Source organism: Vulpes lagopus, chromosome 2, assembly GCF_018345385.1.
Source record: "Vulpes lagopus strain Blue_001 chromosome 2, ASM1834538v1, whole genome shotgun sequence".
Classification (NCBI taxonomy): Eukaryota; Metazoa; Chordata; class Mammalia; order Carnivora; family Canidae; genus Vulpes; species Vulpes lagopus.
This window is the reverse complement of record NC_054825.1, coordinates 98162271-98738986: the sequence shown is the minus strand read 5'-3', so window position 1 is coordinate 98738986 and position 576716 is coordinate 98162271. Positions and strand designations below refer to the sequence as shown.

Sequence of the window (576716 nt, the reverse complement as noted above, 5' to 3'; positions counted from 1 at the left end):
ACAGAAACAATAGATTTCCTGACTCGCCCCGCTGTATAAATACACCCTTTTAACTCCTTGGTTTCATCTTGCCAATAAAAAAGGAGTGGATCCACCTGTAATCACCTTGTCTGATATCATGTCCAAGTTCGGCTTTTGAAAGACCTTAAAGGAACCAAACCAAACAAGAAATGAAGCAAGAGGAGCAGTGAGATCAGCTACGAGGAACGTCTTACCCTTAAGAACAGGTTCTGCAAAGCCCCTTGTCTTTTGTGCTTCCCTCATCACTAATGTTTAGCAAAATACAAATTGGTAAATCTAGCAATATCATATCAGATGTCAGATAAAGAAAGATAAAAGAAAGCAGATAAAGAATGGGAGGGGGTGCTTCCCTGTTTTAAAATGTCAATTTACCAGAGGCACCTGGGTGGCTATCAGTTGAGTGTCCAACTCTTGGTTTTGGCTCAGGTCATGATCTCAGGGTGGAGAGGTCACATGGAGGCTGCTTAAGATTCTCTCTCTCACTCCCTCTGCATCTCCCTCCCTCCCCACCCAGCACACATGCACTCTTTCTCTAAATAAAATTTTATTTATTTATTTATTTTTAAAAAGATTTTATTTATTCATTCATGAGAGACACAAAGAGAGAGAGAGAGAGAGGCAAAGACACAGGCAGGGGGAGAAGCAGGCTCCATGCAGAGTCCAATGCAGGACTTGATCCAGGGCCTCCAGGATCCATACCCTAGGCCAAAGGTGGCGCTAAACCGCTGAGCCACCTGAGCTGCCTGAAATAAAATTTTATTTTTTATTTTTATTTTAAAAATTTTTTTTAAATTTTATTTATTTATTTATTATAGTCACAGAGAGAGAGAGAGAGAGAGAGGCAGAGACATAGGCAGAGGGAGAAGCAGGCTCCATGCACCGGGAGCCTGACGTGGGATTCGATCCCAGGTCTCCAGGATCGCGCCCTGGGCCAAAGGCAGGCGCCAAACCGCTGCGCCACCCAGGGATTCCTGAAATAAAATTTTAAAATGTTAATTTCCCAGGGTAAATTTAAACTTTAACAAAAATTGACTGTTGTTTATATTTTCTGGCTTAAAAAAATCCATATCCTTCTTTGGCCTATATTTAATAACTGTTATATATTTGCTTGTCTATCAATATTTGTGACATTAAAGTCAATGCAGCAATGTAATCCCCAAGATTAACAAATTGATAATGCCTTATAATCATATTTTTTAAAAAGCTTCAATAATGATAGCTAGCACCTAGTGACCACCAACATTGGAAGCTGATTTTTTAGGGGGTGCCTGGTTGGCTTGTTCAGAAGAACATGTAACTCTTGATCTCAGTGTCCTGAGTTCAAGCCCCATGTTGGGTGTAGAGATTACTTAAATAAATACTTTTTTAAAAAAGATTAAGAAGCAAAAAAAAAAGATTAAGAAGCTAATTTTTAAGCAGAGTAAGACATAGACATTGGTAGAGGAGCTAGACTTAACCTTATAATATCCATATGAGATGAGTTTTTATTTCCCACATTTCATTGGATTCAGATAAAATGGTTTCTAGACACTTTGGAGATGCAGAGAAAAAAAAAATCCATCTTAGCCTTTCTTCAAAAATAATAGTAAGCCTAATTTTTGGTGGCAGAGAAAAGGGATAAGAAGATTTTTAGAGAATTGAATGGTTTAAAATAGCTTTTTTTACCAGTCTAGGAAGGAAAACACTCAGTTGTCTCCATTCCTGAAAAGAAAGGGCTGACAGCACTAAATCACTGTCTCTGGCTACAGTGTTTCTTGGATGCCCATGAGATAGCTTGGTGTGAAGAAACTAGCAATTAAGTTAAAGAATGATTGCCTTTATCATTGAATAATTTCCCCTTTTAAAGACATAATTTTTCTCAGCAGAAGTTGCAAAAGCAACTCCTTTAAGTTATCATTCCCAAACTCAAAACCATGTAGATAATTAAATGGGAGTCCCCTCTCTCCCACCGGAGCCATAGTTGGGATTCAGGAAAGTGTTTGGAACCGGTAAAAAAAAAAAAAAAAAAAGAAATTGGTCTTGGCTTTCGTTTGACTTCTTTCCTAAAGCTGCAAAACCTCCAGTTTGTCTCCTGTCACTACCTCTTTATTTCTTTGTTTTGGTCTGGTTCATACATTCACTGTGGAAATTGCTGTTCCGATTTGAAGGCCCCTATCCCTACTCATCCAACCCCAGCCACCCACTTCTTGCTCCCCCTGTCCTGCCTTCCACATCCTGGGGATGCAGTATGGGGGCGCGTTCTGTAGCAGGAACTCCTCAAGAGCTGCCTTGCTCTTCATGGCACCTCTGCAGGCTGAGTCAAATGGCCTGGAACCTCTAGACTCTTGGAGAAGTGAGCCCAGTTTTGGGTCTCCGGTAAGGTGTTAGCAAGGAGGAGGGGCCGGCCTGGGGAGGCCCACAGACAAAGATATTTCTCTCTTGATAACTTGAAACATTTTCAACTGGCACATTTTTCTTTTTTTTTTTTTCTTTTTTCTTTTCAGCCATGAAATAGGAAATTGTATTTTATTTTATTATTATTTTTTAAGATTTTATTTATTTATTCATGAGAGACACAGAGAGGCAGAGACATAGGCAGAGGGAGAAGCAGTTTCTTTGTGGGGAGCTCATTGCAGGATTTGATCCCAGGACCCTGGGATCATGCCCTGAGCCAAAGGCAAATGCTCAACCACTGAGCCACCCAGGTGGCCCAAAATGGGAAATTTTAAAACATAATTTACTTCAACTATGGTGGGGTCATTTGAGAATTCTATTGAGCAACAGCTAATGTACAAGACTGGGTTGGATTATTACTGGCTTAGCCCCTCGAGGAATGTTCTAGAGGAAGCATTGGTGGAAACAAAAGGAATTACAGCCTGTTTAATCTGCTCTGAAGACCAAGAAAATGAGGAAGAATTACTTATTTTGAAAATAGTCATCCGGATTTCATCATTGAAGCAGCTTTATTTCAGGTGATCTCTTCCAGTGGTATTCTGGGCTTATCATAAATTTCCACTAATACAAGATTCTGAGATTCTCTAGGAATTTTTCATGAGCAACCTTTCTGAGTGGGCATAAAGGTGCATCTCAGAGGGCTGTCCCTAACCAGCAGGTTCTCAGAGGACTCATGAGAGGCAGGAAGAACACAGGAAAACTTACATTTTTAATCTCATACTATCTAAATTACTAATTTGAATATATTATGTGATATACATAATATATTAGTGCTATAGCATTATAAATATACATAAGTAGAAGTATGTATATAGGATCTGAATGCTCAGTTTTTAAAAAATTGATGGTGTATACAATCAATAAGGCTAGAGACCATGTTGCTAAAGGCAGAGAAAATCAGTCTTCGTCACTCAAATCCATGGAAATGAGATGGTTTATAACGAGAAATTCAGAACTATCATTAGTGGTTCCCTGTTAATTCATTTACACATCGCATGTCTCTTTTTTTTTAAAGATTTTATTTATTTATTCATGAAAGACAGAGAGATTTTATTTATTTATTCATGAAAGACAGAGAGAGAGAAACAGAGACATAGGTAGGGGGAGAAGTAGGTCCCTGTGGGGAGCCTGATGTGGGACTTGATCCCAGAACCCTGGGATCACGACCTGAGCCAAAGGTAGACACTCAACCAATGAGCCACCTAGGCATCCCCATTACATGTATCCTCAAGGGTGGGCCACATTTACACATTTTTGTTTCTCCGTGACCTAGCACAGTCCTTGAAAATGTCAGAGAATTGGGGATGCTTGGGTGGCTCAGTCAGGAGAGCATGTGAATCTTGATACTGGGGTTGTGAGTTTGAGCTCCACGTGGGGTGTAGTGATTATGTAAATAAATATAACTTTTTTTTTTTAATATCAGAGAATTGTAAATGGAGAGTAAACTGGATTGTGAAACTGGGGGTTGAAAGGATGGAGAGAAGCTGTTTCTGTTAGTTTACCTGGAATTGAGTTTTGGTCGGCCACTTAGCAGCTGTGTGACTTCCAGCAATGTATTTAATCTCTCTGTACTTGGTTTGCTCAGCCATACAGTAAGAATAAAACTAGAAGGACGTAAAGAGTAATTGTGAGGAAACCTATAAAAGGCTGAGAACAGTGCCTGGCACCTAGGAAGTATTTCCAAAGCAGGATTTCTTTCTCTCCAGAGCAGTAGTCTCCAGCCTTTTTGACTATATACTCTTATCAATTAAAAAAAAAAAAAACATTTAGGGGTGCCTGGGTGGCTCAGTTGTTGAACATCTGCCTTTGGCTCCTGTTGTGATCCCAGGTTTGGAGATTGAGTCCTGAATCAGACTCCCAGAGGGGAGCCTGCTTCTCCCCCATCTATGTCTCCGCCTCTCTCTGTGTGTCTCTCATGAATAAATAAATAAAATCTTTGAAAACAATCATTCAGTTTCAACATATGTAAATGCTATTTATTTAAATATTCTTATTTATAATTTTTTTCTATTAAGATATTTTTCCAAGATTTTATTTATTTATTTGAGAGAGAGAGAGTGAGCATGAGTGGTGGGAGGGGCAGAGGGAGAAGCTCTCTGCTGAGCAGAGAGCCCAACACACAGCTGGATCCCCAGACCCTGGCATCATGAGCTGAACTGAAGGCAAATGCTCAACTGCCTGAGCCACCCTGGCACCCCAATATGTTCTTTCTATTAATCCACACCCTTAAGCATTGATACTGCAAAGCATAATGCTACATGTTATTTTACCAGGATTGGACTGCATGCCTGATTAATCACGGAGATTAGGTTATAGAAAGACCTCAGCTCCATCTTGGATGTATATTGTCTCTCTCTCCTTCTTTCTCTTCTCATCTCATCCTCTGAGAAAAGCAGGTTGCCATCTTGTGAGCAGCCCAGTGGAGAGGCCTGTATATAGTGGAACTGAAGCCTTCTGCCAAGGGCCAGCTAGGAACTGGTGCCTACCAGCCACCACGAGAGTGCACTGAGAAGTGGTTCTTTTTTTTTTTTTTTTTAAGATTTTATTTATTTATTCATGAAACACAGAGAGGCAGAGACACAGGCAGAGGGAGAAGCAGGCTCCATGGAGGGTGCCTGATGTGGGACTCGAACCTGGAGTCCCAGGATCATGTCCTGGGTGGAAGGCAGGCGCTCAACCGCTGAGCCACCTAGGCGTCCCTGAGAAGTGGATTCTTGAGCTCCAAATGAGCCTAGAGATGATGCCAACCCTGACTGACAGTTTGAAGGCAACCTCTCCAGAGATCCTCAGCAAGAACCGCTTAGCTGAGCCATTTCCGGGTTCCTGACCTTTAGAAACTGTGAAATAATAAGTGTTTGTTGTTTCAAGGTGTTTAAAAATGCTCTGTGTTTGTGTTTCAAGGATGAAGAAACCACACTGGAATTTGCAAGCCCAAGAATTTTCAGAGGTTTATAAAAGAAGGTGGTAGATTCTAATGACTTTTAGCAAATGCATATTCAGGTCATTAGACCTGAGCTGAGACCTTGGCGTTTGTCATGTCATTTTGGCGACAGCTGTGCTCTGCGAGGTTTTGTTTCCAACATGATCTGGATGGAGCTCTCAGAGGCAGATGTATGACGAGGAAATGAGCTCATTGAATGGCAGGCAGAGCCGCAAAACACTTTCACAACAAAAACGTTGCTGCAAAGAGGACCTGACCGCAGAGCCAGGATCCGCTGTGATAATTCCATGTGCAAATAAAAACTCAGGAAGCGCTCAGTGCGAACCAATTTAAATAGGACTGGAGATGCAATGGCCTTTTTCTTATAGTCCAGGGTTGTTGAAAGGGTCCAGAAATTTATAAGATGACACTAAAACAATACCTATTTTCAGATCTAATAGTAGCATTGCAAATATATGTAAATTTAAATACAGCATTTTATTTTTATTTGTTTTAAAAGATTTTTACTTATGTGACAGAGAGAAAATGAGAGAGAGCACAAGCAGGGGAAGTGGCAGGGAGAAGGAGAAGCAGGCACTATGTTCTTTGATAAATGTGCCTCCATATGTAGTATATACATATGTATTTTTAAGTAGGATCCATCCCCAAGGTGGAGCCCAATGCGGGGCTTGAACTTATGACCCTGAGATCAAGACCAGAGGTGAGGTCGAGAGTCAGATGGTTAACCCACCACGCCACCCAGGTGCCCCTCTCCCCCTATTTATTATCAGGGCAAAATGCAGTAGGAAATCTCTTATGTTAAACTGTTATTTTGGGGGATCCCTGGGTGGCTCAGCGGTTTAGCACCTGCCTTCGGCCCAGGGCGTGCTCCTGGAGTCCTGGGATTCAGTCCCGTGTTAGGCTCCCTGCATGGAGCCTGCTTCTCCCTCTGCCTGTGTCTTTGCCCCCCACCCCCCCATAGGTCTTTCATGAATAAATAAATAAAATCTTTTAAAAAAAAAACCTTTTATTTTGAAATTGTAAACGACGGGCCTTGTGTTTTTGTCTCATGTTTCATAATTATGTCCTCTACAGGAGATGGCTGTGAAGAGGCTGTTGTCCTTGTTGCCCTCGGTGCATGGCAAGCAGACAGCCCTGGTCGCCATTCACTATAGGAGGCCTGTGGCTCTGGGTGTGTGTCCAGGTAGCATATCCCCACGTGAGGCCTACTAATATACTCCAAAAGCATCAGCAATGCCTTTGTCCTTATTCTGGTATCCTAGCATGAGAGGACAGAGGCCTCTATCTGAATGTTGGCCTGGTGTTCCTCCATGGGCCCCACAGAAAAGGACCTCATCCCTTCCCTCCATAATTCTCTTCCTCTGTTGACTTTTTTCTTTCTTTTTTTTTTTTTTAATTATTTATTTTTGATAGTCATACAGAGAGAGAGAGAGAGGCAGAGACACAGGCAGAGGGAGAAGCAGGCTCCATGCACCGGGAGCCCGACGTGGGATTCGATCCCGGGTCTCCAGGATCGCGCCCTGGGCCAAAGGCAGGCGCCAAACCGCTGCGCCACCCAGGGATCCCAGACTTTTTTCTTTCATATAAATGTTTAAATCTATTTTTTAAAGATTTTATTTATTTATTTATCTGCGAGTACACTGTAGGGAGGCAGGGGACAAGCAGACTCCACGCTGAGCACAGACCCTGGTGCAGTGCTCAATCTCACCACCCTGAGATCATGACCTGAGCTGAAATCAAGAGTCAGATGCTTAATCAACTGAGTCCCCCAGGCTCCCCTAAATCTTATTTTTTATAAGCAAGCTTTTTAAACAATTTGAGGCTTGAACTCAAAGTGCTGAACTCAAGAGTCAAATGCTCTACCAACAGAGGCAGCTGGGCTCCCCAAAATCTATTTTAGGTTTAAAAACAAGCAACAAGTAAATGCCCTTAGAGATTGCCTTTGTTTCACAATCAAGTTTCTTGGGAGAAGTCTCTACAGTTCATTGGTCTTCACCTTGCCCTCCATCACTGCTCAACACACTGCCATCTGGCATCTGTCACCACCCCCTCGGCAAGCTGCCCTCTGCTCGTCTAGCCACCACCAGCAGAGAACATGCCTCAGCCTCCGTCTTTGGAACCATTCTGCAATTTGATGCTGGGGACCTGTCCTTGGAAACTCTCTTCTTCTTCTTCTTCTTCTTTTTTTTTTTTTTTTTAAGATTTTATTTATTTATTCACGAGAGACACACACAGAGAGAGAGAGAGAGAGAGAGGCAGAGACACAGGCAGAGGGAGAAGCAGGCTCCATGCAGGGAGCCTGATGCGGGACTTGATCCCCGGACTCCAGGATCACGCCCTGGGCTGGAGGAGTCCCACATAACTAAACTGCTTATGGAGTTATGGAGTCCTACATAACTAAACTGCTGAGCCACCCAGGGGTCCCCTGGAAACTCTCTTCTTCTGAGGCACCCCAGTTTTAACTTTTTCTCGGGCTACTACCCACTGGTGTCTTGCAGCTGTGCTTTCGACCTTATGTCAAGGCGATGTCTCATCAAGGCCCTGCCCCAGCAGCTCTCCTGTTCTTCTCTTGCCCCGTCTCACATTCTGTCTCCTTCCTGAGTGAGCTCAGCCCCGCCACAGCCGCAGCGGCCACTCACTTGCCGAGGATGTCCCACGCATCTCTCAGCCCGGGTCTCTTTCTGGGATCCGGGACAGACTTTCTGCTGCCCTCTTTGTACATCGGAGAGCACTCCAAAATGAGCTCACCTCTCTTCCCTAAATACTTACTTCCCTTCTATTTCATGTCTTGCTAGTTTATCAAACCATCAAAAGCTGTGGGTCAAGCAAAATTCCACCATCACCCTCATTTCCTCATCCAGTAGCCAAACTCGATTAATTCTGTCCCCTGGAAGTTTTTGGCACCTGTTCCCCTCCATCTATTTTTCACTGCTATTGACTCTTCTTATTTAGACTCTTCTTATTCTTCCTTGTTAAATTGTCCTAATCGATAGCTTCCACACAGACACGCCCAGTGTGACATGCATATGCTTGTGCAAGTTAACTTTAATCTACTTTCTAAGAGTGTGTTTTTTTAATTGTATTTATTTATTTGAGAGAGAGAGTATGAGCAGGGGGAGAAGGAAAAGCGGACTCTCCACTAAGCAGAAAGCCCAATGAGGGGCTCTATCCCAGACCCCTGGGATCACAGCCCAAGCTAAAGGCAGCTACTTAACCAACTGAGTCATCCGGTCACCCGATCTAGGAGTGCTTTGTTGACAGTTAAAAGACCCTGATCATAATATGATTCAACCTTAAAAAAGGAATGAAATTCACATATATGCTGCAACATGAATGCAACTTGAAGACATTAGGCTGGGTGAAATCAGCCAGACACAAAAGGACAGACTTACATGAGGTGCCTCAAATAGTCAAATTCCTAGAGTGGGAAGTAGACTGGTGGTTGCCACAGGCTAGGGGAAGGAGTAATAGAGAATTAGTGTGTAATGGGGACAGTGTTTCAGTTTGGGAAGGTGAAAAATTCTGAAAATGCACAACACTATGAAGTATTTAATGGTTTGGAGAAAAAAAATTTTTTTTGAGAGAGCAAGGGGGTGGCGCAGAAGGAGAAGGAGAAAAGCTTAAACAGACTCCATGCCCAGCATGCCCTAGATCGCATAAACCCTGAGATCATGACCTAATCCAAAATCAAGAGATGGATGTTTCACTGACTGAGCCATGCAGGCGCCCCTGGTTTGAAATGATTTTAAAATGGTTAAAATGATCAACTGGGTTTGTATATTTTACCATAATTTTTTAAGGTGAAAAAAAAAAAATACCCTAATCAGAAGCTCATTCCCAGAAAGCCCTTCAAATATCTCACTTAATCTGACTAGAGGATTTATTGATTAGAATAAGAGATGTTAAAGGTCATTTTTAATTGGTGAACAAGGTGATTGAGACATGTTAGTATTATTATTATTTTTTAAATATTTTATTTGTTTATTTGACAGAGAGAAAGAGAATACAAGCAGGGGAAGTAGGAAGCAGAGGGAGAGGGAGAAGCAAGCTGCCCACTGAGCAGGGAGCTCAATGTGGGGCTTGAATTCAGGACCCCAGGATCATGACCTGAGCTTAAGGCGGACACTTAACTGACTGAGCCACCCAGGAGCCCCAAGATGGCCCCAATAGCAAGTGGCTATTAAAAAGAGCTGTTCAGGTACTTCCCCTTCTGGATGAGTGGGTGTAAGAACAGGGTGACTAGTGTAACACCATCAAAGTGGCTCCTTAGATCAGAAATTCTAGAAATCTGTTGGTGTACCTCCTTCCCTCCCCGCACTCCCCCATTAACTGCTGCCATCCTGCTGTCCCTCAGAGCATGGTCACGTTTGCCATGGATTGGCTCCTTCCTGAGAGGTGTCTGGGTCCCCAGTGAGCAATTCACAGGATTGCTTCCTTGTTTGCTTGCTCCTGAATGTTAGTGCCTCTTCTAACTCTGGGGAGGCTGCTTTCATTCAGCATACAGCCTCAAGTGAGCTTGTAGGGGAGAAGACAGACAGCTCTTGGCTGCCTCCAATCCTTGTTAGCACTGAATTTCTCCAGTAATCTTCCTAAGATGCAAATCAGGTCATGTCAATTTCTCACTCCAGATTCTTCGGTGGACCCCCTCCCTTACCCCCACCTTCCACTCAAAGAGTGAACTCCCAGTGCCTAATGTGGTACAAGGGCTTTTCCAGATCTGACCCTGCTTTCTTTCTCCTTCTTGCTCTCCACTCTATCTTGTTATTTTTTTTTTTTTTTAAGATTTTACCTATTTATTCTTGAGAGACACCTACACAGAGAGAGGCAGAGACACAGGCAGAGGGAGAAGCAGTCTCCCCACAAGGAACCCGATGTGGGACTCAATCCCGGATGCCGGGATCATGCCCTGAGCCGAAGACAGACGCTCAACTGCTGAGCCACCCAGGCGTCCCCAACTCCATCTTGTTCTGACCCCAGCACACCAACCCTTGAACCTGCCCTCATCTTTCCTATCTTCATACCTCTGCACATAGCCTTTTATTCTTTCCCCAGAGCTCTTCCCTATACATGATGGCTTTTGCTTCAGGGAACACAGCCGGATCAGGAGCACCAAGTCCTGGCCTAAAATGACAGCATCTGTGCCTGGAATTTTACCTTTTTTACACGATATTTTCAGCAGCTATGAAATCATCCCATTTGCATAGAGAGAAGGACGAAGTAGACACAGCAAGGAGAACCAGAAACTGCTCTGCCTTGGAGAGAGACCGAGAGACCTCAGGGGGCAGTCATCCTTCTTTTTTATCTGGTCGGGTTCCTGGCTCCCTCTCCTGAGAAGCAATGTAGAGACCTGTCCTTGGCATCTGGGAGTGAGTTTGCAAGCTCCTTTGTAGCTGGTTGAGTGTTGACCAGGCTGCCAGGTCTGCAGAACAAATTCCTGGGGGTTCATTCTGATGGCAAGTGCTCTGGGTCCTCCCAGGCTTGGCTGCCCGGGGCGGCCTGATCTCTCTGCTTTGGGAAGAGCGGGTTTAGCAGTCTGACATTGTAAAGTCTAATTAGGTAATTTGACTTTCAATTTTGTTCAATTGGTCATGAAGAAAGGATTTTAAAAGCTGAAATAGATTGTTAATCATTTCTTTAGGAGAAGCACATGTAACCTCCAGAGGAAAGAAAAAGAAGGAAAGGCACCTACAATAAGAGTTAAAACCGTCGGGATTTTTTGCCAGGGACATGTTAACCTGGAACAGCCACAAAAGATAATGTTCGTTCGTATGGCATCTTCTTGGGCAAGTTCTGGAAAAGCATTTTCTTCTAGATTCTTCATTTGCTTGTGTTCTAGCCTGAGGCTCTTCTTAGGACTTTGGCTAAAACTGGAAATGTGAGTAAGTGACACTCTGGGTTTCTTTCTTTCTTTCTTTCCTTCTTTCTTTCTTTCTTTCTTTCCTTTCTTTCTTTTTCTTTTTCTTTCTTTTCTTTCTTTCTTTCTTTCTTTCTTTCTTTCTTTCTTTCTTTCTTTCTTTCTTTCATTTTAGGGGATCCCTGGGTGGCTCAGCGGTTTGGCGCTTGCCTTTGGTCCAGGGCGCAATCCTGGAGTCCTGGGATCAAGTTCCGCGATGGGCTCCCTGCATGGAACCTGCTTCTCCCTCTGCCTGTGTCTCTGCCTCTCTCTCTCTTTCTATGAATAAATAAATAAAATCTTAAATAAATAAAGATTTTATTTTATTTATTTGACAGAGAGAGAGAGAGAGAGAATGCACACACAAGCAGGTGGAGTGGTACAGAAGGAGAGGGAAAAGTAGGTTCCCAGCCGAGCAGGGAGCCCGATGTGGGGCTCGATCCCAAAACTCTGGGACCTGAGCCGAAGGCCAACCCTCAAGTCACTCAAGGGAACCAACACTTTGGGTTTTTCACTTAATGACAACAGAAAGATCCAGAATAGCACCCTGAAGAAGTCAATGACAGTGTTCTTCTAGGGCTTGTGTTTGTAGCTGATTTCCAATGAGAAACCAAGAAACCTGTGCTGTAAAGCCGCACCTGAGAATAAGAGGTGTCCCCTGCGGGGAGCACCTCCCAGCTGTGCTGAGTGGGCGCATCCTCACCTGCACCACGACCTGTGTGGCCTGCAAGCTGACTTGCCGACGAGACAGGCGCAGAGCAGAAGCGCCGGCTCGGGCCTCCGGAGAGCTGGTGATCTGATTGCAGGGCTAGCAGGGCTCCTTGGGAGACGAGGGCGGGGTGGGGACCAGGCTGAGGGGAAAGCTCTTTGGGAAGAAGGGCAGGAGGCAGGGGAATGAGCAAAAAATAAACCTGAACTCAGTCTCAATTACAGTTAAGTGTCAGCCACCGGGAAGCAACTTAAAACAGAAGGCAACCACCTCATCTGCCAACGCCTGCAGGCTCTCAGGCCCAAGCCCTGCTGGGGGTGTAGCTATTCTGAGTCACAGTTTTTTCCCAGCGCAATCTGCAGTAGAAGCTCAAAGATTCATCCACCTGTAATTAAGGGCCGTCCCTTCCCCCTGTTTCTCAGATTTTTTTAACCCATTGTGCTGCAGGCTCCATTAGTATATGTCCGGACACAATAAAATCTGGCTAATTCATGCAAGCAAATGCTTGTGGTGAGTTGGCAAGCATTGCAATTAATACGAAGACTAGCAGAGGTTAAATAGAGGTCAAACGGGCTTTTTTGTTTTAGAAAGTCCTAATTCCTTTTTTTTTTTTTTTAAACTGATTCTTCCAGTTAGCTGTAGGGCTTTTTGTTTTGTTTTTGTGTTTAGGCCTCTCAAATTGAAACTGGATAAAGCTTTATTTCTTTCAAATGTATACAATAACTGGAACTCACACCTGCCGCCATGGACGAGGCCTCACCGTGTGGTTGCAGTGACTATAAATACTTCCTTTAAATTGGTGTAATTTATAAATCAAAATGTTCTGAAACCGACAGGAATGGTTATCCTTAGGTAAATTAGCTATGATTCCAACAGCCTTGTTTGTGCTTTGATTTGTGAAAGGAACTCTTTCTTGGTTAGTGACACTGGCTGGGTTTCTTTATCGTTAAACTGGTGATGGGAATTTGTGAGATTCCCCGGGGATCCTCCTTGTCAGATTTGGGCAAGTCTCTCTAAGACTGGTTGGGGGACAAAGAGAGGAGCTGCAAGTGTGAGGGCAGGGCAGTGGGGGGGGGGGGCAGGATCTGAGTCCTGGGGGTCATCGAGGGCCTGCAACAGTGTAGACTTTGTGGGCGGAGTGATGAGGAGGGTCATGTGGCCGAGCTTGAACTTTGCTGTGGGACAGACTCAGCTCTCCCCATGTGTGACCTTGGAGGGATTGCTTAATGTTTCTTTGTTAGAAGTGAGTTGGACAGGTGTAGTCAGGGCCCGGGTCCCCAATAAGAAAATATGGAGTCAGGACAGCTAAGATAAAACAGCACTGACATCCTGTTTGCAGCTTAGACAGGAGTGCACTAGCATTCCGCTTTGCAGCCTTTGCAGAAGTGACTTCTGTGAAAGGTCCTAAAATAAGACAATTAACCACAAGGCACTTGTCCCTATCACAGGGAGGGGGCAGGAAGACAAAAGCTCCCAGATGTCAGCCAAATAGACCATCAGCATGGGGACATGAACTTAATAGGCAGGCAGATACGTGACCAAAGCCCGGATTGGCACAACTCAACACATCCTGATTGCTGACGATAGTTCCACAAAAGAGCTCATAAAACCCACCACACTTAGAAACTCCGGGGCAACCCTCTCGGGGCCCCCCCTCCTTCCCCAGGGGCTTTATATTCTTGCTCAACAAACCGTGCTTTGCTGCCCTTCACTCTCATCCAGTCCACCTCTTCATTCTTTGAAGTGGTGTGACCCAGAACCATGGGCAGTAAAGGCAGAGAAATCCTGCAACACCTTCACCTTTGTTTTCTGTTTTCTCATGTGGGATATAAAATCCGACATACACAATATTATTAACAGGATTTCATGAGCTAAAAGATGCAGGGGGATGCCCAATAGATAAACATTAGCTGTTGTTATTGGGGCAACAGTGGTTGTGCTTACAGACCCTGGAATGGTGGGTACAGCTGCCGAAGCCTGGCTCCCCATCTGGAAAATGGGGCTGTTAATATTTACCTGTTTATTTTGTTTTTTTAAGAGATATTATTTATTTATTTATTTGAGAGAGAGAGAACAAGCAGGGGGAGGAGCAGAGGGAGAGGGAGGACCCTGGGATCATGACCTGAGCCCAAGGCAGATAGATGTTTAACCGGCTGAGCCACCCAGGCCCCCTGCCTATTAATTGTTTAGATTGATCTTACACATTAAGCCGTTGTATTTGGAACCCCCTAGAAAGACTGGCCAAGGGATCATTTAAAACACCATTTCCATTCCTTTATAATGTGTTTTGGTCCTGCTTATGAGGTAGGAACATCATTTATTCATTTGCTCCTCAAACTGCAAGTCTACCCCCAGACCCTGTGTTACATACTGAACGTATAGAGAGAAGCCACAGCTTCTGAGCATGGGATCTGTGGACAGACACCACATGAGTGCAGGATTACAATCAGGGAAATGGAGATAGGGCTGGGATCCAATGGGTTTTCTGAGCAAAGGTCTTACAGAGAGACCAGGGCAGGGTGGCTCAGGGAAGGTGGTCCTGAGCATGCACCAAATCCAGAATGGTGACATGGTGAAGGCTGAGGCACCCACTGGTCACAGAGACATCAGGAAGCAGAAGACTGGGAGAGCCATCTGCAGAGAGAGCATGTACAAAGGCAGCAGGGAATAAGAGAGAGCTTGGTGCATCTGGGGAGCTTTGTCCAACTCAGCAGGACTGGAGCAGTGTGTGTTCTGGGGTGTTTGGGGTGAAGGCTAAATATGATATTACAGGGATAGCCCCATAGGCAAATTAGGGTCAGATTGTAACAGATCTTTGGAGGCACTAGGACATTTCGGGATGGCCTCTAGGAGTTATGAAGGGTTTTTCTTTGGTTTGGGTTTGGATTTTAAAGATTTTTAACTTCTTTATGTAATCTCTACACCCAACGTGGGGCTCAGTCTCACAACCCTAAGATCAAGAATTGCATGCTCTACCCACTGAGCCACCCAGGTACCCCTGGTTTGGCTTCTCGTTTGTTTTCATCAGTAAGACTACTAAATAGAGGAAATTCTATTAATTAAACTTAGAAACACAGGATTTTCACTGTATTTGTTTAATTTTAATTTTTAACTTATCTCAAATTGACCTTCCTGGGGACAAATAGTGCTATGAATTTCAACACTTGTACAGTTTTGTGTGGCTATCAGGATATAGAACAGTTCTGTTCCATTCTGCTGTCCCTTTGTGGTCACGCTTTTCCCCCACCCAAGCCAGGGGCAACTACTAATCTGTTTGCCATCACTGTAGTGTTTTACTCTTTCTTTCTTTCTTTCTTTCTTTCTTTCTTTCTTTCTTTCTTTCTTTCTTTCTTTCTTTCTTTCTTCCTTTCTTTCTTGAGAATGTCATATAAATGGAATAATATATATATATTTAAGATTTTATTTATTTATTTGAGAGAGTGGGGGAAGGGCAGAGGGAGAGGGAGAGAGAGAATCTCAAGCAGACTCCACACCGTGTGCAGAGCCAGATCTCACCACTCAGAGATTATGGCCTGATCTGAAATCAAAGGGTCGGATGCTTAACTGACTGAGCCTCCCAGGTGCCCCTAAATGGAATCATATATTATGTCAGCTTTTGAGATTGGCTTCTTTTAGTGATACCAATGCCTTTGAGGTTTCTCCAAGTTGTTTGTATCAGTATTTTTCCTGTTTGTGACTGGGTAGTGTTCCATTGTATGGACATACCACAGTTTCTCTACTTACCCCATTGAAGGATATTTTACTGAAGCATTTTTTTAGATGTCAGAAGAAGAGATGGGAAGAGAGCTGACAGAGGAGGAGACCAGACAGACATCTATTTCAGGAAACTAAGACAGTGGTCATGAGGCCAGAATAAAAAGGGACAGGGAATTTTTAAAAAGCTGCCAGATGATTCTAGCCAGCTTTCCCATGTTAGATAACCCTACTCCCATGTGGTGGATTTTCATGCCATCCATCCTCCACTCAAACTTTTCCAGCCCCAATCTTAACTTCAGATGAACTGGTTACCTAAGGCAGAGTAGTATCTACCAATGTCAACAATGTGAATTTTTTTAAAAAAAGATTTTTATATATTTCAGACAAAGAGAGAGGGAAGAACAGAGGGAAAGGGAGAACCAGACCCCACTGAGCAGGGAGCCTGATGCAGGGTTTGATCCCAGGACCCCGGTGTCATGACCTGAGCTGAAGGCAGGTGCTCAACCAAGTGAGCCACTGAGGTACCCCCAATAATGTGAATATTAACCAGGTTTATCCTCTGGGTTAATATTCACATTATAAATGGTTCCATTTGGAGGACTGCATTTGCCTCAAAGGAAAGATTTTACATCAAAGTTCCTCTTCCTCAAGGAAGCCATCTCTGATAGGCAGGCTGAGCTAAGGGTACTTCCCACATACTTTGGAAATGCCACTCCTGCACCTCTAATTTAGCACTTCCTGTAGTTACGTTAAAATAACTGCTTACAGGTGATCCCTGGGTGGCTCAGTGGTTTAGCGCCGCCTTCAGCCCAGGGTATGATCCTGGAGTCCTGGGATCAAGTCCCACATCAGGTTCCCTGCATGGAGCCTGCTTCTCCCTCTGCCTGTGTGTGTGTGTGTGTGCCTCTGTCTCTCATGAATAAATAAATAAAGTCTTTTTTAAAAAAAATAACTGCTTACAAGTCTGACGTGTCAGGGCCAGTGACAGTGCCTTGTACTTGTGCCTGTGGCATCAGCCCTGTGCTTGGGATGCCTGGGTTCCCAAGCAGCTGTCTTTCATTGAGCCTCTGCTATGCACCAGCACTTCACAGATTTGCATCCTTCCATGAAGACCTTACACAGTGAGGTCAGATCTGGGTCTCTGACATGACTGGCATCACATTCCTCTTCCCAAATTCTCTATTTTGTACTTCCTCTTTTCTTCCAGACCAGAAACCAGGGCTTTATCCTAAACTTTTGTTTCTCCCTCCAGTTCATATCTTTTTTTTTTTTTTTTTTTTTTTTTATTTACGATAGTCACAGAGAGGGAGAGAGAGAGAGAGAGAGGCAGAGACACAGGCAGAGGGAGAAGCAGGCTCCATGCACCGGGAACCCGACGTGGGATTTGATCCCGGGTCTCCAGGATCGCGCCCTGAGCCAAAGGCAGGCGCCAAACCGCTGCGCCACCCAGGGATCCCCCTCCAGTTCATATCTAATTAGGCATTCATATCTTGCCCATTCCCCTCCCTGGAAATTTCCCCACAGACAAATGTAAATCCTCATCCTCAGAAATGCCAGCCATTGGTTGAAGGGAAATCAAACATGTGAAAGAATGACTCAGTCTCCCTTATCCTTATTCTTGAAAAAACAACTCTAAACACAGGCCCCACTCACTAGATGTTAGTTGTCCTTGTAGCCAAATAACCCTGTCTCGCCCAATACAAAACATAAATGCATGAGTTATATAAAACAGCAATAATAGCTATACTTTTTAGAGCTCTAGGTCCCAATTTTGTGTATACATAAAAACGTTTCATCTTCTAACAACCGAGGGAGGTAATTATGAAATATGCCATTGTTCTTTTCAAGTTGTACATCTCCCAGTGGCTGAGCCGTCAGATTCCAAATTTCATTCTTTCCATTATATCAAATAAACAACCTTGAAAGATTTGTAATGAGGACAAGGGTGACCATTCCGTAAAAGGCCAAGGGAACTCGCAAGAAAAGGGAATATGGCAATTAAGTGTTGTAATAAATCGGGTGGGGGAGGTAATGAAAAATAAACAAAAGAAGGAAGAGCAAATGAATAGGATTTAGGGCAAGCATCTATTAGCAAAAGGAGACTGAGGGAATCTTTTGTGAAAAATAATGAAATAGGACCAGCATTTCCTGACCCGTGTTTTATGTGTGTTCAAGGCTGGTGTTTATAGTTATTCCTGAACACTCTTTACCCTACCCTACTTTCCGAGTTTTTTTTTTACCCCAGGAAAACAGGTCTAAAGGGACTGCTTCGGCTGCCTCTACTGGTCCATCAAATCCAGCCTTTGTTTCTTCTGCAGCCTCTGACTGCGAGAGCAGCTTTGACTCTGTCTTGAATTGTTTTAGAGGCTGAGGGCTGACAGCTGAATCCAAGTCCCAGAGACACAGACCTTAACCTTAATAGCACACTGACCTACAGAGTACATCACATAGGATGAGACAGAAGAAAGTGAAACACAACAGAAGCCAAAGGATTACCAAAGGAAGACCAGAGGGGTCGAGCTGAGTGGGCTGACCAGAGAAATCCGGATTAACGGTAATTTTACAACAGGCTGGCGAGCATCGTGGTAACAAAGTTCATGGCCACTTCTTCTGCCTGCTGCCCCCACCCCTCCCCCCGAACTAGGGCCAAAGCAAAAGAGTTGAATATAATCTGGAATTTAGTTTAGATGTAAAAACTTTCAGGGAGTAAGGTGTGTTTAATAAAGGAAACGATTATAAACATGGCTGTATTAGTCCCCTTTCCTGGATAATGTGGAGGCATGATTATTATTCTCAAGCACCCACTGTATGCATGGCCTATAGTTGTAATTGCCTTAATTATTGTCGAGTGTCAACTATATGCACGGCAGTATACTGGCACATCAAATACATTCATTGCTTTGTTCCACCTTTTTAGGAACTTTCAAGGTGAATATTATTACTCATATTCTACAGAAAAGTAAACAGAGGCTCGGTGATGTTTAGGGACTTTCCAGGGACACATGTAGTGAATGGCATGGCTGGGTTTAGATCAAGTTATCTTTGACCCTTTGACCCTAAAATACTTCTGCTTCCATATCAGCAGGACCCATGGTCTTGAGTTAGTTCAGACTAGGAGATGACCAAATCACCTCATGAGGACCCCAACCCTGCCTTATCTTAGGGACAAGGGGGAGGAAGAGAGAAAGGAGAAACGTAGGACAAAGGATGACCTCATAGGGAGGAAGTCTCCAGGTAATGAGCCCAGCACAAAGCTAAGGGAAACCTCACATTTTTCCTTCAGGATAAAATCCTTTTAAAGTTTATTTATTTATTTATATATTTATTCATTCATTCATTCATTTATTTGAGAGAGAGCACATGCATGTGAGCAGGAGGGAAGGGGCAGAGGGAGAGGGAGAGCAAGAATCTTAAGCAGGCTCCAGGCCCAGTGCTGAACCCAACGTGGAGCTCTATCTCAAAACCCTGAGGTGAAAGCAAGAGTCACATGCATAATGACTGAGTCACGCAGGTGCCCCAGGATAAATTCTTTTAGATTTGAATAAATGTCATTAGCATTGTACTTATGCTTTACAAGCCCTGTCTGGAGCAGAGTTTTCTGCATTTGCATCCTTAACTCAGAGAGAAAAGGGTGAGGATCAGAGAAAGAGGCCTGGGGCAGGGTGTGTGTGTGTGTGTGTGTGTGTGTGTATGTCTTGTTCTAGGCCACAGGATATCACTGAGCAGAGAAAACAAAGCTCTCACCCAGGTTCCAAATGCAAGAAAAAACGGTAACAGCCAAAATGGCAAATGGAAATTCTTTCTTCCATAAAAATAGTGAGAAAACTGGCTTGTGTTCTAGTGTACCATTTCAATTCCCTAGAAGAATTCTAAAGGGAGTCCTTTAAGAAATTCTTGAATCCACATGGGAAAATAAAGGACACTGGTAGGTATAAAATGCAGTATAATTTTATTTTTTTCTTTGTAACACTTTCCCCCCCCTCCTATCTGATTTTAAAAGAGAACTATAAACCGCAATCATAAACCTGTGTTAGGGCACACAACATAAAAATGTAACATGTTTTGCACATGCACAGGTTGTATTTCCCTTAATATGGAAACAAAATACAACAAAATGACAATAAAAATAATGTACTTATCACTCTTTAATGCCTACTCTATGCCATTATGTTATATGCATTAATTTAACTGCTTTTGTTATTATTCCCAATTTATGAATAAGAAAATGAGACTCAGATATGTGAATTAAAATTCATCAAGGTAACACAGCCTTATTTTTGATTCATTTAGGATTCAAAGATCAATTTGGCTTCCAAGAATGTTCATTTATTAAATAACACTACATGATGTAGTAGGAAATTATTTCCAACAAAGAATGTGAAAGAGTGAAATATACCGAGAATAAAATACCAAAGTATCTCTATTAACCTAACAAAACAAAAAATATATATTGGAGATAGCATAATTTGCAGTCTAATTTGATCATGCAGTATAATCTGGGACTGAGAGAAACCTCAACTAAGGACATGCCTGTGCACAAATGGTAGAAAAGAAGTAAGGGTCAACCATTGAGCTGTCTCTACCTTGGGCTATAGCCTCATTCAAAAGGGTATACCATTCATTCACCTTATTGTCACCACTTGTATAGTCTTTTTTTTTTTTAAGTTTTAATTTAAATTCCATTTAGTTGACACACGGTATAATATTAATTTTAGGTGTACAATATGGTGACTCAACGGTTCCATACAACACTGGTGCTCATCACAACAAGTGCACTCCTTAATCCCCATCACCTATTTTACCCATCTCACCCACCTCCCCTCTGGTAATCATCAGTTTATTCTCTGTAGTTAAGAGTCTGTTTCTTGGTTTGCCCCACCCCCTGTCTTTTTTTCCCTTTGCTCATTTGTTTTGTTTCTTAAATCCCACATATGTGTAAAATCATATGGTATTTGTCTTTCTCTGTCTTATTTTGCTTAGCATAATAATCTCTAGCTCCATCCATGTGGTTGCAGATGGCAAGATTTCATTATTTTTTATGGCTGAGTATATATATATATATATATATATATATATATATACACACACACACACACTCTGTATATATATAATATATAATATATATATATATATCATATCTTCTTTAGCCATTTATCAGTTGATGGACACGGGCTGTTTCCATAATTTGGCTATTGTAGATAATGCTGCTGTAAACATTGGGGAGCATGCATCCTTTTGAATTAGTATTTTTGTATTCTTTAGCTAAATACTTAGTAGTCCAATTATTGGATCATAGAGTAGTTCTATTTTTAACTTTTTAAGGAATCTCCATACTGTTTTCCAGAGTGAGGAATGTAACTTGTATGAAATAACAGCACAAAGAAGGGAGAGGGAATGATCAATACAGGGGCAGTGTTTTTATATAGGATTGAAATTAAATTTGTGTTAATCTAAATTAAGTTGTTATAGGATGCCTGGGTGGCTCAGTGGTTGAGCATCTGCCTTCAGCTCAGGGTGTGATCCCCAGACTCTGGGGATTGAGTCCTGCATTGGGTTCCGCTCAGGGAGCCACCTTCTCTCTCTGCCTCTCTGTGTCTTTCATGAATAAATAAATAAAATATTGAAAAAAATAAATTAGGTTATTATAATTTGGATGGTAATTTTATTTTATTTTATTTTTGAGATTTTATTTATTTATTCATGAGAGACACAGAGAGAGAGGCAGAGACCAGGTAGGCTCCCCATAGGGAGCCCGATGTGGGACTCAATTCCAGGATCCTGGGATCACATCCTGAGCCAAAGGCAGATGCTCAACCACTGATCCACCCAGGCATCCCTGGAAGGTAATTTTAATCCTTGAGGCAACTACTGAGAGATAGCTAAAAAACATCAGTGAAAGAAATAGCTAAGGAATTGAAATGATATACTACAAAATAATACATAAGAAGATAGTAGTGGAGGGATAGAGGAACAAAAAGACCTAAGACAGAAAACAACAAAATTTCAGCCATAAATCCTACTTTATCAGTAGTACATTAAATACAAATGGACTAAACCCTCAAAATCAAAAAGTAAATATTGACAGAATGGATAAAAACAAACCCTTGATCCAACTATTTGCTATCTACTGATGACACAGTTCAGATTCAAAGACAAATAGGTTGAAAGTAGAAGCAAACAGTAACCAAAAAGGAACTGGAGTAACTATACTAATATCAGACAAAAATAGACTTTAAGAAAAAAAATCTTAATAGAGACAAAGATATCCATCAAGAAGATACAGCAATTATAAATTGTTATGGGCTAAATTGTGCCCTGCCTCCAAATTTACATATTGAAATTCTAACTCTTGGTGTTGCAGAATTTCCTTCTTCTTCAAAGAATAAAGAGGTAGACCAGACAGAGTGTTGGGCAGCAAAGCAAAGTTTATTGAGTGATGTACAAAGCTCCAGAAGAGGGAGGGGACCTGATAGGATTGCCGTTGGAGTTTCTAAGTCTAGGGGTTTTTATGGGCTTGTTCGAGGTCTGTTTTAATCTGATTATAGCCCTCCAAGTGTTTGTCACTCAAACAGGTTTTTGTCATCTATCTTTTATGTGGGAAAGGGTGGAGGGCTTCTTCCAGAGTGAAGTGAAATACTTAAGATTTCCTCTTGGGCAGGGGAGGAACCTTGTCCCTATCTGCCTTTCTTCCAACTATCCTTCATCACCACTATATCTCAGAATGTGACTGTATTTGGAGATAGAGCCTTCTAAAAAGTGATTAAGTTAACGTAAGGCCTGAAAGTTATCTCCTGACCCTATCTGACTGCTATCCTTATAAAAAAAGAAAGTTAGGACACTTGGAGAGACACCAGGGGCACAGAGAGACAGCCACATAAAGAAGCAGCAAGAAAGAGGCCATCTGCAAGTCAAAGACAAAAGTTTCAATAGAAACCCAGGCCTGCTGGTCCCCTACTCTCAGACATGCAACCCCCAGAACTGTGAGAAAACAGATTCCTATTGCTTAAGCCACCCGGTCTGTGGTATCTGTTGTGGCAACCCTAGCAAACTAACACATAAACATATATGCACTTAACAGAGTTCTAAAATACATGGAACAAAAACGAACAGAAATGAGGGAATAGACAATAGTAGTTGGAGACTTCCATACCCTACTTTCAATACTAGATAGGGTACATAGACAAAAGATCAACAAGGAAATAAAATAAACAACACTAAACCATTTAGAGCTAACATATAATTGTTAGAACCCTCCACCCAACAGCAGCAGAATATACCTTCTCAGGTATACATGGATGCTCTCTGGGATAGGCCATAATGTCAGGCAATAAAATGAGCCTTAAAACATTTTAAAGGACTGAAAATCTTATAAACTATATATTCCCTGGGGCACCTGGATGGCTGTGGTTGAGCATCTGCCTTTGGCTCAGGTCGTGATCCCAGGGTCCTGGGATTGAGTCCCACATTGGGCTCCCCACAGGGAGTCTGCTTCTCTCTGCCTATAATGAATATATATATATATATTCGCTGACTACAGTGGAATGGAATTGGAAGTCAGTAACAGAAAGAAATTTGGGACATCCACAAATCTGTGGAAATTAAATAACACACTCCTAAAAAACCAATGAATAAAAAAAATAGCAGTGGAAGTTAGAAAATACTTTTAGATAAACGAAAACAAAAACACAACATACCAAAACTTGTGGGATGTAGCTAAATCACTGACCGGAGGGAAATTCATAGCTTAAATGGCTAGAATAACAAAGAAAAAATATCTCAAATAAAAAATCTAAACTTCTGGGACGCCTGGGTGGTTCAGCGGTTGAGCGCCTGCCCCTGGCTCAGGGCGTGATCCACCGTGTGAGGATCGAGTCCCACATCGGGCTCTCTGGCCTGGAGCCTGCTTCTCCCTCTGCCTACGTCTCTGCCTTTCTCTCTCTGTGTCTTTCATGAATAAATAAATTTTTTTTGAAAATCTAAACTTCTACCTTAAGACACCAGATAAACAAAAGCAAATTAAATTCAAAGCAAATAGAAGGAAGGATATAATAAAGATTATAATGGAAATAAGTGAAATACAAAATCAACAAAACCAAAGTTTATCTTCAAAAAGATCAACAAAATTGACAATATTTTAGCTAGACTGACCAAGAAAAAAAGAGGGAAATTTTAAATTACTAAAACCAGGAATGAAAGAAGAAACATAACGCTAGAACTTAAAGAAATAAACAAGATTATAAGGGACTATTTTGAACAATTGTATACCAGTAAATCAGATAATCTATATGAAATGTAAAAATTTTTAGAAAGACACAAACTACCTAAACTGATTCAAGAAGAAATAGAAAATTGTAATTTTCTATAACAGAGGAGGAACACCTGGATGGCTCAGTGTTTCAGCATCTGCCTTTGGCTCAGGGCGTGGTCCCAGGGTCCAGGGATGGAGTACCTCATGGGGCTCCCTGCAGGGCGCTGGCTTCTCCCCTTGCTTATGGCTCTGCCTCTCTCTCTCTCTCTCTCTCTCTCTCTCTGCCCCTCATGAATAAATAAATAAAATCTTAAAAAAAAAAAAGAAATATAACAAAGGAAAAAACCAAGAAATGTAACAAAGAGACTGAGTTAGTAGTAACCCCCCCCCCAAAAAAAAAAAAAAACAATAAAGCCCCTAAACAAAACAAAGCTAACTTCCCACAAAGAAAACCCCAGGACCAAATTCAAGAAAAGAAAAGAGTGATAGTCTCATAATAGACTGAAGGAAGGAAAAGCACATAGAATTCCAAGCCCTCACTTATCCCAACCCTCCTTTTCTTTATAAATTGTGATTAACAACAACAACAAAAAACCCCACTTAAGATTAAATTTAGCATCTTAATCATTTTTAAGCAATTCAGTAGTGTTAAGTATATTCACATTGTTGTAAAACAGATCTCCACACATTTTTTTTATCTTGCAAATCTGGAACTCCATATGCATCAAATAACAACCCTCTTTTCCCCCTCCCCCTAGATTTTGGCAACCACTATTCTACTTTGTTTCTATGAATTTGACTACTTTACATACCAAATAAGTGGAATTATATAATACTTGTGTTTTTTGTGACTGGTTTATTTCATTTAACGTCATATCCTCCACATTCGTCCAAGTCATAGCATGTGATAGGATTTCTTACGTTTTTTAAGGCTGAATGATATTTCATTGTATTTAGCACATTTTGCTTATCCATTTATCTATCAATATATACTTGGTTTCTTCCAGTTTGGTTATTGTACACAGTACTTCTATGAACATGAGTGTGAAAATATCTCTTTGAGATTCTGTTTTTAATTCTCTTGAATAAATACCCTGAAGTGGGATTGCTGGATCCTATGGTGCTTCTATTTTTAATTTTTTTGAGAAACTTCATACTTCATACTGTTTTGCCATACTCCATGCTGGGAGTCCCACGGGGGACTTGACTCGGGATCTCCAGGATCACGCCTGGGCTGAAGGCGGCGCTAAACCGCTGAGCCACCCGGGCTGCTCTTTTTTCTTGATAGTGTCCATTCTAATGAGTGTGAGATGGCAATCTACTATGATTTTGATTTGCATTTCTCTGATAATTACCAATGTAGAACATCTTTTCATATTCTTGTTGGTTATTTATATATCATCTTTGAAGAGGTGTCTATTCAAGTCCTTTACCCATTTTCTAGTTTTATTTAATTGTATTAGTTTTTAAATTTTAATTTATTTTTAAGTAATCTCTACCCCCCAATGTGGCGCTCAAATTCACAACCGCGAGATTAAGATCTCACACTCCTCCCACGAAGCCAGTCAGTCAGGCACCCCTGACCATCTTTTAATTAGGTTAGTTGATTTTTTGTTGTTGCATGATAGGAATCCCTTTTTCCCCCTTTTTCAAGAGTGGGAGATGGGGGAGGGGCAGAGGGAGAAGGGGAGAGAGAGCATCCCAAGGAGACTCCACATGGGCCTTGATCTCACCATCCTGAGACCATGACCTGAGCCAAAATCAAGAGTTGGGCGTTTAACCAAATGAGCCACCCACGTGCCCTAATAATAATAATAATAATAAAATAATAATAATAATAACTATTATTATTGTTATCATTTATAGTAAGCTCTATGTCCAATGTGGGGCTGAATTTACCATCCTGAAATTAAGAGTTGCATGCACTACCCACTGAATGAGCCAGATCCCCCATAGGAATCCTTTATACATTCTGGATATTAACCCTTTATCATATATATGATTTGCAAGTACAGTTGACCCTTGAAAAACACTTGGGGTTAGGAGCACCACCCTCCCTCTGCAATTCAAAACCGTGTATAACTTTTGACTCCCCTAAAACTTAACTACTAATAGGGAGAGCCAGAGTAATTTTCGGAGAGACAAAGTGCTCAGGGGGAGATGATTAGCATCACACTGCATTTTAAGTAGATACTTGCCATTGATGCTTCCAGTGCTTGAGCTCACCACAATAGCAACAGGAAATCACTACAAAATAACACAATAGTACAGCATATACTACAGTTAAATTTATGCAATTTTGGGAACACCTGGGTGGCTCTATGGTTGAGTGTTTGCCTTCGGCTCAGGGCATGATCCTGGGTCCAGGGATCGAGCTCCCTGTGAGGAGCCTGCTTCTCCCTTTGCCTATGTCTCTGCTTCTCTCTGTGTGTCTCTCATGAATAAATAAATAAAATCTAAAAAAAATTGTACGCAATTTTGATTTAATACTGCATCTTTGGGGCAGCCTGGGTGGCTCAGGGGTTTAGTGCCGCCTTCAGCCCAGGGTGTGATTCTGGAAACCCGGAATCGAGTCCCATGTCAGGCTCCCTGCATGGAGCCTGCTTCTCCCTCTGCCTGTGTCTCTGCCTCTTTCTCTGTGTGTCTCTCATGAATAAATAAATAAAATCTAACCCCCCCCCCCAAAAAAACCCCTGCATCTTTATGTTTGTTTACATTTTTCTTGACTGCAAATGTAGTCTATAAATGCTTGTGTGCACAAGCCTTAATACATTTTAACTTTTTATAAAAGATTTGTGTATCTTTTATAATAAATGATAAAAATCTACATATATTTTATGCATTTATGACATACCTAACTTCTAATTTTTTGTGTTTTTTTTTTTAATATTTCTAGGCTACCTGGTTTGTCTTTGAGTTTTTTCAAAATGTCACCAATCTTCAAAGATTTTCCAATATATGTATTGAAAAAACATTCATATACAAGTGGACCTGTGTAGTATTCACATACAAGTGGACTTGAGTAGTTCCTACTCATTTAAGGGTCAACTGTGTCTTCTCCCATTCTGGAAGCTGCCTTTTCTGTTGAATGTGTCCTTGGATGCACAAGTTTCTCACTTTGATGTAGCCCCATTTTTCCAATCTTATCTTTTTTTTTTCCCCCAATCTTATCTTTAAAGCTGATGTCCCACCCCCCATAGACCTCCTGTGCCCTATGCCTTCATTCAGTGACTCTCAAATGTGAATATGCATTAAGATTTCCTGGAGACCTTGTGACACCATAGTCTGCTGAGTCCCACCACAGAGTTTTGGGTTTGGTAGATCTGGGGTGGGGCTCAACCTGACCATATCTCAGGTCAAGTTCCCTGAGAACTTGAGCAAGTTCTCAAGGAACATAGATGCTGCTGGTCTGGAAACCACATCTTGAGAACTGCTACTCTAGCCACTAAATCTCTCTCTGTTTTTAAAAATTATTAAAATGCCTCCATGCTTTGCTCTTGCTGTTTTTTGCTTTGCCTGGAATGCCCTTTATCTACACACCTCCTCTGTGAACTTTCACTGAACCCTCAAGCTGGAGTGAATCTTTCACCTTCTGAGCTTCTGTGTCACTTTCTATTTATTTTGTCCCTGCCCACCTGTACTTTTGGTTATACTTATTTTTTTTAAGATTTTATTTATCCATTAGAGACACACAGAGAGAGGCAGAGACATAGACAGGGGAGAAGCAGGCTCCCCATGGGGAGCCTGATGTGGAATTCGATCCCAGGACCCTGTGATCACAATGTGAGCCAAAGGCAGATGTTCAACCACTGAGACACCCTGGTGTCCCTGATTATACTTATTTATGTACCAGACATATCCTCTACCAGGATGGTAAACCTTTGATATCAGTATTCAGGTTGATTTCTTTTTATGTGGCCCTACAGTACGTAGCAGAGTACTTCATCTGTACGAGGGATAAAATAGATATTTGTTAAATGAATGAAAAAGTAAGGAAATGTCCACTGAATGAAAAGATAGCAGCATTAAGGAAAGAAAAGCCAAATGAAAGCTATAGAAAAGAGAGGATAAATGGAGTGGAGTGGGTGGGGGGAAATTCTTTCCGAAAGGGAATTTTGTTTTCCAACAAAATGGAAAGCAAAAATAGATCAGGTTTTCCCAGCTGTTCTGTTTGTCTGTTTTTTTGCAGCTGTGCTAGAATTTTTTCTTTTTTTTTTTTCTGTGCTAAAATTGCTAATCACCATGCCAGTAGGGACCTTATGATTAAAAGAAAGAAAAAGATTAATGACTTTAATTCCCAAACATTTAGGGAATGAAAGTGTGGAGGGGGGTGGGGGCAATGTTCTGGCATACGGACTGGAAACCTGTGCTGCTGTGATTTTCATCTCATGATAGATCAAGACACCTTACCCCAGGGAGAATTAGACAGGTGCCAGATAGTGTAAAACACAGGTATTAAAGAAACTGTAATAAACCCTAGAATTAGCTCTCTATGAACAAAATTTTAAACCAATGTTTATAAAATGACCCTGACATATCATTCTTTTTTTTTTTTTAAGATTTTATTTTTAGGGATAACTGGGTGGCTCAGTGGTTGAGCATCTGCCTTCAGTCAAGTCGTGATCCTGGGATCAAGTCCCACATTGGGCTCCCCGACAGGGAGCCTGCTTCTGCCTCTGCTTCTCCCTCTGTGTCTTCTCTCTCTCTGTGTCTTCTCCCTCTGCTTCTTTCTCTGTGTCTCTCATGAATAAATGAATCTTTTTTTCATGAATCTTTTTTTTAAAGATGTTATTTCTAAGTAATTTCTGCACTCCATGTGGAGCCTGAACTTACAACCCTGAGATCAAGAGTCGTATGCTGTACCTACTAAGTCAGCCAGCTTCCCCATGACAAATCATTCTTTATTACATTTATGGGTCCACCTCTCTGGCAGGTTGGACTAGGCATGATTTCTAACATTTGCTTCTTTGTTTATTAGGATAGTCTTCATTTAAAACCAACAATACATAATAAGGTATTTTCTCTGCCATACCTTGCCCTATGGAGTGATGCAGAGCTTTGCCCATGCATTTCTGGAAAAGCTCTTGAGTTTGGGAATGCAGTCCCACTGCAAGCATCACAAGCCAAGGAAAGAAACAAACCACAAGAGCCCTGGGGTTTCTTTTGGAACACACATCCTGAGCACCCATTGGAAGTTTTTTTGACTTTAATCCCAAAGGCAGTGTTTTACTTTGGGTCCGGGCTGCCACCCCGGGATCATTCTACACATCTGTTAGCCATTTTCAGTTATGTTTGCTTGTTGTTTGGACACTTAGGCAGATCCTATTGGTTATCCAGTCATTTCTGTCCACAGGTGCACTACCAGAGCATTTTAACCACAGGACATGTGTCACTCTTTAATAGTACATAGGAAATTAAGAGAACCTTGAGCGCTGGCCTGAAAAACTTATTAAGCCCTCACTAAATCTTCATCTTTTAAAATCCTTTCTCCATGGGGTGGTTGTGCCTGGAAGAACTGGAAATCAACCACTCATTTATGAGCCTAAGAGTCTATGAAATTAAACATGCCCAGAAATAAATCATTCTTTCTCGCCTCTTCTGTGAATGAGATCTCAGCAGTCAAATTATCTCCTGCTACTAGGGGATATGCAAGAGTAAGAATTTGGAAGCTCTTTCTAAAGAACTTAAAACAGGTTCATTACATTTGTATGCAAATTAGTCTTTAAAATTTTATTTACATATGCTGAGGGAAAGGGAAATGTCTGGGTAGGTCTGTGGGGGGTACCGGGGACCTGTTTTCATGTGGTTAGAGCCTTGGGGAGGTTAAAGCGTAGGAATGAATGAATGAATTCAATTTAACTTAAATGTGGAAAATTTTGGAGGAAATTGGATATATCAAATACGAAGCTGTTCCACCACCAAATGAATGAGCTATGTTGATGTTCAATGAGGGGAGATATAAAGATGACACTAAGTCAGATGCTAGTAACCTCCTGTTTCTTTTTTTTTTTTTTAATTTTTTTTTATTTATTTATGATAGGAACACAGTGAGAGAGAGAGGCAGAGACACAGGCAGAGGGAGAAGCAGGCTCCATACACCGGGAGCCTGACGTGGGATTCAATCCCGGATCTCCAGGATCGCGCCCTGGGCCAAAGGCAGGCGCCAAACCGCTGCGCCACCCAGGGATCCCTAACCTCCTGTTTCTTCAAGGACTTCCAGTATAGTGTGACCACATTTAACCATAAATTGGACAAAGATGCTGAAAACACGTTGTAATTGTGATAGAGTAGAAATAAAACTGAGAAAGATGGCTTTTAGTACCAACATTTTTTTCTTTTCCTTTTGTAGGTTATTTTATCTTAGCATTTTGGAAAAGAAAAGTCAGAACTGCACAATTGGTAGACCTGTATTTCTTGATCTGCACAGCACCAGCTCTCCTTCTGAGGACTACTCTTTCATCATTTCCAACCAACAGTTCTCTTGGGGGCAGCCATTCTCTTCTGTGACCTGGCCCCCTGCCCAGGTTCCATTAAACAGTAGGTAATTCCAATGACCCACTTCTCTGGGATATTTGAACCAGATTCCAGGGATGATGGTCAGTATCCATGATCAGTGCATACTGGCTAAACAGCAGCCTTGATTGAGAATAGAAAAAAATAGGGGGATCCCTGGGTGGCGCATCGGTTTAGCGCCTGCCTTTGGCCCAGGGCGCGATCCTGGAGACCCGGGATCGAATCCCACGTCGGGCTCCCGGTGCATGGGGCCTGCTTCTCCCTCTGCCTGTGTCTCTGCCTCTCTCTCTCTCTCTGTGACTATCATACATAAATACATTTAAAAAAAAATAAAAAAAAAAGAAAAAAATAGGTATGTGTGGCTTATTTATTTGGGGTATTTTGTTATGACAGCCAGAGTAGACTAATGTACCATGGTAGTAAAGAGCCACGTTGTGTGGTAAAGGAGGGTGGCTTTGCACTGAGACAGATCAAAACTTGGTTTATTACTTTCTATGTGATTTTGAGCAAGTCACATTGCCCCTTTAAGCCAGTTTTTATACCACTACACTGGAAACAATTATTCCTCACTGGTTGTTTTGATGAATACACACACACACACACACACACACACTATAATATATATAGTGTCTGAAACATAAGGAACATTCAATAAAGGGTCACTGTTAACTATCACAACAATGAGAGAATGTTATACCCTGGGAACTATGTCTTGCTATATATTATATTTATTATGAAACTTTTACTGATTATTATTAATATGCATTTAAGATATTAATGTATTAAAATATATTAAAATCTAAATATTAACATTAATAATATACTATTTCATTTTTTATTTTAATTTTTAAAAGATTTTATTTATTTATTCATGAGAGACACAGAGAGAGAGAGACACACAGAGGCAGAGACACAGGCAGAGGGAGAAGCAGGCCCCATGCAGGGAGCCCAATGTGGGACTCCATCCTGGGTCTCCAGGATCATGCCCTGGGCTGAAGGCAGCGCTAAACCACTGAGCTACCCAGGCTGCCCAATAATATACTATTTTAAAAGAAAGCAAAATAAAAATTATATAAAAGGCTGCTAGTTATAATTCTGTAAGAAATGATGCATACTTATTAACACAATTGAAAGGGGATATGTAAATACGACTATAGTTGTTTGATACTGAATGAGTTAGGACTCCATGTTACAGGGGGGGTAAAACCTGATTATTAATTAACTTAGGCAAGGGGCACCTGGATGGCTCAGTCAGTTGAGCATCTGACTCTTGATCTCAACTCAGGTCTTGATCTCAAGGGTGTGGGTTCAAGCCCTGCATTAGGCTCTATGCTGGGAGTGCAGCCTACTTAAAAAAGAAAAAAAAAAGTAATCTAGGCCAAAACTGGGATTTATTTGCTCCAGATCCTAAGGAACGGTTGAGCAATGGAACTATAGCAGAGTAAGAATCCAGCTGGTCCACTGGAACCACTGCGACCAGGAGATTTAACATCTTCAGTGGGCTTTCCATCTCTAGACCCCACCCTATGCCTCATTCCTCTTCACTACAATTGTCTTTGTCTATATGCAGAAAACATGACCTCCCCAAATCACACTTTCCAACTTCTGACTACAAAGAGGGCCTCCCTATATTGCCTTTGTGTGTCTCATTTCCTTTTCTCAGGATATAGTCAGGTTGGATTACAGCCCACCACAGTGGGCTCATTTTAACTTAATTACCCCTTTAAAGGCCTCATTTCCAATACAGCCACATTCTGAGGTGCGAGTGTTAGGGCTTCAACATATGAATTTTGTGGGGACACAATTTAGCCCATGTCACATGATTTACTATGGTGTTTCCACCCTTGCCTGACATTTACGTTACTTTCTGGATTTTGAATTGGCTTAGATATTTGGCATTTAACTCTCTGTTGACTTTGAAATTCCTGTTTTCATCCACAAAGAGCATTTAATCTACAGATATGCACATTGTGCCAGATTGTTAGACCCTTTTGTATGGGATACTGTTGGGTCCAGTTAGTCTCCCTTTATTAATTTACTACACAAATATTTATTGAGCAGCCATCATGTATTAAATATTAATATCTAGTGTAAATGTAAAGAAATATGATATCCTTGGGAATGGCAAGGTGAATCAGCTATGGATCTCGTCTGAAGCATTTAGTCTAGTCAAGAAGAATAGCCGAAAAACATCAATAAATATATGAGAGGAAATAAAGGTTTAAAGCAAAGTATACTTTAAAAGATGTATGGATAAACATTATAGAAATTCAGCATTGATGCTGCACTTGTCAGACAGATCTGGAAGGATGGGATCCTCCAAAAGGAAGCACTAAATGAGGGCTTAGACATCTTCACACAGGTGGAGGGGAAGAAAGGTCAGCACTGTCATATATCAGCCTGAGGTGTATTGTTAGGCTAGAAGATGGAATTTATTTTCCTTTCAGATAATATTACCCTACTTCCTCACTTCACATTTATTCCTCCATCTACTGCAATATGAATTTTTTCTTTTAAAGATTTTATTTATTTATTCATGAGAGAGAGATGCAGAGACACAAGCAGAGGGAGAAGCAGGCTCCATGCAGGGAGCCCGACAGGGGACTGGATCCCAGGTCTCCAGGATCAGGCCCTGGGCTGAAGGCGGCGCTAAACCGCTGAGCCACCTGGATCGCCCTGCAATCTGACTTTTAAAGTCAACAAAAACCTTCTAATTACCCAATCCAGTGGTCCCTGTTAGGTTTGCAGCCCTCTTACCTTTCTGCAGTGTTCTACTTTTCTCCTCTTTGAAACTTTTTCCTCGCCTGGCTCTGTGACATGCCTTCCTCCTGGCCCTCCTCTCCCCTCCTCCCTGATCCACTCCCAAATTTGTATTTACTAACTTTTTGACCACCATGTAAACATTGGCATGTCTAACTGTTCACTTTCATTTTTCAGCTATTTCTTATTGGCCAATGTCTATTTTTTCAGTCAAATTCTTCTGCTAGTATTTTTAGTTTCCACCTGGATGTTCCATGGACTTCTTAAACTCCAGAACCAGATTTATTTTCCTTTTTCTTCAGATTTGTATTCAACTCCTACATAATTTCAACAGTCTTGTGGCTTCCTTTTTTAAAGGTTTTATTTATTTATTCATGAGAGACACAGAGAGAGAGACACAGAGAGAGAGAGAGAGGCAGAGACACAGGCAGAGGGAGAAACAGGCTCCATGCAGGGAGCCCGAGGTGGGACTTGATCCCGGGGCTCCAGGATCATGCCTTGAGCTGGAAGCAGATGCTCAACCACTGAGCCACCCAGGCGTCCCATCTTGTGGCTTTCAATGCAACTTCAGGTACTAGACTCCAGGCTGTGTCTCTTGAGTTTGGACTGCTCCCCTGAACTTCCAGACTCATGCTTGTCTTCTCAGACTTAGCATATCCCAAACTGTATTTCGTATTCTCCCTTGAGCCTGCTCCTCCTGCAGAGTCGTCTCAGTTAATGAGCATGCTGTCTTTTCAACTGCTCAGATCAACTGCCTTTGGACTATCTTTGCATTTTCCCCTCTTGCATCTTGAATCTGACCACAAATACTGTCAGTTCTACTTTCTGCATAGGATCAGAATAGAGCTACACCTCCCTTATCCCATTGCCAGAAACCCAGTCCAAACCCCACATCATCTTTTGCTTGGATGATTGCAGTAAACTTCAAACTGGTGTCCCTGGTTCTACCCTTGGCCCCCACTCAGCCTGTTTCCAACAAAGCAGCCATGTTGAAACCTATGTCAGATGGTGTGATTCCTCTGCTTAAACACGCCTAAGGCTCTCACACCACTCAGAGTACAACCAAGTCCTTCCTATGGCCTCAGTGTGGCAGGCTTCCATTATCCCCTGGGACCTCGGTGTTGCCTCTGGCCCCCTCTGCCCATTCTGCAGCTTCTTTGATGCCATGCTCTTCCTCGAACAGATTGGATATGCTCCTTCTGACTCAGGCCTTTGTACTTCCTCTTCAGGCAGCCAACCCAAGGCTCATTTCCTTCAGATTTTTATGCAAGAGGCTCTTCAGTGGGACCTCCCAGGACCACACTGTCTCACATTCTAACTCAGCTCCCTACACTTTACATTTGTCTTCCATGCTCTATTTTTTTCTTCAAGCTTATTAATGTCTAAACATAAGATACATTTTGTTTATTTGTTTATTGTCTGTCTCCTCACTGAGCCCCAGAAGAGCAGAGAAATTGCCTCCTTTTTTAGAGTTCTATCTTAATGCCTACAACAAGGCCTGGCACTTCACAGGCACTTTTTAAATATTTGCTGAATGCTGACAACACTTGTATATATATATTTATTTGTTCCCTCAGTGAAGTAGGAAGTAATGTACTATTCTTATATTATCATGTTGGGGGTTATTTCAACATATGAATTTTGGAGGAAGACAAACATTCAGTCCATAACATGGGTTAAATTGTGTCTTACTCCCCCACTCCCAAAAGGTATATTGAAGTTTTAACCCCCAGTACTTTAGAATGTGACCTTATTTGGAAAAAGTGTCATTGCAAACATAATTAAGAAGAGATTATGCTAGAATGGACCTCTAATCTGATATGACTGGTTTCCTTATAAGCAAACAGCCAAGTGAAGCTGGAGGTAGAGGTTGTAGTGATGTATCTACAAGCCAAAGAATTGCAGGAAGCGATTAGAAGAGGCAAGGAAGGATTTCTCTTTAAAGACCCTTGGGGGGAAAAAATAAAGACCCTTGGAAAGGGCATAGTTTTGACAATACTCTTGTCTGGGTTTCTAGCTTCTAGAACTTTCTGATGATAAATTTTTGTTGTTTGAAGCCACCTACCCAGTCTTGGTACTTTGTTACAGTAGCCTTACAAAACTAATACATCACTTAAAAAATATATCCTTTGTAGATATATGATTAACTTTTGTTTGTTTGTTTGCTTAGGCTTTGTCTAACCTGAAGTTAGGTACTGACGTATCTTTAGATGAATGGATTCACCAATAAGACTATTCTTCTCAGTAGGTAGTCCATTTTTATTTATTTAAAAGTTTTTTTAATTTTTAAAAATTTTAGTTTTTTATTCATGAGAGACAGAGAGAGAGAGAGAGAGAGAGAGAGACAGGCAGAGGAAGAAGCAGGCTCCATGCAGGGGGCCCGATGCAGGACTCAATCCTGGGACTCCAGGATCACACCCTGGGTGGAAGGCGGGTGCCAAACTACTGAGCCACCCAGGGATCCCCTGTAGTCCATTTTTATTTATTTATTTATTTATTTATTTATTTATTTATTATTTTATTTATTTATTCATGACAGACAGAGACACACAGAGAGAAGCAGAGACACAGGCAGAGGGAGAAGCAGGCTCCATGCAGGGAGCCCAACATGGGGCTCGGTCCCGGGACTCCAGGATCATGCCCTGGGCCGAAGGAAGGTGCTAAACCACTGAGCCACCCAGGGATCCCCCCTGTAGTCCATTTTTAAAATGAAAAATAAACCCACAAAACTTAGCATCCACCATTGGTTATTGATTAGAAAAAAGTTACTGAAAAATAACTTGCAATTATGCAAAATGATGCACATTTAGAGATATTTATTGCATGGTTGTTTATAATAGCAAAAGACTGGCAACAACCTAAAATGTTCATCAGTAGGGGAATTAGTCAAATGATTGGTGGTTCAACATCTACTCAGCTATTAAATATTATAACTCTGCTCACATGCTATAACATGTGAGAAAAGCAAGTACAAGTTTGCTATCAATCATGTAAAAAAATCACACACACACACATACAATGTGATTGAAAAATCTTTGGAAGGAAGTAGAAAAGAATGGTAACAATGTAATACTTGCTTCTGGGAGAAAAAATTGATTATCTTTAAAGAAAGAAATAAACAAACAAACAAAAAAAGAAATAAACAAATAAATGCAATTTAAAAGCAAAGTGTGTGACAGTGCATGCATTTAAATTCATTCATAAGTGCTATGATACCTGGTGGCATTTGACTGCATTTTTCTATTCCTCTGGCGTAAGAGGAATATTCCATGATGAAAAAACCAGGGAAGGCAGGGTGCCTGAATTGCTCGTTTGGTTTAGCATCTACCTTCAACTCAGGTCATGGTCCCAGGGTCCTGGGACAGAGTCCCGCATCGGGCTCCCTGTTCAGTGGGAAGTCTGCTCTTCCCTCTCCCTCTGCCTCTCCCCTGGCTTGTATTATCTCTTCTGCTTTCACTTTCAAATAAACAAATAAAATCTTAAAAAAAAAGATCAGGAAAGCCAAAAATTAAATGAGAGAGAAAAGATAACTATTGCAAAGTGGTGTATAAGGTATATTTTTTAAACGTTTCATAATTTAGACAGATTACTATTTTTTTTAGATTACTTTTTATATGAACTTTTCAACTGAAGTATAATGTATATGCAGGGAAGCCCACCCCGGATCAAAACATAGGACATTTCTAGCACCTCCAAAAGCCCCCTTGTGCCTTTTCTTTGTTCTTTCCCCCCAATAAAGACAAACACTGTTCTGACCTCCAGTGGAACAGAGTTCTCTCTGGTTTTGAGCTTTATATACATACATGAAACCACATAGCGTGTCCCCCACTGTCCTCCGTACTCCACTCATGCTGTGAGAAATGACACCAAACATCATCTGGAGGCTGTCACCACCCTCTATTCTCACCTCCCTACATCCCCACCGTGTGCCCAGGCCACTTTATTTACCTATTCTGTGAGTGGTCACATGGGATATTTCACTGTGAGTGGTCACATGGGATATTAGGGGCTCTTAACAAATAATACTGCTGTGAAAATCGTTGTACACATTTCTGGTGCACAGACACATTTCTGTTGGGTACTGTATTTGCTTTTTATGACTGCAGCAACAACTTACCCCAAAGTTCTCACTTAAAATAATACACATATGTTATTCTTGGGTCTGTGGGTCAGAAGTCTGCCACGGTCTCACTGGGCATTATCTCACACACTCGGGTTGTTAGCATAGTTCAGTTTCTTGCTGCTGTAGGACTGAGATCCCATTTTCTTGCTGATTCAACTGAGCGTCATTCCAGCTGCTAGTGGCCTCTGCATTCCTTGGTTTATGACCTTGTCTCTATCTTTAAAGCTGGCAAAGATAGCTTTGATTCCTTCTCTGGCCACATGTCTCTGGCTGTTCCTTCATTGAGTTTTTCTCTCTGACCACAGTGGGAAAGGTTCTGGGCTTTTAAGGATTGATGTGGTATTAGATTGGGCCCACTGATAGCTCAGGATAATTCTATCTCAAGGTCTGTAACACTAATCACACCTGCAATTTACCTTTCACCATGTATGATGATAAAGTCACAGGTTCCCAGGATTCGGAGGTGGACAGCTTGGGGAAGGGGGGTGGTCTTTTTTCTGCCCACCAATGGTATGTGCCTGGGAATGTTTGGTAATAAGAGGTGCATAAATTCAAACAGCAGACACTGTCAATAGTTTTTCAAAAGGTATCGGTTTACATCCCCATTGGCAGTCTATGAGAATCCAGTTGGTCTACAAACTTGCTAATTCTCAGTATTGGTAGCTCTCATTAATGTTAGCCAATCTGTTGAGCATGTAATGGTAAATAGATGTGGGTTTAATTTGCATTTGTCTCGCTGATTAATCATGAATATTTTTTCATATATCTATTGGTCATTTGTATGACCTCTTTTTGTAAAATGCCTGTTCCAGTCTTTTGCCCATTTCAAAAATTACATTAAAAGCAAACCACTTTTTGAACTGTGAAAACATTCATCAGGGTAGGATTTGCCATCTGAACATGTTAAAATACCTAGAAAATAAGTAGATAACACTAATGCATCTAGAATGCCAGTAAAGGAAGGAAATGAGCTAACCTATGCACTTCTTTGCTTATCTTTCTTCCCTCCAATAAAACTTACCAACTAATGAAATCAATAACAATAACTCACATTTGTATAGTACTTTAGAATTTACAAAGTGCTTTCACATCCATTTTCTCATTCTGCATTTGTTGGAAGGAACAAATAATATGTTGCTTGTTAGTCCTGTTTTCATACCATATATTACTTTCACCAAATGCAAAAATCAAGGCAAGATCCATATATTAAAATCATTACAGTTGGGCTAATCAGTAGCATAATATATGAATTTTATAATTATTCTTCTTTGCTCACAATTATCTCGAATTTGGTGATAAATGTGATAGATGCTTGCAGAATGTCTAACATACCCTCCATTTCACGATGCTTGAAAGGCACTTCTGGGAGTTGCTGTTAAATCAGGAAGAGAGCATAAATCCACACAAGCCTGGTGACTGGAAATGGGTCTGTGGCAGAGGGGAGCAAACCTCTATTGTAGACAGACACAGAAAGAAACAAATCAAGCAGACATTTTTTTCAAGAAGCAGATCACAAATAACCTGTCTACATTACATGCTTTTTTCATTCCTTGCACGCTAGACACTGATTACATTAGCCTTCTTTGATACTTTCATAAAGAATTGTGTTTGTTCGATAGCACATCTTTCCTTGGACTAAGTATGTGTGTCTGGGGGTGGGAGTCACGGAGGACTAATGTCTATGGGTATGCATGAAATGAGAGAAACTGTTGAGGAAAAGCAATAAACATGCATTAAAATTCTGAGGCTGAAAGGTATTCTGATTTTTTTGCTTCTTGACATTTTAAATACCGCTACGCTGTAAAAGTGTTATGACCTCTTTTCCCATCAAGTTTACAACCTGAAAAGATGAGACAGGCAAATGTAAGATAGAAATGAAAAATATAAATGTAATGACCTCCTTTTTAATACGGCCATCTCAAAATCAGGATCATGTCTCATGGTAAGTGAATTGTCCCCCTCTAATTTAGTAAAAGCCACCAAAGGTAGAAGGCTTTGTTTGCCAACGTGATACTGATAGTGTAGCTGCTTTGTGAGTTTTATCCTCTTTTCTTTTTTTTGTTTTAAAGATTTTATTTATTTATTTGAGAGAGAGAGAGACTGTGAGAGAGAGTATGAGTGGGGTGGGGAGGAGAGGCAGAGGGAGAAGGAGAGGGAGAAGCAGACTCCCCGATGAGCAGGGAGCCTGACACAGGGCTCTCTCCCAGGACACCAGGATCATGACTCTAGCCAAAGGAAGATACTTAACTGACTGAGCCACTCAGGCACCTCATCCCCTCTTCTTAAATCACCACCTACTCCAATACAAATTTTTGCCTTGTGATACTTCTTCATTTTTCATATTTAAATCCTGTCACGTTACAGCATGGACATCATGGTACCATTCAATGTGCACTTCCCCCTTTCCACTTAGCTCACTGCTCAGCATCCATTTGGGTGTCCACACCTCCCCCATGCACTCCGCTATTCCGCATACATTTTTCCTGCAAGCTGCCTGACTCCCTGGTTCAGGAAGGACATGTGGCTCTTTCCCTCAGTGAATAAGGAAGCCTGTGGGTTAGGGAATGGAGGCATGAGCTGACATTGCCAAGGGCAGATGAGAGACTGGAAGACACTGGATCTTTGACAAGATCAGTGGAGACTGAAGTGAACCAATGGTCCTGATGCTCAACCCACAACACATCTCCTTCATGGAAAAAAAGGCAATTTGAATTGGATTCTCTATTACTTACAACTGAGTGTATGACTTGTATATTTTTTTTAAGATTTTATTTATGTATTCATGAGAGACACAGAGAAAGAGACAGAGACATAGGCAGAAGGAGAAGCAGGCTCCCTGAGGAGAGCCTGATGCAGGACTCCATCCCAGGACCCCAGGATTACTATTGGAGCTAAAGGCAGACACTCAATCACTGAGCCACCCAGGTGGCCCTGGTATGTTACTTTTAAAACACTGTATATTCATAGAAATTTTGAGGTGCAGTAAGATCAACAGATCAGGAGACAATTACTATCAAAAATACTGTTTGTTGCTCACAACTCCCAAGGAGTCTGGGGCATGCCATGCAAGGGGCCCACCAAGCACCTGGCATGGTTAGGAGCAGAGGAAGGAGAACAGTTGGGTAGGAGCCTTTCTTGTGGTTTCTGTGGGAAGGAATGTGGAGCCATGGTAAAAAGGTTTAGGACTGACTAGTTCGAATAATTTCAGTGGGCTCCTGGGCATAGGGTCTGTCCCTAGTTGTCTAGTACCTGGCTCTGGGGTGATTAGGGCAGTGGATAGTGACCCAGAGTTCAAGAACCCTAGCAAGGAGTGTTGGGGGTATGGGCTCTGGATTAGTTGATTTGTGTTTAAAAAGCATGCTCATGGTGAGTTATTTACTATCTCTTGGAACTGGCTCATCACCCTGGGAAAGAAGTCCCTCCAGGGTCACAAGGCCCCAGATGTCAAAGCATATAAAAGACATGGTTAATACACACGTTCACAAAAAGCCTAATAAAAGCAACTAAAAAATTGTATTTCTGCTTTTTTTTTATTATAGAGAGCATGAATGTGAGGGGGTGAAGGGGTGAGGGGCAGAGGTAGAGGGAAAAAGAGACTGGAAGCCCAAGCAGGCTTCATACTCAGTACAGAGCCCAACATGGGGCTTGATCTCAAGACCCTGAGATCATGACCTGAGGTGAAATCAAGAGTCAGACACTCAACCGACTGAGCCACCTGGGCACCCCTGTTTTTCCTATTAATATTGCAAAAGAAGTAAGGAAACAACTAAGCTGATTTTTCATGATACTGCCACAAATTTTCCAACCAAACTGTGTATGTTAATTATGTAATATCTTTATAGTATGAAGCATTCTGAATTGCCAAGTACTCTGTAGAATTATTGATTATTTGGGCATGGTTACCTTTATTTTATTAAAGAAGCCTTTGATATCCTTTGCTTTCTCCTTTATTCATTCAACACTGTTTTCTGAGCACTTACTATATCCTGGGTACTGTAGACATAGCAAGAACCATGAAAAAATCCTTCTGTCTTAGAGCTTATATTCTAGAGGTGGTGGGGGTAGACTAGAAAAAAGGAATTGAACAATTATATAAGACAACTCCAAACAGTGATAAGTGCTATGAAAAAAATACATAGGACGGGGAACTAATAGGCACCATAGGAAGAGCCTGGGGAAGAGTCAATTTTTTATTGGTGACTAAGAAGCATAATCAATCCATTGGCCTCTCCTCCTCCCATTTCCCTTCCTCTTTGGATTCGTTCTGAAGGTATCTTATATCATGCGTAGGGTTCTAAGGGCTTCTGAATCAAAGTGCAGGTGGATTTTACCCCTTCACTTCCATCCCACTGCCCCAGATGTTGAGGGTTTTTCCACCTTATGTCTGTTGTCAGAACAAAGGCAACTCAACACTCAAGGGGCTCTCTCTCCCTCTTTCTGCTTTCATTTTAGAGAAATTCAACCTAGCTATTGCTTCCTGTGTGTCTGCTCTAGAGAGAACACTGTATTAGGTGCCAGGTCTTTATTCCACCCTAGCTCTATATGTCTTGGTCATGCCCAGGAAGGCCTGGAGTGTCACTGCCCTTCCCACAGGTAGCCAGCTGGTTGCAGAGCATTTGTGGAAGTGCACTTTTGGTTTGCTAGGCTCTTAGTTAGTTTCTTTGGTTGGTTTGTTTGTTTGCTTGGTTTTAGCTATGCCCTGATTTAGAACTTTAGTCCATTCAGGCTGTTATAATAAAATCCCATAGACTGGGTGGGTGGCTTACAAACAGCAGCAATATATTTCTCACACTTCTGGAGGCTGGGAAGTCCGAGATCAAGGTGCCAGCAGATTTGGTGCCTGGTGAGATCCCACTTTCTGATTTCTAGATGGCTCTCCTCTCACTACAACCCCATGTGGCGGAAGGGGCAAGGAAACTCTCTGGGGTCTCTTTTATGACACAGATCCCATGGATGAGCGTTCTGCTTTCATATCTTAATCACTTCCCAAAGTCCCCACCTCCAAATACCATCACATTGGGGGTTGGGTTGTGAGGAGGCAGAGCCATTCCAGAAGGCTAAGGGTTCTGGAAGACTAGCTGCTGTACAGGACAGATTTACCATTCAAGACAGCCCCTTTTATTGATATAGGATAATACAGAAGATTTGCTGAGAACTGTGTGCCCACACCCTTCAGTTGCAATCGTTCCATATTCTATAATTATATGAGAAATCCACGATCTATGTGTTTCCCTTGTACCTTTGTTGACAATTCTGAATGTTACGAATTGGATTATGTTCCCCCATCCCCAGTTCATTGTGGAAATCCTAACCCTCAATGCCTCAGAAGGTGACTGTATTTGTAGATAAGGCCTTGAAAGAGGTGATTAAATTAAAATGAGGTCATGGGGCACCTGGCTGGCTCAGTCAAAAGAGCATACGACTGTTGATCTTGGGATCCTGAGTTCAAGCCCCAGGTTGGGAGTAGAGATTACTTAATAAAATAAAATAAAATAAAATAAAATAAAATAAAATAAAATAAAATAAAATAAAATAAATAATAAAGTCATATGGGTGGGCCTACTCCAATATAACTAGTGTCCTTGTAAGAAGTAGAAGAGACAGGAGGGGTGCATGTGAACAGAGGGACAGCCTGTGAAGAGGCAACAGGAGCACGGCCACCTGCAGGCCAAGGAGAGTGTCCTTAGGGGAAGCGAACCCTGCCAGCACCTTGTTCTTAGATTTGTAGCCTCCAGAACTGGAAGAAACTAAATTTCAGTTTTTCAAGCCATCTGTTTTGTTATGGTAGCCCTAGCAAACTGATATAGTGAGGAAGAAGGGGTCCCCTGCCAGCATATTTCTTGTTGACATGAATTTTCAATTCCATTCCACTAATTCCAGTCCACAGACTCTGCATCTCTGGCTTTTCCTCTCCTATGCCCTGAAATCTATGCAACATTCTTCCCAGCATCCATTTCCCTTCTACTGCCAAGAGCGTCTTGCTTTTCCTTCAAACAGCAACATTTTAAATAATTTTTAGAATTTAAATTCAATTTGCCAACATATAGTATAGCACCCAGTGTTCATCTCATCATGTGCCTTCCTTAATACCCATCACCCAGTCACCCCATTCCCCTACCCAGCTCTCCTTCTGCAACCCTATTTGTTTCCCAGAGTTAGGAGTCTCTCATGGTTTGTCTTCCTCTCTAATTTTTCATCACCCTTTTAAAAAGCTCAATCCAAGTAGTTTGGGAGGGACTAGTGCCACATGAGCTCTCTGCCCCCCATGCCCACTACTGGTGGGAACATGATGAGATCTGTAGGAGCAGAGTCACGGGGAGTCAGGTAAGTTGAGGACTTCTGTGCAGTGCTAAGGAAGGAGATCATCTCCACGTGAGACCCCTGGCTGATGGGCTGTCAATCCACAGCTGCCAGATGGGCCACTTGCCTTCTGACAATGCAGTGATCTCAGGAAAGCAGGGCTGAGACCACATCTTAATGATGTCATTTGGTCTCAATCCAGCCTTTCCTGAGCTTAATTCTTGCCTTCTTAATTACATGATCCAACCACCAACGCCCTCCCTGCCTACTTTTTTTTTCTTCTTAAAAGCAAGGTTAGATTGCGTTTCTGTAACTTGTAGCTGAAAGAGTCATGACTGTAAGTATTGCTACTTCGGCTTTCTATTGACAATAATTTGCATGATAGATGTTTCTCCATCCTCTCACTCTCTCTCTCTGTTTTTAAAAATATTTCATCTATTTATTTGAGAGAGGAAGGAGAGAAAAAGAGAACGAGAGAAAACACGAGCAGAGTAAAGGGCAGAGGGAGAAGCGGTCGCCCCGCTGAACAGGGAGCCTGACGTGGGGCTCAATCCCAGGACCCTGGGATCGTGACCTGAGCCGAAGGCAGACGCTCAACTGACCCTGACTGAGCCACCCAGGCACCTTATCCTCTCGCTTTCAATCTACAGGTGTTTTTAGGTCTAAAATGGGTCTCTTGGGGGTGCCCCGGTGGTGCAGTTGGTTAAGTGAAGCGGCACATGCTGTGATCTCAGGGGCAGGAGATTGAGCTTCTCATTAGTCTTTGTGCTCAGCAGAGTCTGCTTGTGTTTCTCTCTCCCTCCTCTTTCCCCTCCCAGCTCTCTCTCTCAAATAAATAAATAAATCTTTTAAAAAAATCAAAAGAGTCTCTTTTAGGCTGCACATAGATAGGTCTTGGTTTTTTATTTTTTTTATTTTTTTAATTTATTTTTATTTATTTATTTATTTATTTATTTTGGTCTTGGTTTTTTAAAACCATTTTGTTACCCTATGTCTTTTGATTAGAGCATTTAGTCATTTACATTCAAAGTAACTATTGATAGATATGTATTTATTGCCATGTTATTGTTTTCTGGTTGTTTCTGAAGATTTTTTTCTGATCCTTTCTGGTCTTTCTTTCATGTGTTGCTGATTTTCTTCAGTGTTATATTTGGATTCCTTTCTCTTTATTCTTTGCATATTTATTAGTGATTTTTGATATATGGTTACCATTAGTTTTGTATATAACCTATTCTGCATATAGCAGTCTGTATTAAGTCGATGGTCATTTGAGTTTGAACCCATTCTTTTCTCCTCTTCTCCCCACCTTTTAGTCATATGTTATTATATTTCATACTCTTTTTTGATGAGTTCCCTGTGAGTTTTTACAGAAATAGAACTACTTTATGATCTAGCAATCTTACTACTAGATATTTACCCAAAGAATACAAGAACACTAATTCAAGAGGATCCACGCACCCCTATGTTTATAGCAGCATTATTTACAACAGTCAAAATATGGAAGCAGCCCAAGTGTCACTGATTAATGAACAGATAAAAATATGGTGTGTATATATATATATAAAACAATGGAATATTACTAAGCCATAAAAAGAATGAAATCTTGCCATTTGCAAAGACATGGATGGAGCTAGAGGGTAAAATACTAAGTGAAATTAGAGAAATACGAATACTATATGATTTCACTCACATGTGGAATTTAAAGAGCAAAGCAAATAAACAAAGGAAAAAAATTAATATATATATATATAGAGAAATCAAGAAACAGACTCTTAATTTTAGAGAACAAACTAATGGTTACTAGAGGGGAGGGGGTGGAGGGATGGGTTAGGTGGGTGATGGGGATTAAGGAGAGCACTTGTGATGAGCACCGGGTGATGTATGGAAGGGTTGAATCACTATAATATACACTTGAAATTAATATAACACTGTATGTTAACTAACTGGAATTAAAATTAAGCCTTAAAAAAGTGTAAGAGTCACACTTACAAACTAAATTGAATTCATTCCTTAAGGCCCATCTCATTCTTCATTTCCTAAGTCAAATCTTTCACCATTTCCTCCAGCACATAGATTTTCTTTTCTCTGATTTCTTAAAGCATTTTAAGTTTGTGAGTTGAATAGTCTGGTTAATATAGCTCTTTTCTTTTCTTCACCCCCAGACTCCCTGAGACCCTGGCCTCCATCCTCCCCCCTGCCCGCCCCCTGCAGCCCACCTGCCATACTGTATCACAACAGGCCAACTAAAATCTCCAAGTGCTTTTTCTGCTCTCTCTCTGGTTTGTCTTGTTGGGTTCTTCCAGCCATCCTGGGAAAGGTTAAGTGACTCACTAAAAGACATACAGTAGGATCTAGAGGGAAAGAGGGGCTATAAAACTGTGCCCTTTTAGTAGTTAAGATTAAATTTGCCTGTAATGACAAAACCCCAAAATAACAATGGCTTAAATTAAATAGACATTTATTTCTCTTTCACATAGAAGAATGGAGGTTGGCAGTCCAGAGCAGAGGCTGTGCCACACAGTGTCACATCTCTGGGCTTCCTCAATCTTGTAGCTCTGGCCTGAGTGACTTCCACTCTCAGTCCTTCCTCATGATTCCAGATGGCTGCAGAAGCGCCAACAGGGAGGAAGGTGGAAGGGATGAAGTATGGTATGAATTCTGTATTGTGTTTGTTTTTTCTTTTCCATTGTGAATCCTCCCCAGAAGCTGCACTTGTCATTTCTACTTTCATCCCATTGGACAGAGTTTAGTCACACTGAGCTGCAAGAGATTCTGGGAAATGTAGTCTAGAGTCCAGGTGGCTGTAGTCCCAGCTAGGAGGGGCAGGGGGAGTTGTCTTACTAAGGATGGGGAAATGGACAAGGGGGTTGCCGAGAGTCTGTGTCCTCTGAGTCTTTTCTGCTCTCTGGTTGCTCAGCCCAACACCATTCTTAGGTTGTTGTTTATTGTTTCACATTTGGGTTCTCTTTCCTCAGGTAGTCTGTGAAGTGCTGATGGGCAAAAGTTGTACTCACGTCTGCTTTCTCAGCTCCTTGGATTGTGCTTTTTACATTCTATCTTCATGATCATAAGTCTATATTTGGTTAGGAGAGGTGGATTTGTAACAGGAACCCAAAAACTAGGTGTTATACCCTTAATTAGTCCCCCAAAGACACCACCCAGCATGAAGCCAGGCCCAGAGTCTTGCTCAGGCTTTGAATTTTCGATAGTTCAGTTCTAGAATCCTGGCTTTTCTTCCTTTGAACTGATGGTTATGAGAAAGCTAGTAAAACTCTTTGTGTCTTATTTTGCTTATTTATTAAAATAGGGAAAATACCTTCCTTTCAGTGTTGTAAGAATTCCAAAGACAATTTGTGTAAATGCCCAGCACATTATGGGACTCACTTATTCTCTTCTTTAATCTACAGTAAATGCTAATGGATTGGGGGTTGGTCTGTAGCTGGAGGCCATCCAGCTTTGCATGCGTCTAACTCAGCAGATCTGGATTATTCTAGGCCAGGAGAAATGATTATTCTAGGCCAGGCGAAATGTATCATCTCTTTCTCTGACTTCTGCATTTAAGACTTAATCTTTCTCCTTCAAGGGCAAAACAAAAGATGATCCAAAACATAACCACAATGTTAACGTAAGAAGTATCTAGGTGTGTACACGTGACTGAATAAGTAGCGTCTATTGGAAGATTTCTTCTGTCATGACTTGCAAACAGCATCTGTAACTTAATTTTGCAGAAAAGTTGCAGACACAGTCCTTCGCCTTTGCATCCTCCTCTACTGGATCATCAACACACCATGTCCCTGGCAAACTTCAGCAAATTATTTAGAAGTCTATTGAAGCTTGAATACAGGATGCTCTTGGTCCTCAAATGTCAGAATTAAAATGGGATTAACCCTTGGTCAGAAAATTTTCTCCTTCTTCTAAACATTTCTCTGAATGAGCCAACAGATTAATCTTTCACTGAATGCATATGAAGGTTTCTGATGTTTGCCCCTGCAAGAGTCTAACACACAGAGATTATAAATGATCCCCCCCTGCCCCCTAGTCAAGCATCTCTTTTCTGTATTTTGGAGCAGGGCTATATCCATCAAACACGAGCCTGTCCTCACCAGCTTGTCTCATTTCAAAAGAGATCCAAAAATCTCTCATGTTTAGAAGAAAAAGGGAACTACTCACAAGGAGGATATTCCAACTTAGACTCAGCCAGGGGCAAGATCACTTATACAGATAAATGCTGCACCTTTGCCTGTAATACTTCGTCATTCCTTCCAGCAATGCATTTCTCTTCTTTCCTTTAAACATCTTAAGACTCGCCTAATTTAGCATGAGGCACTTTGAAAGCTCTTCCCTATATCATCCCTCTTAATTCCCCCCATGAACTCTTTCATATGCAGAACCATCAACATTTGTGACCCAAGAGGGCTGGGCACCTGTAGGCTGCTCTCATCCTCTGTTCTCTGTGACTACAGGCACAATGTAGCTCCCCTTCCTGCCTGCATATCCTCCTAAGCAAAGCGAAAAGTCTTTCTTAGGAGGAGAGTCTAGTGTTGGAGGAGACACATCTAATCCTTTATTTATTTATTTTTTAAATTAATCTGCTGTGGCACCTTTGACTTTTGTGATTACACTTCTCCCATCCCACGTGACTCAAGTGTGATTGCCAGTTACAAAGCGCAAGATGTGATTTGCGCTGGCCAACGTTCCCTGTTCCTTAAAACAGATTCAAGTTGAAATGCTAGCATGGCCAGGCTAAATCATTTTAAAGGACTAAGATAGATGCAGGAGGAGGGACAATCTTTCTCTTCCTTTCTGGGACTGCAGCCTGGAGGGACCATGCCAGTGGCCATCTCTCCCACTGTGCAGAAAGAGCCTGCCTGAGAATGGAACAGTAGAGAAGAAAATAGACTGACAGAGAGCCCAGTGACCAACAGGTGGCTCATTCAAGCCTGGACTTTTCATAAATGGGAAATGATAGACTTCTTTCATGCTTAATTCATATGAAGTTGCTGATACTTACAACAGGAGGAGTCTATTATATAGGACCTATAAATAATCTTTATTTTTCCTTCTCCCTATGTTAAGCATATCTCTTCTATATTTTAAGCTAAGTCTCTATCCATCAAATATGAACTTGTACTATTTGAGGCATACACATATTAAATATTCATAGGCAGTAGGATATATCTCCCTTCACTTCAATGCAGACCAGGACTGCCTATTTGTTTAAAGGCTTATTTGAAAGGTTTAAAGTTTTTCTAATGCATGTGTATTACCATTTCAATTTTGTGAAGTCATGGATGGTAACATGCATATTTTTACGTTTTTTGGCAAGCCTGAAACTGCCAAAGCATATGGCAGGAACAAAATCCCTTAGCCAAAGCCCTGGGGGCCATTTGTGTTTCAGAATTCATAATATTTAGAAAGGTGACACAGAGTATAAAAATCTCCATTGAAGCCTCAAGGAATTTCCCATTGCACAGTACTGATCTCTTTGAATATCATATAAATATTAACACTAATTAAGACTGTAGGTCTTGTAGGTAACAAAGTTTGTTACCAGATGAGCTTTATATATTCTTGTGTTTGGGGCTTTCTGGTTTTAAAATTGTGGGTCAGTGTTGTGATTCTGTGCTCTGCCTTCATCATCCTTCTCAGAGCAGAGACTAAATTCTGGCCAGGGTGATACCAAGAAACCTCTCCTGAGGATCATTTTATATTTTACCTAAAATTCAATGGCAGTATAAATAGATAGTAGATGTTTGAAATAAAGATATTATGCACACAGACACACACACGAACATACATATGTGCAAAAACATAATGGAAGATATAAACCACATTGTTAGTTTTAACAATATTTTCTGCAGCTAGAGGGGTTATGGATGGGTTTTGTTGTTATTTTCTCTGTTTTTGAAGTTTCTGCTTCAAACATTTCATTTTCTTGGGGTCCCAAGCTGGCTCAGTCTGTGGGACATGGGACTCTTCATCTCAGGGTTGTGAGTTTGAGCCCCACATTGGGTGTAGAGATTACTTAAAAAATAAAATCTTTTAAAAAAAGAAAAGAAAAGAAAAGGCTTCTCTTGGATTTTTCTGGGTAATTCAAGATACCATCTTTAACTCACCATCTTCTTTGTCCTTTCCTTTCTAATATTTATGCATCTTTGTTTCCCTGGTCTGATTTCATTTGCTGGGCTTACAAAAGAGTATTGAGTAGTAATATGATAGGAATCATTCTTGTCTTATTCCTGACTTCAAGAGGAAAGAACACATTTATAGAATTAAAAATTATGTGTCTATTAGTTTTTAAGCTTTCACAATTTTTTATTTATACCATAGAGGAATTTAAATGGGATAGATAAAGGATCTCTCCAAGTAAAAAGAATTCAAACAAGGATATAATACAAACTACTTTATCATTTTAATCTTCCCCACTGATTTTCCAGAGGACAGGCAACTGAAACTGAGCATAGGAAGTCAATAATCATCCAAAGACTGATTTTAGTTTTATTTAATTATACTTGGAAGAATTAGTTTAACAAAATAAGTTCAAGAAAATATAATCTGAAAGCTAAAATGAAAATATTTATTGAAGTGGAATGGGGGGGAAAAAGGTAAGTTGACAAACATAACTGCAATAAAGTACTCCAGAAGGATATTGGGACACTAAAAAATGAAACAAACAAAAACCCCATTTTCAAAAAAGTTCTAGATCGGGTCAAGCAAGAGTAAACAAATGAAACAACAATAAAAAAAACCTAAAACCTCACAGAATTCCAGGAAAAATATGTCCTGTGTTAATGATTAAGGAACAGGATATATCAACACTGTGTTAGGAAAGTAAGATAAATTTAGGGACTCCTGGGTGGCTCAGTGATTGAGCGTCTGCCTTTGGGTCAGGGCGTGACCCTGGGGTCCTGGGATTGAGTCCTGCATCAGGCTCCCTGCAGGGATCCTGCTTCTCCCTCTGCCTATGTCTCTGCCTCTCTGTGTCTCTCATGAATAAATACAATCTTTTAAAAAAAAAAGAGGAAAGTACGATAAATTTAAATCAGTTCAAAGTTTATAAGAACAGAGCGAAAAGAAAGAACAAGAGAAAGAAAAATGCACTTCACTGCCCCTCAAAAAATGAACTGTGCCACATGCACCACACTTGCCCTTGCATGGTGGGGAAAAAGCTCTGGTACAGTGATGTCTTGTGTCTCTGATACAAGTCCCAAGTCCTGTGCTTCCCTCACCCCCTCTCCTGCCCCTGGGATTTATCCTGGGGTCCTCATAGCCTCTTGCAATCCAGAAGGGAGTCAGAATTATTATTATTATTAAAAAGATTTTATTTATTTATTCATGAAACACACAGAGGAGAGAGAGGCAGAGGAAGAAGCAGGCTCCATGCAGGGAGCCCAACGTGGGATTTGATCCCAGGGCTCCAGGATCATGCCTTGGGCCAAAGGCAGGCACTAAACCACTGAGCCACTCAGGGATACTCAAGGGAGTCAGAATTATTAACAAAGAACTTACTCTGCCTGACCTCCTTCCTTGGGCCACTAAATTGTCATTTATTCCAAGATGAACTAAGAGCTAAGAACTAAGTTCTGTAGAATCATGCAGATCATAACATTTTAAAAAGAAGGCAAAACTCTATTTTGAGGGAAATTTTGCTGAAATAATGCTGAGACCAGCTATTTTTGGATCACAAGATACTTCTATATCTTAAAGGAGAAAGTAGAGCAATTTACAGAAAATTTTTGCTGTTAAAAAGTTGTTGCGGGGATGCCTGGGTGGCTCAGTAGTTTAGCACCTGCCTTCGGCCCAGGACATGGTTCTGGAGTCCCGGGATCAAGTCCCACATCAGGCTCCCTGCATGGAGCCTGCTTCTCCCTCTGCCTGTGTCTCTGCCTCTCTCTCTCTCTGTGTCTCTCATGAATAAATAAATAAAATCTTTAAAAAAAATTGTTCCAATCCTATTGTCTTAGTTGCTTTCTGCAAATGATTTTCCTAGCTCCACCTATTATCATGCTATCATGATAACTTCTAGTGGTTAAAGTGTTGAATTTTAGCACATCTGAAATATCCAAATGGCCATGGTATTGTCCTTCCTATCAGAGGACTTATTTTGCCTGGAAATTTCAGGTTTTAGGTCTTTCCAGAAGCAGCACAATTTAGGAGAGAAAGCTCTATTCCAAGTCCAAGAGATCCGAAGAATGAGCTGGAATTCCCCTACAAGCAAATGAGTTAAGCATTTACACCCACTCCTAGGCAGTATATCAGTGTCTCACTGTCACTGTGGTCACGGGGAGAGGAAGAGATATGGTCAACCTCCCCATCTTCTCCCCTGTCCACTAGACCCTGTGAATGGATTCCCTTCTGCAGGAGCAGGAGCTAGAGGCTGGAGACTGAGGGCTAGAGGCTCATCTAGGTGCTGAGCCTGGCTGAGAGCAAAAGCAATGGACAATTCCAGTTTGGGGATTGCCTTGGAAGCCGGAGCATACAAATCTCCATGGAGGGAAGAAGGAAGGAAGGCAGCCCCCTTCTGAAGAAAATCTGTCTATGGATGGCTATGAGTAGTAAGCAAACATAATAAGTGAAAGCACTTCCAGATATGTGCCTAAAAAGAATAGAAAGCAGGGACTTGGATATTTGTACACCGATGTCATAGCGGCACTCTTCATGGGAGCCCAAAGGTGGAAACAACCCAAATGTCCATCAGCAGATGAATGGATAAACAAATGATAGTAGATATATGCGACCGAATGTTACCCAGCCATGAAAAAGAAGGAAATTTGGATCCAGGCTATTTTGTGGATGAACCTTGAAAATGCGTTATGTAAAATAAGCCAAACGTAAAAGAACAAAGCAAGATTGCACTTACTCTGAAGTACCTAGAAGAGGCATGTTCACAGTAGAGATTACTAGGGACTGGAAAGAGGAGGAAATGGGAGTTACTGTTTATGGGGCCAGAGCTTCTGTTTGGGATGATGACAAAGTTCTGGAGATGAATAGAGGTGACAGTTGCACAACAATGTACTAAAAAGTACTAAAAGCCACTGCATTGTGTACCTAAGAGTAGTTAAAATGGTAAATTCTATGCTATGTGTGTTTTATCATAATCAAAGTGAAAACAAAATAAAGGTATAAATACTCAAAACCTAAAAAAACACCGAAAAGCCCCCCAAAACACCAAAGAAGGAGAATAGTACCACATAGTTCCTATGTCTGCCCTTCACAGGGTACTGCCCATTGAAGGCTAGTGTCTCCCTCTTCTCTCTTGCTTCTTCTCCGTCCATCTTCCCAACGCCCTACATCCACCATACGGAGCTCTCAGTGTAGTGTTTCATACTCTGGGGCACTCTGTATATTCAATTTAACCTTATCTCAGAGGAGGCTGTTCTTAAACATCCTCAAAAAGGGTTGCAAAGTAGTGGCAGGACTTCATTCTAGTAGCTTCCTTTCTGTCTCTGGCATCATCAATGGCTCCATCTCTACTAGGTCATTCCCATAAATAGACCCATGAGTAGCCCATCATCAACAACAAAGGGCCAACCAAACAAAAACCCCTGAGCCTGTATTCCTCTCTGGCAACTGCCCCTATCTTTGTTCTCACCCACAGCAAAAGTTCTTCAAAATTGCCTGTCCTGTTTAACCTCAGCCCTGTCCTCAACTGCTACCACCTGGCCTCCTCCTCTACCACTCAACCAAAATGACTAGTGTCAAGATTACCAGTGATCTCCATTTGCCCAGACCAGGGGAAGATCCTCACCTTCCTGGCCTCACTGTAGGATTTAGTGGTAGATCACTTCTTCTTGAAATACTATCTTTTCTTTCTTTCTTTCTTTCTTTCTTTCTTTCTTTCTTTCTTTCTTTCTTTCTTTCTTTCTTTCTTTCTTTCTTTCTTCTTTTTTCTTTCTTTTCGTTGTTTTGTTTTTTGTTTTTGTTTTTGGCAACACTGCCTCCTGGTTGTACTCCTATTACATGGACTATTCCACTTTGCTTTCTTTTGCCGGCTCTCTGTCCTGTACTCTACTTTTCTCTCTCTGTTTTTGTCCTTGTGATCTCACCGTATGTCATGGATATAAATGCCATTTGTATGCTGATAACTTCCAAATTTATATCTCTAGTTCTGACCTATTTTCTGAACACCAGACTCATCAATTCAATAGCCTTCTGGACTTCTCCAAGACTGTTTGGCAGGCACCTCAAATTTAAGAGTTCTAAAATGGAATTTTTAAAAAAGATATTATTTATTTATTCACGAGAGACAGAGAGAGAGTGAGAAAGAGAGAGAGAGAGAGAGAGGCAGAGACACAGGCAGAGGGAGAAGCAGGCTCCATGCAGGGAACCCGACATGGGATTTGATCCCGGGACTCCAGGATCACGCCCTCGGCCAAAGGCAGGTGCCAAACCGCTGAGCCACCCAGGGATCCCCTCTAAGATGGGATTCAAAAAAAGATTTATTTATTTATTTGAGAAAGAGGGAGAGCACACGAGCAAGGGGAGGGGCAGAGGGAGAGAGAATATCAAGCAGACTCCCTGCTTAGTGAGGAGTCTGACACCAGGCTTGATCCCATGACCCAAGATCATGACCTGAGCTGAAACCAACGGTCAGATGCTCAAACAGCTGAGCCACACAGGCGCCCTTCAAATGCATTTTTTTCTTAAAGTTTTAAATTTTTTTTCATGAGAGATACAGAGAGGCATAGACATAGGAAGAGGGAGAAGCAGGCTCCCTGAGGTGAGCTTGATACGGGACTTGTTCCCAGGACTCCAGGATCACGCCCTGAGCCAAAGGCAGATACTCATCCACTGAGCCACCCAGGCATCCCCCAAATGGATTTTCTTTATCCATCCTAACTTTCCTGCTCACAAACACACTCTTCCTTTATCTTCCCCATCTTAGTTAAGGTAGCCACCACCCACTCAGGTGCCCAAACCCAAATCCTGCAGATCTGAAATCTGCTTAAAACCCTCGGTGGCTTCTTATTGCCATCAGAATAAACAACTCACCCTAGACAGAGTCCATCAGGTAGGTGTGAAGTGGCCCCCGCCCACCTGTGATGTTGTTCAGTACACTTTCACTTTCTCTCAGTGCACTACCTGCTGGGTCTCTCTGTTCCTAGGCCACATGGAGCTCTCTCCTGCATTCCTACCAGCTGTTTCCACCACCCAGAAATCCCCTTCCCCAGATATCTGCAGTGGATTCTTTCTTGTCATTTAAGTCACTGCTCAAATGATGTCTCTTTAGAGAAGACTTGTATTACCTTCCAGCCTAACCTCCTCCTACTTTCCCCATATATCACCTTTTTCATTTCCTTAGAATTCATCATGATCTGCAACAATTTTGTGTATTATCTGTACTGGTTTTCAAATTTTATTTTCTCCAATCGGAATAAAAGTTTCATGTGACCAAGGATGTTATCTGTCTTGTTTACTGCTATAGCCCTGGCAACTAAAACATGCCTGGAGATTGGTGGGTGCTTAGGAAAAATCTGTAAACGAATGAATGAATGAGGGGTACCTGGGTGGCTCAGTGGTTGAGTGTCTCCCTTTGGCTCAGGGCGTGGAGTCCTGGGACTAAGTCCCACATCGGGCTCCCCACAGGGAGCCTGCTTCTCCCTCTGCCTGTGTCTCTACCTCTTTCTCTGTGTCTCTCATGAACAAATAAATAAAATGTTAAAAAAAAAAAAAAAATCCAAACAAATGAATGAGTAATTCTCCACTTTAAGAGATGCATGGCTCATTGTCCTAGGCTTTCTGCAACCTGGCACCGTGCTGCCCCTCAGGTCGGTGCTAGAGTCTGCAGCCTAGGTAAGCAGAGTGGTTCAGGATCCCAGAGGGGGCACAATAGATTGAATGTACATGAATATTCATGCAACAGTTTTGAAGCTGATGTGTGTTTTTCCTTGGTGAGGTAGAGTAGGAGGGCTGGGGGCCTGCCGAGCCTCTGTGTCTAGAATACTCCCTGTGATGAAACTCACAAAGAAGGTTTTCCTATAGAATTATGGCTCAAAATCCCCATCTTTAGATACTCTTCCTGCTGGCTGGCATCTCAGAACTTGAAATCATTTTGTCTGGGTGCAGTTCATCAACCTGTTTAGGAAGCTGGTGAGATTAACCACTACAGGACTGGTTTGGAGATGTTTCTTTTTCAAGGGAACTTTAAAACACTAATATTTGTTTGGTAAAATCGGGAGGGAGTGATAGAGAGAATGAGCAATAAATACCAGAATCCAAAATACCAGGGCCTGGAAAAGACTGATGATGTCTGCCCGAGTCCTGCCAAACAGTAAAGAGGAAATAAATCCCCATTAGGTTAAATAGGGTAATTTGCGGTAGTTGGTGAGTTGGCAGCGTCATGAAGCTCCTGCTTGGACAATGATGAGTTTCCTAGATTGGGATTCTCTGAGGACATGCTAGTGAACTCTAGTCTCTGGTCTCGTGGACCTAGACATTCACAACAGATGGTTCTGGAGTTATTGAACACTGACGAGGTGCAGGCACTGGGGTAAACACCTGTGCATCTCATCTCATCTGATCCTCACCAAGATCACCAGTCCTATGAGACAATGATATTTTTCAACTTTCATTTCCCAACCCTAGAATCAAGAACTGGATATGTGAAAACTTCTTGGTAGAAAAATATTTCTTTCTTTCTTTCTTTCTTTCTTTCTTTCTTTCTTTCTTTCTTTCTTTCTTTTAAGATTTATTTATTCGGGGGAGAGAGGAGCAGAGGGAGAGAGAGAGAGAAAACCTCAAGCAGACTCTGCACTGAGTGTGGAGCCTGATGTGGGGCTCAATCTCATGATCTTGAGATCATGACCTGAGCTGAAACCAAGAGTCAGATGCCAACTGACTGAGCCGCCCAGGCACCCTGGGAGGGGAAAATTTTTTTAAGACTTTATTTATTTATTCATGAGAGACACAGAAAGAGAGATAGAGTCATAGGCAGAGGTAGAAGCAGGTTCCTTGCAGGGAGCCTAATGCGGAACTCGATCCCAGGACCCTGGGATCATGACTTGAGCCAAAGGCAAATGCTCAACCACTGAGCCATCCAGGCGTCCCTAGAGGAATATTTCTTGAATATATGCCACCTATCAGCCTCTTTGTTTTGACTGAGGCTGTAAACATGAATGGAATACAGTTCTTGATTCCAGGGTTTAATACTTGAGAAGGGGAAACAGATGTGTAAGTGCATGATTTTCTTACTTAGAGTTTCTTTTCTTTTCTTTTCTTTTTTTTTTAAAGATTTTATTTATTTATTCATGAGAGACACACACACACACAGAGGAAGAGACATAGGCAGAGGGCGAAGCAGGCTTCATGCAGGAAACCTGATGCGGGACTTGATCCAAACACTCCAGGATCATGTCCTAAGCTGAAGGTAGACTCTCAACCACTGAGCCACCCAGGTGCCCCTTACATTGAGTTCCTAAAAAAATCAATAGAAAAGACTGACTTCTCAGTGAAAAGGTGGCAAAGGATATTAAGAGACAAGCCACACACACACACACACACACACACACACACACACAGAGTGCAGGTAATCCTTAACCATGAAACTTTGTTTTACCTAATTCATAATACAAGATATACAAAGTATAATTTTATTTTAAAAATTGCATTGCTTACTCATTTGACTAGCAAAGGTAAAAAATCTGGTAACTATTGTGTTGGTAAGGGATTGGGAAAAAGACACTATCACATGTATTACTGGTGAGAATATGCATGAGTACAACATTTCTGGAAAGCCATTTGATGGTATTCATCAAAATTTAGAATCAAAGGGACAAAAAAGAGCCAATGGAAAGCGCTCTCAAAGCTTGAACAATCTGAGCCACAAAGTAAATAAAATAGTGTTGATTCTACCCTAAAGTATAAAATAACTATCAATGAATCTATACTGATGTAGCATAATGCCTGACATCTTAAGTGTGGGCTGCATATAATGCCTTCCTTCCAGAGAGTACTGTATGGAAAGGGGATGAGGAGTAACTCAGAGTGGAGAAACCTGATACATGGCATCACAGCTAGGTGACCATGGTCAACATCAACAGTGCTGAGTTAGGTTGACAGTATATCCATTTGGCATGATGTGATAAAATGACACTTTACTTCTTCCTCCCCACAAAACCCATAAGCCTGGTATAACCATGAGAAAAACATACATATCTCAATAAAGGGGCTTTCTATAAAAGACCTGAGTAATACTCCTCCGAAAATTTCTAACAAGCAAAGAATGGAAATTGCTGACTAGCGACTAGTAGCAGGATCCGTGGGTAATGATGCCCGGCTGAGGTGGGCAACTCTACATTTCCAGTGACAACGATCTGTGTGCTTCTCTTTTTCCTCGAAGCAGCCTATAGTAGGAGTAGGGGTGACAGGGTGAATCGATCCTGGATTTGGACAGTGAGTAGGATAGGTGGACAAAGGGGTCTGGGAGTTGAGGGCAGAGAGCAATCAAGGGAAGTGGTAGCGGGGAGGGGAAGGCAAGAAACCCAGGGGGAGCTCGGTGCTGTGAGCAAGGGAGGGGCCAAAATGTTGGCTCTGGATCTGGTGGAAGGTGGTTGGTATGAAATTCCAGTTCTGGTCAAAGTGTGGGCTTTCCAAGGCTGAGATTTGAGGGCCACACCTTAATAAATTTGGTACATCAAGTAGCTCTTACCATTAAGGTAAATGCAAAAGCAGAAGTAAAGAGATGGGAAATAAGGGTAATTGAGAAATGTTTGATAATCCTGTTTGGTTACATTGGAGAACCTATGGATAGATTTTTGTGCATATATTGGAAAAGATAAATTGGGGCCAGACTGTGCCAAGTTTCTGGATTGGAGTAGAAGTGTCTGCACACAGTGCAAATGATGTCCTCTTGTTCAACCCCAACTTCTGTTGATGGAGGATAGTCAGAAGAAAGGCAGACAGGGACAAGGGGTCCTCCATCCTAAGAGGAAACTATGCTTAAAAAGAGATAGACCCTGTTCTAGACTTTACTCAGTACCTCAGCTTTGAGTCCCATTGAGAGGACTTAAAACCTTGTAAATGATGGAAGGGAATGGCCTTGCAGCCCTAACCCAGGCCCCAGGGGCCAGCTCAACCACCAGTGGGATATTTAAACAAAGAGCTAGATCTGGTGGCCTTCCTTAGAACAGTGGTGACCAGCCTCTCTCTGGGTCCCCAAGGCTATGAAACTCCACCCAGGAAGGAGCCCTCCACCTTTTCCCATGTGAACACCTACATGATCAATAGGTGAGCTCATGGAGAAAAACCTGATTGGGTGACAGGCACAGGGAGGGTTAATCAGATTAAAACAGCCCACACCAAAAAGCCCATAAAAATCCCTAGATTTAACTGCCAGATGGGCAAGCCTCTTGGGTCCTCTCCCTCTTGTACTGTTGCTCAATACAGTTGGCTCTGCTGCCTGCTGCTCTTCACCTGGTCCACCTCTTTGTCCTTCCAAGTGGTGTGACCAAGAACCTTGGGCAGCAAAGGAAAAGAAATCCTGCAGCAGTATCAGAGGGTGGAGGTTCGGATGGAGGACACTGGGGGTCGACTGGAAGATAAAGCTGGATGGACAACTGGCCTGATTTCTGCAGCAGGTCAGTGGCATTAAGAAGAAAGCAGGAGGTGTGAGACCATTAACAACCAAATGAAATACGTGGCTCCTTTTTACCTATTGACTCCAACCAACCAACCAACAAACCAACCAACCAAAAAATGACAGTTTTGGGAGATACGGGAAATCTGAAATGGACTATGATTTAGATAATTTTAAGGAAAAACTTAATCTTTTTAAAGGAGTGGCAGTGAAACTCCAGTTATGTAGAAAATGCCTGTGTCTTTAGAGATGCTTCCTGAAGTATATAAGGGACTGGAATGACATGATGTCTGAGATTTGCCGTGAGAAAGAGCAGAATACAGGATATAGATGAAGAAATGTGGCAAATCTTGGTAATTGCTGCATCTGGGGTTTGTTGTAACACGCTCTCTCTTTCTGAGTGTGTTTGAAAATTTCCATACTAAAATTTTAAAAGCAGCTGGACAAAGATTCGGGGCAGGAGTATAGAGTCCTCCCACCTGTAATCCCAGGTGGGCAGGAGCCCAGACAGCACTGCCGTGGGCAGGTAGGCCGGGTGGCAGGGTAGGTGGCAGAGGTGGGTGGGCTGCCCTTCATTCCAAGGCAGAGCCAGGGTGGTCTGTGGTCACGACCTGGAGCTGAGAAGGGGAGCTGACCCCTGCAGGATCCATTTTCTCCTCTTTACTCAATGGCTGGGAAACCCCGAGGCTCTTTCTTTTGGCATCACACCCAGCTCCCCAGCCCACGGAGGATTCCAGCCCACAGAGGGGGGAGCTGAGCGGCAGGAAACAGAAGCCCCCCTTCTGCACTGCGTATTTGTGGCTATTTTAGCAGTCCTTGCTACTCCAGAATAGGAGTGTGATAAACAGTGATTATGGGTAAAGTTTGTGGTGTTTGCTTTTCCCAAGATCAAAACTCTATCTCCCCTCTGTGAACATAAGCCATCAAAAGTTGATCTGTATTTAATTTTCTCTGGGTGGTCCTGGGCTGACATCTTGCCCTTTTGTTTCACCCTAGGAACTAGGGACCCAATCTTCTGTTCTATCTGCTTCTGAGATAGCGCGCCTCCCCGCTGCTGGCTCGGCCTGGGATTCTGTGTTCTGAGACTTCGTCTAATGTTACAAGGAACAAGAGATCCTTACATTTCACGGTGAGCATTCCGGGCGAAAGCATGTGTCCCGGCGACATTCGTGTCCAACTGGTCTGCATTCATGAGAGCGCTGCAGAGCACAAGCCAGGCTAAAGCGGGACCCTTCGCTGCCCCCACTTCTAAAGACTCCCCTGGATTGGAGACACTGTCCTGCTGTTTGAAATGCAGCAAACCCCTCTTGGGAATGAGAGCAGAGATTTTGATGGCTGGCGAGCTGCCTGCTGTTCCCAGTGAACAGACTGTGCCTGCCCTGTAGAGGCTTCTTCCAGAGGTGGAATTGGGGGACAGGGGGCAGGGGGCAACACAAGAAGTTGGGATAACAGTTCTGGGGAACCAAGGCTCACTGAGTTCTGAAAGCACCTTCATATGTTTGAATTCTTCTGGAAGGCTACTCCTCTTTCTCCAATAAGGAGCACAGATGACTGACTATTCCAACCCCTCTGGTGGAATGTGTCTCTCTTGGCATCTGCAGGGTGGGGCTACCCCAGAAATGCAGAAATTGCACAGGGCCATGGGCTCAGTGACCCGTCACAAGTCACAGAGCATCAGGGGGTCAACGGGAGGAGGGCAGGAAGTTCAAGTATCCCTCCTCCTTGTGCATCTCACCCTGGAGCCATCTCCCTACATCCCAAGGAATGTACTTCTGCTTTTTACTTACCTTCTAGCACTTTCAGGCTCCAGGACAATAATGTTTGAAACTGAGCAGTCATTTGAAACCTCATATCATTATTCTTTTCCATGCTTTGGAAGTCTAAAGTCTGAAGTCTGTTCCTATCAAAAACCCTAAGAAGGCCGGGGGACTTGGCTGGCTCAGTTGGTAGAGAGCATGTGACTCTTGATCTCAGGGTTGCAAGTTTGAGCCCCATGTTAGGTATAGAGATTACTTAAAAACAAACAAACAAAAAATCTTAAAAGAAAAATCCTAAGAAAGCTGGATGGATCTAAATTATAAAACACAGCTAGTATGCAGAATTACTATGATGTGGGCATCTTGAATTCATTAAACCTATGGCTTTATAGGGTATATTTAAAATGTACATACTAAAGTGAATATAAACTTTATAATTTATTTTGCCCAAGAGGAAGAATAGGATAAGAGGAAATTAAAGCTGTGCCCTGGCACATTGGCTGTGGTGGAGCCTCATGAGACACCCCTGATTGATTGGGATCCCAGCAGTCTTGGACAGTGCCCCACCTAGGGACAGCCTTTCTTCGAGGGTGTGCTCATTTCTCCCCAGGCTGACAATTGCATTTTAAAAGGTTCCCACTCCTTGTCAGTTGAGAATCTGTTAACATGAAACCACCTGATGGCTTAGAGCAAAATTGTTTACATTTTTTAGGTCTAGGGATGAAATTATACATCAAAAGGTCTGGGACTGCTGCTCACCTGTGGGTGGGCATTTATCACTCTTGCCTGAGCCCTCCTGCAGATGGGTTCAGAGATAAGCTCATTCAGACATGACCATGAAATTCAAGGCTGAGAAAGTGGGCTTGAAAAGCTTCTCTTAAGCTACCTTGCATTTCAGGTGAGCCAGGATTCTGTGAACTTACTGCAGAAGCTCTGCTGACAGGCAGGGTGACCCCAGGTCTCCCTGGCATACTGCCACCCTTTTAGGTCCTCAAAGTCACTTGTGGTCCCTAAAAAAGTCTGGATAAAAATAACTTGTACATGCTGGCTTTACGGATAAAATAAATCAACACATGTACGACACTTAGAATGGCGACTGGCATATAATAAATGCTATATCCTATGTTTCAAAATCTGGTTTCCAAAACAATGGGATCTGATCTGTCAATCCCTCTATCAGTCATCATCTACTGAGAGACTTTAGGTCTGAATCCTGGCCTTGCCACTTTGTAGCTGTGTAATTTTAAAAGAAAGTTGAAATCTTTCTTCGTCTCCGTTTCTTCATCTGTACAGGATAAATAGGAATAGCACCTTAAGGATCTTCTGGGTGGCTCAGTCGGTTAGGCATCTGCCTTCAGCTCAGGACATGATCCCAGATGCCTGGGATCCAGCCCCGCATCGGGCTCTCTGCTCAGTGGGGAATCAGCTTCTCCCTCTGCCCCTCACCCTGCTCATGCTCTCTCTCACTCTCTCTTTTAAATAAATGGATGAAATCTTAAAAAAAAAAAAAAAAGAAGAAGAAGAAGAAGAAGAGCACCTTGTAACACGATTCTGAGGATTACATGAGCGAAGAGCAAATCATTGAGAACAAAGTCGGCACATAGTACGTGCTCCATAAGCATTAGCTATGATAATCATTAAATCTGAAGAGACATATGCTAAAATATTAATAGTAGTATTTCTGGGTGGTAGCATCATGGATGTGTCTATTTAGTTTTATGTTATGTAAATTTAAGCCTCCTTGAGGGCAGGGGCACATTTTCATATAATCTTTGTGTGCTTAATCCTGTGCCTGGCTCAGTAGTTTTTAAACTCAGTAAATTTTACACTCAGCTCTTAGGATTGCTCTGGCTGAGCATCCCTCCCAAATATCCATTTTTATCATGTCATGTTTTCACAGCTATTAAGGAAGTTTTTGGGACAAAATAGGTAAAGTGAGATGAAATAAACAAAGTTTAGTAAATACCAATCAGCACAAATGTATTTCTTACAAAATTGTGTGCCTTTCTCAAGACTCCTAGAGGCTTCAATAATAGGTTCTGGACCTGCCCTCTCCAGTGAGGCCCTGTTGTAAGCCGGCACTATGTGGTTTGCCATAAAAATAACAAACTACTAGTTAATCATCTGCATATGTAGCTCACGTACTGGCGGCCCCCTGGGAATGGAAATAAATGAGATTTTATGGAAGTCAGACCTCTAGATAGGCAGCGAAATTGGCAGTCAAAAAAACACAAACCACAAAAAGCAGGATTACAGGAAGGCATATATACTATGATTCTATGTGCATGTAACATTACATATATAAATTTGTATGTACATGTATGTCTGGAATGTCTTAAATAAAATGTAAGTGGTGGTTATTGTTGGGTGGTGGAATTTGGGGTGATTTTCCCCCTCCCTTTATACTTTTCATACACAGAAAAATATGCACATACACATGTATTATATGTGAGAAAAAGAAAAAATAACCACATACTTCCAATTAAGTGCTCATCAAAGGGAACTTCTCTGGTCCACAGACTTCAAACTTTAACTATAAAGATAACAACTCTGATGTCTAGTAGGGTTGCCAGATTTAGTAAATAACAATCAGGATACCCAGTTAAACCTGAAGTTTGATAGACAATGCTAAGTATCATGCAGCATTTGGGATACTGCCTCTTATCTTCTACGGAAAGGTAGAAAAGAGTGGCAATTGTCCTACCCTAATTTATATTTCTTTTTGTTCTTTTTTCTATAAGTAGGTTTTGTTTCACACGGTCAAAAATCATACTGTGCGTATGATTTTCATTCATTTACCAAGTTTGCACTGTGTCCCTGTTATGTATGAATCAAGCACTGGGCTAAGAATTGAAAATATTCCAGAGATAACAAACCATCGACTTACCTCCACTAACAAAAAATCACTTCTTTATTACATATTTTATATATAAAACAACTTAAATGAATGTGAGATCTGCCATCGAGTTGGCATATTCCATTTTATTTAGCTAATCTTCTGTTGTGAGTTAACTCATTCATTCATTTACATACTGGCTCTTTGCCCTGAATGTCTTTGTGTATCAAGCTTTTCTCAAGTTTCAGCATTATTTTAGTATTAAGATAGATATCTAAAAATATCATTTTGAATTTAGGAATCTCATCTTATCTGTCTAAATAGGTTAATTGGCTACAGCAACAAAAAAAGTTTGTAGGTCTTGACTACTAGTATATTTGATCATTTTCCCATACACACACACACACACACACACACACACACACACACTTACTAATTTTATTTGCTGGATTATCTATTTTTAGGGGTGAGGGCTTAGTAATTTTTCTTATATACTTTATGATCTTTTTACAAAAAGCCTGTTAACTTTGTGTCATATTTGTCATTTGCATTTTTCAGTCTGTTGATATTTTACTTTTGGTTATTGTTTTTTTTTTTTTTTTTTATTCTTGACGGAGAGCAATTTAACATATTTAGGAAAATCTGTTCATCTTTTGATTTTTTCAACTGCTTCTCAGTATAGAATGTCATTTTTCTATCCAGATGTTTACTATCTATCTAATTCTATTTTATTTATTTTTTGCATTTAAAAATATATTAAAATCATTTGGAATTTATTTTGGTGTAAACTCGTTGTAAATGGCTAGTAGGATTTCTTTCCTAGATGACTTACCAATTATTTTCAAAGAAAATCCAACTTTTCTTTATCTTTCCTATTTATTTTTGTGATGGATTTTTATCATATATTTCTTTTCCTTATGCAAGTGAGGTTTATCTCTGGATTTTATATAATATTCCTTTGATTTGTTTAGTTGAATATCATTATTGTACTGTTCTATGGGATAAAATCTAGTAGCAGTGTATTACAAGGTATTATAGTATGTTATGAAGTATATAGATTGGAAGTTGTTCAGCTTTAGAATATATATATACATATATATATTTTAAGATTTTATTTATTCATTTGTGATAGAAAGCATGAGTACGGGGAGGGGCAAAGGGAGAGGGAGAGGTAGACTCCATGCTGAGCTTGGCTGGATCCCAGGATCCTGATATCATGACCTGAGCCCAAGGCAGATGCTTAACCAACTGAGCCACTCAGGGACCCCAAGATTTTATTTTTTTAAATAACCTCTACACTCAATGTGGGGCTCAAACTCATGACCCTGAGATGAAGAGTTGTATGCTCTTCCAACTGAGCCAGCCAGGCACCCCAACAACACAGTATTTTATACATTGTACACTCTCTTTAAATACTTATTAAATGAATAAATAGCAAGCACAGAATTAGAAATGTATTTGTTTCCTTGTTTGTTTTGATCCTATGAAAAGTATTTGTTAGTTTTCTAGTGTAAGTAAACTTTACATCTGAATACAAATGAAATGCCCACTGAAAATGTAACATAATTTATTTCCTCATTTGTTAGCACCCACTAGCCTAACAGATACAATGGGTGCCTATGCCTAATGAGCTCCCCATCATTGTTGGCATTCAAGTAGCACTGGGTGACTGCTTGTGATCAGAGGTGGTAGAGTAGATTCACGTCCACATCCTTTCCATTTCTGAGATTTACCCATTCATCAGATATTCCATGGATGAAGATATAAAGATGAATAAGTTGTGGTCCCTGATCTCAAGATGTTCGTAGCTTAGATGGGAAACAGCCACATAGGGAAGAACCAAACATATTCGGTGAAGTGTGGAAGGTGTGTGAGAGGTACAGAGGGAACAAGCAGTGTTTCAGAGGAGCTTGAAATGTAGGCAGAAGTCGGAAAAGGAGGAAGTGGCGGAGTCTTAGAGCTCAAACAAGTGTTTCCCAGGCAAAAGTAGGTAGAGGGCATAGTGAACTGGCGGAGTAAGTAAATTGAGCCAAGGCATGAAGGCATGCGACCCATGACTGCTGAAAGGTTCACCACGGCCGGGTGAGAGCCAGGTCTTGCAGGTTCTAGATTTCTGGAGTGTGGCTGTTTCAGAGCACAGGCCATTGGAGCTGGAGTCCAACTCCATGGTTCTGCTCCAAAGTCAGCTCTGATCTTGGCCAATTCACCAAATGGAGATCACAGGTCCCTGAGGCTTTACTGACCAAAGTGGTTGGATCTGCCCCAAACAGTTCCTACTAATATAAAAACATAGAATATTTGTTTCTTTGTTTTCTGTTGTGGCATTATATATCTAAAATTACATATGCACATACATATGTCATATATATAAATTATATGTATAACAAATTGTATAAAAGCAGAGTATGATGTAGTATTTCTAGGGAGTCCCCTCAAAAGGAAGGGACAGTCTCCTTTTGTTCTTCCTCCTTTCTGCTGGCTGGAATGCAAACAAAACACATGAGCTGATGCTTGAAAATCCTGGATCATAAAGTGGCACTCAAGGTGGCTCAGCTACAGTAGAACAGTAGGATCTGGGACCTCTGATGATCATGGAGGTGTCATATTGGTTCTCCAATGCCTGACCCCAGTCTTTCATGAAAGAGAAAAAGAATTCCACTCTTTTAAACTACCATTATTTAATTTTAATGTTGTTGTTGTGCAGTGTGGTTGGACCTAATTCTAACTGATGCAAGATCTTTGTTATGGGCTGAATTCAGTGCTGCCCAAATTCATAAGCTGAAGCGCTAACCCTTAGTACCTGGGAATGTGATTGCATTTGGAGACAGGGTCTTAGAAGAGGTGAGTTAAAAATGAGGTCTTAAAGGTGAAGCTTGGTCCAATATGACTTGTGTTCTTTTAACAAGGAGAAATTAGGGTATAGACAGACACAGAGGGGACATCAGGAAGACACAGGGAGAAGACAGCCATCTATAAGCTGAGGAGAGAAGCCTCAGCAGAAACCAATCCTGCTGACGCCTTGATCATGAACTTGTAGCCTCCAGAGCTGTGAGGAAATAGATTTCTCTTGTTTAAGTCACCCACTCTGGGGACACCTGGGTGGCTCAGTGGTTAAGAATCTGCCTTTGGCTCAGGTCATGATCCTGGGGTCCTGGGATCGAGTCCCGCATCAGGCTCCACACAGGGAGCCTCCTTCTCCCTCTGTCTATGTCTCTGCCTCTCTCTGTCTCTCATATAAATAAAAATAAAATCTTAAAAAAAAAAAAGTCACCCACTCTGTGGTTGTTTGCTATGCAGCCCTAGAAAATGAATACAATCTCTAAAGGAAGTGCAAGTCAATTAATGGACATCTTAGTTTCCTAGTTAATCTGGAAACAGGTAAATAGAATTTTAAAAATAAAGGTTTAAACACTTTTGCTAATTTGTTCCCCAGTTGTTTTTTTTTTTTTTTTCTGGAGATCTGTATTCCTGACACACCCACTGCTGTTTAGTGTGAATAATTTAAAGTTTACAGAAACATCCAGATTTATCTTGTGTAAATACAGTTAACTTCTTATATAAGAATGAATTAAAAAGCAAGTGCTTGAAGATTCGTTCACAGGACATAAAGCAGTGTTCTCACCTTAGATTTGTGTGAAAATCTATTTGTGATCACACTCACACAGCCTCCAAACAATGGAAAATGTGTGAGAAATTCCCCCCTTGGTTTGAGGGGGGCAGCAAAGGAGGCCAAAGTTGATCCCTCCCACCCCCGCCAACTAGGTATTTCTCTGATTAAGACAACAACAGCACAAACCAAGAAGGATTTGTGTTTTGGGGTAGAGCAGAACATTCTGAATAAATAGTTCTTAAAGAAGAGACTTTCATATTCTGGTGCTTTGGCAAAAATCTGAAAAAGGAGCTGGGGTGTGGTGTTGGCAGTAAAACTCATGGCAGTAAAGTTTCCTGCAAACCTCTTGCATGTATTTTTTCTGTTCCTTGTATGGCATATCTAGGAGAATTGCCTTCTCTGGGGGTCTGTTCCATGTCAGGCACTGTCTGAAGTGCTCCCCTAGCCAAGTGTCAGTCTACAACCTCCATCAACACCTACAGGGTATGAGGCATTGTGGGAAAAGTCTGTCCCCACAGTCTTGCTTCTTTTTGCGGATCTCTCCAGCTCCCATGATTTAGGTGTTCATTTCCTGAACGCAGAAAGAAAAAGAGTTTGGCATTTTTTTGCCCTTTCTCAACCCCTGCAGAGTACCAAAGCCCTACAATTTCTAGGTAGAAAATGTCTTAGAGGCTATTAGTTTCCTAGGGCTGCCAAACAGAGTCCCACAAACTGGGGGGCTTAAAATAACAGACATTTATTTTGTCATAGTTCTGGAAGCTAGAATTTGGAAATTAAAGTTTTGGGTTGGCTCCCTGGGGAACCTGGTGGGGAGAATCAATTCTTCCTTGAGTCTCCTTTACCTCCTGGGCACAACCAGCAATCCTTGGCATTCCTTGGTGTTCTAGATGCCTGGCTCCACTGGCTGCCCCGTTGTCACACAGCATCTCCTCCTGTATCTCTGTCTCTGTGTGTCCTCTACATTAATGGAAACACTAGCTACATCTGATTAAGGGCTCTTTTATTTACTTCAATATGATCTCATCTTAACTAGTTACACCTACAATGATCCTGCTTCCAAAGAATGTCAAATGCTGATATAGTGGGAGTTAGAACTTCACCATATCTTTTGTAGAGACCCAGTGCAACCCGAGACCACCTCGTCCAACCAACTCCTGTTCCAACTGTTTGTCTCTAAGGAAAGTTAGGATCTCAGAGGGTGAGCTGGACAGTACATTTGTATGCAATTGTGCATTATTACTCTTGGTTTCAAGAGACTAGAAATTCATCTTCCTCTAGATTAGGCTGAAAGGAATTCTTGGATGATAGAGTCAAAAGAAGAATGAACCAATTGGACAGTGAGAGGACATTTCAGCCCCGCAGTAGAAGCTACTGGAACAAGAGCTGGAAGAGAGTAAGGATTTCTCCCATTCTCTTCTTTGGGCTTCTTTCTCTGTTCAAAGGAATTCTCCTAATGGCAGGTAACGTGCTATTCTCAGTTCCCATTTTATGCTTATGCTTTCTAGCACTAGGGGCAGACATCCTGGAGGAGAGAGCTAGCAGCCCATGGGGTTCGGGGTGCCAGGCCATGGACAATAAATTTTGGCCTGTGGGATGGACTCCCGGAAAAACAAGGCAGTTACTGTGGTAGCCACATAGATGAGGACAGTGGAGCAGGGAACTGAACAGACCATATCGCAGATGTCCACTATAAAAAGATAATTCAAGAGGGGGGAAATCCAATTTTTATGTAAATTACCCAGATGGATTCCAGAGCTTGTTCATCTTCACCAGAGAAATTACTCTGTTCTCTATTTTATGTCATTTAGTAGATCAGGTTTATATCTGTGCCCTAGCGCAGTGATCCATGACATTTGCTAAATCCGAATTCAAATAGTAATTTCAGATTAATTTGAAAATTGATTAGGTCAGATGGTTTGCATACATGGTTTTTGTCCTTTTGGGATGTGTGTGGGATGTCCAGGATCCATTTATGAATCCAGAATTTATTTGTACAGACTTTCAAGTCAATTAGTAACATTTGCTAGGGTTGAAAAGTGGTCATTTGTAAAGTTCATATTTTAGTAAAGGTATCTTTCCTTTAATTTCTTTTAAGGTATTTGTGTAACCGTGATAAACAAGCAACTGTGCAAATGCTGGTTCGTTCCAGGACTATAGGGAGCACATTAAATGTAGTTAGCTATTTCTACATTATCACTACTAATTACTTGCCTAAATCAATTATAGGAAGTAAATGCAATTTTTGCCTCTCTCTCTGCTAAACTACAGAGGACAGAGTGATTATGGAAGCTTGATTTTTTTTTGTACCCAAATGTTAAATTTTCAAGGTCATGAGGACCAGACTGCTGAGCATCAAGTCCAATCTCCAGCTGCCAAAGCGACATCTTCACCTGCATTCAGGTAGGCACCTCACATCCCAAATTGCGTGAAGGCAATGGAACCCCCGCCTTTTCCAGGACTCCCTCTCTGGATGGCATTTCCATCTTCCTTGATGATCAGTTCTCGGGCCTCAATAACTCCTTCTCCCTTTATACCTGCCATCAGTGAATTATCCAAATATTATCCATGGTGCTACCTCTGTCAGTGGTTCCCAAACTTGGCTGAGTGTCAGAATCACCTGAGGAAAGTGTAAGCGGATTCAGATTTGAGTTGGTAGTCTGAGAGTCTGATTCCTGGAGAGTCTGAGTTGGTAGCTCTAGAAGTGGCCCAGGGATCTGCATATAAAGCATCCTCCTCTCACCCCAGTTCCTTCGCCATGCAGTTCAATGATGACTAGGATTTAGGAGCCACTGCCCTGAGTGTCTCCATTCCCACGGCTCCCAGCACTTCCAGTCCCTTCCAGGTCCTCAAGGAGGGCATGATTAACTCAACCTTAGAAGGTTTCAGAGAGCTTCCCAGAAGAAGTGAGGCTGAATTTAAGATGAAGAGGAGTTTATCAGGCAGAGAAGGGCTGGAGGGAGAAAGCATTCCAAACAGTTTTAAGCAGAGGAATAATATGACTAGATTGGGGCTTGTAGATTTATCTCCAGACTCATCTTTTAGCATCGCACATTGGACCCTCTGTTAGACTGTTTGCAAGTTCTTGGGGGTTCCCACTGTCTTTAGCATCAACGATTAACTCTTCTGTCTTATATTCAAGGTTCTTCATGACCCAGACTATCTCTTCTGTTATACTCACCAATCACCTCCCTTCTTGTCCTCTGGTCACATGGATTATTGACTCTTCTTTGAAAAAGCTGTATTCCCATTTCTCTAAGACAGTTCCCATCCATCATGCCGCAGTTCTCTCCCTGCCCCACGCCTCTGCTTTTATTGCCTTGCTCACTCCCATTTTTCAAAGTTTATTTCTTCACCTGGTTCATTTCGAGAGACTGGATATACAAATGGATGATGGCCAGACTATCTCTAAAACTGGGACTCTGGGCCAAAACTTGTAGTAACCTGCCAAGGAAACCAGTACTGGATCTACAATAAACAGCCCAGGAAACTGGCTGGCTGTAAGTCAGACTTGTAGGAAATTAAGCTGCTATCTCTAGTAACAACTCAGGAAGCTAAATAATAACTTCTCTAACAGTAAGCCCCAAATGGCCAGGACATGATTAATAAATGACAGCTTTCGTAATTTTCATTTGGTTTCCAACTTAGGACCAGCCAGGGAAAGCCAAATATGAACCCTTCAGCAATCACAGAGAACGCCTCACTTCTAGTTAGCTGCCCACAACTTCCCCATGCCAGAAGCATTTGTCGGGGCACCCCTGGAGCTCCCCCACCTTTCTGTCTGCCTTTGAGTCTCTGTCACACCCAAGTGACAGTGGCTGACACCCTTGCTGTATCCACCTCTGAATAAATAGCCTTTGCCTATTCTCATTTGGTTGGTCTTTACTTATTCCCATAGTTTGTAACACTGTTAAAACAATTGTATCACTGGTCTCTATTTTTTGGAAAGTCAAAGAAATGTTCATTTACTTCTCACCTTTGTTAAAACAGTTCCCTACTCTGTAGAGGAAATGACTCATCTCCCCACTAGCCTGAGGAGAAATGGTCAGATGCCCCATGTCACTGTGGGAATCTTCTAGCCCATTTTGCTTGGTTTTACCCCACCAGAATAGATCTTGGTCGTTTAGCGAGTCAGTCTATTGATAATACTTTAAAGTTACTAGGCTCAAGGTTAACATTTTACTTTACTAGAACCACTTTAGTCATTTACCTGAAAGGCTTGGACAACACATGGTATTTTTCAGCTATAACAGTGATGTTCCTCCTGGCAGGAGGCTGGGACCCTGCAGCCAGCCTCTCTAGGTGCTTAGGCAGTTTCTTGGGCCAGCCTCCTAAGGGCTTAGCCTGTCATTTCCTTCTGCCCCCTTTAACCCATAAATATTTGATCCCCTGAAGTCCTGAATCTCAATTTTCTAAGACTTCCAGAAACCCTGATTATGCAGTAAGAATCTGAAAAACCTGCTAACCTGGTGGCACAGTGCTTTTTACAATGAATTATTTTACTGTAAAGCAGTGTTCTCAAAAGCTTCAGTGGCTTTTCTAGTGATACCGAATAATGTACAGATCTGTGACCCTATCAGCCAAATCTGGCCTAGTTTCCCAAATCTGGTTTCCCGCTACTCTTCCTCTGCCAGGATCCTGAGCTTAGGAATCCTGAACCACCTGACCCCCATTCATGCCTTCTGCCTGTTTGCTTTCATTCTCCTGGTTTGTCCTGTTCGGGACACCCTTTCACCTGATCTGGGTACTGGCCACATCTCTCATTCTTCAAGTCCAGTGTCAGCAGGTGGGAAGAGCACTTTGTGGGGGGTCATTCGGTGCTTTCTTAGTTACTTGTTGGCTACAGGATGCTGGGCATATCACCTCACTTCTGAGTCTGTTTTATCATCTGTGAGTCAGCTTTAAAAATAATTACCAGATAGGTTTGAGGATTTAAAGAAAAAAATGCTTATTAAAACATTCTCAGCTTAATGTTCTCTTTCTTGACATGGGTGGTTACACAGGCATTTGCTAGTGATAATTCATTGACCTGTATATTTATGTTTGTGCACTTCTCTGTGTGTTGACGTCAATGAAAAACACTAGAAACAACTATCTAGTCCAGCTTTGTAGGAGCTTATAAATATTACGAATGTTCGTTGTCTTTACCCCTTTTCTTTTCCTGTTGGAAGGCAAGTGACCAGAGTTGGATTGGACGACCAATGCAGGAATGATGGACCGAGATACACAAGAGCCTAGATGTGTTACATGAAAGGACTGAATGGCAAGAGATAAAATGTAATAGGAATCAGTATACAGAAGGTCCAAAAGGAAACAGTGCAGTAATGAGTGGGAGATGTATTTTAAGAGGATCATTATGAAAAAGCCAAGATTTCAGCTGACCGCAAACTTGATTTTCCTCAACAGTCTAGCATGGCCACTAAGCTCTACGGCCACGGCAAAACGAATAAGCAAACATAAACCAAACCCAACCAGAACGAAACAGAAACCTCAACACAATTTTAGGTTTCAATAGATGTGTAATACTCAGATCCCAGAAGGTAAATGAACATACTGATTGCTGAATCTGTCACACCACACCCGTTTATATGCATTCGGTTATGGAAGCCTCTTAGGATGGGTCTAGATCAGTGGCCGGGTACATACAGAGGTCAGTGGCTAGGATCCTAAGAAGGGCCTAAAACCACGTTATAGGAAGAGCTGGAGAATTTAGCTTTAGAAAATACTTGGAGGGTGACTGAAAGACCTTAATATATAGGAAAGGAATTTGTCAAAAGTTAAAATTATTCTATGTAGCTTCATAAGGGAAAACTGGACTCAATAGATGAAAGTCTCAATTTTGGATCATATTAAGGAAGGAAGTAGCTCATGACTGCAGTGTCTTGAAAATAGAATGGATTTCCTGCCCGCCACTGGCAGTATTTAAACAGAAACTCTATGGTTGTGCATTATAGCCACTGTAAATTCTATTTCTATGATAAGTTCTCTGCCTTCTGTCATGGGTTGAATTGTGTTCCCCCAAAAGTTTTGTTGAAGTCCTAACTCCTGGTCCTATGAACGTGATTTAAGATGTAATCAGATTAGGATGAGGTCTTAGGGTGAAACATCATCCAACGGTTTCAGTCTCTGCTGTCCTTGTAAGAAGGGACCAGGGACAAACAGGGAGGACATCACGTGGAGACACAGACGCGTGGAGGGAAGATGGCCATGTGACGACACAAGCAGATTGGAGTGCTGCCGCCGAGAGCCAAGCAATGCCAAGCATGCAGGCCACATCCAGAAGCTGGGAGAGAGAGTGTGGCTCTGCTGACACCCCTTGCTCTCAATCTTCCAGCCTTCAGAAGTAGAAGAGACTAAAATCCTGTGGTTTTAAGCCAGCAACCTGGTTTGTGGTCCTTCTGACAGCAGTCTTAGGTAGTTGAATACACCTTGAAAATCCATTCGAAGCCTCTGAACTCTTACTAATGAGATAGCAACACAGGTCTGGCCTTGCAGGCCTTACATCTACACACTCAGATATACCTGTGACTCCTGGGGGTGACAGCCCTACCCCTGATCCTCTCCTCCTTGGTGCCTCCCCCAACAATGCCCATGGCTGCCGAGGCCCTGGGAGATCCTATGCCACATTTCTCCTTTCCCTTTCTGCACTGCTTTCAGGCCTGGAAGAGCTCAGGGCTCAGAGTTTGGAAGCTCTGGGAGGCCAGGGTCAAGGTCAGGGCTCTTTCTTGCTTGCAGTAGGAATCAATAGGCTTTGGAAGCTCTAGCCCAGAATATATAGAAAAAGGCACTCAGAGTTGCAAATAACTCACCTACAAATGAACTTTTGGAACACGGTCATTTGTGAGTTCAGGGATGGCCTATGTTTGACACTCAGGCCCAGTTTATAGATAAGGTTGTAACATCGCAGCAGATTGAAACATTCAACAGTCCAGAAACATGCTGAAAGAGCTCATAAAGCAACTCATTTTTCCTCCCACTGAAACTCAGGAATGTCCTTTGAGGACTTTTGCTGAGACATGTGAATGATTTGCTTTTTAAAAAACTGTAAATCAGGACCTCCATGTGATTCTCGCACAAGTCCAGCTGATCATGTGCAGAGCTTGTCTGGATGCCTGATTCTCCTCGTGGTGAAGCAAATAGGGCCTGTGTAGGCCGAGACCCTGATCCAGAAAGGGAGGCTATGGAGAAGTCCTCCCCCAGGACAGCAAGTACAACTTGGGCCTCCGTCTGACCTCCTTAAAGAGACAGCAGGGGCTTGAGTCCTGGATTCCCTACAACCCATTGTGTCCTTGATCTACTGTGTGGTTCTGCATGCTGGTCTCCTTGCGCCCAGCCACACAGCTCAACTTGATCACTTCGTATACTGGGCTTCCACATAAGATCGCATTTTAATTAATTAATTAATTAATTAACTTATCAATTTAAGTTTATTTAATTTTTTAAAAAGATTTTATTTATTTATTCATGAGAGACACACAGAGTCAGAGACACAGGCAGACGGAGAAGCAGTCTCCATGCGGGGAGCTTGACGTGCCCACAAGATTTCATTTTTTTTTTTTTTTTAAGATTGCGTTTTAAGGGATCCCTGGGTGGCGCAGCGGTTTGGCGCCTGCCTTTGGCCCAGGGTGCGATCCTGGAGACCCGGGATCGAATCCCACGTCGGGCTTCCTGCATGGAGCCTACTTTTCCTTCTGCCTATGTCTCTGCCTCTCTCTCTATGTCTCTCATGAATAAATAAGTAAAATCTTAAAAAAAAAAAAAAAAAGAATCTCGAGCTGAAATCATCCTAGATTATCCGGGTGGGTCCTAAATCCAATAACAAGCATCCTTATAAAAGAAGACGCAGACACAGAGAGAAGGGAAGAGAGCCATGTGAGGACAGAAGCAGAGATGGGGTCATGCAGCTAGCAGCCAAGGAATTCCTGATCCGCAGAAGCTGGAAAAGACAAGGAGTGGATTCTGTTCTGGAGCCTTCAGAGGGAGTATGGTCCTGCCGAGCCTGTGATTTCAGACGTCTGGCCTCCAAAACTGAGGTAAAAAAAAAAAAAAAAAAAAAAAAAAAAAAACTCTTGCTGCTGTAAGCCACCAAGTCTGTGGTGATTTGTTACAGCAGCCACTGGAAGCTAGTAGAACCATCACGAGGACCAGGACACTGTCTGCGTACACCAATCTCTGTCTGCACTGTGTTAAATATTATAATTCAACTTTTGGGAGTCAATCCTGAAATAAATAAGAAAACATGGAAAAATTTGACTCTAAATATGTTCATCACAGTGTTGTTTGGGAAAAGTTGGAAACAATCTGAATGTCTCACCATAGGGGATCAATTGAATAAATTATGTGGCAGCCATTTAGAGAATCCCATGTAGCCACTAAAATAACATTACAGAAATGTAGCTACCGATGCGGAAAGATGTTGCCAATTGTATAAAAATACATTATGATATGATCTCATTTAAAAAATACGTAAGTGTATATATTAGGTATGAATACGTAGAAAGATCTAGAATGGAATGTCAATAGTGGTTTTTCTTGAGAGAGTGGATATTTTAGGTTCTTTTGCTTCTCTGGGTTGGCAAGAATTAATATGTAATTTATAATAATAGTGCAAGGTATTTGTAACAACAACAACAACAACAACAATGATAATAAAAGCAATGACAGGCATTTATTTCATTTGGAGGAAGAAAAAACCCTGAAACTTGTCATCAGCCACACAATGGGAAATGTTATTTTCCTGTGTGGAGGATTTAGGAAAATGGGCCTGGGAAAGGGTCAATCCAGCACCAGAGGAGCCCTCATTCCTGGGAGGTCAGAATGATGCTGGTTTAGGAGCAAGCTAGTGAGCAGGGGAATGTCAACTAGACAACTGCAGGACTTGTCAGAACCTTCTACATGCTAACGCCACGGCAAGTCTCCAAGAGACACGTGGGATTACATTTCCCCTCCCACATTATTTGATCACTGAGGCAGGAACATCTGATACTAGTCCTGCTCTGAGAAACACAGTTGGGGAAAGTCTGGAATACTGTTTGACAAAAAACAGTCCAATTAAGTGAAGAGCAAAACTACCCAGATATGGAATAGAGAAGAATGTTTCCAGTTTATATATTGCTCAGGAAGGCTGGCTGCTCCCCATGAGCCATAAATTGAACACAAGCAACAGTGTCCTAAAACCATACTAAAAGTCTGAAAAATAAGAACAAGGCACATGGAGCAGACTGGATCCTCCGGGCTGTTTGGGCTCTGCGTTTTATTTTATTTTTATTTTTTAAAATATTTTATTTATTTATTCACGAGGGGGAGAGAGAGAGAGAGAGAGAGAGAGAGAGAGAGAGGCAGAGACACAGGCAGAGGCAGAAGCAGGTTCCATGCAGGGAGCCCGACGTGGACTCTATCCCAGGTCTCTAGGATCAGGCCCTGGGCTGCAGGCGGCGCTAAACCCCTGGGCCACCCGGGCTGCCCTGGGCTCTGCATTCTAGAAGGAGTATAGAAATGTTAGAGAGGGGCCTGAGAATGCCAGCTAGCAACAATTATGTAAGAGACAGTTATAGGACGCCTGAGGGGAGCCGAGATGAACGACTGTTGTGTGCGTCCAGGAGTCCGTGTACCTAAGAGAAAGCTGCCAGCAAACGTCTTCCTGGGCTGGCCGGTGGGGACAAGGGCAGCTCCTGCCAGGACAGGGCGGCAGGCACTCAGGTCTGCGGGAGGAGGGCTGTTCCCCGAGGGTCCTTTACAGACCGTGGTCTTGGGTCAGGGTGGCTTACCTGCCCCAATGGGCTCACAGTTCTATTTTTATTTATTTTTTTAAGATTTTATTTATTTGTGAGAGACACACAGAGAGAGGCAGAGACATGGGCAGAGGGAGAAGCAGGCTCCCTGGGGGGAGCCTGATGCAGGACTCGATCCCAGGACCCCGGGATCATGACCTGAGCCAAAGGCAGACGCTCAACCGCTGAGCCACCCAGGGGTCCCATGGACTAACAGTTCTAAATTGGATTACTCCTTTTCCTTTCTTTCTTTCTTTCTTTCTTTCTTTCTTTCTTTCTTTCTTTCTTTCTTTCTTTCTTTCTTTCTTTCTCCCCCCCCTTCATTCTATTCTTCTCCCCCCCAGAATGTGCCCTTAGGGACCCAGAGGCAAGAACTCTATCTGCAGCCCGCCCCAGGCTGACGGGGGTTGGGGATGGCTCCCCAGCATGCACAGGATGCAGGAGGCTCTGGACAGAAAGGAATGTGAGGGGACATCCTGCGTTGGGGACATCACTCCTGGATTTTCACTTCCTGCCCCTCTGACCAAACACCCCGGGTTCCCCGCGGAGTCCTGGCTGCGGTTGCCTTTCTCCTTCCTGTTGTTCTTTCCTCTGCTAGATTTTTTTTTTTTCTTTCTCTTGATACAAGACATGTGGTACAAGGGGCAGCCCCACGTGCCTTGAGGAAGTTGGTGTTTAGTTTTTTTCTGGCTTTTACCTTCCGTTTTCTCCCACCCACCCCAGGAGCTGATGGCCTTCTGCCCCCCAGCCCTAGAGGAAAGCTGCTCCCCCCTCCCCTTGCTCCTGCTTGCTCAGCATGCTTCCCTGTGCAGGAAAATCACCTGGACAGCCTGCTACCCTGCAGCTTTCTGCTCCTCACCTAGACACTGATGGAGAGAGGCTACATTCTGGTGAATCTGCTTTGCAAAAAAAACCCCCAAAACACAAAAACCCAAACAAACCCAAGTGATCTGTGCTGTAGGACCACTCACAGCAGGCTGGCAGGCACTTGCTGGCACAGCTGGACCCCTAGTGCTCCCCTCACACCTGCTCACATGGAAATCTGTTTCTTTGATCATCTCAGTATTTCTCAGCTGAGTCCTCTTCATTCTGATGCAACTGGTGGATAAAGTCCCCATCCTTAGTCTACAGCATATAACTAGGATGTCCCTCTAACTGATTACCCAAGTTGGGATACTTCAGCAAGTGAAGGGGGCATCATTAATAATTATGTGGAGAAACAGGTGTGACCCCACCACCTGGGTGTACACCCTCTCTGTGTGAGCTGTCTATGTGCTGGCCGCTCCTCACCTCTGCCCTCCTCCAAACACTTTCCTCCTGGGACCACGGTACACAGCCTACCAGAGATCCCAGGTTCCCTGGACTACTTGAAATTCCATAATGTGTCTTGTTGTTTTCTTTCTCATAACTCCGGGTCACGCTGTTCTCTCTGCCATCTTCACACACAGCTCACCCTCTTTCTTCTGGCCTCAACTTAGATATTACTTTCTTGTGAAGCCTCCCCTGACCACTTCCATCCCAACAGGGTTAGGTCATCTCACCAGGGCTCCACATACCCCACTGTGGCAGTATTTTTTTGGTAATCATCAGTTTACTGGTGGATCTCTTCTCCCAGGAGTCTGGAAGGTCCTTTGGGGCAAGGGCTGGATTTTGTTTTTGACTACAATTGGGGCTTAACTTGTCTAGTAGCAGGCCAAGACAGTCATTCCAAAAAAATTTGTCTTCTAAACCATGTACGCAATGCTGTTAGTTACTCCCCAAAGTTCACTCAGCAAATACTGACTGAGCATGCTCTAGCCCGGTGAGTGTTGGGCAGAGAGATAGAGGAGCCTGTCCTCACCCAGCTCCCTTTCCACTGGGGACCATTCCTCTCCAAGAATCTGAGCTTTAAGGAGAATGTTCCTGCGGCATCTGAGTCACCTTAGACACCTTTCAAGTGTTCAGTACTTTTTCAAAAGGGCCACAACAACAATAAAGACAAGACTGGGGCAAGGGCTATGTGACACAGCAGCTAATCACAGTCTAGTCTCTGCTGCCTGCCTATTAGGTCTCCAGCCTGGTACGTTCTGGACAAGTAACTTAAACTCTCTGTGCTTTTGTTACTGTCTTGGTGGTATGGGGATGAATAACTATGCCTGGTACGTAGTAAGTGCTCAATAAATATTACTACCAATAGACAATTTGGTCCAAAGGCTGCAGCTCTAACTGGGGACCCTCGTGGCAAGGTCACAAGCATAGGAAGGAGATAGGCAAGCTCATTGGGAGCCGCTGCTGCCCAGCATGTAGGCCAATCTCCTATCTCTGTTCAGCTGTTGTGGAGAAACATCTGGAGGGTTAGCACCAGCTGGAAACAGCTTTAGGTTTGGACAACGGCCACTCTCAAGTTCTGTTCCAAGCAGAGCAATCTTGGCCATCAACGTGGGACAAAATAAATAGAAATACAGCAGGAGAGACTGGGCATCATGGGGAGACCAACAGAGAGGACACAAGAGGATCCTCCTCATTTGAGGTTTTCCAAAGATTAAAAGAAGCTGGGTTTTAAAATTTCTTCTAGGGGCCTGATGTTCCCCGCCAATCACTGTCAATCAGCAGCGACTGATTAGCAGTGTTTTGTGCATTTTTATGACAGGAGAGCAAAAGTAATTTCGATTTGAGAAGCTCCATTTAGTGGATGAGCAGAGAATACTCTGAGTTGAATTTGCCCAAATGCCTCCCATCTACTGTTGACTGAAGTTCATTTAAATGGACTCTCCTCCTTTTGGGGAGGCACCTTCCAGCTGGCAAGGTCCATCCTCCAAGTGCCAAGTGCCAAGTGCCAGCTGGTGATTGAAGCAGGTGAGAGATGCTGAGCATCTGCAGAGGGCACTTCCCTCTCTCCAAAGCCCCTCGGTCAGGGAGCTCTGCTTGCCCTAGGGTGCTCCCCGCCCCTCCTCCCCAGGGGTGGGCCAGGCAGTCTGCAAGTCTGAAGGTGTGTCAGGCCAGTTCATCTCCTCTTTGGGGAAACTGAGCGCCGCCTCTGGCAGGCCCTTTCCTAGGCTCTCAGCCCTCTTGTTGCTCCTCGATGGCCCGGGGCCGGGAGACTGTACCACAGCCGCACAGGCATCCTCCTGGAGCGTCTTGCTCTGGGGGGGGGGGGGGGACGGGGGGCCTCGGGGAGAGGGTCTCCCCAGGAAGAGGCTGGAGAGAAGACTGTGGAGAGCCTGCCCCGACGGGTGGGGGCCTGGGCCTGTGTGCGTGCGCCTCTGCGGCTGCACAGACATCCCCCTGCCCCTGCCTGGCACTGTTCACCAGCTGTCCATACTTGCCTTCTGTGGGAGACCCTCCTGCCCATCCTGGTTGGGGGGGTGCCCTCTGGGCCACCTTGCTCAGCAGCTTCCTGCCCCCCTGCTGAATATCCGGGGGGGCCTGATAGGAGAGCCTTCTATGTTTACCACTATTCCTAGCTTAGCGCAGGCCCAGCAGATGACAGGCATTCATTAATATCAGTGCCAAGAAACTAAGAAGGAAAAGAAGAGAGGTGGGAGAAGGGAAGGGGGAGGGGGGAGGGGCAGGGGGAGAAGGAGAGAAGGGGGAAGAAAGGAGGGAAGGGCGAGATGGGGACTGGAAGGGGGACAGATGGGGGAGGGGAAGAAGGAGAGGAGGGATGTGGGAGAAAGGGAGGAAGAGGAGGAGGAAGGGAAGTGGTAGGGTAGGAGGAGGGCAGGAAAGGAGCAGAGGGGGAGAAAGGGAGGAGGATGGGGAGGGGGGAGGGAGAAGGGGGAGGAGGCTGCCACAGGGACTAAAGATAAAGAATGAAACTTGAAACTACATTTTCTTTTGCCCACAGGCCCTGAGCTGGCCTTGAGCGACCCTGGCTATCTGAAGAAAGCATGTCAGAGTTGGAAGAGCTAGGCCCCTATCCCCGGTTCCCCATCAATCCTCATTTGACTACAGGCAATTTAATATAATTCCTGAAGCTTCATTTTTTTTCAGCTTTCAAATGAAGACACTACCAGGAATTAACAGATGTGTGTTGGAGTTCCAATAAATGTGGGTAATGTAGCTGTAAGAAGTCAGCGTTTTACAAACTGAAAAAAAATTTTTTTTCTTTTGCATATAAGTTTAGAATAAGGTGAATTTTGTAAAAAGAACTTCACAAGTCAACCTGGTTGTTCAGGGGAAGCAGTTCCATCTGCCCCACAAAAGGCCTGGCCAAGTGCACTTTTTCTTGCCTTGAGCATTTTCTACGTGGATCGCAGACAGGCCTGGTGTCTGAGATGCCCAAGGCATGGAGTCCTGGTGGCTCTATGGGAAGGGGGTGCTGCAGGAGGAGATGCCATGCTTCCTTTGACTTGACCTCTCGGCCAGAAACATGAGAAAACACACTCTACTGGACTCCCTGAAATCCTCACTTTTAGCATCATGGTAAAGGAATAATTTCACAAGAAAAATATCAACACAGGGGGATCTCTGGGTGGCTCAGCGGTTTAGCGCCTGCCTTTGGCCCAGGTTGTGATCCTGGAGCCTGAGGATGGAGTCCTGCATCGGGCTCCCTGCAGGGAGCCTGCTTCTCCCTCTGCCTGTGTCTCTGCCTCTCTCTCTGTCTCTCATGAATAAATAAGTACACCTTAAAAAAAAAAAAAAGAAAAGAAAAATATCAACATAGATCATAGGCCGTCAACAACACACACAACATAGGAACCAGAAGACCCTGATATCAAGGGTGAAATGATGTTCCTGCCCCCACCCTCCAGTCTTTTCTTTCTAATCTTTCCCTCTCGGACAAATCTCATTCCCATTTCAACCCTCTCCCTGTAGATGACTGACCTTGCCTCCCACGTCACAGAGGAAACAGAGGCCAGAGCTGGAGCTTCACAGTGCCCCATCTCCCACCATCCATCCCACCCACCATGCCGTGACTTGTCTCCACATTCACCCTTCCCACACTCCCCACTTCGAGAGAGGAGGTGTGGTCTTCTCTGTATGATCCTCATTCTTCCACCTGTGTTTGGAATCTTAGCCTGTTTCCTGCAGAATTCCATTCTATGAAAGAAACATTTTCCTCTGTCACCTCTCCTTCTCCACTTGGCAAGGCACTCTTGAGTATTGCTCTGTCTCTCTCTTTCCCTGAGCCATGCTTTTGTTCTTTGCTCCTTGGTTCTCCATGTCTTCTGTTTGCTCCTCAACCCACTAAAGTCTGTTTTCTGCCCCCATCACTCCACAGAAATTGCTCTAAGGTCAGCTCTTTCACGTTCCTTGATATCTCTGGTTTCCTGAACACCACTATCTCTTGCTCTCCTCCCACCCTTCCTCAGGTCTCTGTGTGGACACCATTATCTTTCACCCTCCTCTTACCTGAAGGAGTTTCCCAGGGCTCTGTGTTCAGACTTGTTCTTGTTCTACACACCCTGCTTTGGAGATCTCTCCTTCCAAGTGACAGTTGTCATTTCTACTGGGTTGAGTAGTTTTACCACCAAACTGATCCCTTTCTGGTACCTCTGAGTGTGACCTTATTTGGAAATAGGATTTTTGTTGCTATAATTAGTTAAGGTGAGAATATACTGGAGTAGGGTGGTGTTCTTATAAAAAGAGGAAAAAAGATGCAGAGACAGACACAGGAGAACACCGTGTGACAGTGGAGACAGAGATTGGAGCTGTATGGCTTCAAGCCAAGGACCACCAAGGATTGCTGATACCATCAGAGGCTAGAGGAGGCAACAAGGCATCCTTCCCTAGAGCGTTCTGAGAGACCATGGACTGCCACACCTTGATTTCAGAACTTTGGCCTCCAGAAATCAATGTATGAATGGTGCTGGGGTCTCTCTGAAGGTTCTAGGGGAGGATCTTTCTTTGCCTCTTCCCAGCTCTGGTGAGTTGCTGGCAATCCTCAGCATTCCTTGGCTTGCAGGTGCATTACTCTGATCTGATCTTTGCCTTCATCATCACGTGATATTCTTCCTTGGTATCTATGTCCAAATTTTCTTTTCCTTTCTTTTCTTTTTTCTTTTTTAAAGATCTATTTGGCAGAGAGAGAGAGAGCACAAGTAAGGGGAGTGGCAGGGAGAGGGAGAAGGAGAAGCGGGCTCGCTGCTGAGCAAGGAGACTGATGTGGAGCTTGATCCCAGGACCCTGGGATCATGCTTGAGCCAAAGGCAGACGCTTAACTGACTGAGACACCCAGGCGCCCCCAAAATTTTCCTTTTCTTATAAGAACACCAGTCATATTGGATTAGAGACCACCTTAATCCAGCATGACCTCATCTTAACTTGTTTACATTTGCAAAGACCCTATTTCCAAATAAGGTCACAGACATAGGTTCTGGGTAGACATAAATTTTTTGGAGGAAACTATTTAACTTAGTGCAGTGATTTTTGGCTACAAATTTTCCTGTATCTTTTGAATTTTTCATATTAAATGTATTACTAGCCACACACAGGCACCTCATGCCTATTTGTTGAGTGTATTTTGACTTATTTAATTGCAGAACAATCAAAATCCCTAAAGCAAAGCATCGCATCAAGAACCACATGCACAGAGGCGCTTGGGTGGCTCAGTGGTTGAGCGTCTGCCTTTGGCTCAGGGCATGATGCCAGGGTCCTAGGATCGAGTCCCGCATCAGGCTCCCTGCAGGGAATCTGTTTGTTCCTCTATGTCTCTGCCTCTCTCTCTCTCTCTGTGTCTCTCATGAATAAATAAAAAAAACTTAAAAAACTAAAAAAAAAAAAAAAAAAAAAAGAACCACATGCTCAGGCCTAATATCACCTCTCTTTCTCCTCCGGCCATAATTGCAATAATTTCTAAGGCCCTAAATTCCTTGGGGCAGGGCCAACTCTGTTTCCTTACTGGTGCAACTGTAGCATCTGGCTCTCAGTGTTTGTTAAAGAATGAATACATGGATAGAAAGAGATGATTTTTTTTAAAGATTTTAATACCTTTTGAAAATAATTTTGAGTGGTGGTACATTTAGGCATAAAGAATGGTAAATGAGGGACGCCTGGGTGGCTCAGTCCATTAAGCGTCTGAGTCTTGGGAATCCCTGGGTGGCTCAGCGGTTTAGTGCCTGCCTTTGGCCCAGGGTGTGGTCCTAGAGTCCTGGGATCAAGTTCCGCGTAGGGCTCCTGGCATGGAGCCTGCTTCTCCCTCCTCCTGTGTCTCTGCCTCTCTCTATGTCTATCATAAATAAATGAATACATAGTTTATAAAAAAAAAAAAGCATCTGAGTCTTGATCTCAGCTCAGGTCCTGACCTCAGGGTTGTGAGTTCAAGCCCTGTGTTGGGCTCCATGCTGGGTGTGGAGCCTACTTAAAAAAGAAAATAAAAAACAGAATGGTAAATGAGAAAGATAATAAATTACATGTATAAATGCTTTTAACATTCAGAAAGCCCTTTAGTACATGATTAATCTGATCTTCATTCATCCTTGAGAGAGAAGCTCAGACCGAATTTCTTGCTCAAGTTCATGGAGCTAGTGCTCGGCCAGTTAGAACTCAGATGTCCTTGCTCCTGTTGGGCTTTGAGCCCCCTGTGCTTTCAAAAAGCAGGTTTTGATGAAACCCAGGCCTTTTTCATATACTTGACCCAGTCTATTATGAAAGAAATTTCAATGAGGAAGAAAAGGCTGTATTTCTCTTTGAAAATGACAAAAAGATACGCCAGAAAATAAGAAAGTAAAATTCTGGTTTGACACAGGAAAGCCAAATGAAGGTTTTTTTCCCCCTCTCTAACTTAAAAGCTGACATTGGAGGGGCGCCTGGATGGCTCATTTGTTTAAGCATCTGACTTTTGCTCAGGTCATGATCTCAGGGTCCTGGGATGGAGCCTCACGTTGGGCTCCGTGCTGAGAGGGGAGTCTGCTTCTCCCTCTTCCTCTGCCTCTCCCACTGCTCGTGCTCTTGCTCTCAAATAAATAAATAAATAAATAAATCCTTTTTTTTTTTTTAAAGGCTAAGTAAAATCATCTTTTAAAAAGATTTTATTTATTTATTCATGAGACACACACACACACAGAGAGGCAAAGACATAGGCAGAGAGAAAAGCAGGCTCCATGCAGGGAGCCCAATGTGGGACTCTATCCTGTACCCTGGGATCTCACCCTGAGCGAAAGGCAGACGCTCAACCATTGAGCCACCCAGGTGTCCCTAAATAAAATCTTTAAAAAAAAAAAAAAAAAAAAAGGAAGTGCCTGAGTGACTCAGTCAGTTAAGGTCTGCCTTTGGCTCAAGTCATGATCTCAGGGTCTTGGGATCGAGCTCCTTGTTGGGCTCCCCGAACAGCAGGGAGTCTGCTTCTCCCTATTCTTCTGCTCCTCCCCTGCTCATGCTCTCTCTCTAAAATAATAAATAAATAAAAATTTTTAAAAAAGGCTAACATTGGAATATGTAAATATTAAACATTTAATAGTGAAAACATTTTCTTTTTTTTTAAAGATTTATTTATTTATTCATCAGAGACACAAAGAGAGGCAGAGACATAGGCAGAGGGAGAAGCAGGCTCCATGCAGGGAGCCTGATGTGGGATTCGATCCTGGAACCCGGGATCACGCCCTGAGCCAAAGGCAGACGCCCAACCACTGAGTCACCAAGGTGTCCCTTGAAAGCATTTTCTTAAAAAAAAAAAAAAAAATTGGCCTTACGTTGCTCAGATTAGATTATTCCTAATTATTATTCTTCATCAGATTTTAAACATTTCTATTTTCTTACTTGTGAAGCATTATCATCTTGGTACATTTTCTGTGAAACTCTAAATACTAATAAACTTTTTAACCTAAATCGTCCATATCAAGGGTTGGCAAACCATGGCCTGTAGCCTGTTTTTGTACAGCTTGAGAGATAGGAATGGTCATTGCATTTATAAGGGTTGTTTTGGGATGGATTTATTTATTTATTTATTTATTTATTTATTTATTTATTTATTACAGAGACAGAGAGAGAGAGAGAGAGGCAGAGACACAGGCAGAGGGAGTAGGAGGCTCCATGCTGGGAACCCAACGTGGGATTTGATCCGGGGTCTCCAGGATCACTCCCTGGGCTGAAGGTGGCGCTAAGCCACTGAGGCACCCAGGCTGCCGGCATTTATAAGGGTTGTAATAAAAACAAAGAATATGGGGGATCCCTGGGTGGCTCAGCGGTTTAGCACCTGCCTTCAGCCCAGGGCATGATCCTGGAGACCCGGGATCGAGTCCCACATAGGGCTCCCTGCATGGAGCCTGCTTCTCCCTCTGCCTGTCTCTCTCTCTCTCTCTCTGTCTCTCATGAATAAATGAATAAAATCTTTAAAAAAAACAAACAAAGAATATGTGACAGAGACAAGTAGGTGGCTTGTTGTTACACATGCACTTTCAGAAAAAGTTTGCTGAGCCCTGGTCAATATTTGCATAGGTATTGGTATATACACATAAAATCCTTGGGCGAGACATTATAGCACTTATATCTAGCTAGCTATCCCCTCCTTCATCCCACGAAGGATTTTGTCTAAGCAGAAAGCCTCTCTGACTCTTCTACAAAATAGGCTCCTTCGGCCTTGCAGTCATGGCAGCCTTAGCTTAAAGGTTGATAGAGAGCACAGCATTGAACATTCTTTTGTGTTTGATGACAGTTGAGAAATGAGACGGATAGAGGATGAAGAGCAACCTTAGCCAAGAAAGGTGATTTATAATTTATAGGGAGCTTCACATTTTCCAAGCATATTTTCATTCCCTTTATATCAATTTTCCAGTAACTCCTTGGTGGTCTGTGTTAACTGTAGAAAAGTCAATGCAATTAAAAAAAAAAAAAAAAAAGCCTAAGCTGTGATGTCTGGCTGAAGTTTGTTTTCTGGTGCTTTGTTGATTCACCAGATTTTCAATGTCCCAGGTCTCAATTGGAGGCGATCGCATTGTGCTCTAACAGCCGGCACTGTCAGGATGTCTTCCTCTGACCTCTGAAAGTGGTCTTCGGGCTCTCAGGGTCCCTCCGAGAACTCGGAGATGCAAGCCTGGAAGAGAGGTCGGGACTGGGGAGAGGGCAGACCTTTGCCAGGGGTCTGGGCCGGCTGCATTCCCTTTTGCCCAAAGACTCACACAAAGTACGGTGCATTCCAAGGAGGTGTGAGGGTGGTGACCGTGGGGGGTGGAAGGGGAGGGGAAGGCGGGTGGCAGCCGGGGTTATGGGAATAAAAACACAGGAGGCGTTTCCTGGGTGTCGGTAGTCACGAGGCTCAGGAGCCAGTGGACAGCTCCTCCCCTGCTTCCACAGTCAACCTGCCCCAGAGACACCTGCAGGCCTTCAGCCTCTTAGGGCAGAGTGGACCCTGTGGGGTTTGCCGCTTTGATGTGTCTCCTCCCCACCCCCTGAATTATTAGACTCCTTGCTGGCTGCACACAAGCCTTTATTTGCCAGGAGGGAAAAAAGAGAAAAAGGTCGAAGTGTGAGAAGCACATCAATTACTCGCCTCAAGCTAATTCTTTTAACCAGGCGAGTAGCCCCCCCCACGGTTTCTGAAGGAATTCCTGGGATGGATAGAAGGAAGCTGGCTCTGCGGGTCCTCTGCATTAGTTTGCTGGGGCTACTTTAATAAATTATCACAGACCAGGCAGCTTAGAGAACAGAACTTTATGGTCTCACAGCTGTGGCGGCTAGAAGCTCGAGATCAAGATGTGGGTGGTATTGGTTCCTTGGAGGGCTGTGAGGGAGAATCTGTTCCAGGCCTCTCTCCTGGGCTGGGACAGGCTGTCTCCCCCCTGTACCTCTTCACATTGTCTTCCCTCCATGCATGTCTGTCTCCAGACTTCCCCTCCTATGAGGACACCAGTCCTATCGGATTGGAGTCCACTCCCGTGACCTCATTTTAACTTGATTACCTACCTCTGTGAAGGCCTTGTCTCCGAAAAAGTTGCATTCTGAGGTATGTGGGATTAGGGCTTCAATATAGGAATGTGGGGGGACATGGATCTCCCCATAATATCCTCCCACACCCCACTATTCATTCACTCCAGGTGTTTGCTCTTCCCAACTTCTTCCAATGTCCCCTTTCCCCACTGCTGAGCCCTCGGCTCTGCCTCTCTCCTTCTGCCCACAGAGGTCATCATGCCATATGCAGTTTGACAGTCGTTCTCAGATTTCCTGTCCATGTTCATTTCCACCACCATTCTGGATAACTTCCGTGCATGGACAGCCCAGTCCGCATCTGCGCCTATTGCTTCTTTGACATCCTCCACACCCAAGTGATCTTCACCTTTGTTTCTCTTCAATTCTGGAATCTGCTCCCTGGATATGGTGTAGACCTTGACAATCACATGAAGCTACTACCCACCTCTGAAATCTTGAAGCCCAATATTGAATTCCAACACCATTCTCAGTTCTCTCTCTCACACACCCATCAAACCTGCTCTTGAAGCTGATGAGTCCCTCCCTCCTCCCATTTCTCATTTCTCAGCTCCCTTCTAGCTCCTTCTCCAGCATTCCATACAAATATGCTATTCAGTACAGTCACCACTAACCATAGGTGGTTATTTAAATTTAAATAAAGTTTAAAAATTCAGTTCTGTGGTCACACTAAGCATATTTCAAGTGCACAATAAGCTCATGTGGCTAATGGCTCCTGTATTGAATGGCATACATTATAGAACATTCCTGTTACAGCAGAAAGGTCTATGGACAGTACCACTCTAGATCTTTCGGTCATCCCTTGAACTAATTTTTCATTCACTGGTATCCTGTTGGGTAAACGAATAAACCCTTAGGACTTTTATACACTTGTCTTTCCCCCACGTCTTGACCAACAGAGGCACAGCTGTGAAGCACTCCTACTATCTTACCTGTTTTTGCTTCTACACCTGACTGTAGTACACAGCTGGAGAACTTATTCAGCAGGGTATACTGGTATCACTTTATGTTCCTCATCTATAAAATGGGGATAATAATAATACTCATAGGATTAGCAGAAGGACTGAAAGAGATAATGCCGAAAGGTGATTAACATATTGGCCAATAGTAGCAGCTCAATACATTTTAGCATTATTACTATGTTTTGATTCCACACCTTACCGGGACTCTCACGTTGTCAGCCGTCCATCTTTCTCAGTAAGTGCATTCCCACACCTTCCTACCTTTTTTTTTTTTTAAAGATTTTATTTTATTTATTCATGAGAGACACATGGAAAGGGGCAGGGACATAGGCAGAGGGAGAAGCAGGCTCCTTGCGGGGAGCAAATGCAGGACTCGATCCCAGGATCCCGGGATCACGGCCTGTACCAAAGGCAGACTCTCAACCACTGAGCCACCCAGGTCCCCCCCCCCCCATTCTTTCTCCTAAAGAGACATTTTAGAAGCTCCTCCCCTTCACTGATGAAAGTGGTTTATTACATTCTTCTATGTCAGTGGGGGAGAGTTTTCTTTGCAGTTAGTAATTCCCTATAGAATAAGGCAGATCTGCTTCAAGATGGTCATTTTTTTCCCCACATTCACCACAAGTTTGGTGGCTTAAAACAACAGAAATTCATTCTCTCTTGGTTCTGGAGTTGGGTAGGTAGGTCCATGCTGCCTCCAAGGGTCCTGCTTGGGTGACTCCAGGTCCTCTTTGGCTGTGGCAGCATCACTCTGGTCTCTGCCTCCATGTTCATGTGGCTTCTTCTTGTGTGTGTCTCTGTGTTTTCTCCCCTTCTGTCTCTTATAAGGACACCCAGCACTGGATTTGAGACCCATTGTCTTATTTGTACTGGGATTTTTTACTTATGGAGGCTGAGTGATCACATAGTTTGGTCAATGCCATTGAAAGAAGAATTTATTGCTCACATTCCCCAAGAGAAGGGGTACAGTGTGGCACTCAGGGCCCCCTGGGGAGTGCCAGGTTTGATTAGGAGGCAGCAGCAGGAGAGGAAATACTAGACCCAGTCTTTATTGGAGTTTTTGTGGGAAAGCCAGGGCAGGCAGAGTCAATGTTTTAGGATTGGCTAATTTGAATGTTTCTGGCAGGCTGTGGGATATAGGATAGTCTCTAGATGCCTGGCACCTGGCCCAGGATGATTTAGGGCAGGGGAAATATTGACTGGGTGTGTGAGTTGGATAAAGAGGTAATTGGGGCTGGAGACTAAGGATTTGGTTTACATGTAAATGGTATGGGCAAGCTGTTACTGTCTTTAGGAATTCGCTTGTCCTGGGGGTTGGGGGTCTCTCCCCTTCTCTGTGAGGCCCCCAGGTGCCACGGCTTCAAGAACAGAGCAAATAAGAAAATGCACTGAAGGTAACTGGCCCTATGATGTAATGGATATCAAATAGATATACCTGGTTAATCCAAGATGATCTCATGTCAAGATTTTTAATTTAATTACATTGCAAAGACCCCTTTTTCCAAATAAGGTCATGTTCACAAGTTCTGGATGGACATACCTTTGCATGTTTGCATGTGTGTGTGTGTGTTGGGGGGCACTCTTCTACCCCTGACCAGTGCCCTACTAAACACATGCCTGTCAGATACACTCTCCCGTTATTCTGGATCACCTCCTTGTCATTTCTTGACTATCATAAAACTTGCCTTCTTGCCCCATCTGCTCTCCTCTATTCTGACCTGTGTGCAGCATCAACATGATCTTTCTAAGATATAAATCTGATCCCATCGTTCCCCTGCTTAAAAAGCCTGCTTCTAAAAAGTGGGACTGCACCAGCACTAGCATTCTGAGTATTGCACAAGATATATTGTAAAGGGAAACATTTAAAGCTTGGAAAAGCATTCAAACTACAGAGAATCTGCTCCAGTTTGTGGATTAGAGCAATTTAAATGCATTCATCTGCGTGATGGCTGTGTATAAACTGCCGCTCTGACTCCTGAATTAATGAATTAATATCACGCGCTCTGTGTTCTATCCAGCTGCTTTATCTAATTGGATGCAAATTAAAGATGTATACTTAGTAAAGTGGATTTGGAAACTCCATAACCCTCAGAGGAAACACATTTCCAAACATTCTGTATGGCCAACCAGTTTCCTTTAGAACCTAGCTTGAGATAATTTTCTTAAGTTTTCCACACTTCATCGAAAATTGAGAACACAGAACTCCCTTATACATGAGCTAGCACAGGATAAAGAAATGGATAGCCCAGGCCCAAATCTAACTCACTTGAGACCATGCAAACCTACCCTACTTCAGCAAATGCAAAAAATCAAGTTAAAACGAGCAATATTTTTTTTAAGATAACTGTATCTCAGCGTTCCTTATAAAATGTTAATCCTCAAGGATGCACTGGGAGTTACCTGCTGGACCACTTATACTCCACAGACCTAACTCCAAATGATTCATGAGCACTCCCTATTGGAGAGCAAATCATATTTTAAAAAATATAACAGTATCTCCAAAGCCCAGACAATAAAGATCTCAGACATGAATCAGAAAGTCTCACTGGGCCTGTTGAAAGCAGCCCAACCAGACACCCTGGCATGTGCCACCGTGGGGGACAGGATTGGGCTCTTCATAGTGTGTCATTATAGCTCAATTTTGTTCTGATTTATGAAGTCTCTTGAGCTAGCAAGTGATAGAAGTTTGACTCAAATAGGTGTCATGTGAAAGAGTGTTTCTATTGGCTCAGTAACTAAATATTTTAAGGAATGGTTTTGTCAGTTGAATCCAATGGCTTAAACAAATGTCACCGGGATGCACCCCTTTCTCCTTCTTTCACTCTCTTTTCTGTTGGCTTTATTCTCCAGATGCCAATCTCTAGGTGGTACCTGCCGTCTCCAGGCTTACTTCCTACCAACTCAGCAATGTCAGTGGAAAAACTTACACTTTGTTCCATTACTACCTGCCTCCCTGAAAGTCCTAGGAGGCTAATTTAAGTCACATTTCCAATTGTAGTACGACTGGCACACTCGGGTCACTAGCTTACATGTGGAGCTGGTGATGAGGTCTTCTTCACCAGAATCACCCAAGATTGTTCCAAAGGAAAAGAAGGTGTTTTTTCTAGAAATAGGAGATTGGATGCTGGGCAGGCAAATGCAAAATCTGTCCACTACATATTAGGAAGTGAGTTGACAGTCTGTAGAAGAAAGTAATGGGAGCCCAACCTCCATGTTGGTATCCTTACTCCCTGGAGAAAGAACTTGTTCGTGTATTCCATGATATGTGTATGTTGCCCTTTTTATTAAAAGACACAACTCCTGAACTTTATCACTCTTCATACGCTGATCCATAGGATGTCCTGGAGAGACCAGGTGATGATATCCGGGCTATTTGTGATGAGCATGTACCGTCAAGCTACAGGGACTGATTTGCTTCTCATGCACATTAGCTTGAATCTGATTGTCAGTTGCTTCTGAAGGCCAATGAACTCCTCTTCCTGCCTCACTACTGTAGACTTGGCCTTGATTGGAATCCCCTTCTCATAGTCCAGTCCATGGCAGGTAGGCAAGGTTAACTGCCACTTCTAGATCTGTTCTTTCAGTCCTAGAAAAGAGAAGTCACTGAACACTAACTTATTGAGTACAATTTGCCTGTGTTTTGAAGGCTTAGAAATGTGTTCTTTGTACTACCCCATGTACTACCACCTCGCATGTACTACCACCACACAAACACCACTCCCCTCACTCCACACATCACCCACAGTTAGGATCACACATTTACTCTTTACAAAGATCTGTTATTTAGGGTTGAATCATTAGCATGATCCTGTCTTCATCTTCATAGTTTCCTTAGAGAAATCTAAGATAGGATATTTGAATCAAAAGTTACCTCCAGGAGATCCATCTGCTTTCCTACAATTTCTTGAAGATGGTCAATCAGTTCTGTTTCAGTACTTCTCCAGAGAAAAGTCACTATTTAGAGATTTCCCAGCCCTCTTCATTGTGAACACGTTTTATCACGAGAATGTTCTCTTCCATATTGATCTAAAGTTGCCCTCTCCTTAACGCTAGGCTCTTCTTAAAACAACAAAGCCAGTTGTGAGGAACTCTTTGTTTTTTTTCTTAGTAATAGATCAGAGTTTGTACTTCAAACGATTTCTTAGGTGTCTCTTTATGACTTTAAGTTTCATCATCTTTATTTCATATGGGTAACAAGGCACATTTCTGGTATGTGTATATGGTTTCCATATAAACAGTCCCCAAACTCATGCATCAACCTGACAAAGTCTAGACTCAAGAGTTTGTTTCAAAAAGAAAAACAAACCAGCTATGATAGCAAGAATCACAAACCTATAAATTGTTCTGAGGTGTGTTTATATAACTACATAAGAGTTTAAATAAAGCAACCTCAGAGTAAACTAAACTACAAGTCCTAGCTGTAAAAGCAACCTTGGCAGGGCCAGTTGAAAGGACAGGTTACACTTGCCTTGATCGTGCACACCAGTGAATACAGATTTGCGAGCAGATGGCCCGCACGTCAGGACGCTGCTTCCAGGGGATGAGTTTCATCATTACCATGCTCATCTTGAGAAACTGAAGTTCAAAGAGATGAGCCACTGCCTCAAGTCAGACAGAGCCCTCATTTCAGGGGCCAGGAATACCCGTGACCACTGTGACCTAGTCCAGGTGACAATTTACAGCTGATTCATATGACCCTATTGACTCAGGCTCGTACCCTAAAGCTATTTCCCTACTCATGAGATAGCATGCTTGAGCAGGAGTGTCTATACTGGCTGTGAATTTTCATCATATTTCTAGGAGATGTCTACGACATGTCCCCCTCCCTTTTCCTACCCCAAGAATACCTAGAACTCCTGAATCACAGTTCAACTGCCACTCCAGTCTTCTAGAGAACCAGGGTTGTAATTTGTTCAATGACTTTGGCTCATCATAAAGGTTAATTAAGCAAAGTCAGAAAAGGACAGATCGACCAAAGTAATACATTCAAGAAATATAGTAAAAACAAGTCAAAGAAGCTGTAGGAGGAAATTTGTGGGGTTTATAAGCAAACAGCAGAGCTTTGTAAGATTTCATAGTCATATGTTAAGTGAATGTAATTTTAAGGCAAATTGCTCTATGTTGTATGTGTATAATTACCAATACATATATGTATTTTAAGACCTGTACCCTATTAGTATTAAGTGCTGGAATTATAATTATTTAGGGTCCTCACTAAATTTATAATTAGACAGGAGCACAAATGGACAGATGGTATACGCTGGTGGCTCAGAGATGGAGATAAATATCATTGTCCAGACTCTTGACATATTTCACCTGGAACACCTTAATTAGCTCCCAATTGGCCCCCCCTGCTTGTTGCCTCTCCTTTCTGCAACCCATCCTCTCCATGGCCACGAGGGCGATCCTGTTTAAAATATGTTTATGTCAAAAAAAATAAATAAATAAAATAAAATAAAATAAAATATGTTTATGTCTCCTTAGCATCCTTCAAATAAAGACCACACTTTTAATATGTTATTTAACACTCCAAAATCTGGCCCAAACATGCCTTTCTAATCCTGTATCCCACCATGTCATCAGACACCAAACTGCTTTGTTTGTTAGGACCTAAGACTCTCTCTTTCATGAAGTCTTTATTCCATGGAGCACATACCTACAGAAATCAGCTTTAAAGCAGAATTCTATAGGGGCAGGGAAGTGGATGTATGGTGGAAATAAAGCCATTTGACTTCCAGGATAGGTTATAATAAGGACACAGCATCTGTCTGGCTCTCTCTCTCTTGGGATGCTTGCCCTTGGATCCCAGCTAGCATACTGTGAGGAAGCCCAGGCCACATGGAGAGGCCGTGTGTGGGAGTTCAACCAAAAGTCCCAGTCAGGCCCTCAGCTGACAGCCAGCATCAGTTGTTGCAATGTAAGTGAGTAAGCCTTCAGATGATTCCGACTCCCACCCTGCAAGCTTTCCAGCTGAGGCCTAGTCCTTATGGAGCAGAGATAAAACCGTGCACCCTCTGTGACCTGTATTTCTGACCCACAGGAACCAAGAGAGGTAATAAATGATGATGGCTGCTTTAAGTCATGAAGGTTTGGGGTAATTTGTTATGCGGCCATAGCTAACTAATACAGTGCTGCTTACCTAGGTTATACCCATGCCAGGTAACAGATTTTGGTACAGAAGTCTGTATACAAAGGTATCACCAGAGGCCTTTTAAATAGTAAACTTTGTAGGAACAACAAAGAAAATATTTGAATACTAAAAATGAGGGATGTATGTGTCCATGTGTATGTATGCATGTATCTAGTACCATAAGTGTGAATAAATCTAATGGGATAGAAACATTAGTCGCCGGAGTCCTGGAGCAGCCATCCTCAGTTCCTCTTCACTGAGCCCTGGTGAGCAGAGCCACTGTGGTATTGAGGAGAAAGGCCATGCTGGGTTATGATTTCTGTTATGTGCCCCTGAGCTAGTCTTCCGTTGTGTCCTTTGGGATTCTTTTTCCAGGCTATTTGTTGTAGCATTGATTGCTTCTTGTTTAAGGATCTTCATACTGTTTTTAGATCTATCTCCATGTCGCAAGGGTGATTGCTCAACTTGGCTTCAAGTTCCAAATCTTCATCTGTGAATTTGAATGACGATTTGCTCCATTGGAGACCCGACTTCTCATTGTTCATAGTGTCATTGCGTGGATGGCCCAATGTTTTTATTTTTAATTTTGCCATCATCTCATTCCTGGGTTGATTTTCCACGATTTTAGTCAACAAATTAAATGTTGCCTGGGTTTCTATATCCCATGGCAGCCAATGCTCTGTGTATTTCTGTTGCCTTTTCCTGCTTTTTTCCCTGCTTCTCCGGCTGAGGGTTATGAGGCAATGCATGGACATGCCCACTGTGCTTTTTCCTAAGAACTCTAGTTATTGCTGTGGATAAGGTGACAGAAAAGATCATGGTTAAAAAAGAGAAGATGGGAAGGACAGTGGGTCTTCACTGTATAGCTGAGAGCTCGAGAATGTCTGCTTCAGAGCCGGGATGCTCAGACCACCTCTTGAATATATTAGTGGTGGGACTCAGAGCAAATATAATCTAAAAATAATGCCTGTTTTCCATACATATTTTAATCACACTGAAATAGGAATGTATCTAATTTGGAGGGGATTTCACTAGCTTAGGACGAAATAATGAGATGTACTGTAAAGACCAGACTTTGCAAGAGCCAGTATACTGACCAGCTGGTCTGTCCAGCCTCCTGCCCGTGCCCTGCAGCCTGCCATCCCTGATGCATCATCACCGAGCAGGGGAAAAAAGCACCGAAGAAACGGCTCCTGGCTGGATGCAGGTCTTATTTTCCAGGCTAATAGTTTTTCCAGGGAGAAAGCTCCTTGGGGGTTTGGCTCTGACGTGCATCCTGCTGCCGGGTCCCGCAGAACTGTGATCAAATCCTGCTCCTCCCGCTCCCTCACTTGTTGGTGGACAAGGCTCCAAACCTTCTAAACGTCAGTTTGCTGAGGATAATCAGAGCAGCCTCAGGGGACCCAGTGCAGAGTGAATGAGGTCATGCTGGTAAAACGTGTAGCAGGCGGCCTGGTTCATGGCATGCTCTCAGTAAATGGTAGTTGTTATTGATTCTCAACTGTTGGGGCACCTGGGTGGCTCAGCCGGTTAAGTGTCTGCCTTCAGCACGGCTCATGATCCTGGGGTCCTGGGGTCGAGCCCTGCGTGGGGCTCTGTGCTCAGCAGGAAGCCTGCTTCTCCCTCTCCCTCTGTCACCTGCTTGTGCTCTCTCTTACTCTCTCTCAAATAAATAAATAAAAATTAAAAAAAAAAATCTCTGCTACCAGAGCTGTAAGAGACCATAACAGACAATTCTTTTCCAACTTCTTATTTTATAACTGAGGTCACAAAAGACCAAACAGGTGAGATGACTTGTTCGAGGTCACATAATTAGAGTAGAATTTGGTAATCTGAGCTGGAGCTTACCCAAGGCCCAGAGGTAGAATGGGTAAGAAGCTTGTATCGAACGGGTGAAAAGTTTTGTAGGTGTCTGATAATGACCATACTTGAAGAAACTGGCAAAATATATGCAACATAAAATTTGCCGTCTTGGCCATTTTTAAGTACGTGGCTCAGAGTACATTCCCACTGCTGTGCAGCCATCACCACCACCCACCTCCAGAACATCTTCCATTTCACGTACTGAAATTCATCCCCGTTAACCAATGATTAGTGTAGTTTTGGATTTTGGTTTCTTGTTTTTTTAAGTTGGCTCCATGCCCAGCCTGGAGCCCAATGTGGGGCTTGAGCTCACGACCCTGAGATCAAGACCTGAGCTGAAATCAAGAGTTGGATGCTTAACCGACTGAACCACCCAGGCGCCCCAATTAGTGTAGTTTTGAGTCAGAAAAAAAAAAGGAGAGATTATGAATTGGGAAAAGAAATGTCCAGGATAGTCTCACTGATAGTTACGACGTGAAACCTCAAACTTTCCTCCTTATCTTCACCTATGGGTGGAGCATCGCATTATTTTCCACAGCTTTTCCTTAGGAACACTGTTCATTTTGGGTCTGCGGGTGCTGTTTTCCGCTCTCCATCCCTAGGGTGCGCTTACGCTGCCCTGGGCCAGCTGGAGAGGAGCCCCCCTAATCTCTAGGACTCGTTTTTACAGTGTGGACTTGGGCTTCCAGCCACTGGCCTCCCAGCTTCCAGGATCCTGTGGTCGGTCTCGCATTGAGTTTTGGCGCTGCTGCCACAGTAGTAACACGGGAAGCAAGAAACATGCTCTTTTTTTACCGGAGATGGCTGATCCTGTATCATCTGCACAAAGAACAGCCTGGAACCCCATCTGTTGATGAGAGAGCTACTCGTTACCCTGTCTGAGCATGCTCTTTTCTCCCTGCGGTGCTTTTGCATCAGGCCAGGCACCTGCTGTCAAGCCCAGTATTAAGCCAGACCGACCCAGGAGCCACATCAAACACCTCTCTGGGTGTCTGGGGCCTGGGGTGGCATGGTTGTTGAGAGCCTGGGGAGTTAAGGGAATATCAGGGAGTTAAGGGGTCCAAACTAGTGATGCACCCCAGGAGCAGGACCGACCAGGTGCCCGTGAGAAGAGCCACCAGGACTACAACGACAGGACACACTAGGTCCACTGCCCACAGCTGTGACTCACGGCTCCCGGGAACCAGGGGCTCCCTCCGGGTCAGGCTGAGGGACCCCAAGAAAGTGCCAGTGGGCTCGTCCTGCTTCCCCAGTGAGCCACCAGCAGGCTCAGAACTGCCGGCAGGGAGTGATCAGGAGGGCTTTGTGCCCTCCCGTCTCCCAGGACTGAGTTCAGTCCTTGGCAGTTTCTGTCTCTGGAGTTGTCAGTGCTTTTTCATTGTTTTCCCCTTACATTTCAATTACTCATTAAAAACGACTGAATTCTGTCCTGATAATATGAATAAGAAAAATAGCTTAATTGTGAGCGCTCCTGTGTGCCAGCACTGTATAAGCACATTACACTTACAACACACTTTATCTTCGCCACAACTCTGCAAAATAATTGCTGTTGTTATCGTGCGATGGGGAAACTGAGGATTTCTGGGGGTGAGCAGTGTGGCTAGTTGCTCTGGCAGGAAGCCCAGGGCTGGGTACGATGAGGCCAGGGGTTGTGCTCTGCCGCCGGCTCTGGCCCCATCCACCAGCGAAGGGCATCCCCAGGCCGTCTGCGGGGAGGTGCTGCTCACGTCGGCTGAGTTCTGAAGACATTAAGAACTGGAGTTGTGTGTTGGAAATAATGTCATTTTGATGGCTTTATTTATTTTTTAAAAGTATTTTTTTAAAAGATTTTATTTATTTATTCATGAGAGAGAGAGAGAGAGAGAGGCAGAGACACAGGCAGAGGGAGAAGCAGGCTCCATACAGGGAGCCCAACGTGGGACTTGATCCTGGGACTCCTGGATCATGCCCCGGCTGAAGGCGGCGCTAAACTGCTGAGCCATCGGGCTGCCCAATGATGGCTTTACATATAGGCCAGCAAAAATGATAATTACTCTGTAGCCAAAAATTGTCATACTCATAAAAAGCCTGATTTTTTTTCAATTTTTTTTGGTGCTAAAATACACAAAACACAAAATTTGCTATTTTAACCATTTAAAAAAGTACAATTCAAATAAATAGTGAAAGGTATTATAAGGGAAAGGAGGGAAACTGAGTGGGTAAAAATTAGAGAGAGAAACAAACCTTGAGAGACTCCTAACTCTGGGAAACAAAGGGTTGCAGACGAGGAGGAGAGTGGGGGGATGGGGTGACTGGGGTGACAGGCACTGAGGAGGACACTTGATGGGATGAGGACTGGGTGTTATTCAATGTGCTGGCAAGTTAAATTAAAAAAAGAAAAGTGTGCGATTCAATGGTATTAATGACCTTCACAACATCGTGTAAGCATCACCACTCCCTAATTCCCAGATTTTTTATCACCCAAGTAGAAGTTCTGTATCCCGGACTGTTAACCTCGAGTTCACTTTTTGTTTCTATGGATTTGCCCACTCTAGATATTTTCATAAAAGTAGGATCATACAATATTTGTGCTATTATATCTGGCTTACTTCTCTCAGTATGATGTTTGCACGGTCCACTCATGTCATGGCACACGTACCAGCCACATCCATTGTGTGGATAGACCACATTTTGTTTATCTAGTCATCTGCTGATGGACGCTTGGGTTGTTTCCGCCTTTTGGCTGTTGTGAATGATGCTGCTGTGAACATGGATGAACGAGTTTCTGTTTGTGTCCCTGTTTTCGATTCTTTGGGCGTACACCTAGGAGTGGAATCACTGGGTCGTAGGGTAATGCTATATTTGAATTTTGAGGAATTTTTTTTTGTTATGGTAGAAATAACCAGGTTTTAGGCAGCCTGGGTGGCTCAGCGGTTTAGCGCCGCCTTCAGCCCAGGGTGTGATCCTGGAGACCCGGGATCGAGTCCCACGTTGGGCTCCCAGCATGGAGACTGCTTCTCCCTCTGCCTCTCTCTCTCTCTCTGTGTCTCTCATGAATAAATAAATAAAATCTTAAAAAAAAAAAAAAAAAGAAACAGGTTTTAAAAATGGGATAAACTGCAATTGCACAGAGTCAATTTCATTGCTACGATTAACAACCAAACCAAACAATCCCATCTGTGGTTTAGAATGACAGTGATATCCTTGATGATGTATTTTTTGATTTTTTTAAAAAATATTTTATTATTTTATAATAAATTATTATTATTATTTTTAAGTAGGATTGAACTTATGACCCTGAGTTCAAGAATCACGTGCTCTACCAACTGAGCCAGCCAGGTGCCCTTTGACAATATATTTTTAATTTGATAATGCAAAGATAAGAAATAGTTGGGTTGTGGTGAAAACTGCATTAAAAGTTCAGCCTTATTGGAGTGAATCTGTGGTTGCATTCTAAGAATCAGAATCTCTCCTTGAGATGATATTTGAAATGGTGAGAACTGGCCCTGTCTGTCCTCAGCAGTTCTGTACAAAGACCCGGGGCCCAGGCAAGGGGGCTTTATGCTTGGGAGCCCAGACCCAGGGCCTGGGAGGGTGGAGCAGGAAGGAAAGGGCATCCCTGAGGCATGGAGGGGTGGTCAAGGGCACCAGGAAGGAGATGGGGGAAGGGGCCCCGGGACGGAGGGTGGGGGAGATGGGGTTGTACAAACAATGACTCATTGCACTTCCATCCTCTGGGTTGGGGGCCTGGTTCACAGGTCTGCCTTCTAGGACGTTCACCCATGTTGGTCACACTGATCTTACAGTCCTGGTCTGGAGAGGTTGCTTATTTTTTTTTCCTTTTTAAAAGATTTTATTTATTTATTCATGAGAGACACAGAGGTAGAGACACAGGCAGAGGGAGAAGCAGGCTCCCTGCAGGGACCCCGATGTGGGACTCGATCCTGGGACCCTGGGATCAAGCCCTGGGCCAAAGGCAAATGCTCAACCACTGAGCCACCCGGGTGGCTGGGAGCCTTCTTATAGACAGTTGTTATCCTGTGTGGCAGGGGTGGGGACTGGGGACTGTCCCCCCCACCCCCTTCCCCAGCAGCCGACTGGCTCAGTCTGGGAGCTGCCAGCCGCTGCCAGGTGTCTGCATGGATGAGGGGCAGCTGCTCAAATTGCTGCTCCCACTTCAAACTCGGCCACGAACTGAACTTTTTCATGGCTTGATCTGTCCTTAGAAACCATCAATAGCGCCAGCTGGATGGGCTTCTGTCCTCAGGTTGGCCTGAGGACGTCGTCGGGTTGGGATGGAGCTCCGCATTGTTGGGTACCTTCGAGTATTTCAGCTGGAACACGGGGGTGAAAGGGGGTGAAGGGGGCTGTTCTTGGGGGACGGCATCACATTCCTTTCCTCTTAAAACCTATGTGTTCTGGGGATCCCTGGGTGGCTCAGCGGTTTGGCGCCTGCCTTCAGCCCAGGCGTGATCCTGGAGACCCGGGATCGAGTCCGACGTCGGGCTCCCTGCATGGAGCCTGCTTCTCCCTCTGCCTGTGTCTCTGCCTCTCTCTGTGTCTCTCATGAATGAATAAATAAAATTAAAAAAAAAAAAACAAAACCCTGTGTGTTCTAACCAGCTGCTTTGACCCCTCTAATGTTAAAACCGGGGAGTCCCAAACCACTTCCCAAAGGGCATGATCTTGCTCCCAGGTGGCTGCTGGCGGCGGGGATGTTGCCCCTAGGGACCCTCGCACCCCTGGCGCCCGGCACAGGGCGGCCGTCCTGGGGTGCGGTGCTGTCCATGGAATGGGTTTCCATGCGGCTCCAGGAGGACCTCAAACGTCCATACGTTGCGTACTTTTTTTCGGCGTTGGCCACGGCTCCACCTGTCACTGTGGCCTCGGATCTGTCAGAAGCCAGAAGCCACCGCGGATCCGCCTTCCCCTGCCAGGGTGGCCCCTGCTCACCCCCCTCCCCCCGGGCTGTTCCCAGTTCAGCCCCAGCTTGCTCACCACTTCAGAGCTAGGGCCCCCCACCTCCCTTGGCTCCCCTCCACTCTGATTATTCGGCACCTCGGTGGATTTTTTTTTTTTCTGTTCGTCTGTGGTTTGTCGTAGGTGTTTCTGTCTCTGTCACTTCTGTTTATACATATTGACAGTTGGCCAATTATCCATTCTAACGGGGAGCTAGGTGGCACGAATAATTTCCAAATAATTTACGTTTGCCTCTGGAAGGCATTTCTGGACTCAACATTTGAGCTCGAGGGTGTCTGATACTCTGGGAATTCACATGTCAAACTTGGTAATGAAGCCAAAGTATAAAAAGCCTTGGGAGGAGTCGGGGAGTTATTCAGCATTTTTTCATCTGGCCCCTGCAATATTCTTTGGCTCTCAAGTCCGTGATGAAGTTGGAAAGCATCACGTCTCATACAGTTGGCTTGTTCTTGACCCAGGAGAATCCGTTCAGTCCCTTCAGGGTGTCTGTTTGGCTGTTGGTCTGGGACACACTGTCTCTGTCAAGGGGGGTTGGTAATCAAGAGGCTGACTTGGAGGAAAATTATCAGGGCTCGTGTAATTCTCTGGGGAAGACAAATTCCTTAATTGTAAGACTTTGCCAAATGAACACTCATTAAAAGTATCAGCTCATCAGTGCACACACAAATTTAAGTGGTCTGATTGTTTTGAAAAATTGTCCTTGCCATCCTTATCGTAAAATACGTAAGCAACATGAGGTGTGATTGAAAATATTAACAGGCTTTAAACTAGCAGGGTCCTTTCACATAAATAGAGGTGCCCACACAGGGCTGAGTAAACATTTGACATTCAGGGTGGTGGGCCGGGCAAAGGTTTGAGGCCCTAACACACCACGAGAAATATTTAAAGTTAGCGGATTTGTTACATAAACACTCTAACCTCAAACTCAGTCTGGGCAATGACATCCCTCTTCTCCGGGCTGTGCCCTGCCAAAACGGAGGGGGCATGGGCTGTTTTCAGAACCTGTCCGTAGTCTCCTCCTAATCCTGCTATGAAATACTGTTTGACAAGGTTTTTGCAAGTTTTTATTTGCAAAGCATCTCAGGAGACTAAAATACAAATCTGGGTGCTAAAGAGAAGGGAAGCCCACCACTAAGTGTGATTTTATGAAAATAAACTCAACGCATGCATATATACCCACGCCTGGCACATGGGTGAAAAGCCATCACCCCAGGGCCAGCTCAAGCCATTTGCAGGTGCTCCTGCTTCCCCCCCAACCCCCCACGCCGTCCCTCCAAGTACTTCTAGTGGCTTCTGGGATCTTTTCACTGCCTCCTCTCCCTCAGCCCAACTGTCCTCCCCAACCCCCTGAGCACGGTGTGAGCCTTGCTCAACATATCTGGACTGTTAGACAAGATTTGGATGGGAGATCTGAATTTGACCCACCCCATACACTTATTCATTGTCCACTGAGCCTTCCTAAGGGTCTATGGTTGCCAAGATGGTGTCAGGATTACACTTGAGATGCTTGGGGAGCTTGAGAGGCCAAAGCTGAGTAAGGCAGGGAAGAAATTCGAGAAAAAACATTGAATTCCTTGGCCCCGAAGGGGTATCAGGAATCGAGAGGATGTAATGGTGATGCCTAACGCCCAGGTGGGGCCACAGAGGGCCAGGAGCTTGCTGGCTATAAATATTTACTCATTCATTCATTCTTTTTTTTTTTTTAAGATTTATTTATTCATAAGAGACACACAGAGAGAGGCAGAGACACAGGCAGAGGGAGAAGCAGGCTCCCTGTGGGGAGCCTGATGTGGGACTCAATCCCAGGACCCCGGGATCCGGACCTGAGCTGAAGGCAGATGCTCAACCACTGAGCCACCCAGGAGCCCCTACTCATTCTTTCAAGTATTTGTTTAGTTTTGTCTACCTGTTAAACATTGTGCTAGGTACAATGGTGATGCAAATGTGGATTTGCGGTTTATTTTTAAACTTTAGTATGCAGGAGAAAAATTTAGTGAACTTGTCAAAATATGGATTCTCAGGACTCAAGAGAGTCCAATTTATTAGATCTAAATGGAGACAGGGATCTGCATTTTTAATCTCAGGTAGTTTTAATGCAGATAGTCCTGGGATCAGTTAGAAAACAAAACAAAATAGAACCAAACACCTATAAAAGTAGCCTAAATGCTTTGGAGTCTGTTAATTGTCCAGAGAGGATTTCTGCATTCAACTAGTTCCTATGCACTTAGCTTACCTTGATTACACCGGATGTAGCCAGTCACAGTGCTGCTCCATGAAAAATTATAGCTGAAAGGGCACACCCATGGCCTGGGACTCTGGGAAGCAATGCTAGGTCAGGAGACCATACTTCGGACCTGGAGAGGTCCTGCATAAGGGCCTTTGGGCCCTTATGGGCCTACCCCAGAGCTTATGCAGCAGAGAGGAGTGAGCATTAGATGACCTGGGATGACTTTCCACAATGGTAAGACTGAGATCACGGGAAGAATTTCATTCTTTTTTTGGTCTCCTGCTGAAGGCTCAATGACATGGTCTCACTTTATCAAGTGTTTTCCCCATTCTTTTGGTTCATGACATCCACCTTTTGTCTTAGAAACAACCATTTGACTGAGGTCTGTATGCCCAGCAGTAATCATTAAGACTATCCAAAGAATAGTCTCTTGAATCTATGGTTATTTTAGTGCACGTTCAAAACATAATGCATCCGTAGGTCACATTGCATGAATAGCTGTCCAGTAGGGGGACACTGGCTATTTAGCTGTATCCCAGCTCCAATCACCGATGGTTATCTGCCCAGGGTTGTGGACACAGGCTTGCTCTCAGGAAGTTTATGGGCTTTAGCAGAAATGTTGCAGATCTCTTGATGGATAATGGCTTGACGTCAAACCAAATCTAATTGACCAATAGCTAAATCTGAACATGAAGGCTTCCTTTTAAGAGTGGTCCTAATTATGATCTGGGGTCTCAGGGCAATCCATCTAGGCCATGAAATCCACCCCACAATTTCTGTGGATTAGGGATATGGTGGGGAATGCCCTAATATGAGCCCTTCAGTTGTGGAATTTGTATGTTCATTTCCTTTTCTTTTTTTTTCTTTTTAAACATTTTATTATTTATTTATTCATTCATTCACGAGAGACACACACACACACACAGAGAGAGAGAGGCAGAGACACAGGCAGAAGCAGAAGCAGGCTCCATGCAGGAAGCCCAATGTGGGACTTGATTCCAGGACTCCAGGATCATGCCTGGGCCGAAGGCAGGTGCTCAACCACTGAGCCACCCAGGCATCCCTGTGTTCATTTCCTTTTCTTACACTGACATGACACTGCAGTTTCCAGAGCTTCATTTATATCATCTGTATTAGGCTTCTTTTATATTGCCTGTACCACTCCCAGAACAAGAATCTTCAGATTCAGACCAGGAGCCCTGGATGGAGGAGAGACTCTCAGGAATGACCTGGGACACAAATGTAGACGTATCTACGTCCCAGAGCAGTGCAATGCTGCCATAGAACCAGGATTTAGGCTGTTAGAATTACATCATAACCTTTATTGTGGCACGGATCCTGTCAACAGTGCAGTGAAATCTGTACACCACTCCTCGGAATAATGTTTTAAATGCCACGTATGAGTTTAAAGCAAGCTGATGAGAGTGAAATGTGATTATTAAAATATTGGAAAGGTAATCAAATTTGCTGATAGCAATGTATGTGGCTCTTTTTCTTACACGTGATGTAACAAGGTGGTGGCTGGTCTAGTAGCCATCATTTTGAGCTCATGAGGAGCATCAATGCTACTCTGAATATCTGCAGTAAGTGGAATGTAACATTAAAATATCAGTGATTTCTCTTGGTGGCAGACAGAGGTACTGTTTTACTGCTGTGGTTTGTTGTCAACATTCATAATTGAAGGAATTGCTATATCAGTTAGAGGATAGTAAAAACAAAGATGGAAATTCTTTTCCTCCATTCAAGTTTGTGGAATCCTGAATTCTAGTCTGTTCTCCCCTGTTTAAAGTGTAGCTATAGAAGAGCTTCTTTGCGGGGGTGTGTGTATGTGTTTGCCTTTTAGAGTTTAAGGAACCACATGAAGGTCTGTTTACTAACCAACTGGTCTGCCACAGTAGTCAACTTCAATAGATATGTATTCTAGGTTCGTAACAAATGCTAGAAAGTGCACGTATTATTAGTTAACTTGTACCCCCATGTACATGTATATTTATGTAAAAGCAATGGACAAGAATGTGTATGCAGATTTTTCTGGAATAAATAAGGTAAATGTCATATACCCTCTTATTTATGGGACTGTGTAAATTATATATTAAAAAAAATTAAAAAATCTGGCTAAAAAAAAAATCTGGCTAATGTCAGATGTGAGGATATCTGTTGTGAGGAATACTCATATATTGTTTTAATGGGGTCAGCACATTCTAGGTAAAACAAACAAAATAACCCCAGAAATAGAAGAATAAAAAGAATACTAATGAATGGATTGGCTAATTGCCTTGCTGCTTTTTCCGGAGTCCGAATTTCTCTCTCCCTCATTAGAAGTTAATCCCGCCCACCCCCCACCCCCCCACCGCGGTGTGTTCCCCTGGTTGCTTTCAGAGGCTTCTTCTGGTCTGGGTCTTAACCTTTGCAAAAGTTGCTGCTACAGGCCTGCAAGCAGAGGGAGCAAGCCCGCTTGTCTGTGCCAGTGTGTCACCAGGGTCCCCTGCCATTTCTGGTAAGTGGTTTCTCACATTACAATTAGAGGCAGAGAGAAATCAGGATCTGTACTCCTGGGAAAGTCTTCTCACTTAAATCCACCATGTCAAAGGTGGTATGATTGCTTTTCCTTATGCCTTGGCCTCAGAACAAATGGGAGATAACGAGCTCTTCCCTAAAATAATACCTCCAGTCCATGAATGCCTCAAGTCATTGAGTTGGTAAGCCCACTGATGAACCTGCTGCAGCCCTTTCTTGTCAGTGGAGGCTGCTTATCACTCGGCATGAGGGCACTGTAGCAGGTGAGCGAATGGGAGAAGACAAATCCATCAGAGCGCACAGGTAGGACATCTAGGGGAGGTAAATGAGGCCACACAATGGGGAAAAGAGTTTGGGGTGCAGCAATACTTGGGTTACAGGTCCTTCACTGTGAGTGTTTGAAAAGCTCTTCCACATCTGTGTGCGGGACGCTTCTATTTTTTTCTTTTCGATGAGCTGGCGAACTGTCTGGTGGAAGGAGGTAAGGAAAGAAGTCTCTGGTCTAAAGCCCTTGGAATATAAGTTTCTAAAAATATATTTTCTAAGACACTTACAAAAATGGAAAATGAAACTGAATAGCAGAGGGAAATTATAAGAAGTCAAATAACAGAAGGCAACTGCTCAAAAACGAACTCATGAGCAAGACTGCTTACTGAGGGCCTCGCACGGAGAACAAGTTTACTGTTCAGATCTCAGAAGAGTTAGATACGGAGGCCACTAGCTGACTGTGTGTTTGGAGAGGTGTACTCCCAGGTAAAGGGCGGGGAGGGGGTGTGTGCCACACACTCTTCAGAAACACCAAGCAAGATCATTCTCGAGACCCAGTCTTTGTGTGGGGAGGCTCTCTAGTTAGTAAGCTATGTTTCGGAACAAATGAAATGTGCATAAGGACACATTCTGGGCAGAGCAACTAATGAGCAGGGTCACTGAAGGGTGTTGTGCAAGGACCACAGGAAAGATCCGGTGGTGAGGTCTCCTGCAGGATGTGCCTGCGGGACATTTAGGATATTTATGGTGACTATTTTATTTACACAGCTTAGAGGACAATCACTTCTTGTTTTTTCCTGAATCCTAGGTTTTGTCTTAACTTTTATATAATTTTATGTTACTGTAGGAAAAAATGTTAACAAAAAAGAGTCAGCAACTCCCGGGAAGTGGGTACAGGCCATAGAACATTCTCCCCTATGGATGAAGGGTTGGACAAATGGAAAAACATTTGCCAAACACCTGACCTTTCAGTCTCCTTTGCCCTACAGGCCTTTGAAAGCTTAATGGCCACTGAGATTCGTTCATTGGGGGAAGAAATGAGCATCAACCCATTAGTTTCTATGTTAAGTGATGTAAACTTCACTGGCACTGAAAAACAGTTCTGGATATAAAATGCATTTTGTTCTACAGTATATTACGACTGTCTGGCAGTCAGACGATGTCACAATGAACCATGTATTTGTGTGTGTGAGTGAGAATTCTTTCTTGTTGGGTTTACAAAGCCCTGGTTGCATTCATAATTTTCTAGAAAATCAGTGTTGGATCACAACCCCAGTGTGAACAGTTATCTCTAGAGAGCAGAGAGTTTTATCTGGCATGGACAAACTTACTGGTTGGTTTTCTAGATACATGTTTATTTGCAGTTCAAAGACAACATAGAAAACTCCAGAGTAGAAGATGCTACCTTTTCGTTTGCGCTCTCTTAATCCCTTAGCCCTCGTAAAATAAACATTCTCAAGTGTAAGCAGTGGGAAATAATGTAAACTCTGCTGAAATGGAAAATAAATTAGTTGCTTTCAAACCCGGTGGAGGTCCTTTCACCGGACACCGTACTCGGTTGCACACAGAATTCGGTCTTGAACGAAGAATAAATCTTTGGCCTGTTTCCCCATTTCTCCCGCGTTGCGCAAGAAGCATATTTCAGATTCACTTTCTTCTCCAACAGCAGCAAAAGGCGAGGAGTTGTCTGCATTTTGGGAGCCTGGGACACAAAACATGTTTCAGGGGTTTAAGAGCAGCGTTTTACTCTATGGTGTTAAACTGTTAATAGAGTTCTAAAAAAGCCGGAGACCATAAGAAAATTCAACAGCAGATAAGCAATTCTATTCCCAAGACGAGGCTGGGATCCCTATCTGGAATCTTTTAAAAGCAGTGGAGAATTCGATTCCGCATCACTCTGGGACCGAGTCAGCATGACCCTGCAGGCAGCGCTCTGAACCTCTGAAAACATCAAGCAGAAATTCCAAGATTCTAAATTTGGGCTCCACAGTCTCTAGGATCCTGCTGAGTGAGAACACTCAGGATTTTAGATTAGGAATCCTGTCGTCTTTGATTTTGGTTTCTCTTTTATAGTAGGCACAGAAAGCAGGTCTGAAAAATGCATTTAGGGCACGAATAGAAGGGAGGAGATCTGGGCCTTCTTACTGATGTTAAAGCTTTGCTGTTTTCTCTCAAGGAATATTAAGACTCTCGGACACTGCTGGACCTGCAATCTCTTAGAGAAGTGAACGAACAACATTTTAGAAAGAACAAACACCTCATTTCCAGAATATATGTGTTCACCACTGCAGAAGAAATATAAAGGCAAGGATTTGGACTTTAACCTGAATTTGTGCATGGAAGAATTTATCTGCTGGGCAAGGAGTTCACACTTGGCTGGAATACAGTGAGTCAGCCTCCCACAGATGAGCGAGGGGTCTGGAGCCAGAAAGGATGCTTGCTTAGCTTCAGAACAGAAGACAGTGATGAAGACAAGGGACTCAGAACACTGCCCTGGCACCTGATTCACGTCAGGGAAGTAAACAGAAGACAGAAGCACTGCAAGCATAACCATTAACAACAAAAAAATATTTTTGAGATTACGAAAGGAGATTGCCTGGTGCAGACCTCACCCCTTCAGAGAGGTGGCCAGCGTCACTTGGTGGCTCTGATGATCCTAGACCTGAGGCTCAGTGACTTGTGAGGAGGGAAGGAGGGTAAGGGGGATGAGGGTGGGCTTAGTGGCCTGGAAATAATCCCAGGAGGGCAAGTCTGGAAAGACCTTCCAAACGTGAGATGCGTGGAAGACCAGCTGGTTAGCCACGTGACCTTAGTATCCAGTGGTTTTGTGTTTAAAGGGGCTTAGAGTATGTGGTTCCACATTTTAAGAAGAGTCAGAGTGTTGGTAGAAGTACAGAAAGTCTGAATATAGATTTTACGAATTGGAAATGCAATAGCTATGGTGAGAATTTAAAAAGGAATCAGCTGTGTATTGTTATCTAATTATTCATAAAAAAAAACAAACCCAATATCAGAATTTTATGAAGACAGAATATATGAAACATTCTATCTTGGTATGGGACTGGTAAGAAACCAGAGTGCCCAAACAAGTTTTTTTTCTTCTTTTTTTTTGAGGGGAAGGGGTGAGAGAGAGAGAATGTGCACACACACATACACACACACGTGTGGGCAGTGGGGGAGACAGAGGGAGAGAGAATCTTAAGCAGGCTTCATGCCCACGGTGGAACCCAATGCAGACTAGATCTCAGGACTTTGAGATCATTACCTGAGCTGAAATCAAGAATCGGATGCTTAACCGTCTGAGCCACCCAGACATCCCCAAAAAAGTTTCTTTGAAAGGGAGTTAAGAATTTCCCAATTGTTAAACTTCAAAATATTCCATTTTAGTTAGATAGGAGAGATTTGATTATTACCACCTTTCAGATGTCAATGAGATGTTAAAGAGGGCATCTTAGATTTAGTCACCAGCATCTTTTATTTAAGTGGTTTGGGCTTCTAATTGTGTACTCTGAGGATGGCTTGAGGTGATGTACTCACTGACCTTTTTCTTGGAGTTTAATGACAATCAACAGTTTTTGAGCTGTTCCTTGAAGATTTTTTTTTTTGTTCCCTGAAGATTTTATTTATTTATTCACGAGACACACACACACACACACACACACACACACACACACACACACACAGGTAGAGATAGAAGCAGAGGCAGAAGCAGGCTCCGTGCAGGGAGCCTGACGTGGGACTCGATCCCGGGACTCCAGGATCATACCCTAGGCTGAAGGCAGGCACTAAACCGCTGAGCCACCCAGGGATCCCTGAGCTGTTCCTTGAAAAGACAGTTTTAATGATCACTGGGTGTTTTATGTAAGTGATGAATCACTGAATTCTACTCGAGAAACCAAGATCACACTATGTTTACTAACTCAAATTTAAATTAAAAAGAAAAGAAAAGAAAAAGACTCAAGTCACAGAGCCCAGGTGCTACCATGGGAACCCTGAAACCTGTGGTTTGCCAACTGGGAATGACAAACCCTGACCGCAGAAGGGCTGCAGGCAGCAACCACACTCTCAAGATTAAGATTAATCCATTTATGATTATTAAATATCACTGAAAATTTCTGCTCACAGGCAGCTTAGGGAAGAAGTGAGCTGGTATTATATTCTTTTTTTTTTTTGCATGTGCAGTTCAAGAAAAACTTCTTTTGGTAATAACATTAAAGCAGGACTCGAGTCAATCTGATGTACTCAACATAACTGCACATCAAGACGAAGTAAGGGAGTCTTTGCATTCTTCAGGAAATCTGCCAGACTTTATTGTCCATCTGAAGCCTGCTGAGGCTCAGAAATATGAGAAAGGTTCAGAATGAGAAACCAAAAGGGTGGTGGTGGTGGTGGGAAATCAAAGCCCCAACTCCAACCATCTGCAAATAAAAGACTGAAGAGTAATGTGGCAGGATCAGTTTCATTGGGACAAACAACTTATTTTAATTAGTTCTGTTTGGTGCCATCCAGAAGAATGAATCATGCTCTTCTTCGAACAATAGTGAAAGCACCACAGGGAAGCCCTGGCAAGGAGCAAGAGCTCACATTCTGGTGATTTCCTGGCATCTCCTGTTCATATGAAGTCTCACACTATTCCCTAGAGGGTGAAGTAAGCAGGAAGAGGGAGGAAGTGGAAAGAAAGAAAGAGTCGTCAATGGAGTGCAGTCTTCCATGTGGCTCACGTCTGCAACACGTGCCACAAAGTATAACGAGTGTGCTGCTCTGCGGCTGAGTGCATGGAACTATCTGGAATCTGACTGCTGTGGGAGCAGAGCAACCAGCCAGACATTTCCTTTTCTGTTGCCCAAATGTCTAAGTGGACTATCACCCAAGTGTTAACATTTTAATTTTTTGTACGTTTACTAGCCACAGACCTCTCTGACTGTTAGTGGAGGTGCTCTTGGACTGCCCTACGCGTGAGGGCACAGAACAGAGAGACTGTTTGTGGGGTCATGATCCTGGGGAGCCCTTGAGAAGGAATATCTGCCTTGTACCGTGGTTTGCTCCTGTGACACTGGATCCATTTTCAGTTGTGTAAGCAGGGTCAAGTGATGGGGTTTTGAACCACTGCCCAACCAGCTTAGAAACGGGATTGGGCAGTTCACAGAGCAGGGAGGAGCCCTGGATGAGGGAGTAGGAAGGGAAAGTGACATTCAGTGAGAGAGTTCAACGAGAGACAGCCCTACTATACTTGAATTGAAGAGAACTTGGACAAAGTCATAGCTTTTAATGCCAAATAATTATCTTTGGTTATATATATATATATATATATATATATATATATATATATATATATATAAAATCACCCAGTGATCCCAAAATTATAGGTCTGTGCAAATAACTGGTTACCATCTTCTAGAATGGCTCAAAGTTCACTTACTCTGTGACTGAGATGCAGAGGGCATCCTTTGGTTTGGGCATAAAGTGTGGGGTGAGGTAGAGAAAGGAGATCCTGAGCAAGTATCGGCATTTGTGTTTATTAGCTGTGCAAGTTGAGCATGCTGCTGACCTTCTTGGGTCAGAGTTTACGTGGCGCTGAAATAAAACCACTCATCTTGCTGGGTTGATGCCAGCATGATGTGTGATGGGGATGGCAAAGTGACTTGTGCCAGCTACAGAAGGAGAGGCAGGGCTGAGCAGGAGAAAGACAGGCTTGCAGGCCTGTGAGTCAGGGCCACTCTGCAGCTACCTCTGCTCCACAACCACAGGGGAAGGACCTAACTTCTTGGGACAGCACCTGCCTCCAAGAGATGCTGACCTCAACATCAGCTTTTTGATAAGAAAGCTAAGGATGTAGCCCTCGACATTACCCGAGTCTTAGTTGTGATAACTGAGGTATAACTGGGTTTTAATCACCCACTTGGAGAACAAATGAAAATGGATCACAAGGCAGGAAAAGTTCGATCTACGTGAGGCGAAGGATGATGATACACACTTGTACTAGGTACTGGGAAAAAGTGACAAATGGCAGAAATATGGCACAATGGGTTCTTGACATGAAATGCACAATTATCCCCAAAGACCAAAACAACATCATTATCAAGGCTTCTGTGTGCAAGCTTTTTTGTTAAATTAGTCTTTTTGTGGAATTCTCTTTGCCAGTACTGACGCAGATATGAAATGCGGTTATGGTTAAAGCTAGATATCGCCCCCACTCCTCAGTGATGGGCACATTATAAATAGCACCAAACACCACATACGACCCAACCCAAACAATTCCACACCTGTGTTAATGTAATTTCACAGAGGTATGGTCCCTTACTTTTTTCATTGTTGCCTAGGTCTTCAGCGTTTTAGCAACAAAGACTTACGAAAAGAGGAAACGGTCTCCCCATGTTGACTACTGGTAGTGAAACCAACAAAAGTGAGAATCCTGGAGGCCTGGCTCAGGGCCATAACTCAGGGAACTGGAGGTAAGTGTCTTTAGGTCAAGGAAGCTCGTCTGGCAGGCCCATGGTATGCTGGCAGAAGGCGGGGTGGGGTGCTGGGCTAAGGAACAGGAAAGGAGCGAGTGGGGAGACTGCACAGGGTCTGTTTTGGAAAAGGAATGTGTTTTGCAAATATGGTGAGGACATGTTTGATATATGGGATGGAGAAACACTGCTTTAAGCCTTTACAACTGCTGATGGGGTTTACAGAGAGCATGATTAGGAGTGTGGTCATTTCTCTTCATGAAGGGAGGTGAGGACAGTAGCCAGGAGGTTGTGGCTGGAGTACTGAGGGGCAGACATGAGTAAGACCCAGGGACCCCCACTGTGGGCTGCCTAAGGGAGCTCCAAGTTGAACCCTGACCTCTTAAACTGTGAGGGCCATGAGCCATCCAGGGGTCTCATTTCTGCTGCTCTGTCCTTCCTATGACTCACTGGGCCCTCTGCCTTAGACAACCAGGTGCGTCTTCACGTGTCTTTCCAGTGGTATAAGAGCCTAATCCATCTGCTGTGCCACAGTTGTGAGTGTTATGGGTTAAATTGTCCCCAAACAGATATGTGGATGTCCTGATCCCCAGATAAAGTCAGTAAGGTGGGCCCTAATTCAATGTGACCAGTGTCCTTACAAGAAGAGAATGCCACGGGAAGACAGGCACACAGGGAGAATGCTTTGGTCACGGAGGTGGAGGTGGAAGTGACGTGGCTGTAGCTGAGGAACACCAAGGACTACTGGCAGCTACTAGAGGTTGGGAAGAGTCTACCAGTCTCAGAGCGGGCATGACTTGGCTGACACCCTGACTTTAGGTTTCTATCCTCTAAAACTTCAGGAGAATAAGTGTTGTGGTTTTTTTTTTTTTTTTTTTTTTTTTTGTAAAAATTTTTTTTTTAAATTTTATTTATTTATGATAGTCATACAGAGAGAAAGAGAGAGGCAGAGACACAGGCAGAGGGAGAAGCAGGCTCCATGCGCCGGGAGCCTGATGTGGGATTCGATCCCCGGTCTCCAGGATCGCGCCCTGGGCCAAAGGCAGGCGCCAAACCGCTGCGCCACCCAGGGATCCCAAGTGTTGTGGTTTTGAGCTGTCTACTCTGTTATGGCAGCCCTATGGAGTGAACAAATCCAGATTCTTCCGTCACAGGATTCTAACTGTATACCAAGAGGTAGGTGGTAGGAAGGTAGCGTTATACTTTTAAAATGACTGCAGACACTGGGGTCCCCCCTCATCTGTGGATTCTCTTTCCATGGTTTTAGTTATCCAACAATCAGTGTGGTTTGGAAGATGATGATCCTCCTGACTTAGTGTCAAAAGGTCAATAGCAGCCTAGAGCTATGTCACGACACCTACGTCATTCCCCTCACATCACCTCATCATGTAGCCATAGTCATTTTATCATCTCACATCATCACATGAAGAAGGGCAAGTGCAGTACAATAAAATATTTTGAGAGAGGGAGAGAGAAAGACCACATTCATATAACTTTGATTACAGCATTTTGCTATGACCCACTCTCTTTTATTAGCAGTTATTGTTGTTAATCTCTTGCTGTGCCTAATTTGAAAACTAACCTTTATCACATGCATGTAACGTATAGGCAAAAGGATGGTATACACGGTGTTCAGTACAATCTGTGGTTCCGGGCATCCACTGGGGGGTGGGGCAGGGGTTGTGTTCTTAGACTGTATCCACATGAATGAGGAGGGACACGGTATGACTTTAATTCTGGAAATATTCTTTTTATGAGTTTACAGGGTTCCTTTTTTGTGTGGCAAGAGATGCCTTAAATAAATCTGTATTCGAAGGGGAAATGATTTGACTTTCACTGGACTGGAGCCCATCTAACTGCATATCCACATCTAGGAGTGACCGGAGTCACGCTCTTATTAGGTAGGAATTCACAGTAACCAAGTCAGGAAATGACTTATCAGACTGTGTTTTGTGACCGGTGATATATTAGAAAACCCAAATAAAGGAAAACTAAAAGAAAGGAAGGAAAAAAGAAAAAAAAAAAAAAGCCAGTAGAAAGCATAGCATCGTACCTGAACTGGGTTCTGTGGAAGTCAGGTTCATTCAGAACAAGCCTTTAACTTGCTCCGTTTCCGTATCAAGATCTATATCATAGAAGCAGGGCCGGGTTGGCAGCCCCGGCATGGTACTCATCTGGAGGAGAAAACAGAATATGATATATCAGCAGATGCTGCAAAGTGAGAACTCCGAACACGGTACATCTAATGACCAACGTCACCTACATAATTCAATTCAGCTTCCCATCACTTCAGGTCAGACATACCTGTAGCTCTTTAAATTTGCCATCTGCTATTTCAATCTTTGTTTAGGAAATGAAATAGAAATGGCAGATGTCAACTTCCTGGAAATGGAGATCATTTACCTCCCCCCATGGCCCCATAGCACATCGTAGCTCTGAGACTGATTTTCAAACCGTTTCTTTCTAAATCACACCTTTAAAAAAGTGGAGACCCTTTGGTTGAAGGGGCCAGGGAGTGTGGGTGAAGTGAACAGCAGCCTCCTCCTCACCTGCAAGACACATTTTTGTAAAATCGACAATTCTCCAAGGCCAGTTTGGAAACTGTTGTCCTGATGGCATCTGCTCTGCTCACTGTAAGAACAGTAACCGATGTTTACTGACCCCTAATTCTGCACTAGACGCTATGCCAAGTTTCCCTTTGTTTTTTACCATCCCAACAACCTACAAGGTAGGTAATTTGATTATTATTTCCACGCTACAAGGAAGGATGCTGAGGTCTACAGAGGTTAAACCACTTGCCCAAGATCACACAGGTTGTGAGTGGCAAAATGGGAAATTGGACTGCATGCCTATCACCTCAAATGACTCGTTGAACAACTACCACGACTGCTGGGCACTCTATGAGTCTATGGCTTTTACATGGATAACTTAATTAAGTCCCCTACTACCCTTGAAGGTGGGTACTAATTTTAGTCTCAACTTTCCATAGGACAGAGGGCATTCAGGCACAAAGGCATGTGCTCAAGGACATCCAGCAAGTCAGTGGTGGAGACAGTATTAAAACCAGGCCTTCCCTCCTTGCTGCTCTGGGGCAGTGTGTCCAGATCAGAGTTTATCAAAGCACATCTCTGCCCACTTGAACCAGAAACCCTTGGTATCCTGGGGAAAACTGCTGATTCCTCTGGTGACTCACACACTAAAACACGGTCTAGGGTCTAGATTGTGAGGCTCCTGGATGATCTAGTCTTCATTGATTATTTTAGTATTTCCTACTATCCTTTAATATTGCACTTTTCACAAAAAGGATGCTCGTTAAGCAGTGCTGCATGCAATCATTTGGAGAAAAGACACCTGGGACTGTGCTTAGCTTAGCTCTTCAAGGATTAAGTGCTGTGTCTTGCAAAACTGCCTGCCCTGGCTGGAGAACATTCTAGTGAGATGAGGCTGTGAAATAGCTAGCCCTTACAGCTCCAGGGTCCACGCACTGCTTCCCCCCAGCAGCAGAGCTCAGCTCTCTTACCTGCTGCATCCTTTCTGCAATGACTCGGGACATCCCTCTCTGCCATGCGCCACCCACCCCGACCCCAGTCCACGATGTGACACCCTCTTGCTGCCTGTACTAGGTACGGTCTGTGGACCAGTAGCATTGACATCACTGTGGGCCTGTTTGAAATTTCAAATCTCAGAACCCACCTCAGGCCTGCTGAGCCAGAATCTGCAACTTTAGCAACTCCCACGTGAATCATGTGCACGTTCCCGTTTGAGAAGCACCGACTTGGACAGTGTGGCCGAGGAGGCCTCCTTTAGCACAGGGAAGGGGGCTCCCCCTGCTAGACGTGGTGAGGAGGAAGGGGACAGGAAAGCCTGATTCACCCCTGGCAGGGCTGCTTCTCCCTCCCTCCAGGGCAGCAGGCGGGGAGGACATCCGTGCACCTGCTGGCCTCACTAACCATCTGCTCCTCGAGAGTGTGGCGAAGGGGGCTGTGAGTGTGATCTCCGTGTGGCTGAATGCATCAACACTGAGATGTACAGTGGCTAGCTCCTGTCTGGCTAATTGCATAAGACTGCATGTTAGGGACATCACGGGTTAAAAAGGCTTCAGAGCCCTGCCTGGAATATAGCTACCATTTATAACATGTCTTTGGGAAAATGTGCTCTGGGTTTCAAACAACTAACTGCAAATAAAGTTTCGGCACAGAGCCTGCTTGAGGGTGGGGAGTCCCCCCCCACCCCAACGACTTGCTGTATTTTAAAACTTTACTGATACGGATGGCTACTTATCCTTGTTACATTTCTGTTCCTAGCAGAGCATTTTTCTCTGGTTACTTCAGTGGCTGCACACATCTGAGGAACCCCAGAAGGAAACCCATGTTTGCTCTTCTAGCACTGGGACACCAAGCACCAAGGTCACTGGTGGCAACTGTTCTGATTTTTTTTTTTTTTGACAGTTGCCTGTGTACAATTCACAATGGATACTCTATAGCAGTCTTCCTGCCTCACTACATTCTGACGTGGGCATTCGCAGATGCCTTTATAATGTGTGTGGGGGTGTGCATTTGGAGAAAGGAACCAGCATTTTATAGTTTCAGAAATGAATGACCAAGGGACGCCTGGGTGGCTCGGTCAGTTAGGTGTCTGCTTTCAGCTCAGGTTATGATCCCGGGGTCCTGAGATCAAGCCCCGCATTGGGCTCCCTGCTCCACGAGGAGCCTGCTTCTCCCTCTCCTTCTGCTGCTCCCCCTGCTTGTGCTCTCTCTCTTTCTGTCAAATAAATAAATAAAATCTTAAGAAAAGAGAAAGAAAGAAATAAATAATCATATTTAGCCACAGCAATGCAGCCCCATCTCTTAAATCAACTCTGGAGGTCGAAGGCACATTTAGTAGTTAGAATGTTGCCCAGACTTTGAAGCTTTGGAGGCTGCAACAGTCCTGTCCCCTGGGGCAGATGGCATTCGGAGACAGGCCTAAATCCATACACGGTGAGAAAGTTCAGGAAGAATGCTGTGCACCTTGGCCCATCCGACCAAAGCCACAGTGGCAGCTTGTACTGTAGAGAACACAACTCCACTGCCTGCTTGTTGATGCAATTTTTATTGACGTGAAAATTCAGCGCTTCATCATTAACTTCTTTGGCTGATGTTAAGACAGAGTGTGATTCATGTTATTCCTAGAGCTCCTCTACTGGCTGCAGTGAAGCAGAGCTTGCATTTTTTTTTTTTTGTCATTCCGATTCTTTCAGAGCAAAACTGGGAACTAAGAGAAGCCAAAATATCAAATGATGGGAGGTGTGAAATATGTTTCCTCTATTTTCAACCCATTTCTCTCAGTGGGAGAAAATAAGTTATATCAGAAGAGTTCCATGTTCCTTTCCGGTTATGCAATCATCGCTTCCAAGAATTAGGGCTACTTATTGGGGCCTGGCAACAGCAAACAAAAAAGCAGAGTCTGAAAAGTCTGAAGAGTGAAGGGACCCCCGCCCTGCGGACAGTGATCCCCAATAAATCTACTTTTATTGATTTATTTATTATCTATCTATCTATCTATCTATCTATCTATCTATCTATCTATCTATCTATCTAGAGACAGAGACATAGGCAGAGGGAGAAGCAGGCTCTATGCAGGGAGCTCAACACGGGACTCGACCCTGGGACTCCAGGATTATGATCTGAACCAAAGGCAGGCACTCAACCACTGAGTCACTTAAGCGTCCCTAAATCTCCGTTTAAAATAAAAGTTCGGGGATCCCTGGGTGGCGCAGCGGTTTGGCGCCTGCCTTTGGCCCAGGGCGCGATCCTGGAGACCCGGGATCGAATCCCACGTCGGGCTCCCGGTGCATGGAGCCTGCTTCTCCTCCCTCTGCCTGTGTCTCTGCCTCTCTCTCTCTCTCTCTGTGACTATCATAAATAAAATAAAAAATTCTTAAAAAAAAAAAAAAAAAGTTCTCCTGCCTAGCCAACACAATATGGAATTATGTTAACAAGGCTTATGACACTCACATCAAATTCTCTCCCAATGAAAAACTCTGTTATCCAAGGGCTGTGCCTCTAGACAAGAGCCAGAACTGTACTATGTTAAAGAAGGAATTTGGACAGCCCTGGGAGCTGACCTCTGGCCCCACGCCTGGGGTCAGAGGTGATCTGTGTTGACTTTATTTGTGTGTCCTCCAAGAAGGCCCCCTGCTTAAAAAAACCGGGAGGCCACTAAATTGTACTTACTTGTCATGCTACATCAATGGATTCTTTTACAAAGGCTGAAAAACAAGGGCTTTTGCCCTTCATGACTGCAGTTTTAACTACAACAAATCTTCCAAATCATTAGTGATTTGGGGCTAAACTTTGGAGAAATGATGAATTCTATGGTATCAACATACATTAAGCCTACTTAAAGAGAAAATATTCATATACTTAAAAGTAGTCATTGTAAGTAAAAGAGTATTTTGCATGTGAGTATGGAGATTATTAAAAATTCTGTTTCATGATAGGATCGTAAGTTCTACTTAACCACAAGATTGTTGTTTTGTTGTGTTTGAAATTTTTTGACTTCTCCTTAAATCTACTACTTTTCATACTGCATAAACCATCCAGTTTCATTTTGGTTCAGAAATAAGCATTTTTTCTCACATCAGTTTTGTTCTAGCAGTTCACGATCTGAGGTGAAATCCCGTTCTATACACGTCTTCCCTCCCTCCAAAAGATGATAGAGCACAGTTGATATATATCACCTTGGTTTTAAGAATTGAATGTCGGTTGTAAGAAAATGTAAGAATTGAAAAAGACTGTAATAGTTAACTACATTATGCTATAACTTAAAGAGATTTTTCCTGCTTATGAAATAATAACTCCAAAATGTGAATCCCTTATTAAGCCAAAGTATTTTCTGAGTTGTAACTACAGTGTCCATTGCTTCTCAGCCTTTTGGCTAAGATCAAGCATAAATACAGAGCATGGCAATATTAGCCCTCAGTAGATATGATCTCTGTTTAGTAGCTAGCGATACTCTGAGAGCATGGGGATGTGTCCTGTTGGAGTACACATCTTTCCTGGTGGCCTATGAGGTCCTGTTCCCGTGTGAAGGGATGCGGTAATGTTTCATTCAACTCAGCAGCCTTTGATGAGGGCTCACTATGGGGACACCAAGGTGCCCAGGACCTAGTCCCCCACTTCCAGACGGAAAGACCAATAAAACAGACCATTGGGATATTTGGACCAAGTCACTTTACATTTCAGTTAAAAAAAATATTTTTCATTCTATGATTTTTATATAAAAGGAATTTATATAATAAATTTTTCACTCGTGACTTTCTAAGATGTAAGTCATGTTTGATTACTATAAACATTACCATATTGTGCTTACATATCGTGCCAGTATCACATAGCTGAGATTATTTGGATTTATGTCAATGGCCTTGAATGAAAGAATTAGCAAACACAGTTATTTTTCTCATCTTTTGTAAGGGACGATTATAATTTTCTTTTAGTGGTGGGGAGCTAGTCCCTAACTAACTTTTCTTTCCATTAAAAAAAAAAAAAAGTTTTAAATAAAAAAGTAAAAAACAGTAGAAGTAAAAGGCAAAGTTCTGCTCTTATGCTTCCCAGAGGGAAGCCCTGCAAACAATTTCTTTTGTCAACTCCTGGGTTTCTCTTCCTCTTTAAGCATCTCTCTATAATGTATTCTTATATCATTTTGTACAGAAATTGGATAGTTCCACAAGTACAATTCTGAAATTTGATTTTCAGGGAGATTAATACTGAAAATAGGTAACTGGGGTAGTTTCTAAACCATGCAATGCTCGCTGGAGTGCGTGAGGCTAGAGTTGTCACTAACACATTCTATGTGCAAAGTCCATGGGCCTGCCTTTTGGAAAAGGAGAGACTGTAGGAGTCCTTTAAGACAGAAACAAAGATAAATGTGAATCAGGGTCTGACTGACCAAATACACAAAGGAAATGGAGAAATCCTACAACTTTTTTGCAATGCCTCAAGCATAATAAGCTAAAAAATTCATGTTACAAAGGACTAGCAGTTTTGAGTTGAAAGACTTTGAGATGCCTCCCCCTACTCCATAATTTTTTCCTTTATTTGTTCTGATTGTAAGGATGGTACCTCTTAGTCTACTTTCGTTTATGGTTATCAGGAATGCCCTCATGCTGGCTTGCTCAGGAGGACAATGTCCTGCTGGTCACCGTGGCTGGAAGCTCAGAGGTGGCACATGCAAGGTGTGGCTGGGTCCTCTGGTTTCTGTATGCTCTCTGGGTGTTGGCTTCCTGCCTGGTGTGGGCAGCTCCGGGCCAAAGACACCCAGTGTAAGAGAGGATGTCCTCTATTTTTTCTTGATTCCTTTTTTCTATTTATCAATTTTCAAACTCATAATGTGGTGCCCTGACAAGTCCAGTGGTCACTGGTGCTATGCTAAGCACTTAACATGTGCTATATCCCATTTACTTCCTACAACCCTACAAGGCTGGTGTTATCCCACTGCCATTATCTCCATTTTGCACAGTAGGAAAACAAGACATCATAATGTGCCTCAGATCACACAGCTCTGACCTGGTGGACTGGACTTCAAAGGCAGCGTGACTCCCAAGTCCCAGTGCCAACTGTGGAGCCCTACACCTCCCTAAAATCATGGCATTTAGTTCACTGCCCCTTGCTGGCAGCATGTGCTCTTGGGTCCCAAAGGGGCAGGAGGATCATCCCAGATCTGAAATTGCACAGAGATGTGAGCCACTGTCGTGATGGAAATCGACACGTTCTATCAAGCTGATTTTTCAGCTACAGCATTCAGGTAAATAGATTTCTGTGAATTTGTAAAGTAAACTCAGTTACTTGACAACTTTAGCCTGTATTTCTTTTAAATTATAATATTTTATTTAGGGATATGTTACACAGCCTACGCTTGGGGTAGTATCTTTCTAAATTACATCTTAAAAATCTCGTCATAGCAGTTAGCAGTGAGTAAATCCTACCTTTATGACTGTTAAAAAACAATCCCTAACATGGTACACATAGACTAACATCAAGAGTTTTTTCTTAAAAATATCAGGCTTGCTACTCTTTAAAGATCATCCATGAGACATGGATTATTTACTCCTATCTGAGAAGTGTAAATGTCATTATCCACTGAAATAACTGAAGCGCCACATCAATTCTTACTTAACGATTTCAGGGAAACTGTTGCATAACTAAGTTTGGAATTTGCTCTGGTAACTAATTTTAGCAGGATGGCAAAATCTAAGACAAATCTAAAGCAATGCTACTGTGGATTAACCAGTTGGCTTCTCTGTCACTTACAGGTTTTGTTTTTATTCATTACCAAAAAGATCCATGAAAGCCACGCTCAAACAGGTGCACCCATGGGCTCCCAGCAGTTGTGCGGCCTTCCCTGGGGCCCATGAGGAAGGGGAATCACCAGGGCAAAGGCTCTCAGTCAAAGTCTGGTGAATAGCAGTAATTCAGTCTAGAATGAGGTATGGTGGGAAGGGCTCATGCCTGTACGACTTGTGTGTTCTTGGGTAAGTTACTTCACTGAGCCTTGTTTCTTTATCTGGAAATACAGTCGGAGCATCAAAATATCTGCATTATAGGTTCTATTTCAAAACTCAAATGAGATAAAGGAAGGACTGCAGTTTAGTGCTTACTACACAATAGATGCTGTCATCTTTTTTTTTTTTTTTTAAGATTTTATTTATTTATTCATGAGAGACACAGAGAGAGAGAGGCAGAGATACAGACAGAGGGCCAAAGGCAGGCACTAAACTGTTAAGCCACCCAGGGATCCCCGCTACTGTCATCTTATTACAGAATGTACAATTGTAATTGTCTAGTGGAGTGCGTTGTAAGTTATCTATGGTAGAAAGGGAAATTTGAAAATAGTTCTGATCTATGATGAATTATAGATTTTTTTAATAACATTTTATTTTTTTTTGAGAGAGAGCGAGCACAAATGAGGAGAGGGGCAGAAGGTGAGGGAGGAGCAGGCTCCCCGATGAGCATGGAGCCCAACACAGGGCTCGATCCCAGGACCCCGAGATCATGACCTGAGCCGAAGGCAGACGCTTAGCCAACTGAGCCACCTAGGCACTCTCAGATTTCTTTTATAAGAAAAAAATGTTCAGCGGTTTTATGAGATTTTCCCTTAAACTTTTCTGGCTCTACAAACAATTTTAAAAGCCACGCTTTCTGGCCTTCCTACTTATGGTAATCAAATCTGAAGCTAGCTCCATAATAGTCAAGACCTAAAGTACTCAAGCAAACAGGGACTGTTCTGATTGAGGACAGATCTTATTTTAAAGGAGAAGCTTCTAGAAGTATGAATGATGACCTGAAAGCTGGTGTGACTCTAACCTGAGGTGAGTGGGGAGGAAATGCAGGCTCCGGCCTCTGTGCAGGGCAAAGAAGAGGGGAGCTGTGGGGGCAGAGGCACTATCTGCAGTTGACGGCCAAGTGCCTTGCCAGGAGAACCTCCATCAGCTCTGGCAAAACAAACCAATTGAACAGTGCTTCGCCGTTTGGAAACTCGATATTAAGTAATCAAATTCTGGTTTCTGAGAAGCTCATCATCTGAAAATTAACCATGATGCTCTGGGCATGGTTTTATCCTAAGGTCCTAATGGCAATTAAATAATTATTCTGTAACCCATTTAAAGGGGAGAGAAGATGCAGGGGAAGGGGAGAATAAAAAGGAGGAAGGCAGGCGTGGGGGATGAAAACTGCTTTTACTTAGCTGCTCTGGTCTTTCTCCCCAAGGAGCTTGTTACAGAGATGGGGCTGCCCCGTCATTTAGTATTTCCCTTCTGTCTTCACCCCGCCCGGCCCTCCCAACCCCGGCGAAGCTCCTCTGCAGGAATAATAAGCTCCTGCAGGAGGAAAATACAACAAGACGGAGGGAAATAATATCTATTTCTTGAACGTCCCCTCTGTGCTGCTCTTGGGATGGAAGTGGAGTGGTGGTCTGGGGAGGCTGCCTGGAGGAGGGGAGGGGTAGGAGCTGCCTCCTCCAGGGCTCCCTGACCCACCCGTGGCTGCCCAAGTCTCGAGAAGGAAATTGAATTAGGGCAGGATTTAGGACTACTATGCCAACTAATTTAACTAAAAACTAGAATTTTATTTTGTTCTGCACTTTTTTTTTAAGTGGTTCAGATCAGATGCTGGCTGAGGGAAGGCATGAGGCATGTAATGAATGGACCAAATGGGGCCCCTCCCTCAGCCATGGGGTGAGGCCCTTGGCTCCAATGGGACTAGCTGGAGCCAGGGCTTTTTTTTTTTTTTTTTTAAGATTTTATTTATTTATTCATGAGACAGGGAGAGAGAGAGAGAGAGACAGAGACATAGGGAGGGAGAAGAAGGCTCCCTATGGGGAGCCCAATGCAGGACTGGATCCCAGGACCCTGGGATCATGACCTGGGCCAAAGGCAGAAACTCAACCACTGAGCCACGCAGGCTCCCCTGGAACCGGGGCTTTGAGTGAGGTTCTAGGAGCGGGGCCCTGATCCCATAGGACTGGTGGCCCTGTAGGAGGAAGAGTCACCAGAGATGCACGCACACAGAGGAAAGGCTGTGTGAGGGTCAGGCTACCCGAAAGCCAAGGAGGGACCTGGGGACAAATCCTCTCTTCTGACACCCTGCTCTTGGACTTGGGGCCTCCAGAGCCGCGAGGAAATACCTCCTGCTGTTCCAACCCCCAGTCAGTGGTACTCTGTGACAGGGGCCCAAGCCAGTGGACACGTGGTCCTTATGTGGGTAGTTCCTTCCCTGGACACATTTTCCTGACGATCAACAGAACATGTTTTTCTTCTGTCACTTTCCCCGGTTCCCGGACCGAAACAGTCCTAACTCCGCTACTCACAGAGGCTTCTCTAAACAGAACATTTTTTGCTCATGGAAAGGCAGACAGTAATTACAGGCCCGGTGTGTGGGTGTGGCCACGGCCGGCGAGGCACTCCGAGCCATCCCTCCTGGATTCCTCGCCTGCTTCACCCGCGTCATCCCCCTTCCTCCCTGCCCGTGCCTCCAGCACTCCGGGGGCCCCGCAGCTGCCTAGACCTGCTTCCTCTGGGTTAAGGTCGTAGAAGAAATAGAAAACGGGGGACCCCTTGTCTGCATCATTCACAATTCATGCCCCCACTTCTGTTTCTCACAAACACATAGACTACATTAAGAATAAGGCAAGATGCTACGAGAGCAAGATGACAGATTCTCTTCATTTACATTTATTTTTTTTCAAAGTAAGTCATGTACACTGCCTAAAAGGTCACATGGTTCGTTGTGGTAGGAAAGGACAGTTCCCGTCTGCCCCTGCTCGCTGGCCCCCGACCACACTCCTACTCCCCAGAGGAAGCCCCAACCAACTCCTAGTTTTGCTTTTTACTGTTCGCTGCTCTGGATTTTGCAGCATCAGTTATTGTCTGTTGGCTTTCTCATACGGATGATGAGGATTTAGTTCTTTTACATCCTACCACTCCCGTCCCCCTCCTCTCCTCTTTCCATCTCTCAAATGTACAACTATCATTGCCTTTGGTTGGGTCAGGATTTACAGGACTATAAATATGACTCAGAGTGAGGCCATCATACATATGCTGAGCACATTCCCATTCTGGTGCCGTTTTCACTTCTTCTAGAGTTAGAAACTGTCCTGCACGGTCATTAGCTCAGCTTGCTATGTGCCTATCATCCATGCACCAACACCCTGGGACAGAACTCCAGGCCAGCCTTCCTGTGGCCAAGCATGACACGAGCCTCCCTTGTAGCCTGCCAGTGCCCTTCTTTTTGCAGGCCAACAAAACAACCGTCTGGTGGGATCACTCTTTGCCATGCTCCTGGGGATTCCCTTCTAGTCCTTTCTATTGTCTGTTTCCACGTGCTGTACCCACATCATGGTAGATAAACCGTGTGGTGACTTTCAGTAACTGCGCCTTCATGGTGAGACCTGTTGCTTGCCCTAAACCAAGAGAATATAGCAGAGGTGATGGGATGGTGCTTGGTCTTTTGCTCCTGCTGGCTTTCAGTGAGTACCATGTTAGAAAGGAGCTAAGGCAGCCACAAAATCCACATGTAGTCCCCCAAAAGCTGATGGCCAACAAAAAGCTGGGCCCTCAGTCTTACAAGGGCTGGGCCCTTGAGTTCTTACAGAACTCAAATCTGCCAACAACGCTGTGAGTGTGAAGATGAGACCACAGTACCAGCTGAAGCCATGACTGTGGCACAAAGGACACAACTTAGCTAATCTGTGCCTGGACTCCTGATCCATGACAACTGTGAAATAATAAATGTGTATTACATTGTATTAAGTTGCTACATTTGTGGGAATTTGTTATACAACATAGAAAATAGAAAATGAATACCCGTATCTTCCTCTTTTAAACACTTTTCCTAGTGTTTTTCTATTTGCAACTTCATTTTATTATTATTATTTTTAGAGAGAGCGTGCACACGCAGGTGTGCTGGAGCAGGGGAGCAGAGGGAGAGGCAGAGAGAGAATCTCAAGCAGGCTCCATGGTGAGGATGGAGCCCAATGAGGGGCTCAATCTCATGACCTTGAGATCATGACCTGAACCAAAATCATGAGTTGGGCACTCAACTGACTGAGCCACCCAGAAACTCCACTGCAACTTTATCTTAAAAACTGGTCTTTTATTTTACGATAGTCACACACACACACACACAGAGAGAGGCAGAGACACAGGCAGAAGGAGAAGCAGGCTCCATGCACCGGGAGCCTGACGTGGGATTCGATCCCGGGTCTCCAGGCAGGCACTAAAGGCACTAAACCGCTGCGCCACCCAGGGATCCCTAAAAACTGGTCTTTATTTAGTAACTTGGCATACAATAAGCTGCCCAAGTTCAAGGATTAAGTTTACTAAATGTTATTACAAAACAAGTTGCTATAAACACTTATATACAGATCTTTATAGGGGTCTTTGTATGTTTCGTTTCTCTTGAGTAAATAATTAGGATTTTTTTTGGGGGGGGCATATGGTAGGTATGTTTAATAAATAAAGACTTACCAACTTACTTTCTAAAGGGGTTGTGCTGTCATGCATTCCTCCCAACAGCTTAGGAGAATTCCAGTTATTCCACAGCCTCACCAACATTTGGTATGGTCAGTCTTTTTAATTCTAGATATTCTAATAGCCATGTAGTGGGATCTCCCTGTGGCTTTAGTATGCATTTCCCTAATTTTCATGTGCTTATAATCCATATATTTTCTGGGATGAAGTATCCACTCAAGCCTTTTATTAATTTTTTAAAGGAGTTGTTTGATTTCTCATTATAGGGTTCTGAGAGTTCCTTCTACATTCTGGATACAAGTCCTTATTAGATAGATGACTTGCAAATGTTCTTTCTGCTCTGTGGCTTATTTAGTTTCCAAATATTTGGGGTTTTTCCAGATGTCTTTCATTGTTCATTTCTAATTTAATTCCATTGTAGTTAGAGAACCTACTTAATGTTGTTTGCTCTAGTTCTGTTTTGATACCACTCTAGTTTTCTTTTGATTGCTCCAAGTATTTTTCCAGTCCTTTTCTTCATAAACTACTTATGTCTTTACATTTAACATTACATTTAACATTAATATGTTTCCTATGTTTGAGACTTGCATTTCTGGTCAATCTGACAACTCTGTCATTTAGACCATTTATATTTAATGTGATTACTGACATAGCTGGGTTTAAATCTACCACCTTGCTATTCTTTTTCTCTTTGTTCCTTGTCTCCTCTTTTTTTTCCTTCTTTGGATTGAGTATTTTTATTGATTTCATTTTCTTTCGTGGTCGGTTTATTTATTACAACTCTTTGCTGTATTATTTTAGTGGTTTCCTTGGTGTTTATGCTACACACACTTAATTTTTCACAATGTACCATCGAGTGATATTATTCTACTTCATATATAGGTCTTATGCTATCGTGGCCATATATTTTGCTTCTATATATTTTATATACCCCACATTTTTATTATTTTTGTCTTATACAGTCATTTATCTTTCAAAGGGACTTAAATACTAAGAACAGAAGTCTTTATGTTTACCCATGTGGTTACTATTTCTGGTGCTCTTCAGCCCTTTGAGTAAATCCAGGTTTCTGTCTGGTCTAATTTTCATTCTGCCTGAAGGATGTCTTTTAATATCTCTTATACTTCAGGTTGGCTCATGATCAATTCTTTCAGCCTTTGCTTCTCTAATAAAGGTCCTTATTTCACCATAGCATTTGAAAGACATTTTAACTGGGTAAAGAAACCTAGGTTGAGAATTTTCTTTCAGTACTTTAAAAGATGTCACTCCACTGTCTTCCGGTCTGCATTTTTTTGGATGAGAAACCAGCTGCCAATTTATCTTTTTTCCCTCTGTACATAATGTGTCTTTTATCCTTTGCTTATTTTTATGATTTTCTCTTTATCATTGGCCCCAAGCAATTTTGTATATTAAAAAATATTTTTTATTGAGGTATAATCGACCTATAACTTTATATTAGTTTCAGGTGTACAACATACTGGTTTGATATTTGTATATATTGAGAAATGGTCACCACACTGAGTCTAGTTAACATCTGTCACTATGCATAGTCAAAAAATACTTTTTCTTGCGATGAGAACTTTTAAGATGTATTCTCTTATCAATGTTCAAATTGATTATAGTCATCCTGCTGTACATTACATCCTGTGACACTGCCTCTTTATAACTGGAAATTTGAACTTCTGACCCCCTTCACCCATTTAAGGAATTTGATTAAGATGTGCCTTGATGTAATTTTCTTCATGTTTCTTGTATTTGGAATTTGCTCAATATCTCAGTTCTGTGGGTTTATAGTTTCTGTCAAATTAGGAAAATTTTGGCCATTATTTCTAAAATATCTCCACTCTTTTTTTTCTCTCCTGTGGGACTCTAATTATATGTAACTTTCATCACCTGAAATTGTCCCAAAGTTCAGATACTCTTTTTTTTTTTTTAGCCTTTGTGGTTTCATTTTAGATAGTTTCTACTGTTATGTCTTCAAGTTAACTAATCTTTTCTTCTGTATTATCTAATCTGTTATTAATTAGAATACTTGTTCATCTTAAATACTATAGTTTTTATCTCTAGAAATCTGGCTTGTCATTTTTATGTCTTCTAGCTCCATTTAACATGTTAAATCTTTCCTCTGGTTTCTTGAACATATAGACTACCATTATAGTAACTGTTCTAATGTCCCTGCCTATTAATTCTATCATCTGTCACTTAAAGGTTAATTTTGTTTTGTTTTGTTTTGTTTTGTTTTTTTAAAGGTTAATTTTGATTGACTTTTCTCATCATAGGTTGTATTTTCCTACTTGTTTGCATGCCTGGTAATTTTCGACTGATTGTCAGATATTTGATCTTGTTGGATCCTGGATATTTTTGTATTTTTATACTTAGTTCTGAGACACATTTAGTTACTTAGAAACAATTTGATCTTTTGGGATTTTGTTTTACAGTGTTGTTGGGTGGGACTGGAACTGTATCTAGTTAGGGTTCATCTTTCTTCTACTGAGAGGCAAGATCTTTCTTAGTATTCTAACCAGTGTCTCTTGATAATGAGGTTAAAGCACAGGAAGCAGGTGCCTCCTTCCTGGCCATCTGTGGAAGCCATGCACTAGTCCCTTTAATTCTTTTAGGTGATCCTTTCTCTGTCTTCCAGTAGTTTCTCTACAGACAGGCACTGATCCCTTGAAAACTCAAGAATGACCCTCTGTGGGCCTTCAGAGCTCTCTCTTGCTCTCTCTCTGCACAGCCCTTTCATCTCTGGTATCTGCCCTGCAAACTCTAGATGCTTTAGTTTCCCTGGAACCCCACCCACATGTCTTCAACTTAGTGAGATAGCTGAAATCTTCTAGGTTTCCTTTCACTATGTAGCAGCATGAAACCTTTCCTCCAGGCAGTAGTGGAGGCCACTTGTAGGGCTCAACTTGTTTCTCATTTCTCAGGGATCAGTATCTTTTGTTGCCTGATGTCCAGTCTTGTGCAGTATTTTCTCAAATACTTTGTCTAGTTTTTTAGTTATTTCAAATGGAAGGGTAAATCTTGTCCCTCTTATTCTGTCTTTACTAGAATGCAATTTACTTTTTTTTTTTTTTTTTTAAGATTTTTATCTATTTATGAGAGAGAGAGAGAGAGAGAGGCAAAGACACAGGCAGAGGGAGAAGCAGGCTCCATGCAGGGAGCCCAATGCCAGACTCAATCCCAGGACTCCAGGACCACACCCTGGGTTGAAGGCAGGTGTCAAACCGCTAAGCCACTCAGGGATCCTGAATGCAATTTACTTTTAAGACAATTATACGCCATCGGGTGAAATATTATTATGTTATAAATGTGAGTATGAATTTTATAGGTGATGGCGGTTTTAGAGGTTACTATTATGCTACTTACTCTATCTACAAGGTAAGCTTATTGGAAACATGGTATTTTTACATACAATAACAGACCTAGACTTTAAGATATATAGTCCAAGAATGAAATTACATTAATAATTAAGGACCAATGGCACAATACACAGGGCTAAAAATCATTTTCTTAAACCCGGAGCCAAAATTCCATTCATTTATTAACATGTAAAATAAATACAAGAATTTTCTGCATGTGTGTGTGTAAAAAGTTCATAATCTTTAAAAAGAAGCATGAGAAATTCTATACTTGTAATGTAGATTAACGTGTGTGCTTTTTAAAAAGCAAATTGTAAAAATGATGAGGAATAAAAGAACATACATTTATGTTTATTTTATTTTTTTAAAATAGATTGTTTTTTTTCTTATTTTTTAGTTATTTATGATAGTCACGCAGAGAGAGAGAGAGAGAGGCAGAGACATAGGCAGAGGGAGAAGCAGGCTCCATGCACCAGGAGCCCGATGTGGGATTCGATCCAGGGTCTCCAGGATCGCGCCCTGGGCCAAAGGCAGGCGCTAAACTGCTGCGCCACCCAGGGATCCCTACATTTATGTTTAATTTGGAAACCAATATTAAAAATAAGAGGCTTCTTTAGTTACTGCTTAGTTATCTGCTTTTCTCAGAACAAGCCGGTTTTCTCTAACTTTTCCTTTTTGGCAAGTCAGCTCCTTACTTCATTGCTTTGCTACTGACACAAGCAGGGAGAACCATTTGAAGTTCAGTGGGCCTCCTTCAGCTGCCCTCTCGGTGACCTTGGTGAATGAAAGCTTCTCATGATGGCACATTCTCAAATAAATCTGTGGCTCAGGCATCTGACAAGTGTCTGAGTAATTCACTAACATGTTGAAGTACAGTGATACCATCAGCCTACTAGCTATTTTCCCACAGAAACCAAGCCAATAAAGCCTGAATTTTTCATATACTTATATATAGAGAGAACACAAATTATCAATGCAGATGCACTTTCCGTCAGCAAGCAGTTGTATCAGCACCACCTATCTCCCAGCTTAGTTTCATTTTCACCATAATCTCACTCTTCCTTCCTTCTCATCTACTTCCCCAACCATTACACCTATTGTAATGTCATTTTCTGGAAGCCAAGTCAACCTGGTGCTTACGTAAAAATTTAATTTCAAGCACGTACATCTAGATGAAGCAGGATGGCAAACATTTGTTTCATACACTGTTATGTTTCAGAGGTGACTGGAGCAGGATTCCAATTTCTCTAAATGAACTGGGACCGGTAGGGGGCTTTCAGACCAGCTGTTTCCCCTCTGTGTAGTCAGTGGGGATTTCCATGGGGAAAGGCCTAGGACTGGCTCTCTGCCTCAGGCCCTGAAGGCCTTGATTGGCTTTGGGATGAGAGGGTCACCAGAAGGACCTTAGGAGGGAAGTGATCCCTGGCTAGGCAGTTACAAAGAACCAAGGACACATGATGCTTACTCTAGAGACACTGAGGCCCCTTGCAGAAGAGAAGTTGTTATGGCAAAGTGGTTTGGCTAATAGTGGAAAGGGGCACTTTCTTAGATGAGAAACAAAAGTTATAAATCCAGGGTTAAGGGACTGCAATAGGAAAACAATAGAGTGGTGACTTTGATTGAGGGGGAGGAATAGTAAAGGGAAAAAAGCACAGAGTGAGCTAGAATCTACTGTATGGATTTTGTATTTAGCTTTTGTCATGAATGGCCAATATCCAAAAGTCTTGTGGCCTGTCAAGCAAGCAAGAGAGCAACTGGTTCATTTTTGACACTTGGCTGTATCACTGGGAGGGCTAGGGAGATCCCATTTAAAAAAAAAACAACCAAAAAAGTACCTAATTTTTAAAAACAATGTGATCTCCATGTACCTGGGTATGGGCTTTACGACTGCCATCATTTTGGAATGAAGTCACAGCTAAAATACCATACGGTAGAGGTGGATGAACTTAAAATATGAAGTCAATACTCAATGTACCCCAGCCCCCCGGCCCCTTGCCACTGGACCTGCCTTTCCCAGCATCCCAGTCTGAATTCCTCATCTTTCACCAAGACCATCCCAAATTATGATGGATGTACGGACTGCAATAAAACGATACCATAGTTTTAGTCCTTTCCAAAAATTTAATGAAATCAGACATACTGGCACAAGTCCACAGGAAAGGAATCAAAGCTGGATACCATGATCACTGCTTCAAAGAAACTGAGCTGAGTTCAAAAGAAGTAAGGCTGTGGACAAGTATTGATGCCATTCTTAAGGCTACTGATGGTCCATCCCGTGAATGGACCACTGCTGACAATGCTAAATGTGGGCAAAATGGTTACTTTCTGGCCTACGTAAGAAAGTTCTGAAATTTTTAGCTTTTATTTCCTGCCAAGTTTAATTGTCCTGCATTGTAAGTAAAGGATTTTTAAGTTGAAAGTTTATGCAATTCTTAAGAAGCTTCAGAAATTTCTACTCAACTTTTGAAAAAAAAAAATAATTTGGGCTGTATACTCAGAGTCTCGAGAGAGTCTCCTGGGATTCGTGAATGGAAACATTAAAAGCCCGAAAAAGAAGAAAGGTCAGAGAGTGGGCTGGGAAGCATATGGATGTTGTAACTGAATCCTCAGTTCAAGAAGAAGCTGACCTGTGGCAGCTAGTTGGAGCCATGGGGAAATGCCTCAGGATTTGAAAGCCCTGGTAGCATTATTAACCGCTTCCAAGAATAAAAAGTGAAAAATGATACTGGAAAATCCTGAGGTGTCTCCATCTTCATCACTGATAAGATCTTGGCTCAAGTTCCACTCAATGGGTCAGTAGGCAAAAGGCATCGGTGCCCCGTGAAATCACAATGTGGCTTTTTACTTCGGTGTGGTCGGGCACGCATGCCTCTGTTGCTACAGACAAGAGGACAGCATAAACTCCCCTTTGTCATCTTCTGATTTAATCAAAACAGTGCTGCTATCAGATCTGTATTCTAGCTGTTATTTCAGTTTGTTTACCCAGAAGCCTCCTCTACTGCCAATGGAGTGAATCAGAATTGTGTTATCTGTTTAGCATTAATCATCTCTTTCATGTAGCTATGCCTGGGAGTAAACTTATTATTCAAATGCTACTTTCAAGTCCTCTTGGATGTCCCTTCATGCCTCACAAAAAATTACAAACGTGCAATAAAAAATAACCATCTGTGGTTTGCAGGCACTGAGGCCCCCACACGATACATGGGATGCTGTGTCCACGCGTCATCAGCAGAAAGGAAGAATGAATGGTGATGGTAAGTTGCCACTTATGTTCCAGCTCCTGGAGAAGTGACCTTGTGGTAGGCCTGGGTCACTGGGTTCGAGAGATTTCACTCTCCGAGTACGTGGAGATACGTGCTTACGTATGGAGTCATCTACCTTACTTATGTGTAACAGGCAATTTTATTTCCAGTGTTAGTAGGCAAGAAGCTGTTATTTATTCCTTGTGAATCTAACAAAAATTGTGATTTAAAAGAGGGATGAAACAATTTTGATATATATATATTAATTTGTGATATTTTTAAGTGGTCAAACCAATAGGAGTTGATTTTATGATAATGAAAGGGATATGGTTTTAACACTTACTCAAATGTATTACAAAGACCTACATACACTGGTTTAATGCTGAGCATGAAAGCAATGACATGAACAATGGTAAGAATTTTGTGGGAGTAAGATGAGAAAACTTAAGTTTGAGAGGATCCTTCTTAGGGAGCTGGGGGGCCTCAATCATCCCAAAAAGGATGCATGGGATGCATGCACTCTGGTTGCTTTTTGGAAGGGCTAGTCACAGATGAAGGATCAACCCACTTTTCCTGTTGTTCTTTTTAAGCCAAATCATTATTTTTAAGAAATCAAGTGCTATCCAACCTCTATGAGTATGAGGACTTCTTTTTAAAGTAGAAAATGAGTTCCTATGTGTAGAATCCGTTAAGCATGAAAACATGTCAGAAGAAGGACCACTGTAAATGGAGTGCTAATGACCTTAAAGGACTTTATAAAGATAGAGGAGGTTCCTCTTCCTCTGAGACAGTGAGTTTTAAGTGTAAAGTAGGTCATTTGGTGACAGGAAGGGCATCACTCCAAGGGAGGCTAGACTGAGGACTGGAGAACAAAAGCCAGAATCCTGACCTCAGCTGAGGCTAAAGCCACACAACCCTAGAATTTTTGTTTTCTGGGTCAATTCCTTGCCTCTTTTTGTATAAGTTTTGAGTTGAGTTTCTTTTTTTTGCACCCAAAACAGCCTGACAGTGAGCATCAGACCACACTGGCAAGGAATGGTTCTGCCATCAGCCCCTGCTTAGGGCCCTAGGTCTCCAGACAAGCGAGGTGCTGGAAAGAGGCAGGAGAGGGGTCAGAAGCCACCAGGGGAGCTGCGGCTGTGGTGCCTGAGTCCCCTGCAGGCCTTCCTTCCCTTATCTATGGGCCTTCCCTTATCTATGGGAAGGAAGGCCTGCATGCTCATTCACTTGACTGAGAAGCTCTTCCTTTTGTTAACCTTTCTGTTCGTCTGGAGTGGTCTTTCAGATACTCCTAAATCAAATCACACCAAAGGTTTAAAACTGTACATAAATGTGTAGGAGGTCATTTAAGAATATTAACACATTTTGCAAGATTAGCAAACAGTTGCTATCTTGAAAAGTTGTAGGTTATGATTTGGTTCAATTTTATGTATATATATATATATATATATATACACACATATATATATGTATGTATATATATATTTGAAGAATGTATAAATGTATATTTGAAGAATGGTGAGTATAAAACTAATCTTTGTTAAATTGTAAAAAAAAAAAAATCAAACCCCTATTTCCAATAAGTTAAAAACAATTTAACACTTCAAGGGAATGTTTCAGGAATTTAAGAATGGCACAAAGAGACAAATTTTAGATTTACAAAAATGAAGTTAATTTCTTTGGAAGTGAACTCTGCAAATGAAATCAGTGGTTTTTAAGAGACAACTCCTCAAATTGACTATTTTTGCCAAATATTGACCTTATTTTCATTCTTTGATTTTCCAAGTCTTTAAAATAGTATATTTTTAAAGACAAACAATTTGATTATGTATTTTGAGAAACTCTCAATCTGTGAGTTCATCCAGGAGTGGCCGGGTCCCAGTGGAAAGATTCATGACAAAGATACACTGATTATCTTTTAAACTTCCCCAAATGCTCACAACTCCTTACAACAACTATAATATTATACTGTACTCAATTCAAATTATTGTCCACTTGGAAAAAAAAAAACAAAACAAAACACCAAAAACTGGAACACAGTTCAGATCTTTGGTTTTAAAGGTATGTTTTCAAACCCTTCATTAATTTCCAACTTGAGGCAAGATAATGTAATATGACAGCTGCCATTACTTCCCCCTTCCCACTTTTGACTTTGGGTGTTTAATTATTCTGTTTTCTTAAATGTCTAAATACATTTGCATAAGTTCGCAACAGTATCAAATGGAAGGATTCATGAATTTGTCAATATTATTTTTGGCTTGCTTCATGGAACGGAAACGTGCTATGTTAAAAGCACAAAATTCTGAACAGGGAAATAAGCAAATTGCTCTTACATCTGTATAAAACATATTTGTTGGTAACATAGAAAAGAAAAGAAAGATGGGCGTTTAACTGGATTACTCATCTTGCAAAATATTCAGTTTTCCTATGCTATGCTGCACAACGTCAATTAATCATGTTGGAAAGCTGAAAGAACAAAGACTGTTTTGATGACACATGAGACAGTAAATGAAGCTGAGATAGGAATAAAGACTGGAGGGATAAAGACTGGTATTTTGATTCTTTTTCAGTATATATGATCGGATGATACAAATGATTCCAACTTGGTTTATAATCTAAGTTCTACCATTGAGTTTGACTTTGTCCATGTTTTCTCACATTCCGAGACAAATGAAAATAATGCAATACTGTCTGTTAATAACCACACAAAAAGTAGCAAACACATGTAAATGTAACCAATCTAGCCATAAATAGGCCAGAATGAACATTAGAGAAGGTTAAGTGGTTAGGCACCAAGGTTACCTCCTAGAACCAAAGCCAAATTACATGTGTTGAGCTGAACGGATATCTCATAGGACTGCAGTCTCTCTGCCTTCTCGTCTGCTCTATGCAAGTGTATGGCCACCCAAGAATGAAATCCAAAACTGAATAAATATGCAGCAACCTCATTTTACAGTCTTCAAGTTACACCTTATCCTTTATCAGAGCTTCAAGCAAATAATTAACTTGTTTTGAGTTTGACTTATTTTCATTTCCCATATCCAAGGGGTCAACCCTGTTCACCTTTGCCTCCAACATACACGTAATACACAAAATGTGCTTACTTATCTCGCTCCTGGTCCTAGGGTATGAGTAATGTCACAGCAAAGGCTTTGTCACATTTATTTTTTTTTTATTTGCAGTGGCTTAGAGTGCCTGGAAACATAAATACATGAATAGACATGAGAGTAAAGAGGAGAAAGAGGTCTTAGTAATCTATTGCCTTTTGATACCCAAGGTGGATTGAACATCACTGACTGGCTTAGAAATTCCATTCAGGTGAAGGACTTGATGTGATCAACTTGACTTTTCAGGTTCTAAGGATCAGGCTTTTGGTGAATGAGTTGCATTAAGCAACTTACAAAGGGCCTGTTTTATAATCTAAATGCCATTTTATTAATTTACAAACAATGTATGACTGCCATTTTGAGAGACGGTGTGGAATGATGGGAAAAGCAACAGACGTGAGACAGAAGAATGTGTAGCCAGGGCACATTGAGGAGCCTGTTTTCTTGATTATGTAATGGGACAGGTAGACCAGATGACCTTTAGCATGATGATCTGGAGAAACACAATGTTGGGCTTTCTCACCGCCTGACTTTGGTTATAATAACTACTTTCGAGGTGCTAATGACTCCAGAATTTATAGCACAGATCTCTTTTATCAACCCTAGATCCAATACCCCATTGTCCAGTCAATGTCTTCACTTGAATGAATAACAGATGCGTCACTCAACCTGTTCAAAGTGGAATTCATCATCGTGCAGCCAAGAGTTAACATAGCAGGCCGAAGAATGCTATCCTTACACCTGCTTGCAAGGCTGGTATCTGGAACTTGGACTCTGGGAGGGGTTCCTTCCATCCTCTAACTCCCAACGGTGGCTAGCCACATGGTTTACACCAAGCATGCTTTGTTTTTTGGAGTCTGGAATTTGGTATGCGCCAGGCAGAGGGGTGATCAGCCCCTGGAAAAAGTTCTAGGTGCCGAGTCTCTAATGAGCTTGCCTGGCAGACCACAGTTCCTATGTGTTGTTACAATTCAATGTCAGAGGGATTAAACAGGTTCAGTGTGACTCCACTAGAAGAGGGCTCTAGGAAGCGTGAGCTTGGCCTGCTCCGGTCTTTACCACACATGCCTTTTCCCTTTGCGGATTTTGTTGTAATAAGTCATAGCCTCAAGTATGAATATATGCACGACCTATGACTTGGTCTGGTGACTCACTGAACCTGGGGGTCGTCTTGGGTTCTGTTATCTTCTGCCTAAAGCTGTTTGTTCTTCTTATTGTTTATCTAAATCAAGGACAAATAGACTGCCTGGAGGAGCAAGTCAGAAATATGAGCCCGTCTTGAATTCTCTCCTCCTCTCTGCATTCATTCAGTCCAGTTTATTTGACCCCCTCCTTGTATCTCTCACACCTGCCTCCTTCTCTCATCTCCCTAGACCTTAGTCTAGACCCATGTATTTGCCTTCTACTACTACCACCTCTTAACAAGGCTTTCACCCTTCTAATCTCTCTTCTTTCCACTCCCCCCTCCAGACTGCTGTCTGCGGGATCTTTTTGAAATGTAAACACAATGATCATGCTCCTCTATTTAAAATCTCCAGGCCCTGGGGGTTGTATTCTTGCTCACTGTCATTGCTCACACTCACTCAGAATCTTGTTGCTTGCACAAACGATCCCTGTGACACAGAATTTTAGCAGTGCTTTCTAATGCCTTGATGCTTTCTGTTTACTGCTTTCCTGTCATACAGCATCTGGCTAACCTGTTCTCATCTTTCACAATCAGGCCGCCGCATGCCCAGCCTGCCAGCCCTGAGTGCTACCTGCTCCATGGGCTTTGGAGCACATTCATGTGCTCAGTCTCTCAAAAGAAAAGAGCTCTCCACTTTTCAAGCATCTCTATATTTAAATGCTGTCCCTCACCAGCCTTTGAACTCCCCAAGGGCAAGGTCCAGGCCTTTGTTGATTTGTTGTTCTTTCTCATGGCCTAGTGCACAGCACTCCTCAATAAATATCGAATGAGTGAATCAGAAATAAGGAATTTGTGTGGTTGCACAGTGATGCATTTAATTAGCTAGAATGGCTCCATGAATCATCACTGTTTGCCTGAGTATCTCAAGTGTATCTAAAGGAAGAGGATTAGTCAATGAGAAGATCAGTTTCAATGAGAGAACTCTGCCACCTGATTGTCTTGGTGATAACAATAAAAAAAATCTCATTCCTCAGTGCCCTCCTTTTCTAAATTCCAGGTAGTCCTATACCTTCTGCTGCCCGTATTCCACCCCGGGGCAATGAATTTAATTATTTGCTATGTAAATATTACTGGAGTTGTTTTGATCAGATTTTCTGAATTACTTCCCACAAATTCAGTGCTGTTTATCTTAGAGATGTCCGCTTACTGACCTTGGCCGGCTTTGCCCTTCACTTAAATCCTAATATCTTCCTCCAAGTTTCTACTGTTTCCTCCCTACATTACATGAAGGATTTGAGTCTGGAACCAAGCAAAGCCAAAATCTACTGGAAGCATTGACTTCCTCATAAATAAAACGGATGATTCCCTGGTACATTATGTAATACACTGAGGAGGAGCCTCTCCTTACCACGTCCTGGCTGATCTATATGTGCCCACAGGACAGACAGCATAGCCAGTCTCCAGCATGAGGATCTAAATGCCATGTCAAGGACACTGGAGGAACGGGCACATGACTATCTTCATGCAGTTTGGTTAGCAGTAAATACTCAATATCTCTAATAGTTTCCAGGAATGAAAACTACTCAACAAAATGGTAAGAGAAAAGCCTCAATACTTAGGGAAGTACGCAACAGGTTTTATAACATCTGCATCATTTCGTAGTTGTCATTTCATAAGAAAGAAGAACAATCTTAAATTTTATATTCTGATTTTATAAAACAGTCAAGATCCAGTTTATAACTACAGAGGCTTAAAATTAACAGGTACCTGGGGAAAGGATCCGTCCTATGAGGTATAGGAACTTGGCTCTGTGGCAGAGGCAAGACCATGGGTGCAGATGTCCCAATTCAGTCTACTCACCACTGCACCATCCTGGCCTTCACCGATTAGCTGTCTTTTGGTTTAAAAAAGAAGTTCCTTTAGAAATATTGTGAAATGTATAATGTTGGTGAATTGCTATCTAATGAGTTAAAATGGCAAAATAACAACCATTGGCACACATGTGAGATGTCCTCTCCCCCCCACTGCTTGGCCAGGCCACACCCACCCAGCCCTGCAGGCGGGGTCCTCGGAAAGGAGGGGACCAGGGCTTTCTAAAGCAGGGGTCAGGGGGCCACATGAGCCACGGCCTTTCCTTCTTGCAGGACAAACCATACCTTTCCTCCTAAACCATAACTTTTATGATAAAGCTCTATCTTCAGGGTTAAATGGGCTCCTGTAGGCTAATTACCATCTACACATTGAAAAATTTGCAAAGGTGTAACGGACTGAATGACTTGAGGGCTGTCGGCCTGTAGGTCACCCTTAAAAGCCAACAAGCAAAACACGATTCTGCAAAGCATGCTGAAGGAGCTTTCTGAAAGATCAGAAATGCAGCCTCCACCACCAGTACAAAGGCCAAAAACAGATGTGACAGACCGCAACACTCAATGCTCCCTACGTCCTGCTCCTCCACGAACCCCAACATGGCCCTGACCCTCCCAGAGGCTCACGCTGCACCAAATGCGTATCTTGCTCAACTCTCTTTGTGAAGTTGTTTATATTTCATCAAAATGTCAACGTGGGAAGTCAGTGTAAGGTCTTGCTAGGTGCCAAATGAAACAAGAAGAGAAACCAAAACGCTCGGTACCTAAGCTATGCGTTGTCGCTGAAAGGCAACGAGAGTGAGGATTTTTTTTTTTTTTTCTGGAGAGTGAGGATTTTGTGTACTGCTTTCCTCAAAGAGAAGACTATTTCCTGGCATGTTTTAATTGAGAAGATAAGGTGGGAATATATCTTAATGTGTATGGATGTGTCTATTCTAAGTCTAGGTCTCTTTGGTCTCAGAACATGCTGACATGGAATTACTACTTATGTTTTGCTCCCTAATCTTCTGTAGGCCTGTTCCAGGAGATGGAGGTTTTCAGTAAAGAACTTGAGGGAGATTCCCTTTCAATAAAATTTAAAAATCAGATTGATAGAAATCCGGATCATGGAAGATACAAACTGAATAGAAGTCAAGATCCAATCAGACAGTAGGTGTGTGGTCCAGGCATCCTACAGTTATGAGGGCTCAGCTGTCTAATAGTTTTAGAACTTCTTGACAACCAAAGCAAAAAGGGGAAACCCTCAGGCCTAGGATGTGCCTTGAAAATGTATTTCCATTCTCTGGGGAAAGCAGCGCAGAAAACAAAGTAAAAAATACAAACAAAACCCAAACTGACACTTAGGATGGAAAGAATTCATTCAGTGCCTGGAACCTACTGTGTGTTAAGTGTGAGGCCTGGCAGTTAGAACTCAGGGACCAATAGGATGACCCCACCCTCCCAGGACTCCTCGAAGAACCACAATCCATTACTTTCTAGGGAAAGACAAGCACGCATGTCTCATAACTTGGAGCCATGACGCTACAACAGAAGTCACGGTATAAAAGGAGTACACAGAAGTTACGGAACCCAGAAGACCCTCTCCTGTGAGTTGTCTGGAAGGGGTCCCAGGTCAGAGGAGTGTCCTGCATTAGCATGTTGGTAAAACAGCTCCTGACAGCACCGGTGTTCCTCAAAAGGACACTGTTCAAGAGAAACGGACTACACAGTCTGCCAGAAATACCATTTCCCAAGCAGGCCTGATAAAAAAAAAATCAGGCAGCTGATAGTTCAAGGTTATAATCCCTGGCAATGGCATGGAGTGAATCTCTTCTACCGCATTGTGCTCCTATGCCTGGCAGATCAACCATATGGCTGGTTGATAATATATTTGTGAAATCAAGGAACCAAACCAAATCTCTCACCTAAAAAGATAACCAAGCCATCCTAAAGAGACAGGGGCCAGGACTCAACTTTGAAAACAGTTCTAAACCTGATACAAGCACATTAACTAATGGGTGACAGAAATGCTGAGATCCACGCCATAAAAAAGTGGCTGACATCACTCTGGCTGATATTCAAAGATACTCAAAACAAAGGTTTCTATGAGAAAAGTCACAGGAAAATCTCAATATGTCATAATGAAATTTGCCTTTTGAGTAACACAGCCTTCTGCTAACCAACTAGAAAAATGAGTCAGAAAGTTTATCCTGATTTACTACAGTTTTAAAGACTATATGGAAATTAATGAATATCAAGCAATATGGTTTTGGATACCATCTGCTCCCATAATGGGATTGGTTCTGGAGTAGATTATTTAAAGCCACTCTTTCTAATTAGATGGTTACCAGAACCAAGGGCCACTTTAAGTAATTCCTAGGATGTGAAAATAAGACCATATAATCAGTACAAAGATGGTATATTATTTCTTACAGGGCAATGCCAAGGTTGAATGTGGTTCTGCTACTTACTAGCTTTTTGATCAGGGCAAGTTACTTAACCTCTCTGTGCCTTGGTTTCCCTGTGTGTAAAACAAGGATAGTGATATTATCTACCTGGAAAGGGCACTGTGAGGATTAAATCAATCAATACATACAAATTGCTTAGAAATACTACCTGGCATCCAGCAAGTGCTCAGTAAATGTTTGCTCTGAATACAGTTTTAATTTTTATTATTTTTATAATTTATGTAAGCCTCCCTTTCTTTCTAGCTGCTTTTCTATGCATTTTTACATCGCTGAATTATGTGCTAGGAATCTCACTTATTTTCCCACTAAGCAAATCAATTATTTCTCCAAGTCATTAAACATCATAAACACGGAATATATTTAGAGACCGTCATTATGGTCTTGAAACTATCCGGACATTAGTATCTTTAACCCTCTCCCTAATGAATCTTTTTAAAATTACACATTCCACTTAGGAGAAAAGAATGTATTATTTTGGGGCTGTCTGTGCATGTGCTCATAGAGGAGATATGGAAAAAAATAGAATCACAATTGAAGACCTATGAAAATTTACTGAACGGGTATAGGCATAGTTTTTGTTTTTTGAGTTATAATACACGGAGAGCAGTGTGTGCATGTTGACAACCCAAGAGGGAGGATGGGGTGTCAGGGAGAAATGCAGAGTAGGCTGGTGCACTTGAGATGAACTGGACACTCCATCACTGTCCCCAGCTTGAATCTGTGATCACAAAGAAGTGCTAGAGCAGGATTTATGGGCATAAGTTCTTTCAGCACTACAGATATTCCCCATCATGGCTTCCACGTATTATTAACTATATACTGTCCAAATAAAAGAATCTGTCTGACGCTGTAATCTGTAAAACTGAATATAATCTTCCTAAACCTTCTGTTCTTCCAGTGATGTGGTGGCGGCCATCATTTTTTTTTTTTTTTTCTGTCTGAACTACTTCCTACTCGACAGAAAGATATAAGGTTCCAATTTATGCCCTGAATGCAAACTAAAGAGGCTTCAAAGAAGCCGAATAGATGTCCTATTGGAATCCCATTGTTAGGTGGTTTGGTGTCTCTTCTGTGTCTTCCTGCCAAGACTATTCCATTTCCAAAATGGAGCACATTCCATTCTTTATGACAAACTTATCAAAATTAAAATGACCTCCAGCTGTCAAAACAGCTTGAAGAAAAAAGTCAGTTATGGTTATTATAAAGAAGAGAGAACTTACAGCCATCTACGCGATGATTTTTACCCACGTGAGAAGTGTAAGTAAATAGTTTTAATTGGCATGAAGGACTGTGAAGGAGTAATCTGCTAAATTCATTAGGGATGGAAGGCCAACACCATGGTGGATCTAAGAGCTGGACTGACCATCCTCAACTTGACCTTTAGCAGACCAGTTCTTGTAACAAGGATTTGTGGGCCCAGACTAAAAACTGTCTCTTAACATGAGTGGTAGTCAGGATTTTTCACTGCTTAGAGGGAACCTTTCACATATCATTGTGATTTTATAGGTCTGATGACAAGTTAACTCTTTGCCATTTGGAATTAGCTTCCACTATGCCATAAAAAAGAGCAAAGCTAACAGAAACTCAGGTTATTGGTCCCAGCAGACTTACAATAACTGTGATAGAGCAGCAAATAAGATGAAAGTGGAGGATTCTAATGGATCGGAAATATCTGTGCAAGTCAGAAAATAATGCATGGCGTCTCAGAGAAGAGATTATTTCCTTTCTTTGTAGGCCAATTCTCTTTATTTGTGTAATGTAGTTTGAAGCAACTTTAAAAGCTTTTGATTCATAGCAAATAACAGCTCACTCAGAAACCAACTTATTGAGGCATAATGACTAAATGGATATAGAAATAGTGTTTCTTTCTCCATTCTCCCCACTGGCGATTCTGTAGTGCAAAAGCATTGTCCCGACTTGCCCATTTTGACACCTCTAGCCTCCTTGGTTACCTAGCACAAGATCTACCTGTAGAAGGGCTCACACAGCCTGGCTGATGGAAACTGCTAGAGGTTCTGTTTATTCATTTTATTTTATTTTATTTTTTTAAAGATTTATTCATTTATTTATTAGAGAGAGAGAAGCAGGCTCCATGCAGGGAGCCTGACATGGGACATAGTGGGGGCCTCCCAGGCTCCAGCAGCCCCATCCTGGGTTTCCAGGATCACACCCTGGGCTGAAGGCGGCGCTAAACCGCTAAGCCACCGGGGCTGCCCTGTTTATTCATTTTAAAGACGATAAGGAATGAGTTGGAGATCTTGCATCATGGGCCTGCGGGAGGTGGTCCTGCACACCCTCAGGGACCACCATTCAGACTGCTAGGTTTGGGAATGGTCTGCTCACATTAGTGAGCTGCCTAAAGACTTCTGATGGCTTACTCCTACTGCATCTCTCTCCAGCTCTGGCCACTAATGCCCTCTGTGGTGGGGCTCCTGCCCACTGCTGTGTCTGGAATGCTTCACCTGAGCCGCCCACCCCCATCAGCATTGTTTTTTCTCAGGACATCTCACAGGCACTGCTGGGAGGTTCTCTGCATTGCTGCCTCTTCTCACAGGACATGTGAGTCTTCAGTATCCCTTTGCACCCTGGTACTAGCAGCACTTTGCTGGTGTACAGGAGTGTGTCTGCGTTCCTTGAGCATGAAGCATCTGGGGCAGGGGTTGGGTGTTTTCGGTCTTGGTAACCTCAGTGCATAGTGTAAATTAAACACACAACCATGTTTTAAATTAGAATGAAATTGAGAAATTGTACATCACTCCAATGTAAAAAACGCTCCAAGTATCAGCTCTGGCTTCTTTCCTGAACTCTGGGAACTAATTTCTAACTGTCTCACAGACTACTTGACAGGAAATTCGGTGGGCCCGAATTTGCATGCTCATGATGCAAGATCTCCAACTCATTCTTTATCTTTAAAACATGCAACTCTCCATGTTTGCTGTGACAGCAGCTTGCTGTCTTTGTGCTTTCCAGGTATATCCTTCTAGGTCCCAGGAGGCACCTGCCACTTCTTCCTCACATTTCATTCCTGTGACCTCTATCAGCCTCCCAGCATACTTTCCTCTCCACTTCTACTGTCATTCCTCCGGCATGGGCCCCTCAAAGTCAGCCTGGCCTCAGCCTCTTTGTCCTTCAGATCACTGCCAGGGTGGCTCCCTGCCCACAAAATCTCAAACACCCCAGTGCACCCAGTATGTCATCTAAAGCCATAATCTCTTTAACCAATCCTCTCAAGTGGCCTTTGCTTTCTTTGAAGTTCTACTGCATTTATCATTCACACTTTTCCTTTGGTAAGCCAATGCACAAACTATTTACTGTAATTTTAAAAATGTTGATGCTTTATTTATCCAAATATTCTCTACCCCCTTAGGGTGGCTCACATTTTATGCTTTGTTATATGTATCAGTGCTCAACACACCTGGTGTTATGAATACACACTGACTGATCTATGAAAAGAAAAAAAATCAAGATGTTGAAAAGCTAAGCTATGTTATTCTTGGGTAAAGATCTCAGAAGCTTTAATATTCAGAACACTAGCACTCTCCCATTTATCATCAACCATGCTCAGAGGGCTGGTACGGAGAGTAATGAGCTCATCTATATGAAGCACAGGGAAGAGTGTCTGACTTGTGGTTAAAACAGCCCTTATGTCAAGGAGAAGGGGGGCAAGGACATAGGATGCAGCACATGGGAGAAAGACTGGATACATCTATGCAAAATGTGGATAAGCAGTTTCTACACAAATCCCATACTGCCAAGCAATACTGTTTGGTGGGATACTTGATCTGTAAGTAAGTCCCTATGTAAGCACGTTAATAAAAATACATTTGGACCTCTAGTTTATAGTATTGCTGGTCAGTAACTGGTTCAAGAACAAAGGCTAGAGCACTAATTGGGAAAGGCTGGAGTTATCAATAGATACAGCTGGTAGGCACTAGAGCCTCTGCTACTAGCTCCTTAAAAGACCACTTTTCCCATCTGGAATTTAAGTTTGGGATCATATTAATGGTGAGTTCACACTGGTAGAGCTTTCTTTTAAAATTCCCTTGCTCTCTGTGGAATTGGCAGGCTACCAACACACATGGACGGCTCTAAATGAATGTTTTTTTTTTATTTTTTTATTTTAAAGATTTTATTTACTTATTCATGAGAGACACAGAGAGAGGCAGAGACAGGAGAAGCAGGCTCCATGCAAGGAGCCCAATGTGGGACTCCATCTCAGGGCTGTGGGATCACGCCCTGAGCCGAAGGCAGATGCTCAACTGCTGAGCGGGCATCCCTCCAAATGTATGTTCTGCAGTGGGCTTCCAATTGTGGAAAGGTCAAGAAAACTGAAGACGTGTTCCTTAACCAGAGGGGTCTGGATGAAAGGAGATACTTGGGCAAGGTGACATGGGAAAGGCACAGACTTCCAAAGGAAATAACTGTAATACATTTTAGCTGGGTGGAATGGGCAGCACAAACGCAGTGTCCTTGAGTGAGAGATTGAGTAATTGGAAGTGAGCAGGTGTCACAGGGGCACCATCTCCCCAGCGCCAGTGCGGGGGACAGGGGAGATTGAGAGTTTGAGAAAGTTTGTATTCAGAGGAGAAGCACTAAATTTGGGAATGAGATGATAGATTTTGGAATGTGTAAAGAGGCATGGTAGGTAGTTTTCATGGGTCCTACAGTCTCTAGAGCTGATTCTAAAAACAGCAGAATGACTCTAAAAACAGAAGAATGATGTACATGACCTAGGCAGAAACTCATGTTGCCAGCCCTAGGTCTCATCTTTAGCAGAATGTAGTACCTTTATCACAAATACTTAATGCAGACACCCCAGCAAATTCTTGTCGGGTTTGGCAAATGTCTATGAATTTTCTTAATGGGTCTTCCAGGGACTTTATAAGTAAAGTCCATTTGATCATTTAATCTAACTTAAGTTATATCCCCAAAACCTAACAGCTTTACTTACATTTGGTCTGTGATTAAATTAGATCTGTGATACTTACTGGTGTAAATGTTTTGAATTCTCAGTGATACCTAGTAAAGACTAAAGGGAAACTGATTCTTTCAAAAGTGATATACAGCAAATGTTTTATGGAGACCATAATACGTCAATTATGTATTTTAAAATTTAATCTAGTATCCATGGGTGGATAAATTAATGAACACATATATTTAGGCCTGTAAACTGGCATGAGTTTAGATATTATCAATTATATTTTCCTCAAAAACTATAATTGTAGGTTTAAAATATGAATTTTCCAACAAATCTAGCTTCTCTTTTTATTAATCCATTCCCACCACACCCTCAAACTGACTCTGAGGACTAGTGGGCCCTTTAGTTGGAAAACTGGTATTAATTCTATTTCCCTTATATAAATTACTTAACTGCTTCTGATTACATGCCTCTCACTAATAAGGGGATAAAGTATAATGAATGCAACAAAGAAGCATTAAAGAGAAGAAGCTCCAGGAGAACCAGATAATTCTATGGGAGTCTTTCAGAAATTCTGGACTGGGGTATGCCTTGATCATCAATTTTATGCTCTGAATCCAAACTAAAACCAGGGAGAAAACAATAGATGGAAGTGGAGGAAGAATGGGCTAGTACTTCACCAATCCCTAGAGAGAACAAAAGATCACTATACTGACTGTAGGGCTGGATGTGTAACCACTACAAGCACCCTCTTCTTGGTTTGTAGGAAGTAAAAAAGAATCGACACGAGGGGAATGATAACAGTAGGTTAAAATTTTAATTCAATGACAGAGATATCTGAAAATGTTATTACTCAGCCTATTAGCCTGGCTGAAGCAGATTTCATTTAAAATAATTTTATACTTATGCTAAAAATAAATTAGTACCAAAGCAGGGGAGAAAAAAAAAAGTCCAGTCCATAGACTGGGTTTCGACAACTCCAGGCAAGAGAGAAGAAATGTCATTTTCATGAGTCACGCTTCCCTTGTCTCATCAATCTGATAACAGTTTCTGGAAATCAAGAGTGTTGTGGTCATCTTCCTTTCCCCTAAAAGACGTCACACAGGAAGACAGGGATGACTTCTCTCCTACTGGACAGACACACATGTGTAGCTGGCCTCTGGACACTGTGGAGGAACATGTGGTCACAAAGCAACCAGGCGGCTTGCTGCAGGGATGTCAGGGGAAGAGGAGCCAAGTGGATGCCTGAGTCAGAGGAAGGCATGTTTGGGAGAAAGCAGGAAATTCTGATGTAGAGATGAGGAAGAGCAGTGGGCAGGGAACCCCGGCTGGGTGGGGAGAGGAAACAAAGCAGATCCCCAGGAACAGAGTGAAAGGACGTGGTACAAAGAAATGGAGGCCCGCTGGGGAGGGAGAGCCTTGGGCAGGGTAGGAGCCTGGTTCATTTCAGGTGTTGGGGAACCAGGGCCAAGCAGCAGGGGAGACAGATAGGCTATTGGCAAGACTTAAAAGAAATCAGCTTAGAATTTCTTTATTTGTGGGGGTAGGGGTTGGGAGGCAGGGAAAGCAGAGGGAAGGTAAGGAGTAAAAAGGGGATTCTGTAGCTTCTGAGGGTCTAAGGGATACTCTGGGGCTAAGGGAGTTCCGTGTGATCTCATGTGACAATGAGCCCTTTTGCTACGTGACTGCTTGCTTATCCATTGCATTTCAAGTGCAGCCTGGGGAGTGAATGTTTAATTTTTTCACTATGTAACTGGCCATAAATCTCTGGAAAATGTGAGGAGCAATGCATTTGATTTGAACCTACAAGGTCTGAATTAATTCACCTTCATGCTTAACCGAGTGAAGCAAGTTTATAACCGTGTGTCCCTAAGTGGGGCCGGCACACAGAGGAGATAACATATCCCCACTGTGCTTGAGAATAACTTCATCGCTGACCTGAATCGGATCCAGTGGAAACTAAACATTCAGTACATACTTTTACAGTAGAGGGAGTAGAACGGAAAACAAGGTAAGCGTAACTGAAACATGAGAAAGAACAAAACGGCCATGACTTAGCTGGGTGGGGCCACAATCTACTTTTTAACCCTCCTGCCCCCCAATCCCAGTCCAATAAGTCTCCACCCAGCATGAGCTGTAGATGACATCACTCACTTCCCAAACACTCCAGCAGTTTCCTGCTTTCCAGGACCCGGCCAAGCAAGGCAGTCAGTGGTGCACCTGGGCAGAGATGTGGCTGGATCAGGTCAGAGTGGAAATGAAGGCCACACCAGTGCTCGTCCATCTGTTCATTCAATAAACTGCATGCTTTACCACTGATCTCTTGGCCCCTCTTCCTTGGATAGACTTGCACACTGTCATGGGTCCAGGCCAGGTCAATCACAGCAGGAGCAAAATACACATGGACACACAGGCAGTGCCCATGATCACCATTCTGCTCCAGAAAGAGCACGGGGACCAAAGTGAAGGGTGTGGGAAGGAGAAGGAAGCTTTGATCTGCTGCATCTGCTAGTCCTCCCAGCTAAGACGTCTTTCTCTGCTCATCAGTCTGCGAGGCGAAAGCACTCAGTCTATTTCTGTACAGTGGTTCAAGTGGCCACTCTGCCTCCCCAAAATGCTCTACCTGGCAGTGATCACCAGAGCAACACCCTAGGACATTTTAATCCCTTCTGCATGAACTGTGAGGCTGCTGACTCTCAAGATTCTAGCCCACATTCATGTCCTTGGAGTTCTTATGTCCTCATTTGATGTCCCATGTTTGTCAATAAAGATCTCATATTCAAGAGAACCTCACTCCAGGAGGATTCCTAGGTTCTTCAGGAGTCTCAGTGTGATATCAAAGGAGAGTAGTCAGACACACTGAACACTAACATCAAATGGACTTCTGGTGGAATTCAGTTAGTTGGACATTTCTCCATGCCACTGTTTTGACAGCGCATAGCTGTATGAGAACGCCTGAGAAGGAGAGGGTACTCATCCTCTTTCTACCCCAATGGTAGTCAAGAAGAGCCCTGGACAAATTAGCATAGAAAACACAATCTTGTGTTTCCGAAGACCAATCTGGGGTCAGCAGACATTGGAACCTGACAAACCACACCCAGGAGTGCATTTCTTATGGGAACATCCTAGATCTTCTGTCCTTCCTTCAGTGTCTCAACGTTACAGGTGTTAAAACACTGCAGGACAGCTGGGATGGGCAAGGTGGTGTGACCTGCCGGACTCCACCTGCTGCTGACTCTCTGGCAACTGACGGGCCCTATATAAATATTGTTTCCAAGTACTTTTAGTTTACCACCTGTCTATTTATTTTCAGATTATAAAAAAGGGACACATGCTCAATGCAGATGTTGAAATAAGTAGAAAAGTAGAGAAAGAAAAGCTATCTATAATATTGCAGCCCAATGTTAACATTTTGGGGTCTTTCTAGTCTTTTTCTATGTGTAGTGTAATTTACTTCTCAGTAATATACGCTTTGCTTACAGGCTAATATTTTTATGTCATGAAATTTACACCAAATGATTAAAGAGCCCTTGTAAATTATAGAAACTTAGAGACAATATCAAAACAATGTGATCAGAAGACAAAGACCACCTACTAGATTTCTTTTGGCCCAAGACTGTTTTGGAGAAATTTAATAAGCTATTAGGTTTATTGAACCCCATAAACCATAAGCTTTGAAAGAATTTTGGAAACATAACGTAACAGGGTAATCTGTAGAATACAGGGTAGGAAAATCTTGAAAACAATTTGTTCTTTTCTTCCCACATCAAAGATCTGTATTTGCTAAACTATTTCTTACAAGGTGACGTACTAAGTAGTGATGAGGTGGTCACGAATCTTCTGAGAATTTGGAGCTTTCAATAATATGCTGGAAATAATGCCACTAAAATGAAGCAAGAATACATATGGCGCTTAGTAGGAATGAAGACTGTTACTCCGTGAAGGAAAAATTAGCTATAGCCAGATGGGAAACACTGTGAATGTGTGTTAGAACGGTAGCAAAGTCCACAGATGTCCATAAGCTGAGTAATTCTTGTACTGGGTGCTTATATAGAAACAGTTCGGGGTAGTGAAAGGTACTGGTGAAGTGTCTATGGTAGTCAATGGTATTCATTATCATTATTATTGTATTACATAAGTAAATAGAACATGATGGAATAATTAAATGGCAAAAAAACCCCACTAGTGTATAAGATAGGGGGTTAAAGAGTAAATATTTACAAAGCTAAATCTGGAGAGGGAAAACTGAACTCCCCAGCATCTCACCACATGATTGCTCGAAGTCAGCAGGGCTGGAGATGTTTATTGCTTGAGGATGCGCTTGCTTTATTAACACTCTCCCCTTTTAGACCTACTACGTAGCCAGAGGGTGTTTCTCTTTCATTCTCAAGTTCACAGCTTTCTGTACTACACATATATTCTAAGACCCATCAGGGAAGGACTTGGTCTTGTTCACCTTTACAGGGCTGTATGGACGACTGAATGAATGAATGAACACTGCAGAAAAAGTGAGAAGCTTTCTGAGTTTGGGCTTCTTTCTGGAGTGGATAGATGGATGTGTATTTCAAAAGTACTCACATAAGCACATGTTTTGTGATTAAGAGTAAGAGTGATTCACGATGCTAGAATTTTCCCACCTGTAGGAACCAGCCCCCCTCTGGTGTCACCCTTCCCCTCTCCCTCGGTCATTTCATCGGGAAATTACTACACTGCGTCTCCCACATGGGTGATGAATGCTAGAAGCATTTCAGCAGACTGTGGCAGGGTGCAGAATGGGGTCAAGTAAAAGTAAATACCAGCCCTTATTAGGCGATCCTGGCTTCCCAGTGGTGTGTTTGCCCTGATACATGCGCAACTTCCCGCCGGCTTAGAAAGCAGACCTCTAAGGCCACTGGCTCCACATGACCGTGACCGTTTCCTGACCTCCAGGAACTCCTTTAGCTGGACACTTCCTGCCTGGCTCCTCACCCTGGATTGTGGTGGGGGCGCCACACAGCGGCAGGGGCTCTCTTCAGGACACCTGGAAAGCCAGCAGCCGTCCCTTAGGGACTGGACTGTTCCCCACCATCGTTCCCTCCAAGTCAAACCTCAGACTGGTTCCCACACCAGCAGTGGCAGCTTGAGAATTCTGATTTCCCAGAACTGGTCTCACGTGAGGCTGTGGTGGTACTGGGATGGGAGAAGATCCACAGGATCTGTTTGTTTAGTGACTACAGGATTTTAAATTATGTTATGATTTTTATTTAATGACTATTAATTAAATGCTCAGAACTATTAAGGTTATCAATTATTGGTTCCAAATTTTTTTTTTAAAGATTTGAGAAGCAGACTCACTCCCTGTGGGGAGTCTGATGCGAGACTTAATTCCAGTATCTCGGGATCACGACCTGATCCAAAGGCAGATGCTCACCCACTGAGCCACTCAGTGGTTCCTAATTTTTATACCAAATCATTTTTTTAAAAACTCATTTCTATCCACCTCTAAAAGCTGTAAGTTGCCTGGAGTGGAAAGTGTCTTTATTTGGGGGTTCCCCAGAGCACTGAGCACAGTGCCTTATGTACACTGAACAAATAAATGAATGACTGCTGGATGAGCTCCTGTGGGGTTTTCAATCTGTATAGGGCAAGACAGGATGGATTTTTGAACGTAGCTGACTTTCTCCTTGGTTATGTCCCCCGGGACAATTCTGCATCTCTGGGCCTTCCAGTTTCCCTGGGTGGCTTTCCTGGCTGCACTCTTATTCCCATGCAAAGGTCTTCACTGACCAAAGTTCAGGAGGCTTTTAGCACTGAGGAGCTGCCATCAGTGAGGCCATTCTAATGGACATAAAAGCAAGCTCTTCTCACTAACCATTTTTGTTAATCGAGATACAATTAAGTTATACTCAATAAAATTCATCCTTTTTAGTTGTGTAGGTCTATGAGTTTTGACAAAGGTCTATAATCATGGATCTGTCTCTCAATTGAAATAATCAATATAGTATTTTCATCACTCCAGAACATTCCCTTGTGCCCTTTTGCAGTCACTTTCCTCCTCTGCCTCCCCTCCCCTATGGAAATGTCATCCAGCACTCATAATATCTGAACCCTTCTCCCTATATCAACACTGTTTCTATGCCTCCCTTGGGCTCCCATGGGATTCCTTGGTCTCTCCTGAGACCTTCGATGGTTCCTCCCAGATGCCTTGGGGGGCTCTGTAAATGTAGACATTTTTAGAAGATCATCCTTCACCCTCTTCTCATTTCTTCTTCTTTTTTTTCCTCTTCTCATTTCTGTTGTGCTTATCTTCACTTCCCTTATTCCACATCTGCCTTCATCTATATTCTAAAACTCTCAAGGCCTTCCTTCCTATTCCTTTCCTCTGAGTATTGAATCTGTATTTCTAATAGATTCTAAGACCATTTTATATATGCAAGTTAACCCTTGCAGTTCTCCACATCATAGCCAGTCTCATTTCTGGCTCTGCCAACCTGCCTCCCACCATGTTCCTTCAGGACCGACGGCACTGCCATCACAGTCAAGCTACAAATGTCCTACCTCACAACTCCACATGTAGGTGGCTACTTTAAAATATGTCTCAAAGTCGCCTTTCTCTCCATTTTAGCTTCAGTGTGATTGCAGTCTTGACCTTGATGAACTCTGGCCTTGACAGACATTCCCGTCTGTGGCTTTTGGCCCTCTGACCATTGTCCATCTGCTGCCAGAACTCTTTTTCCTTATTTTATAAAAATTAAAAAAAAAAAAAAAAAACCCAAACAAATACAGAAACTACCCTAGAGTAACTCTGTAGTGCACACAGGAGAAAAACCCCAGTTCTCATCAATGGTAATCAAGCTCTGTAGCAGCTTAGCCCATCCTATCCAATCTCAGCCACACTAGACTTCTCTGGGTCTGTCATGTACTTTTGTGTCCTTGAGTTTTGTTTGCCCAGTTCAGAGGCTGAGGTCTTTATGAAGTATTCTCAACTCTCTTCTTTCACATACTTTCCTCTCTCACCCACCTCAGGTGGAAGCTGCTCTTGGTACTCCTGTGCTGAAGGCATTCAGAATGCCAACACCTCACTTTCTAGATGCCCCTGTACTGTGCAAACCTGTGCTCCTCACACCTTTCTTGGTATCTCCATGCCTCACATGCAAAAAGAATTCAAGAAATGCTTATTGAAAACATTTTGTCCAATATTAGGTGAAATGTGTAAATATCAAGGCAAAGATTCTGCACTTTTTATGTACTTTTGCCTATCCATTGCTTATTTACATAACAACAGTCACATGGTTTATTTAAAAAATTGTTATAATGTTTCCTGTGTGGACTTGGATCATAACAACAACAGTAAGGATAATTATGACTTAGAATTTTTTGTTCTAAATCTAATCCAGGAGCACTCCGAAGATGAGAAGTTGGATTTTGGCCATCAATGATTACCAATGTAATGTATATCATTATGTAGCTATAATGAAGCATTTTATGTAGGAAGCCTAATTTCATGGATTTTAAGTGCTTTGATAAATTTTCATGTATTTGGTATCTCCCTTCCATCCATAAAAAATCTGAAATAACATAGTTATCAACTTATAGAAATGTCATCCCACATTGCTAAAAATGAAAACTCATTTAATTTGCTCATTTTCTAAGGTGGAGCCTCCTGCTTGATGTGCTGAGGAGCAAGGCAGAGGGTGAAACGCTGATTTTCCCAGCCTTTGGAGGTGCTAGGCTGGGCCTGTCTGGCATGAGTAGTCACCTTCATTTATCTGACTAGAGAAAAGTCTTATCATTTTGAGTACAGTAATGTGAAAAAGTCCAGAGGCACTACACTAAGCCATTCCACCATTTAAATATCAGACAGAACTGTACCAAGTCATTCTCTAAATGAGTTTTATGAAGGGAATCAGTTTTACGACTCAAGAGATCCTGAATACCAGATCTTTAAAAAAAAAAAAGAAAAATCCATACCATGACAGCAGAGGAGTATTATATGGTGGAAGAGAATGTTTCAGAAAAATAGCAAATATTATTACTTCCCAAAACCTGATTTGGTGGAACATAAGAATTTAAGGCATCATGACAACACAGCCTGGGGAAGGTGTTTGGAGAATGTTACTCACTCACCGTTCCAACCAAAGGGTAGATGAACCCAGCGCCTATGCTCGCCCGGACATCACTAATAGGCAAAATGAAATCTCTGGGAACACCTTTCTTGTCAGGTTGGTGAGACAGAGAAAGGTGGGTCTTTGCCATGCAGATGGGCAAATTTCCAAATCCCTGTAAGAAAGGAAAGGAAATGTGTTCATTGAGCACAGATTAGTCTCCTGTATATGTTCAGTATTACACTCCATATGATCCCTGAGGCTCAGATCCAGGCACACGGCAGGTGCTGGTTACTACTTATTCACTGAGTAAGGAGATGGGGCGAACCCTTATCTCCATGTGATCGCCACTTGGTTGAGGGTGTCTGTTATTTATTTCAGAGAATTCTCCTTAAGGAAGGCAGTGTGATGTGTGTGTTTGGGAGAAAGTGTGGCTATTTTCAGGCAAAGTAGAAGCAATGGCAGCTGCCGAAACTATTTCCAAGGATATTAATACCCGGGGCTCAGAAAGGTAATCTGGAGAAAGGCTCTGTAATGAGGCTCTCAGTCATGTTGTTCACTCATTCTTGGAGGCTGTCAGGAAGCAAAGAGTCCCTTTGTGTTGGTTTATGAATCATGGCTATTTGATCTGCGATTACATTATATGAACTAAGATGAGGTCACTTTTTAAGCCTCTTATTTTTAAGGACCAAAGGCAACGCCTGACCCGGAGTTCCAAAGGTGAAAGGGCAGGAAGTCACATGTGGGGGTCTCACAAAAAGGACAGTGTCCCTGTAGCCTGGTTTCGATTAAAGGGTACATAGTGTCCCTTTAGTGACTTTGCTAATTAATGGCAACCACATACTGGACACATAACTTTTAAGGAACATTCCCTCACTAGACAGAGCTAAAGGAATGCAATCTTCAGAGGTAACACATGCAGACATTCTTATGATTCAATTTAAAAGTATGTGGAAGATTTTAGAATATTTTCATTTGGAGGGTGGTGCTATTCCTTTTTGAAAGGCTGGAATATTCTTAAATACTGATCAGAATTTTGCTGGTGGATAATCACAATTACTCTATAGATGTGGGGGCGGGAATTTTGAGTTTCAGAGATCATTCAACTAATGAAATACTTTGAACTGACTTAATTTCCAATTTAATATTTTGCTAGAACAGATATTTTTTAAAAAAGAATCAAGATGGTATATACTAGCACCATATTAGTTCATATAAAAAATAAGTTTTTCAGACTGAGAAAAAGGGAAGGAACTAACGTTAGAATAAATAATAGTCCTTAAATATCATTAAAAATTCATGAAAGAAAAAGACTCCTGACAATGACCTTACGTTACTCATTTCAATACACATGAGTGAAATTTCACTGCAGATCCATTCTGGTATACAGAACAATTCTGGGGAATTATTTATTTTTTAAAGGTTTATTTATTTATTTATTTGAGAGAGAGAGAGAGAGAGAGAGAGAGAGAGAGAGAGAACAAGAGAGCAGGGGGGAGTGGCAGTGGGAGAAGGAGAGAATTTCAAGCCAACTCTCCACTGAACGTGGAGCCTGACAGGGTTCGACTCCAGGACCCTGAGATTATGACCTGAGGTGAAATCAAGAGTTGGATGCTTAAAAAAAAAAAAAAAAAAAAGAGTTGGATGCTTACCCAACTGGTCTATGCAAGTGCTCCAAGGGAATTATTTATTTCTTAAAAGTACAAGCTAGGGCATACATGGGAAATTCTAAGAAAAAAAGAGTTGCTATCTTACCAAACCAGGGAGACTACTCTGGTCAGCACTGGTAGTATTTAACACAATGTCAAATATGATTTACAAATAGGATTTAGGAGTTGGGAAGTTAACAAAATAGATCAATAATATGCCTAATGGAGCTCCTCTGCTGACCAGCTCTTGAAATGCTTTGACTTCTATTGTATCATAGCAAAGTGGAAGGGGCACTTGAGGCTAATGGTCATTTTAATTGGGATGGCTGAACGAGCTGCAGTGGATGAAGTCCATGAAGTATGGCTATTTTGGGACTAGACTCAGGCTGCTGACTCCCATCACCTTCAAAGGTGCTTGCCGACTTGCCTTTGTCACTCTCTAGAGTTAGAAGATGAGACAGAACCTTCATCTTGGGTGGACAATCTCAGCACCAAGTCAGTGAACCACTTGCATAAAAAAGGAACACCAAACACCCCCATCTTTAAAAGCTGCATCATGACTTGCCTTACCTGGCACTGTGCTAATATTTTTAAGGTAGTAAGAGCCCTGCAATGAAGCAGCAGCATTATGGATCATCTAACTCTGATTCCACAGCGACACATCCAGAAAATTTCCGTGTTTGTGGCTGAGTAGGAGGGACTAACCATAACATGTCATAGATACAGCATCACCCATATCAGACGACTTGTAACTACAAGGATATTTAAGGACTATTATTTATTCTAAGTCAATGATGTACAGGGTATACACCCACGCCATAATGTTCTATTTAGAGTTAATAAACTACCCAAGGATATTTATTCAATTTTTGTAGACTAAGTAGATTAAGCCACATTCAGCTTGTGAGATTTATAACTGTTTTAAAGTCTCAACTCAACTGTTTAAAAGGTGAGTATTTTAAGAGCTCAACGTGGATTTTTCCCATAAAAGTGTAACTTTTACCTGTTGCGTGTAACGATCTATCTTGGATTGTGCTTCAGGAGACAGTTCGATATCTTTGGCTCCATACACAGCCTGGGCAATGGTTCTTATCTTTTCTACAATTGGAAGCTAGAGAAACACAAATGACAACAAAATTGTTAATGTTAATCCCATTAAAGAATTGAAGGAAAGCTCAATGAGCTTTTTTGTAGTTGCTTAAAATTTTCTACCAGATTTCCTCTTCAACATCCATGGCACTTGAAACAAATATTCTTTCCTCTATCACCCTTAAGGTATGAAGAAGCATCAAGAAGCTATAGATGTTCAGCCAACTCAAAGGCTGCTTATTTAGTCAATAATTTTTATCCATTGCATTGTTTTTAAAAATGTACTTAATACTATGGTTTTAATGGTCTCAGAAGTCAGAATAAGAGTATCCTAACTAAATACTTAATGCTGGTGTTTAAGTGCCTCTGAACTCAGGTTATATGACAGAACATAGTAGGCTAAAAAACAAGTATATTTTCTTATGAGTAAAAATGGGCTGATTTTTTAAAAAAGATTTTATTTATTTATTATTTATTATTTATTATTTATTATTTATTTATTAGAGAGTGAGAGCATGAGTGAAGGGGAGAGGCAGCAGGAGAGAGAGAGAGAGAGAGAGAGAGAGAGAGAGAATCTCAAGCAGACTCCACTGTGAGTGTGGAGCCTGATGTGGGACTCAACTTATGACCCTGAGATCATGACCTGAGCTGAAATCAAGAGTTGGATGCTTAAATGACTGAGCCAGTAGGCACCCTGGAATGGGCTGATATTTTAAATGTTGATGTGATCACTTTATTGGGAAGTCAGAGGTTGAATCTAGTGTCACTTTAGCAAATTATGAGAAATCATGAAGACTGGGAAAAAAGACAAGAAGTTTAGATATGGGCAAATTCGTGTGTGAGGTGGAGAGAAATAACCTTCCATAATGCTGGAGTGGAAACCTGGATGAGGATTGTGGTAAAATTCTGAAATGAAAGTGATCTTGAGAAACAACAATGGTTCGTTAGGAATGGAACATGCCATAGATAAAGTGATTCTTATTTAAGTAAATCATTTGACAAAGTCATTCATAATTTTACTGTGCAGAGAACATACATAAGCATAATGCAGTTAATTGATTTATTGTTTGGTGAACAGCTATTGGACCAAGTGCCCACTGTTAGAATGAATGTCAAGCAAGGGGCAGAAGTCTTTCATGGCCTACTCAAAAGCTTTGCTTGGCAATGGCAAACGGTACATCTGTAGGACTTAGAAGTGATGTACATAGGAAAGGAGAGTTATCTGACAGGAGAAAATAAAAGCTAGCTCTACCCTCTCAATCTGATGGAACCCCTAACTGCTTTAAAATGTGATTTCTTTCCTACAGATTTTATAACTATAGAGTTGTTCTGTAGTCTGGAACTTAAATGTTGGGCATTTCAACAACTAATAAGTGAAGGTGCAAGTCATTGTAACCTTTCACTGAAGAACATAAAAGATGGTCTGAATCAATGGAGAGATATACTTTGTTCACTGATGAGAAGACTTGATACTATAAAGATGTCAGTTCTCTTAAACCTAACTTATTAGTTCAATGCAATTCCAATAAAATTCCCAACAGCACTTTGGGATGCTTGGCCAACCAATTCTTAAATTCACAATGAAGAGTAATAGCATAGATAGGTGAGATAACTTCAAAGATAAATAAAACCAAAAGAACAAAGATAGGAGACTTGCTTTCCAGGTACGAATCACACCATAAAACTATGGTAATTAATTCCATATGGTATTGGCACACAACTGGATGAATCAATCAGTGGAAGATAAGAAAGAACCCAGAAGGATATCACAGCAGGTGTGGATAGTATACAGTAGAAATGACACAAAACTGGGAAAGAGCTGACTATTCAAGTGACTTTAGCTGGACAGAAATAAAATTAAGATTCCTACCTCACAACTGGTACCCAAATAAATCTAATATAGAACAAAGACATAACTTTTGAAATTAAAACTTTGAATACTGGAAAAAAAGAACATTGGGAGCTCTCTTTATGGTTATGAGGTAGGGAAGGATTTCTTTTTTTTTTTTTTTTTAATTTTTATTTATTTATGATAGTCACAGAGAGAGAGAGAGAGAGAGAGAGAGAGAGAGAGAGGCAGAGACACAGGCAGAGGGAGAAGCAGGCTCCATGCACCGGGAGCCCGATGTGGGACTCGATCCCGGGTCTCCAGGATCGCGCCCCGGGCCAAAGGCAGGCGCCAAACCGCTGCGCCACCCAGGGATCCCGGTAGGGAAGGATTTCTTAAACAAGGCAACAGGATACACCCTAAAAGAAATGTTTTACAGATCTGACAACAATATTTATAATTTCTTGTATTAAAAAAGACATTATAAATAGGGGATAGGATAAGGAAGTCTGGGAGAAGATAGGTTACATGCAAATATTTAAAAGTCAAAAGATTAGTTACTGGAATGAATTTAAAAAACTTCCTACAAATTAAGAAAAAGACAAATATTTAATACCGGGCAGAAAGAGTAACTAATAATCGTATGAAAAAATGCCCAATCTCATTAATAATCAAGAAAAGGCAAACTAAAATGATGAAAATTCAACTTACACTCATTAGATTAGCAGGAATGAAAAGCATGAGAGTATCAGGCATAGGCTAGAATGTGGGGAAAATGATTCTTCTGAGTACTCTTGCCTTGGTTGAGATGCTCATGGTCTACCCCATCATGAAGCTTCCTATCTGGTTTCTTTCCTCTCAATACACCCTACTCTACCAGTCTAACCTCCCTAGAAGGCGCCTAAGAAAAACTCAAAAATCTCAGGCTTGCCATGACCTACTGAAGGACACAATCTGGTTGTGACATTTAAGTATCTGCACAGTATGTGCTCTGAAGCATAACTAGGATAAGCTCGCATATCTTAAATTTTCCCCATGTTTTCTTGCTTCTGGGCCCTTACACATAAAGCCTCTTTGTAGTACTGCAAGATCAATCTCTGCTAAAGCTCCTTGAGGTCTATCTCATGGGCCAGCATCTCCAGAAAGTCTTTACTGATCTTCCCGAAGGAGATGTAGGCAAGTCTCTTCTGTGGGTGCTTCGCAGGACCAGGGGTTAGACAAGGCCTGGCAGTGAGGAGTTGAGTGAGTTAAGGCCTGGCAGTGAGGCGTGGCAAAGCTCACACTATTTTAAGGTGCATTGATGGATATGATAATGGTCCCAGGATCAAACTATGATACTGAAGTCTACCAGATGGCAAGGGGCCTTTTGTAAACCACATTATAGGAGACATCAGCAAATAATCTGTACTTCCAGAAGGAACCATTTAAAAAAGAAATGATCACTATTTTCCAGGAAGACTGTGTGGAGAATGGACAGAAATGAGGATGAAGTAATTCTTAGCCCAATGTTTAAGGAAAAGCTGTAATAACTAGAGCTGCCTAACTACACAGTGGCCTGTCCACCCCAGGAGAGATCAGTACAAGCCAGGGACAGTGCCAGGAATATTGTAGAAAGAATTACTGTGCAGATGCAAAGTTGAGGCTGGACTACAGAGATAGCTTTCAGGGTGACTTCTACTGTGAAAGATGCCACATTCACATTAGGTGAAAAGAAGGAACGGCCTATAAATTCTTCAAGGTCAAGGCCCACTTAGAGGTAGGATGAAATACGGCCTTTGGAATCTGAATATCACCTGTAGACCAAGCAAGGATTCCGTGTAGTATGATGTTCACAATAATTATAAGAAAGTTCAGGTGCTGATGAGCTGAAGAAAACAATCAGAAGGGACTTTTTACTGAACCTCAGATCTTGCTCATCAGCATTATATGTTGATGGGCACCAAAGTGCTTGCTTTCAACACTGCACTTAAGTTAATATGATCTCTTCTGCTGGTCAATAAATGCTTTGCAAGTAACAAACCTCTTATGAAATAGAAGTTAATAGGATGTTGGAAAATACTTGTAGAATCTACACAGAGCAAGCACAATGACCATGCTTTGTCAGGGGAAGTCAGATCTCAGGATATTGTGTTCCCCAAGTAGTATAGCATAAAAGTGGGTCCTGGGTGACAGGCAGTGTCCCCATGGGCACTACAGCACAGCTAGGTGGCAGCTCTGGGGCGAGAGGCCTAAGAAAGAACATGGCCCCTTTTCATACCTGCTTAAATCGTGTAAATTCTAAGAATTCATTTGCTCATCTGTACAATGGGCAGGTATGAACTGTACGCTATTCTACTGCAAGCACTGAAGTGACATAGAGAAGATGAGTTTGCATGTCACTCCACACAAACCATAAGTAACATTATTATGGAGTAAGGCTAACAGGATTGGCAGAAAGATTTACATTTGCTCTGAAAGTAAAACAAAACAACAATACATATATTACAATTTATAACGTGTTTAATGAATACAGTACACTATTTACTGAACTCTAGGTTATGATTGGAAATTAAAAGGTCAGCAATTTCTATTAAGATGATAATTAAAGAGCTCACAAGTGAACAAGGTAAAAGGATGAATAGTGAAGGAATTAGTGTGAGTGGGTATTTAGCTGATGTACCACAGGTTTTTAAACATGGAAATATTTCAGGAAATACATGTATTTCATTTTTAATTGTAGTGAAATATAAATAGTGGAAAGTTAACCATCTTAACCATTTTGAAGTCTTTGGTTCCATATTAAGTAAGTTCATGTTGTAAAACCAATCTCTAGAACTATTTTCACGTTGCAAAGCTAAAACTGTGCCCATTAAACTCTAACTCCCTTCCCTTGGCTTCTGGCAACCACTCTTCCACTTCCTGTCTCTATGAATTTGGCTAGTCCATTCAGCTACCTCATACAAGTGGAAGCAGACAATATTTGTCCTTTTGTATCAGGGTTATTTCAATTAGCATGAACCTCAAGGTTCATCCATGTTGTAGCCTTGGTCTGAATTTCCTTCCTATTCCATTGTATGTGTACACTACTTTTTAAAAAATCCATTCATCCACCACCAGGCGTTGTGTTGTTTCTAAGTTTTCACTGTTGTGACTGATGCTGTTATGAGCATGGGTTGACAAGGACCTCTGACACCCAGTTTTCAATTCTCTTGGGCATTCAGAGATACATACTTTTGGTCTCGGACTATATTGCCTTCCTTTTTAATGCTTATTTGAAAGTATTTTGGGAATTTCAAGCAGGTGCCAGACTGACTTTGTGAGCTGTGTAATTATGGTTTTTTAAATTCCTATAGGGAAATTGCAACCACCCAAACATAACAGATGACCCAACCACAAAGTGCAGAAAAGCAGGACAGGGCCAGCTGCCTGAGTCCTAGCTGGGTGTTGTTTCTCCTCCTTAGCCTCAGATGCCAGACCTCCATGCTTCCCAAAAAGCACTGAAATCTGCCCCCTGCCATTCCAAATTTTTGATGCCCTGGCCCCAGTCTTATGCTTAGAGAAGGTGAGAGTACTCCCCTGACAGCTTTGACATGTGCAATGCTGTCCAATGGAAGCCTAAAAGAAGGAACCACCCAAACCCTCGTGTGTCCCGCAGCCTCATGCTGAATAAATCGAGTGCTTCAGCTGATGTAGCTAAACATCTCAAGACCAAAATCCATCTAGGACTGCTACTACAATTTTTCCTTTTCACTCCTGTGTACAAGTGAACAAATAAAAACATTATCTCAGTTAATATATCTTCTGGGTTTAATAGAAAAACTAAAAACTGCCCTGATAAGATAGTTTTCATTGCGTACAACCTATTTATATTACATCAATAGGCAAGGGACTTTTAGCTGTGCCTCTGCTCAATTTGGGGGAGAAGTACAATCTTTAAAGAAAAAACAGAGCCAAGTTCATTCCCATGATCTGGATCTGAACTTAATATTCACTTACACTATTTTGTTTTAAATGATAGGTTTTATAAAACAAATAATATGGTAAAAATAAATTAGGAATGTTCATGTATTAATCGCTCCTGGCTTTCCCTGACACTGTAAAGATTTACTAATTTATTTGTTCACCACATTGTTCACCCTCCTATCCCTAAAGTCTAGAGTGGCTTGCAATTAGTAGGCATTCCAGAAACATCTGCTGAATGAATAAGTTACTGCTGAGGGTGGATACTTTCAAGATGTCATGACATGAAAAGAACTTTGGGCACTACTTGAACAAAGCATACCTAATGGGATGGGGAAGTGACCCAACACACAAATGTGACAGAAGAGTGTAATAAAGGCTCTACATAAATGTCATGACTAAAGATGGAAGATCCCAGAGCACAGGGCAAGGCATGGAGATCATCAAAAGCTGGTGAGATGTAGAAAGGAACTTGAGTCATGCTTGAAGGACATGTAAGATTTTAATAAGCAATGGAAGGAAAGGTTATCCTATACAAAGGGGAAGACACATGTCAAGGTGTGAATGGCAGCAAACACAATGAATCTTCTGGAAACAGGACTATTCTATTTGTGTACTATGCACAATTGCTGAACACGTTAATAAGCTCCTACACAAAGCCTGGCATCTATGCCAGTATCTTGGATCATTTTTGAACTAACATTATGTTAAATCTTCATCTTCACCAAGATCAGAACTCTGACTATATTCTACATTTATTCCCTTCTAGACCTCTTAAACGTATATTCAAAAAATGGAAATACTCTAGAACAGAGGTGTCCAATGGCAACTTTCTGAGAAGGTGGGAATGTTCTATATACATGCTTCCCAGTCTAGTAGCTGGTGGTTACTAAGCAGTTGAAATGTTACTAGTGCCACTAAATTAATCTTAGTTAATTTAAATTTTAGTAGCTACCTATAACCAGTTGCTATGGTACTGGGCAGGACAGATCCGGAAAACAACTCTGACCTATTGTTATACTGTTGTACAACCTCTTGCACAGAGTTGACACCACACAGGTACACTGGAGGATGTAGGGACCTCATGTTTCATTATATTCATTTTGTATTTATGGTAATCCAGGCTCATAGAAGCTGAGTTAGTCCAAGTTAGATAGCATATCTTTCTTGATAAAGTCTAGGAGACCTGCTAGAATTATTAAATTATTATTATTTTTAAATATTTATTTATTTGAGAGAGAGAGAGAGCATGCGTGCAAAAGCACAAGTAGGGGAGGGGGCAGAGGGCAAGGTAAAAGCAGATTCCCTGCAGAGCAGGGACCCCCGATGTGGGGCTTGATCCCAGGACCCTGAGATATGACTTGAGCTGATGGCAGATGTTTACCTGATGGAGCCACTAGGCATCCCTATTAAATTATTTAAGAACTGTTTTTCAGTGAAATAAAATTAATCTAAAAATTCTAGAAAAGCAATTACTTAAAATTTTAAAATATTTTTTTTGTGAGAGGAAAATGGACAAAAAGAAAGTGAACCAGGACACAGGTAAAATAGAATAAAATTTAAAACCAGGGTTAAAAATGAAGCTTCTAAATTCAAAGAAAATGAAGTGTGAAGGTATTACAATATTGTGGCATCTCCTTTTACTTGGAGGTCAAGTTCTAAAGTCAGCAGCCCTGGCTGTTTCTTAGAAGACCCATGAAGACACTAAGCCATACTCTACCATCAATGCTCTAGAAATTCTTAAGCCCACAATTGTTGAAGTGTTGGAACACATCCATGTTTCTTCTGCAGCTATACTGAATGTTCTATTGTTTTAACAAGGCCATAGGCTGAAATTCATAGAAGTTAAGTGATCTTGGGGCTTAAGGAGTGCATTTGTTTCAATGAGCATGGAGTGTTGTATGGAAATGTTGAATCACTGAATTGTACATCTGAAACTAATATGACACTGCATGTAAACTAATTGGAATTTAAATAAAAACTTAAAAATTAAGCTAAGTGATCCTATGCTGTGATACCAGCAAAATGTATTCCAATGCCCATGAAATGTTTAAAGAGAAGGATCAATTAAGAAACTTGTTAGTTGAACAGAAATCTCTGGATACATAGTAATTATGTCAATTTGTATTTTGTATTTTAAATGAGGCATGAATTTTAAATGATCTACAAGTGCAGTTTAGTATAAATGGCCTCTCTGGTACTTAAAGATATAATGTGAAACCATCGATGTTAATTTATCCTGAGTACACACAAGGTATAAGGGGTTCATGAGGTTTAACATACCTCAGTGTCATGGGAGCATGCTCTTACTGAGAACAACAGACTCTTGTATCTTTGACACAAAGCTTGTCCCTGGCTGGAAACCAGCACATCTGAGCTCCTAAAGGTGTACGTGCTGACTTCCATGAGCCAGCTCACTGAGGAGCCATCCTGCTGGCTCGTTGGCCCTGAACAACAGTTTAACCCAGAAGACTTCCAGAGGAATCTCGTTCTCTTTAGGCAACCGGGATGTGTGGTGGATATAGCTGGGGTCTGGGAACGGAAAAAATGTTCATTGCCAAAGAATCTCTATTTGTCTACATCAAAGGATGGCAAGAAGGAATTCACATGGGTGATCTTTTATACTCTCAGATAGAATGTCACAGCCATGTCAAGGAAGGAACATATAAGAATAGATTATTTTAATGATCTATTCCTACCCAAAATGGGGAAGGGATGATTGTGGGCTGAGCATGTGGCTTTGCCAACTAACACATAACATATTTTTTATGGCAGATGTGTTAATTCTCTCTCAGCAAACCTTGCTGATAAACCTCATGTGTTTGTTTGCATGTACACAAATGCATGCAAGGTGTGGTTTGGGCTCTATTTTCACGTGCAAAGAGCCCCCATCTCTCTTTCTTGGCTCCTCAGCACAGACTCATAATTTCCCTTATTGATCTACTGGAGGTGTGCTCCCAAAGAAAACACTCTGGGTGTCAAAAAGTCTCACTGAAAAGCACAGTAAACTACAGTTGACCTTTGAACAATGTGAGATTTGGGGCACTAACCCCCTCCCACATAGGCAAAAATCCATGATTAAGTTTTGACTCCCTACCTTGCCCCAAACTTAACTACTAATCACATACTGCTGACCAAAAGCCTTGCCCATAATATAAATAGTTGATTAATACATATTTTGTATGTCACATGTGTTAGAGACTGTATTCTTACAATAAAGTAAGCTAGAGAAAAGAAAATGTTATGAAGAGGATCGTAAGAATGAGAAAATACAGTTATAGGACTGTACCGTATTTACTGAGAAAGATCTGCTTGACTGGACCCACACAGTTCAAACCTGTGTTGTTCAAGGGTCAACTGTACTTTCATGAAAGGAAACAGAAATCATATTTTGATAAAAAATTATTACTAAAACAAGTCCCCAGACTCTCTGATACTGGAGTGACTGAAAGTATGCTGTTTTGAGTGTTTTTCTGATGAAACTCTTAAGTTTGTAGGTTTCTTTTTTGAAGAGGTATGCTGTAAGTGGTACAGCATTTATCAGCTTTAATGATAGTATCTACGATAATATTCCTTAAAGGATTGCTTTTTAGGTTGAGAAATAGATACTATCCCTCTCCAGTGGTCTCCTGTCACCTAAATTTAAGTCAGAAGGTCCGGGTAATGAATGGTGTGGTGGTAGAAGGTGGCTGGCTAACATGTGGTGGCACACTGATAGTTCACTGCACATCCCTCAGCCTTTCTTGATTGGCCCATGATTTTATTTTATTTTTTAAAAAGATTTTATTTATTTATTCATAAGAGACACAGAGACAGAAGCAGAGACATAGGCAGAGGGAGAAGTGGGCTCCTCGCAGGGAGCCCAATGCAGGACTCGATCTCCAGACCTGGGATCAGGACCTGAGCCAAAGGCAGACACTCAACCGCTGAGCCACCCAGGCATCCCTGGCCCATGATTTTAGATCCAATAATGCATTTCTGGAAACTTCTATCTTAGCGACATTCCATTTTTCATGTTACAAGAGAGCATTTAAAAGAAATTACAGGAATCCTTGTGGAACACATAAGTGAAACAGTTCTAGACCACTCTTTCTTTCCTGTCAGGTGCTATTTCTGGCACCAAGTAAACAAAGCTCTGACAAGTTCTGCCACAATCACAGGGGGCGGAGTAGAATGTGTTGAAGAGGCGGGCTGGTTCTAACAAAAGACTCTGATCTGATAAGTCCTACCAAAGACAGATGAGTGAGGCAGCCAGCGGGCTGAGGAAGTAATATTCTGAGGCCAAATGAGACTTGACAGAGAACACACTGGTCAGGGCTGAAAGAGAATCTTAGTTAGATGGAGGTGTGAGATGTGTCTGCAGAAGGGTGTGGTTGGGTTAAGGGGAGGCAATGTGGGAATTTGCAGCTGAATCGTGGAAAGGAGGCCAGGGACAAGAGGCTGATGATGGGCTTGAAAGACAAGAGCTGGATCATAATAGAAAGCAGAACATGAGAAAGTGTAGGATTTCTGAATGAGATACCCAACTGTCTGGAAAATATAAGGGGCCGCTTTCTATAGAATACTTCAAACATTCTGTTGCACAGCAAGGGCGGAGAGCTAAAAGGGTCAGTGGGAGCAGGCAGGCCAGGAGTGAGTCTGAGAGAGAGAGGAGAGTCAGGGGAGGTTAACGGGCCCAAGAGGGAGATAATGGTAAGGACGGGGCAACACAAATAGAGCACATCCCTTCTCCTTACAGGTTTTCTTTCTTTCTTTTTCTTTCTTTCTTTCTTTCTTTCTTTCTTTCTTTCTTTCTTTCTTTCTTTCACTGTGAAATATAAAACACATACAGAGATGTTCATAAATATTTTAAGCTTTAAAATTCTATTAATTATCACCATATATACAATAGGAATGCACTTAATGCCCCAGACTATATGTTTAAAAATGGTTAAAATGGGAAATGTTATATTATGCATATTTTTACCAGTTTTATTTATTTATTTATTTATTTAAATATCATTTTTTTTTAAATTTTTATTTATTTATGAGAGAGAGAGAGAGAGAGAGAGAGAGAGAGGCAGAGACACAGGCAGAGGGAGAAGCAGGCTCCATGCACCGGGAGCCCGACGTGGGATTCGATCCCGGGTCTCCAGGATCGCGCCCTGGGCCAAAGGCAGGCGCCAAACCGCTGCGCCACCCAGGGATCCCTATTTTTACCAGTTTTAAAAACTATATATACATATATAAGCATTTATACTTTATTTATTTCAAATTTGAGGCTCTAGTTGCAAATGCCTGGAGGCCAATGAAAAGAGAGCTCACGAAACCACTCTAACAGCCAACATGTGTTTAAGCTTGAATTGTTAAGAAACAGAAAACAATTCCTCAGTCACCAACCCAAATACCTCCCCTCAAGCTCTCTGCCTTAAACAGACCAGCAGGAGAGAAAACTCTCCTACATATACAGGCAGTGAAAGTGCAGTAGTTCAGAAATCAGGGATGCTGGCTGCCCTGGGCCGAGTCCTCCCTCCTGGCCAGTCCATAGGTCCGTTTTGATCTCCTTCCATCTAGCCCCCGCTGCGATCAAGAGAGTGGCTTCACACAAAGCACAGGAAAGACCTTTTAATAAAAACAAACACTATCCTCTCTCACTGTCAAGGTTACACCTCGAAATGTTTGCAAGGTTAGAGGAAGGATATGAAGATGATTTTCAACCTTAACTCCTGATTTAACAAACAAGATTCAGAGTCGGATTCGCAAGCTGACTTTCAGTGGCCCAGGGCCTTTGCAAAAGTGACTGACTTTTTATTCTATCACTAAGAGCTCCCAGTTCTAATGCAGAAAGAATGCTAAACATCTTCCTTTAATTTGGTGGTGCCTTTCATTCTTGGTGCAATAGGAAACTTGGCTTCTAATTCCTGGTTTCAATCCACTTGAACAGGAAACCAATCCTAGAGCCCAAGACAGTCACCTGAGTTACAATTCTTGAAGGTCAATTCAGGAAAGCCCTCTCTCCTCCTAAAAGTGAATGTGAAGGCCAGCTAACATTGATTGCCAACTTCCTACATTCCTGCATTTTACTCTGAGACTTTTCATTTGGTCCTCACAGCAGCTCCAGGTGTCAGTATCAGACACTATTTAATAGATAAAAAAAGCTGAGGCTCAGAGAGATGAGTTAACTTGACCAAATTCATATCCATTGTAGGAGGTCCAGTCAAGATTTAAACTTAATTCTGCAGGACCTCAAGGCTTTCCCCTTTTAACTCTATGTTTCTCCTTCCATCAAGTGCCCATTTGTTATGGGGCAAGTCTCTCATCTTCTCCAAGCTTCTGCTTCTGCAATTGAAACTCAGAGTTGAGCCCACACACCCCATGGCATTGGGTGAGATGTCCTTGAAGTAACAAATGGAAAGGGATTTGAAAGCTAATAAACCGTAAGTACAGATTAGCTTTTCTTTCTGCTATACCATTTTCCTATGTGCTTGTGGGGTTGGAGATATTATATTGGTTAATTGTAAAGATCTATCAAAAGTCATGCTACAAAATGGAAAGTTACAGAGAAGATGACTTCTGGGGACTGTGATCTTCCTAAAGGGTTGTGAGGAAACCATGAATTTAAGTTTAAACATACTCATTCTCACAGGATAAACTTCCTTTGAGCAATTAGGCCACTGTATTTTATTCCCTGCTTTATTCTTATTTTTTTTAATTTAAAAAATGTTTTAAAGATTTTATTTTTAAGTAATCTCTATACTCAATGTGGAGCTCAAAGCCACAACTCTGAGATCAAGAGCTACACCGAGTGGGCCGGCCAGATGACCCTTTTTGTCCCTGTTTTAAAAATTTATTATTTGGAATTACTCACCAGCTGCCCCCAGTACCATAATCAGAAGTTGCCTACTTAAAAACAAAAAAGTTGTCTACTCTTGAATTAGAGGCTACTCTGGGGATGCCTGGCTGGCTCAGTCTGTGGAACGTGCGACTCTTGATCTCAGGGTTGTGAGTCAGAGCCCCATGCTGGGTGTGGAGATTATCTAAAAATAAAATCTTTTATGATGAGATGAGCACTGGGTGTTACACTATATATTGGCAAATTGAATTTAAATAAAAAAATAAATTAAATTAAATCTTTTAAAAAAAGAAGCTACTCTGATAAAAGAGGCACAGAATTGTTCTCTGAAGGACAGTGGCTGCTTAACTCAATTTTCTATGAAGTTCAGCATAGACCTCCCCCTCAAGCCAGAAGTGCAGCTTGTTTCCAACTACCAGCTAATCATCAGAAAAACTTTAACCCTGTGAGTTGTCCAGCCACACAGAATTTCTGAGGTCAAGTGTTTCTACTGCTCTCTAGCTGTTCCTCCTTTGGCAGGGGTTTTGAGATGATTCCACTCCCCATCAAAAGCAATCATGTCCTATACTCCTATACTATGTCAAAGGCCTCCAAATGATCTTAGGAGACTTCCTTCTGTAATGCAAGACGGGGGCAGAAATAGGATACCATCAATCCTGCACGGAAAGAATTCTTGGTGGAATATAGTCTGGGGAGATAGCAGAAGGCACACAGGAGCCCAGTTTGAGCTTTGAAGTAAAGGCAGCAAGGTGACTTATCCCAAGTACTTTATTATTTCTTTTTTCCTTAGGGCAATCCCACACATATCAACCTGCCAAGCACTAAAGGGTTAGTTGTGGGGGAATGAAGAGTTTCAAGAAAACCATGAATTAGTCTGTAAAAGTTCACCAGCACGATACACAAGAAATGAGGAGGTAAGAAACGTTTGAGCCGTGTTACAGACTGCACAAAGGAATAGATTTCTAGACAGGATTATAAATGGTCTTCTATTATCTAAAATCATCTTGCCAATGTGAAGAACACAGCTATTAGGGAGGCAGTACATAGTGAGCCAGAAGTAGCTATCACTCTTTTCATTGTGCAGCAATATGCTGAGATGCTGGTTCTTTAATAATTATGCAATCCAAATCTAATTTCTTGTTATAAGAAAAAGGAGAAGAGAATGTTAACAAGTGAGGCAAGACTCCTATCAGACACAGGACTTTGGTCCACATTGTTTTTTTTTTCTTTCCATGTTGTTATAACCCCCCCCCCCCCCCCCGCCCATTTATAGGGAAGCAGACATTAACAGCATTATCTCCATGAAGAATGGGAATTCAGAAAAAAAAATTAAAATATCGGGAAGGAAAGGGGTTCATCTTTCGGTTAGTGGGTGTATGAGACAGCATTAACTCAGAAACATTTCTTCTCTTTACCCATTTTCTTTTCACTTGGGACGATTTCCTTGAAAACAGTCCTACTTTGTGAAATCCTTCACTCAAAAACTGCCTTTGCCACTCAGAGTAGGGTGGATCCAGATCAGATAGCAATAGTCTGAGGCTCCTGGAGCAGGCCACGGAGAGTGAGGTCCCTGAGAGTGGTTTGTGAGAGGGCCCGGGTGGGCAGGGAAAGGAAGGAACACAGAACAGCTTGGCTGGCCCCCACTGAGATGCCTTCAACCCTCTCAGCACGCCCACTGCTGGGCTGCAACAAGCTTCTGCTTCAGATCCCAGGGCCAGAGAACTCACTTCTTCTAATTAGACCATTTTTCTTTATGTAGAACCTGGGTCTCCTCCCTCTACTGATCTCCATCTCTGTAACCCAGAACATCCTCGGCTTGTATTCATGACACGGCCTCTCAGCATGACAAAATTTTGTGGGTTAACCATCCTAACTTGGTCCTGAAATTCTTCCGTTCACATACATTTACAGAGTGCCCATGTCCAGCATTTGGCATGGATCCTGTGCTTGTCACTGCCGTTCTTCCTCTACAGATGGGTCCCTTCTTAAAGGAGTAGTTTCCCCACCCTCACCCCCACTTTTGGACACGGTATTGAATTTCAAAGAACAGAGCCACATGATTACCTCCAACCTTTTATTTATTTTTATTTTTTATTTTTTTAAAGATTTTATTTATTTATTCATGAGAGAGAGAGACAGAGAGAGAGAGACAGAGACACAGGCAGAGGAAGAAGCAGGCTCCATGCCGGGAGCCTGACGTGGGACTCTATCCCGGGTCTCCAGGATCTCTATCCTGGCTCTCCAGGATCATGCCCCAGGCTGAAGGCGGTGCTAAACCGCTAAGCCACCGGGGCTCCCCTCCTCCATCCTTTTAGATACCATCTCAGCTCTGCCTCTTTCAGGATATGGGACATTGGGCAGTTATGTAATATCCTTGAACCTTAGTTTCTGTATGCATAAAATGGGGTGAATACCATCAGTTCCTACAAATGGGAATGCTGGGACTAAAGCAGTTAACATGCACAAGGTGCTCACATGCCTGGCACACAACAAGCCCTCGGTAAGCATGAGGTTTGGCAATATGATTAACATCATGCTCTTGGATGATGTGACTCTGGACTTAGACAATGGTGCTATGTCCTGTCTTTACTTATGCTGTTGGTTTATGCATCTGAACTGCAAAGAGGTATGATGTTAATGTCTGTAACATCTGAGGGAGCAACAGAATGTGCGAGGGATGAAGGAACGGGAGAAGAAGCAACCAGCTTCAAGGCTGAGAGCTCTGGAAATCATGGGCTATTGATGGGGACAAGTCCAGTAGCCCGAGCTAAAGCCATAAAATTCAAAATAGAGATATGCAGGTGGATGCCAAGATGAACTGTGTCAGGTCCTGGGAAGTTCAGATTTTCTGACCAAAAGCTCATTATACAGCTATGTAAAAATGTCTTGGACAATCCAAGAGCTCTATTTCTGGGTGTATACCCCCAAATAATTGAAAGCAGAGTCTTAAAGAGATATTTTTATACACATATTCATAGCAGCATTGTTTCTAAGAGCCAAGAAGTATAATTAGCCAAAATGGCCACTGACAGATGAATGAACTGACAAAACATGACATATACACACGACAGAAGGAAGGAAATTCTGACATATGCAATAACATGGATGAATACTGACAATACTCTAAGTAAATGATAGAGACCGAATATTTGGTCCCTACCCCTGCCACCATTTATATGATGAAGCCTAACTGCCAATGTGATCAGTGTTAGGGGACATGGGAACTTTGGGGGCGACTAGGGTGAGGGAATTAGGAGTCTGTGAGTGTGGGTCTTTTGGTGTGATTAGGTCATAAGACCGGAGCCCCCATGAATGAGATTAATGCCCGCATAAAAAATAGACCCTGGAGAGATCATACTTTTCTTCCACTATATGAGGATATAATGAGAAGACAGTCGTACATGACACAGAAAGACATCCCCACTAGACACCTGCTTGAGCCTTGATCTTGGACATTCCAGCCTCCCAAACTGCTAGCAATAAACTTCTCTTGTTCATTAGCGACCCCGTTTCTGCTATTCCTCCCAGGGACTGAGATAGTGAATAAACCCGTCATGAAAAAGACAATAACTGGATGATTTCACTTACATGGGATACACAGACCAGTCAGATTCATAGACAAAGAGAGCAGAAGGGTGGCTACCAGGAGCAGGAGAGGTGGGAGGGGGCAGGAATGGGGAGCTGGGGTTTAATGGGTGTAGAGTCTAGGTTTTGCAAGATGAAAAGAGCTCTGGAGATGGGTGGTGGTTGCACAACAATGTGAATGTACTTAACACTTTTGAACTCTACACCCCATCATGGAAAAGATGTTAAGTGTTAAGTTATGTGTATTAATACAATTAAAATATCATACATATAGCTCCAGAAAACCACAACAAAGGATGAGAACCATGGCAGAAATGGACGAAGAAAAGTTGTGCTCATGAATTCACAAGCCTTAAGTTGCTCAAAAGAGCAAGCCCTGAAATGTGTTAGCTAGCTGTCGAACCCTGGCCCCCAAAGCCCCTCTTCGCTGATGCCTGCTCCTGGGAAGGAGAGCACGGCTTTGAGGTCACAGGCTCTGGGGCAAGGAGAGCTTCTGCCCATGGCCTCGGGCCTTGGTCAGGTGGCTCAACCTCTTTCCCCTGCAGTTTCCATATCTGGAGGGTTGTCATGGCCAACAAATGGGACAAGTTGGGCAAAACTCTCAGCACTTGGCCTGGTGCAGTGGAAGGGCAGGAAACGCCACTCTCAACTGCTGTTGGAGCTTACCTGAACATCATACAGGAATCGGAAACGGCTTCCCTTACTGGCAGCTTCTCTCACAGCCCGAGCCAGCTCCACCGTCCCTTTCCCACCGATGGACCAGTGATAGCAGGGGACCGCATCAAAGGCACCAGCCCGCTTCGCGAGTTCACAAACTAAGTCAATTTCAGCGCGGGTGTCGGTCCTAGTGATGAAAACGTTTGTGGTTTTGCATCTGTATTCATTTAGTGATGTTTTTAAAGAAAGACTAACCGTTTATACAGAACTTTGCTCCCTAACACTGAATATATTTTAAACATCAAAAGTGGTTACATTGTGTTTAATAAATCAGACTTAAAGAAGGGGGGGGGGGGACGGGGACGGGAAAAAAAAGCCTCTCTAACAGGACTCAAATATTTCAAGTTGTTAAGGGTTTTATCGAGAAAAATTCCATAACATAACCCTTTGATCATCCACAGTATTTCAGACAGAAATGCTGGACGGAATTGGAAAAAATAAAAGCCAAGGATATGTTAACTCACTATATAGATTTCATTTCCCATAAACATCTGAGAAACTTCTGTTAAAATGAAACCAACCCAACCCAACCCAAACAAACAAACAGAAGGAGCAGACTTTTCTCTATAGTTTTAGATGAAGCAGAGAAAGACCAAACACCCTCAAGACACAAATCTAGTTCACAGGGTGGCCCAGTAAGAGGAGTACACTTAAAGGAGGGGGCTTCACTTACTTGAAGACATTCAGAGCCACAATAACAGGAACCCCAAAGAGCTGAGCAATCTGAATCTGCTTCTGAAGGTTACAGCAGCCGTCTGCCACCAGCTGGATGTTCTGGAAGAAAACCAGACCCCCATTTATGCCTCCCACCAAAGCTGCCAAACTCAACTGGCAAGTCCACTCTGGCAGGTTTTGCTTCCATTTTGCTCACTTTACTGTCATAAAAGCTATTAAATAAGACCATAAAATACTTTCTCCTCCAAGAAAGTGGTTACAGAAGGAGGAGGCTCATTTTCAAGATAATTTCTGAAATCATTCCGGGTCCAATAGTGTATCGGGGTCTTGAGCCAGGGGGCAGTTTCTGCTGCTGTCCGGTGGCCAGGGCATAAGCAATGTGCTCACACTCTGTAGGCTGGTATACAAGGGGGCACAAGGCCCTGGGGAGGGTGAGGAGCGCCGTCCGGCCATTCCTGGCTCAAAGCCCTGGTGCCACCTGTAGGAGCTAAGAGGTACTGTTGCCAGTAAATCAAAGTTTATTTACCCAAGAGTCCAGTAACTCAAGCAAGTGATAAAGCCAATTAGATACACTACCAGAGGCAGATTTTTTGCACACCAGAAGAATATACAGGTATAAGCTTCATATTTGTTTCTGGGCTGGAGACTGAGCTCCTGCTCTGATGGCTGCCAAGAGGACAAGGAATAGTGCATACGTTGCATCATTTCTTAAGAATGAAAAGTTAACTGAATGGATTTTATCCTTCGCTCCCACCCACTTCCTTTTGAATTGCTAGAAAAGCAGTTTTCTAAGAGGCCATAGGTGGAGACTCATTTACTGACTGAAATTCAGCTGCTAGCTAATGGTTAACTGCATTTCAATGGTTCTTCACACAAGCCTTCAAGATACCCGCTCTTACCTCCTCTGTATATTCTCTCTTAAGTGGGACACCAGCAGTTACCTGAGATAAGGAAAGGTAAAAAGGAAGAAAAAAAATCCATTAAATTGCTTATTCTGATACTTATTGCTTAAGGGTAAGTAGCTTCATTGGTTAAGCTTCTAGCAGCTTCATAAAATGCATCTGAAGAAGCCCTACTAGATTGCAGTGTTTGTTTCTTGCAGGGGCTAAGGGACTTGTTCTCCTACCCTACCTCTTGCCACATACTGCACCCACCTCCACTCCTGTGCATGGTGCTGACACCCAGCAGATGCAGAACCCCCAGTTCTATTACTTGTCTCCTGTACCCACCTTCACTGAATCCAAATATATCCACAAGGGGAAGATAAACATAGCAGGGAACTCTTTGAGCATATGCCTTTTACTTAATTGTGTCCAGCAGGCTGGGTGTGTTGAAAAGCCCAGATATACTGAACAAACTAGAGCAGATTCAACAAGGGTAATAGGCTCGGAAACTGGCAACCCCCACTCTGGGGGCTTGTTTTTCTTATCTTTTTTAAAAAAATAAATGGCAGTAAATTGGCATCACACTAAACACTGAAGTGAGGAAGGCTTATTTATTGTCACTGGGACTTCGGACCACTTTATACTGTTCCTTCTTTTGTTTTTTAAAAAATGCTTACTCTGATAAAGATCTGAAGGAAAACCAAATTGTGGTCACTTTTTGGGAAGGTGCATTTAAAAGGAGAAAATGTGCTTTTAAACCAATAACTGGCAGCCCTAGCTGAACATAACAGTGTTATTGGGAGCTTTTAAAAAACACTGATGTCTGAGTCTCCACCCAGACCAATTCAACCAGGATTTCTGGGAATGAGATCCAGGATCAGTAATACTGAAAAGCTCCTCAGGTGATTCTAATTTGAGCCAATATTGAGAAGTTTCTTACTGGTGCCCATTATCCTAGCATAAACAGAACTTCTAATTTGAGTAAAACCCAACTTACACCAGGTGTACCATCACTCTCAATACATTTTAAATAATGTTAAAGTCATTGCCATTACTTTTCCCCTTTTCGGCCCTATTTCTCACAACAATGTACAGAGTGGCCAGGGCAGTTTAAAGATGAAGAAACTAAAGTTGAGAAAGACAGGTGTTTTGCCCAAGATTACACAGCAAACAAGATGTAGAATGGGGACTTGACTATGACATGGTTCTGAAACCCCAATGTAGCACCTTTCCACATTGTTTTTGCCTATGGCTTGCTACTTGACACATTTTGATCCACTGAGGATGGATAACTTCCTCCCCTCTTATAGAAAGGGCCTTGAGAATACTGGAAATCCTCTGAAAACAAGGTACCTCTGAGGTAGATTATTTTTTTGTTAGTGTGTGGGAACATAATAATGGATTGTGAGATGGGGTTTTCCAGCATTAGCATGGAATAAAACACGGAGTGAACCTTTCAATGAGGACAACTAAATGCTAGATTAAATAAAGAACGTAAGGTATTGCTGAGCTTGAACACATGCAAAGTTCTGTGGAATCAAAAATTAAGCACAGGAAGAATGGATTGTACGTAAATGCCAGAAAGTAGAGAGGATTAACAAACCCAAAAGTTGGTTCTTAGAAAGACTAATAAAATTGATAACACTCTCGTAAGACTTTTTTTTTTTTTTTTAAAAGGAATGAAAACATAACCACACATGCTGGAGATAGAAGAGTATACTATGATCAACTTTATACCAACACATTTAAAAACAGAGAGAAATTCATACAGGTATAATTTTTATTAGAATTCTTTTAAGAAGAAAGAGGAAACAGTTTAGATTTACGGTTTTAGGTTTACCTAAACTGTTCTAGTCATTAAAAAATTAAATTTGGAGTTAAAAATCTACCCTGCACCAGCAAGCCACCAGCCTACCTATTATTATAGGTGAATACTTCCTGTCTTTAAATAAACAGATTATCCTAATGTTACAAGATCCCTTATATAGAGTGTATCAAACAGAGGGAATCCTACCAGTTTATTTTAGGCTCACATCCCACTCATAAATATAGATGCAAAGATGCTACTTAAAATATTAGGAAACTGATAAGCAAATTTTAGTTGTTCATAAAAAATATATCCCCAAGTTAGATTTAGTCTAAGAATGCAGGTTCATTTCATATTGGAAAGTTTAGTATAATGTGTAAATATTAATAGATTAAAGAGATAAAAACATATCTCAATAGATGAAGAGCATTATTCAACATTTATTTAGAAAATAAGACAAAATAAGAATAGAAGCCAATTTCTTTAATTTGATAAAAAAATACTACAAATCTATAGAAAAATCATATGTAGTGAAGTATTAAATGTATCCTCGTTCAGAACAGGATAACAAAAGGAGGCCCATTGTTATCACCCCTATCTAATACTGCATTGCCAACCAGAAAGAACTGGTCAGTGACAAGAAAATAAAGTATAAAGATTAGAAAGGAACAAACAGAGCAGTCCGGTGGCCTAGTGGTTTAGCGCCGCCTTCAGCCCGGGGTGTGATCCTGGAGACCCGGGATCGAGTCCCACGTCGGGCTCCCTGCATGAAGCATGCTTCTCCCTCTGCCTGTGTCTCTGCCTCTCTCTCCCCCTCTGGCTGTGTCTCTGCCTCTCTCTCTCTGTGTCTGTCATAAATAATAATAAATAAATAAATAAATAAATAAATAAATAAATAAATAAAAGGGAACAAACAGAACTGTCATTTTTTCTGACATGATTGCCCAATGGAACTCTAAAGTATTTACAAAGTAAATTAGTACAATTAATAAGATGATTTTAAGGTCACAGGGATGTAGTGTACAGCCTAGTGACTATTGTATTGCATACTGAAATTCACTGAGAGTAGATCTTTTTTTTTTAAAAGATTTTATTTATTTATTTGAGATAGAGTGAGAGAGAGAGAGAGAGAGAGAGAAGCAGGCTCCCCACTGATGTGGGGCTCAATCATGGGATCATGACCTGAGCTGAAGGTAGATGCTTAACCGACAAGCCACCCAGATGCCCCGAGAGTAGATCTTAAAAGCCCTTGTTGCAAGAAAATTTTTGTAACTATGTATGGAGACAGATGTTGACTAGATTTGTGATTCTCCTGTAGCATACAAATGTCCAATCATTGTTTTACACCTGAAACGAATATAAGATTTTGAGTCAATTACACTTTAACTTAAAAAAGTCAGTGGATACAAAAATATATAAGAATTCAGAAGTAACCTGTTAAACTACAAAAATATAAAGTATATAGTAACAAATCCATAAAAAGATGGAGAAGCCCTTTGTGAAATGAACTATAAATCATTATTAAAATACACTTAAGAAAACCCAAAATCAGTGAAGAGGTGTCCCATCAGCTTAGAGGGCAACCGGTCAAATATCCCTAAATTGACTATTGATATAATGCTATTCCAATACAAATCCTGAAAATATTCTTTATAGAACTTTATGATCGAATTCTAAAATAAATATGGAAATGAAAAGGACCAATAACAGGCCAGGAATGCATGAATAAATAGAACAACCTGGTGGAGTTCACCATAAAAGCTATCAGTGTAGCACAGACACAATTATATGTAAATAGATCAGCAGAACTGAAAAGAGATCCCAGAAAAAGACCTACACATATATGGAGAACCAATTTATTATAAAGTAGGCTTAAAGATCAGATGGAGGGAGGGACTATTTAAATAAATGGTACTATGCCAATTCATTATTAATATATAAAAAAAGAAAATTAGACCTGGTGATTGCACCATACATGATAATCAGTAGCAATGGGTGTGATGGTTAATTTTAAGTGTCAGCTTTTACCACAGGGTGCCAGAGAGTTGGTTGAACATTATTCTGAGTGTTTCTGTAGGGTGTTTATGGATGAGAATAACATTTAAATTGGTGGATTCTGAGTTAAAACAGACCCATGCCCTACCCTCCCACGCCCCCTCGCCCCCTATTGTGTGGGTGGGCTATATCCAATCAGTTGAAGGCCCTAATACAACAAAAAGATTCTGTGCAAGAAAAATCCTCCAGCAACTGCCTTCTGAGTGGGGATGGAACTGGATCATCAGCCCTCCTAAATCTCCAGCCTGCTGACCCACTCGGTAGATTTTGTCAGCCTCCATAGATGTGTGAGCCAATTCCTTAAGATAAATCTCTTTTTACAGAAATACACATTGTATCGGTTCTTTACACAATGTATTTAAAGAATTAATTATAAAGGGATATCGAGATCCATAAGAGTAACAATATTAGTTCCTGCACTACAGCATGAATGGTCAGTACTTTGAAAGACAGGATATGAATTTAAAATTATTGGGGCTAAAATGGGCAAGTTCAAGAGTGACAGGATTTTCCACTGCACATATTATGGAAAAAAAACAAGCTGAATAAACATAAGAGGCCACCATGGTTATTTGTGTAATGATATCCAAAGGAAGTAGAAATTAAAATGGATCAAAAACATTATCATAGAGTTGTTTCAAATAAGAAGGAAAGACACGGAGATGGATAATTCAGAGTATAGGATTAAGAAGACGAGAGTTAATTTATTATTTTATTTTGTTGAAAACATTTCCTGGATACAGACTCTACATTAGGCAGAGGGAAATCCTAATTAGGCATTAGGGATACTCATATTAATAAGACATAGTCCCCGATCTCAAGGAATTCAGAGTAGAGAGACACACATATAGACATTGATAAAGCAATGTGATACAGAAGGCTCTTTTGGAGCTCAGGAGAAGATTACTAAGCTTTTCCAGGCTTCCCAATCCTTTCCTTCTATCATCCTCCACCCAGATGTGCGCCTACCACACATGAGCCCTGTTACAATCACTGGGCTGGAACCATGATGTGAAGTGGAAGACATGCAAAAGAGTAAAGTCAGAGGGAAAAGCAACCACTGTAAAACAAGTGCATTCATTAATATAAACTAAAATAAGATTATGAATAAGGTAGAGAATTTTTATGGGACAGATAGGAGAGTATGGAAAAACACTCAACTAGAACTCAAGAGACCTTGAGTCTGCTTAGTCTGGATGATACAAAGCAAATCACCAAATCCTTCTGCTAGCTTAGTCATTTCATCTTTACAAGGACTGAGCCAGACTCAGACAATCTCTAAGCCCTTTCCAATATCAAAGCCCTTTGATTTTATAACTTTTGGGGTACAAAACAGGGAGGGAGAATTTCAAATGCATCTTACAGAAGCAGAAATAGTTTTTTTGAAAATGGAAACTGGTATACAGATTCAAAATCTAAAGTTAAGGAGTCATTGTAGCAATAAATGGTGTTTTGAACAAAATCAGAATTCTTTAGGATCTACTGCTTAATAATACCTGTTGTGTCAATCTTGAATTTGAATCAATGATGCAGCTTTAGGCTACAGTGAACTACTCAAGTGTTTGATATTACTAGTGGATTTGGGACTCAGAAAATGTTTACCCCATTAATGCTCAGCTCTGCCTGGTGGACAGAGAAGGGAATTTGGTTCTAAACCTCAGACTTGGGAATCCCTGAGTGGTTCAGCAGTTTAGCACCTGCCTTCGGCCCAGGGCGTGTTCCTGGAGTCCAGGGATTGAGTCCCACGTCAGGCTGCCTGCATGGAGCCTGCTTCTCCTTCTGCCTGTGTCTCTACCCCTCTCTCTGTTGTCTTTCATGAATAAATAAATAAAATATTTAAAAAAAATAAAAAATAAACCTCAGACTTCGGATCTGGTTCTCTGTAGGAGAGAGAGATCATACTGTCTTACATTCCCTGAACTGGTTGAACCTCAAATCCCTTATCTATAAAATGGGATAAATAATGTCAGTTTTTTCTAGGACAAAGAATTGCTAAAATGGTTTTACAACGTATTTCATGATCAGGGATGTAATCCATAATGGCAAAAATGTTATTTGTTCCTGCTGTGTAATGATCATTGATTATGTGATTTCCGTAAACATAGTATTACCAATTAAGCAATCAGATTTGATAGTTTGTCTAATACAACAATAGTATAAATGATAACAACGCTCCAACTTAATTTTACTTCAAAGGTGATTATTCAGTATAACATTTCTTATTCTCCCCTTGGGGAAAAAAAACTTAAAATGAAAAAAGAAAAACATTACATCATTTCTGTGGAAAGGAAAAAATTTTCTTTCAGATGTACATGAATTATGTATATAAGACAGGTTAATATCAAAAGTCTGTAAAAAATGTTAATAGAGTGTCTTCAAAACAAAGCTCTTTTAGAAATAATCAGAAATAATCCAGTGCTATAACAGAGCTATAAAGTGAAATCAGAATAAGCAGAAACAGAAGGAAAATAGTTCTAGATGAAATCTGATGAGACAAAAAAAAAAAAAGAAATTTGATGAGACACTGCATCAGTGAACCAAAAAACTATCTGTACAAACACTGAAAAACCTCACCCACAAATGCCATCACTGTAATCCTTTATGTTCTCTGCTCGGGAACAAGAGCCTCCATACTCCTTTCAACGTGGGGTTAGAAAATGTTGACCCGAGTTTCAGACAGAAATCTTAGGACTAAAAAGTGGTCATATTATACTCTTTTCCAAAATACTGCTGACAAATGACTTTGTAAGTGTTACCATTGATTTGAATTTATCAAATGGTAAGTGCCTTATAATGGTGATTTGTAAAAAAAGAGATGTATTTAAAAAAAAAAATCACAGCTATGCAGCAGGTTTAAAGGCTTCAAATGAGAAATTCTGCTTCACCTTCATTTTAAAATGTGTTTTACCGGGAAGGAAATATGAGACTTACGCTTGGCCCGCCTCCATGCATCTTCAGAGCTCGAACCGTTGCCACCAGCACAACTGCATTTGGCACCAAGCCAGACGCTCGGCACTTGATGTTGAAAAATTTCTCCATTCCAATATCAGCACCAAAGCCAGCTTCAGTTACTGTGGAGAATCAAGGTGGAAACTTGTTCTCATTTTCTCAAAACAAGAGCAAGTTCTGGCCATTGTTGGCACGACTCAGGTTCAAAGTGCAGTTTAAATTCCCCACCACATCCATGTTATTTCACGGTATTGCATCTTGTTCATATGCTACGGTAAACTCATTTTCCTGTCATCATAGAAAATGCTCCACTTGCCTATGTTCTCTAAAAAGATGGCTCTCCCCCGTGCTTTAGACCACCATGCCTTAAGGATTCACTGCCAAGGCCAAGATTCCTCTCCCAGTAGGGACACTCAAAGCAAAGTGTTTCTTACCACAGGTGAGATTGTCAACTTTTTAACTGGGTTCTGAATTGTACCAAAGGACATTGCTAGCATAATTACCATAGAAGAGCCTTCTTAAGTCTTATGCACGGTTCTAAATCATTTTATTTAACCCACCTAGTTATTTCTGTTGATTGACAAAATTCAAGTTTGTTGAGTGGCTTAAGATTCATCCTCAGGCTTGATAAGATAGCATCTTTATTCCATAAGCACAGATGACATTTATTTTTAGCCATCTCCTTTGCTGCCCCCAAATTGCTAGAAATGTTACTGTAGAGATAGCTGAGAGAGTACTAGATACTACTAATGACTGACATGTGGTCAGAAGCATCATTTCCACACACAAAGGAGAGCTCTAGGATGGGCAGCACTAGCACCATGCATTTTAACAAGATCCCCAGGTGAGACGAATGCCCATTAAAGTTTGAAAAGCAAACTCAAGGGAAAGAATAATAAAAATGTAATAGGAAGTAAAAATTTATGAAATATGCACTATGTATTGACATTTCAACCAAGGCCATAATTTATGGCAGAGACAGGAATTGGCAGTAAAACAATTTACTAAGATAAAATCAAAACATTTAAAAATGTGAACGACTGAAGATATGGTCTTGAGCAGTCACCAAATGCGCACATCTTAACAAGAATTAAGAAAATAAAATCATGAAGTGTCCCATGTAATTTTGTAGTTTGCTCCTTTACTTTAAAATTTTTAGTTTTCTCGCTGTACTACAAACATCCAAAATTTATGCTCGTAAGTAGTAACTTATAATTTTGTTAGGTTGATGTATCAAGATTTACTAAATTGTTCCCCCTGTTATTAGACACTTGGGCTGTTTCCAATATAAATAATGCTGCAAAATATCTGTGCATATGAGATTTAACCTCTCTAAAATTATATTCTTGGAATAAATTCCCAAGGGTGAGAGCATGGTGCCAGAGGATGTAAAAAATTTTTATAACTGTTGTTATGCTTTTGACAAACTGAAAAGTATTTCTTTAAAAATATTCAATTTGGAATGAATTTAGCTATAAAGTCACTTATTCCTTTATTTTCTTTTCTTTGAATAAGTGATGTAGCAGAATGAGCTACAGAAGTAAAAGACATTCCTTTTTACACACTATTTGAGACAATTCTAGTGATTTCATTAGTGGTGGTCAAATCTAGAGAAGATCATTGACAGTAACAATCCCTATCTCAGTGGTACTCCTGGTAAAAGCAGTGGTGACTTTAGCATAGTAGTGGCATAGTGGACCCCAGAAGAGGAATGTTCAGTTAATTTTGTCAAAGGTCATTATAGAGTGGGCTCCCATCAGGGGAAAGGTGAGATCCTACTGATTAGTATCCGACAGACCGGGTCCAGTCTGAATCCAGACCAGAGAGCTGTGCATATGAGCTGTCAACTGAACAGTAACAACCAACAAGTGAACCTATTTGAATCTCAATGTCCCCATTTGACTTGTTGGGAGAATTAAGTGAGATAGTACATCAAGTACTCCATTATTGTTTTATGGTATGTACTGGGAGCTCACATAAATGGTCCGCATCATCATTACCCAAGAGAACAACCCTCCCATGAATTGATTATAATCAATTCTTCAGCATCTGTTGAATTCCTGCTATGTCCAGGCATTTTTCTCAGGGCAGTGGCTCAGTGATGTGAGGATTAGGGTCCCTCATGTCAAGCTCTCCAGGGACCTGGGGGCAGAGACCGTCTGACATTGGACTGGAGAGAAGGCAGGTGCAGTGCATGGGGAGGAATGGATGTTGCAGGGCAGGTTTGGAGAATGGTGACAATGGAGTCAGGCTCTGAGGGACACTAGGACTTCTCCAGGCAGAGAAGTAAGGAGCTGGGGGTGGAGGGAGGGAGGGAGGTTAGGGAGGAGCAAAGAGATTCTCAGGTAAAGGAGAGAGCAAGAGCAGACATCAGCTTGTGAAGATGAAGAGAAATGATCCATACTGACTGGAGAAGTCTATTACCTCAACCAGCATGACTTGTTCTCTGATCAGTTCTGAGGAGTAGGGATTCAAGTAACAAAGTGGTGTATGTGGGTTTTTTTCAATGCCGTTATATTTGAAAAACTGCTTAATATTGCCCTATAGATGGAAGTAGATTTTTCTGTGCAGTGTTTGGTGCAAAGTCTTTCAAATTGGATGCCTGTTTCCACCTGAAGCTCCTCTCTTAGACTAAGCTCCAAGAGACTGATGCTGCCAGACACACAGTAGGCACTGGATGAATGGGTACATCTCTAAAACAAATAAACAAAAAGAGGGAGCAGGAGAATAGCAAAGTTTTATAACACCTGGTCACAAATCTATTAATAGCACAGATCATTTATAATCATTTCACTCCCCTGAAAAGGTACAAGCTCAAGTTTACTTCAGAAACCATCTCTTCTCTTCTTTAAATTTCACACAATGTAGTCACCATGCTCTCCGATCTTCATTGGCTCACTCTTGCCTCACAGAAAACATCCAAGTTCCTTATCATAAAAATGAAGACCACCCAATGTTACGTCAAGCACACACTCATGTCCATCTTCACTCTGCCTTAAGTTTTGTGCTTTACTAATATCAAACTTCCTGTAGAGCCCGTACATACTATGTTTCTCATTATCTGACCCTCCTCCAGACAGGAACAACTGGAATGTTCGTCTCTCCCAAATTCATTGTCCAAGCCTTCGCTCAGATGCTCCAGAAGCTTGCCCTGATCCTCTCAGGGAGAGCTGGCTGGCTCTCCTGCCCCTCTTGGCCCTCTTGGCTCCTTCACCAGGCCCACATCGATCTCTTCATGCAGCGTCCCAATTAGGCTTATGTGTCATCTCCCCTACTCAGAGGACAGTGACTATGTCTTACTCATCTTAGTATGTCCAGTACTTGTCACGGTACCTGGTGCACACAAATTATTAAAGACATGAAGAAACTAGCAGAGTGGGATTCAGAGCCAGTGGTGATCAAGTCAAGGCCATCGTTCAGTGAAGACAGGTAGACACAAAAAATAAAATTAACCAATTAAAAATGTTTTCATACCTCCCTGTCATGCTTCCTTTTTCTCAGAAGTAGCAAAACAGTTTTAATAAAAGGTATAAATGTCATATGTGATAAAGGTATGACCACTGCAAATGTCTACATGGGCTTGCTAATAAGCTTAATTTCATATTTTAAGAGACAAATTGAAAAAAAAAAAAAAAAAGGAGTAACAAAGAGAACTGAAGTTGGGGAAGGAAACAGGATACAATTATAAAGGTCCAGGGGCTGTGGCTTCCAAATGTAAAGGAAATACAGGGTGCAAGCAATGTGTTGAAAACAGAAGAAAGTGCCAGATTCTCACACTTTGCAGACTGTCCTGAAATATGTATGGCATGGAATCACTTCTATGTTGTTTTCAAATACTGGGCTGCTAAGGGAAACAGAGTAGGGAAAAGGTGTGCTGGTGCACAATCGCGAATCCCATAAGAAAGGACCACATAATAAAGTGACATCAACAAGTACTGGCTTGGAAATGGACAGTGTGCAGTGCTATGTATCTGTGTCTTGCACGTCAGTGGGTCTTGATGTGAGCAGGGGATGAGCCATTCTATTTCCCAGGCACTTCCTGAGAATTGTCAACAGAGAAAACCTGTTAAGTTTTCCTAGTGATCTGAAATAAGCAATTCAGTCACCTATCATATTTGCTGCTTCTGATAAATTGTAAAAGATGTACATGCTAAAGAATTACTTAATGTTGATTTTAATAGGCACCTGTTCTTGAGTCATGAAGCAAGGATATTTACCATGACTTTGCATTCTGGATAAACACATAATGTAGCGTTGTGAAAGCTGCATATTTAAAAAAGCTTGCAAGAAAATGTTTCCAAGTGCAATCATTTGTCTTGGCAATCTCTTTTTTTTTGGGGGGGGGGGGTTGCGGTGGTCACAACTAGTCAACTTACAACATGAAGGAAAACAGGAAACTGATACTTTTCTGTGTAAGCACAGAAGCTGTTAGGTCGTGATTTGGTAGCATGGCTTGATTCAAACTTTATAGCCCATAATGTGTTCATAAAGGAAGTGTGCATGGGTCTGCAGTGGGAAAGGACTACCTGTTTGGACAAAAACTGTTCGCACTTTCACAGGAAACAGAGCTCAGGGTTCAGGTGGAGAGTAAAAACCAATGCTGGACAACCAAGTGGTTTGCTTTCTGTGATGCTCTACGACTGCATCCTGAGTAATAGTGTACCAAATGAACATAAACGATGACAAAACATGACTGGCAGGCACATATTGTGTCTATGAGATTCTTCGATGAGGCAGAGAGATGATTTTTATATGTCAAATTGTCCTATCATGTGTCCCATTTGCAGTACACAATGCGCTAAAGATTTTAATCACAATGAGGACTCAGGTAAGCAAGCACCAATCAGCTAAATTAAAAAACAAACATTCACATCACCATCTCACAGGTGGGACCTAAAAATCATGGTTTCATAAAATTCTAGAGCTCTGAGGGAACTAGCTTCCTCAGGGCTCATATGTGCCTGGCAAGTTTCCTTCCTGGGATACTGTTGCAGGTCCCTCTGATGCTCACCTCAGCACTTTCCTACCTGCTCTACATGCTCTCTGCCTCTTCGCATTCTATTTAAGAGCAGCTTTTAATTAAACACCTGCATCTCAGAATTAAGGAAAAGTCTTATTTTCTCTCATTTAATAATTACTGAACCTCCATTATTTTGCCTGGCTCTTACGTACCCATGTCTTCATTAGTGAGGAAATAGTACATTTTTTTAAAGATATTATTTATTATTCATGAGAGACAGAGAGAGGTAGAGACACAGGCAGAGGGAGAAGCAGGCTCCATGCAGGAGCCCGATGTGGAACTCAATCCTGGGCCTCCAGGATCAGGCCCTGGGTCAAAGGCAGGTGCTAAACCACTAAGCCACCCAGGCGTCCCGAAATAGTACATTTTTAACATGACAAAGATCAGAAATATTAATCACCTAATTAAGAAGGAACATCTTTCTGACCTTTCCCCTTTTACATTTTCTTGCTTGAATTCCCCCTATTATTTTAAAATTTTAATTTCTTTACCGGTACACAGTAAATTTGAATCCAAGTGTTTCACAACTACTCCTTAAAAAAAATTTTTTTTTAAAAATTTAAATCCAATTTAGTTAACATATACTGCATTGTTTCAGGGGTAGCACATTTATTTCTGAATGGTCTCAAGCTTTAGTACATTTACTGAATCCATTTCTATGTAATCACAGACCTTAAAGGTAGATCAGTGGTTCTCTAATGAGGGGTAGATTATGCTCCCCACGGGACATTTGGCAATGTCTGCAGTCATTTTTGGTTGCTGTAATCAGCATCTCGTAGGTAGAGGCCAGGGATGCTGCCAAACATCCTACAATGGACAAGACAGTCCCCTCACCAGTACTCCCTCCACAAAAACCCTCCAAAACTAGAATTATCCACCAAAATAACAACAGAGGTTGATACTACTGTGGTTCAAGTATGATGAAGGAGACTTATGCTTTCTAGATACTCTTCCTGAGAATGTTACAAATAGGACAACAAAGGTGGTAGCAATGATCAGTCTTACTGTCAGGAACAAACACATATGATGGGGAAAACTACTGTAATTAGAGACTGGGCATGAGAAAGGCACAGAACTAACATTCGCTAAAGCACTGCCTATGTGCCAGGCAACATACTTGACACTGTCTGTCTTGTTTTTCTCTCCAACGCCCATGAGGGATCTTTACCTGCCACATAGGCTTGTGAGGCTAACGATAAACAGTGCTTCCCAAGCTCATACAGCTATATGGGATGGAGCCTGGGTTGAAAACATGGCCCATCTGACCACAGTCTATGCCAGTGTCCCATGCCCCTGCTGTCCTGTCGACAAGCCAACTAATCAGCAGCATTTCTCCAGCAGAACTGCTTGGTGGGTTGTATTTCCACCGACAGTCTTGACTGCTTGTACTTCAATATTTTGGTATAGGAATTCTTTTCCTGAACTCTGACAGGTGTGTCCAGACTTGTTTCTAATGGCAATATGGATCTTCTGATAACAGAAAGTATGTAATCTGGAGTCTTCTTCATTATGATAATGTTTTTTAAACTGAATTCATAAATTTGTTTTCTCTCTTGGAGCAAATAATCTAAGGATTATGGAACACAGTACTCTTTCACTTCTTGGTCTATGTGCCAAATATGCCAAGTCCTGGATAGCAACAGGGAGTCTATGGGTAGACAAGGAAAGAGCTCCCAGAAATGAATCTTTCTGGATCAATTCCACTGGGCTTGGTACCCAACGCATCAATAGGCCACAGGCAGGCCACCTAGCCTCCTGAGAACCAAACGGTCCCCTTCCATGGGGCAAGTCAGAACCTTAGACTTGACTTCCCAGCCTCCTCTAGCCAGCCATCTGCCTTCCCATGACTGGTTGGGGAAATTAATGACGCCAACGCTCTCGTACGTTCCTGTTCTCACTATGTATACACGGTGGGAGAACAGGCAACAACTGCTTTAGATTTAAGATTATGTTTTGCTTTTACCTTGAGGAAACCCCACCTTGGACTCTAAACTGAGGCACCACGATCATTTTTCCCTGAGTTTCTGGCTACTTGATATGTCTGATGTTGTCATAAGAATCAATAATGGAATTTCCACCTGCTGTGTAACCAAGGGGCCCTTTATTCCATGTGTACTCAGAAGATCAAAACCTTCAGATTTCATAGCCACTTTATAATGGCAATAATTTTTGTCTTTATCATACATGTAAAAACAGAGGTTTCAAATATACGACATACTGAGTTCCCCATGACTTTTGGACATGAACTTCAGTTTATGGACTTGAGAGGTCTCATAGAAGAACTAGTCCTTGCAATCCACTTGGCTCAAAAGGGGTTGAGATAAGAAATCTGTCTGTACAGGGCCAATTTTGCTACCTGAATCCTTAAAATAATTTCTTCTAAACAGAGGGAGGAATGGAACTGTAGCTTCCCCGTAGTCAGCACTTTATTTTCTTGCAACAAATCAGAAATAAAAATAAAACCTTTGTACAGGGGGAAGCAAGGAATAGGTTGGCTAGACTTCATTCTGAAGCACTGTGGGCTATAATTCCTAAACAGTGCTAAAGGAAGTGGAAATTAGACTCTTCAAACTGACTCTCTTTGCCCTGTGTAAACATGTCTATCCAGCTGCAGCTGTCTGCCGATAAACTAAGGGAAGACTGTTCACAAAGTCACAGAAGCACATGAATTCTGAACTTGAGCTTGTGCTTGAGATAGCCTAGTCTTTGAGCATTTTAATTCTTTTTTTTTTTTCAGTGACTAGAAGGAGACTAAGGAAACCAGGATGAATCATTAATTATAAGGGAAGCTTAGCATTACCATGATAGCTGGAAAAAAAAACCAGCAAGCTTGCTGTCCAACATTAATTTTGAGGATCTAACTCATCTTAATTCTCTGAAATTTTACAAAAAAATCAAATATTTTCTTCTCTTTTGGATGTGCCTATTTAACCTATGTTCCTCTTTGGTTTTATTAAATGTCTTAAGGTCATATTTCCCTAATAGTATGTAGAACCAACCAGACACATATAAGGAGACCCACAGAAGGAAATCAGTAAGAAAACAGTATTAGTACTAGCCCGAGCCTTTCCACTTACCCTTTTGGTGATGGCAATGCTTATATATATTAGGGAATTTTGGTAGTAGTATAGAATGCATGAGAAAGTTATTGAGGATGTATCTGGGGAAAGGAAAGAAAAAGATAAGCAAAGTATAAAAAGGACACAGATCAACTTGAACCATATGTTTTCAGTAATGACAAAAAAACTTTGACAGTAATGCCACTTAGATGCGCTGTGGTGTCAGGACCCAGAATTTCCATCCTCTGGAGTTAATTAGTTATAGACACTGATTCCCATTATTTGAAACCATCATTAATCATCCTATTTTATAAAATAATTTTGACCAAAGTGAAATTTAATTTTGGAAAAAAATGTTAAAAGATGAAAATTAAATTATACATGTTATTTTTACCTCCCTTATAAAAATCCAACTGAATTAAATTCATGAACCCATTATCCAAACAGTTCCCATCTTCTTGTAGCAATCACGAGCATTTGTACAATGTCATCGCCATGACCAGGGTTTTAACCCTTCTGTTTTTAGCAAACAGTGGAGTCCCAGAGTTCTGGCTAGAGGCCTGGAATTTTGGATGATTGCATGGGGGCGGAGCTGTTCTCTTGCTGCTCCCAAGAACTGGTCACAAGGAAGATAATTTGAAAGAGAAATCTGGAAAGGTTTGGCTACCAACATGTCTCACCCTACAATAATCAAAAGATGAAATAGAGCATTTTTTATTGAGCATTTCAAGAAAACAAATCAAGAAGGAAAAAAGTAAAGATGCCTTAAGACAAATATATTTTATCTGAAAGGTTCCCAGGAAAAATCAACATAAAAAAACCTATGTAATAGCTTTTTCTGCAAGTACAAGAAACCCAGCAAGTGAAACTACGGTTACTGACCTTGAGAACAAATTAAATACACCAACATTCCTAGTATGACAACTTCTAATAGAAGAAACTAAGACAGAGGAAAACATTTTAAGCTTCAAAGTTGGAAGATACTACAATGTATTTAACAAGCAGGCAGAGCAGGGATTCTCCAGTCTGAAGGTAGAGACCCGATGATGGGTCCCAAAATCAACGTACTGGGTTACAACTGGCTTCCACATTTCCAACCAATTAGAGAAAAAGAAACAGTATAGGGAATATTAGGATACATTACACATAATGAGAGTAAGTAGTATTGTTTCAGAAGACATGATTGATTCAGTTCTGTGTACACACACCTGTGTGTGGGCACATGCATTTGTGATTTAAAAAAAAAAAAAAAAAGGACTTCATGCTTTGAGTCTCGGTCAAAACATCCAAGACTTACTGGCCCGGATTGCAGATTTCTTATCTAAGACGGGAGGAGGGAGACCTGCTCATTTTACAGTCATGTCTAGTCCTACTGTTTGTTTGTTTTTTTTTTAAATCCTCAGATGCTTTAATAGAGGGATCTTATTCACTATATATAGGATTCTGTGATGAAAGTGGGCTAGTCACCAGCCGGGCAACCTAACTGACCACCAAAACCCCAGGGCAGCAGAGGGGCAGCTAAGAGTTGACAGTCGTGGCCGGCTTCACATCTTCAATTTCGGACAACAGCCAGTGGTAAGTACGGTGGTGCCGCAGTACTTGTAAGATCAATGTAATGATTATTCAGGCCTGGCTCCCTTCTGCTCAGGGTTGGTGCAAACAGCAATGACAGCTCACAAGGAACAATGACCCCAACCTCAGTGTTATCAACCATTACATTTATATTTAGGGTCATGGATGCAACGGCATCCTTGCTATAAGCGATATTTATTTTTGGGGGTAGAGGCAAGAATGGTCTGCACTGTCCTGCCTTCCACATTTCCTCTGGTATGTGTGATATGGACAGGACAGGACAAGCCCCAGTGCCTGTCCTACAGGACTGGATCATGACAGGATCTGATTTTAAGACAAAAAATGAGAATACACTGAAAAGACCAGTAATTCCTATTTACATCTATAAAAAACTCCAAGAAAATAACCTTGAAAGGAGGTATGCACATATTTTTTCTCTGGCTTATTTTTGATAAAGATTTTTTCCGTTAAAAATATGAATATATTATTCGTGATACATTATTGGAAAATGTGATGTGAAGAAAGAACCAAATCAGGTACTTTTAACCATTTTCACTATAATCTATTTCCTGGCTATCACTCTACTGTTGACAGAGAAAAGATATCTTTGAGAGGTCCAGTAATATATTTTCTAGGGCAAAGGTAACAATCAGGAATAATTTGTTCCCACCTCCCAACCTCTACCTTATCCTTAAGCCAAAGGAGCCAAAACTACAGTTTGCCATACTTCTCATTTTGTATAAACCAAGAATGAATCCTCAATTTGCCACTTCTTTCTCCTCTGCTTCCCTTTGGAGGTTCCCAGCCTGGCCTTTAATCTAAAAGTGAGTCTGACTTGGGTAAAGCTGCTCATTACAATAGGATTATTTGTATTATACAGGGAAATGCAAGTGTGTAGAAATATTCATTATGTTTATTATACTGGCAAAAGATAAGCATTAATACAAGGCTTCATTATGCCCACCTAGCTTGCAAATTTCAAAGATGGGTCTGTAGGACAGCCAGGGGTGGTTCTCACAAGGACAAGGATCCCTATTTACACGTCTTCATCTCTAACATAATGGATGTCATGCTCTATAGATACTTTGGTATCCTGCTCTTTTCAATGAACCTAATGTGGAACATTTCCTCAAGATACTAACATCTGCCAGATAATATTTTATTATATAGTTATTCTATTATGAGAAGTCATGATTTATAAACCCGGTCTTACTTTTGGCCATGTTCTAAACTCTTCTACAAAAATGATCTGTGATGTACTTAAGAATGAAAGTGAGTCGGTTGGTTTGGCTGACTTGGAAGACAATCCTAAGTACGGTTCTGTAGAAAAGCCAAAAGTCTGCTCTCCTTGACCCTGTCTGGTCAACTGGCAGGTACTGTCAAAAACGAATGGTGATTATAAAATGGCTGATGTGGCATTGACTCAATTGTGTATCTGGAAAACCTCTGGAGCTATGTTATGCTGACGGTGGGTTATCAACTCTTTGGAGATATCTCTTTGGAGTTAGATATCTCTTTGGAGAAAGACATGGAGGAGACCATGTTGAATCAGAAAATGTCTTAGCTTCTCTTGTTGCTAAGTGCAGCAGTGTGACCAAGGTGATTAATTAACAGAAGTGTTAGGTATAACCTCCAGGAAGGCTCTTAATAAAGGGTGTGCCTTTCTTCCTTCTTCCTATTGGCTGGGATATAGATGTGATGATTGGGGCTTGGGCAATCATCTTAGACTACAAGGCAGTATAGAGCCCCTAATGATTGAGGAGCTACCATTCCAGCCTAGACTAGGTTTCTTTTATGTGACAGAGAAATAAACTTGCAGTTGCTTTGGGTCCCTTTCTTTCACTGTTGCTGTTCTTTGTGGGTGAACCTAATCTTAATTGATGTTAGTTAAGTTTCCACAGAAACTGATGTGCTTGTGGAAACAAAGCCTATTCAGATTCATGAAAGCATTTTTCATTTCTATCATTTCAGTTTGCACATTATTTCAACATAACTCAGTGTTTTCTTTCTGTGAACAATAGTAACTTTGGGACTGAAGTCAAGGTTACATTTTTGATTTAGAAAAGATGTGAAATTTGCTTAAAGTTTGACTGATGAAAGAGCTGAAATTTTAGAGGTTGAGATGTGCCCATAAATGTCCCAAAGCTATGTGATTGATAAGTAACTGAAAGAGAATCTGATCACAAGCTTCAGAATTAAGGCAGGGAAGCAGGAACCAGTATGTATGCCAGTATGCAGAAGCACAGGATATACGTGTAGGACTCCAAAGGGTTTCCTGCTCATCTGACATCAAGGATGGTTCTCGCTCAATTCTACCTCCCTGTGTGTGTTATGTGCTAAACAAAGAAATGCTTTCTGGAGGAAAAATTAAACAAACAAACAAACAAACAAACAAACAAACAAAAAAACCAAACCTGTTTTTATAGTTGTTTTGAATATTTTTAGAAGTTACATCACTAAATTATTGCCTAACCCTAAAAAGTAATAACAATCCACACTCAACCAAAGCATTCATGCAATTTTATAAAACAAACAAAAAAGGACTAAACAAGGTGGAAATCAAGAAGGTACTCAGATTGCTGGTATTTGACATTCAGAATGTTTGTGTGCCCCAACACTTGAAAATATGGAAATTTTTTAAAAAAGATTTTATTTATTTATTCACTTGAGAGAGCAGTGGGGGAGGGGAAAAGGAAGGGGAAGAAGCAGACTCCTTTGCTGAGCAGGGAGCCTGGTATAGGGCTTGATCCCAGGACCCCAGGACTATAACCTGAGCTGAAGGCAGACACTTAACTGACTGAGCCACTCAAAGACCCCAAAAATATGGAAAATGTTAAAGAATCTCATTCATTAGAAAATCTCAATGTGGAATAAGGAGCACTTCGTGGATGAATAAGCCATTCTCGCTGCCCCTGGAAAGCAGGGCGCACAGCCTCAGTCTCTTCCAGATCAGTATGTAGAGGAAGGCTCATCTGGCTGAGCTGGCCTGACTACGGCAGCTACTGGCATTCACCCATCACTTCTACTAGAAAGTAACATAAAGCCCTGACCCCTCTAAGCATGACTATTAGCAACCAGATTTAGCTCAAAAAAGCTAAATACTTGACCACATTCTAATGATGACTGCTAATCTGAGGTGCTGGTCTCAACCTCTTTCCTAAATTATAGACCTGCATTTCCTCCCCACTTCCCCCTCCCTTCCCCTCTCCCAGTGCATAACTAACAAACATTAACATTTTGTCACAGTTGCATACTTTCCTTTTACGAAGAAGGTAAACAGCACATAGAAAGTTGAGCTCCCTCTTTCCCCCAAGAGTGGGAAACTCTTACTAACCTGGTGCTTATCCAGGTGCTGCATTCCTACCTGTACATACATACAAAATATAGTGCTATTTTTGTGTCTTTGGAACGTGTTAGAATGAACTCACAATCCACAATCTGCTTTTTCACTCAACATTGTATTTGTGAGATCTTGCTTTGTGGAAATGCACAGTGATCATCTTGTGGGTCTTACAGCACCCACATCTTTACCTGCTGATGGAGCCTCTTCCTAGGGAGGGAGCACCCTTGGATAGGATTTTGGCCCTTCCCCCCTCTTCTACTTCCGGAAGTTGGAATGACTTATGTGAGGGAGGCAGGGCTGGAAAGAAACACCATCTACATGGGGGTTTCTGGCAACAGTAACTCTGCATTATCTGGAAACCCTCATAGATTAGAAGCTGTACTAACTCTTTTCCATGACTTTTAAGGATGTTGAAAATATACCTCCAATTTGTCTTCTCTGCCATAGCTCTGGGCTACTGAACTACTAGTGATTCCTTAAATACATAACCTCTCTGCCCTGACTGCCCCACTTTACTGGGTTACATCTTAACCATTCGTCACTGCTTGTCTCAAAAGCCATCTTCTCAGGCTTCTTCCTGGAATAACTATTTAAAAATTGACAATTTATCTCCACTATTAATTACAAGCACAGCCTTCCAGAATAACATTTATTCCCCTCCCAAATGACCTGATCTAAGCATAAGATTCATTCCCCTATGTCTTACACTCCAGCCACACCATCCCCAGAATCCACCAACACTTCACCATGTGTTTGTCCTGTGCGCTTTGCCTAGAATGCTTGTCTCCCTAACTCTGCACATCAAATTACTTCAGATGTTTCAAGCCAACTCTCCTTGTGTTAAAAATTACATAAGTAACACACCCTAACAACCCTAAGTAGAAAAGTTTCAAGAATACCAGTAAAACAAAGTATAAAGTAAAAATCAGGCATGTCCTCATTTTCCATAGAGAAAAGCAATCATTTGATATGTATCTTGTTTAAAAAAGTAATCTCTATATCCAACATGGGGCTCAAACACACAACCCCAAGATCAAGAGTTATGCGTTCCATCGACTGAGCAAACCAGGCACCCTTGCTATACATTGTTTACAACCTTTCACTGCATACACGGTATGGATATTCATTGCAAAGTTTCTAAAAATGAGATTATAAAATTGTTCTGTAATTTCATTTCTTTTACTGTATATATCATGAACATCTTTTCGTGTTTCATATAAATCTATTCTTAGTTACCTTGATGTTACACCAATAATACTAAATACTTTTTTGCTTTTATCTTGAAGTTTTAAATTTAATTTTCACACTAAAATTTTTATCTATCCTTATTCTGAATATATTGTGATACAGGAGTTTGAAATTTGTGGGTTTTTATTAAAGATTTATTTATTTATTTTAGAGAAAGAAGAGTGTGCATATGTGTGAGAGGGAGGAGGAGCAGAGGGAGAGGATCTCCAGCAGATTCCCTGCTGAGCATGGAGCCTGGCTCTGGGTTCCATCCCACAACACTGAGGCTCATGACCTGAGTTGAATCCAAGTCAGACACTTAATGGAATGAGCCACACAGGCACCCCTGAGGTTTGTGTTTTAAAATTAATAGCCAATTGTCCAAATGTCATTTAATCATTAACCCATCTATTAGCCACAGATTTGAATTCATCTTTATCAAATCATTAATTTCTACATATAATGGAATGAGTCTATTTAGGGACACTTCAGAGGGTTCTTTTGGTATTATTTCTTTATCCCTCTTTATTATTATGGCAGCATTACTTTGCTTTGATATGGAGAGTTAGGTAGGTCAACCATCATTACTCTTTTAAATTTTTTGTTTATCCTAATGAATTTATTTTTGTAGAATCTAGACACATGTTACTAATTAATTAATTAATTAATTAATTTTTTTAAAGGTTTATTTATTTATTTATTTATGATAGACATAGAGAGAGAGAGAGAGAGAGAGGCAGAGACACAGGCAGAGGGAGAAGCAGGCTCCATGCACCGGGAGCCTGACGTGGGATTCGATCCCGGGTCTCCAGGATCACGCCCTGGGCCAAAGGCAGGCGCCAAACCGCTGCGCCACCCAGGGATCCCCATGTTATTAATTTAATGACGAAGCTCATCTTCCTGCATAGCTCTATGGTAACTATATAATATAGTGCAGTATAGTACTGAATAGCATAAGATAGTATGGCATGGTATACTATAGCAATTTTATATGCTAGTTTGACAGAGGAATGATAATTGTTCAAGATGGATTATTTCCATCCAAGAACATGGGACATGCCTCACTATGGACTTAGGTCTTGCTCTGGGTCTTTCAATAAAATTTCACAGATTTTTTTTCCTCCGTGCTCATTTCTTTCTTTCTTTCTTTTTTTTTTTTTTTAAGATTTTATTTATTTATTCATGGGAGACACACACACACACAGAGAGAGAGAGAGAGAGAGAGAGAGAGAGAGAGAGAGAGGCAGAGACACAGGCAGAGGGAGAAGCAGGCTCCATGCAGGGAGCCCGATGCGGGACTCTATCTTGGGGCCTCAGGATCACGCCCTGGGCCAAAGGCAAGCACTAAACCACTGGGCCACCGGGGCTGCCCTCCGTGCTCATTTCTTGTTACATTTATCCCTAAGTATTTTATTGTTTTGAGAACACATATAAGTAGGGTATTTTCCCCTATTATAGTATCTAACTTTTTATTGCTGCTGTAAAAGGAAATTATTGGCTTTTACATATTTACATTGCATGCAACTCATCAACCATAACTTTTACTATTTTAAAAAAATCCTTGAATTTTCTAGTGATAAAATCATACTATATATAAATAAAAGAACATTAGTCTCCTCCTTTTCAATTTTTTAATTTTGTTCTTGTTCTTGTTTTATTACACTGGCTAGGACTCCTAGAATATTGATGAGTAACACTGGTCATCAGCATTCTTGTCATGTTTCTGATATACAGGTATGCCTTTAGGAGTTCACTGTATAATATAAGGCTGATTGTTAGTGTCTGTTTTACAATTCTATTTAAATTATTCTACTGCATGAGGTCTTTATTATTTCATCAACATGCCTCTTTCATCCTGAAAGTTACTTCTTTACTTTGCTTTATTTGTTTGTTTTTAGGTAGACCCTGCACCCAGCAGAGGCCAATGTGGGACCCTAACTCACAACCCTGAGATCAAGACTGGAGCTGAGATCAAGAGTTGGACACCCAACCGACTAAACCACGCAGGCATCCCTACTTTGCTTTATTTTGGACACAATACTCAAACATTTGTTACCATAATTCTTTTAAATCTTGGGTAGTTTTTAAAAATTTGTATTACTTGTATCAAAGTAATAATAGATAAAATAACATTTATCGTTGAATCTGATAAGAGGGGAGGGTTTTAGAAAACACGAAGAATTAATGTTTCTTTCTCCATCCCCCAAAAGATATAAAGAGGTCTACAAAAGTCTCCATTGTTCCTTTAGCAGTTACTAGCTTCCAAATATTCCTTACTGGAAATTCTATTGCTTTCTTTGAATAAGAACAGTACAATATTGTAATTATACCAAACATTGCTAAAAGTTTAAAACAACCTCATGGAATTACAATGTTGTAAACTATAATTTATATATTAGCTAAGGATAATTTGACTCCTTTTAGGCTGAATGTTCTCAGCCATGATAGGGTATGATAACAATTACACAATGGAAATTCAAGTCATTCACTGCACACTGGATCTTAATAACCTTCTTAAAAAGCCTATGCCTTTTGTGAATTTCAAACCTTAGTTTAACCTCTGTATCACATTCTAAAATCATTGTATGTTAACTTTCATAGCACTAATCTCTGTAAAACATATTTTTGACAAGGGTCTACTTTAACTCTACATTTTATTATGGTATCAAGATCAATTGTATCAAGATCATATTATTTAGAATACGTGGCGCACCTGGGTGGCTCAGTGGTTGAGTGTCTATTTTTGGCTCAGGTCATAATCCTGGAATCCTGAGATCGAGTCCCGTATCAGGCTCCTTACAGGAAGTCTGCTTCTCCCTCTGCCTATGTCTCTGCCTCTTTCTCTGTGTTTTCCGTGAATAAATAAATAAAATCTTAAAAAAAAAAAAAAAAAAAAAAAAGAATATGCATGAATCTTAACTAGGGATGGGCTAGATAGCTCATGGAAAATAAATTGGCATTTTGTAAATGCAAATAGCTAACGTTAGGTTAGACATTTCTAAAGTTTAAAACTTCTTTCAACCAGTAACGGAACAGTAGGGTACAGTGGGAAGATCAAAGACCCTGAGGCCAAGGACTTGGTTCAAATCCCTAATCCCCATTAGCTGTTTGCCTTCAGACAAACTACGGATTCACACTGATGTTTAGTTGCCTTACTTATAACATGGAGATTATCCTGGGAACTATTTCCTGGGGCTAATATAAAACATATGAACATATATAACACATATGAAGCCCCCAGGGGGGTGCCCAGCACACAACAGGTCCTCAAGAAAGGTAAACTCTTGTCACTGGGAGTAAACACTTATCCATGCCAGGAACTGCCTCATGTGCTTTAGATGCATGGATTTCCCTGACATTACAGATGAAAGAACAGAGATGCAGAAGGGCTGTCAGTGCACCACAGGGCACAGTGCCCCACAGGTACCACCTAGGGGGGATTTCTGTTTGTTCCAGTGAGTGTGAGGAGCTGGGAGTGGAGCTAAGATGCTGGATATCTTGAAACATGCAGGACAGTCCCATAAAGATTTGTCCCCTGCCCCCACAAGATCTTTCTTCCAGATACTCCTGTAGTTGACAGACCTTCCCTCAAGTTTCTTTGTTATAGAAATATAAAATATTTTTTCAACCTATCAATAGGTACACAATTTTCAAGGAATGCAAACAACAGTGAACACTGAGGTAAGGTTAGCCTTAACTTTGCCACGAGCTGTGTACTTTTTCAGAAAGTCATGTCGCCAATGCCAATAACCACTTGTGAGATCTGAGTGGCCAACACCACTTAATCCTTCCACATTCATGCTTGTCCCGTGTACTAGGTCTTGTAGATGTGTGCAAACACCAGCAACTCAGAATATCTTCTAATGTAGTTGAAATATTTCTTCCAATCAATATATATTGTGTTACCATAAAATTCTTTTATATCAAAACTAACATAATAATGCTTTCTGAAATTGTACATTTAAGTTTGTAGTACATCTACGTTTTACCTCAGGTCGAAGGTTTGTTATAAAAAGAGGGAAGAGGCATGCTAAATTTGAGAATGGAATGGGCCACAAAACTTGCTTGTCACAGAGCTGGTTAAGGACAGAGCCAGAATTTGAACCAATGCTCTCCCTAGAGTCCTTGTTTATAATTCATATGCTCTGTGATGAAAAAGTTAAGGACTGTCCCTTCCCTGCCTCTACAAAGTTCTCTGAATTGGGGAGGCACTTATTCACTATTTACTGAGAAACTAGGGATACAGCTGTGAACAGATGGGACACTCCAACAACGAGACGGCAATGGAAAGAGCTGCTGGGAGGAGAGCCAGGAGAGGCCGATGTTTAGAAAGAGCTTTATGGAAGAGGAGAGAAGCCCTGCCTGATGTGGCTAAAATCTGGAGCAGAGTGAAGCTCAGAACTGACCGTTAAAGCATCAGAGAGAATAGATTCCCAAATAAGAGAGTAAATGGCAGAGGATGGTTGGGAGGTGCCCAGTGGAAAGAGGAGAAATAGTTTGGAAAGTGGCTTTTTTTCATAAGAGTGTTGGACCTATTGACTCCACAAGATCTACATAAGTGGATAAAAGTGAGTAACTCATCTCAAGAAGATTACAATTGTCCTTTAAAAGGAAGTCCACAGAGAAGTCAGGAAGTACGAGAATAAAATGTGAATTGTCTTTGTATGGATAAATGATATGATTTGAATTTTCTTCTCTACTTAGGAAAAATTTCTGACTCCTCTATAATGATTGGAGTATTACTTTTAACAAACAAAAATTATTTGTTTTATATTACATATTATGTGGAATGTTCCCAAGAGATTTAAATTTCCCCCAGGTGAAATTCTTACACAAGTGTACCTGCAAATAAAAGCAAGAGTATTGGACCTATTGACTCTGCAAGTTGCCTAAAAGCAGCATATACTAAATGACTTAGCTACTCTATTTTTTTCAAATCGCAAAATGATTTGCATCCTGCCTCTCTCCCCTTGGCAGTGATGGTCTTTCCCAAATAAGAAGCCGAATCCCTCATGTTTTGATTAGCATCCCTTTTGGCATCAGAGTATATTTGAGATGTTAAATATGCCAGTTGAATTTCAGACCATATGTTTTTAATTTTAATGTTTAATGCCACTGCAAAGACTCTCTGCATTGTTTCTCAACAATTTTTGAGTTTAAGTTTCTTGAGCTCTTTTGCATTCCAGAGTAGTGGAAGGCTTAGGCAAGACAGGGAGATGTGTGCTGGAATGATATCGTGCACCTGTGAATCTGCTGGGCTGCAGGGCATCCGGCTTTCTTTCTAGTAACTACAGAGAATTTCAAACAAGGCCTTCTGGAAGGATTTCCCTAACCAAAAGGAGGGTATTTGAAGCAATCCAATTCCCTTAGATCTCTCAGATCCCCTCTGTGGATGGTCCCAGATGCCTTTGTATGAGAAGGGATACAGGCAATAGTGCTTCCCATTGGAAAAACTCAAATCAGCTCTATGAGCTTGTTTCTTTTTTTTTTTTTTAATTTTAAAAAAGATTTTAAATTTTATTTATTTATTCATGAGAGACACAGAGAGGGAGGCAGAGACGCAGGCAGAGGGAGAAGCAGGTTCCATGCAGGGGCCCGACGTGGGACTCGATCCCAGGTCTCCAGGATCAGGCTCTGGGCTGAAGGCGGTGCTCAACTGCTGAGCCACCTGGGCGTCCCATTTTTTTTTTTTTTTTTTTAAGATTTTATTTATTAGTTGACAGAGAGAGATAGAACACAAGCAGGGGGAGCAGGAGAGGGAGAATCAGGTTCCCTACTGAGCAGGGAGTCTGATGTGGGTCTCAATCCCAGGACCTTGGGATCATGACCTAAGCCAAAGGCAGATTCTTAACTGACTGAGCCACCCAGGCGCGCCCCTCAGTGAGTTTCATAGTGTACTCACACAGCTATTCTTCATTTCAAAAATGAATTAGATCTGTGAAAGTTATCTAAAAAGTAAAAATCTTTAACATCTTCAGGTGGTAATAGTAGCTGGCATCCACTGCTGAGTGTGGGTCTGAACCTCTACTTTTTCCAGTGTTACTGCACTTCATCCACAGAACAAGCCTTGTGATAGGTATTGGAGACACTGTGATTTGGGGATGTTGCATGACCGATCCAAAGAGACGTCCAGCACATGGCAGAGGACAAGTCAAACCAGGCAGCTGGATTAGTGTTTTAGTTTTCTTTGGATATTTTATCAAAAATACGCATGCACCCTTAGGTTAACTGCAGCATTATTTCCAACAGCAAAGAAAATGGAAGCAACTTATTTTGTATGAATCAACTCTTTCATAAAAAAATTTTTTTTAAACTTAGAAACAGGATTTGTTAATGGTCACCAAATTTTACAACCTGATCTTTTTCAAAGTCTTGGTGGAATTAAGTTAGAGTAATATTAAGTCACACTAATAATTTTGTGGTTCTTATTTGGCCAATAACGGTTTTTAGGTCATTTTCTGCTATATACAATAAAAAATCTGATCATCAACACACAAAATTTAGGATGGTGGGTACTTTGTGGAGGCAGACAAATGGGGTCAAAGGTGGGGGGGGCATGATTTATCATAGTTTACTATCCCAAATGCACCATGGAGAAAAACAGAAACTAGGCTTCTTTTTTATTTATTTATTTATTTATTTATTTATTTATTTATTTATTTATTTTTTAAGAAACTGGGCTTCTAATTAAAAGTTCCTCAATTACTTTACTATAAGAAAGGGGATAAATGTTTTGTACTCTTCTGCAAATCAATTCTAGAAAATTGATATCATGTACTCCTTTTTCTGCTGAGCTAGATAATAAAGACCTCAAGTGTTTGTCATCTTCAATAGAAAAGGTTCTTTCTTCCTTATTTCAAAAACACTTTTGGATTGATTTATATTTAGAGAACATATCAACAATACAAATAATAATCAAATAGATAAACTGAAAGTATTGCAAGGGACGATAGTTTTATTCGGAGGTGTCTGAGCAGCTCAATTAGTTAAGCGTCACCCTTTAGCTCAGGTCATGATCTCAGGGTCCTGGGATCAAATCCGGCACGGGGTGCCTTGCTCAGCAGAAAGTCTGCTTCTCTCTCTCCCTCTGCCCCTCCCCTCACTCGTGCTTGCCCTCTTCTCTCTTTGTCTCAAATAAATTAAAAAGAAAGAAAGAAAAATTTTTAATGAAGCAGCTTGTAAAACAGAAAAGTAAACAGGCTATAAAGTTAAACCGTTTCTTTTCAAAGGTCCACAGAACCTTTTATGACAAATGTTCAGAACTGGACAACACAGGATCAGAATAGGCAGCAGGACAGACTTTCACTTCTCCAAAAACCAGGTACCACTGCCAAGGCAAGTCCAGCATCAACAGGTGAATAGAATAGTCCCGGGAGATGATGCATGGATCTCCTTGCAGAAAGCCCTGGTCTCTGAGGGTGAAAGCAGTGCTAGAGAAATCATCTGTTTGGCTGCTCTTCCCTGGGGAGGCAGAGAAGGAGGGAGACCTTTATGTTGCCAGAACAGGTGGATTAAAAAGCAGTTCCACGCAGGGCCCACTACCTGCGTTGGCCTAGAACACGGCATAGGATAAGGAGTGCTGGGCTCCCAACTGATTTAAATCTACTGAATTTTCTTGCCCCCCCCCCTTTTTTTTAGGGCTGGGGCTAGATAGCCACCTCTGCAAGAACACCAAGGAAGAAAAAATTTCACATGTGGTGTGAATTCAGGAAAAGAGGCACCATAAATGTACACAAATTTTGAGGTAATTAAAGGCTTAAATGTAAGAGGTAGCATTTTATAAGTCATTATACATTATCTTTATGATTCCAAAAGCAGAATCAGGAAGACAAAAAGATGGAAAAGAAAAAGATAATGCACCTGTGGGAGAAGATACTTGTAACACATAATGGCAAAGTGTTCATATTCAGAATATAACCCCTAACATCTCACTCCTAAGAACAGACCCTCGAAGACTTGTGCACATATTCACAGGGACACAAGCAAGAATGTTTCCAGTAGCGTTATTTGAAACAGAACACCAAAAAGGAATCTCACTGCCCCCGGTGGAAGTGAGGTGCACAATGCACATGCTTATATTCATGCCAACAAAGACAACACTACAGGTTGGATGAGGCTGCTTTGATCATAGCTATGCGGATAAATGCAGAAATGTCAGGCTGAACAAAAATAGCATGCCTTCTGCTTTTGTGTGGCCTGCAACTTTCTTATACTATTTTTTTTTACATTTTTTAATGTTGGAAAAAAAACCAAAAGAGGAATAATATTTCATCACATATGAAAATTAGATGAAATTCAAATGCCAGAGTCCATGAATAAATTAATCTACTGGAACATGGCTCCCTTCTTGCAGTTTAGGGCTTCTCTGTGGCTGCTTCTTCACTTTAATATTTGCCCAGAGATGCTATGACACACAAAGCCTAAAATACTTGTCTTGCTCTTTATAGAAAAAGTTTGCTGATCCCTTCTGTAGTGCAAAGCAGGTAGTAAGATTTATTAATGTGTAAAATTTTAAAACATATAAAATGCTACAAAAATACCCTGCATATCTGTGGTTCTCAAATTTATGTGCTGTGGTGTCCCAAGGCTCTGCATTGAACTCGGAAGAGTCATGGGGTATTTTCAACTTTGGAGGGAAGCTCAGTAATACTTGACATCTGTTGAGCCCTGCATTTTCTACTATGTTGAGGTAGTTCATAGTTTCAACTTTATCCCTCTGCTGTCCTTTCAATGACATCATATATTTGTGAAGCCAAATTTTTGGCAGTTGCTGCAGTGAGAGCAAGAATGGTGTGAAAGCCAGTGTGGAACAGGAAATGAACTTTGAAGCGTTGACCAATCCCAAGGATCGAGAAGTTGTTCAATGTCCAGCAAGGACACACATCTTATCAATAAGTTATGGTGGCAACTTAAACATGAAATAATAGCTTTCCTTTCAATTGATATGTATTCTTTTTTTGAGACAGCTACTAAGTTGTCAAGACAAACATCCACGAACTTGTTTAAACCTAAACTACTTAATAAATAGTAGTGTTAGGTATTTCTGTTGGCCTCATGTGCCTTAGGAAGCAATTGCTGAGACAACGTATGAACAGAGAAGGTCCAAGAATCTCTACTGTCAATCTTTTGTGAATACAAAAGAATAAAAATATACAGAATAAAAGTATAAATCATGCCTGGAAATGGTAATCCCTTAATTGGGACAGTGACTTCCTCTAGAGGAATGGAAAAGGGGATGATATCAGGGAGGGATTCACAGGGACCTCAACTCTGTGTCTAATGTTTCATCTGAAAAAAAAAAAACCCTAAAGCACATGTTATGATTCTTATGATTTGTTATGTGATCCGTCATGATTTTGACACAACTGAGTGAATGATGGGAATACGGGCAGTTATAATATTAATCTGCATACTTTCCTGGATACTGTCTACTCAATATATTTCACTTTTGTTTTCATTTTTTTAAGGGCAGAAGAATAGCCCTTAAAGTAAAGCGTGACTTTACACAAAAGCATAGGCAGAGAAAGGTGGGGTGGAATAAAGATCAGCCTTGAGAGCGAGGGAGAATGAGATTAGATCTTAAGCTACATGAGAGACACCAGAACTCCCGGGACAGTGAAAACCACCTTCTCTTACTGGGCTTCCTGAACACTTGGGTTAACAAACACGATTGGTGATTAGGGGTTTCTCTGAAGGTTGGCATGTGACTGACACCTCCACAATTCTTGTCTTTGATTTAATTATGAATATAATCGCTAAAGGAAAAAAAAAAAAAGGAAGTATCCTAACAAAAATAGGGCCTTGGCTGAGATCTGTGTTTCTAAATAATGTAAACTGAGCGAGGTCTGGGAAAATTAGAGCTTAGAAAGATGGGAGACCACTTGACGTCAGAATTTTTTAAAGGGTGGGTGAAATGGTAGGAACATTTAGTTTGGTCTGGTTCTCTTCTACTGAAGTGAAAGGATATTTAAAATGGGATGGCAATAAAAATTGAAACAGACAAGCTGGTGACTGGATGAAGCTGCCAGCAGTTTCCTGAAGCCCAAGGAGCAAGATTTAAACAGTTTGCAAAAGGGCACTGGATAAGTAAAGAGAACACCAAGATGTTGTGACTCAACCAGATAACCTTTAATTAGTACCACATTAGGGAGAAACAGCATTTAAAGTAGTAAGGAGAAGAAAAGAAGGAGGAGGAGAAGGAGAAGGAAGAGGAAGAGGAGGAGGAGGAGGAGAAGAACAACAACAACAACAGCAACAACAACAACCCCCCCCCTTACGCTGGAATTAAAATTTTTTAAAATAATAATTAAAAAAGAAAGAAAGAAAGAAAACCCCAAAGTATCCCACCACTGTTGGCCTACATTATTACAGATTGGCACAATATAATTATACTGGTACAATTTTAAATTGTGGCCGTCCCCTGTACACAGGTCATCTGAAACTTGGTGTTTTTTTCATGGGAGTGGATGGGAATCAGCTAAAGAGAAATGAGAAAATCACTGTAGGCAGGGCAGCCAATGGACTACCTGTACAGGTTTCGGTACAGGTAGAGGGGTTGTACCGGGGTTGAGTCCTCTGCCACTTACTGGCTGGGTAAGTGTCCTCCTTACAGAGGACATATGCTGTAATCTCTCTGAGCTTCACCTACGACATCTGTAAAATGAGGATAATGACACCCACCCCATAGAACTGTTTCAGGCTTCGGTGAGAATGCAGATGACATCTGGTCTGGAGCAGGAGTCTGGAAGTCGGGAACCATGCAGAGAATGGCAGCATTTGTAATGAAAATATTAATGAGCCTTTGTGTCCCAACCCTACTCAGTTTGTCTTAGAACGACCATGGTTATTTATTCTGATCTGGAAACCCTAATCCTGAAATGTTCAGGGCGCAGCTCAGTGCACGGTCTAACATTTTCTACTGACACACAGTTTGCTCAGGGTAGGGACCCAGGCAGCATGGGGAGAACCCAGGGCAGGTCCATAGCACTCTCTATAGATGGCAAGAAGACTCACAGTCAATTTAGGCAATGTCTTGACCAGCATTTTGGAAGAGGGTGCTAAATGTCAAATGTGAGTGAAACACCAAAATCCACCACTGCTTCATATAGGTCACTATAAAGTAAGTATGGTGAAATGCCATACAGCATCCCTTAGGCTATGAGAAGACCCTGGATCTTGATCTTTTGTGGGTAACAGACCCCTTGGAAAAATCTAATTAGAGTTGTGGAGCCCTTCTCTTGTTTAAAAAACAAAACAAAACAAAACTATATATATATGTATATAATTCTGCATTTAATTATGGGAGGGGTGGATGGTAACCACCAGTTAAGAACTCCTAGCTTAAATCCGAACAAGTGTATGCTGAATTCCAGAGTGAAGGAAAGGTATTCATTTGAAATGGGAATGAAAACCAAGTTAAGAAAACAGAAAGCAAAATTTAAAAACCAAGGATCATGTGTAAGTTTGAAATCCTTACAAATAGTTTAAAAATGAAATAATTTATTAAAGCCTAGAAACTCAATGTTGTTTCTCTTTTCTTTCTTTTTATTTTTTAAAAAATAACACATGATTAGGATTTGATGCCAAAGAAATGTTTGCTTTTATAGCAGTGAATGGTGGTTAAGTGGATTCCCATGAGGACTGTTGGCTAGAGGAGGAATAGAAATAGCTATCATGGGGAGCACTGCATTCCCCCCCCAAATTCTAATGGACTCTTTTGGTCTAATCTGTCAGATTTGTGCATTTACAGTTGACTGGTGAACAACATGGGTTTCATAAGTGGATGAGTCTACTTATATACAGATTTTCTTTTTGATAAATACAGTATAGTACTACAAATGTATTTTCTTTCCCTTATAATTTTTAAAAAGATTTTATTTATTTATTCATGAGAGAGACAGAGAGATAGGCAGAGGGAGAAGCAGGCTTGCTGCAGAGCCTGATGTGGGACTTGATCCCAGGACCGCAGGATCATGACCTGAGCCAAAGACAGACGCTCAACCACTGAGCCTCCCAGGTGCCCCTCCCTTATGATTTTAATACTATTTTCTTTTGGGGTGGTTGGGTAAGAACAGGCGGTTGAGTGGCTGATTCTTTGATTTTGACTCAGGTCATGATCTCAGAATCCTAGGATCAAGCCCTGTGTTGGGCTCCGTGTTCACCGGGGAGTCTGCTTGAGATTCTCTTTTTCCCTCTATTCATCCCTACCCTGGGATAAATAAATAAACCTTTAAAAAACTAAAAATATTTTCTTTTATCTAGCTTGCTTTATTGTAACATTACAGTATATAATACATATAACATGTAAAATATGTGCTATTTATGTCATCAGAAGGGCTCTGATCAATTGTAAGCTATTAATAGTTAAGTTTTGGGGGAATCAAAAGTTATATGGAGATTTTTAATTGCACAGGATGGGGGTCAGTGCCCCAACCACCAACTTGCTCAAGGGTCAACTGTAATTTAATAAGTTTCACTTTATTATTAGTCTAAACAGAATATTGATTCCATTATCTTGGAATAATGTTTGCAGAGTAGACAAAATAATTCCTTCCCTGTGTGTGCTGGGATAGAAAAAAAATTAGACTGAATATACCTCACAAAACCCATAGTATGGGGAAAATTCTAAAGAGACGTCCATCATCTCATAAGGTTCTTCGTTAATCAATATGATACTTACTCTCATAAGTGCATTGTATTTACCACTGAGGTTCTGTCTATGGGCTTCTCTCTCACACCATATTATAAATTACTGGAGGCTAAGAAACATGTCTCATATCTCTGATTCCTAGCTCCTACCATATATTACTTGACATAACAACAGAAGCTCAATACATGTGTACTGAAATAAATTATTTCAAAGGACTTAAATAAATAAATATTCAGTTACTTTTTTTCCAGGATATTACATAGAACTTAAGTTGACAGATCATTTGCTCATTTTCAGTTTGACCCAGAAATGCTGTCAGATTGGTTTTTTTTCTGTAAATTAACCTTTTAAATCCTTTTACCGTTTTTCTATTGGATTACTTATCTTAAGAAAAATTAATCTATAATACTTGGTGGTTTATATATTTTCCAAATGTTAGTCATTTGTTACCTCTGCAAAGGTTTCTCCTACTCTGTCACTTGTTTTTTAAATCCTGTATCTTTTATCATACACAATTTATTCTTTAACATGACCCAAGTTATCAATCTTCTTTTGGATTTGGGCTTTTTATATCTTAAGAGACACAGACTTCAGGCAGCCCGGGTGGCTCAGAGGTTTAGTGCCGCCTTCAGCCCAGGGCGTGACCCTGGAGACACGGGATTGAGTCCCACGTCCGGCTCCCTGCATGGAGCCTGCTTCTCCCTCTGCCTGTGTCTCTGCCTCTCTCTCTGTGTCTCTCGTGAATAAATAAATAAAATATTAAAAAAAAAAAAAAAAAAGAGAGACACAGACTTCTACAAAGACTTTTCTAAGGACATAAAGTCTCTCACAGGCATCAGATAAACCCATGACTACTGCATTTAACTTCTGTGGGAGGATATTAAAATGGGGCTCTTTTGGTTTCACTTTTGTCTGAAGCCCCCAAACAGTATCAACTGCTCTCAAGTTAAAGGATGATGCTAAAGTCAGCAGCATTTGCAAAGACAATATTGAAAATAGACTATGTAACCTTTAGCCCAACAACTACCTTGAGTTTTCATAGGATTGATAGCGTTAGAAGCCAGTAACTCAAAGAAAGTTATCAGTATCACAATCCCACTGCCCACACCCCAGGGGAAAGGATGTGGAGCTGGTGAGTGAGGCTTTAAATGTATGACTAGAATTGGTGTTCCTGTCTTAGAGGGACACAGTGGTCAGTTGGGGATGAATAGAAGTCTGCAGACTGAAGCGAAACAGCCCCTACAGCAGAACAGAGACTCGGGTGAGAGATGTAACTGCACTCCTGCCAAAGGTGAGGTCACAGGTTGGAAGGCTGTGGTACCTGGAGATCAGGTATTGGCTTAGCAGTAGGACTGTCCCAAAGGGAGACTGCCCAGAGGGTTTCTGCCATGAGTGTGGGTCCTCTGCTAGAAGAGGTTGGACAGGTACCATTGAAAGTCAAAGCTTCAACTCTAGAGGGGCCAGAGGCACACTAAGTTCAAGGTGATGGAGGATAAAAGAAGCCACTTTTCCCGTCCCATCATCAGCCAAATGCAGGCCCAAAATAGGAGAGACTTAAATTTGAAAGAAATCTGGAGTTATTTTTATATAAGACTGCACCCACATTTTTTTAAATTGAGACTATTCTTATGACAGAAAGTGATTAGAGAAATTTTAAAAAGTTTTTTAGAGGAACCAGGTATTAATGGAGAGGGAGGGATCTACCATAAATTTCATCCACTGCAGCCCACAGACCAGGCTTGACCTGGCAATGGGGGTAAGGGTACTGTTTTTTGATCATGCCCCACTCTCACTGCTCAATACCTTGGCTTTGCTACCAACATTCCAATGAAGCCATGGCATTAAGGCACCACCTTTGTGAGAGTTTAACATTATACGTTTTGAGTCGTGTGTGTTGTCTACACATAGTTATGCAAGTCACTGCTGTCACCTAGTTATACATACTGAAGGATAATCTTGATATATTAAAACTAACATAAAATGAGTTATTTGCATACCATGTTCATAGCAGCATTATTCACATTAGCCAAAAGGTAAAAGCAACCCAAGCATTCCTAGACAGATGAATGGATAAACAAAATGTGGCATACATAAACTGGAGTATTATTCAGCCTTGAAAAGCCAGGAAATTTGAGCAGATGATCCAACATGGGTGAATTCTGAGGATAATATGCTAAGTGAAATAAGCCAGTCACAAGAGAGCACAATACAGATATGAGGAATAGTTACCAGGGACTGGAGGAATAGAGAATGAGGAGTTGTTTAATGGGTACAGAGTTTGAGTTCTACATTATGAAAAGAGTCCTGGTAATGGGTGGTGGCGATGGTTGCACAATAATGTGGAAGTATTTGACTACTAAATGGTACACTTAAAAATGGTTAAAATGATGCATTTTGTCACATGTATTTTACCACACTTAAAAAATAAAATCATTATCCAAAACAAAACAAACTGTGAATTACAAAGGGGAAATTTAACCTTTATTAGTCACGGATTAATGATAGGGAGAATAATAATGAGGAGTGGCTAAGAATTATCACAGAGTCCTTGCATGTGTCAGGTGCTGTTCCAGGACTTAACAAGCAGTCTGATTTAAACCTCATTTCAAACCTATGAAGCAAGCCCTACTTAAAGCCCTATTCTATAGATGAGGAAACTGAGGCTAATAGGGTTAAGTTGCCTAACGTTACACAACTTGAAAGGAGTTGAGCCAGCTACTCTGACTCTAGAGTTAGCACTCTTGACTGTCTTGCCGTGGACAGATTTCTGCCGCTGAATTCTCCACCACTTACAAATTCTTAGACTAGAAGAGGTCATAGAAAGCATTAGCAAAATCACTGACGTTTGACTGGTTGGCCATGGTTTACACAGCAATTTCTCATTTGATACTACTCATTAAAATACTGTAAGGTATTCTCTTATTATCAAAAGAGGAAATTGATAAGTGACTTGTCTCAGATCACACTACCGGGTAGAGTTATGATACCATAGCTTCTACCTCAGGGTCACAGCTGCCCATCCATACCAAATTCCTCATTTCTCCTTTTTCACATGAGAACATCTACAAGGGAGTGTCCCTTGTAGAGGCTAATGGTTTGTCCAAGGTCACACAGAAAGCTAGTAGGTTTTGCACACATCATCAACATATACCTTTAAAAATGCTTTGCCACAATAACACATATTCTATAAATATATATATGGACAAAGTGAGGATGGGTACAGAGGCAGAGAGCTCTGTCAGCACAAAATAGAGTACTTTCTACTGGAAGCTCTTTCACTTGCGTAGCTGATGCATTAGAACCACCTCTTCACGTAAGCACCCAATTTTTCAGTTCCCGCCCTTCCCAGACTCCTGGTCCATTAGCTCTACAATTATGCTGTGATCAATTGAGCAAATCCATTTAGATGGCATGTCTAGCCACTCTCATAGTGGATTTGATACCAAAGCAGTAAAGTACACAAGAACTGTATAATACAGTCCTTGAGAAGTGAACTACATAAATTCTCATCGGATTCTGACTGTATATCTATTGAGAATTCTTAAAAACAGTTTTGATAACCTGGGATGAACTTTTTAATGGCTGAGCATAAAAGTGCAGTACTAAGCTCTTTAGACCAGTAGGAACATTTCTAATAAAATAACTCACTTCTGAGTTTGATAAAAGGCTGATGATGAGTGTAAAGGAAACAACTGCTAGATTTGATGGTTGCACTAAGTGGAGATTACCTATTGGCATGTGAAAATCTGCCAGCATAGTCTGTTTGATGTCAAATGATGGTGTTACTCCAAGAATCCTTGTTCTTGGTTTGCCCTTTGTTGCCTTAAGCTCATTGGTGGGACTGGGGCTAGCACTGACAGAGCAGACTCTATGGCAGCTGCCCCCTCCTACCTGACTGGAATTTCCAATGAAAACCAAAGAGAAGCAGGTACCACAAAGGACACCTTGTCAAGTAGTACAATGTCCAAAGTCCTACCAGTTACAATTTCCAAGTCTGGTAGTTGAGAATCTCCCCTCTGTTAGTCAAAGAATCATCCTCTAATTTGAGGAAGAGCAAACTGATTTCTAGCACTGATAATGGATAACAGTTAACAAGCACTTCTTCTACTAATTATATACAGCATTTGACAGTATGCTCCATGGGGGGTGGGTGGGTGGGGTGGTGGTAGTCTGGTTTCCTCACCATGTATTCTCAGTTGAATAGCATGCCTTGTTGATAGGAGATTCTTATTAAATACTGGCAGAATGAATACATGATCTCCTTTGGTTTTCATAATAACTCTAGAAGGTTTGATATAATATCAGAATCAGGGATCCCTGGGTGGCGCAGTGGTTTGGCGCCTGCCTTTGTCCCGGGGTGCGATCCTGGAGACCCGGGATCGAATCCCACATCGGGCTCCCTGCATGGAGCCTGCTTCTCCCTCTGCCTGTGTCTCTGCCTCTCTGTCTCTCTCTGTGTGACTATCATGAATAAATAAATAAAATCTTTAAAAAAAAAAAATAATAATAATAATAACGGAATCACAATTTTCTAGATGAGAAGACAGAGGCTCAGATATTCCTTAAAATGTGTCCAAAATCACTCTAGCAGCAAGTGTCAGAGTTCATATTCAAACCCTTAGGTATCTGACATCAGAGTCTATGGTTCAAACACAACATCATTTCACTTTTACAAACCAGACCCTAGGGCTTTTGCAGAATTGAGACCATCTATGAAAGGTGGGCCTATTTCAAGTCAGAATGGATATCACTCTTGTTCAGTCATCAACTTTTAGATTTCTTCCATATTCTATATCAACTAAATTTAAAAGAAATGACTTACCTACAAATCCTTCTTCACCAACCAGTTTCAGGGCAATTTTATCAGCCAATACAGAAGAGTTGCCATGGGCAATGTTAGCAAAGGGGCCAGCATGCACAAATACAGGTGTCCCCTACAGAAATTGAAGAACAAATTAAAATCCCAAAAGACAAAGGGAAGAATGAATCAAGATGGCGAGTCCTGGTATTTCAAGACTCACCAAAGCCATTCTGCTTTTATTTAAGACTGTATATTCAATGTCCAACTTCTCTCAAAGAAAATGAAATCGCCTTGACTCTCTCAATGGGCCAAATTCCTGGTGTACTCTGCAACAGTGTCATTCTAAATGCTGAACTAGGGAGAAAAATCTCTAAGAATTTCCTACTATCATTTTGATAAAGCACTCATTAAGTGCCTCAGTATGAAGTAAATTACTTACCTCACTTCATAGTATTCTGCATTATATATCTTTTAAAAGAATAGAACTAAACCCTGATGGTCTAAGAGGCTTATTTAAATGTACTTTTTCCCTAGTCAGAAATCAATCACTTCAAGAAAAATCTAAAGAAGGATCCCTGGGTGGTTCAGTGATTTAGCGCCTACCCAAGGTGTGATTCTGGGGTCTAGGGATCAAGTCCCACATTGGGCTCTCTGCATGGGGTCTGCTTCTCCCTCTGCCTGTGTCTCTGGCCTCTCTCTTTCTGTGTGTCTCTAATGAATAAATAAAATCTTTAAAAAAAAAAAAAAAAAAAGAGAAACATCTAAAGAAAGCAAAAAAAAAAAATCAATTTAATTCATGAATTGTGTATTAATGTAGGACAACCTAAGTTCATTTTGGCTGTTTTGTGGGTTTTTTAAATTTTAATTTTTTTTATTTATTTGACAGAGAGAGAGAGAGAAAGAACATGCACATACAAACAGGGGACAAGCAGAGGGAGAAGCAGACTCACCACTGGGCAGGGAACCCAATGTGGGGCTCGATCCTAGTATGCTGGGATCATGACCTGAGCTGAAGGCAGACACTTAACCAACTGAGTCACCCAGGCACCCCTCACTTGTTTTTATATTTATAACAATAAGCTTGTTCTGATTTTTAAAAATTCTGTATAATTTATAAGTCCTTCTCATTGTTTAACTGGTTTACATGTTAAAAATCTGGTAACTATTAAGACAATAAAAGCAAAGAAAATTTTCACTCTTGGTAAAATGCTAGAGTAATTCTTACTAAAAAGAAAAACAAAACCCCACCAAACACCAAAAAAACCACTCAAACCAATCCCAATATAAGGGAATCATCAAAACTTTTAGATTTAATTCATTAAAGAAAATCTGTCAATATATTCATTTTAAATGCCATATCTAAACTTTTCCTTGATGAGTGAGAACAGACTGTAGCCCCCTCTAAATGCATTTATCCACATGCACTGAAATGTTCAGGTTTTATTCTGAGCCCAGCTGGGGCTGTTGGAGTCTGTGTCTGGGAAGCCTTGGATCCACCTGTGAAAACAGAGGCTGCCCTCTTACTGACAGGGGGTAAGGCAGGGAGTGATGTGGGAGCTGGGAGGCTGGGAGCCACGGGAAATTCCCATGAACCACGATGGGCTGCTAGCCGAACGTTTTTCAAAGACAAGAGCTGAACAAAAGCAGGAAGAAAGGCAGGGAAGGAAAAATCATCTCGGAGAATGAAAAAGAGTTTATCAAAGCCATTCTGTGTGTTCTCTATTTACTCTTCTTCCCAGAGTCCGCAGGGCAGACAATGATGGGGTCCTGATGAGGTCACTCAGATGTCTGTGGAAATAAAGCTGGCAAAATGAAATCCAGGTGCTTATGGATGTCAGTGCTTATGGGTACGGGTGCTTATGGATATATTCGTGTGTGTGTTTAGAGTTTAGATCTGTGTACCTAGCTTTAACTTCTCACTTCGGTCCAGATAAACCTTCCAAGGGCTCTGAAGAAGAGTGTTTAGAACTTCAAGTCTCCTCCACCTCCTCCCCTTGCAGCCCTGAAATGTGGCTGCCTGTGGCCAGCTAGTGGAACTGGGGACAGAGTAGTGAGGGGAAGGTCACAGGCTCTGGCCCTAAGTCTACACCCTGCCACATTTGGCGAGGTCATCAGCCTGAGAAGTACCAAACACTGGTCTCTGGAGGAGGACAGGTGACAGGGTGTGGCCAGATCAGCATAAACAAACACTTCATTAGTAAAGTTACTGAGATAACTTCAGCAGCGTTTTAATTTAAAATTAAAGGTCACACAGTAAATTACTCACTGAAGCAGGATTAGAGCCCTGGTTTTCAAACTCCACTACGGAGTCTGAATGGAAAATTTGTTGATCATTAGACATTCAAACACAGAGACACATATGCTCACAGGCTCAACTAATATTTATGGTTCTGATACAATACAAAGAGTTAAGTACTTAGTCTAAAAAACTCTATGATGGGATGTCTGGGTGGCTCAGTGGATTGAGTGGCCAACTCTTGATTTTGGCTCAAGTCACAATGCCATGCTCCCCACTGAGCATGGATCCTGCTTAAGGCTCTCTCTCGTCCTCTCCTTCTCCCTCTGCCCTTACCTCAGCTTGTACTCGTGCTCTCTCTCTAAAATAAATAAATAAAATATTAAAAAAAAACCCAACCTCTACCACTAGTCCAAAGATATAAAAATACCTATCATGAGTCTGTTACTTCATTTTATATGCAGAACACACAAAAAAGTAATGCAGGAAATGTCTTGGTTTCTCATGATGACAAGGGTATGGATAGTCTCCTTAATGGACTTTTCAAACACTTCCAAAGATTAATAATTCAATTGATTGCTTGCCAGAGCTCTAAGAGAGCTTTGTCTAAAAGAGCTTTCTCAGGATAATGAGTTTGAGCCCTACACTGGGTGTAGTGTTTACTTAAAACAAGAAACAAAAAAATCCACAAAACAAACAGCTAAATATTTTCCAAATGAGGAGCTGCGTGTGGCAACCTGCCTTGGGGAAAGAAAAAAGAGCTTTCCGTTATGCTGGAAATAGTCTATATCTGTACCATCCAATACAATAGCCACTGTCCACATGTCCACTGCACACTTAAAATGTAGCTAGTAAAAAATAATTTTTTAAATAAATAAATAGAAATGTAGCTAGCATGACTGCAGAAATAGGTTCTTAAATTGCATTTAATTTAAAGTAATTTAGAGATGCCTGGGTGGCTCAGTGGTTGAGCATCTGCTTTCAGCTCAGGGCATGATCCCGGAGTCCTGGGATAGAGTTCTGTATCTGCCTCCCTGTGAGGAGCCTGCTTCTTCCTCTGTCTATGTCTCTGCGTCTCTCTCTGCGTCTCTCATGAATAAATAAAATCTTTAAAAAAAAAAAAGGTATAATATAATGTAATTTAGATCAAAACAACCATGTGTGGCCAAAGGCTGCCATATTGGACAATACACTCTGACACACATATGGCAAATTCAGGGTGGAATGTTCAGACCTTTCTACTTCTCTCTCTTCTTGAAGTCTTCCACAGGGAAGTTCTCACTCTGGCTATGTAAGAATCACCTAGGATAGCCAGGCCCTCCCTCCCCAACATTCTGATTTACTTGGTCTGGGTGAAGCCTCGCATCAGAATCTTTCAATCTTTCCAGGAAATTCTCATGTGCAGCCAGATTTGAGGACTACCAGTCTCCTGGCAACCTGCAGCAAAGTAACCCTGGACAACCCACTATAGGAGTAACAATCATGTGTATTCAAACACGAGCACTAAAGCACCATCTGTATACTGATTGAGGATTTTTAGATTATTGGCCAATTTACTTATTTATTAAAAATTTCATTTATTCATTTTATTATTTCATTTATTTACACACATACAGAGAGAAAGAGAGAGAGAGAGAGGCAGAGACATAGGCAGAGGGAGAAGCAGGCTCCACGCAGGGAGCCTGATATGGGACTTGATCCTGGACTCCAGAATCACTCCCTGGGCTGAGGGCAGGTGCTAAACCGCTCAGCCACCCAGGGATCCCCGACTGTTGGCCAATTTAGATTCCTAGTGCCATTCATTAGCCATGTTCATCTGGAATGATTAGGACCCAGGTAGCAGAATTCATACATGCAGGTATTTTCACTAAATGCTGCATTTATTTTTTAAACAGTGCCTATTTATTAAAGTAATGACAAAATGGTCTTGTCTTTTTTTTTTTTTTTTTAAGATTTTATTTGAGAGAGAGACAGACATAGTGAGATAGAGCATGAGCAGGGAGGAGTAGGAAGAGTAGGCTCCCCTCTGAGCACGGACCTGACATGGGGCTCAATCTCAGAACTCTGGGATCATGACCTGAGCCAAAGGCAGATGCTTAATCAGCTGAGCCACACAGGCACCCAAAATGGCCTAGTCTTAAATGAAAACTTGATAGAAATGTGAGTATAACTAGAATGGTCTAGGAGCAGCCCAGCTCACTGATTCAATCCCTAAAGGAAACTACTTTTAGAATGGGTTATATCTTAAAGGTGTCAGTAATTTTTAACCTAAGGAAGATTGAAAATAAGTTTTAAAACAGTAAGCTGATGATTATCCCTAATAATGATAATATTAACATGTTCGTTTTTGAGGGGGGTGTTATGAAGAAGCAGTATCACATTTCTTTTTTTTTTTTTTTCAGTATCACATTTCTTTATAAGTTTTTTCTCATTCACTCATCTATTAAACAAATATGTATTCTTAGGAGCAACATAGTAAAACTAATAAGTATTCATTTAATTAATCAACAAACGTTTGGTGAGCACCTAATATGTGTGAGGCACTTTCTAGGAGCTGATTGTGATCTGGTGGTGAACAAGGTGGACAAGGAAGGAGGAAACTCTTGGATGATATTTCATGCCATGCAAAGAATGACAGAACAGTGACAGGACACCATGACCAGGGCTGTATTGGACTGAGTGGCCTGGGAAGGCCTCTCTAGGGCTCATATTTAAAGGACATGAGTCCAAAGGACAAGAAGGAGCCTGACAGGTGAAATCAGGAGGAGCATCCCAGGCAGTGGTGTCTGCAGAGGGTGTCCCAGACAGGGACAGAGAGGATGAGGGAAGAGGCGGGAAGGGCCAGATCCTGCAGGGTTTCCAGCCAGAATGAAGACCAGGGTAAGCCACTCAAGAGCTCTAAGCAGGAGGGCAACAGGACCTGATTCAGTTTCAGAGCTCTCGGCTGAGCAGACAAAGGATTCTGATAGAAAGAGTGGTAGCAGCAGCCACTGTGGCAGGGCAGGAGGGCACACTGGAGGCCAGGGCAATGACAGAAGTGCACAGAGTTGGAGACATGTCAGGGAGACGCATCAAGACTCTGCAGGGATGGAGATGGGCGGGGTTGGGATGGGGTGGGGAAGACGGACTCCAGCGCAATTCCTAGGATTTTGGCTAGAATTACTGACTAGCTTTGGAATCAAAGACCTATTTTATTTTTTTTTAAATTATTATTATTTATTTATGATAGTCACAGAGAGAGAGAGAGAGAGAGAGGCAGAGACACAGGCAGAGGGAGAAGCAGGCTCCATGCACCGGGAGCCCGATGTGGAATTTGATCCCGGGTCTCCAGGATCGCGCCCTGGGCCAAAGGCAGGCGCCGAACCGCTGCGCCACCCAGGGATCCCAAAGACCCTATTTTTTAACCAAGTCTGATACGCAATGGCTCTTAGTAAGTACACCCACAACTCTGAAATTCTGAGGTCAAGAGATTCAGAACAAGAGTTTGGGGGTCAGCGGGCACCTAGGTGACTCCATTGGTTGTGTCTGCCTTCAGCATGGGTCATGATCCCAGGGTCCCAGGATCAAGCCCCACATCGGGCTCCCTGCTCAGCAGGAGCCTGCCTCTCCTTCTCCCTCTGCCTTCCACTCTCCTTGCTTGTACTCTCTGTCTCTGTCAAATAAATAAGTAAAGTCTTAAAAAAAAAAAAAGTCTTGGGGTCAGCATGTGGCTGGTGGGAGGGCAAAGTACAGCTGGAGAAGTGAGGGCTCAGACCTTCTAAAATTTAGAAGCTGAGCTAAGGCCAGGGTAGCAAAGGAGATGGAATGGAAGATAGTGGGAGGCCCGGGGCCACAAGGTGTCACAGAAGCCAAAAGAACCAAGTGCTCCAGAAGGAAGAAACATCAGCTGGATTCGGACCTTACAAAGAGGCCACATAGATGAGGACAGAGAAACGAAGACTTGGCCACACGGAGGAACAGGTGACCTTGAGGGGAGCATCCAGGAGAGGTGGAAGCTCAGGTCAGGCTAAAGTTATTGAGAGGTAGGTAACAAAGCAGAGACCCCAGTCACAGACGTTAATATCTGATTGTGACAGAAATCAGAGAAATGCAGCAGTAGCTGAGTGGGGACACTGGAGACTGTTTTGTTTCAAGACGGCCTATATCAGAGCATGCTTGCACACTGATGGGATGGCAGGAGGGAGGAAGGAGCTCACGTGGCAGGAAGGAGGGACAGGCCCAACTATAAGGTGCCTGTGCTCTCCCCCCCCTGGCTCAGCACCGCACCCTCACTTCCAACCTTTCAGTTCTGGCAGGTTCCACCATTTCGGTCATGTTGCCTTGCATCTGGATTCTTGCTCTCTGCTGGAGCCCTTCTGATTGCAGAACACATTCCTGCCCACAGGCCTTTGCACTCAAAGTTACCCTTGCCCAGAGAGCTCTTCTAACAAGCAGCCCATTCTCCTGGTTTGTTCACATCTCTGGTCATCAGCTACCCAGACACACCCACGTCTCTCTCTTATTTTTCTAACTCAGTCCTTGCCACCAGCTGACATGCTAGGTACGGACTCATTTCTCTATCATCTATCTCCTCTACTAAAGGACAGGCTCCAGGAGGGCAGGGCTTTGTTGTCCTGAGCTCCTACCACAAGCCCTGCCCATGTCATGGGTTAAATGAATATTGAATCTTCACAATAACCCTGCTAAGGGACGCCTGGGTGGCTTAGTGGTTGAGCGTCTGCCTTTGGCTCAGGGTGTGATCCCTACAGGGAGCTGGCTTCTCTCTCTGCCTATGTCTATGTTTTTCTGTCTCTCATGAATAAAAAAAAATCTTAAAAAAAAAAAAAAAAACCCCAAAACCCTGCTAAGTTAGTTTTTGTTACTATCATCATTTAACATAGGGGAAAACAGAGGCTGAGATCAGTAAACATCTGCCCAAGGTCAGTTTGTAAAAGGCAGAGGGTACTCAAACTGAGCTTTCTATTGGTTGAATGAATAAATGGACGGAGATTCCGCTCATCTTCCTCCAACATACCTGTCCTCTGGGCAAGAGCAGGGTAAATCTTATGAAAGGGGCGGGGCACAGCATACTTTCCTGGGAAGCATTTCTCAGCATATACTCTGTTTTGCTTGGGAGAAACAAACCCAAAAACCCTAAACCTAATGATTATGAGAAGCTAAGTGCAAAAAAGGCAAAATTGAAAATGTCATGTAAACATGATTCTACAACTTACTGAGATATTACATATGGAGCTTTTATGTTTCTACTCTGGTCAATTAGTACAGCCTTTCCCAAGAAAAGAATCTACAGATACACTTTCAACTTTTTTTTTGGATGACGAAGGACTTATCCTGATGCTCCTTGTGGGCTCACTTTGGCTGGAAATGCTCATGTTGTATGGGGACATGCAAGCAATCCAATGAATGCAAACTCTGTTAACAATTTCTATAAATTGAAAATTACTTACTTCTAGGGTCTGCATCAGATTTGGTTTTATTGCATCTTTCATCAAAACTGTCAAGGCACCTGTGACCCCCTAAAGGAGAGAGAGAGAAAAAAAAAGCTTGCTTTAGATTATTGACAAAAGATTGTCTGAGGCAAGGTGAGTCTCAGGGTGTTTTCTCACCAGCCTGCTTGTACGTGGGCATTCCCATAGGCTGTTCTCACCTCTGAGCTGCAGGGAACACAGAGTGGCTGGCTGTATCTTTCTCTCCCCTACCTGGATGGATGTCAACCATTCTAAGATGTAAAGTGATGAGGAAGTGGCCAGTCCTTGCCTTTTTAAAAAAAAAAACAAACACCTCCCTTGGTGGTGTTTAAGAGGCTTGCCATAAAGCAGATCTTACAGTGTCTTCTGGAAATTATGCACACTATTTTTTCATTACCAGAGATTATATTATTGCCTGAAGAAATCAGATAAAGTAAGAAAATAAGGCTATTTACTGAGTGGGAAATGGAGAGGGATAAAGGGAAATGTCTAAAAGCAACCATTTTTTCTAAAAGCAACGAAGAAATCACTGATTTCCCAATGCCTTGTCCCAATAAGATGTAGAAGGTGCTCAGAAAACTGCTACATTTGAAAAGCTTCTCATTTTCCATCTCTCATGCTGCTGGTCTGCCAGGAATGGAGCTGATGCCACCTGCACATAAAATGCAGCTGCCTCGACCCAATTCTACAAAGCTCTGGGTGGAGCTCCCACTGCATCCCTGTTCCCCATTCCTGGAAAAGACAGATGGGAGAAGGAAGACACGGGGTAGAAATCTGAGAGCTATTGGAAAAAGTGTGCCAAAGGAGGCCACAAAGGAAGCTTTAAAAAACAAAACCACTTTTTTGAAAGACACTGGACAAGTGCCTTCAAAACACCGTGATGATAAGGCAACAGGATGAATAAATGCCGTGTGAACACTGCCTTGAAAAGATCAACATGGTGTGTGACAGATCTCAACACATCAGGTGGCAGGATCTTGAGGATACAGGCTTACGGGAAAATCCAATTTATTTTCTGTTTCACTGTACAAAATATACATTATCAGAAATGCCACCTACCTATTATAAATAATAGTAAGATGTTTTACTGTGAAAGCTGTTGGCCAGGAAGGGCTCAGAGAAATTAGTTCTCTTTTCTTTACACAAAGCAGGTAGAAAAGTAGTAGTCTGCTGAGCTTTCTGTATGCTGTGCTTGCTTATGCTTCCATCAAATAAACCTGGCTCAAGAAACTAGAGGAGGAAGGAAGATGGACATTTCTGTCGGACTGTCTCAGGTAGCATACATCTGATTATTTTCCTCTGATACCTCTTAATCCTGTGTGGCTCCTAACACACTGACCATCCTCGAGCCCATGCAAAGAGTCATGGCTACTCGAAACTCTGCCACCTGTTCCATATCCCGAGTTTTGGGGAAAAGAGTTTGGACATATTCTTCCTGCGGATGCCAGCATCGATCATCTTATGAGAAACTTTTAGAAGCCATCTACTTGAATTCTCACGGCAATGCATAAACCCTTTAGGCCAGATCAGAGTATACAAGAAATTATAAAGCAGTGACATGAAAAGACAGAAGCTCCTAAAATCCTCCCTCAATTTTGCATGACAATTGATATTTCCAGCTAGATGAAACAGTCTGAAGAAGTTAGGCACTTCTTATAAATAACACAAAAGATGACTAAAGAGAATAAATTATGGGGTTTATTTTCTGATCTGATATTTTTATCACACGCATAAAAAAATAAATGCAGGGAAATAACATTTGTAGATTAAGGTTTGAACTATTTCTGATACATATTTATTGATATCCAAGAGACTATAGGGAAACCAACCATAATACGTTGGTTTACATAGAAATGTTGCAGTGTGGATAATTTTAAAAAAAAACAGTACCTTCACAGCAACCTGGATTAACCTTTATGCTAAGCATCCTAAGGGCTGCTGATAAAAAAATATATATATTTAATTTAGTTGACAAGACCTATGGGACAAGTCGGTCAGATTCATCTCTTCAAAAGCAGCCAAAAAGTAATCAAGACACTCTGGCAGAGGATTCCAATTACATCCTAAGTCCTTGGAATTAACAATATATTAATTTGCCTTTTTCAACTGTCAGTGTACGTTTTCCCTGCCATCACGGTATGTGACCAATATTTGGGAAAGTCGCTTAAGCTTAGATAGAGTACTCAACGGCTTTTCCAATGCCTACGTCCTACCTACACACTGAGAAACATGTACAAGCACATCAAACAGCTATGCCACCAATAGCAAAGGTGGTAATTATGAAGAAGAAAAAGGGTGAGCATGCCAAATGAGAATGAACCCTACAAGAGGCAGTGATGCTCCAGGATACTGAGAAAGCTGAGAGAAAGCATCTGTGCACTCAAAAGAGTGCTAGATGAGTAAGAGGGATTAAAGTGAAGATCTAGTGTGATAATGTGACACCCAACTATAAAGCGCAGAATTAAACAAGCCAGGGCCAATTTTTACTTTACCTTCCCTTTCACAAAGGTGGAGTCACTTACTTCTTATTCTTTTGAAAGGCCATTTGCCCTCAATTTAAAGCAAGCATAGCTCGCTCTTTGTGAAAAAATCATGAGCGAACGGGAGGTGGCCCCACCCAGGGGAGAGAGCAGAGATCAGCCAAGAGTCCTGAAAAGCTTATGAAATAAATGTCACAAGCTTTGGTCGCAGCCCGAGACAAGCACAGTACGGATGCCATAAGACAAACAGGCCATGAGGGACAAATGTGTGTGCAGGCATTGTCTGGGATTTCTATGAGACATGCTGGTAAGAAGAAAACCTTCATTCTCCGGGACGCAGAACAAAGACAAGGGCGAGCTCTCTCGAGCTCCAGAGATAGACATGCTCACCAAATCTTCTGCTGTCACAGGCTGTCCATCTTTGTCACTGGCCACTACCATTCTCCCCAATCGCTCCTTCATGTCTGCGAGGCTATCAGTCAAGGCGAGCACTGCCATGATCTCGCTGGCCACCGCGATGTCAAACTGGGCCTGAAAGCAAAAAGCAGAAATACTGGCTCTTGAGAGTGCTGTCTGGATGGCCATTTGCACAGGGAGCCCTATTTCCCATAGGCCTGGGGGTTTACCCGCAATGGGACAGTCTCACATTCACAGGCATTTGGAGTGCTATAAACACGCATAGTCTTGTGCTTGGTGCTCTCTAATGGCAGGCTCTCTATGGGGGCCACACTTTTCTTTTCTTTCTTTTTTTTTAAAGATTTTATTCATTTATGAGAGACCCCGAGAGACAGGCAGAAACAGGCAGAGGGAAAAGCAAGCTCCCTGCAGGGAGCCTGATCCAGGACTCCATTCCAGGACCCTGAGATCATACCCTGAGCCAAAGGCAGGCGATCAACAGCTGAGCTACTCAGGTGCCCTAATTTTCGTCCAGCAAAGAGACAAGGAGCAGACAGTGAGAGATGGTTCTGAGGCCAGTCTCCCCGAGTTAGAGCATCACACAGCAGTGTGGATGCCCTGGCATGTATATAGCCCCCAAGTCAAAAGGTGACGCAGAAGCAATTTTCAGCAGCCCACTTGGGCTTGCCCCCTCAGGCCTTGAAGCACCCAGCAATGAATGCTGGACAGCAGCTACTTTGTGTGAAATATGCCTGGGCCTTTCTTGTCTCTCTCACTCTGGGCTATACACGGTCCAAAAGGAACTAAAAGAAAAACAAGGAACATGCCTTCCTCCTCTTCCTCCTAATTCAGCCACTGGACGAAATCACTTCATTAGGCTCTGTCTGAATTCTCTTCTTCCCAAGGGGCCTGTGGGCCAGCCAACTGCAAGCTTACATAGAGAGAAAATGGCTGTGCCCTAGTGGGGTCACCTTATGGACATTTTATCGTCCATTTCTGTCACTGACAAGAAAGGAAATGAAGGAAATAAGGAGCTTTCCAGCTACTTCCAGGTCGAGATTTCATTAGTCACTGATGTAGTGAAAAAATATTACCTGGAAGTCAAATACAACTATGCTCAATTATAACATTTTCAATATAAGCCATTCAAAATATCAGAGACTTTTCATTTCATGATACTTAGGATTCTCTATATCACTATTCTAATATTAATGGAATATATTAATATTATGTTAAAAATGCCTGAGCATTTTGAGGTTTTCTATGTAAAACATGAGACCAGAGATAAATATTAAGCATGTAAGTAAGAAGTGGAATTTATAATACACATATAAGCTCTTCATTTGTAATTATAATTTCAAAATTTTGTACCTTAAATAACATAAAAAATGAAACAAGTAAGGTCCATTTAAATATCACTTTTCAATTTTATGGACTCAAAAATGTACTGTCAGGCTGCTCATTTTTGTTTTGCAAGTAAAGTATCTCAAAATTATATACAGAGATTTTCATTGTTTTTCACAAATTTAAACAAAGGACAATATATGATGTTAGGAGTATGTGAATCAATGTGGCTTTTCTGGAAGGTAATGTCGAAATGTGTTTCAAACATTGGAAATCTGCTTCTTCTATTACTCTCCAATCACAGATCTGGGAATGTGACCTAAGGATATTATCAGACAAAGCACACAAATCTGTGTGTATGTTCCTACAGCTTATGATAGTCTGACATACAGAACATCTTAAGTGTCCATTTACGGTACTGGTTACAGAACATCCACAGGATGAGATATTATATAGCCATTAAAAAATGATAAAGATCTACCTTTACTAACATAAAAATATGCCATGCCCCTGGGCGATTCAGTTGGTTAAGTGTTTGAGTCTTGATTTTGGCTCAGGTCATGATCTCAGGTTGCAGGATTGAGCCCTGCATTAGGCTCTGAACTCAGGTCTCCCTCTCCCTTGGCCCCTCCCTCTGCCCTTCTTTCTCTCAAATAAATACATCTTTAAAGAAATGTCAAAAGGGAGATCCCTGAGTGGCTCATCGGTTTGGCGCCTGCCTTCTGCCCCGGGCGTAATGCTGGAGTCCTGGGATGGGATCGAGTCCCATCGTCGGGCTCCCTGCATGGAGCCTGCTTCTCTCTCTGCCTGTCTCTCCCTCTCTGTCTCTCATGAATAAATAAAATAAAATCTTTAAAAAAAAATAAAGAAATAAAGAAATGTCAATAGAGTCTTAGGGTTAAAAACAAAAAACCAGCTAAATCTCTTAAATAATCCCTTTTTATTTAAAGATATGTATGCATAAAGCAATACAAGATATAGCCTTGGGCAATAACCATTGTCAATCAGACTTATAATCTGTGTAATGAGGAAATGATCCAAGACATTTAACGGGCATTCAAATCGCAGCCATTATTAACCTCTTATCTCTCCAGTACCTGGTTACAGTACAAAAATACACAGAGAAAATGTGAAAGGGCTTACTTACTACCCATCCCCATTTCCAACCCTCTTTTCATGAGTAACTCATATCAGAAGTTGGCATACATCTTTCCAGCTTCCATCCAGCGTTTATATACAAACATGAAGATGTATTTTGGCTTTTTCTTAACATAACCTGGATTCCTCTATATGTACTTTACTTCAAACTTCTTTCATGTGTAAAATTTTTTTTAATCTTTCCATTTCACAATTGTGGTGAGAACTCTATCACTTCCCCTATATACACTATAATATTTTCACCTGATGCATGTATCTGTGGTTCAGAACAATCTGCCAAAGATATGTAACTGCCCCTCCTGATGGATGTTTAGAATGTTTCAAATTTTCACCATTACAAATAATGCTGCAATTAATATCCTAAAACATTGCCTTTTGGGAGGGGGGGCACATGAGCAAAAATTCCTTCTTTATTTTTCTACATCTTTAGTCCTGAAGCCAGAATTATTGGGTCATTTCAAATTCTAATACAAATAAATGATCATCCATGAAACTTTATCAGTTTATACTCCAGCTAAGCTATTTATAAATGCCCCTATTTTTTTTTTCTACCCTCAGGAATATTAAGTATTATTTGCTTTTATAAACTCACAGGTAAATAGTACCTCATTTTTTTGTTTTGTTTTGTTTTGAAAAAGATTTTATTTATTCATGAGACATAGAGAGAGAGGCAGAGACATACGTAGTGGGAGAAGCAGGCTCCCTGCAGGGAGCCTGATGCAGGACTCCATCCCAGAATCCTGAGATCATGACCTGAGCCAAAGGCAGATGCTCAACCAGAGCCACCCAGGTGCCCAGTACCTCTTTGGTTTAATTTGCAGTTTATGATCACTTGTTGGCATTTTATTTCTGTATTTATAAACTGCTCTTATTCTATGCATTTATTTAGCAATTACTTATTGAATACCTACTACTTACTACTACTATATAACAAAGTTCTCTCCTCTGACAATACAGCAGGGAAGAGAGTAGACAAAAACCTATGCCCTCATAAAACTCCTGTTTGGGTCAGGGGAGGCAGAAAATACGCAGGCAGAAAATAAAGACTGTAGGCAGGAAAGAGGGGGTTATGGGACAAGCAGCCCCAGTTTGTTTTCTTTAAAGGTTTTATTTACTTGAGAGAGAGGGAGAGAGAGAGCACGCGCACAAGCAGGGGGAGGGACAGAGGGAGAGGGACAAGCAGGTTCCCTGCTGAGCAGGGAGCCAGATGTGGGGCTCCATCCAGGAACCCTGGGATCATGACCCCAGCTGAAATCAGATGTTGAACCAACTGAGCCCCCCAGGTGCTCCCAGAGAGTCTCAGTTTTAAAGGGTGAGCTGTGAAAGCCTTCTTGAGAGTTGTATGTTGAGTAATACATTGTGGAAGTTCTTATGTTTGGTGCATTAATCCTTTGTTATATCTAAAGCAAGCATTCCCTCCCACTCTGTTACTGGTCTTTTTATGTTTTTGTACGTGTCAACTTTTCATGTTCAAGATCGTAACTTTTTATGATGTCAAAATTATCTATTCTTCCGAGTCTCTGCATTTCTTGTCAGAGACCATTCCCATCTACAGCAACTGCTAATGGGTCTGACTTGTCCCAGCTGCTGCTTCTGTATTTTCTATTGAGCCTGTCTGTTGCTGGGCCTTTTCTCCTTCTCAAGGATTCTAGTTGAAAATTTTATTTCCCCAGAAGTCGGAATCAATTTCCCAGTGTCCCTTCTCTTGGGGTGCTGTCAATAAGATATCTAATGCCAACCTGGGGCTTGCTCCTGTGTGAACAATCAGGACTTTTTCTCTGTGGCAGCTCTCTGGAATTTTGTTGCACCCTTAGTGTTTGTGTATTACACTCATCCTGTGGGGCATTTGGTAGAGTCTCTAATGTGAAAATTCATGTTTTCTATCAAATCAGAATATTTGCTTTCTATTATTTCTGTACACACTTTCTTCCCTCCCTTCTCTGTTCCTCTCACCTGGAACTCTTAGGAGATGCATATTAGAACTTCTTGATGTGTGTCCCTTGTCTCCTGCCTTTCTCTTTACACTTGCTATGGCTTTCCCTTTGGTACCATGTTTGGACAGAATTCCTTGGGTTGCACTGCCCTCCCTAATCCACTTAGGCTAGTTCTTTTTCTGACACAATTTTTATTTTTACATCATTGTTTTCCTTACAAGATTTTCACCTATTTTCTTCCCAGCAGCCAATTCTCCTTGTATAAGGGCTCTCTCAATCCTCTGAGAACATTGATGGTATTTTTTGTAGACTCCTCCCACAAGGACTTATCATCTTGTTTCCCTTGGATTACTATGAGCTTCCCCTTTACTGGCTTTGGTGTCACATTTCATGATGCAGGTTTACTTTTGATGCTGGTGATGCCTGGCTTTAATACTCATTTTGACCTATCAGTGGACCTCATTTCTGATGGACCTAGCCTATCTCTAGAGATCAGAGAGGGCAGGGCCCAGGACTCCCTGATGTTTTGTTTCCAGACTTGTGCTCACTCACAGGGCCATGGTTAGTCATTCGGATGCCCTCTGCAAGATGAGAAAAGGCTGCCATTTCCTTAAAACAAGTACCACAATTGTGGCACCTGGGTGGCACAGTCGGTTGAATGTCCAACTCTTGGTTTTAGCTCAGGTCATGATCTCAGAGTGGTGAGATCAAGACCCATGTTGGGCTCCATGCTCAGCAGGGAGTCTGCTTGTGACTCTCTCTCCCTCTCTCTCTTGGCTCTCCTGCTTATGCTCTCTCTCTAAAATAAGTAAATAATTTTTTTTTTTTTTTTAAAGGCCACAATACACTGCTTTTCTTTGAGCAAGATGCTTTTCACTGCCAACAGGAGGCAGAGTAAACACACAAGTCTGTGACTGTGGTGTGACGGCTATCCTGGGGCTCGGTGGTGCACTGGCCTCAGGATCACACTGAGGTTCCCAAGCTGCAGCTCAGCACAGGTGTTGTGAGATGCTGTTTCCTTCTTGGGGGCTGTCCCCATCCGCTGACCTGGAAGAGTGTGTGGGCCCACTCTAACTCTGAAGTAGGGTATCTATTACCACTGAATGTAGAGACCCCCCTAAAACACTCCCACCATGTTTGGGACTTTCCTCCACAAATCCAACTCCATCTTCCCATCTTTCAGAAGCTTCCTGAAATTATATGGCAATAATTCTGGTTTTCTAGCCCAGATATGGACTAACTGTTGGAAATCAGTTCACGTGTGCAAGTTCCAGGATGCGGAGGAGCAGGGAGGGAAGGTGTATGGGCTTAGTTTGTCTTGATTCAGTCCTTATATTTGCTGCTTAATTAAAAATTATTCAAAAGGTCCAAAAGTCTATTAGGTATGAGAACTGAAATATTATAGTAAAAGGGATTATTTTTTCACTAACAAAAATTTGACAATGTAAAAAAGGCCATATATCTAATATCATCTTAAAATATGAAGTTTATTATAAGAAAAAAAATCTAGGGGCACCTGGGTGGCTCAGATGATTAAGTGTCTGCCTTCAGCTCAGGCTCAGGTCATGATCCCAGGGTCCTGGGATGAAGCCCACAATGGGCTCTGTGCTCAGTGAGAAGCCAGCTTCTCCCTCACTGTCTGCTGCTCCCCCTGCTTGTGCTTTCTCTGTCAAATAAATAAGTAAAATCTTAAAAAAAATTAAAAAAAAATTAAAAATCTAGACATTTGCTGTACCTGATTGAAAAAAAAAATCACAGAATGATTTTATGTTCCCTAAGTATCCCGCTCTACACGAAATGAAGGTAAACATCATAATTTACCTTTTGTATTTCTTTAAAAACACTTCAGGCTATTAAACAATGAGGTGTTTATTCTTTGGTTTATGAGACTTGAGTAATGTGTTTGAGTTTTTTTCTTCAGTTGTTATGCAGATGTAGTATTAACTTGGCAGATTTGCAATAAAATACGTAACAATTTATATTCAAAAGACACCCTGAGCAGCTCTTCCCAGAACTACAACTAAGATTACCCAGGAAAAGGATGGGAAGAAAGTACCAGGGCCTTTCTGCCTCCTGATCCTCTCCTAGTCCTGCTGAGGGATTAGAAGCAACACCTTGATGAGAAACTCACTGACTGCTGGCTAGGTGGATGACCAGGAAGAGAAAAGCAGAGAACCAGCTTCAGGGCTGGTGTAAACCAATGCTAGCAAGAACAGAGCCACATACCTGACGGGAATACCCCTTCTCTGTGGGTGCCTGCCCAATCGTCATTTTTCGTAGAAATCGGTCATTTGTATCCAATACTGAAAAAGAGAAAAAGCTTCTTCAATCAGCAAGTATTGACTGGCTGCCCTGTATGTGTCTGGAGCTGTTGTGAGTGCCAAGGAAGCAGTGGGGAGGGAGCAAGAGACAAGGTCTGGCCAGCCTGCAGCTGACATTCCAGTGAACAGACATCAAGAGGGAGCTGATAAACAAGAAAATATCAGTCCTGGATAAATGCCTTAAGAAAATAAAGGAGGTAATATGAGAGAGTGTCAGGGTGGTGGGAGGGCAGGGTGTCATTTTTGATTAGGCAGTAAAGGAAAAACATTTCTGAAGTGGTCACATTTTACACTTAACCCGAAGTCATAAGAAGCCAATTTAGTGTCTGAAAGGGTTAAAACACTAAACAACCAGATGACCCAGCAGTTACACTAGGTATATAACGAAGAGACCGACAACAGGGACAAGAACACATATCCGAGCATTCACAGTCACTACAGCGTTACTTCCAAAACCCAAAGGTTGAACAACCAAGCTTCCATCAGTGGATGAATAGATAAACAAAATGTGGTCTGTAGAATATTACACAGCCAGAAAACCTCAAGGGAATGAACAACATGGATAGATATTGAAAATATTATGCATTGTGAAATAAGCCAGATAGAGAAGGACAAATGTATAATCTCACTTATTTGAAGTACCAAATTCATAGAGAAAGTGGGACAGTAGTTGTCAGAGGCTGAGGGGGATTACTGTTTAACAGCTACACAGTTTTCCTGGGGATGATGAAAGTTTTTGGGTATAGATCGTGGGGATGGCATAACCACCATAAGCCTTGTGAACGTATTTAATGCCACGGATTGCACACTCATGGTTAAAATGTCACAATATGTATATTTTGCTCCAATACAATAAATAAAGTAGTAACATGGGGGGAAGAAGTCAATTGTGATTAAAGCAGGAACCAATTCTTTGTCCTGCTTTCACTGATTTTCCTGAACTGCACTGATCTGCATTTGTTTGTGAAAATTAGGTTTGTTCAGTGAAAACCAAAATTAAAATGCTAGGAAATAAGCCAGAAGGACATAGGCTTCACTAATAATTTATGGGCTTCAAACAACAAGCTGTCCACACTGACAAGATACAGCTGATATATTAAACATATTATATGACACTGAAAAAAAATGATAACCAGAATTCTGTATTTGGGGGCTGAAAGCATCTATCACACGAAAAATGTTAACCTTTTCTTTCACACACAAAGCACGAGCCGGCCAGCCCACCTCGCCCACCTATTGTTGCCTGACTCTGATGGTGCCACTCTCCATATGACACGCCCTCTCTCACTCACACTTTATGCACACACTCAGACACACTAACACACAGGCATGCATCAAACATCACACATCAAACGCACAGAAGCCTGTATGATCTTAAGGTCCAAGCAGAGTATATACAGAGAAAGGAATGCTTTTTGAAACTATCACTAGCTAGTACTTATTCCCAAGAACCATGGTGCAGTCATAGCAAAAACACTTCCTACTCTCATCTGTAGTATACACAATCTTGGCATAAGATGGGTATGATGTTTGTGTTGGAAATTCAGCTGTTATTTAGCAAAGAGAACACAAACAAGCCAAAAAGAAAAAAGAAAAAAGAAAAAAGGCTGGCAATATCAGCTCTAAGCAGTGGCATTAGAAACAGTGTGCATCCAGTGTGGCCCCGGCAAAGTTGCTCAGGGAGAGAGGCATGTGGATAGGTTGGTGCTGCCCACCTAAGAGACGTGAAAATTAAATTCCTGCACACACGATAGATAGCAAAAGGGAATGCTAAGTTAGTGATACATAATTCCCAGGTTCTAAATGATAGAGCTAAGGTGGAATGAGAAATACATTTATTCATTCTTGGAATATTTACTGAGTGGCACTTTTTATGCTAGGTCCCAGGCTAGCTGTACGGGGATGCAAAGATGAACAAGACATCAATCTCTGAGGGACACCTGGGGGGCTCAGTGGTTGAGCATCTGCCTTTGTCTCAGGGCGTGATCCTGGAGTCTTGGGATGAGTTCCACATCAGGCTCCCTATAGGGAGCCTGCTTCTCCCTCAGCCTGTGTCTCTGTTTCTCTCTGTGTGTCTCTCATTAACAAAGTCTTTAAAAAAAAAACAAAAAACCTCCAATCTCTGATTGGATGCATTTACACACACTGGGGAGATGAGGAAGGTACAGGTGAGTGTGGGTTTGAAGGGTGCCTCTGGCACTGCTATGATGCCTGGGTCTTGAGGACCACCCAAGGCGTGCCTAGTGGCTTATGGAACAACCAATAGCCATTCAGGTTCAGGGCTGTACAAGGTGGCATCGGGGGCAGGGCTACTATTTTGGCTTCAAAAGAAGAACTGTCATGATTCTCTGAGCATTGTCGAGGCAGTGTTGGGAGCTAGTAATTGATGTCACTTTACTGAGGGTGACTGAGGCTTGTGGGACCTTGGTCTAACAGTCCAGGAGGTGGATGAACCAATGAGCAAGGGAAGAACGGAAGACTGGATCCCCATCCCCAGGGATGGTGGTGCTCAGAGAGCCAGAGACTCAAACTCCTCTAGGAGTCACAAAATGGCTCGATGGCTTTTAATGTTCATTGTTTCTGGAATAGTCTATTGGCTCTGGTCCCACACTACTGCCAGGCAATGAGGCCTATAGACTTCTGATAGGAGGCACAGGATGAAAGATCCACCAGTTACATTTCTTACAAAGGCAGAAAGGAAAGGGTGGCTATTACATAAATAAATGCCATTAGTATAGTCTGAAAAGAAGTATTCAGCTTCAGGCAGTCCCTAAATGTCCCCCTCTAGTTATCAAATCATAGAAGGACCTAGTCTCATCACTAAGGTTACACTATTTCCAGGTCAAATCTTATATTGCCTTTAATAAAATTAAAACAAACAAACAAACAAAAAAAAAACCCAGGTCCTGGGATTGGGCCCTATATGGGGCTCCCTGCTCTGTGGGGTGTCTGCTTCTCCCTCTCTCTCTGCCCCTCCTCTCCTGCTTATGCTCTCTTTCTCCAATAAATCAATAAAATCTTAAAAAAAGAAGTGCATTAAATGTCCTCAATTCATTTGACAAAGAGTACCATTTTTTATATTAATTCATGAGAATAAGACCAAAACTACTTAGCAAATATCATTCTAAACTCCCCCAATCTGGGTTGCTTGTTTATACCAATAACGTTTTCTTCACTTTGCTGCCATAAAAATCATATAATTCTAGTATTTACCTGGAATAATTTTTTTTAAGTTGTCACTTCCAGTATTTTTTTTTTTTTAAGATTTTATTTATTTGGTAAAGAAAGAGAGTGCGAGGGAGCACAAGCAGGGGGAGGGGCAGAGAGAGAAGGAGAAGCAGGCTCCCCACTGAGCCTGACATGGGGGCTAGATCCAGGACTGGAGATCATGACCTGAGCTGAAGGCAGATGCTTAACTGACTGAGTCACCCAGGTGCTCCAAAAGTTCCATTCTTTTTTTTTTTTTTTTTTAAGATTTTATTTATTCATTCATGAGAGACAGAGAGAGAGAGAGAGGCAGAGACATAGGCAGAGGGAGAAGCAGGCTCCCTGCAGGGAGCGTGACGTGGGACTCAATCCCAGATCTCCAGGATCAGGCCCGGGACCGAAGGCTAAACCGCTGAGCCACCCAGGCTGCCCCAAAAGTTCCATTCTTAAAAAAAAAAATAGGCTTCCCAATAAAATGCTAATAATGTTCATATCCATTATTACAACTGACATTTGTCTGTTAAATAATAGAGTGAATTATGGTTCATCTACAAATAAATATTCTAGATCCATTTAAAATTACCATTACAACAAAAAGCTAACTAAACGGAGCATGCTACTTAAGATATAAATGAAGCCGTAGGATCTAAAATTGATCGGCCTAAATTAAAATTAATTATACACAAATTCCAGATGCACAAAAAAACCGAATAGTATTTTTATTAGTATGGCAACGTGTTTTTCTTTCTAGACTTCTCCAAAATTTTTATAACATTTTTACTTTTATAATAAAAACATTTTTTTTGAGTTTCCAAAATGATGTTACTCTCCTTTTTTTTTTTTTTTTTTTTGGTTACTCTCCTTTTGTTTGCAAGACAAACACTCAGAAAACTATATCCTACAAGTATTCCCATGATGGCATCTGCTGATTGCTCAGGTGGAACTGTAGAGTTTGTAAAGCACTCTCCTATCACAGTGGAGCTACATAAGACAGATACTGGTTATTATTATTCCATTTTACAAATGAGAAAATGGAAGAAGTTATTTGTTAAAAGTTGCACAGCTCATAAATGGTGGAGCCGACAGCAGTTTGGCTCCTGCCTTCGGCCCAGGGAGTAATCCTAGAGACCCCGGATCGCATCCCACGTGGTGCTGCCTGCAAGCAGCCTGCTTCTCTCTTGGCCTGTGTCTCTGCCTCTGTGTCTCTCATGAATAAATAAATAAATTCTTAAAAAATGGTGGAGCCGAGACTCATTTTCTAGTTTTTGTCTCTCCACCTCACAATTGTGGGAAAACACTAAGTTCTTAATGAACTGGTTAAATGGATTCCCAGAGGGAAAGCTTCATGAAGGGGGGTACCAGGGTTGTCTCTGGGAAAGTCTACGCAAGGAGATGGACTGGATGGTGGGCCAAGACAGGCAGAAGGACAGGGTCAGGCCCAGCTGCCTAGAAAGCAGACAGAGAGGGAAGTATACAGGGCCACACTGCGGTGGTGCTTCAGGCCAAGCTACGTGACGGCCACTGTACCCCATTCAGGACTTTATCACACAGGATGGGGGCTTCTGAGCAAAGTGACAGAACAGTATCTCCATATTACGAACCTAGTGAACCGTGGATGGATATGCACATAAGAACATCTATTAAAAGGTAGCTGCAGTCAACCAGGCATCTGATAGAAATGTTCTGGAAGTCAGTAGAAGCGATGAAGGCAAGTAGGCAGGTCTGAGAAGAACACACAGAAGGGTCAGGAATCCAGACCACCTAACCCTTCCAAGACACTCTGAGCATTATCATGTGCTACTATCCACAGAGGAGAGAACCAAGTAATTTTCTGTGGACGTGTGTAAGGGGGAGGGATAGGGCGAGCCCAGCGGAGCAGCTGAGTCAAGAAGGGGAGTGACTTTTCCTCCCAGATAGGAGGTGGGGGTGGGGGGTGTCAGAAAAGAAGAGAGGCAAAAAACAGTGCTTGAAATCAATGAGGGATTCCAGACCACAGGCCGGGAGGGCAAGGGGGAAGAAATGGAACTGTGGGCTTGGGATGCTTGGGTGGCTCAGTCGGTTAAGCATCTGTTTGGCTCAGGTCACGATCCCAGGGTACTGGGGTCAAGCCTCAAGTCAGGCTCCCTACTCAGTGGGGAATCAGTTTCTCTCTCTTTCCCCCTCTGCCCCTCCTCACCACTCAGTCTCTCTCTCAAACAAATAAAATCCTTTAAAAAAGAGAAAGAGAAAAAAAAAAAAAAAGAGAAAGAAAGAAACTGTGTGCTTGAAAGTGATTTAAGAGCTGGAACAAATGTCATCCCCGACCGGGCAACCAGCACCTACCTCTTTGCCACGTGATGGTGGAAGGGTCAATGTTGAGACGTGCAAATTTACTCACTTCCTCCTCTGTCAGCGCACTTGGATCAGTCTTATTTATTCCCAGTTTCTAACAATGAAGACAAAAACATGTGATATATTTTAGTAAGGAATAGAAAGCAAAATGTAACCAAAACTATCCCTCTTATTTTATTTTCTCCATGACCAGAAAATCTTTTTAAAGCTACACTTAACTAAGAAAGTTGTAGGTCAGGCCAATGCATAAATAAGCCCAAGCCCAAGTGTCCCTGAAATGGAAGACATTGATACTTATAATATACCCTAAAATGACATCAAAATAAGGCATGGTTGCTAGTTCACAAAGAATATTACTTATTGCTGTCTAGGCCCGAGACTCTTGGGATTGCGCTACGTGGCCAAATGTGCTGTTTTCAGAAGGGACATAAACCGCTGTCCACATAATTGATGTTCCAGTTCATTAACTCTTCTTTCAAATACAAATACCAATAACTCAAGTTGATGCCTATGTTTTTAAAACAAGTTATTTCTAATTCACTGTGAAAAAAAAAAGGCCATTATAACTCTCAGTGCATCTATTTCTGTAAAGGAAACAGTCTAAGAAAATTCATAATGAAGAATAAGAAAATAATCTGAAAGTACAAATGCCAACAGAAATTATATAGGTCGTGGCTGCTGAGGTTAGTATATTATACAGTATTCTTAACAAATTGGTTAACCAAATTTGGTTCAGGAAGAAGCAGGGAGGGTTGAGTTTCTTAAATCAATTATCACCAACCAGTGGCCATCACTTATACCATTAAAGTTAGTTTTTGGTCTATGAAAAGAGCAAGGGGCAATCAATGTGATGAGTAGAATAACAACAGATAGAACAAGGAAATGATAATATGGGTAAAAATTAAGATTGTTTCTACCAGTAAAACCTTAGCATCTTCCTGTAGTAAAACCTGATACAGGTATGTTTTCAGAGGCTAGATCTTATTTCCTAGAAATCGAAGAAAATTCATGAAAGAGAAGGACTCTTGGAAATTTGATTTGTCAGCTGATTGGGGTACTCTAGGTCAGCAAAGCAGTTCTCTCAGTTTATAGTTGAAAGGACTGAGACGCAAAAGGGGAATAATCTGCCTACTTGTTCTTTGGTGTAGCCATATCTCAGGCTTCTGGTTCTTTTCTCTCTGTTATGTTGTTCTGTCTCTAGAGTTTAATGCCCCAAAGAGTATCTAAAAACCCAAATCAAATCGAGTTTAAAATTGCTGGCTTTGATCATTTTTCTGATTTGTTTCTAGGATTATTTTCTTGTTGAAGAGCAACGAACTATAAACCTACTTTCAGCCGAGCAAGTTGAATGCTTGAAAACTCTCGAACACCATTCACTGAAGGAACGAGTCGATTATACAGTGCCTAAAAACACAAAACACAAATAAAACCCCACAAAAGTTTAAGGGCCAACTAAGACTTGGATAAGTCACAGGATATGACAAAGTTCATTACATTTATAACCCAACTGTTTAGATTAGAGACCCTATTAAAATTCCTGGGTAATATAAACAATGTAGCCTTAAGTTCTATCGTTTTAATAAATCTGACTAGATCTGAAATAAGGCACATTGCAAAGACTTTGTAAATATAAATATTTCTTGATTTACATAGCCTCACAACCATTAAATTAATATTTATCTATATTTGGATTCAAGAACTCACAAGAGATTACTTTAATTAGAGGAAGTCAGGACCCTTGTAAATATGCCAGAAAGTTCCACTTTTATCCACATCTTAGGTCTATGAGGAATTAGCACCTGGTACTCAATCCCCTATCAGGTGTGGGTTTTACATCAGCTGGATGCACCTGAAGCCCAACAAAGGGTCTAATCTCTGTCTCAGCACATCTAGAAGGGCTACACGTAACATTACAGTCTTAAAAAGAGATCTTTCCAATCCCCTTAGTACAGACCAGAGATTGAATCACTAAAGTCCTGTCACGGGTAGCCCCGTTGGCCCAGCTGTTTAGCGCCGCCTTCAGCCCAGGGTGTGGTCCTGGAGACCCGGGATCAAGTCCCACGTCAGGCTCCCTGCATGGAGCCTGCTTCTCCCTCTGCCTGTGTCTCTGCCTCTCGCTCTCTCTTTGTCTCTCTCTGTCTCTCATGAATAAATAAATAAAATCTTTTTTAAAAAAATAAATAAAATCCTGTCTCAAAGAAAATTTGCCTTAAATAATAGAACTCACATAATTTACCCAACTACTGGCAATGGTCATAAACTCCCTTGAGAATCTGACCAAAGCATGGATTTTCTCCCCAAGAAATAAGGACATGGAGAGTTCACAAAATGTTCAATACAATTTCATACAAATTACAGACATCAAAGTTTTCCCATGAACCCTTTAGGAATCCAGAAATCCCAGGATAAGATGCCCAAAATGGCCAACAAGGAAATTTTCTTACTTTATCGGTTTGAGTGTTTTCATGCAAAATCCTTGTGTCAATAGCGGCAGCCAGCAGGTTGTTGGCAGCGGTGATGGCATGGATGTCCCCAGTCAAATGAAGGTTGAACTATAAATGACATGGACACTTCATTCTACTGGCCTTGGACAAGTACGAATAAACTATTGCACTAATTAAACATCCCTCATAATGAGTGAAGTCCATAAAATAGACTAAATCAAAAACTCAATGTCAAGAGTTTTCCACTTGACAACAAAGAACTCTTAAGTGGACTATCTCACCACCAATTCTTTCATCTTTCACTCCTGGATTAAGGGTGAGACACTCTGATGGACTTAATGATTGATCTCCTTATTTTACACACATTCTTTTTATGATTTAGAAAATAGTGTCATATCAACTATACTTTAAAACCAGGCAGGGAATAAAATCAGCAACAATATAATAATATAAAATAAGACAAAGTCCGAGAAGTAAAAAAATTCATCACCCTCAAAACCCTATTCTGTTATTTTCCTTCTAGTCTTATGTGCATGCATATTTATTATTTGTAGACTCAGCATACTTACAATACTTTTCATTCAGTAACTTTTCATTTAAGGAACTTCTTACTATGTATTTTAATGTAATAGTCTTTTTCATATGTAGTTACAGTTCACAGGGTCTGTATAGTGGAGTAGATGTACCAAAAGTTTTCAGTCTCCTGTGTCTACATATTTAAATTGCTTCCAAAATTTCATCTTTGCAAAGAAGGCTACAATTATAAAGATTATACGTAAATAATTTTTTTTCAATTAGTTGCTAATAAGCCATATAGTGTGGTTCCTGGATTAAAGGATCTTGATAATACCACCAAATTGCTTTTTGAAAGGTTTGAAGTACCACCCCCAAACACCAGCTGATCAGTTAAAACCTCATTTTATAACCTAAAATATATGACTAGTAGAAAATATGAATTATGTATGTATATTTTATAAAATTTATAGTTTTTAATATCAAGAGCATAACCCCCTAGTGTTATGCTATTCAAGATAGCACTTGAATTCACAACCATGAGATCAAAACATGAGCTGAGATCAAGAGATGGATACTCAACAGACTGGGAGCCACCCAGGCACCTGTACATCTTAGCTTTTATACTTAGTGTTAATATTACTAGCATTTTTACATCAATAAATAGTCTTCAAAATATACTCTGTGTGATATCCTATTATTAGATATTTAAGATCGCTCCCCCCCAATTTTTTTTAATGCTACAAGCTGTGTGAAAATAGTTTAAAAATTAAATCTTTTCATACACAGCCAGTTTTTGCTTAGGATAAACTAAAAATGGATTTATTTGGGCCAGAAGGTATGATACTGTTTTTAAGGCACTTATATTTTAACTTGCCTTTCAGGAAAGTTTTACCAACATATGCTTCCCAGCAGTATGTAAAAATGTATTTCAATGTCTCACTGCTAAAATTTAGTGTTATTATTACTACTTAAAAAAATATCCAAATCTGTCAGTTTGACAAGTCAAATAACTGATAGTAGCTTTAATGTAGATTAATCTGATTATTAATGAAAATAATCATTGGTTAGTTAATATTTCTTTTCTGATGTTTCTATTGAATCCTTCCCATGTTATAACTAGATTGTTTTTCTTTCCTGCTGCCTATCTGATACCCACTGGGGTGTCCACGGGCCCCAAACAGGCCTCTCTTCTTCTGACCACAATGCCTTTGCCACCACACCTTCTACCTCATGGCCATTATTCCCCTCATCCTCCATTTCTGATCCACCCTCTTTTTTTTAAATGTGGGGCTGGAACTCACGATCCTGAGATCAAGATCTGAGCCACTCAGGTGTCCCATGCCCTATGCTCTATTTCAATACATGACTCTAGAGTTGCTCGGCCCACTATCCTGGATATCATCCCCTTTTCTCACCCCACATCCAATTCTGCAAACACGTCTTATATTACTGTCATCCCCCGATTCCATCCTCACTACCACCATGCTGGGCCACAGCACCATCTTTCCCCTGGGCTTCCTTACTAGACTGCTAGCATCCACTCTGGACTTCTAGGCATCTATTCTCCGCTCAGAAGCCTGAGAATTCTTATAAAATTCAATTTACATCATATTATTACTTTGTCAAGATCCCTTCAATGGTGGACCATGATGATAGTCAAATAATATCCAGGCTGTTGGCCATGAACTTCACAGCCTGAAAGAGCTAACCCCTGGCCATTTCTAGACTTCACTAGCTTCACCTCTGGTCACCCACTGACACATGCTGGTGGCCTCTTGTTCCCAGAAGATACTAAACCTCTTCCTGTCTCAGCACTGACCCGGAGCAGGTCCTACTACCTGGAATACTTCCCCCCATTCTGTACAACTCTGGCTCCATCTCACCCTTCAAGTCTTGGTATTTTCACTTTCAATTCTTCAACCCATCTGGAACTTATTCAAACATTTTCCCATGATTATTTATTATGTTTCTTTCAGACACATTGTCAATTCATGCACTTAGTCAACAAACACGGTCTGAGTGTCGGGCATTGTGCTCAGAGCTGGGGATAGAGAGATGAAGAAGATATGGAAGGTCTTCTAATTCAAGGAACACACTGCCTGATTGTTTTTGGCTTACTTAACAATCATAAGGCACTTACAACTATCATATGCCTTAAGTTTGCCCCAAGTCTGAGCCATGCAGCTGATGCCATATGACAGCAGGACACCAATGCCCTTTGACTATTTGCGCAGAAATTCCTGAGCCATTCCCCTGGGCATGTTCTTTGTACTCCGTATCCCCAACCTGGCCTCCTGGCTCTGGTTCTTCCTGGCTTGTGAATATTACTCACCCCCGTTCTGATGGGAGGCTTGGGGCTGTTTTTTCAGCAATGCCTCACACTATTTATTCTCTCCCCACCCCTAATACTTGAATAGTATCCAAATTTTCCCTATAGCTTCCCTGATACTCAGGTCTTCATAGGTAAACACCTTTCCTATTCATTCAACCAAACCAACAAACAGTGTGTGCTGGGCACCGTGTTGAGTGCTAGGACTATAGCCTCTAACTCACTACAGCCTCCAGAACTGAATGAGAAAAACAGGAGATGAGGGGACCAGGGGTGGTGGAACAAAACCTACAGGACTGGCTGCAGCAGGGAGGGCAGAACAGGAAGGGAGAATGCTCCCAGTCTCGGAATCAAGAAACGATGACCGGGCCAGAGTCTGCAGGGAGTCTGACGGGATGCTAAAAGGGAGGGTGGCCCATGGGGACCTCAGACAGTGAGGCAGGCGGGGGGAAAGGGGGAACAGGAGAAGCACACGAGGACCTGCCATGTGACACTGTGGCACACAGAGTGACAGGGTAACTCCTGAAAGACACCAGACAGGAAAGCAACCAGCTCAACTTGGGTTTGGGGAAGATTTCTTGGGACCAGAACCAAAGGGCTGATGCAGAGAGCAGAAGTGATGAGACCTGGGCCGGTGATCAGATGCAGGGCAAAACCGGATGGTTATGCAGAGGGTAGGAGTCCTTGGAGAACTAAAAAGGGACACCTTTGGCCCCTGTTGCCCATTTCTCTTTGGAACTATTTCATTTGGAGTCTCACTTTGCCTAAGGGGGAGTCCAAGCCTCCCTGTACTGGGCAGTATAACTGATGATTGATTGGGACACAGGTCTCCACTCTCTCATCCGGAAGCCTTGGAGCTATGTGGGGTTTGGGGTTCAGGATTTTTGGTAATTTAGAAACACAGAATGATATACCTCTAAGTTTTTAATACCACACCCCAAGCAGGGTCTAGGTCCATATCCATTAATCAAATCTACAGCAAAATATGTGAACATTTACACCAAATGGCAGAGACATTACATAGCTCATAACCATGAGGTCTCACCACTGTAACTCATGTAAACATTTATGGTTTTCAGAGCCTTTAGGACTTTGGGATTGAGGATAAAGGACTGTGGGCCCGTGTTTATGAGGCACAGAAAAAAGGTTCCAGGAAGGAAAAACAGTGACACATGACATGTTTTTCACTGAGTCCTTACCTCCTCCATGGGGATGACCTGGGCATATCCGCCACCCGCAGCTCCTCCTAAACAACAGAGCAGGCACATTTGAAATCATTCACCAAGTACAGCTACACAGGATGAACAAGGCCCTAGGGATATGGCTCCCCAAACCTAGCAGGAAGGCATGCATCCCCAAGATGAAACAACAGGTAGTAAAAAACTATCTATCAAAGCAAAATAAAGGAGGGAAAAAAGTCTATTTTGTCCAAAGATGCAATTTAAGGACTTCAGTTTCTTGATTTAAAAAAAGGTAAAATAATATAGCAAATGTCATTACAGCACATATGGGATTATTTTATTAATTTATTATTAGATCTGTGTGGCTCTGTGTTATCTAAATTGCACATGCTTTAAGTATCAGAAAACTTTGTTCAAAAAAATCCATCTGGTGAACTCTGAACTAAGACATTGTAAAATTTGGACAATTGATTTTAGACAATAGTTACAATTTGCTATGCTATCCTTCAAAATAGTGAAGTCAGTACATTAAAAAGATTTCTCTTCCTTAAATCAATAGTGATACCTTCTGTGTCCTATCATTTTATAGTGTACCGTATTTTTTTATATGCTATCTCATTTGGTCCTCACAACTCAGGAAGCCAGATACTATAAACCATTTTGCACTTTCACAGATGCGGCTCAGAGAGGTTACAACTGGTTAAAGGTCACACAGTGGTGGAACACAGCCACGAATAAAACCGTAGTCTTCTTTTTCCGAATTTTGTGTTCATTGCACTGCATAATATATGACATTCTATGAGTTACCAGTACTTAATGAGCTAGGACTTATTAACATCTGTGACAGTAACATAAATATAATACCGCTAAATACCACAAAGTGCCAAGAACAAATAGTAATTGCAGCAATAAATGCTATTGTAATATGAGCTGAAGAATGACCTCATGATAAATCAGTGGAGAAAGAATAGTGAATGTGAAATTGCCAGATGGCAGCCCAGCACAGACAGACAGAAATTTCACCACATCTCGGTCCATAGCTGGTCAGTTTCTAAAGCTCTGCAGGTCTGACAGCAAAATCGGGATGAGCCCTAGGGCCCAATGGAAAAGCTCTCTTACTGTGTAGAGGGGAAGACCTTTCTCTGGGGCAGGAATGGTAAGACACCAATACGAATGGAAGAATCGCAAAATGGCTTGGCAAAAAAGGTGCTGATGGGCTAGAAGATTTCTGCCGAAGGCTGGAAGGGTGAGCTCGGGTCCATGACTGCTCCAGGGACCCAGGGAAATGGGCTTCCTGGCAGGCTTGGCTGAAATCCCCACTGCAGCTCCCTCTGTGCAAGGACCGCTGTGGGGTAAGCACGACATATTGAGTGTGGAAGGGGGTATAGTGATGAAATACACCAGTTCCTCCGACAGGTTTTAGCTCCCGATCTGTTGATAATGTTCTTACAAAACTTCTCTGCCCAAAGTTTTGCTCTGAAAAATGTACCAGTTGTTACATCGAGTACCTTTAACTCCAAAAGTTGGTCCCTGAGAAGGCTGCCTGAGACAGGCAAAGGAGTTGATGTTCAGGTGTGCAGTCAATGCCTGCACGAGCCCAACTGTCACTGTGCTTTTCCCTTCACCAAGAGGGGTGGGTGTGATCCTGGTTTGGGGGAAGAAAAAAAAAAAAGTGAGAATTTAATAACATTTCCCAAACAACCTATGCAAATCAATCTAAGGTGCCAGAACCAAATCAGAGGATATGGTAGAGAACACGCCATCCCCAAGTTCACTTAGTATTTCAGTTTTCATGGATCTTTATGGTCTACCCACATCACACAGGCCACGCTTAATCTAAAGCCAAAATACAGACACACCTTCAGCAAGAGACCAAAAAAGAAAAAGTTACTCAGTGGTAATAGCATTATCAGCTTCACAAAATGTCATAGAATTACCCATCAAATGGTTTAAATGATTAAGACATGTCATTTCTTCTTGATGGGTGATTTGGCATTCATTCTGCTAGCGCCATTTACTGGGGGCACAATGTGGTCACAAGGCCTACTCAGTGATCTGTGGCCAGAGTCTCAGGATTGGAAGGCATCCCATCATCCCCACTCATTCATTTCCTTTTAGATATTAGCACTCAGGGCTTGTCCCCACCATGTTTCTTTTTTTTCCTTCTAGTTTCAACACAAACAATGACGGAGGCCCATTCTAGGATAGCCTATTCATTTCCAGATAATGTTTACAGTGAGAGAGTTTTTTGTCCTAAAGAAGAGATGTCTGCATTCCTGTAGCTCTGATCTCATAGAGTCAAACATACTAAACTCAATCCCTTCTCATATAATAGCTCCTCAAATATTGGGAAAGATTTAGTCCAACACTCCTCAGCACAGTAAGATCAAAAATGCTCTGGAGGGGCTTGTTGACTACAACACCCTACAAAATCAAGCATCACATAATAGTTACACCATCACAGCATTAAGTAAAAGAATGGGTGTTTGTGATGTTCCCAAGTAAGGACCCATACAACTATTCTTTAGCATGCTGTAGCCACTGTTATAAGATTTAAAAACTGTCATTTTGGTTTACAACTTGGTCTCCAATGAGTTAGATGGTATGAGTCAGGTTGTACAGGACTCTCAATCACAACAAAACTCATAATCAAAGTTTTCTGACCTATAAAACCTAGTGGTATAACTCCAAGGAAGTAAAGCCCTTAGATATATCATCATCCCCAACTACCTCAGACCGCCACAGCAATACAATCAATCCTTCTTTCAAGAAATATTTATTAAGTACTACTATGTGTCAGGCCACTAGATCCTGGGGACACAATGATGACCAAGTTGGATCCCATCTCTGCCTTCCCAGAGCTTATGGATAATGGGAGATATGGACAGATCAACTGGCAATTGAAATAAAGTGAAAAACATGTATTTCAGAAAGTTGGCAATGAGACTGTGTTATGAGAGCACATGGTAGGAGGATCTGATTAGATTTGGAGTATCAGGGAAGTCTTCATAGAGGAAGTTAACACCTAAGCTGTGACCTGGCAAATGAATAAATGTTAGCCAAATAAAATTGAGGGTGGGTTTGGCATAGTTAATATGTGAGGCTCTGTTCTTTACATTTTTTAGGTTCTTTGCTACCCTCATTTGATTGATGAGGAAACTGAGGCATAAGAAATCTCAGTAACTCACCCGGGGCCACACAATTAGTGAGCAGTAGATCTGGATATCAAAACCAGGCAGCCACCCGGCTTCTCTAGGTTATTTCTATGGATAGAAATTGTAACTGCTGTTAACCACTAATTAGCAAATTAAAGCATGGGAATAGGAAGGATGAATCAGTGAGGGGAAACACAGGACAAAGAGGGATTAAGGACAGAATGGTCCAGAACATGTTCTCTTAAAGAACAGTCAGAAGAAAGCAAAAGAAAATTCAGAAGGAGCAGAAAAGAGAACACGATGATGAGGCAGGGGTGTGCCACGGGAGTCTTTGAAGGGAACCAAGGAAGTGCGCACAGAGTCACATGGCCCAGAGACACATGCTGCGGGGTGAGGGCCCTGCATCACTACACACAGCAACAAGGGCTCCCGTAGGCAGCTGGTGCACCAACCTAAACACGCCAGGTGAAGCAAACATCAAACTCCTCAAACCACTTGACACTTGGTCAATGTGAAGACTCAGTTACAAGAAAGTGTTTACCCTTTGAGTCAACTTTCTCTTTCCTTAGCACAGCAGGAATAAAAGCAGTTGGTAAACCACAGGCATCACGATCTTATGATAGCCTGAGAAAAAAAATGTGGTATCAAAGATAGGGTGGATTAAGTACTGTACCAACCATTTACTGTTTGCAAAGGAATAGGTGGTTTACTTCAGCATGTCACATGAAGAATTACATTTTCATTCCCAAGGATGTGCTAACATAGCTGCTGGAGACAGCCCAAAGCAGACACGCCCAGAGATGACCTCCTCAAAACTTCAGCTAACCATCCAATTCTTAATTAGAAACACAGGACTGCTCAGCTTTCTGCCAACTAATACAATTCAGGAAAATAAAAAAAGCAGGAAGTATTTATTGGGAGCAATAAAAGGAGAGCTACAATAAAAATTGTATTTTACTTCATTCCTACACTTGATATCAGACTTAGGTTTAATTGTAGTACCATTCTCCTTAACTCTGACCCCAAAATTATCAAGTTGACTCAGAAAACAATGAGCACAACATTAACCTAATTTCTTTTTTTTTTTTTTTTTTTGGTTAAGAGCTTAGAGTTTATGGAGAGGGAACTATGGTTTTTAGTTCTCTACCTTAACATCTCCCTGCAGCTCTATCTCCTCCCCTCTGTACCCCAAAGCATCACTTTTTAAAAAAGATTTTATTTATTTATTTGAGAGACAGAAAGCATGAGAAGGGGGAGGGACAGAGGGAGAAGCAGATTCTGCCGAGCCGGGAGTCTGATGTGGGGCTCTATTCCAGGATGCCGGGATCATGACCTGAGCCAAAGGCAGATGCTTAACCAACTGAGACACCCAGAGCCCCTATATGTATGTATTACGTAACTTTTCAGAGGGTATCATTACAAGCTCTGTGACACAGCTGCCCTGCCTAACCAGTCAACAAGTTCACTGAGGTGAAGAACACCCATTCTCAGTGCATTTCGAGGCACACATGAGCAAAAAAAATGCTTGACAAAGCAAAGATGCCTTTTCTAAGACAAATATGTGTACTGCTGACTATAGTACAATTTACTGTACTCTGTGACAGTTTAGACACATGCTTAAAGAAGTGTACTATTTACTCCAACGTCAAAGAGATTGCTTATGCAGGTTGTAGTGGCAAAACTGCATGGGTCTCAAAATCTGAGTCAAGAACAGTATTATTGTCATGAGCCAAGGCTCTAACCATGCGCTCCAAACCTACCATGCTCAAGCAGCATATGAATATATCAATCACTCATCCCAGGCATCTTCCTGACTGGAAAGTTTTTAAAGGCTTTTATTCCTGACAACAAATTCTATAGTCCACTGGATTGTGTTTCCCATCACATTTGACTGATGTGAACAGTTCAAAGGCCCAGCCAGTAGTGGTATCTTCTAAATACCTTTGTTTTATTCTTCAGGTTGTGCAAATAGCAAAAAACTCACAGATATTTAAATAGTTACCCAAGGCAGAAAAGCAAAATCTTTAAAAAGTCAGTAAAGGTTATTTTTACATGTACCAAAGGAATGGTTTGGAATATTAAAAGGAAAAAAAAATCAAATGAGGTATTTGGCATTCTACATGTATAAGAAAGTGATGTGCATGATTTTAATTATTCTTTAATGTGATATTCAGTCTGTTCACAGATAAATTTTGGCTTTGTTTTTAACTGCTGTCTGAGCAATTCAGAGCAGCTCTAAAAATTTCTGCACAGAAATCGGTAAAGGGCCAGTGGAGATGGGAGCCTGCACACACATTCAATGCCCTACAGCTGCACTCCACGGCAAGTTCTCAAACAAATTCCTTTTCATTAGTGTAACTGGGAAAATATGTAAAACTCAAGAGCCCCTAAGATTCTTTTGGCAGATTTCCCTGAACAATTCCCAATACTTTTCATTTCATCAGGCAAAGCAAATATAGTGATGTATAGGTGTAAATACCACGCGATGTGTAGCTGATGGAATACAGATGATTCTGATGGTTTGAGAAATTCTAAAGTTTGAAGAATAGCTTTTAAAACGAATTAATCTGTTCTGCATTTGGGTTATTAACAGAAGATTTTTAAAAATCCCATTGTTTTATATTTTAATTCTACTGTTGACACATTTAAATCACATTTATGCTTAAGTTCAAATGTACAACCACAAATATATTGTTTAGGTTTCCTGAAGACTTGAGTATCTGAATTCTGCTAAAGCATGGGGAAACACTCATGTTATAGCATTCAGAAACAAAAGCAGGACACAAAATGGTATTTATAGCATGATCTCAATGTGTAAAAAGGATACATATAGAGAAAATCCTGGAAGGAGATATAAAAAATGTTTTAACACTTCTCAGTAATGAGATTTCATTTTCTCCTTTTTGTTTTTCATTATGTTAAATTTTTATTCTGTAAGCCAGTATAAGTTCCAGAATTAAAAAAAAAAAAATCTTTCAGAAAAGGAAATAATTCCCCAGTTAATGGAGGGGTCCTTTCTGTTTCTGAAGAAGTAGGGATAGCATGTGTAATGGTTTGTCAATTGTCACTTTCCTTAACTAATGTGGCCAAAAGTAAAACTATGGAGGTGGTCTTTATTGGAAATGAACTTTTCATTTTAGATTTTAAAAAATATTTTATTTATTCACAACAGACACAGAGAGAGAGGGGCAGAGACATAGGCAGAGGGAAAAGCAGGCTCCCTGCAGGGACCCTGATGTGGGACTCAATCCCAGAACCCCGGAATCACAACCTGAGCTGAAGGCAGATACTCAACCACTGAGCCACCCAGGCACCCCTTCATTTTAGATTTAAATAAAATGATTGTCTGGTGTTTTAAACTGATCTCAAACATCCAGCTATTAAAAGGTTAGATTTAAAAAGGTAGTTTACACACTTAAACTCACACAGTTGTTTGTGTGGGTTACACAGTGTGGTATATATTTTCTAAAACTCTTCAAGTTTTCCTACAGACATAGGTATGTCTCGAAATCCTACCCTCACAGCATTTTTTTCAATGCAGTTGAATGGAACACAATTTAATTTTTGTTCTTCATAGATCTTTGTTTTGTAAGGAACATATACCACCATTTCAGAGAAAGAATTGTTTATCTCTTGGGGTTAAATCTGTACTTGAGAATTCAGGTTTCCTTTCATTTCTATTGACAATGACAACCTGGCTTCTTCAGCTCAGATGCATATACAAATGCTGGCAAAGAAAGAGACAGGGTGGGGCAAGCAGCAATGTTCTATGGGCATGGACCAACACACAGCTATAATCCTAGGACAGACTAGCTGTCACTCTCCAGCATGTGGCTGGAGGCCAGCCCTTGACAGTATGAATTCAAGTTAGGAATCTGATAACAACACCATCAGAGTTTTTGTTTTAAAGTATCACTTCTGCATTCCCAACTAAGGGCAGGGCCACATGTAGACTGTGTTTTTTTTTTTTCCAGTAATAACAAGCACCCAAAAGAGTAAATCACAGCCACTCCATATGGAACATTACTGCTTGAGTCTTCCTTGGTATCCTGAGAACCCACCCTCCTGAGTTTTCCTTATGTCTTCCCATGTTAAGCAGGGTGAGAAAACCAGCAAATCCACCTACCAAGATCACTTAGAGCCTGGAAAAAAGGAAACAAATTTGTGGATAAAATACTAAATTTACTTTTGAAGTTCTAAATGTCCAAGAGTTTATTTCTGAAAAACCAAAACAAAACAAAACAAAACTTGTATTAAGCACATTCCAGAAAAGCAATACTACACTCCATGTGTGCTTCAAACCCTGGGACCCAGGGGTCCCCCAACCAACTCCCCAAGTCAGCTGGCTCCTTTCATGGATCTGGCCCAGAAGGTGCCTGTAGCGAGGCCAACTCTCTTCTCAGCACAGAGCATCCCTGTAGCTCAGTGACAGAGACATTAGGGGTGGGGTCCTAAGTTGGAAAGGACCCTAGTAAGACGGGGAGTCCAACTGTACTGAGCCTGGAAGCCTGGAGGAGATTTAAGCCACAGGCAACAAAGTATGAATTCTTTGAAACCACAGCCACCAAGTGACTCTGAAAGCCCTAGTTGTCTATCTTTATAAAAGAGTGACAGAGGAGGGGAGGTAGGGAGAGAAAGAAATATGAAGAAATTTGGCTATTAAAGAGGTGATACAGATTGTATTTGATCTTTACTTGTAGTTTTAAAACGCTGAATTTAAAACCTCTAGGGATTTTTCCTAAGGAGGTCTTTGGACAAGTGCACAAATGAGCATGCTCAAGGCTGTTAATCTTAGCACTGTTGATAGTGTCCAAAAATGGGAAGCAATTTAAGCGCCCATCAACAGAGAGTTGGTTAAATAAATGTGGAACATCCTTATGATATTTTCAAATCACTTTTTGACCTGAATATGCTTGAGAATTAAAAGCACGACGAACTGTCAGCTACTGAGCCACCCAGTGTGTTACAGTCTGGAAAGATGGATGAAATGGAATCCACCCACATCTCAGGCATTTTTAATGCCCCTGCCCCCAGAACCTAGGATGTGAGCAGCGGAATGATATGCAGTCAGACAAAATGATAACCCAGCTCTGTCCTGACTCAGATGGAGTGAGGTAGGTATGCAACATGCTGTTGAAGAACAGAACAGCACTTGGAAGATGATGTCATTTATGAAAGACAAGATGGTCTCAAAGGTTAACAGCCCCCTCCTCTGGGTGGTAGGATTTGGGATATTTTACTTTCTTGTTTATAGTTTTCTGCATTTTAGAATAGCTTTATGAGTGTGTAAGGCTTTTAAAACCAGAAAAAGAAGCAAGGCATTTACATTAATAATTAAATATATAAAGATAGTTAACCAAGAGTCAAGTCCAGTTAGAAGAAATGTCTCTGCTTGTTAATAAACAGATTTTTGTGTCTTAAGCCTTGGCCTATATATCATCAATAAGTCACTGCAATGAAATTTCAAGACAACAAAGGAATTTCTATGGTCTCCTGATGTTCCCTCAGGTCACATTGAAAAAATATTTTAAATCCCTTGTTTTCTGTCATTTTTCAGCCAGTGAACATATTTCTTTTTTAAAAAAGAAGGAAAACAAACACTCCTTTTCACAAAAACTATGCATTTGTCTTTTATAAAACGACCAACACAAATGAAAATGGCCCAATATTAATTTTAAAATCCAAGAGGAGACAAATAATGAACTTTGACAATGCAAATACACAAATATTTAGGATATTAACAGGAAAATGTTTAGTTTCACACAATTATCTGTACATTTTCCATTAAAATGTTATCTCTGAGTAGAACACATGTACCCAACTCAGTTAAAAATATTTTACTTTCAATTCTTATTTTGATTCTTATCACGAGAAACTAAAAGAAAAATCCAAGACAGAACAAAGATGATCAAAACACAATATAAGAAATAAAAAATACTAGACGAGGAATTCGTTATACTTTGTATTTTGTGGAGGAGACTAATTTGTTTTGCACTGAAAATGAAAACTTACCTCATGTCAAATGAAGGAATGCCAAGTGAAATGCACAAAAATATCAAGTTTGAGAAACAGATGAATTTGAGGGGTGTGATGATAGGTAAAAATAGGGAAGAGACTTTTATAAACATGCCTTTTTAGTACAATAGATTTTCAAAGTAGTCTTACCCAGCTACTAAAACGTATTTTCCATCTGCTTGATCCTTTAACCTTTCCAGCAGGGACAAACGTACTTTGGCTTTGCTTTTGCCATAGATTTCAATTTCATCTGCAAGCAATCCTATCTCCTTGGCAAGGACATCCACGGCTTTTGGAGTCTGTGCTCTTGAAATCTCAAGATCACTGGGGGGAAAACACATAGGAGGCAAGTGCTCCTCAGCTTAGGTGGTCACTGCTGGAGTGAAAACAGCCCTACGCCACACCAACAATTCAAGCAAAGCAATTGCTTTGTGGTCCTCTCTCCCAAGCAGTATTGAGCACAACTGCTAATAATTAACGTGCATGAAAAATAACATTTCTTTAGAGAAGCAACTCTTAAAAACTCATGAAGATCACAGAATTCTGCCCAGGTACAAAGATAATACCAATACTATAGGAGAGAACTGTACGTTCACTGTAGAGTAGAGTGCTTTCTGTGGGTCATCACTGACTTTGTTAACCATGAATAGATGGGTTATTGCATAATGCGCTTACTGGGCTAGCCTCATGTGTCTCTTGGCGATTCAGAAATGTGGAAATGCTATTTTGTTTTATCTGTGTCCATACTTTCCCTCTCTTTTTCCTACTTCAAATCCAAAATCGTATTTCAAAATATTTTATTAATTGCATAACCGTCAGTAAAAGGACCTAGTGCTTGAAGCTCAACTTCAGACACAGGAAAAGTTTAGATGCTCTGGAGTGTCACCAGGCAAAAAATTTCTTCCGTTTGACCAGCAAGAAGAGAACACCACTGTTTATCTTCCAGGAGTGCTATGAAATCAGTATGTGCTGAACTTCCTGGAGAGTCTTTTGGGGCTCCTGAGCTCAGCTATTGGTTTTAATGGGGGTTCAGTCCATCCACCTGCCAGGCTGACCACCTGTTTGAGAGGAAGACCTGGCAGACACAGACAGAGCTTGGGAGAGCAGGTGTCAGACTCAGTCAGTCATCAGGGTTGATATCTGAGAAGACAGCAGTGCCCTGACTCACCCTGGAGACCTTATTTTGGGGTATAGCAGTCTCCACTAGCAGGTGGCCCCTTGCTCTGATTTTTCCTTTCTCTTGCTCCTGCTGATAATCAACCCTAAGCCCTCACATGACTCTGTGTTCTCCTCCATGACTCCATGGAAGTCTGACCTTGGTGCAAGCGGTAACAGCGAACCTACTTCCAATGGGAACTTCTCTGAAGTGTGCCACGGCAGCTTGCAGAGGGAGAGTGTGCTTCAACCTGGATGTGGGCTGAGCTCTGTGCTTCCTTCCCCAGCCACACCAGCCTTGCCACTTCCAGTTCTTCCCTTCTCCCTTCACTGCTTATGGTCCCCTTCATTCTGCCTTCCTGTCTGCATCTTTTTTTTCTTTCTCTCCTCCCCAAATCTCCTAAATGGGAGAGTTGACTCTTGGAAAACCTCCCAAGTTTTTTCTTCACTAGCTAAAAAGCGATAGTGACATTGTTTTGATTTTTCAGGAATTTAGAAATTAGTCAGCCTGCCTTTCTTCCTCTAGTACCTCAGAAGTCAAATTTACTTCAGCAACTAAAACACTTCTTACCCCCAAGTGGAATTTATTTAGATTTATGCAAAGCCTTTGGTACATAATTGGGCAGGGTCCACTTCAATTTTTTTCTTTTTTAGTTCTCTGTAAGTAGAACATACTCATTTACTTTTAAAAATTGAAGTCCTTTAACAACGTAAGTAACTTCAAAAAATTAAGATACTTGATGAAACAGACTGCACAACAACAGGGGTGACATTACAAAGAACAACGTTCTCTAGAATTTATGTATTAACGAACACAGAAGATGACTACAATGTTCAGTCTATTCAGGGGTGAAAACACAGCCTGGTGGGTAGAATAAAGCCATGAATGTTCAGCTGTGACTCAAGGAAATGGATCAGATCTAATGAATGAAATGAAATGAGATGTTAGTCAATTCCTAGAGGTTTTACTACAGAAATGTTTTCCTTTTTTTTTTTTTAAAGATAGATAGATTGATTGATTGATTGATTGATTGATTGATTTATTTATTTATTTATTTATCATAGACAGAGAGAGAGAGGCAGAGACACAGGAGGAGGGAGAAGCAGGCTCCATGCCGGGAGCCTGACGTGGGACTCGATCCCGGGACTCCAGGATCGCGCCCTGGGCCAAAGGCAGGTGCTAAACCGCTGAGGCACCCAGGGATCCCCCAGAAATGTTTTCCAACAGCATCATGCATACCCTGGATGAAGAGGGTGAGGCCAATTCACTGGAGTCAGGGCAGCCAGGGGGACCCACAATGAAGCTGGAAAATGCATTTCTCTGGCTCTGGTATCTTATCTAATGAATTATTCCTGCACTACGTATTTCCAAATTTATGCAGAGAATATATAGTTTGCACTTCATTAAATGCTATTCTGAAGAAAATATCCATCTGGAGTATCACAGAGTAGTCAGATAATAGATATTACTATGTTCTGAGGAAAGTTGAACTCACTTCCCACGTTGAATGGTGTTTGGTTTGGTTGGTCATTTGCCCCTAGGGTAGACACCTACCTGGCCATGAAGACCAAGCTGACAGAGGAGTTGGGCATTTTTTACACTGAAAAGCATATTCTAAACATCATATTACCATATTTTGTCAACTATAAGACACCATTATGTTATAGATCAGTAAGAAGAAAAAAACGATGCCACTTAATATAGGATATGCTGTTGACAGTAAGGAGCATACTGACTTCAGAAATGAAAAAATATGGATATTTTCTATACATACTAGAACTGATAAAATATGGTAAACATGTTCATTATCATTTAATATTTAGGACTTAAATGACAGAAAAACTAGTGCAGCAATGTGATTAGAGAAAATTGTCCACCACCAAAGCTATAATACCACGAGCTATGCCCCCACCCAAAGGGTAACTTTGGACATCTGAGGCACTTTGGTGACCTGACATCACTATAAACAAATCCCGCGAATACCTTGGTACGGGGGAGAGAGGCTGGAGTTTTAAGCAGTGAAGTCTCCACCTTGCGTGCTGCTGTTCACGTAGCCATCTCCTTCCACTACTGACCATGTTCTTTAAGGGACAGAAAGGAAAGCATGTTATACCAGTAAAGGCTGACAGGGTAGGTATCTACAACTATGAAAATACTGTTTGGGGATGTTATGTCATGAAAAGTTGCACAATAATCCAAGTGAATACCAGGAACAATTTTATTCACATGCAATTAGCATAGTACGTTTTTCTTAAAAAGGAAAATGTGAGACATAGGTATTTTTAAAATAGGTTAAGTGTTCACTAAAGACATCAAGATAGAATAAAATTATAGTGTGTTCTTCATCTCAGAAGAGAACAATGAGAGAAATAGGAGAATGCATGAATGATCAGCTTGGACGCCCAGCTTTCAAAATCTGCAACACTGTTTTGAGTATAATCCTTTTACAGTTGGTATAATAAAACAAGAACATTGAATTGTGAAATGATGATACACAAAGAGAGACAGAGAAATAAAATTTGGCTTAGGTTAAAATGCGACACCCAATCCTTATAGAAAGGTATTATATTCCATTTGGAAGTACAAGTTTTATTTATTTTTATTTATTTTTATTTTTTACAAGCGGGGGCAGTTTATTTATTTATTATTAGTGAGCTCTACACCCATTGTGGGTCTTGAATTCATGACCCTGCTCTACTGAATGAGCCAGCCAGGCACCTGTGGAAGTAAAAAGTTTTAACTGTATACACCACGTATATAGGAAAGAAACTAAAAGTTGCTTCTGTTTAATTCTACTGCGGCAGAAATTACAGGCTCAGGTTTCTCTCCTGATATTGAACATCACTGCCAGCAGTCCTCATCACCTTCCAGCACTAGCAGAATGCACAGCCGGCGTGGTAGCAAGCTGGAGATCTTGGGCTTTGGGTCATACCGATGGTGGTGCTTTGAAAAGCAGTCCACAAAACCTTGAATATTCCTGTCTTCAAAAGGTGGGTCAAATTCTCGTTCCCTGAATGTGAGCTAGACTGCTGATTTATTTCTAGCCAGGAGGAAAAAGGGGAGCGATGATGGGTAACTTGGATAGCTAGGCCATAAAACCTACTGCGGCTTCCTCCTTGCCTCCGTCTTTGGATCACTCAATCTGGGGGAAGTTAGCTGCCCCATCATGAGAGTTCTACTAAGAAGTCTGTATGGTGACAGTCTAGGGCATCTTGTCAATAGCCACGTGACTGAGCCATATTGGAAGTGGAGGCTCTGGCCCCACTCAAGCCTTTTTGCTGACCTCCTGATTTCAACTGCATGAGAGATCCTGAGCCAAAACCATACAGCTGAGCTGCTCCCAAATCTCTAACCCACAAATACTGTGAGATAATAAATGTTTATTGTTCTAAATTGCAAAATTCTGGATAATTTATTCTACAGCAATAGATAACTAACAACAGACCCTGATTTGGGTCCCCATCCCACCCTTGTCATTTAACGAAAGGCAAGTTTTTCTAAGCTTCCATTTCCTTATCTACCAAATGGGAACAACATTATCTTGTAGGGCTATTGTGAGAATTAAATGACATTCTGTGTGTTAGGTGTTTAACACTGTGTCGGCTCAACAGAAAATACTTGTCAAATGTTAGCAACTATGATAATTACAGCTCCCAACTCAAAAACTCTCAAAGAGCTGTGGCAAACAAACCTGAATCCGCAAAGCAGCAGCAAGGAGACTCACATCATCCTCTGCAATGAGACCATTAAAATGTACCCCAAGAGAACCACATCCAAGCTTCCCTAGAAAAAATTTAAGGAGAAAAAAAAAAAGATTTTAGGATACTCTCATTTACAACCAACTGCTCCTAGTAAAAAGCCAGTGTGCTGAGTAATCTCATTTTCAACCAAGGAACTTAGGCTGTCATGGCACAGCTCCTGGGGGGTCACCTGTCCCTGGCACAGCCTTGGGACTCTTGACTGCGCCACAGATTTTAGAGTCACACTGAGTGAAAATCTTGCTTTCACCTCTAACCAGGAACTGTGACTTTGGGTCTGTTAATTACTGTGGGTAGTTACAACCCCACTGAGGTCTGTGAGAATGAAATGTGATGTGGTACGAAAAGGGCTTGGCATCTGATGTATATGTTTAAACAGTACATATGAAATAAAAGCAATTGCACTCATGTATACAAAGCATAAGAATGAGGACTGAAACACAGCATAATCACAGCCTAAGGGCTGTGTAGAAGATCTTTGATAACCTTAAAAATCCCTGCCATAAAAGTAATATGACCAAGTTTCCATAAAAAAGTGAGAAATTGTCTTTTAGGATATTCATTTTCAGGATGATCTGATTTTCAAAATACAGAGGCAACTGTAAGAATTCTACTTCTCCCTTCTTCAGTGGGCACTTACAAAGGTTATGAAAAGCAAGCACACATGTAAAATGCTTTAGCCTATATTCTCCCTTAGAGAAAAAGAAACATTTCTCATAGCAACTTTTTTGAATTAAGAAACTATTTTCCTCTATTTTGGACCACTTGACTCTTATATTATCCATTTTGCTGACAGTCCTTTGCAAGAAAGAGCACAAAACACTTACCCTTAAGTGTTCTGTGATGCTCTACAGTCAAACGTATTAAGGGTGTTGGAAAATCATATCCCTCTGGTATTGTTTAAAGATTAGCAACACTTCACAGTTTTATAAATCATATTTAGGCAAAAGCCAAGAGTCATAGAGAATGAGATTGTTTTGTTTTGCTTGAACCACTAGAGATCTGATCTAAAGGTCTTGTCCAAACATTATGGAAAAGAAATATACTTCTTTCCTTTTAATCTCTATCTTTAAATGATGAAGAAATAAGAAAAAGCTACATGCCAGGAGCTGGTATTATTAATTTATTAATAATGCAATTAATGCATAGTCCCAGAACAGAATCACAAGTACCCATGCAAGAATATTTCACCTACAGAGTTACACAGTAAGCAATTCCTCCCATAATCTCAGCCACTGCCTTGCATAAGATAGAAGGTGATTAAAATCAACAAAGATTTTAAAACACAATACAAAATGTGCCTACACATATATTTTAAATGTTAGAAGAATCTTACAAGGGGATGCCTAGGTGGCTCAGTGATTAAGCATCTGCCTTGGGCTGGGTCATGACCCTGGGGGTCCTGGGATCTTAAAAAAAAAAAGAAAAGAAAAGAAAAGAAAAGAAAAGAAGAAGCATCTTGCAGGAACCAAATTTCCCTTTCTGAAGAAAGTTACTTGAATTTCAATAATGCTTTTGGTATCATAGTGTTTTCTTTTCCTTCTACTACATTCCATCCCAGACAATTATGATTAATGTTTTCTTTCTGGGAAAATGTAAAATGGTGATCCCAAGGTGACTGGATCAGAAGTTGTTACTTTTTTCTGTCTACTTTTCTCTGTTTCACAAACTGTCATGAACACTGTATTGTTTTTGTAGTATGAATAGATGTCATCTTAAAACTGAGAACTTTTAAATTTGATAACTTAAAAAACCCCTATCATAAAAGTGATAAGACCATTTTTCCATAGAAACTGAGAAATTGTATTGTAGGATATTAATGTTAAGGATAACCTAGTTAAAAAGTTCTGAATCCAGAGAATTTGAAGCAATGAAGATGGTAACTCAGTGAATTGGGAATAACATTCTTAACAAATTTCATGGCTAAAGAGAATCAAGAAAGGAAATCATGACCTCACCCCTCTGCCTGTGTAGAGGCAGGGCTCCACCCGGAGGCTGTCTACACTCTGCCTGCCAAGGCTGTCTGCACTCAGCCCACGAGTCCGGCAGGGGTCCCAAGGGTCCCGTCCCAAACCAAATGGGTCTTTTCACTTCCCACTAAACACTCCCCATTTACTCGTGATTCTTCCAAGGACAGGTCAATGAATCACTTTAAAAGATGGCCTTTCATTTATAATTTTTCTTCCTAACCAAACTTTCTACAACAAGAAAATGTAAGGCTAATGTGTCATAATGCTTTCCCTGGAAATCAGAATGGTACTTTCCCTGACAGGAGCTGTTTTGAGACCACCCTGGGAATTTTGCCAGAATAAATGAACTGGGAGGGACCAACGCAAATTCTTCTTTGGTCTTCCTGCCATCTCTGCTATATGGACACATTTCAGCTTTTCTGCTGTCTGGCCCAGGGCACCCTTCTTATCACAAAAGCACTGTATGAACCCTCAAATATGCTCTCATCCTCTGGGAGAAATGAGTAACTTATAAAAACTTTATGTGAAGTTTTGAAAACAGGAAAAGCTAAAAAAAAAACAAAACTATAAATTAGTATAGATAACATTTTCGAAATCACTGGCGATTAGTTTTAAGTTAAATATATATTCATCTTATAGGATAACAAAAAATGCAATAAATGAAATCTTTATATAATTTTTGTAACAATGCTCACAAGGGTTGAACTCATAGCTTAAAACATTTGAATTCCACCACCAAATAACAATGTCTTTTTTTTTAACAGAATATAATGTAAGAATTTTCAAAAAAAGAGGAATTAAATTAGTATCAACTTAAATAAATAGCTCTTTTGAAATCACTGAAACCAAAGTAGGAAGAAGTTAACAGAGTCTGTATATAATAAGTTGTATATTCTAAACATCTTGAGACTTTTTAAAAAGTGAGAACACTAAATGTATTACACTGAGAACTGGTTAAAATTTGAAATGAAACCTGACAATAACATTTGAGTCCAATGTTTTAGAATTTCCTGGGAAAAAAAAAGAAGGGAAACAGGTAATAGATATAATGGATTTTGGAATAAATAGAGTTCAAAATTCATAAGCAAATGTCCTTATTTTATTCCAAGTGCACTAAGATAAAGATTGTATTACAGGTGTGTCTAATTTCTTTAAAGCTACCTTCTTACATTCTAAGAAACTCATTGGGAAGAGACCTTCCCTGACCTGGATTTTCAAACACAGACTTACATTTTGCTAATATGAAATCTGAAAGCTATTTTGTGTGCTAGGGGTTTGAAGACAATCAAGTGGAGGGAGGAGGTGGTGGACCACTTAGTGGCAGCTCCTATGAAAGAGGTGCTATGAGGTGAGAGCTCATTTATTCCTCTCGAGAGCCTTGTTTCCATCGTACCCACAAGGAAACTGAAGATCACGGAACTTAAATTATTTGCTCAAAGTCACACAGCTTGTAAATACAATGCAATTAAGAGATAACCAAAACCAAAACAACCTCTCTTCTCTTTGAGTAAAATCAATATAACCCAAATTCCATGCTTTTCCAAACACTGTATTAATTATACTGTCTCCTTTTGGGCTCATGAGAGAGAAAGTTTCAGGTCTCCCAGGGTTCCCCAGGTCGTTAGCATGAACCCTGAGATGCACCTGGGCTTCTCCTATCACTCCACACTAAATATACTTACACTCACTTAAAATGATGCTGTCAAGTACTCTGACCCACAAAACTGCTGTTTTGATATTCTTCTCTGGGCCCAACATCAGACCAGCTTCTCCTTTGTCCCATCAGGAAATAAGTCTTAATATTAGAGTACAAAATGGTCTTGCTTAGGATGAATTCTGTTCTTTAGCAAGCAGAGCATTATAAAATCACAGCTTCTGTGATTTGAAACTTAATAATAAAATATTATTGTTATAGCTAGAAACTGAACATTAACATGTCCTTCTTTTATTTGTTTATTTAGTTAGTTATTTTTACTTGGTAAGGATTTATTATCCAATCATTAAGTCATTCGCTTTCTCAACTCACTTCCAATAGATCAGATTTTCCCTTTGGCATGTCATAGATTTTTATATGCCAGAGTAAAGAACCATAGTATAATTTGGTACTACTCAAGGAAGATACATGTTCCTCTTTTAAATCAAAACATTAGACTCATGCCACAGAAGAGTGAACGGATCCAACAAGTTAGGTGTAATTGTTTTCTGAGCACTGCCTCTGGGATATCAGCCATCTGAAAAATCTCTCCTGGGATTAAATATTCAATAAAATGCCTCTATAGAATTACCTCATTATAAATCACCATATCCCACCTATCTTTATGGAGGGGGGGAAAGGGAGGCCTGTACCTTTAAGAGGAGTATGAAAATTTCATTATAAACCCTGCATTCAGGGATCCCTGGGTGGCGCAGCGGTTTGGCGCCTGCCTTTGGCCCAGGGCGCGATCCTGGAGACCCGGGATCGAGTCCCACATCGGGCTCCCGGTGCATGGAGCCTGCTTCTCCCTCTGCCTGTGTCTCTGCCTCTCTCTCTCTCTCTGTGACTATCATAAATAAATAAAAATTAAAAAAAAAAAAAAAAAGATTTATAAACCCTGCATTCACCCAATCATCAGTTATTTAGGAACCTTTCATTCTTAAGTGTGAATAAAAGCATCTTTCCTTTTAATAATGCTTTAAGAAGTCTTTGTTTAAGGTGGTGAGGTAATGCAAAAAAGGGAGAAAAAAAGCCTTTCATCAATCTATTCGGAGATTAAATTTTCATACTAATCAAAGTTGCTAAAATTAAAATTGCCTGGGGTTCCTGGCTGGCTCTGTCAGTACAGTGTGGGACTCTTGATCTCAGGGTGGTAAGTTCTAGTCCCATGTTGCATAGAGAGATCACTCAAAAATAAAATCTTTTAAAAGGTTCTCTCTCAAAAAATTAAAATTGAATAAATAAAAGTGAAAACTCACTATCAGGAAAAATCATGCTCATATGAATGGTGCGAACATTCTACTTAATCACTAGAGCATTTTTCATCTTGTCTTTGCCCTCTCGGCCCTGTGTTTGCATGAGAGACAAGTTCAAGGAGATATCTATGTATCTACAAACTTCAAACTGTAATCAACCAGAGTACAATTCTGAGTCCAAGTTGATTCACTCATTCAACACTCAGTATTTATTGAGCATGTATTATGTGTCATGTACTAATTCTGGGCAGTAGGCATTCAAAAATCAAGATGAAAACTGCTAGTACTGGACCAGACACATTTAAAATAAACTAACTGTAATCAGTCTACATACAGAATTGTTCTGTCAAAATATAATGCCTTGATCCTTTTTGTTCCCCCCAGAAGGATCACTACATTGAAATCTAATGTTTTTATGAATGCCTTTAAAAAAGTAAAGGTCCTCAAAAGAAACCTATTAAAAATAAGACACAGGGGATCCCTGGGTGGCTCAGTGGTTGGCGCCTGCCTTCGGCCCGGGGCGTGATCCTAGAGTCCTGGGATCGAGTCCCTCGTCTGGCTCCCTGCATGGAGCCTACTTCTCCCTCTGCCTTTGTCTCTGTCTCTCTCTCCCTCTCTCTGTGTAGCTCATGAATGAATGAATAAAATCTTAAAAAAAAAAAAAAAAAAGACACAGTTTCACCAAAAAAAAAATATATATATATATGTCACCTTCATTTATTTAATCATAGAGCTCAAAGGTATTCCAAAAGAACACTGAAGTAGTGTCTCTCTCCAGCCAGGATTATGCCAAAGTTGTCCCTAAATATATAAACTTTAATTAAAAGAAAATACTGCAAGTAAATATAACAGCAAAGCAGCATTCATTTAAAAGAACATAAAGGGGACGCCTGGGTGGCTCAGCAGTTGAGCGTCTACCTTTGGCTCAGGGCATGATCCTGGGGTCCTGGGATCAAGTCCTGAATCAAGCTCCCCTCAGGAAGCCTGCTTCTCCCTCTGCTTATGTCTCTGCCTCTCTCTCTCTGTGCGTCTCATGAATACATAAATAAATCTTTTTTTTTTATATTTATTAGAGACGGGATTGGGGGGGGAGGAAGAGAAAGAGAGAGAGATGCAGAGACACATGCGGAGGGAGAAACAGGCTCCATGCAGGGAGCCCGATGCAGGACTCGATCCCCGGTCTCCAGGATCATGCCCTGGGCTGAAGGCGGCGCTAAACCGCTAAGCTACTGAGGCTGCTTACATAAATAAATCTTTAAAAGAAAAGAATATAAAATCATAATTGACTTTCCTCATCCAAATTTTAAGCAGAGGAACAAATCTGTGATGGCCATCATTTATGGTTTGGGCCTTGCTTTTTTTCAGGTGGGGAAAGAAAGTTATATCCCGAAACTACATATAATTCAAAGAAATTATTTAGTGCAAGCCTTTTATTTGCTAAAAGGGGAAATTAATCCTATATTCACATTATATTATACCTCTAATTGCTTTATTCATCTGTATGATATTCATGCAGAGCCAAGTACCTGAGCATTCTGGGAAATTCCTGGGCATCATCCCTGCATACTCCAATCCATCCCACCCCCTCCAGCCCCAGAGGGCTTTTAATATGATTGGTTAATTTTGGGAGGAGGAAAATTTCCTTTTTTTAAAAAAATATTTATTTATTTATTATTTATGATAGACATAGAGAGAGAGACAGGCAGAGACACAGGAGGAGGGAGAAGCAGGCTCCATGCCTGGAGCCTGATGCGGGACTCGATCCCGGGACTCCAGGATCACGCCCTGGGCCAAAGGCAGGCGCTAAACCACTGAGCCACCCAGGGATCCCCCGGGAGGAGGAAAATTTCCTAGAGGGGTGGGTCTATTATTTTTCTTTTTGAAGTAACGGTTATATATTAATAATAGTTATATGAGTTTCAGTAATACATTGTTTTCTTTTCCTCCTATTACATTCCAATCCAATTAAGTTCAGTGCATTTTTTGTGGAAGAATGTAAAATGGTTATCTCAAGGTGACTGGATCAAAGTTTTACACACACACACAATTTGTTTTTTTGTTTTTTTGTTTTTTTACACACAATTTGATACTATTCTCTATTTTACTCTTCTGTGGAGCAGTCTAGGTTTCCAGATCTAGCAAAAGTGAAAGAGGACAGAGACCCACTTTGGCTCAACCTCTGAACACCCTGGGGAAAAATGCTGCCCAACAGGCCAGCTCAGCATGGTCCTCTCCAACACTGAAACCTGAAGGCTGCAGGTGACAGGGAAGTAGGATCTCTTATACACACGTTACCCAAGGATTGAAAAGGTGGGCTAGGTACAGTACAAAGCTTTCTTAGTCTCAGAGAGTCTTTCAGTGAATGAGAAAAAAGCATCCCTCTGGGCCTGTTCTACTGGCCCCTGGCCTGGATATGCTGATGTGGGCACAGCCCGAGCTCCTCTGAAGGGTGGTGGGGGCGGGGAGGTCTGGTATGGTCCCAGACATTCCTGGATCCCTTGGTGAAACACCATCCTAAGACCACCTGTTTCTGATGGCGACTTTCACACTGCTCTGAGGTGCTCTGGGGCTCCAAGGAAGTGCCTGAGGGGTCACTGCAAGGGGAAACCAGGCACAGGGCTGGTCTCCATTCCCATCCCTCCCAGCAACTATTTTCATTTGCTTTGACATGTTGAGGTTCATCTAAAGATTTCTTTGGGAGAATGGATTCTGCTTTGTTGTACAAGACTGGAAACCACTATTTCTAGAGTATCTCACACATGGACGGATGATCTACTTCAGATCACAACCGACCTGACTACTCCATGCTAGGGGCCAGGAGGGGCATGTCTGCATGTGGGAGTGGGAGGCGGCTACCGTAGCTGGCATCTTGGCTTCTCTTCACCTGACGATGTGGTTTCAGTATCAGGTAACTCAGTGAGTAGGCCGTCAACATTCTGAATTTCCTATTCTCTATACAGATGCTGATGATGACCAACCTTTCAGGGACATCCTCTCTTCTGAATAAGGTTAACATTTCTCATAACAATCTTACCTGCTTTCATTAGCAGCCCAACACCAATTTTAAGACGTTTGCCCACCTGATAGGAAGTCATGGGAACAGTTGAGAACTGTAGTTCCTGGCTGTATCCAAGAAAGGGGAATATCTTCTGGCTTAGGAGAGCCTAACACCACAATATCAGCCTCAAGAAGCTAGAAAGAAAAAGAAAAACATCACATGTGTTTTAATCTGTGGCAGAGACACATGACTAGCGATCTGTGTCAACTAACTTCCATGCAATAGATAACAGCCATCCAGTTTGGTGCCACCCTAAGAACATGGACAGAATCACTTCACTAATTTCTTAATGCAGCACATGTCAGGACAGGGCATGATTACCATATCATAGAAAGAAAAAGGGGCACAATTTCTTCAAGGTAGCCAGTTCAGCGTGTCCACTGGGTGCAGTATCACCATCTACATGTTTTCACCACTAACTACAGTCTCCAGAGAAAGGATGGGGCCATGGAAACTACACGGATGGAGGCAGGAGACTGAAAGGGGTACAGGATGGGTGGTGTCCGGATTCATGCAGTGGCTCAGGAGGAGGGCGGGGGTGGTTGCAGGCGAGCCACTTGAAGATCTGGCCAGTTTGGGGGGCCTGCAGGCCTGTACAACTATAGTCAAAATTAGGCCCATATGGAACTTTTACTGGATCTATGGGAGGAATTTCAAAAGCTCAAGAAAGAATCTCATTTTCTGGGAGGCTCTGCTTAGTCTCCTGTCAAACTGCTTGTTTCTTTGTTTTTTGTTTTTTGTTTAAGAAAAAGGAAAGAATGCAACTATTGACACAAAACACATTCATCACAACCGTCTTGTCCAATTTTGATAACAGTGCTGGAGAAACATGTCTGGTAGGAAGGGGACATTTAGAAGAGATTGATCTCAACCAAATAATGACCACCTGTCCCAGTACTATCCCAACTAAGCAACAGACGATCACAATCTGGATCCATGTGCAGAGGTGAGAGGTGGAGGAGGAATCTGAAGGACCTATGAGGGAAAACAGCTCTGATCGCACATGTCAGCTATGTGGGTTGGCACTACCAACCCACTTAATAGACAAGGAAACTGAGGCTCAGAAAACACAAGCACCTCTCTCATAAGTCCTGTTTCCCCTAGAGGAGCCAGTCTTAGAACACTCAATGAGGGAGAAAGAGACAACTGCCCGTCCTCCACTTCCCCACACTGCTTTCCTCCCCACATTGCTTTGCCTGCAGACTTCAATGCCCTGCAACCAACCGCAGACTCTTTAGAATCAGACAGATACAGGAGAGGGAGACAAAACACAGACATACCCATTGCCGCTACCACCACCCAAGTTCCCCATAACTAAAGGTGCTCATGCGCCCTCATCCATTCTCTGCTTGGACAGGCTGATTGCTGCGGGAAACACCAGGTCAGCAATTCAGCCTAAGTCTTCTGTAACACACTTTGGGCAAGAGGCTGCATCCACTAACGTCTCTTAAAAATCTCAAGACAAGAGATGGCAGTGCAGGGAAGCAGATCCATGACAGGCCTAGCTGGTTTATGAAAGAAAAAGGCCAGGATCTAGAACAGATCCAAATTCCTCTGACAGGAGGAACACGATAACAATTTAAAAGGCATGTCTTTTCAAAGAGCAGGTGAAGGCAACCTTTAAAGTTAGCATCCCAGGAACACCTGATCTATTTGATCAATTTGGTCACGTCAACAGGGAAAAGGGAATTAACACATTCACTGGACCCAAACAATGCTTGCTGCTTTCCACTACCACACATTAAGACACAGGAAGAGTATGCTGAAATGGTGTCACAGTAAATCAATTGCGTGACTCACATTAAAAAGAGAAAAAGGCCCCTACTAAAACTGTCATCCTTTTTTTTTTTTTTAAGATTTTATTTATTTATTCATGAGAGACAGACACAGAACGGGGGGGGGGGGGGCAGAGACACAGGCAGAGGGAGAAGCAGGCTCCATGCAGGGAGCCCGATGGGGGACTCGATCCCAAGCCCTGTCTCTCCTAAAGGACGGCTCTGTGGGCTTTGAGAAGGCCCAAGAGGACAGGGAAATAAGTATTTTTTTTTTAAGATTTTATTTATTTATGAGAGAGAGAGAGATGTAGAGACACAGGCAGAGGAGAAGCAGGTTCCATGCAGGGAGCCCAATGTGGGACTTGATCCTGGGGCTCCAGGATCACGCCCTAGGCTGAAGGTGGCGCTAAACCGCTGAGCCACCCGCTAAACCGCTGAGCCACCCGCTAAACCGCTGAGCCACCCGGGCTGCCCGTCATCCTTTTTTTTTTTTTTTTTTAATGCTGTGGGACCACAACACTGTGAAACGGATTTCAAAAGTTTACCGCTAACATCCCCAGTAATCTAGTACGGTTAGTGCCACATGTTCTCCAAAGGCAGATCCTAAGAGCCGCTAAATTTTTGAGTGATGTTACATTTAGGGACAAAAAAGTGTTAAGGAAAGAGGATTTTAAACATCTGAATTTAAAAAATGTACTTCTTCATCTATTGATACTACTGGAGATACTCAAACATAGCAAGCCTCGAGAGAAAACTCAAATGTTTAACTCCCGTTGGAAATGATCAGCAGATAAGAAATGCCATTTTTGCTACATTTTCATGCACAAGAGCAGCAAAAACAGAATATGTTAAAACTTTTATAAAAAGGAAGTTAAAAAAAAAAGGAAGTTAATAAGTACAAGCCCAAAACATTCATTTTGGAAAAAGCCAAGGATCACAGGTTCACGTAAGTCCCCCAAGAACACTTAGTTTCCTACACATGGTGCCTTTGATACAACCTGTTCTTTTCATTACCTATAAAACTCGGGGATCTCATTCTGACTCCTCAACTCCATATTTAAATACGACCCTCAAGTGGGCTGTGCTAATAAGCAACTGGAGGACAGTTGATCCCACAGAGAAACGACAAAAATCTCCACCATTAGGAATGATCACATTGGAGATGCTAATTCTTTCTGGAAGGAAAACTGCTAGCTGCTTAAATCAATAAATAACTCACTGAGGAGTAAGGAAGATTTTAATGAGCTAGAATTCAAGGAGAATTATCGTCTCGCTGGCTGTCTCTACTTTCCTCCTCCCAAATGGGAAAGACCCTGGCCAAAGCCAGCCTTGAAACTCTACCTCGTAACAAAATACTGCTTTCTCTGCTGAGACTTGAGTAGAAGCAGCTTACAGAGCACCGCCCACTCCCCAGGCGGAAGACCAAATGTTAAAACAATGGTAAGACACAGATATGCTGACCTTAACGTGGAGCATGTGGGAGTAACATAGTTTAGAGCTCATGAAAACTATTTTTCACTATGTCATTGATTTTTAAGGGGTGGAGGGGCAAGCATCAGAAAATGGACAGAGGGAGATGCAGGAAAGATGTGATCTGCAAGGTCCTAAGGAACACCATGATTTTGTATTTAGCAAAAACAAAACAAAACAAAACCAACAACAAAAAAAAAGGCATTTTAAAATTCAAATTACAGAAAGTACAACGCCCCCCCCGCCAGAATTTATCTTCTGCTATCAATGTGTTTTGAAAGGGCACATATGGAAATCTTAGGTATGAGATATGTATATTATCTGAAAGCTGGGATGAGTTAGGAAAAAAAAAAGTCGAGAAATAAGTCTTGATGAATTGTGATATTACCTGAGACCTATAAAACCTGTTTCTATATTGTTCAGGTTACCAACACAGTTCAGAAAACAAAGTTAAAAAAAAAAAAAATCAACAGGTCCTTTCTCCAGCAAAGATTTGCTTCTAAAATTACAGTAACTTAAAGAGAATAAAGAAGGTCAAGAATTCTTAGTGAGTATACTCAGCAGCCAACTCTAAGGTGCAACTTGGGACAGACGCTGAGGTTGCTGAGGATCTGAAAAAAAAAAAAAAAATTCCTGCCTACAAGAACTTAGAACTAGGATCTTCTAGATAGAAGATCTATCTTCTAGTGGTGCATAGGACAAACCACTGGGATAGGAAAAGAAATGGTTAAACATCCAATTTCTACTTACTTTGCCAACACAGACATTGGTGTTCTTGATCAGTCCCTGCACATGAGCGGGGCAGGCATCACACACACAGGGAGTGGTCTTGAGGCAAGGGCAGCTCGAACTTGTTCTCCTTTTTTTTTAATTTGAGGGGAAGAGGGGCAGAGGAGAGAATCTCAAGAAGATTCTGCACTGAGCATGGAGCCCAACATGGGACTTGATCCTACAATCCAGGAGATCATGACCAGGGCTGAAACCCAAAGTCCCATGCTTAACCAACGGAGCCACCCAGGCACCCCGTGTTCTCCCACTTTTGATAAACTGGCACACACCGTTGGTCGTGTGAGCCTGGTTAAGTGGCTCATATGTTCCACAGCAGATTCTTTAGACTGCTTTGCAATGTAAGGTGTGTCTGTGAAATCTTACGTGGCACAGGGGCTCCTTGAGTATTGCATGGCAAAGTCCTAAAAAGTTAGGTTCTTCTTTTTTTTTTTTTCCTAATGAAATGTCACTTTTCTTTCTACAAACACCAAATTTCCAAATTTGCTGACCTTTTCTCACTAACCAACAAGTAGCTCTTTGACAGAGTTACTTTGTTTGGTTGCCTTCACACCACCAGACAGGTTTTAGGAAGGTTACTCTGGAAGCTGGACTGAGAATGGGTTTGAGAGAGTGGGAGGGAAACATGCAAGGGGAGGAGACATTTGGTAGGAAGTTAGATTCAAACTCAGGATGGTCAGGGAGGAGAGGATGTCGGCTGGGATCTGTCAGCATACAGATGTAGTTAAACTCAGAAACTTGGTGATCTCAGAGAAACAGGTAGAATGGGCAGGAAAGGGGCCTTATGTACATCCCTGGGAGTATTCTTCATGGTAAGAGAAGAGAAGCAAATGGTGACTCTGGAGTGGCCCAGGAGGTAGGAAGAGGTGGAGTAGTCACATAGGCAAAGGGGAGAGGGCATGGTCAACAGGTATGAATGACACCCAATGGCCAAACAAACAAAAAGCAAAAAAATCCATTTTGGGCAATTAGGAATTCATCAGTGACTTTCCTATAGAAATGGGCATTAGCAACTCTGCCTGGCAAATTCCTGCCGTTTGAGTCAAGTGTGTTCCCTGCAGATGGAGGCTTCATCTAGGTTGAGTGTTTCATGAGCAGAGACTCTGTTTATTCATCCATTAATTTAAGTTGGGATGTCTAACTTTCTAGTTGAATTAACTGAACATCTACCATAGATAGCATTTAAGGCTTTGTACCTAAGGATCGATATCCACATTTTACTGAAATATTAAGCAGATTATCAAATAGAAAGTAATCTAAAAGGGGATGCCTGGGTGGCTTAGTGTTGAGCATCTGCCTTCAGTTCAGGGCATGATCCTGGGATCTGGAATCCAGTTTCCACATAGGGCTCCCTGCATGGAGCCTGCTTCTCCCTCTGCCTGTGTCTCTGCCTCTCTCCCTCTCTGTGTCTCTCTTAACTAAATAAATATTTTTAAAAAAAAGAGAGAAAGTAATCTAAAAGAAGAACGTCAAATCATTTTCATTCAGATCTTGTAAAACTTTGGCAAGATAAGAGAATGACAATTTCGGCAAAAGGCATTCCCCCCATCCCCTTCCTTGCACACCAAGTGATCTCATCTTGGCAAAAGTTCTTTTCCTTTCAGAAATTGGGCATGTATCTTTTTTCCACTCCTCTGTGATCAGATCACTGGCTTTTAAAACTAAGACCTATCTTGTGCTTATTTCATAAATCAGAATGACTACAAGCCAAACGGACAGTTAAGGATTATGATTAACAGCACTCATCTATCAACTTTTTCCGGGGATCCCTGGGTGGCGCAGCGGTTTGGCGCCTGCCTTTGGCCCAGGGTGCGATCCTGGAGACCCGGGATCGAATCCCACGTCAGGCTCCCGGTGCATGGAGCCTGCTTCTCCCTCTGCCTGTGTCTCTGCCTCTCTCTCTATCATAAAAAAATTAAAAAAAAAAAACAAAAAAACTTTTTCCTCCGAAGGATAAGAAATGACCTTGCTTTTCCTACATGTTCTAAGTCTACCTCTTACATCGCCATTCAACATACTTACCACTCCATGTAATGAGAAGAGTACCAACGAGATTCAGGTGGGTCCAGAATCATAGACAAGACACTTTCCCTTCAGGTGTAGCTGATGTGACACGAGGTATAACACATAAGAGAAGGAAAGTACAACCTCACATCTGGTAATGGGAGTATTTTGAAGGATTCATCAAAAATAATTCCCTTCCTCACACTCTAGGGAGAAAATCAAATTAAAAAGGATGGCTAAGAGAGGAGAGAGTCTGTGTGTGTGTTAAGGAGAATCTAATATGACAAAGACCCAGAGCCACGTGGCACAAAAAGGAGGAAATACCTAAGTCATAGTTCCCAGAGCAGTACTAAGCCAGCCAGGCCTCACAGAGAGAGGCAGGACAGCCCTGACGATCTACCTTCTTGTTAACCCGGTACCTAAATAGCTACAGCCTGCTGGAGTTAATGCAAGTGATGCAGCTGTGGAAAATTTAACTTTGTATTTCCTGACCCATTTGCATTTTCCAATTCTGAACTCTGGATTACACATCTGCACATTTTTTTTTGCATTGTTCCTCTGAGTCACTCTCAGGCTTCGGGTCACCTCCCCTGGAAAGCAAAGAAGTTGCCCTGGACAGAGGGGGGCCTGAGGTGTGGTCGGGAGCGTGCTCACTGGGGTTACAAGACCTCGGCTCAAGTGCAGGCTCTGCTGCTTCTCATGGGTGACCAGGCTCACCACCATTCATCTGCATGTGTAACGTTAATGAGATGACAGAGGAAAAAAGCTTTGAGGACCAAATCTTTACTCAAATGTAAGGTGCTTTATTGTTGTGGATTATGTTTAATACCTACCAATTCAAGTATTCTAATTCTTTAAATCCTATTTTAATTTGGGAACATCATTTACACTGGAAGAAGGGGTGAAAGGTGGAGCTGGGCTCTGCCAATGTGCAAAGAGCCCAACAGGGACGATACTAGGTGGACTGGAGGGGATACCTCTGGCCTGTTTGCCACAGGATGCGCTGGGACCCCTTCTTTTGTGCTTATGCACCTCAAACTGTATAACTAACAGTCATGTAACCATATATGGACCCCTGGAGTGCATGCCCACTGGTTCCAACAGATTCTCTCACAAATCCTTTTCTCACCAATGCTAGATATAATTGGCTTGATTTGGAGACTTTAAAAAAAAAAGTCCTATTCAGGTGCACCTGGGTGGCACAGTGATTCAGTGTCTGCCTTCGGCTAAGGGTGTAATCCCAGGGTCCTGGGATCGAGTCCTGAATTGGGCTCCCCATGGGGACCCTGCTTCTCCCTCTGCCTGTGTCTCTGCCTCTCTCTGTGTCTCTCATGAATAATTTTTTTTAAAAACCATAAATAAATATATAAATAAATGAATAAATAAATAAATAAATAAAGTCTAACCTTTTGTACCCGCCAGTACCTGACAGCTCAGATGAGGAACATCAGAGATCAGTCCCAAGACATTAGACTTGCATTGAGTTCACTCTTGTTTTTTCCCAACAGTTTGTCATTCCAGATAGAGGAGTAGCAGAAGTAGACTCAATGCCATTCCCTCCCTGAGGCCTTGGGCTTGTCACCAGCCTGCCAGGGAGGGCGTCAACCTCCTTGAGAGGGCAGTTGGGGGGGTCCCAGTCACATTGATAGTAGTCCCTCTTCTTTCACACCAGTTACAGGTGCAGGTGGTGGAGGAGACTGTCCCAGATCCCAGGGCACCACAGATTTTGTGCCAAGCAAATACCAAGGTTGTTCAGTAATGTGTGACTAAGTGACCTGAGTCATGGAGGGCACAGAGCAATCTTCAACGGATTTTTCCATGTTCATGGGCTGAAAATGCCTCTGGATGTCACTTCCCATTATTCTCACTCCTGCCACTCCCCAATCATGGCATCACTTACTAACTCCAGAGAGGGGGGTGAATAGGACTCTTTTTTTTAAAGAAGATTTTATTTATTTATTCATAAGAATGTGCTAAGCTATTATTCTCATGAATAAATGAATAAATAAAGGCAGAGACACAGACAGAGGGAAAAGCAGGCTCAACGACTGAACCACTCAGGCATCCCAAAAAGGCTAGACTTTAAAGGTACTTTTAAGAGACTGGGTTTTGTGATGATCTAGAATAAGAGCTGACTCAAGACAGTGGCTAAAAATGCAGGCTGTACCACCTCTATCATTTTATGACTTTAGATTTGGAAAGTCTACTTCTCAGAGTCTCAGTTTCCTTAACTGTGATATGGGGAGAATGAGAATTTTCTGAACAGGAAATCTGTGCAGAATCAATGAGACAATGTGAGCAAAGTGCTGAGCCTGATTCATGGTGCGAACTCAACTAATGTGAGCGGTCATTACTGTCGTTACAATAGGTCATTAGTTTAAGTGTGGCCTCTACTGTGAAAGAGTTATTATGCTCACCAGAAACCCTGAAGGCCAGAAGATAGTAGGGTGACATAAAGTGCTGAAGAAAAAAAAAAAATCTGTCAATGAGAATTCTCCATCCAGCAAAAAAGGTATTTCAAAAACAAGGGAGAAATTAGTATATTCACATATTAACAAAACGAAGGGAGTATATTATCACTAGACCTGTCCTACAAGAAATGCAAAAAGGAGTCCTCAGGGTAGAAATGACAGGACACTTGACATTAACTCCAAGCCTTATGATGAAATAAAGATCTCCAGAAAAACCAGTATTACTGTAATTTTGGTTTGTAAGTATGTTTTCTTTCCACAGCATTTAAAAGGCAAATACATTATAAATTTAAAAATATTTTTTTAAAAACCCCAATCGTGTAACTCACTAATCTCATCTAGTTAATATTTTTAAGAGATTTTATTTATTTGACAGAGAGAGAGACAGAGACAGAGAAAGACAGAGAGAGAGACAGAGAAGGAGAGCACAAGCAGGGGGAGCTGCAGGGAGAGGGAGAAGTAGGTTCCTGGCTGAGCAGAGAGCCCAATGAGGAGCTCGACCTGAGCCGAAGGCAGGGGCTTAACTGACTGAGCCACCTAGGTGCCCCTAATCTCAACCAGTTTAAAAGCTAGGGATTTTTTCCCTCCGAATCTTTCGAAAAAAGGATTATTCTTTTTTCAGGATTTCATATGTACAATACAAACATATTTAGAATTTTCCAAATCACTTTTAAAAGCCTTTTATAAGCCATGCTGTGCAGTGAATTTAAACTGGAAATGACTGTGATCATTTAGCTTTGCTCAAAAAAACCCAACATACTTTGATCCTTTAAATGGGAAAGACTTGGATTTTTTTCTGTTCTTGTGTTAGTACTAGTTTCGAGGGTCTCTTTGGTTAGAAGGAGGAGAAATGAGATCCTTTGAGAAAAACAAAATAAAACGGTTCTCTTATTTCTGGGTTATTTCTTATACACACAGCTGGGATTGACCCGATCTGTCACAGCTGGAGGCCATTTCACCGGGTCCTCCAGCTGTGTCTAACCACAAATTCAGAAGAGGCTCTCCTGCTAGCAGTGCCGAGTAAGGGGTGTGCACATGGGGCCCCAAGGAACTTGTCAACCTCTCTTCCCTGGAGAGGGGTACCACTCCAACTCATAAATACCAAATGCAGAACATTCCCTCACCTCAAATTGCTTTTGGCATCAGAGTGAACTCATCAGGGTGAGGAAGAGATAAGCCAGTTCTCACTGGGCAGCAGCTCTGTCCAGTCCCCACACTGGGGAGACATTCCACACCAGGGGTCTGGGAAGCTGAGTGTGGGGCCTCTGTGTGGGTGGAGGAAGGAGGGTGATTCCTTGGCCCTACCCAAAAACATCAGATCCAGTGCTTTGGCTTACTGACATCTGATGCTCCTCCACAGCATGCAGCTAATTTGGACAAATGCCCAGACATTCTTCCCCTCCCCCACGCATAAATGCATAACATATAGCAAAGCCCAGAAGTGATGTTCAAACAAAGCAGGAAAGTTATTCTTAATTTTCAGTGACACACTCAGATGGGCATAGAATGGTAAAGCTGCAAATTACAAAAGTCTACTCTATTTTGCACAAAACTCTAAAAAAGGTACATCTCAATTCTTCATGTTCAGGCCCCATGGAGATTTTATGCATAATCAGCATCCATTTCTATTTAACTAACTGTATGTAACCATTCCTCTATATTGTAGGGAGGAATAACATTCCCATAAGGAGTAATTAATAAACAAGGAACACCCACCAGACACAACTTGAAGTACAGGGGCTTCTGAGTAACACAGAACTCATGGGAAAGAAGAGAGGTCCCCCACAGCCAGGAGCAAAGGATCTCTGTTAAATTACTTAAGGTTGGGGATACGCCTGGTAGAGAGTGGGGGGTGACCCTGGACAGGCCAAAGCTGGGCATCCACTCTCTCCAAGATAGTCTCTCTTCTTTTTTGCTTTGGTCTCATTCCCTCCACCTCCACATGTTGTTGGGAAGCCTCACGTAGGCGTCTCTCCTTCTGCCAGCCATACATTAGAAGCATATCTACCGGGCTTCCAATGAGGGACCTAGGTCCCACTATTTTTTAGCTTACCTCCTTATGATTTAATCAACCCACTGACTTTTCCACATTGTGAAGCTTGCCAGTGCCTTTCCTGACTCACCATTAACAGCAGCCAAGCAATTAATGTGGATGTCTGTAGGTGCTAAGTTCTGTGCTAAGCAAACTTATATCACGGAATGCCCCCAGCAGCCCTATGAGGTAGGGGGTATAACGATCCCCATTCTACACATAAAGAGACAAGAGACAAAGCTCAGAAAAGGCTTGAATCCAGAGCTGTTTGTCACCAAAGCCTATGTCCTAATCCTTACCAAGAACACAAATACCATGTCTGACTCCACACCCTCCAAGGCAGTTCCTACTGGTAGCAATAGGCTGTAATTGCTTGTACGTCATACCAAACTTGACAGGTTATGTGTAGTGGAGGAGGTGGTAGACAGGACTCTAATGTTACACGGTCACCTCTGATCCCCAACCTCTCAGGAAGGAAATCCCCAACCAGATGGCCAACAGGGGCTCTTGTTCCATGTCAAGTACAAATAAGTCTATTAAGAAATGCTTTACAAATATGAGTTCCTTTGACCTAATAGCCATAATCTTCTATTTCCCCTCTTCTTTCCCCAACACTTATCATTGCTGATAAGGAGAACCTAAATGTACTATCATCTTACATTGTGCTCTTTATTCCTTGTTGATATAATTAGAAAACAAAAATCCCAAACTGTGGTTACATTTACATGTTCACTGTTTTTCACAGTGAAGGAAAGTTTCCTAAGGGTGTGGCAAGGGTGGACATACCCTGTCCTGGACAGGACCCCAGGACGCCAACCCACGTTGAGGTGCTACCACTGTAGTCTGCAGAGGTCTGCTGACCCTTTGAAACAAGGCCTAGCCACGGCCTATGTTTTAGAAATAAAATACAGAAGAGTGAAAAGTCAAATGTCAGGAGGCATATTGTGGGGAAGTACATGGCTAGTGAAGTTCTAGTTTCTGGCATGAAAATAGAAAGATAAAGGCTTTGCCTCGTGGTGGGACAAGTAGTAAGTAGGCCAGGTAGAGGGGGGCTGAATTCCAGAGGCCAAAAAAATTTCAAAGATGAGTATGAGGAGCCCTGAACCTTCCTTTCCAAATTTCCAGCTACAAAGATGAAGCAATAAGGAGAAAGTCCACAGTCTCTAAGATTTACAGTGATGCCATTATAAGTGCCCAGGAATCAGGAAACAGAATGTGTGTGCAACACAAACTATTCCAGAGAACTTTCTTGGACATCTACCCCATTTCTGGATTCTCTAGAGAGTAAAGCCACTTGATTGTTCTCAAAGTTAGGATGAGATTTATCCCAAAGAAGAGTCAAGGTGATTTATTTCCATAATAAAAAAGTACTTTGAAAGATGTCTTTGTTTTACAAAAATACAGATACAACTAGCAAAGTATCTGTGACAGCTGTGAAAACATTCAGTTGCCAATGAAGGTATTTTTCTCTTTTTTGCCACAGCTGTTCAGTTCAGAGTAAGGTCTGTTTTCCTCTTCCACTAAGCTTCCAAATCAAAAATCACCAGCTCTGAATTTCAAAACCTAGTCCTTGAATTTTCTTGAATAGGCTGCCACCATGTGGTGACCACTAAAAAGGCACATAGGTTTGAGCTTAAATGTGAGACCACATTTCTTAGCTGTCTTAATGAGAGAAAGAACTTCGTTTATTAGATCCACCTGCCACTCAAATATTACAATTCTCAGTCAAAACACTTGCCTTCCCTGGACAGGACTACAACTGCTCATCTCTGTTCTCATGGGGCACATGAGGAACGTGTATTTTTCGATGTTGTTCTGCAGTTACTCTATTGTACTTAACCCTTTTAATTTAACTTCACAAATTTGCTTGAAATTTTTGAAATTAAAAACTTTTATTAATTGTTCCAGCCATGAAATTGTAAAAAAATGACATAATGCACTTGGACACCCAGCCCATTGCCCAGAAAAAAGGCATGATCAATTTAAGTGAGTTTTCTTTTCACCTACACCCATCTCTTTGTCCCTATAGTTTCCTGATTTAGTTCAAAGTCCATACGTTTCTTTATTCTTTTACTTAATAAATGAAGCCTTAAAACATAGATATATATGGTATTGCTTTTAGACCTTAAATAAATGGTGTCACATGCAATATCCCTTTTGCAAATGCTTTTTTCTAGAAACACTATATTGGAAAATCCTTTCACATTGATATTTATAGCTCAAGTTCTCTTCAAAATTGTCTTGTTTTTGCCCTTCTGCCTCCAGGTAAATTTTAGAATCATCTTGTCAAACAATCCAAAATAATAATAAGTCAAGACTTTAACTCAAATTTATAGATTAATTTGGGCAGAATCAGTATCTTTAAGATATTGAGTCCTCTTATCCATGAACATGGTATCTGTTTTTGATTCTTCAATCACCTTCATCAAAATTACATAATTTCTTTCAAAAGATCAGAAATAACTTCTGTTAAATATATTCCTAAGTACCTTGTATTCCCATTGCTATTATAAACTATAATTTAAAAATTAATTTTTAAAAAATTAATAAAAAATTATGGGGCGCCTGGGGTGGCATAGCTGGTTGAACATCTGACTCTTGGTTTCAGCTCTGGTTGAGATCTCCGGGTTATGAGATCAAGCCCTGCATCAGGCTCTGTACTTAGCACAGAGTCCACTTAGGGCTTTCCCTCTCGTTCTACTGCTCACATGCATGAGCTCTCTCCCTTTGTCTCTCTCAAATGAATAAATCTTTAAAAAGAATTTTTAAACTGTGAGTGCAGTGTTTAGAAATGCAATTGGTTTTTGCATCTTGATCTTATATCCAAGAACCCAAGTGAATCTTACTCACTCTCCTCTTTTTCATAGATTCTTTTGGGCTTTTTATGTAGGTAATATTATCATCTAAGATTAATGACAGGGTAGTGTCTTCCCTTCCAATCATTATAAATCCTTTTTTCACATTATGCCTCTGTCTAGTAATTCCCATACAGTGCTGATTAGAAGTACTGATAGCAGGCACCCTTCTATCTTTCCAAATTTTAAAAGAAATGTTTCTAATATTTCATTATTAAATGAGATACTTGCTCTAACTTTGTATAAATATTTTATTGGGTTAAGGAATTCCTTTAATTTCCTAGACCAAGGGTTTTTTTAGGAAAAAAAATCATAAGGGATTTTATCAAATGACTTTTCTGTATTTACTAGGTGACAGCATGGTTTTTAATCTGATAATGTGCTGAATGATGTTAACAGATTTTAATGGATTTTTCTGATATTAAACTACCCCTGCCTACCTATGCTAACCCCAACCTGCTGCTGGATTTGGTTTGCTAACGTTTTGATAATGATTATTTTATCTAGGTTCACAGATGAATGGGCCTATAATTGCCCTTTAGCATCCTGTCCTCTGGTTTGGACACTCAAAAAATAGGCTAGAAAGTGTTCTCTTTCTATTCTTTGGAGAAAAAACTATCTGTTCTTTGATGGTGGCAGAACTTGTTTGTGTGGTTAGTGGGCAGACTGATCCAATGTCTTTACTGTGTAGAAGTCTAATCAATTTTACTTAAATCCATTTTGTAAGTTACATGTTTTAGAAGTTTTCATTTCATATAAATTTTCAAATTTATGTCTAACATTGTTCATCGCCTCCTTTTTAGAAAATGAGTTTTGTTCTGTGGTTATGCCCCTTTGTTCATTCCTAACATTGCTGGTGTTCTCCTTTTGTCTTGATTATTTTGGCTAGCGGTATTTCCATCTTACTAGACTCTTCCAAGAACCAACTTTTGGCTTAGTTCATAATCTCTCACATTTTGCTTTCTATTTCATTAATCTCTGCTCTTTATTGTTTTCATCCTTTAAGATTTTTCTGCTCCTCTTTCTCTTACTTCTTACATTCAGTGCTTAGTCTATACATTTCTAGTCTTTTCCCTTTTCTAATATAAGGACTTAAAATTATGTTTTCTACATGAAAGATGCTTACCTTGCTTTGAAGATGAGGTGTCTTCCATTGAGAGGTCATTGTCATGGATCCTCTTCTCTGGAATAGGCATTGCAGAGCAGCTTCCAAAGACCCATGGGCTCCTATTATCAAGATCTTCTTTCCATCTAGGTTGACACCTACCCACCGAATGGGAATTCAGTATTATAATCAAAACGTGAGAGCCTTCCTCCCATGCAGTTTTAGTATAAGGAAAAATAACCCCTTAAAATTTGGTCCTCTGAGCCATGTTATAGCCTACGATGACTATCAGCCATAATTTACTCTTTGTGAATATTATGGTAGAGTGACTGAGAAGCATCAGGCTGATAATTCATATGATGGAAAAACATGGGTCTACATCTCAGCTTAATGGCTAATGTCTTAAAGGTATATATTAAAAGTTAACCTTCTAATGGAAGCTTGGTATATATTTTGGAGATTTTTTACTGAAGTTACTGAAGTATAATTGACACACAATGTTACATTAGTTTCAGGTATACAACGTAGTGATTCAATAAGGCTATATGTCATGCTATGCCCACCATAAGTATAACTGCCACCTGTCACCATACAATGGTATTTTAATGCCATTGACAATATTCCCTATGCTGTACCTTTCATTCCCATGACATATTCATTCCATAACCAGAAGCCTGTACATTCCACTCCCCTTCACCCATTTTGCCCACTCCCCCCTCCCATCACAACCACCAGTGTATTCTCTATGTTTATGGGTCTGTTTCTGCTTTGTTTTTTAGATACCACACGTAAGTGAAATCATATGATATTGGTCTTTCTCTGACTCATTTCACTTAGAATAATACCCTCTGGATCCACCCATGTTGTCACAAATGGCAAAGCCTCACTCTTTTTTATGGCTGAGTAATATTCCATTGTATATGTATACTATAGCCTCTCTACCCATTCATCGATCAGTAGATACTTAGATTGCTCCCATATCTTGGCTATTGTAAATAGTGCTGCAATAAACATAGAAGTGCAGATATCTTTTGGAATTAGTATTTTCATTTTCTTTGGGTGAATACCCAGGGAGTAGAATTACTGGATCATACGATATTTCTATTTTTAATTTTTTGAAAGAATCTCCATACTATCCTCCACAGAAGCTACACCAGTTTGCATTCTCATCAACAGTGCACGAGGGTTCCTTTTTCTCCACATCCTCATCGACACTTTTATTTCGTTTTTGATTCTAGTCATTTAATTGGTGTGAGGTGACATCTTATTGTGGTTTTTATTTGCATTTCCCTGATAATTAGTGATACTGAGTAATTTCTTCATGTGAATGTAGGCCATCTGTCTTCTTTGAAAAAATGTCTATTCAGACATTTCTAATTATTTCAATCATATCATTATTGGATAATGAGTTGTGTAAGTTCTTTATGTTTGGGATATTAAATATTTTGGAATTTTTGTTTGATTGTTGTAAGTTTGGGTGTAAAGAGGGACATTTGCTGCTTTTTTACTCAAGCTGAAATAGAGAAAAATTTAGTTAAATTTTTATATATTCAGCTAGAAAGACCTTAAAATATATGAAACACACAATAATAATTTACTAATTCAATCTGATAACTAAGAAAGAAATTATTCATTTCTCTATCACTGACATAAAAGAGCAAGGTCAAGGGGAGAATAGTGGAAATTAAATATTGATTATTGAAAGAGATGCTCCCTGATAAATCCCAAAGTTTCCATACTCTGAACTAAATCTGAAAGCTTCCTCATTTAAATCTTAAACATAAGTTTTTTGAGAGAAGCTGAAGGTTGGGACATTTTTCATTGTGGTTATTCTGAGTGTTCATGAGAGAAGCTGAGCATTTGTTTACAATAGGTCACTCATCTTTACTAGTTTCTTTATAAAATTGTAATACAGTTAATCCTGTTAGAAAAATTTGTCAGTCATTTGTATCTCCCAAAAGATAAGAAAAAGAGCCGACATTGAATATCACCTCCATGTTTCAATTAGAATCTTCCAAAAAGAAATCCTTATTTCTGAAGGAGCCATCCTACCTGACTTTTCAAGAAGTTCAATTACAGCTCTGGCCACAGGTGAGACGTAACATTCATGGGCATCCCCACGGACCAGCCTCCCCAGGTTTATGTCTGTTACTCTGAATTTGAAAATAAGGAAAGTTGTAAGTCAAAACTTGATCACAATGTACTCATCTGTAACACAAGTATGAATCCCAAACAATGCTGGATAAATAGAGTATATTAAGTCATTAAATATAAATTAAAGAATGAGCAGGAATGAAGGCCTCTTGCTTCTTAGCTTAGAGTAGTCCCTCAAGAAACTCTGAAGCAGTCTCTGTGGGTTGGGAAAACGATGGGAATTCTGGTTCTGCCTGGATAGAAAGACCACAGCATAAGGCCATGCTGAGCCTCTCTGTGCACAAGTGCAGGGAGCTCTGTTCAATGCACTACATGGAATGGTGCCACTAACATGTGCAATACTATTGTCATGCAGCTGAGCCCACTTTTTCCTTGAGGGAATTTATAACTCCATCAGTATCAAAATCCAGGACCAATCCTAAAAATCTGCGGTAGTGACCTAGCAAGGCTTGGGATTCATAAGTCTGATTCCCATCTAATGTCAGTACTTATCTTCTTGGGAAATCAAGAAATAAAACCTGAGTGACCATGTACTTTCGATGGCTTCTATGCTCTTCCTCATTCAAATCCAGAAGCAAATAGCCCATACATATCTAGTGGAAACCAATGGTCTCAATACAAAGTAGTAACAAAATGGGACACACAGAAAAGTTTTCACAGTTCTCTCTTTTTATGAAAGATTTGAAATTACACTTTGATAACTTCAGATTCTGGATGTTTTCTAATTGATTAAGGCTTCTTCTCCCTTTTAGTTAGCTTAGTATAGGATCAGAGATTTTCATGACTTTTCAAGCTGTGTTTGGGTCTTTCTGTGGTCTGAACACCTGCAGATGCTAGAGTTAAGGGAAGGAGCCTGGGTGTGCCCAAGAGGAGGCAGCCTTTTAAACCAGCTCCCATGGGATCCCTGGGTGGTGCAGCGGTTTGGCACTTGTCTTTGGCCCAGGGCGCGATCCTGGAGACCCGGGATCGAATCCCACATCAGGCTCCCGGTGCATGGAGCCTGCTTCTCTCTCTGCCTATGTCTCTGCCTCTCTCTCTCTCTCTGTGACTATCATAAATAAATAAAAATTTAAAAAAAATAAATAAATAAATAAATAAACCAGCTCCCATGAGATATACTGGATTGGGAGTCTAATTTTTAAATTTGCTTACAACCTTATAATGCTAAATATATTATGTTCTTTTTGGTCACAGTACAAAACACTTCCTATTTCCATGTAGGAAAGTGAGGTTTATAACTCCCCAAAGTGGGGAGTCCTGATCGCCCACATGAATGAGCAGGACTCCTTGTCTCATGAAGCTAATGTCACGCCAGGACATGAGTCACAGACAAATATTGGCACACCACATATTTGTAGCTTCCCCCTCTAATTTCAAATAAAACCTTGTGTTATGAATAGAAGTGCTTGTTTTGCTTTTCTCAACTGGCCTATGACTAAGGGAGAATATGGTACTGCTGGTGACTCAGGACTCTGGGCCGTTTCTTTGGTCTGGCAGAGTTATCAAGGAAAAGCTTATTAGAAGATGAAGGCTGGCCAAAGGCTCCGTGAAGTCAGGCAGGAGGTTGTGAAATGAATATGCTGCTGTGAAGCACACTATTTCCAAAATGGCACCCAAGCACTACAAAAGGGCAAGTGCATTTTCCAAAATAGGTAACTTTCTTATATGGAATTTTTTTTTAATATTTTATTTATTTACTCACATGAGAGACACACACACAGAGAGAGAGGCCGGCGCTAAACCCTGAGCCACCAGGGCTGCCCCATCTTATATGGAATTTAAGAAGCCCTCACATTCCTGAAATAGTTAAAATACTTCTTCAACTCTTAATGACGGATATAATTGTGACAGTAGAACTAAAAGAAAAAAAGGTCACAGGAGAAACACTCATTTAGCCATAGAGCTGATTGTTTTCTTTTATATTGTCTCACCCATCCACATCTTTTTCTGGCTTCAAGGCATTGAGGACTTTGTTGCTAAATGAGCTCTCTGAGATCTGAAGGGCAAGGCCATGTACTCTGGTGTCTTCATTAATCTTCAGGATTTCATCTATAATCTATAGAGAAAAAACAACACCCATATAATCAGTTTTATAAAAACTAAGACCCAACCAAAAAAGCTTTATATGAAAAACGGATTCATAAAAATGCATGTTATTGTTTCTTTTTCACTCCTTGTTGAAGACTTGCTGTAAAGCATAATGAAGAAAGTCTATTTTCTCTTTTCACTATGTTGATAAAAGCTCAAAAGAAGTATGGCTGAATTCTAGTGCAGTCTTTCTTATTGTGCTACTCCCTGCCACAACAGAACAAAACAAAACCAAACGTTGAGATAGGCAAAAGACGATTTCCTGTCCACAATTATACTCAAGCGAAACACACTGCCAGTTTTTAGGGAGACCAGAAGGCATGAATCTCGAGCATTCCAACCCAGCCCAGACAAGCCCGTATTTCAAATACAATGTGTTCAACAAATGCTTCCCAACTGTCACACCCAAGAAGCCATCACTCAGGTCCTTGTGTTCCCTAGCCCTGAATGGATACAGAAAGCATTTCCAAAGGCTTATGGCTGATAAATGCTACACACAGATATCTCCTTTTTATGGGAAACACAAAAATAACTTCCTGAAAAAGACCAAAGTACAGTCTGGGAAGGTCATGTAAAAGCTAATGAATGGCTAGGTGTGTCTTTCAAGAAGAAAAGCTCTATCTTGTCTGTTTATCTATTTAATGTCCGGAGATAACATATAAGTTTCCTTCCTTCCCCCAGGTTGCTAAACTTTGACGATCCTTCACTTGATTAGCATATACTCCCTTCAGAGAATAGTCTGGCCACAGGATAAAACATTCTGTGACCTAGTATCCCATCAAGGGACCCTCTCCTCCCACTTTCTCACACAGGTTTTTTTCTAGCCTTCTATTCCCCTCCCTGTAAAAGAAAAACCCTTTTGCCTAACTCTCAGAGGATTGTAGATCTTATGGTCAGAGTGTACTCCCTATTGCAATAATCCTTTTGAATTGTTTCTCTCCTAACTCTGGATTTGACACTGGCTAGAATGTGGATGTGATATGCAGAGTTGAATCTGCCATCTGGGATATGATGTAGCACAATAGGGAATAGGGTAGCAAGATCAAAGGAGCCTAAGTTTCTGGTGGCCTTGTGATGCCACCATACCAGCCTGCTTCTAAACTTGACCTATGTATGAGAAAAAATAAATGTCTGTGTTATTTCATATTCTGTTATTTGAAGTTTTCCATCACTGGCAGTCAAACCAAATCTTCACTGCCGCAGCCCTTATGAGGAAAAGCTAGCCACAGAAGGACCAAATGCTAGCATGCCTGGTGGTCCAGTTTCCTCACCACTACTGGCTGCTTCTCCCAGACTTCAGATGACACTTGCAAAGGCTATTACTCCCAGAAGTTTTGCCTGGAAAGGACGCTGAAGATTATCTCATCCTATGCCTTTATTTTATTGATAAAGGCAACTACGATCCAGACAAGCCAAGGGAACGGCCAAGGGCAAACAACACGTCGGGACAGAATGAAACCAGAACTAGTCCTCCAGACCCCGACTGCCAGACGATTTCCACTAGACGCTGCTGCTGCAGCCAAAGAAACATAACCCAAGTCGCCAAGTCATAGCTCAAGTCCTGAACAGAAACATACCAAATACGTCAAGGAGCATTCACACTAGAGGGAATAGTAAACTCTTCCCTCTAAGAGTTCAGCCACAAGCAAAGACTGATCTGTTCCAATGACAACTAAGAGACACCAACAGGTATATTGTATCTAAAGAGGAAAGCACCCCGAGTGTTCAAGTCCCCATGGTAGTTACCTCGTCTTCACTGCTATCCGGAGGGAGACAAATGTGAGTGATGTTCAGACCAGCCTGCAAAGGGGACACAAGGTTATTCCATCACTGTAAGAGAACATATCATCAAAAAATTATAACAAATATGTAGAATTCAACGATCCTCACCTCCTCCGCCAAATTCTGGTTTATTTCCTGCATCAAGTTATCATCACCTGCCTTAGGAGATTGGGAGTAAGAGGGAGAACGTAAGTACAACAAAAATATCTAAAAAAAGCACAAAAAGTGATACAGAGACTAATTTTGTGATTATGAATTATCTAATTAATTAGAAAGAGAAGGATATACACAATCTTATTGCTCACAGAAGGAGACTAATAGCTGGTATTTATTCACCTATCAGTCTCTCAGCTTTCAAATTATGTTACTTTTAAAAAGTAACAACCCTCCTAAGGCACATGTAGCCGCCCAGCCAGGACCCCTTTCTCAGTGAGGACACCGAAGACACGGTTTAGATCACGTGCCCATAGCTGGAAAGCTTCCAGCAAGCAGAATCCTAGCAGGTCTAGGCTCCGATCATTTTTTTTTCTACCCTTCTTGCTTGCCTATCTTTATAAAGGGATGTGGACACAGACCCCAAGAATGCGACTGACTTGAGCATAGCTCCGATCCTGAAAATCACGGCGCCGATGGAACTACAGGCTGCTATTCTGACACATTAAGTGCATGCCAAAAACAACAGTGGCAGCCCAACTGCTGTGCTGTGTTAGCTTACAGGCTTGGCTCACCTCATTATTTCCCTGCACCTGTCACCCAATGGGGATGCCAAGAAGGATGGCAAACAGTGCCAACTACAGTTGCAAATGAAGGGGCTGCAGCCAAAAGATGTACATGAAATGCAAGGACCTTCTGACATGTACTGACGTTTGAAGAGCCAAAGTTACAGCAGGCTTTACCCGATTTAGTAGTAAGATTACTAAATACCGTGCCTCTCCAAGCATCTGCCTTCCACAGAAACAAAGGGGGAACCTTTCCTCACAACGTGTTCAAATCGCATCTGATAAGCATCTATGAGCACGTACAGACACAGTTCATCCTATGTAACACAACTTCTGGGGGTACCTACCTCCTAACCTCTCAACGCTACTCATGTCAAAAGGAGAAGGACTCACAAAAGACCCACTCAAGCAGGGTGGTCACTAACCAGTGATCTAGTAAAAAGCAAAATGACCAAAGGAAGAGGGTGATGACAGTATTTTCATCTGTGGCCTCTCTTCCCTGTTAAGACCACTTCTGTGACAACAAATGCCCCTGGTCTTTCTGTATACAATTATCTGCTACATTGAAAGGCATCCTAAAAGAGCAGCACTGAACCATGGTCATAGCTTACCTGAATAATAGCAAGCACCGGCTTAAAGGTTGGGTTTTTTTCTTGCAATAAACTCAGAACCTCTTTTGAATTCTGAATGACTTCTCTACAATGAGACAAAAAGAACACACACAGTCATTCATGTCTTTGTTAACGACCAGAAAGGACGGATACAACACATTTTCCTAGAAAGTTCGTTACTGTAACTGAAATTAGATGGTACAGGATGCGTTGCAAGGTGGGAAGTGTGGTGAGGAGAGGGCACAATCCTGATATTTAAGTGCAACACAGGGTATGCTATAACCGTCAAACCCTAAAAATAGGCAGAGGTGTGCAAACTAAATGTCAACAATTAATTTTCAATTAGTTCTCTTGCATTTTCCAAGTTTACTTTAATAAAAATGTTTTTTTTTAAAGATTTTATTTTTTTATTCATGAGAGACAGAGAGAGAGGCAGAGACATAGGCAGAGGGAGTAGCAGGCTCCATGCAGGGAGCATGACATGGGACTCGATCCCAAATCCCAGGATTATGCCTTAAGCTGAAGGCAGCAGCTCAACCGCTGAGCCACCCAGGCATCTCTTCCATTTCTTTTTAAGTAATCCCTTTCCTCCCCCCCACACCCATGGGACCCCCTGGGGACTGCAAACACTGAGGGAGGGTAGCAGAGACTAGGGAGGAGGCTCACTGTGGGGATAAATGCCAGGGCCCAGAATTTAAAAGAATGTGAAGGGATTGGGTGGGGAAGAAAGCAGAGGGAAAGCGAGGGGGTGGGGGGTGGGAACAGAAATACTCGGATGATGCATCGGAATTTGATATGCTCCCAAGGCCTCTTAGGGAGAGAGCCTGTCAGTCCTCTGGGCTCCCCACCACCCAAGTCTGCATCTGGATTTCTAAAAGTCCCAGCAGGTGCCACCTCCATCTTAGCACCACTGGGAGGAAGGAAAGGGGTGTGAGCCGAGGCATCGCAGACCTAGATAATGTGGTACAAGTCACATGCTCCTTCTGCAGTCTTTGGGGGATGAGCAATTTCAGACCCCTTCACCACCATCGCTGTGAAGTGGTCCTGCATATGAAGTTGGCTTTTGCTCTCTCACAATAATAGACAAAAGGCTCAATCAAGGCAGCAACCAAACCCCATGTTAAGACCATCGTTAAATGTTGCTTTCTGCCTCCAATAGGGTCTTAACAATCTTCCAAAAGCTACAAGGTGAAGTTCCAGGCAGATAGCAGCAGCAGTAAATGGCTGAGGGCACGGAGGCACTGGTCAGCTTCTCCCAGCTTTCAAAGAAGCAGATGAACGTACTGGAGGGAACTGCTCTTGAGGAGGTAGATGAAAAGAGAGGGGTGCTCAGCAGACATTTTAAGGTTTCAAAACTCAACCAGGGTGAGCCTTCCTACCTGACACTGGGGACTTCCTACCAGGGACAGAATGGGCAAGGCATGCAACTGCACACAACCTGGGAAGATTTTCGTGTTTTGTTTCCAAACACTTGGCCGAAACAACTTAATCCTCCCAGAAATAACTGTATTATTGTGTTGAATAAACGCAACTACATGGAAGTTCACAAACTGCCTTACAAATGGGCACTAAATTTAATCTCCTCTCACATCATGCGTGGCTGAGGGCCACACGCTACGCCGTTTCCCTGCCTTTCCTGACTGCTAATTTGGGCTGACTTATTTCTCCCTGGCTCTGGAAAAGGCACTGGAGCGGAGGTTCCAAGTGGTTCTTGGCAGCCGGCGGGTGGATCGTCTGGGGAGCTTGGTAAGAAGCAAGGATTCTGTGCCTCACCTCAGAAAGTCAGATTCAACAGGGCTGGGTGAGGCCCAGGAACGTGCATTTTCATTAAGGGACCTAGGTGGCTCTGAGGCACCAGTAGAGGGGAAAGAGCCATGCACCTCTGGGATGCAGGCCTCACACGGACCAACACGATCAGTTCACGGAGTCTCTAACCAACTCCAGTAGCCTCATCTGTGAAATGGGTGTCCAATGGTGGATGCCTTTGTTCTCACAGTTGTAGTCTTTTTCTATAACTCAAAGCTACCCTGGAACACTAAAAAATACTCATTTGATGGCAACAGTTAACCCCAAAACATTCATAGCCTTGACTACCCCTCAATAAAGTGAAAGGACCACACACTTCCATAAAAGCCCAAATCTGTCACTAATAACACTAACAAAGCTGGCTAATTCTCTAGTTGTAGGTGTAATGAATGTTTCATTCTTTGGGGTGACTCCTTATTCCTACAGTGATAAACAAAGTTAAGCAGGAAAGCAGTCACTAGGCTCAATAAATCTAAAAAGTAGCATAAATGTTTCTAATCAGAGATTTTCTCACTCCTGGTGGAAAAGCTGCTGTGTCAACTTCCAGCTAGAAGGCAGGCAGGACTCTCCAGCCAGGCTGCCCATGTGCAGCTAAAACTCAGAACTTTATTATACTGAAGAAGATTGTAATAATTTGTAACAATATAACTAGTAGATTAAAGGATCTACTACTAGAAGGACTTCAATTACCTCCATTTAGACCTTTAACTTTCTAATTGATTAAATTCTTCCTTCCAGTTTATATCTTAACTCAGGGAGAACTGGAAGGCAAAGCATCCCTAGTAGAGGGGAATGCAAACTACCCCCTCAAGCCATAAGGACTGCCCCAAGCCAGCAAGACCCCCCCCATCCATGACAAGATAATGACCTGACCTTTACTGGCCACCACCTGCACCCACTGACCTTAGTCACCCATATTCCTTACATAAACAGAGAAGTATTTTCAGCACATTAGAGACAGTTTTTGAGATGTTAGTCCACCATCTTCCTGGTGTTGGCCTCACTGAAATAAATCTCTTTCTCGTTTCACCACTTGTCTCTTTGCCTTTGGATTCGGTCACTGGTAAGTGGCTGAACCTGTTGCTTGGGATCCTCAGAGCCCGACGCTCTTGCAACCCTGGCGCCCTGGTTACACCACCAGCGATTCCACTGGCATGCTGGTCTCCCTTTGGCTGTGAAATAATGTGTTCACTGGGCATATGGCTGCTGGGATAATGACCTAATTTCTCAGCCTCCTTTACAGCTAGCTATGGCCAGATGCCAGAGTCAGAGTCAGCAGCTGGTAACTATTTAAAACTACTAATTTAAGTAAACCCCTGAGTGAAGAGCCACTTTATGAATTTCAAAGGCAAAAGAGGTAGCAGTGCACATGTAAAGTTAAAATTGCCAAAATGGTGTCTTCCAAAGACTGCCATCAGTATTCTGAGAAATACCAGGCTGAAAGCACCACAGAGCAGTTTAATAAACCCACAGCACCGGTAATTTACTGGATACATTCAATATAATGGTAACAATAGTACTAATAAAACTGATGATGGCTTGTATTATTGGGTACTTCCTAGCATTTTCCTCTTTCACAGAATTTGGAGTGTGAGCAACACATGGCCACCTGGCTAGAGAGCACATTTCCCCATTTCACCTTTAGCTTGATGGGGTCACGTCACTAACTGGTGGCCAACAAGGTTGGGAGCACTGGCCAGAAGAAAGCAAGGAATGTGCAGCAAAGGGAAAGATACACCAGCACCCCGGTTCCCTTTCCATCTTGCTGGCTGGGAGACAGGAGCAGCTGCCTTTTATCCAGATCTGGACCAGTGAGCAAATATCAGAGTCATCATCCTACCTTCCCTGTCTACCTTCCTCTGGCCAGGATGGTCCATATCACTTGGGGGTATCTTTATTAAAGCACACTAGCCTGTTTCCAGCTTATGCAGAGCCTGATCTGGGAGCTCTAACCTTATTTGCTGTGTGACATCCAATGAAAGACATACTATTGTTTCACAAACCACTAAGAAAGAAAACCAAGCTGTCAGTTAAACTACGGTATGACCTTTTCTTTCTTAACATAGTATGTATTTTGTAAGTATTAAAAGAACTTTTGGGCAGCCCTGGTGGCCCAGCTGTTTAACGCCGCCTTGGGCCCAGGGTGTGATCCTGGAGACCCTGGATCAAGTCCCACATTGGACTCCCTGTGTGGAACTTGCTTCTCCCTCTGCCTGTGTCTCTGCCACTCTGTCTGTGTCTGTCATGAATAAATAAATAAAATCTTAAAAAATAAATAAATAAAATAAAACAACTTTTAAGACTTAGACATAGATTTTTTTTGTTGTTTGCCATAAAACCACTCATAGGGGCATAAAAAGTAAAACTGCAATATTCCTAAAACTTGTTCACATTCAGAATATGACTCTTCTGAGGTGTTTTTTTCCCCAAGCATTTAAGTAATCTCTACATCCAACATGGGGCCTCAAACTCATGACCCCAAGATCAAGAGTCACAGGCTTCTTGGACTGAGCCAGCCAGCCACCCCCTAAGTGCTTTTTTGATTTGAGCCCTTGGCAGCACTTTCTTTTTTGTTCTCCCACATAAGACTACCCTCTGTGCCATCAAGCGTATTCGTGATGCAGTATTTTTTGAAAAACCTTATCACTTTTGTCCCTGGGGTTCTCATTAAATTCCTGACACTCATTCTGCAAGTTTTAATACTAGGGCTTTCTTGATTCTACCAGTTATCAATGGACAGTTGTCAGACAACCAGAAATCATCTTATTTCCTAAAACAGCCCTTCCATGACTTGTCCATGGAAATACTGAGGGTTCCTGGGGAAATGAGTGGTCACTGTGCTTTTGAGGGAGCTTATTCGATAACTTTTCTGGTATATGTCTATGAAATACATTTTAAAAACCTTACACAGATTCCTGGATCTCTATTTCTACGTGACTTTATTAATTTTTTTTAAAGATTTTATTTATTATTCATGACAGACACAGAGAGAGAGAGAGAGAGGCAGAGACACAGGCAGAGGGAGAAGCAGGCTCCATGCAGGGAGCCCAACGTGGGACTCGATCCCAGGTCTCCAAGATCATATTCTGGGCTGAAGGCGGCACCAAACCGCTGGGCCATCGGGGCTGCCCTCTACGTGACTTTAGGTAGGCCCACCTTCCCCTCTTTCCTCCAAGCCCTTAGAGAATCTCCTGGAGGAAAGTTTTGTTAGATGATGCACAAAGGTCAATTAAGTTACAACAATAGGCATAGCCCATCTCGACTAATAAGTGATGACTGTTATGTGGCCAACAGTGATTATCAGACACAATCGATTGAAAGACCAGTTTTGGAGATATTAAGAATACACCTCTTAGGATCAGCAGAGTATAGTAATGTCCATAACAACTTTTGAAGTAGGTGATGATGGTTCCCATTTTGTATATGAACACAGACCAAACAAACAGCTTGCCCCAATTCTCACATCTGGAGTCATACGGCAAAGCAGAGTACCTATCCCTGAACCATAACTCTATGAAACAGTAATTCATTGTACAACACTTTCTCCTTTTAGTTAGAACAGGAGCGCCAGCAAACTATGGCACATCGGGTTACGAACAGCTTTTGAATTTTCAAATAGTTAGAAAAATCAAAATAATATATTATTTTGTAGCATGTGAATATCATATGAAATTCAAACGTCAGTATCCATAAATACAATGGACTTCCATTAATTAAAAAAATCTATGAAAATCTGTTTTTTCTCACATAAAAGTACCTACCTAATAGCTTCTACTTTGCCTTTTGGCCAGCAAAACCTGAGCTATTTACCATCTAGTCCTTGACAGAATTGCCAACCCCTGGCTTAAAATGCTCTAAAAATAAAAAAATAATAGCCAGTATTTGTGGAGGTATTGATATGACAGTTCCTGGATTATGCATCTTGTAGATGTTCTCTCTTGACTTCCTTTCTATAACCCTCTAAGGAACACTACCATTCCCTGACTGTGGTGCAGGAATTGAGACTAGCATCCAGTACCAGTAGGATCATGACTATTCTGCTTATCTCTAAGTCAGGCAGTGAAAAGAATGATTTCGAATAAAATCCACAAATGAACCCATATTTTTTATTGTTGGTAATGAACCCAAATCTTGAGTGAAGTATTCACCCATCATGTCACAGGCATTCACCCTACACATGGCACTCTTCCCATTAGGAAGGATCTAGCAGTGAACAAGACACAAGGCCTGTGACCCAAAAGAGGTTGGGGGAGACCCCATTCCAGGTGGGGGAGACAGACAATAAATAAACAAGAAAGAGCTACCCAGAAAATAAAAGGGTGATGAGGTGATGGTTTCTGACACCCATACCTCTTCAAACCCTAATCTAAGGTGAGCTCAGCTGTACACTGGTGAAATTCTAATGACTCCTACATTCAGAAGGACAAGATAAACTAAGCAAAAGGCTCCTAAGAGTCATTGGCCACATCCTAAAGGGCTTTGGAATCAAAGGAGGTAAGGGCAATTACCTTTACCAGGAGGAATAGAAGGGGGGCATCTGGGTGGCTCGGTGGTTAAGTATCTGCCTTCAGCTCAGGTCATGATCCCTGGGTCCTGGGATCAAGTCCCACATCAGGTTCCCACAGGGAGCCTGCTTCTCCCTCTGCCTATGTCTCTGCCTCTCTGTGTCTCTCGTGAATAAATAAAATCTTTTTTTTAAAGACTGATTGATTGATTGATTTATGACACAGAAAGAGAGTCAGAGACACAGGCAGAGGGAGAAGCAGGCTCCATGCACCGGGAGCCCGACGTGGGATTCGATCCCGGGTCTCCAGGATCGCGCCCTGGGCCAAAGGCAGGCGCCAAACCACTGCGCCACCCAGGGATCCCCGAATAAAATCTTTAAAACAAACAAAACAAAAACCAAGGATGGACAGAAGGAAAAAGGAAGGGGATGTGAACGGATGGAGGGCAGTGTCGTCAGTGACGGGGCCACCCGGAACCGGGAATCCCCGTTGTGGGTGGGGAGGCAGGCAAGGGCTCTGCCGCCGCCTCCAGGTTTGTCCTGCGCGCTCCGCGTACCCACGGCTCCAGGCGGGCTCACTCGGGGCTCTCTCTCCCCTCCCTCCCGCGGCCGGGCAGGGAGGGCTCCAGACGGGAGGGGAGGGCGGGGGGAAGGGGAAGCGGGAGGGGGAGGAGGAGGAGGATGGAGAGGGAGGGGGAGGGGCAGGGCGGGGGGGCGGGCGCCCGCGGGGCCGCAGAGGGGAAGCGGGGCAAGGCCGGGCTCAGGCTCCCTCCGCGCACCTGGGGGGGGGGGGGGGACGGAGCTGCGCTGGGGGCTCCCCGGGCGCCGCGCGGCTCCGCGTTAACACGCCCAGAAAACATTATGCAACTCGAGAAAGCGCGCAGGAGGCCCGCAGGAGGCTGCGGCGCGGCGGGAGGGGCCGGCGGGAGGGGCCGAGCTTCGCCCCCGGGGCCCCTCGGCCCCGCCCCGCGCGCCCTCCGCCTCCCGCCTCCCGCCTCCCGCCCCTTCCCGCCGCGCAGCCCGCGCGTTGCATCAGAGCCGGCGGCGGCGCACGTGGAGCGGGGCCCGCGGGCTGGGCGCGGCGGGGGGGATGCCCGCGCGGCCCCGGCCCCGGCCCCGGCCCCGGCCCGCCGCCGCCCTCCCGGCCGCCCGCGCCCCCGGCAAGTTAGCACCAAGCACTCGCGAGCCCGCGCCCGGCGAAACCCCCGCGGGGCCCCCAGCGCCCGCCGAGCCCCGTCGCCCCGGCCGCCGCCACCCGCGCCGCGCGGCGGCCGCTCACCTGACGATCGAGCCCCGCACCGGAGGCGCCCGGCTGCCCTGGCCGCGGCTGCTCCCGACCTGGGCGTCCCGCAGCCGGCGCTGCCCGAGCAGGCCTTCCCCGCCGCCGCAGCCGCCGCCGCCGCCGCTGGCGCGAGCCGGGGCCGGGGGGCGGAGCGGCGGGCCCGGAGGCCGCCCGGGACGGCGGAGCCCGCGCAGCAGGAGCGGCAGGCGCGCGCTCATGGCGAGGGCGAGGGCGAGGGCGAGGGCGCGGGCGCGGGCGGGCGAGCGCGGGCGCGGGCGCGGCAGGTCCCCCTCTGCGGCCGGGGATGCGGCGGCGGCGGCGGCGGCGGCAGAAAGGAGCCGGCCTTCCTCCTCCGCCGCAGCAGGAGCCCCTAGGGGGCACTGCACCTAGAGGCCGTGACGTGAGGGGGCGGGGGCCTGCGGGACGCGGGGCTGGTCCTGGGGGCGCAGTCTCCGAGGCGGCCTGCCCCGCGCTTGCCTGGGCGCTGCTGGGAATTGGACTAGAGGGAGAGATCGGGGGAGGATGGATGGGGCACCCGGGGGGCCGGCCCCGCCCTGGGCTAGCGCGTCCTCCCCCGGCTCGGGATGCTCACCCTGCCCCAGGTGGGCCCCCGCCCTGGAGGCCGCCGGGCCCTGCCTCGGCCTCCGGGAACCCGGGCTTGGATTTACTAGGCTGGGGGTGCCCTCGCGGTGAAGAAGTCCATCGGAGAAGGACAAACGTCATATGGTCTCATTCATTTGGGGAATATAAAAAATGGTGAAAGGGAATAAAGGGGAAAGGGGAGAAAATGAGTGGGAAATATCAGAGAGACTCCTAACTCTGGGAAACAGACAAGGGGAGGTGGAAGGGGGGTGGGGGTGACTGGGTGACGGGCACTGAGGGGGCACTGGACGGGATGAGCACTGGAGGTTATGCTATATGTTGGCAAATTGAACTGCAATAAAATATATACCAAAAAAAAAAAAAAAAACAATAGTGAAGAATGTGTGGGTCTTGGAGTTCGCAGGCCAATTTGTAGCCTTGGGCAAATTAATCTCTGTGAACCTCAACTGCCTTCACGGTTAAAACGAGATATCGATACTTTGTAATCTTCTCAGGATTATAATTCCCAAGTAGAGTGGGAATAAAACTAGTGCAAACTACAAACACTGTTTTTGCGGTTGCTAAGCCCTATACAAGGTGCTGGGGTGACATCTCATTTAATCCTGACAAATGTACAGATCTTTCTGGAGTCATGATGGGGTGACCTGATAAATTGATCTTCAATCGAAACTAGGTAAATTGAAAATGCATTGAATACACCTAACCCTAGCATCATAGATTAGCCTAGACTACCTTAAACACTTACTGTAGCCTATAGTTGGGCAAAATCATCTCCCACAAGGCCCATTTTACAATAAAGTGTTGAATAGCTCATGTAATTTATTGAATGCTGTAGTGCAAGTGGAAAAAAGAATGTTTATATGGGTACTGACTGGTTGTCAGCATGTAGGGGCAGAGACTGGCTATTTTTTTTTTTTTTTTAAGAATTTATTTTTGTGTGACCACATGGCTAACTGGGAGACTCCTCTGGCTACCACTGCTCCAGAATCAGGAGAGTATACTGCTGAATATTGACACCGCAGTAAAAGAGCAAAATCCTGTTGAAGCCCGGTTTCTACTGAATCCTTATTGCTTTCACAACATTGTAAAGTAGAAAAATTTTAAGTTGAACAGTCGTAAGCCAGAGACTGTGTAATGTGTTGAGTGTTGTCCTTTCAACCTGGGGGTAATAAGTCCAGAGAGGTCACTTGTTTCATTGACAGAGCTAGAGTCCAATAATCATGTTCTTAGTCTTATACTGTTATCTGCATTTTTCATTCAAGGATGATTGCTTCATGTGACACATTTTGACTTTGTAGGATAGAGAGATAGCTAACATTTACATCCCTGTGAGGTAGGTATTACTACCATTTTACATAAGAGGAAACAAAATCACAGAAGTTATACCTTGCACAAGCATATAAATGTTGGAAAGGAGACTTGAGTGGTCATTCACCTGCTGCCAGAGATGATCTTAGGCAAGTCATAAAACCCCTTGGAGGCTTGCCTCCAATTATAAATTCATGACCATTCATTTAGCAGACATTTGTTGGACAGTAGTGAACACTGACCACTGGTAACCAAGATGAAAATCACCCAGTCCATAGGGAGGATATAGGAAATCTCTGCATCTTCCTCCTAATTTTGCTGTGAATCTAAAACTATTCTAAAAAATAAATTCTTAAAAAAAAAAATAGCCAGTCTCTGCCCTCAAGAAGTTCCAACAGTAACTCTGCCCCAGTAGTGACAATTTGCTACTCCACCTGATGATTGCTGACAATAGTGACATTTAAAATCACAGTGGAGGGGATCCCTGGGTGGCGCAGCGGTTCGGCGCCTGCCTTTGGCCCAGGGCGCGATCCTGGAGACCCGGGATCGAATCCCACATCGGGCTCCCGGTGCATGGAGCCTGCTTCTCCCTCTGCCTGTGTCTCTGCCTCTCTCTCTCTCTCTGTGACTATCATAAATAAATAATAATTAAAAAAAAATTAAAAAAAATTAAAATAAAATCACAGTGGAGACCACAAATTGTATGATCCTAATTATAGGAAATGTCCAGAATAAGCAAATCTGTAGACACAGAAAATACATTAGTGGTTGCTTACAACTCTGAGTAGGGGGAATGGGGAAATGATAGCTAAGGGGTACAGTTGATGAAAATGTTCTAAAATTAATAATGGCACTGGTTGCACAAATTCATGAATATTCTGAAAATTGTTGAATTGTACACTTTAGTGGGTGAATTGTATGGTATGTGAATTCCATTGCAGTAAAGCTATTACCAAAAAAAAAAAAAAAAAAAAAAAGAAAGTTTATGAAATAAGGTATGTCACAAGTGCTGGTGTTTAACTGTTCTGGAAGAGAATCAGAGACAACACCCAAGGATCTGATGCTTGGGCTGAGTGTTATTTTTTTTTTAAAGATTTTATTTATTTATTCATGAGAGGCACACAGAAAGAGAGGCAGAGACATAGGCAGAGGGAGAAGCAGGCTCCATGCAGGGAGCCCGATGTGGGACTCAATCCCGGGACGGAAGGCAGATGCTCAACCGCTGAGTGTCCCCTAGTGGTCTTTAAATCCATATATACTATTTGTTTATAAGCTACAGAAGAACATAAAGTAAAAAATAAAACCATTCCTAACACTATCACCGAAATGTAACTATTAATTTTGATCTCTTTATTTGAAATTATTTTATAAAATTGCAACCATACTATATATACATCTCTTCTTCACTTACTATATATCTCTTTTAATGATGTTGGAAAGGAAAGCATTTGAAAAAATGGTTATATATTATAATCTATTTTGTAGGTAGACCATAATTTATTTTACTTCTCTCTGTTGCTGGTTGTGTTATTTCCAATTTTCGATGTGACAGTGCTGCTGTGAATATTTTTTCATTCATTGGTCCTTCTGTGTGCTGGAGGAGGAAAGGGAAGAAGGATGACGGGAGGCCACTGACCTCTCAGTCACCCTTTGCTGAAACAGTTTTCAGAAAACTCAGAACTAGTAATTGTTAAACTGAAAAAAAAAAAAAAAAAAAAAAACCAGTGCAGAGAAGTGATGACAAACAACACAATATCCTCATGTAAAAAAGCAACCCTCCTGATCATACTTAATTGCAAGGAAAGTACTGCATTTTTATGATTTCCATGGTTCCACATGGCATAGTAATTTCCAAAGGACTTCTCAACATTTAAATAAATAACCTGTATGGATTAAAAATTTGAATAGAAAAGATTAAGTTAAAAAGATCACACCTTAGTCAACTAATGAGGAGCCACAAAACTTACTTGTTAATTGGAAATACCTAATACTGAAGTGACTCAGACTATATATATGTGCTTCAAAGCCATTTTGGATAAAGCACCTCTGGAGACTGTTCCCAGTCATCAGCAGAAGCCCATGGCCATTCACACCTCTAAGGTGATACTCTACATCTTTATTTTTATTTATTTATTTATTTATTTATTTATTTATTTATTATTTTTTTAATCTACGATAGTCACACACACAGAGAGAGAGAGAGGCAGAGACACAGGCAGAGGGAGAAGCAGGCTCCATGCACCGGGAGTCCGACATGGGATTCAATCCCCCGTCTCCAGGATGGCGCCCTGGGCCAAAGGCAGGTGCCAAACCGCTGCGCCACCCAGGGATCCCTCTACATGTTTAATAGATGATACATTCAAGTGTAATAATGTCCTGTACCTAGAGGCATGTTTTTTTTTAACTGAACTAATATTATACTTTTTAATCTTAAACAATTTTAGGTGAAAATAAATTGCTATTTTTAACATTAAGGTAATAAAACATTTTTTGAATCAGAGATTCATGAGTTATAATAAATGCTATTAAAGTTGTTAGATCTCCCACTCTGCTTTGGCTGTGAAATAGTGGAACAAAATGAGGGTGGAATATTGTGTACATGACATGTAGGACAAGTTAATGGCACATGTTTGCTTTATAATAGTTGATGCTTAATTAAAATATATTAGGATTGTGACCTTAGTACGTAATTTTTAAAGATTTCTTTGAGGGCCGCCCTGGTGGCTCACCAGTTTAGCACCGCCTTTGGCCCGAGGCATGATCCTGGAGTCCCGGGATTGGGATCGGGATCGAGTCCCACATGGGGCTTCCTGTATGGAACCTGCTTCTCCCTCTGTTTGTGTCTCTGCCTCTCTCTCTCTCTCTCTCTCTCTCTCTCTCATTCTCTGTGTCTCTCATGAATAAATAAATAAAATCCTTAAAAAAAATTTCTTTGAAAGGTCCAGGACAACAAATGGCTGTGCTGATCAAGCCAGTTAAAATATTTGACTTGACCTCTTCAAATTCTGATGTGGATGATGTGGAGGCCTTGTCTTCTGTTCACTTTTCACTCCCTCACGGGCCTGGCCCTGAAGTCAGTACAGCCTGAGTCCCAGATGCTCACGTTCCAGAAGAAAGGGATTTGGGTTCTTGCTCACTCATATTGCACATTTGCCAGACAGAAGAATAGGAAAGAAAGATTTATGAAAATAAATTGAAGATCCTTCATATTCCCAGGTTTGTTTCATGAGGACAATTATCTCCTTTTGCCAGATATGTCTGGATTTATTTACCCAAAACTCAAATATATATTAGTCTGCTTAGCAAAGGCCAACCACACTAAAAGGTTTCCATTATGTTGAGGCCTTTAAAAATTCACTCACTAATGTTCTTCCACTAGTGGATGGAAATCATTCGGTGCACTTTGAGATAACATTTGGACATAAGCCAAAGAAATTTCATTTTCAGCATAAGGAATATGTATTTGAAATTAAAATAATATTCCTACATATATAGCAGGAGAATGCATTAGCTCTATACCAGGCTCTATGCTGGGCATGTAGTCAAGGAATCAACTGTGAACAAGACAAGCACAGCCCTGGTCTCACTGAGTTTATTTTGTACAACTACACAGTAGAACACAGGCATATGAATGGAAAGTTAGAAGCATGATAGTTCAGAGCTTTTAAGAGTACTGCAAAGAGGAATCTTCCTAGACCTGGAGAGTCATAAAAAGCTTCCTGAAGGAGATGATGCCCAAAGGCAATACTTAAAGATGACTTAAGAGTGGAGCTAAGAAAAGGATGGTGCTGGAAACAAATGTTCTGAGTAGAAGGAACCGTGTGAGCCACAGTCTGGAATGAGAGAGTGCTGACTCCACCTCTCCAATCAGAGATGTTGGACTGTTGGAAAAGGAACAGCCTCTCTGTAAGGCAGCCTTTGGAGGAACAGCATCCTGAAGGAAGAGGTAAATGTTAGTTTGAAAAAAGAAATGAATTAGGGCACCTGGATGGCTCAGTGGTTGAGCATCTGCTTTCAGCTCAGAGTGAGATCCTAGAGCTCTGGGATCAAGTCCCACGTCTGGCTTCCCTCTGGGAGACCGCTTCCCCCTCTACAAGTGTCTCTGCCTCTCTCTGTGTGTCTTTCATTAATAAATATATAAAATTGTAAAAAAAAATAATGAATGAATTAAAGGGACTATTTAATTTAAAAGATGAGGATGTAGAAGAGTTTAAGCAATGGAATGGAAGGACACAAGGAAAAGATAGGGGAAGAATAGCAGCAAGGGAGAGGTGGTTGAGGAAAAAGCAAGACAGGAGTGCGATCAAGGAAAGATGGTGAGAGGGGCATACGTCCTGGGACATGGCCCAGGATATCAGTGAAATGGAGCACAGCGATTTGGGTAGTCCAAATGCCAAAGAGACAAACCCATAAATACCAGGAAGGTTAAAAGTGTAATGAGGACACTTGGACTTTTCAAGGATCAGGACAGATTGCACTTCCATCCATCCTTGTATGGATGAGGAGACTTTGGTCTCACAGGAGGGACCACCTGAATCTTGAATGGTTTGCTTGGACTTAGAGAAGCTCTGAATCTAATGCAGCTCATCGAGAGCTCCTGAGGAGTGGCCCACACCAACGCTGACCTGCAAAATCCACATCATTATCAACCAGCTCTGCAGGTGAGGCAAGGCTTGGAGATACTTGATCCCCTTATCTTTAACTGCAGCTGATGCTTTTCTTTGAATAAATTCCTAGATGTATAATTTCTGAGTCAAAGATGAATTTTTGGTATTATTGATCCAAGGTTCATTTATTAAAAGTTCATACCAACTTATATTCTCATTGGGTTAGAGTGACCACCCTTCTCTATCCTTAAGGATATTGGATCACTAAAAAAATTTATATGTCACAGAACTGCATCATGTTTCTGAGACACCTCTATCACTTTTATTTTGCATTTCTTCTTGCATTGTCTTAGTCTTATCCTAGGCTGTAACTGCAAGGACATCTGTATAGCAAACAGCCTTGGAAGATATAGTATCTCCCTCTGGGGCAGAGGGGAGATATGTTTATTGTCTAGAGAGTAAAGATAATGGCTCCCTTCAGGTGCAAAGATGAGACAGATTTGCTATTGGCCGTTTATGACTGCGGATTCCTAAATTCAGGATTCCCCAGCTGTGTCCAGTATGCACCTGGGCTACTCTGCACACATGGGTTTGGAGGAACAAGGGGAACCAATGCAAATGTGAATGAAGCTCATGCCTGCTGTGCTGGGAGAAATAATGTCCTTTATCTCTGACAGATGAGTCTCATACCTTCTGCCAGCAATCCACGAGTCTGATGCAGCCTAACTTTTAGCTTGCAAGTTGAGTAACATTCCAGCCCCTACACAGTTCTGGATAGTAATATTTTTTTTCACAGTAATTTCTGAGCTGAGTTGTTGACCATGCAGGCTTTCTCCTGGATTTGAGGGAAGGACTATGCAGGCAAAGGGAGTAGTTCCTAAAAAGACAGAGACATATTTTGGAGGGCTTGGTAGAGGATTTGATTCTGGTTTTTTGTGTAGAAATTTTATGCTGGCTAAGACTAGGGGAATAGAGGTAAATGAGTCCGGATGTGATAAAGATAGTGGCAAAACAGCCAGGTTGTAAGCTGTTGTAGCAGGCCAAGAACAAAGGTACAAACCAGAGAAGGAGTTCCGAGGAATAAAGGAATATTAGATTGGGGACAGTGACAATTCAGGTGATGTCCCATGGGGAAAAAAATCTCTTTGCACTCAGGAGGGAAGTCTAAGCTAGAGCTGGTGTTTTAGGAAACAGTGTGAACCAAAGTTTAAGCCTTAGGTGAGTTCATAAAATCAGACAAGAATGCGAAGGAGAACATTTAATCTCATAAACTTGAGACTTATGGAGGCCAGGCAGGTGACATACACTAGTGAAGTGAACCACATGTAAAATTTCCCCCAAAAGAAGCAATAGGTACAGCAGACTTTTCTAGGGCGTGTTTTAAGAGCCTTTACTTTCTGTCCAAAACATCTGTATGCAAGTGCTCCATGGTTGCTTTAAATCTGATGAAGTCTATAATGGAGAACAAAGGAACAGCCTCCCCAAAGGTTAAAGCAAGTCACCACGTTTTAGCATGATTTTTGCCCTTAGATTCCCTCAGATCTCGCAGAGTTGCCTCACAGTGTCCAGGCTAAACAGGCCAGACTTTTTTTTTTTTCTTTTAATGAAGCTGGGAATTGGGATTTTTATGTTAAAACTGTTTAAAAATGTGCAAGCCAGGTTCAGCTTCTGGGGCAAGGTCTGGTCGTGAATGATTATATGAGGACCACACGGAGAGCCATACATTGCCATTCAAACAATAGGACATTCGGGAGCTTGTATTTGCCCCACAGAGCAGATAATTTGCTCACGATCCAAGCCCTGTTCTTTTACATTCAGCTGAATAAACACAGTTTTAGAACTAATGAAGTAGAACTGCTTGCAGCTTTTTTTCCCCCTATTGTGTGATGCATCCTGTCTAAGCCATTGTCAGGAAAATCAAGCTTTATTGTTTTTCATAAAGTGGATTTTGCTCATGGGCATGCACCACCATTGTAAAGTGGGCATGTTTATCTTCTGGCATCAGAACATCACAGCTTTCGGGACCTCCCCTCTACCTCACCGGACTTCAACCTTACAGCTGCACTTTTGGTTGTTCTATGTTGTCCTAACATCCTCAAAACCAGTTATTGGGAAAGGTGTTTCGGCTAAATGGAATTTCAGAGAGGGGCCTGACCACCTGACTCTCACATTACCATGTAGATTCTTAGTCTGAAAGAAATCTGGAAATCTCTCAGAGTAAATTTCACTGGAATTCTAGCAGCTTTTCTCTGACCCACCCAACAGAAACTCCAAGTCAGGATGTTGTATTTTTCTTTAAGATTTATTTTTTTGAGAGAGAGCAAGAGCAAGCGTGAATGGGAGGAGCAGAGGGAGAGGGAGAAGCAGACTCCCTCACTGAGCAGGGAGCCCAATGCAGACTCGATTCCAGGACCCTGAGATCATTGACCTGAGCCAAGGCAGACACTTAACCAACTGAGCCACCCAAGCACCTCAAGATGTTGGATTTCTGAGGGTGGCTGCTGTGAATTTTACTATTGGAATGTAGTCCCTGTTGTTCTTCCCTCCTTCATGTCTCTGATTTGAATGTTTTTCTCATGTTTTGTGCTCAAACAAGTTTTTGACTATTCAATCATTAAGTATGGAACACTATAAATAAATTGTCAGGCATGCTGTAGAGCTGGTAAAAATACTTCCATCTCAAGGGGTCAAATGAATCACATGCTAAATTTTAGAATATTCTTCCAAAAAGAAATTTATGGTCTCCTATAAAAGAGTTGTTTTCAGGGGCACTCGGGTGGCTCAGTAGTTTGAGAAGCCAACTTTTTTTTTTCTTAGAGCATTTAGTTTTTTGTTGTGAAACCATGATAATTGTCCTCTAATTGACTTACTTCAGTCAGCATAATACCCTCCAGTTCCATCCATGTTGAAGCAAATGGTGGGTATGCGTCCTTTCTGATGGCTGAGTAATATTCCATTGTATATATAGAGCACATCTTCTCTATCCATTCATCTTTCGATGGACACCGAGACTCCTTCCACAGTTTGGCTATTGTGGACATTGCTGCTATAAACATTGGGGTGAAAAAAACATTGGGGTGCAGGTATCTCAGTCTTTCACTATATCTGTATCTTTGGGGTAATCCCCAGCAGTGCAATTGCTGGGTCATAGGGCAGTTCTATTTTTAACTCTTTGAGGAACCGCCACACAGTTTTCCAGAGTGGCTGTACCAGTTCACATTCCCACCAACAGTGCAAGAGGGTTCCCCTTTCTCCACATCCTCTCCAACATCTGTTGTTTTCTGTCTTGTTAATTTTTGCCATTCTCACTGGTGTGATGTGGTATCTCATTGTGGATGTGATTTGTATTTCCTTGATGTTGAGCAGCCAACTCTTAATTTAGGCTCAGGTCATGAACTCAGGGTCCTTGTATCAAGCCCCTCATTGGGCTCCATGCTCAGAGGGGAGTTGGCTTGAGGATTCTCTCACTCTCCCTCTGCCTCCCACCTGCCTCACCCTCACTCTCTCAAACAAATGTTAAAAAAAAAAAAAGTTTTTTTCAAATGCACTACCCACATTCTGAAATTTATTAATTTATGAGCATATGCAACAATATTTTGCATTTATTAACCTTTTTAATGCAGCATAATTCCACATTATCTTGATGTTTCATGGTCTAGATCACTCATAAGGAAAGAAAAATGTGAGAAGCTAAATGTGAGGAAATGATAATGTTTCCATGTTTTTTTAAAAACCAAAATCATTGAAAAAGCATGCCTAAGAAAGCTCCAGGTCTTACCCACAGAACAAGGTTTAAGTTAAAGACATATGTAAATTAACAAAAAATTTGAAGCAGTTTCTTTTTAGTGCAATCCCTTTCTGGCTGATACAATTGAGCACAATTACCACTGCCTTGATAGTGGAAGTTATGTAATGTAGAGAGGATGGGAGAGTGCTTTGTTTTGTTTTAAGATTTATTTATTATTTGAGGAGGAGGGGCAGAGCCGGATGGGCTCCATCTCATGACCCCAAGTATCATGACCTGAGCCGAAATCAAGTGTCTGATGCTGAACCAACAGAGCATAAGGATGGGAAAGCTCTTATTAACATTTGCACTTCAAACTAGAGATTAAAAAACATTCTTTTTAACAAAAGAAAACAGAAAAATGTTAATATTCACATTTAACAGCTGTGTTTATAGTTCATTACAAGCCTGATTTTTAAGATTTTTCTGCTTTTCCCTAAGGATTTATGTATGGAATTTACACAGGACATTGTTTACTTCTCTAAATTGACCTTTCATGACTTACAGAAAACCCCATCTACTTTCAACCTCAAGACAGAAAAATGAGTCAGATGGATCCTCAATGTGAAGTTTAGAAATTCTCTACTTTAAAACACTCTCAAGAAAAATTTAAAAGTTATTTTCCTCTGTATAAAGAAGTTAGGTAACATATTTTTGTTATGTTGAGGTAGGTTATTATACTTGTATTTGGAAGTAGAATTGCTTAAGAAATGGTCTGTAATTACCAATTTGCAGTAACATGCTTCTGTTCTGTATAAATATTTTGTCAAAAAAATTTGGGACATTGTTATACTCAAAAAAATCCCACATTAATTTGTGCCCCCAAAGCTTTGTTTTGATTCAATAATGAAATAGTTTAAAAGATGTCTTCTGTTACTATCAAAAATATATATATATAATCTAGTGATTGATCTAATTTAGCCACCGATCAAGAAAACATTTACCATTATTTTAAAAGTGATCCAAACATACAGAAAATGTTCTGTCACTGAAACGTGGTATATTGTCATTAACCCTGAGCTACTGTCTGCATGGCTTGCAAGACAAGAGAAAATATTAGAACTAAATTTGTTTGGAAAAACCTTGACCTACCACCTAGAATAAACATACCAATTCACACTATAATTTACTTTCACTTTACAAACTTTATTAAATAATGAGCATTACTAACTTTCATTATCTTATATACAATATTTAAACTATCTTTTCCTAGATGCATTTTTTTTTTTGCACAAAGAGTAGGTGAAAAGTGAACTTTAAAAAAAAATTGAACCTTCAGTACAGAGACCTAATAAGAACTTGACATACTTTTAAGTACATATAACTTTTCCCCCAATTATATACAATCTTAACCCACCTCCAAAAGAAACTATCTTAAACAAAAGCATTTAACTGGTAACATTGAGGAAAAATACAAACATGATTATACATATACACACAGCTCTCAAAATCTGCATCCTGGCTGACAGAAGTGATCTATAAAGATTTGTCCTAGAACCTAAAGACAACCACATAGACATTTTATACAGCAAGACATCCACCTTTGTGCGGCAGGGTGTATTCCTATAGGCAACATCAAAGTCATGCAATGAGACACTGGTGTGAAGAATTAATTTCCGAGAGCAAGACACCACAGTAATATGGACAATATAGAATTGGGGGTCACACAAACTAAAAAAGCAAAAATAGGAAATTGCTTTCTTAGGACAAGAAGAATCAGTAACTGTTTGAAAAACCACTTAGGGATACCTCTAGCAAGTCTAAGAATATACTTTCCTACAGGGCTTGTCTTTTCTGATACTCTCACTATTAAAGACTTGTATCAAGTTTAAAGAAAGGCAGTGAAAGCAGGAATGTTTCTAGAACCATGCCATTCAACATGGACTTGGTTTTATAAGCTACAAGAAGAAAGAATAGTATAGAGAAGCAAGAAAGTTGGGTTATTTTTTGTTACTTAAAAGGAAAAATGAATGCCACAGGTACCTGTTTGTAAAATAAGGATGGTTACATCTGATGTTTCATGGTTAAGAAAGAGAGGAACAGGACTTACAAAGAAGAAAAGAATTACGGTTGGATGTCACCGATTGAAATCGGTATCACTGCTTGCCTTCAAATGAAAGCCCAGGTCCCCTTTGCTACACATACATAAATGAAAACTGAGCCCATCGGGGAAGGGGTTCCAGAATGTAAAAATACTTGAAAGGAGAATACAACATTTGTGTTTGAGAAAACATTCTTGTTGCATTGACTGGAGTCTTCCAGAAAATAGAACATTTTTATAAAATAGCAACAGATCCGCCTTCACCTTTCTCTTTCACTTCTTTTATTTTGCTTTTTACGCACAAGATCTTGTTTTCGTTTTTCTATTTCCTTCCGTAAAGCCTTAGATTAGTACATGATTATCACAATGGACCACTAGTTGAAGACCACAATTACATCAAAGACGGTATTAGAGCTTAGTAGTCAAAGATTCTTGTCTTTTATGTGCCTCAAAACAATTAGAAAAGGCTCCCACGTTATGCGGACTTCAGAAAATAAATTTCATTGCAGCCAATGAAATCCTCAAGGTTGGGATCAGGTCATTTGGCTGAGGTACAAATCTCAGGAAAGTACACATGAAAAACTGCTCTGGAAAGGCTGGCCTGAAAGTGTTTTATGTTGGCTCATGTTTTACTGTGTGTTGATCAGAGATATGCACAAAAAAATAGCCCGAAGGGTTCCTATTTCCACCCCTGCCTTCAACTGCAATATGAGGAGATCACCAAGTTGTTCCCCATCCTTTCTAACAGGTTAGTCAATTTGCATTTTCTTGTTGGGAAGTTTCCTTTGAGCACCTGAGGGAATTATGTTACTCCAGCAATCAAAAATCAACACGATAAGCAGCACATTCTCCAGAACGTATCCAGGAATACAGGTAAGGATATATGCTTACAGAAAATATTGGTCTTGCTCCCTTCTAATGTCCAATAGCTACCCAATTTCTGCCATAGAGTGAACAGACGTAGGGGTAAGTGATGCAGAGTGAGACGAGCATGTATACTCCCATTCGAGATCTCTAGCTTAAGCTACTCTAGGGTCTTGTTTCCAATGTAACCAAAATGCCAGGCATAATAAGCATGATCCTTGAAATAGTTTTAGTTTCCCTTCCTTTTTATTTATTTATTTTTTCCCTTCCTTTTTAAAACGTGGAAAAGTCTCCTTGCTGCCTTTGGGTCCTAGAATAAAACCACTCATGGCTTCTGGATGATAGGAGAGGACTCTTGCATTTCTTAGACTCTGGGCACTATTGTCAGGATACGGGAGCAGATATGATGGCCATGATGTTAAAAACAAAACAAAACAAAACAAAAAAACAAAAAACAAAGCCTAAAAATATTCAAGTAAGATTGACTTACATGAAGCATGAAGACAGTCAGCATCAGGAACACACTGTTAGATGCTGACCCTGGCTCTACAGTATGGTCCCGGCTGGAGTGTCAGCCGTTTCAAAAAGTTGTGCTGTAAAAGAAAGCAGGGTTTACACTTCTGGTTGTTACAAAATTGTTTTAATGTTTGGTACATAGAAAACACCTGCCAGTATCTGTCATGTAGGAGCATAATGCGACGGTAACTGGGTGGCTTCTGCCAAGAACCTCAGGCAAAGCTGCTTGAACTGAGACACTGAAATTTTTCCCTCAGCGACTGGACAATATTTTGCTGGTTGGGAGATGGGCCCCTCCAGAGATAGTCGTTCAGTTTGTCCGAATCGCTGTATGATGCCAGGTAGGGTGAAATCCCAAGCTTGTCACTTATCGGCTTTTTTGGAGTGCATGGACTATTCAAAGAGTAAGGGGTGCTGTTGGTGCAGGGGTCCTCCGAAAAGTCAGCTTCTGCAATCCTTGGGTCAGATTTCTTCCTCCGACCATGGGATGGCTCTACTTCTGACTCGTCTTCTTCAGATCTTATTTCCACATAGTCGTCTTCGTCTCCTTCAGTCTCTTTGAAATTGGAAAAATAGTTCTGTGTGGCTATTTGGGCATTTAAGGGTACATTTCTATTGACTACCAAAACCTTCTGTGAGTCTCGGAGCGTGAGATCTGAGTGTTTTTCAGGGCCCTGCTGACATTGGTCAGCCATAGCTGGCAGCAAATCCTGGTGACTCTCACACCTCAAACTTTTGTGGATAGACAGTGGCTGTTTCTTTCCCATTTCACCAGGGTAGCTGATGGAGTCCACCGACTTGTTTATCAAGATTGAAGAAGAAGACTGAGACCTGCTATAAGGCTGAGATTTCGCACTGATGCCTTTCCGACCCAACGAGTTGTAGAGGTGGCCCTGATACGAGTTATCTTTGTTGGGCTGGCTAACTATCACGCTGTGTCTCTGCAAGGAGCACAGCAGAGGGTCAGAGGTTTGAAGAGAAGGCACAGAGCAAGCTGTGGACAGCTGTCTTGGAATGCTTTTTGTACTGATCTCTAAAGTAGGATGTTTTGACTTCCCGTCTTGCTCTGGCCGGGGACAGAAATCCACTAACTCTCCATTACTATAGGTTGAATGCAAAAGCCAATCCTCACTGCTAAGTTGGGCCTGGGAAGATGATGTAGATCTGAGGTTGGAGGGTTCTTGAGGGCTGGCCCAGCCATCCTTCTGAGTCTTACAGGGAGTCTCTCTGAACACAATCTGGTCATACAGCTGGGAATACTCGGCGATCCTGGCACCTGGAAGGCAAATATGGAAACAATAAACATACGTGGGATGATTTCCACATGCAAATATTAAAGAAATAAAAATCTAACACTTTAATAAACATATTTTGAAAATTTAAATACACAGGACCTTTTAGTTTGAGGATGAGTCATTAATCATTGAATACTAAGCAACACGAATAAAATAATCCATAGTTTAATAAAAAATAAAAATGTAAAAAGAATGTCACCTAAAGGTTCATTTAAATTGATCTAACTCCGGATTATTTTATTTTAGGTCTGCAAATGTTCGCTATTTGTAATGAAAGTTTCTAGTGTTCTTTACAAGCATGAAATAGTGTCAATGATAAAAAAAAACAAAAAACAAAAACAAAAAAACAAACAGGCATTGTAAAAACAAGAAGGTCAGCACTTAAACCGTGGTCAATGAAAAATAACTCAAGTAGTCATTAAAAGGAAGATGATACAATCTACCATGCAGTGGCTACCTTTGGGTTTTCGCTAGCCTTGACTGCTCTCAGACAAGGACTCCCAGAAGAGTCCTCTCCTGGTGGCTGTTCCTGTATTTCTTGTTTCTGGGCAGCAGTCTCCTGCCACTGTCTGGGAAACCAGTGTCTACAGGAGGGTCTCCTTTCCAGGATTTCAAAACCATGTGTATTGACTGACCCACATCTTCTTTCCCATCACCAAGAAGCCATTCACTAAAATCTATGCTCCTAAGATATTGAGAGTGAGTCATCTGCATATAATTGATAACGTAATACCCTCTAAGTATTTGTCCAGAACAGGATTTGGCCTTTACTCCATGAAAGCTATTGCCACTTCACATTCAGCTATGAGGCCATTCTCCTCTCTGCTCCACTTCTTAGTACAGACATTTCTAAAGATGTTAACAGAACCGAACCGTGCTATGGATAGAATACTCTCTTGGGGCAGGAATGATTTAAGAGACCAAAGATGTCAATTTCAAGAGCTACTGCACCCCCGCCCCCATCAACCCAATCCAGGTACCCATGAGGCTGCCCTAGAATCAAAGAATTCCATGCATCCGATAAATTGCCCACACCACATCTACACAGTCTCTACAAAAGGAGCTATCTCATATATGATGGCCAGCAAGTGACATTACATTTCCTTCTTCTTTAAGCTATTAATATTTTTAGTAGCCCGTTGTTAGCAAATTATTCCTTGAATTTAAACAAAATATTTAGTTGAGTTTCTGCCATTTCTTTCAACTCTATCTTCTATTAGAACAGAAGATATTGGCTGTTATTCTGGGTGCCTTTAACTGCAACCTTCTCAAATTGTTTGCCTCCCAAATTGGAGTAAATTATCTGTTTACGTTTTCATAGATCCCATAATCAGATCCTCCAGGTTTTTAAGCCCAAATTCCTTGGAAGAACAGAGAATCTTAGTTTAGAATTCCTAGTAACAAAAACTTGAACTATTATTCCTTAAGTGGTAAAGACTTTTAATACCAATTAAATTTGGCAACCCCTTAAGAGATTGAAAGTTTCTGTGAACATCAAAGTGCCTATGTTAGCCATTCTGAAATCTATAATGTTTAATTAGCTTTATAGTTAGTAGCCCAAACAATGGCAGCTAGACCTTGAGACAGTCACTGGTAATTAGTGGCACCTGATTGTCAAACGATTCTGCCCAAACCATTCTCCTCTATGCTGTGGCCCTGAATATGATCCCAAAGCTAAGTCAGGAAGGCCCTAACCTTCATAAAGTCCCAAAGACGACAATTTTTGAGAATACAATGAGAGCTAATGAAAACATCTGGTTAACCTATTTGAGTACCAATGTTTAACCATAAAGTTGTGTAAGAACAATTAGCTTTTGACTTTAGAACACGATAGGCCAGATGACCTGAAACCAAGATAACCACAGTGTTTTACATGCCTCTTTCTTCCTTAATCACACTCTCTTCTTCTTCTTCCTTTGCTTAATCAAATCTTATTTATAGCTCAAGACCCTCTATAAGCCCTACCCCTTCCATGAATCATTTTCTAACCCGTTTCTCCCCTCTGAAATCTTATATTTTTAGTGTGGACCATATTATTTAGCTATAGGCTACACAAATGCATGGACATGCATGTACACACACACATAATCTTGTGTTGCTAGTTGTTTTACATGGGCTAGTTTATCATTTTAGCTAGTCCATGAGCACTTAATCTTGGGAACAATCCTTGCAGAGCACCAAGCATAATTCTAGATACAAATTGGTCTCAAGAACTACATAATTATTCAAACAATCTTTGGACTGCCTTTTATTTTAAGCCTAGGGTTAAAAATGGATGTGCTTTCCCTTAGACCATACCACAGAGAGTGGATGGGCAGCCTAGAAAATCTGGGGCATAGTAGGAGAAAAAAAAAAAAAGAGGCAGGAATATAGTCTTTGATCAAAATGCTTCCTATAGATAACTCAAAATGGGCACAGTTTATCTTTGGATAATAAAAAGTTGACCATTTATAAATTTGGAATAAAAAGTATCACATGAATAGACAATATACTATACCTTTCTAAGTTTTAGGGATTTGTGTTTTGTCTGTCTCAGCTGGCACTCTAAGAGAGTCTGTAATTTGTTCGATGGCAATGTGAATAAGAGAATGCTTCCAAAACAACATCTGTCATTAAACAGATTTCTTTAACCAGACTTATAGGAAATAACCAGCCCAAGATGACATCTCTGGTCTAAAAACCTTAGTATTAGTCAGCTAGATCAAAGTTCCCCATCATCCTTAGTTCTGGCATTGATATCCTGTATACAAATATATATGTTATCATTATGTGACAACCTCAGGGCTGTGTCTGGTTTATTTATCCTCTGTAAGTTTAAGAGGAGGTGTTCTTAGAATTCCAGATAAAAACTGGAAGTGATCCTTGCTGAGATAAGTATGAAATACACTGTTTTCAAGACAGAGGATTACAATCAAAGCTTCTGATGCTGCTTGTGATGTAGACCAAAGCATAAAATGTTATTTTGCCTTCTCTACACAAACAGGAAAATTCCTCCAGCCTATATGGAGCTTTCTCCCATGTCAAACATCACAAAAAAGGAACCCAAAGGCCTCGTTTGCCTCAAAGACTATCAAGGGGGAGGCCTGACTACACAGGAATGCCGGCATGCTACAACAGGCTCTGAACAGTGGGAGTCACTAGACCTGGATGGGTGATTTAGAGGCAGAAATCTGACCCGGGGCCTGTAGACCCCCGCCAGAGAGTTCAATAAAGGTGCTCGAGAGTTTCAGCAGGTGAATAGGGCGTTCCTCCTTCCGTACAACACCGAGAGCAAGCTCCTGGCAAAGTGGCAAGGCCCATACGAAGAAGTCTGGAGAATCGGTCCGTTCGATTATGACGTCCTGTGCCCAGATAAACAAGAGAGAGAAAAGGAGTCATCATGTCAACTGATTGAAAGCCTAGTGGGCACAGGAAGTGGTCTCGATCCACCCAGATGGAAGATTCCTCAGGTCCGAGAGATGGCAGGCCCTAGGGACGTGCTCCTGCCAGATAGCGGTGGAGACCCCACTCTCAGAAGATGACTTTAGAGATCTCCTCCTCTCTGTTGGGGAGAACGTCGGTAGTAACTCACCATGTCAAGAAAGGACCCAGACGCAGAGCTGAGAAAAAGATCCCATAGGATCCTAAGAAGACATCAATAGGCAAAACAAATGGAAAATAAACCAAAAGTAAAAAGCAAAAGAAAACCCCAAAGGGACATCTATGAATACTTAAAAGGTGGATAAAAAAAGAAGACTATTCAAGGTGGTTGTAAGCCCTAATGATTCCACATTGAAGGACGTGCTTCTATCAAGGTTTGAGTTTTGCAACTTAATGAATGGTCCATGTTCAAAACAACCTGGCTCAGGCAATTACCACTTTTTAAACAATAGTCTGGTATAATCCTTCATCATCAGAAACCTTATTCTAATCTTTCCATGTTGAGTTGGTGGTTGCATTGTGCATGCACTACTGTTTCCAGTGCCATCTATGCCCCAAACAGCCCTTCCATAGCTGGAACTCTGTCACTTTTTCCATGTGTAACAACAACCAGCTTAGCAACGCTAGCAATGGAAAAGGTACACAAATTAATTCAAACAAATTCTTGCAAGGAGAAAAATATATGGCATCTCGTCTCTCACATTCATACAAAAATCACTTTTCACCTTCACTGTATTTAAAAAGAACAACAATTCAAGAGAGTCTGTAAAATCCTTTAGGTAGCAATTTCAGGGCTTACCTTCCGTATTTATTATGAAACTGTATGAGTAGCTCTAGAAAAAGATTAAAGCTTTGGACAATTCTTAAACACTCCCAAACTTAAAATTCCCTATAGATTCTTCTCATGTAAGTTGTAACTTGTGGCTTCATTTAGGATTTGGATATCTCCTTCTTACTCACTTTCTACAGAGATAAAGAAATCAATCTCAAAGAAAGGGGGCTAGTGGCATCAATCTGGCCAGATGAGCCATGTCACCATCCTAACTACCTGAATGTGCCTTGATATTGAGCCATCTGGGTTCTACTTTTAATTGGAGACAGGTCTCCTCTCATTTGATACCAAGGTGGTCCTTTTGTCAGAAAATCTAGGGTTGGGATTCTTAAAATAGGATCACAAGGACACACTGTTTTAAATTGCAGATTCCTGGGCCTAACCTCAGAAATCTTTCTGGGTCCAGAGGTGAAAAGCTCCTAAGGTGAGAGCCAGGGTCCTTGGGTTTCTTCTTTCCATGACAATCATGTGTCTCATTTGCTTCTGTGTTCTCAGTGTCAGATTTTGTCTCTGTACTTTTTTATAACAGAGAAAGAAGTCAAACCTTCCTTTAGTCCTAATCATACCGATATCATACCTGAGATCCAAGTTTTCTGCCCCACAAAGGAAGCTTGACTGAAAGAATTATACTTTTTGGAAGCTATCCGAGAATACCAAGTGAGACAGTATTAAATGCATGACACCAGCTATTCTATGGCAACTATTAAAAAAAGTCAACTGGTAAGAGAAATACATGAGAAAACATCTGAGGTATATAGGATGGACAGCTTTTTAAAAGTGGGAAAAGGCTCCTATTCATCTGTCAGGATGAGTGGGCATTTTTGTTAGGATTCTGGAGCAACCCTATTCCACATGCTTCCAAATCTTCAAAGCTGACACGAGCCATGACACATCCCGGCACAGTGATACACAGGGAAAAGCTCTACCTGCCACAAGCTCAACTGACTGCTATTTTTCATATTTCAGATTAGTGAAAACTTCTTAAAATATCAAGTCTGTAGAGACAGTGTTATACAAACAACAAAATCTCCGAGAACCGAATCTTGGCTCCAACTTGTGTGACTCTGTGAGCTAAAGTGGGAAAAGATTAGTCATGGCCTTGTAGGTATTTGTAGTTAGGTCTGTGGTCTCAATTTGAGAGAACGGATGTCTGAGTGGCAACGTTCTCACCATTTCGAGGACTTTTAGAACCTGAAAGCTGCCCTCACATCCTAATTTCAAGAAGGAGGGAAAGCAGTGTGAAGGAACGTACCGATGGCAGGACCCCCTTGCTTCTTTTCTTCCAAGATGGCTGCCAGGTCTTTGTGCATGGATTTATGCTGCTGGCTGGCCAGTGGCTGCTCCAACTCTGGGCTTCTCACTTTTAAAAGTTGATTTGCCTTCTTGATCTTCTGACTATACTGCCTGGCCATCATGAAAACCCTGCTTCTTGTCTTATCACTGACATCCATCCCGGCGTCAGGGATTTCCAAGTCTGGTTGGGACAGACTGCTGCTGTTGGCCAAGTCATAGGGGTTTTCCATGGGAGGTGTTTCACTGGCCAAAGACAGCCGGTTAAGACTCATAAAGGAGGCTTCTTTAGAAATCAGGTCCTCTTCAAAAGGGCAGTTGGCCCGGCCAGCTCTGCCAGGCTTGTCTTTCAGGGGCGTGAGGAAAGTGTGACCTTCAGGAAGCGAGAGGGTGGACACAGAATGCGCCGCATCTCTGCCCAGCTCCGGCGTGCTCTCGGAGTGCAGCCTGTCTGGCACGTCATCTTTGCTGACAGGAAATGCTGCGAGGAGCCGGTCTCTAGCTTTGACTTCGTTTTTCTTGATGTAATTTTCCAGGTCATTCCAGATTTCATCTACTTCTTCAGACAACTTATCAGATATAGATTTATCACCTATAGATAGGTTACAGCTGAAAGAGTTATAGAGCAAACTCAAATAATCATTATCAGAAGGCCCCTGGTGGTAAGGAGCTTCATCCTCACTGAACTGGAGGCTATCCTGGGAAATGAAGGGCCTCAGACTGTCACAGCAGGCAAAGTCGGCTTCCAGACCTAAGAAGGTGCTCCTCTTGGGACGCTTCAGGCTGCTGCAGTTAAAATCCAGCGAGGGTGGATCTGGGAGCCCTATGGTGTCATAGATGTTTTCCTCAACCATCTGGAGTTCGTGTGTGCTTTGGTTCGATGCCTGGCAACCTGTTAGAGCTCCATCCCTTTTTGTGTGCAGAGAGCTCTTCTCGTGGCCAGCTTGCTTCTTTGAGAAGGCTAGCTCTGGGGTGCTCTTGGGGCGAACAGAGTCCCTGGCTATTTTGAGGGGTGTGGATTCAGCTTCTTCCCGTTTTGCAACCATTAGTTTTAAGTCCTCGTAACTTATGTTATCATAGACATGGTCAATATCATCAATAGTCAACTCTATAGATGACCCAAAGGGAGTCATTCCATCCTGCCCTTCTGTTTTAGGGTCACTCTGTAGTTCCCTTCGGGGGCTGTACTGAGAGCCACCACTGTCCCTAATTCTTATTTCAGGAGTGCATGTATTGCTCTCACCAGCACTACTGGCCCGCCTGACAACCCGGTGGCTGGAGCTGGTGGTCTCTGTGGGCTCAATCTGTCCCATGTGCCAACTGCAAGGGCGACTGGAAGTGCTGTCTTCACACAGTCTGGTAGAGTTCAGATCTGAGGAGGAGAAGGACGGCACGAACATCTGATAATCATCTTCATCATCCTCGTTCTCCTGAGGGGACCGACGACTGGGAAACAAGGCTTGTCTGATTTGGTGGTCTGTCCAGATGTTTCTGATGGCTCCACCCCCACGAAGCACGTTGATAATGGCAGAACTGCTCGGCTGATTGTTCCTTTGGGCGGGAGATGGCCGGGTTGAGGTCCGCTGGGGAGACCCTTCCTCTCTGGAAACCTGAAGTGGATAGAAACATATTGATTGAACTGCCGTGACATGGACACATAACATATGACGCTCTCTTGGTTTTACACATTGCTTCTCCCGCTGGACTATAATGTTCATAAAGCCAATGATCAGTACATGTTGTTGATATTAATGGAATTGAAAAGCACCTCTTCAGATTTTTACAAAAGGGGCTGAAAGGACAGGAACTGATATTTACTTAGAAATAGGCGAGGCCATTTGCAGACATTCTCCACACTTAACGTTCATAGTCACTCAATGAATTAGACATGATTGTACCAATTTCACATAAGGAAATCCAGGATCTCTCCAGTCAGTAGAAAGGCTAGGGCACAAACTTAAGTCTGACTCCAAACCCCTTACCCTAATGCAGGGAATCAGCAAAATACAGAAAACTCTTAAATACTTCCAATAATGTGCACGTGGTAAATAACATTATATAAATGAACATATATAGGTATCAAGGGCCATTGTATGTGGTTTCTATCTGAGGCTTGACTCCCAGGAGTGTTTTTGTGATTTCTGGTATATGAGAAGCCTCTGTCAGTAATCCGACTCCACACCTTAAAGCTTTCCCTGAAATCTGCAGACCTACGATGCACCTGACTGGCATTGCCTTGGTTTATAGATTCTAGGCAGAGAGCCTTTGTTGCAGACATGTAACTTAATCCATTGTTAATTTAATAAACATTTTACTTTCTTTCAAAATACATTTAATTAAGTAATATTTAGATACTTGTTAGGAAATAAAATATTGTGACATTAGCAATTTCTAATAAAAAAAAAAAAACAATGGAGTCGTTTATAACTTGTAACCTTTCTTGATGGAGCTGAATTGTGCAGATAGAGGGAGTGGACAGCCCTCTGACGCCCTCTGTAGGTATAAGAATTAGCTTCAAAGAGTTGAAAGGGTTAAGACCTGTTCAAACTCATTAGTAGCAAGGACATATTCTCTGGTCAAAACACTATAGTAACCTATTAGAAATGTCAAATTAGAAGAATGAAAATTAGCAAGAATTTTTCATCACTTGTCGATGTCGATGAAATTGGGATACATATTACCTTGAAATAACCTGCTAACAATATGTCTTTCTATCTGCCTGCTTGCCTGTCTACCAGGAAGGAAGAGTAGGGAAGACAAGAATAAAATTTCATCCTGAATGCTATTTTTCCATGAAAACTTTGAAATTAAAAAGAATCTCATTTAATCTTTTGCTTTTTTTTTCACACAATCAAATTGTTGACCATTTGAGGCCTAGGAATGTATGAATATGCACATATATGGATATATACACACTAAATATATATATAATATTTTATTTTATTTATGGCTCTATTTTTTTTCTTTACCCTTTAGTATCTCTCCCTTTTTTCTTACTCAGATTGTACTGGTATCATGTTATAAAATACAGACACCCATTAACTATGTTTTATAAAATTAGTTAGTATTAACTAGTCATGACTTCATGACTTCATGACAAAACAATCTGAAACATGACTAGTCATGACTTCATGACTTCATGACAAAACAATGTGAAAGTGTAACAAAAGGATTTTGTGAACAGCCAGAAGTAATACCTCCTTAAAATCTTCCATCCCAGAAAGATTCCCAGACACTTTAGAAAATTAGAAAACCTGAATTTTTAATATCAAAAGATATTTTTAAGGTAATTACTTAGAAAGGAAGATAGCAGGACTTTGGAAACTGATATTTTAAATCAAGTAAATCGTTAGGAGAACTGAAACAGCTCTTAGATGGAGAAATAATCAGTATGTGGATTTGACATAACATAGACGTGTGTGGTTTAGATATCTCAATTTCAGTAGAGCCATGATGAACATTTCCCCCTCCTCATTTTTCTACATTCTTAGCCTTACAGCCATTAATAGTAAGATGATGATAGCTACCATTTGTGGAGCACTTGCTTTGCTCCATATTCTGTACTGAGTACTTTTTCTTTTAAGATTTTAGTTTTAAGTAATCTCTACACCCAGTGTGGGGCTTGAACTCATAATCCCGAGATAGAGAGTCACATGCTCCGCTGACTGAGCTAGCCAGGCATCCCTGTACTAAGCACTTTTAAAAATACATTTTTGCATTTAGTCTTTTTTTTTTAATTAACTTTTATTGGTGTTCAATTTACCAACATACAGAAAAACACCCAGTGCTCATCCCGTCAAGTGTCCACCTCAGTGCCCGTCACCCATTCCCCTCCAACACCCGCCCTCCTCCCCTTCCACCACCCCTAGTTCGTTTCCCCGAGTTAGGAGTCTTTATGTTCTGTCTCCCTTCCTGATATTTCCCAACATTTCTTTTCCCTTCCTTTATATTCCCTTTCACTATTATTCATATTCCCCAAATAAATGAGAACATACACTGTTTGTCCTTCTCCGATTGACTTATTTCACTCAGCATAATACCCTCCAGGCATTTAGTCTTATAATGATTCTGTACATTAGCAAACTAAGTCTTGGTAAGGTTAGCAACTTGCCTCTCATCATATAGCATAGGATTGACAGAAATGGATTTGAATCTATACCTGAATCCAAGCATGACTTTAACAGCCCCCCTCTCTTTCTTGCTCTTGCTCTCTCTCCCTCCTTCCTTCCCTTTTGTCTACACACACACACAAACACACACACACACACACACACACACACACACACGCAAGGCCTTAGAATATGTATTCTGGGAGAAATACAAAGCTATTATTAAGGAATGTTTCCTGTTATAAACTCTTTAACCATTAGTAAATCTGTTCTCCTTGCATTTGGTATTGTTTATTCTTGTTAGGATATGGAATTTTACCACTAAGGAAAAAGTACATTGTTTTACTTCTTTCTTGTCTTCAAATTTTATGAGGTTTAGCTAGTCCCCATATGGAGACTTGGCTTGATCACTATTGTCGAAAGTTTCCAACAAGCTCTTGAGATTCCATCCTGAGGACTGGTGGAGCGATCCCTTCTACCTAATATGACCGAGAGCCTAGCTCCATGATCTTAGTTTGGCTGCCTTAAAGAGGAGGGCGCCTTCTGCAGTGCTTGTTTATGAAAACAATGTAGATTTAAAAAAATCAAAATTTCATGCTGTATTTCAGGAGAATAACCAACTAATAAGTTTCAAAAGCTTCCAAGTATGTGCTACTTGAAAAAAAAATTCACATGCTCTAATTAAGAAAATTACTTTGAGGTAAGACTGTTGATTTTTAGACATGTGATTGGACTTATTGGAAAGATACAGCATTTATTAATAAGGTTACTTGGGCCCTGTGCTCAGGAGTGCTACAGTGGAATTGTGGGGAAAGAGTTTCATAACCGCATCCTTACAGATATAGAACATTAAACAAAACCCACAATCCATTCTCTAAGAATTGTTAACCTAGATAATTAGTAGACAATGGGACATGGTTTACTCAGGTCAGGATACAATATCTATTCTTCATAGGTAATAAATTTGGATAGACATCTTCCAATAGAGCATATCATTTTTATTCCTCCTCTCTCCTAACCTTTTTTTTTTTAATTTTTTTTTAATTTTTTATTTATTTATGATAGTCACAGAGAGAGAGAGAGGCAGAGACACAGGCAGAGGGAGAAGCGGGCTCCATGCACCGGGAGCCCGATGTGGGATTCGATCCCGGGTCTCCAGGATCGCGCCCTGGGCCAAAGGCAGGCGCCAAACCGCTGTGCCACCCAGGGATCCCCTCTCCTAACCTTTTATCCGAGGAAGAAAAGTCCAAACTTCATATGATGAAGTTTCATTATACTTCTCATCATGCTTCTCATACTAGTAGCCAGCCCATATTCTTAGAAGGGGATCTCTATGACCAAAGGCTGATGTTCTGATAAGAGGCAACATTCGGGAGGCAGGAGCCTTGGTCTTACATGCTTAGAGGTGCAGGGCAATGTGGGGTGCGTCACACTAGTCCTTAGGATATGTGTAGTACACCCTAGGAAACCTTACAGCTTTTGAGGTGAGAGGGGGATGAAGAGATCATTACCTTAGTTCTGAGAAATGAAGCCAGAGGAAGAGGGAGGTTATAAGGATGAATCGTTACTTAAATCCATCTCAAATTGTAAAATAATTGCTTACATTTGGAATACGGGGGGGTGAGATATATAAGGGTATCTATATGGGGTGCCTAAGTAAACATTTCAAAATAAGAAATGTAATAGTGTTTACCTTTTGGATGTCTTGTGCTGTTTCTGAAAAATAAAAGATTTTAAAAGAATTAATTTTAAGGATTAAAAATGTACTGCATGCATATGTAAGTACCCCTATTTTATAGGATTTTAAAACTTGTCAATAACTGAAGCCCAAGAGGCATTGGGGGCCTTTAGACTTCATTTTCAGAAAATGTCTCTCAGTTATCCTTGTTATATAGCCTGTAGTATATGTAAAAAAGAAAAAACCTTACATACATCTGAGTGTCAAGTACCTTTCTTAATCCCTGAGGGCAACAGACTAGTTCATGTTAATAAGTTTCAAAGTCTTCCCCCCAAATATGTATTATCTGAAGTACATGCCCTAAGCCATGAAAGTCACTTAAACACAAGGTGTACCTAGCCACATCCTGACAGACTCCCCTTCAGATACCTCAATGACATGTGGCTCATCTTTCAACACTGTTTAATTATGAAAGCATATCAAGAAAACAGTGATCGATTCCTCTCCGCAAATCCCACCTTGTGGAAGTTACCATACTTATAGCAGTTTGATGGTCCTCTTCCCAGTTCCCATACCCACTGGCCCTAGCCCACCACAATGCATGGTTTTGTTTTTAAAATAAAAGTGCAATATGCAGCATTGTATTTCCTGCTAAATATATGTGGACACACTTGTCAGTAGGTAGAGAGGTATTCCATTCTTTTTGACTACTACAGAATATTCCACATAGTATTCCAGGATATACCACAATTTACTGGACTCTTTCCTACTTGATGGGCATTTTATGTGCTGCAGAGAACACACACACTTGGATCTAGCCACACTTGGGGGAGCACTTATATATAGGAAGTGTACACTGTGAAATTTATAAAGGTGAAAAAAGGGAAATTGTTGAGTCAGGAGTAAATGTGTATTTTAAATTTAAATGGGCATTACCAAATTTTGCTCCACAAGGGTTGCAGATATTTATACACTATTCATTTTGGAGTGCCTGTTTTTCTATATTTTTTTGGTTGAGCTTATAGCTTTCCCTTCTCTATCTCCTTTAAATGTATTTAAATGATTTTTCAGATTACTAACTTGAGTGACCATTTATAAATTTTATTCATGATTTGTGTTTTTTTTCTGTGAAACTGCCCAATTACATTCTTTGCCTTTGATTTTTATCTATTTAAAAATATTTATTTATTTGAGAGAGGGAGAATCTGAAGCAGACTTTGAACTGAGTGTGGAGCCTGATGCAGGGCTCAATCCCTGACCACGAGATCATGACCTGAGCTGAAACTAAGAGTTGGATGCTTAACCGACTATGCCACCCAGATGCCCCTCTGCCCTTTAAAAGAGAGTCCTTTGTCTCTTCTCTTTGACATACGGAATTTCTTTACATAATAGTGATATTAATATTTTTATACCAGTTATCTACATTACAGATATTTTATGTCATTTGGCTTTACATTATATAATGGGGCTCTACTACTTATAGAAGTTAATAAAATCTGTCAATTTATATGGTGTTTATGCTTTTGTATGGTTTGACTCAGTGGATATCAGCAAGAATGAAAAAGAAAAGATATTTTAGGACTTACCACTCGTCTTCAAAACTTTATGTGATCTTGAGGAAGGTTCTAGGGGAAAAAATAAGGCGAGCATCATTTGCAAAACCAAATCAAAGTTTTTTTCTTTTAAATTATTTGAGCAAATTATTTGGGCTCTAGACACTATTTAAAATTAAATATACCTGAATCCCTGTCACTTAGAGACACTTAACAGCAAGACATTCTCTCTGACTAAAATGTAGGATAGAATTTAAGCTGCGCAATAAGGAGTCCCATAACGGAAAACTACCCTACCCACAACTAGTAGAGCAATTTCCCGAACTTTACCTACCACATACAGGGTGACAGTGTTCAATTTTATATCCTTAAGCCGGACCCCTCTCCTGAGCCTCAGACCTCTAATGCTAACAATCAATCAATCTGGTGATTCCCCCAAGGTGCCTGCAGACTGAGCAAACCTAACACGCCTCAAACTCACCAGTCTCCCCTATAACTGTTCTTTCATCCATGTTCTTTTTTTTTAAATAATATTTTATTTTATTTATGTATTCATGAGAGACACAAAGAAAGAGGCAGAGACATAGGCAGAGGGAGAAGCAGGCTTCTTACAGGGAGCATGATGTGGATCTCAATCCTCGCAGGGGGAATCACACCCTGAGCCAAAGGCAGATGCTCAACCGCTGAGCCACCCAAGCACCCCTCGTCCAAGTTCTTATCTTGGTTGTCATGGACATTACCCACCCAAGTTAGCTCTCAGGACATCATTCTAAATTTCTCCTGTTTTCCTCCATCACAGTCCGATGGGATCTCAACATTCTTCCTTCCCCTGCCAACCCATTCATCACTGTCTTAATCCAGGCCTTTATCATCTCTCCTCCAGACTAGATGGACAGCCTACTTCAGTTTCCACATCAAGCCAGAATTCTCTTTTTAAAAGGCAAACACTTTATTGCTGAAAATCCTTCTGTAGCTTGCAGGATCAAGCCCATACCTTCTGTAGCTCCAACCATTTCTCTTTCTGATTTACCTTGCACACCTCCACCTCCACCCATAGCTCCATCCCATGTTCCAGCCAGGCCAAACAACTGGCAATAGAGGTCTGCTCTAAGGTGTGCTGGCTCAAATCTCAGGGTCTTTGCATGTGCTATTCCTGCCCAATCTGCCTCCTCAGCTCCCAGACTCCATCCCAGGTTCTCTGCTCTGGGAAGCCTTCTCTCTCCTAGAGAGTTAATGCCCCCTCTCTTTGCTTTATCTCTCTCTAAGCTTCCTTGCACTCAACCTCTACCGCAGTCCATTATGCAGACTGGTTCTTGTTCACCCTTTTTGAGTCTCGCATTGAACTATCACCTCCTAAGAAGGAGTCACGTGTATTATTTATTCTTACACTCCCTGTCCTCGGTGCAGTGCAGGAGGTGTTAGGTAGGTACTCAAGAGATACTGATTCAAATGACAAAAATATCTGAGGGCTAAGAGAACACTACAAGGAGCCTGGTTCAGCAAGCACAGGCTAAAGGTTTAGGTTTGAATAATCTTTTGTGTGTGCCATTTATAGGATATCATTTCCCCCAGTCTTAGTCAATAGGCTTTCAGTACCTGCATGCTAGTGGTAAGATGCTATGCAAAGCGAAACTAGTTGATTGGTACGTTTTATATTCCCCAGGAAATAGAGGGTTATGTAGAAACGTTTAGAATGAAAGCCTGACAGTCAGACTGAAAGGATGTTTCACTGCTTGCCCCCCCGCCCACCCCCGCCAGATTCTTAAATTTTGATCACAGCATCCTATTTACCAGATTTTCTTCTCAGCCGATACGGAGCCGAACCATCTTTAGAACCACACAATGCTTTCGTCTCTCCCTCAGGACTGTAACAGAAACCGGGATAATCTGCAAAGATAACCACAGGCACCGTAATAATGAGGTGTTCGGTGACTTCTCAGAAGATCGGTACAACTTGTTTTGGGTTTCTAGGACTTTATTCTTTTTCATCAGACTTGGTGTGATCTCTCCTTTTGGGAAGCCCGGGTGGCTCAGTGGTTGAGCACTGCCTTCGGCCCAGGGCATGGTCTCGGGGTCCCGGGATCGAGTCCCACGTCCGGCTCCCTGCATGGAGCCTGCTTCTCCCTCGGCCTGTGTCTCTGCCTCTCTCTCTCTTTCTCTCTCTATCTCTCATGAATAAATAAATAAAATCTTAAAAAAAAAATCTCCCCACAGCTGACCTTGAATATGTATCACAGGACTTTTCATTTATGTTAACACTTTCAGAAGTCTGTCAGCAAGGTAAGCTGCCCTTCTTGCACACATGTGCTCTCTCGGGCTCTCTCTTACACACACACACACACACACACACACACACACACACAGGCATACACATTCCCTATGTATTCTCCTTTTTCATGCATTAACAGGGCCATAATCGCATCTTTACCCTTAGTAGGAACTTTATTAAGATGTATATGGTGTGGTTAATCTCCTACTGCCGTGCAGGATCATCTGCAACTTGATGACCCCCAGAGGTCAGAAAATTCTATTAAAATAAACATCACTGCAGCTGAACTTGTCAACAAGGCCCCTGACAGGCTGCCTGTGGTGATGGGCCACAACAGAGACTCTCAGTGCAAAGCGACCTGGAGAATTCAATCAAAGAACAATTTCTCTGTCTGGCTTGGTGGTGGAGGATGTTGAACTACTCCTACTCTATGGAAGCTGTCCTCCAGTAGAGTGACTCTTAATACTTTTCTAGATAATACTCTTTTCAACATTGATGAATGCTTTAGATTCTCTTACCAGAAAAGGGATTTTCATTTAATTTCATAGTTTATGCCTCTATCTATCTAAGGGATACACAGACTGCAGATTAAGAAAATCAGGTCTAGGGGCACCGGGCTGGCTTATCTGATTAATCATCAGACTCTTGATCTCAACTCAGGTCTTGATCTCAGGGTTGTGAGTTCAGGCCCCGCTCCTTGCCCAACAAGGAACCCACTTTAAAAAAAAAAAAAAAAAAGAAAAAAGAAAAGAAAGAAAGAAAAAGAAAGAAATTTGGATCTAATCCTCTAGCACTTTCATTGAACATCTGAAACCTGAGGGTAAACAATTTTAGGATGTGGCTGTAAGAGGGTTCAGCTTCTTCAAGGGTGTCTAAAGTTCGAGAATGTTCTGAGGATTGTAAAGACCACACACATTTGTTCAAAGTCCGTAGCAAAGTTACATAAATGAGGTCATTTGGCCCAATGGACTGGCCTACTCTGCTCATACCCGGCCAAGTCCAAAGTCAAGGTAGGGCAAATGAGGTGATTTTCCCAGGCTGGGTTACTCTGGCCTAGTCCTGGGCCTGGAAGAAAGGCGTGTGGTACCAATTAGTGGCTTGAAATCATTCTGTGCACTCACAGAACCTCATTGGTGTCCATGAATTAGCTCAGAGGCTGGGGGTAAGGACTTGATTCTGTTAAATGATGTCAGTCATAAAAAGAGCAGACTCCTTCAGAGTCTCATCTTCCTCTTAAGTCTAACATGCCCATCTATGACGTTACTTTCTCTTTAGAGTGTTTTTATTAAAAACAAAAAATCTTAAAGAGCTTTCTGCTGAATAAAATGGGGGGATTTGGAAAAGACAGGGCAGCGGGCCCCAGCCTAGCCTTCTGAGATGACTCATGTCATCTCTCAGGAGCTGCTGGACAGTGAAATGGGGGATCTTAGCTACATGGTGCTGGGTGAGGGGGGGGTTCATCTTTCTACCTCACTAATGCTTCTTGTTTCCCCTGGAGAGTTAACCACCAGCTGTGTGGAGGGTGTGCCAATTGGTGTTCGCACCTGGGGAATGATTCCTCAAGAGTAAGTTATTTCAAATACCTTAAAAGTTTTTGTTAGACTTGGTTGTAAGTCTTTAATGCCTCTGATTCCTATTTAATCTGGGAGATAACAAGGATGTGATAAATGATGTTGAATGAGGTTTTATTTTGTAGGAAAGACCTCACTTGTATTTATTTTCTGCCTGTTTTATAAGCCCAGACATACAATCACATATGTGGGGCAGTTATGTTTTGAAATCTGTGCTGCATCAGGGAAACCATTAACTATCCTGTTGGCATGATTCTTACAGGTAATCAACAGAGATTTTCCTCTGATGGGGTGTGGTAGGAAGTGTATGTGAAGCTTTAATATTTGGTGGTGGCAGAGGGGAGGGTAAGAATTGACCCTAGCAGCATATCTGACATTCTTAGTTGACACAGAGATCTAGACCCATGGCCAGTCATCAGGTGAGTCACAGATAAACCAGGTAAAATCAATGTACAAACAAGTCAATGTGTTAGGAAGAGATTACACCATCTGCGAGCTCTTCTATTAAAAGTGAATAGAGAACCGCTCCTTTCTTACAGTTGACATTTTTTAAAAATAAACTTTAAGCTAGAAAATATGATAGATGCAAGTAGACAGGAAAATTTCAAATTGTATTAAAAAAAAAAAACAAAACTTACGAATGGCATCCATTTCAAGTATTGCTTGCTTGGCCTGAAAGAAAGAAAGTATAGCTATAATTGCAATTACTTTCTGTTTCTTCTTTAAACTACCAATAATAATATAGGTCTTATCCACCTGAATAAGGGATTTTTTGGAAAAGCTTTAAAGAACTATTTCTTTTAGGCACTAACACATAGTTAAGGGCTTCAAACAGATGAGCATCCTCCTGGTGAGCAATAGGTGCTACACAATTGCACTAGAGCTAAGCTTAAAGTCTTCATCTGGAAGGAGGCAAGGGGAGAAGGGGAGAAGGGGAGAGGGAGAGGAAGAGACAGAGAGACAGGGAGAGACAGAAGGAGAGGGAAAAGGAGAGGAAGGAAGGAGAGGGAGAGGGAAGCCTTTCAGTAAAGTTTCTAAAACCTGGCTGATCATTAGCATCTGTTGGTTACCTCATTCTACATATATGTTTGTGTGTGTGTGTGTGTGTGTGTGTGTGTGTGTGTATTTGTTCATGAGAGACAGAGAGAGAGGTTGGCAGAGACATAGGCAGAGGGAGAAGCAGGCTCCACACAGAAAGCCAGATGTGGGACTCCATCCCAGGATCACGACCTGAGCCAAAGGCAGACACTCAGCCACTGAGCCACCCAGGCATTCCTGGTCAGCTCATTATAAGATGTAGATTCCTGTTACCCAACCCTGATCTACTGAACCCAACCTTGATCTACTGAACTAGGGATAGGGCCTAGGACCTATATACCACTAGCCTTCTCCAAATCACTGGGGCCTTATAACTATTTTGAATTGTTGCAAAACAGGTTGCTAGAAGTTTCCTGTTTTCCTCCTTCCAAATGCTATGTGATTATCCTTAGCTTAACTCTTCTGGCTCCCTACAGCACCCCTGCAACTACCACCTCTGCCCTAAAATCTCCCTAGAAGGAGCTGTGGTGTGGGTGTGGGGGAGGGTCCTGAGGATGTACTTTGTGATGCCACCTCTGCTGCTTACCTGGCTGGGTGCTTTCATAGCTGGATGTGTTTCATTAGCCACAAATGGCAAGACAGGACCTACCTTTCAGGGTTGCTACTAGACCCAGATGATGTGCACTCAATCCGGAGAAGTTACCACCCATCTGCCAAGGGCCTGGCCCAGGTATACCTCCACTCTGGCTTCCTTCATACATCTCCCCACCTCAACCCCAACCTTCACAGCTTTAATGTCTTGAAGCTTCTTTTTATTGTTACTGCTGCCAATATTATTAATGTTTAGGGAAATATAAGGAAGATTGTTAGTTACTCTAAAGCAAATCATTTTGCCTGAGGATTCAAAGAGGGGGAAAAATTACTTTATGTAGGCTTTCTTGCTCCCTCATGTCACTTTCTTTGTTGAAAGGTCATATAACTTAGCCTACAAACATTGGGCTAAAAAATCATCTCACAAATAATTGCACTTGTATTTTGCCACAATCTGGGATAGCAAAGATATTTAGGCTAAATGATAATATTTAGTTAAAAAAAAAAGAGAGGTTAAAAAAAAAGCCTTGATGCAATCATCTTAAGCTTGAAAAAACAAATGGTTAGATTTTTAGAACACTGATATTTTTATCATATAGTCAGAGTTTGAGATTACTAGTTGGAATTAATTTCAAGTGCAGATGTGAGCTTGATTTCTGTGAAGTGCATTTACAGATCCAGGTGAATAGATAAAATGCAAAAGTCTCTCCTTTTATCTTTGTTCTCAATCTAGATGAGAGTGTGTTTATATACCACCTATATGAATAAATAAAATGGCTAGTTCCAAGAAGTTTCCTGGTTATCTATATATGCAGACTTTAAGAACTAAGAACTCAGTTTTTTTTTTTTTATCCTGTCGTGACCTTTAATTTCAGAAAAGTACTATTCCCACATTTTCCTCTAGGAGTCAGCCAGGGACCATCACTGAATTAAAGGACCAGAAGGAGGTTGGGAGCCACACAAAGGAATTTCCAACAGCTTGTGGTAATAGTGTCAGACCGGTGATGTGTTTTTTGATGTTTACAAGAATTCTCATTATGTGTTTCTTTTATTTAAGAGGAATAAACAGATTTTAAAAGCTTTGGAGAAAAAAATTTACGGAAAAATCTTGGAGAAAGAAGTGAAAAGTTCAGCTTAATAAATCTGTTTCAATCAAATAGAAAATTATTATAACATCATAGTGGATAAAATATATTAAATAGATGTATTTTCATTGCCACTGGGAGCAATGTGGCTAAGACTTGCTCTCTGCACCCAGACAGACCTGGGTTTGACTCAGGCTCAGTCATTTACTAGTTGCGTAATCTTGGGCAGTGCACCTTAATGTCACTGAGCTTTTATTCCTCTAAGATGGGGAGAATAAGACTTTCTCAGAAGGTGTTTTGCTGAGGGCGAAATATAAAGTAGCACATTGTGTGTGTGCTCAAGAAGTTGTACCTGAAAAAAGCAATGTTTAGATTCTAAAAGGGTCAGGAATTTGGGTTAAAAAGGGCAATTCTATTGTGACTATATATATGAACCATTTTAAGGCATAAAGGGAAAACTGCCTGGAATACACACATCTTGCATGGGAGAAAGAGGACAGGTATGCAAGCTAGTCTGGTTTCGTAATGGCCTTTCAGAATCCTCTGGCAGCTCTGATTTTCCCAGGAGACAGGTGAACCATAGGTGGGGCATATCAAAGACACTTTGTCATTGCTCAGAAGGGCATTCCACGGCACAGGGCCAGCAACCCAATAACTAACCATGAAGAAAACACAATCACTTCTGTGCATGAGTTACCTTACACCTCGTAACACCCTGATGAAATGAGACTCATGCCTAACACAAAGCACACACCTATGCACATTCATTTCCTGGACACGAGATCAATGCTGACAGCCCCTGAGGATAAGATTCAAACGCTTTTCAATATACACAGCAACATAGACTCTCCTTTCTCAGAAATGTCCCCGTTCCTTATTTCCCTCCCAAGTTCTATTCTCATGCCCCCTATCCCACCTTCTGCTCCGCGTCACTCCTCCCCCAGCCAGCAAGGAGCGTTTCACCATCCACGTGGACCATCCATCCTCCGCTCTCACCATAGCTCCTTGCCACTTTATCTCTGTTGATCTTGCCTTCCACACTGGATCAGCGACACACAATCACAGCAGCCCCCAGGACCCTAGCACCAGAACTGCTTGGACTCAGAGACAGGGACTCTAAGTCTCTTACAGACCCTCTGCATTTCCATCTTCCCACTTTTAACTCCTGCTGAGCCAGTTCTTGGACTCTTCATGCCAGCAGTCCTTCATGTGCCTATTCTCCCCATGGGCTGCACTCTCAGCTCAGCCTGGAAATCCTGCTCGGTGGTGCAACTGTGCAGATTGGCTGGTTCCCTCTGTGCCACTGAACTTCCTTCCACTACAGAGTAGCTCTGCTGAGCCTCACCTCGGGGAACCCCCTGCACTGTACTTCCTCAGCACTAGTTTCCAACTTGCTGAGTGGATTTCTTTCTTCCTTTTTATTTCTTAAAAGATTTTTAAATTTGTTTATTTGACGGAGAGAGAGAGAGAGAGCAAGAGAATGCACACAAACAAGGGGGGTGGCAGGGAGAGGGAGAAACAGATGCCCTACTGAGCAGGGAGCCTGATCCGGGACTCGATCCCAGGACCCCGGGATCATGACCTGAGCCAAAGGCAGATGATTAACCAACTGAGCCACCCAGGCGCCCCACTGAGTGGATTTCTAAATGACCACATCACACTAATCCATGGTGACCCCCTTCATTCAGGTCTTAGATGCACAAATTATTTTAGTCATCCCTGCATTTCCCTCAGCAAGTATTCTGAGCTTTTCCACTTTCCCTCAGGTGCCCAGACCCACCTGGGCTCCCCCCAGACACACGACACCGTCACCAACTCCAGTGAAAGCCAACTCTTCACCAACTCTTTACCTTCACTCAAGTCCAGCTCAAAGGTTCTCTATCCTGTCTCATCTTTCTTCTTTCCCAGCTCTGCGAAGGAGATTTCCACCTTCCCAGACTCTTCTCTCCCCCAGCACTCCCGATCCTACCCTCTTGGCACCCCAGGGTGGACGCTAAAGAGCAGCCCCCTCACGTATCGTTATGCTCTCCTTCCCTTTTTCCTCCCACGGACCACTGTCGTGTCCACTGTGTTCGTCACCTACACCAAATGTCTTGCTTTGATCTCATCTCTCTCAAACCACCACCTGTATCTTTTCTGAACTCTGTTAAAGAAGTTTGCACCCAGTACCCTGCCACTCCTTCACTTCCTTCCTTCCTCCCTCCATCCTCCCTCCCTCCTTTCTCTCTCTCTTTCTCTTTTCTTTCTTTCTTTCTTTCTTTCTTTCTTTCTCTTCTTTCTTTTTCTTTCTTTCTTTCTTTCTTTCTTTCTTTCTTTCTTTCTTTCTTTCCTTTTTCTTTCTTTCTTTTTCTCTCTCTTAAAGATTTCATTTATTTATTCATGAGCGACACACAGAGAGAGGCAGAGACACAGGCAGAGGGAGAAGCAGGCTCCCTGTGGGAAGCCGGATGCAGTACTCGATCCCTGGGATTGTGATGTGATCGACCCTGGGATCGTGATCAACCCTGGGATCACCACCTGAGCCAAAGGCAGATGATCAACCACTGAGCCTGAGCCAAAGGCAGATGATCAACCACTGAGCCACCCAGGCGCCCCTCATTTCCACTTTTCAATGCACTGCAAACTCTCCCTGACTTGCCAAACTGAAGATCTGTTTCTGTTTGAATCTGTTGTGACAGCCGCAGCACTTGGGCCTGCTGTTAGCCTCTCCCTCTTTGAAATCCTTTCTTTTCTTTGTCACCACACCTTTCTCCCTCGGTTCTCCTACTGCCTCCTTGGTCACTCTCCCCTGCTGATTCTTGAAGTCTCCACCTGCTTGCAGATCACTTAGGTGTTGCGATTCCCAGGGGTTCTTCCCTTCACACACATTTATAGGCCATCCTATCCAAGCTCAGGGCTGCAATTACTGTCTGCGTCAAGAGCCTCTGGATTGGCAGCTCACGAGACCGGAATTTCCACCTGGGCTGACTCGCCTCCTCACACGCAACACTGAGAGCTCCTGCTTGCTCCCACCCAACCCGGTCCTCCCCTTGGCAGCTTAGCTCAGAACTCAACACCGTCCTCTGGGCCCAACCCCTGACTCATCCCTGACTCCTATTTCTCTCTCTCCTCATGCACCTGCTGGGCCACATACTATTCCCTCTGCCTCTGCGAGAGCTTTTGCCTCTGCTCCCCTCGGTGGCTAGGGCTCCCTGCAAGCACCCCTCATCTCTTTTCTAGCCCATGATGGTGGCTTGCTAATTCTTCTCCTCCCTCCAGTGTCACTCCTTCAGCTCATTTATCACACTATCCCTAAAGTTACACTCTCAGAAAATAGGGGCGACCATGCTGTATGTTGGTAAATTGAACACCAATAAAAAATAAATTAAAAAAAATAGGGGCGGCCATGCCATCCCCTTCCTCCAAAGCCTTCAGTAGTTTCCTACCACCGATACAATCAGACTCCTTAGTGTGAGTCTTCAAAGACCTCTCAGTCCAGCAGAGCACTCCTTAGTGTGTGCTTTCTACTTCTCCAGCCTCACCGCCTACTCCATCTCCTCAGGACTCAGCCCTTCCACCTAGGCACCATCTCTGTGCTGTGAACATGGTACACACATTTGTATCTCTTTATGTTTATGCTATTCCCTCAATTTGGTTTTCCTCTTCTTCCACTTACTAAAAATATTCCTCATCCTTCAAGACTGAGCTAAAACGTATTTCCTTCCTTCCCAAGCTTAACTGTCACTGAACACTTTATCCTTCCATAACACTTGGCTTGTACCTCTATTAATTCATCCTCGTTAGCAGTTTGTTTTATATATGGCTAGCTCCCTAGCCTTTTATATATGGCTACAAACTCCTTCACAGATGAGTCTGTACCTTCTTTTCTGAGCACTCCCACAAAACTTAAGCTAGCTCTATTCACAATAGGTGCTTAGTGTTGTTTTGAATACTCCTCACAACTACATTCTACTAATTCCTTAGAAATTTTCTTATAGACTTTTCCTTATTTTTAACTTGCTCAAGCCCAAAAAGAAAATATAAAAACAACAACAACAATAAAACCCTGAGCACCTGGGTGGCTCAGTCAGTTCAGCATTCCGCTCAGGTCATGCTCTCAGGGCCCTGGGATCAAGCCCTGCACTGGACTACAGGCTGAGTGGGGAGTCTGCTTGACGATTCTCTCCCTCTCCCATTGCCCCTCCCCCTCATTGCTTTCTCTCTCTCTCTAAAATAAATAAATCCTTAAAAAATATATCCAAAAAACCTTTGACAATCTCCCTATATGTGAATCTTCTTAATATACCTGATAGGTTTAGTTGATCCCATATGTATTCTCTCTCTCAGTTTTCTTTATTTTGAAGTTGAACATTTATTCCTGTCAGGCTGCCTTCTAGGACTTGAATTCCTTCACACTCTATTGTTTGTTGACCCCATTGTCTTACCTTAGCCGGAATCTTAGCCGCATGGTTCTCCAGGATCAGTCTCTTCAGGTGAAGAACCCAGAGGCGTTTGTCCTGCTGGGATTTAGCCTGCCAGAAGGCAATGTGGACAGTCAGACAACTCATGCCTCTACCACTCACAAAAGTCAGACCCTCTGATAAACCCTCTGGCAAGATGGGAAATACATCGTGTGGCCAGAAGGCTCTGGAAGGGCTGGCTGGCACACGGTGCTCATCATTGCCAAGAGTGAACCCTGTAGGGAGGTGAGGGCTCTGCTGTTACCTGGACTGTGTGCTGCAGCTTTGGGTTCTTATAGTGGAAGACGCTGAAGCTGAGTGGCTCCTTAGGTATCACTTCCACCAGCATGAGGTTGCCACACTGAGGGGGAGAGCAGAGAGACGGTGAGGTGCACTTGGAAGAGACTGGAATGAAGCCCTTCCCCAGGACCAGCACTTGAACCTACAAGGATGTGAGCTTTGTATGTAAACGTGTCATCTCTCTTCTTTGTGATGAGCAGCAGCTTGTCAAAGAGGAAGAGTGTCCGCTCATTCTTGGCCCGCTGGATGCGAAAGGTTCCTTCGAGCACCAGTTCCCCATAGCTGGTCAGGTCTGGCCCCTTCCAGTTGGTGAGCAGACTCTGGATCTCCTGAAAAAGTGACCATTCTGTGTGATTAAAAGGGAGGTGGGAAGATGTGACAGCAAGGAAAAGCTGGCCCATTTGCTGAGTCTCAAGAATGGTGTCTAAATACCTATGATGGAGTCTAACGGATCTATTTGGTGTCCAGTGGTGTCTAATGATCCATGATCTAAATCCACATTTATGGGTGCTGTCACTTAAGGGTTAACAGAAATGAATCAAGTTGTTCACTGATGAGTTGCCAATTACTTATTTCCATTCCCTGATAATCCATCTTCACCATCATCTACTGGTGAACAGTAGTTATATCTCTCAAAAGCTGGGTAAAGGGGCACCTGGGTGGCTCAGTGGTTGAGCATCTGCCTTTGGCTCAGGTTTTGATCCTGGGATTGAGTCTACCATTGGGCTCCCCACAGGGACTGCTTATCCCTCTATGTCTCTGCCTCTCTCTGTGTCTGTCATGAATAAATAAATAAAATCTTAGAAAAAAATAGCTGGGTAAAGAGGCCACAGGTATGTGATCTTCCAGAGAAGTTATCCTTCTTTTGACATTTTTACTCATATTTTCTGTGCCAAAACCTTCAGAACTATTCATGTGCAAACCTTCCAGAAACCGAAGTCCATACTACATATAAGTAACTCAGAACTAAAGCTTGTGAGAAATCACATAAGATACATCTTAAGAAATCTCCCGATTTATTCCCATTTATGTTGGGAAAGGAAATGAACTTTATCACCAGCGTTCTTAATGGTACTTGATAAATGTAAACAGAAAACTTTGAAGTATCTTTGGAATTTACTGTACATCCATATCAATGTTTTTTAAGGAAGATGACTTTCGTTTTTGAAAAACAAAAGTATTCACACACAGCATTTAATTAAGCAGTTCACAGGACAACCCAAAATTTCACTGGTTGAAAGTAGAAATGGAGATCAAAGTCTGAGCCAGGGACTGACTTAGCAGTGTCTTCAGAATGCCAAACTGACTTATAAGGTTTTTAAAAAAACCAGTCATTTAGTCATTTCTGAATATTCAATGGATCCTATGTCCACAGAACATGTGGATGATGATGACACACTAAACCTTTTCTATTACAGAAACGAGACATGGCCTAGAAGATGAGAATGCTGTCTTTCCTTGATTTGTGAGAATCAATTGCATCACTCTACATCCTGGCTGTCCATAGGTAGGTAAATCCTAGAGTTTTGTTTAAATTTATGAGCTGAATAATGTATCTTGAGCTTGGCATACGCACCCTGCAGTGTGGAGTCACCCTGGGCTTTTAGGTCTCACTTCAGGCTCACACAGGGCCCTGTGACCAGCCTCTAGCTCCATATGACCTTTTGTTTTTATTTAAAAAAATTTTTTAAAGGTTATATTTATTTATTTAAGAGGGAGTGAGTACAAGCAGGGTGGGGAGCGGTGGAGGGAGAAGCAGACTCCTCGCTGAGCAGGGAGCCTGACACGGGGCGTGGTCCCAGGACCCCGAGATCATAACCTGAGCCAAAGGCGGACACTTAACTGACTCGGCCACCCAAGTGCCCCATCCTTTTGTTTTTCAATAGTGCCTGGGACATGATCATTGGCTTAACATTTATCAAATGTCTCCAAGGAGTTAGGGTCCAAAAGCTTGGTGTTGGAAGGAGTCTTAGCAAACCTCTTCCTCTTGTATGTCTTATTTTAGAAATGAGGACTCTAACATGCAGTGGTGAGCCTCACCGCAAGTGGAACTGCAAAGAACCTGCTTCCAGCCTTAGCTCTCCTTTCTCCGAGGCCTTGCCCCATACCACACACATATCAACCCACAAGTTTGCATTAACTAGTGAGACAGGAAGTGAGGCTTAAAAACCCTTTCAATAGCTTAGAGAAAGTTGCTTCCAACAAGAATTACTTATTTGTAAATAACAGAAGATAAGGGCGTGGGAGACTCCAAGTTTTAACTTGGGTAATTGAAGGGGCCATGAGCAAACTATTAGTTTAAAAGTTATAATGTAACTTGTCTTAAATACCATGTTAAACAGTGATCAGTATTAGCCACATCCTGATCTTTATCAAGGAGACTTATGATAAAGATCATGGATGAAATGCAATACTTGAGCAGCCTTACTATCTGATTTGGAAAATTGTAGGGGCACCTGTGTGGCTCAGTCAGTTGACTGTCTGCCTTCTGCTCTGGTCGTGGTCCAGGGGTCCTGAGATTGAGCCCTGCTTTGCGTCGGGCTCCCTGCTCAGTGGGGAACCTGCTTCTCCCTCTCCCTTTTGCCCCTTCCCCCTGACTGGTGCTCTCGTGCTCTCTCTCAAATGAATGAATGAATAAATAAATCTTAAAAAAAAAAAGAGGATGGTAAGAAGTCAGTGTCCCCACAGCACTGCCAAGTGCTGCCATCTCGAGGGCTCACCTGTAACCGGACTGCGTGTTCGTGCTTCCTCTTCATGTCGTTGATGTGCCAGGCTACTCGCTGCATGGTGTCTATTGCATCAAGCACCACATCATACCCTTCTGTGTCCTTGTCAAGGTGATTTTCTATTTCCTTAAAAAAAAAAAAAAGGAAATAACTAGTTTTTTTCATTTTTTTTCTTATATGGCCAATGACAAATATGGCATCTCTATGATTAGTTCCTTGTGCTTTACTTTTGCTGATTTATTTACACATTATCATCAGGCTTTAAGAGTTTCAGATGACTTACCAGAAAGACCTGCAACAAAATGGTTGCAGGAATGAAATGGAGTGAGAAAAAAAAAAGAGGTAGATTAGAATTTCATGCTGAGGAGGATAAAAGAAAACATTATACAGTCCACTAAGTCTCATAGAGATGTTACAGTTATAATAGATATGAGAGTCACTATTGTGGTTGGAGACTGTAGAGCTTCCTGGTGGCCAATGTATAGAGTTCTCACACTTGCAGATAGAAAACATACTTTTTTTCTTTCTTCTAGAGAAAATAAAATGTGTCACACGGGACCCAATATGTAACAGACTCAAACATGGAGTGGACATTAAAGTACTTCTATAGCAAATGCCTTTTCATTTCTTTTTTTTAGGTCAAGGTTTTAAAGCCCAAATGAAGTTCATGAAAGACAAGTCTTCAGAGTGTTGAGGATGATCTCACGGTTCAAGTATTCTCTGGGGATCAACACTCAGCATTTGAGTTCCACAATCCCAGGGACAGGAAAAGGACATGATCTCTGCTCTAATTCTTTTTTTTTTTTTAATTTTATTTATGATAGTCACACAGAGAGAGAGAGAGAGGCAGAGACACAGGCGGAGGGAGAAGCAGGCTCCATGCACCGGGAGCCCGATGTGGGATTCGATCCCGGGTCTCCAGGATCGCGCCCTGGGCCGAAGGCAGGCGCCAAACCGCTGCGCCACCCAGGGATCCCTCTGCTCTAATTCTTTCCAGCACATTAGACACGTGTCCCTAGACTCCTCAAGAGCCTCTGGAAAGGGACTGTTGTATCATTAATTCTTTACTCAAAAATAACTACCAGACAGCTGGGTGGTCAACAAACACATTAATTTGAAGCTCTCTCTCTTTAAAACAGTAACAGTAACCTGTATAAATATGTAAAACAGTAAGAAGGTATTATAGCCAATTAAATCATTTCTAGGACGTCTATTATATGCATAATCATTCAGCCAAAGGGTGGAGGTTGAATTTTATTGTATAACTGATGAAGGTTAGTTTCTTATTTTATAGTCCTACTTTGTAAATCTCTGTTTCCTTTTACTAAATACTCAAGTTTTCCATCTAGCTAGAAAGTGGGAAGGAATTTACATTTTCTTCCTACACTTAAGAAAGATCTTATGAAAGTGTACCACTAAAATAACAACTGCCAGGTAAGCTCCAGATCAACATTAGATTAAAAAAATTTTTTTTTCTTCTTTTGGTCTGAGAGCAATCCTGTTCAACAACAAACAGACTCAGGAGTACAGAGTGTATTCTTGTGTGGATCTTCATGGATGGCTACACAACTTTGAAGTGATGTAAATGACACAGAAAGAACACCCTAAATCAACCATAAAAGCAAAAATACTTCAAAGGCAACCAGAAGTTAGTTTTTTATTAATCTAACCACTGTTCTCCATTACCAGTTGTTATGGATTGAATATTTGTCCCACCCCACCCCCCCAAAAGCCGCATGTTGAAATCCTAACCTCCATTGAGCTGGTCTAAGGAAGTGGGGCCTTTGGGAGGGGATTAGGTCATGAGGGTGGAGCCCTCACAGAGGGGATTAGTGCTCTTTTTTTCCTTTTAAAAAGATTTTATTTATTTATTCATGAGAAATACACAGAAAGGCAGAGACATAGGCAGAGGGAGAAGCAGGGTCCATGCAGGCAGCCGGATGTGGGACTCGATCCCAGGACCCTGGGATCATGCTCTGAGCCAAAGGCAGATGCTCAACCGCTGAGCCACCCAGTCATCCCAGGATTAGTGCTCTCAGGGAGCCTCTTGCCTCTTTGCACCACATAAGGAAACGAGAATGCAACCCAGAACAGCCACATCACCAGAACCTCTCCAGGCTGGTACCCTTGATCTTGGCCTTCCAGCCTTCAGAACTGTGAGAAATAAATGTTTGTTGTTGAAGTCACCCAGGCTATGGTACTTTGTTATAGTGGCCTAAACTAAGACACCAGCTCCTAATTTAGAGGGTGAGGGCTATTTTTCCCTATTAATTACCTTTTTATAAGGATCTTGACTTGTGTCTCATGTGCTTAAGTAACTGTCATCTTAGACTTTGCTTCTGATTGATGGGCACCTATCTAGAAGGCTCTATTTAGAGATTATAGAGACACACTAGTATTGAATGCCATATTAGCACAGTCCAGCAGAGATTGATCCTGGGACAGGTATTATTTAAGAATTTCTGGACACTGGCCTAGCAAATTCATCCCACTAATCTAAGAGGTCATTAGTATTAATTTAACAATTAAAATAATATCCCTGACTTAACAGGGATATTATGTGACTTAACAGGACACAAGATTCTCCAAACATGAGCCACTCAGGCAAAGGGACAAAGCTGAGAAATTTCTAGCAAAGTCGGACCATCAGCATCCTTGGAAGGAAAACTGTGGATGTGTGTGAACTGAGCAAAAAGGGAATGGTTAACCAAGTTGGAAACCAGGAATCATTTAAAAAGAGATAATATAAATTGTAGGCATGTTGATACAGATAAGAGCTCTGAATTAGAACCTTTTTAAGAAAAGATTTTTAATGTAGTATAAAGATAATAAAACAAAAACAACAGCTCATTTTTATGGACTGCCTGTGAACTACAGTGAACATGGGTGATTTATAGGATTTGAACTCAGGCAGGGCTGACCCAGAGTCTGGCTCCCAACCATTGCACTAGGTCTTCCTCGTGTTGTAAGAGCGGTCCAATCCTACTTACTCAGTGGAAATTACTCGCAACAAAACTTTCCCCTGATTTTATCTATTTCCTATAGAGGGAAGACAGGAGAATATGAGAGCTCTGTCTACTGTTGTTTCTAAAGCCTCCTTGCATTGTGTGCAAATAATGGGAAATGCAATAAGTACCCTGAAGCGATGCTAAGCCCAGCTTGAAGATCATTCATCACACTACTCATCAGTCTTCTCCTTTCCCGGCCCCTTCTCTTCGCTCATGCAAAAGCCAATCTATGACAGATAGCTCTCCTGCCACACTGCCTACTGAATCTAGGCTCGTGGAAGTAAGACACACACACAAAATCTGTTTTTCATTAAGATGATAGCTCTCTGCCTGAAACTGTTCACTGCCCAGAGTGAGGTACTCCTAAGCCCTATCAGAATCAGAACTAAAATGAATCTTTTCACTTGGCTGGTGTCAATGGGGCTGCAGGCCCAGAATATAAATATCTCTAATTCCTCAAAGCAGATTAGTCCGTTGTAAAGTAGGAGTGTGGAAAACGTTTCCATATGTCCACAGCCTTTTCTGATATTTTTTCCCCCTAAACTTTATATATACACACAAAATTGCCATCCCCTGGAAAGTATTCAAATGCAGGCAGAAACTTACATGCAAAAGGAGATGATACTTGAGAATCCGCTGAACTGGTTTCAAGAGATAGGACCCCAAAGGCAGTGAGTGTTTCAAAGTTTCCTGACGTTCCCTGAAGAATTTGGCCAGCATCTTGTTCCGCATGCACTCTGTCAGCACAGCCACTGATCTACAAGAAGGATACATGCTTTTATCTAAATTGTAATAGCAGGATGGGTACTCAAGTTTTAAATGCCAGTGTAAGTGGAAATGCCCTAGAATAGGTAGGGTAGCAACAGAGCTATAGCTAGACTGACGTGCTTCTGGGCAAATTAGAAAAAGGTGTCTCTTTGGGTGGATGTATTGGAAAAAGGCACTATAAAAAGCTGGTAGCACAGGGACACATGGCTTCTAAGCAGCACGCTCCTTTTTTTTTTTTTCCCTAGGGGATGCAGTCCCCTGTCCGGACACACGCCTGGCAAAGGGATCTGAGTTGGATGTCAGCCCCCATCCCATATGGGCATCTGCACAGTGTTCCAACTGCACATCTGTATTCCATTTCCACAGGTCAGACTGCAAGGATGGGACAACTCTGGACGAAAAAAAGTTTTAATTTCAACTCTCCTTCTTCAGTAGAGCCAACCCCATGCTGGATGTTTGTCACCCCCTCTGCTGATTGCCTTTGTGTAATGCACAAACTGCATGACACTCCGTGCAGATCTTCAGAGACTGTAGCCCACAGATTAACTTCTCTTTGAGAATCTTTGAACAGATCTCTCCAAAGACAGTTTCTGAAACAGCTAGAGAACCTCACTTGTTAGGGAGTGTGCCTCCGTGTACTGGGAAAGTGGGTCAGGATTCCTTCTGCATCCCAGCTCCCCTAAAGGTAATAAGTATAATCCCCCTAACATCCCATGGGAATAGTTGAAACAATGTTCATATCTTATACATGAAAGCAAGTGGGCTTGTGGAGTCCCCACACAAGTAAATTAAAATCTTATGGTCTCATAACTTAGAAGAAAGCAGGTGGAAGTAATTTCAACCTCTCTCCCCCCAAGTCAGTAATATGTTTTCATGATTAATTTGGAAAATTAGAGCCAAACAACAAAATAAGCCTCCTTGGAAGGAAGTGAATGGAGGTCTCCTAATTAACCTATTAGAATCGCTTTTGTGCCCAACTGCTTTGACAATTATCTGTTCAAACGGGTTTATTTCCCCCATAAGTGGAGATTTCAAGACTACTCCCTATCATATAGCTGAAGGTCTTTTTAAAGTTGTTTCCAGGGTCAGAATCAGCTACCCAATTGCCCTTTGGCCATCTGAAGCCTTGAGCTCGTGCCTAAGGACAGGACACCTGCAACAAATTCAGAGCACACTGAACTCCAGATTCAGTGACCAAGGAGACATCTGAGGACAATGACCTGACAGGGCCTGGGCCCCTCCTTGAGGAAAGGAGGGAGTGCCTGTGTCTCTTCACAGAGAGAAACTGCTGGGGTGTGACTGGTATGAAGAAGGTGGACATCTGTCAAGGTGTGCCGGCGACATTTAATATCTCTAGCCTAGATCCCAAGGGAGAGGAAATGTTGTCAGATGGGCTGAAACACCTGGCGGTCTTGGCTTGTTAACACAGGGGAAAGGAGACCCGGGCTTCAGAAAGCAAATTGATTGGAGACAAGGGGACAAGAGGAAATATTTTCCTATGAATATGAAAACTACACAGCTGGGCAAGCACTGGACATGCCTGCCTCACTGAGCCTGCCTTCTGAGCATCTCTCTGCTAACATGTCTCTTTCCTTCTTCAAAGTTGAAGATATAAAATAAAAAAAAATTAAAATAAAACCCCAAATAGGAAAAAAAACAAACACTTCTTCCAGGGAAGAAGTTCTTAAGTCCCCTCACTGGGACTCACTACTCCTTTCTGTCATGTACCTTTAGCTTCTAGAACACATGACTGAGTTCATGTTACATTAATTTGTATTTATTGATTTGATCTTCCTTAACACCCTATTCCATGATTACATTTAGTTGAGTTTGACGCTTCAAAAAAACATAAAGCTTGCTAGAAGGCAACAAGGGATATTAGTTCCTGTTTTCTGCTAACACACAGTGAGCTTGGGACCATACTTCACGGTGCTCTTGCAAAATGATTTTGCCTTTCCTTTGAGCCTGAAGCAGCCTCCTGTAGAAAAAGCTGCCTTTATTTTGTACTTTCCTTCTTACTGCTAAGTCAGAAAAATCTTAATATAAACTTCCCAAATTGCAAATTTAGAAGTCATTTCCTTCAAAGGACATGTGTATAATGAAACTTAATACAGACATAATCCCCCAAACAAGCCCCTCTAGTGTCTCCCATCCTGATAATTGGGTCCAGAAATTTGTTGATTCTTCAGAGTTCAAATGTTTTTTTTTTCCCCTTCCCTTAGAAGTTTAGTGGAGGAGTTGAGGGCTGACTCTGATTTCTCTGGATTAGGGTGTCATGCCATGCTGGATTTTAGCTTCCGGTTCACAGGATATAGTTGGTGCATCCTCCAATTTTCTGCTAACCTTCAGCATAGAGGTGGAAACAAATGCTATAGGAGAGACCATTGCTTAAGTGAAACTGTGTAAACTATGGGTGTGTCTACTGATAAGGATATGGTGATAAATGTACTGACTGGCATGTAGGCTTTGGTGGTTTTTGTTTGGTTTTTAGGGAAACCTAGTAAAAGCACGGTTGGCTGCTACCCAAATAAATTATTACAGCACAATATCCTAATCAATGTTTAGAGAGGGAGTCTAAAATCCTCCAATGGAAAGTATTTGTACATAAGTCTCGCCTTTGGCTTCATGCATTTGAATCCAAATTGGCTTTCTGTGGCCGCTTTTAAGTAGGGATCCCATTTGTCCTTCTTTGCCGAGGCAGCCTGGGGGAACAGCCGGCTGGTTTCTCTTCCAAGCGGATCCTGCCACCCATTTCACACTTAGGGACATATTTCTACCAAAACAGACCACAGAGCATATAGCTCTTATCTTCCTGGCCGGTCCCCTAAGATAATAACTCAAGTTCTGCCGATCATGTGGAAAAACAGACAGTAAGAAGGCATGGGGTGGGGAGAATCACAAATCTTCAGAAACTTTACAAGGATGTAGTAGTTTGAGGTCTGAGGTTGGAGAAACTTTGATTGAAATCCTAGCTGAGCCATCCATTAGCTATGTGGCCCCAACAAACCTATTGGAATCTCAGTTACCTCATGCATACTTTGGTTTGGGGCAGGGGTGATGTTGAGGAAGCAACTGTTGAGAACCTACCATCACATGTCTGGCACTGCGATGGATGCTTTGCTTTTCTGCAATCCCCTGACATCTCTGGATTATTGTGCAAGTTAAATTCAATAACATTTTGCATGTATAGCATTTAACACAATGAACAGGACTCAAGAAATGCTCAGTAAAAGTCTTTTGCTGAAAGAAAGAAATTATGACAGTGACTCTAGGCCCGCCCTCTTTCAAGAAATGCTCAGTAAAAGTCTTTTGCTGAAAGAAAGAAATTATGACAGTGACTCTAGGCCCGCCCTCTTTCGGAGGTCATTATATTGTCCATATGACACCCTCTGAACATCCCAAAGCCCTCAAAACATGGCACACATACACAAGGTAGAAAGGACAAGAATTATAGCTGAACACAACTGGTTCACTTAGTTTCCCCCTAAAGGACACCTCACAATCTTTTTGGTCTCTTTCACAATCTCCCTCCCACTGGCTCTGCTGGGAGTCCCAAAACTGGGTACTCTGTAATCCATTCTCAGCATGGTGTGCGGTTTCTCCATGGTATTCAGTGCAGTGCCAAGCACATAACACCTACCACCAGCATATTGACCTGAAACAGGACGAAAGCACAGATATATATGTATATATATATATACTGCTGCATAGTGACAACATGTACCTTGGATAGTTAGTGCAGTACTGCGTGTAAATGTGGAACTCTTCGCTCTGCAAGGAAACAAAAGGGACCGTTAGGGGCAAAAAAAGCACAGGCATCAATATTCATTTAGAAACAATAAAAAGAAATATCATTCATACCCATAAATTAGGCTCTCTCATCACGTGAACCTGTGTGAGCTCCTATGGCAATTACCCACGCCTTTTTATCTACCTTGTTTCATACTAGAATCCATATAGACTTGAACTTATCTGAGTTCAATAAACACTTACTGAGCGCCTGCTGTGTTAGGTGAATCTGAAGACAAAAGGAAAGAGGAGGAAAATAAGGTTTCTGCCCTAGTTATTTGTTGTTCTCCAGTGGATTTGCAATGTGAAAGAAATAGAAGTAGATAAATTAATTATGATGGTAAGAACATGGTGGAAGTATGTGCAGGGCACAAGAAAACCGCTGTATTTTTTCAAGCCCTTGTGTACACAATTATCTCTGCCTGCTGCCTTTCCCACTTCTTGGGTTGGATAGCCACAATGCATCTTTGACGTTGAATTTAGGCTTCTGGAGCTTGGGTGGAGCCAACTGCTCCTCCTCTTGGCTTCCATAACAGCCAAATCTCTAGTAGCATTTACCAAATGACAGTGACATTTTCTCTGCATCTATGTCTCCCACGCTAGGCTGTGAGTTTCTTTAAGGTAGGAGCTATATTGTGTTTATCTGGTATGTATTGCTTCATTGAACCACCAAATCCCCCTCTTTTCTACTAAACTGAAAATTATTTGAGAGCAGGATTCATTGTTTTTATCAACTCTAAAATGGAATTACATTATGGAAAAGAGACATTATGTCAATTTGGTGGTATTTCATATTCTGCTTTTTACTTTTTACTTTTTAAACCTATTTCATGCTAGATTCACATGTGACTCCAAGATAGTGACCTTTCTTTGTAACTTTAATGACCTTATTTTTAAAAAATTAATTTTAATTAATTTCATTTATTTAAAAGGAATGTCTTAGAACCCTTCTGTTCACTTGACTAAGATTAGTTTAAAATTTTTTATTACAGAAAAACTCCAGCATAAGCATATTATATATATGTATGTGTATATATATATTTATATATAAACTTATATTTATATATTTATATTTATATAAACATTTACATATATAAATATTTATAAATATGAATATATATAAATTTATATTTATATAAATATTTATATATATACTCACATAGAGAGAGAGAAAGAGAGAGAATGGTATGATGAATTACCAAGTGTCTATCACCTGACCTCAATAGTAACTCATGATCTGCATCTACCTACTTCCTGTTTTCTCATCCCTCTAAAGCAAATTCTAGACATCAGATCATTGCACTTGTAAAATATTTTAGTATATAACTCCAACATAAGGGCTTTAAAAAAGAGGCATCACCACAATGCAATTATCACATTTAAATGATAAATTTAAATATCACATTTAAATATTATGGAATATCATGGATGTTTAATGGTTACTATTTAAATTTCCTATCTTCTTAATTTTCTTTTTTTAAATAGTTTACCTATTTGGACTCCAAATAACTACAAAAACCAATTGGTTGATATCTCTTAAGACCCTTATCATCTATAATTCCTCCCTTTATCCTTTCTCCCCTTGCAATTCAGTTGAAGAAACCAGATAGTTTGTCCTACAGAGTTTCTTATGGTCTGTTTTGCTGGTTATATCCCTATGATTTATTTTATTTTTATTTTTTTCTATGATTTCTTTTAATATGTTCCCCTTCCCCCTGAAGTTGTGAGGTTTAGGGGAGGTTTGAACAGACTTAGGTCCCATAGTTTGGCAGGAATATATCATAATTGCATTGTGGTTCCATCAGGAGGCACAAAATGTCTGCTTGTCTCTCTTTTTGTGATGTTAACCACCACTGGTAATTATTGCCTGATGTATTAATTCATTAGGAGCTGCCAGATGGTGATAGTTCTGACTCCACTATTCCTCCCTCCTTTTTAAAGCCAGAATCTTTCCAAAAAAGGAACTTCCTTATATTAGCTGTTACCCTGCAGTTTGTAGTTTGGCAAAGACAGGATGAATGCTCAATTCTTTTCTTAATTTTCAAGATAATGCATTGGTTCTCTAGCATGCTGCAAAGGCCACCACTGTGGGTTTTTTAATCACTGTGAATTCATGAATATAAACATACTTGATGAGATTCAGTTGTTTTTAATCAATTATCTTTACTGATGCTGAAATGATCCCATCCTTGGCCAGTAGGAGCCTCTTCTTTTGTATTCATGACCTGACCTACAGACTCTGAGAGCTTCCTTGTTTTCTGGAATGACAAGATGTTCCAGATCATCTTGTACATTTCCTGCCTCACACTCATTCTTCACAGGGCCCTGATTCCTTTTGGGTGCAAGTAGTACTTAGAGATCGCAGTCTGGGTATCAGAGATGGTCCTGCTACTGGGTTAGTCATTATTCCTAGGCCCTTTCAGTGGACAGAGATAGGAATATGGTGTTCTTATTTTTTATTTTTTAATTTATTTTTAAAAATATTTCATTTATTTATTCATGAAATACATGAGAGAGAAAGGCAGAGACGTAGGCAGAGGGAGAAGCAGGCTCCAGGCAGGGAGCCTGATGTGGGTCTCTATCCCAAGACTGTGGGATCACGCCCTGAGCCAGGGGCAGGTGCTCAACCACTGAGCCACCCAGGTATCCCGAGGAATATGGTGTTTTTAAAACATAAAATACAATCCTGGTTCAAACTTGCAATTCAGATTCAGGATTATAGTGTTTTTTAATTAGCCTCATGCTTACCCTGTGTTTTCTGTCTCCTACCAATTCCAGTTCAATGACACTAACATAAATACTCATTTGCTTTATCCCACAATACTCAATTTCAGCATAACAATACCAACACCACCAGATTTGATATCATTACTGACAACACTTAAAAATGTATTTGCTGTATTTTCTCCATAGTCCATTTTAAAATCAATTAGGATTTCTTTTGTGTGATTATGCCACAAAGTGGCTTGTATCAGTAGGCTCATCATTTCATTTTGCTTTCAACTGTTGGAGACTGTCTTTTAAACTTTAGTTTTATAATTATGAAAAAAAATATTTACATGGCTTCAGGGGTAACTCTATAAGAAAATGCATATTCAAAGAAGTCTAGCTTCTCTTCCTTTCCTTTCTGGTCTATCCCTCCATTCCCTATCAATGATTAATTTTTAATTTTTCAGTTGAGTCTTTTTAAAAATTATTAATTCCAGTGTAGTAAACATACAGTGTTATATTCAGTTTATCCTTGAAATAATACAAATTTAAATATAGCATGTCCTTCCGCATTTCTAGATAAATAAAAACGAGTTATTTTGCCCGTATTCTCAAACCCATATATGTCACAACAACCTGGAGAGCTTGGTAAACAGAGATGACTGGATTGCATTCCCAGAGTTTCTGATTCAGTAAGTCTGGGGTGAGCCTAAGAATTTGTGTTCTAACAAGTTCCCAAAGGATGCTGGTGCTGCTGGTCTAGGGAGCACAATTTGAGAGCCACAGTGCTATATGCACTTTTATCCACTCTCCCCCAAACCCTCTCAGGAGTATATAGAAATACTCTTTGTGATTTCTCCTGCTTCATAGTACTCCATTATGTGGATATACTATGATGTATTCTTTTTTTTTAAGATTTTACTTATTTATTTGAGAAAGAGAGAGAGAGAGAGAGAGAGAGACACGCAGGATACAGGCAGAGGGAGAAGCAGGCTCTCTGCAAAGAGCCTGATGTGGGACTTGATCCCGGGACTCTGGGATCACGGCCCTGAGCTGAAGGTAGATGCTCAACCGCTAAGCCACCCAGGCATCCCTACCATGATGTATTCAAAGAGCTTCCTGTTCATAGACATTTGTTTCTATATACTACATATTTCTATGTATTATATATTTATACACATACATTTACTTATATACATATATGTGTATGTACATAGACGAAAGTTTTCTATATATTGTATATGTTTATACATTGTAACAATTGTTACTGTAAGGACAGCACCCGTTTGCATTTTTGTCACTGTATCTTTGGAACAGATTTCTGGAAGAAGGACTGCTGGATTACAGGATGGATTCAAATGTAATTTTGCTAGATATACTCAAATTCTCCTCCACAGGGTCTGTGCCATCCTATTCTTCCACAATTAGAGCAGTGCCTGTTTCCCCATGGCCTCACCAACTTCATATGCTGCCAAATTTTCAAACCTAGTACTTTTTAAAAAACTTAAATTAGTTGCCAGTTTCCAAAAGCTGGAAGATCAAAATATCTTGATTTCTGGTTTCTCTTGAAAAAGTATAGATCCAGAGGGCATGGTGCCCAGTTTCATGTGATACTTATGTCCTCACAACACAGGTACTTAGGTTGCTCTAGCTCCCACCTGGGCCACTCATGTGATATATTCACCTGTGTAGCTCTGAAAGCACTGGAGTGTCTAGCCCTGGCTCCATGGACAAGATGGGCAAAGTGATTTGCCCAAGGTCATCTAGTGAATTAATGTCAGATGGAGGGCAGCCGGATGGCTCAGTGGTTTAGTGCTGCCTTCAGCCCAGGGCGTGATCTGGAGATCCGGGATCAAGTCCCACGTTGGACTTCCTTGCATGGAGCCTGCTTCTCCCTCTACTTGTGTCTCTGCCTCTCTTTCTCTCTATGTCTCTCATGAATAAATAAATAAAATCTTAAAAAAATATAATGTCAGATGGAGCCTTTCTCTGGATTTGCTCATACACTCTGAGTTTCTTGCTTCTTTCCTGCCTGCTTCCTGCTGCATTTTCCATGGGATTGAATAATGTCAGGTTGACTTTCCTTAAGTTTAGGGACCTTTAGGATAATCTGAAATGCCAAACTTAAAAACAATGGTTTCGGGGGTTCCTGGGTGGCTCAGTTGGTTGAGTGTCCAACTCTTGATTTCGGCTCAGGTCATGATCTCAGGATCCCAGCATCAAGCCCCATGTTGGCTTCTCTCTGGTCATGGAGCCTGCTCAGGATTCTCTCCTTCTCCTTCTGCCCTGACCCCCGCTTGCACTATCTCATACTCACTCTCTAAATAAAGAAATGAAATCTTTTTTTAAAAAAAGGGGCTTCAATGAAAATTTGTATAAATTACATCATATACTTGACCTACATATACCTATATAAAGCCTCAAGACTTCTGCACAATTGAGTTGCTGTACATTTTGTGACATTATGGCCCTATTCCAACATTAAATTAGATTTTGATTTAAATCGGCTGTCTGTTCTCAATATAGAATCAAATACATCTGTTTGACCTTAGATTTATAAGCTCTGTGGACAATCCAAATAATGGTTTTATGCAAAAAAAAATCAATAGCTCCTAGTTCGTTAATCCTTAAATGCCTTTTACTCGATATATATGCTACCCTAAAACCTTTGTAGAAGTTAATTAGGGAAAAAGAAGACAATGATAAAGAAATTATACAAAAATAGATATTTCCTTCTGATTCAAGTCTGTTAAATTATAATTAGAGATGTAACAGTGAGACATTTAATTATGAAAGAACCCCCCCCCCCCAAAAGAGATGGTTAGGGCTTGCCAATTGGGCACATGGGGCACTCAGCTATTTATTGGTTGAATAACCAGAGTAAAGAAATCCATAGGATTTTAGGGTTTCTTCTGCCATGAGGTCCCTTTCTCTCTCTCATTCACACACACACATATATATGCATACACACACTTTGATTCCTCAGTTTTCCCTGGACACGTGAGAAAGGCTTAATATGTAAGTAGCATATGGGTGAGGTATAATGGAGTTGAATTCATTCCAATGATATGAGTATTCAATGTCAGCACTTTTACGAGAATAATTGCAGTAAGTGCGTAGTGTGTGTGTGTGCACGCGTGTGTGCCTAGGGACCAAAGGGAGAAGGCCACCAATGGGAGGGTTGAGGAGGAGGTTCAGGGGAGGTTGGGTCTCTGAAGATAAACTTTTCTCTCCCTCCTAAATGCTGCCTAGGGTCGGCCCAGCTGGTAGTCCAGATAAGAGACAGAAATGAGGATGGAGGTGAAGGCAGGAAAGCAAAGAAACCTGTGCCAGGTGTTCCTAGAGCCCTCCGAGCAGACAAATGGGAGCTGAATCAGCTGGGAGACAGCTTGGCCTGGCCACCAGGGAACTTTTATTTCTGTTCCCTCAAGGGAATGGCCCCCGCAACCCCTTGTTCTTTTATAAGCAGCAGGTAAGAGGTCCTGTATTCTCCTTTTGTCAGGAAGGATTTCTGTAACGTCCACATACCACAAAGCAAGGTCAAAGATGAACCTCTGTGTCAGCCCCAGTGATTCAGATAAAAGCAAAAGTCAACCACCAGCTTTACCTCTTTCATTAATGGCCCCTCAATTAAAGCAATTTTCCATTCCTTCCCAGAGTGGAGCAGCTGGTTGTGTTGCAGAAAACGTAACATCTTCTAAATTTCAGGGTGCTGAGTGAAAAGCAGCTTGTGCCAGAACCAGACACTCTCACAGTTCCCTGCTTCCATGTGAAAGTGTGGAGTGCTGAAGTCAGTCTTCTAATTAAACTTGGCAATATTACAATGAAAAATAAGATCTGGGAGTTGGCAACGTGGCACATAAACAAACTTTTATGTGAATAATTAAGCCGGAGCTAAGCGTATGCTGGACCGTCTTTAATCAACTTGTGATTACAGTTACCAGTAAGAGCCCGAGCGTTTCCGATCGCTCCGATGTTGTTTACAGGCTGTGGCTATTCTTACAGACCTCCTTTGATATGCTCGGCACATCTTTTTACCCGTTCTTCCTTCTTCCACTTTCCTCCTTTCTCAAATTCCTAACCCTTTACGAGAATTCATTAGGACACAGGCAACGTATGACAAGAATTGCGTGCGTAAGCAAGTGTGTACATTTTACATGTTAACACGCCGACATCCACACACCTGCCCACAGTCAGGGGTGTTTGATCTGCAAGCCCATCAACTGCCTTTAAGGGATCGTGCTCCAACGAAACCCAGAGTGTTATGTTTGGAATCAAAACCACAGGATGGATCTGTGGCCATAAGAAATGACCCTGTGAAACAAGTCCTGAGCCAGGTCAGGTCTCGGAGGTCACAGGGCACCCTGGAACTCTAAATGAGGTGCTAATTCCTGGTTGCTCCCCGGGCACCGTCATGAACCTTGCTTAAACCCCTTACACTTGAAACCCCAACTGCAGAAATCACAGGACGTTTTGCTGCAAAGTAATTTCCACTTGACCTTTTCCAAACAAAAGCTGTGCCATGTTTAAGAGAAACTATATAGAGTCCTGTAGGCAAACAATGTAAAGGATTGTCTCATATGTTTCAGGGTCCTGGTGCAGAGTCTGAGCTGACCATTTAATAAGCTTGAAAGGTCAGATCCTTTTCTTCTATTTTTCAAAACCATGGATGCAGCTTAAGAAAAATGTAGGGAAACGAGAATGCATTTTTAAGATAAGAGATTAATTCTGCTTCTCTTTAGCAGCCCCCCATGATAATTATACAGCCTAGGCTAATGCCACACATATTTTTATAAAATACTAGATTCTAACAGATCTTTATAACTGGCCTTGAAATATTCTGTGTTTAAGTTTTCTTTTCTTTTTTTTTAGGATTTCATTTATTTATTCATGAGACACACACACACACACACAGAGGCAGAGACTTAGGCAGAGGGAGAAGCAGGCTCCATGCAGGGAGCCCAATGAGGTACTCAATCCCAGGATCCTGGGATAACAACCTGAGCCAAAGGCAGACGCTCAACCACTGAGCAACCCCATCATCTCTGTATTTAAATTTTCAAACATTATTCTATTCTGGGTCCCCACTAACCTTAATTTTTTTTCTTAGGAAAGATGCCTAAACATCATCCAGTAACTATACAAGTTCTAGGTCAACTGCTAAGTTAGCATTTCCTAACTTAGTAGGGACACGTAACATTAGTTTTTTTCCTTGCTAGTGGAAAAAAAAAAAAAGAAAAGGAAAAACAAAGAGAGAAATTTGTGGCTAACTTCATCCAGTATGGAACCAACTAGTCATTTTAACATTAAAATGAAAACAATTTGCAATCTGTGTCTGTCTTGGTCGGCCCAGAGGAATGAAGTCTGCGTACCTTGGATACAAAACATTCTGCAATGGCCACAGGATCATTTTCACAGTTTTCCAAATCTTGTAGAAGTTCACTAATAAAAAAAAAATAGTCAGAAAGTATTAGATTAATATGATGATTGAGAACATTTTAGATAACAAAGAGGTCTATACATTTATATGATGTTTACAAGGAATCTTTTTTTTTTTTTTTTTTTTTTAAAGCAAATGTTTAATAGTGGTCAAAGCCAAAGTACACACTCTGGAGGTGGGAGAGCAAGCAGGCCCAGAGGTGGCAACAGTTACAAGGAATCATATTTAGTTGAATAACTGAGGACCTATTGTCATTATATCCAAGGCTTAGATTAGGGACTTGCTGGAGGTCTTGGTGCTCCAGGGATTTATTTATTTTTATTTTTTAAAAAGATTTTATTTATTTATTCATGACACACACACACACACACACACACACAGACAGAGAGAGAGAGAGAGAGAGAGAGAGAGAGAGGCAGCGACACAGGCAGAGGGAGAAGCAGGTTCCATGCGGGAAGCCTGATGTGGGACTCAATCCCAGGTCTCCAGGATCACGCCCTGGGCTGAAGGCGGTGCCAAACTGCTGAGCCACCCAGGCTGCCCCTGCCCCAGGGATTTAAACACAGGTCCAACCTATAACTCTCCCACCTAGATATAAGCCCTGCCTGACATTTAGGTCTTCCAGACAGTTGGCATTGTCTGTACTCATGTTCACACACACTTACTTACTCATTCATCAAACAGCTGTCTAGGTACCAAATGCAGGCAAGGCATAAGTACAAACACATCACTGAGCCAAATGAGGTATGATCCCTTAGTGCTTGGAGCTCAGAATCCATTGGAAGACTCCAACATTCCACGGAAGTTCACACTAACAAATTTAAAATTATAAACAGAGAGGGGAGCCTGTCTGGCTCAGTTGGTAAGAGCATGAGACTCTTGATCTCGGAGTCATGAGTTCGAGCCTCATGTGGGACACAGAGCTCAGTTAAAAAAAATTAAAATTATAAACAGATAGTGCTTAAAGGAAAGGAAAGTACTCTATTTCCTCAGATGACAATCTAATTTTTTAATGGCAGTAGTATTATTTTAAGTAAATGCATACTATTTCATTGTGTGGATATAGTATAATTAATGTGCCCAACCAACTTAGTTAAAATCCGATAAATAGAATTCCTGGGTCAAAGGGGATCATTCAGTAATTCAGTTCCAATTGCACTATATATAGATTGTATTAATATATATATATTTTATTATTTTGTGTTTAATTAGAGGTATATTACAGATTTAATAAAAAGTTAAATAGGGGCGCTTAGGCTGGCTCAGTTGGTAGAGGATGTGACTCTTGATCTTAGGGTTGTGAGTGTGGGCCCCACATTGGGCATGGAGCCTACTTTAAAAAAATAAAAAACAAGTTAAATAGTTCTACAGGAATTACAATAAAAATAAGCAGTCTCTTCTTTTCTGTTTCCTGTTCTCTACTGCTACTCTCCAGAAGCATTCCCAACTTCTTGCTATTTCTGCCGTATGCTTCCATGGTTCTAAACATGCTGATACTGCATTTTCAGTGTTTTTCAATCTGAGATATTATTTACTTCTTAATTGCCCAAACTTCCCCTTGTCTGATCTCAATGATTTCTGTTACGAAATTTGATTAGATTAAAAGTCAGAGCTTACATTTTGAAGACTGTATAAATATTATTCTCAGCTGAGCCTGGGAGTGTACCATAATTACATTTCCTTTCTTGTACAACCATGTTTTCCCTGGAGTTAAAATTGTCTCTCTCTCTCTCGCTTAGTTTTCAAAGTACACATCACTAATTTATCCTCAAACTTTTTTCCGGAAGCATAACTCTTGCCTCCCTGTGTTTAAACATCAGATCACCTATTGGTTGTATTCTTTCTTAGCGATCTCGCTGCTAGGGCCCTTGGTCCTTCTGCTCTCATCTGAACAGGTTAACCTGCTCTCCACACCTGCCAGATTCTCCCCAACACCATCCTGATGATGTGCATCACCTGGCTCCAGTGTTAGATGCGCTGTTTCTTAGCTACCATTTTAATGCATCCTTCTTTGGAAGAACACAAAATCCAAGGGCTGTCTGAGTAAAGGTAATAGGCAATAAACTTTCTGAGACTCTTCCTATTTTAGAATGTTCTCCTTTCACCCTTGGTTGATCATGTCATTGGATATAGAATTCTTGGTTGGAAATAATATTCTCTGAGTATTCGGGAAATTATCTGTTGCCTTATGAATTCCAATGGTGCTGTGAGGTCCAATAACATTCTGATCCATGATCCATGTTTCATGTGACCTGATTTTTTATTCTGGAAGCTCTTAAGAGCTTTCTCTTTGTTAACATAATTCTGAAATTCTGTGATGGCTGATTTTGGGGTGAGTCTTTTCATGCACAGAACCAACTTGACTATTTGGGAAATGTTCTTGAGCATCACTTCTGCTGGATTCCTGAGACCCCTTCAGGAGGTCTGTGAGGTCACTGTTTTTGTAAAAATTCTGAGGCAACATTGGCATTTTTACTTTCATTCTTTCATGAGAGTACAGTGGACTTGTCCAGAGGTGACCTGGTTTGTGATGATGGAACAGAGGGAAAGTAGAAGAACACTTAAGAATCCAGCAGTTTTCTAGTAAGTCAGACAATAAAGAAATTTGTAAAAATGTAAACCAATTCCGATATATGTTAAAATATAATATATATTTTGAAATTTTAACAATTTTTGTTTCCATTTCTATCATGGTAAACAAAACATCATACACAATAAACAAAAAGTTTTCTGGGTTCTTAGTAATTTTGAAGCATATAGAGATCCTGGGACAAAAAAGCTAAGGAACCCCTATGACTAAATTAGGTCTTTGATATTTCCTCCTCCTTTTCCCCACCCCCTGGCCATTCTCTCTTCTCTCTTTGAAGCTCCTATTATTCACATTTTAGATCTCCTGGTGTGATACTCTAATCTTTCTTATTTTTCCTCTCCTATTTTCTAACTTCTTGTTTATTGTTTGTTTTCTGGGAGACTTCAATTTTATTTTCTGTACCCTCTATTGAATGTTTTCCTTTCTACTGCCTGATTTTTAATTTCAAAGTTTTTTTTAATATGTTCTTTAAATGGTTGTTTCTGTTCTTATGAGTGCAAAATTTCTTCTTTCCAAGGATGATGATACTACTATTAGTTATTGTGGGCTTTTCTTTCCTGCTTTTTGCTTTCTGCTGAGCTCTCTTTACTCTGATCCTTTTTTGGCTTCTGACATTTATGTTAGAGGCTCTCACCAAATATCTGAGATCTTCAATTGTCCTTTCCTGTTTGAAAGTGAGGCATGACAATGCAACTGTAAACTATGTGAGAAGTGGAGCTTTCTATGGGGCCCTCTTCACTCAAAGCAGCCTTTCTCAAACTTTGTGCTATCATGACCTGTATACACTCTAAAAATTCTTTATCTGGATTATATCTATTGATATTTATTAGAAATTAACATTAAATATTTTAAAAACTGATCAAGTCATTTAATAAACCCAATACATGTAAATATAAATAATTTTGTGAAAAATAGATTTTATAAAATAAAATTTAGTGAGTAGTAGTGTTGTTTTACATTTTTGCAAAACTTTAATGTTGACCTTACTGGAACACAGATGGATTCTCATATCTGCTTCTGCATTCAGTCTGTCACAATTTGTTATTATTTTTAAAAGATTTTATTTATTTATTTGAGAGAGAGAGAGAGAGAGAGAATGAGCAGGGGGAGGGGCTGAGAAGCAGGCTCCCTGAGGAGCAGGGAGCCCCTTGCAGGATTCAGTCCCAGGACCCTGAGATCATGACCTGAGCTGAGGTCAGATGCTTAACTGACTGAGCCACCCAGGCGCCCCTGTTATTTTGATTGAAATACTCAGAAATCAATCTAGCCTCACATAGATATGTCACTGGAAAAGAGAAGAGTCTTCGAAAAGCCTATTCAGAAGAGTATGGAAATTCTTCTTTGATATTACATTGAAACTGAGTATATGATAGTTTCTTAGAGATCTACTGGAACCTGAAACCATACCAGTGCACTATACCCTGCTGCTTGAAAATCCATTGGTCTATCTTGCACATTGAGAGGATCTTTTATCAATGCATGATTTCAGGATAGTCTCAATTCCAAACATTCATTCCTAATATTCCTATGAGAACATTCCCATTGCAAGATTATTTTTACTTTGTAAAATACAGTTCTGATATTTGTATCAATATCTCTTGCAAATAAATGGGTATGAATAAATTAGCGATAGTTGAAATCTAATCATTGGAACTTAAACACTGGATGAAGAGAAATGGATGAAGAAAAGTAATAGCCAAAGAAGCAACATTTCTGAGCCAGTGATTTCCATTATTGGAGGATGGAGTGCTCAAGGTCTAGGTTTTGTGTCCAGGTCTTTCAATATAAATCCTCTTTCTGATCAGAGAAGAATTTTGAGCAGAATCCAACATGGCTTAACAGAAATACTCCCTGACAATATTTAACTTCCTGTGTTCTATATGTTATGCTTTAACTTCATTTCCAGAGTGGACTGGCTGGTAGGAGGAAGTATCTCAGGGGACCCACCCAGGTTCCAGGTATAGCTCACCTGTAAATGAATGACTGGCATTCATTGTTCAAACCACAGGGTGGGAGGGAGCTCAGACACCTTCCAGTCCAACCCCAAATTTTAAGGTGAGGAAATCATGGCTCATACAAGGGAAGTAGCTTACCTTAGTTTCCACAGCTAATAATTAATGGCCACAGCAGGGGTTGGTATCAGGGCCACTGAATCCCATTCACATACCCTATTATAAAAACACGTATTGAAAGATTTATTTCCTGACCCAACTCCAGAAAGCCAAGGGCTGGACTCTGCCTTATGTTGTTTTCGGTGGGAGACCTTGTCTACTTGGGAACCCTAGCTTGAGTCACCTGGCTAGCTTTCCTTCACAATCATTCTATAAAATAGGATAAACACTAAGAATGGGAACAGTGAGGAAGAAGTAATGGGATTTCTTCTGTGCTTTTGTCAGAGGGCCATTGTCCTAATGCATTTAGCCCACCATCTTGTTTGCTCTCCCTTCCATGGTAAGGGAAGGGTAACATGCCAGTCATTGTTATAGGTATGGAGGTATGGGATAAAGAACATAGGTGAAAGCCCTGTCTTATGGTGCTTATGCTCTGATCGGGTGGCAAATGCTAATAATTAAATAAAAAACATAGTATCAAACAAAAGTATGGACAAGGATGTGAAAAATTGGAATCTTGGTACACTGTTGGTGGGAATACAAATGGTGCAGCCACTATGCAAAGCAGTTCTTCAAAAAATTAAAAATAGAACTACCATACGAGCCAGCAATAATCCAATTTCTGGGTATTATCCAAAAGAACTGAAATCAGGATCTTGAAGAGATATTAACACACTCACAGTCATTGCAACACTAATCACAATAGCCAAGATGTGGAAACAACTCAACCCAGGAATGGATAAAGAAAATGTGGTATACACATACAGTGAAATATTATTTAGCCCTAAAAAGGAGGAAATTCTGTAATATGTGACCACATGGGTAAACCTTGAAGACATCATGCTAAGTGAAACAAACAAGTCACAAAAAGACACACAGTATGATTCCACTTACTTGAGGAATCTAAAGTAGTCAAATTCAGTGAATCAGACAGTAGAATGGTAGTTACCAGGGGTTTGATGGGGGAAATGGAGGAGTTGCTAATCAAGGGGCAAAAAATTCCAGATAAACAAGATGAGCAAATTCTAGAGATCTGCTGTACAAAATAGTACCTAAGTTAACGCAAATGTATGGTGCACTCAAAATTTTGTTAAGTGGGTAGATTTCATGTTAAGCATTCTTACATAATAAAATCTGAAAGCACCATTTTGCTAAAAACAGAAAAACCTAAATGAAATTACAATAGAAACTCACGTACCATAATACATGATCACTTAATAAGAAACGTTTATGTAAAAATGATAAAGTTTTGGTTTTACCTGGGAAAATGAAACAAAACAACACAATATGGCACTTTACTACATGATACAAAGCAAAAAGAGCAATGTAGGGAGAGCAACTAAGGCTGGATGGGGGTGGAAGAGCCCTGGAGCAGTCATGGAGAGCTCTTGAAGGAGGCAAGATTTGAGGGCTGAAAGAGAAAGTCATTTATGAAATCAGTTGTAGTCCAGAATGAGCTTGCTGTGCTGTGTGAGGTTGTGGAAAGGAAGCCATTGTGGCCGGAGTTTGGTGAACAAAAGGAATATAGGAGATACAGGAAGAAGATTGACTATAAAATAACATGCCCTATACTAGGGGAGCACAGATGCAGCCGGAATGTGGTATATATCAAACACTGAAGATGCACCATAAAGACCAGGACCATCCTTCTAGACTTACAGCCCAAAGGTGGGGACCAGGTTTCCCATTGCATCAGTGTATCTAATGAACAACCCTACATGCACATTGGCAGGAAGGAGTGATTCACAGAATGTGTTTTGTACTCAGAACTAAAATTAGAGTCATCCTACCTTCAGATTTTGGCTATTTCTCTTTTTCCCGAGTTCCAAATATTTCTCCCATTTTGAGTTAGGACAATAAAAAAGAAGGTAATCTTTCTAACTTGAGTGCAAGTCCCTTGTTTGGGTGTGCAATTAGAGGAAACACTGTTCTCTTTTGCAGAACATATTACATGTAAAATGTTCTCTGACCAGCGATGTGAACCTGAAGGCAGGAACTCTATTTTGACCTTGAAGATTCTATTGCCTTACATGGAATAAGAGTCAGGAATGGGGCCTCTCCCCTTCCGGTCTACAGTAGACTCTGAGCACCACTTCCTTTCCCCACCTACATAACTAGGTCAGCTGCCATTTTAACTTATTGCAGCCACACGGGCACATGTTCAAGTGGGAACAGAGTGGAGCAAGGTCAACAGCACCAAATGTTCCTATAATTTCACTGTTACATTAACCCTGGCCTTGAAAGTCCACTTGAAAAAAGCCCATGAAAAATAGCCCAATAGAAAAATATTTCTACCATTGTTCAGAAGTTAAAGAGATTTTGGGGGTGGGAAAATGTACTAAAAGAGAAGATAACTTTCCCCACCTTCCACTGCCTTAATGTTGTATGTATCCCATGATTCACTTTCTAAATTACATTTCAGGGAAGAAAAAGAAAAAAAAGGACTGCCCAAATAACTTTTTTTTTTTTTTAAGACTTGGACTAGATTTAGCTGAGTGTTTTATAAGCAGTGACTTGACATATGCAGAATAAAGAGAAAGAGTTAAAGGGAAAGGGAAGATTTTACTCTCATATTCTGAAGAAAGGAACTTAAGATGATTTTAATTTGCTAATTATTTTATTTTATTTTAAAGATTTTATTTATTCATGAGAGAGACAAAGAGAGAGGCAGAGACACAGGCAGAGGGAGAAGCAGACTCTGCACAGGGAGCCCGACGTGGGACTTGATCCGGAGACTCCAGGATCATGCCCTGAGCCAAAGGCAGACGCTCAACCACTGAGCCACCCAGGCGTCCCTGCTAATAATTTTTAAATAGAAATTCAATAGAAAGGAATGGTTTCTCTTTCCTCACTCTTCATTTGTTTTTGGTTTTTTTTGTTTTTGTTTTTGTTTTGTTTTGTTTTTAAGATTTTGTTTATTCATGAGAGACACAGAGAGAGTGACAGAAACAGGAAGAGGGAGAAGCAAGCTCCCCCCAGGGAGCCTGATGCAGGGTTCGATCCCAGGACCACGACATGGGCCAAAGGCAGACACTCAACCACTGAGCCACCCAGGCATTCCAGCCTCACTCTTCGTTCTTAAAGATTCAAATTACAATATAGGTAACTCTTCTCTATTCCAAGAGAAGGATGAGTGTACAATAGCCAGCATTTTCTTTAATCGGAAGTAAAAACAAAAAAAAAAAAAAAAAAAAGAAAGAAAAATGTTTTGGGATTTTAGAAGCCTGTTCAAAGGGGGAAAGTTGCTTCTTCTGACTGACCTAGTTTTTTGACCATTTAGGGATTTCTTCCAGACATCAAACCAGAGACTTAAATTTCTAGGCTATTGGGGAGATTATGAGAGAAGAGAGATTTGGCTACAAAAAGGAAAACAAAAATGAAGTATCAGCTGCATTCCCAAATGTTTTATGTTGGAATATTCTGTGAAAAAAAAATTTAAATCTAGTCAAATACCAAAATTAAAGATAGTACAAGGAAAGAAGTTATGGGTTATGGTCATTTATGAACATGCATGGAAAATTTTGTAAAAAAATATGAACGAATCAAACTTATCAGGTCATAAACATATAAAACATCATGGCCAGAGTTTATTTCAGTAATGAATGTATGTTTCAAAAATAATACCTATTAATTTACTATATTATGAATAGAAAAAGTCATATGCTAATATTTTTGAAGGCAGATTAAGCATTTTGAAGGTAGATTAAGCAAAATTTAAAGAATTTTTTAAAGATTTTATTTATTTATTCATGAGAGGCAGAGAGAGAGGCAGAGACATAGGCAGAAGGAGAAGCAGGCTCCCTGCTGAGAGAACCCAATGTGGGACTCAATCCTAGGCAGGACCCCAGGATCACAACCTGAGCTGAAGGCAGATACTCAACCACTGAGCCACCCAGGCTTTCCCCCCAAAATTTAATATTCACTCATGATATCCTAGCAAAATAGGAAAAAGCGTTTAGGTAAACCCCGGAACAAACATCATGGTTAATGGTAAGAGAGTTAAAGTATTCCTAATAATGTCAGGAAGACAATAAGGATACCAACATCAAATCAACACTGTATGAGAAGACCTGGCCAAATAAGATACAAAAAAACATAATGGGTAGAGGCACTATAAAGGAAAACAAAAATATTTCCTCATATTCAGACTAGTGTCTATGCAGAAAATCCAAAAGGATTTAGAACTTAGAAAAGTTAGTTGGAAAAGCTTAGAAAGTTAGTTGGATACACTAAATCAATAGCATTCCTAAATAATAATAATAGTTTGAAAATAGAACAAATATTCTAGTCAAAATAACATCAAAAGGAATAAATTTTTAGAAGTTGTCTACATGACTGTGATGGAGAAATTATAAAACCCCATTATAGCACATTTAAAAGAGGCCTGATTGAAGAACAATATGTTTATGGATGGGATGACTCAATATTATAAAGATGTCAATTCTGCCAATATTAATTTATATTTAAATGTAGTTCTAATAAAAAATCCCAACAGAGTTCTTCATAGAACTTGACAAACTAATTTTAAAAAATCACTCGGGCAGCCTGGATGGCTCAGCGGTTTGGCGCCTGCCTTCGGCCCAGGGTGTGATCCTGGAGACTTGGGATTGAGTCCCATGTCGGGCTCCCTGCATGGGGCTTGCTTCTCTCTCTGCCTCTCTCTCTCTCTCTCTCTCTCTCTTTTTCTCTCTGTCTCATGAATAAATAAAATCTTAAAAATAAAATAAAACAAAAAAAATCACTCGACAGTGCAGAGTCAAGAAAAGCTAAGCCAATGTTGAAGAGTAATGTGGGCTTAATAAAATAATGAAGACCATGTGGTATGGGGGCAGAAATGGACAAATGGAGTAATGAAACAGAATGCACGGCTCAAAAACAGACCCATAAATACATGTAAACTTCACATGGGAGGAATGTGGAGGTTCAAATGAGCACAGAAAGGATATACCTTTCCTTTTTTCTTTTTAATTTTTATTTATTTATGATAGTCACAGAGAGAGAGAGAGAGAGGCAGAGACACAGGCAGAGGGAGAAGCAGGCTCCATGCACCGGGAGCCCGACGTGGGATTCGATCCCGGGTCTCCAGGATCGCGCCCTGGGCCAAAGGCAGGCGCCAAACTGCTGCACCACCCAGGGATCCCAGGATATACTTTTCAATCAGTGGTGATTGGGCTATTGGCTACACGTAGGAAAATAAGAATTTGGATTTCCCACCATATTCCATACCTCCATCAAGTGTAGTAAGATAAAAGACAAGACAAAGTTTTAAGACTTTTAGAAAAATAATAGAGCGTATTTATGAGCAGAGTACAAGATAATTTTTTAAGCACAACACAAAATCTACATATTATAAAATGTATATTTATTTGTAATCGAACTTATGAATTACATGACTTTTCAAAGAAACTGTAATTAAAGTTAAAAAACAAGTCTCACAGGGGATGATTTGCAACTCAAATAATCCACAAAGATCACTAGCCAAAATTCATCAAGAACGCCTATATAGGGGCTCCTGGGTGGCTCAGTGGTTGAGCATCTGCGTTCCACTCAGGGCATGATCCTGGAGCCCCAGGATCGAGTCCCACATTGGGCTCCTTGCGTGGAGCCTGCTTCTACCTCTGCCTGTATCTCTGCCTCTCTCTCTCTCTGTCATGAATAAATAAATAAAATCTTTAAAAAAATGCATATACAGCAATAAGAAAAAGAAACATCTTGATGGAAAAATGGGCAGTGAATAGAAGGCAGAAATTCATATACAAAAAATCTCAGTAGCCAATAACCAAGAAAAGACGCTCCTTCTTAATTGATAAAATGCAAGGTAACATATTCGCCAATGGAATACGACATCATGGTTAAAATAAAAGAGAGGTATAAATCTAAAAAACAATGTCGATAGATAAAAAATGTGTGAAAGGTTGGCACAATTTATGCCACATTTGAAATACATGAAAGCATGTTACGTATTTTAAATAAATGCTTACATATACAGTCATGGCAACAAAATCTTACTTGGGAGTGAAACACTAAGTCTTGGATAATAGTTACAGTTCTAGTGGTATACTGAACTGGATTATACTGGTTTTCCTAGGCCAATTCTGCTACCTCTTCCTAATTCCATGTTCAGTGATGTCTTGCTAGTAGCTTGAAATCTGCTGTGATGAAATATTTACACCACAGAAATTAGTAAACAATATAAATCCTAGATTCCCCCTCTCTTGTCCTAATGCTGGGGAACTGGTTTATCAGCACATCACTGTGCCACACTCCACAGAGTGGAAATGCAGTTGGGAGGGATATAGAAAGGGCTTCAACATTATTTGTAATGTCTTTATGCTTTAAAGAATTCCTAAAGTAAGTACGACACAAGAAAAGGCTTTGATAGAGTAGGGGTAGGGTTCATGGGTATTCATCATGCTGCTTTTATGTATTTTGGACATATATCCTGAAAACAAAATCTAGTCAGCAGAGTTTTTTTGGTCCACCATAAAACCATTTTCTTTTCCCCCTCTTTAATTTTTGAGATTTAAATCTTGCTTAGTTGGTCACAATAATATTATATTATGTTGAAAAACCTGGACCTGAACTAATAGAAACTTTAAAATGATTTCAAGCCCCAACCATAGATTTACCAGATAGCCAGACGTTTGAAATCAACTGGTATAGGGTATATAATAAAAAATTCATAAGAGGCTTTAACATAAAAAGTCACATCAATACTTCTTACTTAACCAAATACAACAGCAAAAACATTTGAGCTCTCACTGTAGACTCCAGACTTAAGGGAAAGGAAATAGGGACATGATAGTATAGATGACTCCGCTGCAAGAGTTAAACATGCAGATACACTTGAAAATAATAATGAAATAAAATAATAAGAATACCAATAGAAATGTGCCAAAACCAGGTATTCAAAATAGGCTAGATTTGATGCCTAGTTCTATGTCCTTGAGCAAAGGACTTTTCATACTGTACTCCTGATTCATCTACAAGATGTGCATAAGATACACATTCTATCTGCCTCCCAGAGCTGTTAAGAGGATTAAAGGAGATTGTACATGTACCAGGGATATATAAATGGAATCTACGAAAGGGACAGGCACGAATATGTGCTCATTGTGTGCACATCATATCATTGCATTGATCCCTCACATATCATCAGGGTGCTCATTCACTCTGACTCAGGGTTACGTGTCTGACTTCCTTGTTCAGAGGACACTGAAGAGCAAAGAAGAGAGAACCAATGAAGGAAAACAAAGGTCTTCTCAGTTTTCCAACTTTTGCAGAATGAGCTCCACCACCAAGGTCCCTTTTTGTTGACCTTGAGGGCTACTTCATTCTTACCTTTTTTTAAATTGGGAGAAACAGATTTAAACTCCAGGGAGTAGAAAACAAAAAATAAAACAAAACCTTTCTGGACTATGCTACCACAATCCAAACCATGGCCTGGAAAGCAGGGCTCCACTCTGGCAAGAGGTAATGTGGCTAAATGCCTGGGGTTTGGGGTCAGAGAAGCCCAGATGAGGCATATAAAGTGATAATGTGCATAAAGGTCTATGGCCTCTGGCATGAAGTAAGCAGTAGATAAACATTCAGTACCATCAACTTACAGCCAAACCACCAGAAGACTTAGCAAATATGCCTCAGTCTTTGTTATAGTGCCACTCTCTCCCTATGTTATAGTGCCACTGGCTCTGGAAAGGGAAGCTACTGTGGGCCTCACAGTATTTTGCCATCAGCAACTGCTAAATAGGAGCCTGTTTTAATACCAATGAACATGTAGACTCCCAATTCCCTAATTCTTTTTTTTTTTTTTTTAAGAGAGCGAGTGAGCACGTGCATGCATGAGCAGTGGGGAGGGTGAGAGGAGGCAGAGAGGGAGAGAAAGAATCTTAAGCAGACTCCACACCTATCTCAGAGCTAGATGTGGGGCTCGATCTCACAACCCTGAGATCATGACCTGAGCTGAAATCAAGAGTAGACACTTAGCCGACTGAGCCACCAAGGAGCCCCAGCCTAATTCAATTTCTTTATGACCTTCCTTTATTTTCTTATTATTATGTTTTATTTTATGTACACAGTATTTCCCAGCCACAGCTGTACATTACAAACATCTGGGGATCTTTTAAAAACTTTTGATGCCCTGGCCCCATCCCAATCCAATTGGTTACAATTTCTGGGGGTGGGGTCCATCATACACACACACACACACACACACACACACACATATATATGTATATTTTAAAAGCTTCCCAGGTGATTGTAGTAGTATAGTTCAGGTTGAGAACCACAGTCTTGGAACAAGCAGACCAATTTCCAAAGTCTTCTGAGTCAAATCAGGGAGATGTTGCAACACTGACCGGTTTTATATCCTAGGCTTTCAAAATGAAAGGAGGAGTTGATGCAATTCTATATGCAGGTCTCCAAGAGGCTGGGCTTGTGCTAGGTGCTAGGGGTTCAAAAGTAGCAAAGGAGATGTGGAACCTGTGCACCAGGTGTCACATATACCAAATTCATTAAGCAAAAATGGGTAAGATTTATAATTTGCTTTGTGGTTGAGTCATGCAATGACAGGGCACTGCAGAATTTATAATGGGATTTTACTATAAGAAAATCAATTTCGTCATTGGTGGATATTTTGGTGCTTTTTCTGTGCTGGCAATGAGCTAGGCACTTTTGGTGAATGAACACAATGAAGCTTCACAGTAACCACAGAGGCAGATATTCTTATCATTTCCATTCATTCATTCCCCAGAAGCTTGTATGCCTCCTATGGGCCAAACACTGTTTAGGCACCTGGGCAGTGACAAAACAGACCCCTGTCCTTGGGGAGTGTTCCATGATTGGGGGTGGGGAGGAAAGAAACAACAGATGTAGACCAAAAGTTAGTCATAGAGGGTGTTAGAATCTGACAAATGCCAGAAGGAAGAACAGAGCAGGTGAGGTGTTGCGTGGGTGTCCGGCAAGCTTCATTGAGAAAGGAAGACATAAACACAGACCTGTAGGGAGGGAGTTAGTCCTTCCACTCCATTTAAAGACTCACCCAAGAATGTCTACACAGCTCAGGGGCATTGCAAACCCAGACACATTGGAAATGAGAGTCTGTGCTCTTAACTTGCCTGCTGCCTGATAGCAGTTTCACAATATATAATACTAACCAATTTGCTTGTCCCAGCCCCTTTAGCAGATTTCCTAAGCCCTGCGTCTTTTACATAGAAAGTACTTAATGTATGTTTCAATTAATCATTTAAATTATTAATAGTACATTTTGACTTAAAGTATTTGTGTGTTTACTCTGTCCTGCCCACTCCCCAGGCGGAAGAAAAATTTTAGAAATTCCAGTGGAGCTGGGGATGCCGCAGACTAAGCACGCATGCATTTTTGGACGTCCTGTTCATGTTGTGTTGCAGAAGGACGATGTCACTGCTCTGTCAGGGCAAACAGGTCTCTTCTCTGAGCCAGGAGGATGGATTGTGATGGAATATTAAATAAATGTGAGGCTCTTCTAGAACAAGGATGCTTCTAGGTAAAAAGACTTCATGGCATGATAGCACACAGAAATGTATGAAGTTGGATCAAGGATTACAGGTAAAGTGTTCTTCGGCTGTATTCATCTGAAAGTCCTAATATTCCCAGGTGAGAACGATCTCTTGAGTGTTCACTTACCTATTGAAATGGTAGATATCCTGAATGTTTCCAAAGAGGGCTGATCTTTCTTCTGTCCCCAGAGGAAGTTTTGTTTGGTCCCTGATGCAGTCAAGGTAATCCTGGGAAATTAATGAGAAGGATGTCTTAAACACTCCTGTCCTTCTCCAAGTCATCTTTAGTTATGCAAGATGAATCTCTCATATCAGTTTCAAGTAATTACTATACTAATGTGCTCATTAATTATACTATGGAATACAGAGTGTCTCTTTTATTAATGATGACAATACTTACCTATTTATAGAACAGGGAGTTTGAGCAAGAAGGATTATGGTATACATTAGGCTACATACCCCCCAAGTGTATTAGAGCTTCCCTAGATGGATAATATAATGACCATAGTTTCTCATAATGTCAGAGTTTTGGCATAAAAACATCATCTTCTGCTTCCTTGACTTATTTATATGATAAAAAGTTACTCAAATTAATTTAGTGGAAAGCCAGAAATACAGATCTTAAAATTTTATCATCACAAGAAAAAGAATTTATAACTGTGTGTGGTGATGGCTGTTAACTACACTCATTGTGGTGATCATTTCACAAAATACACACGTACCAAGTCATTATGTTGTACACCTTAAACTAATATAATGTTATATGTGATTTATATCTCAATAAACTGGGGAAAGAAAGCGTTGTTTAAACATAACCTTGAAATCAGGAAGCTACGTTTTGTTAAAGTATAGAACCAAATTCTTCCTCAAACATCAATTTATAGAAAAAAAAATCCTCTCTTTTTATTTTAATGAGCACATAACTCACGTATGCTAACTAGTAGGCTATGTTAGGCGAGCCATGGAAAACTTTGGAAGATTTTATATATTTTAACATAGCAACAGCTCCCCAAGCAGGGCTAATGCAGGCTCAGAGCCACAGTGGGTTAAGTGTTCATGGCTTAGAAGCTTCGAGCTCCTGAGAGAAAGCTGTTTTCCACCCTGGGTGTGAGAGTTCATAACGGAGTGTTCCCCCCACTTCCCCAGCAATGCTTGAAAAAAGAACTCGGTAGGAGGTAAGAAAACAATAAAGAAAAAAGTGAAAACAGCTGAAATAACGTAAAATAAAAAATAAATACAATCCCCTGCCCTGGGCTGCATAATGTACTATGGCCCTCGACCAAACGTCACATGGCCTTGTGCAGCTTGAGAAGGAACGGGCCTTGTGCAAATCCCAGGCTCCAGCCACATTCCAATGTCCCATTGCAAACACAATAGCATGTAGGAGGTGCAACCAGCCAAAGGAGAAACTGAAATTTAAGAACCATCAGATAATTCTTCTTTCTCCCTTTTACTAAGCCACATTCATTCTCCCATGTTCTTTATGTTCCTCAAAGGAAAAACAGGCAGGGCTTCACCATTAACAGGAGCACATTGCACAGACTGCATCACATAACTTACCAACCTAGTTCTTTAACACTACAATCATTGGCATGCAGGAAGCAGTGTTCAGAAACCCTTATTTATTCATTCATTCATTCCTTTATTTAAAAGGATTTTATTTATTTATTTGAGAGAGAATGAGAGAGAACATGAGCTGGTGGGGGTGCTGGTAGGGGCAGAGCCAGAGAGAGAAGCAGGCTCCGCACTGAGTGGGGAGCCCATGCGGGCCTCAAACCCAGGACCCTGAGATCATGACCTGAGCTGAAGGCAGACACCTAGCCCACTGAGCCACCCAGGTGCCCCCAAGACAGTGGTGATCTCAACAAGAAATTAAATTCACAAGGTTTAAGTCTAATTGGCACCCCAGGGCCACAATAGCAAGACGTAGCCTCCTTATTGTATAAACAGAACAATTGGCAATCCCTGGGTGGCTCAGCGGTTTAGCACCTGCCTTTGGCCCAGGGCGCGATCCTGGAGTCCCAGGATCGAGTCCCACGTCAGGCTCCCTGCATGGTGCCTGCTTCTCCCTCTGCCTCTCTCTCTCTCTCTCTCTATCATAAATAAGTAAATCTTTTTTTAAAAAAAAAAAACAGAACAATTATAAGGAGCTTAAGTATCTGCAGAGGACAGAGTTAGCACCTAAATAAAAAATGCTAAAGAAAGCTAGAAGTGAAGCGAATATCTTCTGAACAACATGTAAACCTAACCTGTACTTCCTCAAAAACATAAATGTGCTCTTCGATAGTTATATAAAATTACACATGGTACAAAAAGACGGGCTAATATTTAACTTGCATTGAAAGCTTACATAGGATAGCTGTTTATACTCTGATCAACACTTTCAAAGGACACATCATATGCAAAGTTAAAGCAGTAAAACAGAAGGTTAGAGACGGGCGTGAACTTAAAACAGAAGGATATGGAGAAGCATGAGCCACACCAAATAGCAGGATAAAGGGTAGGACAAAGATGACGTATGCATGCCAAATTCACCTTGCTGGCTGCCATGGGGTTTAAGTGAGAAAATGCACAATCCTCTTTCTTACTTCAAGGGAAGAGCTTGTTCATTTGTGGAAACCTGATACCAAATTCTTCATGTGAGAGAAAGACTGAGTTAAGGGGCTTCAAGAATTTCAGCTGGGGTTAGAGACAAAGAAGCATGGCCCACTTCCAACAAATAATGGCCTCTTTCCAAATGAAAGAGTTTCAAAACCCCCCAGTCCGTGGTAGGGAAACAAGATTTTAAAAGCTGCTCGTTTTCTGAAATTGTTGAGAAAATAGATCGTTAGGAGTCCAAATTTTTGTAGGCCACTCTAGAAAACAGATCAAAGTCATATGGCCACAACTTGTTCTCCCTACTGATCACAATTAAGTCTTTTAAATATGATACTTTAACCCTAAACCAGTTACTGGGAACTACTGTAGCATGCACTGCATTAGCAGCTATAATCATCTCCAGCCAAAATAAGAGGTTCGAAGCTCAGTGATAATAACAGTTGGGTCTGTGCTCAAATGACAGAGTAAAGACACCAATGAAATTTATTAGAGCCTGTCACACTGCTTATTAATTTTATTGGCTTGATGTCAGCATCTATGGCTACCCTACAGTTAACAATGAAGGATCAATTTAAAACTTTTGCATTGAAAACAATTATTTTCCAAGAAGATCAAAGAATTCACTCTACTGGGTAAAGCATAAGGCGGGGAGATAAACACAAGAGCTTTCCACCACTGGAAAAAAATACCTATTATGCCATTTAAAATCCTATTTATTTTTGAATCAATTTATGTCCTTAGGATCTCCTTGAGATTCCACAATTTGTGAGTGTCCTCTTCACATTAACTTTTCATTGCCTGTAATGTTGAAAACATCTAAGTAAAGACTAACTTGGTGCAATTTAAAGTGTGGTAAATGGAAAGGGAAGCCAGTTTGCAAACTGCTTCCAAACTACAACGAGGTAAGTGCAGAAATTGAGAGTAAGCATGTGGAAACTCACAGCATTCTGACAGAATGGGATCAATCCATTGGCTCTAGTGGTAAATTGGGGCTTGTCATTTGCATGTCTGATTTCTTCTATTTTCTTTTTCTAGCAATTCACTTTTTAAAAAAATATTATTTTTTAAAGATTTTATTTATTTATTCATGAGACAGAGGGCGGGGGGCAGAGACAGAAGTAGTCTCCACTCAGGGAGCCTGACATGGGACTAGATCCCGGGTCTTCAGGATCACGCCCTGGGCCAAAGGCAGGTGCTAAACCGCGGAGCCACCCAGGGATCCCCACAATTCACTTTTTATTGTATTTTACAAAGTGTCAGTGTGTAACTGACAGAAAGCACGCACACGTGTCCCTGTCCCTCCCCACATATAGAGAAGCACTGATCTAGGCAGCCCTCCAGCAGAGATGCTATAAAAATGGACAGAATTCGGGGCACGTGGGTGGCTCAGGTCATGATCCTGGGGTCCTGGGGCTGAGTCCCACATTGGGTTTCCCACAGGGAGCCTGCTTCTTCCTCTACCTATATCTCTGCCTCTTTCTGTGTCTCTTATGAATACATAAAAAAATGGACAGAATTCCAATTCAGGTTTAAACTCAAAGTGAACATCCTTACTAGTTCCTCTTATTTCTCTAAGACACCTATAGAATTAATGTCCCCACCCCCATTTCCCTTCTTCCTCTGAAATAACATTTTAAAATTATAACCTGCTCAACAAAGATAAACCACAAGAGGGAAAGAAATGCTGATTCAGAACTCTGAAGTCTCCCCATATGTCACACCTCTACCACTCCTTCCCACCCCTTCTCTTGCTAGAGTCCATTGTATGTGAGACAAAAAGATTCCGTTCCTTAATCTTCTTGCTGATGTTTCAAAGTTTGATCTAGTGGTTTTATAGTTGACTCTTTTTGGTTGGTTTTTCTGTTTTTAGCACTTCCAAATTCCAAGCCCTTTGATATAACTCCTATGTAAGATTTTTTTATTTGGTCTTATTTTGAAGGAAGCATTTTTTCCTGTTTCTCCAAACCCCCCACCTTTTCTAGAATGCAGTCATCTGTTTCTCCCAAAACTTGCCCTCCAAATCCCATGTATTACATTGGGACGCCATTGATATCACAATAACCTACACTTGTATATCCATTTATAGTTTAAAAGCGTTCACATTCATTCATACAAACCCTCTCTCCTCATCCCCCCCCCCTTTTTTTGAGGACCTAAGAATGTGTGCCAAGTTCTGTTTTACAAGCTAGGAATTTAAAAAAATGAATAAAACATGATTCCTCCCTGCAAGGAGCTCCCTGTGTCGTTGAAAGGCAAGTGTAAACAAATAAGTAAAATACAGTGTGTAGGCCACATGGCTGATAAATATTCAGTGCGGCAGAGAGAGGAGGCGGAGGAGAAAGAAGTGGTTGATTCCAAGGCTGGGAGAGGCTCTCTAGAGGAGGCACGAGTAGAACTGAATCTTTAAGCATAACCAGCAGTCTAGACGTAGAGGAAGAAGACAGCATCCAGGAAGTAGAAGAGTGCCAAGAGAGGCACAGGGTCAGGTAGGCAGGCTGCAGTCAGGAAGGACATTTACAGGTGCAGAGATAGGCCAAGAGAGCAAGGCCCCAGAGCCCACACACAGACCCCGGAGGTGGGCTGCAGTGCAACGATAGGACTGATCATGGAGATCTTCCATGCTCTGTTGGCGGTGGCAACCACTGAAGGATGGAGGGAGACCACAGACCACCCCAGCATCAGCAAAGAAAAAACAGAAGCTGTAAAACTGGCGTGGGGAGGCCAGTTAGACCAGCACAGCAGTGCCGGTAAACCCAGACCAAGCCTTCTGCAGGTTCTAGAGAGAGGCATGAAGGAGGGGAAGGAACCAGTGAAGGGTGAGAGTCACGGTGCGAGGACACTGTCGGCTTTCAGGATGTAGAGGCCGATGGCAGGCTGCCCCAAGATGGGCAGCTTTAGCGTGAAGACTATTTTGAGTTTGAAAAGCAATCAAAACCTGAGGTGCCCGGATGGCTCAGTCGGTTAAGTGTCTGCCTTTGGTTCAGGTTGTGATCTTGAGGCCTTGGGATCGAGCTCCACATCCCATTCTGCTTCCTGCTCAGCCGGGAGTCTGCTTCTGTGCCCCTTCCCCCCAAATAAATAAATAAAATCTTTTTAAAAAGGCAATAAAGACCTAGCAATTTCAGAGAAAGCTCTTTACTTCCCTGTCAAATGCCTAAAAAGAATTGAGAGTGAGGACTGCTCCAGAGAGAGAGCTCTCATCGTAGATAACTACATTACAATAGGAACTAGGTATGGTAGATGGGGAGGGACCTAGGCAGGGCCACTTTGAGCAAAGTCCTCTCTTTGTCCCATTGTTGCTGAGTGGCCCAGCAAACATTTGTTTACCAAACATTTACTTTTTTTCACCTTCCTGTAAATTGCATTCCTTTCCTCTGAAGTCCCAGACCCTTGCCCCATCTCCTCAGTACAAGATAACTTGTATACCTCACTGTGCCTGTCTTTGGAATTTTGGAATTTCCATGTCTGTCTGTATACATGCTATTAAATTCTATTTTCTCCTGTTAAACCCTTTCATGTCAATTTGATTTTTAGTTTGCCTGGAAGGACCTTGAAGGGGACAGGAATTCTTTCTCCCCAACAAGGAGAAGGGAGTCTGTGCTTCTCACTCCTCGCTTTCCATGCTGAAGAGGAGGGGCACTGTTCCCCTTACTGCAAGACACATTTTTTTTAAAATTTATTTATTCATGAGAGACACAGAGAGAGGCAGAGACACAGGCAGAGGGAGAAGCAGGCTCCATGCAGGGAGCCTGACGTGGGACTCGATCTCAGGACCCCAGGAACACACCCTGAGCCAAAGGCAGATGCTCAACCACTGAGCCACCCAGATTCCCACCAACAAGACATTTTCTTGTCCTAAGTGGCAGTGAGTGAATTGAAAGGTAGGAAGACCAGCCCCTCATCTTCCCATCTACTTGGCTTCAGCCTGGAGAGTGTTGGAATGCTCCCTCTGGGAAGAGGACCCACCAGCTCTCATCCTTCTTCCTGATCTTCTTTGCCAGGTTGTTGGTGAGACAAAACTCACTCTGGGCTTCTCCTGCTGGCGAGGCCTGCAGATGCCCTGGTGGGGCGGTTCTTGGCCTTGTTGGCTGGCTGGTAGATGCTGTGCTGGACTGCCTCACGCCCAGGTAAAACACTGAGAAACACCTCTATGGATTTGCAGTTAAAGGAGACCAGGCCTATCTTTTGGCCTAGCTCATCTACATAGTGGGTCTTCACAGGGCTCTAGCTTGCTCATCATGTTCTTCTTAGAATCAAAGATCTGAGAAGAAATAGGAGTTTTGTTTTCCAGGCATTGTCTCCTGCACAAATAGTGCTCTCAGGAACATCCCGATGAGTATGACTGGTTCAGAATCCACGGCCCTGTCCAAATCCCCACTCATGCACTTCCTCTCCCCATTCCTGAGAGACCTGAAGAGAAGAGGGGGGTGGTCCAGGGGCAAAGACAGGGCATGGGTTTTGCATGTGTGAAGACAGAGGTAACGGCAGGACATCTCCCAGGAGAAGTTTGTGAAGCACCAGATCTGGAAGAGCAGTTTGCTCAGAAAGCTCCGTGGGGAGCTAGAAGCACGTGGCTGTGCAGCTCTGGGCTTCGGCAGCATGGACAGAACAGGGAGGCCAAAATATTCTCCCATTCTTCAGAGTCCACAGCCACGTCAAGCACCTAACCACAAAAAAGCAGTTTCAGGGTAGCTAGCTCAGTGTTTGCGAATTGCAACCTCGGTGAGGGTCAGCAGGCCATGGCACCTCCAGGGAGTCTCCGGTGGCAGTGAGGACACCAAAGAGCCCTTGCAAAGGAAATCAGAAAAGTAAATTATGAGCTGCAAGGCCAAGGGCAGCACAGAACTCTGGGGCTCATGCTGAGGAGGCTCACCCCTGAGTGGGAGCTGTGATGAGGGGTCTCAGACGGGCCCTGAGGTCTTAGAGACAGAGTCTGGCCAGCCCACCTCTTCCAGACAGTCTCAGGGAGGCTGAGTGAGCATAACGGAGTCCTGAGTACAGTAACTAGAGAGAGTTGCAGGCTGATTTGGAAGTAGGTACCAGGAATATAAATTTTGAGATGTTGGGTTACACGGGAAGGAACATAACTGGAAGAGATATAGGACCAGGAAGGATTGATTGATTGATCTGTTCACCCATGCACGCACCCACACACCCATGTACCCACGCATCCATGCACCCATGCATGCACCCACACACCCATGTACCCATGCATCCATGCACACACCCACACACCCACGCATTCATGCACCCATGCATGCACCCACACACCTATGTACCCATGCATCCATGCATGCACCCACACACCTATGCATTCATGCACCCATGCATGCACCCACATACCCATGCATCCATGCATGCACCCACACACTCATGCACCCATGAACAGGAATGGTGGTAGGTGTAGGAAAAGGAGAGGGTAAAGGGAAGGAGAAGGTAGAAGGTAGATGGAGGAAGCCTGGAATGACAAGAAAATAATTTCTGGCGAGGTGACTATTAGAGCCAGGTCAAGGGACAAGATAAGAGGTGGAAGAGAGGAAGATAAGCCCCTCTCCTGGGGAGTTCAGCATAGGAACACTGTCTATCTGAGTGGGACAGGGAGTGGCCAAAATGACATGGGTCAGCTTCATTTTTTGCCATAGAAAAAATTCTAATGAGTCAGAGCATATAACGAAAAAATTTCCCTCTCCCTCTTCAAGGACCTTCCTTTTTTCCATAGGTGTCTCTCTCCAGCGGTAACTCTGGTTAATGATCTGGTCTGCATGTTTCTGGGCGTGTTCTGGGGCATGATGGCATCTGTCAAAAATGAGATCTATGCTTCATTCACAACTTGGCTTTTTCCACTCAATGTATATAAGCACACATGACTCCTATATGTCAATAGAATTCTTTCTCGTTTTTTTTTTTTATAGTGGCTACATTGTATTCTATTCAATAGTTTTATTATAATGTACTAAGATTTTTGGGGATCCATCCAGTGCGGGTTTCTGTATTAAGTGGGTGCATCTGGAAACAAGTAGTTGTGATCCTTGAGCTCCAGGGGCTCATGAGAGAGGACAGGAAAAAGGCACTTTTAAAAGAAAGAAGTCACAGTATGACGATGTGTTATGGGAATTATTTACAAAGTGCTGTGGGAATATAAAGAAAGAAACCCTTTATCTTTCTTCCAAATAAGCCACTGACTAGGGCTAATAGTAAAATCTCCCTCTGTAACCTGCAGATAAAGTATCAGAAGTCTAATCTCCCAGCTGATCTCTTTTCTCTTATTTCTCTGCCTACATCCACGGGGAGGAAGGTACAGTGAAAGAAATGGGAGCTGGGGGTCTCTGGCCACTTCATCAAGCTGGAAACAAAGCTCTTATTGTGGGAACAATGTTTTTCCTGAGTCTATATAACGTAGTTCCTGACACCGTGGAGAACCGCGCTGAAAATGCAATATATCATCAGCAGGACAAACTCTTTTTTGGCAATCTTGCTGGGGGTAGGAGGGTAGAGATGGGGAAGGGGGGAGAAGAATGAATGGAGGGGAGCAGAAAGGGGGGGAAGAGAAGAGGCAAGAAAAAGGAGAGTAGAAAGTAAAGGAGGGGAAAGAAGACAGGGAGAGAGAGAGGGGGAAGAGCAAGAGAGGAAGACCCACAGGCACGCAGGAGAGGGGGGAGCAGAAGGGGGCGAGTTCAAAGCCACTTCTGTTCCTGGTGTGATATCAGTTCTCACTCAGTTTCCCTAACTGATGGTAGAGAGGCTGATCTTAATTGGCGATATGTGAAAGTCAGAATTAATGGCTCTGAGATATTTGAGTAAAAGAATCATAAAAAAACTGGGAGCTTTCAGCCTCATTTACCTAGTATAATACTTTCAATACCTAAGACATCAGTAAAAAATGTCAGGAATGGCCTTCTTGCTAAGCTGTGACAAATGATATGGTGGGTTCAGTCCCCTCCATTGTTTCAGGTCTCCCTCCTTGGAGAGGGAGCTAGGAGGTTCCTCTCAGGCAGGAGATGGAGCAGCCTGCCTAGAAATGGGGGAGGATTGGGCAGGTCTTCCCAGAAAGAGAAACCTGGCGGAGGCAGACAGGAATTCTGTTACAAATAGCAATGCTGAGTAGAAAGAGAAATAGATCTTTGCTTAAAGATGACTGGGTATGTTTGGTTTTCCCCCAAAGACTTTAAACAGAAAATACATGCGAACTGGTAGTCTACAGTAATCAAATGATAGGAGAAACCAGATTAGCATTAATATATTAGAGTTCTTCAAGCAACTGGATGCCCATCTTTTCCTGTGCTTCCGACAACCATTATGGAAATCAATCATCTTTATTAACTTCATATTGACATCCAGAGGAAGAATTTGATGTACATAAATGCAAATAGATCTAAAAATGTCATAAAATTAAAAAGAAGTTTGGTGCAAATATACCACTACAATTAATCTCTTACCTTACCATGTTGGAACCGAAAAGTTCCTACAAGAGTCCCTTCTGTAACAAAAACATGGCAGGAAACTTAATTTTCTATTGGCTTTGTTAGATATTTATTTTAAAAACCCGTGTTTAGAGTTTTCAGATTATACTGACAATATTCTCACATGTAAAAGCTCTTTTTTTTTTAATTTTTTTAAAAATTTATTTATGATAGTCACAGAGGGAGAGAGAGAGAGAGAGAGGCAGAGACACAGGCGGAGGAAGAAGCAGGCTCCATGCACCGGGAGCCTGATGTGGGATTCGATCCGGGGTCTCCAGGATTGCACCCTGGGCCAAAGGCAGGCACCAAACCGCTGCACTACCCAGGGATCCCATGTAAAAGCTCTTCTTAAGAGAAGAGTGGTAGACACATGCCCCTGAAGAAGTCCTGCTGAAGCTATCTTCCCATACTTTTTTGATACCCACCATTGCTTTTTTTCCTATACTCTTTAATCCCATTGTCATTTCTAAGGACCAAAAAAGAGCAAAGCATTCCTTGGAAATCTAAAGGCTTATGGAATATGCATAAATGCAAAGTATGTTTAAAATCTTCAGAATGGGCCATCAGAGAATTTGCCAGAACCATCTGGAATGAAGCACAACAACAGCATCCCAGTGGGTGCTAAGGAGACAGGAAAGCAATGGACCTTTATTATACACTTCTTGAGTAGCCACCCCCCCACCATCACCCTACTTTTCTCCAACTCTCTTTTTAAGTCTTCCCCCTCACTGGGTTAACTTACTCAGCATCGTTATTTTACTGTCATTTTACTCTCCAGGTCCCCCAAGCCGGGGAAGGAAGCAGACAGAGACAATTAGATGTGGCTATAATCCTTAAAGAGGAAAACAGCAAAGAGATGTGATGTCCTGGCAAAGCTTTAAGTACCTGAAAATGAGAACTGATTCATCTCAATTATAATCACAGTCCTGCTGGTGTAATTTGAAACATGGTAATTAAGGAAAATTAAATAAAGCCCAAAGGATTTTGTATATGGGAAAGAAAATAAAATAAAAGATCAGTAAAATAAATTTACATTATTAGATCATCTGACGTTTAACGCCTCCTCACTGCTCTTTACTATTATGAGTCGGATTACATTTAGGTTTATTGCTAGGTACCGAGCTCACTACTTTATATGCATTATTTTACTTAATCTTCACAACAGCCCTGGGGGGTGGGCCCGCTTATTAGTCCCACTTTACTGGGAGTTTAGAAAATTTCAATTGTTTTCCAAGGTCACACAGAGAGCGAGTGATTCAGTCACATTCAAACCAGGACCAGCTGACCGTAGCGTGCACTGAAAGCCTACATTACTGCTTCTAAAGCTTTAGTCCTTATTAACACAGGATCTTTAAATTGTAGGACATGTTTGCTGTCGACTTCATCTGAGGGCTGAATGTGGCTTTTCTTAGGTTTGAGGAAGGAGCCCACCAAAGATAACCATTGACTCGGCCCCTAGCACATCCTAGCACATTCCAGGATCGTCACATCACTGAATTAGTATCAGTCCACTTACACATCGAGCCCACCTCGTTCGTGTGTTCATTGACCCATGTCCCAGGGCATGCCTTTCCAGCAGCCAAGCATGCCAGTTTTCAACCAACTGGCATTTGGCCTTCAACGTTGGCACACACCTCCTTGTCCCGTTCAGTTGACAAGTTCTCCTCCTTCCCTCTGGCTTCTCCTTGAAAACGTTACCCCCTTCCCTTGCTGGCCACCCCACAGGTCAGCCACTCCCTTCCTCTTTCTGTGCATGGCTCTTTGTAGCTCCCCCCAATAGGAACACATTCTTTTCCAAAGCAGCCATGTGGGAGCCTCACAAATGAATCCTTCTGGCTCTCCCAGGACCACACTATGTTTAAGTATACTGAACAAACTTCACACGATGGAGACCCTCGAAAGGAGAACATTTAAAAACTCTAGAATTGGCAATTGCTATCAAATGAAGATCAAGCAGAAATGAAGAGAGAAGTAGCAGCTCTGACGGCATGGCCTTTGCCACAGGAAAAGGCTGATGGATGAAATGGGATGCAGGCATGTAGAAGTGCAGGACCCGCAGAGGAATGCTCCCTTCAACTCTGGAGAGCCATTGTGGTGGTGTGCTGCTGCCCCACATGGGACGCATTTAAGTGGTAAGCTTATTGGAGTAACTTCTGGAATGCCCTTTTGCATAAGTCAGCCTGAATTTTTATCACGGGGCTCCAACTTCCTTCACAGAGCTCTGCATATCACTTCAGTACATGGATGGCTTAAAGGTCCACATCAAATGCATGTGATTTCTGCAGCAAAAACATTTCCTGCTCACAAATCAAATTGCCACCCACTTGTCACTCCAAATTCTAAGGGGCCAGATATTGTGAAATAAGGATACCAAATAATGGCCCATTAAAACAGATATGCAGTTTGCTACATATGCATCACCGGTGATTGTACGCGTTAACCTAAGCATGTATTGGATGATAATTCACTAAATGATTTATTTAAGGAGTTGGAACACTTTCTAGTCTCTTTTACTGGGACAGGAACTATAATACAGGCCATGCTTCTAGCAACTGACCTGTACGCAGTAGGTGCTCAGGCAGCCATTCACTTGATGGAGGGGAAACAAGGCCTCAGAGACAAAAGTCTAGTGCTATTTGGGCTACTTTACTTAGAACTTTAACCCTGAAATGGAGCTTCCATGAGGCCAAAGGACTGGAGCTACCTGGGCCAGATGAAGTAGGGAGAGCAAAAAGCTGGAAGACATTAGCTCAACTTCCCATCTACCGAGTCACACAGTTTGGTAATGACCCTCAAGGTCAAGCTATTCTATTTGAAAACTGCAATGCAATGAGGCTGTATACATTAAAATAAAGAACTACACAAAGGCTGATCTCTTTATGGGCAGTTTTTCAATGCGGATGAATGTGATTATGCCTTGGCGGCATTAGGTAATCCACGGCTAAATATGGAGATGCATAGGCTAAACTGTTCCGTTCATTGTACCAAAAACAATGAGTAGCCCTAAGGACATATCTTATTGCTTCTCTGGCTATGCTGTTGTTGATCTCATCACAGTAAAATCTTAACCAGAAGTTATTTATTGACACAGAAACAGCTTGGGCTTGGAGATTTGCAGGGGAACAGAGGGTAGAATGGGAGTGCAGGTGGGCCAGCATGATGGGACACTCCTCAGAAACCTGACTTTCTCAGAGTGCTGGGCCTCCTGAATGGGGTAAATCCAGGGGTTTCCTTCTGTCCTCTTGGAAGCCTGGTCTCAATTCGTGCCCACAGGGGAAAATGTGTGATGTGGGGAAAACTAATTATTCTCCTATCCTAAATCTCAGGCACAAGGCCCATGGTCACCTTGGTACTTAGAAGTGAGGGAGAGGGAGACTGACCTCCTAGGATGAAGTTTCCATAAGTGAACTTTCAAGAGATTGTGTATATTGTGTAGCAGCACTTTAAAACTCTGTACAGAGTTACATTACATGCTTTTCCTTGTACTAGATGCAGCTTCCATCTGTGGCAAACCTGCTTTCCTAAGACAGTAGGTTTCTATCAGGAGAGAGCATGACATAGGCCCAAGGGCAGATTCGTCACCAAGGCCTCTGGTGTGGATGCAGCATGGTGGAAAGTGCCTTACCACAAGGGCAGACAGCCTGGGGCTGGGAGCTGCCCCTCGGAAGCTCCCCTATTGGCCTTCCTCAAACTCCACTGCCTCAGCCTCTGAGTAGGGATAATGCAACAACCTGTGCCTTGTCTCCATTCAATGAGTTAAATGACCAGGCCCAGGGGTACCTGGGTGGCTCAGTGGTTGAGCACCTGCCTTTACTCAGGTCATGATCTCAGGGTCCAGGGATTGAGTCCTGCATCGGGCTCCCTGTGGGGAATCTGTTTTTCCCCTCTGCCTCTGTCTCTGCCTCGTTCTCTGTGTATCTCTCATGAATATATAAATAAAATCTTTAAAAAACAAAAAACAAAACAAACCCAACCAGGACCATCCAAGGAACCCTGCCTACACACGACGCCCAGCACACACTGGTTAGTAGCATGGCTGTTGTGTGGCCTACTGTGTGCCTGCTTCCTCCTCAGGAGGGCAAGGAAGTAGCCAGATTGGAACCCCTTATGGTTCAAAAGCAGATTAACTCTATTTGCACAGACAAATTACAATAAAAACTTCTAACTTTAAAAATACTTAAACGGCTAAGGTTACTTGGTGCAGTTAAAAATTAAACTTGTTGATTTTAACATTGCTGTTACATCTGAATTAAACTTATGTGATGTTCTAGTAGTAAAAAAACAAAAACAAACAAAAACAATAACAACTTCTACCATGGGTACTCATAGGAAGCTTGCGCAGCCTGCTATTAACATCGTTTGGGGGAGAAGGTCTGGAAGATGGTTAGCGGAGACATATGCATGCAAAGCATCCATGACACTTTGAAGTTTCCCAGACCCCGGCCTTCCCAGACCCCGGCCTTCTCACTGGCTCTGTCCAGCCAGACACTAAATCCTGCCTCTCCTACCTGTCTTGAACCTGATCCCTCCCCTCTCCCATCCCTGCTTTGGTGTTGGTGATCTCCCACCACGCTTACTGCATGAGCATCTTAACTAATCCCTCTATGGGACTCTGACCCCAACTTTTCAGAATGAAGCCAGTGTGATCTTTCTAGAACTAGCAAATTTGATGTTATGCTTCCTGCATAAAATGCTTTAATGACTTCCCCTAGTGTTCAGCATGGAGGGAGAGGTCCTTCAAGACCTCCATCACTGTTTACCTTTCTAGACTCATCTCTAACCACTTTCTTCCCTTACCCGCAAGCCACAGGCCCTCACTCCTGGCACTTTCAGGAATGTCCCCAATCCCCTGGCTTCACTGTCTTTACCCATTTTATTTTCCCTGCCAAGGTGGCCCCTCCTACTGGCAAACCCAGGCTAAGATTCTTCCCAGGAATCCTTCTGGATCCTTCCCACCCCTTGAGGGTCAGGCGCTCCTGAGCGTTTGCATTTATGATAACACGATAGGGGAAGCTGGAGTCATCCACATACAGGGCCAGCTCCGTGAAGAATGCCTTTGTACCTCCTGCTCTCCCTCAAAACTGACGTCAACAATTTGCAGGTGTTGCCTCTAGCTTTCCCAGCCCTGCACGTGTGCAGAACCAAGGCGGTGAATTCCTGATACCAGGTCTGCGGGCCAACTGGGTGAAGCAGAGCCAGGAAGGCAAGGGTTAAGGAGCCAGGCTGCTCTCAAACTCCCTGAGGCTGAAGCTGTATTGAATTGTAACTCAAGCCGGCATTCCTCCTCGGCTCCCTCCCCTCCCTTTGTCCCGGGGACTGCGATTTTGCTTTTGCCACGCAACCTCTTGAAGACGCATTTCATTCTCCACTCTCTTCCCACCCACCTAACTCCCCGCTTAGCACAAGAAAAGAAAGGCTCCCCTAATCAAAAGTAGATTAACTCACACCCTTTTCTCTACCTACATTTGCATTTGGAACACTCTTTACAAGGCTACAAACAGACCCCTGGGTCGTAAGATTTATCCACTGCTTTATGGAAAACTGGACAAAAGCTGTGTCTTTTCAGCCCTTCTGGATTTGCAGGGCCGCCGCTCTGGCCAGTGCTGCGGCACCCCCCCCTCCCCCTGACTCATCTCCCACTTACAGCTTCTGAAAGGTTAACAGCATAACTGGGAGCCCCATTATAAAGCTGAAGGGAACACTTGTAACATTTCTTGTTGATCCGAAGAGAAAAAAAGGTTTCAGAAGAAAATATTTTAAAGTGCAGCTGAAAGGAATGGCTTGCTTTGCCTCCTCCCAACACACACACACACACACACACACACACACACACACACACCCCATAATGTCATTTAGGCAGCTTGCAGAGAAAATTGAGGAGTAATTTTGCCTCAATGTGATTTTGATTTTGCCATTTGCAACCACAGATGTAGGCTGCAGCCTTTTTCGGTGAGGGGCCGACTTTAGGGAAGAGGGGTGTCGATGATTCAGACACGAGAGAATCATTATGGATTCTTTCCCATTGGCTTAACAAAACAAGAATCTTCGCGTTTAGAACAAGCATTCCATTTCACTTTGGGTTGGACAGCTGTTTGCAACTTCTCATCACGTCTTTATTATTTTCTTAATACTTCCCCTTGCGGAGCAAGGATGATTCTCACTTCTCAGGAAGTGTCATCTCACGTCTGTTAATGGATCGGTTATTATACAAGAATCTTCTCGAAGTATTCAAAGTGAATTGTAATTAATGAAATCCTGGTACGTGTTACAACATGGACGAACCTTGGTAACATTATGGTAAGCGAAAGAAGTCAGACACCGAAGGACAAATATTGTTTAATTCGGGCAAATTCGTAGACACAAAGCAGACTGGCGGTTGCCAGGGGCTGGGGACAAGGGAAAATGGGGAATTGCCATTTAATGGATACAGAGTTCTGTTTGGAATGCCAAGAAAGTTCTAGAAAGGAGCAGCGGTGACATTATGAGTGTGTTTAATGCCACTGAACTGTATACTCAAAGGCTAAAATGGCAAATTTTACATTATGTATATTTTAGAAGAGCAGAAGATGCTTAAAAAATCAATTACTCTGGGGGATCCCTGGGTGGCGCAGTGGTTTGGCGCCTGCCTTTGGCCCAGGGCGTGATCCTGGAGACCCGGGATCGAGTCCCACGTTGGGCTCCCGGTGTATGGAGCCTGCTTCTCCCTCTGCCTGTGTCTCTGCCTCTCTCTCTCTCTCTCTCTCTCTCTGTGACTATCATAAATAAATAAAAATTAAAAAAAATCAATTAATTAGAAAATCACTGTTTATGAAGGCTAGGCATCAGAGGCTAGATTTTATTTATTTATTTTTAAAATATTTTATTTATTCATGACAGACACAGAGAGAGAGAGAGAGACAGACAGAGACACAGGCAGAGGGAGAAGCAGGCTCCATGCAGGGAGCCTGACTTGGGACTGGACTTGGGACTGGGTTCCTGGTCCCCAGGATCAGGCCCTGGGCCGAAGTTGGTGCTAAACCACTGAGCCACCTGGGCTGCCCAGAGGCTAGATTTTAGATGCGTACCAAACGTAAGGAAAGTTTTTTCTTGCTCTTCTGGCTCATCAATAAGGACTTGGGTTATGCTCGAAGCCTGAATTCACAAGGAAAATCACCAGGGGGACCGATGGCCTTACATCAGGCAATCTATTAAGAAGTTCTTTCCCCTGGCTCCTTAGGGCTGTCACATCCACCCCCACCCCTCCCTTGCCGAGGGTGAGGAAACCAAATAATTAAGCTTATTTTAAATATGTGGGGTAAATAGGCACTTGGTGAGAGCTTGAGGCCTTTCCTGGGGGTAAAGACATAGGAATTACTGTTCAGTGTTTGAAATAATCTATTTTGGCTGCTCAAAGGACTTGCTTATTTCCTGGTTACATTCTTGAGAGCTGAGACTGGAGGAGATGAGATCCCCAGCCATCTTTAGATTTCAGCTTTTTGAATTAAACTCATTTACACAGGATGAAGCTGAGGTCAGATTGGCGGGTCGTCCATGGGCACACAGCTATGGGACCAGGGCCCGGCTGGCATCTGGCCCTTCAATCAATCTCAGTTTGACCCAGCTCAAATCAAAATTCTGCAAATAATTTCTTTCCACTGCTGCAGCCCTTTATATTGGAAACAAATTCCAACTACATGTAGATACACCAGGGAAACTAAAAACTGCAATGAGATAGAACCCACCCGTTTTTAAATTTTTTTTTAAAATTTTTATTTATTTATGATAGTCACAGAGAGAGAGAGAGAGAGAGAGAGAGAGAGAGAGGCAGAGACACAGGCAGAGGGAGAAGCAGGCTCCATGCACCGGGAGCCCGATGTGGGATTCGATCCCGGGTCTCCAGGATCGCGCCCTGGGCCAAAGGCAGGCGCCAAACCGCTGTGCCACCCAGGGATCCCGAACCCACCCGTTTTTAAGCTGCACAGTTAAAATAATTTTCGGAAATCATATTTTACCATAGATTAGCAAACACAACAATGGATGATACTTTAAAACCTACCAGAAATTACTGGCCTTTCCAAATAATTCCAATTATATTAATAATCATATAATAACAACTCTCATTTGAGTGCTTGCTGGGTGCCTAGCACCATGTGAAGCATTTTGCAGGGAAAGCCTTATATATTTTCATCATGACTCTATTATTTCCATTTCACAGGTGAAAATGTAGAGACATAGAACAGTTCAGTAACTTGTCCAAGATTACACAGGAAAATGGCAGAGTCAGGATTTGGGTCCATCTAGTTCTCACAGATTTTAGCTTTTCATCATTTTGTTATATTTTGCAGGGAATGTGGGGTGGTAATTTGCGTTGTCTTTAGATATGGGTTGTTTGCTTCATGACAATGGAACAAAAAATTCCCTTTAGGACTGTAGGCCTCAACATCGATTGCCTTTTGGGATCTGGAGTGCTTTAGAAAAACCAGTGCAGGTTTCCTTGGCCCAGGGTGTGGCTTGGGACAAGACTAGTATCTGCTCTCCAGGGGATAATCAAGTTCAGCCTCTGCTTTAGAGAAATTCCTATTTTTTAGTTGCTCCTCCTAACCAGATTTCTTAGGTGATAGCTTTTAATTGCTCAAATAATAGCCCCTTTGAACCTGTTTATGAGGCTTACTATCCTCGGTATAAATCTAGCTGATGACCTCTTAATTGTGTGTTCCTCATAAGGGATCTTCATTATGTTTTACTTTTTTCCTATTTTGAAGCAGCTTTCTTCTACTGGATCTTAAAGTGGTTTTTGAAGATGCTGGATAAGTCTCAATATTAAGTAAATTTATACATTTAATCGGTAACCTTCTTTACCTTATACTTTTTAAAATCAGGACGTGAACTTCAAAGCCAGCTCCTACTTCAGAACAGGAGTTGGTGAGGTGCTTGGGTGGCTCAGTGGCCAGGCATCTGCCTTTGGCTCAGGTCATGAGTGCGGGGGGTGGGGGGGGGGTGGGGGTGGGGTCCCAGAATCAAGTTCCATATCGGGCTCCTCATAGGGAGCCTACTTCTCCCTCCGCCTATGTCTCTGCCTTTTTCTCTGTATCTCTCATGAATAAATAAAAATTCTTAAAAAAAAATAAAAAGAAAAGAAAAGAACAGGAGTTGGCAGAAAGTGTCCTAGAGTACCAATCAGACTATTTTCACAAGTGGACTAGCCCAGACACATTCTTGGGGCTTGCAGGAGCCCCTCCAAAGCCTACCTACATTTGTGCTGGGGGGAAAGGACAATTTCACTGGTTGTATTAGGAGGTGACTCTAACTGTTGCCATTTCACTCTGTATCACCTCTCTGGCTGTGCCTCAATTATGTGGTGGCTAGACACAGAAGACACAAGCTCCTCTCCTCACACGTGCCCATGTCAATTTTATGCTCATCAGTGGCCAAGATATAGGAAACTGGGCAATCAGATAATAAGCTTCCAGAAAATTTCATTAATAAGTATGTATGAGAACTCTCCTCAATTGGTGTGTAAGGGGCAGTTGCTAAATCTTGTGTTTTACAATGCCAGTTGTTTCTAAATGAAATGGCCAGGAGATAGGCCCTTAGTCTGGGCACTAATACTTGGCCTCAGGATCTGGGCTTGAACAGCTATCAGTGCTAGGGCGCTTCTTGGAGTCAGGTCCATGCCAAGGCTATTACAGGCATTACCTTAATCCTCAAACTGTCTTATGAAGTATGCAATATCACTTCCTTTAAGAAAAAAATATTTGAGAATGAGAGAACGCGAGTGGGGAGGAGAGGGAGAAGCAGGCTCCCCACTGGGCAGGGTGCCTGAAGAGGATCTCGATCCCAGGACCCCAGGATCATGACCTGAGCCAAAGCAGATGCTTAACTGACTGAGCCACCCAAGCACCCTTCGGCTTCATTTTAAGATGAAGAAACTGCAGGTTACAGAAGCCCCCTAACTGCCTAAGATCAAAGGTGGCGACAGGTAGGATTTGCATCCAGCTGAGGAAATCTCTTGGTTCTCTGAACCTCTATTTCCTCATCTATAAAAATGATTGGGTAAAACTAGAGCATTCATTCAGCAGATGGCCCGTTGAGGGTCAGATACAGTGTTGAGGGCTTGGAGAAGAAAATGTACCAACATGCCTCAACTCCTGCAGAACCTGTGGTCAGGCAGGCCTCGCTGAATTATTTCCTGGTTCCGTAATTTGGTATGATTTTACTTAATCGAAAATTCTATACAATTGAAAACAGCCTAAGTGTCCAAAGCAGATGGATGGACAAATAAAATGTGGTCTATATAGACTCTGGAATATTATGTAATCTTAAAAAGGAAGAAAATTCTGACACATACTATATTTAATAAGGACGGACCTCTAAGACATGATCTAAATGAGCTAAGGCAATCACAACAGGACAAATACTGTATAGACTCCACTTATTTGGGGTACCTAAAGTAGTCAATTCCATAGAGACAGAAAGTAGAATGGGGGTTGCCTGAGGCTGAGGGAGGGTAGAATGAGAAGTTCCTGTTTAAGGGGTACACAGTTTCAGTTGCTAGAAAAATTCTAGAGAAGGACGGTGGTGATGGTTGCACAACAATGTAAATGTACTCAAGCCATTGCATTGTACACTTAAAATGATTACAATGATAAATTTTCATTTTAATCATTTTAATAAAATGAATATATATATATTTTTTATTTTGCCACAATTTTAAGAAGAGATTAAAAGATTCTATGCAAGCTACTTGCATACACCCCTTAAGTGGCAAAGCAGTCTTGGTGGACGAAGGAGAAAGCAAAAACATGAATGATCAGAAAACAGTAAACTATTACATGATGTAGGTGGACACGCTGTGTATCAGCCCAAGCCGCCTTTTCTTCTTCCAGGTGTTAAAGAGCGGGGTTGCCCTTGGCTTTAAGCTTATCACATAATCCAAGATCCTTCTATGTGATTAGTTTCACAAGGTGCAAACATCTTTGGAAGATATTTCTGGCCATGGGAAACTTCTAACTGAAGGTTGGTTTGTTTAGAGCATAATTTCCTGAATTCTGTAATTTTCTACCCACTCAGTATAATTGAATATTCAAGATGGCACACATCCAAAAGGCAGCAGGATTCTAACCCAACTGAACAGGACCTGTTTTAGCAAATCTTCAATAGAATTTTGCCCACAGGCGGTCTTTGAAATATACGAGCAGTTCTTTAGCAGACCAGTAATAATAGCTACTCAATCACTTGAGTTAACTCAAGTTTTTGAAATGCCTTTTTGTTAAAAATCAAAATGTTGCATTAAAAGCAAAGCCTAATAGAAGGGGAAGGACTTTAGGGTTGCAGGTATTCCTGGAAGTGCTTGATCATGCAAAAGAAATGAATGTACTCAGGTCTGTGAAAAGGCCAGTTTCTGTTTTCTTTTCCCCTCTAATTACGTTGTAAGGCTATACTTTCCTTTAATACATCGTCTAACTGTATCTGCAAGTGTAGGTGGAAAACATCATTCAAATTTTAACGTCCGAAATACTAACATTTACCCCTTAAATCTTCTTGGTGTACACTAAGAGTTTCATAGACAGAAAATCCTATAGTCTGTAGACATTCGACCAAATTACGGAAATCCCTGCGCTGAAAGGAAAAAATTCCTACCACTATTTGTGTTTATAAGGAACCATATTTGTTGGTTTGAAATTAGGGTAAAAAAATCTATTTGTTAGTTTCCAGAAATATGAATGAATTCAAACTGCTAAGAGAACTTGAAATTCTTTCAAATCATTTTTTCCTGAAAGGTGGAAATGGAAAGAGCCTTAAGGATATTTGTCATAGTCTTTATTAGTCTCATTGAAGATAAATGGAAGACCATGTGTTTTTGACAGCAGGAATACTGTTCTTCAATCTTCTACTCTGAGTAAAGATGGGGGTGGTGGTGGAGAGACTTGTAATAAGTCATAATACTTCAGAGTAAGTACAGTCAGTTCTGCTATAACATTTGTTTTGAAAACCTGAATTTGTCCCCAACATGATTAACATACAAAGGAACAATTTGAACTTATTTCAAATTTCCTAACTTTGCCTTTGCTTATGTAGGATTTCATCTATGAGGAACACTAGGTGGATGCAGAAAATTGCCCCCAGTTCCAAGGAGGAGCCCAGGAATACAAAACACACACATACTCACACACTCACCTCAATGCCTACCAGTGAACTCAGTCTACCTGCAGTGGCATCGTGTGCCACACTCCTCCATGTCAGGTAACCTTACTTCAAAATAACTCCTAAATTGCAACCCCGTGGATGGTTTCCTCTCTCTTTAATTTTTCTTTTTCCTCGTAGCCTATCTTGTATTTTCCCTCTTTGTTCTCTGTTCTTTTTCCTCTTCATTGTTTGTTTTTCTCACTCCTCTCTCTCACTGCCTCTTGTACTCTTCCTCTCTTACAGAGGGTGGCAGGTGTGGCAACCAGGTGGCTTCCATAAGCAACTTCAAGGTCAGATGCCATGTGTACTAAAGGAGATATGTATTTCTTAACCATTTAACATGTCTAAAACTGTCTTCATTTTTCTTATCTTTTTTTTAAGTATCATGGATAATGTTTTTGAATGTTGTGCTCAAAACTCATTTTTCCTATAAGTCTTATTTTTCCCCCATGTGGTTTTGCACAGCGAGGGATTTTTAGGAACACACATGCCACATGTCATATTATAACAGAACCAACCGCAGGCACTTCGACATCATATAGCTTTTCCCGCTCTCATCTGTATGTTCTCTTTCTTGGGCCTTAGACATTTGATATGGGCATTAAGACAATCCTCATCTATAATCTATTCTCAAATTATGAACTCTTGCAACCCAGTAAGAATACCCTACAAAGCCTGACTCACGGCCTCCAATACTCTCGACATCCTTAGACCGACCTCAACTATTCATCCCGCCCCACATTTCAAGAAGCAAGTCACAAATCAGGGCTTTCAGGAACTCAAGAGTGACCTTTCCATTATCTGAAGCTGAGTATTTCTCAGGGAGATAATGAGGACCATCTCCGCACTCATAATTTTTATAACAATGGGTGATCATTAAGCTATTGCTACAAAGTAATTTGAAAACCTTATCCAAGGTGAAGGCTAACAATGTAACAGACTACTGTTTATCAATGGTAAATACATTTTCTATAAGTTCACCTCTGGAAGGATGCAAATTGGCTTCAACTTCTTACAGAAAAACATAATAATGTCATTGATTCGGCGCATATAAGGCTAAGAATATATAAAAACAATTTTCACAATTTGGTCTTTTGTTGCTAATTTTTTTTGGGTCAAATACCCCTAATTCTCATTTTGGCCTCTCAGGATGGCTGAAAAATGAGTTTTAAAGAAGGGCATTCAGTTTCATATAAACTTTAACAGTGTGGCCATAAACTTGCAGATCCCAAGTATCATCCTGTTAAATGGTTAATGGCTTCAGTCCATTATCCTCATTGATTCCCTTTTGCTTACAAGGTTCCCAGGACTCTAGCAAGATAAGCACAAATCCTGCTTTTGAACTATTGCTAGACATAGCAGCCCTATTTTTATTTTTTATTTTTTAAAAGATTTTATTTCTTTATTCATGAGAGACACAAAGAGAGGCAGAGACACAAGCAGAAGGAGAAGCAGGCTCCATGCAGGGAGCCTGATGTGGGACTCGATCCCCGGACTCCAGGATCACGCCCTGGGCTGAAGGCTGCGCTAAACTGCTGAGCCACCCAGGCTGCCCACAGCCCTATTTTTAAACTGGAATACTACCAATGGTGTTCATTAATTCCAAAGAGCCCTATTGGCTGGTTGTGTGCATGGAAAGGAGTAGAATGATGGGAGAAAGGATAAAGAAAAAGGAGGTGATGAAGGTATGTGAGAAGGGAGAGAAGACACTTCGGTCTGAGTCTGTTCCAAGACTGAAATGGAGAATTCATTTATAACATTCTGTAGAACCACTTGGCAGGGGAGTCACCATAATCTCAGCAATAAGCATCACCAAAATTGTTCTTGCTTTCTTCCTAATTTATTTTTATTTTTAGTGATGGGAGTGGGGGACACACAGTGTAGTTTCACAACGAGGATGTTTTAATTCTATATAGTGTGTCACTGGAGACTGCCAGTTGCTCACAAAATATTTCCCACCTTCTTTGGGTACACAGCGAGACTATATCTATAGTTTGTTATGGCCACCTGCAAAGAGTTGCATCTGCAGAAGGAGGCCAGGGGGGTGAGCCCCTTCTGTGCCTGTCTTAGAAACCTCCCCTAGGCATGTGTCCCTGTCTCCTTGCCCTTCTAGCCCAATGAGATGGTGCAGACTGTAGCAATCTTGGAAAGTCAGGTGCTGAAGACGGCAGAGCCTCATCAGCCAGGGTTCTCAAATGAGTATATACAGGAGCACCACTCCTGCCTACCTGAACACCCACAAGTAACTGTTCCAGAAGAAAGAAATGTATTTCTCTTCTATTAAGCCACTACATTAGGGGTTTCTATTTGTGACTGTGGCTTAGCCTATCCTTACAGACATGTAAGATGTGTTGCAAATCTTTAGAGCAGACATCCTCAGCCAGAGGTGATTTTGCTCCTCAGAGGATGTTTGGCAATGTCTAGATGTTTTGGTTGTTAAAAGAGGAGTTGGTGGTGGTTCTATTGGTAGCTAATGGGTGGAGGCCAGGTTTGCTGTGAAACCATCCTATAACACTCATGACAATCCCCCACAACCAAGAACTATCTAGTCCAAAATGTCTGTGGCAAATCTCCTGTTGCAAAACCCTGCTCCAGAGAGGGTAAAAAGAGGGCAAAAACCCTGAACTCTTTGCTAGATTCTAAGAGAAGATTTGCAATAACAGTGTAGACTACTGGTAGAAGGAATATGTTCTGGAATGAAACCCGAGTTTCAGTTCCAGCTCTATCACTGTCTGGTGGCTTTGGACAGCTTACTTTGCTCTTTGTACATTCAATATTCTTGTGCTAAAATAGGAAAATTACAATAATACTCATATGATGGGGCTGTGAGTGAAGATGGGGCTTAAGTGGGTACCTGATATATGGTAAGTACTCAAATATTAGTTGTTATCATTAGTATTTCTTAGTGTTTTTGTTGTTGTTATCAAGGCACATATTTAAAAACTTTAGAAGTGTTAGATACATAGTATGTTTACAGATGTTGGGAACCAGTGAGGTGGTAGGAATGGTCATAAAGCTTAAGGTGTCAGTTGATGATGTCACTGCTTACCATGCTCCCAGGAGAATCTGATCAATATAGGTATTTTAAACAATGTTCCTAATTTTTAACTGAAGGTCTAACCATAAAATGTGAAGAGAATAACCTAAACTGACAGCAGTCATTAAGTACACAAGAACTCTTGTCAACAGACAACCCACCCACTTTTCTATATCAACTCTGCGAACTTCTACACACTTTGCTTTTACTAAATCTGTCCACCTTGGACATTTTCATTGTTAATACCTTTTGACTGATCAACAGAACATTCAACATTGGCAAACTCTTTAGGATTGGAAAAAAGTGAAAACCCAGGTCTCTGCCCTCCCTCCCACATTAAATGGGTAGAATAGATGAACACTCAAAATCACTGTGTTGAAATTGAAGAAGACATAAATAAACGGAAAAATATTCTGTGCTCATGGGTTGGAAGAAGTCTTATTGTTAAAATGTCAATACTATCCAAAGCAATCTACAGATTTACTCCAATCCCTGTCAAAATTCCAGTGGTATTTTTCATAGAACTAGAACAAATGATTCTAAAATTTGTATGGATCCACAAAGGACCCAAATAGCCAAACCTATCTTGAAAAACAAAAAAAGCCAGAGGTATCACAATGCCTGGTTTCAAACTATAATACAAGGCTATAATAATCAAAACAGTATAGTATTGGCATCAAAACAATCACATGGATCTATGGAACAGAATAGAGAGCCCGAAAATAAACCTATGTATATGTTATTCATTAATTTACAAAAAGGAAGCAAGAATATATAATGGAGAAAAGACAGTCTCTCCAATAAACAATGTCAGGAACACTAGACAACCAAATGCAAAAGAATGAAAATGGACCACTTTCACACACCATATACAAAAATTAACTCTAAATGAATTAGACTTGAATGTAAGACCTGAAATCTTAAAACTGCTAGAAGAAAACCTAAGCGGTAAGCTCCTCAACATCAGTATTACTGATGGTTTTTTTTTTGGATCTGCCCCTTCAGATAAGGGCAACAAAAACAAACAAATGAGACTACATCAAGCTAAAAAGCTTCTGCACAGCAAAGAAAACCATCAACAAAATGAAAGTGGGAGAAATATTTGCTAATCATATATCTAATAAGGGGTTAATATCCAAATATGCAAAGAATTCATACAGCTTAATAACAATCTCATTAAAACATGGGCAGACGATCTGAATAGACACTTTTCAAAGAAGACATACAGATGGCCTATAGGCACATGAAAAGATGCTCAACATCACTCATCATCAGGGAAATGCAAATCAAAACCACAATGAGATATTACCTCACACCTGTCACAATGGCTATTATCAAAAAGACAAGAAAAAATAAATGTCGGCAGGGATGTGGATAAAACGTTATACACGGTGGGGATGCAAATTGGCACAGCCACTGTGGAAAACAGTATGGAGTTTCCTCAAAAAAATTTAAAATAGAACTACCATATGACTCAGCAATTCCACTTCTCAGACTTATCCAAAGAAAATGAAAACACTAATTAGAAAACATCTGCACCATGTTCATTGTACCATTGTTTACAATAGATATGGATATGAAGATATGAAACAACCTAACAACCATCGATAAATGAATGGATAAAGAAGATGGGGTCTCTCTCTCTATAATGGGATACTACTCAGCTACAAAAAAGAATGAGATCTTGCCATTTTTGGACCTGGAGTGTAGTATGCTAAGTGAAATAAGTCAGTCAGAGAAAGACAAATACCACATCATTTTACTTTGATAAGTGGAATCTAGAAGCCAAAACAGACAAAATCAGATTGAATGAGTATGCGCAGGTACAGAGAACAGAGTGGTATTTGCCCAAGGGAATGGGGGTTGGGGGCAGGGAGCAAAATGTGTGAAGGGGGATTAAGAGGTACAAACTTCTAGTCAGAAAACAAATGATTTGGGCAGCCCAGGTGGCTCAGCGGTTTAGCGCCGCCTTTGGCTCAGGGCCTGATCCTGGAGACTGGGGATGGAGTCCCATGTCAGGCTCCCTGCATGGAGCCTGCTTCTTCCTCTGCCTGTGTCTCTGCCCACCCCCCACCCCACTGTGTCTCTCATGAATAAATAAATAAAATCTTAAAAAAAAATAAATAAGTTATGAGGATATAATGTACAGTACAGGGAATACAGTCAATAATACTGTATTAACTTTGTAGGATGACAGATGGTAAATGCACTTATTGTGATGATCAGTTCACAATGTATACAAATGTCAAATCACTACATTGTACACATGAAACTAACAGGATATTGTATGTCAATTATGCTTCAATAAAAACAAACAAAAGAAGGGGAAAGAAATCACTGTGTTCCTACCCTCTAAGTTTTTGTCATTGAGGTGGAGAGAGAGGAGAATGAGGTAGGGTAGGGAAGAAGGGAGCATGATGACAACACAACCACCACAACAATAATAAAGAGATCTGGACACGCATAATCAAAGTGGGATGGGAGGGATTTTTATGTACAGCAATGAGATGTGCTACCTAAGGAATAGCTCCCTACACAAACAGAAAACTATTTAACAGGTTTGCTTTTAAATTATCATAGATCTTAAATGGTTTTAAGAAAGATCTCTTTCAGCCCGTTACGATAAAAACCCTTGGAGGGAAAGAAACAAATAGAGACATTCAAATAAAAGTACTCAAATGCCACGTAAAAGAAAAAGTACATTAGCTTGTGCCAAATCCCACAGTGTAAGTTCTTTATGAAATCCACCCACATAACAAGCCTTCATTAAAAACAATTCCTGCCAAGTCCTACACTCCAGCATTGAACACATATTTCCCCCAGTACTCAAAACACTCTGCGCGACCTCATAAAAAGTGTCAGTGTAATAAATGTTATTTAAACTGGAGGGGAAGTATTGAGTGAGGACATCTGCAAATAAAAAGGTAATAAAAGCCATGACAATTCACCTCTTCTCAACAGCCTTCTCCCTTGGTTCCAGAACTTTCTTTCTTTCTCCTCTTCTCCAGGGTCCTAAGCAGTTGTGACTGGTCCAGGGAATGCCCACAGAGAATCCTATTTTAATGGCTCAGGGAACAGAGAGGCAGAGACATGAACTGCCCCCTTCCCACACCAAACAGTTGTTTCTCCCATAGGATCCACAGAAAGCCAGACTTCCTCAGAAAACCACATCTAAAACTGACAGTGTTGTCCTGGAGTGGGGGGTGGCCTCCCCGGACAGAAGCTAACTCAGATTCCATTCTATCTGATTCTGAGTCCCAAAGCTAAGTCTCTAGACAGAGGAAATGGCGGACAGGCCCTATAGACTCCTCAGGCCTGGTCACTAGGTTTCTTTCTTTCCCTCTGCAGATGTGAGAGAAGCCTTGCTTCCCAAATGTGAGGTTGTCCCTTCCAATGAACCTGATGCTTCTTCTTGAAGCCACGGAAATGGGCAGAACAGCTTTCAATGTGTTTCACGTCACCAAGCGTGTGAAAAGCATCCTTCTTTCCTCTACCTACCCTGACACTGTCTACACTATCGCGCACTAAACAAAGAGTCTCTGTAGACTGATAAACACAAGAGCTGGGGGGCTGGGGTCGGAGATCAGCATTCTAACCCTTGTTCAGCTAGGGCTTTTGAACAATGCTAATTTAAATGCTTTCAACAAAGCTATGCTTAAGATTTTGGGTCTTTAAGTTTTATGCATTAAGCTGTGATATTCACTTCTCAGCTTTTTACACACTGTGTGGACAAAGGTGCTTGAAAAGAATTTTAGCTCTCTAGAAGGTGATAGAAAAAAATAAACTCATGTTACACTTAGTATTTTACCCACTTTTTTCTACTAAGTACACGTGTCCTCAGTGTCCCAAAAGATGATTAAGGTAGCATCCAAGTTGACATTTTGTAGTAGGGAATTAACTTCTAATTGCATAGCATTATATAACATTATGAACTATTTAGAGACTTTCCTAAAAGGTTGAAACAGGCCATAAACTATATCAGGGGCCAAATCTTATGAGGCTTTCAAAGGCTCTTTTATAGATCATTTAGGAAGATTAAAGAATCCCCCTCTACCCATGAGATTCCCCACAGTCATTGTAAGGTTCCATTAAACATGAAAGAGATCCTTATTTTCCACTTTCCAACCACGGATTTCTAGTTCTCCACAAACTGTCTCATTGGCTACTTTACTTTTACCTTTTAAAACTTGCTTTCTTATTTATTACCTCATTTTATCTGTGAATGCTATTGGGAGCTATATATAGAAATGCAAATAACTTCGTTGTTCCTTTGAGTAAGGGGGACAGTCAAGATTTCACTTCTGTTTATTTTCCTTTCTCCCCTCTCAAATGTCAGGTGTACAAAAGTAGATGACTAGCTAGCATGTCTGGCAAAGAAGCGGAGGGTGGAACAGCCATGGTGGGGAGGGAGGAGCAGGGAGCTCAAAACAATGGATCTGGCGAGGGATGCGAGGCAAAGGAATAAAGAGGAATAGAGATAAGGTTAGTAACATTTTAAAAATTTTCAGGAAACAGGAAAGGAAAAAGATCTATATATTTGGGATTAATGCAATCTCTCCACATATGGGAAAGAAAGATGTATAGCCTTCTTTGTATGTGTAACCAACATCTGGGGATTCTTTTGTCTAAATAACTTTGGAAGGATCTCTTCTCCAAAATCAGTTATCCTGGGACCAGGTTGAACAGGTCAAAGCACATTGTGTTTATGGTGGTTTCTGTTTTGTTTTAGATTTTATTTTTAAGCAATCTCTAAACCCAATGTGGTGCTCGAACTCACAACCCCAAGATTGAGAGTTGCATGCTCCGCTGACCGAGGCAGCCAGGTGCCTGTGTTAATATCTCATAAATCCTATATATCAGTGATCTTTCACAAAAATATTTCCATTGATAAATCCTAAAAACAAAACTAAACCTGACCTGTGGGAATGATGCCTGAATACTATATATGGATAAAATGTGCTACTTATAGGAGAAATTGATTAAGCTAAGGAAGGCTGTCAAAGGGCATTAGTTAGATGGGATTCAGTAAAGCCCTGTGTAGGAAGTCAGAAATGTGCTCCTGCACAGATGAAATGTAACTTACCAATATCTCTGGAAATGCTTAGAAGTTTTTGCCCCCTCAGAAATAATTCTTGCTGAAAAGGAGCCAACTAACAAAGCTCTGCCTCTTAGGTATGGTGAGAACTTGTATTAGCAGGTTGCTAATGAGCAGCCCCCTTTCCCATCTTGAAATTCTGCATTTGAAAAATTGAGGATATGAGAGAAGTCAGTTACAGAATTATAAAAATGAGTTAGAAATTGATCAAGGGAAACAAATTAGAATGGAATGGATGCTCTGTATCTTGAAAGAATACTGATTTTCAGTCTTTATTGGGTGGAGTTGCAGCAAGTGGAAAAATAATTGGTTATTCTTCATCAGGGAAAGAACTAGATAAAATGAGTTTAACCATTCAGTGAAAACTGTGATCTTGAGAAACAGAGGTGGGGCCACATAACAAAAGTATGTGAAGAAAAGCCTATGACAACTAATCCCTCATCTAAAGAGTCTGGCTTGTTCTAGGTGGAGAGGGTAAATAAGTCAAAGCATTCTGGCGGATTCTGGAACAAAGCAGCATTTACTTCTTCCTACACCGGTGCCTCCCACTATGTGTCGGGGTTTTCTTCCCCAAATACCCTTCCTCCCAACATTCTTTTTTACCTTTCCTCTCCCTAATTATGTGTCACCTCAGATTTTCAGTGGATTCACTGGAAATAATCCCAAGTACATTCAAAATAATAATGGTGGAATCAGTGGTGTAACTTTTTTATTTTTGTGAAAGACTTTAGGTGAAACACAGCATAGTTAAATGGTGACCAGTCTCTACCAGCAAATTTAGAGGAGGCTGGTGATGAGGATAGTCTCCTTTTATAACTGTTTGCCATGTGCCACATCCTGTTCTAAGAGATTTTCATGCATTTAAAAAATTCTTATACAAATCCTAAAAGGCGGGTTACTCTTTATTAGTCTCATTTTAGAGTTAATGAAACACAGGCACCAATTCATAGCGTCAAGCAGGGGATGGCAAATTATGGTCCCTGGGTCAGACCTAGCCCTAAAGTTTTACTGGAAAGTCCATACCCACTCATTGCCGTAGTGTCTGTGGCTGCTTTTGAGCTACAACAGCAGGGCTGAGCCATTGTAAGAGAACTTCGGTCCCAGAAAACCTCATATTTACTCTCTGGCTTTTTACAGAAAAGGTCCATCTAGCCCCAGTGTAAAACATGGTTATCTCACTGATAATAATAATAATAAGGGGCAAGAACATCTGGGCAGCTTGGAATAGAACTTCTACTGAAACTTAGCAAAAAGTATCCTGTTTTTATCGGTTCCCTTTTGTTCAGATCTTACCTACTTCCTCTTACCAAGGTTTATCAACCAGTCTCAGCAAAAAACAACTGTGTTCATGGAATATCAGCCAGTAACTAAGGGCTTCTCTCTCAGGATGGTGATTTTTTATCAGGCGGAGGGATTTCCAAGAAAGAAAAGAAAAAAGGAGAGACCAAAGAAAGCTCTGACAACCATGAATTTCCTGAGAGGCTGCAAAATTTTTGGCAGTTTCACAGGTATTTATTCTCAAGTACAAATGACATCATTGTTGAAATTAAAAAGAAAATTGGCCTGGTGTAGTCTACATTTGGTATCACATATTGTTTTGGTTGAGCATCAATTGATTTTTCTATTTTTACCGGGAAGTTATGTCATTGCTATTTTTAGTAGGCAGTGTCTGGTTCTGTCATTTATGGAATTCAACACACAATTATGCCTCAGATTTTTTTTCTAAACCTCTAAAAATGCATATATTTGGTGCAGAATGTGCTCATCAGCAAATATTCTACTATCCTTTAAAGATTTTTTAAAAAAGATTTTATTTGTTTATTTGAGAGAGAGACAGCATGAGCAGGGAGAGGGGCAGAGAGAAGCAGACTCCCCACTGAGCAGGGCACCTGATGCCGGGCTCAATCCCAGGACCCTGGGACCATGACCTGAGCTGAAGGCAGACGCCCAACTGACTGAGCCACTCAGGTGCCCCCCTCTGAAACATCTTCGATTATAAGTCTACAACAGGAAGTGGGTACTAACAAATGAAAGAACTTGGTCTATTACCAGCAGCAAAGTGGGTACAGTTTTATAATAGATAAATTTACCTTTGAAATATTAATATTTTACTCATTGAAAATGAGTTAACATCTGAGCTGCTCAAGTTTTTAAGGATAAAGTAAAAATTACCAATTTATAAATTGAAGTCAATTCATAACTCAATTTCCAGAGTTCCTGATTGGCCTACAGTCTTGAGCAAAATTCACCTGGAGTCAAATAATTTATGTAAACATTTTAACAATAAAAGTGAACAGAAAGTAAATGCCTGAGACAAAATAAAGCCCATGGTTTTTCCCTTCCCCAAGACACTAACCAATAGAGAATAGGATTGAACAGTGGCTCCCTGGCTCACCCAAATCACTTGGGGATCTTCCACAATCCTTCTGCCTGGACCATACCCCAGGCCCATGCAATCACAGTCTCTGGAGGTGGGACTTTGGTATCAGTTCCTGTCTGGGAAGCTCCCAGACACCAGTAGACAATTGTGATTAAAGTGAAGATAGCGGGGATCCCTGGGTGGCTCAGCGGTGCTGCCTTCAGCCCAGGGTGTGATCCTGGAGACCCATGATGGAGTCCCACATCAGGCTCCCTGCATGGAGCCTGCTTCTCTCTCTGCCTGTGTCTCTGCCTCTCTCTCTCTGTCTCTCATGAATAAATACAATCTTAAAAAAAAAAAGATAAAGTGAAGATAGCCTGATGGACTCAGTCAGGACACACCTGACATCAGCAAGTCTGGATGCTTGACCTCCTGCTCCAGCACCTGGGAAGCACTGGGAGCCTCTCGTGGGCAGTTATTAACACAATGTACAGGTGGACACACTGGGACTGTCATTCTTGCTTCTAACACACGATTAGTGCATTACTGCAAATATTAAGAGGATTTTTAATGCAACGAATATGGCCCTAGGGTTCCTCTTAAGTTATGATCAGTCTAAACATTCACCCTACTTCTGAGTCTCAGGAGACAAAACATCCCGGACACTCGGCTTCGCTCTTCATTTTGCAAGCATATTTATCCCGCATGACAAACTTTAAAAGAACAAAACAAAAGAATTTGCCTTACCTCTACGATGCTTTTCAAGTCTTGCACGTAAGTCCTCTCAGTCTCCAGAATCTCCTGAACAACCCTATCCACATAGAGGAGCTTGGGGCTGGTGGCCGACTCTGCACCTGCTCTGGTGGCCCCGTTTGCTTCCATTCTCCGCTGGGCCCGGGGCTGCCTGTCGCCGCCGTCGCCCGTGTCCTGTGGCCCAGCGGGGCCGGCCCGCTGCAGCTCGCTGCTGGAAAGCGGCCTGGCTGGAATCAGCTCCAGTTTTATGGCCCCGGCTTCCTTATCTTGGTGAAACAAGCCCAAGTGGCTGTTTGAGACTAAGGTCATTCTGCTGCCGAAGGAACCGTGGCTGTCCCGGGAAGAGGCCGAGGACGACGTGGAGCCGAAGCTGACCGGGCGGTCGCTGTCGGAGAGCTCCATGGTCCTCAGGTCCTGGGAGCCCGAGTGCCGGGCTGTGGTCTTGGGATCTGGAATTTCTGTCACAGCTGATGGCACTTCAAAACACAACTGCTGCACATCTAATTCATTTAAAAAAAAAAAAAAAAGAACAAAAGAGAAAAAGGACAAGGTATTTTAAAATTATATTTAAAAAATATTTAAACAGAAGTTTAAAGGAGGTTAAAAGCTAGCCCAAGTGTAGATTCAGTCAAGAGTAAGAAGGCAGTGAGTTTGTTATAGAAGGAAAAGAAAAGGCACCCATGGTGGGCTGAGTTGCAAAGTTAGAGTTTCTAAAGCATCACCTGGGAACACGTGAGAAATGCAGAGTCTCAGGTAAAATAGCCTCGACTTACAGAACCTCGGTGCGCACTTTCACAAGACGCCAATGCCATTGGTGCACACAGAAAACTCAAGAAGCCCTGAAGCCACTGCCTCAAAGTGGGGTCACCTGGAATGCCTAATGCCTGCAGATTTGTCCAGATTTACTAAATCAAAGGCTCAATGGTCAGGGCATAAGGACTCTGTAGCTTTAACAAGCACCACAAGTGATTCTTATGTACTTAAAACACACCCCTCCATGACTCTTAATGGGATTTTAGGAAACACTGTTCCACATTTTAAGTATTCCACTGTAATTCCACAAAATGTTAAGCTACCATCCTGGAACTGCCACTGCTTAACGGATGCTGACAATTTCACATTTTACTTGGATACTGCATGAAAGAAAAAGTGTCATGTGGACAACAATTTTCTGATACTGGGCAACAAAAGCCAAACTATTAAGACCCATACCGTCTCTCAAACTTCCTCTCTCAACACAACATTTCTCTCAATTTCTACTTGAAAGTTGACATCCCATTTGTGGTGCATATGAAGTTATACGATTACAGAGGATGCTTGACTAACTACAACACTTCCCACATAAAGTTAGGCAACATGGCAGTGTTAAGTATACAATTAAATAATATAGAAACTCAAATATGAGAAAAATTATGTATTTTTTAAAAGATTTTATTTATTCATGAAAGATACAGAGAGAGAGAGAGAGAGAGAGGCAGAGACACAGGCAGAGGGAGAAGCAGGCTCCATGCAGAAAGCCCAATGCGGGACTCGATCCCAGGTCTCCAGGATCATGCCCTGGGCCGAAGCCAGGTGCTAAACCGCTGAGCCACCTGGGCTGCCCAAAATTATGTAATTTTAAAGAGACAGGGCCATTAGTATCTAGAAGAGGGCACAAGAAGAGAGCAATTGCAGTCAAAAGGTCATGTAATATATACAGCATTTAAATCTCAAGGCCCTACATGGGATTGAAACTCACAGAAGCTATTTTCGTGAAACACAAAGTTCCAATCTTCTTCAATTGCAAGGCAGGAGCAACATTGTTTTCCCCTAATGAAATCCCAAGTTTATGGAACAATATGCTTTGCAACAGAGTGTGATGTATGAAGACCTTGGCTTCATTTTGGCAGGTTATCTTACCACCAGGATCCATGTTTATGGGTTTTCTTAGAAAAATACAAGGGTGCAACTTACGTTTGGAAGATTATAACAAAACACACACAGTAAGAAGAATGTAGATGAATGATCATTTTTCAAAAGGAACATGAATTGGGTTTGACTCTATAATAAAGCTTGTCAAACAGCTGGTAGCAATATTTCTAGAATATAAAGAATCCATCAAATCTGTATCCTTCAACATCCTGACTTTCTCTGGGTAGTTTATATTCACAGCAAATATTAGTGCCAACTTATAATGCAGATATTACAATTATAAATATAAAATAATTAAATTTGGTCAACAAGAAAAAATGGTAAGAAATGAGTAGGAAATGAGTAATTTATCAACATAACCACTACCACATGGTATAAACTTGCCACATATTTTTAAAGCTTTTGCAATATTCTTTCTGCTTGCTCTATAACAACTTTATGGCCTATAAAACATAGATTGGTTATAGTAGTTAAAATGCACTTGCCCTAAAAAGCCTGATCCAACTTGAGTAAGGCAAAAATCCAAGAATCAGCAGGCATTTAGGTGTGCTTGCAGCAGAAGACACTTGCCCACATTTGGGACTGGTGTTAAGAAAGTCAGTCCTAGGCAATTGAAAGTAGAAGCAGACCCAGCAAGATTTTCTTCCCCTTTTGATGGCATCTGTCATAACCAGAACTGTGAGGTTGATCTTTCAGAAATAGGCACTAACTTGGGAAGTGTACGATTATTCTTAAGGTCCCAAAAGTCCAATGAGGCAATGATTTAGTACCAGAAATAAACTGGATATACTGTATGTGAAAGCCAGAGCATCTGGAATGGTCCAGAATAACCTACTCCCCATAGATATTGACATACTCCTTCTCTCCAGCATAAAAAAATTATATTTAACATTTATATAACTCCTGGGAAATATGCATTATTGGGATGGGTGAAAATGAACACAATAGAGACTTGTTTCCTTACTTCTATGCCAAGTTAGCCAGCCAATACTGGGACTGAGGAATTGCAGGGGAACAAAAATGGCCAAGTGTTTCAGAGGAGTCCAGCTGGGCTGCTAGGGAGAAGAGTGTCTTTTACATTTTCAAAGGTAGGAAAAGTGGGATGTGAAACTCAGGTCAACAGGTGGTCCCTTTATGGATAAATCTTAAATGGCAGCATAAACTGGGCCTCATTTCAGTCAAGGCCTCATATATTCTAATACCAGGCCATGTATTCTAGGCCACTGGGCCAGCCTATTCTTCAGACTGCCAACCAGGCTTCTTTATTTTTTAAAGATTTTATCTATTTATTCATGAGAGACAGAGAGAGAGACAGAGAGAGAGAGAGAGAGAGAGAGAGAGAGAGAGAGGCAGAGACACAGACAGAGGGAGAAGCAGGCTCCACACAGGGAGCCTGATGTGGGACTCGATCCCGGGTCTCCAGGATCACACCCTGGGCTGAAGGTGGCACTAAACTGCTGAGCCCCCGGGCTGTCCCAGCCAGGCTCTTTTAAAATAGAATATTTGAGATATTTGGTATCTGTCATATTTAACCAAGCGTACTGCCCCAAATTAAACACCTTCCAAAATTGCCAAAGATAGAAATGAAACATTTAACACTAGGTCACATAATGGTATATAATATGAGACTATATTTGCTAATAGATCACATTTTTATGTTGATTCATTGCTTAGGAGATAATTATAGTTTTCTCACATAAGGAAATGGACCTCATAAAAACTGCCTAGTCTTGTTCTCACCTCCCTCAAAATAATTTAAAATTTCCATCCTGTCTGGTTTATCCTTCCTTTTTTTGGGGGGGGGGCTTATCCTTCCTAATATAGCACACCAATTACTGATATTTCTCTCCAGAGCTGAATTGTTCAGCAAAGTAGCCAGTAGCCACATATGACCATTAAGCACTTGAAATGTGGCCAATCTAAATTGAGACATGTAAGGATAATATATATCAGATTTCAAAGACTAGTATGAAACAAAGAAGTACAAAACATCTCATTAATAGTTTTTACATTAATTACATGTGAAATAATACTTGGGAATAAAGAGTTGGATAAAATATCTTCTTTAAGTTATTTTTGGTTTCATTTTGCTTTTTTTTGACGTTATTACTGGAAAATTACAAATTATACATGTGACTTGCATTGTATTTTAGTTAGAATGATGAAGTCTTCTAGATCAGTATATTGTTCTGTGAGATTTAAATTTATTTCCTTATCCATCTTTATTCAAATAATAGTGAATGCAGAGGTTCATCCACTTGTTGTCTTCTCTTCCCTTCCATTCATTAACACACCATATTGTTATGAGCTAACAAAAACAGAAGTGCAAGACTGTCACTGTATACTAGATACTGAGAAAATCATTTCCATGGTAAACAGAAACACCCAGATAGAAAATTGTAGAGCAAGAAAGCCTCTTCTTCCACCTTGAGTGAAGGATGCTGACAGGTCGTATTAATATTTGGCTAATGCAATGCTTTGCTTTTCTTCTTATAGCCACTCTTCCTTTTTACCAAAACCCAAACACTGGGCTACTCCATAGCAACTCCTGAACACTTGCCCAACATCGCTGATGGCCCATGTCAGTGGGTCTTCTGACCGTGAATATCTGAAAATAAGCTGGTTCTGCCTGCCTGGAGGGTCTTGGTCCATCTGATCCTTGGTAAACCTGGAGGTGGTGGTGCTGGAAGCACAGGTCAAGGATCTCAGAGTCTTAATGATTCTTACAGCCAGAAATACTGTCAGCCTCAAAGTCATCAGCATAAAATATTCCTTCTTGTGCCATCCTCAAGAACAAGAAAACAGTGGTATAGCGCTCCATGTAGTATGCTTTCACACATTTTACTTCATGACATGTCTCTCTCATCGTTTCTAGGTTAGAGAGCTTTAATTCCTTGGCTTTTCTTTATTTGCTCTTCAAACTTCCATCATTTTAATTGCTCTCCTTTGGAATGTCACCGCCAGAATCAGAAGCAGCACTTCTTGGCTCTAACTTGTCTCAGGCTGATTTAGGGTTGAGGCAGAACTTTCCATGGCAAGTAAAGCCCAGGCTTCCTGTGACCATGTTTACATGTTGAAGGGGGGGACGGAGGGGTCCACAGCCGACCACTCCCTGCCACAACTCCCAAGGGCAGCTTCACACAGCAAGGCAAGAACTCTATGCACTGTGGGGGCGGATGCGTGATCAGGATTTCCAAGTTCTGCTCATTGCTATTCTAGACTTCAAATAGCTAGTCTGAGTTCCTTGGCAGGGCGGTCATGGAAATCAAGAGAATGTGTTATGCTTGAGACCAATGAATAACTAAAATCCTGTAGTTCCTTATTATACTGCCTGTGAATTTATCACAAAGGGGAAACCAACAGAGACACTAAAGTATAAGCAAGAAGTTCTTTTATCAGCCAGCAAAGTCATTTAATACAGAGCCAGGCTTAGGTAGAGCCTCAATGTTGAATACAAGTAAAACAAATGAAAAAAACTTTTTAGAGTTGAAGTTGTAAGAAATGCGCATTTCTATATTTCAAAGACAGCACTTGGTGTCTGAGGAGAATCCTCCTTCCCCATACACTCTGAGATAAATGGATATCTCAGTAGATAAAAACCACCAGATAGCAACATGACTCTCTACCCCTTGGTTTTCTAAAATACCAATGTGATTCTTGCATTAATGACAGGGCCAGGACTGCAATTCCACATGTTCCTTAATGCTCAGAGTATTTATTACAGGTAACATGATTTTCATACGTATTTGCAGTTCTTTGGTAATACAGAAATTTTAAAAAAATCATACTACCACGTTAATTTCTTAGTTATGCAAGATGCTAACATTAGGGAAAGCTAGATGGACGATGTAAAGCAACTCTGGACTATCTTGGAAACTTTTCAGTAAATAAAAAATTTTCCAAAGTAAATAGTTCAAAAAATCATGTTATCATAGAAGAGTCAGTTAAGTATTTTGTACAAGAAGATCAAGAATGGGCATAGGAGGGGATCCCTGGGCGGCTCAGCGGTTTGGCGCCTGCCTTCGGTCCGGGGCGTGATCCTGGGGTCCCAGGATCAGGTCCCACATTGGGCTCCTTGCATGGAGCCTGTTTCTTCCTCTGCCTGTGTCTCTGCCTCTCTCTCTCTGTGTCTCTCATGAGTAAATAAATGAAATCTTAAAAAAAAAAAAAGAATGGGGATAGGAAAAAAGATAGTTTGTGAAGATGCTCTTGTTCAAACAAGAGGTGAGAGGTTAAATGAGAAAACAAAAACAAAGAATCTTTTAAGCTGTAAAGTCTGATACTAAATATTCAAGGTATTTCCTAATGGATTCCCAGGTCGGTGTATGGAAATTAAGAGATAAAGTGGCTACTGTAGTTGATAGCTAATGCAGCTAATAAGTAAAGTGCCTCAGCTTAGTGGTGAACTCCAGAATTTCTATATTCAAGGGCTCACACACACTAGTTTGGTTAAAAGGGAATTCCTTTAGGGTTTTTTACACATATGCAACTGTTTTTACCTTTATGGTCAGCTTCAGGGAATAGAGTTTCAGCTGAGGACACTTCCTGGCCTTCCCACCACACATAACAACATGGCAGTCAAGTTCTCCTCGCTACTGAAGTGATAAGTGCTCCTTTGGGGGTCAGTTTCTCAAGCATTCATCATCATTCCTCCACAATTTTTCCCTTCCCACAGGAACCCAGATGTGTCCGAGACCTTGCCTGAACCATGAACACGACACCAGTGCCCCAGAATATGGTAGACCATGAAGACAGAAGACTTGCATTAAAACTGGGTGTGGACATGCCCTGAGCTACCACATAGAAAAGTCTGGTTACCCTGAAGCTGATATGCTGGAGAAGCCATGTAGTGAGACCACACTGACATGTAGAGAGATGCTCGAGGAACCACAGCACTTCCAGGGCCTTCTGTCTGAGTGTTTCCAGCCAAGGTACCAGCTGTGTGAGTGAGAAGCCTCTGAAGTGACCTCAGCATTGTCATGTCTGACTGCAATTTCATGAGTCCTGGTTCAGAACCACAGAGCAGAACCTCTTCTGAACTCCTGACTCACAAAACCTGGAGAGATTATAAATGATTGTTGTTGTTCCAAACCACTAGGCTTTGGAATGATTTGTTATGTAGCAAGAGATAACCTGAACAGTCTCTATTACAACAGATTAGCTTTACCATAATATGCCACTGCTCTAACTCTGCATCAAAATTACCCTAAAAAACCTCCCCGAATCAAAACAAACTGAAGCCTCAAAGTTCATTCACATGTGTCATTACTTCTTAAAGTTTTATAGGGGAGAAAAATAAACAGAGAGTGCTCGAAGTTGAACTGTGAATCAGAGACTATGGTTTCTGATTTCTAGTCCACCATTCTTTGTACTTGGATACAAATGCATAAAACCGTAGGGCAGAAAAAGCACCTGGAGATCAGGAAATGCACTGAAACATAAGCTCCTTGCATAAAGCACACGGTACCAAGGTACCAGTAGGGCCTACACAGAGTGTGTGTGTGTGTGTGTGTGTGTGTGTGTGTGAAGGAATGAATATGTACCCAACCGTGTTTATAGAAAGAGCTCAAAAGGATGGGCCAGAAATTAGGTTATGACATAACACTCTCTTTTGGTTGGAGGGTTTGCATTTCTGCCCTGGCTCTGTACCATCCAGGTTTGTACTACAGTCTTTGGGTTTCAGGTTTCCTCACATGTAAGTGAGGTGGCCGGACTATATGATTTCCCAGGTCCCATCAAACCTTTGGGATGTGACTCCAGCCCCAAGATAAACAGCAAGTGTATCTCCAGCTGGAATCACAGCATAAGCAGTAACTGCAAAATAGCAATTTTCTTTTACATCCTACTGGTGCCAGGTCTTGGATGATAGAATATATGTCCCTGATTCTGCCAAAGGCTATTAAAAATCTCTATTTTTAATTTAGATGAAAAATCTAAACATTTAGATGAAAAATCAGGTTCACTTTGAGTAGCACCTCCCTGTTAGTGTGGAAATACTAGTTTCAGGGCAGTAACTAAACAAGGATAGCTATATATTGAGGCTCTGTCTGTACTGAATACACTCAGTTCCCAAAACATCTCTGTGCAGTTGAAAGGGAGGCATTAGGCCACATAACATTTTCTGGGGTGAGGGGTGGGGAGGAGGAAGAAGAAGAGGAGAAATTCAGTTGACTAAAATAGCACTCTGAGTAAATAAATCCATCCACAAAGTACACTAAATATTTTCTTAGAGAAAAAGAGGAAGAGAATTCAAAGTGTCAACAATAGAGATCTGAATACATCCATCTTGAAGGAACAATATTAAACTATTAAATGTCATGTCCTCTCAAATTCTTAAGGGCATAGAAAATGGTCATAATATACAGTTTGGTAAAAGGCACGGCTTATAAAACATAAGTACAATGTGATCCCAATTTGGAATTTAAAACGCCGCTGATTTTTTAGCTACCACAGAAAAAGATTGAAAGGGTATTTAATAAAATATCAGCACTGGGTTTACCAAGTAGGAGAATGGGTGATCTTTTTACCTTTGATATTTATCTGTAAACATTACTTTCCTCCACATGTATATTGTTTTTGTAATTTGAAAAAAGTTACTTTAAGAAATTAAAACCACAACTTCAGCTTGTATCACATATTTAAATACCTTATGTTAAAATAATTGGTCTTTATGTTCAATATGACTAATGGAAAAGAATGCTATATATCTTCTTTCTAATATATGACCCTCACTAAATTAAAATAATAAAACAAAATAAAATCAGGTTCCAGTGTGCAACAGTGTTGAATACAATGCATGCCTCCTTCAGCCCAGTTATTCCTCCTAACAGAAGGATTTCTTACCAATAAATACTCAAAATGGAAATTGCATTTACTTAGTCAACTTCGGTTCCCTCTAGACTCAGACTAAATTTCACCACTATAGTTGCTAAGCACAAAATGTGCAAACGTTTATTGTTCCCCCCCTGCTCAGCCTGCAGTGAACCTCAAGAAGAAAGCACATTAAAATACTGGGCATTCGATGCAGGACAACCTGGAATTTTCATTTTTCTCCCCCAGGATCACAAACATCAGCTCTCTAGATATTGCAACCAAACTTTAAGCAAAGATCAAAATCAAACCCAAACAGGACAAAAACCACTTTAGACCCTGCAGTTCATATGGAGGAAAAAAAAAATCACCTTCTAGACTAGTTCCATTGTTGGATAACTTGTTTCCATGCATGGCATTTATAACAGAAGAGCTGTCATGTATCCCCGGAGCTGCTGTCCCTGCACCGTGTGGGGAAGAACCCCCCCGGGACAGTTTCTTACCACGGTGGACCGTCTCAGCTGCCCCAGGAGGGGGCATGAGCCTGGCCGGGCGCAGGCAGCGGTTCTTCAGGCACATTCCCGTGGGCACCTACCTGTGCTCTCCCCAGGCTAAGCCTCAGCGGCCGCCTCCAGCTGATGCAGTGACCTCACCGGGAGCTCAGGCAGGTAAAGCAAGAAGCCTCGACTAGCCCGCGCAGCTCCTCCCGCAGAAATATTGCATGAGTCAGCTTTTATCTCTCAAGACCCAACACACAAAGGCTTTACAAAAACCTGATTTGCAACTTTCTGGCTGCCTTTTCCCCCCTAGTGGGCAGACCACAGACTTCAGCATCACCAAGAGCCTTAAATGAAACATGACATCATTCAATTGAGAAACAGGACAATAGACACCACTGTGGGTAACTGGAAAATGCACACTTCGCTGAGCAACACCCTACGACTGCCATTCTTTTGTGCACATCAAATGCAACCCACACTCGTCTAAAGCGGCTTGGGCTTTACCTTCCTGGCTCCGGCCACCGTTCTCATTAAAAAAAAAAAAATTCCACATAAGGATCACGATCTCTGGAGCACTGATATTTTCAAGTTCACTTCCTGAATTAGAAGTGTGTTTCAAAATAAGTGGACACATCTTTCATAGTAAGTTTTAAAGTGAAGTTGGAGGGAGGTGAATAATACGGTTGGAGGAAGTTCAGACACTTTGTTTCCTTTAACAAGGCATTTAATACGGTTTTAAGTAGGCAATACAGTGTTAAGTAGGCAAAGTGAGACATGAATATATTTAAGCTTGATTTTTTTTTTTAAAAAAAATAGCGTTTAAAAATACATCTGAAGAAAATGCATTTCTTAGAAAAGCAATCAAGTTCTGTAATCTTATAATTCATAAATACGAGGTAGTAAAGATGGAATGATCGAGCTCCAACACTTTAGTATAAGAGACCTTCAAATTGTTTTGAATTGCGATTTCCCTGAGGCCACCTGTCCTTCTCAGAACACAATAGGTATTTTTATAGAAAGACTCAAAATGTTCATAGTTGAAAAAGTTACTAGGTTCTTTAGATGAAGGGTCTTTAAAAGCACAAAATGTAACTGAAAACTGATACGACTGCACCATGGAGTTAAAACTCAAATTATGGATTATGCCCATGTATAGACACGGAAACCTAAACTCTTTCAAAGGATCAAAATCCTTTAAATAGAAGTTTCATTTAAAGCATTTGTTTGTGGTTATGGAAAATAGCATCAGCTGATCATCTTTAATATAGCTATTTCTATCATACCTATTAAGTGATTTTAAACTAACAACATAATAGGATAATGTGCAGTAATGCCTATTTCCTCTTGAATAAGGCTGAACATATGCAGGGCCACTTAAGTAAACTATTTTGATGGAAACTGATCAGTTAGTTCAGAAGTCAACGTTTGGAATGGTTTCCCTCTCACAAAATTCACCCGTATGATGGAAATCACTAAATCACAGATGCTGAAAAGGTAGTTTGGGAGGAAGGTCCTCCCTGGGCTGTGGGGACTTTCTTAATCCCGCACAATGACCTCCACACTATTATCTCTTGCCCCTCAAATGACATCCCCTAGACTCGTGTCCAAGACCTCTGTTTTTGCTTAGCTAAGAGTCAGCTCAAATCTCATAAGCTCCACCAAACCTCCCACAGCAACTCCAGCCCCCTGCACCTTCTATTTGTTCGATGGCTCTTCATACCATAGTATCACACAGTCTCTTATGTAATTATTGTTTAATCGACTTGTTTCCCTCCTGGATTGTCAGCTTGGGGAGCAGGAAAACCTTCCTATACTGTAGATTTGATTTCCATGTGGAAGATACAAAGATCTAAATTCTTAGATGAGGTAGGATATACAGAGGCTCCTGGTTTTCCCTTGACTCCTCTGTTTTGTGTTCATGTCTTCAGATCACAGGTAACCAGTTTTATTTTCCACTAAAGTATTACTGCACTTGGATTTTTTTTTTTTTTTTTTTTTTTTGCCAAGACACATTTTGTAAAAGCCATTTCTGAGAGATGTTGTGTACATTAGAAGTGAACAAAACAGCAAGGCTATATCCAGTGAGGAGGCTGGGTGGTCTGTAAACATCTACATTGGACAAGTGACCTGACTTGAAGGGCAGCTCTGTAGCCACAGCACCGGGTATTTGGTCCCATGGGTCGGTCATTTGTCAGTTCACCCCTGTTTCCTGTTTTAGTAAAATCATCAACTTAAGTAAGGAAACACCTTTCCAGTTACTCAGAAGTAGCTGGAATCATTCTCCATCACACCTGCAAACATGGATGGTTCATAGGATTTTGAAGCTAGTCTTTTAAAAATCTAACTTAAAAAAAATCTAGCTTTTTCAGAGCAGGGAACACACACACTCTTTTTGCCTTTATATTTATCCAAGTGCCACGTACCTGCTAAATGAACTAACAAATGAACAGAGCATAGGGCCCCCAGAGGGACAATACAAAGATCTAAGGGCAGAGAGGAAGAGAAAAGGGAAGGGAAAGGAACATTTCTTGAGCAACATTCAAGGTTCTTTCACACCTGAGAGCCCAGGAGCCTTCTGTACCTTGGTGTTCTTTTTTTTTTTTTTTTTAAAGATTTTATTTATTTATTCATGAGAGACAGAGACACAGGCAGAGGGAGAAGCAGGCTCCATGCAGGGAGCTTGATGTGGGACTCGATCCTGGGACTCTGGGATCATGCCCTGGGTGAAAGGCAGGCACTAAACCACTGAGCCACCCAGGGATCCCAACCTTGGTGTTTTCTTAAGGCCTCTCTTTGTTCTACCTTTTTCTGTAATGGGTTGGCTTTCCAGTCTTCCCCATCTGTAATCCCACACATCAATCACCCCAATTCTTGCAGGTGCCCTGCTGGACTTTTGGAGCCAAATAAATCCCAAGAGATGCAAAAGGCAACAACATCAGCATCCTTGCTGTTGCTTCCTGTATAATTTATTTGCCACTATTGACAGCAGGTGAAAAGACTGTTTTTGCTCTGCAAAATCTTGTAAATGATAGTGAGATTGGCTGTAGATAAACTGCACATTTGTGCCTTGTTAGGTGAAAAGATACTCTTATTGGAAAGCAGCTCTTGTCAATTTACTTGCAGCACTACTTACACAATCAGGCAGTATAGGAAAGATTCCCAGTCCCCCCCCCCCCCCCACCAGGGGTGGGGCCCCAGGGGTGAAACAGCAGCACCCACAGGACATGTCTACAGCCAGCAGGCACCAACTGGCTGGCAAGCCAAGTGCAGTCCACCCCTCTGGCCTAATTGGAGGAGGACCAGAAAGCCCCACTATTTAAAAACATCCTTTCCCAGTAATTTGCCGGAGGGCCAGCACTTCACTCTGAGAAACCAGCTCTTTCTGGTTGAAGGTAAAAGTCGCCAGTTACTACTCTCATCTCCCCTGGGAAGGGTTACGCAGTCATTGCCACAGTAGTGTGAGTTAGCCTGTATGTCCACATCCTTCCAAGGAATGCTACAGGCCTTTTAGGAAGGAAGCCAGGATGGGATCCTCTGGGAGGGCTGGGGAGGCTGACTGGGGGAAGCACAGAGAGCACATAGTTCTAGGGACTTCCTAAGATCCGACCTAATGGACATCCTCTGCTGACTTTGCAGCCAGGCAACAGCGCCAAGAAGCTGGGCAACAAAGGGTAAAAGAATGTCCTGGAGAAAGGAAGAAGGACAAAGGCACACATACTGTTTTTTGAATTCAGGGCAAGATTTTGCTTTATGTAATCAATACTGGATAAAGCAGAGTTAGAAAATAATCTCATATTTTCAGATACAAAGGGCCTGAAACCTACAAGGGGCACTTCAAAACACAACGAACATTTTACACCCGGAGTGTAGTAATTGAAATGCTGGAGCGGGGGCCTGGTTATCTTGTGATTTGAGATATTGCCATTGCAACACATTTCCCAAAACGAATGGTAAAGCCAACTGTTTTCTAAAGCACAGGTCATTGACGAAGCAGTCTTAATAGTTTTAGTCTATTAGTCTTAATATTTTTAGTCTATTAGAACTCTTTCCTTTCAAAGAAAAAGGCACAAGATTATCTTTTTCTAAGTGCATACCACAAAATATGACAAACAATAGGACAAACAAAATATGACAAAAAAAAAAATAAGCCAGTCGCTTGCCACACCGCCCCACGGATGTCCCTTAGAAGGACATGCTGACTTTCCTCCTGATAGTGAGATGTAATGTGCTATCACCCTTCTGCATCACCAGTGTTCATTAAAAATCTATATACACTCTTCTAGACAGCCTACTCTAAACCCAGAAAATGAACCTAACCATAAATTCTGTCTTGCTATTGTCATACAAACCAAGCTACATATTTTGTTAAACAAAAAAGCTAATCTGTTTTTTTAAAGATGACTCTCAAGGTGAAATAATCTGAATGGTAAGTGAGTTTGTCTTTGCAAATTTAAAAAGTGTTTACTCTCAACAGAAGATACGGATCTAAGGCAGACGAAAGCACTCATGTACAGGAGAAATTAAATGGAAATAGTATTTTTTGGTTAGTCTTGAAGCATTGAATCTAAGAATAGAAACCAAACTATAAATAATAAATGGTTTCCAGCACTCAAATCATCCAACTGAAAACATAATTCCTCACCCCCTACTGCACTAAAATGTCAGTAAAGAGTCATGGTCATAAGAATTTTAGAAAACAAACACACAAAGCCCATTATTCACAACACTTTCTGACAGCCAACCCTTACCTTACAATCAAGTCATGCTTTAACTTCTTGATCATATGTCAGTTCGCCACGAACGCGAGCTGAGACCCCCTCGAATGGCAAATATTCTTGGACTTGAAAATTCTGCTGTTTCAGGAGTTCCTCCATGGCCTCATTCCTCTGACTGTATGACAATCATTAGCTCTGTTTTTCACTCTGTGCTTTTATCAGGATATTTTGGTCTTTATTGTCCAGAGAGGATGAAATCAAGTCTTAGCTATTTCTGAACTGAACAATTTTTAGATATCGAGGAAGCAATATGTTACAAATAGTCTCTTGCTTTCAATCCTAGATCAGTCCCATCTTTAAGGACACCATGGGAGGACTCGCTGTGCTAAGCACAATGAACTAATTATCCCTCTAAGAATGCAGTATGTTTCCAGACACATTTTTCTCCAGGAGATAACACACATCTAATCCATTCATAACGAAAGGCATTCAACATGCTCTATACTTCTGAAAACACTCTTTAAAAAAATCGACTTGAATTTTAGAAAGGGCTTGGATACTTTATTGATAATCTGCAGTATAATTTTCCAAAATAATAATTAAATTAAGAATCGATTCTTGTTTCAGAGTAACAACCATGGAGGCTCATAACCTTTATGTGAGCTTGCAAAACCATTTCCCATGCTGGCAGAGGAGAGAGACAAAGCCTCATGGCCAGCCTTCCCCCACAACTCCACGGTGATAGAGTGATAGGGAAGGACGTGGCCAGGTCGACATCACCAGCTGCACCCCTATCTTGTAGACTCGGGGATGCAAGGTGGGTTCAGAGAGTTGATTATCAAAAGCAGCAGAGGTGAGGACTAGGCTTGTGGGGTGCTCCAAGCTGCATGGAGCAGAATGAATCTGTTCTGAACTGATTCTCAGTCTTCCCCATGGTTACTGCCATCCTTTGGAGTCACCATCATCCATCTCCTTCCCCAATCCCAAGGCTACCTTCAATATCGTAGTGGCTGACACCTTAACCTCTGAAAGCAAATTGATTTTTTACAGGGGAGGCTACCTAATTCTTGGAACTGAAGAGGGGTCTGTTGGGTTATTCACGGGGCCTCCTGCGTCAAGTCACGAGGCCAATCCCATTCATGTGGACACTTATAGAAGGCCAAGGATAGATCGCACTCCAGGAAAGCAGAACTTATTTTTCTCTAAAGGAGTTGAGATGATTTATTACTTTCTGGGATTTTCCTTTTTAAACTAAAGAAGGCAAAGAGAGCTGCCGAGCGAGATGTATATGACTACAATCTCAAACACTTATCAGTTCTTTGCTTTTTAGAGCTTTGGCACATACACATACTGACCCTTCTTCTCCCTTTACATTTTTTCTCCCTTCATATCGAAGCACTCACCCCCCTAACTGGGGACCCAGTGAATGCCAGGTTCTGTGCTGGGTTCAACGAATGGACCCTGGCTCTGCCTTCTAGACGTTCCTGTCTAGAGAGACTGGACAAACATCAGAGTTAGTGACAAGTGTGGCCAGTGTTATGAGTCAGATGTAACAAGAACCATATACATATGGATCGGCTCTATTTTCCTAAACTGTCTTTCCTCCTATTTTCAAGCTGCCTTTCAAGTCATATTAAAAGTGGATAGTAACTTTATGTTGACAGTGAAATCAAGCTGCCTTTTCTAAATTTCCCTTCCAGTCTTAGAGAGGGAGCTCCATTAGACTCATCTTTCATCTTATATTTAATTACTTGGTAACCAAGCTGAGAGCCAAATTTGCTGGAAGTTTTTGTGAGTCTAAACACTTGCCTACTTCCCAGTTCCCACAGAGATACATGAAGTAACTTGTTTATGTTAGGAGAACAAAGGAAGGGAAACAGAGCTCTCTGTTAGGCTACAGGTTTAATCTTAATTAGGCCAAGAAACAAGTGTAACCCAGTTTACTTTGGTTTATTCAAATAGAAATTTTCAAATACTATACAAGTACATGAAAGAAAAAGAAGGGGAAAAAAACAAAATATACCAGCAGTTGAGAGGTGCGATTATGGGAGAGACCCCCCTCTCATTATGCACTGTGATCTAGTCTCTACAATCTCTTTCATGAATATGTAGTATTTGTGTAATCAAAGTAGAGGAGGCACCTGGGTGGCTCAGTTGGTTAAGTGTCTGCCTTTGGCTCAGGTCGTGATCCCGGGGTCCTGGGATCGAGCCCTGCATTGGGCTCCCCTTCTGCCCCTCCCCTCTCTTGTGCACTCTTACTCTCAAATAAATAAATACAATTTTTGAAAAAGAACAAAATTAATTTCTGTGATAGTTCGTCCCTTGTGGTGATGCCCTCCCCCCCCCCCATCTTTTTCTGCCTTGCTCTGCCCACGCCTGCTGGTGGGCTTTCTACTGGGTTTGGCTATTGGGAAGCCCCAATATTATGAGGTAGGAGAGGGAAAGGGGACACTTCTTCCTACTCCCTGGTTGATTAGGGGCCTGGTGTTTATCAGTGGCTGCATCAGAAGCAGCCCCACCTCCATGGTTCCAGTTCTCATTGGGTCTCCTTGTCCGTTGGGGGTCCCTGTGGGTCATCCCCAAGAACAGTGGTTAGGGCTGCCTGCTGTTGCTGCAGTCTTTGGGTGGGTCACACTCCTTGCTGGCTCCCTTAGCCACACCACCTCTAATGAAGTAACCCCTTCATTAAATTCTCCATTTGAGCCAGCTGAGCGAATTCAGTTTCGTTTTTAGGTACCTGGCTGATATACAAACTTCAGAGTCTCTGGTCTGAAAAGCTGATAGCAGTTTCACTTCACAAGCTTAGTCAGAATGCTGACCAGAGCTTTTTCCTGGGGGAATACTGCCAAATTTTAGCCCTTTTTTGGTTTATGGCCTGCTTGATTCATGTCAATGAAAGAGATACTTAATTAGAACATATTCTAGGCCAGAAAAATGTTTTTGAATTTGGTATCTATTGATATAATTCATTTCCTCAACAATATTTATTGAGTAGCTATTATGTGCGAGGCACTCTTAAGCACAAAAGATATACCAATGAACAATTAATAAATCCTACCTTTGAGGCACCTGGGTGGCTCAGTGGTTGAGCATCTGCCTTTGACTCAGGGCATGATCCTAGGGTCCTGGGATAGTGTCCCACATGGGTCTTCCAACAGGGAGTCTGCTTCTCCCTCTGCCTATGTCTCTAACTCTCTCTCTGTGTCTCTCATGAATAAATAAATAAAATATTTTACAAAAATTCCTGCCATTGTGGAGTTTATTTTTGAGTGGGAGATATATGGATTTTAATCCTAGGACAGCAGTGTATCAGTATTGGAAAGATACTTTGAGTTTTTCTAATCTAATCCCTTATCTGACGTTCAAATTACCACCGAACAGTAGTTCACCAGATACGCTGGTCTCTGCTTGCGTCCTGTTAGTTACCAGCCGTTTGATCCCTGCTCAGTTAGTCCATCACACTTTGGGCAGTCCTAATCTTTAGAGTGTTTTCCCATATTTAGCTGAATTTCTTCAAGGACCACTTCAGGAAAACATAAGACAAATCACACTTCACCTCCATTTAAGTTCATTAATTATTTGAGAGGCCATCAGGTCTCCCATACATATTTGCCTCATTCCAATATTTATTGTCTACCCTAAGTGATTCCTGGAGGCAGGGTTCAGTGGGGTGGGGAGTGGGCAGTTGCCTCTTATGCCGTGGGGAGTGTGCTTAAAAATGGCAATCCCCTGTGACCACCTTCTCTGTGTGTCTCAAGATCTTGCTTTCCTATGGCTTCCACCAAAGTATTTTCAGAATTTTAACATTTATGCCAACTTACTATTATTAAAAATGCTGTAAAGATACCATTCCTCTGGAAAGTAAATGTTCTCCTTGCTCCTCTTAAGTCATACTTTTAGGTGCAGCAACACCCCCCAAAAGGCACAGAGTGTGGTCAGGAAAACAGACACTAGACCATCACACAAAGAAATGATGAATTCTATGTGAGATGTATACTATGCAAGGAAGGCATGGCCTGCTATGGAAACATGTAAAGGAGGCAACAGGCCTGGTTTGGGGTGGTCAGGGAAGCTTCTGTGGAAGGGGTGTGTGAACTGGCTGGCATCTGAAGGCTGAGAAGATGCTAACCTGGGGAAGCCAAAAGAGAGAAGATACTGTCCACATGGTTTTAGGTCCTCTAAGTGCAGACTGCAAGTATACCTGGCATTTCACCAGCAGTGACCACTGAGCCTAGATTTTTTCCCTGGATAATCTTGTTTGCAAATATACTGTTGCATTAAATAACTATGTTTAGCATAACAATGACTCCATATTAAAGTATCTTCTAGTTTCTTTCTCTACTCTGGGGTGATGCCTCCTCCATTCTGAATGTATCAGCCACCCTCTTCTTGGGTTTTCTTCTGCCTCCTCCAGACACTAGGCAGAGCTGCTTAGACAATAACCAGGACTCTGTTCTTGCCCAATCACTTGGACAGCGGGGGTGGAGGGGGAAATAAGGTATGGTTACAGTGTATCACAATGTAAATTTCCTCACCCAGCATTTTCATCAAAGTATAATCAGATTCAAATGAACATCAGAGGAGCCCTAAAACAAGAAGGGTCACAAAATAACAGACTGGGGGAGTGGGTCACCCCACTAAGTTTGTCTTACTAGTTCCAGGGGACTTGAGGATTGACCATATGCATTTCAGTCTTAAGTACTTCCCATGACCTGTTGGTCCCCTTTCCTAGGAGATCCAAGGCCAAAGACAACTTCCCACTACTAGTATGGCTCCAAGCATGACATCTACTTAAGAGTCTACATATATTAGGATAGAACACAATGGCAGACTCCAATGAATAAAGCTGCTTTAGAGTACTGGGGAGTTAGATTTTTATAATGACCACTAGTTATCTTCCTAGTGATGTAATAATGAAAGCCATTCCCCAAACAGAAGTTACTTTGTTCAATCAAAACCATCATTTACTGCTCATGAAATGACATGTGGAAAGGACACAAGATACAGAGTTGAGGTGTGTGGAATCTTAGCTCTACTGACAATTGTGTCATCTTGGGCAAGTCACTAATCTTTCTAGGTTCCAAATTCCTTCTGGACTAGTAAAATGAGAACTCAGGAGTCTAGGACATTTAAGAATGCTTTTAGAATCTATAAACCTAAAATTCCACAGTTAGTGGTGATATGTTGACATGATGACCCACTTCTTAACTCCTTAGACCTCCTCTCTTGAGGCTCTTATATAACTTGAGGATCTTAAATGTGGTCTGACTAGTGCAGTCAGATAATCATGACTTGATGCAAAAACCAGGAGCATGAGGCATTTGTGCAGGGAAGCTACTTTACCTATAATCCCTTATGTGGTGTCTACCTTAACTCAACTATTATCAACAGAAAGATTCCCCGCAAAAATTTTTAACATCGTCATCTGACAGTAGACCAATGTCTAGCATCACGATCATGCTTTATACTTATTCACTGACATTATCTCCACTTTCTGCAAAATTGCATTCTGGAAACCAGGTTAGGATGGAGATTATCAAATAGCTCAATTTACCTTAGAAGTATATAATTTAGGCTTGTATTCCAACCAAGTACCAGCCCAAATATACTCCTGGAACAGTGGTAACATAAAAGTCAATATAACTGTACTATTGCAAAAATTATGCTCTTATAATACACCGATAGTGAAAAGTTATGGCTAGTTCTAAATTATCCTAGGAGCTCATATACTTTATATACATGTAATTATGGTGATTAGAACAAATTCACTGTAATAGGTGTCCTGGTTGAGGCTCCATGGAAATTGGGTGGAGAGAGGGGGACAGAGTGGGAAGAGAGGAGGAGAGAGAAAGAGTGGGAGGAAGGGAGAGGACAGGCAACTTAGCTGTGAGATTCTTCTGCTGAAGGGAAGAAAATGTAAGAGGAAGGGAGGCTTTTCCCCATAAAGAGAGGTGAGCACCAGCAGCTTTAAGACCGGGGATGGGTGGCCAAGCAGGTGAGCAGAAGGAAAGGGAGTGAGGTCTTGTCCCGGTGCCAGTGGGAAGGGACACAGAACTGGTAAAGTTCAGTCTTTTAATGTGACTGAATCCATACCCATAGGGCTGGGAGACCTGCGGTGGGCTGAAGGCTCCCTCCAAAGTTAGGATCTGAGCCTGAGCAGGAATAGTGTCACCTGAAGACTTTCTTTAAATTCCTTTGAACTGATGAACCAAATTTTGAACGTCAGGATACTTCCCATTAATGTCCAGACTTTTGGGGCACCTGGGTGGCTCAGTGGTTGAGCACCTGCCTTTGGCTAAGAGTGTGATCCTGGGGTCCTGGGATCAAATCCTGCATCAGGCTCCCCACAGGGAGCCTGCTTCCCCCTCTGCTTAGGTCTCTGTCTCTTTGTCTCTCATGAATAAATAAATAAAATCTTTTAAAAATTAAAAAAAATCCAGACTTTTTTGTTTGTTTGGGGAGGAAAGTACCAAATTAAGGGACAATTAACATGAGTTACCACTGGTCAAACATTTGTGCTTAGCAGCAATGATGGGGGGGCAGGTTGGGGTGCCGCACTTGCTTCCTTTACTCTGGCCATGCACTTTCCCTGTCTGTCCCCCCATCCCTGCCACCCTCTTCAGGATTATACCCATCCCCTCACTCCCTTCCATGACCTGCCTGGCCCTGGAGCCTGGAGCCATTTGACTCTGGGTTACATGTAGGGACACATTTGACATTACACAGTACACTAGGTGAGAGTCCTAGGATGATCAGATGACTGGAAATAATCTGGTGAGAACAATTTCTTTCTCTGCAGTTTGTAAGTCATATAAAAATGAAACAAAGAATTTAAAATATCACCTGTTTGTTATTCTGGAAATACTGGGGGTGGGGTGGGGGCGGGGAGTGCTATAAGACCAAAAACCACCATGGGAAAATTTAGTGAAAGGAGTGAGGGATGTTTACAGTGGAGGGTGGGCAAAATGTCCACTGCATGTCAGGAAATTTGAATTGTCTCTACCACTTAACCTTATCAGCTTTTGTTTTTGTTTTTCCACTCTCTATCTGTTAATCAAAATTGCTATCTTCCCACGTCTTTGAGCAGCCTATGACAGATTGATAAAGTTTAAAATTCGTTCAGGGTCTTAATGAAAGAATTACAGCAGAAGAAACAATTTAATTGGTAAATCTGCCAAACCAAATACCCAAATAACTGGTATTACTGGTATTGGAGTTTTGACATTTAAAAACCCCAGGACAGGGATGACTGAGTGGCTCAGTGGTTGAGTGTCTGCCTTTGACTCAGGTCGTGATCCCAGGGTCCTGGGATCGAGTCCCACATCGGGCTCCCCACAGGGAGCCTGCTCCTCTCTCTGCCTGTGTCTCTGTCTCTCTCTGTGTCTCTTGTGAATAAATAAGTACAATATTTAAAAAAAAATAACATAAAAACCCGGGGACAGTAAGACAAAAAACCACAGTCCCAGAAGAATGACACATTGAGTCATTCTGGCAACACGTGGGGGTCCCTACCATGGACAGACCCTTATACAACTATGGAAGTGGGGATTTGTTGGTAGATACTTTTCTGAACAAGCCAAGATCAGCTATAAATGTCAAAATTAACATATCAGATCCTCATCTCCTAAAACATTACTTTTGTTGTAACTTTAGAAAAAAAATAATAGGGCAGAAGTTAAGACTTAGAAGTGGAGATTCTAGTCCCATAAAAATAAATGAAGACCGTAAGATTGGGTTTACTGGCAAGAAAAAACAAGGAATAAACAGTCCCCCTAACTTGGAAGAGCATTTGTGCATTTTGACACAGAGCATTTAAGAAGACACCCAGAGGCATTAGTTAATCATCAGCATTTTTCCTAGAAAGGGGAAAAAAAAACCCATCCTGCACCCCATACCAGTGTTTATTTCTTTCTGAACCCTGGAGATAAAAATTTTAATACACAGAGGCTTCAATGAGGATTTACGTGCATACCCCAGTCTTTCTGAAGAAGAAATGTCTCTGATATGTGATCTCTTCCCTCAGGAGTACCAGGAGGAGGGAATTGGTGAGGGGGGATAGGCAAACAAAACCAACTACTTTCCCCTAATCCTACTGTGGCAGAAAAGCAGAAAGCTAAAAGCTTCCCTGAGGGAAAAAGCTACTCCAGACTGAGATGGATCAAGCAAGTTTAACAAACTTCAGACTGCTTAACTTGCTTACATTTCTCTTGACGGTTTTGAAATGTGTTTATGAGGCCACGTGTTTTCAGCACACCTCCTAGCTGGCTCCCTGGAGTTCAGGCTCAGGTGGGGCTAGACATTCCCCCGTGAAGGACAGACACAGGGAGGCCTGAAAACCCCCAATCCAGGCCAATTGAGGATGGGTTGGTACTCGTGTCTTTTTTCTGGGCTGCTTCTCTGGGAACCCTGTGACAAGAAAATGTTAGAGAGCAGGGATTCTCTCTCTTCTGTGTCAATAAATCCCATTCCATGGTTTTATTTAAAAAACAAACCAACAAACCAACAAAGTTCTTCCAAAGGTGAGCTAAATTTATATTCATTTCATGAATTTATAATTCATGAAAATGAGTGCCCTAATGCCCTACCTTCCAGATACACTCTGCATTTCATTCTTTTGTAGACATTTAGAGATTTTAATCTATTTAGATACTTTAATACATCAGTGACCATAATGGTGTTGTACACCAAATACTTGACAAATGAAGTTGGTGACTGTTAGTACAAACTCTAACCCAATATTTTTTCAGGAGTGGTGCAGTACCTCCTAAGTCACTGATAAGGACTGAGTTGTGCGCTCCCCATCCCCAAATTCATATGGTGAAGCCCAACATAATTGTATTTGGGGATAGGGCCTTGAAAGAGGTAATTAAGGTTAAATGACGTCATAAGGTGGGGTGCTAATCTGATAGGACTGGACTCTTTTTAAGAAGGAGAAAAGACCATAGAGATCTTTTTCTCTCTTTGCTCCTACCCAAAGCAAAGCCATGTGAGGACACAGAGAGAAGGCAGTCATCTACAAACCAAGAAGAAAGGCCTCACCAGAAACTGCCCTGCTGACACCCTCATCTTGGACTTCTAGCCAGTAGAACTGGGAGAAAAGAAATGTCTCTTATCTAAGGGACCCATGCTGGGGTATCCTGTATGTGAGTCAAGGCAGATTAATACAATCACCATCAGCTTGTATTTTCAATAAGCCACCAGATTGTTGGGCCCCTGACACGAAATAGGGATCTTTAGGGATGGGATCCTGGAATGGCCATTGGTCACGAACTTTCTGGGTGGTATTTCCCATGGTGAAGGTTGAGAATCATTATTTCAGGAAGGAGCTCAAGGCTGCCACTAGCTCCCAAGGCCCCCCTTCAGCCTCCTCTATTCATTCCACCACCCCAAAGAGGAAAAGTTTATGGGGTCAATGATCAAATAGGCTTCTCAAGCACTTAAAATTAGGTTCTCCAAAAGGGGGATAGAATATTATAAGTAGAACTAGTCAGAAATCAGGTTGGAGCGAGAGGTGAAGTACTTCATAGGAAAATCTACATCAATTTCATACTTAGGCTGGTTCTAGAAGGACAAGAGGAGCTGTTGAGACCCACATGAGATCAGTTCAATTCCACTGTAAGGACATCATGTAAAGATTTGGTATGAGCAAAGGTAAAGTTTAAAGTACCTTTGTGCTGTGGCCACATCTGCCTGTATGGGCCAGAGTGGAGGTGGTTGGTTGGATACTAGGGGTTAAAGCTTGGGACCCTTGCTGTCTCTTCCCTTTCCTCAAAGAATCAACTAAGATTGAGTTTCGACGTCCTAAAAGGTAAAAAATGGAGTTGAACCACCAACCACTGAGGATACTTTTGACTCTGAAAATCCAGGAAAATAAATATTGTTTATTGTTATACTCTTGTAAAAATCACTCATAAAAAATCATCAGAGTGAATTTTCTACTAAGTCAAACTGAAAAATATGAAATTGACTTATACTGCCAGGAATAACAATATATAAGCAAATTGAAAGGCACTAAGTACATTCAACTATATAAAAATGCTACACAAAATCCTGCAAATCTTAAAAAATCATGATATTAAACAACAATCAAACACTATTTTAAAAAATGGCATATTCTCTGGAGGGTGAGCCCAGGGCATGAGGATTTTTTTTCTTAAAGTGAATTTTATCTATTGCCAAGATAGACAGCCATGGCTGGACTGCAAGAATGTTACCATACCTCCAAATTAAGATAAAATTTAACAAAAGAGCAGAATATTTTCTAGATTTTAAAAAAATACTACAAGGGTTACCCTTGAAGTAGAATAGGGCTTTTCTAATGGGCAGGATAAAATTGTATTTTAGGTATTGAGTCAAAATCTAGGGATCCCTGGGTGGCGCATCAGTTTAGCGCCTGCCTTTGGCCCGGGACGCAATCCTGGAGACCTGGGATCAAATCCCATGTTGGGCTCCCGGTGCATGGAGCCTGCTTCCCCTTTGCCTATGTCTCTGCCCCTCTCTCTCTCTCTCTGTGTGACTATCATAAATAAATTTTAAAAAATAAAAAAAAAACAAAAAAAACCCCAAAATCTAAAAGCCCCTTTGGGGTGACTGGTTGGCTCAGTCAGTTGAACATCCAGCTCTTAATTTCAGTTCAGGTCATGATCTCAGGGTTGAGACTGAGCCCCGAGTCGGGCTCCATGGTGAATGTGGAGCTTGCTTAGGAACCTCTTTCTCTGCCCCTGTCACCCCCATGTGTGCACACTTTCTCTCTCTCTCTCAAAAGAAAAGAAGAAAGAAAGCAAAAAAGAAAGCAAAAAAGAAAATATAATAGCCAGTAGATAATACAGTAGATAATATACTAGATAATCTGTGTATTCTAATTTGCTTTGATCTTAAAATCATGGGAATGAGGTCTCTAAAGAGAGAGGGAGGATGATTTTCTCCACTGTAAGTCTGAAAATTGGGTGTGGCTTTCCCTCGCCGGCAGCTTGGTAGCTCTCCAAGAACACCAGTCATTTTCTCATCTGAAGGCCACACAGACAGAGGGAGAATGATGAAGATCAAAACGTAGGTCTAGGTGAGGCCTTTGATTTGTGTGGCACAAATGAGAGAAGCGCTGTTGATGCTCAGAAGCTGCCAGTGCCCTTCAGAAAGTGCTCCCTACACTGGAACTTTTGAGAAACACTGTGTTGTCCCATTTTGCTTGTGAATTAGAAGATGTCTGTGTCTCATCTGTGGAAAGTTTAGTTTATATTTTAAAAGTATAATGGCTACACTAGGCATGCTGAAGAGTGAATTGTGGAGAGAAACACAACTAAGCTTCAAATCTGGACCTACAACTAACTTACCGTATTATCATGAACATGAATTTCAATCAAGCTTGGTCTCTTTAAAATCAGGGACCATCTGGGGGCACTGGGTGGCACAGTTAAACATCTGCCATTGGCTCAGGTCATGATCTCAGAGTCCTGGGATCAAGCCCCACATCAGGCTCCCTGGTCAGCAGGAAGCCTGCTTCAGCCTCCCTTCTGCCCCTCCCACCTGCTTATTAGCTCTCTCTCTTTCAAATAAATAAATAAACAAACAAACAAACAAATCAATAAATAAATAAATCTTAAAAAAATAATCAGGAACCATCTTATTTCACCGGGTTACCTTTTAATTTCAGTGATAGGACACTTACACCCACCATAGTGCGTGGCACCAACAGGCATCCAGTCATATTAGTTTCCTTCCCATTATGGACAGACTATTGTCAAATGGTTTAAACAAAACCCAAAACACAAATAAGATAAACATATTTTATTCATTTTCTTCTAGTTATAACGTGGATGCAGTTGCAGGTGTTACATGCACCTGTAACAATCACCAATGCTTTCCTTTTTTTTTTTTAACATTTTTAAAATTTTTATTTATTTATGATAGTCACAGAGAGAGAGAGAGAGAGAGAGAGAGGCAGAGGAAGAAGCAGGCTCCATACACCGGGAGCCCGACATGGGATTCGATCTCGGGTCTCCAAGATCGCGCCCTGGGCCAAAGGCAGGCGCCAAACCGCTGCGCCACCCAGGGACCCCTCACCAATGCTTTCCTGAGGAAGTACTGCTTATTCTTGAAAAATTCAGTGTCCATGCCACCCTTAGCTGAACACCAATGTGGAACTGTCCTAGCAATAAACATTTTTTATGTGTTTAGTTTATGTTTTTTCTTTAGCAAGTGTTTAAGAGCATTTTTAATATATAGTTCATATATAGGAAATAAAGCTCTACAAGCTGATTCCCATCCTCGAAGTTCCTAAATTTTTTAGGGGGAGAGAGATAGTATCCAAGAGTTACTTCCTTTGTGCTAAGTGCTGTTCTACATGCTTTGGGTCAATTCCTGACAATCCCCTTAGGACATAGATGCTATTATCTCAATTTTATGGATGGAGAATTCAATAAACAGGCACTTTCAGTAGGTTGCTTGCATGTACAATGCTACCAAAGTGGAGGCACCAGAATTTGAAGCCGGCAGATTTCAGAGCCTGTCCTCTTACTCACTATGCAATCCCGCCAGATGTGTACATTTACACCACAGATTTACAGAATTAGATGGCTTGCGGTGTGTGCCTTAGAAGTTCAGAGAGGAGCCTCAGAAATAGTTACTATAAATCTTTCATTGCATAGAAGAAGAAATTCTTCTACAAGAATGGAAAGAAGATCATCTAAGGTCAGCTAGGCTAGTGACTCTCACTGTAGCTGGCATCAGTATCACCCGGGAGGCCTGCTAAACAGATTGCTGGGACCCACCCCTAGAGTCTGATCCTGTGGGTCTGGGGTGGGGCCTGAGAATCGCTAGCAAGTCCCCACATGGTGTTGATGCTGCTGGTCTGGGAATACGTTTTAAGAACCGATGACCTATTTAGTTCCCCGCCTGAGCCAGAATGAAGCTTCTGCTCCCCTCACTGTGCATCTGCCCCATAAATGGTGGGTACCAGCTGCTCTACAACCATCAGAGTCTGGGGGAGACCAGGCAGCCTGCTAGAGTAGTCCTGGACACAGGCATAGAATGCCCTCCTCCTCCTCATTTAGCTGAGACATCTGGAAGGCAGATTTCCAGCAGGCAGGCACATTACACCATGATTCGCTATAATGCTGGTATTTTACTATGACCCTCTCCACCTACCTCTGCACATAACCAATCTAAAATAATACAAACCTGCTCACTGCCAATAGTAAGCACTATTCTCATTCTGAGCCATTTACCAAAACTTATCATCTAAAATTTGGCTCTTTAAATGATAAATATAGCAGGAGTTTTAGGAAAAGGAACAGGGGTCATGAACAATTTGCCAGTACATATTCTCAGACGAAGAGGATGATGAGACAATTTCAAAGTTTTCTTTGGTTTCCATTATAATTCAAAAGGACATATTTTGCTTATTTGTTCAGCAAGAGGATCCCCTGCCTTTCATTAAGATCCCTACTAGAGTGAACTATTTTAGAAGTAGGAACATTATTTAATTATTTTTAAACTTACCACACTAAAAACTGCTTAGTTTTTGTGCTGTCACGGGGTGTTCTGAGGCTCCAGCACCTTCTGAGTGTAAGGGATGATTGAGCCTGGCACATAGTAAGTGTGCCCGGAGTGCTAGCCAGCTAAAAAGTTATTGCTTCTATTATTTAGGAGAGCCCAGGGGTTTGCCCATTTACCCAGGCACATAGGTAGGATGAAATGGTGTAACCCGAGAGAGTAAACAGATCTCATAATCAGAACTCTCTCTTCCCCATGAGCAAGGAGATCGAAAGAGCATGATACTCAGGAAGCATCTACATTTACAAGGTAGCTGTCACCCACAAAACCTCATAGGATTAATACTTGGTCGTCACTTACTGAACCAAAGCATCTTTGCAGAGTACCTACTAGGTGCTGGAGATTTCAGGCAAGGATTCTCAAGAACACTTACATTAAAAACACTTTTTTGAAGCAAGTATAAATCTATAAGAAGGTGCAAAACACCAAAAAACTACAGTAGGAGGTCTCCTGTATCCATCACCCAGCTTCCCCCCATGGTAACATTTGTGTGACTCTGGGACAGATGAAAACCAGGACACTGATACCAGTCCACACCATGAAAGACATTCAAACTTCATCAGTTTTTTAAGGGCAGGTGCATTTTGATTGTGAAGGACACAAAAACAAACAAGAAGAAACAAAAAGGAGATGTAAAGACAATGAACACAGGTAGCAATGCCAAATCATCTGGTGTTATTTTGAGATCTGCTTTTGTACTAGTTGTGAGCAGAAGCTAAGTGGCCAGCACATAAACTATATAAATAAGACTGTACCTGTAAAAAGACCTTGAACAAATTCTTTTTCTCCAGAGACAAAGCTTAACAATGGTAATCAAATTAACCTGTTTTTCAAATCATTTGCAAATGTGAAGACTTATTAGAGACGTGAGAGGTGAATCCCAGATTTGCTATTCAGTAGTTTCTCATTCTCCATGGTTTCAATTACCCGTAGTCCACGGTGGGCAGGAAGCAGAAGATCCTCCTTCTGATGCCACGTCAGAAGGTCAATGGCAGCCTAGTGCTAGGTCACAATGCCTATGTCATTTGCCTCACTTCATCTCATCGCATAGGCATTCTATCATCTCGCATCATCACAAGAAGAAAGGAGAGTATAGTACACCGAGATACTGTGTGTGAGAGAGAGGCCACTTTCTCAGAACTCTTATTATAGTCTAGTGTTATAACTGTTCTATTTTATTATTGCTTATTGATGTAAATCTCTTACTGGCCCTAATTTTTAAATTAAACTTTATCATAGGTATGTACATATAGGGTAGTATATATAGGGCTCAGGACTATCAGTGGTTTCAGGCATCCACTTGGGGTCTTGGAACGTATCCCCATGGATAAGGCGGGGGGGGGGGTGTTGCCATACACAGATCCCAGCCCTAAACAAACTCACACACAATCTTCACAATCTTTATAATTCACAAAATGATTAAATGAGGAGCTTTAGAACTTGCTATATTGCCAGGCCCGGAATGGCATGTAGAAGGCATTTGGATTTTGGTACCTTCCCTAAGTAATCTTTAGAAGCCCCTATTCTTGCATTCATTATAAATTAGTCTTAGCAAGTCATTAAAGGTTTCCCAAATATTTCTTCCTTGAGTATTCTTCTTTTCATATATATGAAATATGTACATATATTTGGAGATATTAAAATGGAATATTTTAATTATCTGGCATAGGTAAGGTTTTACTGTGTATCTCATTTTCACAATATATAGTCAGGTTAGGACGTCAAAACACGAATATGCCAACATCTTCTTTCAAAACTGATATAACATGAGGTAGTTCACAATTGACCTGGTTTAATGCATTTGCCAGTATTTAGTCTTTAGGTGAAATATTAAAAAAAAAAAAATAGCAGCCCACCAGAAGAACAAAATGTCTTCAGAAGCTCCTAAGAAGCAGATTCTCCAGGTCTATCAGAAGGACCATAAGCACTTTCCTAAGCAGGTAACGATGTGGTAACATTTTTGTTAATTCACCCTAAGAAAGCTGCTCTGGTATTAGGAAACAAAACACAGCATTTTCCTTTCACATGGTGGGGAGCTGTCTGTGTTGGTCTCCCACCAGCAAGGCCAGCCAGGGTAAACAGATATTTCACTAGGTGGAGGAGCCAAATTCCCCTCCATTGTATACAAAGAGCCGATGACCCCCGCTGGGGTCATCTGAATTCTAAATGACCAAACAGAACTTTTGCGGAGCTCGCCCCATCTCTCCCCTTCTATAGCCTGCCTTAGGCAAGGCTCTGAAATAGGAGAAGCTTGCCCTGGACCACACTGGTGCAGTCTCCCCATCCCCAGGCATCCCTACTCATCTCAGTTGAGTGTCCTAAAGTCTCCCCCCCACCCCCCTGCCCCTGCCCACCTGGGACTCTCTCCTTTAAGGACTGGTGCTCTAAGCTTGGCCACCTCACAAAGGTTCTGGGGACACTGGGAGAGCCCTCAAATAACTCTCCCAAGGCACAGAGCTAGAGAGCTGTAGGCCAGACTGCACATTCTAGTGCTCTCTCCATTGCCTGCAGTGTGTTGAATCGCTCTGTAGGTCAAAGTAGTTGGAAATTTACTACTTTATTCATTTTTTTTAAGCTCAAGAATTTATGAATTATTTGTGATGGTCTTTACTTTTTTAGAATTGAATTATCAGATACATGCTATTTTAGCTCCCGGAGAAATTTTAAATTGCTTAAAAGTATTTTTATTTTTAAGAGCATTTCTGATAGTAACATTTTTTTTTTAATTTTGGGGGGGGGGGCGGATTTGGGGGGGGCAGAGGGAGAGGGAGAGAGAGAATCTTCAGCAGGCTCCACACTTAGCCCAGAACCCAATGTAGGGCTCGATCCCAGGATCCTGAGATCATGGCCTGAGCTGAAACTAAGTCAGACATATAACAGATTGAGCCACCCAGGCACCCATAACATATGGTTTACAATCAATCTTTAGCAAAATGTAGCACACTGTGTGTGTATGTGTATATGTATATAGGCACACATATATATGCATGTGTGCCTATATACATATACATATATTATGTATATATAAAATTAAAAACCACCAAAATAATCAAAACCAAGGAACTTTTCATTGGCCATAGCATATTTTTTTGGTAGTTCTTAAAGTAGAATAAAAAGTAACTTATTCTTGGAAATACAACAAAGTCTTCTTTTTAGTAGATAACATATAAAGAGAAAACCACCTCCATAAAAGCTTTCAAATTGATTTCTTTTTTCTTTTCTTTTCTTTTTTTTTTTAAGATTTTATTTATTCATTCATGAGAGATAGAGAGAGAAGCAGAGACCCAGGCAGAGGGAGGAGCAGGCTCCATGCAGGGAGCCCAATGTGGGACTCGATCCGGGGACTCCAGGATCATGCCCTGAGCAGAAGGCAGGCACTAAACCACTGAGCCACCCAGGGATTCCCTCAAATTGATTTCTAAAGTCACACCATCAGTGGACTTGGTCTCATGAATACAAAGAATACCTTTAAAATACTTACCTTGAGACCTTTCTCTTCTGCACAGATTTTTATATCTCTGGACTTAAAAAGTGCTTATAAAAATATGCTCATGAATCATCGATTCATATTTCAAACTCCAGTTGGCCTAAGATTCCGTTCATCCAGTTTGCACAGAGATACTGTTGTTCAGAAGCACAGCCACCAAGTGAGCTCAATGAGGCTGAAGAAAAACCAACCATGGGAACACGTACTAATGCGTCCCTAAAGAGGGGAGAGGGGTCTGTGCATTTGTGTGTGCTTGTAACTAGTTATTCAAAGTGCTTTAGTGCAAGATTAACGTGTCTAAATGTCATCCTCTGATTTCAAATTAAAATCTGCAGATTTTCTTCCAGAGCTGACGGCCTGCCATCCCTGTAGGCCTAAAGTGGCTCATGGCTTTAGGGAGAGAGGGAGAAACCTCAGTCACGAAGCACTCTGCTGCCCACCCCCATACTATTATACCATGGGTCTCTTGGTTTTCAGATGAATTCCGCGGCCAGATTTCCTAGACTTTCAACTTAAACCATCAAAGAAATAATTTGAAGGATATATAGACTTTTAAAAATATTTACAGAGGGACAGTGTTCTAAAATATTCTCTGTGATCTGAAGTCTTCCTCATCACAGCCTTGATGTATAGACAGGTCTTTTGACACCATTTTAGGCTGATAACCACTTTTCTGTACTCTGCCTTTTATAAAGAGTACCCCAAGTTCACTGGACTGGTTGTGAAAGTGGCCAAGAAAAACATCAATGCACATTTTTAAGGTGAAAATTCTAAATTTGAATTATTATTTTAATGGTTTTTCCCTCTTCTTTTTTTCTAAATACTTCAATCGGTACCCTTGGTCACCATATTTTCCTACAAGATCCCGCTGCATTCAAGGAGGGCACATTTTGTTTCAAGAAAGCTTCAACAACCAGATATAATTCATCATAGAAACCTGAGGGTCAGATCTCTGTAAAACAACAGTAATGAACATTTGAGCTCTCATGTTTGTTAGGCAGTGTCTTAAGTCCATGAAATGCAGCGTTTCATTCAGTCCTCGTAAGGATTTGATTATCCTCATTTCAAAGATGTGCAATTTGAAGCTCACCCAAGCTATGTAACATATCCCAAATCACATAACTTGGTAAGCACAGAGCCAGGGTTCTATCCAGAACCAAGGTTCTCAACCACTGCCCTGGAGTTGAAAGTTTCAAGGAAATAGGAATCAGCAGTTTCTTTGTAAAGAAGAAATTCTTTCTGCAGTCTAGGATCGTAGTCTGTGAAACAGAGACATATTTCTAGTAAATTCCTAACACTTTCTACACCCTTACCTCAAACAAGACCAACTAAAAGGCAACTAAGCATCTAAAAACCAAAGGACATAAACAAACAATCAAAAAGAAAGAAAGAAAGAAAGAAAGAAAGAAAGAAAGAAAGGAAGAAAGAAAGACAGACAATGTGCTATATTTACAGCTTTTGAGAATTTTCTCCAAATGTCAAATGTGAAAAGTTACATATGCAAAAACATCAAGCTAAATTCAATTCTCAATAAAGCATTGAGCAACTTCTTTGTAATGAAAATGCAAAGCAGGGTCTATTTTCAAGTAGAACAAATATTGTTCTTTGGAACAGAAACTTGTTGCTGAATCTCACCATGGAGCGAAAGGCATATAAACTTTTGAAAAAATAAGGTTCACATGGAAACAAAAACACAACAGGAACTCCAATATGGAGACCAACAGATGCTGCATGTCTTCCCAATTCTTTTAAAAGCCATTGTTGGCTATTAAAATGTCATTGTAGAAATAATAAAATACCCATAACTCTAGTATTCCAGAGAAAATGTTTATGCTGAAGTTTTTAAACTTTGGTTTTGTAAAAATTTACTAGCAAGGAAGACTGATGGAGATGATGATGTACAAGGATAGGCAGCGTCAGTTACTAGGAATTGACAAGACCACATCTAAAAGTCACGAGGACCACACTCACAGCTCATGAGAGCTGACACTTCCAATTTCTCACTATGTGCCAAGTGTCATTTTTAAGATTTCATAAAAATTTAAATTAACTCACGTTCTCTAAGAGGTAGCTATTACTATCACCCCTATTTTGCACCTGAGAAAAGGGAGTCACCAAGACATTAAGTAACATTCACAGTCATGCACCTGGGAAGTGGTAAAACTGGCACTGGAACCAGCCAGTCTGATTCTGGGACTGAGACTTACTCCTTCACCTCTGATAACTTGCTGTGCAAAGCCTGCACGCAAAGACAGGGACTGTCCCCACATAGCTGAACTAATGGTGGAGATAAACCAGGAATTTCTGCCATGTTCCTTCAGCAGGGTCTCCCTCTCTCTCTCTCTTTTAAAGATTTTATTTATTTGTTCATGAGAGACACAGAGAGAGGGAGGGCAGAGACATAGGGAGAAGCAGGCTCCATACAGGGAGCCTGATGTGGGACTCGATCCCGGGTCTCCAGGATCACACGCTGGGCCGAAGGTGGCGCTAAACCGCTGAGCCACCTGGGCTGCCCAGGAGGGTCTCCTATGGCTGGACTTGCGGCTCTCTCTGATGGTTCACAGTCCTGTCAGAGTCAAAGCTCCCAGGTGAGCTATGAGGAGCAGGTAGAAAGATGAGGATGAGCAAAGTAATAATTACAAAGAGGGTGCCAGTTTGGTGGGGAATGACTTCTAACCTTCCATTTTCTTGACGTGTTCTTTGCATCTTCCTTCCATTTTCCCCCTCCTCTCAAGCTAGTCATGAGCTCTCTGAACTCCTGCTCTGGGCCACCCATGCTCCGTTTTCTCCTCACAGCTTGCGTAAAATAGATGCTTCATAGATGCTGTTGCATGATTTACGTGGGCTGTGGACATCTTCTCATGGACACTGAGCCCTGAGCTGACTCTTCAGGGAAGTGATGTGTAAACAGATGTGGAAAGAGGGGGTGTGGGACGGCTAGGTGGCTCAGCGGTTTAGTGACTGCCTCCAGCCCAGGGCATGATCCTGGAGTCCTGGGATCAACTCCCACATTGGGCTCCCTGCATGGAGCCTGCTTCTCCCTCTGCCTGTGTCTCTGTGTCTCTGTGTCTTTCATGAATAAATAAAATCTTAAAAAGAAAGAAAGAAAGAAAGAAAGAAAGAAAGAAAGAAAGAAAGAAAGAAAGAAAGAAAGAAAGAAAGAAAGAAAGAAAGAAAGAAAGAGAAAGAAAGAAAGGAAGAAAGAAAGAAAGAAAGACGGGGTGAGAAGGCAGTTGAGTATAAGAGAACAAAGCCATGGCAGTTGTGCAGAGAGAAGTCATGGGGAGTGGTTGGTGTGAACCAAGGAACTATGTTGAACTGTGACCAAACAGGGCAGATACTGATGCGGGACCTCACAGCCTATCCCAGGGAATTTGGAGATAACTCCATAGGCAATTAGGCTCATTGGCCGATGACACCCGGGAGGAAGCAATCTGCCAGAGGCTTTGTTTGCTGACAGGAGAGCTTCCAAGTCCCAGAGTTTGAATGATCAGAGACAGAGAAGCCAGAAGTCAAGAAGCAATTTTCAGGAAAGGAGAAGACAGAGCTTAAGTCACACATTTTATTTATTTAATTTTAACATGCTGAATGGTAGGCTGCCAGTATACAATGTATGCATCTGACAAAGCAGGTAGAAACAGAAAGTCTTGCAGAGAGACAGCAGACCTCATTAATTCACCTCTGTTCCTTGGTCCAGTGAGCTCTGGGGAAGCTTCTGTAAGTTTCTACCACTCTGTTTTCAGCAGGGCTAGTCTCAGGCCCTGAGCCCAAAGCGAGGAAGGATAATTAGGTGGAGAAGCCCATGTGCCCTACAGCACAGAGTTCAGTAGCAGTGGGTTGGAATTGGCAATGCCTAGGATTGAATACAACTTGAAAAATCATTATTACTTGTGTGAACTTGGATAAATTGTTGAACGGTTAACCTGCTTCAGGTCTCAGTTGCTTCAGGTGTAAAATGGAGACGATTTAGCACTTACTGCAGATTGCTGGGAGGATTAAATGAGATAAAATCACATAAAGCATTTAGCCAAGAGTTCCGGTACATAGATTTTCCAATTTGTCTTTTCTTAGCTTCTATATTCATCTATCTGACATTCATTAATTATGGATCAAACTAATAGCCAAAGTTGTTCACATCTCCCCTGGAATCCAGAAACCATACTGAGAACCACCTCTATCTAACTCATAGGCCCCAACCAATACTTCCCTCCCTACTTATCTCAGGGCCCGGGACCAGAAAACTGGGCATAGCCAGTATGTCCCAAGGCCTGCTGGGATTATTCAGACCAGCCAATCCTAAACCATTTAGCCTGTCCTGCCTTACATGGGCAACCACACGGAACTCCCAATAAAGGCTTGGCCTAGGCTTTCCTCTTGCTCCTTTCCATCTCCTGACTAACACTGGTGCTTCCCCATGTGGTCCTGCATGGCATGCCATGTCCCTCCTCTTGGGAAATGGAAGTAATAAAAAATCTCCTTTGAGTGGCATTACTCTGTGCAATCACTCAGTCCCTCCTATAAATTAAAATCCTAAGGTACAGCCATTGAGACAATAGAGCCCAGTAAACAAGATCCATGATAATTTTTCCATAGGTCATAAAACAGTTTAGCTTATGTCTCTTCCCTCTATCCCTTCTCTCCTTTCTGTTACTTTTGTGGTTTTGACCTGAAGCATTGCAATAGCCTCCTGAGTACCTCTTGCTAAATCCAATCTCTTGCTTCCTCAATACATCTCTTCACATGGCTTTCTTCTAAAAGTTAGGATGTAGATTATCCTCTGCCAGGAAAGCTTGGTAGAATTCCCTCTGGTCTAAAGATCCAGTCCAACTCTTTATTTTGGCAGTTAGACCTTCCAGGGCTCGGCCCAGAACTGTAGCCATATTGGACAACTCAACATTGTCCACTAAGACCACAGCTTTTCACACCTCTGTGTCTTTGCTTAGGTAGTACCTGTCCTTGGGATGCTTCACACCATTCCCTAAGTATGGAAATCACAGGGTGTTTGGGACTTTTGAATCTGCTGATATAATTGTTCCTCAGAGTATACAACTAAATTAATTTCAAACCTTCAGTTTGACTTAGTAGAACCTTCATGAGATTTTAAAAAAGACTGACAGTGTAACAGGAGCAAATATTTACTTTCTAGTAGCCCTAATCCCAGACTGGAACATGTCCTCAATGGTTTGAGGACAAGGCCCAATTTAAATTCTACTTACTCAGGAAACTCTACACTGTCTCTTAAAATTAACCGTTTATCCCTCTGACGTCCATGAGCACTTACTTAGTTCTGTCTATTCATATTATATTTGTTGCATTTCGTTACCTTTGTTTTTCCTTAGATCACAAACACTTTTTTGAGGCCAAGGATAAGCTTTAGATAGATCTTAAAAGTAGTCATCACAAGGAAAAAAAAATCTGTAACTATATGTGGTGATGGATGTTTAACTAGACCTACTGTGATGATCATTTTGCAATATATACAAATATTGAATCATTATGTTGTATACCTGAAACGAATAGAATGTTACATGCCAGTTGTGCCTCAATAAAAAAAGGACAAGCCTTAGTAATTCTTTTATCTTTCTTGCATGCCCATTAAATATCTTATACATAGCAGCTTTTCCATGAATATTTATTGAATCATAAGCCCTGTGATTATTCTAATTAAAATAAAGGGCTCTTATCAAGTGGTAATTGCATAATTAATTATGGGGAGATATGGGAAAAGGCTTATATAGGCTCATTTCAGCTAAGAACAATTAGTACATGTCAGAGTATAAGAGTCTCTTAAATTCTATCAGAAAATAGTGATGGGTATAAAAATCATTTTAAAGTATTATTGCCATAGTTAGTCATTACTGTTAAATATATAATGAGGTTAATACTAATTTTGGCTTACAAAGATAAAATACTTTTTAGTTTATAAACATATCATACACCAAACTGCGAGGTGCAATTTCTCATCCATGCCTGAAGTTGCTAGGCCAAATGTGGGGTAAGGTTAACAATTCTATTTGGAATTTATAGAAGCCTAACCAGGCTTCTTCAAATTGTTCTTGGTCCTAAAGAAAGAAATGGGCCATATCCTGGCTGGACAGGACCCCAGATGCACCCTGGTCTCTGTTCCTTCAACCTACAGTAGAACTGAGTGAGGGAATCAGGTTTGGGTAGAATTCAGTCATAACCTCTTTAATGGCTACCCGAAACTCCTCCAAGGTCCTCAATTAATAATTGGTGGGTTATCTGACTTTATCATCTGACTTTCCATCCAGCATAATTGTTGAAAAAGAAAGTTGGCTGAGGTTTACAGCTACCTTTTCTTACTAGGTGGGTGGTTGGGCTTGGGAAAGAATGAGAATCATTCCATTGATACAAGGAGAAGCTGTTCCCAGCCAACATAATGAAGGAAATGGTGGTTTAGAAAGAATCTTAAAAATTACTCAAAGATGATTACAGGCTGTCACTGAGAAATGAGGAAGGAAGGGCTTTCTTTTCGACTACAGGGTGTATAGCTCTACACACAGAAATTATTATTTTATATTTAGGCCAATGGTAGTCTGTATGTCTTTGAAATGAAAAAGCAATAATAACTTAAGTACCTGGTATGACTTTCAAAGCATCAAGATAGATTCCACTGGCCATATATGAAAATCAGGCTCCTGGCTTTATAACATCTTGTATTTCATGGTTCTGAAGTCGCTGGTTATCAAATAGTCACGGAGTGCCTACTGTACAGAGGACATTGGGCATGGTGGATTCAGAGAGTATCAAGCTGTGGAGCTCTACGTGGACTCACCATCAGAATAAGGAGGAAGGACCACAGGGAAAGTGAATGACTGATGCATGCTGTATCAAGTCTTTCTGGTGCTCATGGGAGCTACAACAAATTGCAAAATTTCTGAAAGAACACATGTGCTAAAATGAACATGATTTCACACAACAAAGCAAATAACTTAGTTGCGATTTAAAATTTGCAAGTCTTCATCCTTGATTAGATCTGGAGAAAGTGGGTGGGGAAATGGCCTATAGCAGAGATATCCCTTGATGGTGTTCAAGCCCTAATCAAGGGCATCGTTTTGCATTTCTAACCCTAACCTTCTTCCCCTGTCCTTCACGACTTCAAAATAGTCAAAGCACAATTACAGCATGTTTTAGTATGCCGAGTAGGGGGCTGCCCATATGGAAAATACGCATCCTTGCTTTATTTGGGCAGAACTGGCAGCAACACAGTTACATTTTGTACTTTAAGATCAAAACTGTGAAGTGACCCAAATCTGCCTTCTTCTTCCATTTCCTTATAAAAGCGGCTCCTGCCTCAGTTTGTTCTCAATTCCTGAGCTCAGCACTGAGAAAGAACAGCCAGGTAGGCAAGGCCAAGAGCAGTTATGAGTTGAAAAGACTTGTTTCAGGTCACACTGCCTACCAGCTGGGAGATTCCGATCACTCCCATTAAAAAGTGTCACTAAACATTCACAAAAGGTGTGAACTAGGTGTTGTCAGATTTCCTGAGTTAACTTTTCCATGACACAATGAAATATTTACATTATATGACAGATCTACTCTTCATACTTAGTGATTCTATAGAGTGTGAAACAAAGGCAACTACTAATTTTTATGTCAAAAGGAAATATCATTACTCCAGAGAACACAGAACTAAAGCATAAAAACCATATTCTTTTTAATTTAAAAAGCTCTTTCCCACTTCCTAAAAGTAAAACCTTAAAACCATTCATCAGTCTCTCTCAAGAGAAATTTGTTGAATAATTACTCTGCACCAGGATCTGGACTGGGCATTAGGATAAAAAGATTTTTGAAAAGATTCATCTGTGGCCCCTGCCTTTGAAGAAATAACTGAAAATAAATACCTTCCTAAGAGTCTCTTCACACTTTAAATAACTTAAATATAAAAATGCCATCAGACTGAAAACTCTCAAAGATTCCTTCATGAGTAGGTTAGAAGTTAAGGTATATTTAAGAGAGGGAGAATAAAATAGGAAGGAATTAAAATATACTATTGCATCAGTCAAAAAAGGGAATGAAATTCTGACATGTGCAAGGGATGACTCTTGAAAACATTGTGCAAAGTGAAATAAGCCAGACATAAAAGGACAAATGTTATATGATCACACTTATATGAAATATCTAGAAGAGGCAAATTTATGGATAGAAAGTAGATGAGAGGTTACCAAGGGTGGAGGTGGGGGGGAAGTTGCTCCTGTTTAATGGTTGTGAGATTTCTCTTCGGGATGATGAAAAAGTTTGGGGAGTAGACAGTGGTGATGGTGGCATAAAATTGTGACTGTAATTCATGCTACTGAATTGTGCCCTTAAAAAATGGCAAATTTTATGGTTTATATATATTTTACTACAATAAAAAAAATGAATAATGTAACATACCAGAAACTATTGAATTGTACTCCTTAAATAGGTGAATTTCAATTCTAAAATTATAAATTATATCTCAAGAAAAACATGGTAAAAAAAAAAAACCCACACCATCCCTTTCATGTTAGTATATTACTTTGTCATCTTGTAAAGCTCTGAGTATTGCTAAAGAAATCTACCAGGAGCAGAACCAGGTGATCAATTTTTGAAATACTATGACTCATACTTCTTACTGAATAGCTAGGTTTTACAAATAATCACTAATCATTTTGGCAGTTTTGAACACAGAGGAGCCTTCTGTTTTTTGCATACATGGTTAAATAACTAATTAACCACCTTGCAATGAACACTTATCAGACTATTTTCAAAATAATCTCTTGGCCTCATTCTTGAATACAGTCAGCCTGAAAAGTATGGCTGGAAACCACCGTCAGAACAAAACAAATTACAACACTGAGTTTTTGTACCTCTCAATTGTAGATTTGCTACAGATCAGAGCATGCCAGTATCTAGAAAAATGCCTGGCACATGCTGACTTTCAATACATATTTGTTGAAATGAAAGAACGGTTGCATTTACTGCTTAGATCAGCAAGACCAAAGAGTTCCTTTCTAAATAAGTATCATTATTTAGAATAAGTTCTTATTCTAAATAAGTATCATAGAACAGTTGCATTTACTGCTTAGCTCTCAGGGCTATGGGTCAGATAAAAGTATTTTGAGGGGCTCTAGGCCAGCTCAGAAAGCCCCTGGGAGTTTACTACTTCTGGGCTCATGCCTGCTTCCTCTGCTGGCTCTGTGGTTCTCTCATAGGTCAGTCATCAGCAAGACCAAAGAGTTCCTTTCTAAATAAGTATCATTAAAAAGTTCAAGGTCTAGACAGAACAGAATGAGGTCAGGTATTTCAACAGTATTTCATTCCAATGAAAATTTGTTTCGGAAAAGGCCACAGTAACATTCTGAACTCAGTTAACAGGAGAACTACGTTTTGGTCACTCCTTTTCTTGTCACCTCAAAACAATAGTAACAGAAAATAAAAATAATTATTGGGGAAACCCAGAAGCTAACTCTGTTTTACCATTTCCCATACCAGAGTTAATAAAGTGATAGGCTTTAGACTAGAATCTGCCAAAAACCAGTACACCTTTTGTCTTACTAGTCAAATACAAACATCACAAAATAAGGATTACATCTTAAAATAAAAGATTTGGAAGGAAAATAAAATGGAAATAATGCCCTTTTACTGGATGACCATTGAAGTCACCTATGTCTTTGACTAGGAAAATAGAAAATAAACTGTCCACAATGACTTAGACATAATTCAGAACAACCCAAAAAGAAAAACAGACTCCAGGTTTGTCAAATTCTATCCGAAGTGGGGGCTGGTGGGGAAGATTGGAAGCTCGTCATCACCTTCCCAAACCCTTAAAAAAAAAAATCACACAGTCATAGCAGAGTGTCAAACATACCCTGAGTCTGAGTTCCATCTTGGCTCTGTGGATGAAGGAGTTTGGATTCAGGCCTTCGAGGGGAGCTTCGATTCCTCCACCCTCGGATTAGGGTGCCCACCATGGTTGTGGACAGCATGCTCCCCGGGCAGCCGTGGCCCTGCGGGGCGACGGGGAGGGGTGGGCAGCCCTGTCAGGCCGCCACTGTCAGGAGAACCATGTCCGGCTGGGGCAGGAGGAGGTACTACACCCAAGGCAGACAGGTCTGGGCAGTTGTACCGCCTTGGTCCTCCACCCACATTCTCTCTGGCTTGTGTTGTCAGCCTTCCCTCAGGAGGCCCTTGGAGAGTTTGGGAGATGGGATGAGAAAAGCAGACAATGCAAAAATAAAAATGAGGGATAGGAATAGAGCTAATCAATAGGAGGGGATGGTCACTACTACAGAAGCTCCAATCTTCTTCACACAGGGAACATTTTTTAAAAAAATCTTCCCTTTTTACTTAAAGAAGTCTCATTTGTTAACATTTAAAAATGACATGGGACGCCTGGGTGGCTCAGTGGTTTAGTGCCGCCTTCAGCCCAGGGTGTGATCCTGGAGACCCAGGATCGAGTCCCCCATCGGGCTCCCTGCATGAAGCCTGCTTCTCCCTCTGCCTGTGTCTCTGCCTCTCTCTCTCCGTGTCTCTCATAAATAAATAAAATCTTAAAAAAAAAATTTAAAAATGACAATGTGGGTGTGTGAGGGGGGAGGTGTATAGGGGGTGAGGCCTGTACCTATGCACCAATTTCTCTTTTCCCATCCCATTTCTCTTCTGAACTAGAACAGCTTTGGGTCAATTGCTTTTCCAAAGAGAAACCATTCTTCTAGATAAACAGAATTTATTCATAATATATGAAAAATATTTCTAATGTTCTGAGTGTTCAATTCACAGAATTGTATCAGCTTTTGTGGCTGAGGAAAGTTGATTCAGGGAATTAAATTAAAATTCACAATCATGTAAACTCTCAAAGGCTTTTAAAAAATGAATTGATTCCAATGGCCTCATTTTTTTCTCTCTCCTGGTGAGTTTGGCTGGAGTTGCCTCATCTTGAGGAGGTGAGACCTGAGCTCCACTCACTTAGTACACTGCTCACTTATGCCCCCTACTGGTCAAGGTGCCAGGTGCACATTGGTTGGACACCAATGATTGCACTAATCTTGTGGGAGGGGCAAGTAGTAGAAAGTTCCAGAATCCTTTGAGCGTCTCCCTATGCTATGTTCATCCACCCTGGGTGGTACCAAAACTAAATTCACTGTAGCTGACCTAAGACGTTTTGATATTATTTGTAGTCTTACGACTTTTGTAGATGATGCCAGTAAAATGATCCACATCCACACGTGACTTCATTTTTTTCTCCCTTCCCACTGACCCCTTATTTAACAAGATGAAGACTGTTTTTGCAGGAGGCAAATTCCCCAAATCCCTCCATATTCCTCACAATAAAAAACAATGCCTACAGTTTACCAAAAAAAGCAGCAGAGTTTTGAGGATACACACCTTACGTATTCATTTAGTTGAAATTTTCCTCATTATTTTTGACATTCCCCAAATTTGAAAACACTTTAGTATCACTGCAGATGGAGGGGGAAATAGAAATGGGGGATGGGGACTTGAAACGGTACGAGAGAAGGAAGATGTTGGTACTACTCCCTCCTCATCCCAGCCTCAAGGTGAGGTTAAGCCATGAAGCTGGGGCACCGTGTGTGATCATGGCAGGGGAAGCATTTGATGAGACGTACGGATCCTGTTTCTCCTTGTGGTGCTCCCCAGAGGGGACTCTCTCTGCCATGGAGCACGCCCTCTGCCGTAGAGGGCAGAGCTGGGCTCTGACGGGGTCAGCAAAGAGCTGCCCAGGCGGTGATGCTACCTACCTTTTAGGGAAACTGCCAAAGAGGCCTTGAACAGTCTCTCCATTCTCATGACCTCCAGAGAGGAGGCTGAAAATGCCTTTGTTGGGGACACTGCCTGTGGGCCTGGAGTGGCATCCAGAAAAAACAGCAGGGGAACTAGGTGCTCAAGCCTGGGTTCTGATTCTGCCTTGGAGGTAGGGGATGAAGCAGGAACCTTCGGGATGGTCCAGGGTCACTCATCAGGGGACTGGTTCAGGAGGTGGGGACACAGCCTGTGCGTTTGCCTAGAATCATTTTGATTAGGAACTCTGTGTCCAGCTGTGGGAGACCGAGCGGGCTGGGATGAGGCATAGTAGGGATTCCGGGCAAGGCTCAATCAAGACAAGCAAAAGCCACCTTCACCCCGTCCTCCAGGTAGGGTGGCAGAGATAACACAGTGATAGCGAAAAAGCAAACGATCTGCTGTGAAATCTATAAAGAATTAACATTCTCCAAATGGAGCTCTCCTCTGAGGTCTCCATCATTACCACTGCCCCTGAGCCCCATGAACAACAGACATCGGTCCCTGGTGGATGAATGAGAAGTCCAAGCAAGGTGACAGCCACAGGGTGGAGGGCCAGAGTCTGAAGCACAGGGAAATGCCCAAACTCCAACCCTGAGAACGCTGCACAGCTGCTCTTATCAGCCACCAGAGGTGACATAAATGCGGAAAAAGTAGGTAAATGGAACTGGCTATTACTCCCAATAAAATTCCCTGAGCCTCACACCTGAATTGTCCCTATAGGTCTGCTTCCTCTGTGCTGTCTTGGTTTCCAGGGCACACGAGGGCAGCCCTTGCCACCCTCTACTTACTCTGTCTATGCAACCAGCTATCCCCAAACGTCACTGTGCATCAGGAACTCTGCATAAAATGCAGATTCCCAGGGCTTGCCTCATGAGGTCTAAGACAGTGCCGGGGGCTGTGTTTCCTCTGGCTCCCCATGTTTTCTTCCATTACCAACCTGGAATCCAGCTGAGGAGGGTGTGAAACCCACTGACCAGACTGTGGGCTTCTGGGAGCCAGGGGCCACAACTTTTATTATCATCGTGCCCAATGCAGCACTGAAGCCAGGACACGGTTTGCTGGGTGAAGCGAATCAGCACTGTGGCCAGGGGCCCCGCCACGTCCACCACTGTCAGGCTGCCCAGTACCCCCAACCTCCCATCCATCTCTCGCTTGCCACTACTGCCAACCAATACCCTGGCTGCAGGTGCCATCTCAGGACATCCCCTTGTCTTCTCTGCTCCCCTCCACCCCAGACCCCTCTGAATCCCCACATTTTGCTTGCCTGTGATGTTTTATTCCAGGCAGTGATGATTTGTCGGGGTTGCAGTTTCCTGGCCCTTCCGCCCCACGCAGAACAGCTCCATCTTTGCTTCAGCTACCACTGAAAAGGGGTCTGAATGCAAGCTCAAATCTCAGGTTTCACAGCAGCATCGAACGCCCTGTTATCCTTAGTTTGCCCATTGTGGCAGGTGGACGCTCAGTATCCAAGGTTTTCCCCAACAGGAAGTTGAGCAATGACCATGACTGCTGTGGGAAACGTGGTCAGGAAGAGGAAGGAGAGTAATGTCCTGCCTGTTGTAGGTCAACCCCACCCTTCCTAATTCATACGCATATACTTCCTTAAACAGACCTGCCATACGCTGGCAGTGTTCTTCTACCAAGAAGCAAAGGGAAACAGCTTAATTGTGAGCCCATGAGGTCATTCTCCTCCAAATTAGTCTTCTTATGATATACCCTCCTCCTCTCCATGAAAAAGGACACATTGAGGAAGGAAACACACTTTTTCTTCAGACCGGAGATCTAGAAAACCAGGATCCCGCTGAAGGCTCTTTGAAGGCCAATATGGTTCATGACAAATGAACCATTTGGTTCATAGATGTTCGCTTCTAATGTCCCATGGTGACTATGAGTTACCAACTGGTCCCTAAATTTCATTAACATCAATACTGTCGGGACGCCTGGGTGGCTCAGTGGTTGAGCATCTGCCTTTGGCTCGGGGTGTGATCCCGGGGTCCTGGGATCGAGGGGCCCTTATCGGGCTCCCCACAGGAAGCCTGCTTCTCCCTCTTCCTGTATCTTTGCCTCTATCTCTGTGTTTCTCATGAATAAATAAATAAAATCTTTAAAAAACCAAACCAAATCATCAATACTGTCCCCACCCCCACCAGCAAAGGGCTGAATTGGGCCATTTGCTTCTCTGTAATCTCTTAGGGCCTATCATGGTTTAGGGCACACAGAGAACACTTACCAACTGCAGGCTCTAAAAGCATGTCAAGCTGTGATGTGGCTCTCAACTGTTAAAAGGTGCATTAAGCCATCAGAATTAAGTATGACTTCCATTTCGGCTGCAAATATCAATTCTCCTATTATTATGTCAGGAAGGAGCTGTTGGGACAGAGGGAGGGCTATGTGTGTGTGTGTATTTCTTCCTAGCTCCTCATTGTTTCTGCCCATTGTTTCTGGCTGTGGTTCTAGGAGATTCTGGTCTCTTTGACCCTCCCCATATGGGTTTCTCTTTGGGGCAGAAATCAGGAATTTGATCGGCAAGTGTAGAAGGGAAAACTGGGCAGACATTATGTAGCCCCACTCTGGCTCTTTAGGCAGAGAACTACTCACAGAAGCACACATTTTGCTTTACTTCTTGATGTTGTAAAAGTGTGACATGTGCAAAATCCTTTCCTGTGAGGGGCAAGGCTGCCCCATTCACCTGCTGCATGAGAAAGCTTCAGATGCTGAGTTTAGTATTAGACCTGGCCACTGATAGAAGGCACTGTCTCCAATGTCAGCTTTATCAGTAATCAAGGTGAGGGTATGGTCTCTCTCGGCCTTACTCTTTTATTTTTTATTTTTTTAAAAAAGATTTTATATATTTGAGAGAGAGAGAGAACGAATGGGGGGAGGGGAAGAGAGAGGGAGAAGCAGGCTCCCCACTCAGTGGGGCTTGATCCCAGGACCCCGGGATCATGACCTAACCAAAGGCAGACAGTTAACTGACTGAGCCACCCAGACACCCCAGTACTCCTATGTTTTAAATTTTCAAATTGGTTTAGAACCTGGTATGAGCTTGGCATCTTTTATACTCTGTCCCTCAATATCCTAAGTGCCTGCCTTTGGTGTTTATTTGGTGATTTTGAGCAAATTATTTTATGCCAGTTAGTTTTTAGGGTTCTGCAGTTAGCTTTTTTTGGTAACTTGGTGAGAAGGTTTAAGCCTTATATAATGTGCAGCTCACATTTACTTTGGCAGCTCATTCAGCTTAAGATAATTTTGCCCACAGGTAAGTGGCTTTTTATAGAGTATCAGGGCTGTTCATCAATGGATGAATGAATAAAGAAGCTCTATCTATCTATCTATCTATCTATCTATCTATCTATCTATCTATCCATCCATCCATCTATCTATCTATCTACACATCTACACATATATACACATACACACACATGATGGGATATTACCCACAAAAAAGAATGAGATCTTGCCATTTGTGGCAACATGGATGGACCTAGAGGGTATCATGCTAAGTGAAGTCAGACAGAGAAAGACAAATACCATGTTATTTCACTTATATGTGCAATCTACAAAAAACCCCAAATGAATAAACAAACAAAAGAAGTAAAACAGGCCCTAAATACAGAGAACAAGCTGGTGGTTGCCAGAGTTGGGGGAACGGAGGTGAGGGGAGGGGCAAAATGGTTGAAGGGCAAGAGGAGATATAGACTTCTAGTTACAGAACAAGTAAGTCACAGGGATGAAAGGTACAGTACAGGGACTGTAGTCAATGGTATCATAATAGTGTTGTATGGTGACAGAGAGTAGCCACAGTCGTGATAAGTACAATCTAATGTGTTAAGTTGTAGAAATACTATGTTTTGCACCTGAAACTAATGTAACATTGTGTGTCAACTATACTTCAATGACATAGATAGATAGATAAGATAGTCAGGCCTGTAGGCATCAGGCCCTCCCTCGCAAGTAGGGCTCAGCCCTGCTCCCCTAAGCAGATGGCTAGGCAGCCCCAGCAAGTACCCGCTTAGTTTTTAGGAGGCAGGCTACTGCTGCTTGCCCTTGACCTACAGAGGTTCAGGGTTTCTGAAGCAGGTGTATTGAGGCAAAGAATCAACAATAGGAAAAGGAGAGTCCTTATGTTTACAGGCTTTTTAAACATGAAGAGTGGAAGAGTATTACAAGGCAGCAAGTTCTGTATGGACTGCGGAGTGGAGTGTAGCTTTGAGTGCTTATTGACAGGTCCATCCAGGCAGCACTAGATTAGCTGCTCCAAATTCCATTCTGTATTCAAGGCCAAGAGGAAGCCGAGTTGGGAAGGGTGCAAAATTTTTGGATCTGGGTGTCTCATCCACAGGGTTGAGAGTCTTCCCACACTATGGGGCCTTAAGTGGGTTCTAGATCAATCAATTATCTCACTCATATACCATCCAGACTCTGCTCTGGAGTTAGCAATGGTCTTTGGATCAAAGTCCATGTTGGGAAGATAACTAACTGCTCCAGGGGATGGGAAATAAAAACCTATTTTCAAATTTGGAAAGGCCTTAACTTAGTTCTTAACATGAAGAACATGGAAGAAATTCTAAAGTTAAAAGAAAAATGAAAATGAGAAGAAAAATACGATGCTCTCATGTCACTTCTCTCTACATAATAACCACAACCCAGGCTGCAACTGTTCTAAACTGGATGCTGTACAAAATTCAACCAACTCTAACTCCTAAATGCCATATTTACAGTCCTCAGTGCTGCAGTGCTCACATACAGGAAAAATATCAACATGTGTGGTGCTGTGAATAAAAACTAATGCCTGAAAACCTTACCTGTAAATTCATATGCAATCTGGATTCTCACATACACAGCCAGGTCTTGCCAGAGACATTTATTAGCTGCCAAGGCATTTCTTCTCTTTCCATCCAAATGGTAGGAAAATGTGCTCAAACTCGCCCATCTAAGAAGATTTTGCTTGACTCTCCTAGTGTCCAGCTCTTTGGGAGGCAGCTCTCTTCTCTTTAAGGGTAAAAGTCACACAGGGTTTTCTGCACTCACCTCTTCATCTCTTTTCCAGCTCACTCCAATCTAGTTTCCAACCATCAAAACAGCTCTGTGGCCCAATCTAGATGGTATTTATTAGTTTCTTTCTCATATAACTTCTGGCAGTGCCTGACCCTTTTGCCTCTCCTTTCAACTTGAAGCACTGTCTTCCCTTGGGGACCATGGTCCCTTATTATCCTGGTTTTCCTACTCCCTGTATTGATATTTCTTTTCAGTCTCCTTGTAAGGTCACCAATGACTCATCTTTGTGGCCCAAAGTCTGAGCATCAGACTTATATCCAAGTGACTGATATCTGAGAATTCACAAGAAGCTGAAATGTAATAAACTCAAAGCAAAATGCAATCTTCCTCCCAAATCTGGTCCTCTTCCAGTGAATGCCACCCCACTTGTGTGGATATACCAGCCTGAAATTGGAGCCATCCTTTCCACCTTTCTGCTCCAGATATTCAAATCATGAGCCCCATCAGTGATTTTGTTTGTTTGTTTTTACTTATTAGCTCACTCTCAAATGTCACCTACTTTTCTCCACCTCTGCTCTGGTCATCTTTCATGTACTAGTAAAATATTCTCCAAAACCTTCTCTGGAGGGCATAGGACCACCATGCCACAAGCTTTGCAAATTGCAAATGTGATGTCACCTCACCCTTACTTCATGCGCTGAAAATTCTTCTGTGCCTTTTTGTTTCATCGAGGATAATGATCAAACCTTTCACATGGTCCCCAACATCTGGCATGTCCAGTCCCAGCCTCCTTGGTAACTTACTGGATTCTCTCTTGGACAGCTCTAGAATCATCACACTTCTCTGAGTTACTCCAGGGAATCAGGGTCACTACACACTGCTTTCTTGCCATGGACAATCTTTTGCTGAAACTACTGTCATGAGGTTCAGGTGCCTGTGTGTTTTTCCTTTGTAGCATTTATAATTTGCAATGAATGCTTGGTTTATAGTCATCTCCCCCACCAGTCCACTCTGTAATATTGATGTGGGTGGGGGAGGTCATGTGTTTTTTACTCACATCAAACCTCCAGAATAGTGCTTGGCACCTAGTACATATTCAATGAATATTTATTGAATGAATGAATGAATGAATGAATGAATGAATGAATGAATGAATGAACAACTACCGTGCACTGGGGCATTGGTATAATTAGTGTGCATGATATTTCTATCATAGCTGTTGTAAGTTAAAAGTACATGATCTTGTTATAATTAGAAACTAAGTTCTGTTCAAGAAAGTAGCCCATAATTATAAAATCATTCCCGTGGGAAAACATGATCTAGTTTATGATATCTACTTTATTTAATGAATTCTTCAAAGAGCACTGTGGTATCAAGTGGGCTGTCTCTATCACCTATTTAGATTTAAGATTCGCATCTTCTGTGCCCCTAGAAATCCTATCTGTATTGCTATCTGCAGCCATAAAGCTCCAGAAGTTTAACAAATGACTAAACATCTCTTTGCAGCTTAGTATTCATTATAAGATTAAAACCTAGCTTCAGTCATATTAAAAAAAAACCTGTTAAACTTGCACTCAATTAACATAACCACTAAGAAATAAAAGTAAGGCAGGCAGCAGAACCTTCTTGTGCCTCATTTTTAATGTAGTGCAAAAAGAATTTTCACATTTACAGTTGACCCTTGAACAACATGGGGGGTTAGGAACACTCCCTCTTCCTCCTGCAGTAGAAAATCCACATGTAAGTTTTGACTCCCCAAAACTTTACTAATAGCTGACTATTGATGAAAAGCTTTCCTGATAACACATACAGTCGATTAACACATAGCTTGTATGTTATATGCATTATATTCTGTATTCTTACAACAAAGCCAGAGAAAAGAAAATGGTATTAAGAAAGTCATAAGGAGGGGAAAATACATATATAGGACCGTGCTGTATTTATTGAAAAAAAAAAGCAGCATGTAAGTGGACCCATGTATTTCTAGCCCATGTCTGGGGTGAGCTCTACTTTCTCTTCTGCACTGAAGTAAGTAAGGCTATACCCTACATTATTGTGGCACCTCACTTACAGCTATAATTTACCAAGAATTTGTTTAATATACTGATTTTGTAGAAAAATCACTCATTAATATTTTTTCCCTTTTAGAATGTGAACTGATGCAGCCACTCTGGAAAACTGTATGGAGGTTCCTCAAAGAGTGAAAAATAGATCTGCCCTACGACCCAGCAATTGTACTGCTGGGGATTTACCCCAAAGATACAGTTGCAGTGAAATGCTGGGACACCTGCACCCCGATGTTTATAGCAGCAATGTCCACAATAGCCAAACTGTGGAAGGAGCCTCGGTGTCCATCGAAAGATGAATGGATAAAGAAGATGTGATTTATGTATACAATGGAATATTACTCAGCCATTAGAAACGACAAATACCCACCATTTGCTTCGACGTGGATGGAACTAGAGGGTATTATGCTGAGTGAAATAAGCCAGTCGGGGAAGGACAAACATTCTATGGTCTCATTCATTTGGGGAATATAAATAATAGTGAAATGGAATAAAGGGGAAAGGAGAAAAAATGAGTGGGAAGTATCAGAAAGGCAGACAGAACATGAAAGACTCCTAACTCTGGGAAACGAACTAGGGGTGGTGGAAGGGGAAGTGGGTGGAGGGTGGGGGTGACTGGGTGACGGGCACTGAGGGGGGCACTTGATGGGATGAGCACTGTTATTCTATATGTTGGCAAATTGAACACCAATAAAAAAATAAATTTATTATTTAAAAAAAAAGAGCAAATAGGTAAAATAATAAAAGTTTATAGGTAAACCTTTAAGAAAATTTTTTTCCCTTTTAGTTTTTCAGGGATTTATTTATATTCTCAGACATGAAAAGTGACAAATTTGAAGATTTATTTATTTATTTGAGGGGGGAGCGGCAGAGAAAGGAGAGACAGGGTCTCAAGCAGACTCTGCTGAGCATGGACCCTGGATCCCAGGCCCCTGAGATCATGACCTGAACCAAAATCAAGAGTTAGATGCTTAACTGACTAGCCACCCAGACGCCCCTTATTTTTTTTAATTATTTATTTTAGGTAAAGGGAAAGAGAAAGAGAGAGAGAAAGAGAAAAAGAGAGAGTACTCGAGTAGGCTGAGGGGAAAAAACAACAGGTTTAGACTGAACTCCAGTTCATAATTACTAAGTATCCAGAGATTTAAAGCTTTAAAAACTACAATATCAATGCTAGCCCCGTTGATAAAACCCAGGCTTTCTAACCCAATATAAAAGGCACCTGGAAATGTTTTGTCTTTAATTCACATGCTCATTCATTCACTCATGGATGGTTAGAATGGAGTCCCAAGAAAACCTCAACATTTGGCGGTTGAAAATAACCATCTGCTCTAGCAAAACCTTTGTTATTTGTGATTCCACTCTGAAATCTGAACCCCATAAAATGTTAGGCCTCTATATTAGATTGGTGCAGAACCTTAAACCGGAGCCCGTGCCAACATTTCTCTCTCTCTTATAAAAAGAGTATGCGGATTAATTATAAGGTGCTGATTGACCGGGATTAGTCCTTATCCCTGTCTGCACAAAATTAATTCCTACCACTTACATCAATTAGATTGGGTCAAGATGGGGAACTGGGGCTGAACCTAATATAAAAACTTCTGTTTACTAAGGCATCTGAAGTGAATATGGATTATTTCTTTTAAGAAATAATTCTTGTTTATATACGGGGAGTTATTAAGGGCACTAGGAGTTAAATTTCTCTATGCTCACTTTATAGAATTATTAGGGCTTATGCAGGCACTGTCGAATTTAGGTGTTCATTTGGAATGGTTTTAAAACATTTGACTAGAAAAAGTGAGGAAACACATTTAGCTTTTTGGCCGCATTTTGTCTGTAAGTATCAGGTATTTCAGAGGTCATAAATACCTTTTACATGAAAAACAAGGTAACACATTGAAAAGACCGTATAAGACTCCTCTCTTTACTCTTACTGAAAGCATGTGACATTAGACATTTTATTTTATTATTATTTTTTAAAGATTTTATTTATTTATCCCTGAGTGACACACAGACTGAGAGAGAGAGAGAGGCAGAGACACAGGCAGAGACACAGGCAGAGACACAGGCAGAGGGAGAAGCAGGCTCCACACAGGGAGCTGATGGCGAGACTCAATCCCAGGACTCCAGGACCACACCCTGGGCCGAAGGCAGGGGCTAAACCACTGAGCCACCCAGGGATCCCTGACATTAGACATTTTAATTAACAAACAGTCTGCTAACTAGATTTTCCAGCAAACAGAATTTGGATAGCCCCAGATCAGAACACCTCTACCCCAGTCAACTCTTGATAGTAAGCTCTCTTTTACCTCCCAATGGTCTAAACCTCCCCCTTGATGCCACTGGAGGTATATCCCTCCTCTCCTTCCTCTTCTGCTGTGGCCATCAAAGACTCCCAAATATGCAGTTCCAGAAATCTGTTCTTGCTTCCATAGACAGCAAAAAAGTAAGCTCAGGAATATAGTCTTATGCACAACTTTAAATGGTTGGAGCAACCACTATCAATAAACAGTGAAAGATAGTGTTACACAGTATTAGGAATTAAGCAGGGTGGTGTATTTTGCCCCAGTATATAGTTAAATAAAAAACAGACTATTCAGACGCCAGAATTTAGAGTTTCTTTCCCAGTTAAGAATACTTTACATGAGGGCCATGTTTCAGGTGTTGAACACAAGTGGGTTACCCTCTAACCTGGTCTTAGGCCTATGTGTGTTGTGAAGACATCCCCTGATCTATCAATTGAGCCCAGAAGAACAAACAGGAATAAATAGGAGCCAACCAGCCTGGAGCTTCAGGATGAGGTGAGGAGCAGGTATAGGGAATGCCATGTGCAAAGACCTGTGGTGCCTCTTTGGGGGTAACTGCTAACAATGTAGTAAGTAGAAACTGTGGGGTCTGTGCATGTACATGAGTGTTCAGGGATGTGTGTGTGTGTGTGTGTGTGTGTGTGTGTAGGAATTGTAAGGACAAAGACTAAGTAACAAGAAGACAACAGAGGTAAGCAGGAACCAAGCCACAAAGACCTTATACATCTTAACAAAGAGTCTGACTTTATCCTAGAGCAATGGGAAGGTCTTGAAAGGTTTTAAATTGAGGAATATCATGATTAGATCTGTGTTTTGCAAAGAAGTCTCTTGATGAAGTTGGAGAACAGATGAAGAGTAAGAATGCATGTGGGGAGGCAGAGACCAGGTAGGAAAGAGATGACAGTGGCTTGTATCAAGACCTCTGGAGTGGCGGGAAACCTATAGCTTGGGGCTGGTTAGATTGGGGTGAATGTGAAGGAGAGGGAAGGGTCAGGGCAAGGGCTAAGGCCTGTGGTGTAGACAGTCTGGAGTCCTTTGCTCACAGGGCTACGCATACAAAAGCAGAGGAGTTTGGGTTGTGTGTGTGGGGGTGTGATTCAGGTAAATAGTGAGTTTTCCATTTTTTAGACATTTAGGCTACTCTAGTATTTTCTTCTCCATTATAGCTAATCCTTTGAAAGCATTTTTGAATATGTACTTTTTTAGAGCTTTTGAATTGCATCAGTTACTCCTTCGGATCAGAGTCTATTTCCTTTATCCTCATTTCTCACACTTTCTAACATTGCAGTTGCTCAAGAAATGTTTGTCTCATGATATACTTAGGATAAATTCCCAGAAAGAGTGCTGTAGGCTTAAAGACTTAAGGCTTTAATAATTCTTATTATATGCTGCCAGGTTTTTCCAAAAAGATTGAATCGATTTTCGTTGTCAACAATAACACATGAGGACATCCGTTTTCCCTACAGCCTTTCCAGCATTGGCCTCTGACATTTCTTCACTTGGTTGGTGTAAAATGTTTTCATTTTAAAATTGATTGAAGTTGGGATGTGTTTTCGGATTTTTTCCTATTTGTTTTCTTTTGGTTGAAAATGGCTGTTTGTATCCTTTGACCACTCCAGTTAGAATCTGATGGTGTCCTCAAATTATACAAATTCGTGTGTATGTGTTATCAAGTCTTTAATTTTTGGTATGTAATATTTCCCCATTTTGTTGCTTTTATTCTGTCTCAGATTTAGAAAGTTTTAAAATTTTACATAAATACAGTTGTGCATCTTTCCCTTTTTGATTTGTTTCTTTCAACCCAATTTTCTTCTTTGTAGCTAAAACTGTGCTATCCAAGTCTACTATTCCTTAGTTCATTGGGAGTTTGTTGAGGTATATATTTTATGGTACATGGTCTGAATCTTGGATATTTTTTCTTTTATATTAAATCTTGCGGTTTGTAACTTTACTAGTTTTTTAGTTGATTCATCTATAGTTTATAAATATTTTATCATGATATTGGCAAGAAATATTTATATAGATTCATTTTTGCTATTTAAACTTATTGTCTTAGATTTAAATAATCCTCATGCTTATTGTTCCACTAAGAAAAATAAGTTTTACCACTAAAGATAGATGCCAAAATAAAACTACCTTAGGAAGGGGGTAAAAGACTCAAGATCCCCAAATATATTAGAAATCTGAAAAAAATGAAAGACATGCTTGTACAGTTAGGACCTCCCTTCTCCCAACTCCTGACCCTGACCTGGAAAGCCTGAGAGGAAAACCATAAAAAATAGCAAGAACATGTGAATATATGTGAAAAAATACTCCTGCGACAGCTCAAGTGGTCAAAGGCATGCAGTTTGGTCTCCAACAGATCTGGGTTTGAGTACTGCCCCTGCCACTTAGCAGCAGTGTGACTTTAGGCAAGTTCCCCCATCACATCATGGAGGGTGCACTGAAGGACAGGAATGAGCACAGGAAGACTGGCCAGGAGCTGCTCTCACAGGGCAGTAGGGGAGAAATGACAAAGTGCACACAAAGCTCTTAGCCCACACTGCCAGCCCACACCCAGTAAGCTCCCAAAATGGCGCTCGCGATTGCTGAACTTTTCTCAACTAGGCCACTTCATCAGTTGCTATGAAAGTTTTGAGTTTATCACCCTGCTTTTCAAATAGGAAACAGTTCTATTCTGTGTGCACTTCTTCTAGGAAATGTGCAAGGTATAACCTGGCATTATGCCATTTGAAATACAAGTGAAACCCGGGTGTCATAAATATAGGTCTACAAATGTTTTAACAGTAGCCTGACCTCGGCTGGCTCTCTGCTCCTCCTGTGGGTATCATTCTTAGATGAGCTTTCAAACCTCCCTGCTCCCCCTGCTCCCCACTGCCTGCCCCTGGTAGCAAGCTGACTCTGGGAAAGAGAGGGGGAAGACCGCTTGACCTCTGAGGTCATTTGTTCTGTCATGATTACTAGAGTAACATAGCAATTATCCAAATTCCTCAAGAGATGAGAAGTTTTGCCTAACTGAACTTTCTGATCACTTTAGAGTTAACAATAAAGCCCTCTTTCAAGCCCTGCTAAATTCCTTTTTCTCTAAACTGGGTGATACGAGCTCTCCCACCCCCATGAATAAGTATGGTGTCCAAACTACACTGTCACCTTCCTCGGATGATTCAGGCGCTTGCTCTGCCTCAGGGTCAGCTCTGCTCAAGAAGCATCACCACAGACTCCGGGAGGAGAGAGATAGATTGAATGGAGACCTAGGATAACACGCTTCAGCATGATGATCTTATTTCCTCAAATAAATTCCTCATGCCTAAACATTTTGTGTATGCAGTGGAGAGGGAGGGTTCAATTTTCTTCTAGAAACTGAGTTTAGAAAAAAAGGAGTCCATTAAGGGCTTTGGCTTACCTACATTTTACTGGACTACAGGTGTATGTAATGCCCTGAGAGTGTAAAGCCCTGAGAAGTGAATATATTCAAGCATCTAATGACATCTAATAGTTGGCTGTAGAGAGACACAAGAGCATCTGCTTTGTCTACCAGGCTCTTCATCCAAATGCTGACTAAAAGCGGGGCTGAGTTAGCTACGCTCTGTAGAGGTCGCGGATTACATAGAACATTTCAAAACAATGCAGCCCCAGACAGATGTGCATATGCTTCAAGATAAAAGGATCTTTTAATAGAATAGAGCTTACCTTAAAAGTGTTTTTGGAACTTGTATGCATGACGATCTGCCCTTTTAAAGAGGATGCTAAAGGTTAATTTTCTATGGCATAAAGACTGCAGACAAATGCCAAAATTCTATTCCCAGACCTAAATTATATAATCAGAAATAGAGCATTCGAACTGCACATCAAATAGTCTCGCTTTCTGGCAGACTATGAAAAAAATCAGTTTCAATGTTTGAAGTAGGCATTTGTTTATATAATGCAACCAACCATGACTGCCAAACACAATAATTAAATGCTTTAACAAGGGAGAAATCTTGCCAGAATATGTAATTTGAGGGGGAAAATAAGCAGAGGGTTGATATGTAGCAGAAAATGCTGAATTATTTATTTCATGCTGCTCAGAAGCAGACACCCAGACTACCTGCAGAAATACTAAAGGGGAAAAGAGAGCCTCAGAGGGCGTTATTTTATTAAATCTCATCTTACTTTTTATTTCTAACTGGTGCTCTTTCTTCCCACCTAAACTTGAAAAATGAGGAGTTCTCACCTTCCTTTCATTACCTGTGTGGGAATGAAATTAAACATCAACCAGAAAAAGAGAAAGTACCTACAAAGAAAAAAAGCACTCACATTTTTCTCTTTTCATTAGTTACCAACTAAAGTTTTACTCAGTTTGGAACAGTTGTACTGTGCCTGTATTTCTTTTCTGGGGAGGGGAAGAGCATCATAAAGAAGTGCTTTAATGTCTTTTACTTCTGTAAAACAAACAGACGACCCCAAACTGGAATGTTATACCCACTCATCTTTAAAAATTCCTTCCTTCTAAATTGAAAGACTTTGGTATGATTTTTCTCTTTTAACGCTCAGAGAAAAATCCTGGCATACCAGGAAAGAGTTGAAGGTATTAAACAACAGTGCTTTAATATTATGTAAAATAATAATGGAAAACATTCCTCGAATACATATTGTATTTTATAAATAATTTAATGTATGTACATCATTTGTAAATATAGGTATAAATATATCAGTGGTCATATCTTATGTATGTAATAAATGTAATGATTTAATATGTATGTTTATATATTAGTTTGTATTAATTATACTACCTGTGTCAAAGCAATGATGACTTAAAAGTTTTTGTGTTCTCTTACTTCACCTAAATGCTACTCTTGGTGAAAGACAACGTCAATTTAATATAGGCGTCTAGTTAAAATGACCAACTAATGAGAGCTTTTTAAAAGGGTTCAACATCTGAGACAACGGAAGAACCTTAATTTTGACATGCACGTCTCTGAGATCAAACAACATAAATGCCCTCTAGCTTCCCTCAGGAACTTAAAGGAACAGAGGAGAAAGCAGAGAAGACGGCGGCAATTTCTAGACTTTGCATAGCACTGCAAAGCACTGGGTAACATGGCATTGGGCTCTAGTTTTCTCCTCAGCATAGAGAGAATACAGGCCAAGGGAGCCCCTGCACCACTCACATGGTGGGTTACGTAAGAGAAATATTGGTATGAAGACTTTTGGTATTACCCTCCCTTTCTGTTACACAGACAGTGGTTCCTTGATAGCATCTGCACAGCTTTTGTGTGCCCTAGAGGGTAATTTCTTTAGCCTCAGGGACCCCCTGGCCCAAGGGATCATTAGCTCCTGACCAGCCTCCTATGAAAGGTTCCTAACTGCTTACCATTTTTTTCACTCTTATCTGCAATTCAATCTCCACCCAAGAGCTAAATTCAGTCTTCAAAAACTTAAACTGGATTGCATCACTCCCCTGCTTACAACCTGGAAATGTATTCTCCTTGCATTTATTTTTTTTTTTTTTTTTTTTTTTTTTTTTTTTAACTTTTATTGGTGTTTAATTTACCAACATACAGAAAAACACCCAGTGCTCATCCCGTCAAGTGTCCACCTCAGTGCCCGTCACCCATTCCCCTCCAACACCCGCCCTCCTCCCCTTCCACCACCCCTAGTTCGTTTCCCCGAGTTAGGAGTCTTTATGTTCTGTCTCCCTTCCTGATATTTCCCAACATTTCTTTTCCCTTCCTTTATATTCCCTTTCACTATTATTCATATTCCCCAAATGAATGAGAACATACACTGTTTGTCCTTCTCCGATTGACTTATTTCACTCAGCATAATACCCTCCAGTTCCATCCACGTTGAAGCAAATGGTGGGTATTTGTCGTTTCTAATTGCTGAGTAATATTCCATTGTATACATAAACCACATCTTCTTTATCCATTCATCTTTCGATGGACACCGAGGCTCCTTCCACAGTTTGGCTATTGTGGCCATTGCTGATAGAAACATCGGGGTGCAGGTGTCCCGACGTTTCATTGCATCTGAATCTTTGGGGTAAATCCCCAACAGTGCAATTGCTGGGTCGTAGGGCAGGTCTATTTTTAACTCTTTGAGGAACCTCCACACAGTTTTCCAGAGTGGCTGCACCAGTTCACATTCCCACCAACAGTGTAAGAGGGTTCCCTTTTCTCCGCATCCTCTCCAACATTTGTTGTTTCCTGCCTTGTTAATTTTCCCCATTCTCACTGGTGTGAGGTGGTATCTCATTGTGGTTTTGATTTGTATTTCCCTGATGGCAAGTGATGCAGAGCATTTTCTCATGTGCATGTTGGCCATGTCCATGTCTTCCTCTGTGAGATTTCTCTTCATGTCTTTTGCCCATTTCATGATTGGATTGTTTGTTTCTTTGGTGTTGAGTTTAATAAGTTCTTTATAGATTTTGGAAACTAGCCCTTTATCTGATATGTCATTTGCAAATATCTTCTCCCATTCTGTAGGTTGTCTTTTAGTTTTGTTGACTGTATCCTTTGCTGTGCAAAAGCTTCTTATCTTGATGAAGTCCCAATAGTTCATTTTTGCTTTTGTTTCTTTTGCCTTCGTGGATGTATCTTGCAAGAAGTTACTGTGGCCAAGTTCAAAAAGGGTGTTGCCTGTGTTCTCCTCTAGGATTTTGATGGAATCTTGTCTCACATTTAGATCTCTCATCCATTTTGAGTTTATCTTTGTGTATGGTGAAAGAGAGTGGTCCAGTTTCATTCTTCTGCATGTGGATGTCCAATTTTCCCAGCACCATTTATTGAAGAGACTGTCTTTCTTCCAATGGATAGTCTTTCCTCCTTTATCGAATATTAGATGGCCGTACATTTCAGGGTCCACTTCTGGGTTCTCTATTCTGTTCCATTGATCTATGTGTCTATTTTTGTGCCAGTACCACACTGTCTTGATGACCACAGCTTTGTAATACAACCTGAAATCTGGCATTGTGATGCCCCCAGCTAAGGTTTTCTTTTTTAAAATTCCCCTGGCTATTCGGGGTCTTTTCTGATTCCACACAAATCTTAAAATAATTTGTTCTAACTCTCTGAAGAAAGTCCATGGTATTTTGATAGGGATTGCATTAAACGTATAAATTGCCCTGGGTAACATTGACATTTTTACAATATTAATTCTGCCAATCCATGAGCATGGAATATTTTTCCATCTCTTTGTGTCTTCCTCAATTTCTTTCAGAAGTGTTCTATAGTTTTTAGGGTATAGATCTTTTACCTCTTTGGTTAGGTTTATTCCTAGGTATCTTATGCTTTTGGGTGCAATTGTAAATGGGATTGACTCCTTAATTTCTCTTTCTTCAGTCTCATTGTTAGTGTATAGAAATGCCATTGATTTCTGGGCATTGATTTTGTATCCTGCCACGCTACCAAATTGCTGTATGAGTTCTAGCAATCTGGGGGTGGAGGCTTTTGGGTTTTCTATGTAGAGTATCATGTCATCGGCGAAGAGGGAGAGTTTGACTTCTTCTTTGCCAATTTGAATGCCTTTAATGTCTTTTTGTTGTCTGATTGCTGAGGCGAGGACTTCCAGAACTATGTTGAACAGCAGTGGTGAGAGTGGACATCCCTGTCTTGTTCCTGATCTTAGGGGAAAGGCTCCCAGTGCTTCCCCATTGAGAATGATATTTGCTGTGGGCTTTTCGTAGATGGCTTTTAAGATGTCGAGGAAAGTTCCCTCTATCCCAACACTCTGAAGGGTTTTGATCAGGAATGGATGCTGTATTTTGTCAAATGCTTTCTCTGCATCTAATGAGAGGATCATATGGTTCTTGGTTTTTCTCTTGCTGATATGATTAATCACATTGATGGTTTTACGAGTGTTGAACCAGCCTTGTGTCCCAGGGATAAATCCTACTTGGTCATGGTGAATAATTTTCTTAATGTGTTGTTGGATCCTATTGGCTAGTATCTTGTTGAGAATTTTTGCATCCATGTTCATCAGGGATATTGGTCTGTAATTCTCCTTTTTGGTGGGGTCTTTGTCTGGTTTCAGAATTAAGGTGATGCTGGCCTCATAGAACGAATTTGGAAGTACTCCATCTCTTTCTATCTTTCCAAACAGCTTTAGTAGAATAGGTATGATTTCTTCTTTAAACGTTTGATAGAATTCCCCTGGGAAGCCATCTGGCCCTGGACTCTTGTGTCTTGGGAGGTTTTTGATGACTGCTTCAATTTCCTCCCTGGTTATTGGCCTGTTCAGGTTTTCTATTTCTTCCTGCTCCAGTTTTGGTAGTTTGTGGCTTTCCAGGAATGCGTCCATTTCTTCTAGATTTCCTAATTTATTGGCGTACAGCTGTTCATAATATGTTTTTAAAATCGTTTGTATTTCCTTGGTGTTGGTAGTGATGTCCCCTTTCTCATTCATGATTTTATTAATTTGAGTCTTCTCTCTCTTCTTTTTAATAAGGTTGGCTAATGGTTTATCTATCTTATTAATTCTTTCAAAGAACCAACTCCTGGTTCTGTTGATCTGTTCCACAGTTCTTTTGGTCTCGATATCATTGAGTTCTGCTCGAATTTTAATTAACTCTCTTCTTCTGCTGGGGGTGGGGTCTATTTGTTGCTTTTTCTCTAGTTCCTTTATGTGTAAGGTGAGCTTTTGAATTTGAGATCTTTCCAGTTTTTGAATGTATGCTTGTATTGCGATGTATTTCCCCCTCAGGACTGCTTTTGCTGCATCCCAAAGATTTTGAACGGTTGTATCTTCATTTTCATTAGTTTCTATGAATCTTTTTAATTCTTCCTTAATTTCCTGGTTGACCTTTTCATCTTTTAGCAGGATGGTCCTTAACCTCCACGTGTTTGTGGTCCTTCCATATTTCTTGTTGTGATTAAGTTCTAATTTCAAGGCATTATGGTCTGAGAATATACAGGGGACTATCCCGATCTTTTGGTATCGGTTCAGACCCGATTTGTGACCCAGTATGTGGTCTATTCTGGAGAAAGTTCCATGTGCACTTGAGAAGAATGTGTATTCAGTTGAGTTTGGATGTAAAGTTCTGTAGATATCTGTGAAATCCATCTGGTCCAGTGTATCATTTAAAGCTCTCGTTTCTTTGGAGATGTTGTGCTTAGAAGACCTATCCAGGGTAGAAAGAGCTAGATTGAAGTCACCAAGTATAAGTGTATTATTATCAAGGTATTTCTTGAGTTTGGTTATTAATTGGTTTAAATATTTGGCAGCTCCCACATTCGGGGCATATATATTGAGGAGTGTTAAGTCCTCTTGTTGGATAGATCCTTTGAGTATGAGATAGTGTCCCTCTTCATCTCTCACTATAGTCTTCGGGGTGAATTTTAATTTATCTGATATAAGGATGGCAACCCCTGCTTTCTTTTGAGGACCATTTGAATGGTAAATGGTTCTCCAACCTTTTATTTTCAGGTTGTAGGTGTCCTTCTGTCTAAAATGAGTCTCTTGTAGACAGCAAATAGATGGGTCCTGCTTTTTTATCCAGTCTGAAACCCTGCGCCTTTTGATGGGGTCATTAAGCCCGTTCACATTCAGAGTTACTATTGATAGATATGAGTTTAGTGTCATCATATCTATTCAGTCCTTGTTTTTGTGGATTGTTCCACTGAACTTCTTCTTAAAGGGGAATTTTAAGAGTCCCCCTTAAAATTTCTTGCAGAGCTGGTTTGGAGGTTACATATTCTTTCAGTTCCTGCCTGTCTTGGAAGCTCTTTATCTCTCCTTCCATTTTGAATGAAAGCCTTGCGGGGTAAAGTATTCTTGGTTGCATGTTCTTTTCATTTAGGACCCTGAATATATCCTGCCAGCCCTTTCTGGCCTGCCAGGTCTCTGTGGAGAGGTCTGCTGTTACCCTAATATTCCTCCCCATAAAAGTCAGGGACTTTTTTTTTCTTGCTGCTTTAAGGATCTTCTCCTTATCTTTGGAATTTGCAAGCTTCACTATTAAATGTCGAGGTGTTGAACGGTTTTTGTTGATTTTAGGGGGGGATCTCTCTATTTCCTGGATCTGAATGCCTGTTTCCCTTCCCAGATTCGGGAAGTTTTCAGCTAGGATTTGTTCAAATACATATTCTGGCCCTCTGGCCCTTTCTGCGCCCTCGGGAACCCCAATTAAACGTAGGTTTTTCTTCCTCAGGCTATCATTTATTTCCCTTAATCTATCCTCATGGTCTTTTAATTGCCTGTCTCTTTTTTCCTCAGTTTCCCTCTTTGCCATCAACTTGTCTTCTATGTCACTCACTCGTTCTTCCACCTCGTCAAGCCTCGTCGTTAGGACTTCTAGCTTGGATTGCATCTCATTTAATTGATTTTTAATTTCTGCCTGATTAGATCTAAATTCTGCAGTCATGAAGTCTCTTGAGTCCTTTATGGTTTTTTCTAGAGCCACCAGTAGCTGTAAAATAGTGCTTCTGAATTGGCTTTCTGACATTGAATTGTAATCCATATTTTGTAACTCTGTGGGAGAGTGGGCTGTTTCTGATTCTTTTTTTTGAGGGGTTTTCCTTCTAGTCATTTTGTTCAGTGCAGAGTGGCCAAAAACAAGTTGTATTGGGAAAAGGAGAAAAAGAGAGAGAAGGAAAGAAAAGAGAAAAAGAAAAAAGAGAAAGAAGAAAAAAATAGGGGAAAAAGAGAAGAAAAAGAAAGAAAAAGAAAGAAAGGAGAAAAAAGAAAAAAGGGGGGGTGGGGGAAGCAATCAGAAATCAAGAAGAAAGAGAGAAAAAAAAAAGCACAAAACAAAACAAAACAAAACAAAACAAAAACAAAAACAAAAAAACAAAAAACAAAAAAAACCCACGGGGGAGTATCTTCCGATTCTGTGTAGTTTAAGTCCCTTGACTTCCCTTGGAACTGGTCCGTCTCGCTGGTCTTCTGGGGGAGGGGCCTGCTGTGCTGATTCTCAGGTGTTGGCACTTGGGGGAGCTGCTCTGCCCCCTGCCTGGTGCAGGGCTCGGTGGGGGTTGTTGACCCCGTGAGGCCCCGGGAGGAAGCCACAGTGGCGGGGGCAGCTCTGGGACCCTGGATCCAGCCCCCGCAGTAGCTCCGGGGCTCTCCGTCTGCAGGGCCTGGGGGCTCCGGGGCGGGGCCGCTGATCTGCTCAGTTCCAGGCAGGAGCGTCCTTGCTGTCCTGGGCCCTCCCGGCCTCTGCCTGTCCCGGGGGAGGCCGGATCCTGGGCTGTGTCCCGGCGCCCTGTGCTCCGGGGCCTGCGCTGTTGGATTCGCGCTCCCGGCGGTGCAGCCCCCTCCGCGGAGCCGCCGCCCGAGCCTCTCCGAGCTGTTCCCGGAGCCGCGCAGCCCCCTCCGCGCGGAGCTTCTTCCTCTGCGCGAGCCGCTGCCGCTGAGCTGTTCCCGGAGCCGCGCAGCCCCCTCCGCGGAGCCGCCGCCCGAGCCCCTCCGAGCTGTTCCCGGAGCCGCGCAGCCCCCTCCGCGCGGAGCTTCTTCCTCCGCCCGAGCCGCCGCCGCTGAGCTGTTCCCGGAGCCCCGCAGCCCCCTCCGCGGAGCCGCCGCCCGAGCCCCTCCGAGCTGCTCCGGGCCCCGCCGAGCGCTGCAGCCCTTAGGGAGCTCGGCGCATCTCCCGGGCGCAGTTCCTCTGTTACTGTCCCAGGGAGCCCGAGGGCGTCCCCGCTCTCCTGGGTCCTGCTCCAATTCCCCGGGAGGCCTTTCCGCGGGGAAGGTTGGTGCAGCTCCTGCTCCTCCGGGCCGGGGCTCTCCTGTCCTGGGGACACTCGCCCCGGCCTCAGCCCGGCTCCTCGCGGGGCCCCTCCCCCTTGGAGGCCTTTTGTTTCTTTATTTCTTTTTCCCCGTCTTCCTACCTTGATAGAAGCGCGAACTCTTCTCACTGTAGCGTTCCAGCTGTTCTCTCTTTAAATCTCAGGCCGAATTCGTAGGTTTTCAGGATGATTGGATGGTTTTCTAGGTAATTTGCTGAGGACAGGTGACCTGGAGACCCTGCTCCTCCGCCATCTTGCCCCTCCCCCCTCTCCTTGCATTTAGAATAAAAGCCAAACTCCTTGATGTGGCCTGCAAGGCCACACGTGATGGCACCCCTATCCATCCTTCCCATCCTACCTCATTGTCCCGCTTGTCCATTGCTCACTAATGTCTCTGACATTCATTCATTCATTCATTCATTCATTCATTCATTCTCTCATTCACAGTCCAAACTTAACATAGGCCTTCCTCAATCTCCCTCTGCCAGTGAAAGTCTATACTCTTGGGAGTAACCTGTTGCCTTCATTCGTAGCACTCGCCACAATTTATAATTATGGACAAAAATGGTTTTAAAAGCATCTTTCAGCTCCTCTAGACTCTAAAGCAACCTGCGAGTGCCACTTTAGCTGTAGCACCTGCTACACTGCTTGGCTTATGGAGTCTTTCTGAATGTGTCGGCTGCGTGAAAGCCTACGCAAGTGAGGACTGAGAGGACTCCTGACCTGACCAATTCCTCAACAGTTCTAGGCTTTGGTTCCTTCTCACCCACAATAGCTCTGCCTTTCCCTCATTAAAGGAGCACTCTTTAGGACGGACCAAAGGGAAGCAACATAAGAGTTAAAACATTGTGTTATTTCCCTTGGCTAAATGGACTATTATTTGGAGTCAACAACTAATAGGCCCTTTAGCTATGAATGCTAATATGATCCAGGGTCCCCTCACTCCCAGGATAATTAGGGAACCCCAAAATATATTGAATTAATCCAAGAATGCAAAATATATATTTCTTATAACTCTTAGCTCTAGGGCTGACATGTTGGCACAACTCCAGGGGGGGCTCTGTTCCCAGAAGGGTTTGTGATCAACCTCTGGTGGACTGTGTAGAGCACATCTATGTGGCTCTAGGTGATAGCTCTGCTCAGTTCTTCATTGTTTTCATTTTGGATTATTCTTTAAGCTCTATGCTTTGCTCCTAGGTTTATACCTTGTTATAAACCCAACATTTATCTTATATACTTCTTTAAAAATATGATTAAATGGATCATATTCCTTATAAAGTCAATGAAACTAAAGTCAGTAAGAGGCTATGAAAAGAGAATCTACTTAAGTCAATTTTTTATTAGAAAAACACCCCCTAACATTACTGATTTTTGAACATTGATTCCTCACATTGTTTATTTACTTTGAAAACATAAGCACATATGAAAATATTGTATAAAATTTTTTCTTGATTATTTTTCTTGAAATTTCAATCAAAATCCATGGGGTTTATAAAGAAAAATAAATGTCTATTTCACTGAGGGAGCAAGGATAAAAATTAATAAAGTCACTGCTTTCCTTCAATACAAAAATCCCTCAGTAATCCCAGGAATGGTCTCAAAAGGAAATTAGAAATACGTTTTAAGGTCAAAATCTGGGTAAGTGCAATGTCAAATGAAGAACACCTTTGGTGAGAACTTAATTGAGCTTAAGAATCATTCTTTACAGAATCAATTGCTTCACAGGATTCTGCCAAAGGACCTAAATCAATAGTTCAAGAACTCTGACAACAAGTATGACATTGAAAGTAATGTAGGTAAAAGTTTACCCCAAAGAGCATCTCACAATCTTATGTTTGCTAAAGAGTTAATTCTCCCCTTACATCGAAGCCTTGTGGGTTCAAGTAGAAGTAACTGCAAGGGAATCAGGTATCAAACTAGGTCAGAGAATGTCCTCTGTGGAAGCTCAAATGCCATCTCAGAAGCCTCTTCAATCCCTGTCCACCCAGGCAAAAGTCACCTTTTCTTGCTCTTTGTTCCTACTTATTCTGTGCAATAAAGACACATCCTAACTCTCTACAATCAGAAGCCTTGAAGGCTTTTGCTTCCTCTATTTGAAGGCTACATCTAAGCCACAGATCTCCTTTTGTCTCTCCTGAATCCAATGTAGCTGTGCAAATGTTTGAGTTAAAAAAATGAATGTCGGTATTTAACAGTGATCTTATTTTAGCCACCCTCCAGAACTAGGTGGAGGAGAGAAACAAAGAAGCTCCGAGAAGAAGGCTTAAGTTAAAATGTTTAAAAATAAATTAGGATTAGCAATTGCTTTGCGTCGTCACTGCCATAAAATAAAAAGATTACTGCCAGATGTATGAAATATATTGGTCACAATAATTTAGCTCTCATCTTATTTACATTTAAGGTCAAATAAGACATTCTGTTTTGTATTACTTTGTACAAAGTAGGAAGATTGGGAAAATCATGTATTTTGTATCATCAGAAGGCTATTTTTCCAGAAACAAATCAAAATTTTACAAAATGAAAGAAACAAGTTTTTAAAACTTTACTCTTCCCTGCCTCCCCCAAATAATCAACTTATTTTCATGATCCCATATAAAACACTTCAATTTTAAAGTCTTTTGTGTATTTCAGGTCAGGGCTGATTAGGAACACTCAACCCCAGCTGACTGGAACACTGAGCTCTCCCTTGGTCATGAGCCAGCAAGACTCCATGGAAACCAGTGAGTCCTAACAGATCAAAGAAAGAGTTTAGCACTCAACAATTGCCTGAAACAACCCAATAATAGAAACTATGCTCAATCAGGGCACAATTTCTCAAATGGACCATTAAATTTTATTATAGAACTCAAAATATCACCCCAAATCCAGAAACTTACGAAAGGATCTGTTGGCTTTCAAAGAAAACCATAATTCTTTGGAACAAGGCTACAGAGAGGTTAAAAAATATTTGAGGGAGCCATAAAGAACCCAGTCATTTTGCACTTTGTTTGGAAGGTATTCTGATTGTTTCATGCTTCCATGATAATTTTTTTTTCTTGTTATGGTTTTAGGAAAGCTATGATAGGGCAGCCAGTGCTTTATGTCTTTTCTTGGCAGGTACAGATGGCAGCAAGGTCCATTCAGCCCATGTGTTGGCACCAGGACACAGCAATACATGGGCACAAGAAGCTTCTAGCTCACAAACAGGCTCTCACACCCAACGGAAACCAGCTTAAAAAAAACAAACAAACCAGCAAGTAGACTTTTAGAATCAGTCTTCACTTTTATATTCCTGGAAAGACCTATTTGTATACAGGCTTGTTAGCCACTTTGGTATCTGTCAATTTTCAAATACTTCTGCTCTTTATGTCTCTTTAGACACACATTGCACATATAGACAGAGGTCTTGAAACCTTCTGTACCTGCTGACTGAGACATCTTTAACAAGTGGCACTCAACAACAAGATAGCATTTTCCCTTGTTATTGTTGGATTTAATGTCACTATTAGTTCTAAGAGAGGTCAGTTCTGCTTTTCACTGCTCCATTAATTTCTGTACTTCTGAATTCAGTTTCTCTAGAAGTTCCTAGGTAGAATGGAAGCTGTATAAGAAAAACCACATGATATTCAGTAATTATGAGGCAGGAAAATATTTCTGCTTGAATTAGTGAAGCATACCATTTAGATCCATCTGTTGCAAATTGGAAAAACTAGACTGCTGTGAACAAGGAAAATTTTATCAGTGGAGGTTGTCCCTGGATTCTGCACTTCAAACTACTCTCCCCCAAGATACTTGATAATGTGAGATTATATGTAACAAACAGAAGCCCATTCTGCACAAGCCCCATTTTAGTGCTGTATTAAGACAACATAATGCCATCTCTTATAAGTTGGCTGAAAACACAAGATTCAATTGAACGGAGAGGAGAAGCAAGCAGCCTTCTTAGAGTTGATTCTCAGTCAGGGACTGAATACCCATGAGGTCATGTGCGGGCATTCTTTTAAGAAGTTATGTCTACAGCAATACAATATTTCAAAAGGCTAAATCAAATATTTAGGGATACAAGAAACTTGAAATCTTAGTAGTTTAGTAACCAAAGTGATACAAACCCAGCCTTAATATATGTTTAAATAGGCCCAGTTTTCACATTGTGATATTTAAATGGTTGGCCTCTCCAGCTCCAGACTAATTTAGCAGACCAATTTTTAAAGATCTACCTTTCTTATTGCTCATTAGTTTAAAATATGTGTGTATATATGCATATGTGCATATATATAAATATATATACAATATACACATCTTTTGTGAAGAAAATAAGGAATCTGTATTTGGTCTGATGGTAACTATGCTAAGCTAGAAGACAAGATATCTTGATTCCAGTTCACTCTCTGATGCATACTTTCTGTGCACATTTGGTGGCATCACCAACTCTCCCTTGGCCTCAATCTTCTTATAAGTAACATGAGATATTTAGGACTAGGTCTTTTGGTATGCCTAGTAGGCACAGAGTGGAAGAGGCACACTAGGCCTTTGGTTATCTGGAAGGTAGAATTCTGGCCCAAGAAGATAAGAAAGATGTTTCATGAATGCGGCAAGATAACAAACGGACTCAAGTTAGCAGAGGGATATGGAACGGGAAGGTAACTGGAGGTATAGCTGGACAGAGCCAGACTACAGAAGCCCTTGAAGGAGTAGTCAGTGGTATATAGTGGTGACCTCAGCTGTTGAGAGGAAGGCCAAGTCTATTCTGTTCCTAAAAAAACTCTCTTCTTTGGGCAACATTCCAATTTGCATCTATTGGCTTCTTCAGACAACCACAACTCCACCCAACTGCAGAAAGTGAAACGTCTGACCCTTTCAACACATTTTGTCCACATTATATTTATATAACTTGCCTCTTTTACCCAGAGTACTGCCAGGGTGAAGGAAGACTCAGAAAAAAAAATCAAACATCTCTGTTCAGTGTTTTGTTGTTTTGTTGTTGTTGCTTTGAATGAGGTATTCTTTTTTTTTTTTTTTTTTTTTTATCATCTCTGCAGAGGTGCCTTCATATGTGTAATGGCCATGTAAATGCCTTTCACGGACCGACCATGATTTGTATCTGAAATCTCTATTTTTATTTTTTAATTTTTTTATTTATTTATGATAGGCACACAGTGAGAGAGAGAGAAGCAGAGACATAGGCAGAGGGAGAAGCAGGCTTCATGCACCGGGAGCCCGACGTAGGATTCGATCCCGGGTCTCCAGGATCGCACCCCGGGCCAAAGGCAGGCGCCAAACCGCTGCGCCACCCAGGGATCCCTGAATGAGGTATTCTTGTTCAAACAAGAATGTTGAAGGATGTTCAATGTTGAAGGAAGGGAAGGAACATCAGATAATCTGTCAGATAAACCTTTCCACTTAAGAGATGGGAGCAAGGCCCCATTACAGGACACTGGCCCACTGAGGCTGAGTTTGTAGATTATGCATTTCTTTGGTCTTAACTGGAATATTACCTGAGCTCCAGAGTGGGGCTACCTTCACCAACTTTCCTGGATCGACAAACGCTAAGGAACAAACGCCAGAAGCAGCTGGGGGTTTTACCATCTGTTTTATAGCTGAGAGAAAGAGCAGCCTTGCCCTAGTGGACTGTGCTGGTGCCTTTAAGGAATTGGGAAACACAATCCAGCAGGAAGAAAGCCCCGTGCCTAGCCTTGACATTATTAAATCAAATCATTAAAGCCTTGACACAAGCAGGAAAACAGTTCCATTTTTTCCCTACAACTTTCTCTTGCAATGACTTAGTGTTGGAAAAAGAGGACAATGAGGAATTTTGTCCTCCCAGTGACAGTAGCACAAAGAACTGCAGTTTACTTAAGTAACTTGCAACCTACCAACAGATTGCATTCTAAATCATTCTGAGCCCAGACTTACAGTCTGGAGTCTGGAACATACTTTCCTATGGACGTAACATTCTAAGGGATAAGTAGGTAATGAAATTGCCTAGATTGGTCTATTTAACCTTGGCACTAAATAGCACAGGGAGCCTGTGAGGTATTCCTGTGCACATTTGGTGGCATCACCATCTCCTGATTGCAACCTAGTTCCACCCATCTGTCCAAGCCGGAAGCCTAGAAACTACTCTCAGCAGCTCAGTTATTGATCTACTGTCCTCATGCCCCATAGGCCCTATGGTCCACTCCCGAGTCCTACAGATAGAGAAATTGGGAGAGAAGACAGTATTTTCTAACAGAATAATTTTCACTTAAAAGCCCATGAGATACTAGAGACATTTCCAATTCTGCAGAAAATACAGTATGACTCTGGCACATGCTCCAAAAAACAAAGTGCCAGTTGGCCCATGGTGGGCCCTGTGCATAAATGATTCTGGACAGTGGTCAGCTGGATGGTGAGCACCTCCTGGTCCTGGAGACCTCAGCAACTTAAGACCAGAAGATGAGGGTACCAGACAGTTGTTCAGAATAGGAGGCATGTCCTCCTTCCCCAAAGGTGCCAAGAAATAACCTGAGGGACTTTAGAGAAGAATGGGCTGTCTGCAAAGGGATAAGAGCCTAGCTGGGGCTGACAGATTACACTCAGAATTAGGTTTACTTAGAAAATGAGAATGCAACAATTAAGGACAACAGCCCCACTTTCGTGGGCACTGTAGGCTGCTTACTCCATGTCTGCTCTCCACTTCTCCCTTCCCAACAACCCTTGTTTTGTTGAGGTGTCTGCCTCTTCATCTCTTCTACTCACAGTCACATGGCATAGATACAGTAGTGGATCCCATCCCTAGCTGTATTGGTGGATCCTGATTAATCTAAGCCAATCGGTTCATGGCATTCATAGTATAGCTATTCCTCTCTGTGATGTAAGGAGCTCCATCGGACTGGAAGAAGGGACTCGTCTTCCATGGCTAGGGAGAGACTCCTGTCTTTCTTCTGGTGCAGAGGGACAAGGGAATCTGCTAATCTATCTGTGTTTAGCAGCCATTTTGTGATCATTTGTGGGAACCCGCCAGAGAAAGAAGCCAAGAAAGATGACAGAGCAGAAAGATGGGGAGAAACTGTATCAGTGATGTTCTTAAGTCACTGAGTCAATGAACCTTAAAGGTCATCCTCCCTCAAGAGTGGTTTAAAAGAATTCTTTTTGTTTTAGCACCTTTGAATTATTAGTCTTTACCATAGCTGAAAATGTTCTATCTTATAAAGTGAAAAACCAGTGGGGGAGAAAAAACAATGAAACTAGTAAACCAGGGAAAGTATGAAACTTTGGGGATAGGGGAGTGGGAGACAGAAGATGTAATAAATGTGAATGCGCTTTGAATGTTAGGAAAGAAAGTGCCTTACATATCTCTAGCATTTTCTTGCTGAATATATACTGATCTGCTAAAATAAAAATTCTTGAGAAGATAAGTCTTCAATTTGCTATAAACCTACAATACATTATGCTCATCATTTTCTCTAAATGGCTCACTTGGGAAGCACATTTTCCTTAATCAAGATACCACATTATTTAATCCATTTACTCAACAACTGCTCAATATACAAGAGTGAGCAACAGTAAATGATTTGCCTTTCAAGCTAAAATCTGGTGGCAGGAGAGAGAATTAATCCTCTCTCTGCAATATAAATGCAAACATTTGATGTTTAAATTGGTGCTCCCAAAGCATAGGAGATTTGTTTAATCGTAAGTCTGAATAAACTGCCGAGAAGTGGTTGGAAATAATTAGAAGAAAAAGTTTTCTTGGCTGTCTTTCAAGATGGTCAAAAGAACGATCATGGAGGAAAGAAAATAAATTAATGTGTTCAGTATCTCACAGCAGGTCAGCTGGTCATGTCAACGAACCTTCTTACCATCTGTTTTTTGTACTCTTAAGTGACCCCATGAGCATCATAATCATCTCACAAGTGCTTAAAATTTCTCAGATAGAAAGCTCATGTTCATAAGAAATCGCATGGAAAACTTTGAAATTGTATTTTGTGTCTAAAAAATACACAGTTGAGACTGGTCTCCAAGTATACCAAGTGGTAGACCAGTTCATTGAGTTCCAATGGAGAGAAGTCCTACATCCCCCATGAGAATCCAGTGCTTTACTGTTCTGTTCTCAGGATCACTCAACTGTACATGTACAGGCAGAACCAATTTAAAAATGGAGCATGTTCCAAAAGACTCCTGGTAAATGGTTGTTTATTTCTACAGGAAAATGTGTTCCAGGTTCTAATGGTATATATGGTTCCCAGCCACAAAAAAAGCCATATAAAAGCTTTTTTAACACACAATAATCCTCAATGTGAGATCCAATTGTAGGTTATCGGTGTCTTTATGGAAAAACATGTCTAAGAGGCTAGGGGATAACCCTTATTGGGAAGACAAGGAGTTGAAAGGAGGAGGGAAAGGCAAGATTTTCTTATCTTCTTATCTCCTTCAACTTCGCATCACCCATAACTAGCAAATCCTCGCCTTGGGATGTACTGTCACAATAGGTATGTCGGTATGTTTCTCCTTTTTCCTTTCTTCTTCCATGATATGTACAGTACCCCCCATGAGGCTCAAAGAGGCACCATCCTCATCATCTCTTCATTTCCCTCTCAGCATATGAGGCCCTGTCTTATTGCCCATTCCAAAGCATTCCACCATATTTTGCTACAAAATAAATGAAAACACCTGGGTCTTAGAGTTTGAAAATTAAAACTGGGATAAAATGCAAATACATAAAACTTTAAAGTGCTATATAATTGTAATGTGTTCCTGTTATTGCTCTGATGTGTTACTGAAGCTCTCCTGATTCATTCTTATACACAATTACTCATGTCTGTGTTACTATAGTTTTATAGCTCCCATGCATATCTCTAAACACCAATATCAAGGTACATGACCTAATACAAAATGCTGATGACACATTCTCCAGTTGTGAGAAGTTCTCCAGGAGATGAGGGTTGTCTACAAATGTTGGACTTCCAATTGTTTGTGGGAACAGTGGGGAAGAATATAGGTAACAGGAACTGGCCCTGCAAATGGCCCTAAGTGCATTTCAGGAACAGTATGGGTTAACTAGCCTCTGTTAGCTTGAAGGCTTCCCATGCATAGTTTTACGTCTAAGGAGAAAAAAATACACTCCAAAATATTTTTCAAATGAACTTTTGGAAAACAATCCTGGCTTAAATTGAAGATTGCTTGCACATAACATATTCTGTGTATATACATAGTTTTACTGCCTGAACCCTGATTAGTTTCCAGCCTTTCCCTATAGAATCCTAGTCTTGAATGCTCAAATCTTCTTTAGAAATTCTGAAAAGTTTCGTTAAAAGGGCATTTTGCGGGATCCCTGGGTGGCGCGGCGGTTTGGCGCCTGCCTTTGGCCCAGGGCGCGATCCTGGAGACCCGGGATCGAGTCCCACATCGGGCTCCCGGTGCATGGAGCCTGCTTCTCCCTCTGCCTGTGTCTCTGCCTCTCTCTCTCTCTCTGTGACTATCATAAATAAATAAAGATTAAAAAAAAAAAAAAAGGGCATTTTGCTAAGAGGGAGATCTTGGTAGATTCCAACAGTGATGCAGGCGAGCTAGCTTGTGCCTCTGTACCCTCTAAGGCTTTATCAGCGTTGTCTCATAGGCAGACATTGAAACTGAGGGCACAGATCAAAGGATTGACTTGCTGAGCCAGTCATTTGATGGGATGACACATCTCCAGAGCTGGGGGAGTGGTTTCCAACTCTTCACTGTCCACCCCCTGCCCCCAACCCCAAAAAGGCAGAAGGCCATTTCCTTGGGGAGGGCTTTTCCAAAGGATTTCATACAGTTCAATTTTACAACTTTACACCTGGCAGACCAAGGAGGCTTTTTTTTTTAAAGAGGGGCCTTAAATAAATAAAGTATGCGGTTTTAAAAACCTGCTCTGAATAAAAGGTGATTTAATGAAGCTAAAAAGCACATAATTAACCAAGCTATACCTTGAGTCTAAAAGTGCCACCAGATTTTCATCTCTAAAATTTCCTCAGGCATAAAGAACAGCATAGTCCTTCCTACCAGTGGAAGCGGGGAGGGGGGACCTGGTTGGGTGGGGGGGAGAAAAAGTGATGTGGACTGAAGAGGCAAAGAAGAAAGGTGGAGTTCTGCTTAAGGGGGAAAAAAAAAGATTAAGCCTGGAGAATAACAGTTACGGGGAAAACTAGAATATTTTCTAATTTGGAGTTTTCCAAGAAACACGTTACCACATTTATATCCAGGTTTTAAGGGTTTAAAAGACAATTTCGTCAGAAATATTGGATAGTAAAATATCCTGGAGTTTTAAAATTTACTCTGCAACAGTCTTTACATTCAGAACTATGGATAAAGAAATTAGGGCTCATCATGTAAGATGGAGGCACCTACCTGGTCTTGAATATCTCTACATTGAAAACCAACCCAGCTTATGGATTTCTTACGAATATATGTGACATTTCTTAATTTTGAATCAAAGAAGTTTGTGAATGGTTACGTATCAGGGACCAGGCTATGTAACATGTGTAAGACCTAGTTCTGCCTTTGAATTACCTCAGTCCATTACAGCAGGAATTAACAGTACCTGAGAAGGCATTTCAAGATGGATTTTAAAAATCACACAGCAGTGTCACATAATTAAAATTGCTAAATGCATTGTTCAGAGTCTAACTGATATAGTAGCTTTGAGAAGCAGACAGATAAAATCAGGTGGGAGTAATTTAAAAAGGAGGAGGAATTTGAACTGAGTTTAAAAGGATAGATATGGTCTAGATAATAGTATTACTGCTATTACTGTCCAGCTCCATTTGAGAGCCTGCCAAAGGCCAGGCTCTCACTATAGTTGGCATTGAACGTGCGTGCACTCTCTAGACTCACAATGAAACTAAAGTGAGTTTAGTGCCATGATTTTATAGATGAGGACAGCAAAACACTTGCCCAAGGTCCCAGGGAAGAGGTGAGTCGAGACACATTCTCAGGTCCTGGTGACCCCAAAGCCCACTGTGCTTCTTACAGACCAACTCTAGGGAGCAGAGAGAGTTTTGGGTGGCACAAAAGACATTTTTCTAGAATAGTTGACTTAAAGATGGAAAAAAAAGGTTAGATCTTACAGAGAAAGCAGCATGTCATTGTGAATTTTTAGACCAGATACCTGACATAATTAACCCAGCATGTTGGGTGGACCAGACTGGTAGGCAAAAGGAACAGGAGATTCACAAGTTCAGAAAAATGAGAGAGAAAGAGAATCTGGTCCTTCTGCCCCACTGTGGCAACACAGAGGCACACGGCATGGCTGGGCTGCAGGTAGCAATTCACATTTCACTGTAGCAAAGAAGATACTGGATTTGAACTTGTACCTTAGTATAACTTGTCCTGTTTCAAAAATTACTAATTTTGTAACTTTGGGCAATGACTTCAATTTCTGAGAGTTTCAGTCTCCCAACATGCAAAGCCCAATTCATGATTATAACTTGCAGAAGGCTAAAAGAATTAAGAAAAAGTATATACGGTTGACCATTGAACAATATGGTTGTAAAGGGCACCGATCGCCCTCCTAAGTCATTGAAAATGGGTTCATAACTTTTGATTCCTCCCAAAAGTTAACTACCAATAGCCTACTGTTGACCAGAAGCCCATGGATAACATAAACAGTCGTTTAATGCATATTTGTACATGTATTATACACTGTATTCTTACAATAAAGTCTTATTGAGGCTCTTTAATGAAGTCGAATCATGGGAACATGAATTACAGGGTGTATGAGGCACTGAATGAACTAAAAAGATACCTGATTCTTACAATAAATAAGCTAGAGAAAAGAGAATCTTATTAATATAATCATAAGGCAAATATATTTACAGGACTGTACTATATTTACTGAAAAAAATCCACGCGGAAGTGGACCCGTGCAGTTCAAATCCATGTTGCTCAAGGGTCAACTGCACTGTATAGCATGTGGTAAGTGCTCAAGAGTTCAGTTTCTTTTTCTTTATGATGACTGTGGAAATGGAAAAGAAAGGATGAAACAGATGGTGATGTAAATCCAGTGAGATTTGGTGACAAAAGATATTGGGGGTTGGAATAGGGAGAAGGAGGGAAAGAAACATTGAATGGGATGCCTGGGTGGCTCAGCGGTTGAGCATCTGCCTTTGGCTCAGGTCATGATCTCAGGGTCCTGGGATCCAGCCCTGCATCGAGCTCCATTCTCAGTTGGAGCCTGTTTCTCCCTCTCCCTCTGCTCCTCCCCTGCTTGTGCCCTGTTTCTTGGTCGCAATCTCTTTCCCACAAATAAGAAAATAAATAAATAATCTTTAAAAAAAATAAAATGAAGGCCCACATGAAAATATCCTCATATAGGAGTTAGGAGTTAGTTTTAGGAATAAGTGACCTTCGAAGTGACTGGGAGATCCCTAAATGAAAAGACTCAGAGGAGAGTTAGAACTAAAGCCAGAAGGCTTAGGAAAAACAGGGAAACCAGGAAATAGAACTCAGCAGCCACTTGCCTCAGAGCCTGGTTGCTCTAATATTCCATTTATGAGGACCTGTGAAATTGCTCAACTCTTGTTTTTCTTTGAATGACCATGCTTTAGAAATCAAAGGAATATATATATGAAGTTACAACATTTTAAGAAACCAGACCCCACTTTTTAAGACAAAGAATATTAAAAGAAAATACTCTACTTAATGCAGGACTTAAGATCAATTGCAAGTCCATGTTTTTCAATTTTAAGACACAATGACTGCTTTAATACCCAACTTAACTTTCAAAAGTCTTTATCACGAATGTAATCTTCCTCCAGAACAGGCTTTCCTTATGGTGTAGAAAAGCCATGGTGGGGTAAGGCAATGAAATACACATTTCTAAAAGCACATGCATCTTGGAAAACCAGCTGAAGGAGATGGTTGGGGTCCGAATGAGACAGGAAGAAAGGGGCCGAGGCCGAGGTGGAGGTGCTGTCGGCATTATGCAGGCCACAGGAACGCAGGCCTGGACTCCCGCCAGCCACAGTGGATAATTCTGCTTTACTGAGTTCTTATGCTTGGTGAATCCGGTCCACTGCTTCTACATGTTTCTCAAATATTAAAACTAGTTGTTGGTTCCAGACACTGGATTCATTATCTACAGCTGCTGAAAGCAGATCTGGCACCACTGAGTGCATCTGGTTCTTTTGACATTTTATGTGACGGCTTTTTCATGCCTATTAGATGGTCCCTGGGCAAGCCCCTGGCAGCCCTGGCTGAGGTTCATCATCAGCTGCAGATGTTAAGAACATGAAACCTCTAACAATCCTCTGTGGCCCCATATTTCATGGGGATCTGATCATCTGTCTGCTTTCTAAAATATGATAGTGACCTGCACCTAGCTGTGTAACAGGTGAATAGCTTATGAACCTTATTATATCTGAAGCATAGATTTGAAACATATAAAGGAAAAACTGATAGAATTAAAAGGAAAAACCAACAATCTGCCAACACAGTGAGAGCTCTGAAAGAGCTTGCTCAGAAGATGACAGGTCAACTAGGAAAAAAGTTAAGTGAGGATATCGATGCGCTGAATAACAAACACTTTTGCTTTAATTAATAACTTCATACCCAACCAACCAAAACTAAGCATCATTTTCAAAGGCACAAAGTGAATGCTTTATAGGGGAAGTACATCTCTTCCGGTCACATTTCTAACCTCTTTGGTATAATAAATTTCTGATACTACTTTTTATCACACGCTGTTTCAGAGAATGGTTATTTGTTAGACATGTCTTACCTTCTCTGCCTCACTTTATAACTTCTCCCAGGGAAGAAGCCTTGCCTTTCCACCTTGGCACCCCTCACAATGCTTAGTGCCTTATACTTAGTGCTTCATACAAAGTAGGCACTCATTTATGGAACAATCACCCTGAAACAGGTCACTTTCAGCAACACATCACTTCCAACTTAGGCTACATAATTTTATGCTACTTCCAATAATGTGTTACACAAGGAGTCCATCAGAATCTACCAAATGTTATTAGACTGGCAGTGGTTTAATAATGAAAGATTTAAGGAAACTTTCTTCCACTTTAGAATTTCACATGACCAAATGCCAAACATTATCTTTGCTGATCCTTGGGGCAGTGGCTTAGCTAAATGCTTCAAGACGCCCCACAAGTTCCATACATGGAAATTGCAGGTCACTCTGAGGGGAGAGCAAAAGGAGAGGGATCCCTAATGAGTAAACCCGATGCCTGGCTCCACTACTGGGTTCCAGATGGAGTGCACAGAGCTGTGGTACAGGGCTTTGCTCTCCAGAAGCGCCTGCCCTTCTAGGCCCTCCTACAGGGACAGGTCACAATTACGGCTTCGGTTCTTCTACATTTCTTTCTACAACCAATTTCTGTGTTTGTGTTCCCATTCTCGACCTTATATCTGTATTTACCAAACTACCTTCCACAGAACAACACAATTAATGGATCAAAAACCTATATGGAAAAAAAAAAAGCTATAAGGCCAGGGAGGGTCTGTGGGGAGATATTCCACACTTCAGTAAGTTTGAGAAAGCCTGCCCATAGCACTTCCTTGTTGAAGACAGACAATTCAGAGCAGCCTGGTAAAGGCTCTGCAGAAAAAGGAACTCAGTAACCTTGCTTAAACCTCAAACTTCCTTGACCATGCAGTGCAGCCCCCCCTTCCTTATTTTTGACAGAAACCTATTCCCATAATTCCACAAAATCAAGGTCATACTGTCCTGAGAATCCCCTAGTGCTCAATGCCAGGAATAGGAACTAGTTCCTCATTCCAAAGATCATCCTTTCATGAGAAAATAAGTACTTTTTTTTTTAAATTAATATCCTTTTTTTTTTTTTCCTTGAGAATGGTTGGGGACTCTCTCATACCTTTCACCATCTGTAATGAAAGGTCTACAATGAGAGACTTCCTCCTTCATCCTCTCCTCATCCCTAAAAGGGTGTCTAATCTCTACACACCGGCTTAAGTTCTACAAACTTCTGGAGATACTTTTTAAAGATATTTTAAATTTTTTAATTGTGGTAAAATACACATAACATACAATTTCCCATCTTAACCATTTTTAAGTGTATAGTTCGGTAGTGTGAAAGCACATTCACACCGTAGTGCAACCAATCTCAAGAACTCTTTAAAGGAGATATTTTTTAATGGGGAAGAGATGCCCAATAGGTGGGCACAGTCAAATCCATACATCTTTCTGAGGGCTTTAATCTTTGCTATATTTTTGTAACCACGACATTCAGTTACAACACCTTTAATCTTCAATTAAACATTAAAAAATCATTTTCATGACACGGATTCAGGGGATTTTGCAATGGAAGAAATGGAAGGAAAGCATCTCAATGACTTTTTAAAGATGCTGTACTGCATTAAGTTCCTACCCTCTAGAACTGTGCCAAGATGCTGGACGGTTATATTATTAGCAGTGTCTAGCTCAAGACAACAAGTTATATATTCACAATGTGAACCATTTATGCTGCAGCCACTCATAAGCCTTCTATTAGCTGCCTTCCAACAAATCTACCTGCCGCAAGTAAGACACTTACAGGGCCTTGGGAACACAGTGGCAAGGACACGGGCAGGACAGGGAAGGGCTATGCAGACTTGATCCCTCCCTGAGCATGTCTACATTGTACTGTTCATAAATCCTAGGGGTAATAAGCTCCAATATGTCAATCCCACAAAGCCTTCAGCTCTAAGACTAGACATGTTTGACGTACCACAGAAACAGCTAGTGTGCCTCTTCCAACTGCTCACGTAAGGGCAGTAAGAGTGCTCTGAAGGGGATGGAAGACATGAAAGATGCTCACCCTCCAGGGAAGAGCACTACTACATTCAGGTCCCTAAGGCACCATCACAGCAGTGCTTAATGGCAAATCTGGCAGGGGAGATGGCTAGTCTTTGGTATCTTCACTAAAAAGCACCCCACTATCCTGCAAGCCCACTTGACAGTGTGGGATCTTGGAAATTGCTCACAAAAATAGTAAAGATCAGGGCACTGGACCACTTCAGTGCCTCGTGTGTGCCTTGGAATGTTCAGTTGGCATCTTTCTGCTCTTGGGGCAGCTCTATACTGTGCACTCCTCAGGGCAGCATTGCCCCAGCACACTTCCATCAGGGGGCAGCTGAAACACTGGGTAAGAAGGTGTGAAAAATAAAATGCAAAGGCAAGTTTATTCAGAAAAAAGTTATGTATATGTGGGTGTGTATGTGTGCATACATTTTTGGGGTGAATTTAAAAGGTAGTCTTGAAGCTGAATCTCTCTCTCTCTCACACACACACTCATGTCACGTCAACAGAAAAGTAATGCATTCTAGTTCTCCTAGAGTCAACAAATCATGTGAAATAGACCTACATTCTTTTGATTTTGCAGTAAACCAGGACCATCTAACCAAGTACTATTAATTAAAGTCAGTTGATTCCTTCGGTTTATAATCTTAGACTTATGTTTTCAATAGCTGGGGAGAGGGACACCTTTCTCTAGAATTCTCTTACTTTCCTAGCTTAATTTGGTTAAATGGTGCCCAACGGCATATGCTGGCTTGTTAATCTAGACAGCTCTTACATATAGTTAGCAGGTAACAGTCTGGTAGATTACAATTATATTAATGTGCTAAGTACATTTTTATGTACGTGCCCAGACACCTGCTAGTCTGAGGAGCAGAGGGTTAGCAGCTTACTTATACACCCAAAGCAATTTTAGAATACTTCTGTGGTAGAACGTGGCTTTTCTATAGGAGGACATTAGCTCATTCATTGTTTGAACAAATATTTGAGCTTCTCTTACATGTCTGGCTTTTTCTAGAGTATATAGCAACGAGCAAAACAAAGATCCTAGCTCTCAGGGAGTTTATCTTTGAGTGAGTACCTATTTTGAAAAAAAAAAGGTTCTTACTTTTTTTTTACTTTAAATCAACAAGGGACTTTCAAAAGATATTCGGGACACAATTTATATAGTTAGTGCAGTTGAAGACTAACAAAAATATTTTCTTCAAAACCAGATCATGGATTCAGACATAAACAAAACCAGATCAGTCATGGCAATTGAAAATGTATACTCAGTAATAGAGATCAACAACTATGGAAGAACTAAAATTCTAGACTCCCACGGCAGCAAGGAGGCAGGGTGAGCCGCTGTTCTCATGAACACACACCCCTTAGGCAAAAATGCTTATCTGAAATGGACCAAAGAATCCTGAGTCAAGTTTTGCTTTCCCTTCCCTTATTTTTCAGTATCATATTACAAAGCAAACAGAGTATCAATGGATCTCTCGAGGGAAAAATTATTTTAATCTAGAAAAACAGTGCAAATAGTCACAGCTACTCAATTTAACAACATGTCATTTCTTTCTTTGTAGCTAGAATGTTGTCTATTTCTGATAAGCAGACAAGTCTATGGACTCATTCACAGAGAAGACAATCATTTTAAAAAATAAGTAATTACTTCTCTTCCAAAAAAGAAAGAAAAAAACATTCAAATGACTGAATCTCACATATGTGAGGATGCCTGACTGTGACTCAGACTTTTGTGGGTACTCTCGGCCCTTCCTCCATAAAAAAGACCAAAAAATTGTATTTTACGACTGCATTGTTATAAAGAAAAACATCATCCAGGCTGAGCTTCATTATCATATATTCACTATCATATTCACTTACCCCTGATTTTAAAAGAAATTAAAATTAAAACATTTTCATGGGCCTTTAAAAATATCATGAATCCTAGGCACTGTGCCTTAGGAGCAAGTCAGCTCTGGACCACAAACTCTTGATTTTTTTTTTCTTAAGTAGGTTCCACGCCCAGTGTGGAGCCCAACATAGAGCTTGAACTCACAACCCTGAGATCAAGACCTGGGATGAGAGCAAGAGTTAGACAATTAATACCTACTGAACTATCCAGGTACATCTCAACTCTTGGTTTTTAAGCTACTCAGTGATCTATTGTAAGTTAGGCAAAAGAACTACTAGGACTTTGTTGCCAGCAATGAAGATCCACAGCAAGAAAACCGTTGTTTTTACCAGTTAACAAAACATTGATGAATTCTGAACTCTGACACAGTAAAGTCATCTTTACTCCATTAAAATACCATTTGTCCTTGTAATATCTTTGAGTACTTCAAGAAGAAGAATGCCCTGTATCAAATATTTATGATTCCAATAAAGCATTATTATTTTGCTAGTGAAAGGCAACAAAACTCTAATCCACTGGGGCACGCTTTTAATTTTTTTTGTTTTGTTTTACTAGTGGTTAAAAAAAAGGCCTGGTATAGAATTTAAGGTATAAACTTAGGAGTAAAAAATGATAATGCTATGCTCAGCAGACTGAATTTCTTCACTTATTTTCTACAGTTCTAGTAAGCATCAGATATATCACTGAGCAACATTAGCTCAACATTTCAGATCTTGACCAATAGCTTATCATGTGGTCAGAGAATGATCAAGTACTTAGAAAATAAGCAAACTAAAATAACTGCCTTGACCTTAAAAAAAAAAAAAAAAAAAAAAAAAGGCAGCCTAGGTGGTTCAGTGGTTTAGCACCGTCTTTGGCCTAGGGCATGATCCTGGTGACCCAGGATCGAGTCCCATGTCGGGCTCCCTGCATGGAGCCTGCTTCTCTCTCTGCCTTTGTCTCTGCCTCTTTCTCTGTATCTCTCATGAATAAATAAATAAAATCTCAAAAAAAAAAAAAAAAAAGGCATGTCCCTTCCTTCCTTTGCCTTTTATCATTCGTTGTGGTTTTTCAAATATTACCACCACAAAATTAGATTGAGACTTTAAATCTTGAAGAAAAACTAAAAGTTAAAAGGATGAGAAGAACTTTTCTAGCTGATAAAAAGCATTTAAAATATTCCCTAAGAGACCAACTCATTAATATGGGAAGAAATGACTCCAAATTGGTCACACTGTGGCTTACTCTTCCTTACTTCATTTTTATTTTTCATAATATATATATGTATGTATATATATATATATATATATATATATATAAATGTACATATATGCAAAGTATGCATTTTCTTTCCTATTTCATCCTGTAGTTACCATATTTGTTATTCTGGCTTCCAAAATAGTTAAAAGCAAGAAAAATTTTTCCTGTGGTGTACATATACAAAAATAGCCAACAAATCTCAATTGTGAACATATTAATCTTTTAACATATTTCATATTCAAGTGACAAAAAAAAGAAAAAAGCTCACATTTACAGCTGAAGTCTTTCTAGTGTCCGTGCTCAGACTCCCAATGTCTGTCTTCACCTGTAGTAGAAAGACAAAAATTAACTTGTTTCTTATCACTTTTCTAGAATTGTTTCAGTGGAACATGGATGACACATCAGGGCTAATTCTAAGTCCAGAAGGACCACTGGCCACAAAAAGACCAGTGTTTTCTGAGGAAAAATGCCACATCTATGCTACTGGTCTCTATAGTAGGCCTATAACAATAATCGTAACAATTTCATTAAAAACAAAATATTATAGGATGCAGTATTAGAAAGTTAGTGATGTTAAATACTTGATTTTTCCTTTCCGTTGACATCCATGTAAAATTAAAAAAAATATGTGAACTTCCAATAGCACTAAAAATTAAGCTCAGTAACCACGGGGCACCTGGGTGGCTCAGTCAGTTGAGCATTCGACTCTTGATTTCGGCTCAGGTCATGATCTTAGGGTTGTGGGATCGAGCCCTGCGTTGGGGTCCATGTTGAGCGTGGAGCCTGCTGAAGATTCTCTATCTCCCTCTCCCTCTGCCCCTCCTTCTGCTCATGCTCTCTTGCTTTCTCTCTTTATCTCTCTCAAAAACAAAAGCAAAACAAAAAACTAAGTTTAGTGACCTGCCAGATGCCAAGAAGAAATTCCCCTTCTTGGAAGAGAGATGAAAGCCAGAGAGTAGATGATTCTACTCAGTATCAACCACACTACCTCTATCTATGAAGTACAAGTCATGAACAACTTTCTAAGGTCATGGCCACTTTATCTCTGAGTGCCTCTCCATGACTGTATCCCACTATCTTTGTAAAGTAGTTGAGGTGGGGGATGGAAGTCCTTAGGTGGTATTTACAGTGGTAAAATTTGGGGTGGCTTTTTTCTGGTCAATATTTTTAAAGGAAGGAACTGCAGATATTTCCATGTTTGTAGAGTTTTATTTTATTTTTTAAAAGATTTTTATTTATTTATTCATGAGAGACACAGAGGGAGAGGCAGAGAACAGGCAGAGGGAGCAGGCTCCCTGCAGGGAGCCCAATGTGGGACTCGATCCCAGGACCCCTGAGATCATGACTTGAGCCAAAGGCAGACGCTCAACCACTGAGCCACCCAGATATCCCTGTTTGTAGAGTTTTAAAGGAAAAACAAAATGTGCTTAGCAATTTATCAGCTTGATATCTTCATGATAAAAACTTTAAAATATTCCAGTTGATTGAGGGATGAATCAAAATAAAAAGTTAGGAGTAGCACTGGTAAGAGTGTTGAAAGCAGGTAAACAAGGAGTAAAGTATGTTAACTATTTTAGGAACAATCCAAATGGAGTTAAAACTTTCAAAGACCTTGAAAAATTATTTTTAAAAAAACTTTACTATAATAATTGGCTTCATCTAAGTCTGAAGCCCTGATCATGTTACAAAAAGTGAAGAAATTAGTAGGGATACATAGTGAAAGTGAGCTAATTTTATTTTGTATATGAGGGATTAAAAGTGTAGTTTTACTTATAGCACTAGTAACTTTTTTGTTTTTAAGTTGGAGAGAATAAAGAAATGATAGATATATTTAAACTTAGTTAACTTTGAAAACAGTAATAAATATAATACAGGAAAGGCAGACATAGAAATAAAAGGAGGAATTTGTGATTTAGATATTTAAAAAGCAGTTGCTGGTTCATTAAAGAATGAAATACCTCATTGATAGATTTTAGGCAAATCTGGTCTTAAAACCCAACATGAAAATAGAATTACTAAAGGAATATATCACAGGCATGGAAGAGATTAAGAACCGAGTGTTGTTCAAAAATATCCTTGCGAATAACTTAACATCTCAATAGAAATAGTTTCTCAGATGGCATTTGATTATTAAAACTGAACCAGAAATATCAACTACAGAACTCATAAATAGGGTTTACTGCAAGAATTAAATAATTCCCAAACTACATAAAAAGCTTTGAGGATCAAGAACAGACGAGGCTCCCCAGTTTGTTTGATGAAGCTAGTATACAAGCTTGATAACCAAACATGATAGGACACAAAGAGAGAAGAGGTTTGTTTAACTTAAAGTAGAAGAGTACTAAGTAAAGTGCTTAGAAAATGCAATTTCTAGTATATTAAAATAATGACACAAAGATATAAATTGGGCTTACTCTAGAAATATTATATAAATGGATCTCTTGTGCTGTCAGTAGGTCACAAGAAATCAACACATATCTATATGTTCAAAGGTGCTAAAATAGCTGAGTTAAACTCAGTGCCTATATATGATCACCTCTCAATAACCTAGAAATAGAAAGATCATTGATCATGATTTTTTTTAAAGATTTTATTTATTTACTCATGAGAGACACAGAGAGATGCAGAGACACAGGCAGAAGAGAAGCAGGCTCCCTGCAGGGAGCCCAATGTGGGACTCCATCCTGGGATCCTGGGATCACGACCTGAGCCAAAGGCAGATGCTCAACAACTGAGCCACCCAGGTGTCACTAACCACGAGTTTTAGAAAGATCTATGGGACGCCTGGGTGGCTCAGTGGTTAAGTGCCTCTTTCAGCTCAGGGCATGATCCTGGAGTCCTGGGATTGAGTCCCACATCAGGCTCCCTGTAGGGAGCCTGCTTCTCCCTCTATGTCTCTACTTCTCTCTCTCTCTCTCTCTCTCTCATGAATAAATAAATAAAATCTTTAAAAAAAAGAAAAGAAAAGAAAGAAAAAAATATCTAAAAACAACAGGGTACCTGGGTGGCAGTTGGTTCAGCGTCCGACTCCTGGTTTTGGCTCAGGGCATGTATGATCTCAGGGTCGTGGAATTGAGCCCCATATAGGGCTTTATGCTCAGTGTGGACTCTGCTTGAGATTCTCTCTCCCACCCCCCTTCCCCCACCCCCACTTGCATGCTCACTCTCACTCTCTCTGAAATAAATAAATATTTTTAAAAAACCACTAAAAACAGCAACAGCATATTTATTGAAAAGTCGATAATAAAATATGCTCACAGTGCAATATGAAAGGAAATGAACAGGCCAAATTACCACCAATCACCAGGTGACAAGGTTGAAAATGCAGAAAAGTCAAGAGAAATATCTAAAAAAAAAAAAAGCCTATCGGGAAGAGTGAAGGTTTCATAAGATTATCTGAAGCACAGTACATAAGAAGCAATGTTTTTTGTCCATTTGCAGCAATGACCAGTCACAAATGAATGAAAATGGAGACAGTCTGAAAATAGATCAGATTCAGAAAAATGATGCTTGCATAAGTAAAGAATCTACATAGAACACATTTAAGGAAATCTTTAGGACAATGGTTTCCTCATGAGAAATGATGAAAAGTACAAATATACTTTTTTAGAAAAGGAAAAAAAGCAGTACTTAGCCAGGAAACATGAGGTCAACCAATGTATTCATAGTTTTAGTCTGGAGATAGTGACCTGCCTGTATGAGAACAGCAAGAGACTTTTTACAATCAGAGATGCTTATTTATAGGTGAGTACTTGAGGGCCTCAGAGACTATTCTATAAATTCAAGATGGGACTTCTAGAAAAAAACACATTAAGAATATTTGATTATCCGGCCTTAAGTGCAAAATCCACTCAGGGCATTAGAAACAAACAGAATTTGATACTAAAAAAAAAAACAAAAACCCAACCCCAAAAAACCCTAAAACACATCATTACACTTTTAAAGGTTAAGGAAGGGTTATAAATAGCTATTGATGTTATATTTGTGAAAAGGAAATGCTGACTGCACGTCACTGAATCATGCTAAAACAGGTCACGTTTTATTGCTCTTGGCCACAGAACAACGTTAAACTTACAGAATTCAGGCAAGGTGATGTTTAAAATAAGTTAGATGGGCAAAATACAAGTAATGTGAGTTTGAGAAAAAATATAAATAAAATGTCAGTATTGGTCTTATAAAAAGGAGACAGAAGTCCAGAATGTGTCTCCATGTCCTTTTAGCTATGGTGTCTAAAATAAATTTACCTTTAATGTTAAAAAGAGGACACTAAATGCTAAATGCCCTGACAACAACTACACGATTGATTCTAGTTAATCGGAATGAATGTCAAAAATTATACACAAAAGGGACCAACTTTGCTCTTTATATGGAGGACACAATAAGAGGCTTGTTAGCTTTGCAGAACCGTAATACCCAGTGACTAGTAAAAGCACAGCTTTTAATGGTCTGAGTAAGCGTGGCTTTAACAAGGCGCAATTTAAAGTCACGTCTGATAAAACACTTGTATTATGATCACGACTTTGCAAAGACTCGCTGCATAAACATTCCCTTAAAATGTCAACTATGTGAAATACAGGAGCACCAGAGATCTGTTCACAAGCACAAAATTTCTTATCTTTTTTTCTTGGGTGAAACACATGAACTTCACAAAAGAAACAAAGAAAGGGTGGAAATACACATAAGGGGCTACCAGAAATCACAGGACTTTAGACAAGTGTAGACCATAATGTAGTTAATAGTAATAATGCCAACAAAGGGCAAATGTTCCAAAGTACCTCCCATAAATATCTGGAGAGTATTCCTTTTTTGTGCCCCCCGCCCCAGAAAGTATTCTTTAAATCAGTAGCACAAACGGTCAAATGGACAAAAACAAAGTATTTCTGAGGAGATAGGCAATTAGATCATGTAAATCCACAGCGTGAATCTCTGTACTTGGACCAGAGCTCTGCTTCTGCCCCAGACCTACCTGCCTGGAGCGCCACTCCACGTCTGTCCATTCCCATTTGAGAATGCGAGGCAACTTGTGACTCCAAGTCCGGGCCGCATAAAACCCCTTTCCTGCTTCTACCTGCCGCTCTTTGAGCTACCTCACATCCTTCATAAACCATAAGTGAGTAGCAACAGCCAGTGTAATTCAAACCTTCTTAACTTGGTTGCTGAAACCAGTTGGGCGGAGTGATATCATCTGCTGGTTTCAGAAGCCCAACATCTATCTACCCTCCTTGTTGCAACCACATCAACACTTTCCTTTTCCCTTCTCCGAGCTCCTGTGCTCTGAATGACATTAATTAGGCTAAACTGTTCATCCTGTTTCATCCCCCTGGCTACTGTGATTGATTTATGAATAGACACATGGCCCAAGTTGACCAACCAGGGCCAATGAGACCTAAACTGGGGTATTTTATTAAAATCACTGGCAAAACAGACTTTTTTACTGCTCCTATCCACCACAGATGAGAGAGGGTTTAGAGGTCAGAGGTACTACAACCATCCATGCTTTCCCACATTCAAGGCTAGGTTTGTAAGATTCCTCTATGTTACTTTGCTAACTATGCAGTGCAATTGTTTGCCCTGATAGACAGCATTTCACTGCATTTCACTGGATACTCTGTGGTATATTTATATGCTTTCCTCTTGGGCCTTTAGACTATTTCCATTTTCTCCTCCTTATTACAAGCAAGGTTGTATGTGACCCTTGATTTCATGTTTCTACCTTTTATTTAACTATTTTGGAACTGTGAGATACTGATCATATACATGGACATTACTGGGTAATACTATTTTTTTTCCAGAGTAATTGTACCAATTTATATCTTACCCACAGTACATGAGAGTTCACTTTGCTCCATGCTATGCCAACACTTTATATTATAATATTTTAATTATAGCTTTCTGAGTAGGAAATGGTAATTTTTTGTGGTTTAAGTTTGTATTTTCCTAATTACTAATGAGGTTAAACATATTTTCATATGCATGTTGACCTTTTGTGTTCCCTTCATTTTGAGAAACTTGTTCATGAATTTTGCCCAGTTTACTATAGAATTATCTTTTTCTTGTGAATTGGTTGGAGCTTTTTATATGTTCCCCAATATATATAAATCCATATGCTTATTTTGGATTATGGTTTATCTTCCGTGTCTCTCTTGACAAACAGAAATTCTTAAATATGATGCTCTAATATATATCTCTATGGAATAGTGATTTTTGTGTCTTATTTTCCTACATTAGGAACATGAAGATATCACATTTTTTTTGATATCACATTTTTAACAAAACTTTAAAATTGTGCATTTCACATTTAAGTCCTTGATCCATTTGAAATTACTATGCATGCTGTGAGGCGGGGTTCTATTTTCATTTTTTTTCCATAAGGATAACCTATTACCTTAGTATCACTTATTAATTTATTCTTTCAACTAATTTCAAGTTCAGCTCTGTCACATATCAGATTTTTTTTTAAAATCTGTCTTGACACATAAACGTTCTATTTTTTTTTAAAGATTTTATTTATTTATTCATGAGAGACATAGAGAGAGAGAGGCAGAGACCCCAGGCAGAGGGAGAAGCAGGCCCCATGCAGGGAGCCCGACATGGGACTCGATCCCGGGACCCCAGGATCATGCCCCGGGCTGAAGGCAGGCGCTAAACCACTGAGCCACCCAGGGATGCCCACATATCAGATTTCTATATAAACAAGGACCTGTTTCAGAACTTCTGTTTTATTGGTCTAATTATTTACCTCTATTGCCAAAATCACAATGTCTAAAAATACTATGACTTTATAACAATATAAATAACATCTCTAAATCCTTCTACCTGTTTTTTCTTCAGGATTCTTTTGGCTATTTCTGGATCTTTCTTCTGTATAAATTTTAGAATCAATCTAAGGCCCACCAAAAACTTCTTGGGTTTTGACTGGGATTGTACTGGACTTATACATGGGAGAATTGACATCTTTTACCTACTCCCTCCTCCCCCCCCCCCCCATTTGTTAAGGTCTTTTAAATGTATCTTTCAATAAAGTTAAAGTTATTCCATTTTTTACATACAGGTTTCACAGATCTCTCATTAGACATATTTCTAGGGACCTTATTTTTCTTATTTTTCTTTTCTTAATTATATTTGGAAATAGAGAAGTGTTATTTATTATATCTGTCCTTTCATGGAACAGGTTTTGGTTCTGAGATGCCATATGTACACATAGTTTTTCAGATATAAGCAAGAAAACCCACTAGCAATGGAATTCACAATAGAGACTGGTTGACCAAGGTGGAAAGGGAAGGGGGAGAATTAAAATTATCAAGCATTTCAGAAGAAGAATGTTAAACAATTACATGAATTTTTCATTCAATGCAGGTAATTATTTAAATACCTCAGACTTGGTTTTTATTCATTCATTCAACAAGTATTTAGGATCTATTATGTATAAGCATACATTTCAATTCTCAAAGAGACCTCTAAAGACAGACACTCTATAGCTTTCCCTTTGAGCTCAAGTCAATTTTTATTTCTAATTTGACATGTCTAATTGGTCATTTCTTTCTTTGAAAGAAATACAGTGGGCCTTAACTACTTTAAAAAAAAAACCCAAACCCCAGAATATGGAAGCAGAGACTATGGAAAAGGGGTACAAATCTTTCAATAGCTAGTATTTGTTAGTTTCTTTACTAGTCAATATACCACTCTTACCTACAATTTTATTAAATTATTTAGTGAGCACTAATATGTGCCAGGTGCGAGGTTATGAAGTGAGTAAAGGACAGTGGTCTACAAGAAAATCTTCTCCTAATACAAAATGGATGTGTCCTTGGAAAAACTGTACACATCAAGCAGTTTGAATGAGTTGAATTGTTTTCAGTGGCATTTTAACAGATACATTAGGAAAAATTTGTCAAAATGAAGGTTCTACTCATTCAACTCTGATGTTAGATATCAAGTTTGTATACCTTATCAGGCACTGCATGCTGCATATAAATAAAATTTAGAAGTGAGTTAAACTCTTAAGACAACTTCAGTTTTGTTTTTTTTCTTAAAGATTTTATTTATTTATTCATGAGAGAGGCAGAGACATAGAGGGAGAAGCAGGCTCCCTGCAGGGAGCCTGATGTGGGACTTGATCTCAGGACCCTAGGATCATGCCCTGAGCCAAAGGCAGATGCTCAACCACTGAGCCACCCAGGTGTCCCGACAAATGCAGTTTTTAGCTTGCATCAATTCCTGGGATCCACAGGACCATGAACCAATACTGGATAGAAATGATTGAAGCTACACATTATTAAAATACGGTAAGCAGATACTGGATACTTCTCAACTCTGAGGTATATTTCATGGTAAGAAACCAAAAGCAGATAGACAACAAAAAACTGTGCACACCTGATTTTGCTATTTCCTGTTTTGTTTTGTTTTTGAAGAGACTAACAGTTGACATAATTATTTGACAAAGGATTATTAATTCTAATACTTAATCAGAAATTAGGAGTTCCAGCAGGTGACCCCTTCCTCATGTTTCCCCCTGTGCTCCCCCTTCTTTTTCATTCTTACAGCAAAGTGGGTCTCTTAATAAGGAAAAGCTGGCCACATAGAACTGGGGATTTCAACATCATTTTCTTTTATTTTTCAATGTTGGAGGTGACACTGGGCAAAAATGTGAAGTAGTGAATGATTCTTGAATGAATGACCCTCATTCAAGTGCCATTAAAGTCACTAGGACTGCAAAGAAAAATACTGAATCTTTGCCTGAGACAGCAGGCATCGGAGGGATGCCTATCAGTGAACAGAATGGATGGTAGCTATATCACAAGTGCTACTGTACAGCTATCAACACATTCCTAACTCACTTTCCTATCACCCAAGCAACCCACGCTACTCCTGAAGTGCCTGGAATGCATCCAACAGCCAAGCACCAACCATGTACCAGGCACAGGCGCTGACAATGCAACAATCACTAGGACAAATATGGTCCTTACCCTCGCAGACCTTCCAGTCAGTGGGATGAGGTGGGGGTGGAGTCACAGATTCGGCTAACAACCAAGCCCAGAGGCAGCTGTAGGTATACAGTGTGCTCTTGAAAGCATAACAATAGTACAATTTTAATATTAAAACTTGGGGCTTGGTAACACATTGGTGGAGAAATATTATAGGTAAGGCAAAAGTTTCCAAAGATCTTCAGGTCCAGACATAAATAAGAAGCAGGAAGATGACTGGAAGTTAGTAAGATTTGGTGCATTCTGTACTTAATAACACAGAGGAAGTCACAGAAATGGATGAACTTTTCTAAGCAGAACAATTTTATAAGGAATACTTTCTATAGATTAGAGTGCATGAGCTTCTTTCAATCTAGATCAATAATCATCTGGAGCAATTCAGATGTGTTAGCAAGCAGGGAGAATGAATGATGTTAATTAATGTAGAGAATTTCCCTAAAATGAACAGAATTCAGATGGATGTGGTTTTTAAAGCTGGAATTTTATAAGAAAAATTGATTTTAGTAGGAGGAAATAGAAGATACCATGTTTGTTGTGCTAGTTATTTGATAATCTAGTATTTTGGGAGATAGCTTTAAAAATCTGACTTTGTAGTTGCCTGTTTATTTAATGGTGGAGTATTGAATTTTTTTTAAAACTGGGCTTCTGTAAAAACACTACTTTTATTCAGGCAACATATGGAAAAAACTGTTACATCATTTCAGAATGTTATATTTAGAAAGGTAATTTCCTTTCACTGAAAGCCTTTTTTTTTTTTAAACCTTTCCACATCAGTCAAGAAAAACAGCCTTTGACTTCAGTTTTTTAAAAATGAACTACCAAATATATCACCGAGTTTTTATTTAACATCCATCTTGAGGATATTTCAATGAGCTTTCAGGTTCAGGGAGGAAAAAAAAGGAAACATGCATGTGGAGGGCAGACGTCCAATAAAACATTTTACAGTTCCTACCGAACAGTGATTTATTCATCTTCTTGCTCCTTGCCATTACAGCAACTAGGACTTCCTGGAAATCTTTGGTTTTGCAAATGTGGTCTCTTTTTCCTCCTAAAAGAGGGAAATGCTAAAATTGACTTATGTAGCCCATGAGGAAAATAGATGGGTGGTAATTGACATATGCATAGAAACCCTGTCATTTTAAATCTGTACTTGAGAAAACGATTTGTCTTTTTATTAAATATGTCATTAGCATACGTAGTATGTGCTTAGACAGTTATTTTGCTGATTTAAAGATTCAAACTTGACATGAATGCCATTTCAAAAATATTTCAGGGAGTCTACACTTAACACCACGAGCAGATGTTTCTTCAGCTTCTGCTTAGATGCATTTTTTAGCCAGATACTTGAGTATATACAAGTTACAAAAGCCTGTAATAGCATGGGCCTTTGGTCACGTGATATTAAACCCAGAACAAAGGGCAGGACTCTAGTGCACAGATATACTAAATAGGACACACTGCCACAATTTTCACTATTGACACTGAAATATGGTAGCTATGAAGACACTGAAATGTAGTGTCTACTGCCATAAAGTTAGTTAGAATTGCACTTTCCTGGGCACCTGGGGGGCTCAGTTGGTTAAGCCTCTGCCTTTGGCTCAGGTCATGATCCCAAAGTCCCAGGATAGAGCCTCTAATCTCATTGGGCTCCTTGCTCAGGGGGGAGTCTGCTACTCCCTCTGCCCCTCACCCTGCTCATGCTCTCTCTCTCAAGTAAGTTAATAAATAAAAAAAAAAAAAAAAAAAAAAAGAATTGCACTCTCTAATCTAAATGTTCAGCACCTACAGATACATGTTTAACATCTATTTGCCCCATGGGACCATGTAAGACCCCATTTCCTTTGTGTGCAACAGCATGCCCAACGTCTACCATAGGGTAGTTGCTCACAAGTAATTATTAAATGAATGATTGAGTAAAATATGCTTATTGAGTCGGTATGGTAAGCAGGGTTTCAAGAGTCCAGTGGATAAATGTTGACAAACATCTTTTACAGAAGAAGGGGCTGAAAATATAGGAATGGGGAAATCATCAAAAGTTCCCTGAAAAAAACAGGAGGAACTGGGACCTAGGGGCTGGAACCCAGTGATAAATAAGGCTGGAATACTTCAGCTGTTATCACAAAGGACAGGCATATGAAAGTTATTAGGTTTGATGGCAGGCCGTGGCCAGCATATTCTTAGGTGATTTCTAATTTTTCTCTGGGAAGTAAAAGACCAGATCATCTTCTGAATGTGATAAGCAAAAATGTGTATTTGGGAAGAGTAGGGAAGCCAAGATTCAGAGCACTTGGAAGAATGGGGCATGAGCTAAGTCTGTCAGTATCATACTTTGTGTCATCAACCGCCAGGTGATGGAACGGTAGGTAAGATTCTGGCCTGGGCATGTGCGCAGCAGGGAGCAGGTAGGAAGGGTAAGGAGCATCACAGGAAAAGCCTTGGCTTTGGCATCAGAAGACCTGCATCCATGCCCAAGCTCTGCTAGCAATGAGTTGTTGGACTTGGAGGAATCACTTTGTTTCTTTAGCTCCTAGGTTTCTGCCATTTGTAAAAATGATAGGGTGGCATAAAGATCCAAGGTCCCTTCTAGCTCCAAAAGGGCTAAGTCTTTATAAAATAACCAGCAAATGGTCTAATGGCTACATAATTAACACAGAATAATAATTCAGAATTTTAACTGTCTTGGTGCATGGCTTTATTACTGTTTGGCCTAGATTACACCACCACCTCCCCTCTGGTCTGCCCCTAATCCCACTTCCATCCTGTCATCTCTACAACTAATATGATCATGTGACTTTCTGTTTCTCTGCTTCAATCCTTCCAAAGGTGCCCCCCACTGCTATTTGGGTGAATCCAGACTACTCAGTCCAGCCCAGGAAACCCTGTGTCATCAGTTCTGGCCTCACTCATGGCTTCCCTGAAACACAAATTGCAAAATGGTTTTTCAAGAGGAAAAGGAAAGAAAAGAAAAGAAAAGAAAGGAAAGGAAGGAAGAAAGAAAAAGCATTTTCTCTATTAAAGCAAAAATTTTAAAAAGGGCTCTTTATCCCCTAAACATTCCTATTTACTACTCTAGGGATATAGGTATTGTCATTTGCTATTTTAAGATAGATAGTCCAAGTTAGAAACATCAGACTCGGAGATGTGGGCCAATCACTTCTCTGTAGTAACAGTAAGAATTTGTGGCTTAGTTAAAATATACTAAAGTAAATTCCTTTCACTTTTCAAGGTGAGTACAATATAAGTTAAAGCCTTCCTAAAAGAAATGGGCTTTCCAGAGGAAGTGAAGAAAGAATATAAATAACATTACCCCGTTCATTAAAAGAATGGTATTCAATGATGTTTACACAAGTGGCTCTCACTCTTTAAACTTAAATCTAAATATATTTTAAAAGCTGTATGTAAAGTAGTAATTTACTGAAGTCAAACCACAGAGAAATTTCAGGAATGCACCCAGGTTGTATTATTCTATTCTCAGCTATATAAAGAGAATCTTAATAGTTTCTATTTTGGTCATCTATTGACTAATTGTTACTTAAAAGAATTTTACAACACAAAATAATTTGAAAAACTGTTGCAATCCAGTGAAGTTTCTATGTGAGAGGTGGAAATGTAAGCCCCTAACCACAGATTTGCTATTTTTACACGAAAGGTATCCGGCAGGGGCAGCTCTATCCGGTCACTAGAACTCCCGCATCCTCTCCCTCCCATGCCTGGGCATTTTCTGGCCCTCTTGACACCCTTATTTGCCTTCATTTCAGGAATTATACAGTAGAGGGGTGACCTTCAGCAAGAGTGAGAGAGAGAGAGACAATGACAAGAAAGGTTCAAGCAGGGCCAAGGAGTGTTAAGGGGAGACTGCTATGGCTGACAGGGCCTCAGAACCTTTTAAGTAAATGGGGTGGAGGGAGAGCGATCAGAGAAGTTCTAGGGAAGAGTCTGGAAATGGAAGGAAAGACATTTACAAGCAAAAGGAGAACATAGGAAGGTAGGAAAGCTTAAATGTTCCAAAAAACCAAGATCAGTAACTTAGCCAGAGCTAGGATTTGGGTAGAAAACAGTAATATATTCTATCTAAAAATTAACAAACTAAAGAAGTGTTCGATGCTGGAAAAGAAAAATTCTAAGCAATCCAAGAGGATCATCTGTTAAGTTCACCATTGTAAAGAGCAATACTTTCGCAAGGGCTGTATAATACTCAGATAGTCATATTCCTTTCATGGAAAAAAAGAAAAAGAATGGGAATGCTCTCAGATTTTTTTAAAAAGATTTTATTTATTTATTCATGAGAGGAACAGAGAAAGAGAGAGAGAGAAAGAGAGGCAGAGATATAGGCAGAGGGAGAAGCAGGCTCCACACAGGGAGCCTGATGTGGGACTCCATCCTGAGACTCCAGGATCAGGCTGAAGGCAGGCGCTAAACCACTGAGCCATCCAGAGATCCCTCTTCTCAGATTATTAAATAAATAAGTGCCCAAACAGAAAACCAATGGACTAAGTCATAGAATTTATATGGCTAAAGACTCATTCAGTAGGCTGCAAAATTTAAATCTTCAGAACATATAGCAAAAAACAAAGAGAAGGAAAATATGAAAGACATGGAGAATTGATTCCAAGAGGTCCTAAACCCATCTATTGGAGTTCTCTGTGAAGACTGCTTAAATGTTAATGGGGAGAAAATATCCTGAGCCTGAGCAGACTTCAGATCACAAAGATCAACAAAAAAAGATTCATGGAAAAAGATCATTGGTGAAATATCAGAACTAAAGATAAAGTGAAAATTCCTAAAAGCTTCAAAGAGGTAAATAGAGAGATGTACAATCAACCAAGTTATAAGAATCAGTCCAGTACCAGACTTATCGGCTACACTAGATTGTAGGTATCCAAGGGGCAATGTCTTCGAAGTGGAAGAACTATCATTTTGAATCTAGACTGAAATTATCAATCAAGTGTGAAAGCAAAATCAGACATTTTGAAACATGCAGTAACAGAGCTTATCATCCATGCATATTATATACAAAAAGCTACTCCAAGGAATAGTCTACAAAATGAAGATGGGATTCCAAGGAACAGGACGACATGGCATGAAAAAAATAATAGGAGCCCAATATAATCCCAAAGTAGAGGAGTGTATAAATGAAGCTGTTGGAAAAATCTCTTTCAAGCAGCAAAATTCAGTGAGCCAGAATGGAATTTCATTCTCTATAGATCCGACTATATTACTTGACTACACAGCGAATAATATTTGAATATTGGCTTTCAAGTGTTAGAAATCATCCATAGACAAAATAAACATTCATAGTTATGTTGTAAACAATAAGTACAACAGAAGTATTAAACCATGATACCATAAAAAAAATTAGTCTGACACGCTGGGAGGTTATAGTTAGGGGCTGACCCTTCTGACACCGAGGGGGTTCCCAGGCATGGGAACCAAGTGTCCAAACTGGGAAAGTCCTGGGTAAACCAGGACTAGTTTGTCACCTTAGTCAGGGTGGAAAAGAGGTGAGTGAAAGACGCTAACATCCCCATTTTGCAGAGCCAAGGCTCAACAGAGGCTCTAGAAAAGAAATAAGTTGGTGACAACCAGCATCAATATAGCAACTGTTAGCAGTGGCTGAACTTGCAAATGAGGTTTTTATGTTTGATTTCAACCCCTTGCAAATGATTTAGATTTTTAAAACAAGACATCCATTTAGAGTTGAATAGGCCAAGACTTATTCATGAGGCATCTAACAAAGAGAATGTTTCAAAGTGAGCAATACCTAAGGCCGCAGACATGGGGAGCTAAATAAAAAATGATCAAACAAGAGATTTTTATTCAAAATGTGATTTGAAAGCGAGAGTATAAACAAAACTGAGGACAAGAAGATCTCCCTTGTTCAGAAGCAGTGCCTGTATTCTTTGTGAAGTATGGATGGTCACAAGAAAGGACGGGGGAAGAAGTCTTTAGTGAATCAGAAAAAGGGACCAAGTGAGTCCAGTTAATCACATAACAGGCTGGTAGAAATCACACGAGCACAGCTGCTGCTAGGTAAACCTGAGTGGTCGGGCCCCTCCACCTAAAAGCTGCTCAAAAGACATTCTCTGTAAGTATGACTACTTATGGATGTTATATATCACATGAAGAAAAAAAAGCCTGAATGACATACCATGTTCTGGTTGTTTTATGCCAAACTGTTACTCACACAAAAAATTCGAGGGCACCTGGGTGTCTTGGTCGGTTAAGGGTTTGCCTTCAGCTCAGATCATGATCTCCAGATCCTGGGATGGAGTAGGCTCTGGGGCTCAGTGGGGAGTCTGTTTCTCCCTCTCCCTCTGCCTCTCTTCACCTCCTTGTGCTCTCTCCCTCTCAAATAAACAAATAAAATCTTTAAAAATAATTCAAAATAGGGCTTCTTTTCATGAGCATTAACACTTTGAAGTCTGTCTAATGACTCTGAAGAGGGATTTGTATCTATAGATTTTTTTTGTCTTTAAAGAGAACCCAAATCTTAGGTATGCTGAAGCCAATTATTTACACAGGAAGCTATTGACTTATCTACAAAGGATAACACAACCCTGAAAGATAATGATTGTTTCATTCCCTTCAACTTAAGAATGCCCTCTGTTAACACCTCAAAGACACATTATTTTAAATTTAAAATGGAAAAAGCCCATAGTCTTGCCTTCTATAAGTCACTAACTACCACGCACATAATCAAAATCCATTATGAGCGTCATCCAGTACACAGAACTAGGGCCCGTGATGCATTTAACACCTTACTGGGTATCTTGCCAAATCACCGCACATTTATCAAGTTTCCTCATTTCAAGATTCACTTGACATTTTAAAAACATACCTGAAATCAGGATGTGGCTTATAATCAACAACATTTAATGTGGCTGGGTGTTTACTTAGGCCCTGATGCTGCTCAATCAATTGAGTATCTTAAAAATCCAGAGTGCAGAAACTGAGAAAATCCGAAAATATCCCACCCATAACTCACTGGAAATGTGTCTAAACCCAGGAAAGAAACATAAAAATATTTAGCTCCAGATAAGCTGAAATGCTGGTCGTATAAGTGAAGACAACTAAGATTAGAAATATTAAAAAGGACAAAATCAGACCTAAATAGACATATTTTCCAATTCTTGTGAACTACAAATTATATATAGTGAATCCACAAATTCCAGCAGAAAAAAAACAGAACCATGATTGCTCAACTAGGTCCACCCATAGCTTTCACATTTATTTTAATTACAAGACTCTTAAAATGCTCGTTCAATTATTTCAGAGCATTAAAAATATTTCAATATTATTTATTAAAAGTGAAATTTGCAGTGCATAAGTCTCTACAACTCCCCAAAACAAAATATATATATATATTTTAAAGCAGCAAAAGCTGTAATTCACTCGCACTCCAGGAAGCAAATTGAAATGTACTGGAGTAAACGTAATGAAATAATGTAAAACATTTGTGTGAAATTCAAAGTATTCTGTTATAAATCCTTCATGTGTAGGGAGCGTATCTGTCTACATATTCATTTCCTTCCATTTTCAGTGACAGCTCTATTGAATATTCAAATTAAACGGGATTGAGAACTAATTATTTTTCCAGAGGAAGAGTCACTCAACCACTTTAAAACTTGGGTTGTTTTAAGTATCTTCATCCAAAAAAAAATTGTCCTAATTCTTCTGGGAAGAATAACATCCCATAAATTCCTACCCACCCCTGCCCTGAAGTCAGTTACAAATCACAGCCTTGTAACTCTCAGGAAAAGACGCTGGTGTTTGTAATAATCCCAAAGCACGGAAATGACGATGTACCTCCAAGCACTCGCTGTATTCTCTACAAAATAAAGATTTATTGTTCGACTGCTTGATCACTTTAGTGGGTTTTCTTCCCGAATTAGGCTTTGAATCTGGAATTGAAAGTTAAAATTTTCCATATGTCTGAATTTAAACCACTTGATCTAGTCATGGAAAAACTGATTTACTATTTCAGTTAAGATATTTTAAAGGTTTATTTCTATTCACTTTATTTTATATATATACACATAAATCATATATATATATATATATATATATATATATATATATTTTTTTTTTTTAAGCTTTATCCCAAAGCTAAGTTTCAGGCTTCCATGCAGTCTTCAAGTTAGTCTTGAATGTGGTTCAATGATAGAAATCAACGTGGCAACGGATAATGAACCAAGGGTATATTATGTGCTTTTTGAGCATCCTATATCTTTTCTCTCCAGCGATTGTTTAAAATGTCTCCAAATCCAACAAGCTTTCCTAGACTCCCCTGGGCTACATATTTTCCCTATACTACTTATGCTCCAGCACTCATGCAGCCACTAGATCACACGCTTTGTTTTAAAAGACATGTAGGTTAGTTGACCCTTTCTCCTAAGTCACATGAGAAACCAGTCTGATTGTCTCTCATGCCTTCTCTTTACTCATGGCCCTCTGCATGTAAGTAGTACCCCACACACTGACCAGCACGTAGTAGGTCATCCGTTTTTGAGTGGGTGAGTACATATTTTAGCCATCAACTTGCATTCAGCACAATCTTTGATTCTCAGTGGGAGAAAAAAAAAAAGCCAAATTGGATTTTTTTTTTAAGATTTTATTTATTTATTCATGAGAGACACACAAAAAGAGAGAGAGTCAGAGAGAGAGAGAGAGAGAGAGAGAGAGAGAGAGAGAGAGAGGCAGAGACACAGGCAGAGGGAGAAGCAGGCTCCATGCAGGAGCCAGATGCGGGACTCGGTTCTGGGACCCCAGGATCATGCCTGGGCTGAAGGCAGGCGCCAAACCACTGAGCCACCCAGGGATCCCCCCAGATTGAATTTTTAATCCTGTGCTGGACATTGATACTTCTCCCAGCTACAATTATTTACCTGAGTCAAATGTGATACCATCACCAATTCCCAAAGCTACCCAGTATGGTTTTCTCTCACTACCACCTTGAACTTGCATTTTGTTGTTGGAAGTTTAGATTACCTTGCTATTTTTTTAAATTTATTCATGAGACACACACACACACACACACACACACACACACAGAGAGAGACACAGAGAGAGAGAGAGAGAGAGAGAGAGAGAGAGAGAGAGAGAGGCAGAGACATAGGCAGGGGGAGAAGCAGGCTCCCTGAGGGGAGCCCGATGTAGGACTCGATCCCAGGACTCCGGGATCATGACCTCAGCCAAAGGCAGACACTCAACCACTGAGCCACCCAGGCATCCCAGGGTCACTGTTTATGATCTTCTACTCCCTCATCTCTCACTGACTCCACTTATGCTTCTATTCTCTTGTTCTGCTACTGAGATGAGAGCAAAAGAGGAACAGGTGAGGTACAGGTCTTCAGAGGCTCCTGATCTTTACTTAATAGCTTTAAGCAAAGTCTTCAGTCTTGGGTCTCCAATCACCTATCAAACTGCTCCATGACAGTATCTTGTCTGATTACCCAGTAGGGGAAAGCCCCTCGCCCCACCTGCTTTGCCCGGATCCCGGCAAATCTCACACTGTGCCTTGAACGCTAGCAGGACTGCACTGCCCGTAGCCACCTCGGATGGACACACCTTCTCCTGCCTCTCTGGACTCTGTCCTGCCCTTACCTCTACCTGGCATGTCACTCCCACCCTTCTTTGCTTGGCCTACTCTCTTCCATCTCTCATGACATATCTCTAGCACCAATGACCTCCTTCAGGACGACACCCCAAACGCTGCATTTCCCGCGGATGCTGTTGCTCTGCTTCTTCACTAGAACTGTGACCTCAGGGGCAAAATGCTGTCTCATCTGTGGGACCTCAGGCCCAGAGCCAGTATTCAAAAATGTGAAGCTGAATTATGACTCTTCAAAGGAGAGCAAATCCATTCGTTGGTTGCTCCCAGATGGGAAGTGTGTTTTTTGGCTTAGTGAAAATAAATAAACTTTGGGGGGAAAAAAAAAAGCATTGCATAAGGTATTTGCACAGAATGGTTTAAAAGCCTAAATAAATAAGTAAGTCATTAGCAAAATATCAACTAAATTGGAAAAGGGAATTTCAAATGAAATCATACTAGAAGTGCCTGCAAACTTTAGTTATTTGGTAACCTCTAACTTAAAGCCAGCTGGTTTCCTCAGGAACTTTTTGGTAAATAAAACCAGCAAGCGGTGATATGTATGATTTCATTACAAAATTTTTAAAATTTCTTTTTATTTATTCATTTGAGAGAGACAGACAGAGAGAGCACAAACAGGGGAGGAGGCAGAGGAAGAAGGAGAAACAGACTCCCTGCTGAGCTGGGAGCCCAACGTGGGGCTCGATCCCAGGACCCTGAGATCATGGCCTGAGCCAAAGGCAGACCTTAACCATCTGAGCCATCCAGGCGGCCCTCATTACAAAACATTTTCAAAAGTATTCTTGAAAACATCACGTCGAGACAGTTCCTTATTCTCCTCTGCCTTGTCTTTTAACCACCAATGTCCCTAACACCAATGTTGTGTATTTCAGAATAAAAAGTTTGCAAAGATGATTCTCTGTACCTCCATTTATTGTTTCCTGAAGTTGGACTCACAAAGCTAACTGTAGGCATTATGACTGATGAGGCACTTGAGAATACTTTATTACAAAGCTTATCTTCTAAGAAATGCTCAAAGTGGTCAAAGATAGTGGCTGCAGACTAGGATATATAGGATAGTAGGATCCCATTTTTGGAAAAAAGATATGTTTGCAGGAAAACATCTAGAAGGACAGAAAACAAAAATGTTCCACGTGGTTGCCTCTGGCTGGTGGGATTAAGGTGTGTGAGCTTTTTTCCCCTCCCTGTCCCCAGGCATCATGTATCACTTACATACTTTTTTATTTAAAGTCTTCTAAGGGCACCTGAGTGCCTCAGTGGTCGAGCATCTGCCTTTGGCTCAGGTCATGATCTTGGGGCCCAGGGATCCAGTCCTGTGTCAGGCTCTCTCCAGGGAGCCTGCTCCTCCCTCTGCCTGTGTTTCTGCCTCTCTCGTGAATGAATGAATGAATGAATGAATGAATGAATAAATAAATAATTTAAGTATTTTAAGTAATAAGTAAACTGAGATGCACTTCATGGACCTCAGAAACTCTGATCCCCTCTAAGCCTTCCTCACACCATTCACTGGAGGAACAGTAGCCTGAGCCCTAAGGTCAGCCTGAGAGCAGCTGGATCTGCAAGAAAACTGTGACAATGTTTCTGAGGGCTGAGATGATTTAATATAAAAACGTAGGAAAGGGATTGAAACTCAGGTAGTTGCATATGTGTGCCTGACAAGATTTCTAAGTGCATTTTACAGGTTCGATGGGTATTTCTTCATCTATACTTGATGTTTAATTCATTAAGACTGAGTCCATATGTAACCTGCTCTGGGAATCTTTTTCTGTTCAGTCTGGGTTAGGCTAAGTGCGCCTCCTATGTACTCTTGAACTTTGAACACTTCTACCAGCCAGGCATTCCCTCCCCTGCACTGCAATACCTTTCTCCTGTCTGTGTTCCCAAAGAGACTCTGGGTGACAAGGGGGTGCCTCTTTTTCTCTTTTGCTCATCACCTGACAACAGTGTCTTACACATGCTACTTGATGCTCAACAAGCATCGAGTGAATGAATGAATGAATCCACCCACAAAGGGTACTCTCCTGAATCCTGGGTACAGTGGTGGCTGCCCTTCCACGATGGGTAGGCAATCGTCTGTGTCCCAAGCAGCAAAGGCAACAGAATACCCCAGAAACTGGCCTACAATGTGATCAGGAGGCCTTTAAGTGAGATTGAGATAGCCCAGCAATGCTCATGGGAAGGCAGTGAGAGGGGCATGTCTTAAAGCTCAGGCAGGTCTTCAAGATGGAAGGGAGAACTTCTAGAAGGAGAATGTTGACAGCAAGAGTCAGAGGCAGGAAGAAACACGGTGTGTTTGAGGCAAACACACATCACAAATAAGCACATTACACATCTCTCCAGACTAACCCATTCTCCCCACTTGGCCTGATTCCTCCACTGCCTCTATGGTCCTTACTCTCTCTGTCTTTCCCTCTCTCACGTGGAGCCCCCATGGAGCAGGGAACATGTCACTCCTCTTCAGATCAACAGTGATCTTCTCTCCCATTTTACTCAGAGTTCACTTCCTACACACTTTCTATACTGACAATAGACCATGTGTGCCCCCTCGTATGCTTGGTCATTTGCTAGATGGAAATGTGTGGTTATGTCTTTTATCCTACTATATATATGCTGGAGAATAGTGTTGTAACTGTAATTTGGGGTCTTCCCAAAGTGCCATTCACATGGTAGCATTCAAACATGTTGGACTGATTCACATCTGAACAGGAATCTCACCTAACATGCAAGAGTCCAAAGCTTATTACAGAACTGTGTTGCTATTGGGTCTCAGAACCCTGGTCAGGGCAGTTTTCATACTCAAGGATGCACCTTCAGGCATTGCTGGATCAAGGGGTGCTTGACACTTGAGCATGCTGCCTCTGCAAGCCACCATTCCTGCTTTCCTACAGTAAGCCCTGGGACACGTGTTAGAAACCTAGTGAGTTTACGTGCACCACCTCTGGGCCTGTTGGGCAGGCGATTCACATCTCCGTGTTGGCAGAGCATTATCAGAGAGGCGTCTGCTTCCTTACCTTCCCCCTCATCCCCACCAGCTGAACAGTTCTCACTTATCCATGTAGTTGAACCACATATATTTATTAGAACAACTTTACCCTGTGCTTGTAACCATGGACAGCTTTGTTGCCAGCCATGAAAAGCAAGTAAATAGAAGGAAACTTTTGAATAAAAAGGCAGACCTTGTGTTCCGAGTCATGTCCGCCCAAGCAGCTGACACTCACGAGTGGACACAAACCTCAGGACAAATCAGGGCCAGGAGAAACCTTGTTGCTTTCAAACATCCATTCTATGCATGAATAAAGGACTGTTGTGTTTTGTAATCATTAAGAGATGTTTTGTGGAAAAGAAATTACAAGAATGAATAATAAGATTAAAAATGACAACATCACAGCCTGTGTATACTATTTAGGCAAAAGATGACCCTTTGCAGGGACTGGATGCTCGTGCCATCTGCACATGGTGACCCTGGAAATGTAAAACCTAATATTACTATTACACCGCTTTTTCTTTTCTCAAAAGGAAAGTGACCCCTCCTCATCCTATTCATAATAGGTTGTCATATGTGGCCTAAATGAGTACTTTTCACCATAAGTGAGCCAATGAGACTTCTAAACAGGAACATGCCCGTGCTCCTTATTGTTTTTCTTGTACCTTAATGGTTCGTATAAAAATAAGAGGATCGGACTAACATGTAAATTACTATTTAGCTCCGAGGTGCTGGGATTTATATAATGTGGTGCTTATGTATATATAATATTTATGTAAACGTATATATACTTACATGTAAAAATATTACTTATAACACACATAGGCAAACATATATGGCTTCTCTGAAAGTCACAGCCCATGGCATAAGCACAAACAGCCAAGAGGCCTGTCTAAAATTCAAGACATTTGATAGGCAGTGTGCACAAGCCGGTCTCTAGCAAATAATAAGCTCTTTATATCCATAAAATGACTCTCCCATGACAAAAGTATTACTCTTCACCAAAATAATGGAGAGTCATACACAAGCCTCACTGGGTAATTTTTTTTTTTTTTTTCCACTGGGTAATTTTTGGTCAAAAAGAGCATCACGACTGCAATGAAGAATACAAGTATTCCTCTCCAGTCAGAGGAAACGTGTGTTCCCAGCCGAGGTCTCCACAGATGGGCTCCTACCGGCACGCCCTGCCTTCTGCGCCCAGGTTCCCCTGTTTCTCTGCTTCTGTTCCAGCCACTGTTCCCGACAGCTTTGGCTCCCACACTGAAGATATGCCTCCACGGAGGGACCCCTTAGCCCCTCAGCACAGAGCGCCACCTGCCACATCTCAGGGTGCCATCCGGTACAGGTGTCGTCTGTAGTGACAGACGCAGCTCTCAACCCTGCTCCTAGACCCTCTGAATGTGCACCTGCATTTCTCCTTGCTCCCCAGGTGACTCTGACCTAGAGTAAAGGGGGGCAGTGTTGCTCTAAACTTTACCACACAAGATGGGGCATTAGTTGTGACCCCTAGATCCAAAGTAGATCCTAGGTCTCTAACCACAACTTCTTCCCAGAACGCTCTGCGCCCTACCCTGCCCCCCACCACACATACATCCAGACATCTCTTCTCTAGAACCCAAGAGTCCTCTCCGTTTACACTGCCCATCACGGACCCCTCCTTCCTTCCACCATCTATAATGCTGCTCAGGCGGCACTCAGCTAGTGCCACACCTGCAGGGCCAACCCACAGCCCTGGGCCACCTCCCTGGGCTCCCAGGCCGTGGCTGATCCCCTGGAAGAAGGCCTGCTGGGCTCTCTCCCCTGCTGGGACGCTGGTAGCCACAGTGAGCTCCGCAAGCAGACGTCAGACCATAGTCAAGACTGGGGATTATGGTGTCCCACATGGCTTCCGGCCAAAGGACTGGTGATGATTAATAAGCCAGGCGCTGCAAAGATAAGGTATCTGAAGGAGCTTAGAGCTTGGGAAAAAACAGGTCAGGGAGTCACAAAGTCAGTTGAGAGTTTAAAGCCTGATAGCTTTTGGAGGTCGGAACAGGCAATGGGCTCAGCATACATCTGGAACTCAATAAACATGGACAGAGTCAAGGATAAGTGAGTCAAGGATACCCACAGTCAAAGCTTTGGCAGCAGCTTTTGAGATAGGTGCCCCAGCACCACAAACACACGGCCTTCCACCTGAGATTCTAGGCGCATGATAACGGGGGGCTGGCGGGGACAGAGCCATGACAAGCTGGGGGAGCCGCAGAAGAAAGCTGTGCTGGACTCAGTACTAGGCCTCCATACCTCTGGAGGCCCCCTAGGCTCCATACCCCCTTGCACACCTGTCTTCAGTGAATGAGCTCACCTCTGATCTCAGACAGGATCAATCCAGGGCACCCTGGACTTTGCCTCAACAAACAGACCCTCCGGTTTTACTTTTCTTTACAGGTGTTCTCAGAGGAAAGGATTTCTGTCTTCATCACCGTGGGTCAGACAGCACGCCCTGCCACAGAACTCCACATCCCTTCCTGGCTCCCCATCGGCCCCGCCAGGGCCTCGTCTGGTCCCCCTCATGAGTCTCTTTCTCTTCAGCTCCCAATTCGGACTCAGGGTCACCCTCTCTGAATGCCTGCTCATCTTTCTGGCTAGTCCTGTTTCTGTTCACTTCTAAAGGAAAGCACTGAACGAGCAGAGAATTTCCAATCTACACATTTCGGAGACATCGGTTCCCTCATGCAGCTTCAGTTGCCTCCCACTCCAGAGACCCTTCGGTTAACCGAGGCGGGCCTCCTCGTACTGCAAGGTCAGCTCTCACTTGGTGCCAATTGGCCTTTACCCCTCGGTCACCTTTAACAACACTGAGCCTCACAAACGTTGCCTCTAGAGTTATGTGGCCCCAAACTTTCCTGAAGCATTCCCAGAGTTCTGCTATCTTCTCCATGTCCTCTGCTAGCGTTGGCCTCTTCTTTCCATCCTCAGTACTCACTATGGGTTGAGCCAGTGGGCTTCCGTCTCTGCTCCCTGGAGCGCTGGCAATCACACAGTGCTCTGCCCTATGGAGGAGGGAAGTCCTTAATTCTCACTCCTGCTCCAAATAGTTCAACTCTATGTGTTTCACATGCATATAATATTTTTCATGCAAAATTTTCTATGTAGATTTTGCGTTTTTTTGATCTTGCATTTTTTAAGAGATTTTATTTATTTATTCATGAGAGACAGAGAGAGGCAGAGGGAGAAACAAGGAGTCTTGTGGGGAACCTGATGTGGGACTCAACCCCAGGACCCCGGGATCATGCCCTGAGCTGAAGGCAGATGCTCAACCACCTAGCTACCCAGGCATCCCAGATCTTCTGGTTTTAAGAGACTTGAAAACCATTGTTGCCTAGCGTAAGGAAACAAGGGCTCAGAGTTCCTTGTCCTGACTTTGGAATCTCTCAGTGGTGTAACCTCAGACATCAGTAACCTCATCAGAAGCCAAGAAGCAAGAGTACCCTTCTTGCCTGCTTTATAGGGCTACCTGGTGATCATGACAAAAAGTACACATTAGTCCTGACATTTACATTCCTGATGGATGATGGCCACTGGCCTATCTTCTCTGCCAGAGGCACATGCCCCTGCCACCCTGTTGGGAACAAGGCATGAAGGAAGAGGGAGGAGAAGCCAGGAAGGGAGACAGAGCCGGCCTGGGCAGCACTTGTCTGTGGGCTGAGGGTTGGCCTGGGCCGCAGCTCCAGCTCTGTCCATCCACTGACCATCTGACCACCTACTATTGTACCTGAGACTGTGATGGAAGCCTGCTGGCATCCAAGTGGCCAAGGCAGATTGTAAAAGTGTATAAACAGAGAACTGAACTTTGGAAAAGGTCTTAAAATTTACATTTTGTTAATTGTACAAATAAATCATAGATACACACTCTAAAGAAAAACAAGGAAAAGTCATCACTTACAACTCAGAGACAATCACAGCTAACCCCGTGGTACGTTCCTTCCAGTCTTGACTGTTTGTTTGTAAGGAGAGTGGAGATTAAATAATTTAGTGCACCCTGACCTTTTCCCTTTTTTTCCCCCCTCACTGAGTATTATAACACAGGCATTTCTTAGAAGTTTAAACTGTTGACCTTTTGCTACTTGTAGCAAAAGCTCCTCTGAAAATGTCAGAAATGGCACACACTTATTTTAGGAATCAGAGAACTGTGAGTTGAGGAGAGACTACTGGCATCCTCAGTGGCCCTGGGAGCAGGGGAACTGGACAGCCTGGTGGCAGTGGCAGAGAAAGTAGGCTCCTGGGAGTGCCCGTGGCTGAGAAGCCCTAGAAGGAGTCTGGCTCCTCCAAAGCCCTGTCCCCTGCTCCCTGGGGCCTTCCTCCCTCCACCACCAAGAGCCCAAATCCTCATTTCACCAGCTGGTTCAACCCTTCATCCTGGTCTTCAGAAGCTTCCACCCATGCTCTGAAGCATCTGTGGATCTCCTGCCAGCCGAGTGGGGAGTAGTTGCCACAAGAGGAGAGGAAGCCCTAAATCCACTGTGGCCAGGAGAGAAGTGTTCTGAAACACAAACTCAGACCTTGTATTTTCCTAGGACTCTTACTGTACATGGCAGTTCAGTTACTTTGGGTATCTTGTTAGGCGACCTAAAGAGGCTGTCATGATGGTGAGTGACCATGAGCTTTGTCAGACAAGATTAGGTGTAAGGGGGTGGGGCTGTTATGCTGGGTGTCTAGGGCTCCCATTACTCCCGGTGTATAGGGGGTGGGGTATTCCCAAAAGAGCAACATTATCTACTGCATCACTCTGTGGTCTTGTCTGTCTATCACCTGAAAGCAGACTTGGCAGGAAGGTTGCTAGCTGGAGGGCACGTGGTATTGGCTTCTTGGTTTTAATTAGGAAAGAGAGAGAAAATTCGTGGTGATCAACTATGGTGTGATCACAGGCTGAAGGATGACACAGCTTTGGGAAGTCACAACCACAGAAGATCCAGAAACCTATATTCCATGAGCTTTTGAATTCCTGGGCATATGAGATTTTCTTTGCATTTCCTACTCTTCCATAGTAGTTTGTAAAACCTTTGAGAGTTTCAACTTTCTCTTCCAAGAGGATTTATCAGGCTTTCACCCCTTCTCCGCCACTGAAACTGTTCATCAACTTGAAACAGCTCAACTGTTTGATCTCCTCACCTCAAAATGCAGTGATCAACTCTCAGAATCTTGCTTTACTTTGCAGCTATTATGATCTACATTCTCCACTTGGCTTCCAGGAGACCACAGACTCCTGGCTTTCCTCCCCTGCTGGCTGCTTCTTCCCAGTCTCCTGGGCTGGGTCTTCTTTATCATTCATCCTTAGTGTTGGGGTGCCCCCAAATCAGCCTGCCCATCTCCTCCCCATCTACTCTAAGAGATTGTATCTAATCCTGTGGTTAGATCTGCCGACAGTTTCCAGGTGTGTGTCTCTTCCCTGGACCTCTTTCTGGAACACCAGATTCACATTCCCAGGTGCCTACTTGACATCATTGCTTAGAGCTGAAATACCCATTCAAGGTCTAGCATGACCACAGCATAACTGGCTTTTTCCCCGTGTTACCCACCTCTGCCAATGATGCCAGATGGGCTCAGAAGTTCAGTCTTGATCCTTGGCTTCATCTTGATTATCTTCTTCCAATGCCCCACAACTTAGCTGTCCTCAAATCCCAGTGGGTCCACTCTCAGCAGATATACAACCATGGCTCACCAACTCAACAGCTCAGCACCCATCATGTCTCATCTGGACTGCTATAAGCCTCCTGTAACTAATCTCCCTGCTATCCTCACATCTGATTCTGTGTACAGAAGCCAGAGCAAATCCACTCATATGCAAGATCATGGCACTTGCGAGTTCAAACCTCTCCAGGGGTTTCCCATCATGCTCAGAGTGAGGTCACATTCTGAACCAGGATCTGTTCCCTGAGTGCCTCCACTTCCCATGGCCTCCCAGCTGACAAGGTAGAGGCTGCTCAAAGAGAGCGCTATGGACAGTACCACTCAAGTATGAGGAATGGCCTCACCCATGCACACACATGCTTTCTCTGGGATCGACTTCTCCATTTCCACTGCTTTCTGGTCTACCTTGAAGCTTCATCATCTGCACATGGGGGACAGCTCTGCATGCCCACTTATCAGTGGAAGCACTTCTCTACCATCGCATGCCTGACAATCACCTGGGGATATCATGACAACACAGATTCTTATTCTCCAGGATAACACGATGACTGTGCAATCATTTTACCCTCTCTGCTGGACTGCAAGGCCAGAATAGTATAGCAGAACATTAACCAACCCTACCAAACTAAATGAATTCAACCCCAAGTCTCTCCAATGGAGTCAAGTTAATACATAATCTAGATATACAGTGTATATAACACAGCAGGGCAAGGACTACCACGTGTGTGTGCGTGTGCACATGTGTATTTTCCTACCTACATACCATCCCAAAACAAATGCCCATTTGCTGAGGGTTCTTTGAAAACTGATCTCAAAGGAATCTGAAGAGAAACCAGGATGAAAGTGCTATGTGTGGAAGGCTGCTACTTTATGCTATTCTTTCAGGCGAGGGGTTTTCTACTAGGTCAACATCCTTTTTGAAGTTTATACCAAGACAAACACACACATATTAAACAGCAGTGGCAATTTACAGTAAAACAGAAAATCCCACTCCGAGAAGAAAACAACCAGAAACATATTACATTTCAAGCCTCTCAAAGTGGGAGTTCAAATGCCTAAATCATTGCTTCACTGCTCAGTTTCACTACAGAAACAGCGTTTCCTCAATCATTCCAATATTACCAAACCTTTAAAACATTTACTTTGGGTTCAGTCTGTTTCCCATATGTCAGATGTAAGAAGAGTAAATGTGCAAATACTGATTCTGTACCAGGACGGGTTCTATTTAAAAATCCCATTATCATGTGGTTACAAGGATATTATTAAAAATCAATATTAATAGAGGCTTATGTCTGTTCTTAAAACAGAATAAAGCCCGCATTCCATAAAACTCCTTGCATATCATACAGCAACATGCATCATGTTTGGAAGGCAACAGAGCAGCAATTGTTCATCATTATCTCTCTAATCTGGGATTTAAGTTTCTAATGATCACAGATGGCAATCAACTCCTCCAAAAGTGCTCAAGGCAAGAGTGTGATGGAAATCTTTTATAATTGTGGCAAGCATATGTTGACACAAATATTTATATTCAATTTTGCCAGGCAGGACACATGTATATTCAGTTTTGTTAACCCTGTCATCTTAATAAAACACAATCTATGTGTCAATGTTGGATTTTTCAGGTATGTAGTAATTATTTTCACTTCATATTTGAGACTAGATGAGTAAAGATTTTTTTTCCCTAAGATGAAGTTCAAGAAAAAACAGTGCAATTTCCCAGAAGGAAACCAGATGTTTAAGTTTTCTTCTCAAAAATGATGTTAGTGCTGTTTTAAAAAAAAGAAAAAGACCACTATCATTTGTAAACTTAAGCTTTCATTTCTCTTTACTCCTGAGATTTGCACCACAATAATCTGTGGAAATGTTCACTTATCCTAATAAAAGAAACCATGATAACCTGATTTTTGAACAAAGGAAGAATTTCTATTCGGAACAAGGATTATTGCAATGGTAGCAAAATTCAGGAGTGGAGATAATAATGCCTTTGATTCTCTTGCAAGTGCAAGTTACTTAAGAGCAGATTTTGTAGCTTCTAATAGAGCTTGGGAAGAAAAATGATTAAAAACTTTCTTTCCATCTCTGTCTGCCACAAAACACCTTTCAAGACATAAATATTTTTCGTTTTTCAAATAAATATTTTGTCCAGAATTTGACATGGTATAAACAAACATGTCTGTTTATGGACTTGCTGATTTGACTTGTTATAGCACATCTCTAGAACAAGACTCAGGCAGTACACTCTTCCCTTGATCTATTACAAGGGAACTTGCCACACCATGGAGTCTAGACAGTGGCTTTTCTGTCTTCCCTTCTTCTCAAAGTGTCCCATTCAGCATAAAACATGGTTTATTTGCTATTTTTCTTTCATAAGATTTCCTGAGTTTGCTAACAATTGAGCACAAAGATACTTAACTTTAAATAGTTTTCTATAGCCTTGACCTAAAGTGAGGGTAAAAATACCACCACCACCCCCAAACACACACAGAGTTTCAGGATGAAAATGGAACTACTCCTAATACTTGATAGGATATTATCCCACAGGCATACCAAACAATGGGCTTGAATTCTTTTATATTGGACCTTGAGCCTTTTAAAATGGAATGGGTCAGCACCTATTTAAAGAGATTTACTTATCTTAGTCATATCCCATGATACTTGGCTGGTGTCATAGTTGAACCTTGAAAACATAAAGAATGCTTGCCAACAGCGTACATCTGAGTCTTGGTGAGGCCAGAAAAAGTGAGTTGCCAACCTGGGTGCAGGGGTTGTAGAAGCTTTCCCTTCACTCAAAAGCCCAACCAGTGACTAGAACTGACTTCCCAGGTCCCCAACACCTCCCTTCATAGTTGGAAACACATAGAAGATCAATACTGACTCCTGATCTCAAGGCCTGGACAGATCTTTCAAGGCCTCTATGTTCAACTCTTAGCCTTCAGGAAAGACCACATGACACTCAGCCAGGCCAGAGAACTCTGAACCTTTGACTAAAGACCTCTAGAGAGGACAATACACTGTCTTTGGGCAAATTTGCAATATATATGTGTGTGTGTGTGTGTGCGCGCGCGCACACACACACACACACACACACACACCCTTCCCCACTGGAAACAAAATATGCCCCCTCCCTTTTAAATGACCTTCAGGAATTTTGACATATTTGGGACACTATACTCCTGTCCATTGCCTGTGTTGCAGACACTTCCCGAGTCTGCCCTGTTTTGGTGTCTTTTGCAATTTTTCCATTGTCCTTACAACTTCTGTTATTGTTGAACTGTTTGAAGATATTATACAGATGTCACTCCCTACTTCTACATAGGTCATCATGCATCCCCCAAAGTAACATTCTCCTATAGAACTATAACCCATTGTTGCACCTAGGAAAATCAAGAATTCCATAATGCCCTCTAATATCCAGTCCATGTTCAAAGTTAGCTGGTTGTCTATTATGTGTTGAACTGGGTCTCCTTCAAGTTCATAGGCTGAAGTCCTACCTCCAGTATTTTAGAATGTGATATATTTCGAGGAAGGGTTTTTAAAGTGGTAACTAAATTAAGATGAGATCATTAAGGTGATCTAATCTAATATGACTCCTGTTCTTGTAAAAAGAGGAAATCTGGATGAACATACACAGTAGAAGACCATATAAAGGTGTGGGGGAAGGCAGCCATCTACAAGCTAAGGAGAGAGGCCTCAGAATGAAACCGACCCTGATCTTGGACTTCTAGCCTTCAGACTGTGAGAAATAAATCTCTGTTGGTTCAAACCATGGAGTCCATGGTAATTTAAGGCAGCCTTAGCAAGTTAACATACTATCCTAAGATTATCTTATAGTTTTTTGATCTCTGATGCAATCAGGTTATACTCATTACATCTGGTTGTTATGGAGAAAATTTTGTTAAAGATTTATTTATTAGAGAAAGAGAGAGAGAGAGAGAGAGAGAGAGAGAGAGAGAGAGAGAGAGAAAATGGGTAGTGGGGGAGGGGCAGAGGGAGAGGGAGAGAGAGTCCTAAGCAGACTCTGCCCTGAGCACATGGCCCCATGCAAGGCTCCATTTCATGACCTTGAGATCATGACCTGAATGGAAACCAAGAGTTGGATGTTCAACCAACTGTACCATCCAGGTGCCCCATTATGGAAAATTTTATGGGCTTTTATTCCAGACAATTTGGATTTCTCAGACAGAGAGTTTCTCAGTGCTAAGCACTTTGAAGCAAGGCCCCTCATTAGAGTGGATAGTGAACACTGTCCAACACTGCTGAAGTTAGGCTGATTGTGGGGATGGCTGAGAAAAAACCCAAAGCTACAGAAAGTGTCTGGTGCACAGGAAATTTTCAGTAAATGTCCTTCTCATTCCTTAATCCAACAGAAATTTCAACATTTCTGTTTGAAGGAAGGATGAAGAATAGATCTCTGAGTCTATAAGAATCATGATGATAAGTCTCCTCCATTTTCTTTTGCAAATGACCACCTTCCTAGTTGAATTTCTTAGAAGAGATTGCCCTCCAGCCTTGGCTGGGCCAGGTCCCACAGAATACCACTGGCTTCCTTTCTCCATGAGGAGTTGAAATCTGAATGGAGATGAAATATACATGACAAAAGCATTTTTATTCATAACAGAAGGTAATACTTGAGTACTCCCTTTGCGTTGGGTCCTGTGTCAACACAAACACAAACATATTGGAAACAAGCTTATTCATTCTCCTTAATGACTTTGTGATGCAAGCACTGTTTTCTCCTTATAGGACATGACAGGGAGGCAAACTGAGGTTCAGGGTATTAGGGGTATGGGGAAGGATCTAGGGTTCCCCTGCAGTAGTGTCTTTGGTGTCAGGGGCAGGACCCAAGGACAAGGAGCAGAGATGGGTAAAGTAGGAAGGCTTCCAGCCTACCTGGAGCACAGGGCAGTAATGGGAGAAAGGGCTGGAAGAAGAGGCAAAGCTCTTATCTCAGGGGTGACGGGTTGAGTGAAAAATATATAATGCATTCTGCAGACACAGGCAATCACTGCAGGATTTCACCACAGTATCACACCCTCCTAGATGCTGCTGGTGACGAAAAACTGATCTTTCCTACTCTTCTGTTAAGAGTTCTTGTATTAGATCAGTGGTTCTCAAACTTTTCTTAGGATTCCTTTTACATCCTTAAAAACTACGGAGGAACTCAAAGAGCTCTTGATTACGTGACTTATGAATTCTAATATTTATCATATTAGAAACTAAACTTAAACCATTTTCAAAATATGTATTTATTTTAAAATAACATTGATAAACCCATTACATGCTAATATAAATAACATTTCAATGGAACATGAAAATTCTTAAACCAAAAACATTTAGTGAGAAGACTGGTGTTGTTTTACAGGCTTCTAAGTCTTTTGATTGTCTGGTTTTATAGAAAGAAGACAGCTGGCTTCTCATATCTACCTCAGCATTCGATATATTGTGATATCATATGGCATGCACTCCCTGGAGAACATCACAGGCCCCTTGTGAGAGAAAGGAGTAAAAGAAGGCAAATAATGTTTTAGTAATATTATAAAAATAGTTTGGTCTTGTAGACCCTCTGAAAGGATCTTAGGGACCCACCTGTGAACTATAGACCATACTTTGAAGACTGCTGATCTAGATCCTAATGATTCCTAGGTGATGGGGAGTAGGGAAACTGACTAAACCAAAACCCAAAATGCCCTGTTAATGCTTTTTACTAAGGAGTATTTAAAATGGTACTTACAGAGGCACCAGGCTGGCCTCAGTCAGTTAAGCATCCAACTCTTGGTTTTGGCTCAGGTCATGATCTCAGGATCCTGAGATAGAGCCCCATGTCAGGCTCCATGCTCAGCGAGGAGTCTGCTGGAGATTCTCTCTCTCCCACTGCTCCGCCCACTCACATGCACACATGCTCTCTCTCTCTCTCTCTCAAATAAATAAATCTCTAAAGAAAAATAAAATGGTGCCAACATCCTCACACCGTACTACATCCCCCAACAGCACAAGGTCTCACAAAAGTAGACAACACCCTGTCCCAACCACCATCAATGTTATTTAACTTGCAAAATGGGGAGGGTGGAAATCTCCCCATCTATCTTCCTCTTTCTGGCTGCACCTGTGTGGCTGAAGGCATGATCACATCAAAGGTGACTTCAACACCACCTGATGAATGACACCAGAGTGAGGTTCGGGGTAAAAAGAAGTGAAACTGTAAGAATGTGTCCCTGATGCACAGGATCCTTAACAAATGACAGAAGTGGCCTCAGAGAGCTTGCTCACTCATTTCCTACAGAACAACAGTAGAAGAAGATTCTAGTGAAAACCCCATATCTATTGGACACAAAAGGAAGTGTTGTGTCCTCTCTGACAGATGGGCTGAGACAATGCCACTGGCTGGGTCTGCTCCTTAGGAAAGGGTCTGCTCATCTGTTCTTCCACCCCTAAAAGAGACTTACACATTTTTAGGCATTTGGGAGGCATTAAAACAAATAGTTTTTAATTTCTTATTTCAATTTAATGGGAAAAGTCTCCAGGTTTCTGTAGTGATAAAACAGCACGAGCACATCATCTATAGAGAGCTCCTAAAAACACACCCACTGGAAATATCTCCCTTTAACAAAACCTGTCTGGAGGGGATAAGAGAAGGGTTCCTGCTGATTCTACAGTCGGGTGAGGAGAGCTGGGGAGAGGGGTGGAGTACCTTGGAGGACTACTTACCAACCTGGCCTTCCTGATGGGGTCTCCCAGGGTCCAGCTTGGGCAGCCGGCTCAAGAAGAGGGGTACACTGGGGAGGATTCTTGACAAAAGTCTGCTGCCCAAGATTGCCTCATAATAAAGTAGGGTAAGCCGGGAAGACAAGGCACAGGTGAGTGCTGTACCAGGCTGCCCCCCAATACTGGAACACAGCCTGATGTCTCTAGTTATTTTAATTTTTGCAAATTTCCCAAAAAATCTGTCACCGGGAAGCCTTCCCCTTTGTTACGATAGGTAGCATAATAAACTCTTATTCTTGATCTTTGGGTTAAAATTCCCACTCACCATATGGCAGCTAAGATGGTGCCTCATATGTAAGAAATGTGCAGATGACATTTTTGCTTTTCATCGAGATTTGCTAATTTAACACAAGTCTCCTTCTGCTGCCCCACGGTATGATATCATGCAGCTCTTGGCTTCCTTCCACTTGGTGTGATGTGAAGTGCTGGCTGGCACAACCAAGCAGACCCCAGAGGCTGACAGACTTCCCAGAGGAGGGGACTGTGCTGGGGACAAGTCAGGGAAACAGGGCTCAAATGTGAGTTGGATTCAGCTGTGCCTCCATCATCTAGAGCTCAGAGTCAAGTGCGCTCACACAGCACCACTGGACGTGCCCAGCAAGAAGCACAACGCAGTAGGAGAGAACCTGCCACCACCCAGGGAACTGTAAGGTGTTCAAGTGTCAGGATGGAAAGAGAAATAGAAAACAAGCATCAGAAAGTAAGGAGGACAGGATGGGGAGCATAAATGATTACAGGTGGATATTTTGAAAGCATTCCTAATTAGATATTTTCAATAGGCCGATTCTTGGTCCCTATTGTGATTGGTATCACCACCTACCTTCACGGTATTGACCAGCTTTCCAATTGTGCTCTCACATTGTTCCAGATGATCAGTCCAACAAAACCCTGTGTGACGAGGTGGACCCATCCTACGAAGAAGGAAGCTGAGGTTCAGGGCTTGTGGCTCACTTACTATCCCCCAGGAATCAGCAGCTCTAGCATCCTGCCCATCTGGAGCAGAGCCTCCGTGCACCAATGCTAGACACTCACTAGATGCCATCACCCGGACTGGGAGGTAACATCTGAGGACTTCCTATTTGGCAGGCACCGCTCTAGCCGCATGGCAAATATTCACTCAATTACCCTACAGCAAGTCCAGAAGTGTGTTCCTAGTCCATATTACAATGAGAAAACCAAGGCACAGGAACTAAATCTTGGAGATTCGATCTGAGAAAGAGAAGCCAGAGGTTTTCTTCTCCTTACGGAGGCAGGATAAATCACACAGATTTATTTACTTCCTCCGACTACCACTTTTAACATAACAGATGAGCTTTGTTTGGGTTAAAGAAAAAGAGCCCACCTTTTCCAATCCATAGTCCTTCTCTGCCCTGTCACCCTGTCTCACTTTTCTTCATTGCACTGATCGCATTTAATGTTTACTCATTTGTAACTGTCCTCTGCAGAGAATGCAAACTTTGAGAGAGAAGATCCTCAGTTTTGTTCACCCTTGAACCCACCCAACAAAGGAATGACGCCTGGCACAGAACAGGCACACAGATATTTACTGAGTGAAAACACACATACATATACTCATCATTACAGCAGAAGTCTAGACAACTTCAAAAAAAAAAAATAGCCAAGTCAGTCGAAAAGATCTGGCAATTTAAAAGACAAGCAAAATAGAACACACAATTGGCTCTGTTCACCCTCACTTGGATTAAGTGGGTGTGGAGTGCCCAGCGGTCACAGAGGGAGGGACAGTGTTTACATAGAGCCCTTCCCCACTTGCACAAATACCGAAGGGGTCTGGAGGGACAAAGGACAGGCCGGGCCACTGCAGCAAACTCCTGTGGAATCAGGACCTGCCAGGTCTGGCCCGGGTGTGGCCAGCAACGGGCAGAGCAGAGGAGCAACTGAGGCAGGGTGTCTTCCTGCCATGAGAACACCGTCAGGTTGCCCCGCTGGGCTACCTGCCAATGGCCAGACAGGGATTTTGTGGAATACAGTTTTGGAATTACTTCTCATGACCAAACCAATTCAAGTGATTTTCCTTCCCTCCACATACATAAAAATCTCCTACCAGATTAGAAATTCAGTAAAAATTGTACAAATATGCACCATGAATAAACAGTAACAGAAAACACAAAGACAAAAAAATAAGCAAACATCATAAAACTACAAAGACGATAATGATGATATGATTGTGACCAAATAGAATGTGACATTTATACACAAGATGTAGCAGGATCCGTGTTAGTGTTAATGCTACACATCACGCTCCTTAACTCAAAACACATCTTTTGGGAAAAAGAAATCAACTGATGCCCACACTGTAAGCAGTTCAAGCAGCAAATGGGTTGTCCTCTACAAGTTCTGTCATCCTAGCTAGAACCCAGGGTTGGTTTGCACGATTCGCTCCTGCGAGAACCAGAGTGGTGCTATTCAGAGCCTGAGTCTCTGGAGGAGCTGTGGGCAGCAAAAAGTGGGAGGGAGGAAATAAAAAAGACATTTTTTCTTTCAAGTTGGAGGGGAGAAACATCTAGAGGCATGCTTTGTATTTTCTTTACCCTAACATCTGTTCCATTAAAGCCTGCCTTGGGTCCTCAAAGTTGCCTGCTCCAAAACTGCCTCCTTTCCCACTTAACCATCTGCTCCCTTACTATGGAGTGTCTCAGTGGGCATTAGGAATAAAGCAGTTAATTTTGAACTAATTCAAATGAACATGTGTCAGAAATACGCCTATATTTACAATCTTCTATTGCCTTCCAAGAGTTTCTGAATTCTGAGGGTCTTCCTTGACCTGGGTGTCAGGTATGAGCCAACACAAGGGTGGAAAAAGCTAAACACCCAACTACAAGGATGGAAGAAGGGAGAATATGCAAGAATGTGAGGATGTGAGAGCCTTTCTTGGGGCATGGGAGTGGGGGGTGGGGGGGAGAAGTGTATGGAGGTGGGACCTGCTAAAGCAAGCAGGAGTGTGAAGGAACCTGGAGCGTGGAATACAGGTGACCTTTGAACTGTCCTTCCCCCCCCCCCCACCCACCGTCTTTAACCACATGGATCTCTCAATAGGTAGAATTTTGAGAAAAGTCATCACTTGAGTCAAATTGTCTAGAATCTGTCTCCAAAGCAAGTTTACTCTGTGTTTTTTCTTTCCATAGTTTCTTCCCTTTGATTTCTGAATAGCTAGATTTTTCACAAATTAGACATTCCCTCCTCTTGCTCTGCCAATACTACTCTCTCCCCCAAGTGAAAAGCCTACAGTAACCAGTGGGGGAACCTCTGGCAATGGCTGGGCAGGCGCTGCACCACCCTTTCTTGGGATTTTAATTGCCCTTAGTAATTTAGAGACCACTTTTATTTAGTTTGTCCCACACTCCAAGGGAAATCACTGTTGCTTTTCAAAATGTTTTGTCAGGTCAAAATCTGCCCTGATGACCACTCTCAGCTATGCTTCCTCCCTTCCTCTCTAGACCATGAGAGTGGGCACTCTCCTCCTCAAAACTCTTCCTTTAGCATCTCACAAGAACTCAGTGTGAAATTTCAGGAATGTTGCAAGCCCGTCATCAGAGGCAGAATTAAAACATAAAAAATATAAACTTGAAATTAAATAAATTATGAAAAAATATATAACTATATAAATTAAATAAATTATATTAAAATTATATTAAAAACAAAGCTATTAATGCCCCAAACTCATACTTTCTTTATTTTACTGTTACCCATGCCATTGAGGTCACTGACATCTATTTTATCTGTGTGGTAGAAATACTATATTAATGGTGGGCTAGCACACTTTTCTTCCCATGTCTGCATTCAATGATGTCACATCAGTAGCAGGAAAGTAGCCACAGTGCGGATATTTACACCTTGGAAGTTGGAAACACTATAAATCTGGGCTTGATTTGTTCTCATGTCTAAGAAAGTGCTAAAGAAAACATTAATAACGTGGATTAAAAAAATCTCGAAATATTCATCCAGCTTTCAACTCAGTAGAGGAGTCACACCTGTCATTGATGAGTGAGTTCAACTCTGACACACATCTTCATTGTTTCACTTTTGTCTTATTAATGTGAAAGAAAATGACAATATTCATGTCAAAACTATAATCGCTTATTAACAGGTTGGTTACAAATATAAGAAGTTTGGCAAACATTCACAAAAGCATTCTGTCAAAATCATCTTGCATTTGTATTATTTTTTACAAATTGCGTCCTATGAGTATTGTGCATGCACACACACACACACACACACACACAGCCCTCCACCCCCACCCCAGGAGGTTGTTAAACATTTACCAGCACACATACCATATTCACTTTCCATCCTCCTGTGTTTGGGTATAGTCCTTCGCCCCTTAAGACCTGTTCCCACACCCCAGGCCGTCCACAAAACAATGCTTGCTGATATGCCCATCAATAAGCTGTAATCATTTGTCTGTCAAACGGCCTCAGAGAATAGAAGGAAATCCTTTGCATTTATAAGCCCTGGTGAGCTCTCTGTGCTCCGCCTTATAAGCCCACTCACGCCAGTTGGCAGCTTTATTCACCACCTACCATCAGCATCACCGTTCTTAACTTTCTTGGGCAGCTTGGAAAGAGAAAACACCTCTAAACTGGACCAAAACCTTACTGAGTTTTACAGGAAACTTTGTGAAGGAGATTTAGAGTACTGCTTGGTGACATCAACAAATAGTCTTCTTCTGAAAGTCCCCTCCATTTGAGTAGTTTAAAAACTTTTAAAGCCCAAGTCTATTTCGCCACGCTGGTAATTAACTAGTTAATTACTTCTCACCAATTTACTTTTAGATCTCACTAGGGCATCAAGTTTGATTTTGGAATTCCAGTAGAGGACAATCCCATTGACTCAACTGGAAAATAAAAGTGCTGCCTTAGCAAAAACTTTTTAAAAAGGAAGTCTCTTAATTCTTCTCTGGGCCACCGTGCAAACAAGTGTGATGAAAGTGATTGTTGTTCCTCAAACTCAGCGGAGCATAAATGGATTCTATAATCTTCACCAGAAGCCTGCCACCAAATGAGTGTTGTTGTTGTTTTTTTTTTTTTAACTTAACAAACCCTCCAACTCAGGATACCCTGTAACAAAGGATTTCCTGTAATTCTCTGGGGATATGCAATAGAAGAAAATTCACAGAATCCACACTTCTGAAAATATACAATTTAACTCAATTGCACTTCTTCAAATTCCTCATCTTGGCAAAAAAATCTTTGCTATCCTAGTTGTCAATTTTCTTTCTAATCCTTTCAATAATGTTGAAATCATCCCACCCTCAATGTAGGTCTTAATTCTGGAACTTCAGCATTTACCAATGGTTTCTTTTCTGTCACAGTAGATTGAGAATATTGAGACTGCAAACATTTCTTTGATTAGTCAATTCATTCTGAATGTGGAGTCCTTCAAGCAAGTGTCTGATTAGTCCAGCTCTTTGACAAAAAAGCAAGTTCATATAAGACATGAAGCTGGTGGAGGCAAGTAGACCATATCGGTTTTCAGGTGTTTCCTGATGTCACCCTGAATGGCTGACATCCTATGATGATTAGCAGCTTTAGAAACTTCCTCTCCAGAAGAAACTGCTTCTGACTGTTAGTAAACAGCCCTTGCCAAAATAAAGTGTTCATTGGAAATGCCCAGTTGTTAATCAAACACTAGAATCTAATATTTATTTTTACTTAAGTGGGGCATCTTGCCAGATATTAAATATGGTTTTTGCTTTTAGAGAAGACAGATACCACAGTTGTCAATCAAATACTTTAGTAGCTACCATGAGCCACAGCTTTGCAAGGCACTTGAGCAGGATAGTTTAGTGACTCTGGCCATTGGTGGTCCTTCCCTCTGGAATGCCACACCTTGCAATACCACCTTCCTTTTCTCTTAGCAGGTGAGTTGTCCTTCCAAATAGCCACTCTTTTTTCTGCAATAATGCAATCCTCAATTTTAACTGGGCATATGGCCGCCCATACTTAAGATGATATCTTTCAGTGCGACAAGATAAAGGGAGTTTGGGTCCCTATAAGCAGACAGCTATTTACTGGCCTTGGACTTACTCAACCTGTGAATTCTGTGTCCCCTTCCTCCACCCCACTGGCAGCTAAATCCAATCCCAACCCATATACCAAGCATACTATGTGCATGAGGTCTGGAGTCAGTCCACTGGAGACTGACCCCGGCACTGCCATTGATTAGTTAGGTGTCTTGTCCAAAGACACCTAACTATTTTTACAACTGTTTCCTCATCTACAGAATGGGAATGATTGTGTACACAATGTTTGTGAGCATGAGATAGCAAATGTATGCAAAGCCTCTGGACCTCTTCCAGGGCTGGGAAGTGCTCCGTCAATGTTAGCTATCACTTCCACTGCCACCTCCACCACCATGGAGTTCATCCAGGGTCTGCTTATTCCTTGGTATAACAGGAAGCAAATGAGAATCAGAAGGTATAGCTTCATACCCATTACCCTACCCTTGTACTACTTTACCTTCCCCCCATGCCTACTCCCCAAATGCCCTGCCCCTTCCAGTCTTCTCATTGCCTATTTAGAATTTCCACTCTATTCCTCATTAGCAGACTTCCCCCACTGTAATGCCTCTTCATTCTGATTCTTCTCACACACACAAAAAAAAACTCTAGCCTATACAAATCTATATCTGTATATTTTTCCTGTTGTGAGAATTGAAGTATATGCATGTTATAAAATTTCCACTGAGATTTGGAAAGGAGGAACGTTGCAATGGCGGGGAAGGAAATCAAGCCGATGCCAGCTCTCAGAGGGGGAAACTGGCCAAGTGAGAGCAAACTGAAAACTCTGCATGGTACTTTGGGGTTGGTGTGAGGGGAGGGGCTGCAGATGCAGAAAGCAGAAGAGGGCTCACCGGTGAAGCTATCAGAGTTAGATCTAACATTTTGAACCTCTCTGTGAGGTAGAGACTGAGCTCTGTAAAGGTTGTAGGTTACACAAAGCTTTATTCACCTCAAATACCAAGTTAATCTGCCTCAGAGCAAGGCATAGTCTTGGAAATAGAGGGAAGCTACTCCCAATCATAAAACTGAAAATGCATGTCCAGCATTAGATGAATGATGGAGAGGAAAACAGACCTTGTATCTAAGCTCAGTGAGAGAAGTGATTTTCCAACATGTTATTGACAAGACCAGTTGTGTCCCCAAATTCATTAGGGAGCCCAGGGTGCTTGAAAATAATCTTACTTAGATAGGAATCTAGAGTGGAACCTAGTCATTCATTCAAGAGAGCACAAAATCGGATTTTCACGCAACTATTTTCCCTTAGTGCTTGCTCCAAAGAAAAGGTACAACTATAAGGATTTCTCTAAATCTCATAGTTTGCAGTAAAAGCTCTTCAAAGTAACCCTTGAAAGGGCAGTGTACCACCCAGAAGTAAAGATACAACACTGCTTTCCCACTCCACAGCAGACCACAGCAAAAGTAAGAAACCCTAAAGGGTCATCCTGAACAGGAGAGAGAAAGAGAGAGACAGACAGACAGACAGACAGACTGGATAGAGGGGCAGGAAGTCCTGGGAAGCAGCACTGCTGAGAGCCAGCTTCCATTCCATATCCTGCAGTCCTCCATTCAACCTTGGGGGCCTTCCTCTCTCTCCTGGGAACTCTTGCCTTGGAGACTGCCAACAACAATGGCTTGGTGACAGGGAGAGATCTCGGTTGTTCACGAAACAGCTGCTAAAGGTCGAGCACTGAGGAACAAATTGATCTACTATCATTACATGTTCATAACAATCCTATATAGTAGTCATCATTCTTCCCCACTTTTTGGAAGAAGCAATAGCAGGTGAGTAGTACAGCTCACATTCGAGGACAGTCCATTCAACTCTCAAAGTATGAACCAGGCTGTCTTCATTCCCTGCCCAAGAAGGAAAAGGGAGATGAAGTTTCACATCCTCTGAAGCAAGAGCAGTGGGTTCAAAGAGGCCCATCCCAAGGGAGAACTCACTGAAGACACCGGTGTTAGTTCTATGGGACATGTGAACATCGGACAGAAGTATGCCTCAGCTGCATGATGAGTCAAGTGGGCTTTCTTTCATTAGCCCAAGATCGCAATCACCATTTATAATATTTTCATGGAGTTGTCTTTCAAAAATAAAATTTGAGAATACAACTTATCCACTCGTTTGGTTAAATACGGCAGTGCCTGTTATGTACTTGGCACGTGGCAGTAAACAAAACAGGCCAAAAAACCACCCTGCCCCAACAGGGAAATTTGAGTACAGACAGTATAGGAATAGATAGGGTGGAACTACTGCTATTTTTAGTAGGCATATTAGTTAATTGGTGGTTATTATGGAAAAGTGTTCTTATCAGTTGGAAATACATATTGAAATATTTATGAGTAAAACAACAGGATACCTGGGATTTGCTCTTACTACTCCAAAGCAGAGGAGGGAGGTTCACGGGGAAACAAATGAAACAAGATTGGCAATTATAATTGTTCAATCTGCAAGATGGGTACACAGGGCTTCATTACATTATTATAGTCTTTTCTCTACTTGTGTTTATTTGGAAATTTCTTAAATTAGAAGAGAGATTCCTCCCTGAGGAGCTTAAAGAGGTAAATAGTAATTTACAGTATGCCAATCAGACAGAAATATGGGCTATGCAGAAAAAGCAAGGAAGGGAGGAGGGAAATACTGAGAAGAGAATGGATAAATGTAATATTTCTAAATGCACTTAGAAAAATATTTAGTGTGTACATATAAATTAATAAGACATGGATGAGTTGGTAATCTGTATCATGGTAAGGCATTAATATACATGAAGCTGATTAACATGGTAATTAAAGGACATCTGGTTTTCATGAGAAAAAAGAGAGCAATTTGAGTTTTCTGAAAGATGTCAGTTTTAAAGAAATGCCAAGGAAAATAATGGCTAGCATTTACCTAGCTTTTTCCGGATGCTACAACTCGGTTTTGCAAGCATGTTAAAGAATGATTGGGTCTGGGGATCCCCGGATGGCTCAGTGGTTTAGTGCCTGCCTTAGGCCCAGGGCGTGATCCTGGAGTCCCGGGATCGAGCCCCACATCAGGCTCCCTGCATGGAGCCTGCTTCTGTCTCTATATCTCTGCCTCTCGCTCTGTGTCTCTCATGAATAAATAAATAAGATCTTAAAAAAAAAAAAAAAAAAGAATGATTGGGTCTGATTCTCGTCCTAAGCCCAGGAGCTGGTAGTGTTTCAAACCTTGTCTGTGAGGTGCTGTTCCTAAGCTCGGGAGGCCAGAGAGCTTGACAAAGTCATGCCAACTCTAAGTTGGGGAATGAGGTGTGGAACCAGGTAGTCTAGCTCCAGAGTCTGAACATTTTAGCTGGCACCGCACTGCCTATTTTGATGGATATGTAGCATTTGGAGAACGAAGGTAAGTGAGGGGACTTAGATATCAAGCAGGGACTTGCTATGTTGTGAGTGTCGGTGACATGTGAGATGATGTTTGATTCTGCGGGAGGAGTAAGACGGTGTGGGGAAGCAACCTGGGTGGGGTCCAGGGCAGATATAGGAGAACAGCTAAGAGCGAAGCTTCCTGTGTTAGGTGGTGTCAGAGGGCAGACTCTGCAGGCAAGAGGCCCAGGGGGACCACCTAGGAAATATCTTTAGAAGCCCAGGGACAGGAGTGCAGGAATGGAAAAAGGTGGAATCACAGGGCAGGTTCTCCACCATTCTACTCCTAGGTACTCACCCACCCACTCACCAGCATCTACACACAACACCTCAGGTAGCTGATCTCGTTCTAGAATGTGGTCTAATAGTATCAGACAACCAGAACTTACCTTACTTAGAGGCAAGAGATGGTAATGGTGATATTGATTTATTCAAAAGAATGTGCAAGCTTCTCTCTGTGCTGGGCACTGTTCTAAAACTTGGAAATACAGTGAAAACAACACAAAGCCTCTCTTCTCATGAAGAACAGACAAGAAACAAATGTATCCTTTGTTAGGAGTTGATAAATGCTATGAATAAAAATGAAGGAGGGCAAGAAGGCTGTGGCTTGCAAGGTGAGGGGGCTCCTATTTTATGCATGATGAGGAAGACTTCTTTGATGAGGGGACACCTGAGCAGGGAGTTGCAAGCAGCGAGATAGTACGGCTTTGGTATCCAGGAAGAATTTTCCAGGAAAAAGTCATGAAAATATTCTGAGGCCGGAGCTTGTTTGACATATTTGGGAACTGCGAAGAGGCCAGTTTGCTGAGGCAGAGTGAGCATGTGAGGAAGAGCAAGAGATGGGATCAGAGACAAAGAGGGGAGCAGGAACCAACTGGGGAGGGTCTTGGAAGCTGTTTCACAGCTTTTGACTCCAAGTGAGTTGGGAAGCCATGAAGTGAGTTGGAATTAGCCAACCAAGGGACAAGATCACTTTGCTTTTGCTTTTGACTCCAAGTGAGTTGGGAAGCCATGAAGTGAGTTGGAATTAGCCAACCAAGGGACAAGATCACTTTGGCTGCTGTGTAGAAAAGAGATAGTAGAGAGTAAGGAGACCAGGTAGGAACCTATTGCACAAATCCAGGGAGAGGGTGCAAGTGAATTGGACCCAGTGGGGACAGTGAAGTCTGTGAGCAGTAGGATTCTGGATGTTCTAGAGGTAGAGCCCACAGAGTTTATCTACTGGACCTGAGATAGGAGAGGAGGAATGTGATCAGAGAAATGGTAGAAGCTCTCCATCTGGAACTTTTATCTCTATCTTAAGTTCTACCATCAACCCTTCCTTTGGGTTAAGCCATTAGAAGGGGCCCCAGTGACGATGTATTCACTGGTCAAGTTTGTGTTCTAGATAGATGAATCAATGCTGGCTCAACAATTACTCTAACGGCCTAGGCAAGAGATAAGTGTCTAAAAGGACGGGATGGGAGGCATGAGTGAGTGAATATGGATTGAGAACTGTTTAGAAAGTCACTGCTAACTGGTCAAGGCAGGAGAGAGGAGGAAATGGCTTGCTGTGACGGGTGTATTATGGTGCTATTAACCAAGAATTGGAAAAGGAGGGAAAAAAACAATCCCAGGAAGTTGGAGGTGGGTCTGGAAAGAGAGATTATGAGCCTAATTCTGGGTGGATGACTTTGAATCAATTGTGTAAAAGCCAACAGATAAATCCCAGGAGAAAGTGGGAGGCTCGGATAGGCCCGCTGCAGTTTTTCCTCTTGATTTCTTTTGAGACACAATAGGGCCTCCCTACTTGAGCCAGAACATTCAAATCAGAATATTCTAAAAGAAATTTCATTTGATTCTTTCCTAGTAGGCCTAGTCAGTTACTAAAACGAGGCTACCAGAAGCCATTCCCTTCTAACGTGAAAGGTTCCTTCGAAGACCTGTCTTAATAAATTAAATTTGCAAATAACAGAACAATCATTCCACCACTTAAAACAACACTAAACAACATGATTTAGCTATATTGGTTTCTTTTTTCCGGTAAGGATGCTAAATTCTGAATATGAGAATAACAAATACAGACTTCTCAAACTTGTTTTTACATGCCTAAGCTTGAAGTTGGTAAATTAGAATGAAGGTTTTCATCCCAAACCCACACAATCACACTGAGCATCAGACTTCTGGGTCCCATTTTATCATGGAAATGGAGAGCTGGACCAAATTTCAAGTCAATCAATTGATTAAAGGTCAAGGATGCCTAGTGACCATGCTCTGTACTGGGAATTCAAGGATGAATATGGCAGGATCTCTACGCCCCAGGAGATTCATGACCTACCAATAGGTCTGAGGTGCCCTCCCCATGCATTAGAAAGCGTGTTTATAGAGTTGGCATAGGGCTAATATCCTGTTTGGAAAGGCAGAGCCATCACTCAACTGCTGGAACATTAGAGAGACTTCTTAACACTACAATTTCTCTGATAGTTGTTTCTGCTCCAGAATAAACACTGCTGAGCTTCCAAGTGCACTAAAAACCAGGGAAAGGCAGGCAACGAACATACATACTTATAGAGCACCACATTTACTGCACACCCATGCAACTTTCAAACCAATAGCTACTAGACTCCTCTTGCAGAAAATCATTTGAACACAAACACTTTGCTAAACAAATCTTCATGAAGCGTGAAGTTGAAGAGCCTCCGAATTTTTCTGGCAAATTTCTCTCCTCCTTTCATTTTCCTCTCTTTCTCCTTTCCTTACGCCTCCTCCTTCTTCAAATATTTAGCAACCTACTCAGAATCTCCTTTTTTCAACTAATTTGTGAAAACAAAGATTTTGGCCCAGATTTCGTAATGCTCATTTTACCCAGTAAAAGAAAAATTATTTTGTTCAAATACTTGCTCTCAAGGAGCTCACAGTTTAGCAAGGGAAGGCAGACCAACTAAATGGTTATCAAAAATACCACATCGTAAGCACTAGAAATGAGGTAATGAGGATGCTGAGGAGCTGGAAGGAGGGGGTACTTGGCCGTGAAGGGGTTTGGGGGAGATGAGCTGATCCATCATGGCTTCACAGAGACTGGCAACCATGTGCTGCTTTGGTTACCCCATCAAGGGGAGCTGACAAAGAGAGGGTGACGGAACTGACCATGGGGACTGGTAAGCACAGAGGTCAAAACAAGTAACAGTAGCCAGGCTGCTTCCTAACCCCCATAAATTCCTTCTCCTTGAGCTGTACCATCTTGGCTGACATTCCAGTTCTGAATCAACCCGCTTCTCACCACCTCCTCTGTGAGCATCCTCTGTACCACTGCGATAGTGTTCCAACTGTTCTACTTGTTTCCAGAACTTTCCACTGTAGTCCTTTCTCTGCACAACAGCCAGAGTGATAATTGGGCATTCATCTTGTCACTCCCCTGCTTCATGCTTTTCAGTGGCTCCGCATTGCACTTTTAAACCATGATAAAGACCTCTGACAATATAAAGATCTACACAATCCAGGTCCTGCCTACCGGTCCAGCTTCACCTCCCCACTACTACTGTTTCCCTATCTCGCACATGTAGCCTGCCTTTTTCCCCCTAGAACTCCCCAAGCTTAATCCCCTTAGGTTTTCCTTACTTTTTCCCCCCCTCTGCCTAGAATGTTCTTCCTTCAGATCTTCTCAGGGTCACATATTATTTAAGCCTTGGCTCAACGTAACCAACTCAGATAGGCTCTTCAGACCACCGGGCAAAGAGAGTGCCCTACTCCCATTACATGTTTCCTATCTTCTTTTCTTCAGAGCACTCGTCACACACAGTTTTCCCTTCACTCCAGATTTGGTGTGTTTTGTTCAATGTATTCCCAGAATTTAGGAAATTATCTTTGTTGAATAAACTAATTCTAATCGGAATGTTCATGTATAATGAATCTCATGTCTCCACTACAGTAAAACAAACCCAAAAGAATGTGTTCTTCCTTCTCTCTTACCATTGGCTTTTGCTTCGGTTATTGTCACGTTGGTTTATTGTTCCAGCATGTAGTAGCAGGGAAAAAAAACTGGAGTGTGACACCCATTGAACATAGTTAAAAGAGCCACTACTTAGCAAGAGCTTATTATTTACTAGGCACTGCACATACATTGCATGTTTAAATCTCATAACATCTTCATTATGTGGTTTTATCCCCATTGCAGAAGGCATTTTTGAGTAACTTCTAAATGACATACACAGAGTGCCTAGTTCCAGGCTATCCCCCCATCCCGACTCAGAGCATTCAAACCTTAGAAGAACAAGTTAATATTTTCCATGCACACCATTTTTCCTATCACTGATGCCACAGAAAGAGTGTTTGAACTAGTACTACAAAAAGGAAGTAAAGAGAATAAGAAAGTATGACATTTGATTGCCGTATCTACTGTACGTATTGGAGTATCAAATAAGAATCTTCTCATTGGCATATGGCATATAGTTTCTGAATATTTACAGAGTATGTTTATTGCATATATTAGTAATCAAAACCAAGGGGATTTTTAGGATGACTGTTGCTAGCTATTATGTCTTTAGTTCATACAGACATGTCTCTTCTTCATTTACATAAGAAGGTAAAAACAAATACCCATTAACTTCCTATTTGAAAATTTCTTGAACTATATAGTATTAGATTAGATAGTTTCACATCTTGATATGGTTGACCATAGAGAGAAATAAATATCTTTTTGCTCCTCAGGGGTATTCTGTATTTGAAAGGCATTGTTTTTGTGGAACTCATGACAAATTAATTTTTAGAGGTTCATGGTATTTGCTTTCATATCAGGGTACCTTCTAAAAAGAAAGAAATAACAAAAAAAAATCAAGAGTGCTTCATAATAATGATAGTTTGTGGAACTCATCCGGATTGTAAGTTCCTAAGAGGTAATGTCTTACTGTGAGAGGGTATACCATGGGCCACAGGATTCCATGTGCCACAAAAACATTATTTGCACATTACTTTCCTTACCATTTTAGCTTCAAGATCAGATATCATTAAATATTGTGATTAAATGGCATTCCTTAGAGCTTAACCCAAACAACTGTTAAAGGAGAGAGGGGAAAATAAGCATTTATCTCATATACACAGTGAAGAATAGTGGAAAAAAGCCAAGACCACCAAGATTTTGCTCCATAACAATATTCCAAAAGCTTCCAAATATTTCCCCAAGTTCTTTCCTAGACTAGGCCAATCCCAGGCTGCCCATCCACATGCCCATTTCCCATCGGTCTCCTGCCCACTTCATCACTCTTAGAGCTTCACCCTCATTATTCCTCAGCAAATCTCCAAAAAGTCTGATCTATGATGGAAAGGCATAAGGTAAGAGAACGTTTTTCTTTCAAAAAATTAACTTCTAAGGACTACTTCTGTTATGTTCCTCTGTGTTCCACTAGGTAATCCTATATTCCTGAGTCTGACTCTTAGGCTCCATAATTCATGTGTTTAGTTGATGCACATTTTAAGAACTGTGAGACACCTGAATATTTAGACTGTAAGCTGTTTCAGACCAGCTACCATATCCTCCTTTGGAGCAGCAATAATATTTTAGCACAACACAGATGCTTAAACTAATAACAGGTTTACATGGTTTAAAGGGAACAAACACAGGATCATATATTTATGCTCCAGATTACAGTCTTCCCTCTCTCCCCAGCACATCAGAGAAGCACAGATGTTAGTGTTTGAGGACCATGCGTAATCACACAGCCCCGGGAAGCTGAACTCTGTGATAGCCTCGGTTCAGTGCCCCCACCCCTTCCTCATGGCCTCACGTCTTCCCCCCCCCCCCCCCCCAGCCAGCTTTTTAGTCACAGGTTGGAGCAGCCTTAAATCATCCTAAGGCTGGACTGTGGTTAATGTGCATCCCTGGAATGCCTACAGATGACCTTTCCTTTGCATCTACTTGTTTGCAAAGCCTCATATTTCAGCTAGCATTGCTGTCGATCCTGAAGACCTCCTAAGACATGAGGGCTTCAGTCACAGGAGAAGGTGGAGGGAGGAAGGAGGTGACTCTGGAAGAGAAAAAGATCTGCACTTTGTCTCCTCCTTGGCCAAGCACTGACCACCCTGTCAGGGGGAGCCTGGAAGGGGGAGCATGGAAGGAAACTTTGCAGGGGCTTCTGTGGACCATTAGGAGAGGGTAGGGCCCAAAGGAACAGACCCCAGGAAGGTCTAAGGCATGCTTACTATGTGCAGGAGAATAGCATGCTGCTGCGTGCTAGGGGTTTGGGTGACATGATGAAATTCAGACCGAAACAGCATGAAAGCACACTTTATGACAGCTAGAAATAGCCACGTATTGTCAAAGCTCATGGAGTCATCCATCCAGACACTGAAGAGTTAAAAGAATATTGGACGGATGGAGAGAGCTGCAGAGGGAGAGACAATAAGGCTCCACACTGGGTGCAGGAAAAGATCTTGACAAGGATTCAGAGTTTAGAGGGTGGTCAGAAAGCAAAGACTTAAGCAGTATTTTACTCTCTGAACAGGGAGAAGGGTGGGGAAATATGGGAAGAGAACATTCCTTGCAGTGTGAAAACCTGGAGACTTGCCAAAGGAGGAAAGGAGGTTGATTCTAAATGAAGCCCCTTCCACTTCATTATCAGAAAGGACCCACTTGGTCAGAGCAATGATCAGCCCCTTGGGAGACAGAGGAGAGAAGGAGTATTTATGTTAAATTAACTCTAGAAAACATAAGCTCCAGTTAATGCCTTCACTGCCTCTAGAAAGGCATTTATGTGCATTAAAGATTCACACATCCCTGCAGACAGCTGCCAAAAGGAATTATCCAGCTGCAGAAGCCACTCGACTTCATTCCTACAAGGTATGTGTAGGTCAATTCCACTTAGACAGGATTCTCTAATATGCTTTGCTCGTTTAAATGACCGAAGTGAAAGTTTTAAACTCATTTGAAAACACATCAGATCACAAATGTCTTATGAGGCTTACAGTGTCTTAATTTACTATATGCTTAATTTATCTTTGGCAGATCTGAGTTAACTTTTAAGAGCTTTGAAGCAAAAGAGAGAAACTCGGAATATAAAGCACTAGAGCCCAACCTTGTATGCAACCATAGAGTAACACTAATGTATTCAATGGATATTTACTTAGCAACAAACATCAAGAAATTTCATTGATGTTAAGATGTACATTTCCCACACCTTAAGGATGTATCTTATAGGAGAGGGTGTCAATTTTATTGACACTTTTTCCTCTTTCTTAGTGGGATCTTAAAAGATGGAGTATTCACAAGTATCTTTGATTTTAGGAGACAGGAACTCATCATTATCATTCAAGTCACAGTTCATAAGTTGCCTTCTCTGAGAGGCTTCCTGGAGCACGGATCTAAGGCAGCCCACCCATCACCCTGATTCTTCCCCTCTAGTCATCCCATCTTCATGGAGACCACATCTCTTGTGTTCACCACTATGCCCCGAACTGGATCGGGCACTATTCTAGACACGGTAAGTTCTGAATAACTGGCTCTGGAATGAAGGAAAGTTGCCATTTATTGAGCAATTACTACATGTGAGACCATGAACTAAATGCTTTACAGAGGCAAATCTCATTTAATCCTAGCAATTTAGAAGTCATTCTGATTATCTACTTTAAAGATGGGATAGCAGATAGCAGCTTAAGTGGAGAAGCCAGGACTAGATACATCTTGACTTCAAAAGCTAGACCTAGAGGCACTGTGCTATTCTGTATCACATACAAAGTCTGGAAACAGTTCTGTGCCTGTCTGAAGATATATGGGAAGATCCCTGAGGCCACAGAGAAAAATAAAACTTCCTTCCCCTTGAAAAGTAATGTTCGATTACTGAGGATTGCCATATTCCTCTGTCCTTCCAAGTGCTTCATGTGTAAGGTCCTGGGTTAATATAGAAGTGCAGATGTCTACATCTCTGCCTGATAAGATGAGGAGAGGCTCCACTGAAGTGATGGATATTTAAACTTTGTATGGAAGGATTCCACCATCGATGAGCAACAGCATAACCCACTTAAGGCTCTGGACTGAGAAACATAGAGTATACACGGGAGGTGCTAGAAGAAAAGTAGGTTCAAGGGCTTTGGGTGCCATGCTGGGGGGTTTGAACTTCACTTCATATGACTGATACTCTTCATCGATAAACCATTTCAATGTGGGCTTTATTCCAACTCAGCTGAGCTTCTCTCCACCATTCAACATCCAGCTCAAGGAAGAATACTGAAATGTGGCACTGTCATTCCCATGTCAACCGATGGCTATGTCGAACAGAGATTTCCAAGGCTAGTGCAAAGAGAAAATAGAGAACAAGTGGAAAAAGAAATGACGAAGGAGATGTGACTCTAAGTTCATTTCTATCGAGTCTGCTTACATAGAGCCTATTACGTTAGTTATTTTTGGGTTTCTGCAAAAATACTGAAGGATACCCCAAACATAGCCTATTTTATTTAGGACAAAGATGGCAAACTATGACTATAGGTCAAAGCCAGCCTGCAGCCTGTCTTACACGGCAGTCAAGCAAAGATCGGTTTTTATATTTTTAAAGGACTGTAAGCAAACAACACTCCCCCCCCCCCCCCGCCCCACAAAGACTATATGTCAGAGGCATACATGTACCAGAAAACACTTGGTATCTCACTCTTTACGGGGAAAGGTTTACCGTCTAGAACTTCTTATCGTCCTCATACATCTCTATTCCGACACAGGTCATCTGAGTTAGTGTCTAATGTGACTGGACGTGTAGAGAACTAGATCTATTTACCATCTCAAAAATTAAGGCCAATTCAGTGGTATGATAATTTATTGCTTTAGTAATTCCTCTTATGAGAATTCTAAATTTTTAGCCCATTATTAGACTCACACCCATTTCAACTTTGTCTTTGGTATTTTAAAAAGACATCCTCCTTACACTTAAGGGCTTGCTAGCCTTTGGCCAACTGCTGTAACGGTTTTACCTTCTAATGCTGATGGTAAGTGGCTTCTGCAGGCAGCAGCCTGGTTATTAAAGCTTACCAAAACAACTTTCTTAATTAAAGACCCGTGAAAACTCTGACTCTCCTCCCATCGGGTTCGTACATCAAGCGGGTGTAGCTGGAATCTTTTTCAAAACTTAGCCTAGCATGCTTCGAGTTGCCTTTTTCTTTAGGAATGTATGGGATGGGGGGAAAGGAAGAAGGTTATGGGTTTTCAGATCTACGAATGTAACATACTTTAGCTTTCCATCAAACAGTAATTCAATATTTACCGAAAGAAGATGTTGAAGCTTGGAAATTTTTACTTGGCTTATATCTCATCAGAAAAACATTTTTTGGTAACCTCATGTATACAGATTGAAAAGATAGCAAAGCATGACTCAAACATGAAAACTATTCTAGATACACAGTCAACTCCTAATCAGTGGGAGAGGAATCATCCAGGCATACTGGAAGCTGTTCTGCAGCATCTGGGTAACCTGTGGCCTAGTTATTTTACAGCAAACCTGGGCCCACTCACTAGGAGGAATTAGCCTATATTTCCACTATCTTTGTTAAAACATCTGTTGCTTTTCATCAGCATGAGCAATATAAAGCCGAACATGCAGCCAATCTTAATTACTTGAAAGCTGGCTCTACAGTCATAAGTTCTACTTGGCACAGACACCCATGGCTCTGACTGCCCAAATGGTTTGGGGTCAGCTTTTCGTTTTACTAAGCAGGATTGATGTAGGCTGTGATGAAACATTAGTATTTGAAATACCTGCTACCTACAAGTACTAGGCTGCTTACAGTCTTTGTCTAGAAAATGTTTCCATTTCCATCTCTGCTGAACATATGGCCATTTTGCTTTAGGACTCGTATTTTTCCTAAGACAAAAAAGACAAGTGATTTTTTTTTTCTCTGAAAGAAGGAACCATCACATTTAATAAAAAAATATGTCTCTATGCCACCATCATTTCTAGGTAGTGGGGTTTGGGGTAAAGACAACTGAACCTGAATTAAATCACAGTTCTGCCAGGAGAGAACTATGTAACTTCCAGCGAAAACACTCACTCCTGGGACTTGGTTTATCAACAACAATCATCTTTAAAGCATACAGTGTGGCAAACACTTACAATGGATTATCTCATTAATAATCATCAATGCTCAGCATGACTCCACAAGGAAGAGTCATTATTTCCCAAATGTACAGAGGAAGAAATGAGCAAAGGTGAGATAATCCCAAGAGAGCAACCACCTATAATTGTTATATTTTCCTGATTATAAAATAATCTGTGTCTAAATAACTTCCTTAGAGGGGTCAAGGTCTCAGGGCTACAGAGCTATGGAGAGACAAATTTCATTCACAGGTCAGTTAATTCCAGATCACTTCTTCACCACTAGTGCTTTCCCAAATCTTTAAGACGTAGGGCTAGATCATCCAGGATCCATTCTATTCTTAATATTCCATGCATCAAAACATCCCTGCAGGAGGGTTAAATGATGATAGTTGTTTGAAAGATCAACCACTAGCAATGAAAGCAGGAGGGAGGAGAAGCCTGCAAAAAAAAATGGATTGCAGCCATTAAGAAACAGTATAGATCTAGGAATTGTTTTTAGTTTACTAAGAGCTCAAAAGATTTAGTGCTACTCCAGCATTCCCCATGTGTATGTGTCAGACTCTGAACCATTAAATCTTAATTAAATCACTTAAAAATCATATCCTCAAAGGAGAGCCAAATAGTACTGGTTATTCTTGGTTTTGAAAAATTATGTTGCTGCTTTCTATTGATTTGTTTAAAAGTGATTGTTTAACCTCTTTGCAGTACAGATCGAGTCTCCCATGGAAATATTTAAGCTTCTACCTGGTAATATCATCTATATTAAAGTCACTGAAAGAACTGGTACCCATGGTACAGAGGGAGGTGAGCAGGGAAAATTGATCAAGGAAAGCATGATTTTTTAGGTCAGGGATTGGACTTTCAGATAATTGTTTCTCACTTTGTTTCTCATCAGGGAGCTTTGGAGAGCAGATGAGGGACAGAAAGGGATGGTCAGGCAGTGATGGATGTGGAGGACCCACTGAGGAAGAGGTCAGCGAGATGGGACAACTCTGGGGAGATTTCTTTGGGTGGGGTTTGGTGGCTTTACAGGGGCCTCAAATAGGACCAAAAGGAAAGCAAAGAATTAGGAATCCGGACTCAAAGACAGTGAAGGGTCATATGTCAAACCATCACTTTCGTATCTAAGTCTTGAATATTGTGGCTCAAATAAATATCCCTGGGAGGTGAGGGGGAGGGAGCATGAAGCTTTAGAAACTCTCTGGTTCATGCACATCACTTTAGGGGAAGCCAAGGGCAGCAGAGCTGGAGCAGCAGCCTGCTCAGGTCTCAAGTCGGGACAGAGGTTTCTTATTCCCTGACATGATGGGCTTGGAAATGTTTCAACACGCGACTACTCAAAGTCCAAAGCCTATAAATTCTTTAAAAGCAAGCCAACCACAGACACTGAGAAGCCGGCTGATTTTAACACTTGATAACTATTTTCATAACATTGCATGACCTTTCGAGGCCCGGAGTTCTGTGAGATGACAAATTCGACCTGGAGTCCACACTCTGGACCGCCTCCTGGCTGAAGAACCAAACGCGAGGTAGCTCTGTCTCCGCCGGGTCGGAAACCCCCGACCCCGGCTGCCCCCCGAGCTCCACCCAAGCCTTCTGGGATGCCCCGCGTGGGACTCCCACGCAACGATTTCAAAAGTGTGTGCGGGAGCCACGGCCGGCGGGGTGGTCCCAGGGAGCGTGCGGGAGCAGACCTCTACGAACCAGGCCGGCACCCGCCCGCCCTCCTTGTTGCCGCGCTAGAAACGGCGCCAGCTGAAGCTCTCCGGGTCAGAAGCCTCCTACGCTCCCGGTTAGGGACCAGGCTCTCACCGCGGGACACCAAGGCGGCCCCCCAGGCCGGAAGGTCGGCCAGGTCTCAGCGGACGGGGAGCCCGCGCCCCCGCACCCCCGCACCCCCCCCCACCGAGCGGGTCTGCAGAGCCGGGACCGCGAGCCCCGCTCCTACAAGGGCAGGGGGCCCCCGAGCCCCGCGCGGCGCCCCGGCCTGACTCCCACCGCGGGTCGCGCGCTCGCACCACCCTGGGGCTGGGCTCTGCGACCTCCCGGGGCCACGCGGGAAGCCCTTCCCCGGGCCGGCGGGGGGCGGGACCGCGGCGCCGGCAGATGCAGGCTGGGCCCGGGGACCCGCGCCCCGGCGGCGGAGGGTCGCCCCCTCCAGGCGGCGGCGGGCAGCGGGCGGCGGGCGGCGGGTCCCGGGTCCCGGCGGCGGGGGCGCGCTCCGGGAGGCACCGTCTGCCCGCACCCCGGGGGCGCTCCACGCTCCGCCCGCCGCCACCTGCGGACTAGGGGGCCGGGCCGAGGCTCCCTGGGCTCCCTCCCCGGTTCCCGGGGCTCCCGGCGAGCGGTCCCGTCCCTGGAAGACGACCCCGGGGGCCGGGGCGCAGCCGGCGCTTGCTTACCCGGAGACGCGCGGCTCCAGCGCGGGGGCCGCGCTCGCAGGTCGGCGGGGGTGAGGCTGCGCGGGCTGCGGCTGCGGCTGCGGCTGCGGCTCCGGCCCGGCTCCCGCTCCCGCTCCCGCTCCCGCTCCGGCTCCCGCTCCGGCTCCCGCTCCCGCTCCGGCTCCCGCTCCGGCTCCCGCGCTCGCCGAGCGCCCTGCACCGCCGCTCGGGCTCGGACTTCCTCTTCCTCGGCTCGGCCGCGCCCGAACCCGCCCCTCCCAGCGCCGAGATGCGGGCTCCGCCGCCGAGAGCAGCGGATCTTCGGTCCCTCCTCCCCGCGGCCCGGGGCGAGCAAGGTGGGGAGGAGGAGGAGGAGGAGGAGGGGGGGGCGCCGAGGAGCGAGATCAAGCACTTGGACTTGTCACTGGAGCGTTGCCAAAGAGCCCAGTCAAATTACAACCCCTGGGGAATTTTTTCTTTTTTTCTTTTTTTTTTTTAAATCCCAGCTACCGTTTTCGCAGACACATCATTTTTTTTCTTCTTTTTCCGGGATCCTCGGGTCTAGCTTTCTCTTGGACGTGATAATTTCCCTACGATTTCCTTAAAAGAATACCCCCAAATCATTTTTTAAAGTCAACACTCCAGTATTGCACAGAAGCTTTGGGGTAATACTATGCAAAAAAGGGGGGGGGGTGGAAGCTCAGGTTTTCAGGCATCATTACCCTAATCACCTAAGTTAATGTACCAAATAACCTTTGCTTAGAGAAAGTAAAAGTGAAAAGGAGAGAAGTCTAACCTTTGTAATAGCCTGATAAATGTTTAAAGGCGCCGGCTCTGTAGTAAAATTATGACTTCAGTCAAAGGTGCCTAGGATCACCGCCAAAGGCATGCGAAGTGGTTTCTTAACACTTATCCCGTCAAAAGCAGACATACCCTGTTTGCCTGTTGACTCCACGAGGTTTTGTAATTTGTAGGAATGCATTCCTACGTTACTTGTTTACAGACCTTAAGCTTTACCAGTTATTAGCTTTGTGACCTTGAGCAAATTAGTTCACTTCTCTGTGTCTCATCTGTAAAAGGGAGATAGCGGTGGTAGTGCCTACCTTGGAGCTGCTGTGTGTGAGTTAAACAAGGTAATGCTCAGGAAAGGCTTAGGAGTCTAAACCTGGATAATAAATAAATAAATAAATAAATAACCTGGATAATAAAGCTTAGACACATGTTAGCTGTTACTGTTGTCAATTTTCTCCCTTTTTGTCTGCTTTTATGCATGTACATGAACATTATAATAAAGATCTGAAACAAAATACGGTTTTGTGCAGTAAGAAAACACAGTGTCACAGTTCTCTCCCTACAATGTGCAGTTTATGCTCAGTTTTACAATTTATTTTGCCTCCACGACTGACTTATATTACCTTGAGCGATGAGACTGGGTTATGCTTGGACTACATTACCACGGAAGATTTGCAGTGAGACTAAAACAGATATTTGCCAACTTCAAAGCATCATTTCAGATGGGCTTGCAATAACCTTGTGAGGGCCATGAGACAGGTGCTAGCTTCTTTCCACAGACAGGAAATGGAGGCTTGGGAGGCTTACTCAGGACCCTTTCCAGTACACGGAGCACACACAAAACCTTGCCAATCACCCCATCTCTCTATGCTGTTACTCACAGTAGAAGTGAACGGGAATACCTCACACGTGTATAACACATTTGTAAACTAGTACCACACGGATGGTCTTTATCACTCCTGGGAGGTATGTGCCCGTCTCACAGGACACTCAAAGAGTCTCAGGCTCAAAGAAGCTAATTGATGTGTGTATTTGTCTTCCTGGTAGGGTGTTGGGGACAACTTGGAGAAGGGGCTAGAACTAGGGTTTCCCAATTCCTGGCAAAATGCTTTCTCTGCTACTCTACTCCCTTATCCCACATACTCACACATTTCTTAGCACAGTTGACTTAGAGAAGCAGTGTGACCTGACCGCCAGCTGCAGACTGTCACCTACTAGCTGCTTACCCTTAGGCAGATAACAGTTCTGAACTTTGGTTCTTTATCTTTGGAATGGTTATTATTCAGTTCACCTCAGTTTATTAATGAGGTGAAACATGGGAGGTAGAAAGTAGAAACAGGTTCTATTGATACTGAGCACCAAGTGCAGCACCAGGCACCTAATCTGCATTGTCATTCCTGATTTCCCAAATGAATGCACTCCATCCTGCAGATCATTAGAGGAGATCTTGAGATCACCTGGTCTATCACACTGCATATCTAGTTTATTTGTGTGTGCCCAGCACTTTGTGCCTAACACAATAGATATAAAAAGTTCCATGGGTGGGTAGGTGGTGGGATGGATGAAAGAAAGAGAAATGCAAGAGTTGTAAACATGCTATTATGTAGCTAGCATTCCATGTTAGTGATGTGCTACTCTCTCCTTTAAGGAAAAAAACCCAATGGAATGACTTCCTAATGGTGCATCTAGAAACAGGAAAATTCTTTGGGTGAGAGATTTTTTTACTATTAATTCCAATGATAGTCAAGCTCAAACAAGGGAAAAAGAAACCACTTAAATATATTTAAGAAAGAGATTTTATGCAAGGACTCGATTCCACAAGTGATGGAAGAACCAAGAATCCAAAAGGAGAGATGATGAGGTAGTCCAGAAATTATCAACAGCAGAAAACCACCTCCATTCCCCTAGATTGGAGAGGCAGAGAGAGGGATTGTTATAAAGGGAACCTGTCTTTGAGAGCCAGAACCTGCCTTAGATACGTGCAGAAATGGGGAGAAACACCCTGGTTTTTCCCTTCCCTTGCCCTATAATCCAGCATGGGTTGAACGCAGCTGACAGGGGAACTCAGAATATTCAGCCTATAGGGGTGCCCCATTGCCTTTCCTGTAATCCTATGATACTGAGCAGAAAAAGGAGGATCTGAGGACAGCCAGCCTAGGCCTAGCATATCTCTCACAGCATACCTGTTCCTACTCAGATAAGATTGGGTCTACCAATTATACTTCTGCAGAAGAAATGCTCTTGCTTTTTAAGATTATTGAGTGTCCCCCATAGCATCTCATTCACTCCTCATACAGACCTGGTAAGATAGTTACTATAATCCTTAAATTACATACAAGGTCACAGGGATTCAGGAATTTTCAGTGATTCGGTCAAGGCCACACAGACATACATGGTGGAGCAGGTTTTAGCTCTCCTGCATGTCCCACTAACTCAGCTGTTTCTAATGAAAAGCAGCGCAATTGTACACAGTCTTGTACAGAATCACATTTCAGGGTCACCGGTCCATGCACACATGGGAGTTAATGTTTGCAAAGCTTACAGAGTTAAAAGGCTAGATTACGCCTTGCTTTCATTTTATGACTTATGGTGATAACTTTTATGATGTTGATGATGGCTGTACCAAATTTATGATCACACAAGATCAGAAACATCGTGTCCATTGGATTATAGGAGTATCTCAGGAAAAACCTGGGTATCATTTATTCGGTTTTATTTTTGTGTCTGTTTCTGTTTTGTTTTGTTTTGTTTTTGGAAAAGTTATTTCTATTTCAAATTTGATTTTATGAAGCTTCCAGGAAGTGATCTAGAATATTCTGACCATGTTAGAGAGATTAGAGTAAGAGAGGGATCTTACTGGTATAGAGTCTCATGTAGGGAAGAGGAAGACAGAAAACCAAGAGTGTAAGTATGTGCGTGGGAGGGTGACATGCACCTGCAAATTCTCTGCAGCCAGGAGTGGAGATTGGCATCTATATTGGTGCTGGCAATCCCTAATTTGATCCTTCTCAAGCCTCAAATTAGCTAGAAGATTTAAAAATTAAAAAACTGCGCTAATCTCAAGGAGCGAAAGATAAAATAAGAAATGTCCATGATTATTAGAAGCTTGCTGAGTTGGGTCTAAAAGTAGGTAGAAGGTTTTAAGGCCATTTGGAAATCCTGACACTTTATAATATCTTCACTGTTGCCCCCTGCAGCGCAGTGTCTGAAATTCCTCTCACTAGAAGCCAAGTAGACTAAGACCTGGTGTCCAGGAGGCAAGTGTGAATTTACTATTGATCAAAGGAGTGAAGAGTTATCCTGCCCATTATTGAACTAGTATATTGAGTGAACCACAATTTCTTAAAAAGCATAATTTCCTGCTGGTAAAGAAAGCCCCTGAAGAAGAGGACCCCAAGTATCCGCCAGGGTAGGAAGAGAGCAAGGAATGCAACAAATGCAAAAACAACCAACAAATGCAAAAAAGGAGAACAGAAATGTGCCTGGATAACAGAAGCCTGTGAACTTATGTAAATTGCTCATAGTCAGCGTCATAATTTCATCTCTTTCTCTAATTGCCTAAGTATCCTCAATTTTGACCAATAGAGCAAAGTAAAATGTACGTGTATGTGCTTTGTAAATATTGATATTTGCAGAAAAAATTCTCTCTAAACTTGAAACTTTTCATTTGTCTTGGTTAAACTAAATCCAGTATTACTTTATGTAACTGGCCTGAACATCTTTGTAATACAGAACATTCTTAATTGTATTTGTGAAACAAAGCAACACTGAATAGTTTATGCTTCTGCTTCAAAAATAGCTTTATTTTGAAGTTTACAACAGTATATATGTGGAAGCTTTTAAAATGTAATGTGTTTTTTGAGCTGTTTTCTCCATGTTGGATGTGTTAGAGGGAGTTGCTGCTTACAACTTTATTTCTCAAAAATATTATGTTTAGAAGTTCTCCACAAGAGTACTACCACAGCGCTCAGTCATGTAGAAATGTGTGTGTTAGGGGTGGGTGTTTTCGGTCGTCATTATGGGAGATAGGGTCTACTGGGGGTAGGGTGCCAGGGTTGATAAACTTTCTGCAATGCTTGGGACAGTCCTACCCCATGACCCGTGGTCCCATCCTAATTACCAACAGCATCTCCTTAAGCACCCACAGTGAGAGCATCACAAATTTAAACGCCTTCTGGGGCCAGGACAGTAAAAAAAAAAAAAAAAATTGTTTGATAGCTCACGGTACCCAGTTAAACCATTTGATTCAAATTTTCTTAAACACTGTTTTGGCCAATCATATATCCCCTAAAGCCAGGAGCTTCTTGAGGATCACCAGTTTGTTCCTTCCCGTTCACTTCCATTGCTTTGGATAACTTTCACATAAAAGTGAAAGAAAGGATCTTTCTTCCCCTCCTCTGTCACCCCTTATGTCTTTCTTAAAGACATATAATCAACCGCATGGGGAAAGACTGATGAAAAATGCTTTTCTCCTATATGAATTCAATGTCATGGATGCTATAATTGAAATGATAAATATGAGTGGGGGAAGATTAGACATTTTTAACCATGAAAAATTGAGTTAATTAAAAATTTAAATAATAAACTGATGACAGAGGCTTCTAGTGTGTTCCCTCATCCTCCTTGTGTCTCCTCTTTTCTGATGTTGATAACATATAGTGAGTCCTTACAAGTTAGTAGACATGACAGCGAGTGCTATTGGATCCTGAACACCTGTCATGTCCTAACTCTACATTAATATGCTCTACATCTTATTTAATCATCACAATCAGTGTATTTTCTCCATTTTATAAGTCAGGACACCAAGGCTTAGAGAGCTCAGGTGATGTGGTCAAGGTTTTATAAATAGTAAGAAGCAGTGCCAGAATTTGGAACCAGGTGTGTGAACCCAAACCTATTCTAAGTGCCATGTACCATTGAGATGAGCTTCTCCATGCATCTTCATCTCTCCATTTTGGTCACCTTCTACAAGTTCATGACCAGTAGCCAAGAATTCTATGACTTCTATACAGTAGTTCATAAGCTAATGTACACATGTGCCCTGATAAGGAGGTACTGTAAACATCTGCAGTTCAAAATATTTTTGCCTCAATCTGAAGTCCATCAACTCTGCAAATGGGAAGTTTTTCTGAAATCATTTGTACCAAAGCATGCCCTGCCCTGCCATTATGCAATAAAACCTCACCTTCAGTGGTTGGCAACTATTTGTAGTTTTTGCTTTTAATCCCACTGGGTACAAATTTTTATTTAGCTGCAGACATATGTGGGTGCTTGATTTCGGGGTGCCACCCCAGACTCCTGCAAGACTACTGCACATAATCTAAGGTATATTGCACTGTATTGCCTTTCTAAAAGTCCCCATTAAAAAATGTCTAAAATCCTGTATTAAAGATTATGAATCTGAAGTTTCAAAAAGCCCACATTATATTGACTAAATACTATTAAAACTATATTTCCTGAATGGTAGGAAGCCGTGGCGTATTGCAGTTGTCTTGTACTAGTTTGCAAGAGCTGGTTGTTAGCAATTCCAGAATTTTGTACCCCAGTGGATATCAAGTTGGTAGCCTGAAATCAGCCGTGGTAAGAATATTTACACTGCAGAAACTGGTAAATGCTACACATCAGGCTTCCTCCTCTGCCTTGCTCTGAAGCTCCTGTCTTGCCCTGAATTCATTGTTAAACATTTACCATCACACCGCTGAAGTAGGGATGAGATAAGAAAGGGGGGAAAATGCTACCCTGTGAGCTCTTCCCAGTCTGCCCTCCCTACAAGTTGGAAGGTGTTAAGAGACGGCCCAGGATGAAGAGAAAATGTAATGTTGGTTTCATTGGAGCAAAACATTTTTCATAATCTATCTTCATCTTTTTGTCGTGGGGATAATTTTTACAGTGTTGAGCAAGATTGTTAGTGCATTGATTGAGCCTTATCAGGGAACAAGGGCTTAGAGACTTGGGTGACATGGTCAAGGTTTTATAACAAAACAGAACAGGAAGGGTACCTGGGTGGCTCAGCAGTTGGGCGCCTGCCTTTGGCTCAGGTCATGATCCCCGGGTCCTGGGATCAAGTTCCGCATTGGGCTCCCTGCAGGGAGCTTGCTTCTCCCTCTGCCTATGTCTCTACCCCTCTCTCTCTGTGTCTCTCAGGAATAAATAAATAACATCTTTAAAACAAAATAAAGAAGCAGAGCAGGAATTTGGAGATACAAGGGGCTAAGGAATTACGTTTTTGAGATGTGTTTTATTGGAACATCAATAAAAGTAGATCCTGTAGAATTACCTCAGAATGTCCATCCTAGCTCTCACCAGGGAATTCAGTATTGTAAGAAATTATGGCCGCCATGTTGGGGCAATCTCAGTGTTACAAGCCTTGTGATAAAGATCGAGGTGTGAATTTTCTTCTCCTCCCCTCTCTCTATCTCTCTTTTAAAAGAAGACATGAAAAATAGTGAGATCAAGGTGTTACCATGCAAAGATGGTTCACCAAAGACCACTAGAAATACAGACTCTGTAATGTGCAGAAACAGAGCAAAGGCTTCATTATGTTGCCAGTCATAAGGATCCCGTGAGTCCCAGGCCTCCTATGCTCAACCAGGCAAGATGTTTAGACCTTATATGCCATGTGGAGTGTATGGATCGAAAGAAGAGCACATGGGAAGCTCAGTTAGTATATGAACCAACACAAATTTGGAGGGAAAAGACTTTTAGCCCAAAGAAGCCCTTCTAAACTGCTACCTTCAAATGGAGTTTAGTGATTATCCAGTTCTCTTTTCTTTACATCTTCAGACTAACTCCACTACCTGTGAGGAAAGGAATTTTACACTCAAGACCTGAATGCATATGCTATAGAAAGGAATTAAAAGGGAACTGAATAGTTATGAAGGACAAAGTGATCAGGGGAAAGCCCCATAATTATTCTTACTCATTTACACCAAAAAAAGGTCTTTGAGACTCTAAATTGGCAGTGCTCTTTCAGACACCATCATCTCAGAAATAATGATCTAGGGCCATCACTGAGGTCTCTATAACAACTCTTTAGAAGCTACAGGCAAATTTAGAGACTTGGGATATTCAATAAAATGCTATTCCTCTTTTCATTTCCATTTTTAAATGGTGGCAGGCTATGTTTTCTGAAAAATAAAACATATCATATTCCAAGCAAGAACTTTAGAAGGGAAAGTTCCAGTGAAACCAGGCTTTCAAGATTGTTCTCACATCAACTGCAAATAGGAATACAGTGATCTAGAACTGGGTTTTTAGATCACATATATAATAAGTTAAAACGTGAACTTTGAAATATAGCACGATGTAGCCCAGTCCTATAAGACAAATGCAAATTAAAAAATAAATCTCACGATATTCTAAAAAAAAAGGAAAATTCATTTTGATTGGGAAACACCAATATTTGAAAATATGAAGACCTAAAATTTAAACAGACTTTAATGATGAAAGAAGTTATCAGTAGGCTGATAGTGCTCAGTTCTGGAAGAACATTGGGACAATATAGGGCACAAGGGTGATCAAACAGCCAAGAGAGGAGCTGAGATTTTTCTTTCATCTCTGGGAGCTCCTTGGAAATAGAGGATTGGAAATAGTATCTAATCTCAATATTAGATCTTCAAGTTAGCATGACCAAGCTTTCTGGTTTGCTAAAAGATGGTGGACAGAGTTTTTGTCATACATGCAATTTACTTATTTATTTTTAAATATTTATTTATTTGAGAGAGAGAGAGAGAGAGAGAGAGAGAGAGAGTGAGAGAGAGAGAGTGTGTGAGATAGTGCACGAGTGAGTGGGAGGTAGGGACAGAGGGAGAGACTCTTGAAGCAGACTCCCTGCCCCAACACTGAGTGGGATATGGGCCTTGATGCCACCACCCATGAGATCATGACCTGAGCTCAAACCAAGAGTGGAGTGCTGAACTGACTGAGACACTGAGGCACCCTGTTAGGTCATTTATAAGAAAATATCTCAAACTCATTTTTTCCCTCCTAATTTCTTTGTTATTAAACTGGGAGCAATTTTATTCATCACCTTTACCCAGCAGACTTTATTAGTATGGAGGATCCTGGATAAACTTAAGAATTATAAAGAATAAATGAAAGATCCTTACTGTATATAATTCTTTCATGCTTGCTCAGTGAATATACACCAAGTATGGAGAATCACCTCTGTATCAATTAAAGATGGGTGAGATATAGCTATTTCGCTTATGTGTGTCAGCTTTCTCAGAGGTAGAAATAAAATCTACCTCCGTATCACAATCACATTTGCATATGTATTTTGTGCCTCTTTGTACAGGTCCATTCTTCCAGACTTCCTTTCTTATTTTCTCTTAATTTCTGAGGCTGCTCTGCCAAAAAACTCAACTTCATTCGCATTATGAAAATCCTTATTCCTATTAGCATTTTTCTTCCAGCTGGATTCAGCAAAATGATGACATAATACTAACATATTATTCTGAGATGTTTCACTTTTCTTTGGCATTTTGTGATAGAATAGATTAAACTAAATGCCAAAGAAATGTCATACTTTTTCTCAATTTATCTTAAAAAAAAACATCCTTTTAAAATTGATTTCCTTATTTATATAATTTCCTTTGACTCATTCACCATAGTTGGACACCTGACATAGGCATAGAAGAAAACCACCTGCCAAATACCTAGACAGAGAGTTGATAGAAGGTAGAGACCTCACAGATTACATGGACTCAGCTGCTTCTATAGATTCTAGTCCTTTGTAATGCGATTAACATCAGGCATATTCCATATACAGGTTTCAAGGTAACTTTTTCTGAAATTACAGAAGGACTTTGTTTATGAAGAAGCCAATTTCACGATCACTTTCCAGCAACCAAATACTTTTCTGAGAGTTGATTCCCACATTCCAAGTAGGATGTTTTGAGCTCCTATTTTCTTAGGAAATGTATCCTTTCAAGAACCGAAAGGCTCTTTTAAAACTATTCAGTAAGTAAAAAATAAACAAACAAACAAAAAAACCTATCCATCAAAAGAAGAAGATAACCCTGCTGTGGGCTAATTAAATTCATAAGCATCTGTAATCTTAACATTCAAAATATAACACATGAAGCTGAAATAACCACATACCTCCTAGAAACACCAACATATATTTCTTCTTTCTGTCCTTTTCAGGTCCTCATCAAGTAAGTCCACAACTAGGGTATGTCTGCTTTCTGGCTCCACTGTATTCTACATAAACTGCTACCAGCCTGATCTCAGGAGGACGCTGTTTGCATAGCTAACAACACATAAAGGGACCCCAAATGGTTAAAAGCAAAACCAGCCTGTGTGCTCAGGAAGGACTTTGAGAGGTGTGATCCAGAGAATAAACCAAGACTCAAAGACTTCTGAGTAGTGGGGAGACTGGCCCAGTGGCCTGCAACCTGTGTGTTCACTCTTTCCATCCTGACCCCTGGCCACTGTTCTTCCTAAGGCGTGAGGTGTATCACCCCTTGCCACTCCTGCTGTTGCTGTTCAGAAGGGAAACTGGGAAGTCACCTGGGGCTGAGACAAGTGGTTTTGTAGAGCTCACACTGGAGGAGAACACATCTAATTAAATGTCAGTGTTGTCCAGACTCGCCCAGGGGTTAAGTGGAAAAAGATGTAGCTAGAGTTTGGGATTATAGTTGAGGAAGTTGCTCTACTTATGTCCTTAGCTTTGAGTAATTTCAGGCTTGACTGGGAATTGATCTTTGAATTATATTGTTTTATTTCTGATGTAAGGAAGTATTCAACTCACTGTGGATTACCACGGAAAGTGGATTCATAAAATACCTACAAGGACCACCTAATTATCCTACAGCAGAAAGATAAAAGAAGGATTTGACAGGCTGAGGACAAAGATATTTCCCTTAAAAGAAGATGGTGGTTGTGAATCCTTACCCTGTCAGTCTTATTTCACAGGTTTCTTAGTAAGATAAGCTCAAACACTGTGTCTTCTGTATACTATTTTCTGTATGTTATGTACATATTTACTTACATTCATTGCTTTTGCTTATTTTTTAGAGGGGGGAGGGGAAAAAGGGAGAGGAGAGAGAGAATCTTAAGCAGGCATCACTCTCAGTGTGAAGCCCGACACAGGGCTTGATCTCACAAACCTGAGATCATAACCTGAGCTGAATTCAAGAGTCAGACCCTTAACTGCCTGAGCCACCCAAGCACCCACATTTATTGCTTTTAAAAACTGCATACACATATCACATAATGTAGACATGTTAATTTTCAATTAATTCCTGTTTAATAATGTCACAATATTATGTATTCAAAGAATCCTTCAGAATTGTTAAAGAAAGATGCTAAACTATGGGTACCCCACTCTCAACTTGATACTCAAAGTGTATGAGTAAAGTAAGGGACAACTGCTAATGAGGCTGGGTGAACCTCAGTTACATGCACATTGGCCACTTCTTGAATAAACCAGTGGCTCCCTAGTCTTAGGATCAAGGTCAAATTTCTTAGCCCAATATTCAAGGCCAATTAACCTAGCCCCTATCACCATCTTGCCTTTTCTTCTTCATCTTCTTCCACCAAAAACTTTTAGTCAACCAAATCTACCAATGAGTAGTAGTACCATATCAGAGCATACTGTTAGCCTGTGACTTTCTGTGTTCATGGCTGGAATGTGCTTTTCTGTGTGTTCTTTGAGGAGATGTACTCTTCCTTCAAGGAACACTTCTAGTCTCACTTCTTGTGTTAGGTTTTCCTAAAATCCCAGGGAAGAAGTTCCTTACTCAGAATGTCCATGCCTTGTCTCTATTATCTTCCCCCCCAAGCTGTAATGAGGACCAAAATCCTTTACCTGCTATGCACTCAAAGTGTAATTATTGACAATGATAGAATAAGGCAGGTGAGACATTTAATTTCATAATGGTCAGCATGCATGTACATGAATTTTTGTTTTTAAATTGATATAATCGAAGGTACTCATATAGTAAACTGATTTGTTGATGGGTTCTTTAAAGCCACAGCTTCTCTACCAAGATATTTTTTAATAGATGGCTAACTACTTGACAGGAGCATAGGGGACACAAACGTTTAGATTGGATTTAAAGTAACTTTAGTGCCTTGCTCCAGGCCCTCTTCACAGTGGAGGGCATTCTATACGTTGCCATATAACTTCCTGGAATCTGATGCTGTTTGGTTTCATTTAATGAGCGTGACGACACTGTGGATCTGTGGCTGCGACATCCAAGGTGCAAAATCACAGACTGATAATCTTCCAGAACTAGAAAGAACTTAGAGACCATCTAGTTCAACTTTTCAAACAATTTTCCAAATAACTCCTGTCAAGAAAATAAAATAAAAATGCCAATTTCTTCATGAATGACTAATACGTGGAACAGTTTTTAAACTAAACTCTGCTGTGAGAAGAGATAGACACAGACATGGAAGTAAGGGTCTACACAGCAGCCCCAGTGTGGCTGGGTTACAACCAGTCACCTGGTGTGGGGGTGGTTCGCCCTTTCTCAGCAGATCTGACAGTAGAGCTCCATCTATAGGGAGGTGAAAAACATGGTCCATATCAGCCCATGAAGTGGAGGAAGTACTCAGAGGGCACAGGGTGCTTTCCCATCAGGATTGTAAAGTATTTTTGTTTGTTTGTTTTGTTTTTAGGAACTGGATAGGCCCTATACTCACTTCTTGGCCTTGGCATAGACATGGTAGAGGTAGAAATGTGTGGCCTAGGATTGCCAAAGTACCTTCACTAACTGACCCCTTGGAGGGGCAATCTTTGATGGAATGGCCTGCCTACCTAGACAGTAGCTACATTATTTCATTAATGCATAAATTCATTAAGGTACTCATTAATTCATCCACTATTTGCTGAGCCCCATGCTAGACACAGGTGAGCAAAAGAGATGTTATTCTAGTCCCCATGGAATTGTCATATAATGGATGGAAAAGACTTCAATGACTTAATTCCCAAATAAGTATAAATTTCCACCTATAGAGACCAAAGGACATATACAGAGAAATTAATGTACTCTACAGGTTCAGGGGAGTTGTCCCTAAAACTGTCATTTGAACCGAGATCAGAAGACTGAGTAGGAGTTAACATGGTTAAGGGGAAGAGATGAAAACAGAGAGAGTGTTTCAGGCAAAGAGAACAATCGTGGTCAATTTAAAGGCCCTGGGGCAGGATAGCTAGCCACTGCAGAAAAGGTTGGAGGGCCTTGAGTAAGGAGGGGACCCAAGTTAGAGGCTGTTGCTTGAACAGAGGTTGTGGGTGCTTGATCTGAGTAATTGGCTGCAGGAGGCAGAGCAATTGTGATCAGATACCTGAGGCACAAGGAATTTCAGGTCAGTGTGCTAAGAACACCAGGAATTATGAAGCCAGTAGATTTGTGACCCAGAGCATATTGCTCGATATCCCTGAGTATTAGTTTCCTAATCCTCTACAAAAAGACTGCATTTGGGGGAAGGCCAGGTGTGGTTTTCTTCTTACTTAATAATCACGTGACTATTACAAAAATTAGTTAACTACTCTTCAGTTTGTTCATCCAGAGAATATGGATATTCTGAAGATGAAGTCAGGGATGGCGTGGACACAAATTCTGAACTCCTAAATTGTTTAATCTGTTAATGGAGAGCTAAATTTTGTAATCTATTATGGAAATGAGATAGTTCTTTATTTCACATTAATCTATTGAAGCAAGTTTTGTGAGCAGGTTAGAAGTTATCTACTCGGTTGAAACCAAATGGAACTGAATTGAATCTCAGCTCGTCTACTTGATTGCTATATTAGTTTTCTATTGCTGCATAACAGATTTTCACAAATTTAGCAGATTAAAACATAATTTTCTGAAGTCAGAAATCCAGCATGGCTCAACTGGGTCTTCTGCTGAAGGCCTCCCATGCAGGGTGTTGGCTAGCTGTGTTCTCATCTGAGGTTCTAGGGAAGGACCAACTTTCAGGCTTATTTGGATTGTTGGGAGAAGTCAGTTTCTGTGGTTGTGGGACTGAGGTCCTGGTTTCCTTGCCGGCTCTCAACCAAGGTTCATTCTCAGCCTCTAGTGGCATCTGTGTATATCCTCTGTGGCATCCTCCATCCTCCATCTATAAGCCACAGTGCTTCCTTAAGTTTTGAATCTTCCCACTTCTTTTCCCAGTGGCAGGCAGAGAAAGCTCTCTGCTCTTAAGGTTTTATGTGATTAAGTCAGGCCCATGGATAATGTCCTTATTTTAAGGTCAACTGAGCCCTATGATATAATCATGGGAGTGATATCTCATTATATTTACAGGTTTTGGGGATTAAGGTATGGAATCTTAGGAGCCATTTTCAGAATTCTGTCTACCACAATTTCTCAATGTGACCCTGACGAAATTGTAATGTAAGCTGTATTGGTTTTAGTTTCCTCATCTGTATGATGGGGCAAAATCATACCTTGAAGCATTATTGTGTTGATAAGTAAAATAAGATAGACTGTCTGAAACACAGCAGATATGTAATACTCTTTTCCCGATTCTCACATTCAATTTTGTACATTAAGAATCTGGCTAACTCCTAATGCCAGATGAGATTTTTTTTTTTGAATAAAAAGGAGGAATGGGTCCTCTCCCTTACAAGTTTTGAAAGTTCTTTTAGAGTCTTATGCTACTGTGTTACATAACCAGGATTTGGTTTCTCTTAAGTAGCTGAGAACTGATGTATGTTGCATAGAGGCATAAATTAAGAACTTGGACAAGAGAAGAACTTGCCAGAACTCAACCTTGGGGTGTTTATGTCTGATCTTTAAAAGAAATATATGTCTTGGCAGTAAAAGTAACTTCTTGGTGGTGGTAGTGGTGGTGTTGGTGAAGAGGAAAACAGGATTTTATATATAATTGCCAGAATTTACTTTATCCAGCAAATTTTATGGGTAAATTCCCTCAAAGCCTATTTGCTTTTAAGACTGCAGAAACTGATGAAAGAAAGCATGGTTCTACTCTACTTTTTTAGTTGTGAAGACATCATAATCCTTGCACTGCAATGCTTCATGCATTCACTCCATGCAACAGTAAGTTTTTATAATGCCCCCTTCATTAAATATGAATTTCAACAAAAGAGCCAAGAGCCCTTAAATCCATCAACTGGCCATAAATCCAAGCAGCTGCATTATGAGTCACTCAGAGATCAGCAGAGTGAATGGGCTACTGTGCTTCCACCCAGGAGACAGAGCACACCCTCCCTGAAATGGTCATTCTCCCCTAAATCAGTCATATGCAGTTTCAGGGAAAGTCAGAACTATAGCTCTTCACAAGTCTTCAAAGACAGTGTGGTAGGTGTTAGGGGAACCATGGACCAAAATACTGGTATTGGTTGGAGAAGACTAATAACAGTTGTAATTTCAAGTGGCCTTTCAATTGCTTACATTCCCTCATTTCTCCAGCAATGAAACGGAATCAGTAATTTCTGCATATTAATATTTGCATCATAGGAGTATCTTCGGGGTTAATGGGAGGACGTGAAAAAACATTATTTGAGTGAAGCATATTATCTGGTGATTCTGCATTTCTGTGCTCTATTCCAAGGCTTAATCCAGAGATAATGATTAATGACACAGTCTTAGAGGATGGAGAAGAGAAACGTGATGTATGCTAGTTCTGTGGTGCTCAGCCCAAAGTCTTCTGATCCAGAAATGTTCTCCTCTCAATTCAATCAAGTTTGGATAAAATGAAACCTTGGGGAACAGAACTCACTGAGTTTTCAGGACACCAGAACTTGCTTTCTTTTGCAATACATTATGTAGAAAATCTCTAGACATATTGATGCCTGAAAAGGTTGTCTTGAAATAATTGGATGCTCCTATCAATGATACAATGTTGTATTAGCTCAGAGTTACTTTTCTGAATATTTATTCTAACTGTGTAATGCCGGGGATGACTGTGCCAAGGGGAGACTGAACAGATTCTTGGGCGTCATCATAGAAGTCATTTGAAGATCTGTCTGCATCTCCCATAGGTTATTTTCTTTTAATGTAATGCTTCCCCCATCAATGGGACACATGCAGTTAATCTAGTTAACTGAGGTCCATTTAGTGTCTGATATGAGCTCTTACATCCTGTTGTCTAGCATTTATTAATAATTAAGAAAAGGACAAAAATACATACTGTGCACTACAAAAGAATGTAGGAACGGAACAAGACATTTCATTATGGCTGTTTTTTGAGAGATCGCTATATTGCTGGATATCGCTAAGTGCTTTGCTAGGATTATTTCATTACTATAACCAAGCACCCTATGAAAAAGATAGCACAATGTCCTTGCTTCCATTTCCCTGATAGAGAAGTGGAGCACTAGAGAGGTTTGGGACTTTTCCCAGGGCCAGCTAGCTAGAAGGTCCTGGGCTGGGTCTTGGGGTGGTTCTGGCTGGCACCGAAGCTGTAAGGCCTGTCACTGATGTGCTCTGCATGGTACGTACTGTAACAGCAGATCCCAGCCTCTCAGTAGAAGGGAAGCTGTGCTCTACAGGCCGACTGAACTGAGAAGGCTTTTCTTCAGAAGAGGAAACCACATGCAGACGAACAAGTGACGTAACCAAGGCTATCCTTGGGGTTGGGCTTGATTGAGGCTCAGCTGCTGGTGGGATGTGGTTCTCCAGCCTTTCGGGGAGTGGAGACACCACAATCCCTGTCAGCACTGGCAGTAGACGCCAAAGAGGAGCCAGGAGGCAGCTTGTAGGGTAAGCTGCTGGGAACAGGGTGCTCATTCTTCCCCTCAGCCAGGCATGAGGAGAGGTGGGCAGGAGGCTGGAGTGGAGGACCAGAGTGGTGTTCTGGCCAGGAAGGAGCTGTGGAAGCCCAGGGGGAGGATGGTGTTCCACGAGGCATGGCAACGCTGCTCCTCCTAAGATTTTCCAGATGCACACCCTGGGTGTGCTTGTCATTCTGAGGCATGATCAAGGGAACACTGAACCCCTTCCTTTCATTCATCAAGCTTACAGTCTCCTGGAGATAACTATTTTAATATGAATCTTGAGCATTTTACCTTATTTTCAAGGATTTTATTTGTTTATTCATGAGAGACACACAGAGAGAGGCAGAGACATAGGCAGAGGGGGAGGCAGGCTCCACATGGGGAGCCTGATGCAGGACTTGATCCCAGGACTCTGGGATTATGACCTGAGCAGAAGGCAGACACTCAACCACTGAGCCACCAGGTGCCTCAATCTAGAACATTTTAATATGAAGATTTAAAAATCCAGCAAAAGTTATAATTGAGTATAATTGATACATTGTAACTTACAAAGCTAGCATAGCACAATGCTCCCTTTTTTATTTTATTTTTATTTTTAAGAGATTTCATTTATTTATTCATGAGAAACACACACACAGAGAGGCAGAGACGGGCAGAAGGAGAAGTAGGCTCCCTGCAGGGAGTCCGATGCAGGACTGCATCCCAGGACCCCCAGGATCATGGCCTGAGCCAAAGGCCGGCGCTCAACCACTGAGCCACCCAGGCATCCCTGCTCCCTCTTTTAATATATATTTTCCTGATGCTCACATATCAGATCAGACTCAGATTCCCAAATCCGTAGTGCTGCATCACCACTCACGTGCAAGAGAGCGGCTGTAGGAGCTGATATCGAAAGCCGATGGTGCCATTGGGGTACTGTCATCAGGCAGGATTTATATACTGATAAGGAATCACGCTTGGTGACAAGCAGAGACGCATCACTTCCTGGCACAAGAGAGGCAGTAGGGAAGATTGCTCTTGAGGATTGTAAAGTCACATCAGAAACAGAATTTTGGAGGAAGTTTGAATGGTAAAAGCGTTTTCCCTTCATATAGCAAATCTCAGCATCTAAGACTTCCAGATTTTAAAAGAGAGGGTCGAAAGAAAATGCCAGATGCACCTGTCCTATCCATATTCCTAAACCTTGATAATATCCATTTAGCAACCTCAAGTTGGCCTCATGACTGGTGGTAAAGATGCACCTGAAGCCCATTAGAGGATTTTATCATCTTCATAAAACCTGACCCCAAAGCAGCCTGTCATTTGCCTTTGCAATGAAAGCAGAAGAAATTTTTGTAATTATTTGGCAATCAGCAACGTGGACCCTGATTGCCACATGGAGATGAAGAGGACAGATTGTCAGGGAAGGATGATGTATCCTTAACTTGTCCTCTAACAAAATCATCATAGGTGAAGTGAGCCGTGTCACTATAGGAGAGAAGAATAAGGATCAATAATTATTTCATCTGGAGGGAGAACTGATCTTTGGCAACAGTTGATGTGAAAATGTGTTCTCATTTTCTAAGTTTTATGCAGTGGGAGCTAACACTTTCAGTAGTGACAGGAAGTGCAAAAGAATTCAAAAGTGCCCAAAAGATGTGCTTTATCATCCAAATGAAGACATCTTTATTCTTAAATTTATTAGTAACTCACTTAAACGTTTCTAGTCTGTGACTTATCTAACTTTCTTGTTTGTTTTTCTCAATGCAGGGCCTCTATCTGCAAGGATTTGAACCCCATGTCTCCTGGTGTAAGAAGAGATTTTGAATTAAAAGAAAGCAAGAGAACTTGCACAATATCACTATCAAACCAGAGATCTAAGCAAGCCAAGGAGATGAACTCTCCCACCCTTAGGCAGAGACAGGTTTTCTCTGTTGAAAGGGGGTGTGTACACTTTGGGAGCCCCCAACTGCCAGATGTTATTCCAGCATGGGGAGGCTCCTTCACCTCTATGTGAGCAGAATGGGTGACAGTCCCATTCATCTGCGGATTTCTTCTGCTGCTTATGCCTGTTAGGTGTGCTAATGATTGTGTGAGGTGTAATATACGGTGGAGATTTCCAGAAGGGGGTAAGAAATCCAAGCAGGAATATACAGTATTAAGTTTATCCTTCCACAGCTGAGCATGAAAGGAAAATCCAAGTATAAGTGGACAAATGCTTTATTTACAGAATATAAATTTCCACTGTAGCACACACTATGTTCTGTTGACTTTCTGCCTCCTACCTTTTCAAAATTAATTTTGAAACCACATAAGCAGTACACTTCTGTAGATGAACCCCAAAAATGAATGTAAATTTTCTCAATATGCAAATATATAGGAAAAAGTTCTGGAGATATATACAATAGCATGATACTAATGGTCGACTCAGTAGAGGGATGGGGGAGGATGGATGGAGGAAGGAGACTGGAGAGGGACTTGATCCTACAGGGCTTTAGCCTTGTCAGCCTTGTAACACTTTACATGGAGAATATTTTTTTACTCTATTTGCCTTTCTCCTAGAAACTTGTGCAAGCTTGCCAATTATTCTTGCACTTTAGGTCTCTCTACTTACAAGTCCAGTTGGATAATTCAAATTTGGGAAGTTGAAGATATGCTTTTTGGCCAAAGGATTGTGCTATTAATTGTTATTAATGAAGAAAGCAGCCTATTGGAGTTTGATGGAATTGTTCTATCCACCAGATAGTCTTCCCACAAGTAAATAACAATCTATTCCCTCCCCACCTGGGGAGAATGATGTCCCAAAGCCTGATTTCTGGTATCTAAATAGAAAGCCAAATAAATAAATAAATAAATAGCCATTGTTGCAGGCTCCATGAAGTCTAGTTGCAAGCACAGATAGGAGGCCAGGAAAGTCCCGCCATCCATTTAATGCAGAGGAACTGATTCTCGGAACCAGAGGAAGAATGGAGGTGGGACAGCATGGAAGGCAGCCAGCCCCTTTCACCTTGGCCTTCCTGCTGTGCCATCCAGCCCAGTGCTGCTGGGGGTGCTCACATCCTTGTCAGCCTGGTCCAAACACCGCCCTCACTCTGGCTCCTATTGCTCTTTTATGTACCCTGTGTTCTGGCCAAAGGAAACCACCTCCTGTTTCCTGAACATTCCCACGCTTTCCTGAAGCATGCCTTGTTCATGCCTCTTCTTTCTACTGAAATCCTACCTGTCCTTCAAGGTTCTTCTCCAAAGCTGGAGCCTTTACCCAGACTTTCTGAATCTACCCAACTAGATGCCATTTCCTTATCTTCCTGCCCTTGTCATCATTTGGTTTCCCTATGTCTATGTAGAAATACAGACAGAGTGTGTGCCCTTGAAGGCAGGGTGGTGTGTGAGTTACACATTCCATTTCTTCTTCCCATATGCCAGATCTCATTCTAGGATTTGGAGAAATAAATATGGTTAAGCAATTGTCCCTATTCTTTTGGAGCTCATTGCTTAGGAGTTCAGATAATTACCAACATTGATAACATTGATGGGTAAGGACAGCAGACCCCAAGCTCCCAAACTCACTCTCCATCCTTTTGAGCCCTTCTTGAAACTCGTGAGCCTGACCTCTTCTTTGCAAACTCCATGTCTCAAAGCTGAGAGGGAGGCTCATTCTGCACAGACCTAACTGGCCTGGATAAAATGCCTGAGGGGAGCCGACCTTTCCAGTGAAGGAGGGAAGAGGGCAAGGTGAAAGCACACAGGGGTGAGCGATTCAGTCTCAGAAGCAGCAATCAGTAACTTCCCTGTGTGATCACTGAAAGGGGATTAAACACAGCAAGGTCTCTGCTCCCTAGAGTCCATGTGTGTGCACATGCCTATGCGTGTGCCCATGTGCATGTGTGTGTGTGCACATGTGTGTCCATGCCTTGAAGAGAAACAGCTGTTGTTACCTAGGGCGCTCTGAGTCTTCACTCCGCCTTCCTCTCTGAAAGGGTGATGGGGCCCCAGCTCTGGCCACAGTGGCTTTAAGGACTAGCCCCTACAGCAGGGCAGAGGGAAGATGGAGAATCCAGCCCTCTCTGACTAGCTTTGTGCTGTGGGCACTCTTGAAAACATAGTTAGCTTCTATAAGAATGAAAGAGAAATGACTTGAAGGTGGCAGGTGAAGAGTGCAGAGATGAGAAGAATGTACTTCTGGCTGGGTCCGTGTCTCAAGAGAAAGAAACTCTTCCGTTGGCCTTGTGCCATTCCCTTGCACAAGGTAGTCAGACACCTGGTAAGAGAGTGGACCTTAAAGTCCAAGTGACTGGGTTCAAATCTTAGTTCTGTCTCCTAAGGGTTGGGGGGCCCCATGGTAACTGATTTAACAACTCTGGGCTTCAGCTTCCTCATATGTGAAGTGGGGACAGTAAGCAGACCTTGCTCATGGAGTTGTTGCAAAGGCTCTAATGTAAAGAGGTTAAAATAGCACTTGGCACAGAGCAAGTATTCAATTGGCGGTAGCTGGTTTATTGGAGCAGGACACAATAAATACGAGGTCATGTCTCCTACTTCTTACTGATCTTGTATGATCAAACCAAATCCAGCCATTGACAAGGATAGTATGAAAGATCATTCTTCCTGACATGGGAGTGCTTTTTCCTATCTTTGGGCTGACCCCAAATCCCCTCCCCCTACCCCCTCAGGTGTCTTAGACCCTCTGTGGTCTACTTGGCTGGTCCTACTTCTCCTGAGCCCCCAGCGGGTATATCCTTACCAGACAGAACTCTGATTCTGGAGTTGGTGTACCAGCATTCATGTACCCTCTCGAAATTGTAGAAACTCTTTGAGGACAAAAACAATGTCTAATTAGCCTCTTTTTGTTTTGTTTTGTTTTGTTTCTTCACAAACATTTTAAAATAACTCTGTCTTCTATGTCAAATGCACAAACAGTTGCTTTTCAACCGAGTCATTCTCTGGAAAGCTATTCCTCTTAGTTAGAAAGGAGCTAGGGTTCGATCATGCCAATGACTTAACAGTTTCCCATTTTAGCCTTGAACTCTTGCCTTAAGTGATGGTGGCATTTTAAGAATCAGATATTGGCAAGAGAGAGAGAGAGAGAGTTTGGGGGTGGGAGGTGTAAAGCAGGTGCGGAATGATCCCACTAGCCCTTGGAATCCCACCACAGGGGCAGCCTGGAACTCTGCTGTTGTAAAAGTCATCCTTAGTGTGAGCCAGGGATGATCAAAGGCAGCCATCGCGGTTCCAGTGTCACACAGCCCATCCACCTGGACAGCACCCAGCTCTCCAAGAAATTCATCAGCAACTACCTCTGGAACCTGCTGGATACCGACTGGTAGCCAGGAGCCTTGAGGACATGTTTGCACACAGCACGGATCTGCCCTGGAGGGTGGGTGCTGCCTCAGTGGTGAGATGGGCTTAAAATTAAATGTTTATACACACACAAAGTACTTACCTGCTTACCAAGCCCCATTTCCTGCACACACCAAAGGTGATTTGAAATAAAATCCAGGTGACCGTATTTCACATTTTTTAAAAAAAGATTTATTTATGAGAGAGAGAGGGAGAAGCAGGCTCCACGCAGGGAGCCCGGCGCGGGATCAAGTCCTGGGACTCCAGGATCACACCCTGGGCCAAAGGCAGGCGCTAAACCGCTGAGCCACCCAGGCATCCCCCCGTATTTCGCTTTTAAGTAACTAATAGTCTTACATTCCAAGGAGAGGTTGAAAGAAGCCAACATCAGTATTGTAAGAACAACAATTTTGCAGGAAATGTTTCATAAGCATTTTATTTGAGGCACAGATCGGATAAACATTATCTTACCCATTTTACAGCCGGGAAAATTGGGGGTGTGGGGTACCTGACTCTCCTCCAAGACTTTTTTTTATTATTATTGGAGTTCAATTTGCCAACATATAGCATAACACCCAGTGCTCATCCCATCAAGTGTCCCCTTCAGTGTTTTTGCAGATGTCGCATTTAGTGTGTCTTCCAAACTGCCCCTGGGGGTGTGCAGAGGACAAAGGCTGGCGGGACAGGGGTGCGCATGAGCTTGGGGTGAGCACAGAGGCCCACGGGGGACAGAGCAGCTGCCTGCCCAGCAGGGTGCCCCGGCCCCTCCGCGACAGGCTGAGCAGGGGGCCTGGCCGCGCTCCCCTGCCGCCTTCAGCCCCAGGCTCCCCGCTGCTCCCCGCAGCCCCGCGCTGCCGCCTCCCCACCCCCCCGCGAGCATCCACGAGAGCATCCACGCGAGCATCCACGCGGGCGGCGGCCGAGGGCTCGCGCTGTCCCCGGGCCCTGCCCCTGCGCTGCTGCCCAGGGCATTTTCTCAAGGAAAGGGGTCAACCCAAAGAAGGGGGTGCACTTTTTGAAAGGATAATAAGTCTACGCTTCTCTTGGGTTTTCCTCCATATTTCTCTTTCCTTTGCTTCTTACGCTCCTATAGCCACCCTATTCTTTCATTTGCATTTACTTTCCTATGTATTTCATTACATCTGCAATCCTGCCCTTATCGCCTATTCACAGATACTACTCTACCTATACAATTACTTTGTGTCCAGTCGTGTGCCTGGTGCTGTTACAGATGCAAGGAGATCCCTGGCCCTGGGACAGTGCTGTCTGATTGGGCAGCTGGGATACATACACAAGTATCCACACCGCAGATAGGATGCAATAAATGCCACAAAAGGGATGCAAAGACATTGCTATTGGAGCACAGAGGACGGTGAGCTCACCTGCGGGCAAGGGATCAGGGATGCTCAGCAGGTGAATTGGATGTTGATGGAGGACACTGATTCCTTTGCGGGGGAGCCCGGTGTAATGTGGACACTCCTTGAATTCCAGACAGAAGGAGCAGCTCAAGGAAAAATGCAGACAGTCAATGACAAGCAGCCTCATTTCCACCTATCGATTGATTCGTCTGGCAGATGTTCACTGAGCATTTACTGTGCACCGGCATGGTTCTGGGTGTTGGGGTGCAGGAGTGAAACAAACACACCAAGTCCCCACTCTGCCTGAGTTTACATTCCAGGAGCAGGAGAAAGATGCTCAATAAATAAAACTGTAACGTACCAGGTGGTGTTAGGCACTGAAAAGAAAACTATGGCAGGATAATGGGGCAGAGAGTGATAAGGGTAGGTGGGGGGGGGGGCTTCTTTCTGACAAACAGAAATCTGATGGAAGTGAGAGAGGTGCCCTGCAGATTTCAGTGGCTGAAGCCCCCACCAAGGCAAGCAGCAGGTACCAAGGATCTGTGGGAAGAACATACTGGCTGTGTCTGAGGAGCACGGGTGAGCTAAGGGGCAAGCATTGGAAGAGGTGAATTACAGGACATGAAGCCAGAGAGAATGTTGGGAGCCAACCACGTGACATTTGTGCACCATGGTAATGACTAGGCATTTAATCCTGCATGTGACATGGAGCAATGACATGGTCTCACATTTCTTAAAGATGACGCTAGCTGCTGAAAGGGGAAAGGACTATACAATAGGCTGAGGTTGTGAGATGAGGGGTCACCTTTTCCTGGAGTTTGGTGTTCAGATAAGGAACTGCAGAAGGAATTAATTTCTTCAGGAAATAATCCCAGAGAAGTAATCTGGAACCAGGCCATGGGGTTTCCACCTTGAGAGCTAAGCTAAAGACATTAGCCTCTGTTTTGTAGACAGCGAGGAACCGTTGGAAGATTTAAGCACATAAGTGATATGATTATTGTTTAGCTTCTTCTGAGTGCTATAAGTGAACAGAGGGCTCAGATCCTGGGACTTGAAGGATGTGGGTCCTGCTTCCACCGGTCACCAGCCCTGAAATCTTGGAGCACCACTGAACCATCTTAAACTTCAGTTTCTTCATCTGTTTGTCTCCTCTCTATACTGTAAAAGATTATGATGAGGATGACATGGTAGGAACGTATATGGAAGCCTTCAGTAAACTGAGATGTAGAGCACCAGATGATGATGATAAGGAGGAGGAGCATGGTGATGAGGATGAGCAGAAAAGGGGAACTGGAATGAGGACTAGTTGGGGAGCTTTTTGGCCCTGCCCAGGTGAGTATAAAGTGGGTCTGAACTCAGGTGGAAGAAGGGGGAATGGGAAGGAAGAGGCAAGTATCAGAGACATGGCAAAAGAAAAATCTAGAGCCCCTAAGGATGAGTAGCAAATGGTCTGTAAGTGTTACTGTCAGAGTTCAAACACGGGCTATCATGGCAATAGACTGCACCAAGATTATCTGTGATGCATGGGCAGAGAGACCGATATGGAGGATCAAAGGCCAGCCTGGTTTAGGGAAGAAGTAGCAGAAGAGCCACTGGTACAGGACCCATAGACATATAATTGTCAAAAAGGAAAGAAACCAAGAGAAATGGTAGCTAAGAGAGGGAGCAAAGAAAGGCTATATAAAAAGCCCCATCGAAGTGGGAAACACAACAGCTTGGATGTGCGGACTGAGGAACAGGAAAGAATTATATGTCAGGGTTCTTAGCTTCAAAGACAGGAAGTAAAATGAGTGGTATCAGCAATGCAGCCATTGAGCAGAGGAGGAAGTTTTAGGAGGAAAGATGCTAAGTTTGGACATTTTTGGCTTCCTGTGCCATTGGGAAAAACAGTGAGAGCTATCTTGTAGGCAGTTGGACACATAAGATGGGGACATGATACCAGATGAGTGGGTTGGACTGACCATAGTTGACATGAAAGGGATTAATGCCAGAGATGAGGATTTTGATGGAACTGGAGAGTGCATGAAAGATGTTAGGAATAAGATGGAGGGAGGAATGAATGTCTACACGGTAGAGAAGGTACCCACAGGTAAGAGTGAGAGGGAGAAGGGAAATGCCAAGGTGACACAGGATCAGATATAGAATTGCTGAGAACTTGGAAGTCAAAGAAATTATTTTTAAAAGGATCTGGTGGTCAAAAGATCCAAGATCAAAGGGCTGAGAAGAAGGATACACTGAGCAGTGCATTGCATTGGAATTTGGGACAGGGGGTAAGGGGGAGAGTAGGGTAGGGGTTCAGGGGAGATAGAAAGGAGGAAGAAGACATGGAGGAGGAGCAGGAGGGAGGGAGAGATCATGAAGATTTTGAGAGGCTTCATCCCATCTGGAGGCGGAGATGGAAATTTCAGGGGTTGGAGAGGGGGCCGAATGGATGGACATAGGCTTGAAGATTTTAGTGGGGAAATGACAGAGGCTGGACAGTAGGTGAGTACCTAAGGATTAAGTTTCAGCAAGGGGTAGTTTTGGGGATCCCTAAACACATCCGTGGAGGAAGAAAGGAATGGCTGTAGACCTTCAGCAAGTAGCTGATGCCATTGACCACCCAACTGAACCATTCAAGCTCTAAGCAAGGTTCAGTCCCCATAAGGAAGGCCTTGTGTTTCTGGCCTTATCCTGGTGTTTGTGGCCCAAAGTAATAACACCTGAGGGTAAAATAGCCCATGTAACTCAATGTTCCTTTTAAGGTCAACTGACACACAAAAGATATTGATTTATGACCAAAAAACAAAAATCTTTGCATCCTGAAATAATTTTTCTTTCATCTGTGTGGCCACATGGGTTGTTGACAATTCCCAGAACTTGGTAACAGACCTCTTATCTGGGCCATTTATCTTAAACAGCTCCCACCAGTCACCTCATTTTTCACAGCTTTCATGAATCCAGCCTCTTGACATCTCTTGGTTATATGGCCCTGTAGATCTCCCTTTCCAGAAATAGGGCATCTTGTTCTCATTACCAGCTGGTTTACAAAGAAATTCACTTCCGAGCAGAATACACCCACGCTGGTTCACTCTGCAGTTATTTGGAATCAACAAGCTTTCCTGCTCAACACGAGGGAAACAAGAATATTTTAGAATCTCTTGGAGTCTGAGACCTTGGAATTGTAGCCACGGCACAATGAAAACCATACAGTTTTCCCCTTCGGTTATGTGAGGTCTTTTAGAGTGGCACTTCCTGTCCTATGTTTGATAACACTAAAAATCAGTCATTTTCAGTGATTCTGGCATATAATCGGAGGATGAACTTACTAGGTAGTTTAAATGTGTGTGTGTGTGTGTGTGTGTGTGTGTGTGTTTAACTCAATTATGGTCCATTAAGGGTTCCTGAAACAAAGTCCTCATCTCTGTCTATACAGTTTTGAAAGAAAGCAACACATTCCTTTCATAGCCTGGTTGAAAGGACAGACAACAACAACAAAAAGACTGCTTGGCTCACCTGCCAAAGCACAGAAACTTTTTCCCTTAAACTAATGTGAACTCAATTGGTTGGGTGATTCATCCCAGTCCTGGGATGGCCAGCTAATCCCGTAATATGTGCGCTCCAACACACTAGGGACCATGATTTCTTTTTTCTTTTCTTTTCTTTTTTTCTTTTTTCTTTTTTCCTCTCCTCTCCCCTTTTTTCTTTTCTTCTTTTCTTTTCTTTCTTCTTTTCTTCTTTTCTTTTTTCTTTTCTTCTTTTCTTTTTTAGGACCATGATTTCAAATCCCATCCTGTGAACAGCCACCCCCCACCTCCTACTCCTCTACCCCCACTGGCACCCTGAAGCCCTGAGAAGGGCTCCCCAAAGTGTCTGGGAACTTCCTGTCCATACCTGAAGAGGCTCATGCCCATCAACAATGACCCAGTTGTCTCTCCTTCCTGCTGGGAGAGAGCGGAAGGAACCTTCCAGCCTTTCACCTGCTGGCATAGAAGACTTTGCCTCTCTCCCCAGCCCCTCTGCCTGTCAGCACGTCTGGTGATAACGTGCCGGCCACAGGTGAATTGCGTTCCTGTCTACTGGATGACAGCTTCTGTCACAGCCCTGGTGGCAGGGCCTCTGCCGTCCTCCCTGTTCCTTGGGGCTGGAGGGTGGGGAGCAGGCTGTCCCTGCCTGGGTGGGACTCCAACCTCACAGGCAAACTTTTTTTTTGGCTGTTGCACCATATTGGAGGTGCTTTTCCATTAGAAAAAAGGAGAAGTGTTGCTTCCGAAATTATCTATTTGCACACATTTCTCTCATCTGTAGGTGCAGACTAGGGAATAGTTCGAATTTATATACACAAAATAGAGAGACGAAACAATTATCCAAGGGGGAAAAAGATACTTTTTGTTGCAGCAGTCAGATAATTGAAGGCAAAATATGTATATGGGCAGGAAAGGGCACACTTGAATTACAAGGATAATTGCCCCAATTCACTGCTTTACTTTGTATGTGTAGACACAAAAGTGTACAGTATTTAAAGTATCTGCTATCCTCAGAAATGAAACCCCAGCCTTTGTGAACTCACTTTATGTTAAGAGGCAGTGTCCAGAAACACTGGATCTAGGCCAGCGCCATTGTTTGCACTGCCTTTTTTGTGTCACTGAAGTCAGAGAGAAATTTGTTTTAAGGATAATGTCCCGTGTTTTTTACGACGGGGCTTTCACATGGAAGCGTGGGAAGGTGGAGGTTTCAGGCTTTAGGGAAAGAGTTGTGCCTGAGAACTTTCAAAGGCTGCAGGATTTGAGTCTGTAGAATACTAGCATTCATCTTTGACCTTATGTAGCATGGAAAACACATTCACACTGAGGAGGATTATATCCACGATGGAATCTTGAAAGTGTCTCAGATAGCAAAGGTGATTTTAACCTCTAGCATGCAAAAAAAAAGAAAAAGAAATTCTGGAAAAAATCTTCTGGGGTGAGGGTGGGGGATGTTGGAGGGGGTAACAGTTGAGGTTGGAATGGGGAAACGAACTTTCTGAGGAAGGAAAGCCAATTCTTTAAACATTTCTTTTTTCCAACCATGACTTGCTTAAGAAAAGTGATGAATAAAAGAGCAAATCATTTAAAAAATTTTTTTAAAGATTTTACTTATTTATTCATGACAGACACAGACAGAGAGAGAGAGGCAGAGACACAGGCAGAGGGATAAGCAGGCTCCATGCAGGAAGCCCAATGTGGGACTCGATCCCCGGTCTCCAGGATCACACCCAGGGCTGAAGGCGGTGCTAAACCGCTGAGCCACCCGGGCTGCCCAAGAACAAATCTTTTTGCAAATGAGAGTCAATTCAAAAGAACAGAAATAAGATATTAATAAAATAAAGATATTTTTGTGTTGGACATGGAACTACAAAAGAGGGAAGGGTGAAAATAGTCTTTTAGGGGACCAATCACTCATTATAAGAATGCGCTTTCCCCTTACAATTTTCTTTTTTCTTTTTTTTTTTTTTTGAATTTGCTAATTCTTATAATCATTTAAAAATTAGTGATCATTTCTCACTATTGAATAGGGAGGAACAGAAACATGAATACATCACTGAGAAACATCACAGACATGGGCTGTGACTGTGGGTTGAACCTCAACAAAGAATTGGGGGAGGAAACAGTTTTGCTTTAAGATGGCGTGTGGCTTCCAGAACTGGAAAGAAGCCAATGTTGCATAGGGCCATGCTGAGCGAAGGTGGATTGTACAGCCCAGGTTTTGGCCTGGACAGCAGATCCAGATACAGGTGTTGCAAGGCAAGTAAGTGCCCCTTCTTAGTGTGGGGGTTTAGTGCATGGTTTTGGAGTCCAACCGTCAGGACTTTGAATCCTTGCACTCTTACTCATTAACTCTGAGTGGGGCAATTTTCTTGGCCTCTCTGTATCTCATTTTCCCTTCTACCCAATGAGAAAATTAGAACTTTCCTCAGAGGTTGTTATGAGAATTGAATAGGCCAACATATGCCAGGTGGTTAGAACAATGTGTCACACATCATAGTTCATCAATGTCAGCTATTGTCAGCTTATATGTGGCTGGGCGAAGGCTTGGCACTGTCAGGAGAAAGCTGCTGAGTGTTTGGTACCCAAAGGTGCCATGCATGTGCTCAGGGTTCCACCATGATCTGAAATATGAGATCATGGGTTTGGCTTACGAGACATTTTCATTTAACTGGCATCCCACACTAGGATCCAAGGAAGGTTTTTGAGTATGGGCATGCAAAGGTCTCCATGGTCATACTGAGAAGACAGGTATGGAAGGGAGAGGAGACTGGAGACAGAGAACCTGCTGGGAAGCTGGTGGTGTGGGTTGTCTCCAGCAAGGGCCACACTGCAGGAGGCTGGAGGGGAACCAGCTTACAATGTAAGCACACTGTGGGAGAAGGAATAAAACATTTCCTAAACCGGTAAATTGGAACTCTCCTGCCTGGGTGTCCAAGAGAATGGTTGCGCCAGTTAACACAACGAGAAGGGTGTAGTTTCTAAATTTAGCTGAATCCCCAATGCGGCTCAGTTTTCCCTGCATTTATCCCTAGCAGCTGCCCCTTTCCCGTGGTGAATGTGCCAACTTTGATTACTTTTTTCTTAAGATCCCAAGCCTAATTCACAACTTGTCGGCATTCAGCTTTGCTTTGTTATCAGATGCAAACTCTCTCAGCTTCGGTCCCCAAACATCCCACACTTCCTCCATCCTTTTGTAGATTACCGTCATTATCTTTTTTTTGGGACTTGGAAGGAAAAAAGTCTTTCTTGTAAAAGATTAGCACATCCACATATACCCTTTTTGCTTTCTCATGAGTCTCTTCTTCAGAAAGTTTTAAAAACAGTGCTTCATCATTCTAACCATTTATTTCCTATAGCGTTAATTCTTCCCCTTCACTGGTTTTAAATAAATCAACATAGGGGCTACTCTAATGGTATTAATCCAAAACCATCTTTCAGCAATCTTAACAGCTTCCCAGAAGTTCCTTTCCTGCCCCCTTCTGGCTGTTACCCCTTCCCTCTTCTCCAAAGAAATCTGTCTTTTTAATTTCCAACCTCTTGAGTTAATTTTATACATTTAATGTTTTATATAAATGGAATCATACAGTATACAGACTTTCATATTTGCCTTATTTCCCTCAATATAAAGTTTGTGAGATTTGTTCAGGTTTCCTGTGTATAGGAACAGTTCCTTCATTTTCTTTGCTGTATAGTATTCCATCATATAATATACCACTAGTTATTCTGCTACTTATGGTAAATCAGGTTGTTACCAGTTTTTAGCTATTGCTGCCACGAGCATTCTTTTGGTGCACGCATATACACAGTTCTGTTAGGTATATGTGTCAACGGTTACACACATGATGAGTGCAAGAGTTTTCCAGAATTGATTTTACCAATGTATACATTCATCAGCGGTGCATTAGATTTCAGTTGCTCCCATACTTGGCAATAGTATTATCACTGTTTTTGATTTTAGCCATTTGAGTAGATGTGTAGCACTATCTAGACGTGTATTTTTTCTTCTTTTTAATTCCACCTTACTAAGGTACAGTTTACCTCCAATAGAATACACCTATTTTAAGCTCTATGCATACATCTGTGTAGCCACTATCCAATCAGGATATAGAATATTTCCATCACCTCAAAGTTTTTGCTCCCTTGCAGTGAATGCTCCCCATTTTTGGGCAACTACTGATCAGCTTATTGTCTGTATAAATTAATTTTGTCTGTTCAAGGATTTCATAAGATAAAACCAAATGGTATATACCAATTTGTGGTTGGGTTCTTTTGTTCACTATAATGCTTTTGAGATTAATGCAAATTGTTGCATTTATCAATACTCTGTTCTTTCTTATTGCTTACTATTATTCCAGTATGTGAATACACCACCTTTTGCTTACTTATTCATTGTTGATATACATTGGGGTTGCTTCCACCCTTTGGCAGTTATGAATAAAGCTTCTATCAATATTCATGTCCACGTGTTTTCATAGACAAAAGTTGTTCATTTTTCTTGGATAAATGCCTAATTACAGAATTTATAGTATAATGTTAAGTGTATATTTAACTTTATAAGAAATCACCAAAGTTTTCAAAAGTGATGTATCATTTGTATCCCATCAGCAATGTATGAGGATTCCAGTTCTTCCCTATACTTGTCAAGACTTCGTATTACCAGTCTGTAATTTTAGCCACTCTATCAGGTATATACTAGTATCTCATTGTGGTTTTAATTTTTATGTCTTCTTCCAATGATATTTATCTTTCCATGTGCTTGTTTGCCATTTTTACAACTTCTTCGATGAACTGTTACTCAAATCTTCTGTCCCTTGAAAAAAGTAGGTTATTTTCTTATTGCTGAGTTGTAAGAGTTGTTTATAAGTTCTGAATACAAGTCCTTCATCTGATATATGTTTTGGAATATGTTTTCCCCGGCCTATGTCTTGAATTTTTATCTTCTTAATCATGCATTTGGAAGAGGAAAAAATCTTAAATTCTGGCTTATGTCTAATTTATCATTCTTTTCTCTTTTTTATGCTTTATATTTCTGTGTCCTAGCTAAGAAATTTTTGCTTAACACATGATTTTTTCCTGTTTTTCCCCTAGAATTAAAAAAAAATTAGGTTTACATTTTGGTCTATAATCCATTTCAAATTAGTTTTTGTGCACAATATGAAATACAAGTCAGTTATTTATTTTTTCTCTCTATATGAATAGCCAGGTTTTCTAGCTCCATTTGTTGAAAAGACTAACCCTTCCTTAGTGAATTCCTTCAGTAGTGTTGTCAAAATCAACTGACAATATATATGTGTGTGTAATATTTTTGGACTCTCTTGTATTCCATTAACCTATTTGTCTATCCTTATGCCAGAGCTAGTGTATGTTTCTGATTACTGTAGCTTTATAGTAAGTCTTGAAAATCTATTATTGTAAATCCTCTACCTTTGTTCTTAGTTTTAAAAAATGTTTCCTGAAACAATCAGTAGGCCAATATTCAAGGACCAATTCTAGGTCCTTTGCATTTTCATATTAACTTTGAATTAATCTTATCAAGTACTACAAAAACTCTACTAGAAATTTGGATAGGAGTAATATTAAATCTGTAAATCAATTTGGGAAGAATTGATATCATAACAATATTGAAACTTTCAAGCCATGAATATGTTTCTCCACTTACTAGGTTTTTAAAAATTTCTCTCTGCAATGCATTGTGGTTTACAGTTTGCAGGTCTTGTTCATATTTTTGTTAAATTTATCCTGAAGTATCTTATTTTTTTTATGCCAAAATAAATGGTATTTTTAAAAACAGTTTTGTTTGCTGCTGGAATCTTGGACTAAAGTTATGTTTTATGTACTAGCTAAATATCTTGTGACATTTTAAAATTATCTTATTAGTTCTAGTATTTTTAATAGGCTTTTAGAATTTTCTATGTACATATTGAAGCCATATGTGAATAAAGAGGGTTTAAAATTTTTCTTTTCAATCCGATTTATTTTTATTTTTTTTCTTTCCTTATTGCAGTAGTGAGGACGTCCAGTACACTATTAAATAGAAATTTTGAGCATAGACATTTTGGCTTTGTTTTCAATCGTAATAGGAAAGTATTCAAATTCCTATCATTACGTTTGATGGGCTAATTGTAAGCTTTTCACCATACCAGAATGATGAAGTTTCTATTTTTAGTTTGTTTAATTTTTATCATGAATAGGCATTAAATTTTCTCAAATAATTTTGCTACATCTATTAATATGATCATATGTTTTTCTCCTTTATTCTGTTACTATGATATCTTACATGGGTAGATTTTTGAATGTTAAACCAACCTTGAATTCCTGGAACAAACTCCCTTTGGTCATGGTATATTATTCTTTTCATATATTTCTGGGAATTTATGTACTTATACTGGGTTAACATTTTTGCATTTATGGTCATAAGGAATATAGGTCTGTAGTTTTCTTTCATTGTTATATTTTTGTCTAATGGTTATACTATCATGATGCTGCCCTCATAAAATGAGTTTAGAAGTGTTTATTACTTTTCTCTCTTCTGGAAAAGACTTGTGAGATTGATATACTACCTTCCTCCTTATATATTTGTTAGGATCTAGATCTGGAGTTTTCTTTGTGAGAAGGTTAAATATAAAATCAATTTCTTTTACTGATATAGGGCTATTCAGGTTTTTATTTCTTCATGAATCTGTATTGATAATTTGTGTACTTCAAGAAATTTGTTCATTTTGTCTGGGTTGTAGAATTTATTGGACTAAACTTGTTTATAAATAATATGTAGTTAATATATTAAATTTTATTATATAGATTATATATATGTTAAAATTTTATGTATTTATTCATGAGAGACACAGAGAGAGAGTCAGAGACATGGGCAGAGGAAGAACCAGTCTCCCTGTGGGGAGCCTGATATGGGATTTGATCCCAAGATCCTAGGACCATGACCGGAGCCAAAGGCAGGTGCTCAACCACTGAGACACCCAAGTGCCCCTAGAAAATATATTATATATATATTGCATATATAGATATAATATTTTTATCATATTTCCTTTTCATTTCTGTAATACCTGTAGCAGTTTCTTTTCTGTACACTTCATGTTGATAATTTGTGTCTTCTCTCAATCAATCCAGTTTGAGTGTATCAATTTTATTGGTCTTTTTAAAGAACCATCTTTTTGTCTAATTAAATTTCTCTATTTTCGATTTCACTGCTTTAGCTACATCCCACATTTTAATTTTCAGATATTTAGAGATTCTCCAGTTATATTTTTGTTATTGATTTCGAACTTAATTTCATTATGGTCAGAGAAGATACTCCAAATATGGTATTTCTTTCAAATTTATAGACTTTTTAACAGCCCAGCATAGACTCTATATTAAAGAACATTCCACATACACTTGCAAGACCATGTATATTCTATAAATGTCAATTAGGCCAAATTGAGAGTTATGTGCATGTCTCTGTTGACTATTCATGGAGGAATGTTAAAATATTGAACTATATTTCTGGATTAGTCTATTTCTCTTTTTGCTTCTATCACTTTTTGCTTTATGTATTTTGAAGCTCTGTTAATAGCTGCATATATATTTAACATTGTTATCTCTTCTTGATGAATTGATTCTTTTATTATTATGAAATGTCCCGTATTTAAGACTGCCATTTTACTACTTGTTTTCGATTTATCACAAAGTCTTATTTGTTGTTTTCTTATTTTCCTCCCTTCTTTTAGATTCGTTGTATATTCTGTAGTGTTGCATTTTGTCTCAGCTGTACCTCTTGGTTTTACTTTTTCAGTCATTGCTCTGAAAATTTCATTTTATTTATTTACTTTAAAGATTTTATTTATTTATTTAACAGAAAGAGAGAGAGCACAAGCGGGGGGAGTGGCAGGGAGAGGGAGAGGGAGAATCAGTCTCCCTGCTAAGCAGAGAGCCCAATGTGGGACTCAATCCCAGGACCCTGGGATCCTGGCCTGTGCCAAAGGCAGATGCTTAACTGACTGAGCCACCCAGTTGCCCTCACCATACTTATTTAAATACAATGTACCCTGAATTAATATTATATCACTTCATATATAAGAGCCTTAAGATAGTATAACTTCCATTTATTCCCATTTTTAATTGTTTTGTGGTTTTACATTTTACTTCATTGTAAAGCCCACAGTACACTGTTAGTATTTTTGTGTCATAAATAGTTCAGTTATCCCTTATATAAATTAAGTAAAGAAAAAAATAGCTATAGCAAAGTTACCATTTCTTGTGCTCTTTATTTCTTCATGTTGTTTCTGATGGCATTTTCATTTAGCCAGAAAAAATTCCTTCAGTATTTTTATGGTGAATTATGCTAGAAATAAAATCTCTCAGCATTTTTAATTCTAAAAAGATCTTATTGCCTTATTTTTTGTGGTGAAATACATGTATCATACAATTTACCATCTTAACCATATTTAAGTGTACAGTTCAGTGTTGTGAAATACATTCACATTTTTGTGCAATCAATCTCCAGAAATCTTTTGATCTTGCAAAACTGGAACCCTATATTCATTAAACTTTCCACCCCTCTCCCCCAAGCCCCTGGCAACCACTATCTTACTTTCTGTCTCTATGAATTTGACTGCCTTAGGTACCCCCAAATAAATGGAATCATATAGCATTTGTCTTTTTGTGACTGCCTTATTCCACTTTGCAGAATCCCCACCAGGTTAATCCAAGTTGTAGCATATGTCAGACTTTCTGTCCTTCTAAGGTTGAATAATATTCCATTGTATGCATACACCACATTTTGTTTATTTGTTTATCCATTGATAATGTTGTTTCCACCTTCTGGCTTCCAACTTTTGGCTATTGTAAATAATGTTGCTGTAAACATAGGTGTACAAATATCTTTCTGAGACCCTGCTTTCAATACTTTTTGAGTATATACCCAGAAGTAGAATTACCAGATCATTCCATTTTTCATTTTTTGAGGAGCTGCCATACTGTTTTTGATAGCCATTGCATCATTTTTCTTTTCTTTTCTTTTCTTTTTAAAGATTTTATTTATTCATGAGAGACAGAGAGAGAGAGAGAGAGACAGGCAGAGGGAGAAGCAGGCTCCATGCAGGGAGCCAGATGCGGGACTCGATCCCAGGACTCCAGGATCACGCCCCAGGCTGAAGGCAGGAGCCAAACCGCTGAGACACCCAGGGATCTCCCTGTGGCATCACTATTCCCACTATTAGTGCACAAGAGTTCCAAATTTTCCACATTCTTCCTAACATTTGTGATTTTGTTATTTTCTCTTTTTGTGTTTATTTTTGTTTAGTAGCCATTCTAATGAGTGTGAAGTGATATCTCATTGTGGCTTTGATTTGTATTTCTCTGATGATTAGTGATGCTGAGCATCTTTTCATGTGTTTGTTTGCTGGACATGTATATATCTGCTTTGGAAAAATGTCTATTCAATTTCCTTGCTCATTTTTAAGTTGGGTTCCTTTTTGTTGTTGTTATTAAGTTGTAGAAATTCTTTATTCTGGATATTAACCTCTTATCTGATATATGATTTGCAAATAATTTTTCCCATTTGGTAAGTTTTTATTTTTAACTCTGTTGATTGTATCCTTTGATGCACAGAAGTTTTAAATTTTGATGTAGTTCAATTAATCTATTTTCACTTTTGTTGTTGTACTTTGGCCTCATATCCAAGAAACTATTACTAAATCCAATGTCATAAAGCTTCCCTCTGTTTTTCTCTAAGATTTCATATCTTTTAGCTCTTACATTTGGGTCCATGATCCATTCTGAGTTAACTTTTGTATATGGTGTAAGGTAAGGATCCAACCTCATTCTTTTGCATGTGGATAACCAGTTTTCCTAGCATCATTTGTTGAAAAGATTGTCCTTTCCTCATTGAATAGTCATGGCACCCTTGTTGAAAATTATTTGACCTGTATTTGAGGATTTATTTCTAGGCTCTCTCTTTTATTCTTTGTCTGTACATCTTTATGCCAGTATCACAATGTTTTGATAACTGTAGCTTTATTGCTTATTTTAGATGAATATTTTCTTTGGCTATATTATTTTAAACTAACAGGG

At 41.5% G+C, this 576716-nt stretch overlaps 2 protein-coding genes and 1 long non-coding RNA gene across 5 annotated transcripts; 1 reads left to right on the top strand and 2 right to left on the bottom strand.

The window, feature by feature from the left end:
• Nucleotides 1-108303: 108303 nt before the first annotated feature.
• Nucleotides 108304-296430, bottom strand: MTHFD1L (methylenetetrahydrofolate dehydrogenase (NADP+ dependent) 1 like). Its single transcript, XM_041744611.1, has 28 exons — nucleotides 296105-296430; nucleotides 288516-288600; nucleotides 287294-287344; nucleotides 287150-287203; nucleotides 285247-285371; nucleotides 283214-283314; nucleotides 281183-281319; nucleotides 266686-266797; nucleotides 258620-258711; nucleotides 256912-257009; nucleotides 253923-254096; nucleotides 246111-246247; nucleotides 244621-244667; nucleotides 240577-240684; nucleotides 239462-239536; nucleotides 238124-238226; nucleotides 232500-232576; nucleotides 225832-225972; nucleotides 222941-223009; nucleotides 215279-215390; nucleotides 183569-183708; nucleotides 176791-176832; nucleotides 175890-175990; nucleotides 175166-175343; nucleotides 158230-158337; nucleotides 155600-155752; nucleotides 115475-115595; nucleotides 108304-108671 (listed from the first exon to the last, which is right to left on the bottom strand). The coding sequence occupies exons 1-27, from the start codon at nucleotides 296323-296325 to the stop codon at nucleotides 115506-115508; spliced, it is 2931 nt and encodes a 976-aa protein (XP_041600545.1). The 5' UTR covers nucleotides 296326-296430; the 3' UTR covers nucleotides 108304-108671; nucleotides 115475-115505.
• Nucleotides 121899-139296, top strand: LOC121484853. The gene is made up of 3 exons (XR_005986129.1): nucleotides 121899-122205; nucleotides 133967-134042; nucleotides 137744-139296. It is a non-coding gene; the product is annotated as an uncharacterized LOC121484853 (long non-coding RNA).
• An 11110-nt stretch (nucleotides 296431-307540) lies between the features above and the next one.
• PLEKHG1 (pleckstrin homology and RhoGEF domain containing G1) lies at nucleotides 307541-540137 on the bottom strand. 3 transcript variants are annotated; one of them, XM_041744847.1, is made up of 18 exons: nucleotides 540010-540109; nucleotides 518979-519069; nucleotides 484415-484471; nucleotides 401439-401944; nucleotides 368105-368205; nucleotides 353673-353742; nucleotides 345527-345573; nucleotides 341641-341791; nucleotides 338021-338152; nucleotides 335447-335629; nucleotides 335266-335361; nucleotides 334986-335072; nucleotides 328486-328519; nucleotides 325799-325894; nucleotides 324041-324079; nucleotides 322470-322492; nucleotides 316630-318277; nucleotides 307541-311106 (listed from the first exon to the last, which is right to left on the bottom strand). In XM_041744847.1, the coding sequence occupies exons 4-18, from the start codon at nucleotides 401844-401846 to the stop codon at nucleotides 310043-310045; spliced, it is 4179 nt and encodes a 1392-aa protein (XP_041600781.1). In that variant the 5' UTR covers nucleotides 401847-401944; nucleotides 484415-484471; nucleotides 518979-519069; nucleotides 540010-540109; the 3' UTR covers nucleotides 307541-310042. The 3 variants fall into 3 exon arrangements, with proteins under 3 accessions (XP_041600781.1, XP_041600780.1, XP_041600782.1); XM_041744846.1 differs by lacking the exon at nucleotides 518979-519069 and having other exon boundaries at nucleotides 540010-540137; XM_041744848.1 differs by lacking the exons at nucleotides 484415-484471; nucleotides 518979-519069 and having other exon boundaries at nucleotides 540010-540103.
• Nucleotides 540138-576716: the final 36579 nt, after the last annotated feature.

Coding starts and splice junctions, on each gene's coding strand:
- MTHFD1L (XM_041744611.1), bottom strand. CDS start 296,325: ATGAGCGCGCGCCTGCCGCTCCTGCTGCGCGGGCTCCGCCGTCCCGGG. Junction 281,320..283,213: donor TGAACTTCTTGAAAAGTCAG/GTAGGATGGCTC, acceptor TTCGGTGGGTAG/GTGTCAACCTAGATGGAAAG. Junction 254,097..256,911: donor CCTCTCTCCCCCGTACCAAG/GTATTCGCGGGA, acceptor TTTTCCCCCCAG/TGATCTTGAGATTTCAAGAG.
- PLEKHG1 (XM_041744846.1), bottom strand. CDS start 401,846: ATGGAGCTCTCCGACAGCGACCGCCCGGTCAGCTTCGGCTCCACGTCG. Junction 353,743..368,104: donor GATATCTACCATTTCAATAG/GTAAGTGAACAC, acceptor TTTTTTTATTAG/TGAACTTCTACAAGATTTGG. Junction 325,895..328,485: donor ACTTGAAATGGATGCCATTC/GTAAGTTTTGTT, acceptor TTATCTTTGCAG/ATTATCCCGGTTTCTGTTAC.